This window comes from Arvicanthis niloticus, chromosome 17 (assembly GCF_011762505.2).
Source record: "Arvicanthis niloticus isolate mArvNil1 chromosome 17, mArvNil1.pat.X, whole genome shotgun sequence".
In the NCBI taxonomy this organism is placed as follows: Eukaryota; Metazoa; Chordata; class Mammalia; order Rodentia; family Muridae; genus Arvicanthis; species Arvicanthis niloticus.
The window spans coordinates 3,457,076-4,033,791 of record NC_047674.1 but is presented as its reverse complement, the minus strand read 5'-3'; the positions used below and the strand labels follow the sequence as shown (position 1 = coordinate 4,033,791).

At 40.3% G+C, this 576,716-nt stretch overlaps 1 protein-coding gene, 1 long non-coding RNA gene and 1 pseudogene across 4 annotated transcripts; 2 read left to right on the top strand and 1 right to left on the bottom strand.

Annotated features, from left to right (window-relative positions):
* Positions 1-6,310: 6,310 nt before the first annotated feature.
* LOC117722707 (histone H1.8 pseudogene) lies at positions 6,311-7,431 on the top strand (annotated as a pseudogene).
* A 266,484-nt stretch (positions 7,432-273,915) lies between these two features.
* Efna5 (ephrin A5) lies at positions 273,916-549,671 on the bottom strand. Of its 3 annotated transcripts, XM_076914673.1 has the most exons (6): positions 549,539-549,671; positions 321,053-321,345; positions 284,717-284,782; positions 284,216-284,296; positions 283,130-283,171; positions 273,916-278,327 (listed from the first exon to the last, which is right to left on the bottom strand). In XM_076914673.1, exons 1-6 carry the CDS (start codon positions 549,661-549,663, stop codon positions 278,206-278,208), a joined length of 729 nt encoding a protein of 242 aa, XP_076770788.1. In that variant the 5' UTR covers positions 549,664-549,671; the 3' UTR covers positions 273,916-278,205. The 3 variants fall into 3 exon arrangements, with proteins under 3 accessions (XP_076770788.1, XP_034377410.1, XP_034377411.1); XM_034521519.2 differs by lacking the exon at positions 283,130-283,171; XM_034521520.2 differs by lacking the exons at positions 283,130-283,171; positions 284,216-284,296.
* Positions 375,349-379,505, top strand: LOC143434808 (uncharacterized). Its single transcript, XR_013104570.1, has 2 exons — positions 375,349-376,044; positions 379,267-379,505. It is a non-coding gene; the product is annotated as an uncharacterized LOC143434808 (long non-coding RNA).
* Positions 549,672-576,716: the final 27,045 nt, after the last annotated feature.

Genomic DNA, 576,716 nt, shown 5'->3' with positions numbered 1-576,716 from the left:
TCAGCCAATCAACAACATCCCCAAAATGGGAAGGCAAAGCATTAACTGTAACCTCATGTCTTTAATTTTTACTGTATCTACATGGTGACTTCCCTTTGACAAATCTGAGCAAGGGGCAATGGGAGTTATTTGTGTACTTTTATTAGTCAGCACCCAGAGTAAAATAAAATTAAAGAGTGGAAGTAAAATGGGTAAAGACAGGATTTAAAGAAGCAATAATAAACTCTCTGGTCTTTGGACTATTACATCAATACATCTAACCCACTTTTGTAATACCTTTATTAGCAAGTCTGTTTTTGTGTGAATTTTGAGTACCATGTATATAGATATTGATAGAAAACTTGATAAAGAGGCAACAAAGCAAATACACAAATATACACATATATACACACATGATCATTCATATATATATATATATATATATATATATATATATATATATATATTCATTCATGGGGCCTCTGCATTGTGCCAGATGGCCCAACTCAATGAGTGATTTCCACAGCAACCCTTTGGGAATGAATACTAGCATTACTTAAATTTTCACAAAGGCAAACAGAGACACAGAGAGTTTCTAAAAACTTGTTTAAGTACAGAAGCAAGTGGAAGAAACTGGGCTCACTACTTAACAGGTTTCTCTATGTACCAAGAGTCATCCATATACACCAACACAGGTATATTCACTTCTCTTTACTGTTAAAATTGTGGATTTAATTAAAATTTAATTACTGTTAAAATTTAATTTACTGTTAAATTGTGGATTTTAAACATGTGTCTACCGTGCTAATTCACTTTTTCCCCTCATCCCTCACTTTTACTCTGTGAGAACTTGAAACCAGAGACACTGACCTAATGAGAAGGATTTACAGAGCAAATGTCATGCATTGTTTCCCTCATGTGAGTATTTTCTGGGTATAATTTAGCAGGTCGTATTGATTTTCTATTAGCAAATAGTTAAAGCTCTCCCTTGTTGTGAAAAGCATGTCCTGTAAAGGAACTTAGGTTATTGGGTAAGATAGTGGAGCTTTTATTTCTGACTAGAAAATTTAAAACAAGTTTAATGACTTCTTGGCCACTTGTGGGTACATCTGGAAGCTTCTAGTAAAGTTGCTCATGGATAACAGGCATAGTTTTCTTCATAGAAGAAAGAGGAAAATCAATAAATTGTTCCCACAACATAAAAAAATAGAGGTTTCCCTCATATGTTTCAAAGGAAAAAAAAAAAAAAAAAAAAAGGAATTCTCCTGAAAGCATACTCAACTTATAGGTTTGAATTTAGCTCCAAAAAGGAAAGGAATTAAAAAGCACAGAAAGCAAATGGCCTCTTCTACCACTTCAGGAGTACCTGGCAAACCAACATATTATTTTTGATTTTATATAATGAGCATGGATGGCTTTATTCCTTTACAGTATAAATTAGCTGAAATGAATAAAATATTCTTGTATTGTTTAGTGCCGATTGCTCCCATTCCTTCCCTTAATGTTATGTGGTGTGTGGTGTTTTGCCTTTAATTTGTACTCTGGGGATCTTAACAGTGGGTGGTACTTGTTTTTATTCTATGTGCTGTATTATTAGACATTATTAAATGTTTTATTATTTTCGCATGGAATAGTAAAAAAGATCCTTTGAAGTTTAACCAAAGATAGGGCAGAACTGAAGATAACAATTCATTTTCATGGGAAATTCCTGCTGATATAAATTATATTTGGATCGCAATCCATCTCAGAAATTACGGAAAGTAACAATAATGGAATCAGGCTGGGTTGTATGCTAAATCAATTGAGATAATTGCCAGGGAAGGTAACAAAATTATCATGGAATTATAGATCTTTATGATTAATGCTACAGAACACTCTGCCTACTGAAGGTGCTCTTCCTATCATGACTACTGAAAAAAGGCAATGCATTCCTAAATGCACCAAAAGGAGAACTTTACCAACATATGTCAAAATTTAAATATCCACCTATTCTGAGACTACATATTCTCTACCAGTTCAGCCTTTTATTACAGGTATTTACCAAAAGCAATTGATAGCACAATCATAAGAAAACTAGCCCCCATGGGGGTTCCTAGAAATGCATATAAGAAATCAATTTCCAAAGTCACAGCAGAGCAAAGCACAGAAGTCCTGACCAAGAAAAGACCCCGCCTTGGTGTAGTTTATGCTTCACCAGAATTGTACAGACACTAAATGAATAAACCCATTCCATAAATAATCCCATCATTCAGTATGACAAAGTGACCTCCAGATAATTAGGAATCCAATTTTGATCCCTTTGAGAAAAAAATTAAAGTTAAAAACAAAAATAAGTAATAAGAATACTTGGTGAAAATGTTATGTGATTAAGGTGGAGGTTACAATGCCAGTGTTTGATTAGGAAAGGGGAATAGTAATGAAGACCGTGGGTCTTAAGCAATCCTCTTCTTTTTTGAATACCTGGGGATGTGGTTTTTAACCCATGGGTTCTGTTTGTGCACCCACCCGTAGAGCTTTGGACCTCAAGGGTAATTGCAAAGGCACAGATATTGATTTGCTTCCTTTAAAAGAAGGGTGATGTTCTGTCTTGCATTTGGCCAAAAAGAGAAGGGGAATTATTGTAAATGTATTCTATTCTGCTCTAACATTTTTTAATTAAGCTACTTTTCCTTTTATGGTTACAGTGTTCAGATTCATCAGCCAGAAACAGCTGCAGCAAAGAATCTATGAGTTCTTTATTCTAGCATAGAAAAATAAGTCTCCAAAAATAGGAAAGTATGGAACATGCTTTTGTATGAAAATGCCTTTGATAATTACTCCCAAGAATTAAACATTTCCTTCAGCCTTTTGCTGTATTAATCTGGGCGCTATATTTCTACCTTTAATCATAATTTCAGTCACTCATTTGCAAATGTTTATCCTCAGATTTCGAATAACTCTTCATCCCTATTTAACTTATTATCATCTGCTTCTTCTGCTAAAGGTAGGGCATGATTAATGACAATATTATATAAAACACCAGCCAGAAGGAATTTCTTGCCTGCATTAAAAAGACGGCCATACAGTGTTCACCAGATTTGCCTAAACATTACAACCTGAAGTTGAAAACATTCAGAGTTACCTCCATATCCATTCTCACTTAAAAGTATTTGTTTTTTTTTTTAATTACTTTTAGAGTGGCAGAAGTATTCAAACTGGGAATATAAAGAAACAACTAACCTGAAGAAAACAACGTGGTCTGTATTGTGTTCCAAGAAAAATTAAAATTATAAACAGACAACATTTTATAGAATTACTTAAAAGTCAAATTCTACCAATGTATAAAAAGCCTTGCATTGCTGAAGCAGATTTTCTTAAGATGAATGAATCATGACACAATCCTGGGTACTTAGCTGTGACATCTGTTAGGTGGTGAATTGCTTTGCACGCACATGCATAATGAGGGAGAGAACAGTTTTTAGTTCCTGGAGTGTTCCTCATGTGGGGATGTGCAAATTGAGGCAACAAAATTTAGAGCAGATGGAAGAGCTACGATGCTGGAAACTGCCCGAGTGCATGGATGGTGCTAGGTGTCTCTTAAAAACTGAATAACCTGATGAGGTCTCTGGGGAGATGTGTATATAAGCTGCTCAGTGCTCCAGATGATGGAAAACCAATGTGGAAGACTGATGTTACCATGAACAATCAGTATCCAATGATATACAACTCATATTGCTTGGTTAAAACATTATTTTATTCTTTGTAAGATAGAAGGAAATAATGTCATGGGTTAGAATGCCAATAACAACAAAAGTTGTGTCTACATAAAAGATTAAATAAACTAATATACCAAACTAAATTTAAAAAATAAAGACTTGGGGCTAGAAAGATGAATGGCACAATGATTAGGAGCACTCTCTGCTGTTCCAGAAGACCTGAGCTTGATTCCCAGCAGCCATGTCAATAGCCATTTGTATCTCTAATTTCAGGGGATCAAACACTCTGTTTATTGGCCCTGTGGGCACTGGGCACACATGGTACACAAATCTACATGTAAGCAAAACATCTACAAACAAAAATAAAATAAATTTTAAGAAAAGATTAAAATACAAACTTTGTATTTTCTGTATGAGCAAATTTTGTTTTTTCTGATTGTTTAGGTAATTCTCTAGAGATTTGGTATTTGGAACAGGGAACAAGCTACCACATTCTACTATTTAACAAGCAACCACCTTTAAACATACCTGAAGAAAGTGAATGGCATATATTACATGTGGTTTTGTGTGTGTATGTGTGTCTGTATACATGCACATGTGTGTGTACTCACAAATATGTGTTTCTTTCCTATTTATTTACATAGAAATGCACGTGAACATTAGTTTATTAAGTTTTATTCCAGTGCATGAGTCAGGTTTGAAATTGTTTGTTTAAAAACATGCTAAATTTTGATCTTTAATGACCTACATGGAGAAAATGCTTATTCATGTTACAATGTGTGTCTCCCCCTACCTCAAGTTGCCCTTACAGGGAACTTTACTGGCAGTCATACTGTTATTCTCATTTCCACGTATTATGTTCACATTTCTAAGTGTAACTCAGTACTCACAAGATTCAGTTCATACCAAAGGTTAGAAAAATACAAAAGACCTAGTGATCATTTAGTAGAAATTTTGAAACAATTTTTCTTTTCCACTATCCATACAGTGGACAACATATTTAACATCTATATTCCCTTTTTTCTGTTCCCTGTACTGGGACATGGTACATGACAGTTTGCCAGCCTTTGTGACAGAGTCTCTTCAAGTTCAAAGTCTGAAACCTGGTTTATATGTTGAAAATGGATACCTTACACAAAAGTCCCGTCAAGGAGAGGCTGTCAGTCCTGCCTCTCAAAATTTGAGTTTATACAATACAGACACAATGCAAAATTAGTGTTTCCCAAATAGAGAGCCATGAAGCTGGGAGGCTGAGCATCAGCTAAGAGGCAGTGTTAACAGCAACCTACCTACAGAACAACGGGAAGAAATGCCTCACTATCTACAACCTCTATGTTATTTCTACAAGACATAGATATGTCTAGTTCACAGGATTAAACTTTTAAACATGTTCTGCCAGAGGAGAAGATAGCAAACAGACCAAAGTATGTACTTACCAAATAAGTGCCATGAAATTCACCAACTGTACATAACCAGTACAAATATTTTATTGTATTTCTTTTTTATCCGTTAACATTTCTTCTCAAATGTACGATGTTTATGTTATACTGAAATACTTGTGTTTTTAGTCTCACTGTGTGATGAAGATTCTCATTATTACTGTGAAGAGCAGCTGCACTGTACACAGTTATGTCCACATATGTCTTCTGGATTAAGTAGAGTAAAATGCATTTAACTTGCATGAACACTGTCATTTATAGTTTCAATGATTAACTTTAGTTTATTATATATTATTTACATAGGAGAGAAGATACAACTTACACGCAAATCAAAATAATAAGATTTTTGTGGGTTACTATTACCATATCAGTTTCTAAAATTGTTACCAATAATCCAAAAAATATCAACTTTTAATCACTCTAGCAAACCACACTGTTTCCTTAGAGGCTGCCCAATGTCTCTTTTCTTTGTTTTGATTTTAGTTGAACATAAATGTGGTGCAATGTTTAATTTTGTTTGTTCTGTTTCCAGTAAAACTTTAGCATTATTATTCTGTCTCTTCATATTTTAATTTCTTTTAACATGATTTTTTCCTTTGACTGATTTTTATATTATAATGCTACTTTTTAATAATGTAATTTTAGTGAATAAATATATTTGCTTTGGTTTGTTGTATACAATATTGGTTTGGTTATTCTTTTACATTTTATCAAATGTTTTTCTATAATGTCATTTTAATTTGACTATTTTTGGGGAACAATATTTAGTTTTACTTAAAATTATCAGTTTTTCCTACAGGTATGTGCTCTACTGGAAATAGTCTCCTTTGGGGGAATATTTGGCAATCTCTGTCAAGCTTAAATATTATGAAGCTTCAACCTAGAATTTCAAATCCTATTTCCTGAGATGTGCAAGTGGAAAAGGAGGGCTGCCTGGGGCAGAAGGCTGCAGGTGGGGAACAGGCTAAAGAGTAGGAAGAGAACAGCAAGAGAAGCCAAAACATAGTCAACTGGCAGTGCACCTCAGTGTGTGCATGCTAGGATTTACAACAGATGTAATCAAATAGAGAAAAATGTCTTTGAAAATTTCATTGCATATTTGGGAGGGTGTGTGAGGTGGGGGGGACCCTCTAGAAAGTACCAGGGATATGGGAGGTAACAGACTCTGAGGATTCAAAGGGAGGGGCCTTAGATGAAATGCCTAACAGTGGGGAGAGGAAACTTGTAGAGTTTGCCTCCAGTAGAAAGATACCAGGTCATCAAGTGAAAAGATGGGGTTGCCATCCCACAGTTAAAAATTCTGGACCTGAGTGCGCACCGGCCTGGCCTGCTGCTGCCTGTGCCCTGGCTCCAGGGAGTGTCTCCAGTGTTTCTTCCTCCTCCTCTTCTCCCTCCATGGACACATCACCTTCTGGATCATGTGGGCTCCCTGGGGCTGACGAGCCAGGTCCAAGTTTCAGCAGAATCCAAGTAGGCCAACGGAACCCAACGATGCTACACATGGTGCTGGAGGCTCTAAGGGCCGGGGAGAAGCGCCAGGGCACATCAGTCGTAGCCATCAAGGTCTATATCCAACATAAGTACCCAACAGTGGACACCACCCGCTTCAAGTACCTGTTGAAGCAGGCTCTAGAAACCGGAGTGCATCGCGGCCTCCTCACCAGGCCTGCCAACTCCAAGGCCAGGGGTGCCACTGGCAGCTTCAAACTAGTTTCCAAGCCCAAGAAAAAGAAATCTTGTGCCCCGAAAGCCCGCAGGGGAGCTGCAGGCGCCAAGGAGATAGGCCCCAAGAAATCTGGATTGCTGAAGAAAGACCAAGTCGGCAAGTCCAAGACGCAGAAAGCGGCTCTAAAACCCGGGCAGAAGAGGAAGGCTTATCCTTGCTCAGCAGTTACGCTGGAGCTGGCACCCAAGAAAGCCAAGGCAAAACCAAGAGATGTCAGAAAGGCCCCCCCCTAAAACAAGGCAAAGTTGCTGGGGACCGTCTCACCAGCAAAGGCCAGAAGGTCAAACACAGTGAGAGCAAGCAAGGAGCAGATGCCCATGGGAAAACCAAAGGTGTGTGTGAGAAATCAAAGCCCTCGGCCAACAAGGTCCAGAATAGTGTTGCTTCCCTCGCCAATACTGAGACAGTTGTTCAGGGGGCTAAGACAGTACAGAAGACCAAAGCGCCCACTCCTTCCCAGGACATGGGACACAAAGCACAACCCACACCTAGGGCCAGGAAGACAAAGACTCCTGAGAACCCCAAAAGACCTGAGTTACCCCCCAAGACTTCATCCAAAGCTCCCAGCAAGAAGGCTGAGGCTAGGAGCTAGGGTCAGAGTTGGGGAGACGGCGACTCTGAAGCTTTTATTCTCTAAAAATGTCATAATGTTTAATCATAATTTATTTATCAATAAAAACTTCTCTTTGTAATCAAAAAAAAAAAAAATTCTGACCCAAAATTGTACCTGTCTGAAAGAGCTGCAAGGATGAAAACAGAGAAGAGAGTGAAGGAAAGATGATCCAGTGACCACCCCAACTTGGGATCCATCTCAAAGGGAGGCTCCAAGGCCTAACACTATTACTGATGCTGTGATGTGCTTATATACAGAAGCCTAGCATGGCTGTTCTCTGAGAGGCCCAATAAGCTGATAACGGAGACAAATGCAGATACTTACACCCAACCAATGGACTGAAGTTGGGGGCCCCTGTGGTTGAGTTAGGGAAAGACTGAAAGAAGCTGAAGAGGAGAGTGATCCCATAGGAAAACCAGCAGTTTCAACTAACCTGCACCCTTGAGGTCTCTCAGACACTGAGCCACCACCCAGGCAGCATCCATGAGCTTGTCCAAAACCCCCAACACATATACAGCAGAGGACTGCTGGGTCTGGCCTCAGGGAGAGAAGATGAGCCTAATCCTCTAAAGACATGAGGTCCTTGGGGGAGTGTTGCGCGCACCTCTTCTGTGTCCCCTTCGCCCTCGAATAAGGACACGGAGGCAGTAATCGGGTATCACTACAGACGAGGCTTTACTTCTTGTAACAGCAAAAGCGGAAAAGACCCCAAGCCCGGGAATGGCACTGCTATATGTACCCTAGAGTGGCGTGTTCACTTCTGATTGGCTGTTCACTCATCACCCCATATTACGCCCCGGGATGGGCAGTGACTTTGGCCTTTTGCCTTTTGCACCTGCGCAGTCAGTTGTTTACAAGTGGGAGGACAGGATGTCCGTGCCATCTTGGCACTGCAGCTCCCAACAGGGGAGGGGTTAGATGAAGACATCCTCTTGGAGACAGTGGGGTAAGAGGAATGGGATGAGGAACTGTGAGAGAATAAGCCGGGAGAGAAGTTATGACTGAATTGTAAAAAAGTAAATGTAATAATAATAAAAAGATAAATACATATGTTGAAATATATCTTCTTTGTTTCCATTCATGTAAATATACCAATACAGAGAAAATATCTCCTGGGTATGATTGTTAGTAATGATACACAATTTAAACAACCAATATATATGTGTGTGTGTGTGTGTGTGTGTGTGTGTGTGTGTGTTTACTCAAAACCATATAACAGCCATTGAGACATAATTCAGTTCAAATGATGACATAAAAATCTCTCTAGAGAAATTTATTAAATTAAAATAAATACCCAACAATTGCATGTATAGTATAGTATTTTGTAGGCATTATAATGTATATGTCTCTATAAACACAGAAATTGATATTTAATGAATATGGGCAGAGATATATAAGTACATATAGAAATAGAGTTGTGGATAAAACATAGTTGTGGTAAAAAGAAAGCCATGGTATAGATACCAACAGAAAAGCTGGATTCAGAAGTAGAGATGAAGAGAGCATCCTGCAATTCTGCAGTTCTGAAGCTCTGCAGGAACCAGTGCTCACACTCGACTCTCCTATCACTGTTAAGTCTTCCTGTTCCCAAGTAGAGCTTGACCCTAAATGAACCTATATGCTGATGGCAGCAAATTTTATTATTCAAACTGACTCTAAAAATGCTTCCAGTCATTTTTTTCCAAAGATTGTTAAGTAATGAATATTCCCTAGCAAATAAATCAAACCATCCACACCCTGACCAATGGGTTTAGAGACTCTAACATCTCCTCATTTTATTAGTGTGAATGCTAGTCTTCCTGTTGCTCAGGCAAAGTATGTTTTTCAAATGTGACTCTCTTTTACTGCAATTCCTATTCAATTATATAACAACAATGTGATAATTGATATAAGGTCATTTGTATCATATTCCATTTAAACATTTTAGTCATATGCACTTAACATGATCAGTAATTATGGAAAGAAAAATATCTGAATAATTCATGGTCTTATAGATTAAAAACTTTCAGTCAAATCAAATTTTTGGAACTTCAAACACTATAAAAATTGGTTCAACTTCAACACTGTATACCACTTAAACCTAAGGAAGCATATTTTGACAAATGAAGGTGACAGCTAATCCTTAGTTGGCAGTAAGAGTTTGTGTTGTCTGTGTGTGTGTGTGTGTTATATTTATATGTATAAATGTGTGTGTATTCTTATTCTCATATTCAAAAGAAATACACTAAAGAAGTATCTATTTTCTATTCAGTATGATCTTTATACTGTCTAATATGTATTAGTTTTTGAAATCAGACACTTCTAAAAGGAATATTAAATTTTGCAAACCAGAAGTAATATATAAATGTTCAGTACCAAATGAAAACCTGTCAGAATTCTCCCTACCTATCTCTTCTTCCTCGCCTCTCTCTCTTTCCTCCTTCTCTCTCTCTGTCTCTCTCTGTCTCTCTGTCTCTCTGTCTCTGTCTCTCTCTCTCTCTCTCTCTCTCTCTCTCTCTCTCTCTCTCTCTCTCTCCCCCTCTCTCTCTCCTCCCTCTTTCTCTCTCTGGCTCCCTGTCTCATTCTGCCCCTTCCAATCTCCATCCCTTCCACCCCCTCTCACCTTCCTTTTCTCTCTCCCCTTCTTTTCCTCTCTATTTTTCTTCCTTCCTTCCTTCATCACTCCCAGACACACACCTGCATATAAATATTTTTTCATGTGCAAAACATCATAAGGAATTATACCACCTTCATATAAAGGCCAATTAAAAAGAAATAATTGCCACAAATATATTAAATCCTACCAATGCCAATTACGATAAACTCCCACTACTTTGAACCATTTAAATCACAAAGGACAACATTGTTCTTAGTAAGTAATTATACTGGCAGGTGAACTAGGAAGTCAAAAGCAAGAAGGATAGAAGAGGCATTTCCAGAATTCACTGAAATAAAGCTTCCAAAACACCAAGTGGCCAGCTGAGGAACGCAGCAGCTGTACACCTATTAGCCATTTTCATGTAAATTATGAATCCAGTAAGCAAGTCAAAAATAGTGACAAACACTTAGGCTACAGCCACAGTCGCTAATCAAAGGCTTGCCTTCACCTGTGCTCAGTGGGAGCCATGCTTTCTTCCTCTGTTGGCCTTTACTTTCAAGCTAACAGAACACAATTAACCAAGAAGCGGTACAATTAACCAAAAAAAGCCATCAAACAATGTGTTACTCAGGAAAATGCCAAGCCAGTGTCTTTTATTCTTGGCTCCGTCTATAGCAGATGATTTCAGCTTTTTCATTAACAGTGAGAATAACCACCACTCTGCCTCTCTTCTCTCCACACCTGCCTCTCCTCCTTCCTCTCTGAAGCCTTCACGACAGTCTCTGCTGATGTCTGCCTTTGATAATAAAGAAGAATAAACAAGATTCTAGCACGAGACTCAGTATGAATGAGACTCAGTGTTTTGAATAAGGTCTAAAATCTCTCTTCTAAAAGCCAAGGCCCTTTAGCCATCAGCCCATTGGGTCCTTTCACTAATGTCTAACCCTGTGAATGTGCACATAAAGGATAAAATCCCAGGTAGAGTGTATGGAAAAAGCAGGTGGGGGAATGCTTTCAAGTAAACTATGGAACAGAGTCATATCATCTCCAAATAGTCTAGAAAATATGAAACAGATGCATCCTGGGACACCATGCAGGAGAACTGAAGCCTTATTTCAGTTACTAAGGTTTAGCTTAAGAATGCTAAGCAAAGGTCTGGGGAAGCTCTGTCTCTAAACCTACAGCAGACAATGATGTTTCCTGATCATAATGTCACATTTGTAACCATATGCAACGTGTTGCAATCCAAAGTCACTTCATTCAACCTTCAAACCATGGCCTCCGCTCCTGCTTAATCCAGCTTAATTCTTAATGCTACTGTAAAACTACAAGAAATCACGTATTCAACAGCAAATTCAGTCTATCTATACTCTCGCCATAGTCCCCAGATATGTCCCTGCTTTCCCATATTAAGACCCTCCCAGGCCCTTTTGTAACATGCAGCGAGGCTCTATTTACATCACACTTCCTCTGTACAAATCAGTACAACATAAGTAAATTATTCCAAAAACTTTCTCAGAGTCTGGGCTCCTTGGCTAAAAACCCATGTGTATCACAGTTTTTACAAAAACACATACCACTTCCTCAATAGAATAGGGCGACTCCATCTGTGTGGTTCTATTCAACTATTGTACAGCATGGGCGCACATATTTATGAATCATTTGTCCAACAGACCTCACTGGAGCCTTAACACCTGCTGCGTAAAGCCTGTCTTCAGACATGTGATGAAAACATTTCAAAACTCAGAAGGAACCAAAACAAAGCAGCTCTTTTTAAGTTTGACAGAGTAAAATAATAAATTGGGCTGAAGCATATTCCTGAGCCCTGTCTTGAGTAAAAGCACTCTCAAATAGTACTACTGGGCTAATCCCCGGCATGCTGAGGGCCACATGCTGACGGGCTCAAGGCTCTGCTCCTTGGAGCCCTCCTTCCATAGTGCTGTAACTTCTCTCCTCTCTCTTCTTCCATTCATACTCGTTAAGAAATTCTGCTTATGCGTTTCATCTGTGTGTTCCCTTCAGTCTGAAAACACTACATTGTTCTAAAAATAACGTAAAATGTTCTCAAGGGTAATTCAGAAACCAAAGATCTGAAAATCCCCGGCCTCGCCGCATCTCTTTCCTTAGGAACAGATGGCTGGCCCAAATAGCGTCTACGCACACAACTGTCTTGTGACCTGAGCTGTTTGGGTTCATTCACATCTCCTGCTTCTCTCCGTCTAGCATTACCCACTCGACACTGAAATGGCCTAATCATTTCACAGATGGTAGTTTGTAGATAGAGTACTAAACAACTGTGCTGCCTGCTATTTCCCCTTGCATTCCGCCCTGCGCTGATCAAATAATCCTGAATCGCAGAGCAGCAGCCCCTCTCACCTATTGGCTGCAGGCTCATTTTCTCCTCTTTTGACTCTATTTCGTTTCCTCTTAATCTGGCTCAGCCTCCTTCATTTTATCATGTGTAACAAGTCAATTTCCAGTCACGGGGTTATCAGTAAAGATTATCAGGGAAGGACATCTATCTCCCACACCAAAAATTAATGAGTACAGTTTAAAAATCAATTAAGTGAAAAGATGTATGCAGACAGTGCATGCGTCAGTGCAAACACACACACACAGACACAAAACACACACTAACACACAGACATACATGCACACACACATACATACCTTACAACGTACACAAATCTACCAGCTATCAGTCTGAGTCCTAGCTAGCTGTTTCATTTTGATTACCAGTAGCTTCCAGGTCAGAGGGTATGAGAGTAAAAACAGGGAAAAGTAATAAATAAATTCTTCTGACAACGAAGATTTTATCACCAGCAGCCGTATGATAGCTAAATACACAGAATAATAAAAGCTAATTCCTTTTGCTGTCTCCAGCGAGGACACGTAGAGTCACTGTAAACCTCTTGGGCAGAAGGCAGTGTTTTCAATTCTTTTCCAAAAGAAGAAAACTTAAAACGAAACTTAACCCTCCCCATTACTTGAGATTGCAAGTACTGTGAAAGTGTAAAGATTCTATAAAAAGCAAGTTTACTGCCGGTGTTTGAAAGGGAGGCGGATGATGTGGCACTCCTGTCCTGAAACTGTAAATGTTTGCACGTAGCCCGTGACTACATCCTTGTAATGAAAAAAGTCCTAGTGGAGATTAAAATGAAAGACTGCTGCTATGTTCTTATGTGGAACTCACACATGCATCTTTTTATTATCTAAAATTATCCAAAAATAATCCCCCCAAAACCGCATTTCAGAGCAAAATTCTCCAGTTTGGAAACACAATGGCTCTTTTGGAAAGTATTTGGCATCCAAATGGAGAGAGACTCTCTAATGCTCTTGTACCTTCAGGGTTTGAGCAATGTCTGAGGACATGTGTGACCATCATAACTTGGAGGATAGTACTGTCATATAGTGGAGAGAGACCAAGGATGCTGCCTGACTGAAGAGCAAAGACTTTCGAATGCCAACCGTCTATCATGTACCCAGGACCAAGGAGGTGCTGTCTATCAGACATGAAAAAGGGACAAAATAAGAAAATAAGTATTTACTGTCAAAGTGGCTTCTGTGCTACTACTGTCTAGAGAACTTTATATTCACAAGGGACATGGGAAGTTATGCAGCCTAAACTTCACCCAAGAGTGCCAGACAGCTCAGCAGCTTAGGGACTGAGTGCTGTGTACTAATCTAGCCTGAAAATTCCAGGCCACTGTCAGGTGAGGCCCGGCGAGAACAGACAACTGACAAATTGGATTTTCGGTGGCCGAAACTACTCTAAGATTCTCAGAGAGCCATTCTGGATTTTCCTCTGTAGTGGTCATTTTAAAGAGATCAGAACGGTTTAATAGCATAGTACAAGTTAAGGAAAGACATTAGGAGGTTAATAGTGTAGTTAAGGAAAATAGGGCTGAATGTATGTTTATTCATCAAATCTTATTACATTAGAATTTAGACAAACCCTTAGAACTTGAAAACCATAAATGTAAGTGGAAGGAGCCTCAAGATCTTCTATGCATTTATCACATTCATGATACCCATCACATTTGAGAGGAATCTTAGGTTTTAAAAACACCTTCCATCTACAGAGAGAAAGTCATAGCAGGATGCTCAAGAAATCTGAGCATTTAGTTATTGAATTGGGCACACTTGTGCTGGCTTTGACTGTCTTAGCCATGAAAGGGTTCACTAGAAAATATGCCAGGTAATTCTTACAAATTCTGGGAAAGTAGAAAATCCAAATTGAAGGCCATCTTTTGGAACTAGACCAAAGCCATGCTTCAAGTCTGTGAAGGTGCTAGGCTGATTGCAGTCAGCTACACTAAGACCTTCACCACACAGTGCAACAGTGGCTACCACAGCATCTGGGATGAGCAAGGACGTACTAACCATTGCTCCCACTCAGAATTCATTAGCCAAGACCTGACTCTACAGAAATCAAGCCGGAAACAAAGTATGGCCCTACTATGTGTGCCCAAGACAGAACCCTCTCTACAATAGCAGCTTCTCATTATTCTAAAGCTAGTCTACTCTAGAAATCCATGGAATTCATACACCACCTGGAACAACCAAACATAGCTCAATTTCTCCACCCCTTTGCCTTTGTGGCACAAATGCTTGGTCTGCCTGACACTGGTGGGTATGGTGGGCCCAGGGCAGATGTCGGCAGCACAGTTGTCAACTGCCATATGATTCACTCATTCAGAACCCTTAAAGTAAAAAAAAAAAATCTCTAAAATTAAGAATGCTATTAAAAAATTAGAAGCAGGGTGTTTGGAAGTATAATGAATCTCCATCCAAGAATATAAATTTTAAGTCATTCACGTTCCCACCACACATGTCCCTTTACATTACTACTTAGCAATTGTCATAGTGGGTCAAATCAGTGAGTCTTAACCTACTTTCTTAGATTCCCTATCAAATGTGCAGAGCAGAGAAACAACATGGAGGCAATAAACTGCATTGGAATGAAGCATTCGCTTTTGAAGCTCTGAGAAGATACAGGAAAGATGTGCCTAATGTGTCTGTGTAAAATTAATACCAGGTCTCCGCAGAGCAGAGCACCCAAGAGAGAGCTCAGAGCAAAGAGGAGAAAATTGTAAAAGAGCAGTTTATATTTGTGGAAATGATCTCTGCAGTAGCCAGACGCGATCTGAAACTGGCACCTTGGAGTTGGTCAGGAATATTGAAAGCCGCCCAGAGGCTGAATCAAATTGTACTACTGACACACCCAGAAGCAGCCATCCCCATCATTAATCTCCGTGAGTTTCTCTTCCTCCCTGGCTATGGGTTCTTCTCATTCTTTTCTGCTCTCGATTCTCCCCCACTCTTTCAAAGGAAACTTAAAGGCAAAGACAAGGAAATGAAAGCTGAATTCTAAACTTTATTAGATGAAAGCAAATTATATATGCTTTAGTACTTCATATTAGCCAGCTGTACGGATGCAGAGCCAGTTATGCCTCTGAAGCTTGTCACTGAAAGAGTTTCTTCTAATGACAGATCTTCCACACAATAATAGAAAGTTATATTTTATTATGTGAAACTTTCATAGTACATTCATTGTAAGTACTTGACATGACTGTACTTATCCCTCTTCTTCAAATATAAAGTGAACAGTCTCAAATTGGAGGTTTCTGTGCAGTGACGGGGCTTTAGCTTTATAAGCCCTGATGTGTACATTAGAACAAAATCTTACTTGAAATTGTGTTCAATCCACACGACCGAGGAGGTTCTAAGAGAACAGCACTTGCAGAAGGGGCAATCAAAGTTTTTTAAAGGTAAATTGTTTCCTGCCATGAAAAGATCCATTCTTTTCATTCTACATGTATGTGTGTGTGTGTACTTGTATGTACAATTATACATATGGGTGTGCATGCACATACATGTCTATATATCTTATGTGTGTAGTTTACACTATAAACATATGTGGATAGGTATACGTACGTACAATTATTAACAATTACATTTTACCTAATGTGGATGTCCAGTGAGAGCAGTGTCACTACACTGGTCTGTGCATTACAGAGCTACACACTGAGTACAACACAGCATTTCCCTCCTATGGTGCATTTCTGACAGTGGTTATTGTATATCTGTGATGATCTCACCCCAGTATGATGTATTACTTTCTTACCTTCAATTGTACCTCTGCTTTCCACCTATTGTTGACTTCCTGGGTGTGTCCCTTTTCTGAATACTGTTAAAATCCCTCACTAAGGCCTGTGAGCATGGACAGAGCAAGCATTTGTGTGTGTCACTGAAAATGTCCCATTCTGTCATTCTCCTCATCTTTGTTTTTAATTCTCTAAAATTAAATATGTATGCTCTCTCAATGAACTATTCTTACAATAAAAACTAATAGCACATTTAAAGGTGTTAGAACATTATCACCATAGCGATTCCTTAAAATATCTTTCATGTCTGGGTGGTGTTCACACACACACACACACCTTCTATCCCACCCAACGCTTAGGAGGCAGAGGCAGGTGGGTCTTTGTGAGTTTAAAGCCAGCCTGATCTACAAACACAATTCCAGGACAGCAAAAATTACAGCAAAAACTACACACAAAAACCTTGTCTTAAAAAACAACAAAATATATTTGATTTGGTTACATACATACACACACACACACACACACACACACATATATACATTCAAATTATTCAGTCATACTGGATTTAGTCAACATATTTAAATATTTTTCTAAAACTCTTGTTTCAATATGTATTCATCTATAAAAGTTTTGTGACCATTTTTTTCACATTTGAAATCATTTCCTAGAAGACATGTACAGAAATAAAACTAGTGGGTTAAAATTGATGCATATTTAATAGTAATCTCTTCTTTACAATTTAAAACAAATCAATAAAGTGTCCATTACAGATTTTTAAGACACAAAAAAGTAAAAAGGGGCAAAAGAAAAACTCAAAATCATACAATGTTCAATATACTTATACAAAAATCATATAATGTCTTATATACTTAAAATTAGTATAATCCTTTGAGTCCAAGCAAACACTAAGGATAGTCAGAAGAAAGGGCACATCTACATTAATTATTTCTACATTTCTTTTTATTATTTCTTAATCAATACAGTTCCGTAAACAGTGACTTCCATAGCATCTGCATTAGGATTGATCTTGTACATAATCTAAGCATAGAGCACACATGTAAACATGGATCTTAGGCTGTAAAGACAGGACGAGCAGGAGATCAAGGTTCGTGCTACCTATTGTTAAAAATGAAAGGCCTTAATAGTCTGTTTATGTTTAGACAGCGAGACACTGATACATATATCTGTTATGAGTCAGCTAACATTTGACTGACACTGGATAGTCCAGGACCTGTAAGTCAACACAAATCTCTTCGATGCCAAGAAACCCAAAAGTATACAGTGATATAATGTGTTGTGTAAACTATTTTGACATAGTGCACATTTTTTGTTTAGATTTATTCACTTTATTTTACTCATATTTACCTTCATGTAAATATGTTCACTAGAGGTGTGCCAGATGCCCATGGAGGTGAGAAAGGGGTGTCAGATCCTCTAAAGTTTCAGTTACAGATGATTTTGTACCAGAGTCTGTGCTGGGAACTGATCCCTGGTCCTCTGTAAAAGCAGAAGTGCTCTGAACTGCTGAGCCAACTTTGCCGATCCCAGAGCATGGCTTTTGTGTGATTGTGTATAAATATGGCCTGCAAGTCAGAGGCCTGAGTCTTTTGCCCCTGTCTTTGGCAACATGCCTATGTGTATCTGCTTGTAGGTCTGTTTGTCTATGTGCATATAGCCTGTATGCCAGACTATGTGTATGCCTATGCCTGCCTATGTGTAGCCTGAATGTGCTGGCATTTGCCTTAATGATATTTACCACCTATGTCTTTATAGTTACAGATTATATAAAACTGAAGCTCCTTAAAATCTCTTAAACCTCCCAGACTTTGTAGCTTCTTGCTTAGCTTCAGTGTGTGGACCTCACAACAACATGACAACCTAAGGCCATTCTGTCGGGCCTAACAGGAGGTCTAATCTCCATTCCACCTTCACCCTTCAGTCAAGTACACAGGTGGAGGGCGTGATGAACAGGCCCTACAGAGATTTACATACTAATAAGGTACCTGAAGGCCAGAGGGTGGAGCTGACTAAACATTCCTCCCCAGCCCCTCCCCCCTCTTCCCCTCCCTATTTAACTCAGGTCCACCCTAAGTTTTGGGGGGTATGCATCCAGATCCATCCCACCATCCGACATGTGAATAAACCGGTTTTGGAAACCCAAGGACTTCCTCGTGTGTTGGGGCAGCACCGCAGTGAGGAACAATGAGGAACTGTGGAGAGGCCTTTAGTTAATGAGCAGCTGGGCCCAACGTCCAGCCGACTACCCACAGCATGGCAGGAGGAACCCTGGGATCCCCAGCCATATTTTTTCCTACACCATTCCAGGTTCCATGAGACTGCCACCAAGGTGGGGTGTGGTTAGAGAGAGAGAAGATGGGGAAGAATGGAGTAAGGTATAAGGGGAGAAAGGGAAGGGAAATTCTAAAAAGAGGTTTTAATATCCAGGAGGCTACGCTAGGTTATATGCACATACCACATGCTATTTAGCATGAACATCTTGGACATGAGTCTGTTTTGCTATACAGAGGATGAGAGTATATTGTAAATTTGGCTGCAGAATACTTTTATACAGCAAAAGGATATGATCACCAGGATGGCTCACTAGAATTAAGACAAACTGGAGAATATTTTGTAATAAATATTGTAATGCCTACATTTTTAAAGAGGTCACATGACTCAACCTTAAGATTGCATGTACATAGAAAGTCTCAAAAATATCCCCAAGGCCACAATTGCTTCCAGAGAAGACGTGACTGAGTAAAAGACTTCATCACTATAATACACTTGGTGAGGTTGTTGTTTGATGGTATAATCAACTCAGATGAATATTTTTATAAATGCAAGACTTTGAAAATGCTTCACCAATGGTTTAACGGAATAAACCATTATAATTATATTTATATAATTTATATAAATATAATATATATATAATATATAATATATATAATTATATATATAATAAATATATAATTATATATTTATATAATTATAATTCACCAAATAGGAAATACATGTTCTTGGTAATACAATACAGCTAGACACATAGATACAAACAGATTTTTGAATTTTCAATTTTTGAATTGACACTCCGTGTTTACACATTTTTAATTTTTCTTAACTTTGTGGGCAAAACAGTAGTACCTTTTCAGTTAATTTAGCTGTTTTAGATAGTGTAGTTAGACTGTTTCTGAAATCTATTTTAAAGCATTCTACTGAATGCTTTGGGAGAAAAGGGTCTCTGCCAACAACAACAAAGTGGTCATTGGTCATTGGATCCTTCCTATGCATACACACACACATACACACACACACACACACACACACACACACACACCTTTCTAAATACAGCTCTTTCCCTATTCTAAAACATGCCAAACATTATTCTTAAAGGACATGGGACCCAGGAGAACTGCTGAAATTTCAGATAAGCCTGGCAGGAGTCTAAGACCAACCCACTCAGAGTTGCTGCAATACTCCTGCTAACTGGGCTTCTAAGCAGAACTGAGATGTCAGAAGGAAGGTCTTTGGAAACTGTTCAATATGAAAAGGTAAAAGAAAAATACTGAAAGAATAATAGTATGATTAATTGTTAATCAGTAACTGATAGGAACAATATCATAAGCTCAATAACGGACTAGCATAAATACAAGAATATTCGTACTTTTATATGCCATAGACTCATTGATCAAATCACAAATTATATAAACTTTGTTTACAAGAATTACATTAACTATAAAAAGGCTAGATATTCCAATGAAAAGGCTAAAATTACTAGACTAAAAATAAAAGGGAAGACTGCATACAAAGAACACTGTTCAATCTCGGTGAAACAAGGCAGAGGAAAGTAAAAGAATGAAAAGCAGATGTGTTATATACAAACAGAAATCACAGGAACTTCACTGTGGCTATATTATTAATAATGGACAACAAGCACTTTATTAAAAACATTACAGTAAAAGTCAAAGGCAATACTTCATAATGACCAGTGAATGAATCAGAGGGAAAAAAAAAAAAAACCTTTATCGATTCATACAAGATAGTACAGAAGAAACACTGACAGACTTAAAACGAAAAGTAGACAATTTAATAATTATATGGAAATTTCAGTACTACAGTCTCCATACTTGTTAAATTACCAAATTTAAAATTATAACACGTGAACAATTTTAATAACAAGAACAGCTTTGAAAAACCAGACCAATACTACAGAACATTCAAACAACACACAGCACATAAACATGAGACATTGACCAGGCTAAAGTGCAAAACAATTCTCAATAACATCTATTTAATGGTGATTGTGTTATTGTTTGTTGGCTCATTTATTTCATGTGTGTGTGTGTGTGTGTGTGTGTATACTGCTTACCAATTTGACAATAATTATACTACATTTTAGAGTTCCCACACTTGCTACCTTCATTTTCCCCCACTGACTTTATTTTTCAGTTTCTTTTGTCAGTGTTTATATACCCCAGAACAACTAACATATTTCTTCATTGTTTCAATCATTTATTTGCTAAGAAATTCCCATGAACTTTAGAGAACTTACCAAATTAACTTCCATTATACTCAAGTTTTTTCCTATAAGTTGGTTTTATTATTTAAATATTTAATTCTCCAGGAATTTGTGATTGCCTGCTGTGAACATAAAAGTTCATCTCTATTGCTAAGTAATTTTTAAAAGAAATTTCTAAATTTCCTCAGTTTACTTCTGGTAGCTACCCATTAATTTATAAGATCGTCTTCATTAAACATTGTATTCTTATAAATTTCAAGTTTTAAGATAGCATTGTAAAAGCACCCGTTAAAATAGAAGTTTAATGTAGCCCTCTCTTGAACCTTATTGAAGTTTTTAAGAAAGCTTAATAAATTCATTACAAATTCTTATTAGATGAGCATATCTTAAAAGAGAAATTTTAAAAGACTTTTCAAAAGATATACAATGTTAAAAACTTAAACACATTTTTATGAGTAAAGGATAAAATTATAATTGAGCTGAATTCACACACACAATGCATACACACACACACACACACACACACACACACACACAGATGCAGGCACACCACTCCTATTAACACAGTGGGTCTATAAGGTGTACATTACTATTACAGACAGAAAAGACCAAAAACAAAGGGGGAATTAAAGGCCACAAAAGATAACCCATTATAAAGATGAACTTTAAGCAGGAAAGTTAGTTTTCTTTTCTGCAGTTCAAAAAGAAGTTGACAAGAATAAAAGTTTATCAAACAGTAGAAATGACTGATTTACCATTGGATACTCTCAGAGGTCCTAGAAAGAATTACAGAACATTTTTGAAGAATGACTACAGTAGCTATTCAGAATAGAATAAATATGTCAAACCTGCATACATGACACACATTACATATTTGACACTTTAATATTTCAGAAATCTAAAATTTATCTAATAGTATATACTTTTAAAAAGAGATTAATCAAACAAGAGAAAAAATAGAAGAATTGGTGTATCTTTCATGGAAATCACTTCCTGGACATGATAGATATTTAGTCCAGTGCAATATATTTTACTTATTAGGTTTAGAATCTATGCCTGTAAACTTAGGTTCAGTATGGAATTCTTGAGAACTTAAGAAATCACATGCAGTGGTGGCACACACCTTTAATCCCAGCACTTGGGAGGCAGAGGCAGGTGGATTTCTGAGTTTGAGGCCAGCCTGGTCTACAGAGTGAGTTCCAGGACAGCCAGAACTACACAGAGAAACCCTGTCTCAAAAAACAAAAACAAAAAACAAACAAACAAACAAAAACAAAAAAAAAATCACATTCATCGAAGAAAACAACAGCACACATGGCAGAGTGTTACAAAACAAACCACTTGTGGAAAACCTCTCAGTCACCTAACGTGGTGCCTTACACTTTCAGATTTACACACCTAATTTTAAAATGCAGTTGAAACTACAATAGATTCAATACATAGAAAGTAGCCATGTTCCCTGGAAACATCTAAGAAGGAACAAGAAGAGCCTTGCTGGGCTGCCAGTCCTCGGGAGAGTTTGTCATGACTCTTATGCAATAGACTGAATGTTTGAGTCATCCCTGAAATCCTAATACCTGACGTAATTATTAGGAGGCATGGCCTCTGGGAGATAATTAAGTCATTGTTGGAGACTGTTCACAAATCTAATCCCAGAGTCGTCTGAAGCTGTTCCCACATGTGACAGCATAGCAAGACCTCAGCTGACTGTGGAACAGGGTCTTAATGAGACAAAGACCACATGTATCTGATCTCAGATTTTCACCTTCTAAAGCTATAAGAAATAAACTGCCATTGATGAGCAAGCACCCTGCCGTAACCACCTGAACTAAGTGTCCTTCCATCACGTGGTATCATCATACTCAAGATATACTTAGTATTGATATTTGTCAAAAATTCTATCTCGTTTTTATTGTTGTTGTTGTTGTTTGTTTTGTTTTGTTTTATTCCTGGAAAAGTCACACTCAACCCATACATCCTGGAGATGGTTTACAATTATCCTTTAGACAAAAAAATTTTCCACAAGAGTAAGAGTAAATCTATTTAGGGATATATCAACCCCACTGGCAAAAAGGAAGACGAATGGGTGGTGGGCAATAACCTCTTCCTTCCATTATCCATTCTCTATCCTTGCCATGGTCCTGCCAAAAGCCCGTTTAAAATATCCATTCTCCTGTCTGTGTTGTGTGTGTATGAGGGCATTACATTAAACTCTCATTATTGAACAACTAGCCATGGACTCTTGTACAAATTTAAGAATGCATTCAAAAATAAATGATGAAAATGGATTGTGGGAGAAAAAACAAAGTTATTTATATGATGGCACATATATTGCAAAATGATACTGAAACGTGTAATATTTGAATAGTCCTAAACTACATATATTTAATATTACTGAAAATAAAAATTGTGCTTCTAAAGTTTGTTAATGTAACACACAAATGTCAGTCTCTCCAAATCTTTAGGGGTAATGAAATCCACCCAAATACAATGTTCATCTTAAGCTACTCTGAAGATAAATTGTATACAAGAATAATCTAAAATAAAAGAATTATTAACAGATTATAAGACATGATAACTATAGTTATGAGAGGATGTGGCCCAGCACTTAAAATTGTTACCTCAGAAATATCAGCTTTCCTGTCACCTGCTTATTGTTGGTATCTGCATGTTAACTTTTTTAATTAACAAAAAATAATCACAAGTATCACACAGATACAGACTCTGTGACCTAAAACAAAAATTAAATGGTTAATTGAAAAGTTTTTCATACAATGTATTTTGACCATGTGTTCCCAATGCAATTCCTTTCATATCATCCCTACCTCCCTACCACATACTCAAATTTATTCTCCCCCCCTCTCTTCCCCTCTCTATCTTTCCCTCCCTCCCTCTCTCTCTTTACCCCTCTCACTGCCACTGTCTGTCTCTCTCTTTTTCTCACAAAAAAATTTAAAAATAAAAAAACTATAAAAAACAAGAAAAAAAACTTACAAAATTGAAAATTAAAATAAAAAAGCCAAAGACTTACAAGAAGAAACAAACAAAGCAAACTACAAATTTCATTGCCATCTTTGAGTTTGTTTTGTTCTGGCCATCTCCTCCTGACTATAGGGCCTAACCTAAAGTGTGGTTGATATTCTCAGTAAAACTCTACTAGAGAAAACTGATGTACTACTTCCTAGAAGGTATCCGTCATAGACAACTTGGATAGGGTTGGGGTCCCCACATCTGCTTCCTCCTCTCAGTACTGGAAACCCCTCTGGCTTGAACCTGTGCAGGCCTCATGTACACTGCCACAATCTCTGTGAGCTCGCATGTGCATCAGTCCTATTATATCTAGAAGACACTATTTGCTCTTTGCAGATGTTCAGCTTGATGAGGTCCTATTTATTAATTGTTGTTCTCGGTGCCTTTGCCATTAGTGTCCTGATAGGAATTTCCTTTTCTGTGACAATGATCGCAAGCCTAGTCTTCACTTATGTTTCCATCAGGTTCCTGGTGTCTGGTCTTATGTTGAGGTACTTGATCTATTTGGTGTTGAGTTTTGTAGAGGGTAACAGACGTGGATTGTCATATGTTCTACATATAGCCATCCACTTTGATCAGTACCATTTGTTGAAGATGCTTATTGCCCACGGGGCCTCATCTATCTCCAAGCATATCACCAATGAGGCACCAAATCATAAATCTCTTTCTAATATGTGAGGTCAAATTCCTCTTCTAAAAATAGCAAGAAATGGATATTTAAACTCATTCCAGAGTCAAACCTTCTGTATTGAATATCTAGTGAGTATAAGTGAGTCATGAGTCACTCATTCTTTTTGGATAGACAATGGAGGGGGTAGAAAATGTGTCATTAAATACTTAGAAAAGACTTTTCCATTTCTGATAGCAATGAGTCATTCCATCTCCTGGGGATGATAGCCGACTTGACCAGGAAGGCTTACTAAGTAAGCCTCAGCCATTGATGTAGAACATCAAAACCTAACATAAAACATGACTTAATATGCATGTTAACAGAGACAAATGAATACAATAGTCAAACAATCTCAATCAAGCAGAGAAAAGTATATATAGCTTTATATTGACATACGAATTGTACATAGTAATGGTGTATAGCACTCTATTAGTAAAAACATATAATGGAGTTGGGCATCTTTATTGCTCCACTTTAGTGAAAGTAAAAGCTAGGAGGGTTCAGAACACTACCAACACCACCTGTATCTGAAACACAGAGATGACCCACAGTCACAGAGATTCTTGGGAATGTGTCTCCCGAGTATGAGGAAAAGTTGCTTCTCCAGATAATTCTACAGGACACAGAAATAGAGACTGACTCATGAAAGTTAGATGTCAAGTAAGATGCTTTATTTGAACACAATTTTAAATGAATGGTACTAAGCAAAAAGTATTAGTTTCAGTCTGTCATTTATAAAAGTAAATAACAAAAGAAATGCATGAGAAAATTTTTGAAGAAATGGAATAAGTGAAAATCTTAGAAATGCCAGGAGTTGCAGACAAGCAGGAATCTTGGGAGAGGGAGATGGCCAAATCAATTGACAAAAAAAGATGGGACCCAGCTGCTTCAGTGTTCAAGGTCAAATGAGGAACATGGGGTTTTCATTGTGTACAGAAAGAGACATCACATCTGAACCATAAAAAAATCTGTTGCCATGTAAAATTCTACATTTAACATGTGCCTTTCATTCTTTGCTAATTACGTACCTATTCATGTAACATATTTGATGTTGGAAATGAGAATCTATGTGACAATACCAAGGTACAGACATTGTACTTATCTCTCTTTACATTTATGTTAAGTAAGTGCTGACTCACATCTTCATGTCTCAAGAATTGCCACATGCACAGAGTTGGAATGCTTATATTCAAACTTAATAAGGCTTTGTTTTATTCATAAAATGCTAATCATGTGGAATTCCACTTCCAAATATGAAAGATTAAATCTCACCAATTTTTCCACACATGAAGTGCCACAATTACTGTTATTGTTGCTGTGATGAAACACCATAACCAAAAGCAATTTGGAGAGGAAAACGGTTTATTAGAGAGAACTCAGGAAGACCCTAAACCTTCACTAACACACTAAAACAACAAAAACTAAAAATGATGTGCCCTAACAAAACCAATGCCTCTTTGATAAAATAAAGGATCCTCTCAGACTGCACCAACACATCTCTCAACACTATTTGAGAAAGCCTACACAGTCCATATTATTAGTGATATGTCATGCATATGAGAGAAGAAAGAATCCAAAATTTTTAAACATGCAAAAAATATGACCCATTTAAACTAAATACATCAATAAATAGGACAATACTGTAAACACCCCAAAATGCTCCAAATGTTACAGTTAACAGAAACCAACGTTAAATAGCACGTGCTGAGAAATTGGAGGTTTAAGAGCTAATATGCTCTTAATGAGTGGAGAGGTGGAAAATCTAGGAAGAGAAAAATTAGAAGACAAGAAAGACAGGAGAAAGAAGGGGGAAGAGGAAGCAACAGTAGCAGCAGCAAATGAAACAAAAAAAATCTGGAATTCAAAAGGATGAAGTCTGACATGAAAAGTTCACTTTAATGAGCTTGACAAAACTTTGAAGAACTCAGGAGGGAAGGACAGTATATTTAATGGCATTGGCTGAAACCATCTCATTGGAAAGCAGACAGAAAAAAACTGAACACAAATTTGTTATTGTACAATAACCTGTAGGGAAATAGTAAACACTGAAATATCTGCGGTCAGGGTCTGAGAAACATGCAAGATATGAAAAAGCAAGAATTAAGGACTTGGAAATTTAATAGTGGTATTTGTCCAGTTTAAAAAATAAGTGTTAAATTATAGGTATGTTTACTGGATCTAAGATAAAGACAAGGAAAACCACACCTAAACACATCATAGTAATGCATCATTTAACCAAAAAGTTAAGAAGGCAGTCAGTCAGAGAAAAAAAAAAAAAAAAAATGTAAGGCAATTGACATGGGAATCTAGAGGAACACAAAAGCAAACATCTGACTTCTTACCAGAAACGACAATAATATCTAGGTTATGAGTAAAGAGGAGTTGTCCTTACCTTTCTCTTCTTTCAATTTCTCTTAAAAAATAAGTGCACTGTTAAAGCAAAAACAATATGATTACAATTTGCTTTATCAACAGTGTAAATAGAAAATATTTGAGGGCTAGGAATTCTCTTGGCAAAAGCATCCCAGCACAAGAGTGAGTACCTGAGGCCCAGAACACATTTGAAAAAAAGAGTTCATCTAGCAAAAGCATGCTTTAATCCCAGCCCCTGGGAGAAAAGACATGCTGGCTAGCCAGTCTAGGCTACACTGTCTATCTATACAGACTAGTAAAAGATCTACTCAAAACTCGAGGCACCTGTGGAATGATACTCAAGACTGTTCTCCATCTTCCAAATCCACATACACACAATCCACACACATGTACAGAAACAAATAAACACAAACATTAAGAAATCACAAAAGAAGCTATAAATGCTAAGCTAAGTATATTGTCCCTAGGCTCTGATATTGGTATATAAAAAAGAAATTGATAAAAAAAAAAAAAAGAAAAGAAATTGATGATTAGTAAGACTAATTCTAAATAAAAACTAGAGGGAACTATTTATATGTTATATTCAGTACCATAATCACTTAAAATAACCAAAAAGTAGAGCTAAAAATTTATGAAACAAAAATTAATGAAGCAGAAAAAATATTCAGTTAAACTATAAGTAGATGTTGAATAAATAATAGAAAAACTAGAGGCAACTGATAGAACCAGGAAGGAAAAGTAGGACTTTAACCTGCCAATCCAAAAACTATGTTAAAAATAAATGGGCATTAAAAAAATTAAAGGCACGTTATAATACATTAAAAAGGTAAAATCCAAATACATGTTCTTGAGAAGATATATGCAATAAAGGTAGATATGAAAAGATTGAAAGCACATGTCGAGCAAGGACTGAGCAGCATTAAATATTCACATGGCTAGTATTCATAAGAATTTTGATACAAAGAATACTACATGAAATTCAAAAAAAGGTTTCAAATGGTAATAAATTATTCAGCTGGAAATGTTACAACTTTATATATGTGTTTAAATAAGAAATCATCAAAAAAAAAAAAAAAGATGAGACAGGGGCTGTTAAGATGGCTGTATGGATAAAGTCTCTATATACAAGCATAAAATACTAAGTTCAAATCCCCAGATCCCATATAAAAGGCCAGGGTAGTGACAAACACCATAATCCTAGAGCAGGAAGACTAGAGGATCGGTGGCTCTTGATGGCCAGCCAATCCAGCTAAATTTATAATCTCCAGGTTCAATGAGAAACTCTGCCTCAAAAATTGAGGTGGAGGCTAATTGATGACAATAGACATGTGTGTGTATGTATGTACATACACATACATATGTACATATACATTATACCATGAATATATATATATATATATATATATATATATATATATATATTGATATATCAAAATATTTATATATTGGTGGACCACAAAAATGAAGTAAAAGAGAAAACATGGAAACAAATCATTATCAAAGATTGTAACACCCTTTCATCATAGTTACTGATGATAGGAATACATACAAAAATAAACAGATAAAATGATCATCTACCTTTTTGTCTAATTGGCCTTCATATAAGATAGTTCCATAGTATCAGACAACAAAGAATTTAATTAGACATTTAAAAAATAAGATGTCTAAAATAGTCTCAATATTTGTAAATTAAATAGCATGTTTTTAAATAAATAGTGGTTAAAGAAAAAGACAAAGACATTTTTAAACTAAATAATAATGATACCAAATATATTAAAATGTATGGATGCACCTAAAATAGTTCTGAGATGGAACTTTGTGGTCTTAATGTCAGTATCTGAAAAAGAAAAATATATAAACTGGATTATTGCACTTTCTCTCTTAAGGGCAAAAAGAAAAAAAGTCATACTGACTTAGTTTCAAGAGCACAGAGAAACAAATTAACACATGTGTGTTGCTTCTCACCTGCCCCTCTCCTATTCAACCAGTCCAGGGTCTAGCCTAAGTGGTACTGCTTCATTCAGGCTGGTTCTTACTGCCTCAGTTAGGTTATTTAAAAACATCTCACATGGGCATTTCCACAAGGCCAAGGCTAAAGAAAAAGAGAAAGAAAGTGCTGAATCCTCTCTGAAAAACAACCCAAACATTAGCAAAACCAAAACTTGGTTCTTAAATGCAAAAAAAAAAAAAAAAAAAAAAAAAAAAAAAAAAAAAAAAAAAAAAAAAAAAAAAATCAGACAAACAAAACACTAGAATGGATAACTCCCTAACAAAGACCAACGGAGAAATGAATGTCACTATAGAACATTCAGAGGATTGGGGAATATTATCAACTCCATCTAAGAAACTAAATAGGTATCTTAAAAACTGACAGAAGAAGAAACAGAAATATCTAAAAGGCTTCCTGTCTGTTAAATCAAATTTGTAATAAAAATAATATTCTCCACAAAAAGACATTTGAACCCACTCTGGTTTCTACCAAGTATTTAAAGAAATCAAAAATACCAATTTTACCAACTCTTTCATAATACAAAGAAAAACTCACTTTATATGTCATTTTATACAATAAAGGCCTCTAATTCCAGGTCAGAATAACTGAAAACATGAAAGAATATCATAGAGATTGAAAATTCAAACTTCCGGTCTTAGTCCTGAGATGAAAGAACATTTGGGGGATGGGGGTGTGAGAAGTTGAGCAAACTAAAATTCTTGACTTTTCTTGGACCAATCTTATATTTGAAACAATGAGACAAGAGCTAGCACAGAATCAAGAAACAGGCAAGTGCAGTCATGTTAGGGTTTCCTAAGATGACTGGAGCCTCAGCAGAAGGAGCAGTCAAAAGATAATTTTAACAAAAGTCTTGAAACCTGAGTTTAGACTACTTTGGGAGAGCCTTCTGGACCACTGCCTGTGAGAGGCAGCACACATTTTCTTCAGTCACCCCACTAGGAAGAGGTCTTTTGGGGTCAGGCATGGTGGACTTATAGGAACAACAACAAAATAGTACAGTATTCCTTCTATAATATAAACCTACTCACTAGTGGGAAAGAGCCTGCTTCCTCCTGTGGAAAGGGTATTTCTTCCCTCTTATAAATAAATAGAAACTTCAAAACTGAAAAAAGTAACTTTTATTCCCAGATTCAATTGTCTTCTCAGAAGTTTATTGCTGACTAAGGTCACCCTGTCTAGTTCTTTTTGAATCTGGATGGCTGGCTGAGTTCAGCCTTTCTGGCTCAAACTCCTCTCCAGGCTGGCTGATTCAATCTAGCGTCTCTTGGTTTCCTATTGAATTGTTCTGCTTGCCCTCAAGTTAACTCTGACTATCTATTCTAATCTTCTTGCTCTTTCTTACTCTCTGGCTTATTCTATCTTCACTTGCAACCTGTCCTTATAGAATTGTCCTGGTAAAACTCTCTCTCTCTCTCTCTCTCTCTCTCTCTCTCTCTCTCTCCTTCCCTCATCCCTCCTTCCTCCTCCCTCCATCTCCATCTCCATCTCTCTGCCTGCTTTTCCTTAAGTCCTCTTTCCTGTGCTGTTCTTGTGAGTTGGGCATATCCTCTCTCTGACTCATTCTGTCAGATCTTTCTCTGATTCATCACTTTATCTGCCTCAATTAGACATCACTTTCAAAGGTGACATCTTCCTTCTATAAACTAACCTTACCTACATTGTTTGGGATTAAAGGTGTGCATTAAGGGTATGTCTGTATTCCAGTCAGAGGGAATAAAAGTGTATGGAGTGTCTGCATTCCAGTTGGATCACATAGACTTAGAAGGTCTTTGGATATGACCAGAGCAGCCATGTTGCTGGATTAAAATTTCTCTCCAAAATATTTTTTGTTTATTTGTTTGTTTGTTTTTAATACTAGCAATCAAAATTAACTTCACTAGAAATATATATAATATATTTATATATATTTATATTATATATTATATATATTTATATATTACATATATAATATATAAACATATATATTATATATTATATATATATATATATATATATATATATATATATATATATATATATATATGGCTCATTAGCAGACTGGGCATAGCCAAAGCTGAGGCAAAAGTAGTGAAGATTGCTATAGTTAACTAGTCAGGTAGAGAGAAAGCAAATTTTAAAAAGGACAAAGCCTGAAAAATAGGAACCAGAAGTTTTCAAACAACTTGAAAATTTTCAAATAATTATCTTCTATGTGCTGTGTGTGTGTCAGAAGAAAGAAGTGGACAGAGATCTTTTAGTAACAGAAAGTTTCTAAATTAGGAAAGTACAGATCTAGTGAAATACAGACATAGGAAGCTCACTCAGATAATCAAGTCCTATGAGCATTAAAACACACACACACACACACACACACAAAACCAAAAACAAAAAAAATCAAAAAACAAAAAACCCTACACTGAAGCATATCATATTCAAATTTTAGGAAAAATGAGATAAAGAGAAAATCTTACAGAAGCTGCTGTGCAGAGGGATCAAATCTCTAACAGGGAATCACACCACAAAGTAGCAGTGGGAGAAAACATGAGGCTAAGAAGCTGGAGAACATGGTAAAGCATTGAGGGAAGACAATGACAAGTTATGCCCCAAAACTTAAGCTTGAGAAATTAAAATAGGCTTTTCACATGAACAGCAATCAAGAGAGATTATCACCAGCAAACATGCTTTGAGATAAATGATCAAATGTTCTTCCAAAAAAGCAAAGCCTGGGACTGGGGCATGTGCCTCTCCCCAGAAAATGCTGGCAAAAAAAAAAAAAAAAAAAAAAAAAAAAAAAAAAAAAAAAAAAAAAAAAAAAGTTAAAGTTGGTAATATGCTTCTATTCTATCCTGGTTCTCCATTTGATTTAAAGATTCTATTTTGTTAACAATAATGTAATGTTTTGTGTGATGAAGCATGTAGGTAAAGGGAATGGATGACAGAAAAACTACAAAGCACAGAACAAAGGAATTCTATACACTCTACTAAAAGGGACTATATGCTTGTGAGGTATCATTACAGTAAATTGGTGGTGAAATTAAACTGGTTACTATATATACATATATTGAAAACTAAGGGGAATACATTTCTAAGAGACAGATAATTGATTTTCAGAGAACATAACACAAAATTAAACAAAGTTTTCAGATAAAATCTTCTGTAAGGCAAAAGACAAAGTCAATAGGACAAATCAGCAAGCTACAGATTGGGAAAAAGTCTTTACTAAACCTACATCCGATAGAGGGTTAATATACAAAATAGTTAAAGAACTCAAGAAACAAACCTCCACAAAATAAGCCAAGCAACCCAATCATACAATGACCCAGTGTAGGGGAAGATTAGGGTGGTAAAGTAAGAGTAGTTGGAGACATGGGGGAGGAGATAGAGAGTTTGTAGAGGAAAAGGGGGATAACATTTGAAATGTAAATAAATAAAATAACCAATAAAAATAGTTTTTAAAAAGTAATTATCCAGCAAAAAAGTGGAGTATAGATCTAAACAATAAATTCAAAACAGAGGAATTTCAGATGGTCAAGAAGCACTTAAAGAAATGTTCAAAGTTCTTAGTGATCAGGAAAATTTAAATCAAAACAATCCTGAGATTCCACCTTAAACCAACCTGAATGGCTATGATCAAAAACTCAGGTAACAGCAAGTTGTCAAGGATGTGGAGAAGGAAGAACACTCCTCCATTGCTGGTAGTATTACAAAATGGAACAGTCACTCTGGAAATCAATCTGGAGGTTCCTCAGAAAACTAGAAGTAGATCTACCTGAAAACCCAGCTGACAACACCAGTGTTACCATGGTGCCGAGCTCAGGTATAGGCCTGGGCAATTAAAGGAAGACACAGACTCAGGTCATTAGTTGGGAGAGAATGCCAAAGCTTTTACTGAGCAGGTTCAATATATACACCAAGCCAGGGAAGGAAAAACACAAACAGGAACTCAACTGGGAGGCAATGGGCTGTCAAGTGTAAATTCCCTTCCTGGGGCACCATGCCCCATCAGGATCCTACATCAGGATGTTTTAATCTTAGAAAAACAGCAGAATGTTACTTGTCAGCAGTACACGGAAAGTCTCAGCCAGGGCATGGCATCCCTTTGGGGTCCAACAGGTCCCCCATTTTTATTTTATAGGTGAATAGCATCTATCTTAGGTCACCTTCCGTCAATACCAATTACCCATCATTGAGAATCCTTGCCAGCTTCAGTGCCCCTGTCTTAGGTAGGTAAGGAGTGCAAAGGAGTTGCCTGTCATTAACTAACTATTCGCAGTAAAGGCTGAGCCAAACCTGGGCAGAAAGTTTCTCTTGTGCCAATAACATGAGCACCTGCTTAGTAACTGCCTGGGACTGGATCTGCTGTCTTCAAAAGAGGCAAAGAAATATCAATTTCACTGTGGCTTCCCCAAAGGCTAAGACTTCCAAAGACAAGAACCTCTAGCCCACCCATTAAGGAGTCCTCCAGCCAGCTTGAGATCTGCTAAAAATTTCTCCCCAGAGAGGGGCTGCACACAAGTATCATTAATCTTCTGAATGAAAATAGATAACTGTTGTGTAACAAGTAATTGTTGATTTCTCAAAATTAGCTGCAACTTTCCCAGTAGTCCTGTAGATGGAAACTATTACTGGCCAGGTCGAGCTACTTATCCCTATTGACATCAGAACTGGGGGGCTCTTCACAAGGCTCTAATAGATCTCTACCTGGGCGAGGCTCCATAGCAACAGGACACACACAATGCTCAGGAATCCAAACAGGACTTTCAGCATCTTTAGGAAAAACACAAACAGAACCTCTCACCCTGACTAACACAGGGTCAGGGCCTTTCCATATACCTGGTGAAAATTCTTTCCATTTTACTAAACCCAGTGCCTTCTGGGTTCATTTCCAATTTCTGTCTGCTGCAGACAATGCATCCTTATCCACCAATAAAAAATTTAAAATATATAAAATAAAAGATAATCTTGCATGAGGTGAGGTAAACTCCCCCTTTTTTGTTTTTTTCAAGATAATTTTTCAAAGTTAAATGTGTTCTTTCCACTATAACCTTGCCTTGTGGATTATAAGGAGTCATGGTCTTATGGGTAATATTATATTCATCACAAAATTTATTAAAGAACACATTACCATAGGCTGGGCCATTATCAGTCTTTGTTTGGCAGGGAACCCCAAAATCGACAAATGTCTGCAGGCAATGGTTCTTAACATCTTTTATTTTTTTTCTCCACTGTGAACCAAGGCAAAAATCATACCAGAAAAGGTATCAATGATAACATGAACAAAGTTTAATTTCCCAAATGAGGGAACATGTGTAACATCTGTTGCCAAATATCATTGGGTGCAAGACCTCGGGAATTCACTTCCAAATTAGGGGAGGAGATAAAGTGAGCACAGTGAGGGCAGTGATTTGAACAGCCTCTCTGGTAATGTTACAATAAAACTTCAAGGAATTTGCATTAAGATGAAATGTATTATGCATAGCAACAACCTTATCATAATTAGTGACTAAATTTAAGGCAAGCAAAATTTGTTTGGTATGAAAATCAGCCTCACTATTACCTTGAGCGAAGGAGCCTGGCAACAATGAATATTGCTGAATATGACCCACAAACACAGGCAAAGTTCGCTGCCATAGAAGAGCTTGCACCTGCAATAGGCAAGAGCAAATCAAAGACACAGATGCCACATAAGATGCAGTCTCCATGGGTTCCATAATCTGAGAAAAATATACACTATTAGTATATATGTTGCAAGCTTCATTTGGGAACAAAGATAGTTCCAGTTGTACTGCCTTTAGCTCTGCTAATTATGCAGAGCAATTGGTCATCTGTAAGGTCTCAACTCTACCTTGGGAAACAACTGCAGCCCTACCATTGGAGGATCCATTAGTAAATACTAGGCGAGCCTGACTCAAGGGCTGATTGGAAATAATTTTTGGAAAAACCACCGGGTGGATCTTAAAAAACTGACACAACTTATTATCCAGATAATGATCATCAAATTGGCTATTAATGGTATAAACAAACAAGGCCCAATCAATGCAATTTTGAGATAAAATTTGGATCTGATCCTTATTATAAGGAGTAATAAACGTGTCTGGTTCTTTACCAAATGTTCGTAGGCTTACTTTATGGGCTTTAAACAACAAGAAAACAACTGCCTGTGGGTAAGATAAAACAATCTTGGAGGGTGAGGCTTGCAAATGAACCCATAAAATTGGGCCCTCCTGCCAAAAAAGCATCCATTGGAGAATGTTTTGAGGCAAAACCCACAAATAACAGTTTCCTAGAATAGTCTACATAATTTAAATGAACTTGTTCAAGAGCTTCTTGTACCATTTTCAAGCATTCCCTAGCCTCTTTATTTAATTGCCTGGTGAAAGTGGGTGATGCATCTCCCTTAAGAATATCAAATAGAATTTTTAACTGTCCTGTGCTTAATTGTAAGGAAGGTCTCAATCAATTTATGTCTCCTAACAATGTTTGATAATCATTTAAAGCTCTCAGCATATTTATTCTAATCTGTAACTCCTGAAGAAAAATCCCCTTTTGTAATAATTTATGTCCTTCCTCATCTTGCCATTTTAAGATCTTATTGCTCTTGAGGGGTGTGGCAGCTGTCCCCACTCCTTGTAAGGTGGAAGAGAATCTATTCAGGGGCCAGCTACTAGGCCAAGATGTTTTAGATATCACAGTAGTATCTGTACCAGTATCCAGAATTCCTTGCATAGGCTTTCCGTCAACAGAAAGGGTAAGGGTAGGGTGGTTCTTGAGGGTGGAAACCCAGAAGGCACCAGTCCCTGTGGATCTAAATCCTTCATCACCTCTAGTATTTATAATTGTAGCATGTTTAGGGGTAACTGGGGGAAGAGAACTAGCTGAGCAATTCTATCTTCCTGGGGAATAACTACAACTCCCCTATCCACAGTAACCATAATTTTAATTTCTCCAGTATAATCTGAGTCTATTACTCCCAGAAGGATCCTAATTCCCTTCAACAAGGCACTGCTGCATCCTAGAAGAAGGCCTACACTACCTGAAGGGATGAGGCCATACACTCCAGTACCTAATGCTTGAGGGCCCATTTGAGGTGCTCTGGTAGAGGAGTGGGGGTGAATCCTATGCTTCCTGGGCTACCTCTGACAAGGTTTTTGACATAAAGAGGTTGGTTTGAGGCACAAACGGAACTGGAATAGGGGTAATAATGGTATTCATGGCTCCATTTACTTTGGTTTGTGGGACCTGGAGCAGGCCCCACTGCCCATTTCCTTGGAGTGGGGAGAGGGTGGCCATCAGCATCTGATTTTGACCTGCATTCATTACCCCAATGATGGCCTTTTTGGCATCGAGGGCACAGGCCACTACCCATAATCCCCTTATTCCTTGGACAATCCCTTTTAAAATGCACAGCTTGGCCACATCCAAAACAAGTTTTATTCTTGCTAGATCCTTTTTGCATGGCAGCTGTGAGTACTTGTCCCATAACAACATTTCCAACAATTTCCTTGCAAAGTCTAATGTAATCATTTAAGGTTTTTGATCTATGTGATCTAATGGCATCTTTGCACCATTTATTAGCATTTCTGAAAGCTAACTGTTTTACTATGGCATGGTGGTATCAGCATCCCCAAACAATTTTTCTGCTAACTGGAGTAGTCTGTTTACAAAATCTTGGAAGGGCTCAGAGGGTTCTTGAACAACCTTAGATAATTGCTCTCCAGCTGCCTTATTTGGCAAAGCTTTCCAGGCTCTAATGGCTGCAGTGGCAATTTGGGCATAAATGGCAGGATCATAATGAATCAGCTGATGGAGAGCAGCATATTGTCCTGATCTGGTTAGCATTTCCAGATTTCTCTGGGGCTGCCCTGCCTGTGCATTTAATCTTGCTAAGGTAACTCATTGCTCCTGATTGTCTCCCCTCCACAGTAAATAGTCTCCTCCACTCAACATCCAACATCATGTGGCATAGTTGTTGCCAATCTCCTGGTGTTAAATTAAAGGTGCTATAGGACTCAAAAATTGCCAAAGTAAAGGGTGCCAAGGCCCCATAGGAGGAAACTGCTTCTTTCTGGCTCTTTAATTCCTTAAAAGACAAAAGCACATGCTGCCTAAGCATTTGCCCAGGGTTATTAGGGTGAGGGACTTCCATTACAGGATAAGCATGATTGGAACCTACTTTAGAAAAAATTACCCCCTTCTTAGGGATGGGCTCCTCTACCTACCAATCCCTCAGGGCGCATTCATCATATGCCGAAGAAGCAATGGCTTCTGTAGAGTCCAAAAAGGGGGTTTTACTAGGTGGTCACTCCCCTTTCCAATCTGCTCCCTTTTGGACCTTGCATTTCTTCAATTTTCCTTTAAATAAGCTATTTCTTTTTCTAAAGTTTTTTTCCTCATCCTCAGAACTGGAGCTATTCTCCACCTCATACAAAGATTTTTTTAGATACATCACCCTGTGCTACTACTTCTATGAAGGAACTTACAATCCCCATGGCGTGATCAAAACTCCTTTAATTACTGGAGGTCAGGCCTCTATCCCCACCTTGGCAAGATTAGAATCACCATGGCCCTTCTATAGTTGGAGAAGGGAGATGTCAGGGGCAGCTTTGCTTATACACTGAAGGCCTAAAATCAGCTATAAGCCTAAAATCAGCAATAAGCCTGACATACATGCCTGCTAACACAAAGTCTTGGCTCTCTGTAGAAAAACACTGAAACAGATGGCTATAAGCTATTGTAAACAGGCACCTTTGGTGGAAATTTACCAGCCTGAGTAGTCATAGACCTTGTAAATAAGCAGCCTTGGCTGATAGTACCAACTTAGATAAGGACAAGTGAATCATAGGCAGAGTCATAGTGACCTGTCCCCTGAACCTTCACCCAGCTGATACCCTGTTCTGAAGGATATCTGTACTCCCCCTGAACACCTATGCTCCTGTGTCATCCCCTTCCCCCATATTCTGCCTTTTTGTGTTTATTACCCCTGTGTTAAAAAGTAAAAATTACGATTTGATAATAATAATAATAATAATAATAATAATAATAATAATAAACCTCACGTAGTGCTACTTTCAGTTTGATCCTGTGCCACTTCTCCAATATGGTCCACTCACTGCACCAGCCAGCTTCTTTCAGGAATGATCCCACCAGGTTCTCCTCACTTTCCCGATCTCAGTGGAACCTCCACTTGATAGCACCAGCACTGCCATGGTACCCAGCTCCGGCGATTAAAGGAAGACACACACTCGGGTCATTAGTTAGGAGAAAATGCCAAAGCTTTTACTGAGCAGGTTCAATATATACACCAAGCCAGAGAAGGAAAAACACAAACAGGAACTCAATGGGGGAGGGGGGGGACAATGGGCTGTCAAGTGTAAATTCCCTTTCTGGGGCATCATGCCTACATCAGGATACTGTGGCGTGCCTACAGACAGAACCCTAGCATGGCTGTCATCTGAGAGGCATGATGCAGCTGACTCAGACAGAGGCAAAAATACTTACACAAAACCATTGGACTGAAGTCAGGGACCCCTGTGGTTGAATTAGGAAAATGCTGGAAAAAGCTGAGGGGGGCGGGCATAAGAAGACCAGCAGTCTCAACTAACCTGGACCCCTGAGACCTCTCAGACACTGAACTGCCAATCAGGCAGCATACTCAAGCTGGTCTGAGGTCCCAACATATACAGAGCAGAGGACTGCCTGGTCTGGCCTCAGTGGGAGAAGATAAACCTAACGCTCTAGAGACTTGAGGCCCCAGGGAGTGAGGAGGTCTGGTGGGGGTGGAGAATAGGGACAGTCTCTTGGAGACAGAAGGAAGGAGGAATAGGATGAGGACCAGTGGGAGGGGGACCTAGAAAGGGGAATGGTTGGACTGCAAAAAACTAAAAATAATAATAAAAAGAAATAACGAAAAAAATCTGAAAAAAAGGAAACATAAAATTACGAGACAGTATCTTTCATAAAATGGATTAGAACTTAACAAAATTCATGGAGTCATTTCAACAGATTCAAAAACATTTAAAAATTTAGTCAGTAAAATATGCAGTAATTAAGAATAGAGAGAAATGCCCACATGTATGGCAAACATGTTGAACAGTTATATAAGATTCTGATAAAATACATAAGGTTAAATCCATACTTAATAATGTTAAATAAGATGCTTTTTTGTCTTCTTCCTGTTACAAACAAAAGAGAATCATGCTCTTTTGTCATGTCTCCTGCACGTATGTAGCAGATGAGTACCTTGGTCTTCATGCATGTCCCCCAAACAACTGGAGCAGGAGCTGTACCTGAACCTGTTGCCTGCCTGCCTGGAAGGTGGTGGGGAGGGGTACTGGAAGGAGAAGAAGGGCTGATATGGCATTGTAAAGTGAATAAGTAAACAAATTGAATAAAAACAAAAGATTATGGAGGTTCTAGAAAAGAAAACAACACAAGAAAAAGGAACAAAACACACAGCTACTAGAAACAATTAATTAACAGCTGCATGGGTCCCAAAGAGCACAATTAATAAACTTTTAAATTTTACTTCTTATAACAATTTATTGTCTATAAATATGTCAATAAGAATAACTTCTTTAGCCTGAAGTCAGGACATCAGTAAAAAAAATAGTATTAATTCAGTAACATAAGAAGAGAGGTACAGCCAAATTTCCATGAAAATAATTTTAAGGTACAAATGCAAACAGTTAGCAAAAAAATGTGTATATTAATATATAGAGAGGGCCAAAGCAGAGAGTTTACATATTAGCAAGACATAGAAAATCTTTTAGTTATAGATAACAACACTGAACAAAAGAAACAAGATTAAAGCAGAAACAAGGTTTTCAAATCTTTCACTGTTGAGATTGACTCAAAGTAAGGGCAAGCTCCCAAGCAAATAAGTCAAGCATCCCAAAAGAACTTGAGGCACGGTATCTCACAGATATTTTCTATTTTAGTTGGTCTTCCTTTTGTAAGTTTGCTCTGGCACTAGAAAACTATGTATCCAAGTTACTACTTAAAAGTGACAGCCCTGATACCAGCTCTCAGAAATGGCACAGTGACAGCTGCAACCATAGAAGACTGGTGGATATTTCCTGATCCTGTTAATTGTGGCCATAAAGTATCCTGAAAATTGAAAGAAATCACTAATTCCACTCATTTTTACATTAATCTATTTTAATATGTATAAATTAGTGACATGTAATTTTCTTAATCTAATTTATGATAGGCAAACAGAAAAAGGATCCTAACATTTTATTAGCAATGTATTAAGCCTTCATATAAAAACTTGTATCTCAGCCCTTTTAAAATTGGTAATAAACGTGATTGTCTGTGGTATGTGGTTGATGAAGCTTTATAGAATATAACCAGAGACAGATTCAACTATATTCTGAAACATCACAAAACACTGAACTCTGGTTTTCTTTTTTAAGATTGATTGATTGATTGATTGATTGATTGATTGATTTATGATGTATACTGTGTTCTGCCTGCACATATGCCTGCAAGCCAGAAGACGGCACCAGATCTCTTATTGATGGTTATGAGGCACCATGTGTTTGCTGGGAATTGATCTCATAAGCTTTGGAAGAGCAGTCAGTGCACTTAACTTCTGAGCTATCACCACAGCCCTAAACTCTCGTTTTCATACTGGCTAAAAGTCAAGGCGTTTTTGACATAGTGTATGCCACATGGTATACTTCATGATAATTCAGAATGCCTCGCCTTTATTTGTCAGAGGATTCCAATAGGAGAGTCTTCTAGAAAAGCTCAGCTTTATTTTTTTTTAATGTCCTCAGTATATTGATTTGAAATTGACAAAACCTGTTTGCAAATAATTGCTCCTCGAATGGTGAATGGTAGCTAACTCACCTCCAGAACCCTTCCAAGAGCCCCTGGAGCAAAACAAAATCCCAAGCTTCGACACATGGTTGGGAGCAAGTGCAGTCTGTCCTCTGGTGTCTATCCTACACCTGGTATTTAGAAATTATAGTAACGTCATAAAACTATTCTTCTCTGTGTTGGTTTTATTTGTGTTGTTTATTGCCCTGGCTAAGCTAACTATCCTTTTCATAACCAGCTAAGCAAGAATGACAACTGCAAGGCCAAGTTATGTCTGTTCACATCTTGGCATAGATTAGTCAGGGGCAAGGGTTTCTCTGGTGAGTTTAGAAAACCTTTACATTTCAGTCAGTATAAAATAAGGATAGATAATATGATTTGACATATCTTGAGAAGCCTGGGGGCTGTGGGAAGCCCTGGATTAGTGGATGGTTAGGTAAGAAAGGGAATGCAGGCTGACACCAAGACGAGCAGTAATGAAGCCTGCAGTGGAATTCTCTTAACAGGATGCAGTAAGTAGCACATTGTTAGCACAGTGAGGCTTCTTCTCATGGCACTGATGGGCAAACCTCAAAGTGAAGAGGGATTCTGCTCAAGGCAACATGACAGTGCTCACGCACACTGTGACCTTGTTGCTCTGAGGTCAGGCTCTGCTCAGCCGTGTCAACCATCCTCACTGGACTGGATTTCTATTGCCTTTCACGATTGCTGCAGGAGCATTGGGACCTTTCATCTGTGAATAGGGTGCTAAGAGCTAGGACTCCGAAAACAAAATAAATCCACAATCATAAAAGAACTATTTAACAGTACAGGATTTATAAAGAGATTAATACATATCAAATTGCAAAGGCTTGCAAGAGGGTGGCTCCAAACTTTGGCATTTGAGGACCAAGAGTGTAAAGAATAAAAGGACAGTGTTTAGGAGCATGGGGTGTGGAGGTGGATCAAAGAACCACTACATAGTCATAAGATAAAGAAGAGATGTCAGACAGTGAGGGCTAAATGTGAAAAAGATATGGTCATAAAAATGAATAATAATCCATGAAGCCATACAGCCGCCATCTTTGCCTTTGTGCAGTGGAGCATGCAACACAACAAATCCATCATAAGAGAAGGACCAAGCTGAACCACTCTGATGCTGAGTAGACTTTTTTTTTTTTTTTTTTTTTTTTTTGTGGCAAACAGGAAGATCCTCAGATGAGCATAGATTACAGGTTTTAATGTTTCCCAGGAGACAGTTGAATACATTTTGTCTAACTCGAATACACTTGGAGATGTCTGGACATGAGTAGACAAGGAGAAAGATGTATCAGGATATCACACAATTTATTTGTTGTTCTATAAACAGTGAAGATAAAGTAGTAGGGTGAGACAAGAGGCTAAGCTATTAGTTAAAGAGCCCGAGGTAGCTGAGATAAAGAGCCAAGCCCACACAGGAGGGCAATGACACAGGGAGAAGAGAAGTGAGGAAAGACCTGTATGTAGTTGGACCACCACGTCTTTTCTTAGAGATGAAGGGAGAGGATGACAGGATTAGTGAAAAGCCAGTCAGCTGGGACAGAATGCTCGCTGCTATTATTAAACATCATTGAGAACATAATGGGAATAACAGGATCCTGTTGATGGGGGCACAGAGAGAAGACTGGGCTAAGGTTTCCTTCCAGAAGTTTATTACTGAAACCAAAACCAGGTCATCTGCCCCCTGCACTGTTTCGTTTGGCTTAGTTAATAATCATGTAAGCAGTCTACAGTTAAGAAATTCCTTCGGGAATTTTATTGGTTGTTTACCTTTTCATCTTCCAGATACAATTCGCTGCTTTTCTCAGAATCCATAATCTAGTTATTTTTCAATAAACAAATGCTGAATTTTCTTTCCCGGAAAGCAGGAGTGAGGTAAAAGCAAGTTTGTTTCTCAGGTGGTACATTCCAGTCTGAGCAAAACATAAAAATTAGTATGAGGTTTTAGATGCCTGTGCACTTTCAGGAGGTGAGAGCTCAGTGTCTTGCAAGACTGCCACAGAAACAGAAAAGTCCTCTGCGGAGATCCTACTTCAGAACCTTACGTGACCTTTGGTGAAACCAGAGCAGGTTTCCTGCCTCTTCAAATGGCTCCCTTTAAAAGTGGGTAAGGTTTAGGAACGGAGGCGGGGGCAGTATGGCACATGAGAGTCTTGTGCTTTCCACCCGACCCTGTTCTGCTGTGCACCCCCACACACATTCTCTGGTGTAAAGACGGGGCAAGCAGAATTCCGAGACAACTTAGAGATGTCTTAGTTCAAGAATTACGGGGCTCTCCCTGGGAGAATTGCAGGGGCTGAGGTATGTACTTAGCCCGAGACTTTTTTCACAAGCTGATATGATGATGTGGTACACTGATGTAAGAGCATCTGGAACAAAAACAAAAGTTACCTCAAGCTTGAAAATTACGTGGCTAAGCCATGTTTATGAAAACAGGTTCAAGCAAGCCCTTCATACTTGTTAGCAGTTCTTGGTGGAATGAGGAGTCTTTGGCTCATCAGCCAAAGCCCTGCTTCTCCTCAGCAGCTTGCTCCCATTCCCCTTCAGAGGCCACAGGCTCCCACACAGAGGGTTCCTAATGGCCTGCAGCCCAATCTTAAACTCACCACATCGCTGCGGTATGTCATATTCCATCAGGAGCTACTGTGCAAATAACATATTTCCATTTTTAAAGTCTGAAAAATGTCACAAAAAGCTTTTGGCATTTACATGACTCAGGCTTACACCCTCTAATTCTCTCTGCAGCTAATTTCTTATGTTCGATACATATCCACCACAGGAAACCAGGAAAAACGATTACAGGAAAAGCTGAAGTTCTGCAGCCCAACCATTAGCGTTCACAAGTCTAAAGAGTCAGGATTTAAAGGCACGATCGGCAGTTATTTCTTATGTAATGAAAATTAGGACTTTCAACATGTGAGACATTAAAAAAATATTCAGTAATTTTTGTTAGAGCCTATAGGGCTCTTTAATGCATTTCTGAGAACTAGCAAAAATCTACAAAGATGTGCACCAAGAGGGTCTAATAGATCAGAAGAGTGAAATTATAGTTGGTGTGGGTAAAACAGCTTGCTGTATGCTCTCCAACCACTGATCTTATCTCTGGCAATCACGCTCCATGCTTCATTTAATGTTGGACCACACTCACTGCGAGAGGAAATTCATGCTTGTGTTTTATGAAGCTCAGCATGTGACATCCACATGCAGAGCTTCCATCTCTTCAGTCTCCCTTTATGTAGATTGGGCTTTTAGCTTTCTGCTGAATAACATTTGTTGTTTTATTTTCTACTGTTTAATATATAAAAGCTTATCAAAGGAAGTAGAGTAACTAGGGGGCAGGTCTGTCTTAGCCCCAGGAAGAGACTCAAACATACTCTGGTACTCACTAATTTGCATATAACTGAGTTGTACGCTTTGCTTCAAAAGGGAAAAATATGCATGATCATATGTTCTCTCTTGTACTGTCCATATGAGCAAAATGCACAAGGTCCAACAGTGTAGAAAGCTATACATCCAGCCAACCTACAGAAACGTACGAGCAAATAATGTTTCCTTCTTAAAGAAATAGGAGTAGACACAGCCTTTTACAAACTTAGATCCCTCACTTCGTCATTGATTCTCCCATAAGTGACTGACTTTATTATTATCAAAATGATTTGTGTTTTGTCTCCAAACTATTCTGCTAATTAGCTGTGGTGGTCTGAATGAGAATGGCTCCCACATATATTTGAATGCTTGTTCCCCATTTGGTAAAACTGTTTGGGAAGGATTGGGAGGTGTGATCTTGTTGGAGGAGACATGCCATTGGCTTTGAAGTTTTATTCCCAGTTAGTTCTCTCTCTGCCTTATGCTTGTGGATGAAGAGATGTGCTCTCAGCTGCAGTTCTAGCCACAGGTGACCATCCCTTCATGTCAGCATCCTTAACTTCGACTCTCTAGAGCTGTGAGCCCAATTAAACTATAATTTGCCTTGTTCATCGTGTTGTATCACAATAGAAAAAATAAGTAAGGTACTAGCTTTATCTACATAATGATTATCTACATATCTACAAAATTTAGCCTTTGAGTGGGTATTGTTGCAAAAATAAAAGAGCTAATCACAAAAAAGACAGATGTCTAGTACATTCTTTCCTTGGTCCACATGCAAGGTAGAGTTCTTGGATCAATTTTACATCAGGTTCTTAATCATTAATGTATTTTCAAATATACCATGCTGAAATTCCCTATGTAAAGTCATGCTCCAGGAAGACCATTTCCTAGAAGATTTGTGCTAAAGACTCAGGCAAAACCATTGGACCAAAAGATTACCCTCATATGACGAATGAGATATATATCTTTTATATAGACAAATGTATTTGTAAAAATAATTTAGTTGTGTATGTATAATAAATACCAACTGGATGTAGTACTGATGTATGGCTTTTTATTTTAAATTCATCTTGAATTGCTTCTAGAAAAAAGTGCTGATATCATTGATATTGGACAATGCCTCAATATTATCTGCTCAGTGCTGATAAGGTGATTCAACAGAATTACCTCAAGTAGAACTTACATCCATGCTAAAAAGGTCACCATGAAACACAATGAAGACATTTTTGTCACACATGCTTATGTGTGACATTATACATAATGTATTTTTGACAATTTAATAAACTTAATTTTTGGATTCATATTCTTAAGAATTGTTCATTTTAACTAAATTTAAGAACCAGAGAGTAGTTTTAAAATCTAATTTATTCTAGCAGAAAATTATTTAAAAGGCGTGAGCATTGAAAACGTCTCTTGGTCACCCTGTAACTTTTCAAAGAATAGCCTATTCATTGGTTAGCATTCATTTCATGTTATCAAATATGTACTGAATATTGTTCATATTCACAGACTTCTAGAGTTTTACAAAGTAACTTAAATCTACAAGTGGTTTTCTAATATTCACTGATCCATGCATCTAGTCAGCAAACAATTTATTTATGGTGGCCAAATGTTAATAAATAAATCAAAGGAAGACTACATACATGAAATTCACAATGTATCAGGTAACACCAAAATATCCACAGAAAGTTAGCACACAATATCAATGATAATTGTAGCTTGTATAAGATCCCCCAGCAACCAGTAGTACACAAGTTTACCCAAGAAGGAAGGAAAGGAAAGGAGAAATGGTTTTGAAGGAAATGAGCCACTTAGAAAGTCCTACTTTTTTTCATAAAAGGTGAATTGCCTTTATGACGGCCATTAACTCCCATGGGACCCAAAGGTGGGACAGGCACTGTAGATACTAAGAGCAAGTTAAGTGGTGTGCAGAGGGGCAGAAGCCTGGCAATTGTTCACACATAGGACTTGCAGTTTCTAGAACCTGAGAGACAGAAGTATATGGATAGTGTTCACTATACCCACTTCCACTCTGTTTAAAGTAGACTCCACAAACTTGTGCCTTTTGAATTTTTATTTAAACTCTAAACATCTTGTAGTTAAATGAAGAAGTGTTTTAATTCATGAACAATTTACAAAAGAATTCATATAATCTCAAGTTAACATGGTTCCCCCACCCCAGAGGAGGGGGGAGGTCCCTGTCTATCGGATTCTACTTTCCCACCCCCAAATTATCAAAGTTCATTTGGAAAAGTAAATTGTTGGCAAATCTAGGTCAGAACAATCTAGAGATGATCAATGCTACTGTCAGAGACCTTCAAATCAGTCTACTGCTAGCCTCCCTTGGCCAGCTTCAAGTCTTGCCCTTCCCTGGCAGACTCAGGCTGGCCATGTTCTACTAAAGAGCCCTGATTTAAGTGTTTAACACATCTCCAAATGTAAAATGCCTAATGATTGAGAAGTGGAACATAAGCCAGAACTGTGAATTGGTCATTTGTCACGAACACTTAAGAGGAGACCACTTGGACTGAGGGAAACAGAGCAGCAGTATACAACGTCATTCTTTGGACATGGTCAATCAAAAACTGAAGCTTCATTCACCTGAAGCTAGGAAGTTACTACAGTCACACACTGAGCTGAGTCATTGACACACCAGTGTATATCTTGGAGTATTTCTTTATGGTGCTCATGTTTGCAAGACTGGAAGATTTCTTTCAGATATCTCCTGAAAAGTTGCTGGTCCCATACCCACTCACCACAGACATGATCCCCAGGTAATTAAAATGTTCACTTTTTTTGAAGGGAAGCAAGAGAGAGAGAGAGAGAGAGAGAGAGAGAGAGAGAGAGAGAGACAGAGAGAGAGAGAGAGAGACCAAGGTTCACAACAATGTTAACCTGCTCAGATAACAACTGGGTGTCAAAATTATCTGTAAAAGCCTTAGGGGTTTTTGTTGAGGAGTGAATATCTTTGCACACACTGCCAGCATACACCATGTAGGAATAATTATAATCATTAACCTGAGTCTTATTAAGCAGCCTGCTTATTAATATGTATTGCCATTCACTATAAGTGCTAAGTTGTGGCAGAAAAACAAAAGAGATGGTTGAATAAAAATGGCATTTCAGGCTTCAGTGACGTTATTTAAATATTTAGAAAGTCAAGCTAATGAGTTCACCTTTCTTCTCAAAACACACATCCTCAAATGCTCTTAGCCTTTCAAAGAACATGTCAGCTTGATGAGATTACATGATATAATGTATAAGGGGAAAGCAGAATGGTTACAAAGAAGCTACACATCATGAACTGTTCATTCACAGGAGACAATGAATAAAATCAATGGCTTGATCAAAATCCTTGAAAATTCCTGAGTTTCACATTCCAAATGTGACATTTGGAAAACATGAGCTCAGAACCCACAAACCAAAAGCAGATGAAACGTTTGCAATGGCTTCTAGCAGACTTAAAGAGTTTCCCAAACTCTAGGGGGCAAATCCTATGGAGTCAAGTGCTGGGTTTTCCCATAGCATATTACTGCTACAAATCAGAACCAACCAAGGGGTGGAGCCCAAGACAAACAGACAGACAGACAGACAGCTCCTTTAACAAGGTCAGCAGCAAGACTGAGCTTCTCAACATCACGATATTCTGAGCACAGAAGAATCAAGGCTTCACCACAGCCAGTGTTTCAAAGAACACAATCCTGCTTCAGAGAAAGTTCTGGAATTTATGGAAGTCTCTAACAGTGAAAATGTTTTGTGAAAAATGGAAGAATAGTTAGGATATGTCAAAGAAAAAGTGCTAGATGTGTCTTGCTGACTCTTGGTGTTATCTGCTTTTAGATGCTTTCTGGAGTATCAGCTCTTTCTGAGACATAATACATGAACCTAGTCTTCTATTCTGTATACTTAAGAGGAATGAACAGGATAGGAAATTGAACTGTCAAAGACAGATTCTCCAAAGCTCCACTACACACTGTTCCCCATCTTCTCCTCTATGTTCCCACTCAGGGTCTAGGCACATCACATTTTTTTCTAAATTCAATGACAAAAAAAATGCATGCACCTGTACATTAAGTTAGGAGTTCTCTTTCAGAAACAGTTTCTGTCAAGAAAGCAAAACTGAGTCTGAAAATCAGTTTAATGTAAGAAAAAGAGCAAGAAACAAAGAAACTGAAACTGAAAATAAAAATACACATTACAAAATCTAGAAAAAATATACTATAGACTTTTATTTGATAATGTTCTCAGACTCCTTTAATGCCTTTCTTTCCATTTTAATTGTACTTTTTCTTACTGCTTCTTATGATATTTTTTCCTATAACAGGAATGGAAAGACAATTTATTCTTGCTATAGTAGTTACAGTCCATTTTAGTTCCCAGTCATTGAAATGTATACACATAAAACTTCAACAGAAGCATAATTGTTGTTTGTAGAACTGCTACGAGTTTATGGATGGTAACACAAAAATTCTTTTTTTTTTTTATTTTTGCAAAGTTTCCATTGAAATGTACAGACAATGAATGGTAGCATCTGGTTCATAATAAAGGCATCACTTTGTATATTCTTAAAAGCGAACTTCCAGACCATAATGGTAATGTTGAATCTTCAACTTAAAACTTAAACATCTAATTTGAAATATTTTCTACAAGCTGTCTTCTGAATTTATATTTCTCAAACCATGTTTGTCAACATTCCTGGTGCTAAATATAAATCAGATTCACATTATGATAAGACCTACACACCTGGCAATTCAGTCCAATGGGCATCTGGAGAACCAGGACAGCAGGTATCTACCTGAAGTTGGAACCATCTAAGTATGCACAAGAAATGCACATACTGTGGATTCACAACCCAGAATCCCCACGCCCTGCCTTGAGACATGTTTCTCGCCACTCCATGGCTACCTGACTGAAGAAAAGGATATTAGTGTTAATCACCTGCACTTAAGGGGCTGATGTAATAGTTTGGTTGCTAAAATGCCTGTTATGCAATCATAAAGATAAGTTCAGATCTCCAGTACCCATGAGAAAGCTGGGTATAACAGTGGGTCCTATAATACTAACACGGGACCAGTAGATACAAGCAGCTTCCTAGGACTTGGTGGCAAGCTGGGCTTGCTGAATCATTGATTCAGCAAAAAGTTCTGTTTCTAGAAATAAAGTGAAAGATTATCAAGAAAACCCCTGAGATGGGTTTCTGACCCCTATGTACAAATGCACATGAACAGGTGTTCTACACCCCTTCTGAGTCCCCTCACCCGAAAGAGAGACACAGGAGGCAGTGTTCGGGTAGTTACTACGAGGTTTTATTCTTGTATCAGCTGAAGCGGAAGACCCCAAGCCTGGAAAAGGCACTGCTTATATGCACCCTAGAGTGGCATGTTCACTTCTGATTGGCTGTTCACTCATCACCCCATATTACGCCCCGGGGATGGGCAAGTGGCTTGGTGCGCTTTTGCCTCTTGCACCTGCGCAGTTTAGTTGTTCATTTGTGGGAGCACCAGATGCCAGCACCATCTTGTAATGGCAAATGTTGTCACCACTCGCCGAGGCTCCCTACATCTCCCCCTTTCTATTTTATTAAGATGGAATAGCCTTTTGCCTATCAAGCGCGGCACCATCTCAGTGAGGGAAAGCAGAGGCCTGATCCCCTGTGCAAAATGAGATATTGTAATGGGTTTCTTCTCTTGTCGTCGTGCAATGAGTAATACTTCCCATATCCATCTCGATGCCCTTTGTCGGGGAAAGGGAGCCTCCACCCTGGGGCGCTACCAGGGGAGGAGGTTTCTTGGCATCAAACCTTTGTGCAATCAGGCCTACTTTCGGGAAATCTATCCACACTCATGGAACATTCCCTGTCGAGTACCCACGCTCAAACACCTCTAAATATTCAGGTACCACAGTTATTCAGGCAAGGGCTGGCTAGACTTGGACCTCTCATCGACCCAGTGCAATGGGCTGAACCCTTGGGGTGCATCGACTGAGGGTCTCAGTCATCAGTTACTTTCTTAGCATAGATAGCCAAATTTCAGGGGAAGATCCTTGTTCCAAGGCTACAAGTGCTTGGGCGATAGCGACCTTGTCACGTTTTTGTTGGGCTCTGAGCTTGCAGACCAACCATAACATGAACACTAATCCACAACATAGGGCTGCACCAAACAGGCCTATCCCCATTGTTTCCTTAAAGAAAGAAAAGGCTGAAGAAATCTAAGAGGAAAGTCCTTCAGTCAGCGACAGGTCAATTCGTGTTGCGTTGATGGTCACAATCGCTGTTCTCAATGACTCCATGGTTTCCTCAAATCCTTCAGACCAGTTTCCTGTAAGATATAAAGACAATTTTCTAGACAAATTGGCAGTTTGAGTAAAATTTTCATACTGTACGCTAGCAATGCAAAGCGCTCCAAGCTTTCTTTCACATCCCAATTGGGCCAATTGAAAGAGGATGTCTAATCTCTCTTCCACTAAATCAAGGCGTTGGTTAACAACCATCAGCCCGCCTTTTAACTGGGCTGTAGTAGATGTATGGGTATTTTTTCTCTTAATTGTCATTTTTGCCCATTCTCTCTTATCATAAAACCATCTCAAAGCCCTCCTCGAGAGAGGTATACAGTCTCTGTCCTCAGTTGTTTGAAAACAAAGAGAGCCTCATTCTAGCAAGGAGCAGCTCTCACCTAATGGGGCCCTTGTAGGGTCATATGGCATGTAGGGCAAATCTAGAGTCTTATTTGTTATGAAGATTTTAGGAAAAACTGCTGCATCATGTCTGATCAGCATAGGTTTTGGAAAGGCAGATAGAATAGCCCAATGATATTCTCCCCAAATACTAGGAACCCAAGCGTGGAGAATCCATGTAGCGATCAAAAGCATTCGTAGGAGAACCCGCTGAGGAATCATCTTCCACAACTGTGAGGCGTTACGTCAGGCGTTCCAGCAACCAAAACGGGTTGTCTTCTTCCTGTGGAAAAACACAAACCGTTCCCCTGGATCTTATTAAAATAGGATCCGGGCCTTTCCATTTACCAGTCAAAACATCTTTCCATTTTATCATTTCTTTTGGCCTAGTTGGTTCCAGGCAATGTCGATCAGCCGCCATGTTGCCCTGAATGCCCAAATTCAAAAAATTAAGAGTAAAAAGTGCCAGAGAGACAATAACCTGTGGCACCGTGGACAGAGCTTCCTCAACTTCTCCTTTTTGTTTTATCAAATAAGTTCTAAGGGTACGATGAGCACGCTCAATGATGCCCTGTCCCTGAGGGTTGTAAGGAAGACCCGTCAGGTGTGTCACCTCCATTTGGCGACAAAATTGTCCAAACTTTTGAGAAGTGCAGGCTTGTCCATTGTCAGTTTTAAGGATTTTAGGCTTTCCCCAGGCACTCCAAGCCTCGAGACAATGTTGAATAACATGGGCCGCCTTTTCTCCAGTTAATGGAGAGGCGAACATAACTCCAGAACAGGTATCAATGGAGACATGTAAATATTGTAATTTGCCAAAGGATGGGATGTGGGTAACTTCCATTTGCCAGATCTGTAATGGCCTAATTCCCCAAGGGTTAATTCCGGTATGGGGAACAGGTAGGAATTGACAGCAGTTTTGGCATTCAGTCACGATATCTCTAGCCTCCTTTCTAGTGACGTTAAATTGACATCGTAGCGTCTCAGCTGTCACATGAAACCTTTTATAAAAGGCTTTAGCCAAATCAAATTTTGGCAAAAGGGCAATTGCAATCAACTTTGTGGCTCGATCTGCCAGGTCATTTCCACAGGACATAGGTCCCGGTAAGCCTGAGTGAGCCCTAATATGAGTTATAAAGACAGGGAATCTTCACTTAGCCAGGGTAAGCTGAATCTTTTGAAAAACTTCTACAAGTCTGCTAGATGTCTTAATTAACCCAGTAACTTCTAATGCTTTTACTGCATTAACCACATAGAAGGAATCTGAAACAATATTTAAGGGACCTGGAAAGATTTCCAGAACCTCTGACACCACTTGGCATTCTACAATTTGAGGTGAGGTTTCATGGTATTGTTTGGATGTAACCTTATCATTAACCACATAGGCACCCACTCCTGTTTTTGACCCGTCCGTATAAACTACTATTCCATCTGGGAGTGACTCCTGAGACACAATATGTGGAAATATGATAGCTTGAGTTAAGGCAAATTGTAAGATGGGATGCTTAGGATAATGATTATCTATTTGACCATTGAAGGAAGTAACCAGCACTGCCCAAACATCAGAGGTCACCATTAATATTTTGACTTGATGGGCAATATAAGGCACTATCAAAACCTTAGGCTCCCTTCCAAAATGGGTAATGGCTGCTTTTAGTCCACGAAGGGCAAGCTGAGCGACTGAATCTGGATACCATTCAATAATCTTTTCGGGAGAAGCATTGGGATGAATCCATAACAAAGGCCCCTCTTGCCATAACACAGCGGTGGGTAAGCATCTAGTTTTGAAAACACATAAATCAAAGGTTTTGGTTTCATCTATGTGTTTCAACTGGGCATCTTGTAAAGCATTTTCTACTACTTGTAGAGCACGGCTCGCAGCCGGTGTTAAGGCCCTCGGTGAGGAAATATGAGCATCCCCTTCCAAAATATCAAATAAAGGTTTCAGCTCTGCCGAGGGAATTTTTAAAAATGGTCTTAACCAATTTATATCACCTAATAATTTTTGAAAATCATTCAAAGTATGTAAATGGTCTCTGCGAATCTCTAATTTTTGAGGAACTATTTTTTCTGGATAAATAACCGTCCTAGAAAAGAGCCAATTTCTGAAATTTTGGGGATCTGAAATCCCCAAAGATTCTGCCAGCTGCCTCAGTCATATGGGCCACAAAGTCAGAGAAGGACTCACTGGTCCCCTGAGTTATTTTGGACAAATAAAGATTACTCCCTTCTCGTCTGGGGAGAGACTTCCAGGCCTTAACAGCAGCTGTCGTTATTTGTGCGTATACCTGCCAAGGGTGAGCGGTCTGGTCATTCGCGTGTATTCCAACTCCAGCCAGCATGTCAAAAGTCCATAATTGTTGTCCCTCAATGCTTGCATTAGCTCTGGCATGTGTTTGTAACTGCTCATGCCAGAGCGCTTTCCATTCCAAATATTGGCCCATATTGGTAAGTACCGCCTTCACTGTGTCCTGCCAGTCTCCTGGTGTCATAGCAGCTGTACTTAATCTCTCCACTTGGGATACGGTAAAATTAGCCCCAATTCCATATGCACATACTGCCTCAGCTAATTCTTTGACCTGCCTATACTCTACTGGGGCATGAACACATGCTTCCTCTGCCCCTTCAAAGACCGGAAATGCCAGCTGTAGCTGTCTCCGATCTCCTGGTCTGAGAAATGAGTTAGAGACGCTGCCCGGGGCGTAGGCCGGAGGCAAGGGCAGGGCCGAGGGACTCAAGGTCTTTCTTAGTCTTATCTCAGGACGGTTATTTTTTGTCCTATATCTGTTTTGTTCATAGGCGGCTGCCTATTCCTCTAGGCTTTCTTCCTCTCCTTGCGTTAGATCTTCTTCGGAGCTGCTAAGGTCTATGGCGGCAAGCTCCTTAATGGGGTAAAGGGGGGTCCTTTTGACCTCCACTCTCTCTTCACCAGCCGGTAAAGGGTCCTTATTCTTAACAGGCCCTGCAGTGGCCTCTGTTTCTTTTGAGTACTCTCCCTTTTTACCAGACTCCTGGGTCTGCTTCTTTTGTCCAGGCCTTCTTGCCTGCTTCCCTTTTCCAGGTTCCTTGGCCTTATCTTTTTCCCGAGGCTCCTTGGCCTGATGCCGGCTCTGTTTCTGATACACTGGAGTGGACCTCTTCTAAAACCTCTTGACTTGCATTAATAGCTGTGCTGCAAGCTGGATCTTCACAACACAAATAAGCTAAAAGCGAAAACAACACAAGCAAGAGGCCAACTAGTGCAGCGGTGGCAATGAGTGAAAATCCGCTCGCAACCAAGGCTTCCACCCCAAACATACCTCTCAGAGACGTACCTCGATCCTGTAGTCTTTTAACCCGCCCTGAGTCTCGGGGGGCCTCCACAGTGCCTTGAAGTTCCCGGGTTTCAGCACCAGATGTTCCGCGCCCCTTCCGAGTCCCCTCGCCCACAAGAGAGACACGAGAGGCAGTGTTCGGGTAGTTACTACAGCGAGGCTTTATTCTTGTATAAGCTGAAGTGGAAGACCTCAAGCCCGGAAAAGGCACTGCTTATATGCACCCTAGAGTGGCGTGTTCACTTCTGATTGGCTGTTCACTCATCACCCCATATTACGCCCCGGTATGGGCAGTGGCTTGGTGCTCTTTCGCCTCTTGCACCTGCACAGTTTAGTTGTTTACTTGTGGGAGCACCAGATGCCAGCGCCATCTTGTAATGGCGAATGTTGTCACCGCTCACCGTGGCTCCCTACAAACAGATACAAATACCATCTACCATATTATACTACAGTATACATCCAAATATCTCTCTCTCTCTCTATCTATCTATCTATCTATCTATCTCACACACACATACACACAAGCACACACACACATACACATGCACACACACACATGCACACATATATGCTGTAGCTTAACATGTATTTTTACCCATACTCGTTTGAAGGTCTGTTTGCAAAGTTTCCTGGTTGAGAGACAGTAAGCCCATCAGGTAGTTGGGTCTTAAAGGCAGAAGGAGTCAGCAGAGCTGATGCTTTTGAGCTTTTGAGCAGGCCTAGAGATTCCCATGCTTTCTCATACACATGCCATGCTGCTGGATTTCCAGTATCCTGAGATACATAAACTTCTCTTTATAAATTACTCAGCTTTGCTTATTTTATTGCAACAATGGAGAACTGGCTAAAATAATAATGACTTTCAGGTTAGTTAATTATGTAACCAGAACAACATGATCCTAGAACCTCTCCTACAATGTAATGAATATCCTAAGCTGAAGCTTCAAAACAAGTTTCTAATGCCAAAAGTATCTGATTATTTTGTGAGTAACTTGACTGTAAACTATTTGTGGTAATAAAAAAGAAAACCTTTTATGGTTGATACATGTGCAAGCTTGTACGTGTGTACAAGCTTAGTACCCTGGAGGGCAGAAGAAGGTATCAGATCGCCTGAACTGTGTTTGCTGAAGGTCAATAGCCACCATTGCCAGGAATCAGGTCATCTGGAAGAGCAACTAGTACCTCTTAACCACCAAGCCATCTCTCCCGGTCATTCAGCTAGATATTTGATGTTAACTTAGAAACTTCTCTATGAGAGAAGTTTGAGAGAGATAGTCATCCACTTAGCATATCAAATTCTCGTTTCATTCAAATCATGCATTTCATTCATTCATGCAAACCCTAGTGATTCACACAGACTGAGCATGTGGTGAATACCCAGCATTCTTCTAAAGAGTAGTTGCATTACCAGTCAAAATATTTGGCCCTTGTCATTTCACACTCTACCAAAAATGAGCTGTTGAGCATCATGGTGCTTGTTTTCGTCACCTAAAGAGGTAGCACTTCATACACTTGACTGACCTATGTTAGCAACACAAGGGTCACTATAACAAGTTTTTCTACCAATGTAAAACAAGTACAAGAGTTTTGTTTCTCATAGATGATACAATTTTTCTAGGGTAATTTTAGCAACTCTTGTTTTAGACACTAGTATAATTGCTTCACCCTTCGGGGGTAGATTGCATGCTCCTACAGCCCTGCTACAAGAAATAAGTAGTTGAGTTTACAAACTCGTGCAAAATTGCCTTATCTAGGTATGAAACAGCTTCCTGTCATTAGTATCAGGATCAATGTGCTATTCTACCATGAATGCTAAAGGTTGAAGATATTATAGGAGACCAGTTCAGATGTCTCAGTTCAGGCATTGGCACGGGGCTCATTCACAGGACAGTGGACTCTACATTTTTGATACATGTCAATTTAGATGATCTGTTTTCCTGAGTCTTAAGCTCAGTGAACCTCACTCCAATATCTTCAACAACTTGATTTTATATCCATGAAAAATGTCTCTTAAATCCTACTGTTAAGTTTGTACATCGCTTTATACCTACTCACAATTGCTCTAGATACATTATGAATTTTACATTTAAATGGATTTTCATTTTAATATGATCCCAGATAAAAGTTATATGATGGGTCTGCAATAAATATATTATATTACTATTCATGCCCAATATTCAAGGAGCGTTCACAGCTGCAATTCAGTGTTCCTTCAGGCAGCTGAAAATCAGATTCGTCTCATCCTCTTAATATTTTATAACGAATCAACCACTGGAGTTTCTGAAAGCAAACAACAAAGAACAATTCTCAAATTTTTAAATTTTTAAAATTCCTGAGGAAACACTGCACAAAATTGAATCTTGCAGTAACATCAGTCCAGGTGCACATGTTCCTGAAGCACTAAGTACATGTTAAATTTTACCCAGGATACTTCAGTGCTTCTCATTTGCTATTAATGAAGTCAAAATATCTTCTTGTTCTGTTTTACCATCCAGGACAAGAATGAAGTTTCACTTACCTCCAAGAAATTGGCGCTGATAAGTGAGAAACCCATCCAAGCCTCCCACGGCAAACGTTACACCCTGGAAATAAATTAAGCACATCTGGAAGCAACATTAAGACTCTGCAAGGCCACTGGGATGCAGCTGCAGTCATTTGTTAGTAAACGATACTGGCACAGCACAGACAAACACACTTTAAAAAACCCAGTTTACTCCCAAAGAAAAGCTTAAGGCTTGGGAAAGTCTCACTGACCACTCTAAATATAATAAAATTCAGATCGCAGTTGCCACTGATCTGTTTTTCCTTTCTTTCCATATCATTTTGTGTGTGTTGTCTGTGCTTGGGTTGTGTTCAGAAATCAGGAGATTAATCTCTATTTTCATGTCCTTTAGACTTAACACCAGAAGCCAAATGAACCCTTGCTCTCCTTTGTCCCTTCCCTGATAATTTTAACTCCCGGTAACCTGAGCCACTCTCAAATTCTCAACACATATTTTCGACTGTTGCCACTGCTAATATTTCAGGCTCTCCTGAAGCCGGGAAATGCCTGTGTAATTTGTCACAATGTAAAAAAATAATAACTGGAAAGACAAAAGAGTCACATCATCAACATTGTTTTGAGTACACTGACAAATGGGCTGCTAGAGACATCAGAGAGATGTCGGGGTCATTTCCTGTTGCTGGGCTGTGCCCTGGCAGCAAGTCCCCAGCGAGGATGGAATCAACCAGGAAGGAAGCTGTGGAGATCAAGTAGATTCCATCTTAAGACACCCATGCCTTAAAACTGCTTCTAGAGCTCCCTCAGGTCGTCCCCGTTTCTAAAATCTGGTCACCATAAAATAAATAGACAAAAACGAAACCCATTCACAATATCCCAACTGTGACTAAAACAGGTCAAGACTTATTTTAATTAGACGAAGTTAATGTGAAATGCTACTTTATCGAAACGTCTGAAGTTTTTAATATTAAAATTGTCCCAGGCTTTAAACAGTTAATACAATTAACTGAAGAAAATCATCACCTGTCTCAAAGTACCCACTGTTGTTGTCATCTACTGCCTGTCACTGGACTTAAAAGTGAGAAAATATTTCCATGCTCAGTGAGTGACAGCTTTTAAATTAACAATACCTTCACGTTTTCAGGAAGGAGTACTGGAGAAAAAAAAAAAAAAAAGCATGCTCCTCAATAGAAAGCTAGACGATATTGTCACTCAAAAGTGGGAACCACAGGACTTGTGTGCCCCACAGGCCTCAAGCTAGACACCATTTCTCACTTCTGAGCCCTTCACTGCTATAACTCACAGCTTAATACAAGACGCTCACAAGCTGCTATACACAAAACTTGGCACAGTTTCCCAAACATCAGATTTGTCTATTTTGTCCTGTCAACCCGCTGAAGACCAAAATTCTTCCCAGCTCCCAAAATATAAAGAATGGCAGTGTATTTTTCTCCCTTAACTTTTATAACTTCAGCCTCTGGCAGAAGCCTTAATTTATTATAACTACTACAAGAAGCTACATTTTAGCATCAAGTACTGTAAGTCAGCTCTAGACATCTAAGGCTGCCAACTCTAATTCATTCAGAATGAGGTGAGATCCAGCCATTTATTATCCCTCTAAGAAGATCTGTGCTGTCTTTTAAAGTTAAAAAAAGATAGAAATAAAAAAAAGAAAGAAAGAAAGAAAGAAACAAAGAAAGAAGCAAGGTATTGACCATGATGCTTTAAGGAACAAGAGAATATGGCTGATATGGCTGGGACTTGACTAATCAGGTACCCCAGCCCCAAACATCTTTCATCCTAAGGCACCTTTGACCTAGCCAAACAGGAAAAAAAAAACTGAATATTTACAAGCAACAACCAGCACTCTTCAAGTAGCAGAGAGGGTAACTGAGAAACACAGTTGACAGGAAGTGGAAAGGTCAAAATGCGAAAGTTAAAATTTACAGACTGAAAAACAACAGAACATTCACAAAATATGTGATCATCAAGACAAGTATCACTTAAGTAATGTTTTCATTAATAAAAATTAAGCAAAACTGAAAACTAGCCAGTGACATACTGAGAATTCCAAGCAAAGCCCTGACTGAGAATCTGACTGTGTGGTACAGTGCCTGCCTGGCATGAAAGGAGCTGCGTTTAGTCACCAGGGCTATGAACCAGCTGAAAGCAGCAAAGTCCATAGCAGAAAGAGAATGGCATTATTTCAAGTTTAAAGGGGATGAAAAAAGCAAGTAGAAACACTTTTTTTGTTTGGTTCTTTTTGTTTGTTGTTGTTATTAATCATTCTATTCATTTACATCTTGAATGATATCCCTTTTCCAGGTTACCACTCCACAACCATCCCAGGTCTGCCCTCTCCCCAATTCCCTTTGCCTCTATGGATGTGCTCCCCCACTCACCCACCCACTCTCACCCCACCACTCTCACATCCCAAGCTGGTACATCAAACCAAGGAGAAACATTGTAAACAACTAGAACAATTAGGAATTCTGAGAAAATAATGGGTGATCATTTGGAGAAGGTTTTTAAATGTGAGACAGACATAGTATAAAGACTTAGAAAAGGGTAGGTTTTTTAATGAATAATTTAAGTGAATTCCTTTGTTTGGGGGGTAACATTTTCTGAGTTTGGCTACCATGCTCCTTCATATTTACTCTTAAGAACACTTGAAGGCTTCTTCCTCCTCTCCAGATCTGGTGGATGGAGCAGACAGCCAGTGGGTCTGTACCCTTGTAGAAACCGTATCCTGAGACATCCCAGAGATCTAAGGTCAGTCGCACACCACCCTACGCCCCAGAGACACAGCTGGGAGCAGGAAGCTTGCAGGACCCCAGCCCCAGGCAACCAAACACAGCCCCTGCAGAATACCACTCCCCTTCCGCCCCTCTCCAGATCCTGGTGGCTGGAGCAGACACCCAGCCGATCTGCTCAATTGTGGAAACCATATCCCCAGACACCCTAGAGAGGCCACTGACCTCAGAGTGGCAAACAACCAGCTGGTCTGCTCCCCTGTGGAAACTGTATCCTGAGACATGGTAGAGAGGCCACCAACCTCAGAGCAGGGGACACCATACCCAGAGACACCCTAGAGGAGCCAGGGAACTCAGAGCAGCAGACATCATATCCTGAGACATTCTAGAGGAACCACTGCACTCAGAGCAGTGAACACCTAGCTGGTCTGCTCTCACAAAGACATCTTATCCTGAGACATCCTAGAGGAGACACTGCACTCAGAGAAGCTGGAGCTCAGGATCACAGGATATCACAGAGATATCTGGACCCTGAGGAGTTCTGACACAAGCAAGATAACTGGAAAGACAGACTCCAGTCAGAACCAGTGAGTGAGGGTAGCACTAGAGTTAACCAAATGGTTAAAGGCAAGCGCAAGAACATAAACAACAGAAACCAAACTTACTTGGCATCACCAGAACCCAGTTCTCTCACCATAGCAAACCCTGAACACCACATCACACCGGAAAAGCAGGATACAGAATTAAAATCACTTCTCATGATGATGTTAGAGGACATTAAGAAAGTCATAAATGACAATCTCAAAGATTTTGAGTAGAATACAGGTAAACAGTTAGGAACCTTTAAAGGGGAAACACAAAAATCCCTTAAATAATTGCAAGAAAATGCAACAAAACAGTTGAAGGAATTAAACAAAACCGTCCAGGATCTAAAATTGGAAGTAGAAACAATAAAGAAATCTCAAAGGGAGACTACCCTGGAGACAGAAAACCTAGGAAAAAGATCAGGAGTCATAGACATAAGCATCACCAACAGAATACAATAGATAGAAGAGAGAATCTCATGTGCAGAAAATACCATGGAAAACATTGACACAACTGTCAAAGAAAATGTGAAATGCAAAAAGCTCCTAACCCAAAACATCCAGGAAATCCAGGACACAATGAGAAGGCCAAACCTAAGGATAATAGGTATAGATGAGGGTGAAGACTCCCAACTTAAAGGGCCAGTAAATATCTTCAACAAAATTATTGAGGAAAACTTCCCTAACCTAAAGAAAGAGATGTCCTTAAATATACAAGAAGCCTACAGAACCCCAAATAGACTAGACTTCCCGCCACATAATAATCAAAACATCAAATATACAAAACAAAGAGAAGATACTAAAAGCAGTAAGGAAAAAAGGTAAAGTAAAATATAAAGGCTGACCTATAAGAATTACACCAGACTTCTCAACAGAGACTATGAAAGCCAAAAGATCCTGGACAGATATCATACAGACCCTAAGAGAACACAAATGCCAGCCCAGACTACTATACCCAGCAAAACTCTCAATCACTATTGATGGAGAAGCCAAGATATTCCATGAGAAAACCAAATTTACACAATATCTTCCCACAAATTCAGCACTTCAAAGGATAATGGATGGAAAACTCCAACACAAGGAGGGAAACTACAACCAACAAAAGCAAGAAAGTAGTCTTCCAACAACCCCAAAAGAAAATAGTTACATAAACATAATTCTACCTCCAATAACAAAAGTGACAAGAAGCAGCAATCATTTTTCATTAATATCTCTTAATATCAATCGACTCAAATCTCCAATAAAAATACATAGGCTAGCAGACTGGATACATAAACAAAACCCAGAATTTTGCTGCATACAGGAAACGCACCTCTGTGACTAAGACAGACACTACCTCAGAGTAAAAGGATGGAAAACAATCTTCCAAGCAAATGGTCCCAAGAAACAAGCTGGAGTAGCAATTCTAATATCAAATAAAATTGATTTTCAACCAAACATAATCAAAAAAGATAAGGAAGGACACTTTGTACTTATCAAAGGAAAAATGTACCAAGATGAACTCTCAATTCTGAACATCTATGCCCCAAATGCAAGGGCACCCATATACATAAAAGAAACTTTGCTAAAGCTCAAAGGATACATCACACCTCACACAATAATAGTGGGGGATTTCAACACCCCACTCTCAGCAATGGACATATCATGGAAACAGAAACTAACAGAGACACAATGAAACTAACAGAAGTTATGAATCAAATGGATTTAACTGATATATATAGAACATTTTACCCTAAAACAAAAGAATATACCTTTTTCTCAGCACCTCATGGTACCTTCTCCAAAATAGACCATATAATTGGTCACAAAACAGGCCTCAAAGGTACAAAAAGATTGAAATAATCCCTTGCACCCTATCAGACCACCATGGACTAAGGCTGGTCTTTAATAATGACAAAAACAATGGAAAGCCCACATACACGTAGAAACTGAACAATGTTCTACTCAAGGATGACTTGGTCAAGGAAGAAATAAAAAAATTAAAGATTTTTAGAATTTAATGAAAAGGAGGACACATTATACCAAAACTTGTAGGACTCCATGAAAGCAGTACTAAGAGGAAAACTCAGAGCTCTAAGTGCCTACAAAAAGAAACTGGAGAGAGCATACACTAACAACCTGACAGCACACCTGAAAGCATTTGAACAAAAAGAAACAAATATACCCAAGAGGAGTAGACGGCAGGAAACAATCAAAATCAGAGCTGAAATCAACCAAGTAGAAACAGAAAGAACTATACAAAATATCAACAAAACCAGGAGCTGGTTCTTTGAGAAAATCAACAAGATAGATAAACCCTTAGCCAGACTAAACAAAGGGCACAGAGACTGTATCCAAATTAATAAAATCAGAACTGAAAAGGAAAACATAACAATAGAAATTAAGGAAATTTAAAAAATCATCTGATCCTACTACGAAGGCCTATATTCAACAAAATTGGAAAATTTGGATAAAATGGACAATTTTCTAGACAGGTACCAAATACCAAAATTAAATCAGGGGCAGATAAACCATCTAAACAGTCCTATAAACCCTAAAGAAATAGAAGAAGTCATTAAAAGTCTCCCCACCAAAAAGAGTCTGGGAGCAGATGGTTTTAGTGCAGAATTCTATCAGACCTTCAAAGGAGTCCTAATACCAATTCTCTTCAAACTATTCCATCGAATAGAAGCAGAAGGATCACTACCCAATTCATTCTATGAAGCTACAATTAAGCTCATACCTAAACCTCACAAAGACACAACAAAGTAAGAGAACTACAAACCAATCTCTCTTATGAATATTGATGCAAAAATACTCAATAAAATTCTTGCAAACCAAATCCAACAACACATCAAAACAATTATCCATCATGATCAAGTAGGCTTTATCCCAGGAATGCAGGGATGGTTCAATATTCAGAAATCCGTCAATGTAATCCACTACATAAATAAACTCAAAGAAAAAAACCACATAGTCATCTCACTAGATGCTGAGAAAGCATTTGACAAAATTCAACATCCCTTCATGCTAAAAGTCTTGGAAAGATCAGGAATTCAAGGCCCATATCTAAACATAGTAAAAGCAATATACAGCAAGCCAGTAGCCAACATCAAACTAAATGGAGAGAAACTTGAAGCAATCCCACTAAGATCAGGGACTAGACAAGGCTGCTCACTCTCACCCTACCAGTAGCCAACATCAACCTAAATGGAGAGAAACTTGAAGCAATCACACTAAGATCAGGGACTAGACAAGGCTGCCCACTCTAACCCTACCTATGCAATATAGTACTGGAAGTCCTAACTAGAGCAATCAGAAAACAAAAGGAAGTCAAAGGGATACAAATAGGAAAGGAAGAAGTCAAAATTTCACTATTTGCAGATGATATGATAGTATACTTAAGTGACCCTAAAACTTCCACCAGAGAACTCCTAAACCTGATAAACAACTTCAGCAAAGTGGCTGGATATAAAATCAACTCAAACAAATCAGTAGCTTTCCTCTATTCAAAGGATAAACAGGCTGAAAAAGAAATTAGGGAAATGACACACTTCACAATAACAACAAATAATATAAAGTATCTTGGAGTGAATCTAACCAAGCAAGTGAAAGATCTGTATGACAAGAACTTCAAGTCTCTGAAGAAAAAATCAAAGAAGATCTCAGAAGATGGAAATATCTCCCATGCTCCTGGATTGGCAGGATTAACTTAGTAAATATGGCCATCTTGCCAAAAGCAATCTACGGATTCAACTCAATCCCCATCAAAATTCCAAATCAATTCTTCATAGAGATAGAAAGAGCAATTTGCAAATTTATTTGGAATAACAAAAAACCCAGAACAGCCAGAACTATTCTCAACAATAAAAGAACTTTTGGCAGAATCACCATCTCTTACTTCAAACTATACTACAGAGCAGTAATGATAAAAACTGAATAGTATTTGTACAGAGACAGGCAGGAAGATCAGTGGAATAGAATTGAAGATCCAGAAATGAACCCGCACACCTATGGTCACTTGATCTTTGACAAAGGAGCTAAAACTATCCAGTGGAAAAAGGTCAGCATTTTCAACAAATAATGCTGGCTCAAATGGAGGTCAACATGTAGAAGAATGCAAATTAATCTATTCTCATCCCCTTGTACAAAGCTCAAGTCCAAGTGGATAAAGGACCTTCACATAAAACGAGATACACTGAAACTAATAAAAGAGAAGGTGGGGAAGACCCTCGAATACCTAGGCACAGGGGAAAAGTTCCTGAACAGAACACCAATGGCTTATGCTCTAAGATCAAGAATTGACAAATGGAACCTCATCAAATTGCAAAGTTTCTGTAAGGCAAAGGACACTGTCAATAAGACAAAATGGCAACCAACAGATTGGGAAAAGTTTATTACCAATTCTACATCCAATAGAGGGCTAATATCCAATATATACAAAGAACTCAAGAAATTAGACTCCAGAAAACAAAATAACACTATTAAAATTGGGGTACAGAGCTAATCAAAGAATTCTCAACTGAGGAAACACGAATGGCCGAGAAGCACCTTAAGAAATGCTCAACATCCTTAGTCATCAGGGAAATGCAAATCAAAACAACCCTGAGATATCACCTTATACCAGTCAGAATGGCTAAGAAAAAAAAATTCAAGTGATGGTAGATGCTGGTGAGGATGTGGAGAAAGAGGAGCACTCCTCCATTGTTGGTGAGGTTGCAAGCTGGTACAACCACTCTGGAAATCAGTCTGGTGGTTCCTCAGAAAATTGGACATAGCACTACCTGAGGACCCAGCTATACTGCTCTTGGGCATATACAGAGAAAATGCTCCAACATATAACAAGGACATATGCTCCACTATGCTCATAGCAGCCTTATTTAAAACAGCCAGAAGCTGGAAAGAACCCAGATGTCCTTCAACAGAAGAATGGATACAAAAAATATGGTACATTTACACAATGGAATATTACTCAGCTATTAAAAATAATGAATTTGATAAATTCTTAGGTAAGTGGCTGGAACTAGAAAATATCATCCTGAGTGAGGTAACTCAATCACAAAAGAACACACATGGTATTTACTCACTGATAAGCAGACATTAGCCCAAAAGTTTAAAACAACAAAGATTCAACTAACAGACCACATGAAGCTCATGAAGAAAAATGAACAAGTGTGGATGCCTAGGTCTTACTTAGAAGGAGTAACAAAATACCCAAGGGAGCAAATATGGAGACAAAGTGTGGGACAGAAACTAAAGGAAAGGTTTTATGGGGACCATTTCACCTGGGTATTCATCCCATTTGCAGTCACCAAAAATAGATGCTGATATGGATGACAGGAAGTGCATGCTCACAGGAGCCTGATATGGCTGTCTCCTTAGAGGTCCCCCAGAGTCTAACATACCTAGAGGCAGATACTCACAGCTAACCATTGATCTGATCAAGGGTTCCCAATGGAGAAGTTAGAGAGAAGAGTGAAGGAGCTGAAAGGTTCAGTGGTCCCATGAGGAGAGCAACAATACCAACCAACCAGAGTTCTCCAGAGTCTTAACCACCAGCCTAGGAGCACATAGGGATGGACCCATGACTCTATCTGTATATATAGGGGAGGATGGCCTTGTTGGGCATAGGTGGGAGAGGAGATCTCTGGTCCCATGAACGCTGAACACTGAGTGGGGGCAGAATTTGAGTGCGGGGAAGTGGGAGTGTGGGGTATGTAGGAGCACACCTTATATAAGCAGGAGGAGGGGGATTGGATAAGGGGTTCCTGGGTAGTGGGGGTAATGGGGTAAGGGGATAAAATTTGAAATATAAATATAATATCCAATTTTTAAAAAGGAACAAAAAGAACACATGAAAGGTAATTCATTGGGTCATGGGCAGAGCTCAGTGGTAAAGGTCTTTTCTAGTGTCTATGAGATCCTTGCTCCACTGCAAAGTCTTGACAAAAACAAAACATTCCCTTCTCAATATCTATAATGCTATGCAGGTTGGAAGTGGAAGAAATTATCATGAACTAGATTTTAAAAAAATACTAACAAAGATATTTCTAAAGTAAGTTACACACATTTTTAAATTTTTATCTTAGATTGTTTTTAGGAACATATATTTACAGTAGTATGGGGGGCAGAGAATTACAAATCCATTAGCATTAAGCTGCAGTGCAATCTGTTGGCAAACTAGAAGTTTCCTTTGTATTATATAAACATTCTTATTGTTTTGAAAACAAGGTGTTATTTCATAATTGTTATTCAATAGCTGACTGAGATGTGTAGTTATCTCTAGCTGAAAAAAATTTCTGTTCATTCTCTTCAATATATGAAAGACATTTTTAAAAAATGCTACTGAGGTTGGAAGCTCTTATTCAATATTGAGTATTGGATAAATAAATATTAGAGACTGGTAACAGAACATAGTCATAACGGGCAAGGTGTTCTTTTTATTTTTATTGAAAATAGATTCTTCTCTCATACAATACATCCCAACCACAGTTTTCCCTCCCACCACTCCTCCTACCTCTTCTTTCTTTAACATTTACCCCTCCCCATTTCTCCTTCAAAAAAGAATAAACCTCCAAGAGACGACAGTCAAACAAGACAAAACATGATACAGTAAGGCAAGGCAAAAGCCCTCATATTGAAACTGGACAAAGCAGCCCAATAGAAGTAACAGAGTAACAGAGTCAAAGATACACCTGTTCCCACTGATCAGAGTTCCATAAAACACCAAGCTATCAGCCATAACATTTATACCTAGGACCTGTGTCCCCCCATGCTTGCTGCTTCAGTCTCAGTAAGCCCATATGAACCCTGCTCAGTTGATTCAGTAGGCTCCGTTGATTCTTCTGGTGGTCTCAAAGCCCCTGGCTCCTGCAATCTGTCCTTTGCATCTGCAGGGTTCCCCAATCTCTGAGGGGAGGGACCCAAATGAAGACCTTCAATTTAGACTCTCTCCTCTCTCTCTCTCTCTCTCTCTCTCTCTCTCTCTCTCTCTCTCTCCCTCCCCCTCTCCCAATTTCTCTCCCAATCCCTCCCCCTCTCCCAATCCCTCTCCCAATCCCTCTCCCAATCCCTCTCCCAATCTCTCTCTTTCTCCCTCTCTGTCTCTGTATAATGTCAGGCTGTGGGTCTCTGCACCTGTTCCCATCTGCCGCTGAAGGAAGCCTCTTTGATGACAACTAGACAAAGCACCAATCTATGAATATAGAATATCCTCAGGAATCATTCCACTGCTTTGCCCTGGTCTGGTCTGGTCTGGTCTGGTGTGTATACACACACACACACACACACACACACACACACTTGATCACTTAATTTCTCCATTAAAATATTTAAGTGGCTGATATTTTATCCTTTAACTTATGTTCCTTGTCCCTGATTCAGTCAAAAGATAAAAATATTTGCCTCCAATATATTACACGAAATTCTCAAATCATTCATTAAAATGCTATATTATTTTTAAAAGACCACAAAATGTCAAAATTTAGGTGTCAAAAACCAAAATCTTCAAAATATGAACACTATTAATCATGGTTGCAATGAAATGCAGGTATTTTTCCAGGGAAACCAGAAATCTTCTAACCACCTGTTACTAGAGAAGACACAGGAAATATGCATGTCTGAGTATGGCTACAATGGGTTTTCTAAATGGCTCATTGAATCTTCAAGAAAGGCTCTATAATGATTTGATGACATGAGCCACTGGAATAAGGGAAACCACCAGAGAAACATATACAACAATTGTTTCATTTATACTTAAACATAAAGAGTGGAACATTGCTTCTAAGAATTGTGCCCCTAGGCCTTTTGTGAATCAATAATTATATATATATATATATATATATATATATATATATATATATCATACAATATAGTAGGCTAAAACATCTTGAATAGTCACACTTGGGATCAGCTGAAGGGGAGAATAGTGGCAGGAAATATTTCAGTTTAAACTGTTGATGAAACTTTGCAATGTGCCTGGAAGAGTTACATGGTATGCCAAATTGGGCTTCACATGCTGTTATAAATTCTTCACCAGTAGCATACATATTTTTCCAACTGCCCAGCCACTTCTTCAAGGAAAAGAGAAACAGGAACATAAGTGTGCCTTCATGGAATGGATAGTCTCTGTATGCAAATCAACTGAAATGTCAAGGCCTGACTCCCCACACTTATATTTCTCAAAGATTTGGATTATTTCATGTTAAAAAGCTGAGTTTTTAAGGGTCAGTTTTGAAAAGGAACACTAGCTAAACACATGAGTTTCTCTAGTTCTTTTCATTAAATGTGTGGATGTGTAACCTGTCCCAGTTACTTTCTGATACTATGATAAAGTCCTGAGAAAAACCAAGATATATAGGAGAGAGTTTGTTTGGCTTCTACATTCAGGTTATATAGTTCATCCTCACGAAATCAAGAGCAGGAAGTCAGGACATGAACCTGGAAGTAGAGACCTCCAGTAGAGACCATGGAAGAATGTCATTTACTGGTTTGCTACTGATGGCTAGTTTAGCCTGCTTTCTTATAGCACCCAAGATAATTTGTTCAGGGATGACTCTGTCCATGGTGGACTGCCCCCGCCCCAAACATTATTCTAGAAAATGTCTCGGAAACGTATCCACAGACACTTCTCCAGCTGTGTTCCTCTTTACTTGATGACTCTAGTTTTTGTCAAGACAATAAAAAACTGAATAACATACTACCCCAAAACTCAACATCATTTGTTATATAGTTATTTTGTGTGTGTGTGTGTATGTGTGTATACAAGTGTGTAAAAGTGATTTTGGAGGCCAGAAAAGGACAATGGATCCCTTAAAACTAGAATTTCAGGGAGTGATATGCAGCTTCATGTGAGTGTTGAAAACAAAACTCTAATCATTGAAAAGATCAGTGAGCATTCTTAACTACTAAGCCATCTCTCTAGTTTAAGATGGAGTACCTACCTCACACTCTTATCAACAGTCTCATTGCCATTTATGATGTTATATAGAAATATTTTAATTTTCTTAGCAGGACAATAAATTATCATTTATCAATGTAGTGAGGAGCCTAATCATTATACTTCATTATTCTTACTCCAATGTAATCATTATGCAAGCTTTTAGAATGGCTTATATGCTTAATATTGCAAACAAATATAACTACTTTTTGATTTTGCAAAGCACTGCCTCCTTGGTTGTTGGCAGTGTACACCTGTAACATCGCATTACAGAAAGGAATACACCCAAGAGAATTTTGCAAGTCAGTCATTGTGAGCACTGATCCATATAAAACTGCAAAGTTACTCCTTTTAAATCTGAAGTATTAAAATCATAGATTTTTGGTGTCATTTCCATATTTGACCCTTATCATAATGTATGTCACCAAGCATTTTCCCCAAATTCACTTTATCTCCATAAGCAAATTAAAGTGGCAAACTGAGATAATTATCCAAGTCAGTCAAGCCCAAAATTGCTTTTGCATAAGTATACACAAATATCAAAATAATGAACTCAATATCTACAATTATGAATTCTCTGACTATTAAAAAACAGGCTGCCTTGCACGGATCATGTTTCTATTGCCTTTTTCTTTAAGATAATCATTTAATATCTGTAGGAGTTTTGCTCTTAATCAATTGATCCATGTCTCACATTTCAACCTAGAGCACACACACCAAAAAGATAATATTAAATAATCAGGTCAAAGAGTAGTTGATGAACAAATTCTAGTATTGATTATTCTGATTGCCTACACATAGGGAATTGGACATACATAGACAAATGAAGATCATACTTTGATCGTTTTCCTTCCAAGGAAAGCATTACCAATTTAATACAAACTAAAAAAACTGAAAGACAAAACCACCCCCAGAAAGTCGACAGATTCCTCTACTAGAAACAAATTCAGAAACAAACACTGAATTTTAGGGGCTGATTCATTTTACTTTTATAATTTATAACTAAAATTTCCTCATAAAATAGATTTTCATCGTATTTTCCCTTTTCCTTTCACTCCCAGATTCTACCCACCTAACTTCATGCTCTTACTCTCTCTCCCTTCCTTCCTGTCTGCATTCTCCCTCTCTCTTGTTCACTGGCTTTCTCACTCTTGCTCTTGCCTTTTCTGGATCTTCATTCCTCTCAATATATATATATATATATATATATATATATATATATATATATATATATATATATGAGAGGTGAACGTCATAAAACTGCAATGCTAGACATTGAAAGCATGCTGACACAACTCTCAATCACCCGAGGCTATGCTAAAACATCACCTTTAGCTCTCAGGGATTGAAAGACCAAAGGCCTTCTCCCTATTGAGAATAAAGCTGTACTGCTTGCCAACTTGGGGTTGGCACCTGTGTCAGCATCCCTCGACAGAAAGAGCCACCCAGAGCCACACACATAAAGTGATGAGGTCAGAGTATAGAAAGACAGACACAGAGGAAAGACAATTGCTGAACATAAATGCACAGTCACTGTAAAGCACCTAGGGATTGGTGTTGAGAAAGAAGGCCTTAGAATCAATTTTAGATTTGATTTTCTCAAACAAAATTCTTTTTAATTCAAAATTATTATAATGGAAATCTTTAAGTGTCTTATAAATCACATATAGGCAGTAGATATAAAAAAGAAACAAAATCAAATAAAATAAATAAATAAATAAATAAGGAAGAATAAAAGTGAACCAATTAGAAATTTAAAAAATGCACATCCCAGGCTCAACCACAAGCCATGACTATCAAAAAACAAATTAGGCTACCCACAGATCTTCTCTATTCTTTCTGTCCCACCAGACCAATCCTTCCTTGACTGGCCTTCCTGCAACAGGACAATGGCTGCAGCCTTGCTTTCCCTCTGCCCACATCTTCTGTATATCCCACAGACCATTCATTTACCCCTCTTTACCCCACTTGTCAGTGCATTCCAGTCTCCAACACAACTGAGTAGGTCAATAAAAAAGGAAACATACAGCAATCATACTCTCCAAAAATCCAGAGAGAAAACAGAAACCAAGGAACTAAAGTCACCTAACAAGGACAAACTAAGAAATCAGCACCTAGGGCTATAACTACCACTAACCCAGATACCTAGATGCCAACAACAACAACAACAACAACAAAACCACAACAATTAGGGCAGTATGTCTCCACTAAAGCCCAGATATTCTACCATAGCAAGCTCTGAATATTTCAACAGAGCTGAAGTATACACATATACGAGAGAGAGAAACACAGAAACACACACACGCACATGCATGTAAAGACCTTAAAACAAACTACATGAATGTGATAGAGGTCATTAAAGAGGAAATGAAAAAAATCTCTCATAGAATTCCAGGAAACACAAACAATTAAAGGAAATGAATAAATCCCTTAAAGAAAAATTTTAAAAAACTAAACAAAACTCTTCAAGATATGGAAATAGAAGCACAGAATGCAAACTGAGAAATAAAACATTTAGGAATTAATAGGAACTACAGAGGCAAGCTTCACTGACAAAAACAAGAAATAGAAGAGAAAATCTAGGAAATGAATATATGATAGAAAAAAAAAACAGATACCTTGGTCAAAAAAAAAAGTTGAATCTGAAAAAATCTTGACACATAATATCCAGGAAATCTGGGACTACAAAAAGATAAAACTTTAGACTAATAATAATAAAAGTAATCACAGTTCAAAGATTCAGAAAATATTTTCAACAAAACACAGAAACAAATTCCTAGCCTAAATAAGAAAATGCCTTTAAAGATATAAAAAACATGCAAAATACCAAACAGATTGGCCCAGAAAAAAATTCCCTTGCCACATAATAATAAAAAAAACTTAACATATAAAACAAAAAGAATATTAAAAGCTATAAGAGAAAAGGTCCAAGTAACACATAAAGGCAGACCTATCAAAAATACTTCTCAATGGACTTCTCAATGGAAGCTCTCAAAGCCAGAAGAGCCTGAACAGGTGTGCTGCTGTTCAGCTCTTAAAGAAAAATGTTGCTTTTACATACACAAGACAAGATTGGTTAAAGAGAGCATGAAAAAGGTCAGAGAAGGCCTTGAGAAAAGACAGAGAGAGAGAGAGACAGAGAGAGAGAGAGAGAGAGAGAGAGAGAGAGAGAGAGAGAGAGAGAGAGAGAGAAATGAGAGCTGGTACAAAAAATGGTTTTCAACCTCTCCATGGTTGTGAACTCTACTTCCTAACATTTTCGGACCATTGATTGGGTTACTTTTGCTTATTTCTTTTGTTAACATGCCAGAGAATGGGCAACTACTTTCACTTTTGCCCTTTCTCTCTCTTATTTTCAAGGCTTAACTTTTTATCTCCTTCATAGGAGATATAACATTTTTATTTTAATCAATCGTCCCCTCTTGGGAAAACAATACTAATGAAAGCAAAGAATTTTTAAAGATCCTTTTTTGTAACCCTAGTTCCTGCATCCTGAAGATAGGTTTGTTGAGCCATGTCACAAAGAGTGACTGTTTAGAGAAAGTTTGTCCCATGTCTTTTCTTAACCCTAATTCCTTGCACCCAGGATGACTCACTTCTTGAGTCTGTCACAAAAATACCTGTTCTGTGGGCCTTTTACCTCAAGGTGTCACTGCTCCGATCCTCCCAAGGATTGTCCCACAGTTGGGTAGACTGTGGTATCCTTCTGAATAGGAGTACTCTCAAGCACCTCTGAGGGGAGGCGTTTCACTTGGGTGTTCCTTTGAGAGTCACTCTAAAAAGTGCTCTGAGATTGGGAGTGCCTTCATGTACTCCAGGCAGCCACCCTCAATGCTCCTGAAAAACTAGTAGGCCTAACTTTCTCTTAAGGGTTGGTGGTCCCTCTTCTGCAATCTAGTCAAGCCCCTGAACACTGGGGGGTGGAGAACATCTCGTCTTCAAGCCCCATGTTGGGCACCAGAATGCCCCTGCCTACAGGGCATTAAACAAGGGTCCAGGGAGGTCACCTGAAAGAGAAGGGGGAAAACAGGCAGATATAAAGAAACACAGCTTGTCTATAGGCTGATCAAACCACTGATTTTACTTTTTTCATACAGCGGCCTATATACACAAAAAGGCAGGATGTGGAGAAGGGGATGATGCAGGAGCATAGGTGTTCAAGGGGAGTACAGATATCTTCCAGAACAGAATATCAGCTGGGTGAAGGTTCAGGGGACAGGGCACTATGACTCCACCTATGATTCACTTGTCCTTTTCTGAGTCGGTACTATCCACCAAGGCTACCCAAGGTCTATGACTGTCCACAAGACCTATGACTACTTCTTCTTGTCTGGTAAATTTCCACCAAAGCTGCCTGTTTACAATATCTTATAGCTATCTGTTTCAGTGTTTTCCAGAGACCCAAGACTTTGTGTTAGCAAGCTGACTTAGGCCTATTGCTGATTTTAGGCCTTCAGTGTATAAGCAAGGCTGCCCCTGACATGTTGCAACTCTTGAGACCACAGATGCCAGCCCAGATTACTATACCCAGCAAAACTATCAATCACTACAGATGGAGAAAAGAAGATATTCCATGATAAAGTAAAATTTAAACCAATATATAGGTTATTCAGACAAAAAATAAACAGAGAAATACTGAAGCTATAGATGTTATAAACCAACAGAACTTAACAGATATCTACAGAATATTCCACCCAAATACAAGAGAATATACCATTTTCTTAGCACTTCATGGAACTTTCTCCAAAATTGGCTACATACTCGAACACAAAGCAAATCTCAACATATACAAGAAAGTTGAAACAGCTGACTGTATCCTATCAGACCCCCATGGATATAAAGGCTGGACAACAGCAACAACAGAAACAACGAATTCATGGAAACTGAACAACTCTCTCTATGGAATGAAATATGAGTCAAGAGAGAAATGAAGAAATTAAAGACTTTCTAGGATGAAAATGAATGCACAGCATAACCAAACTTATGGGGCACAGTGAAAGAGGTGCTAAGAGGAAAGTTCATAGAACTAAGAGCCTACAAAAAAAAAAAAAAAAAAAAACCAACAACACCAAGACAGGGCATAGACCCAAAAGATGCTCCATGTGCTCCACTATGTTCATAGCAGTTTTATTTGTAATAGTCATGAGCTGGAAACAACCCAGATGTCCCTCAATTGAAAAACTGAGTCAATAAATGTGGCTCATTTACACAATGGAATAGTACACAACTATTAAAAACAAGGACATCATGGATTTTTCAGGCAAATGAATGAAACTTGAAAATATCCTGAGTGAGGTAACCCAGACTCAAAAGGACATGAATGGTATGTACTCACTTATAAGTGGATATTAGCCATAAAGCTTAGAATAAGCACGCTACACTTCACAGACCCAAAGAAGCTAAACAAGAAGGAAAACCCAAGTAAGGACGCTTAAATATCACTTAGAAGAAAAAACAAAATACTCATAGGAAGCAGATGGAAGGAGAGAACTGGGTGGAAATAAGGAGGGGTTCAGGATCAAGTTTGATGAGAAACAGGAGAGAGGGCCAGAGGGCCAGAAAGCCAGGAGAATGAATAGAAATCAGTGGTTGGTAGGAGTGGGGGCCTGGGGTGCATCTCTAGGACATGCCAGAGACCTGGAAAGTGTCGAGACCTAAGCTGGAGCCTCACTTTGGGCGGCCTAAATGTTGAGAACCGCACTAACCCCACATTCAGGCGGCCAAAAATGTTGGGGCCTAGGCTGCCCCACTTTGGGCGGCCTAAAATGTCTCGGCCCGAGCAAAATGTTGAGGCCCTGGTTGCTCCGAATTTGGCGGCCACTATATCCAGGCCCAAGCTGCCGCTCTGGTCTGCGGGTCGGGGGTTCAGCAAGAGAAAGAGTGAGGACGGACTCGAAGAATGGAGACCAGACAGAGTGTGTTTCAATCCCGTTTATTCTTCAGTCTCTCTTCCTCTGTCTGTCCCAAGTCTTGAGTTCCTAGTCCCTAGTTCCTAGTCCCTAGTGCCTCCAAGTTCCAAGTTTCTTCTTCCAAGTGCCAAGTACCTAATGTCTTCTCTCTGCTGTGTCTGATTCTCTGATCTCTGTCTCATTCTCTCTCTCTCCTGTCTCTGCCTTTTATATGTCTCATTTCTAAGCCATGCCTTTTGGTCACACCTATAATCATGCCCTTAGGTCTTGTCTCTAAATCTGATCTCTACACTTCTAAGTCAAACTCTTAAGTTACACACCTTTAATCTCACACACCTTTAATCTCACACACCTTTAATCTCACCCACCCAAGGTATCTAAACCAAGATTATCAGAGTGTGCTCAGCTGCTCTAGGCTATTGTAATCCAAGTCTCATGTCAGGGTATATGGCTCAAGATGGCTGCAAAGCTGATAGCCGCTTTCTGCTAAAAGTTGGCCCCCAACAGGAAAGGAGAAAGCTTCCAGAAGTAAATGGGGTCAGGTGACTTTAACTTAGACTCAGCAATGGAGATATGGAACCTGATATTGCCACTTCCTAGTGGAGGGATAAGGACACCAACCCATCCAGAAAACTTTCAATCAAAAATTTGTCCTGACTATAAGAAGTGGAGGGATAAAAGTGTAGCAAAGACTGAGGGAATGGCGAACCAATAGCAGGCCCAACTTGAGACCCATTCCATTGGCAAGCACCACTCCTTGACACTAATAGTGATACTCTATCATGCTTGCAGGCAGAAGCCTAGCATAACTGTCTTCTGAGATGTTCCACCAAGCAGGTGACTGAAACAGATGGCAGAGACCCACAGCCAAACATTGGACAGAGCCCAGGAGTCTTATGGAAGAGGTGGGGGAGGATTTGAGTGGCCTTAAGGGGATAGGAAATCCACAGGAAAACAAAGAGTATGGGTATCCTGTGTCATCCTTGGGGGCTCTCAGATACTGAACCACCAACCACACAGAGGCTGGACCTAGGCACCCCATACATAATGTAGCAGATGTCTTCATGCAGAACAACTGGAGTGAGGGCTGTCCCTAAATATGTTGCTTGCCTGTGGATCTCCTAACTGGGCGGCCTTGTCTGGCCTCAGTGGGAGAGAATATACCTAGTCCAGCAGAAAACTGACATGACAGGGTGGGAGGATACCCTAGGTTGGGGCTCTGCCCACTCAGAGAAGAAAGGGAAGGAGTGGGGAGGGACTGTGTGAGATGAGGCCAGTGGAACTGATTGGGATGCAATGTAAATAAATTAATTAATGAAGAAACAATGGAGAGATTTCATTCTAGCAACCTAACAGCATACCTGAAAACTCTAGAACAAAAGTAAGTAAGCTCACTCAAGAGAAATAGACAATTAGAAATACTCAAACTCAGGACTGAAATCAATAAAATAGAAATAAAGAGAACAATACAAAGAATCAGTGAAACAAAAAGTTGATTCTATGAAAACATCAGCAAAGATAGACAAACTTTATCTAAACTAAAAAATAAAATGGAAAGAAAATATTCAAATTAACAAAATCAAAAATGAAAATGGGAATGTAACAGCAGATACCAAGAAAATTCAGGAAATCATAAGGACATACTTTAAAAACCTGTACTCCAACAAACTAGAAAATCTAAAAGAAATGGATAATTGTCTCACTAGGTATTACTTAGCAAAGTTAAATCAAGGTAAGATAAACAATTTAAATAGTCCTATGTCCATGGCCAGTGGCACAGGACCCTTCCAGTTTCTGCCAGTGCCTGGAGCAGTCCTAGGCACCCATTCCTGCAAAACCCAGAGGAGGCTAAACTCCCAGTAGCTCTAATACACCCAGTATCATAGAGGGTATATTTGTGGGGTTTTTGCAGGACTCTAAAGGAGCATGGTGGCTGCCACAGTGACTGGTGAAACATGCTGATACCAGGACAAAGAATGATGCTGACCTGTGAGCTTACTGAGTGCCCTGACATTGGTGACTGGGAAGTTATATTGGACATATGAACCCAACCCACCATTGCTTACCTATACCCCTGATGGGACAAGTGACTTGCCTCAAGTTTTTAGACCTTGTGGAACAGAGAATCAAAAAGAGAAGTTATAATTACTTTTGTATTTTTCTTAAATGTGACCAATTATTTGGACTCAATCATGTACTGGTCTAGAAATCAATCCAATATTGAAAATAACAGTCTTCACTTGGATTATTGCTGGTATAACAGCTTTAATTACATTAATTGCTAGCACCACTGTTTCTGCAATTGCTTTGACACAAGAAGTTAAGACAACAACTTTTGTTAATCATTTAACAAAAACAATAGGATTTAGATAGGCATTTGGAACAAGGGATTGATGCTCTTTATCTTATTCAAATTATTGAAAGAAAGTTCAGAGTTTAAGAGTAAGAAGCCATCTCAAGTGCCATGCCAAATACCATTAGATTTGTGTTAGTTCTAAAATTTACAGTGGTAGTCATTATAATTAGGAAAAAGTTTAAAGACACGTGCAGTGTATTTGGCATAATTCTAACACCTTTCTGGATGTTTTAAATTTGCATAGTGAGCTTATAAATTTAAAGAATGATGCTCCACTAAGCATTGATGTGGCAGATACTGTTGATAAAATTACCCATACCCTGTGGTCAGTATTTCTATTTTGGTGAAGTTTCAAGAATGGCATATATAGCTTGATCATGCTAGCCCTTTTTGTCTTGGGAATACTTTTATTCTTGTCCATAGTGTTAAAGCTTGTCTTTAACAACATCAACATGTTGGCAACCAAAATACATGGCTTGAGACTGAAAATGGACCCCCAGACTAAGTTGTTAAATTAACAGGCTGTCAAGCCAACAATGGGTAAGATTCTGCACAGTGCCTTACTAACCTAAGACAGAAATGTACTGCTTTTGATAATGCATATTCCGTGATGAGTAAGGAAGGCATTCTTGGCAGAATGACCCAAGACAGGCTCAGTCTTGTTTATGAAATAAAAAATGGGGAGAGGTGAAGAGCTTTTGGGGGTGTTTGGCAATAATTTGACATGGCCCAAGGGCAAGGAAATGGGCTGCTTGACAGGAATATGACATTGTCCAAGGACAAGAACATGGGCTTCAGGCTTTTTTTTTTTAAAAAAAAAAAAAAAAAAAAAAACTTTTTTAATACAGGGAATGACAATTAAGAAACTGCCTTGAGTCTCAGAAGAGACTTAGAACTTTTTAAACTGTGTTGAGATTGAAGAGCTCAGGAACTTTTGGAATTAGACAAAATGAATTTTGCATTATGATATGGCTAGAAGCATATTGGGATCATTGAGCAGAATATGGTGGTTCAGATGAGAATGTTCCACCCCATAGAATCGCCAAGTGGTAGAACTGTTTAGAACAGGATAAGAGTTGTGGACTTGTTGGAGGAGGTGTGTCACTGGGAGTGAGTTTCAAAGATTCAAAAGCCCAGAGCATTCCCAGCCCCACCCACCCCCACCTATCTCTCTGTTTCAGGCTTATAGATGAGATATAAGCTTTCAGCTACTTCTCGAGTGCCATGACTGCTTGCTTGTTACCACGCTGCTCACCATGATGTTCCTGAACTTTAACCCTCTGAAGCTCTGGGCCTTAAGTTAAATGCTTTCTTTCGTAAGGTGTCCAGTCATGGCATTTTGTCACCGTAAGATGACAGTAATAAAGACCAGATCTGAACAGAGTTCTCCCAATAAAAGAAATAAAAATAATTAATAAACACCTAAAAAAAAAATCCTGTTCGTTGCCCTCAGCAATTAGGAAGATGCAAATTAAACAACATTGAAATTTCCTCTTACCCCAGTAAGAATGGCTAATGTCTTAATTTGAGTTTTATTGCTGTGAAGAGACACCATGACCATGTCAATTCTTATAAAGGAAAATATTTAATGGGACTGGCTTATAGTTCAGAGGTTTAGTCCATTATTGTCATTACAGGAAGTATGATGGCACAGACAGACATGGTGTTGGAGAGACAGTTGAGAGTTCTACATCTTGATCCACGGACATCAGGAGCTAAGTCTTACTTGAGCTTCTGAAACAGACTTCCCCCAGCAATGCACCTCCTTCACCAACAAAGCCACACCTACTCTAACAAAGCCACACCTCCCATAATGCCATTCCCTATGGACAAAACATTTAAACACATAAGTGCATGAGCTCATTCCAATGCAAACCACCACAGCTAATTTCAACAAAACAACTGACAAAAATGCTGTTAAGGATGTGGGACAATAGGAACACTCATTCATAAATGATGGGATTACAAGCCATTACAGTCACTCTGGGAATCAGTATAGAGAATCCTCAAAAAGCTAAAAGTAAACCTACCATATAACGCAGCTGTACCACACCTAGGCATATGACCCACAAACTCGACATCCTTCTCCACAGATACTTGCTCATCCATGTTCATTGCTGCCCTAATCACAATATCTAGGTAATGAAACAAACTAAATATCCTTAGATGAGAAACGGGAAATGAAAGTGTGACACATATATACTATGGAATATGACTCAGCAGTAAAGAAACCTGGGCCTCATGAAATTTGCAGGCAAATGGATGTACCTACAAAAGATTGTATGGAATGAGGTGAAGCCAAGGAAGACTCATATCACTTGTTCTCTCATCTGTTACTAGGTCTCAAGCCTCAGAGCTGAATCTATAATATGAAGAGTAACAAAACACAACATAATACAACAACAAAAACAACAACAAAACAAGAAAGTAGAAGAGTCTCAAAGGGTGAGGTAACTTGGGAGGGGAATATCCAGATAAAAGTATTAGGAAGGGAAAATGGGAAAATGGAGAGTTGGCTCTAATTGGTGATGAAAGGGAAAGTCAATACAGAAGGGGAAAGAGAGATGGTGGCAAGTAACACCAAGCTTGTTTGATAAAGCCTCAAGAAACTATATTATTTATATTTGCCTAAAATTATGTGCAATATATCTAAGTATATATGTATCTGCATATATAGCTTAACGTTACTCTACTTGAGATGACAATGTTCCCCACAAAGGTCATAGTCTATCTAACAAAATCCCTGTTGCTAAACATAAGTAACCTTTATTTGAGTTGTTAGTCAGTGTAGCCCAAGAAACTCCCAAAATAATATAGGCTGTTGCTGTTGCAAATTGGTTGTCTTTCTGAGGTCAAAGGTAAGTCCTTACTGCTGAAAAGGCTGCACACATAGGAAAAAGGATTCAGATGATTTCAGCTGGATCTAACTGGAAAGTCTTCTGCCTGCTCCAAGGTATCAGAAAGTACTATGCAAGCTATCAAAGGAGGGGAGCAATTCATATCCTAACCAGCTGTGATGCCTATGAACTACAATGGCCAGCACAACAAAACATGCCTAAAGATCCATGAGTGGCACTCATATGTTGGTGATAAGCAATGGCTATCTCTAATAAGACTTAAGCCTGGCTCATCAGGAAGGAAATCACAGCCAACTATCCTAGATTAGAGGTCATGGATCCTAACACTGCCACTTAACTGTACCAGTATAATTCCTAACTACATTTTAAATCATACCCATGTAACTACAGTTCAGCCTACTAACCATGTAGTTATGGATAAGAAATTATTGCTGGGGCCAGAGAGAGGCATCAGCAGGTACAAACCCTTGTTGTTCTCCCAGCGGATGCAGGTACAATTCCTAACACTCACATGATAGCTCACAACTGAAACTCCAGGTGATCTGAATCCTTCTGGACTTCATGGTCTTGCCAGCCTGCAGTGCATAAATATGCAGACAAAGTGCACATGTGTATAAAAAAACAGAAATAAAATATTTTAAAAGAAAATATTACCAACCAAAGCTTGTCTATTCAGTTATGCCTAAGTACTAAGGCAAGGCAGAATCCACTCTTTATGTTTGAATGCTTCGTGTTTAAAATACTAACTTTTTTTCAAATTAGGATGCATCTTTCTCTTCTACTCCAGAACTTGTACTCATAATTAACCCTTTTCTGCAGTTGATGGATTGCCACAAATTTTATCTAAAGTAGAATGATCATAATTAAATTTCCCTTCTTACAAAACTTAGTAATACATGTCTTCTTATACACTGCTTCCTACTAGGATTAATTATGAAACACTCTTTGGGGGGGGGATCAGGAGTCATTTTTCAGTGACTAGAGAGTTCTATGGTAGAGAAATAAAACAGTTCTGGAGACAGCAGTGAATAATGCAAATGAAGGTGATATTACTAAACTCTATGTTTAAAAATGTTAAAAATGCATAATTTCTACTATGCTTATGTGTCACAATAGGAGTTTAAACTTTACATAGTAAATAACTCTATTAATGTCAAAAGAAGGAAACAGGTACTATCTGGTGTAAGCCAAAGATGACTTCATAGTCACAATTGAGACAAGGCATTGTTTTACAGGTTTCTGGTTTGTGGCTGCCCAAATGATACTTTCAGTCATGTCCCTTTTTCAATGTCCAGGTGGCAGTCCTCCAACAGGAAGTTTACCTGCCATCAGGCATGTCACCAGCCTTTCCAAAGCTCTCAACTTTAGCTCCACATCCTGCTGAAGCTGCCCTGTCATTTCTTTTAGCTTCTTCATTGGAGGCATTTGGAGAAGAGGGAACTTCTCAAGGCAATTGCTTGATCCCAAAGGGCCCATGTTGTCTACAAGGAGGCAGAATCACAGGATTCTAGGTTGAGAAACCTTGAACAACTCTGTGACCTTCCCAACACCCGTATGGCTGCTCACAAGACATATTCACAAATGCTGTAGGTGCTGTTACACTCTAAATCTCTCTCCCAATTCCTTCCCTTGGGAACAGTTCTCCTAAATAACGACAGCTCAGAGTCTAAATGGAACAACTTTGTTAAGACACTTTTTGCTTTCCCTTGCTTTTACTGAAGTAAAATCGGAGTGTTTTTGCTATACTGATTTTCTTACAGTATTTTAAATGTTACCTATTCTTTGAGGATTTCATACACTTGTACACTGGGTTGTGGTCATATGTACTCCCTCACCTGTCATCTAACTCCTACAAAACACTGCCCATCACAACCTCTCAACATATCCCCTTTTCATTTTTCTCCCATGTAACTCACTGAGTGCAGCTATTGCTGCCTGTCTATGCATGGACGTAAGATGGTTTACTGGAACGTAGACCACCTACAAGAGGCCGTGGTGACTGCGGGAGGACAGAGAATTGGCTTTTGAAGGGCATTGTTAATCACAAAATCCAATCTTGGCCTGGAGAGATGATGCAGCAATTAAGAGCACTGATGCTCTTCCAGAGGTCCTGAGTTCAATTCCCAGCAACAAGGGAGCTCACAACCATCTGTAATGGGATCCTGATGCCCTTTTCTGATGTGTTTGAGGACAGGAACCCCCAAGCTCTAACCAAAGAATACACATGGAGGGGCTCCATAGTTCCAGCTGCATATGTAGCAGAGGATGGACTTGTTGGGCATCAATAGGAGGGGAACCCCTTGGTCCTGTGGAGACTCCATGACCCAGTATAGGGGAATGCAAGGGCAGTGAGGAGGGAGTGGATGCGTGGGGGAGCACCCTCATAGAAGCAGGAGAGATGGGGGAGGGGAAGGGAGCTTGTGGAAGAGAAACCAGGAAGGAGGTAACATTTCAAATGTAAATAACTAAAATAACCAATAAAAATGAAAAAAAAAAAATCTGATCTTCTCCATCTCTTTCAGAGCAAGATAATTCTAATTCTCAGAACTTTCCTCATAAGTTTGGGTTTCCCTTCTTTACATCAAAGGTATATAATCTTAATGGGGTTTTTTGTTTGTTTGTTTATTTATTTATTTATTTATTTATTTATTTTAAACTCCAGATTTTATTGCCCTCCCAGTCCATCCTCCTCTAACTGTTCCACATCCCATACCTCCTCCCTGCCTCCAGTCTCCACAAAAATGTCCCCACTCCCCACCCTCCAAGCCACTAGACCTCTAAACTCCCTGGGGCCTCCAGTCTCTTGAAGGTTAGGTGCATCTTCTCTGACTGAACCCAGACCCGGCTCTCCTCTTCTGCATATGTGCTGGGGGCCTCATATCAACTGGTGTAACTGGTGTATGCTCCCTGAGTTACAAAGGAAAAAACACTCAGATTATTTTACTGATTTTTGATTTATCACATCGTAAACCATGTTATCATCATCTTTTCTATTGATTATTTATTTACATTTCAAATGTTGCCCCCTTTATGGTCTCCCCTCTGCAAACTCCTTCCCATGCCCCTCCCCGTTGCCTCTAAGAGGGTGCTCCCCCACTCACCTTCTCACTCCTGCCTCACCCCTCTAGTGTTCACTTTCTCTGGGGCAACAAGTTCAAAGAAAATAATGTATACTCTTTACACACACAGATTCCCTGTGCCTCAGAGTTGCTCCTACTACCTTTATTATCAATTTAGCTTTGTTGGTCACTCTTTTTATTTATATTGATTGTAATCAGCCTGTTAGTCCAGATTTTGCCATCATGAACCATTTTTTCCTCCTAGATAATACCAACTAATTATTCTATCTGAAAGAAACTGCTGTTGTTGGCTACATGTATTAATCCCACAAGCATGACAAGATTATTATAAAGAAAAATTCTGGTGCTTTTCAATATCTCAATTAAATATAGCTAATAAAACACACTGCCAGTAATTACCTACGAAGATAGATATTCTCAATATTTGTGTCCCAGACTGTCCACTTGCCGCTCAGCATTTTAAAACCAGGTTACCAAGCAAAGGTACTTTGAATCTGTATGACACACCAAGATATTTCATAACTCTAATGGAACATCTATTTTATTAAGCATTTTTACTTTCCTTAAGTGGAAAAGGCTGTGCAGGAGTCTAAACCCTCCATTATGCAAGGAGTGGGAGAAGCACCCCACGGTTCTATCGTATTACAGAGAATCAACCATGTGCATCCAGGAGTGGGAATACCATGCCTCAGAGGCACATAAGCCCAGAAAAGGAGCGCAAAGCATGTGATCATCACCACCGTGATAATTTTAATAGTAGAAATACCTCAAAAAACTAGTGGTTTACAGCAGGCACATCCTGTAGTTCCACAGCCCGCAGTTCATACATAATCTCTAATATGTTCTGGGCTCCAAACATCCCCAGTTAGGGATTGCAAACCCTCTCTGCCAAGCAAGACCAACCAGATTCCTAAGCAATGATGAATCTGAGAGAAAGGGGGAATAGGGCAATGCATGCCATAGTAAACCTGTTCTGCCCAGTCCCCCAAGGTGATGAAATGTGTGACTGTCACAAGACTCAGTAATACTGTTATAATTGGGATGTACAGGGAATAGATGCCAGCTGCAGAAACAGTGTGTGCTTTGACAAGGAGTATGTTGGAAGCAACTGCCAGCCTGTGCCCACTGCCAACTCCACTCAGCTACAAATAGAAATGACGATGCACACTGGGCTTCAGCTTTTCGCCAACCACTGCCCAGGACTGGGGAGGATATAAAATTCTGAAGGGTCCATGGCAGTTTTTAAATCAGTGATACTCCACAGAGTCCTGCTATCCCATGATGCCCAGCACTCACCTGCATAGCATCAACAGAAAACCATATCAAACTGAGCCTTCATCCTTAACCCAGCCTTAGGTGATCAGAATTTTTTAAAAGCAAGAACTGGGAATCTATATTTTCAAAAAACATTTCTATCCTGTCGTTTTTTTTTTATGTGCATAGATTTGAGAGCTAAAGTCAAGGAAATCAAGTAAATATGTGTGTGTGCCTGTGTGTAGATACATATTATAAAAGAATGAAAAAAAATTAACTTTTATCCTACTTTATCTTGCTTTGTGCTTTGATACACACACATGTATATATAGAATTTGCAATTATACATATTTGATATGTGTGTGTGTGTGTGTGTGTGTGTGTGTGTGTGTGTGTGTGCAAATCTCTGTGGTGAGGAATAGTAAAAAGAAAAGTAACAGCAGTTGTTTAGATAGGCTACTCATTAATATATTTAATCTCCATAAAAACACATAAGATATTATACTTACAGTTTTACAGACAACAAAATTAAACCAGTTCCTGGATTCCCTAAGAACTGAAAGCAAATAAGTACTTGCACTTAGATACAAGGATGTTCTGCTTGATACTAAAGAGTGAGCCCAAACCTCTGTGCTCTGTACTCCTAGGCGTGAACTTCTCTATCCACCTACACCATTGCATGATTGTGGAAGGATTACATGTGGCCTCTATCTCCCGACTACCAGCCTTGCCAAATGATGATGCAAATTGACCTCTTGGTGACTCTTTCAGCATGATGTCACCAATGTTTACTCTTCAAACAAGTTTATTCACTCCTATGTTCCCATACACTGCTGGGTGACAGAAATAAAATTATAGGTATAATAAATGTGTGGTTCCTGCTCTTGAGGGTAAGTGCTGGGCTAGACAAGTCTATACTGGGTCACTACTACTTCTGACCAAAGCTAATGATCAGAGATGACCCCATTTTCCATTGTCAACCCGTGGTAATAGAACACCCTGGTTCTTATTGCTTCCAAGGGTCTTTTGGCTGAGATGAAGTATAGTGTCTGTGTCCAACTGTTTTGTAGAATATATTGACTGTCTTAGTCTCTTAGCCTTTTCAAAACTGTGAATTTTAGCAAATCCCTTTCATCTGTTGCTAATGGCACTCACAAATGCCATGCTCACAGAGGCCTGAGTTCACTCTATCAGGAAAACAGTTGCAACATAGAAAAGCCAGTATGGGCTGGCTTTCAGACAAACACATTTTTGGCTATTCTTATAACAACTGTAACAAGATGGCTTCTGGTAGCTAAAACCCCCACCTCTTACTCTATTTGTTGGTGCAAATGAAAGATGTATCTCCTTTTCAGATGTTTTCATCAGAATCTAAGGCTTGAATCTCATGAGCCTGGCATAGGTGCACGTGTTGCCCAGGCTAGAAAATTGGCTCTTGTGAAGAGTTTGGGACTCAACGTGCCTAGACTAGAAGAAAGTTGGTAGAGACACTTTCCAAAAGAAAGCATGGTAAGGCTAGCTGAGGCTGTTCAAACAAAAGAAATGATATATATAAAGCCTCCTAACATGGCCTTTAAAATCAAGAACAACAATTCTCAACGTAGCCCCACCTCTAGCATAGGAGCAATGGGCAGCATTGTCTTTATTTGGTAAGTCTCAACATTAACTTTTGAAGATTCACAAACTGGAATGAAAGCACCAGCTCTCTGGAATACTCCAGGCTCCAGTGAGCACTGACACAGTGCAGAATGGCCACAGATGGCTACCCGGAGACAACCATACGACTGCATCGACTTCTGCAGAGAGCAATATGTGCTGGCAAGTATAGCCAAAGTCTCCATTCGAATGTTGTCCTGGAATCTCGGAGCTTGCACTGCTGCCAGAGGGCTTCCTGAGGAGGGAGGAGGCTGAGCAGGTGTCTACAGTTGAAAACTCCCTTTCCTTCCAGAACAAAGACATTAAGATATACATGGTATGTGAGCAGCATATCTCTCTCTCTCTCTCTCTCTCTCTCTCTCTCTCTCTCTCTCTCTCTCTCTCTCTCTCCCTCCCTCCCTCTCTCCCTCCCTTCCTCCTCTCCTCTCTCCTCTCTTCCCCTTCCTCTTTCCCTCCTCTCTCCGTCTCTATCTCTGTCTCTCTCCTCTCTCCTCTCTCTCCCTCCCTCCCTCCCTCCCTCCTCTCTCCCTTCCTTCTTCCCTCCCTCCTTTTTCTCCTCTCTCCTCTCCTTGCCCCCTTCCTTCCTCCCTCCTCTCTCTCCCTCTCTTCCTCCCTCCCTCCTCTCTCTCTCTCTCTCTCTCTCTCTCTCTCTCTCTCTCTCTCTCTCTCTCTCTCTCTCTCTCTCTCTCTCCTGCACAGACTGTAGCATTGCCAAAGGTGTTTCCTCCCACTCCCAGATTCAATGCCCTCCTTGCTTATATTTCTATACTCTTTGTACTTAACAGGTTAACAGAGTTTCCATCCTGTGCAATGCCACTAAAGATACAATGTTTTCTATAATTACCTCCACCCACCAAAATACACAGCCAAGCTGGCATTCTTTGTAATCATTCCTTTGACATAGTTTGCTGTAGCAGTGGACACAGTATAACCTTGGAAACCAGGGAGGGTCGGTCTTTTCCTGGATTCACAGCTAAAGTTCACATTAGTAAAGTGGAAGCAGTTGCTGACGCTGACGACAATAGGTGTCTTTTTAAATGTATCTTTGGGTGATCAAAAAAAACCTATATTTTTAACATTCATATAAAATTAACAGCCAGAAGCTGCCTCACAAGCTTAAGAGTTAACATTTCTGTGACATCAAGTATGTTTTCAATATTCAAGACACTATGAATAAATTTTCTTGTCTCCTCTATTATTTCTGGTACTGATCACTCAAGCAGCTAATGGCCCCAAACTATCGCTATTGTAACATTTTCTTCCCTTCAGCTTTTTTCTTTAATTCATTTTTTAGAAATCTATTGACAGCTTAAATTTACAGTCTACCTGGCATGTTTACTCAAGTAGAATCATGATTTCTGCATCTGTCTTCATTTTATTCAAGAAATGAAATGTAGTGTGATTCTTTTTCTAATCTTTGCCACTTGTACAAGGTCCTGTTAAATGAGTGAAAATATTAGGAAGTTTTTGAAATTATTTTCTACTTGATAAAAAAAATCTATCATTTTCAATTAGCTTTCAAAGAGTAAAACATAGTCAAGATATTTCTATTTTGAATGTCCATAGTCATAAAATGACTATTATAAAGCTAAGACCATTTTTAAAAGTCTCCTTGTGTTTTAAACTGAAGCTGGGTGGATAGTGTTTGAGTTCACGTACTTATGTGAGGTTTACTAGAGTCATGACTGCCGGTTTAAACAGCAGCACTGGAATTCTTTGTATCAGTTCCTTTACTTGTTATGGTTACAGTAAGTGAATGCATCAAACTTTTCATAAAAAAGAAAAGTAAGATATTGTTTTATTTACCCTTTAGAATTTCAAGACATTCCTTGGGTATGCTGTTACATTAGATTCACCCCAAAGAATAAAATGCAAAATAATGACCCACATAATTTGTTTCTGGAGTACCGATGTGGCTCACAAAGTATTTCCACGTTAATTGGAGTCTGCTTGTTCAGCATCTTATGCCAGCATAGCATTCTCAGAGTTCATTACATTGTTGTATGGGTTTTGAGAACATTGTTAAAATTGTACAAGTCAAGCCTTGTGCAACAGTGATGAAGACCATAGGAAAAAGCACACGCAAGCATGAGATTGCACCATTGCACACTGCATTCCTATTACGTCATGTCAATTAAGTCATTTTTAAAAACTAGAAGAATTTGCTTGAAGTTAAGTAGTTGTTATTCTTAACTGGCACTGCGTGTTCTGAACATGGAGCTCAAAGTGAACAATTTCTCTTGATAGCTAAAAAGACAAAATCTTTCTCACCCATTACAAAGGAATGCTTAGTAGGTAGTGTATGGAGAAAGTTTCATGAAATCTAAAAGCTCTGATCAAAGGATTCGCAGTTGGGTAAAACTACTGGTGACCTTTCCCAACCCCCACCCCCATTATTCTGAGAGGCTATTAGTTGAAACTATTAAAGTAAAGCCTAGATTGTACAGGCTATGGACTTCAAGAAGTTGGCTATGCCAGAACTGTGGGATACCTGCATAAGCTACACAGAGGGAGGGGAACTATCCCAAAAGACAAATAGAAGTATGTTTCAAAAAGCAAAGACAGAAGGATATAGGCTTCTAAGCTCTCTGACATCAGACACAAAGATAAAGGATTTGTACTTTGTCCCACTGATTTCAATCTTATTCTGATCTAGTATTTTCTCACTGCCCTGATTCTGCCTTTTTGAATGGTAATATATATTCTGTTACATTACATTGCATGTTGAAAGTATGTAACTTGCTTTTGATTTTACAGGGGGTAACATTTAATAAAATTGCCTTGAGTCTCAGAAGACATTTTTGAACTTTGGACTTTTAAACAGTTTGGAGACTGAAAAACAATAGAGACATTTGAAGTTGGAATAAATCCATTTTGCATTATGATAAGGCCCAAGGCTGGGGACTAAGAAGTATAATGAAATAGTTTGAATAAGATGTCTCCCATAAGTCTTGGGCATTTGAATACTAGGTCTCAAGGTGGTGACTGTTTGGGGAGAATTGGGCAGTATGACTTTCCTGAAGAAAACATGTCATTGGGAGTGGACTTTGAGGTTTAAAAAGACTAGTGCCATTTCCAATGTGCTTTTTTGGTCTCTTGCTTGCAGTTCAAGATCTGAGTTGAGAGCCGTTTCTTCTAGAACACCTTCATTTTGCTGTCATAATCTCTAACTTTCTGGAACTCTAAGTCTAATTAAATAATTTTTATGAGTCTTATATGTTACTTTGGTGTTTTATCAGAATAATAAAAACATATCTAATGGATACAGTTTAAATGGAATTATTCTACGTAGTAATAATGCTTCTCCCAAGAACCATAGACTATCTAGCAAAACCCAAGTACTAGGCATGAACAACCTTTGAATTATTGGTCAGGGGAGTTCAAGAGACTCACAAAATACTATAAGCTATTGTTGTTGCCCTTAGAGGTTGAAGTCCCTATTGCTAAGGAACACAAGCACAGCAAATACATGATTCGGATGAATCAAGCTAGATCTGACCCAAAAGCCTTCTCTTGAGGATTTGCTTTTATGAAACCAGACAAGCTATGTAAGCTGCAAAGTGAGGGGTGCAATCAATATTCCTAGCCAGCTATGATCTTATGAAACATGACGCTTGTGAAACTATGGCAGAATTTCAATAGTGGCACTCATATCTTGGTGGTAACCAATAGCTATCTAATAACACTAAAGATCCACTGAACAGGAAGGGGATCATGTATTCAGAACCTAGCGAAGAAATCACCTATGGCTAGTGAAGTCATATATATCTCTGGAGAACTTACTACTACTACTTTCTAAACTGGTATGATTCCTAACTGCATTTTACATACTTATTCTTATACCCAGACAACTGCAGCTCTTACCTCTCACTAGAGAACCTTCTTTTTTGCAGCAGACAGTGCTTCATAAAACCCTAACAAGACAGCATGCAGAAAACAACGGGCTATGGGGTTGACAATAAGGACAAGAGGAACAATCAACATGCCAGTGTAGATGAGGACAAGTATACAGATGATGAGCTACAATCACTGCAAAAGAGAAAGACAGACTTCCCCAGAAAGGAGCACTGTACATGGCTATCAAATCCCAGGTGACCAGCCTTGTGATGTGTATACACAGGAGCAACACTACACAGGCCCAGCAAGCTGCATTTATACATTTATTCACTCATATGTATAAAAAGAATTAAAGAACAACAGGCCATGAATTTGAAAGGAAGAAAGGATGTACAGGAAGAAAATGGAGGAGCAAAGAGGCTTCCATTTTCTATGCATGCCCCATGTTTTTATGAAAAATTTGAAAAGGAAATTAACAATATTATCATAATATACACTATTGATAATTTTTTTAATGAAAAGAGTCAGGAATGTAATGTGACCTATGTTACCAGAGTTGATGGTCTTTTTTTTTTCCTTCTTCTTGAGTTTCTAGTAATGACTGTTAGAATTTAAAATTTAAAAATACAGGAAAGGCTACAGACTAAGAAGCTAATGGGTAACTAGAACTTTAATACAAATAAAAAAGAATAAGAACTGACCTCCAATTTAACGTTTAATAGAAAGAAACATTTCATCTATTATGCAATAAAATTGAGTGCCTCTTATCACAAAATATAGCAAATGACACCTCATTATTTGATGGGATTCATAGTTTAGTGGCAGTAAGAGCAAATCAATTTCAGGAAAAATACATTAAACTCGTTTTAAAGCAAAACAATTGTCAAATGCCAACACATCAACCATTCCATTTGTCCCATTCCAAAAAAAAAAAAAAAAAAAAAAAAATGCCTTACAAAGAATAACCACTTCCTTATACAATTTCAAAGAATAATCTTCTTTCTCACGCTAATTGTACACAGTATTAAGCTAGTATTTGAAATTTTAAATTTGATTTATCACTTACCTACCATGTCCTTCAGCTAAGTGTATTCCATGTAGATTCTTGATGAGAACACAAAGGAGGGGAAAGAAGTACAGCTGGAAATAAAAATTAATTGTTAGTTCCTTTTCTTCATAACTGTCATCTGGTTGGACAAATTCATAAGGTGGGCTTGGGGACAACCAGTCCCTTCCGTCTCCCTCCCCTCCTTCCCTTCTCTTGAGGTAAACATATCAACTGTCATAGGGCAGAGCACTCTGATGTTTTTATCTTAACTTATCTTAAATGTCTCCTGGCTCGGCCTCCTGCCCTGCTTATGAATCTGTTCAAGGTTACTTGCACCAGCTTTGCCACTCAAAACTGCCGAACCTCCCTCCCCATTTGGTTCCTTTGTTTATGAAATAAGAATGGCAATAAGACCATCTCAGGACCACAATGAGGGCGAACTGAGTTACACCACATGTACATGCTCTGCAGAGCCCACCTGCTTTCGTTTATCTCTACAGTGATGAAGTCTGTGCCATTATGAGGTAAATTTATAAGAAATTAGATGTCTCTGGAACATGTCCAGCCTCTCTATTTTAGTCTTTTCTCCCAATCCCATGCCTTGTTCTTTATGCTGCACCAGATTTGTCAAGGGATAGTGCTGCACATGAGAGGGATTTGGGAAGAAAACGTTAGCAAGGCAGATGAAATGGGGAGTGAGCATCAATATGTCACCGTCTGGTCTTCTCCCTCCCCGAATTTTCTCCCTTCTTCCTTTGCTCCCTTCTATCCACATCTGGATCCCATTCAAGATCCTGAAAGAGGAGTCAAAGGCCCATCCTCTTGGCATCCTCATCAAAGTCCATTATAAGACAGATTTGGAATCATCTCCAAATCACTTTCAAATGTGAACCCATCTGCCCCACACTCATTCAACACACAGGAATAGTAACCATAGTAAAAAGTCCTACTGGAATTAAGATGTGTGAAAGCTGCACAGAACCCATGGGCCTAGAGCAAGTCTGAAATACCAGTGTGCAGGCAGCTTGAAGTCTGTCAGTATTTTCTTGACTATAGCTGAAGTAGTATCCAAAATATACCTCAAAGGGGCTTCACAGACTTTTCTCTCACCTGCAAACTAAAAGAAGTTTGTGTGTGTGCTCTTTGTTTTGTTGTTGTTGCTGTCTTGTTTTGTTTTTGAGTCTTGAAAAAAAAAACAAGCCTGTGGAAAAGCTCATGACATGGCTGGTCCCTGAGAGGTTCTACCAGCACCTGACCAATACAGATGCAGATACTCACAGCCAACAATTGGACTGAGCCCAGGGACCCCAAGAGAAGAGCTAGAGGAAGGACTAAAGGAACTGAAGGGCATTGCAACCCCATTAAGAATAACAATGTCAACCAACTGGACCCCACAGAGTTCCCAGGAATGAAACCACCAACTAAAGTACACTTGGAGGGAGCCAGGACTCCAGATACATATGTAGCAGAGGATGGCCTTGTTGGGCATCAGTGGAAGGGGAGGAAGGCTTGATGCTATAGTGTAGGGAGATGCTAGAATGGTGAGGCGGGAGTGAGTGAATGAGTGAGTGGGTGGAGGAGCACCCTTATAGAGGCAAAGGGGAAGGAAGGAGGGGGAATGGGATGGAGGCATTGGTCGAGGGGCAACTGGGAAGGGGGATATCACTTCAAATGTAAACCAATAAAATGATTTTTAAAAGTGATAAATATCCAGAGAAGCTTCTCCTTGAAGTAGACAATTGATGCAGAGACCTCAACTGATCAATATGCAGAGAACAATGGATGGTGGCATGCTCAGCCCTAAACGAGACAGACATAACATACACTCTCAGCGGGGCATGGAGTACTTCAAGGTAGAAAGATTTTTACAAGCCAGAGGTGATAAAAAAAATTATGAAGGAAATGATGTTTTCTGGACTCAGTAGGGCTGTTGCACATATGAACTCTCAGTGAAATTGATATCATGCACAATAGTTGCTCAAGCTCGAGTCAGAAAAATAATCCAGCATGGAGGAGGTACAGTGGACACAAAATCTCACAACTAGCTAAAGGACCATTAGCATTTGATAGCTGCTGGGAGAAGGATAGTCAGTTTTCTTTAATGATATAGTAGATTGACCACACACTCGGGAGTAGCCAACCAACACAAAGTAGACTCAATGGAGGGGAAGAGGAATTTCAAAATCAGGTGAGCATGGAGGAGAGAGTGGACAAAGTAGATACTAAAGGAGTTGGGGGCTGAATAGGATCAGAGTACATTATATGGAATGTTCAAAGAATTAATAAAAATAATATTTTATAAATTGATAGGTTTGTCAAGCAGTGGTTGTGCATGCCTTTGAGCATTTGGGAGGCAGAGGCAGGCAGATCTTTTCAAGTTCAAGGCCAGCCTGGTCTGTGGAGTGAGTTCCAGGGATACACAGAGAAATCCTGTTTTTAAAAAACAAACAAAAAAAAAACCCCAAACAAACAAACAAACAAACAAAAAAACTTAAACTAAACAAAAAAAAAAGAATTGATAGGTTTTCTGGATGAAATTACAATAGTTCGAATTACAGTTAACTTTTACTCTTTTAGCAACACCATGATAGTCACCCTTCCTTCTTGGTATGTGGACACACACACACACACACACACACACAAAATATTTTTCTTTTAACTTAAGAACCACTCTTTAAGACTGCAGGCCATGTAGCAAACCTGATATCCTCCCTTAGTTAGGTGAAAGATTCTACTAGGTATGTGCCTATCACAGACTGGTTGCAGAGATCGCTCATGTCCATGCTATTGTGGATCTGCCAGATAACAGAAGATTGGATCCCTATACTACTCCATGGAGTAAACAGGAAAAAAACTATCATATTGACAATAATGGGATAATAATCAACATCTATTTGTTTAGACCATTGAAATTTAGAAGTTAATTTCTTACTGTCTTGAATGGTCCCCAAGTTTGTATAACCAAATACCCAAGAGCACTCTAAAAATACTATAGAGTTCTACTGTCATGATGCATACAATTGTTCTCATTTATTTAAATCTCAATAGATAGTAACCAGTGTGCTATTTCATTCATGTAGGTACTCATTAACACACAGAATAAAAAGAGGAAAAAAAAAACAATCACATCTCAGCTTGCCAAGAAACACAAATTATTTGCTATTCGTTTTCTATTGATCAAATAAGAATGGCACCCTAAAAGGCATTTCTAAGGCAAAAGAAAGGTTTGATAGTATGCAACAAGAACCTACTGGCTACAACGAGCATGAACTACATATACAACAAAAAGTCACATGGACATAGTCAAAATTTTCTCAGTGTGTAAAGATTAAACATGAGTTTTAAATACCAAGGATTGCCACAAGCTGCATTCTTAGCTCTTGAATTATTGATGATTTAAGGTCTAGGTGTACCACACTCTGTGAGGGTGCTATACACTTACTATATATAGATAGATTTGAAATTAAAATAAAGAACTCTAAACTAGGTTTTAAATCAGAACATAATAATACATGGTCTATATCTAATACAACAGAGTGACAGAAACTATGTTTCTGCCTTTAATTACTCTTTAAATAGCTCATTAGCAAATTGGCAAACAATTCTATAATGTTGTCCGATTTTGTTATAGTTTATGCAAATGAATATTTGTATCTGATTTATACATAAAGGACTATCAAAATCACACCTTTGAGTATCTGAAAAAATAGTTAACCCTGGGGAATTTGATGCAAAGAAAGGTTAAAAGGAGGAGAGCTTTTATTTTTCTCCTTCTACAATGATACATTGTATAATCTTTGTAACTGTGTGAATGATTCATTCTTGTAAATGTTTTTTCATATAATAAATTGTTAGAGCTGAGTGACAGGAGTCTGGAATGGCTTCATTTATATTTAGTGCCTAGAACAATGCTCTGCCCAATGTAGGCTCTCAGTAAACGGCTGTTAAATGAATGAATCAAATCGGTATGTTAAGAAGGTGTTAGTACAAGAGGGGAGGGTGGAGTTGGTGTTGTTGGATTTCCCAATGAAGAGATCTCAGTTGTGATAGAACTGACAGCTGATATTTGCTTTCCAGGGATACAACATAAAAAGACTTTGTTCATATTGTTCTTGAAAAGCTAATAATAAAATTAAATTAGCTATTATAAACATAGGTTGTAGGTTTAATTATACATTTAATGATTGGTAGAGGGGTTTTTTGTTTTGTTTTGTTTTTTTTAAGAAAAATACTAAAGCCTGTATGGTTTTTTAAAAGGGAGATTATGCAGTCCTATTGAGTTTGGAACACCAAAGTTTTGAATATACCCTGCTCTCTTTTCTTTAATGTCATTCAAATAAAATTTCAGAGAGAACTTAGTTTGCTGTTAAATAAAAAGGGCTTCTAAAAATACCATCTCTGTAATGAACCAGGTCTTATGTCAGATTGGAAATATAAGCTGATTAAATCCACAGTGATCACACAAGGACAAGTATATTCTAGACATGTTAGGTGAAATTCTACTTGAGATAAAAAATGAAATCATGGGAAAGACATAGCAGTCAAAAACCAGCCAGAGCAGCAGGAACTCCCAGTCCTTGATGATAGGAAGGAAAACCAAGATGGGTTTTTAGTTTTGGCTTTGATCAAAAGTCTTTCCAGAAAAGTACTGACAGTTGAAAACAAATAACCAGAAATTTACATATCCATCTTAGACCTACTATGATGTGTTCACATCCTTAAACTGAGCTTCATCTTGCTGGAAACCATCTGCTCTGAGACAGACAACAGGTAACGAATATAAAAATGAATCACAGAATAGAAGAAAATAATGGCAAAAAAAAATCTCCTTTTGTTGTTGTTGCTCAAAATGCACCTTTCTTTTCTTTTATTTATTTTGCTTGTTGAGACTTCCACACACGAGTGCTATATTTATAGCCTCTCCACTCCTCTCTCTCACTTCTCCAATTCTTCTCTGTCTCCTCCACTCCCTCTCCAATCCAAGACCTCCTCTGTAACTGCTATTATACACAGGAGAGGGGGCTGGGAGGAGAGGGAGAGGGGGCTTGTTGAATCCATTCCTTGTTGCTCTGTTAAATGTATTTAGAGCTGACCACTTGTGATTGAACTAAACTGAAAACTGTAAAAGTAAATAAATGAATAAATAAATAATAAAATCAGATTAAAGATAGTTACTCAAATATGTAAATGACTCCTAATAACGTGGACAAAGGAAGAGCTGGGGATGTAGGACAGGGGTGCGGCACATACTGAGCATGCTCCGTGTCCCAATTCCAACCTCAGCAGAGCCACAGAAGAAAGAAATGTACAGAGCAAGAAACCTGACTATATTAGACCACTCATCAAAGAGACACATAGGAGGCTAACAAGTATATGGAAATATACACAACATACATTTCATTAGTGAATTGAAGAACAAACACTAGTGCACATGCATTAGCATGGTCAAAACGAAACACTAATGTCATCTAATGCTAGAAAAGGTTTGACAAAGACTCCAAACAGGAACTCTCATTTGCTGCTGCTGCTGGGAATGGAAAACACCACTGTCATCTTAGAAAAGTTTCACAGTTTCCCACAAACGCAGATAGGCCTTTATCGTGAAATACAGCCCTGATTCTCCCCAGTTATTACACAGAGGTTTTGCAATTTTATCTTCACACAAAAGTTCAAAGACCAAGGTAAGTAGATTTGCTTGTACTTTCTAAAACTTAAAAGCAACTCTGTGTTCTTCATTATGTAAATATACCAGTCACTAGAACATGGAGAAACAGAGCTAGAACCAGAGCTGGAGCTGGAGCTGGAGCTGGAGCTGGAGCTGGAGCTGGAGCTGGAGCTGGAGCTGGAGCTGGAGCTGGAGCTGGAGCTGGAGCTGGAGCTGGAGCTGGAGCTGGAGCTGGAGCTGGAGCTGGAGCTGGAGCTGGAGCTGGAGCTGGAGCTGGAGCTGGAGCTGGAGCTGGAGCTGGAGCTGGAGCTGGAGCTGGAGCGGGAGCGGGAGCGGGAGCGGGAGAGGGAGAGGGAGCGGGAGAGGGAGAGGGAGAGGGAGAGGGAGAGGGAGAGGGAGAGGGAGATGCACATGTGAATGCAGAGGCAGATATGGAAATGGAGATAGAGATAAATAGAGATAAAGATAGAGATAGAGATAGAGATGATAGAGATAGAGACAGAGATAGAGAGAATTAGAGATAGAGGATCTGTCAATGAAAAGAGACAGAGAAACATAAACATCTGTGGCTAACTGGAAACTGAAAAAACTTTATAACATCTTACATCCAAGATGACCACCATAAACTAAAACTGGCTATAACCAGCAATAAAAAACAGTGAAACTATACAAACAAATGGAAACTAAACATGTGACTGAATAACAGTTGTGGGAGGGAAGAACTGAAGAAGGAAATTTTTAAATTTCTAAAATTGAGTGAAAATGAATTCATAGCAAAATCAAAATCTTCTGAATGTGATGAATACAGCAAGGAAAGTCCACAGTACCATGTACCTGTATAAAATAAATTGCAAGATGATAAATTAATAAATTAACAATATACTTGAAAACCTTTAGGAAATAAGAACAAACAACAACTAAAAAATAGATAGGAAAAGTCAAAATCAGAGCTGCTTAAAGGAATAGAAACCAAGAAGCAAAGAAAAAGAATAAATGAAATGGACATTTGATACTTTTAAAAGATTAACAAGAGTGACAAATATTTTGGTAAATTTAACCAAAATGAAGAGGAAAATATCCAAATTAAAAAATTAGAGATGAAAAGGGAAAACATTAGAATACATACTTTGGAAATTCAGAGACTCATAATGGTATACTTTATAAATCTATATTCTACCAAATTGGAAAACCTAAAGAAATTTACGGATTTATAAACACAGAGATAGAGATAAAGATAGAGATAGAGATATAAAATCTATATACATCAAATAAAAATTAAGTAATTTAAGTAGACTCATAACATCCAGTGAGATAGAAGCAGCAATTATAAATTCCCCTGCCCCACTGCCTCCCAAATATGTAGAAAGCTTGATAGATTTCATGTAAAATTTCTACCAGACCTTCAAAGAAGTAACATCAATAATCCTCAAAATAGTCTGCAGAATGGAAAATAAAGAGGCATTTACAAATTATTTTTTAAATCTTTAGGACCTCATGCCAAACCAGACAAAGACATATCAAAAAAGAAAAATCACAGGCCTTCTCTAATGAACAGAAATACAGAAATTCTCATTGAAATATTTGCAAACTGAATTCAAGGACATATTGAAGTGATTATCCACCATCTAATGTCAGCCTCATCTAAAAGATTTGGAGTTGATAAAACATACATAAATCAATAAACCCACTCATCGACTAAAGGACAGAAACTACATGGTCATCTCATTACATGTAGAAAAGGACTTGAACAAATTCCAACATCTCTTTATGATTAAAGTCCTGTAGAGCCTAAGGGATCTTTCTCAACATAATAAAGGCAATACACAAGAAGACCATAGTTAACATCATTTATATTCCCATCCTACCAAAAGCAATGTACAGGTTCAATGCAATCCTCATCATTCCAACGCAATTTTTCACTGAAATTGGAAATGGAATCTTACATTTTGTATGACTATACCAAAGAACCAGGACACCAAAACAATCCTGAGCCACAAAAAGAAGAAACCTGATGTTCTATCACCATCCCAGATTTCACGACATCACTATGGTAACCAAAAGCAACTTGGTGCTGGCATAAAAGTAGATCCACTTGACCAACGGGATCAAATGGATGACCTACATATAAACCCATACAGTCTTCCACAGTTACTTGAATTTTGAAAAAAAATCCAACAATACTTATTGCAGGAAAGATAGCATCTTTAAGAAATGCTGTTAGTCAAACTGGGGCATTGTAGAAGAATGAAACTCAATCCTTATCTCTCACTCTACATGATACTCAACTTGAGATGGACCCAAGACCTCAACATAAGACTGAACACTCTGAAGCTGACAGAGGAGAAAGGGGGTGAATATGGTTGAACTTATAGGCACAGGAATGGACTTTTTGAGTATTAAGTGTAGGCATTAAGACCAACAGTTGGCAAATGAAACCAAAAAGGTTCTTCACAGCAAAAGATGCTATCACTAAAATTAGTAGGACAGCCTACAGAATACCGAAGAAATAGTTACCAGCTACATCTCTTACAATGGGTTTCTATCTGTAATATTCACAGAGCACAAGAAAATCAAGAAAATGAATAACCCAATTTTAAAATGGTCATGAAACTAAAGAGAGTCTCCAAAAGATGAAATGCAAATGGCTGAGAAATGATTTTTGGTTGTTGTTTTATTTTGTTTATTTGTATTCAACATCCTTAGCCATCAGGGAAATGTAAATTACAACTAGTTTACCCCAGTCAGATGGCTAAGGCTAATTTTCTTTAAAGAGATGGCAAATGGCTGAAGTGGATATAGAGAAAGGGGAAAACTTACTTACTGGTGGTGGGAGGGAAACCTGAAGCAGTAACTATGGAAATTAGTGTGGAGCTTTCTCAGAAAGCCAGAAATAGGAGCGAGAGAAATGGATCACAGGTGAGAATCACTGACTGTTCTTTCAGAGGACCTAGGTTCAACTCCCAACACCCACACACTCACTTGTATCTGAATCTCTAGTCCCTGGGAATCTGACATCCCCTTGGGGCCACAGACACCAGGGATACACATAGTACAGAGATATACATGCAGAAAAAATAAAATAAATAAATTTTTAAATATATTTTTAGCTGGAAATAGATCTATCATGAAATTTTATATCTACCTTAGACATACCAACTCATCCATGTTTTTTGCTGCATTATTCACAATAGTCAGGAAATAGAAACAGCCTACATATCCATCAGTATATGGATAACTTAAAATTTAATACATTTACACAGTGAAATATTATTCACCACTTAAGAAAAATAAAATTATAACATTTCTATGTAAATTTATTAAACTGAAAATAATCATTCTGAGTGAGGTATCCTAGAATCAGACGAATGTGTGTGTTTTCTCCCATTAGTAGATGTTAGTTTTGAATATTTGGGTGTATGTATCTTATTTTGAATACACATAGGTGTTAGGCAATTAGTAAGAGGCTATGGGACAGGGGTCTTTCAGTCAAGAAAAGATAGAAAGTAGCGTCATGAAGGAGACAGGGAACTAACTCACTGACATGGTTTAATGTTGTGGCCAGTGTAGGACAGGGTAGAAAAGAGAATATAGGGTGGATATTCAGCAAATAATAACTTCTGATAAAGTCATATAAAAATCTACCAGCACAGAAGATTTCATATATATATATATATATATATATATATATATATATATATATATATTGAGAGAGAGACCGAGAGAGAGAGACAGAGAGAGAGAGAGAGAGAGAGAGAGAGAGAGAGAGAGAGAGAGAGAGAAAGAGAGAGAGATTAAATGGAGTTACACTAAAGGAGCAACAATAGCCATATTAGATACCACAAGATATAAAAAAAAAAGTCACAGTGTCAAGAATGATTTACACCTCTATCGAAACTGCTGGCCAAGGAAGTTCCACAGACACCAAATGTAACAGACTATTGTCATTGCTTTTGGTTACTCTCCAGAACCTGATGATAAAACCCCATTATTGCTGAAGACATCACATTCTTGAGACATAGAATGTGGAGAAATCAAGCTGGTATTGACCTGAGTGCTTTATCTCTACTAGCTAGCTTTCATGGTACTGAAAGGTGTTGTGGATATAATAGGTAGAATAAAAGAACCATCAATCTCATTCTGTGAATCCCGTAAGGTACAATAATAATGTACCTGGCAAGATTTGTCCACTGGTTCAATAATGGCAGAATTGTCATGAGAGTAGTCAACTACTTTCTGATGGGATTTAAGGACAGATCCACAACAGGAAACCCATATTTATCACAGTTAATAATGCCAAGAGCCTAGACAGGTCATGGGCTCTAAACAGGGACTTACTATTAATATACCACAAATAAGGCATGCTACAGAAACAACTCCTAACAGTTTTTAATTGTATTGGGAAGTCCTGAATTAAATGGCTCCATAGTCTTTAAAAGTGAATTAAAAGTAAAATATATGTGTTATTTTTAAAAACTAAAAAGAAAGTAAAAGATTAAAATGGAAAGAAAAACATCCAGAATCTTTAGATAATTTTCTCAAACTATTAAACTCTTAAAAATAAGTCACTGGAGCCATTTAATTCAGGACTTCCCAGTACAATACGATTAACATGGATTAACCTGGTAGTTCTCTCAGTTTATAACTAGATTCTTGCAACCAGATCAAGAGAAACTAGATTAGGAGGACTCTAAATCAAGTGATTAAAACACTGTTTTCACTCAGAAGGAAATCCCATTTGTCTGAGCCTTAGACTTCACGTACGGCACCCTGACAATACCATCTAAACACTGTTTGGCCAGAGTCAGACTGACCTCTGTTCTGCAGACCCCCTAGGCCCTGGATTTTCTCATTCTAACCTTGCATTGTGTCTTTAGTCCCTAAAACATGACTGATTGCCAGCAACACTTGGTAAGACTATCTAGAAGCCTTCCTCTCTACCCGAGAGACAGAAAGGTCTCCATGAGCTAAGAACTGAGTTCATGTCTGTAACCACCACAAGAGAGCCCTTGGGAGAGGCCACACATCTGTCCTAGAGACTATGCTCAACATAGCAACCTTCTGGAACTCTCATTTACTTGATAACTGGAAATGAATGTTCTTGGTATGTCTTAATGAGTCTCAAGCATTCTACCATGATGAGCTGTGAGGTTTTTATCAGGTGTAAAATAGTTTTCAGATATATGTGAGGTAAAGACCTTTGGAAACTTATTTAGGAGGAAATTGGTATAAAAATTGTAGATTTCAAATAAGGTCTGGGACACTTTTCTTCTCATTTTATTGATATTACCCATTTTAAATTCCACTTTGTGTTCAGTAGGAGCTGAAGAAACTCAAGAGATCTTATAAGCTTATTTTTGACTCACTAGCGATTTTTTTTTCCATCAGGGCCAGTTACTTATGGACTGGATTCTTTTCTGGTCCCTTCCTACTGCAATGGACATAAAGTTGTTTGCTATTATGATCACATCATTCAACTATCTTGGAAGAAAGTGGGCATCAATACCTTACGGTTTCAGGTATAATTTCAGGTTCACCTTTCTTCTTTTTTTCAGATAAGCATTAAGAGGTGTATAGTTTTTAGTAAACCAGGGTGAAATATATTAGCGACCTCCTATTTTCTTTCTCACTGAGAAGCATTCTGTTGGAATTTCCCTGGCTCTCGCCTCCCATACCTCTCTCCCTTGATGAAACCTTACCCACCCTTCGAGACTTTCTAGACTACCCACAACCACATGTGCTCTCACCCTTCTCTGAACTGCATAGCACTTTATACTTTTCCTGGGCTGCTTCTCACTTGGTGTCTCTTGCCATATTGTCTGCTTGTCAGGACAGGGAGGTCCTTGAGAGCCGGTTGGGGTTTGAGATGCCTCCTACCTCCTCTGCCTACTGCTCTGCACATATTAAACATGGTGTGTTTTTCTAATTACTCTTCAAGGTTTAGGATAGTGGATGGTTTGTTGGCTTGTTTAGTTTTATTTTTTAGTTAGAGATTCTAGGTTTGTTGTAATAGTTGTGGCAGTGGTGGCTGTGGTTGGTTAGTTGGTTGGTTGGTTGGTTGGTTGGCTGTGGTTGGCTGGTTGGTTGGTTGGTTGGTTGGTTTTCTGTTTTGTTTTTCATCTTTTATTTGTGCTTTCCAACAGTTTGTTGACAAGATTTTGCTATATAGTCCTTATTGTCCATTTATTGTTTAGCCCAAGCTGGCTTGGATATTTCAATGATCTTCCTGCATTTGCCTCCTGAGTGCTGGGATTATATGTATGAAACCCTGTTCTCTCTGATTTTTGTGGCTGTTGCTGTTAGTGTTGTTTTCTTTTATTAATTTTTTTCATACAATATATTCTGATTACAGTTTTCCCTCTCCCAACTCCTTTCAGTTCTTTCCTACCTTTCCTCTCATCTGAATCTATACCCGTTCTCTCTCCAGAAAGCAAGCAGCGATCTAAGAAATAATAACAAAACAAAACCCACCAAGATGAATAGGACAGTGTCTGAGAGACCTCTGGGGTCCAGGTTAAGACTGCTGGTCCTCATACAGGGTCACCCTCCTCCTCAGCTACTTCCAGCTTTCCCTAATTCACCAACCAGGCAGCATACACCAGCTGACATGAGGCTCCCAACACATATACAGTAGGGGATTTCCAGGTCTGGATTTAGTCAGAGAAGATGCACCTAACCCTCAAGAGACTGGAGCCCCCAGGGAGTTTAGAAGGTCTAGTGGGGTGGGTGGTGGAGGGGTGGAGACATCCTGGTGGAGACCCGGGGGCAGGGAGGAGGTATGGGATGTGGAATAGTCAGAGGGTGGACAGGGAGGGGAATAAAATCTGGAGTGTAAAATAAATAAATAAATAAATAAAAATAAAATTTAAAAATTAAAAAAAAAAGATGAATAGGACAAAACAGAAATAAGAAAGGGAGCTGAAGAAAAGCATGAAAATACATATAAATGCAAAATCCTACTTTCATACATAGGAATCACACAAAAACACAGAAGTTGTAACATATATGCAAAGGATTTATAAGGTTAAAAAAAACCTAAAGGAGCCCTTTCTCAACATTATGAGACAAAGACCCTTCAAAGTTGGCTTTCTGTTGGTCATCTATTGCTGGACATACAGCCTATCACAAAAAGTGGTATCTTAGCCCAGAGAGATTCCCTTGAATAAAATTAATGTTTCATTCACAAGTGACTCTCAGGTGGAGATTTTGGTCTCCTTTGATCTCTTGAACCCCATCTGATGAAGGCCTAGGAAGGCTTTATGTACTCTGCCTCAGTCCCTGTGAGTTCATATGTATTTGATGGTGCTGCTGTGTTTAGATGGTCTTGATTCCTTGGTGTCCTCCAGCCCCTCTGGCTCTTACAAATCTTTCTGTCCCTCTTCCACAGAGTTCCTTGAACCCTAGGAGGAGGGATTTGATGTAGACACTATGTGTAAGGCTGAGTGTTCCAAGGTCTTACACTTTCTGCACACTGCCTGGCTGTGGGCCTATGCATCTGTTCCATCTGCTGGAGGAGAAAGCTTCTCACAGCCGGGTATGGATCTGTTTCCCTGGCTTGCATACCTCTAAGTCTTGGAGAAGAAGCACCAGGAGTCTTTTAAAAGAGAGCAACAGGCTGGAAGCTTCAAACTCAATCAAAAGCATTAAATCTTTGTTTCATTTGCTTGACAGCAAAACAAAAGGCTTTTAGTAGTGCTTATTTCAGGAAGAGATGGTTCTTCTTTGAGGGCCTCAGCTATACCCAACATCCTGATCTTCCAAATCTATTTTCAGCCCCTGAAGATTACTTTGCAATAACCCTTGGAATTATGAATCAAAAAAAAAATCCATTTGCTTTCCTGTTTCTTTAAAAGAACATTAATGATATTAAAGCATATGTGTATAAATAGATCAATACCAGAGAGATACATGAAGAGGAACATTTAACTAATTCCCCCTCCCACAAGGAAAAATTCTAGTCTTCAAAAGAAATAAGATAAGAATCAGCATGTCTAAAACAGAAGTGAAGTACCCAAATTGTTGTCTGGTCTGCCTTTTGCATGTAAGAAGTCATGATTAAGTAAGTCACTTAATTACCTATGGACCTCATCTTCAAATTACCAGTCCTGTGGCTTTTTACTCTGTGTTCTTATGAGACTCTAGTGGCATGAAGTAAGAGACAGATACTAGACTGGGGACAGAACTGGACATAAAACAGGTCAGCATTAAGCATTAGGATGTCGCTCTGAAATCAGATTCTGGATTGGATCATCACTCTGCCCTGTGCTCCCTGTAAATACCACTTTTGACTCCTTCCATGTTACAAAAGAAGACAAAAGAACATGACTATAGACTCTGAGAGGAGGAAATGAGAAAATCGGTGAAAAGTACTTGGCACTGTGTCTATTATTACTGTAACACTGTGGCCTCAATAAGAACTTTGTTAAGACATTCTAATTTCTCAAAAACTTGAAGCTGCATGGCATGCCCCAAGCAGCACATGATCGAATATATATATACACATGTATATATATGTGTGTGTATATACCCATATATACATATATATACATGTATATATATACACATGTATATATATGTATATATACATGTATATATATGTATATATGGGTATATACACACACATATATATGCTGAAACAGTATATACTGTATATATACTATCAAATATATAGCATATATATATACATATATAGTACTGAATTACAAAATTTTATTGAAATTTTTATTGAAATAAAATTACAAAATTTTATTGAAAAGAGTTTGTAGCTAGTTAACTATTACATCACACACTCTAAATCTCTTAAACAATGGTAATCATAGTAAAACTCAGACCATCTTCAACACTGAAACTAAGTCCTTGTCATTTAAAAGTAAATATGAGGCAGGGTATCATGGTGTACTCCTTCAATCTCAACACTTGAGAGGATGAGGGAGGTTGATCTCTCTGAGTTTGAAGACAGCCCGGACTAGATAGCAAGTTACAGGCCAGCCAAGACTACTTAGTGAAACCCTGTCTCAAAACAACAACAAAGTATATATGATTTTTTGCCCCATGAGTGAAATTTGCCTTTCAACTGATTTTTATGTTCCCATTTATTATACAACGGTCCCACAATCTCCAACCCTTTAACTTCAGAAAGGTTTCACCTCTCTTGTGAAATAAATTCCTTGACTTGCGTGGACATCCATAGAAAGCAAGGAGACTATGCATCCCCTGTAACCTGCTGTTCATTTTTGGCTAACTAACTCCGGAGTGAAGGATTTTTCTGGTAGCTTCTTTTGACAGTTGTTGTAATTTGTGGTGGTGTTCTCATTACAGTGTGTCACACAGGAAGCCACAGAGGATTAGAGTAGACCAGCTCATTCACGTCTCATTCAGTCAGTAATCACAGTGCATCCAACTGGCATCCTTGAGTTCTTCAGCTTCCCCCTTGCCCTGTAGGACATCCCTAAGCTTGGTAGAAAATAGAAGGGCTACAATGGTCTAAAATGTCATTATCTGCAACTTATTAGTTTGTGTGATGTGACCCTTCATAAATACCATGGTCCACAGCAAGATAAATATTGTGTGGGTCAAAAGTGTAGGATTTAAAAACCACAGAGAAATTTTAAAGGACGCATTAAGAAAGAGGACAAGCAGACATGAATGGGGGAAGGGGGCGGTCAGGGCAGAGCTCACATAATTGGATCCATGCTGTACCTCCTTCACAAGATTATAGGGTTAATTTTTTTAAAATCCATAAATCATGTTTTCCACCAAAACCTGAATTGGGGAGGTACCTTTATTAGAACAACAGAAACTAGGTAATATATTTGTTACCTACATATATTCAGGATGGAAAAACTACATTCAGAACTTTTTTCAGATTTATTTCTGTTTCCTGACTCATCATTGGCGGGATATGGTAAAAAGTAACCAGACCGTTCTAGAACTTTGAGCCTGCTCATCCATTGAAGACACTATCTGCAGTATTCCCTTTCACCAATAGTACTGCTGTATTCCGTGATGTCACTGTGTTTATTTCATGAAGCATTTCACAAGGTTATGCATTGTTTTAATTTCCCCTTCTTGACATTCCAAACCGGTCCCTAGGTTCTACTTTAGATTCCCTGATATGTTTTCAATGTTTCTTTCCCACATTTCTTTCTTGACACCAAACCAGAAAAGATTATTCTTAGCCCTCTCTTCACCTTCATTCTCTGAGTGATCTCAGTAACACCCGTGTCTACTACTCCTCATATCAAATGGTTCTTTCTAACCCTAGCCTTTGCCCTAAACCTCATGCTCAATTTCTACAACTGTTGAACAATCTTCTGTAGAGATGCTGTATCTTTCATGAATTTAACTATCAATTTGATTAATTTAAAATAGCATGAACTTATATTTCTTTAAGGACTGCTATTTTTATTACTATGTGATTACACACACAAACACCTATAAAGAGGTGTGTCGTGTGTGTGTGTGTGTGTGTGTGTGTGTGTGTCTGTGTAGCCAAGAAAACTGCTTTTTCTCTTCAAATGTTGTCTGTTCATATTATTTATATCCTAGATATTACAAACAATATGCTTCTGTGATTGGTTAGATTTTATAGCTAAAAAATAAAGACCACAAATGCAATGTTGTTTTCTAAGCTGATCCATCTATTGTGGCCAAAAACTTCTAGCAACTATAGATGTGTATGGTGAGTCTGCATAAAATGGGGCTACTAACAACCAGGTATGGATGGAGAAGGGCTTCAGGAGCCCTTATCTCCCATTACTAAACTATTTGCTACTGATGTATTCAGAAAGAGGGGGGTCATTGCCTTCAGTTGTGTATCTACTAGTGACCTCAACAGACTTCAATGGGAAGTTTCAATACCATGGTCATACATTTGGCCCTGGGTCACAAAATGAGTCATAAAATAACCCAAGTTCATGAATCTGGGAAATGCACTGGTAGGGATAAGAGTGTGTCAGAAAGAGGTCATAAACCATACAAACCTTCTTAGCTAAGCAACTCCCCTATTCTTTCCACTTTGGGGTTTTATCACCCAATGCCTACACTCAGCCAGAGAGAAGATTTCCACTTCTTAAGTCCATTTGCAACAACTTGACACATGTCAAATTATTCAAATTTCCCCAGCATAAAACTCATCCCCATCATCTTAAATAACCAAAAGAAGACTGGAAAATTAGTCTAGCTCAATAACCAGAAAGAGAAGAAAATGAATTTTAGTAAATGAAAATGAATTTTAGTAAATTTAGTAAACATGGCCTTCTTTGCCATGTTCGCCTTACAAAAGCTGGACTCCACTCTTTGCCTGAAGAAACATTTTTACAAGAATTAATTTTCAAACCCAACCTGAGTGCCAGGCTCCTCACAACATGACACCCTGGAGTTTGGGTAACAGATAAATTGCCTGTAGACCTCCACTTTATGGCATTCTCTACCAATGTTGAAATTCAAACTCTTAACTTTTGTAACAGATTTCTATAACAAGCAGAGGGCTATGTTACCATCCAGTCTATGACGATTTGGAGTTTTCACTTAACATCACAGGATACTTGAGATAGCACAGATCTGCTTTACTGCTACTAAGAGGACCACCAGTCCACTGACGATCACCTGCAGCCAATTAACCAGACCACTTCATTTCCAAGCTCATTACTGTGGCTGCTTTGGCACTCAGTAACATCAAGTGAGACCAACTGCACCCAAATCAGCCACACACTCTTATGTTGACTTGGAGCAGGATGACAGATATAATCAGGTCAGCATTGCCATGTCTTTATTATTTCCATTCAACTAATAGAGGAACCCTGTCCAAGTCTCAAAGACAGATTAGCTCAACTTTTAAGACACTTCAAAAATCTGCTTTTCTTTTGGAAACAAAAGAACCAATCCCCACTAGCTGTCACTTGTAAAGAGGAACTACTTGTAAAGACACACACATTGAAGTAAGAGATGTGTCCAAATCTACAAACCTGTCAAACTGTCAATGTTCTCCGCCTTACACCATCTCCCCACTTGAAGCATCAGACCCAGAATGTATTCAATACAATGGAAGTTAAACAGAAGTATTCTGAAAGTGAAGTGGTGTACATCCATCTACATTATCAGTCAATTGAATGAGCAAAGATACAGGTCTATAAGAATGAGGCTGCCACTCAGAGTGACATCTGGCCTTTGGTTCACTGGACAGTCTATGCATATAATATAATAACTCTACCAGTCTTCAGGAAGAGCAGATAGTGATGACAGCTATTGCCTGCATCCCAAGCAGTGAGGAAACTTCAGTATTGATCTGTGTTGTTTGCAATACCAATGATATCACAAGTGTAAGTGTAATATAAACACAATTAAAAGCTAAGAAGTTGGGTGATAATGCATCCTGACTTTGTAGATTGCTGGGATGGTCTCCACCATTGCTTGGTGAAAGTGGAGAGTGAAGAACTGAGGTGATGCTGGCATTTAGGGTTACACACATGAAATCCCAGCAATTGGCAAGCAGAAGCATGAGGTCACTCTGAGCCGCAAGGCAGAATTTTATCCAAAGAGATAAAAAAAGATTAGGTGTGGTTTCCGTGACCACAAAACACAGATGAAAATGTTAGTCTCTCTGTTCTAAAAAATGTTAGCATGAGGGCCAGGCAGATGGCACAGAAGATAAAGTGTTTACCTTGTAGGCATGAGAACCTGACTTCACACCCCAGCTGGTATCCATGGAGAAGTCTGGCATGGCAGCACCCACCTGGAACCCAGGAATTCTTGAAAGCAGAGACAATTGAATCCCAGGTCTTCACTGACCAGCCAGCATAACTAAACTAGCAGCTCCAGATTAAGTAAGAGACCCTGTATCCAAAAAGTAAGTTGGAAAATGGTAGAAAGAGATATTTAAAAAATCAACTTCTGGTCTCCATGTCCACACTCAGGAGAAAACACCACACACACACACACACACACACACACACACTTTTTAAAAAAATTACCACTGCAGAAGCCAATTTCTATGCATATTATGTGTCATATATTTGAAATCTGCCTTGTAAGTAAACTAAAATTCACTCCTAAACACAGCTAGAATGAAGTAATGCATGTTACTAAAGCTCCCAAGGTGGCAATTAGCAATAAAGGACCAAGAGCACCAAGCTTAATTCATAGAGAATGATAAATCATCTCCTTATTCAACAAGTGTTTATTGAATGTCTGCCATATCACTCTGAAGCATTTTTTCCCACCAAGGAATGCTGTGCACTATTCTAGAAAGTTAATAGTAGCTGCAAAATCACTTTCTGATAGAGCTTACATGTTTCAATAGGAAAAGCAGCTAAGAAAAAAATAAATAGTAAAATTATAAAATTATTAAGTGGTAAATGTACTACTGAAATGTAATGGAGTCATCTATTAGGCCAGCTTAACTTGATATAGGAATTGCAGGACTATGGGAGGTTAAAGAGATGGCTCAGTGGTTCAGAACATTTTCTGCTCTTGTAGAAGACACAGACTCAGTTCCTAGCACCTGCATGGAGGTCTGGCTCCTTCCTCTGGCCTCTTCAGACACCAAGTAGCTTCCTCTTCTGACTTCCACAGGGACCAGGTACACACACAGTACATATATGTACACACCGGCAAAACATTTATATACGTAAAGTAAAACTAAATTAAAAGAAATCAATAAAATAAGATGAGCCAAATATTTTAAAGAAGATAAATTCTTGACCATTGGTAGCATACTATTGGAGGGAGGAAAAAAGAGCTATTGTAGATACTTTGAGAATAGTGTGCACCCCGAATTTAAGAGAAAAATTGGAAGCAAGTGTGTGTGCAAAATAGAGGAGTGAGAGAAGCCAAAAAGTAATGTGGTCAAGATTATCCAGAGTTTTAATGCCAATTCTTTATTTATTATTTATTTATTTTTAATCCAAATAAAGTAGGAGCCACTGGACATGAAGAGGATCTTACTTGACTTTCGAGTTGCTCACTTTAAGCATTGTGTCAACAAAAGATAGTTGTACTGTAGTGAGTGAAATAAAACCAATTAAAAGTTAATCACAAGAGGTAAGAACAGTTGCCCACTGCCCTACGCCCCAGAGCTACAACTGGGAGCAAGGGGCACTCAGAACACACCAGGCACCCAAACCCAACCCTGCAGAATACCATTCCCCTTCAGCCCCTCTCCTTGGCCTTGTGGCTGGGGCAGACACCCAGCCAGTCTGCTCCCATGAAGATACTGTATCCCTAGACATCCTAGAGGAGCCACTGAACTCAGAGCAGCAGATACCTAGCTGGTCTGCTACTTCGGAGACACCATATCCTGAGACATCCTAGAGGAGCCACTGTACTCAGACTGGTTGGATCTCAGGATCACAGGATCACACAGACATATGGACCCTGCAGAGTTAAGACACAAGCAAGATAACTGGAAAGGCAGGCTTCAGTCAGAGACTGTGAGTGCAGGTAGCTCTAGAGTTAACCAGATGGCAAAAGGCAAGCACAAGAACATAAGCAACAGAAACCAAATTTACTTGGCATCATCAGAACCCAGTTCTTTCACCATAGCAAGCCTTGAACACCACATCACAGGGGAAAAGCAAGATTCAGAATTAATATCACTTCTCATGATGATTATAGAGAACTTTAAGAAGGTCACTCTCAAAAATAACACTCTCAAAGAATTTGATGAGAACACAGGTAAACAGGTAGAAACCTTTAAGAAGGAACACAAAAATTCCTTAAAGAATTGCAAGAAAACACAACCAAACAGGTGAAGCAATTAAACAAAACCATTCAGGACCTAAAAATGGAAATCCAAACAATAAAAAAAAATCTCAAAGGGAGACTACCCTGGAGATAGAAAACCTAGAAAAAAGATCAGGAGTCATAGATGCAAGTATCATCAACAGAATACAAGAGATAGAAAAGAGAATCTCATGTGCAGAAAATACCATGGAAAACATTGACACAACTGTCAAAGAAAACACAAAATGCAAAAAGCTACTAACCCAAAACATCCAGGAAATCCAGAACAAAATGAGAAGGCCAAACCTAAGGATAAAAGGTATAGATAAGGAGGAAGACTCCCATCGTAAAGGGCCAGTAAATATCTTCAACAAAATTATAGAGGAAAACATTCCTAACCTAAAGAAAGAGATGTCCATAAATATACAAGAAGCCTACAGAACTCCAAATAGACTAGACCAGAAAAGAATTACCTCCCATCACATAATGATCAAAACATCAAATGTACAAAACAAAGAAAAAATACTAAAAGCAGTAAGGGAAAAAGGCAAAGTAACATATAAATGCAGACCTATAAGAATTACACCAGACTTCTCACCAGAGACTATAAAAGCCATAAGAGCCTGGACGGATATCATACAGACCCTAAGAGAACACAAATGCCAGACCAGACTACTATACCCAGCAAAACTCTCAATCACTATTGATGGAGAAACCAAGATATTCCATGACAAAACCAAATTTACACAATATCTTCCCACAAATCCAGCACTTCAAAGGATAATTGATGGAAAACTCTAATACAAGGAGGGAAACTACAACCTAGAAAAAGCAAGAAACTAATCTTCCAACAACCCCAAAAGAAGATAGCCACACAAACATAATTCCTCTAATAATAAAAATAACAGAAGGCAATAATCATTTTCCTTAATATCTCTTAATATCAATGGACTCAATTCTCCAATAAAAAGATGTAGACTATCAGAGTGGGTACATAAACAGGACCAAGAATTTTGCTGCATACAGGAAACACACCTCTGTGAAAAAGACAGACACTACCTCAGAGTAAAAGGATGGAAAACAATCTTCCAAGCAAAAGGTCCCAAGAAACAAGCTGAAGTAGTGATTCTAATATCAAATAAAATCGATTTTCAACCAAAAGTATCAATAAAGATAAGGAAAGACACTTCATACTCATTAAAGGGAAAATGTACCAAGATGAACTCTCAATTCGGAACATCTATGCCCCAAATGCAAGGGCACCGACATACATAAAACAAACTTTACTAAAGCTCAAAGCATACATTGCACATCACACACTAATAGTGGGGGATTTCAACACCCCACTCTCAGCGATGGACAGATCATGGAAACAGAAATTAAAAAGAGACACAATGAAACTAACAGAATTTATGAATCAAATGGATTTAACTGATATCTATAGAACATTTCATCCTAAGTCGGGGACCAGATAGTTTAAGTGCAGACTTCTATCAGAACTTCAAGGAAGACCCAATACCCATTCTCTTCAAACTATTCCACAGAATAGAAACAGAAGGAACACTGCCCAATTTGTTCTATGAAGCTACAATTACGCTCATGCTGAAACCTCACAAAGACACAACAAAGAAAGAGAACTACAGACCAATCTCTCTTATGAATATTGATGCAAAAATACTCAATAAAATTCTCACAAACCAAATCCAAGAACACATCAAAACAATCATCCATCATGATCAAGTAGACTTTATCCCAGTAATGCAGGGATAGTTCAATATTCAGAAATCCACCAATGTAATCCACTATATAAACAAACTCAAAGAAAAAAAAACCACATGATAGGCTCACTAGATGCTGAGAAAGCATTTGACAAAATTCAACATCCCTTCATGTTAAAAGTCTTGGAAAGATCAGGAATTCAAGGCCCATACCTAAACATAGTAAAAGCAATATACAGCAAGCCAGTAGCCAACATCAAACTAAATGGAGAGAAACTTGAAGCAATCCCACTAAGATCAGGGACTAGGCAAGGCTGCCCACTCTCACCTTACCTATTCAATATAGTGCTGGAAGTCCTGGCTAGAGCAATTAGACAACAAAAGGAAGTCAAAGGGATACAGATAGGAAAGGAAGAAGTCAAAATTTCACTATTTGCAGATGATATGATAGTATACTTAAGTGACCCTAAAACTTCCACCAGAGAACTCCTAAACCTGATAAACAACTTCAACAAAGTGGGTGGATATAAAATCAACTCAAACAAATCAGTAGCCTTCCTCTACTTGAAGGATAAACAGGCTGAGAAAAAAATTAGGGAAATGACACCCTTCACAATAGTCACAAATAATATAAAATACCTTGGTGTGAATCTAAGCAAGCAAGTGAAAGATCTGTATGAAGAAAGAAATCGAAGATGTCAGAAGACGGAAAGATTTCCCATATTCGTGGATTGGCAGGGTTAATATAGTAAAAATGGCCATCTTGCCAAAAGCAATCTACAGATTCAACTCAATCCCCATCAAAATTCCAAATCAATTGTTCATAGAGATAGAAAGAGCAATTTGCAAATTCATTTGGAATAACAAAAAAACCCAGGACAGCCAGAACTATTCTCCACAATAAAAGAACTTCTGGAGGAATCACCATCCCTGACTTCAAACTGTACTAAAGAACAATAGTGATAAAAACTGCATGGTATTGGTACAGAGACGGGCAGGAAGATCAATGGGATACAATTGAAGACCCAGAAATGAACCCACACACCTATGATCACTTGATCTTTGACAAAGAAGCTAAAACCATCCAGTGGAAAAAGGACAGCATTTTCAACAAATGGTGGTGGCTTAACTGGAGGTCAGCATGTAGAAGAATGCAAATCAATTCATTCTTATCCCCTTGTACAAAGCTCAACTCCAAGTGGATAAAGGACCTTCGCATAAAACTAGATACACTGAAACTAATAAAAGAGAAGGTGGGGAAGACCCTCGAATACCTAAGCACAGGGGGAAATTTCCTGAACAGAACACCAATGGCTTATGCTGTAAGATCAAGAATTGACAAATGGGACCTCATCAAATTGCAAAGCTTCTGTAAAGCAAAGGACACCGTCAATAAGACAAAACAGCAACCAATAGATTGGAAAAAGATTACAAATCCTACATCCGACAGAGGGTTAATATCCAATATATGCAAAGAATTCAAGAAATTAGACTCCAGATGTTAGGCGCCATAAGAACCTCATTCCAAGATGGCGATGGCCACCCGAGGGCCAAGTGATAAACAAGTCCTTATTAGGTGTGAAGGCTGTGCTTCAAGGTGGCCTGATTTTATGAAAGTATCACGAGCCTATGGAGAGATGATACGTGGCATGAGTTCATGGGCTCCTGGCAGGGTTTATAAGCTGCGCCCGGGAAGGGATCGTGGGCTCGCCATCTTGACTACCAACTGCTAAGCATCCTGAGTAAACTGCTGTGAGAAGGAACCGGTTGTTCCCGTGTCTTAATTCCTGCTGGTCAGGGTTGGCGCGGCACATCCAGACAACCAAATAACCCTATTAAAAATGGGGTACAGAGCTAAACAAAGAATTCTCAACTGAGGAAACTGAAATGGCCGAGAAGCATCTTTAGAAATGTTCAACATCTTTAGTCATCAGGGAAATGCAAATCAAAACAACCCTGAGATACAACCTTATACCAGTCAGAATGGCTAATATCAAAAACTCAAGTGATAGTAGATGCCGGCAAAGATGTGGAGAAAGAGGAACACTCTTCCATTGTTGGTGGGATTGCAAGCTGGTACAATCACTCTGGAAATCAGTCTGGTGGTTCCTCAGAAAACTGGACATAGCATTACCTGAGGATCCAGCTATACCCCTCCTGGGCATATACCCAGAAGATGCTCCAACATATAACAAGGACATATGCTCCACTATGTTTATAGCAGCCTTATTTATAATAGCCAGAAGCTGGAAAGAACCCAGATGTCCTTCAACAGAGGAATGGATACAAAAAATGTGGACAGAAACTGAAGGAAGAGCCATCTGGAGCTCATTCTACCTGGGTATCCATTCCAAGTACAGTCACCAAAGGTAGACACTGATGTGGATGGCAGGAAGTGCATGCTGACAAGAGCCTGATATTGCTGTCTCCTTAGAGGTCTGCCAGAGTCTGACACATTCAGAGGCAGATGCTCACAGCTAACCACTGATCTGATCAAGGGTTTCCCAATGGAGAAGTTAGAGAGAAGAATGAAGGAGCTGAAAGCGTTTGTGGCTCCATGAGAAGAGCAATAATACCAACCAACCAGAGTTCCCCAGGGTCTAAACCACCAGCCTGGGAGAACATAGGGAGGGACCCATGACTCTATCTGTATATGTGGGGGAGGATGGCCTTGTAGGGCATAGGTAGGAGAGGAGATCTCTGGTCCCATGAAGGCTGAACACCAAGTAGGGGGGCTGGGAGGAATTCAATAGTGGGGAGGTGGGAGCTGGGAAGGTAGGTGGAGACACATCCTCATAGAAGCATGAGGAGGAGGGGGTATGGGATAGAAGATTCCTGGGTGATAGAGGGAATGGGTTAAGGGGATAAAGTCTGAAATGTAAATATAATATCCAATTTTAAAAAAGGTAATCTCAAGAATGAAGCTTACAGGCCTAGTGAAACTGTTTAGTGGCTAAGAACACTTACTAAGCTTCAGGGCACCCATGTTTGATCCCCAGCTGCCACATCAGGTGGGGTAGCTTACAATTTCCTGTAACTTCAGTTTCTGAGTGTCTAGGTTGCTTTTCTGGGAAGGGACACTCTGTCTAAGGCAGTTTATTAAAGAAAACATTTAACTGAAGGTTTAATTGGGGGCTTGCTATTTTAGAGTGTGAGTATATGAATATTATAATTGGGAGTATGGCATCAGGCAGGCAGGCATGGCTCTGGGGCCATACCTGGGAGTTTACATATGATCCACAACCAGGAGTGGGAGGGGACTGTTCCTGGCATGGGCTTTTGAAACTGCCCCAGTGATACACCTCCTTCAAGAAAGTCACACCTCTTCCAATCAGAGCCACACCTCCTAATCCTTCCCAAACTGTTCCACAAACTGGGGATTAAGCATTCAAACACAGGAGCCTATGGAGATCATTCTCACTCAAACCATCACACTGGGCATCTGTACATTCTTCTTGTCTCTGTAGGCATATGCATACAGGTGGCACTCACAGGTGTGTTGTACACCCACTCACAAATACATTTTTTATTTGATTTATAAAGCTTGCAACTAGATTGTAGCAGGGGAACACGTGAGAACTTGAATCTTACTTTGGAAATCAAGTCAAAAGGAATTCTCAAAGGAATGATGTAAAGCACGAGGGAAAGGAGAAGAGGAATGATCTAAGACTGTAAAGGTTTTTCTCATTTGGGCTTTGTTTGTATAGCATTTGAAGACAGGTAAGAAAGCCTACGTGTTCTGTTATTAGCATGATTAGTTTAATGTGTCTATTAAATATCTAAGTGGGAAATGTTAATAGGCAATTGAATATATGAATCTATAATTGAGTTCCAGTTTGGAGATATAAATTCATGAGTAGACAATGTAAATGTGATAATAAAAAGAGACCCCAAGAGGGTGAGTACAGACAGAGACCCAAGAATTCATTCCTTGACAACTTAATATGAAGAGGAGCAAAAGATGAACAGAATCTAGGATGGAAAACTAAAAGAAATGCCCAGTTGTAAGAGGAGAGACACCAGGAGCAGGTGGAAAACGGGGTTTAGAAATGGAGTAGTAACAACCCGCTCAGTACTGTTCATAACTGTTGCCTGAAGCACGTGTGTTATGACCATCAACTTACTATGCAACACAACCTAATTAAAGCTGAAAATAGAAATCAGAAAGAGAAATGTTACTAGTATCAATAATAACATTGTTACATCATCTACTTGGTCTGTATTCAGCATGTCTGCATCATAATCATATTGACTACTCTGAAAGTTCTCCTCTACTGCAAAATGATTCTCCAATTCTGAGAACATCTGTACTTTTACTGAGCTCATGAAACTGTTTCAGGGCAACTGGGACACAGAACAGGCCAAAACCACACTCTGTGGTTCCAACCACGATTCTATAGTAATGACAGCTCAACATATCACAGTCTTCCTCGGTCTGAATTTCTAATTTCTAGAGAGTTTCATTAACTTGGGCAAAGATCACATGTAGAAGGCAAAGAAAAATAAAACAGGCCTACCTAACAATAAAGTCTTGGAAACAAAACATTCTGTTAAGAGATACTACAGAGTTTTTAATAAATCACCACTGAAATTAAACAAACAAAACGTTCTTTTAAGAGATACTACATAGTTTTTAATAAATCACCACTGAAATTAACCAGACTCAAAAACTCTTAAAATTAACCTATTTGTCTCCTGAATACAGAAGGTAAGCCTCGGGAACCATGTTCTACACGATGCTACACTCAAAAAAGAAAAAGTCCAAGTGTGGACATTTTGATGAACAGCATAGTTAGTTATCCATTCTTTCTGGTACGAGGATACAGCGTGTGTACCATTTTGCTACCAAATACTTTTCTTAATTAACAACTCTGGCGGTCAGATAAAACTTTGATAAATAAAATGTAATGTCTCGTTTGTGAAACAGAATAGCCTTTAAAAGCTAAATGTGTGCGCCAGCTGGAATCACCCAGTCCTACCAAGGAGTAGTAGCTACTCATTACCTCACTTGCCCCACTTATAAAATGCAATGACAGAGTTTCAACTCTGTAACAGACTGCTTGCAAATGCCTCCCCTCCTGCCTCTCTTTTCTTCCCTCTTCCCCCCCCGCAACCCTGCCACCCCTGGGACTCCACAGAACCTCAATGTGGACCCAACCTTCCCCATTCCTGCTGACCTCAGCCCTGCCTTCTAATCCGGTTCAGTTACTTTGTGTCAGCTTTCCTTACTTAGAAATGTTTTATATCTAAGACTCCCAAACTGAGACTCAAGGTAGGCAAATTTCACTCTCCTTCCAAACCTCCTTTACAACTGCTCATCTCCAGTCCTGCAGTTACCTGCCTCTCCTCCTGCCCTACTTCCATTCACTAGAAACTCTGTAGAACTTTGCTACAATTCCAGCTTTCTTCCTTTGCAGGGGACCAGCTCAGCCCTCTGTTCCTCCTAGAAACACTCTCTCCTTAGGACACCCCGCACAGTCCGGGACTCAGATTGGCAATATTCACTCCCCTTCCCACTTACCGTTACACTCTCTCCAGTTCATCCCACCCCAGTAGCGGACTACACACAGGTGCCCCTTTCCTCCCACTCTTCTTCCATGGCCACTGGGTGTCCCAAGTAGAAAGTGTTTCTAGGTATTGATGGCTAATACAAGGGAGTTGAACTAGATGGCTGAGTGAGAGTCTGAGAAAAGCTGGGCTTACAACAAACCTGCTCAGTGCTCGGGCCCAGACAGGAAGGAACCAGTGCTCCGGGCCAGAAGTGAATTCCTGGGTCCTAGTGGGTCCCAGTTACTCCCTGTTTGGGCTGGGTGTTGCTATCTCCTTACCTAAGATAGTGCCTGGGTTAGAGCTCCTGGGAGGCCCACTTCCTCTGGGTTTTGTGACATTCAGGGCAGAGCTGCCGCCTAGGATCTGCTCAGTGCTCAGGCCCAGACTGGAAGGCGATGGCTCAGTTCTTAAAAGCACGGGATGTTCTTGCAGAGGTCCAGACTTCAATTCCAAATAATCACTTTGTGGCTCATGAGATCAGATGAGTTCCTGACCTGACTTCCCTTGATGAAGAACAGTGATGTGGGAGTGTAAACTGAATAAATCTCTTTCTCCCCAACTTGCTTTCTGGTCATGCTGTTACAGCAATAGAAATGCTAAGACACTTAACTTACTTCTGAATGAAAAATGGGTAAAGAAAGAGATTTAAAACTTTTTAAGATGAATGAAAATAAACACACACACACACACACACACACACACACACACATACCCAGGCACATACACACAAAAAAATCTATGGGACACAAAGGAAAGTCTTAGAAGAAAGTTCATACCACATAGCACATAGCACAATCTTCTACAGAGAGAGAGAGAGAGAGAGACAGAGACAGAGACAGAGACAGAGACAGAGACAGAGGAACTAGCTCATGTTAAGAAGCTATTGTCACACCTGAAAGCTCTAAAACAAAAAGAAATAGCACTCTAAGTGAGTAGACAGAAAAAAAATCAAACTCAAGGTGGAAGTCAATAAAATAGAAACACACAAAAAGTACAAAGAATCAATGAAATGAAGTTACTTCTCTGCGAAAATCAATGTGATTGATAAGCCTTTAGCTAAATTAACTAAAAGGTAGAAAAAGAAAATACAAATTATTAACACTGAAGTCAAACCGGGACATCACAACAGATACCAAGGAAATCCAGGTACTCCTAAGGACATACTTTAAAGTCTATACTTGACCAAACTGGAAAACCTAAAAGAAATGGATAGATTTCTTGCTTGATATTTGCTACCTACCAAAGTTAAACCAAGAACAGATACACAACTTAAACATATCCATAGCTATTAGTAAAATAGAACCAGTAATTAGAAATTTAGCAGTCAAAAAAAAAAAAGCCCAGGTCCATATGATTTCAGTGCAGAATTCTGCCAGATCTTCAAAGAATTAACACAGTACTCCTCGAATTATTCCACAACATAGAATTAACATTGCCTATTTCTTTTTATGAGGTCACAGTTAACCTGGTACCTAAACCCAACAATAAAAGAGAAGTACCAACCAAGTTTCCTTATGAACATAGCTGCAAAAGTTCTCAAAAAAAATTAACAAATCAAAGTCAAGAAAACATCAAAATATTGTTGTTGTTATTATTATTATTGTTAGTAGTAGTAACAGCTACATCCCAGTGGTGCAAGGATGGTTCAACAAACAAAAATGAATAACCAACCCAAAACCAGATATACTGAATCTTATCAAAAAGAAAGTGGGGAATAGTCTCAAACTCAAGACACCCGTAGCAACAGCACTTACAAAAATAATTAATAAATAAGACCTCATGAAGCTGAAAATCTGTGTGGCAAATGACATTATCATTCAGACAAAACAGCAGGCTACAGAGTGTGAAAGATACTTATCAATTATATACCTGATGTATATTAATAGTACATATTATATTAATTTATTATATTCAATTATGTATAAATGTGTAAATTAATTAATTAAAATTTAGTTTATTTAATAAATAATTGTGTAATTAATATATTAGTATCTAAAATATACAAAGAACTAAAACAACTGAACATCAAGAAAACAAATAACCCAATGTAGAAACAGGTTATAGAACTGAACAGGAAATTCTCGAAAGAGGAAACATAAGCACTTGAGAAACACTTCTGGAAATATTTAATGTCCTTAATTATCAGGTAAATGCAAACCAAAAGTGCTTTGATGTTTCATCTTACGACAAACAGAATAACCAGGATCAATAAATATAAGAGACAGCTCAAGCTCTTGAGGATGTAGGATAAGGAGAGCACTCATTCATTGCTGGTGGGACTGCAGACCATTCCCACACTATAGACAACGATATGGTGGCTGCCCATAAGGACAGCACTCATTCATTTCTGGTTCCCCATGAAGCAGAAAATATATTTACCTCAAGATCCAACTATACCAGTCTTGAGCATATATATACCCAAAGGACTTTACATCCTACTTCAGAGATGCTTGCTCACCATGTGTATTGCTATTCTATTCATAATAGCCAGAAATTGGAAACATCCTAGATGTCTATCAAAAGATGAATGGACAATAAAAATGTGACATGTTTACACAATATAATAGCTTTTCATTAAAAATGAGATTCATGGGTAATAGGTGCAGATAAAATGAATCATCCTGAATGAAATGACCCAGCCACAAAAAGGACAAACATTACATGTATTCTTCAATATGTGGGTGTTAGCTCTTAAGCCTTAACTGGGCATGTCAATGTCTGAATGACCACAAGATAAGGTAGAGAACAAGGAACTGATGGAGGAGGGGAACATTTCATAAGGAAGGAGCAATAGACTATATAGTTAGAGAGAAACCAGGGGTGGGGAGAGACTGGAATGAGAAGCTGAAGCTGGGGAAGGTAGGAAACAGAAGGAGAGGGAGGGAATGTAGTCAGTGACTGCTAACAGTAAGGGCCATTTGAGAGGTCATACAGAAACCTACAATTATAGAAGCCTCGTTTTTTATTGGTTATTTTATATATTTACATTTCAAATGTCCCCTCCTCAAACCCCTCATCACCCCTCCCCTTTGCCTCTAAGAGTGTACTCCCACCCACCCACTCCCACCTCACCACTCTAGCATCCCCCTATGCTGAAGCACCAAGCCTCCACAGGACCTAGGGCCTCCCCTCCCATTGATGTTGGATAAGGCCATCCTCTGCTACATATGCAGCTAGAGTCATGGACCCATCCATGTATATCCATTGGTTGGTAGTTTCTTAAAATATATACATGAAAGAAATCTAAATGAAATCACCAAATAATGAATGAAATAAATGCCCATCTAGATATATCTCACTACCAAGTGAAAACTTTAGTGCCAGAAATGGGTTATATCTAATAGAGTTGTTGTTGGTCAAAGCAACCAAAATTGCCATAACCAGGGATGATACACGTGAACCACAATGGCCAGCCTAGCACAACATACTTAAGGGTGTGTCCTGGTTAAGGTTACTATTTCGGTGGTGAAATGCCATGGCCAAAAGCAAGTTGAGGAGGAAAGGGTTTGTTTGACTTACATTTCCACATTGTTGTTCATCATTGAAGGAATTTGAGACAAGGACTCAAACAGGGTAAGAAACTGGAGGCAGGACTTGATGCAGGTCATGGAGAAATGCTGCCTACTGGCTTGTTCTTATGGCTTACTCATCTTGCTTTCTTATGGAATTCATGACAACCAGAACAGGGATGGCACGGCCCACAAAGGCTTGGCCCTCCCCTATCAATCACTAACTAAGAAAATGGCCTACAGCTGGATATCTTGGAAGCATTTTCTCAAATGAAGCAGGATCCTTTCAGATAACTCCAGATTGTGTCAAGTTCACATAAAACCTATACAGCACAATAATTCCTAGTAACATTCTACTATGTCCATAAGTCAGTATCCTGCTCACTTATCTCCTTGTAGTAGATAGTAACCAAAACAGAGACCCACAACTGGAGGAGGTAGAGAGGGCAAGAGTTTGGAACACTCTTTCTTACAGAGCTCATCGAACTCCTCCCCTCAGGTTTAGGGAACTACCCAGAAGACGACGAGGAAGAAAGATCCTAAGAACCAGTGGGGATAAATGACACTAAGAAACAGTGTCTTCCAGACACAAGACTGATGCTCATATGAACTCAGGGCCAGCACAGCTTCAGGCCAAAGGAGGTCCCAGTCCTGATAGGGGAAGTGCACTCACACCCCTAACAAGAATCAATTCACACACTTCCAAAGGAAAAACTAATTTTCTCCAATCAAGTATCACTGCCCAGGTATGTAAACCACACTTAGTACCCTGCCTCATAGTAGATGACCAACACATTACAACAGATTACCTTACATGGATAGTTGGTTTTCAAAACGTCAGAAGTCCACAGAATTGACGTGACAAACATTTCTGTATTAATGTCCATTTTGATTAGAGACCTGTCTGCTCCTGACAGCTTCCTGTCTTGGACTCTAAGAAGAAATTGAGCATCTTTGGAGTTACTCCAGTTGTGGTGAGACAGCCACTAGACAAGAATTGCCTCTTCCCATCTACAGACAAATTACTGTCCAGAAAAGGACACACTTGCAGAATAGTCGACTGATTATATCTGCCTAGACAGAGTAATCAGCCCTTAATAATTCTGCATCACTAAGGTCTGTCAGATGATTCTGGGCCAGAAGGCTGAAGATCAGATGCTCCAATGTTTTGAAGTAGAGGGAGTGTCCAGGTGTTCAGAGGTCTCTATAAATTGGCTAGGTTTTAGAAGCTATGCTTTGTGCTTCCCACAATTATAGTTAACTCAGTCATTCTGGATTTCTGACGGGGTTGAAAACTTATAGTCTCATAGCCAATCCTGGCTATTTACTTTGAGAGAAAAGATCTGAGTGGATGGTCTTCAGCTAACATTCATTCTAAAGCCAAGAAAAAAAGCCAGGTTCAGAACTAAATGTTTTAGTTAGGAGAGATGACAGAGGTTCTGGTTAGTCAACAAAATGATGGACTGGGTATTAGGACTATCTTGTACCTCACTGGTACAAATTGGCAGACTTATGCTCTAATTGAATTTTGAGAGAAAAGTTTTATTTTAACAGGAAGGGTGATATGTAGGAGGAGCTAAGGTGGGAGGAGTACTGAGAGGAAGAGAAGGAGCAAGGAGAGAAGAAGAAGAAGGAGAGGAGAAGCTAGGTGATGAGAGAGAGAAAGAAAGGGGCGGACATGGAGGCAGATGTTCACATGTCTCCACCAGTCAAAGATAGTTGATATATCTAGGTTGGGTATTGGGTTACACTTCTGATTTAGCATTACCAAACTTATAAAGCCTTTGATTAACATTTTTTTTTAATTGTATAAAAGCAAAAAGGGAAAGGGGGCATGGGATAGGGGTTTTCTAGGGAGGGGAAATGGGGAAAGAGGATGGCATCTGAAATGTAAATAAAATATCCAATTTTTAAAAAGGAAAAAAAAGAAAATTCAGTGTTCGGGAGAGGGGTGCCCTATATTGTTTTGGTTGGGCTTTTTTTTTTAATATCTCTAATCTCTTGCTTTTACATTATGGTTTCAGATTGGGGGGGTTGTTTGTTTTTTTAGTTTGAAATCATCCAATCATCTTTTTTAATTTTTTTTATTTTTTTTATTTGATATTTTATTTACATTTCAGATGTAATCCCCTTTCCCCATTTCCCTCCACCCAGGAACCCCCTATCCCATACCCCTCCTCCTGCCTCTATGAGGATATGCCCCCACCCACCCTTCCACTCCCACCTCCCCACCCACGATTTCCCCCACACTGGGGCACCCAGCCTTCACTGGACCAAGGACTTCTTCACCCACTTATGCCTGACAATGTCATCCTCCCCTATGTATACAGCTGGAGCCATGGGTCCCTCCCTATGTGCTCCCAGGCTAGTGGTTTAGAGCTTCAGGCACTAGACAAAGCTGCCCACTCTCACCTTACCTATTCAATATAGTTCTAGAAGTCCTAGCCAAAGCAATTAGACAACAAGAGGAAGTCAAAGGGATACAAATAGGAAAGGAAGAAGTCAGAATTTCACTATTTGCAGATGATATGGGGTCACTTAAGTGACCCCAAAACTTCCACCAAAGAACTCCTAAACCTGATAACTTCAACAAAGTGGCTGGATATAAAATCAACTCAAACAAATCAGTAGCCTTCCTCTACTTGAAGGATAAACAGGCTAAGAAAAAAATTAGGGAAATGACGCCCTTCACAATAGTCACAAATAATATAAAACACCTTGGTGTGAATCTAACCAAGCAAGTGAAAGATCTATATGAAGAAAGAAATCGAAGAAGATGTCAGATGTTTGTGGATTGGCAGGGTTAACACAGTAAAAATGGCCATCTTGCCAAAAGCAAGCTACAGATTCAATGCAATCCCCATCAAAATTCCAAATCAATTTTTCATAGAGATAGAAAGAGCAATTTGCAAATTCATTTGGAATAACAACAAGGATAGTAAGAACTATTCTCAACAATAAAAGAGCTTCTGGGGGAAATCACCATCCCTGACCTCAAGCTGTACTACAGATTTTGTGTTTTTATGAGGTTTGTATGTGTGTCTGTTTGTCTACCTGTCATCCGTCTGTCTGTTATTATGCTTTCTCTTTGTTGATATATATATGTATATATATATATATATATATATATATATATATATATATATATATGTTTTGGTTTGTTGATTTGTTTTATTGACTTTTGTCTTCTAAGTAGAGGGAAAAGGATGGAGTTGGATGAATGAGGAGGTGGGGAAGATCTGGGATGAGATAGGAGAGGGGGAACTCTAATCAGAATGTACTGTATAGAAAACTTTATTTTTAATAAAAATACAATAACATTAATATATCACTCTAGTATTATTACATTGATTAAATATATTAAAAGGTTAAATGTATAAGCATTTAGAACAGTGTTATACACATGACAAATGTACAATATACATTCACTATTATATTATTTTTAATACTAAACACTTTCCACAAATATACATCATCATTGCCCAGGTATTATGCATGCACATCTTCTAACTTTAGCATATCTGCTGTTTAATTGATCACTTGGCTATTGACACTTGAGACAGTATCCATTTATATTTTGACAATGTTCTCAAAGACTAAAATGACTTTGATGCATGTACCTCAAAGACCCTTCTTATTCCCATTATGATACCTCACACCAAGTTTTATTCTCTTTGCTTTGCTGACTCTTACAGCATGAGTCATCTCTCAAGCACCATGACCCTCAAAGCTGCTGTTAGCAAGTCCAGGAGCAACACTTGTCACATTTCTGATGGGTTTTCAACCCCATCCAGTCTCTGTCTCTGGTAATACTAACATCAGTTAGATTGTGTACGCAGGAATAAGTATTTCCCTGTGTGCAATCATATCTGACTGTGAATTTCTAACCTAGGGTATGTTCTTTGGAATTTTTACATGTCTCTGGAACATTTTATTCCCTCGTGGTCTGTTATTGATCTATGACTCCTTAAACTACTTTTGTGATTCTGATTTGAAAGATCAGAAAAGACATATACACTTAATGATTATACTCATGGAGATGGCAGTAGGAAGAGCCCCTTTCTAAAACCACGGAGGCCCTAGGATGATTGTCTCTTGCTCTTACATTTCTGAGAAACATGGTGACAGAAGTTCTTCATAACACTAAGGAGCCAATTAAAACAGAAGCAAAACACTGTGTTGTGATTTTCATGCCACTCCTGGGACAAACTAGAAGGTAAAGTGTTGGACATGCTCATACTCTCAGCTCTTCAACATCTGCAATCTGAGGGGTCAGGGGCCGTGAAACTGAAGCACACAGACATCAGGGCAGCTTCCCAAGACATGCCTCATCTCAGGCCTAAAGTTTGGTTTGTGTCCTGAGGCTTGACAGAGTTGCTTCCTTTTCCTTCAAGCAGAAATATTTGACTCCTTGGTTTGGAAATTAAATCCTAGAGGCTCCCTAGAAATGGGTGGTGTCTGCTTTAGCAAGTCCTGAAAGGCCAGGCTTTAATTTACTGCCCCCTGGTGGGTGAATCGGAGTTGCAGTTCATTTAATTCTGAGCATTAAGAGCTAAGTATTTTCTGTTCATTGATGCGTAGTTGTAGTTGTCGGTTCAAACCCTGAATCTCAGTTACTCTACATGGCATTTCCTGTTGAGCTTGGATCAGTAAATGGCTGGAAAGTCTGTAGACGCTCAGTTAACTGGTGGCGCTTCCATGCTCTGAGGCTATTTATCTTTGTTCCATTCCAGTGGCATTTCTAACTACTTTTACAGACCTTTAGCCCAGCCCTGGCATAATACCCTCCTACTAATTTCTCGAGTTTCTAGGAGAGCTGGCTTCTACCCCTGGGCTCAAAGCCGGCTTAATTCCTATCCCACAGTTGCAGCCAAGACCCTCGAGATTTGTTCTCATCTAGTGAGGTAAGGCAACGGCCACAGACTAATCCAAACATGGTTCTCACTGACCTCCCTTCCTTTTCCAAGAACTATTCCAATTTCCCCTGCTCATAGATGCCTACTGGCTTTGTTTTAAGAAGAAAATGTTGAGCCTGTTGTTCACAAGGGAACTTTCAAGGCTTCCTTCGTTGAGCCTCAGCCATTAATCTCAAACCAACTAACAGAATACTCCAGAATACAGACTGGTAGCCCTAGATGCACCCCACAAAGAACTGTTTCCTCATGCCACAGTCAGCAACCATTGTTCCAGTCGAGAAACTAAATCCATCCTAGGGATGACATGCCATCTGTAGCATTTGCTGAAAAAAAAAAGCAATATTTAATTAATTATTAAAGATAAGAGATGCAGGGAAGAATCATACTTCCTCAGACTACAAGGAAAATATTTTTTTTCCTCTCCTCTCACCTTCCGACCTGCAATTTCTTCCTCAGCAACTATCTAGCCTGTTGACCACAACTTCTAGCTGTTGGATACTCAACTTTCTTACTTTCCTGTTGACATCTTGTGGCCTTCCTACTTTAAGAGGTAAGATCACCTGAAGATGGGATTTCTTAAGTGATAAGAAAAATAAGCCCATTCAGTCAGCTCTTATCTGGACACATTTGATTAATTCATAATCTAAAAATGTGCTATAGACTCCAAGTTCAGCCTAGGTATCTTATGTGACCATTAACACTGAGCCATTCTTCCTGTTTCAATACATCTCTAAATCCCATTCCAAACATCCACAGCTATTCTTCTCTGCTGCATTCCCTACTCATGTATATCTTATGAAATTACATATGCATACTGTAAGGCATTAAAAGGAACACTCCAACAAGTTCCTATTGTGTGAGATGACATCATGCAAAATGTCTTTCTCACACTGAAGTACTGATACAATACAGTCCTCCTTTGGTTCGTTTCTGTGTAATCAGAAAGCATTGAAGATGGTGCTTCAAGCTTTGTTTAAGGTATTCAGAACAACGCTACCACTAATTTTTGGTAGGTGGTATCCATGCTCAATAGCTAAAACATAGCTAAATCTCATGAGATCTCTCAAACACTGGACCACCAATCAGGCAGCATACACCAGCGGATATGAGGCCCCCAACACATATACAGCAGAGGACTCTTGGGTCTGGGTTTAGTCAGAGAAGATGCACCTAATCCTCTAGAGACTGGAGACCCCAGGGAGTTTAGAGGTCTGGAGGGGGGACATCCTTGTGGAGACAGAGGCATGGGGAGGAGGTTTGTGATGTGGAACAGTTGGAGGGTGGACCAGGAAGGGAATAAACTTTGGAGTTTAAAATAAATAAATTAAAAAAAAAAAAACTGTGAAAATAAAAATTCTTCAAATCAAAGGTTCATTAACATGTAAAACAAAAAACAAACAAAAAAGAATTTTCTATATTGTATCATATATAATAAAAGGCCATCTGATCACCAGACCACTGAAGCATTATATAGATCTTGATTATGAATTATGACACATGCTTGCACAAAGCTCTACAGAAACTGTCGTAAAGGAATTCATGGGCATCTCCATTTCCCCCTGGCTTTCTCTTCCCAAGTGAATGTTCCTGACTATCCCCACTCCTTTCCTGCTTCTCGGGATCTTTGTCCCCCCAATAGCAGAGGTGCAGGTCTTCACACAAGGTTCCCCATACTCTGCGGCCCCCAAAGTGCAGACTCTGATTTTGTCCAGAATTCTTTTCTCCTCTCACTCAGCTCTCGCAGGAATGCTATTGAATACAGATATAAAGTCCACCCCTTGTTACATTTTCACTTTATAAAGCATTCAATCATCCACTTAGCACTAATCACCAGAATTGTTCCACAAATATAAATTGTTTTCAGTCACTTCCTCTAGACAACACTTTCTGATTTTAAGCTACAAAATCGATTTGAGGTGATCCAAACAGGAGAAAGGACCATAACAAATATTTGGCACAGATTTGTTGTCCAAATGAGAAGAAGTTTAAAAGCTACTTAGGATCCATAAACCATATTAGACCAGGGTGTCTATTATATATCACTTACTATGTTTGTGCTCTAACAATACAGAAACCCTCTTATCCTATCGATATCTACAATAATACTATCGATATCTACAATGATACTTGTTCACTGAGAGTAGCACCTACCCGAGGTATCCTGAGTGCTGCATTTATACTCTCGAGAGAGAATTGCATGGCCCTGAGGGTCAGTTTTCAAAGACCAATGCATCTTGTCAGACTGTGCTGAGACTGGGGTCTGAGAAGAATGCTGAAGACTTTGATGGATTATCACTGAAACTGAACTGTGCTGGAAAGTTATAAATCATCAACTTCCCTCAGGCTGAGACGGCACTGATTACTAGATAGACCATCAAAGTCACCAAGCTATCCTGAGTCCTGAATGGTACATTTTTAAAAGGCATCGTCAAACAAAAATGTAAACAAGGCTAATACATGTTCCGGGGCATAAGAAGTTCGGGCACCACTCATCCTGGCTAAATAATAAACAAATAATGAGTTACATGTAAATCAAACGTGTTGTCAAAACATTGCCCTTTTAATCCCAGATAAATGATGAAGTTTATAGAAGGGGGTTTCTGGGGGTCATGAAGGATTGTTTAAACATACATGGAGAGCGGTTTAAGTGCTAATCCATTGGCGTTTGTGTACACTGCATTGCGACCATCAGCCTTTGCTGCATAAAATTGCCTCATCGTTTTATAAATCTACAAACGGAGTCAAAACTCGTCCTTACTGGAAACAAATTTTTCACATTAAGCTTGAAAGCTTTAAACTCTCTCTTACATACACATACTGACACAGTTTTGAAACTCCGGGCTCAAGACATGAAGGAGTTTAAAGCACTTCATAACTTTCATGAGCGTCACCCTCTATCCAACACTCAAAGATCTAACGGTACAGAAATGCTTCCACATCAAGCTGTTTCACAAGATACTTTGTAAATGAATCTGGATCCTGCTGAAAGCTGTTACACATCTGCTTTGCTTTTCCAGTGAGGAACACAATATGTTGATGCTCTAAGTCCAAACCCATTTTGCAAGCAAGAAGGAAATGCAAAATGTTCAGCTAATTGCTAGGAGGAAATCCATATGTGTTATTTGCTTTCCATGAAAGGACAGGTCCTCTCACTGTTTAATTGATGAAATGTTGCACACAAAACTGACAGTGATTAATACCATTCTGAGATGCCATTTTAAGAGCTGTGAGGGTAATACTTTAGAATATGTTCTTTGACATTTACGTCGCTATTTGCTGGGTATAAAATCTAGTTCTTGCCTTAAGCATTTATACTGGGGGAGAATGTTAAGTAATTTTAAATGGCAATATCTTCCTAAGGAACCAATCTTTAAGAAGCAAGTCACTGATTGCTTTTAGCCCCCGATTTCCTTGTTAAGAACAAACAATATGCTGAAATTCACCTAGAAATATTTATCTAGCACCCAGAGGGTATTTTATGTAATACACCTTGGTAATCTCTTCCCACAGAGAAACTTGAGTCACATATTCCAAATAATCAAATCCAGGGCACATTCAGGAAAATGAATGAATCCACAGCACACTTTTCTATCCACGATCCTCTCTCCACAGACATAGCGTGTAGCTAGGAAGTCTGTACTCCATAGGGTCCCAAGATGACACATGATGGTTCTCCCATTTCTTTGTTTCTTTGTTTGATATAATCTTGGGAGGAGGTAGGGGTCAAGCCTGGGTTTTCCCTTGTAATTTCCAACACTCTTCAAAGAATTCACAGTTTATTACACGTAAGCTTCCCATACTTCTCTGGCCTTAGCACAAGGCTGCCATCCTGAATCACTTATGTCTAAAAAATAAAAAGCATTCTCTCTCATACATCTGCTTTAAACATTATTCCTGATATCACAAATATCCAGAAACCAGACACAGACACACACACACACACACACACACACACACACACACACAGAGAGAGAGAGAGAGAGAGAGAGAGAGAGAGAGAGAGAGAGAGAGAGAGAGAGAATAAATTCAAATGGCTTTTGATAAGAAGAATCAGTAATCCCTGTGTCTCCCATGGATTTGAAGACAGGCAACATACACCCAAGTATTTTTAGTGGATAAGCAGATGGCTGTGCTGAAAAGAGGCAGCAGGCTGACATTGGTACAGCTTCATGAAGGCAAAATTACAAATATAATAAGTGGTCTTTGGCACTTCCTTGGTGTCATAAAGCCTGTGGTGAAGTTGCTCTATCTGAAGGAGCTAACACTTACTAAACCACAGACAAGAATATAAGTCCAGAATTTCAAGACTAAAGAACTGGAAATCAATATTTTTACATTACGCTTCCCATCTTTTTAAGTGATGACAATTGAATCAAGTGAAGGGAAAAAAAAATCTACCCATTTAGTTTCATAATAAACAAACACATAGATGAACCAGATCTAGATTAAAGGCTGAGAATTGGTATCCATGGCTTTGGCTAGGCTTAAAAGGATATGGGTTTCATTTTCTAACTATAGTTGGAACACAAGATTCATTATTATTTAAACTAAAGTTTGGGGGTTGGTTTATTTATTTATTTAATGTAGCGATAATCTCTTAATAAACATCACCTCTTGATAAGCAGATGGCCAATGATCTGAGGCAGAAAATAGGAGGTGGGACACTGGCAGGAAGAGAAAAGATTCTGGGAAATTATGGGCGAATAAAAGGAGACATGGAGAGAAAAGATACATGGACCAAGGAGATGGACATAAACCGGCAGGTGGATAAACTCAGAGAGACGCTGAGAGAGAGGGAGGCAGGCTGGGACTAAAAAGAGGTAACTAACCACATGGTAGACATAGAAAAGTGTAAATGGGTTAAATAAGTTATGAACTAATCAGGGAATGAGCCAAAGCTTATAACCTAGTCATTTAATAATAAGTATTAGTCTTGGAGTCATCATTCTGGGAGCAAGACTGGGAAAGAAAAGCAGATTTAATTTTTTTTTTTTACAATTGTGTGTGTGTGTGTGTGTGTGTGTGTGTGTGTGTGTGTGTGTGTGTTTACTCCATGCAGCATAGAGGCCAGAAAGACAACTCTCAGAACATTTCCCTCCTGCCATTTTATTGGATCCAGGAATCAAAGCCAGGACTTCAGGTTTGTAGGCAAGCACCTCCCTATTCTCTTAGCCATCCTACAGATCTTACAGGCCCTAACCTAAGGTTTTGCTGCAATAACTTTTTAGATAACGAAATCTGGGTTTCCATTACAAATGTGCCCAGCTGTCTCTGGCCAAACTCTCCTGAAAACCTGAAAGAAACTGATTCCTTTACACTAACCAACTACCTTGAACACTGGAGAACTGAGTTGTGAAATCCAGCCTAGATACAAACAAGCACACTGCACATCAATTCATCTCCATCCAGTCATTGCTTCAACCACCCAGAAGATTTTCCAGAGAGGTGGCAACTTCTAAAGAAAGACGAAAAACAACTTAAAGGGTAATGATAATAAACGCCAGGAGAGATGATACAATGGCCCATTAAGCTCTTCAAGATTGGAGGAGTAGAAGACTCATGCATGAGCAATGAGAAGCAGCGGCCTGGCTGCAGTTTCAACAATGGAACAACTGCATAGGTGAATGGAATTCTGTGCTTTCATGGGCCACCAACCAACTGAAACTTCCTCCTCTTCCTGATGTCTGGGTAGGTGTGATTGCTTAGGGATCACAGTGTGCTTGTGTTCCCTGCCATAATCTGCTTTACTGCCATATTGCCTCTGAGGCTCCCAGTCTCTCTCTCTCTCTCTCTCTCTCTCTCTCACACACACACACACACACACACACACACACACACACACACACACACACGGGAAGAGAGAGACAGAGAGAGACAGAGAGAGACAGAGACACAGAGAGAGAGACAGAGAGACAGAGAATGCGACGGAGATGGAGAGACAGAGAGATAATTTCACCCTACACACATTCTAAAGTCCAATGAAGGAGCAACCAGCTTTTCAAGATCGAGAAAGAGTTCCCTGTGCTACTTTGCAGCTCTATTCTGAAGACGCTGACCAAGGGAAAAAGTCAAATCCTCCATTCAAAACCCTTTCCCTCCTAATGGGAGGACCAAAGCCTGCCAGTATCTTGTGGCAGACCCTTCATGGTTGGCCTCTGGCAGATCAGCATCAAACTAAACAGTTATAGGCCAAGTTTTTTTGGTTTCTGTTTTTTTTTTTTTTTTTTTTTTTTTTTTTTTTTTTTTTTTTTTTTTTTTTTTTTTTTTAATGGAGACCAAGAGCTTTGTGCCTGCTGGTGAAAACTTAAGCAGGCAATGTGGGTAACATGAGTATGACAAGCTGGCAGCCCGCAGTCTTTTTGAAGTGAAGAGCAAACAAGTTGAGGATTTTTTTTATAATGTAGGCTTTGTCCAGTAATGCAGCCAGAAGCTTTACCAATACAGCTGCTTCCAAAAAACTAAAACACATGGGAACGAAAGCACTGCAAACTTAAAGCAAACATGATTCACAGCCAGGACCAGCATTCCCAACAGCTGAAGAGGCTACATGCTCCTCCACTAAAAATAGAGTAGCGGCTGGATTCTGAATGCCTCCCAGTCAGACCAAAGGTAAACGATGCTGGACAATTACAAACTGTAAAAGGAACAACCGAAACCTCTGCGATCAGCTATGGCCTCTCTGGGGGGAAAATGTGGGGGGTTGGAATGACAACTGGCCAAGAGATGTTCATCGTGAATGTGATGCTTAAAAATAAACGAATAACTAACACAGATATGTCACGTGGAATATGAAGAGCCTATAATCCTCTACTCCTTCTCCTGGTCACACATGCACATGCACACACATGAATAAATTCATCAGTCTATGAAGGTTAAAGGCTGCCCCCCCCCCCATTTTCCATTACTCTCCATGCAATCATTTGTCTGTCTAGTCCCCCTTGGAGGATGCATTGCCTAATCACACACAGTGTTCAGCCCAGTTGAGTTTGAACCTTCAGTAACAATCATAGACACCCTTTCATTTCCATTGAATAAAAATATATATATATCATTCTATTTTAACATTGGATGGCAAATGTTACAAATGGGTAAATCAATCCCTCTCCTGTGATGTGGGCCAATGTTCTCTATCACCAAAGAGAAAAGGCCTCTGCTTGGGGTTCCCAGGGCAGGAGAATCTTTAGTCTGCTGGGCATCTAAATGATACACGCTAAAGGGTTGGTACATAATAAGGTGGGTGTGAAGGGTCATTCAAGCCAGAAGTACATCCTTCAGCCTAGGATGTAATTTGTGTTCCTACATATATATGATAGATTCCCCATTACAGTAATTACTATGAATTATAGATAAGCACTCTGTGTATAATGTTCTGATCTCCATTTCCTACAAATCAAATTACCGAGGCTTATATTGGATTGTAGACATATTTAGAAAATCCTTTTATAGTTGTTTGTTAATTTTCCTTCTGCCAAAGGCTCCAATCTCCTTTGACCAGATGGCCCATGAGAGAGCATTCACCATGGAGAGGGGATTGGTGCAGGGTGCAGGACTGACAAACCTTTAAAATCAACAGTGAGGAAAATAATCAATGGCTAATAAATCCATCCTGGTGGGGAAATACTTAAAGTTCCCAGGATTGCAAGCAAATGTCAGGTTCTTGGAAAAACAGAGGGTCTACTCTGGGTTTTATTCCAAAGAGGTTATTTTTTTTAAATGCTCGCATTTACCAAGCAACACTGCTAACCTGTATCTCATTCCATGACTGCTTCTGGCCTCAGGTGTTTGGTTAGGTATATAGAGCTTGACGTTCAGTGGAGAAAGGGTTAGAACCACAAACTATCTATACACTACTCCTATCATGGAGAATGAATTCTAATGTATGCTAATAACTTCATTTGCTCATCAAGCCTAATTCCGGGTACCTTGGCAGTCACAAGTCACAATGATAGGTTACATTTATGACTAAAGGTTCAAAGTGTGCCAATAACATGTAATAGTTACAAGGATACAGAGTTACAAATACCAGAACTACAAAGGAAAAACCTACAGGATCCTACCCTGTCCTGCCTGTAATTACCACGCTGCAGACATAATCTATTATCGTCCAAATTTCTATCCTTTCTCCCAGTATTATTTCATACGGGACAGCTAGTTGTGACAGGAAATACATGTTGCTGTGTTATTAGTAGCTAGTAAAAGATCCCTGTAATTTAAAAAAATGATAACATTTATTAATCACTCAGTATGTGCTGGGGCCTGTTGCATTTGATCATCTTAAGAATCTAATGAGGTTAGTGGTACTTATCACTTCCATATGACAGTTATGGAAATGTAGCCAAAGAGACAAGATGCTACTGAGAGGGTGAATGTGGATTATTAACTTGATTGGATGGAGTCGTGCCTAGATTCATAAAGCATGGTCTTGAAAGCCTGTGAGGACATATCTAGAACAGATTAACTACAGGAAAGAGCCTACCCTGAGTGAGAACAGTTCCACCCAATAGTCTGGGAACCAAGAAAAAAAATCACGGGTACAAAGCACTCTTTCTCTCTCTTCAGCTTAGCCACTAAGAGATGAGCAGCCCATTGCCTCTAACACCATAGTCACTTTCTTACATTGCCCTTAAAAGTGATGCAAACCCAGGGAATGGAGTTCTAGAGTTAACAGACTCAATACCTTCATAGAGCAGCTGGCATACTGTACTGTATCAATAAGCTTTATTCCAATTTTTGTCTAAACATCCTGTCCAGTGGCTCTCAGTGGTCCAGTCTGAGCAGGACCGTGTGGAAGCTCATGGTGCCTTCAAGGCTATGATTCCTTGCTCCTTTTTCGGCTGGAATACATCTGCTTCAGGCTTTTTGCATGCCATACTCAACCATGAATTTTCTTTTGCCAGAATAACTCTGGATTTTTTTTAATACTTTGAAAGGCATTGATCTTAGAACACTGATTATAAACTGCTGGGACACGTCACAAATGCAGCCTGAGAAAGTCATTGTTAGATCCCAAAGACCTGTTTCATTTTGCTTTCATTTAAATTCTACATCAATATTTAAAATCAGGGATCTTTTGCCTAAGTATTGGTCTTTTTGAAAGGTTAGATGCGTAAGGAATGAAAGACCTCCCATAACAGCCACTGAGCAACTCTGGGTCCATGCACACAGTAGCTCAGCACTGCCTCCACTCAGCTCCAGTCATTTAAACACTTGCTTGACTCCAACAAATACCTAAATTTGGAATCTATAAATGACCTTTAATGTTTTTCCTAATCCTTTGTATTTCTACCTCTGGACCGTAAACCTCTAAAATCTTTGCTTTCTATGTACTCAGTGTTCACCAGAGATTCCTGCCTACCTTTTCCCCTCTTTTGACCAGGTCATACCAATGTATGTATAAACAGCTATGGAAAATATCCATTATGTAACCAAGGTTCAATAAGTGTTCTGTGGATTTGAAAATGGCTTTCTGTATCATGTTGCTTGCAGTACTTGCATCTTATTAAATAATCAATTTCTGAACTTGTAAAAGTAGTATATGTGTGCATACATGTTTATGTGTCTATGCACAAGTGTGGATCCACAGGTGTGTGGATTTATATGCATATATAGGCACACGCATGCAGAAGCCAGAGGTCAATGTTAGTATCTTCCTTAATAACTCTCCAGCTTAATGGTTTGGTTTGTCTGAAAACTTTGTGTATGTATATAATATATTATTTTAAATTCATCCCCCTCTATCTCCCCTCAAATTTCTTCATTACTACACACACACACACACACACAGACACACACACACACTATTTTCTTTCCAACTTTACATGTTCTTTCTTTAAACCACAGAGTCAACTGAGTAGATATATTGTCTTATGTCTATGCACATGATATAGGCAATCTGTGTACATACACGTAAGACAATCGACTGGAGTACAGGGCAGCTGCTCAGGGGCTGCGTTCCTGGTGAAAACTGACTCTGCTTTGCCAGCAGCCTGATTATTGAAAGATTTGTTTTAGTTTTATTTATTTGTATGTGTGTCTGACTGCTTAAATGTATGCTGCATGTGTACAGGTGTCCTCGGAGGCCAGAAAAGGGTGTCAGATGCCCTGGAATCTGTAATAGGTAATTGTTAGCCACCACATTAGAAGGCTGGAAGCATGACCTGGTCCTGTGGAAGAGCAGCAAGCACTCTTGGCAGCTATCTGAGGCTTTTCTCCAGCCCTACCTGTCTAATATTTTTCAAAAACAGCCTCTCACTGAACCTGAAGTGTACCAATTCTGCTAAACTACCTGACCAACAAGCCCCAGGAATCCTCCTGTCTCCCCCTGTGTTGGAATTACAAGAATTTTCTGTCACATCCAGCTTTTTAAATGGATGCTTTGAATCAAAACTCAATTCTGAGTGACTCGCAGCAAGTACGCTTACCAACTGATCCATCTCCTCGGGCCCCATTTTATTGAAGATGCTTGACCTTTTGATATCTTAACCCAAATGAATACATTTCTCACATTTTGTTATCCAGTATGTCTGGTAGGCCTAAAAGAGCTCAGTGGTTGGTTGAAGGACTCCTTCAGTAAAGAATATTCACTTTAGTTATCTTAAGTAATTAGAGTTAATTCTAAGACTGAAATGGGGGTCTCATGGAAGCTCAACCCACCCTAGAGTCTGGTGCACTGGGAAATGAGAAAAATCCAATATGGTTCCTGTGACACTAGCCTTATTGACCCAATACCACCAGGAACCCTGTTGATCTCCTGATTGTGACCCTGTCTTCTCCTGCAGTTATTGCTCTCACTCATACTACTCAACCACCTACCATCTTTTCCCCCAACATTTCTTTCCTTTCTGCTTACTGGTAAGTTCTGTTTACTTGCTCCATCAATTTATTCCTCTTTCTTGCTGCCACAAGACCTCTTCTTGTGGTTCTTTTTAGCCTATGCTCCCTCCCAAAACCAACTAATTGACTCCCTCCCCAGATGCCCTAGTTCAAATTCCTGAGTGAGGACATCTGACCAAACTAATCACCATTTTGCCTGTTTGAGCAGTTTTTATGCCAAACCATCTCATAGGACACTGGCCAGGCCAGGGATTGGTTAAGGATAGGACCACCCTGGACCAGTCAAATATGTCTGGAAGAAGGGGATTCACAGCCACCCAGAGTGGCTGCCACGGCCCACTTGTGGGCAAGATACTTCTACATTAGATGAAAGCTATTGGGATGTCAGGCACCACAATGAACCTGCCCAATAGAATCTTTAGACTTCAATTCAAATCGTGACGGTGTCTCCACTTCTGAGGCTGGTTTCCATCTGGAAGAAAAACAAAAGCTACGATGACATTGCTCTAACATTCCCACTGCTGTGGGCTCTGTAGAAGGCGACATCAGAGGACTTCTGTGGTTCTTTCCTACGCTTTGATGACAATTCACTCTAACTCAATAAAACAATCCCTCATATACAAGGGCCTCAATTGTTTGGGGGCTACATCAACAAATTCTTTTTATGCATTTTTATCTAGGCCTAAATTCCAGTAAATTATACCAGTCCCAGAACTTCTTCATCCAGACCATTCCCATGGCTAAAAATGCCATCGAAGTGAGAACGAGTCAGCAGTATCCACTTGGCCCAGCTGTCTCGTCTGAATTCGCTATCTATGTTACCCATTTCCATGTAAATATTTCGTGGCAATTTCATACTTCTTCAATGCCACTAAAATGTATCATGTCTCAATTAATTTCACCTGCCTTTTCCCTGGTTAAATGACTCTTAGTTATCCACCTGCCCACATAACAGATTTGGCTGTCACTCCTCACTCTTACCTCTCCTGGGCCTACATCCAATTAATCGTTGCCATTTCTGTTAAACATTACTTCAAAGGTACTTCGTTACTTTGTCTCCATCGCTACTGTTAGGGTGAATAATTTTCAATCACTTGGAGTTGACACTCTTTGATACTTCTAGCGCCCTGTATGACAAAGCTGTTTTTTTCTGCCAACATTCTTGGACACATCCAGATCTTCAATTCATTGTGTGCTTTTCCTACACTTTCCTCAAGTCTTGATTAAGGGTCACTTCCTCAAGAAAGCCATTCTGGGGACAGAAACCCCTCCTGTGTGTCTCAGTCCTCTCAGTCTGTTCCTTCTCATGTGGTGTTTGGGGTTATCTGTTCCTCTGCATTCCTGACTAAAGAGTTTTCTGTTCCTGAGAGTAGAAGCGCACCCACTTTTTCATAGTCTGTGAGGCCAACACAGGAACTGGCTTAGAGCCAGTCATCAGTGAACACTTATGGGCCACTAGTGTTACGCAAGCACTGGGGATGCTGACGCAAGAGAATCATGATGTCAAAGTAAGCATGAGCTACATGTACAGAATATCTCAAACAAGATAAAACCAGAAACAGCCAAAGGTTTTTATAACTGTTTTACTCAGCAAGACCTCTGTGCCTTCACTAGACATTCCCTCAAAATCCACCCACAGGAAAAAAGTTATGATTTTGATAAAACTTCAAAGACAATTGGAAGCAGCCAAAGACATGCATAATCCTTAACATGAAACAGTGAATGATATATAAAAAGATGCAAAACTAAAACTAAGATTCAAGTCACACAGCGTTTTGTAAATCAGTTTGCATAAGCCGAGTAAAAATTATTATTTAAATATGCTTCCTAACATATTTCTAAAGACAGTAGCATGCATGCCGCTGAGAATTACAGAATACCCCCCATATTGTATACTAATTCAAACTTCTGAATCTCAAATATTCCAATAAGGAATAACAAATAACCAAGTGTTAGAAGAAAAGTTACAAATTGCAGTCATATGTCACAGTCCAAGCAAATGGCAGCCAAATTTCCCTATATAAATTACACAACTCTCTTATGATTTTACAAGAGGTAATGAAAAGAAAGTCAGCAAAAAGAAAATTTCTTCACCCAACTAATAGAGTATATTGAAAAAGGACTCATGTTTAAACTGTTACAGATGAGTGAGTTTTCCTAGAAATGCAATTTTAACAAACCATAATGCCACTGAGATATTAAAACTAAATTTAAAATTTTGTGAATTAGGTTAACACCCTCAGTAGAAAATGATGCTAGTATTACATACTTTAAATAATGATATTCAGAAAGCAACAATAAAAGATCTTAAGTGGCAGTGGGGAAAATTCAGCTAGTCAACAGAGTATCTAGGAAGAAAGAAATCCTTTAAGTGTACTACATCTATAAACCAATTGTGAAGATTGTTCTGTGGGGGTGACCCTCTTGTTGCTTGATGACTTTGTGGCCATAGCTATTGCTATTAATTATTAGTGACTCTGAGGTTATGGCTTTGAGAGTAAACACAACATGACAGATCCATGTTTCAGGGTCAGACTTTTACATCGGGCTGATGAGACCAAATCTACTGCTCCAAGATAAAACTGTGTTTGTTTTTAAAGTGGAGATTATTTTTAATCCTCATCCTCTTTCCAACACATTTACAGAGAAGTCAGAGTTAGCCACTGATGGTGATCAACCTAAGGGGAAAATCTGCAGCGACTGAATCTGCTGCCTGGGGTTCCTATGGAGGACAGGTTGGGTAAGTAAACTAGCATTGTCTTGGGCCAACTGAAGGGTAACTATTTGTGGGTAGATGACATGAAAAGTTCGGTGGCCTTCACTGTCCTTTGGTCAGACACCAGGCTCTGACACTACATGTTCTCCCACACACCGTCTCCTCTTCTTTTCCATGAGAATAAACTCTGCCACAGATTCTGCATCCAGGACCCTCACATTCATCAATGTGGGTTTGTCTTCTGCATCTGGTTTTGCACTGATCTCCAGTTCAAAAACATAAAGTATATATATTCTGCAGCAGTCTGATGTAGAAATTCTAAATGTTCACGGAATAAAAATAAACTTGTTCTGGCAAGGCCATTTGGGGATATTACTTGGCGTCTTTGGGCTGTATTCAGAAGTAAGTGAGCATCCATTCGTAGCCGCCCTATGACACCGTCTCTGCCTGTATTGTTATTATGCTTATAACTGCTTCGGGGATTCATGCTGGTCTTTTTCATTTCACTTTTTAAAGGTCCATCTATGATCTCTTTTGTACTTTATTTTTTCTTAAATCAAGGAGAGCAAAATTCCAAAAGTAATATCTCCACAGACTATACAACAACATGAAAAACCCTTAGTTTAAGTCCTTGTGAAGTGTACTGTGATCGGTGGAGTAAGACCCCTTCTTAGTCTCCCGGTGGCTGTCAAAACAGATGTGTGATATCTGTGTCTGTCAGGTGCCTCTTTAGAGTCTTACATGGTTGGCTTGTCCTTGCTCTGCTTGGAGTCATTTAAAAACTACTTTGAGAGCCAGCCGTGAGAATTACAGATCATTTTTCAAAGGTATGTACAGCTCTGCAAATGACAGTGAGTTTACAGGTGCACTCTTACTCCACAGTAACACAGAAATGAAAGAGTTATCAAGGACATCGATGCTCATTGCTTGCATCGATGAAAACTTCATGAATTCTAAAATCATGGCAATAATCTCTTTCATGGAAATAGATCTAGGAGGTTTTCAAGCAGAAGCCACCTGATTTCCACCTGGATGAAGTGGCTTTATGAAACTCTGTAAGAGCTTCAACAGCTACAGGGGCAGAGAGTGGAGGCAAAGAGCCTCACTCCTCTGAGGAAATAGGACAGCCACACTCCTGTAATTTAGCTCACTGAAAACTCATTTAAAGTCGAGAAATCTTAAATGCAAAATAAAGGTAAGAAACATACTCAAGATCACCAAGCTCACAGATGGTATTCTTATTGAAATGGAGAGTATTTGCCTATGATGCTTTGAAAACACACACACACAGAGAGAGAGAGAGAGAGAGAGAGAGAGAGAGAGAGAGAGAGAGAGAGACAGAGACAGACAGAGAGAGACAGAGAGAGACAGAGAGAGACAGAGAGAGACAGAAACAGAGAGACAGAGAGAGAGCAAGGCAGAGACAAAGGAGAAAGGGAGAGAGGGAGGGAGTTAGAGACAGAGAGACAGAGGAGGGGAGGAGAGATACTGAACATCCAACATTAGTTTAGTGTTGGGAACCGCACTAGTCCCACATTCGGGCAGCCAAAATATGTCGCTGACCGAGCAAAATATTGAGGCCCGGGCTGCCCCGCGTTTGGCGGCCACTGTATCCCGGTCCAAGCTGCCACTCCAGTCCGAGGGTCGGGATTCAGCAAGAGAGAGAGTGAGGACAGACTTGAAGAATGGAGATCAGACAGAGTGCATTTCAGTCCCGTTTATTCTTCAGTCTCTCTTCTTAGTCCAAGTCCCAAGTCTTGAGTTCCTAGTCCCTAGTTCCTAGTCCCTAGTGCCTCCAAGTTCCAAGTTACTTCCTCCAAGTGCCTGCTACCTAATGCCTAATTCCTACTCCAAGTTGTACTCCAAGTTGTACTCTCTGAAGTGTCTCTTTCTCTCTTCTGTGTCTCCCTAATGTCTAATTCTCTGCCATCTGCCTCTGCCTTTTATATGTCTCACGTCTAAGCCATGCCTTTTGGTCACACCTTTAATCATGCCCTTTGGTCTTGTCTCTAAATCTGATCTCTAGGTCACTCTTAAGTCACACACCTTTAATCTCACCCACCTTTAATCTCACGCACCCAAGGTATCTAAACCAAGATTATCGGAGTGTGCTCAGCTGCTGTAGGCTATTGTAATCCAAGTCTCATGTCAGGGTATATGGCTCAAGATGGCTGCAAAGCTGATAGCCGCTTTCTGCTAAAAGTCGGCCCCCAACAGTTTAGACTTCTACTAAATTTTCAAACTGGAATCTTATATACTCTTACATCTTTATCTTTGACCTACAACCAAACTGTTCTTCCCATTGCTGTGATAAACACCATGACTAAACCTAACTTGGGGAAGGAGGAAGAAAAGGTTCACTTTATCAATACCTCCATAGCAGTCTATCATTGAGAGCAAACGAAGCAGAAACTGAAGCAGAGACCATGGAGGTACACTGTTTACTGGTTTGTTCTCCAAAGCCTGTTCAGACGTTCTTATAAGAGTACCTGGCCAGGGGTGGTATTCACATTGGATATAGACCTCACATGTCAATTATTAATCAAGAAAATTCTACCACAGTCTCGTCTACAGGCCAATGTAATGGAGGCATTTTCTCAATTGAGACTCCCTCTTACCAGATGACCTAGCTGGTGTCAAGTTGACCAAAAAAAAAAAAAAAAAAAAAAAAAAAAAAAAAAAAAAAAAAAAAAACAAAAACAAAAGAACAAAAAACAAACAAAACAAAACCGAAACAACACACAAACTATAATTATCAAAATTGGAAAATGTATAAACAAATATCTCTACAGATTATCCTAATTTTATTTAACCATAACACATGTATACACACTCCCTTCATACAAAAGTCAATATTTGTAGAGCTAAATTCCAATTAGCACCCTTTTTTCAGTGCTCATACATCTCATTCCAGAATACTGTGCTTTTCAATAAATGCCTTTTCTCTTTGTTTTTCCTTAACCTGTTATGTCATTGCAAGAGCGTCCTGGATGAGTTAACCACATGCGGAAGCCAATGGACACCCAGAATGTAGTCTTTATGCTTGCTAACACCACCCACTAAGCATGCTCTCTTCACGCTGACACAGACGTCATGTTGGTAGAAATCCAGGAACCTGGGGGAGATGGTCAAATAGATTCTATACTATTATGGTTCTACCCTGTTTGCTGCAAAGCAGCATAATTACTCCTGCCTGACCCCAAATTGTTCTCAGATCAAACATTAGGTCCCAATACCCTCATGATATTTTCAGTGATAGACTTTGATTTGCCTGATTGATGATCTCTAACTAATTAAGACAAACTGAGTTCTTTGTACACTCCCTTAAATCTTTGTCTCCCATTCAACATATTATTAACAGGGACACTAATACCTATCTGAGAAATTAGAACTTGAACAACAGACTAATTTCTAGAACAAAGAGACTAATTTCTCTTTAGTCTCTTGTCAGTCACCTGTCCCAGAGTCTGACACTGGTTAGGTTTGTCCTTCTGACTTGAGGCCCACTTATCCACACCTTACCAGCTTCAGAAAACCTACACATAAATGTCTGTTTCTCCAATTTACAGTTTCATAACTAAACCCAAAGCCTTTACATCTCAATAAACTTCTAGACCGTCAAAATAGCCACTATGAGGACATAGAGCTTCACACTAGACTTCAAATTTTCACTATAGAATGGAGTTTTTGTACTATCCACCACAAGAAAGTCATACTGCAGCATTATAACTAGAAAAATAATTAACTTTATATCTTTAATAAATCCATATCCATCCTTGCATGCAGTTCTTTCTGAGAATATTCTGTTCCCTTTTGTTCATGGTCGGTCTCCTGAGACTATATCTACATGTGTTTACCTGTACAGATTTGTTAAGGGATAGATTTCTCATATAAGGGAGAACATGCGGTTTTCTCTCTTGAGATTATTCCAGATTCTCCTGACTATGTCTTCCTATCAGATACGAAAAATTCTAAACCTATCCATTTACCTTTCAAATTTTACAATTTTATTATTATTAAAACTGAATAGCATCCCACTTTATATAAAAAAGTAAGCTTCACTATCCATTCCTGTGTTGTTAGACAATTAGATTGATCCCAATTCCTTACTATTGTGAATAAAGCATCAGTACACATGAAGGCACAGGCACTTCTAGGATATGAGTTCTGTGGGGTTCTCCTGGAAGTAAAATGGCTGCCTTGTGTAGTATTTATATTTTTAACTTTTTGAGAAATCTCTAATAATCATAACTCCTGCACCAAAACTGAGTACCTAAATTTAATCATGAGAACACACATTATAGAAGAAGAGAATGAATTCATACAAGTTGTTCTTAGACCGCCACATGTGAGCTTTAGCACACATGTAAGTGGATGTGTACATACACACACACATACACACAGAGGCATGTAGATACAAAATAAATAAAATGTAGTGAAATTTTAATACATTTTTCCAAATTGTTTCTTAAAGTAAAAGAAATGGCATTTACAAACCATCAGACATAAGAATCAGACAGTGGACCACATGTTATAAGGTAGGAATAGTCTTTGATTGAAACAGAGATGTAAATCATGTACTGTAAAAGAACACGAGAAACATGTTGTAGAATAACTTCGTTAGTCAGAGACTGAAGCTTAGGTGCCTTCGTGCTAATAATGAAAACGTTTTGAAGAGTTAAGAAATGGCATAATGTGATGCTTCTTGTTGTCTTTCTGTTGCCCTGTAAAACACTAAGCAAAAGTAGCATGGGAGAAAAGAGTATATTTCACTTCTAGGCTATAATCTATCCTGAGAAAAACTGAAACAGTTAGGAAAAGCAGGATTCAGAGGGCAGGAACTGAAGAAGACCCCAAGTACATAAAAGCTTAATGATTATGGTCTCTTCCTCTGCCTTGATCAACTACTTTTCTTTCCATTTTTTTTTCCGACTTCTTCTTACATAGCCTAGGCTTGCCTGCTCCTGGCCAGCACCGACCACAGTGGGCTGTGCCCTCCCACATCTCACAGACGAATGCATGTGCCAATCCGAAGGAGGCAATTCCTCAAATGAGGGTCCCTCTTCCCGGGTGACTGCAGATTCCATCAGACTGACAAAATCCGGGCAGCACGATGATCAAACATTTTCTGTGAGAGAATGCTCTAGGTAAGGGGTAGAAGGTGAGTTACAGAAGACGAGATCAATAAAGAAGAGACAAATCTCGAGGTTCTCTCAGATGCGTGACTGCGGAGGTAGAAAAGGGCGAAGAGTGAGCAGCATTTCTGCAGTAAGATTGATGTGCCTCACCTTCTAATTACAGGTGGCACAGAGCTGTGTGAGTATCGACTCTATCATAAACGCCTTCCTTGACTGAGAGGAGCAGACCGGATGAAGCTCGCAGAAGAGTCTGTGAAGCTTTTTTGTGCTGAATGGGTTAACTTTTTTTAATCTTTCAGAAATGCCAGTGCCATCGTGCTGTGCTCTATATGCAAATTTGGAAATTTCAGCATATCTTAGGTGGTTGAAGTCTTCAAGTCATCTGAAGATGTAAAAAGGTTGTAAAATGCCTAGGACATTTTCCTTGCCTCCTCCCCATCCCCCCCCCCCCCCCAACACACAAACTTCTTTCTGCCACGACGCCCTTCCATAATATTCAGAATTTTACATACAACTTATGCGTTCCATTAATTCTTCCAAGCTTCAGGTTGCCTTTGTCCTATTATTTTAATAACACTCATTACTCTTAAGACACTGTCATTGGTAAATGTGTATATACATGATAGTGTTCACACAGCTATTCTCTAACTGATATCATGTTGTAAGTACCCCCTACACAGGTTATATGTTTCTTGTTTTATTAAGTATACACATTATTCATTCAGTGGGTATATTTGGTCAGCACCCTCTATACTTAAAAGTAATGTAAACCTAACTAGATTTTGTAAATTTTGAGTTTTCTAGACTCACTGAGCACTTCTAGTAACTTATGTAAATATTTTTGCTTGGCCCAAGTTATATTTGTAACCAAGAAAGATGTAGTCATATGATTCTGCCCAAATAGAAGATTAGAATTATAACTAGCCAACATACTGACCAAGGAGAAATATTAAGGAAAAAGCTACTAGCTTTTTTAAAGCCAACTAAGATTTTTCTAGCACCATTTGCAATTCTATTCAGTCATGGTCTTTGGGCCTATGTAAGTTAGTCTTTATAAGACAGATCTCCAACTCTTGAAAAGCATTATCCAGAAAATAATGTTGAACATGCTCATTAGCTCACAGTAGCACCCACTAGTTGAGTAGCTGATAGACAGGGCTCAGAGTTTCAGATGGCAGACTCTCAGGACATCCTTCCTCTGGAGTTACTGCTTTCCTGTTTATGTTCTCAGCCTTCTCCTGAACTGCTGATGGGAGAAAGCAGTAGGAAGAAAAGAGAGATTTAAAAGTTATTGGTACAATTTTCACAAGACTGAGTCAGTTCATCAGTATTTCTTTCTGACCTCTTCTTAAAACATTGTAAAAAAAAAAAAAAAAAAAAAAAAAAACAAACTTTGTTGAATGGATCAAGGCATCATATTAGTACAAACTGAGCATAAGAATATGGGAGGGGCAATTCATACCAATAGAACAACAGAGGTCACTACAGAAAATTATGCCCAATCAAAATGCCAAGTTCTGGACCTCAATCCCAATGGATACATCTACAAAACACACCAGGAACATTGCAGAAGAGGGTGTGAAAGATTATAAGAGCCCCAGAGGATCATGGCTTTGACTATAAAACTGTGTCTCCTAGTAACATCAGAAACCAGACCCAAAACTCTCACCAGCATGACAACCCAAACATAGTTGAACAGAGATGACAACATTATAAGATAGGCACAATTTCTCAAAATTCCTTCCCTTCTCCCAAGATGTTCCATAATACATGTATGTGAAGCTAACTAATTGTGTGTGTATGTGTGTGTGCCACACTGCACATGTGAAGATAAGAGGACAGCTTTTGAGAGTCGGTTCTCTCTTGCGGCTTCGCTGTGAGAGGGTCTCAACTTGTATTTCTACCATTCTGAATACTCCAAGTTATTTGGCATAAAACATTCTGAGAAAATTTTCCCCTCCCATCTTGCCATGGGTGTCTTGGGATCATGGACATCAGCTACTGTGTCAGGTGTTTTGTGGGTTCTAGGGACTGAACTCATGGTGTCAGCTTGTGGTGAAAGAGCTTTTACCCACTGAAGTATTGTACTCATCTCTCGGGATCATGTTCTTTTGGATTAATGCAGGAGCCTGAACCCACGTCTTTGTGTATTCATTATAAGCCCTCCCCCTCAGTACTCTCTATCATCTCTTAGTGATAACTGAGGTATTTATTTTAGGGAAGAAGAACCCCACAGAATTAAGTATCACTTATATAAAAAGAAAGAGACCATATGAACCTTATCTCAGCCTACAGGTAACAATATTTTTAACAATATTGTGTATTATAATACACTGGGTTTGCTCTGAGTCCATTGGTCCAGATAAATAGAATGCTTACCACCAAAATGCTAACCAACCAGAGCATAGACAACTTTCAAGACATTAATATAAATATTATATCACATACTCATTTCCCAAGGTTAATATAATAATCTATAGATCTTAAAGTGAAGCAAATTCATTCTCTCACTTTTCTGGAAGGTAGAGATCCAGAGTCAAGGTGTCAGTAGTGTAATGGGCATCCTTTCCTTGCTTGGTCTAGCTTCTAGCTATGGTAGGCATACACAGTGGCCATTGATGCATTGTTTCACAGGGCCATGCCTTTTGTCTATGTTCTTGTATCTCTTGTAAGGATATTTCTCACATAATCCAGGTTTATTTAATTCTGAAAATCTTAATTATATCTGCAATGACCCCTTTTACAAATAAAACCACATTTACAGGTTCTGGGAGTTATGCCATTAGTATATCTTCTTTACAAACAACTATTCAATATTGTAATTGATAACAAACTCTAGTATAATTTTAATAATGAAATGGGGATAGCACTGGAGTTGATCTATGATCAACCTTTCATGTGTTCAGTACTAACTAAACGTCTTGTCTATGAAAATAACATGTCATTTAGGCAGTTAATACATTATGACAACCCAAGAAGCCATGTAAGTTATAGACTAGTCTGAGAGACTCTCAATAAACAAATACATGTTCACATACTATGTACTGTGACCACTCATAGAAGGTAAAAAGAAGACATGATGAAAAGTATTACACTAGACAATATTCATAATGAGTGCTCTAAGTGGAAAACTTATATGAATATCTAAATAATACAAAGCGATCAGGCACCCCAAGGATAGGGGCTGCAAGAGAACAAACAGAGAGAATGGTTTATGAAAAGGTTTTACCCAGCAGTGACTTAGGCAACTTCTTGGCCTGAAAATGGCCCATAGTGTTGTTGGGGAATGAGTGAGTGTAAACATTTTTGGGAATGTGGGTAGACCTGCCCTGTAAGTCCTTTTACACATGAATTTAGCATCCTGGCTTATCTTGCATGTCAGGGACAGCATATGACTGGTTAAAGACAATACAAAGATTTTTTTTCAATATCAGTCTAAATGCCATTCTATAAGCATCTTTAAATGAGAATGGCATAAGTTAACAAACTCTGAATAAGGCAGATTGCCCTCACCTAATCAATGAAAGAATTTAAGAGCTTGAAGAAGATGAACTCCGTGTCATCCAAACCGCCCTTTAATTCGGGATTGGATATTGAAAGAAACATCAGTTCTCAGTGACTCTTGCTGGATAAACTAACCTGCAAACTTCAGATTTGCTAGTATGGGGGTGAAGGAAGAAAGGGAGGCAGAAAGAAAAAAAAGAGAGAATACAGAATATATGAGTAGTATCTCTATTCCATTAGTAAATTGGTTCTATTTTCTAGAGAACCATGACATGTATATTTATTAATAATAAATGTATTAATAATTTTATAAAATGTATTTGCATATAAGCAGGTAAGGACACTAGTTGAAAAGATAGCACATATGAAATTTTAGTCTCTTTATAGTTGGAATGCTTGTAAGACACATACGTGGAAATCTAAGAAGAGAACTGGATATGCAAGTCAGGGACTCCGAACAACAGGTCTGAGTCACGTCTAGGTCTGGCTGTGCACCGTCAGCACATAAATGCACGTGAAAGCCCTGGGACTGGAAAAAATGTTGAGATGGCAAGAAAGCTCCAGAAATTGTAATTGTGTTGTATGTATCATCTCATTTAAAGATTATAGTACTTCTGTAAAATACACAGTATAATCTCCAACTTACAGATGAAAGGTTGAGATTCATCAATTCAAATTTTGCCTGAAGCCAAAATTGAAGCCTAGGAATAGCTGTTTCTAACCCCTACTTTCTCTCCCGCACTCACCGCTCTCAGGCTTGTTAGCTCCTGGTGATGAGGATGGAAGAAAGTCATGCCTTGGACATGGAAGGTGAGCACTCTACCACCAAGCCCCATGTTAGAAAAAGCTGGTGCCCCCATCTAACACAATAATATATTTTATACATCGACCTTTACATTCAGACTAAGTTTCACCAGGAATTTAAAACCCAGCTTTAAGTTTGTAAATAAAAGACTTGACAAATTACTAAGTAAAAACTTTCCCAGAATCTAATTTTTGACACATACTCTAAGTAGTTTAATGCCATTTGACACAGTAATTCTACTTCTAAAGGCTTTCCCTAAGGGGGCTAAAACAGATGGGAAGGTAGAGATGTTTTGCATAGGAAACATCATTATAAGATTATTTGTAATCCTCTAAGCCTGGACGAACATAAGAATCCAAATGTATCTGAATAGTTAAATTGTTAAACATTCACCCTGTGTCTTCATGTAGGCACTGAGAAAATCAAATACAATTTAGAACATTGGATATTTACTGCCTTGATTATAATATGTGACAAAATACATACAGTTAGGAACATGTTATAAAAATACACATTTGTGTATGTCATGTAAAGACTTATAAAAGACATGCCAAATATGGATGGTGATTATGTCTGGTATAGCACTGTGGACCACTGGCTTCTTCTTTACACTTATCACTGTTTTCTAATTTTTAAATATATTATAATATATAGAGATCTCAATTTGCACACAGGAAAGGATCTTTTGTCCTATTTTTTAATAAGCATCAAGTTTTGAAATCCAGGAGCAAAACCTTTAAAACTTCTATTCCCTAGGAAAGTGAGTCATTTAACAAGTTAGTTCCAGCTATAGCATGAGTTTATATTTTTATTAAAAATTTTAATGTGTAAAAATACTTACTGCTCTCCTAGACAGATTTAAGAATTAATGTTTTTGTAATGTTGTATGTGCTTTGGGATCATAGGATAAAAGGTGCTACATAAATGTGGTTCATTGTTATTAAGTGTTATTAAAGTAAGCTGAAGGCAAAGCATGCAATAAAATTGTGCCGGTGGCAACAACTGAGGTATGAGTACAGTTCCATAGTGCTAACATCATATTTAACTGTGAAGGTACCAGTATGAGTGCGAAGAAAAGGCTCTAGTGAGGTTTCCAATCAGCAATGGATATGTTTGATATGGCATTCGGTTTTTCATTACATATCATATTTCATAGAAGTTACTGAAATTGAATACTACAAATCTCAATATTATTTACTAGGTGCCAAAGCTACAATAAGTGAAAGGAAAGAAGAGAAATGGGAAAAGGGGAGGAGAGGGGTAAGGGGAATGGGAAGAGGAGGAAAGAGGGGAGGGGGAGGGGAAGGAGAGAGAAAGGGAGAAAGAGAATATTTTACTCATTGAAGCCCCAAGAAAAATCTCACTGGGCAATAGCCCTATCAAGGACATATTGATGAAAACTAGATTTTAAAATCTCCAGCCACCCTTGGCAACCCAGATCTAAAGTCCTATTTTGATCAGTTCCAACCTGTTCTCATCAGTGGTGAGTAAAAGAGAGCATCTGCCAATCTGCTTTACACGCTTTTAACTCATGATAATCAAGAGCTTGGCTAGTGACATGCAAATCTGGAGAAAAACAGGGTGTCTGAATTACAGAGGAAACACACAAGAGGAAACCATCATGAGATAGAGATATGGAGGGCAGAGATATCACTTATGATCTTAAGTAACATGTTCAGCACAGCCAGATAAGAGGAGAGCTTCAGAAAACCTACCTGCCCTGGGGACTCCAGGTGCTCTGAAGTTGTATGCAGGAATTTGCGTTAATTTTTGACTGTATTCGTTGGCTGGACACTTTTTTCTAAATATGATTATCTGTGGCATATGTGAGGGTTACAACAAAATGTAATCAACAGAAAAATAGATGACTTAAGCACAATCGCTCTTTCTGATTCTAGAAACATAGTTCAGTGGGACAGTAACTTGTATTAGTGAGGCCCTGAGTTCAACACCTAGTGCCATAAATAAATAAATAAATAAATAAATAAATAAATAAACAGTAGTGAGTGTCTTTTCCTTTTCATTATACAACATAAAGAAAAAATAACCCCATACTTAAAATATAAATTCTGACAGCAGTTTATAAAACCATATTTACCAAATTGGATTAATTGCTAGACTCAATCAATACTCACTGGGTAAATATGGTTGACCATGCAGCTAAACAGCCAATTTTCGCATTATATAACTTGTCCTTTAAGATGGAGAAAAATTAGCCACAATGTATATGTCTTTCAACTTTCAAAACAATTATCTAAATAGAAGGTAACTTTTTTAAAAAGTTAACAAAGCATTGTAAATTATAAATATGTCAGAAAATGCTCTCAAAAAGCAGCAAACAAAGTTTCTTCCAGGGCTAAGGTCAAGGCAGCACCCTGAGCATCCCTGTGCATGACTGCTGTCTGGACCTCTCATTCAGAAGCCTGTACCAAGATTGATACTCCCACGAAGATTCTTTCTCAGGTCTCATTCAGAATTCAGTTATCTGGAAAAAAAACTGTACAGAAAAATCCATAAATCAGTACTGAGTTATGGTTAAGTCATAGAGACTCAGAGAAAGTTTGAGGTGAACAAGGCTATATGTGTGATATATATATATAATATTTATCTAATAAATATTTATTAATATTAAATAATAATTAATAGTAATAATATTAAATAAATATTATAAATAAATTAATAATGTTAAATAAATTAATATTAAATAAATATTTATTTAATAAACATATATATTTAATAATTTCCAACCAGTTCTTGAATTCACATACACAATTTTAGAACACATAAACAAAATTCCTATGCAAAGTTTGGCTGGCCCATTCTGAAAAATAGCTCTGTATTTTCTTTTTCTCTGCAAAGGCCAATGTTCATGTGAACTGTTTTATAGCACATTTTTATTATGGTAAATTATTGGCATGGTGTTGAATATTAAAACTGAGTGGATGGAGAAAAAGTAGTAATTTACATTAGAAAAGTTGAAACTCATTTTCCTCTGCCTCGTTAACATTTTCACACTGGCTTTGCCTATATGGATGAAGCAAAATGGAAATTTATGTAATTATTCTGTGAATTGCTGTACTTGACCCTTACATGTGAAAAAGAAAACTGTATTTTTCACAACATTTTTTTTTTTCATCTAAATTGTCTGGGTAATTTCCTGTATTCTCTAGTTTATGTAACCTAAGTACAAACAACTGTTTTCATTATCACTGACTAAAATTTTGTGTTAGAAAAAAAAATTAAATAGTACCAGAACCTCAGTTTGGGGTTTAGGGCGGTGTAGGAGGGGTTGTGGTTATTTGTTTTGTTTTGTTTTGTTTTGTGGTGGTGGTGGTGGTAATTTGTTTGTTTTTTGAAAATCTGACTACAGCTTATGTAGTTGTGACATTAGTTTGCAAGGAACTTAAAAATTTAGTTCTCAAAACATTTAATGTGTACGCTTAGAGCATAAGACTTCATAGCTGGAAGGAGTGGGATGGCCTAGTAGAGCAGAGTCTGGTCCCCAAACTCACATGGTAGAAGCAGAAAACAGACATCTGAAAACTACCTTATGATGCCCACAGGTATATTATGACAAATACACAAGTGTGCGCGCGCACACACACACACACACACACACACACATACACACACATACACACACACACACACACTAAATAAATAAATAAATAAATAAATAAATAAATATTTAAAAAATATTTAACAACTACACAGTTGCTCTTTCTTTACTGATTTCAAAAGTCTGGACATATCTCTCCTGGAGTCCAAGCTTTGAATATGGTTTTACTCATTACTCCATTCCAATCACAAGCAATACTTCAACATATACTACTTTAAGCAATTTTCATGCATCAAAGTAAAACATTGTGTGTTGATTATGAGAATTAAGGAATCTTACCTTCCCAGTAAATTGATGATGGTAAGTACTAACTGCTAAAGTGTCATGTGAAATGTTTCTAGTCACCAGAGAAGCATGGAGAATGGCCACTTATCATTGTGTTTTTATTAATTAACAGGTGACCTAGAGAGAGCTCAAAACAATTCAAGGTCTTTATCAAAATCACAGCACTAAATCCTCAGTGACATGAGTCATATCTATGAGAGAGAAAGTCTTCATGGGCTTACTCACAGAAAATGAATGCATTGGATGTTTTACTGACTTTAACCTATATTAAACCCTTAGATGATGTTAGGCTATTTCTCCCTCCTCTTCCTCTCAGGGAAGACACTTGCTACAGCAAGGAAGCCAAAAGACAGCACTAGCTTCCTGTATGTTCACTATAGGAAGCTATGAGTCAGATGGTAGATAAGCTTAGAGAAAGATAAGCTGAGCTCCTGATGCTACAGGGCCATCAGAACCAACCCAGCATTTCTCCTGAGCAAGAGAGACTCTGGCAAGAGACAAAGTGCCAGAGTGGGTTAGTTGTTCTTTAACCTTGCCTTCAAATTCCTTACTCTATTTAACCCTTCCTATTCCATTACACCCCGTTTTCCCTTCGCACCAACTGTACTCTATTCTCCTTCCTTTGAAACCCCACACCACAGCCCTTACTAATTTCTTGACTTCTGTGACTACTCCAATTTAAATACACATACACAACATTACAAACATGACAGAGAGAATGTGGTGCTTGTCATTCTAGGACTGCCCTACATCTGCAAGAAAGATTATTTTCATCTCCACTCATTTGCCTGTGAATTTCATAATTCTGTTTTGCTTTATAGCTGAAAAATATCCCATTGTGTGTGAGCACCACATTTTCATTATCCATTCATCTTTTGATGGATATCCAACCTATTTTCTGGGCATCGTGGATAAAGCAGCAATCAACATGGATGAACAGGTATCTCTGTAATAGGAGACAGAGCCCTCTGAGAGTGTTCCCAGGAGAGATAGAGCTGAACAATTTTTTTCTAACTAAAAAGTATTCTTATTTCAAATGTGAAATGAAGGTTGTGGGGGGCGTATTGAAAACAAATTTTCTCTCATACTGTATATTCTGACTATATTCTTCTCCCTTTACTCTTCGCAGGTCTTTCCCACCTTCCCTCCCATCCAGATTCACCCCTTCTGTCTTTCTTTAGAGCTAGTATAAGTTTTCTTGTTAAATTGATTTCTAGCTTTTGGGGAACCTTAACAGGCATTTCCCTATTGGCTGCTCCAGTATGCACTCCCACCTACAGTGGGAATACAGAATAAGTATTTCCTTTCCCACAACACAAATCCATGGCAGCAATTTGTTGTCATTTGACTTGGGAAGATGTTTGTTTGTTTGTTTGTTTGTTTGTTTTTCTTAAGCATTCTTCCTGGAGTAAGATGAAATCCCAAAGTTTTAATTTGTATGATTCCATGGTAGCTAAGGATGTCGAACTTTTAAAAGAAAGTACGCTTTGGTTGTTTTTATTTCTTCTTTTGAAGAATTGTTTGTTTAGTTCCATGCCCCAATTTTTAATTGAGTTATCTACCTTGTTGATGGGCAGATTTTCAGTTCTTTGCATGTTCTGGATATTGATCCTCTGTTGGGTATATATAGCTAGTGAGGATTTTTTTCCATTTTTTATTTTACCTAGTCTCTGGAATGTTACCATTTTTATTATTTTTTCTTTTTCATTCTGGCTTTATTCCTTCTTTCTTTCTTTCTTTCTTTCTTTCTTATTACTATTCTATTCATAGCACAATGCATGGTTTTCCTGTTCTCAGAATAGCTTCTGTTTGCAGTTTAATAACAATTAACACAGAGATCCATAACTGGGCTACATGCAGATAATAAGCAACTGTAAGATGCTCACTTCTAAATGGGACACCTATATCACATCCTATCCCCCAAGGGTCAAAGATTATCAAGAAAGAAGGAGCAGAAAGAATGTAAGAGCCAAAAAACTCTGGACATCTGCTACAGCACATTGTGTGCAGAACATGACAGTCATAAAACTTCATGCACAAGATTGGAATGAGATCAAGCCAGCCAAATCCCAGCATGAGTCAGGAGGGGCTCATGAGGTCCTACTCTTGCCTGAAAAGATATTGGCCACTCTGGCTGATGGGGAAAGAAGAATAAGCTTTTTTCAAAGATGAGGCCCCTAAAAGCCTACCCATGCTCCAGAAGATGGTCCTACAGTCCTGCATATAAAGGCAGCACTAGGTGGACTCAGTGAGAATTTTCTCAGAGAGAGAAAGCACATGAAGTTGAGAAGGTGAATGATGAAGAGATAGAGAAGAGCTCAGATGAGGTAAATTTGATCAAAATCATTATGCATATGAATTGAATGATAAAATTTCAGTAGATATAGTACTTCATTTCCAGGTCTTAGTCTACTTCAGTGAAGACAGAATTTGAAAATACTTATTTCAAAGACAACCTTTTCCAGAGGCATATATATTCAGCCATTTAAAAGAAGCTAATTTCATTCCTTTTAAAATAAACAAGCAAATAAATAAAAATATAAATACTGAGAGAGAGAGAAAAAGCAAGAATATAAGAGAAAATTCATAAGAATCTGGGGATGTTTCTAAATCACATTTCCAGAATGTGTCTTTATTATTGGAATTCAAATGTCATAAACTCCCCCAACCCAGCAGACTCCTAGATTAACTAGAGTACTGAAACATAGAGCAAACCAAACACAACAATTATTTGATATTTACTATTCTTGCACTCACTTGTCAATGACCTTTCATTAAAATAAATATTTTGAAACTTAAAAAATAACATGCACCTCAAATTGTTCAGATTGAAAGAAAACTAACTACATTATGCAATGTTTCAAACAGCATACAACAACAAAAAAATGATACTTTTCCCACTAAGAAATAATACTAGGACCTCCATTAAAGTCACACTTTGTCATACATTAACAACCTTCAGCCCCAATTCAAGTACACAAAATGATAAAGAAATATAAGATAATTTAAAAATTAATGTTTAGTCCAAATGTAGTCATGCCCACAGACTAGAGAGACAAAAGAATCTATGAGACCTGGTTGATGATCTTGCGCCAGGTTCTGTATTGGGAAACAGACAGGTGTGGGTGGGAATCATGTGCCCACACAATATGATAGTAGTGACTAAAACTGACTCTGTGCTTAAAAATAGACCGAGAAGATCTCTTGCTGTGAAAGGAAATTGGAGGCAGGATGAGGATACACACATCTTCTAATGTGGGCTTGCATGAAGCTGCCCATTAGTTTCTTAAACCTGTTCTTGCTTTAATACACAGAGGAGTCAGAGCCCCAAGGTGAAATCTACGGTAATTGTTCAACTAAGGGAAAGGACCTCATAAGAAACTGGATAGTTGTATCTATAAAATCACTGTACAAAAACAGGTCCTTGCACAGAGAAACAGGATGAAGAGTACAACACCACATGAGCCTGTGTGCTAAAATATGGAAGTGGGCTAAGATGTGTGCCCCAAATGAAGCTCCTGAAGCAACCAGTTGAAAGATTAATTCACTTACTATCAGATGAGGACCACAGAGTACTCGGAAATGATTTTAAGATGAGAATATTTTAGAATCCTCACAGTCAACAATAAAATAAAAAATATGAATATGATAAATGGACTTTCTATAGATGTAGTTAAATAAGACTTTTGGGTATCAAAACAAGTATGCTTGAAAGTGTAATGGGTCAAAAACCCAAAGCATTATAACACAGCGCTAAGGATTTTCCCAAGAATGTGACAAAAAAAGACAAAGTGCAGTTAAAAGCTGTGGTACAAAAGGACGAGCTTAAAAAGCATCTTATGGAGACAAAGAGACAAGAGGTAGGAGCAGGAGAAATTTTTAGGTCAGCCTTAGCAATGTATCAAGATTCTGCCGGGGTGGGGGGGGAGTGATAATAATCTCATGGAATTTCCCTAGGATGTACAAGAGTAAGGTAGAAAAGCAGCATTCAAAATAAGAATCATTTAAGTATCTCCTTAATTAATCTGGTGCACATGATATGCAAGTTTTAGCTGGGTGAGTGTGAGTCTTCTCCTTAAGAAAACAAATGCCCAGTCACTGGTGTTGGTGAGTGGCAGTGTTCAGGCAGGCCTTGAGGCTAGGAAAGAAAAGAACTTCTTACTCTCATATGTAAAATGCAAAGTAGAGTGCCCCCAAATCCCAGTAATGTTAGCAAGAAGCAACCACTTTGCTATCAGAGCATCTGAGGTCCATCTCAGTCCTAGTCCTACTGATATGTAGGGTGTAAGAAAATCTCCGTTCCTACCTAAAACAATGGATATGTCAGGAGTAGATGCTACAACTGTCTAGTGCTGACAACACTCTTGAGTACCTAATAAACTTACATAACTGGTGAATGGAAGATGCTGATCTCAGAACTGTATTCCTCAGGATCTCAGATGACCTCTCCATCCCCACAAGTGCCAGGAGAGTTTGAAGAACTGGTGAACACTGGCATCCCTAAGAGAAGAGATGGACTTCATTGACAGGTAGCCATAAAAAAGTGCATGGACTTCCCCACCTCTTGACAACGGTAGCATATAGGAGAGCTGGCCCTACCCTTTTCCCTGGAAAGCTCTGTGGAGCTGGCCCTGGAAGTGTGGACACTGGAAAGCTGGGAGGCTGACCAACTTAGCTACAACCAGACCCAGACCTTGGGCTTTCAGTTGGGCTTTTCAGTTTCCAATATCTTCCCCACTTAGGAGCTGCTGAAGTATGTCAAGGGTTTGATCCTGCAGAACCAAAGCTTCAGGATCTCATGACTCAGGGCAATAGCAGGATATCTAAGAGTCTCTATTAAGGTCTAGTATTGATGGTGTAGCAGAAGCCAGAGGCCTTAAACTAGACTAATGACTCATGGCAATGAACATGTGTAAGTAAAGGTGTTTATGCAAAAGGTTGTACTGTGTGACACACTACAACTTCCAATGCCACTAAGATGGATGAAGATGTGATAGGGGAGCCAAATGCTACATTCGCAGAAGGCTGTGGCTGATAGATCATTGCCTAGAGGGGAAGGCGGAATGGGTTTTGGGAGGTAGTTGCTGTTATTGTTGTTGTGTGTGTTGTTTTGCTTTGCTTTGTTTTTCTTTTCTAATCTTTATTTTTATTTTATTGGGGGAGGGAGGAGGTTACAAGAGTGGAAGGCAGATATAGAAGGATTAAGAAATAAGTAAGATTGGGGTTCATGATGCAAAATCCCCAAAGAGATAGATAGATAGATAGATAGATAGATAGATAGATAGATAGATAGATAGATGATAGATAGATAGATAGATAGATAGATAGATAGACAGACAGGCAGACAGATAGATGATAGATAGACAGACAGATAGATAGACAGACAGACAGACAGATAGATATGCATATATAGATGTGGCCCTGGTGGTGTGGGCACATATATGTATATGCTTTTTTCTTAAGTACACAAACTTGCTGTCTCATGTAACAAGGTTTCCTCACACACACAAGACCATACATACAAGATCAAGGTGTATTCTGCCAATGGCTTCCCTCTTTGGCTTGCAGGAGGCCATTCACTCCCTCTTTTAACATGTTCTTCTTTTGTACAGTCTTTGTGTAAAGAAAGCAGTCACACTGAGCTTGAAAGAAGGTCCGCATGATGACTTTGTCCATTTCTTCAAAGGACTCGTTTTCCAAGTGCACTTACACTCCCTGGTTGAGCACAGTAACAGGGGCTTCACGTATTCCTTTGGCGATGGCCCACATAAGGCCAGATTCTCCCCTCTAATATCCACACCTCACAAGATTAGTTTCCAGAAATCTCAACAAAATTCTCTGGGAGTTGCAGAGCAAGGAAATGCTGGAGGCATCAGGTAAGAGTGGAATAAGACTCTCAAATATCTAGTGCCATGGAGACCTGACAGCCAGGACTTTGGGTATGCAGTGTATCTTTTCAGGTGCTCTGTCCCACAGATTGGTGGAACTGACTGACTCCTTAGGAAAAACTGGAAAGAAAGTTATTAAGAAAAGCATGAGCTTCCTGCTAATTTGAACAAATGAGGGCTCAAACTCAATATCAAAAGAAAATTGCTTTTCTTAGCTCAAGAAAAAGCAAGTCAATCATCACCTGAGAAGTAATATAACCTTTCTTATGAGAAGTGAAAAAAAAATCATAGTGTGAGGTAAAGAAGCTAAGAAGGTTAGTAACTGAGAACTTGGCTTAAGAAAGACAGGAGAAAACACTCAGACAGACAGGGCAGGTATTGCTCTTGCTAGAGACCTTGATTTGATCCTCAGAACTCACATGGCAGCCCAAAAGCCTCTACCACTCCAATTCTAGATGGTCTTCTCTTCTGGCTTCTACAAGGATCAGGCATGAATATACTGCACAAACACACATGCAGGTAAAATGCCTATGTGCATTAATATGAGGGAGGAGAGAGAGAGGAGTGGGATGGGGGAGGTTATGGCTCTATGCTTACCAAGTATTGTTAGCAACTTCTCCCCCACAGATTCTGTTTATGTCAGAAGGTACCCTGATAAATTGATGTGTGAGCAGAATATTAAAATCAAATACTTGTTTTAGTACAAACCAATGTCATATTAAAAAAAAACAGTACAACATAAGGTATTAAAAATAAATGAAGCAAACAGAACATGGAAAAGCCATAATATCTGTGGCATTAATTCTCAACTAAATTTAACCACAGCTGCTTCCCAATAACTAATCAATACCCCAAGTATGTGTGCAAATAACGTTGATGAAGAAGCTTAAGTGTTTATTATTTGTTCATTCAACAAATGCTAATAAAAATATAAATAGCAGATGAGAAAGGTAAGCTTATAGTTTTTCTATCTGTGCCCAGTAAGAACAGAGAGATGTTCCAATAAAGAACCATTTATAAAATCTGGTTCAGGATGAAGGAGCATTATGAGGTCCATACAGTGCATGGTTCCGTGTTTAGCCAACAGGAGCTTCTTCCATTAAAAGACTGAAGGAGTAAGGAAAAGGGGAGCTGCTAAAACCAAGAGGGCAGTCTTATGTGGAAGGTCATCTTTACAACAGCTGGCATTTCCTCCTTCCTCTGAGAATAAAAATGTCCTGCCCAGATCGGCAGGAAGGGAAATAGAGGAGCAAAAACTGACTTCCTCTTCACTGTCCTGGTATCTCCCACCAGGGTGTCACATTGACCAATCCCACATCAGAAGACGGGCAAGGTCATTACAGCAATGTATACAGGGCACTCTCTAAGACTGGGCTGGGTGAAGGGGTGGGGCCTCGATCCTGAAGTGAGAAAGGTGGCTGGCCTGCATTCCTATCCTCTACTTGAGGCTAATGCACAGAAAGTGCACTCTCTTTTACAGGCACATGTTGGACCCCACCCTCAATAAATGGCCTTTCCAAGCATTTGATGTTTTATAGTAATGGCACAAGAAAACTTCACTCTCATGGAATTTGGAGACTCATGAATGAGATCAACATAAATTTCAAAGCATTCGTTTGAAGGACTCCCAACGGATCAGTGACTGAGCATAAAAGGCTGGGAGTTCTTTCTGGCAAGGATTGGTGATAATAACAGCTCAGTCAGGAGTAGCTCCAGAGCCTGTACCTGGATAAAAAGACTTCAAAATCTATACTCTCCCTTCGAACTTAAGAACACTCTAAAAGGAAAGCATTTACAAATCATCAACTCATAAAGCAAGATTAAAGATTTCTGTCGTTCGTTTCTCTAACAATCAGTAGAAAGCATGCAAATATCAACACCTCCTCACCACCACCATCTCCTTTTTCACCCCATCGTTTTCTTCCCTCACCGTGAGGGAAGACACTGACATTTTCTACCCTCCGTTGTTTTCCTGTGTGCTCTCAAGTGTCTTCAACAGCTTTTCACCCATGGATCTCCAAAATGGTTTTAGACGTTACTTTTCTCAACAAGTTTGGGATGTCAAAAGGTAACTATAACTTTCCCCACATTTGTTTAAATACAAGACAAAGAAATAACTCTTTTTATTAATTTTGCTCTTAGAATACATCTATTTCAGAAAAAGATTGTACTTTCTACAAAAACTTTCTACTGCAGTCCTTGGTTTTTTTGATTTTCTATTCCCATTATTGGGAAAGTTCCTAGGGAACCTAGTGATTGTTGATTGTTGTGATTATTATTTTTGGTTCCCAATTTGACTGGCTGGAGAAATGCCTAAGTGATTGGCAAACACTTCTGGGGGGGGGGGGTGTCTCTAAGAGTACTTTCAAAAGCCTTACTAATGAGTAAGATCCACTATAATATAGACAATACAGCACCCAGTAGATTGGGGGATCCATGTAGAACAGTGGAAAGAAGGGAGCCATAAGTTCAGAAATTCTCTCGCTTCCTGCCCAAGCAAGTTAAGCTTCTCTGTCCCACTGCCCTTCCCCCCCCCACACACACACACACACAACAAATTGATTCTTTGAAACTGTGAGCCTAAATACGTCTTTCTCTTTTGAACTGGTTCTTCCAGGTATGTGGCTAGTGAAGTGAAAATCTGACATAAACATCTATCAGGTGCCATGAACTGTGGTTTAGATTGTGATTCTCAAACTCAGCTGCACATTCAGAGCATCCAGGAAGTGTTGAAAAGTCCTTATGTTCAGACTTCATCCCGTAAGAATTAGATCAGAAACATTCAGTAGTGGGTGGAGAATTGATGTATTTCAAACTCAGTGGGCAACTGTAAAATGCAGTGAAATTTCAGAACTAGTTTTGAAAATCCTTGCCACACAAACCTGGCAAACAGACCTACAGTATTAACATCATCAGAAGCTTCTGAGACATGAAGCCCTACACCCAGACCTACTGAAGCAATGTTCATTTTAACAAGCTTCTACATGATTAATACGTGCACCAAAGTTTGAGCTATTGCTTCAAATCAACAACAAGCACATCAGGTCAATAGTATTTTCATTTTATAGATAACCATGTGGAGACAGTCCAAGGAAGACGTAAATATCTTAATTCTGGGATGACTGATTTTGATCACACTGTTTTTAAAACTGAAAAAAAAAAATAGATTCATAGACTTTAGTGTACCTCAGGAAGATTTTAAAAACACACCTGAGAATGAAAGTTTTAATGTACAGTGAAGGATCTATCATTCCAGAAGCCCTATGCTATTGATTTGAGTATAAAATGGTTCACCAAATGCACATGTGTTAAAGAACATGTCTCTAGCTGGTGGCATTATTGACAGAAGATTGGATCATGAGGACGATGTCTTCATCGGTGGGTTTCTTCATTGGTGAGTTCTTGATTGAATAGGGTATTAGAAAGGAGTTGGCAGCCTGCTCAGAGGAAGTACTTCCCTGGAGGAATACTCTTGGAAGGACATAACAGTTGTTCTCTCTCTTCTCTCTCTTCTCTCTCTTCTCTCTCTTCTCTCTCTTCTCTCTCTTCTCTCTCTTCTCTCTCTTCTCTCTCTTCTTCTCTTCTCTCTCTCTCTCTCTCTCTCTCTCTCTCTCTCTCTCTCTCTCTCTCTCTCTCTCTCTCTCTCCTGGCTAGAATATGGAAGATGCTGTTTACTCTAACCTCTTTGCTATGACAGTTCATCTCCTTTTTAAATTACTTCTCTGCTGCCATCACTAAATGCTATAACCAAGGAAGCCTAGAAAAGAAAGCGTTCAATTTGGCGTCGTATGGTCTCAGAGGTCTAGAGTCTGTGACCATCATGGTGAAGAACAGTAGCTGAGAGATCGAATCTGATTCACAAGCATGAGGTAGAGAGGATGAGATGGGACCTGGCATTGGTTGTTGAAACCCCCAAACCCACCCCCAGTGACACACCTTCTCCATCGAGGCCACACCTCCTAATCCATTCCAAACAGTTCCACCAACTGGCAACTAAGCATCCAAATATCTGAGTCTATGGGCGAAACAGGACATTCACATTCAAACGACTGTATCTCCTACAGGCCCCCAACATGAAGCCAAGCCACACCTGACTGAAACCCTCAAAATGAAATCAAAGTGAACCTACCATGCCATGAGTTGTTTCTCTTGGGCATTTTTTTTTTAAACACAGCAGCAATAGGTTAACCCTTCCCCCACCCCGTATAAACCTCCAGCTCCATGGACACCAGATTGTAAACACTACCATTCTTTTCCTTCCCCTAGATTGCTCAGTGGTCTGCATGTTTTGGAGATTTACTTTATTTCCGTTATATAAGGAGATCTGTAATGAAAATGAACTTTATTTTGGACAGACAGCTACGTTAGAAATGAATGAATGTGTGTACAATTGTTTATATGTCTACACACAGATGAAAACTTTCTTCCAAACACTCCCAGTGCTCTGAGAATTTTACAACCGAATATCTTTTCAAAAAGACACATTAACAAAAGGTAACATTGTTCGTGGGCTCGTCCCCACACCTGTTAGCAGTTGAATCTAATTGTTCCACAGCTGGTCCTAATTTGAGAGTCTTTCACTATAATTCATTATTCCTTTTTCATAATTTTTTTCTGGTTCCATGCTGCTCCTGCTGCTTCTGCACAATGTATATACCTTTAAACTAAGAGGACATGCTTTGAAAAAACTCTGAAGGAACCATTAACATTGTTTCTTTACATACCACTTTGCAGTTGAATTTATTTAAACTGACAGTCGTGGTCATTGCGAATGGAAAATTCTAAGGGCAAGAAAGGCTTTACTACTTGGCTACCTCCGTTGTTTTAAATCTTTTTCTGGTCTGTGAGTAGTTTAGCTGAACTCATAAAGGATTGGTTTTTGTACATATTTGTGAACTGGAATGCTAAATACTGTCCTTCCTGGGGTAGAGTAAGATGCACCTCCTGGGTTAGAAACTAGAATTGCTGGATAGTTTCACAAAATGAACCTGACCAGTTAATGCAGTAGTCTGGAACGGATAGTGGCAGAAACTTTAAAATGGAAAGGCTAACAAGAAAGTAATAGCTGCACATACACACACCCCAAACTAAACACATATATGTCATGGTCACATATCACCATCAAATGACCAAGAGAATGGCTGTGTGTTTACTCATAAATCCAAAGGAAACTTTCCCTGGATACATTATGTGGCGTCCAGGTCTTTCTAAAGTGCTAGAGCATTAGATGATCACAAACCAAATTCTAAGTGAAGTAAATACTGAGGTCAGCAATCACATTTAAAATCCATCTAAAAAGCAAGTCAAGGTGCTAGGGATGCAGCTCAATGGTAGACTAGGAATCCATTTTGTGTAAGGCCTTGGTTTTAATCTCCTGGACACCTCTCCCAAATAGAGAAAGAAGATGAAGCAAGGAAGGAAGGAAGGAAGGAAGGAAGGAAGGAAGGAAGGAAAGAAAGGATTACAAATTCTATTCAATAGCCTTGTCTATGAAAATAACTTCTTAAAAATAAAAATTAATTAATTTGCTATTTCTTTATTAACCCTAGAAATACAGTATTTTCCTTTACCTTTCCTGAGTTCAAATAAATAAATTGGTTGAGGCCATGCTGCAAGAAAATATGTTTAAAATATACAGCATAATTTGGTATTTAGTGACTACCGTGAGCTAACAGTGAGGCAGTCTTACCAAGCAGTATGCTGGCTGGTTGTTATGTCATCTAGACAAAAGCCAGGGTCATCTGGGAAGAGGAAATCTTACTTGAGAAAATGCCACCACAGAATTGCCCTGTAGGCAACTCTGCAGGGCATTTCCTTGATTGACAATTGATATAGGAGGCCCAAGATCATTTGAGGAGTACTACTCTTGGGCAGTGCTCCTAGGTGCTGTTAGCAGGCAGGCTGGGCAAGCCATGCTAACTAACAGAGCCAGTAAGCAGCAGGCCTGCATGGCTTCTGCCTCAGCTTCTGCCTCCAGGTTCCTACCTTGAGTTCCTGCTCTACTTATAAGCTAGAAGATGAAATAAACCCTTTTTCATCCCCAAGTTGCTTTTGATGGTGATATTGTTTTTAAAGCAGTCAAAACCCTAACGAAGGCAATCAGGATCTCCAAATCAATCTTATGGGCAAAGCATTGTAAGGGCTTCTCTCTATTCCTTAAATCTCTGACTGGCAAAGTTCACCCAGATCACACACTTTCATGTCACTGACTCTCATCGACTTACGCCTACATAAAATTCACTCTTCTCCCTTCAGACCTGTACAGAGGCAGGTCTGACGCCCTGGAGGCAGAAGCTGAGGCAGAAGCCATGCAGGCCTGCTGCTTACTGGCTGTTAGTCAGCATGGCTTGCCCAGCCTGCCTGCTAACAGCACCTAGGAGCACTGCCCAAGAGTAGTACTCCTCAAATGATCTTGGGCCTCCTATATCAATTGTCAATCAAGGAAATGCATCATATATATACATACATATATATATATATACATATATATATATATATATATGATGTCTGTACTCATTAAAATGGACTATCTCCATGAATATTTATAATCCTGAGTGGAACTGTTAGAGCTGCATTAATTTGACTCACTATCGATGGAGTTAGTTTTTGGATTTACCTATTAGTGCTATTATAAATCTCATTAATAGCTGTAACAGAGGCCCTCTTAACAATGTGCCCTTGGTAATTCTGCAACCTTAGCAACAGAAAACATTGAAGTGTCTTGAAACAATTTTCTTTAAAATAGTGTTTCTATGGCTTGCTAGATATTTATTGCAACACTCTTTTATGTCTTTATCTTTCTTAATGCAGAATTAGCATTGATAATGGCTTCGAGAGAGAATTACTGACTAGAAAGAAAGCCTGAATAATGGAGAAAAGAACATCCTTTCTCACTCCTCTTAGACGGAGCAGCATGTTAGTAATGATTTCACAGAATAAACACATGCTGTAGAATGAGGTAAACATTCACCGCAAATTTACAGTTGTATAATCCTATTTTGGTTCTTTTCAGTTGCTAGTTTAAAAGACGGTATATTTCTAAAGATTGAATTAAAACCAAAGGATGGCACCATAAACTGTAAATATGAATCCATGTGGCCTTGGTTACTCCGTTATTATTCCTCCTTCTAAATGGAGACCAACTGGGTTAGCAAGAATGATGGAAAAGATCCACATCAAACCTGGTCCTCAACCCCAGGTCTGCCTCTGTTGCTGTGTAGCAGTGTAATCTTGAGTAGTCTTGAGTAGACATCAACAACTTTGTTATGTCTTAGGTAATCAAGTCAGAAGGAGTCATTCTGCTTTGTTTTTCACCCAGGTACTTAAGGATTTATAATATTATAATATTGTTCCTGTAAAGGGTAATTTTCCAAAATTCTTAGAAATGTAGACATCATGAAGCAACACAATAAAAGATGATTGCATGGTTAGCTATCTATGACACATTTACTTTAAATTCCTGTACCTTTCTTTCTTTCTTTTTTCTTTTTTTCTTTCTTCTTTCTGTCTTTCTTGTTATTAATTAGTCAAGGTTTCTTAATGTGGCCCAATAAGTTAAATAGTTGACAAATAAATGTACTGAAATAAATAACTCCTACCTTCTATTAGAAATTTTCTACCTTCCTTTCTCACTTATATGACTTTCATGAACATTCTGTATCATGAAAGTCACAAAGAATACAGACTATGGAATGATCACCCTTAAATAGTACATCTCTGTTAATAGCCTCTCCTCCCAAGGCTTGGGAATCATTGCAGAAGAGAGGTCAGAACGAGCCAGAGGCAGTGGATGGATAAATACAAGAAGAGTGTATCCTGCAAACACAGCAAGGCACACATAAAATCAAAGAAGCTGTGGCAGCATGTACAAGCATCACGCAAGTCTAAGTCAGTGCAAATCCCAGAATGGATACAGGAAGTGGATATAGAGTCTCACCCTAGCTGGGGAGGTATTGACAAATGAGAACAGCTGAAAAGGGAAAATGGGTGATGTTTAATAGTATATCCCTGTTAAGTCAGTCACTAGAAGGTCACACGTCCAAGAACATATGGGCAGCACAAAATTGACTTGATGGTTGGTGAAAGGGAAAGAGAGAGAGAACACAAAGCTGGGTGGACAGTGAACCAAGGTTAGATCTGGAAGAAGTTAGAGGAAAGGAAGCTATGATCAAACTATAGTGTGCAAAATTCTCAAAGAATGAATAGAAAGAAAAAGTCAGGGTGCAGTGAGTGTGAAAAGTATTCCCCCAAAGCAGCCACTATCTTCCAGCTGTGCTCTCTATAACACGAGATTTCTGCTGTTTCCAGGAAAAGGGAACATGAATATGAAAGAACCATTACAGTTTTAACTAACAACAGGCACAGCTTGACCTCAATGGGGTACAATTATTCTATGACCTTTATTGTCCCTGTCACGTTGGCTTCTAGTTCCAGTTCCTGGCCTAGTGCCAACTCAACAAGTGCCTGTCAAATGAATCAGAAGAGTCAGTGTTGTGAAAGATGCTTTACTTTGTTCTGCCATGACACAACAGAGAATTCAGCACCCGCAAGACACAAATGTAATCTGTGTTGGTATCAATGTAATCTGTGTTGGCATCAGTCAGCACAAGTCGACATTGCAGACAAGTCTCGGAAAATGCATCTTGGATTGACTGTATAATATTCCCATGATTCCTTGGTAACAGGACGTCTCTGGTGGGTGTGCTAGGACTGCTGCTCCCGAGGGTCAATCAAACTGAGATTCGGTAAAAACAATTCAGCCCTGAGCCTGATGCTTTGAAGGGATAAGGAAAGCCAGTTACTTTCCACCAGCGCCGAGCCCATCTCCTGCCAGTGTCAAAGACAAAGACTTTGCTTTCAACAAAGTCCCAACATTCAGAAAAGAAATAAAATGGTGATTTGTCAGAGTAAATACTTGTTACTGGAAAAGTTTTGGATGTTTGGAAGAAGACTGCCTTCATTTCCCAGGGATTTCCACAACCCAAAGCTTTTGCACTTATCTTATTTAATCACGAGGACACTGTGCCGTGGGCAAGGTAGGAGTTCCATCTGTGTTTTGAAGGTAAGGGAAGAGTGTCCTTAGGGTAGGCAGCAGCCTGGAGGTCAACAGTGATGGCAAAGCAATCTGAATCTTGACATGGTCCTTTCAACACCCCATCCTGATTCTTATCTCCAGATGGATGAAGATTCATTTGACCCAGGCTTTGGGTTTTGTCTCAGTCTCTCCCACCTTCTCGATAGCTGCTACACTCTGTTATCCGTCTCAGAGGCTTGCTACTTAAAAATGGCTAAACCTGAGGGTTTGTAAGGAGGAGACTGCTGAGAGAGACCAACTCCTTTCTAATGGCCTCCAGTGAGGTTCAAAGTGGTTTCTGACTGTACCCACATGACTCATTTTCAAGCTACAGTAAAAAGCTAACTGAAAAAAAAAAAAAGAACAAACAAACTGATAAGAGTGTTTAGAGAAAATTAACATCTGGGCAATTTATTTCTAAATCTAAACTCCTCAAACTTTGCATCCAACACATTGTTATTCTAAATATGTCCTTAATGCTAATCTTAAAAGAAAAAAAAAAAAAAAAAGCCTAGCCTGCCTCTTCTCACAGCAAAACATTTACATAAACCCAAGAAATGTGCAACGTACCATCATTAATATCTGTCCTTCCTAAAGGTGTTGATCTTTTAATCATAGAACTAATTTTGTTTCCTTGGTTTTGCTTTATTCATATCCTAAACAAAGAACTTAAACATTAGACACGGTTAACAGAAATGAATATCCAGCTTGCATCTCAATCAAGCTGTTTTTGCCGACTAGTCATGCATCAGCACCACGCTCTCCTTATGTAGGTGTTCAATAATATTTGGTGAATGATTGACAGGACCCATGAGCACACAGTGTCTTCATCCTGGTGTATGGCTCCCAGCAGAGAAGTAAAGGGTCATGAAGAATACAGCCTTTAACACAAAGGTTCTAGTCATCAGTACTAAATAACCAAATGACTCACGCCAACAGGGTCTGACTCATCCTACGGTGCTTCTCAGCAATCGAGTAAGAATTAAAATCATCTCTGAAGTTTCTTCCAGGGCTAGCATTTCGTAATTCTAGTTTGAAAAACTATCTGCCAAAGAAAAATATTACTCTCACCAGAAAATAAATATGATTGAAGAGTGGTCCCAGACAGAGGCTTAGGTTTCAGCTTTAAATGTGTCTGGGGGGTTTAGAATCTTAACCATTATAATTGAAGACAATGAGGACTTCCCAGACCCTAACAGACACTGCTTTTAGCACATTATCATCTATTACAGCACCCTATAAAGGGACTGAGGTGGAGACACTCGAGGAGCCTCTAAGGAAAGATAAATTTCATATCTTATTCTCTCTTCCTCTCCCCCCCTGCACCCCACCCCATGCTCTCTCCCTCACCCATTCCCTCACTGACTCCCCACCCCCGTTCTTTGACAAAGCAGATTTAGAAAAAGAAAAGGTATCTGTAATGAACTATTTTGAAATTCCAGACCCTGGGGGATGATGCCTATGAGTCTCTAAGCATACAAAATAGAATAACCTAGAAAAGCAAATGTGTGGAAGTGGGTCCCTGCACAGGATTCTGAATTTTTAGAGAAAGTGGCAACTCAAGCGAGAATTTCAAGTGCACACTTGCTTGTGTGTGCGCACTCACACACACACACACACACACACACACACACACACACACACACACAGAGGCAGGGCAGGGAGAGAGAAGAGCTGACATCCAAGGAAATTCGCTGCACCAAAGACCACAGAGATGGTGAATTGATTCCGTTAGGTTCTGAGGAGAGCTGGCCACAGTGATGGGGCGCCATGCAGGAACTCTAACCAATAGGAGAAGAACTAAATACCTGCAAAGGACTAACCCTTTAACCAGAGTCCTCTGTCTGAGCCGACAAGCCTGGCAATCCAGATTTTCTTGTACCACCGTATACCACTTGAAAGACCAGGCAACTCTGTGTGAGAGAGGACTCCATGGGCAGAGAGCCAGCAAGAGAATATAACACAGGGAAGCATGTAACTCCAACTGTGATCTTCAAAACTTCCTTTTTTTCCAATTCCTCCATGGCAAGCCTTCCGGTCTCTTTCTTTCTCTACAAAGGTATGCAGAAATTTTTATCTAATGTGGCCTAAATTACAAGCTAGATTTAAAAAAATAAAGAAAGAAAGAAAATAATAGACCCCACCTGAATATTTGTATGGGCCCATTATACGTAAAGGTAAGTTTTCAGAAGATTAAAACATGAAAATCTCAGTGTGGTGGTGAACACCTAGGATCCCAGAATTTGGTGTCAATCCAGTGAGAAAATCAAGTAATTAATAACCTAGACAAAGTGTAAGAAACAATACACCCAAACTGGAGCAAAAATCTAGTGTGGAGGGCCCAAGATCACTCTCTTTGGAAGCAGGGTAGTAGACCAGCACAAAGCAGCAGCAGGGGGGTGCCTGGGAGGATGTTCTCTTTTGCTCCATCCTTCCCATCATCCTCTCTGAAGTTATTGTCTCTTGTCTTGCCTGGCATCCAAAAGATACAGTGCCTTTGTGTCTTTTCTTTCCTAGTCATTACTCTGGGCTAAGGAGACCTTTCTAAGTGAATCACATTCCACTGGCTGTTCTCAGACCTCCTCATCAAACCTAGAACACAGTTCAAAATCCATATATTGACTTATAAAGTTTCACCTACTCGGGTCTCTCCCTCTGCAGCCTCACTTCCAGCCTACTTTTGTAGTAGGCTGTATGTTAGTTAGCCTCAGTGCAGTGGCTCTCAATTTGTGGGTCATGAACCCTTTGGAGTAGAAAGACCCTCTCACAGGGGTCACCTAAGACCATCGGATAACACAGATATTTATGTTGCGATTCATAACAGTAGGAAAATTATTATGACTTAGTGGGTGTTGTTCCTTACTTCCCCTGGGTCAACAGTCCTCAACCTTTCTAATGCTGAGACCCTTTGATACAGTTCCTCTTGGTGTGATGATCCACAACCAGAAAATTATTGTGTTGCTGCTTCAGAGCTATAATTGTGCTACTGTTATGAATCGTAATATAAAAACTTTTGGAGACAAAGGTTTATCATGGGGATCACAAACCACAGGTTGAGAACCACTGCCCTATACCATGATGTTCTCTCTTTGGGGATTTACCTCTGCCATGTTTTCTTCTAGAGGGTTTGTCTCTCCTCTCTCCCTAGCTTATCTCCTGTACCCCTCCTTAAAGACCCATTCATTTCTCTGCTAACCTACCCCCTTCTCTGCTCTCACCAGGTTAATACCTCATCTTGTTCCCATAACACATCTTTCACATTTAGACTGGTAATCATGTCATTTGTGGAATTAGTTATTGACAGTTGATAGCATGAATATATCTTCGAGAATGTATCTGTGTTCTCACCGTCATTATCCACAGCATCGAGATCTGGGCAGGTAAACAATAGGTCCTCATTAGCAACGTTCTCAGTGAATGGTGGATATCTGTGATTCATCTCCCAACTCTTTCTCAGGAGATGGAAAGTCAAACACTGTACTCAAAGGCCTCATGTTGCTGAGCCAGAAAAAGGTACTCTTGCCTCCAGACTTCTTAGAGCATCATTTGCAGTAGCACCCTGCCCTAGCACACATAGCTCTAAAGCTTGCTCAGACACTGAGTCACAGGATCCAGTTTCACAAAAGGTGATTGAGATGAGAGACAATAGGAATTATTCATTGGGTCATATGAACAGTGGAGCATAAGTGAGAAATTGAGAAATCAAAGACTGGCATTCCAAAACAACACTGATAGGTGGGTGGTGTGGGCAGCATATTAACACAGAGATGACAGGTGGGTCTGGTTGCAGTGAGCACACACACACACACACACACACACACACACACACAGATGCAGAGGATGAGACTCCACACAAAAAGCACACATACCTGACCAATAGCTAATTAATAGAAAAGGTTCTTCTGTGGAACAAATAAACATTCTCAAGGATTCAATAGGGCCAAAGTTTAATTGAATTGATTTTGGATCAAAAATTCTTTTTGGAGGGGAAGAGGAGGTATAATGAGAGTGGAGGTGGAAAATAGATTTTATATTTGGGGTATTGTACTTAACAATGATGTATTTACAGTTGATCTGGGTTTTTTTCTTAAGGTCAAGTCTTTAAAATGATGATGATGATGACGGACAAACTAGAAGCCACAGAAATGGCTCATGTCTGATGAAGTGCTGAGAATCAGAGATGAGAGAAGACTCCATGCTGGCACCCACTCTTCTCCTCAGCCAGATCGCATCTTGGATACAATCCTTCTTTTCAAACAGTGCCAGTCAAGATGAAGAGGTGTGAATCTAAGGCCAAGGCTGAAGCCCAGGGTGATGAACACACAGCGTAGGGCTGCCTCAGCCCAAACAGAGACATCAGCTCCCTTTTATATTTCCTCTGAAAGAAGCACAACGTTTTAACTCGAAACTGGAGGGTTATTAGTTTCCCTACCAAAAGAGGAGTCTCAAATGTGGGATTCCACATAGCAGGGCTGCTTTTGAACTCCCCAGCCCTCAACATCTGCAGCCGTTTCTATTCTCCAAGTGTTGCCAACTCCTGCTTTAAGAGCTGCTATCTCCAGGCACACATGGGTTCTGTCGGCCTCTGTTGAGTACAACAGGCTTCGGGAAGTCAGCAAGGAGAAGGGTGAACGGTCCTTCCCACATGGCATTAACTTTGCTTTGTGTCTGAATCTCCGCCTACAGGCTTCGGGAAGTCAGCAAGGAGAAGGGTGAACGGTCCTTCCCACATGGCATTAACTTTGCTTTGTGTCTGAATCTCCGCCTACAGAGTTGCTTCAAGATGTAGAAATACAGCATGCGAGGTACAAATGCACCCTGAATCTTCTGTAAAAAATGATAGCCTCCAGGCTTATGTAAGGATAATTAAACAGCAAGGATCAAACAAAGGGCCAGGGAGACAATGGCTCAGGGGGCTAAGACAAGAGTCTGCTGACTTGGCATTTCATCTCCAGGACCCACATGGTAAAACAAACTCACCAGAAGCTGACCCCTAGTCTTCACACACACACACACACACACACACACACACACGTCCATAAATATAAAAATAAATAAATACATAAATACAATTAAGAATAGTAAGCACTCTGAGGAGCACCAGTTTCTGAGATCAGAGTAGGGAGCACTAGTTTCTGAAATCAGAGGAGTGATAATGCTTTTTTTTTTTTTTTTTTTTTTTTTTTTTTTTTTTTTTTTGCCATAGTGGAGACACTACAATCCTTGGACTCCTGTGAGTTTTGAATCCTAGCTGAGTACCACGAAAGAGTTGCTGATCCCATTTTGAGGCTCAGTTTCCTTACTTTGTCTCGAATACACAAAGAACAATAATGGATACTTTAGAAATCTTGGGAAGGTTTGGAAGTAATATCCCAAACCAGGTGTGCAAAGCCTGGAGCGGAGCACACTTGACTTATCGGATGGCCACTACATTCAGGAAACACAAGGAAAAGAAGACCAAGATGTTGCTTCTGTTGCTGTCTTTAATGGTCGTAAATGAGATCGCAAAAACTTCAGCTTAACTCAGCCCAGATAGACTCATCAGTGACAAGCTGTTCTCTGTCCCAATTTCCAACTCTATCAGCTATTCCTCAGTAGCTTTTCTTTTATAAAGGGGCAGTGAGGGGACTCCATACCTTTACAAGTGTCATACGTCATAGCGAAGAAGTGGTCCATGGCATCTCTTGAGCTCAGCTTCCTTTGGTCTCAATGCTTATGTTTCCAGTGGCTTAAAACTGTAGCAAAGAGAGAGAATGCATTTTGTTCGAGATTAAATCCTGGTGAAGGACATTCATGTAACTATTTCCTACCACATATGCTTTTCAAGAGAATTCCCTAAACTGGATTTCCCTTGAACAATTTCTACTTCCCCAGAGACAATTACTGTAGCACATTGTTTGGACTCTGAATTTTGAGCAAACAATGAAAAAGTGTAGAGCACACTCCTAGGAAACCACAGAATCCCATTGGTTATCTACACATCGCAATGATGTAATGGGACGTATAGACCCTCTGCTCTGACCATGGATTTAAATACCCAAGTGACACATACTGTTTCTCCCCTAGCTTTCAGGTTGAAGGACTCGTCGTCCTCTTTCCATATTGATCTCTAACTCCGGACTCACTCCCTAGGGTGGGAGTAACTGTCACATGTATTCCAGAGACTTTCTATTGGTTCCTACCCTCAGTGACATCCACTTCCTGTGAACTTATTCAGAAATGACTCTGTCTGCACAGGCCTGCGCCACCGAAGTTCTAACTGTCCTGTGAGGTTATCTTCCACTCTTTAACCTAGTTATCTAAATGGTCACTGCATTTCTCCTGACAATTAAGTTGTAGATATATATTTTGTCTTAATCTCAACATAGTTCAGTTTGATAAAGAAAGTTTCTACTGCCAACACAGTGGGACAAATCTACTGATTTTCTGGGGTTACTACCCCAGTACTTAGGAGGCCGAGGCAGGAGACTGTTATGTTTTAGCTCAGTAGGATGATACAGCCAAGACTCAGTCTTAAAAAAAAATCACAAACAAAAGACCCTTAGTAATATTTTGGACAAAAGAACCAAAGAATTTCTTAGCAGACAGTATTTTATTAACATGAATATTTTTCTACAGATAAATGTTCCATATTTATTCAGAATAGCTTCTGCCAATTCTACAGTGGTTAGCAGCCTGACACTTATACCAAGAAATCCTCACTGTGACTAACTTCCTATGAGTCATGCTGACTCTGTGTCTTCCTCTCCCCCAAGCCAGGTCAGATCGCATTTGTCATTCAGACCCAGCTTCCTCTCACCTGAGAAAGTTCTGCATGTTGCTCACACACTTTAAAATAAAATGGTCCCTGCCTCTACTTGTTATTCTGACACGACCCATCCACATTAGTGAAAGTTAGAGACACAATTTTGTGAGTAAATTCAAAAACTGTTCATAAGGACAAAACAAACCTGCTGAAAAAATTCTGTGAAAAGCTAGGCAGATGGTTCAGTTGGTAAAATACTTGCTTTGCAAGCAAGAAGACTTGAGTTCAATTCTTACTTATGGTAGTGTCCTGGTCACTGTACCTTGCAAATCTCAGGGCTTGGGAGATGGAGCCTAGCAGATCACTGAAGCTTTCTAGCCAACCAGTCAAGCCTACTCAGCAAGCTCCATACCAGTGAGACACCTTGTCTGAGAAAACGAGAGAGTAGGTTGCTTCTGGAGAGAGAGAGAGAGAGAGAGAGAGAGAGAGAGAGAGAGAGAGAGAGAGAGAGAGAGTATAGATCTGAATGATGAGTGTCTACAAGCAAAAACTTGGGGTCCCACATCTCACAGAGTAGCAGAACTTGATTTAACATTTTCACAAGATCAAGAAAAGAGTAGGTAATCATCTTTTCTACATTTCAGAGGTGGAGGAGAGAGAGAGAGAGAGACAGAGAGACAGAGAGACAGACAGAGACAGAGAGGCAGAGTGCTTATGAGGCAGAAAGGTGTTTATAAGAAAGGTGTTTATACTCACTCAAAGCTTCACACACACACACACACACACACACACACACACACACACACACACACACACAAGATAAGGCTATCCCAATGCTGCAGATAAAAGTTATGAGGAGGGAGAATACTCCCTTTAATCCAAGGAATGTCAGTTGATTAGATACAGAGAGAGGGAGGCACAATACTTATTATTAATAATAATAAAATGACTTTGAACTTCCCCAGACCTCTTTCATCTTGGAATTTCAACTCGCCTATTAAACCCCCTCTTATTTTATCACATCCTATAAAGAAGTAAGATTGCAGCACTTAACAGTTTCTGTATTCTCTTAGAGTTTTAAGTGCTTTGTAACCGTTTATTTCTCATTCAATCTACAATCGACTGAGCAAACTAGTATAATCACCCCATTTATACATAGGGAAACTGAGTCCAGAACATGACATGTAGCCAGGACCACACAGTGAGGAGCTTGCAGAGGCAGAAACAAAGCCCAGCAATGCTTGACTCTGAAGCTTCGGGTGGAAAAATTAAATCAGCCAGTTTTCCAATTCTTCCCTCCTGAACAGCTAACTTCACAATACCAACAGCATTGGAGGAATTTTTTTTTTCAGTTAACTCAGAAGATAAAGAATGCCAAATCTGAGTATTTCAGATGCCATTGACAAGGGAAAGGCTCACTTGTAAACCAACGGGGGTGTGTGTGTGTGTCTGTCTGTCTGTCTGTGTGTGTGTGTCTGTGTGTGTGTCTGTGTGTATGTCTGTGTGTGTGTCTTTGTAAGTGTACACACAGAGACACACACACTTAGAAGCAACTGCCTGTGTACAACATGTATGCCTACTTGCATATTTGGAAGGCATTCCAAGTTTTCACAATGGGCAACTGAAGATAAATAGCAACTTCCAGGCTATTTTTATGTCTACAGTGATGTTATCTGATCCAGCTCAGTGAGGCTTTTTTCTTCCCTATCTCCCCACCCGCCACCCTCTGGAGAAGGGACTGGCAGTATCTTCACTACATTGTAGACTTTGCCTTAGGCCTCAGTGACAACATAAACAACTCTGGGGTGGCTTTGGGTATCACGGGCCTTAGAACCTACTCATTTGATATTAGGTAACTTAGAATAATTGCTTTAAATATCATATTTTTAAAATGCAAATATTATGCTGGAAAAAAGGCAAATCCTTTATCGGGCATCTGTGGTCACTTGACCTTTTCCAAACCCAGAATGTTAGCCTTATTTAAATCCACAGCTTTTCTGCCTCTCCCCAGTGGGAAAGGAGGGGGAAGGAAAAGACCTAACCCTTAGACAAGTATTTTATTTAAATTCACAAGCCACTGAAGTATTTTATTTCCTTTGTGAAGTTTCCAAGTGCCCTTCTGCCCCAGGCAACGTGCAAGGGGTGACTTTCTGAAGTAGTGAGGGCTAATGTGGCTTGGCTGCCCCCATCAACAAGGAAAAATCAACATGTCCAGCAGCTGGAAGAAATGCCCTCCAAACTCTTACTTTAGAAATGAAGCAGGGTCAGATCAGGCCAGGCCAGATCATTGTTCCCAACAGCAGTTATTGTCAGAAATGCATACGTCATGAGCAGACACTACACTAGGGAGAGCCACTCGCCTCTTGCATCTCTGTACCCCCAAAGACAGATCATGCACTTTGGCACGGTCTTAAGCCACAGAGTTGAAACCACCCCTTGACTGTTCATCCCAAACTGCAGGCAACGAGATGGCTGGCTGTATGTACTCAAAGGTGCAGCCCTCTCTGGAAAGCCAGGCAGGCTTGCTTGTGTTCTATCAGTGAAGACAGTAATAGATATATCAGCCTCTGCTTTTCTGCAAAGTACAATTGGTGTTTCTACCCTTTCTGTTAACCTACTGGGCAGAACAGTAACAGAATGAAAGATGTTATTCTTTAGCTCCTTCGTTTAGTTTTCTAGAAATATTGCCAACTTGGTCAAAGCCACACAGACACACACACACACACCATCACCACCACCACCAAAATGCTAAAAGAAATGAGTTGTGGAAAATAGGAAATCACTTTACATTTTGTTCACATCATCCTTAAAGCACTTTCAGAGAGAAGAAAAAGAAACATACAGAGAGATGTGTGAAAGATGAAGATAGGAGGGAGAGAGAGAGAGAGAGAGAGAGAGAGAGAGAGAGAGAGATCTCCAAACAAAAGGATCCATTCGAAGTCCTCTTAAGGATGCACAATCTGGCAAGTAACTGCCAATCAGAAACTGGTAAGTTATTCCCCAAAGACAGAACTGATGAACTGCTTGTTCATTTGAGAAACAGTGCTTGAAATCTCAGTAGAAGTTTAGAAGGCCATTGCCCTGGGGTTGACTTTAAATCTGCCAGGATGGCTCAGGGCAGTTTTTTTTTTTTTCTTTTCTTTTCTTTTCTCTTCTTTTCTTTTCTTTCTTTTTTTTTAAACAAGTTTTTATTCAAATACAACATTGGATCCAACTGTCCCTTGCAATTATGTTTACGACTCAAAGTTGGAGCTGCTGTTTTCTCTAGCTGATTGATAGTGCTCACATTTAAATGGCCCTAGTCGGGCCCCTGCAGTCATTAACACCCCATTAAGATGGAGGAGAATTACATCCCAACTGTTGTTTCAGTCCATTGGGTTGTGGACTTAACAAAACAGCAAGGCAGTGATTTAGCGAGGGAAGATTATCTGTACAGCCAGACGGGCTAAAACTTCTCTTAAAAACAAACAGCATTTTTAAATCCCTCATAAAAACCTTATTCTTGGAGACACTCTTCAAATATCATCTCAAGAAGGCTAAAGCCAGAGTTTCTCATACCTGGACTTATGCATATATTTGGCATGGTTCTTAGTCATGTTGACAAAGCTCTGGGTTTCTTTTTTTTTTTTTTTTTTTCCCTTCACTACTCTTTCCTTTACTAGAAGACTGTAATTATGAATAGAAGGCTGGCATTTCTAAGGAAAAGCAATAGTAACATGAATATCTAATTACCTCTGAGGAAACACGGGTGGCAACCCATGCGTGACAACCAAACACTGTCTCCATTTTCCCAAGGGGCAGTGGGAACCTCATGGATCTGGAAAACTCAAGAAAGATTTCATTATTTCTATTTAAAGAAAAAATGAACAGCCTGGCATTTGGAGCAGGACTCTCCCTGAGATTGTTTCACTACCAGAGCTGTCACTGGCAGTTGCTATTTTGAGTTTGTGTAGATAGATAGATAGATAGATAGATAGATAGATAGATAGATAGATAGATACCAGTATCCCTTCAAGAGAATCATGTCCAAGGGACAGTGGTGAATTTGTAGCAAATGACCTGTTCACAAATGTTTGGGGCACAGTGCTTCACCTTTCTGTTTGAAGGATTCACAGGGAGGTGGGAGATGCCTTTCTTTAAAGTTGGCTCCCATTTAGCAGCCATATTGGTTACACAAACAGAAAGTTGTCAGTTCAATCCTCAGGCCATGATGTTTCCGCCTTAACTTTCAAGTTAACATTTGTATTGAGATAATAGATACTCATTACTATCATCCCTGAATTGTTATCTTCTACTGAAATGGGTATCTTTAAAATCATATAGCAAAAATATAAAAATTTTAAAGAAAATATATATTGTGGCAAGAGAGTGAGAGGAAAGTATATGTGTCTTATGCCCTTAAGAGAAGGGGGAGGGGAAGGGGGAAGGGAAGGGGAAGGGAGGGAGCAAGAGAGTGGAGAGAGAGAGAGAGAGAGAGAGAGAGAGAGAGAGAGAGAGAGAGAGCTGTATAGGAAGAGACTTTCTTCGGAAGCACCTATAAATAATGTACCAACCTGTTTTGCCTCGGTTTTAACAGGAGGCAAAAGCTCTTCTAGAGATTTGAAAACCACTAAGTTTAGAAAATGTGTATATTCCTACTTGTTTTGTCCTCAAAATTACCAAAGTAACCTTATTCTCTGCCCTTTCCTGCTGCTTTTTTGACTATCAGTAACAGGGCCCAGGTCCTCTACTGGGTTTACAAAGACAAATACTCTGTTCCTGTGCATCAGTTGCTTTGGGTCTATTGGATTTTCCTATCAGCACAGAAGCATGATTCAGTTTTGCTTATGTTAATGAAATTCACCATTGATCCAGCTATGAGCTGCATGTCTATGTGACCCCAAACCCCAAGTCCCAGTGGAATGGCATTAGGTGATGGATTCTTGAGAGGCAATTAGTTCATGAAAACAAAACCACCATGGTGGAAAATGTCCTTCCAAGAAGGGAAGAAACCGATGATCTTTCTCTCAACTGTGTGAGTACTCATTGAACGGACAGCTTCCTACAATCCAGGAAGCACACCCTCACTAGACACCAGACCTGCTGCTGTTCTGATCTTGGCAGTCCCACGCTTAACAAATGTGAGAAATAAAGTCTGCTACTTAAGCCACCTAATCTACGCTGCTCTGTTATTGAGACGGATGCCTCAAACGTCTCTCTATCCCTCAGATCTAATTCACAGGGAACATTCTCAGAGCCTTATTGCCCACTCGTTTTCTCCCACTGCCTCCTTTCTTTTCTGTTCCCACAGCTGAAGATACCACTGTCACAACTACCTCCAAGCTCTGTCTTATTGTTTCTGTGATACTCCTCTAACTTCATCCTAATCAGACTCACAGCAGTTTTTAGAATGATGCTTACTTCCTGGCTCTGACACAGTCACCTCCACTCAGTCTCAGTGATTGTCACCCTACCTTACTGAAAGTGCTTCTCCATCCTTGCTTGACCCTCTGCACTCACGGAGCTTCCAGTGGTCCAAGGCCGTTTCTTGCATTCTGTTTTCATCTCCTTGTGGGAGTGATAAATAATCATTTAAAAAGTGAAGCAGGTTAAGAAATAATTCATCTTGTTAATTCTCTAGCCCTGGAGGCTTAGTGCATGAGAAGAAAACCAAAGAATACAGTATTTAGATCCTTCTGTGTCTGAGTCCCAATGGCTGAGATTAAAGGGTAAGCACCATTGTGAGGACTAGAAGAAACTCTGATAAATGTGTGTTCTTGTAAAGAGCACAGCCACGTCCTCAGACCCATAGGAACACCAAAGCCTTCCTTCCCTCAGTGAGGCTTAGGAAAGCAGCCCAAACTTCCTCCAGCCCAAGTACACGTGTTTTAAAAGAAATTTGACCCATATGCTCAGAAATCACCCACAACTTTCTCCTCCAGGATGACTGCAGCCTGAGACTGCTCTCCTTCAGAGACCTCCTACCAAGATTAGCTAACCTCTCCCCCTTGCTCAACTGTATACCTTAAACTTGACTCCTTATTCAACCCAAGCCCTCAGTTCTCCTGGATGAGATAAGCCCATTGACTTCCCAGGTTGCTGCTGCATCTCCATCTGAGAGCACGGGACACATCCGACCCCAAGTTTTCTATATGTGCGTCTGTACATCTGTCCCTCCTTTATTTCCTCTTGCCCCAATCAGGTTTAGGACCATGATGTTGAGGATTCAGCCCTCTGTCATACCTGCCCTAGGCAGGGAGATCAGAAGTTCATGGTCATCTTTGGCTATACAGTGAGTTTACAGCTAGCCTATGGGTAGAGGATGCCTACCCATAACCCTGCTTTGGAAATGGAGAGGGAAGGAGAGAAAGAGGGGGAGGGGAGAAGAAGAGGAAAGGGGAGGGTGAAGAGGAGGGAAAGAGGGAGAAAGAGAGGGAAAGAGAAAGAGAAAGAGAGAGGGAGGGAGAGAGAGAGAGAGAGACAGAGACAGAGACAGAGACAGAGACAGAGACAGAGAGACAGAGCTAGGTACAACCAAAACTTAAGTGAAATATATCCACTGGAGTTTCTTGATTTTAACGTGAAGGGTGTCAGCACCCTCAGAATCCATTCATTGTCCTCAAGGAGAGAAAAACATATCTGAGAGAGAATCTAGCTGGAAGTGAAAGAGTAGAAGCAGAAAAAGATGGCTGGCTGCTACTGAGCTAGAAAGTGGCATGCTTTAGAATCTTCCAGAATGGGTACTACAACTTATATGTGTATGTAAGTCAACTCTAATCAACCCCAGTGGGGAATCAGTTAGCATATAGGGAAACCTAATTAGGAATCCAAACTTCAGAGCCACTAAAGCAATGGCTTCAAATATTTTCAATCTACCTCTAGATAGTTGGTTAATTTACATAATGAATATTAGAAATAGATTTTCTTTTGTGTGGTGAGCAGGGTTCATGATATTTGAAGAGCAAAAATGATTATAAAGAGGTTATAATTCCCACCTGAAAGACAGTGGAGAATCCATCTGAGAAACCTAGTGATTTCCAGCCCCGTTTTCCTCATGTATTGGGCTGCTGTGCCTGACCCAGTTTACAAGTCCTGTGGAGAACCAGGTGTTTATAGCAACTCTTCCAGTCAGTGGCAAAGGTTTGTGATTTGAGAGTCAACAGATTTTTACATGAACTGGTTTTATGAATTCTTTTATGAATACGTTATTTTCTAATAAGTGGTGTATAAGGAGAAAGTTTCAAAATGAGACTTTCATTCTATATAGTGCCATGTGGAAATGAGGTAATAAAAAGAAGTCTTAATGGCCATCTGTCTATCGGGATCAAAGATCACAGGTGTGATGATGATGAAGAAGAAAATGATGATAAATACATATTAATTGTATAACTTAGTGAGATTTATACTGACATTTTCACACATACATGTATGACACATTAATTGTGACCACTGTTAAACTGTGAATTTTTCTTGAGTCTGATAAGAATTGTGGAGAAAGGAAACCAATGAAGGATAAAGTCTGTGAGTGAAGCAAGGGCGATAGCGAGAACGGAGACAGTCGTAAACCGAGGGCGATAGCGAAAATGGAGACAGTCTGTGGCTGTGGTTCATTTTTCTTGCTTTTAAATGAAGAAGAAGAAGAAAGAACAATTTAAGACAAAGAAAAAGTGAAAGAGACCGGGACCGGATCAATCAGTGGCAGAGAGGCCTTAGAAGGGAGGGGGGAAGAATGGGTACAAGACGTGGGTGGACTTCTAGAGACTTTACACGGGAGCTTTAAGGAAATAGTACCTATTTCTCTATGAGCTAAAATCTTTCTCTGAGGACAAGTAAAGTGGTAAATAATTCACAGATTTTTAAATTGTTCGAAAAGAACTTGATCAATGAAACAAGTTTAACACTGGGAGTTTGTAAAGTCCGTTATTCCGGAGACATCAAAATTACGATTGCGCAGAAATACAAAGGGAAAAGAAAGATCTGTGACTTCTCCCCAGAAATTTATTTTGCGTTTTCCAGCGGTCCCACTGTATCCATTTCTCAGATTGGAGAAGGCCATTTAATCTGTTCACTGATGATTGCATCACTGCCTTGTAAAGGGAGTGGGGTGTTCCTTACAGCGCATACACCTCAGCAAAGCAGTGTGGTCACGCCGCAGCCACGCCCTCATTTCCAGGGCGACAGGATGGAAAGGTCAATATGAAGCTTATAAACTCAATCTCCTTCTTTTTGCTTTTCTTTTCTTAGCATATTTCTTCAGTGAAGGAATTTGGGAAGCAGGGACCCAGCTCTGAGCTTGTTTCAAACCAGCCTTTGTGTTATTGTTATTTCGCAACTGTAACTGAACTTTCTTTACATTTTTATTTCAAAACCAACATTTTAAGTCATTATCTTTTAGATGGCAGTCATAAGGGAATGAACCTGTTATAAATTGCCGGAGAGCAGAATTTTAGTCGCTACGTTTTTTGCATTAAGTAGAAATAATGCTTAACATACAATAAAACTTTTGTTCTGCTTTCTTCTTCTTCTTCTTTCTTTCTTTCTTTCTTTTTTTTTTTTTTTTTCTGTATGGATTTCCAGGAAACTAGTGTTTGACGGGGAGGTTATGTGGAAAATACAAAGGTCAGAAAGCATGTGAATGATTCGTACATATGGTCTGGGGTCCCTGTATTATCGAGACTTAGAGATCTGGAGTATTTCATCTTGATACTGAGGCCTGTGGAATGCTCCGAGTGTCCCAGCACATGAGGGAAGGAATGGGAGGAAACTGGCATGGGCCATCCTTTCCCACCCAGTTTAACTGACTGAGACAGGGTAATTTTGTTGGAAGAGTCTGCTGGCAATCTGTAGGCCTCTGCTTGCTCCTCTATGCCTTGCTGAGAGAAAGAGCTGTTGGAACAGAACCAAGGCGTGCAACTTCTGCTGCTCTGGTTTAAAACTTACACAAGCAAATGATCTCCTGGGCACCAATCCTTTCACCTTGGTAAGCATGCAACAGATCTACAAGAAAGAAAAGCCGAAACACGTCCGGTTTCTCCTCCTGCAGCAGTGCAGATACCTGGAGGCTCCAGACTGACTAATAGGTGCCTCACGAGTCTCTGCGGGGAGAGAAACAACCTAAGAAAACAAAAAAGTCAGTAGTTTGAGGATAAAAAAAAAAATTATGAATCCCCAGAAAGCCCCAAGTTGCTCTGACTGGAAGGCCTGCTATTCCCCCTTACCCTTACTACACAGATAAAGATGGTCCAACAGAAACTGGCATAGGTTGCTAAAAGCCATTTTTTTTATTTTTAATCTCACACCAGGATTGCATGTTTTGTGCTGTTTTGCTTTTTAACCCAGCCTGTCTCATCCTACTGACAAGCAAATTCTCCCTCAACAACATGCAGTGTCCAGGAGTGGCTCTGAGAGTAGATCTATGAAATCAGAGCTGAAGAAGGCTTCCCCCATCCTTTTGTTAACCAGTTTTAATTATCGATTGAAAATTGTTTGGAATGGATACAAATACACGCTGAAGGCTGAGGATGAAGACAGCACCATACAAAACCTAAGAATATTTCCCCCAAGTCATACATTCCTTTTAAATGATTGGTACGGACGCTCAGTGCATTTGAGGACACCCGGCGATCTATAGTAGTGCTTTAGTCTCTGGAAATCTAATACCAAGTCAACTTTGTGGTTTTCTCAGGCCCTTATCAGAAAACAGGAGCATGAAAAATAGCTTTTGATATATGGCCCCTAGAGAAAGTGGTAAGGCAACCCGGCACCAAATTACAGGAACATTCCAATTATGGATGTTAGACCAAGATTTTAATCAATAAAGCTATGACTTTTACCCACCAGAGATCCATCACTTGGAGAAATACCTGAGCTTGCCTTGAAAACTCTGGGCAGTGTGAGAGGAGAGACAGGAGGAAATGAAGGGGTCACTCTGTATCTAATCCTGCCATCCTTAAAGGAAAGAAGAGAAATTCACTGGAGAACAAAGCAAGGCAGCCCACAAAGTGTCCACATCCTTCCTAATAGAAGGAAAAAGAAAGTCCCTGCCCGTGAGGATTTCATGGCTTTATGTTCTCTCTTTACAAATTCCTTGAAAATGTCAACTTTTACCCATTAAAAGAGCTAGCAGAGGCTTGGCAATGAATGTGCTTTTGGGTGTGTGTGTGTGTGTGTGTGTGTGTGTGTGTGTGTGTGTGTGTGTGTTTCCCCACCACCAGCAAATGAGACAAATAAATCTGGAGGCCCAAATTCCCACCCCCCTTAGTTTTCCAGAAGTGGACTGGGAGGCTGAGGACCCCCGATTGAGAATACAGTGAAACCTTGGCAGGTCATCATCATTTCACAGCCACAGGGAAAGGTCTTTGCATAAAAAAAAAAAAAAAAAATGGGATGGGGGTGGTCAGAGCCCAGATGAAGGTAGAATCAGAAATCCCACCAAAGCTTATGGATAAAAGGCAAGGCAAATGAACAGGGGATCTCATTTTGTCAAGTGATCAATGAAAAGTGAGATTTGTTTTTTAATGGGATGAGCAGATAAGATGATCTCGGTCCAGGACTATGCGCAATCTTAAAATGTAGCCATTCACACTACCGTGTTACCACTGTCTTTGGTTAATCCCATCTTAATTGTCTGTCTGTCCCATCTACTCCTTTCACGGCAGTACTATGGAAAATGAAAGAACCAAGGAGTAAAGGCGACATCCCACAGCCAGGCTTCGTCTGCAAAGAATGCGACACATCTATGTCGCCATCAGGCCTGAGTATAAGAATTCAAGATGGCAACGTCAGCAAGTACTGGCACCAGTAGGGAGGGAATGAGAGGAAGGGTTGTGGTGCTGAGGGATGCAGAGAAGGAAGGTAAGGCACCGCTGTCTTCCTACTACGACACCGTCTTCCTTCAGTGACGGTGAATGCGGATAAGCCAACCACTAGATTTTCCTGACTATAAATCTTCTTATTCAGCTACCTCAAACGAGGGGATCCCTTCCTGGGAGCCTTCCAGAAGCTTCCTCTCAGTGATTGTTTTATAGCCAAAAATGTAAAGCCTTGGACATTTCCAAAAATGCCAATTACCAGACAGTGGTATAGGTGTCACCCTTCTATTGCCAGTACCGAAAACAAGGACAAATAAACAATAAACCTCAGAGTTGAAAACAGCTTCGTCTGCCGATGTGCGGGTTTCCCTTCCATTTCCCTCCATCACTCATTTGCTTAGCAAATATTTGTAACAACACAGGAAGGAAGCAGGGCTCCTGAGTTCCAGCATTTTTATTTTTCTTTCTGAGCTTCTTGTGACTTTCCTCCCCAGTTAGCCAGAGGCAAGCACATAGCCTTGAGGGAAAGTCGATTTTGGATATTTGTTTTTAATTTCGCAAACAGCCTCTGGAGAATCAAAAGGGAGGGCCTAAGGGGAGTCGATGATCAATCTCGGGCCATAAAAATAGAATAGGGAAAAGAATAGAGGAGAAAATCTGAGGCAGGATGGGGAGCCCAGTGGACTGCAGACAGCTCCAGGCAATGTTGAATACACCTCTGGTATCCCAGACGGGCAGCAGTGAAGAAGAGAGAACAGTTGCAATGCTCTTTGTGAAGCTGAAGAGTGAGGGACCCTACTAGATGCCATCTTGGTGCTACTCTGAACTTTCTGTCCCTCTGTCCCTTTCCACCCTTGAGCTGACACACATGAACTGCTCCCCACCACCTTTGCACAGTCCCCAAACAAGCACTGAGTCCTCAAAACACAAAACAGAGCTGTGCATACCCAGGCAGCAAGAGTATGGTTGAAAATGTCAGGCCGGGGGACCACTCTACAAAGGCAGGTCCAGAATCTTCCAGCCAGGCCCGATGGTGACACAAATATACTCCATTCTGTGCCAACAAAGACCGACTGTGGGATGTCTTATGTATCCCTTTGCTCCCCGACACCGGACCTGGGTGCCATCATTTTCTGTGTGTGCTCTGAGGACGCAAACACTGCTGTACCTTGGGGGGTTGGGGGGGCGGTAAACAGTAAGAGAATAATCAGAGGCCGCAAGGATGAGCACTCGGTGCTGTATTCAAACAGAAACAAAAGACTGTCTCCCAAAGCAGAGGTATCCCTGAGCTGAGTCTGAAAGTAGGCACAGCAGTTAGTTATGGGATGGAGTGCTGATGCCTCCTGACATAAGCCAGATAAAACTACTACAAATTTAGAGACTTAAAGAACAAAACCTGGGGCTAGGGAGATGATTCAGTCCATAAAAGACCTGCTACAAAAAGCACAAGAATTTGAGTTCAGATCCCTGGCACACATGTAAAAAGTTATATGCCCAGACTGTGGCAGAAAGGGAAGGAAAAGAACAGTTAGAGGAGTAGGGGTGAATCCAAAAGTAGGCTTGATATCTGAAGATCTTCATAGCATCTGTCAACACACAGAGAGTTGAACTCTGACTTGTTTGTTTGTTTGTTTGTTTGCCAAGACAGGGTTTCTCTGTGTATTTCTGGCTGTCCTGGAACTCATTCTGTAGACCAGGCTGGCCTCAAACTCAGAAATCCATGTGCCTCTGCCTCCCATGTGCTGGGATTAAAGGCGTGCGCCACCACTGTCTGGGAAAGAGACAGTAATTAGCGTACTAAATAGGTTGCCCTTGGACAGAAGATGCCATGTAACCTATGTCATCAACCATGCTCAATGCTGGAGAAATATTGGCATGATCACAGCCATGTTAGCAGGGATGGAAAATATGATAGCCTGATCCCTGGCTCCCTGTTTACTAATGCTCAGCTAGTTAATATTCTAACTCAACATACTGGTAACAACAAATATTAAACTACAGCCTCCCCATGGCCCCATCCCCAGCAGAGATAAAACACTGCTTGCTGACAAGCCAGATTCTGTCCACCTCGTCCATAGGGGCAGCACAATAGAGTTGATAGAAAAGGTTCAATATTATAGACTTGCACCAGAGAATGTTTTTCTTCCTCAGGGGATAGGGCCGCACTGGAAGCTCAGTGTTGGTTTCTGTTTTGGATGGAAAGTCTTCTTGCCTGGAATTTGAATGGAAGCACAATGAGAACCGACAGGAGGTTTCTCTCTTCACTGTAAGTTACTGCTCAGTTCCTATAGGTTTTCTGAGCCAAGGACCTATCTAATAAAGAAAGGAGTCATTTTCTTAGGAATCTCATCTTTTTAAAAGGCAAAGCAGAAGACAAGGGCAGTGGGTAAGTCCTGTGATGAGCATGGAGACCCTTAGGATAAAGGTTGAGGATGGAGCTCATCACATACCACGTGAGGTCAGCCACCAGGGTAGGGAGTTCAGAATGGTTGGAAAGGGGGGAGGTAATGAATGTCAGTTGATTCTTTGAGACCAAGGACTATGAGCAGATCTGTAACTCACCCTACAGACATCACGTTAGCAACTGGAATTCTAGGGCACTCATTCTCAAAGGTTTAAATTTAATATACAAGAGAACTGGGTTTGAACAGCACCTCCTTTCAGAACATCTGGATGTGTTGTCTGATGGCAGGCCCACAGCAAAGTCCTTTCCCAAGGACTACCCTCAGTTGCAAGAAGAAAGTTTGTTCAAAGTTACACCCATATTAAATCACCAGTCACTGGGGTTTAAAAATAACTCTCACATGAGTTCCTTGCTGCCTTTCAGGACACCTCAAAAGAGCCATCCCCACTGGAGGAGCACCACAGGGACTGGCTGAAGGCTCTGTTGCAACCATACTGCAGTTCGTTTTCTCCCGGCATACAGCCTGAGTCTCCCCCACCCCACCCCCCACAAGCCCATTAAAAGTGTCATTCCTAAGCTCGCTCCCAATAAATGGTCTCCACACAAATCGAGTTCCAGGCTTTGCTTCCCATGGAATCTAAATTATACTTGGCTTCTTTTTTGGTTTTGGCATGATTCAATCTATTATAAAGCTTTCTGTACATTTATAGCATGGTATAAATAAAAGTCCCAATTGCATAAGCTGGAATACTTCATGGTTTTGGTATTATAAACAAGACCCAGTCACTGAGGCTTGTGGGTATTATTTCTAGGTAAGTCTAAAGCTAGTTACACACTAACATAACACAATACACATACAAGAATTCCAAATAACAAAATATATTCTGTCTAGATCACAACCTAGAGTATTTCATAAAAGGCATATTTTCTGCATGCTGTACTCTTCTGAACATTTCCCAGGATAAGATTCATGTTAATATTTGTTTGCCATTCTGTATCTATCTTGGATTTGGTCTGCACACACCAGCTCCAATTGCAAAGAGGGAAATTTTGCTCTAAGATTTTATTCTTCTATGTTATAAATTTTTAAAAAATACATCTTTAAAATGTGTTTTCCTGTATACTTCTCTATTGCTGTAGAATGATGCTTCAGACTGAACCACAGTGGATGGTGTCTGTGGTTAAAGATAAGAATTCAGAGACCAGATGTGTTTTTCTAGAGTCAACTTGAGAGATGATTCTAAGTCACTCTAACCGAATGTCTTCAGTTTCTCACGTTTTCAAAAATGACCTAGACTGACAGTTTTACATCATCAGTGTCCTTGATCTTGTTTTTATGGCTACTGAAATCTCTGTTTAAATGTGCCATGGGCTTCTCTCAAAAGTATCACACTCAAAATGTGAATCTTGGCTTTCTGTCCCCTCTGCCAATGGGGATTTTTATCCAATCTTAGAAATTAATGTCACCATTTACTTTATCGATCAAGTCAAACCTGTATTTGATTCATTGTTTCTCCACTCCCAAAATAATCCATCACCAGGGTCTGTCGCCTGTCTCCAAATGTACCCCAAAACAGCCATTGCTATCCATCATCACTGTCCTCATCCTTGCAGAGCTTCAGTTGTTATGTCATATCATATCCTCCTCAATGGTCTTCCTACCTCTGTTCTGGCTCCTTTCCGAACACATGAACATCAGAGATCAAGAAATGTTTTAATGTAAAGCAAAACACATTATGGTTCCACTTAGTCCCTAATGCTTCCCATTGATCATGCAATGAAATAAAAGCTCCTTATCATAGCTCACAGGCTCCTCTCTCTGTCCTAGCTCCTCCCGGACTCATGCCACATTATATCACGTTGTCTTCACTCTCCAAACTCAGACACTTTGTCTTCAGTTGCCTTTGTAGTTTTTGATCAAATATGCCAGTTTCCTTTCTATCCTGAAACACCTGCTCTGTTCCTTCAGTCTGAAAGGTTCTAGGCCACTGCTTCCTGTCACCTCCTGATGTAATCAATAAGATCTTAGCTTAACTCTCATCTCCGAGAGGTTTCCATGATCAGCATTAAAATAGACTGTGGTACTCTTCTTCCTAGGAATACATTCATTGATTATCCTGTTTAGTTCCTGTACACTGCTTACTCTTATTTATCCTAATTCACTAACTGCTTTCTCTTCAGGTTACATAAAAACGGGACCTTATCTGGCTTCTTACTGTTGACATATTAATATTTTACTATACCTCCACCATACTTAGTGCTCAGTAGGTAGCCATTAAGTGAATACACTAAAAATTACAAATAAAATAAATACGAAATGTGAAATGATTATATTTATGGTATAGCAAATATAATACATGAGCATAATATAAATATACAGACAAGTGTATAATTTTAGTGCTTAGTGCAAACACTGCAATATACATAGAATGGGCTCTATATCTAACACAATGCGTATTAAAGATGAAACGGTACTCTGTAGCACCAGTTATTAAGCAAACATACACAAAACTACACTGGGAAATCACTTCACACTTGTTAGAATGGATATTATCCAGAAGACAAAAGACAATAATCATTGGTAAGGACAGGACTAAAAGGAACCTTGCACAATGTTGGTGAGAATGTATTTGTACAGCCATTGTGTAAAACGGTATGGAAATGTCTCAAAAACAGAAAGCAAAACTACCATATCATCCTACAGTCCTACATCTTTCTTTTTGAGGCAGAGTCTCATGTATTCCAGGCTAGCCCCAAATTCTCTATATAGCCAAAAATAGCCTTTGACTTCTAATCCATTTGATTATACACCTAGATATATAGTCAAAGAAATGAAAGCAATATCTCAGAGTTATCTTCAATCCATTGAGCATTGTAGCATCATGCACAGTGGCTAATAAATTAATATGCCTATGCATAGATATCTAAAGAATGATTAGACAGAATACACATGCACATGCACACACGCACACTGTAATCTTATTTGGCCTTTTAAAAGAAAGAAATTCATAATGCATTGGTAGCATGGTGACCTTCCAAAGCAAGGAAATTCCATCACTTGCAACATCATGAATGAACCTGAACATTGTGCTATGCAAAGTAGGCCAAACAAATACAGCCTTTTCTCATTTATATGTGGAATCTAGAGATGTTACAGTTACAGAAACAGAAAGTACAATGGAGATTGGCATCAAAGAGAGGTGTGGCAGTGGTGATGACACATTGGTGAAAGAGTATAAGGATTTAGGAATGTAGGTTCTGTAATTCTAGAGACCTTATGCACAGCCTGATGACGCCGATTAACAATGTTACACTGCATTTGAAATTTCCCAGGAATAGAACTTAAGTTTTCTCATCACATAAAAAAAAAAGCATATAAGGTATGTTAATTAGTTAGCATGAGACATTTTACAACTTACATGCATCAAAGCTTCACACCATGTACTTAACTATCTTCAATATTTATTTTTCAGTTATATCTCAGTACAGATTTGTAAAGACGTCTATGAAAAGTACAGATTCTAGGCTTCTTGGTGGTTTTCTTTTCATATAAATGGATATATTACAAACTTTATTTTTTCAGTTCTGAGACAAATACAATTTCTCACATTTTAAGTGTCCTTGTGTGTTACAATCCACAGGGTTAATCTAATTTAATGATGTTTCTTATACTCCACACATTAGGTTCAATATTAAATATCTGTTGAGTGAGTGCCCTGCCTTGTAAACAGTGCAAAAGTGTGGAACTGTGAGGCAAGCAGAGGCAGAGGCGGGTCACAGAGGAGCTTCTCTGTGAGGGGTTACCTCACTCTGCCAGCAAGAAAAGGAACAGACCGCTGGCTATGGTCTCATTAATACCAAGCACTGACAAATAATTTAAATGGTATCTGGGTTAGAAAGAAAAATCAATGTCACTGAGACTTCAACATTGTAAATAAAAAAATCTCCTAAATTATAAATTAAGATTTTTTTCATATAATTACAGCTCTCTCTTTGAGTATTTTGATAGCCTTGGTGGTGTCTCTGAGATTCCCCATCTGCACCCTCTAATTTGTTCAACTTTATTTCTTTAAGTGAGAAAAGCCACTAGTACTTAATTTTCATATTCAGGCAATGTTAGCACCTAAGAAGTGCAGAGTAGATTCAAGTTCACACCTCTTCTGCTGCTATTAGTTAGGTGAGGAACATGTAATTAAAGCAGCGAGATTTAATAATTTCTCAGAGTCTTCTTATCTGTGATCTGAACACACTTCAGACCTAGAGCTAAAACTAAGTCCCATGGTAAGGAAGGAATCAGAAATAGATTTCCTGGTTTCCATCATCCCAGCACCCCTAAGTGGCCAGTATGAAGCAGGGGCAGGTAAGTTTCTGGATAAACAAAGAAACTCTATACAGTCTCTTGATCTTAGGGTCATTATGGGACTCTCTTGCCTGTGTGCTTGGTGAGACAAACTTCTAATGCCTTGTTAAGCTTTAAGAAAAAAAAAAAGAATACTATCATAAGTAAACAAATGGCAGCATACTTCTTACACCCTAAAATTTAATTTAAGGGGCTAACTCAGTATCTCTTTCTGAGTGCCAACAACAAGAGGATCCTGTTCTACATAATAGAAATTGGTAAATCATCAAAGCAGCAAAGCCTGGAATCTTGTATTCCAATTTAAAAAGTTAAAAATAAACATACCAAACATTTACATAATATTTTTTATGCAGCAAGCTCTACTCTATGTTAATTTTACATGTTTAACACTCACAAGAGCCACACAGCATGGCAGTTGCTTCTACAGGTCAGGACTGAGTTCTTCAGTTGTTTAGACTTACAGCCTGTGTGTTAACTACGGCTCTACAATGTCTCTTACACACTATGCCACTTCTGCCTGCTGAGTCACAAGGCAGGCAGGCAGCAGAAGTCCTCACCTTCCATAACATGCATTTTGAAAAAGTAAGACAATCAAAGAGTCATAGTTTCAAATAGTGACTAGAAGCACAGATGAAACAGTGCCTGTAAGAACAACACATGTGGGACCAGCAAGAACATCTCTAGGGAAAAGAGAGAAAGATGGAATAAGAACCGAATGATGGGGGCAGGAGGAAGGCCTGTGGTTGCAACAGCAAGACCAGTGTGTATAAAAGTTCATAAAACAAGGAACCCGTGAGCAACTCGGAGCAAGCTCCGCACAGTGAGAGGCAGAGAGCAGCCTGAGGTTAGACCCGAGACAACACTGGCCTGTTCCACGTCCTGATCCCTGGCCAGGTTGTGGAGAACAATGTAAGTCATAACAACAGGTGAGGGCTTTATTTCCAGAGCCATGAGAGCCACTGTAAATTAATAAAGACACAATTCAAGCTTATAAAAGACTCTATGTGAAAGGGGGGAGAAAAGATAAATAGAAGTCCCTAATTTAGGATACTTGGCACTTTTCTTGATTTGCTCATTAATTAATTTTCATTTTCTCATGTTTACATCGTCTAAAATAAGCTTTAAGGTGGGTGGGCTGTTATCATTCTGCCCACATGTTTCCGGCATATGCTCATTAGCAGAGACGCTCCGCCATGGAACTGTAGAGCAACTGCTCTGAACCCTACAAAGAATTGTAAACAGAACCAATTCCAACTGTGGAGTGAATAATAAGGAAGGACAAATGGCTTCATGTGCAGTAATGAGGCTCTCCTTCCGGATGCATGGGGACCTGACTTCTCTTAAAGGTCACAGTCGTCTATACACTAGAGACATACTACTCTATTTGACTGTTTTTATTTTGCGCTTCATATCATGAGGTCTCATAGCTGTTTGCGGGAAATTCTATAGATACAGAACTAACAGCACCAGCCAACCAGGACAGATATAACAGTATTGGGGCTAGGGTCTGGATCCTCTGTTCCGAGGAATTATGTGTTGGTATATCATGAAGAGCATCAGGGTCTGGGCAAGGACTACAATGGTCAAGGCATGTGGTCACAGAAGGCTCCTCAAAATAGGAGCCCGCTCAGAGGTAGATACTCAACCATCTCCTCTGGCCATAGGAATATTTCCTGTCTGCATTGCCCTCCTTCCCAGACGATCTACTATAATTCAACAATCAGGCTTCTGACTGGGTGTGCTCAAAAGAAACAGGCCCAGTTGATTTCACATAATGTTGGGTCAGTTCCCCTAATATGTGGGCTGTTTGCACTAGAACAATAAACTACATGGCTGGAGCATGCCCCTCCCTGTGAAAGAACAGACTGACTCTCACAACACATCTTTTTTGTTAGAGTATCTGCCAAGGCCAGACCAGCTCTGCTAGTAGATCACCACCCACCTAAGTCTGGTCAGCTGTGAACCAGACTGTTGTCCTAATGCAGACACCAAGTTATAGCACAATAGAGGGGAACTTGCCAGTGAATGCTGAATGATTGGCCAGCAGCCTAGTAATAGGGGCATTGTATTACAGACACTCATGGTTATTATTCGTCAAGACAGAGCAATACAGCATCTACCTTGGAGATCATATAAGAACCACATGTTTATCTCAAGGAGAAATGATGAATACCATACCCTCCTCATCTGAGATAATAAGTTAAAAAAAAAAACTAATAAACTTAAGATCTCTAGGTTTTTTAAAGTCATTTAACTGTGTAACTTTCCAATTGGCCTTAACTGACTATAATTCTTACAAATAAACATATAAGACACAATAAAATATTTCTAATCTATAAAATAGCAAGCAAATTGTGGTGTTTTTAGACAATTCTCATGATATAACAGCATTGTAGTATATAGTTCTGATTTCTTTAGTCTTTTGGGGGGGCACAGGGGGTTCTTTCCATGTTGGTGATGATTTTTTTCTTGCAAGAAAGAACTGGTGGACCATAAAAATGGTTTAGCAGGTAAGAGAGCTAACTGCCGATACTGACCACCTACCCACACGTTGGAAAAAGAGATCTGATGAGCACAAGCACTTGTCGTTATGCCGAGTTTGGTGACATCACTGGGATGAGTGCTCTTTTCTGAGGGGGAAACAGAGGAGCAGTGGATCTGGGGGAGAAAGGAGGTGACAGAGAAAAAAGCCTGGGATGAAAGGAGCCAGGGGATACTGGCTGCTCATCTAGAGGACCCAGATTCAATTCCCAGCACCGACTTGGCAGTTTATAACCATCTGTAACTCCAGTCACAGATCCAATGCCTTCTTCTGGCTTCTGCAGGCATATGTTACAGAGACACATACAGTAAGAATACTGCTGCACATAAAATAAAAGCTAAATGAAAAGTTTCACAGCCATGCCATGCAGTGCCAGCTGGGGAAGACACCCAGAGGTCCACCAGCTCTGTGTCCCACCCACCACAGGAGCCACTACACAATGTGCAAGTGTTACTGAGACTTATGGGAGAGAAAGAGAAGCCCAACAGTCTGAGCATTAAGAGGAGAGATGGAACTGGAGACACAAGGGTGGAGAGAAATAGCATGTAGTCAGGCTGCTGCCTGTGACCATGTTGATGTCTAAGGGCTGTGCAGAGATGGCCCTGACCCTCACTGGCTACAGCATTCTGGAGAGTTGTCCACATCTCTCATAGGTGACAGCACTCGGGAGATTGGGCCTTATACCTCACCTGGACAGCACAGTAGAACTGTCTCTGGTGACATGGGTGCAAGTGAGCCACTCGGAGGACATGAGAGCAGGGGAAGTGGCCCCACACTTTGCAGCATTGGGTGAGCTAGCCTGGAGAATGCTGGAGAACTCACTCTGGTGGTGTGGGTGCACGAAAGCTGGCAGGCTGACCAACTCAGCTACCACCCAGGCTCAGATGCAGGGCTTTGAGTTGGCCCACTCCAACGTCTACCTCATCTGTGAACTGCTAGAGCATCTGAAGGACCAAAGCTGTAGGATCTCCATGACCCAGAGCAACAACAGGAGATACACGAGGACTCTCAGTGAGGATCCAGAATTGATAATGTAAGAGAAGCCAGAGACCTCAAAGCAGACCAACGACTCATTGCAGTGAACATCTGTAAGTGAAGACTGTAGATAAAATAATATACTGTAGAACACACTGCAGCTTCCACAAGGGGATGTGGAGATGAGTGGGACCAGGGTACATGATATGAAACTCATAAAAAAATCAATAAAAGTTAAAAAAGAAAAAAAGAATTATATTACTTTTCATGAATATCATTGTCACTAAGGTTAGTGTCCATTAGTGTGTGTATTTATCTATGTATAATAGTGTTTTATTTAAACCATCATAAATATTCCTATTTAGAAATAATATTTGTTTTTTATTTATTCTTTGAAAACTCCATCCATTTATTTTGGTCATATTTGCCCTCCTCCCCCCTCCAAAGCACCATGGCTCCTACCCGACACATCTCCCTTCTTTCTGACTCGTGGCCTCTTTTTCTTTTTTTATTGAAAATAATTTTTTTTCTCACAGAATATATCCTGATTATGGTTTGCCTTCCCTCTACTCCTCCCAGCTCCTCACCCATCAAGATTCACTCTTTTCTGTCTCTCACTAGAAAATAAATGTGTTTCTAAGAGATAATAAGATATAAGATAAAACAAAAACCAAATATCAGAATTGAACAAAACAAACAGAATGAAACGAGCCCCCTCCCCTCTCAAAAAAAACATTCAACTGGAAGCCATAATATATATGCAAAAAAATCTGTAGGATGAAAAGATATATATATGTAAGTAGGGAGCCCTGTCATAACATTGTGAGACAAGGAGCCTCCCAAGAAGCCATTCCATTCTATTTCTGTTGCCGGCTACAGCTGGGCATGCAGCCTACCATTGAGAGTAGTTTGTTTCCCTAGTGAGACTCCCTTGGAGAAAAACTAAATGTTCATTTGCAAATGCGTTTCAATTAGTGATCACTTCTGGGTTAGGGATAGAGTCAGGCATCCATTCTTCCTTTCAGCTGTAGGGTCTGAACAGATGCAGACCTATGCAGACCTGGGTTCTGTGCATTCATATGTATACCGATCGATCATTTAAAGGGTTTTGTTCTCTTGGTGTCCTCAGTACCCTCTGGCTCTTCTGCTCTTTCTGCCTCCTCTTTCATGGGATTCCTTGAGCCCTGACAGAGAAGATTTGATGGAGATATCCCATTTTGGTTTGAGTATTCCAAAGTTTTTCACTCTCTGTATAATGTGTGTCTGTGAGTCTCTGTACTTGATCCCATCTGCTGAAGGAGGTAGCTTTTCTGATGATGGTCAAGCAAGGCATTGATTTTTGTGTATAGCCGCTTTATTCCTATATTTTGTTGTTGCTGTTGTTGTTGTTCTTTTTTTTTAATTTTTAGAACAGTAGTTTTCCCCTAGGTCCTGGGCTATATCTAGTCTCAGGTTCTTGGTCAGCCAAACAGTATTGGATATGGGTTCCATCTTATGGAGTGGGGCTTGAATAAAATCAGGTATTGATTGCTTACTCTCATAAGCTTTGCCCCACCATTGCAGTGGCATATTTTGCAGGCAGGACATCATTGTAGACCAAAGGGTTTGCAGCTGGTTTGGTAAAAAACATGTTCCTCACCATGATGATAATGGAATAAATTTTTGAAAGGCATAAGCAAACCCCAATTCCATGCTTTCTTTTATAAGAATGTCCATGGTCATGGGGTCTCTTCACAACAATAGAACACTAAGACGACAGATGTTTGTATTTATGTCTGTGTCTTCACATTTATTTACATTGTGTCTTTACATTGGTCAATGTGTCTATTTTTGTGATCATATCATGCTGTATCTCTGTAGTACAAACTGAAATCAAGGATGATAATACCTCCAGGAGCTATTTGATTATTCAGGTTTGTTTTAGCTCTTCTAGATTTTTTTGTGTTTCCATAACACAAAAAAAACTTAAACGTTGTCCTTTCAAGACTAGTGAAGAATTGTTTAGGAATTTTGATGGAGATTACATGAAACTTGTAGATTGCTTTTCATAGACCATTTTTACTATGTTAATCCTACTGATCCATGAACATGGGAGAGATCTTTCCGTGTTCTGATATCTCCTTCAATTTCTTTTTATCATACAAGTCTTTCACTTGCTTGATTAGAGTTACCACAAGATATTTTATATTATTTGAAACTATTATGAAAGGCTCTATGTAGAGATCCGCGGTGAGCAGTGACAACATTTGCCATTACAAGATGGCGCTGGCATCCGGTGCTCCTACAAGAAAACAACTAAACTGTGCAAGTGCAAGTGGCGAAAGCTTGCCAAGTCACTGCCCAACCCAGGGCGTAATATGGGGTGATGAGTAAGCAGCCAATCAGAAGTGAACACGCCACTCTAGGGTGTATGTAAGCAGTGCCTTTTTGGGGCTTGGGATCTTCCGCTTCATCTTGCAATAAAGTGTGCTGAGGTAATACCCGACAACCGCCTCCCGTGTCTCACTTGCAGGCCAGGGGACACCGAGGAGGTGCAGACCCTGAACATCTGGCGCCAAAACCCAGGAACTTCAAGGCGGCGCGGAGACCCCCCAAGACTCGGGGCGGGTTAAAAGACTACAGGATTCAGGTACGTTTCTGAAAGGTATGTTTGGAGTAGAAGCCTTGGTTGCAAGCGGATTTTCAGCCTCTGCCACGGCAACGATTGTCAGCCTCTCGCTTGTTCTGCTTGTATTTTTTGTCTTTCTTTGTTGCGCTTACTCTGCCCATCGCGGATTTATTTAGAACACATAAGGCGGACGTAGATAGGCCGCGGCGTTTTCAGAAGGAGTATTAGACAGACGCAGATAGACTGCTACCCTCCATCTTCTGTTGTCCTGTGAGTAAGTTCCACGTAGATAAGTGGACAAAATGGGACAAACCCACTCAGTGGTCATGTCAGTCAAGTCGCTCCTAAAACATCGCGACATTAATCTTTCTGATAAATGTATCCGCTGTTTTGTCAAGGAGGTGGAACGAGTGGTTTGCTGTATCGGGCTCACTCACGATCCCCTCTTGGAACAAGCTGAAGAAAGATCTTGAGCGAGAAAAACGCAAGGGCAAGCTACATTTAGCCGCTTTATCTGTCTGGCAGCTTGTATATAATTGTTTAGAGGACCCAACATGCAGTGCAGCCTTTACCGCAAGACAAGAAATCTTAGAAGAGGTTCACTCCAGCGTATCAGAATCAGAACGGGTTAGCCGGCGACAGGCCAAAGAGCCTGGAGGAAAGAAAGATGGTTTGAAAAAAGAGTTTAAGGAAACTAAGGCCACTGCAGGGCCTACCAAGAATAGTAGCCCTCCACCGGCTGGTGGGGAGAAAGTACAGATTAAAAAGACTCCCCTCTATCCTATAAAAGAACTCGCAGCTGTAGGATTGAGTGATTGATTCAGATGATGAATTGTCCACGGAAGAGGAGGAGGATCTTGAGGATTAATATTAACAATATTATAATAATATAAAATAATAATATTAATAATAATATATAATAATAAATAAATATATAATAAATACATAAATAAATATAATAGTGGCGGTTGCTTTATGATCTTCACACTATCAATGCGCAGATGCGCTTGTTTGGTTCAGTACAGAGAGGCTTGCCACTGCTTTCTGCTTTGCCCAAAAACTGGCCCATAATAATTATAGATATTAAAGATTGTTTCTTTTCTATTCCTCTGTGCCTCCAAGATAGACAGAGATTTGCCTTCACTTTGCCAACAATTAATCATTTTGAACCAGATAGGAGGTTCCAGTAGAAGATCTTGCCACAAGGCATGGCTAATAGTCCCACTATGTGTTAGATGTATGTTCAATTAGCCCTTGAGCCAGTGAGAGAGCAGTGCCCATCCCTGCTTTTGATCCATTGTATAGATTGCATCCTTATGTGTCATAAGGAATTAGTTACTTTACAGACCTCATACCCTTTATTACTAAAGACCCTGGAACAATGGGGCCTGCATATTGCTACTGAGAAGGTCCAAATTTCAGAAATTGGCTCTTTTCTAGGAACGGTTATTTATCCAGAAAAAATAGTTCCTCAAAACTTAGAGATTTGCAGAGACCATTTACATACCTTGAATGATTTTCAAAAATTATTGGGTGATATAAATTGGTTGAGACCATTTCTGAAAATTCTCTCTGCTGAATTAAAACCTTTGTTTGATATCTTAGAAGGGGATGTTCATATTTCCTCAACAAGAGCCTTAACACCGGCTGCAAGCCGCGCCCTACAAGTGGTAGAAAACACATTACAAGATGCCCAACTAAAACTCATAGATGAAACCAAAGCCTTTGACTTATGTGTGCTTAAAACTAGACACTTACCAACTACCGTGTTATGGCAGGAGGGGCCCTTGTTATGGATCCATCCCAATGCTTCTCCTGAAAAGACCATCGAATGGTATTCAGATGCAGTTGCTCAACTTGCCCTTCGTGGACTAAAAGCAGCCATTACCCATTTTGGAAGAGAACCTAGGGTTTTAATAGTGCCTTATACTGCCCATCAAGTCCAAATCTTAACTGCTACCTCTGATGTTTGGGCGGTGTTGGCCACTTCCTTTAATGGTCAGATAGATAATCACTATCCCAAACATCCCATTTTGCAATTTGCCTTAACTCAAGCTATTATATTTCCACACATTATATCTCAGGAACCACTCTTAGATGGAATGGTAGTTTATACAGACGGGTCAAAAACAGGAGTAGGTGCCTATGTGGTTAATCACAAGGTCACATCCAAATAATACCATGAAACCTCACCTCAAATTGTGGAATGTTTAGTGGTGTTAGACGTTCTGGAAATTTTTCCAGGTCCCTTAAATATTGTTTCAGATTCCTGTTATGCGGTTAATGCAGTAAAAGTTTAAGAATTGGCTGGAATAATTAAGACATCCAGTAAACTTGTAGAAGTTTTTCAAAAGATTCAGTTTACCTTGGTTAATAAAAGATTCCCTGTTTTTATTACACATATTAGGGCTCACTCAGGCCTACCGGGACCCATGTCCCGTGGAAATGACCTGGCAGATCGAGCCACAAAGTTGATTACGATTGCCCTTTCGCCAAAATTGGACTTGGCTAAAGACTTTCATAAAAGATTCCATGTGACAGCTGAGACGTTATGTCGTCGATTTGACATAACTAGAAAAGAGACTAGGGATATAGTGACTCAATGTCAAAATTGCTGTCAATTCTTACCTGTGCCTCATGTTGGAATTAACCCTCGAGGAATCCAGCCACTACAGATCTGGCAAATGGATGTTACTCACATCCCATCTTTTGGCAAATTACAATATTTGCATGTTTCCATTGATACTTGTTCTGGAATTATATTTGCTTCTCCATTGGCCGGAGAAAAAGCAGCCCATGTTATCCAACATTGCCTGGAGGTGTGGAGTGCCTGGGGCAAACCAAAAATCCTGAAAACAGACAATGGACCCACTTATACCTCTCAAAAATTTCAACAATTTTGTTGCCAAATGGAAGTTACACGTCTAACTGGCCTTCCTTATAACCCTCAAGGACAAGGCGTTATAGAACGGGTTCATCACACTCTCAAGTCTTATTTAATAAGACAAAAAGGGGGAGTCGAGGAAGCTCTACCCTCAGTGCCACGAGTAGCCATCTCTATAGCACTGTTCACTCTTAATTTTCTGAACCTGGACAGTCAGGGCCATACGGCGGCTGACCGTCATTGTTTAGAGCCTGATAGGCCAAAGGAGATGGTCAAATGGAAAGATGTCTTGACTGGTCAATGGAAAGGCCCGGATCCTATTTTAATAAGATCCAGGGGAGCTGTTTGTGTTTTTCCACAGGAAGAAGATAACCCTTTCTGGTTACCTGAGAGATTGACGAGAAAGATCCTAACACCTGGAAATGAACCGATGGATTCATTGGAAGTTAATTCCAGTTCTCAGGATGATTCTCCAGAATTGAGTTCCTAGTATTTGGGAAGAATATCATTGGGCTATTCTATCTGCCTTTCCAAAACCTATGCCGATCAGACATGATGCAGCAGTTTTTCCTAAAATCTTCACAACAAATAAGACTCTAGATTTGCCCTACATGCCATATGACCCTACAAGGGCCCCATTAGGTGAGAGCCGCTCCTTGTCAGAACGAGGTTCTCTTTGTTTTCAAACAACTGAGGGAGGAGACTGTATACCTCTCTCAAGGAGGGCTTTGAGATGGTTTTATGATAAGAGAGAATGGGCAAAAATGACAATTAAGAGAAACAATACCCATACATCTACTATAGCCCAGTTAAAAGGCGGCTGATGGTTGTTAACCAATGCCTTGATTTAGTGGAAGAGAGATTAGACATCCTCTTTCAATTGGCCCAATTGGGATGTGAAAGAAAGCTTGGAGCGCTTTGCATTGCTAGCGTACAGTATGAAAATTTTACTCGAACTGCCAATTTGTCTAGAAACTTGTCTTTATATCTTACAGGAAACTGGTCTGAAGGATTTGAGGAAACCATGGAGTCATTGAGAACAGCGATTGTGACCATCAACGCAACACAAATTGACCTGTTGCTGACTGAAGGACTTTCCTCTTAGATTTCTTCAGTCTTTTCTTTCTTTAAAGAGTGGGTGGGGGTAGGCCTGTTTGGTGCAGCCCTATGTTGTGGATTAGTGTTCATGTTATGGTTGATCTGCAAGCTCAGAGCCCAACAAAAACATGACAAGGTCGTTATTGCCCAAACACTTGTAGCCTTGGAACAAGGATCATCCCCTGAAATTTGGCTATCTATGCTAGAAAGTAACTGATGACTGAGACCCTCAGTCGATGCACCCCAAGGGTTCAGCCCATTGCACTGGGTCGATGAGAGGTCTAAGTCTAGCCAGCCCTTGCCTGAACAACCGTGGTACCTGAATAGTTTGAGGTGTTTGCGAGTGGGTACTTGACAGGGAATGTTCCACGAGTATGGATAGATTTCCCGAAAGTATGCCTGATTGCACAAAGGTTTGATGCCAAAAACCTCCTCTCCTGGTGGCGCCCCAGGGTGGAGGCTCCCTTTCCCCGTCAAAAGGCATCAAGATGGGTATGGGGAGTATTGCTCATTGCACGATGACAAGAGAAGAAACCCATTACAATATCTCAGATTGCACAGGGGATCAGGCCTCTGCTTTCCCTCACTGAGTTGGTGCCATGCTTGATAGACAAAGGCAGTTCCATCTTAATAAAATAAAAAGGGGGAGATGTAGAGAGCCGCAGCGAGCGGTGACAACATTCGCCATTACAAGATGGCGCTGGCATCCGGTGCTCCTACAAGTAAACAACTAAACTGCGCAAGTGCAAGTGGCGAAAGCGTACCAAGTCACTGCCCATCCTGGGGCGTAATATGGGGTGATGAGTAAGCAGCCAATCAGAAGTGAACATGCCACTCTAGGGTGTATATAAGCAGTGCCTTTTGGGGGCTTGGGGGCTTCCGCTTCATCTTGCAATAAAGTGTGCTGTAGTAATACCCAACAACCGCCTCCCATGTCTTACTTGCGGGCAAGGGGACGCCGAGGAGGTACAGACCCTGAACAGCTTTATATCCCTAATTTCTTTTTCCGTCCATTTGTCATTAGTATATAGGATCTTTGTAAATTAATTTTGTATCCAGTTACTTTACTGAAAATGTTTATCAGCTGTAGAAGTTCCCCAGTACAGTTTTTATACCCATATGTACTGTTATATTATCTATAAAGAGAGATATTTTTATTTCTTTCTAATTTTTATTCACTTAATCATCATCAGCTGTCTTATTACTATAAATAAGACTTGAAATTCTGAACTTGATATGGAGAGAGGCAACACCTTTGTCTTGTTTCTGATTTTAGTGGAATTGATTTAAGTTTCCACTCCATTTTAGTTGATACTGGCTACAGACTTGCTCTAAACTACCTTCCTTATCATTATCTTGAGGTATTTCCCTTGACTCCATAATTTCTCCTGGATCTTTATCATGAAAAGATTGAATTTTGTCAAAAGCCCAAAAGCCATTTCTGCCTCTAATGAGATGATCATGTGTTTGTTTTTTCAGCTTGTTTATATGGTGAATTTCATTTACTGATTTTGAAATATTGAACCGTACTTGCATATCTGGGATGAAGCCTACTTGATCATGGTGGATGATCTTTTTGATGAGTTCTTGGATTTGATTTGCAAGCATTTGATTAAGTATTTTTGCATCTGTGTTAATAAGGAAAATTTGTCTGTAATCCCCTTTCATTGATGAGTCTTTATGTGCTTTGGGTATCAGAGTAACTGTGGACTCATAAAATGAATTGAGGCAATGTCCCTTCTGTTTCTATATTATGGAATAGTTTGAAAAATATTGGTGTTACTACTTCTTTGAAAATCTGATAAAATTCTCCTCTAAATCCATCTGGCCTTGAGTTTTTGTTTGGTTGGTTGGTTGGGTGTTTTTTGTTGTTGTTGTTTTTTATTTAAATTGCTTATCTAATCTTGATTTGACTTTGGTAAGTGTTAACTACTGAGAAAATTATTCATTTCCTTTAGACTTTTCAATTTGTTGGAATACAGGTTTTTAAGTATGTCCTTATGATTCTCTGGATTTCTTTAGTGTCTATTGGTACATCCCTCTTTTCATTTCTGATTTTATTAGCTTGGGTATTACCTCTGCATCTTTTAGTTAGTTTGGATAAAGTTTTGTCTAGCTTGTTGATTTTCCAAAAAACTCAGCTCTGTTTCATTGAGTCTTTGTATTGTTCTCTTTGTTTCTATTTTATTATTTCAGCCTTGAATTTGATTAGTTCTTTCTGTCTATTCCTCTTATATGTGTGTATTTCTTTTTGTTCTAGAAAATTCAGGTGTGCTAGTATGAAATCAGTTCATTTTTTTTTTTTTTTAGTGTAGGTACTTAGTTCTATGAATTGTCCTCTTAGCACCTCTTACATTGTACCATATATTTGGATATGATATGTATTCATTTTCATTCTAGAAAATCTTTTATGCCTTGACTCATTTTCCATTCAGTAGAGACTTGTTCAGTTTTGATGAGTTTGTAAGCTTTCTGTTGTTTCTGTTATTGTTAACATCCAGGTTTAATCCATGGTGGTCTGACAGGATGTGAGGAGTTATTTCAATTTTCTTGTATCTACTGAGACTTTCTTTGTGTTCTAGTATGTGATCAATTTTGGAGAAAGTTTCATGAGGTATGGAGAAGAAGTATATTCTTTTGTGTTTGGGTGAACTGTGATATAAATATATGTTAGGTTCTTTTGGTTTATAACATCTGTTAGCTCCAGTATTTTTGTTTAGTTTTGGTCAAGATGACCTGCCCTTTGGTGAGAGCAGGTGAGGAGGTTTGAAAAAGAAGGACCTTCATAGGTCCATAGGGAATGGCACTATTAGGATGTGTAGTCTTGTTGGAGCAGGAATGGCCGTGTGGAAACATGTCTATGGAGGAAGTGTGTCTCATTCACTTCCTGTTGTGTGTGGATTGAGATGTAGATTTCTCAGTTCCTTCTCTAGCACCGTTTCTGTCTGCATGCCACCATGCTGTAAATCAGCTCCAATAAAATGTTTTATAAGAGTTGCCATGGTCATGGGGTCTCATCACAGCAATAGAAACTCCAACTAAGACAAAAGTTGTTACCAGGAGTGGGGTATTGCTGTGATAGGCCTGGCCATGTTTTCGTTTGGAGGAATGTGGACTCTGGGATATTGGGTTAGAGAAGCGGTGGAATGCTTTAGACAGTGGTGCTGAGGGTGATTGACACTGTGGGTGCTGGACTCAAGAGGTTTCAGAGAAGAAGAATGTCAGTATGTGGCCTAGAGAGTATTTCTGATACTTTGGTGAAAAATGTGTCTGCTTTCTAACCTTGTCCAAAAAATCTGCCTGAGGTTAAATTGACAAGTTTTGGATTAATTGCTTTGGCAGAGGAAATCTGAAAACAGCCTACCCTGGACTATGTAGTATCATTATTAATGTTCATGTTTATGCAGACTTATAATGGAAGAAGCAAGGTGAGGAAGAAAAAAAAATCATATATAATTGGAGGAGAAAAGAGCAGCAGGAGGTGGTATGGTGCTAAATCCTGTGCTCAGGGAGATAAACAGATTAAAGAAGACTCTGATGCTGAGTGGAATAAAGGAGTGGTGCCCTCAGGGCAAGACCTCATCCATGTATGCTTCCAACTTGTAAAAAGGAATTAAAGAAAAGCTTAGGGCCAGGTCTGGTGGTACACACCTTTAATTTTAGTACTCTGAAATCAGAGGCCTGCAGATCACTAAGTTTGAGGCCAGACAGGTCTTCAGATCAGGTTTCAGGACAGCTAAGCTTAGGCAGTTAAAAAAAAAAAATCAAAACCAGTAAACTGATGAAGATGTAATTGAATGAGGAAGGTTATGTTCCAGCCCCAGCAAGCAGCAGAATTTGGCAGCTTCAGCCATGTGGTTCTGGCTTTAGAATCAAGGACATTAAAAATAAGTTATGGAGTCTCCCTTTATGACTAAGGAAAGTTGGTGAGATCAATCATGTGTCAGGGGTGTCTCTGCATGGAGGCCTAAAGAGCGTATGGTGTGAAGCTGTGAAGGTGAAGCCTGGATTGCCTTGGAAACCCCAAAATGTTGGAGATGCCAAAGCCATGGGATACCTGCTGAGGAGAGCTGCTAACAAGGAGTTGAACCAGCCCAAGAGAAAAAAGTGTGTTGCAGTTACCGAAGATGAAAGGGGTTGGAGATCTGAAGAGCACTTTGACATCAGACATGGAGATGCAGAGTTTGAAGTTTACCCAGTTAGCTTTCAGTCTTGCTTTAGTCTACTATTTTCTCACTATCTTCTTCTTAGAGTAGTAAAATAGATCCTGTACCATTATATATAAAAAGTTTGAGATCAAAGGTTTAGTACAATAATATATGTTGCATAAAATTCTTAAAGAACTAAGAGAAAACAAAATACAAGCAGTGCCTGCAACTGAAGAACAAGCTGTCTTCATGAGGATTTTTATTGCTTTGGAGAGACACTATGGTCATGGCAACTCTTATAAAGGGCATCCACTTTTGTAAAAGAAACACTATTACAGCGTAAATTGCTCATTGACCCTTACACATTGATAGTAGGAGACTTCAATAGCCCACTGACTTAAGCTGTAGTCATGTCTGTTTTACAAAAGCAGATGTCCTTGCATTTAAGGCATAGGTGGTCAGATTGAAATGTCATCTTGGTTTTTTCCTTTGATGAGTATGTAGTGTCCTTCTCTTTTAATTTGTTTTGGTTTCAAGTTTGGTTTTTTAGATATTTAAATGGCTGTGCATTTAGTATTTTGATTATTATGTGCTGGTGGGACTTTCTTTTCTGGTCCAGTCTAGTTGGTATTCCATATGCTACTTGTACTTTGATAGCCACCTCTTCCTTTGGATTAGGAAAATTTTCTGATTTTGTTGAAAATATTTTCTCTGCCTTTTACCTGTGTGTCTTTTCCTTTCTTGATTCCTATTATTCTATTATTTGGGTTTTTTTCATAGTGTCCTAGATTCCCTAGATGTTTTGTGACAGGGAATTTTTACATTTAACTTGTTTTTGACTAGTGCATCCATTTCCTCTGACATGTCTTCTATGCTTCACACTCTTCCTTCTCACGTACTCTGTTGGTGAAGCTAGCCTCTGAGGTTCCTGTTTGAATTCCTAAATTTTTCATTTCCAGATTCGCCTCAGTTTGGGTTTTCTTTATCAGTTCTATTTCTACTTTCAGGCTTTTTATTGTTTTATTCATTTCCTTGTACAGTTACTTTGTGTTTTTGTAGGTTTCTTCAAGAGATGTATTCATTTCCTCCTTAAGGACCACCATCATATGCATAAAGACAATTTGAAGGTTTCCTTCTTGTATTTCAGCTATGCTGCAATACTCAGGACCTACTATGGTAGAGTGGCTGGGTCATGAGAAGAGACATGTTGTTCTGACTACTACCGATTATGTTTCTGTGCTTGTTTCTAGGCATCTGGGTTTGAGACTATTGTAATTGTAGGTACTGATATCTGGTCTTGGATTTGTTGAGTGGGTGTTTTGCTCCACTGTACTTTCTCAGTCTTAGAAAGGTGTGGTGGATGTATGTTGCCTGCCTGCTAGGGAATTCTTCTGGTATCCTGCTAGCTGTGGCCACTGGTGGTTCCAGGTACAATGTGTTTCTAGATGTTGGGCGAGGAAGGGCACTGAGGGCCTGCAAGAGGGAGAAAAGCAGGGTATTCCACCACGATCTGGCTAATCTATCAGGAATGGGGCCAGAGAGTGAGGAGAGGTCAAAGTAGGTTGTTTGTTTCAGAGCTGGAGATGACACTGCAGAACTAGACTTGGAGGAGTGGAAGAAGAGACGAGGAGCTGTAGTTAGGCTACCTGCTTAGCTGGCCCGAGTAGTCTGCAGGCTTGCAGTCTTGCAGGCTTCCCAGGAATGCCTGCTGGAGTTAGGGGCTAGCATAGAGCAATGATTTGGGGGAGGGGAGCTAGTAATCCACTTGAGATTGGAACAAAGCTGAAAGGGAGTCTGTGGCAGGTGATCTGCTGCAGAATCTGGGATGAGGCTGGGGGACTGGATTTGGAGCAGAGACGAGAGAGGCAAAGATCCACAGTTAGCCTGCCTGCTCTTCTGGGCCATGTCTTTCTTTTTTCTTTCTTTCTTTTTTTTTTTTTTTTTTTCTTTTTTTCTTTTTTTTTTTTTTTTTTTTTTTTTTTTTTAAATTATCTTGTAACCATTGAATTCACTTAGTGCTGCTCATATACCCAATGGTGTGGAGTCATCTACTGGCCCAAGGCAACCCCAGTGGCACTTCCCAAGGAAAATTTACTCTACCTTCCCTATCGGCCTTCTACAGTCTATAGCTTCTCAGCTAGAACTAATGTCTCAGGATAATATCTGCCTCAAATTATTTTAGCACAATGACAAAAATCTTAAAGTAAGACTGCGTTAAAGATGAAAGCCATTTTAAAATTCTGAACTAATTAAAGTGGATTTTAAACATATGCATCCATCTAAGTGATATGAAAGGAACAACTGAGAAGCTTCAGTCACTTTTTAGATATGAAACCTTTATAGAGAATAATCTAAAGTCTCCCCTCAATTCTCTGACCAGCTTGAATACATGTTAGGAAGTAAAGAACAAAGGTGTCGGTACCCTCAATCTCAGCCTCATCCAAAGACACACAAAGGGATCTCTAGACCCCTGAAATTTATCAGAACCCAGCTGTTGTTGCTCAAATCCCATCTCCCAGAACTCACTGAAGCCTATCCTTCTACTCAAAATAGTGTTCACATGATTACCGCACACAGGACCACACTCAAGATACCTCAGACAATTATGTAAGATGCATTAAGCCTCAGCAGGGTTTTAGGGCTTGTCCAGTCTTTGTTTTTCAAGAACAGTCCCCAGATTGTTTGCTCTTCTACCCCTCCCTGAATCTCGAACTGTAAAGTACTCTGAACTCATCACCCTACGGATTCAACGTCAGTCTTCACTGCATCACTAGAGTTGCTTTAAGGGTAGGTTGTGAGCAAAACTGCTAACAGGGCAGTGTAGGGCTGTAGGAGAACCTGAATTTGATAGTGTGAACACTCACTTTATTCCAAGATGATGAAGATATGGAGCCATATCAGCTCTTTTGTTCCACCAGAACTGAGAAAGGATGCAGCAGAAAACAGGGAAGCATGAAGACAAGAAAAACCAGTGGCCGAGTAAATTAATTGCTTGGGTTTCCTCATGATATACTAGCTTCATTTGGTTTCATCCCATGAACAGAGAAAGATGTCCTACTTAAACAAGTCTTCATTATGTTATTAGAATTCCTGGTCTAGACATGGTGCCACCTGCCTTCAACCATAGCATTCAAGAGATATAGGAGAGAGAGAGAGAGAGAGAGAGAGAGAGAGAGAGAGAGAGAGAGAGAATCATTTGGGTTGCATAGCAAGACTCTGTCTCAAAAATAAATAAGTCCTTGACTATTTGCATTTGTTGTATTGCTAGTTCCTCAACCTAGAACTGACCTTAATACTTGCATGAAATTAAAAGGGTTTAAAAGCAAAAAGGAGGAGGAGAGATGGGATAGGGGCTTATGGGGGAGGGGATAACATCTGCAATGTAAATAAATAGAATATCCAATAAAAAATAAGTAAATAAATAAATATATTGTACTTCTGAGTATTGACATTATTATTAACTTCTAAATTCAATTAGACTAATAAATTAAGTGTGGATTAAGTTTCTTTTAGACTCTCAGTCTCTAAAGCTGAGAGCTTCGGGAACACAGACACCATGTGACCATCTGGTTACTCTTTCCTCCATTGTGCTTTTTAGTAACATACCCCCCCACCCCTGCTTTGCTAATTGTAAAATTGCCAGAAGACTTCTGTTGAATCCAGCTAGTGGGTTCCAACAGAAAAATGATTGGTTCAACCACAAACTGGAAGCTTTTCATCTAAGCTAAGCTAAGAATAGCTGTACAATATTTTTTTCTGTCCTTTAATCTCCTAGTTACTTATGACCCTGAATGCTTTAAATATCCGTTGCCTTTTCTCAGGCCCTTGCTCACCATGGCCACCCTCACCCTTGTGAAATTCAGTGTGAACTTTGCTGGGTCCCCTCTTTCACTCCCTATCAATACAAACACCCGAACTTTCATCACTGCCAGATTCCTAGTGTTCAGGAGTGTTTGTGTGTATGTACGTGTGCATGCGCTCGTGCACACACGTGACTCTAGTTATACTGTATAAATAAATTTACATCTGTATGTCTGGAACCAATTTTGCCATCTTCTAAATATTGTATATCCTGAGAATTCATTGGGGGTGACCTGGATGCCAGATTTTATAGTAATCATAATAACAACCTCAGTTTATATTTATTGAGTGTTTACTATGTGTCAGGCTCTATCCTAATTGCTTCAGGTTTATTGGCTGTCTAATCCTCTTAACAACCTAGAAAGTAAATACTATTACGCTCACTTTACATATAAGGAAACAGAAGCACACTGAGGTGAAGGTCACTCCTGAGAATGTAGATGAGCTGAAACTCAAGCGGATTCAGTTTGAGTCAGAGACTAGGCTCATAACTACCATGCCTGCTAAACACCGGCTCCAGGAAAACACTGTCCATAAATAAGCTCTTACATTGATGTATATAACATTACAGGATATAAAAAGCTTTTATATGAAAATGCCCTATTAAATTAATGGTTAATTTACTATTATTTCTATTTTACAAATGTACCAAAAAATTCAAAGATTAATGGCCTTATTTACCCAAGGTCATTAAACTAATGAATAGTGACTCCACATCTCCATCCAAGCAAAGGGAATTTAGATCAGAAGACTGCTTTCCCGTGGGCTCTTTGTCTAGAGATAAATGTTTGAATCTTTGATAAAAATAGCTAGCCAAACTCATTCTCTGTAACTTTATAGCATTAAATGGCAGCCTCTGGGCTATCTGGGGGACATTAGCATTAATGATCAATTAGTATTATAATTTATTTTATTTTCAGTTTTCAAATTGATGTCACAGTCTCTACCAAAATTGTTTTCTTCTTTAATGTTCTTCGGCTTTCAGTCTCAGTGTCTGAGTCTAACTCCACCACCAGATGAATGAAACGAGCAAGGTCCAAGGGTGATTCCACCAACTTTTTTAACTTCTCTTTTCAAATAACAGGTAGCAGTGATGTGAAGTCAGTCTTGGTTGATTTTGTCTGGGGAAGCACGGCGTGATTTTACAAGGCCCTATATATCCTCCAAGCAAGTCCACAAATGAAATAGTTCTTCATTGCGGATTGACTTACATCCACTTACATGAAATATACATGTCTAAAACCCCAGTGCCACAGAATGTGGCTTTATCTGGAGCAGGATGTTGACGGACCCAGCTAGTTAGGTTTACAGAGGCAGAAATGGGACTTGGTGGGTTAAACAGAGCAGAGGAAGTAAGGTTGGATGGCCAAGGAAAGAAGGCGGAGCCGAGAGGAGCTTGAGGTGGAAGGTAGATGTCTTCCTCATTGAGCAACACTCTCGGAGATCTAATTAAATTAGAATAAAATAAATGAGTGCACACTAGAGGGAGGGACTGGTCATTGTTGTTCAGTGTTTCTGTTGTCCTCCCTGAAAGGAGGGAAGAAATGGAAAGGTGATCATGTGGAGACAGGCAGAGGTTGGAGTTAAATCCCCAGGAAACAAGGTGTGTTCTCCCATGACCATGAGAAGGTGTAATAGGTGTGGAAGGAAGGATTGTTGCCTGGAGCGCTTGCAGAGAGTGTTACTCTGCCAATACCTTGATCATAGACTTCTAGTCTCCAGAACCCTAGAAAAATGAAGGTCTCTTCTATGAAGCCATTTTCTTTGTGGTAATTTGATACAGCAAGTGTGGGAAACTAATGCCTACTTCCTTTCTTCTCTCTCCCCATCTCATCTCCACACTCAAAAACTTGTTTCAGTACGTATGCATGTATAATAAATATTATATAGAATGTAATGTGTGAATATATTGCCTATTTTATGAAAACGCAAAAGATCTTAGGGAGAACCTTTGAAACTAGACCTAGAGAAGATAATAAAGACTTAAAGACATGGTAACCATTTGATTTTTTTTTAAATAATTAACAGAAGTATAAGTCTCTATCAAAATTCATACATTTCTTGTCATCGAAGGACTCCCAGGGTGTAATGCCTGATAGCAGCCAAGAAAAAGCACTTGATAAATCACTTATGATTATTTTTAGTTTGATCTTTTTCTATTTTTTAAAATTAGTTTTATTATTATTGTTTTTTAATCTTTGTTTTTGCAGTCCAGTCATTATCCTCTTCCCGGGTCTGCCCTTCTATAGTTCCTTATCCCCTTTCTCCTCCCTGGTCTCCAAGAGGATGTCCCCACATCCCCACATCCCCCCAAACCCCGCCAGGCCTCCCCACTCCCTGGGGCCTCAAGCCTCTCGAGGGTTAGGTACATCTTCTCTCACCAAGACCAAGACCAAGAGCCCTCTCTCAGTGCCCCTCCAAAGGCTTTCCCATCAATTTGCTCTCCGTTGAACACCTCCTCTGTTGGAATGGAGACCTAGACCTTTGGTAACAACTTCCTTTTACAAATGCTCACCACTCCTTGTGCTCTCCACACTGCTCCTCAAGCTCCCACACATGCATTTAAAACTCCAACCCGCACCGGGCAGTGGTGGGGCAGTGGTGGCGCCTTTAATCCCAGCACTTGGGAGGCAGAGGCAGGCGGATTTCTGAGTCCGAGGCCAGCCTGGTCTACCGAGTGAGTTCCAGGACAGCCAGGGCTACACAGAGAAACCCTGTCTCGAAAAACCAAAAAACCCCTCCAACCCACAAGCTGATTTCTGTGGCTCACCTGTCTTATCCCTGTCTTCCTTGTATGGTACCGCCAACTCTATTTCCTCCTCCACAGGTTACCTGCCCTCTTTGTGCCTGGCATCCCCTTTATAAGAACACCAGTTGCATTAGACCGAGGACCCACCCTACTCCAATATGACCTCACGCTACCTAACAGTTTGTAAGTGCATGCACTCTATTTACCCCTTCACCCATCTCTTTATCGCAGATAATACAATCACTGCAGGCTGAGTGGATGAGTGGACATAACAGACGTTGAGGCAAGCACTGGTCAAATTTAAATTGGCCTCCACGAGTGCTTATCCTAACCCCACTTTAAAATTGTTTCAACCCCCCAATCTGGAGCAGCTATTCAATTAACAAGCTGTATCCTCTCCCGCAATGCAAACAGAAACGCCAAACATCCTACTTATTTCAACTAAACAGTTGAATTTTCTCTGACAATAAAACAAATAAATGTCTTAAGCGTTGGGCTCATCGGTTCATAAATTTAAAAAGGTTTACTTGATCTCATTTCCATCAAAATTGGTAACATCTGGGAGGCCTCCTCTAACATTTAAATGGACATTTAGAAATAATACTCTTCCATATATGTAGGTATGTTACATGTGTTTCACAGCTAACTTTTTTGGCAGGAGTATCAGAATGCAGTTTCATTTCCACAGGCAGCGTAAACATCGTTCTGGTTGATTCAAAACCAGCATGCTCTACAGACAAATAGGAAGATTCTGAGCATGGTCTAGGCTATCTCTCCCAGCACTGCGCCTCACCGTGATTGTAGAAGAGAACGGTGCCTTCTGGCTGGGTAAAAGGCAATTGCACCTCACTCTTGTCTGTGTGTTTGGTTCAGGGCTCTACCCTGAAGTTGACAGCCATCCAGCCCTTGCCAAAAGTCAGCTTAAAGCATCTGGAACATGACAGAGAAACCCTTGGGAGTTGAAAGCACTTCCTTCTCCTGGACTCTCCCAACTCTATCCCTGTATTAAGTGAGATCGTCAACAAGTGGACACACTTTTTATCTACATCCCCTTAGTAATGTCTTCACTGAATTATGTTTTAATATCATGGTGTCAGCTATCAAAGAGCCCTGACTCGGGGGGCCAATCTGAACAATATTTCTATCTGACAGAGGCAAAGCAGAAGTTGCTGTTCAAAAAGCCACATGAAAATTTCTCTTTGAATTTACATCCTGAAGTAATCTTTTCCCACACGCTAAATGTTTGTGCTTGTGTTTGGGTTAAACAATGGAGGTTATGTAACCAATTTATTTCTGTTCTGCTTTAGAAGCCAAAGTTTTCAAGTCAATTCAGTTCGGTGACAACTAAGGAATTTTCTTATCATCCACCAATCCAGTGATGTAATTCTGATGCTTTTATAATTGTTTTATATGGCTGTTTATATTTGTCTAATCACATGTTACAATTCCATTTTACAAGCTCCTTCAAGCATTCGGGACATAGGGTAGTAATTAATCCTAAGAACTAAAACACCACTCTAAAAGGCCTTTCTTTTAACAGGAGATTTAAAGGTCCAGGTAATCACCGTCATTTGAATTACTCGACGACAAAGGAACAACATCAGGAGGAGCAGAGCAACAGAGACCATATATAGTGCTACACTTTTTTTTAATCAATTTATTTTGAATTTGGTGACTCCCAGAAGACTACAACATTCAAAAAGAAAGTGCAGACAAATTCAAGCTTGTTGCTCACATCCGCAGAGTATTAATAGCTTTTAGAATTGAAATTGTTTTATTAATTTGATTACGTTGAAGGAAAAATCCAAGACTCATGAATAATTCAGGTTGCTGTCAGATCCTACGAAGCCTTATGGAAAGTACTGTTCTACCTCAAAAAACGCCCTCAGAGTAGACCATACATTTAATTTTCAATAACATTGATTTATAGTTTTAAAAAGAAAAATAATAAATATAATGAATTACCCCCATATTTCCTGATCTCAGTCACTATAAAATAACTGCTGTACTTTTACATTTCCAGTGTGAAATATTAAATGCATAAATCAAAACAAAATTATTTTTCATCTAGAGAGAGGGACTGGTTCCTGAGACTGACAAATTCGTTTTATTTTAAAATTAGTGTTTTAACAGGGAAGGAAGGAACGCCGGTGAATCCCTCCTAGTTTAGGACGAAAGCAAGTCCTTACATTTGAGTCTTTTGCCTGTGATGTTTTTCAAACAGGTACTGTGTGTGAGCTTATTACAGTCCCCACAACTAAACTTATCAGGAGCAAATTGTGTTTGCATGAATCATTTTCTTTTTCCAGCTTCCTTTCTCATGACGTTTCCTTTTTCCATAATTGTCTCACGTTAAATTGCCACCCAGAGATAAGCTTTGCCCACAATACGATTCCCAGTGCCAGCAGACTGGCGTGTTTGCAATTCCAATATTCTTTTCCAGCTCCGACTAAGCAGTCATGTAATGAGAACATTATCGAACAAGAACAACTCAGGAGAGACACAGGTTTCTAAATAGGCAGAAACAGATGTGGGAACTTCTATATCTTCTCATCTCCCTTACTTAGATTTCACTGAGAATAAAAAAACGGCTTTTGCAACCTTGTTTTTAAAAGTAAATCTAACCATCACATTTGAATTCCTCTCAGCTTTTGTGCATGCTCAGTATCAACCCACAGTAGATTTCAAAGGATGTGATGGAGGCTGACTCCTAAAAGAAAAATACAAAAAAAAACCAAAAAAACAAAACAAAACAAAAAAACCCAAACAAACAAACAAAACTTGACACATGAGTAGCTCTGAGTTAACGGGCCAAAAAGAAATTTAAACCATCTAATGACCATGAGATTGGAAACATAGCTGTAGATTGTCTCCAAGGCTCAGCACTGTACTAAGAACCGATCAATTTAAATCAGCTTTAAAAATATATTAAGGGCTTTTTATGATTCTTAAAATGTTATGTATATCATTGTTGGTTACAGATATCTTTGCTCATTGATTCGAAAACTAAGTTAGTTACATATCAATCTTTTAATTTTAAAAAAAATTGGATTTGTTAAATGGCTAAGTACAATAACCTGTATTGGAAAATACTGACTGAAGAGGAAAAAATATGAATCCTTAGATTCATCTTCACAAAACTCAGTGCAGTTTTAAGGTGTTATGTCTTCTGGAGGAATTTCAAAAGGAGAAGAAGAGAACTCGGGGGTCCTGAAACAATCGTCTGGCAGAGATCTGAACAGGCCTCCCTAAAAATAACAACGGGCTGTAGACTTCATAAACATTTTTAGAAATTAAATAGCTGCTAACTTGTTCCATATGGAAGCAAATTCACAGAGCCCAACATGTTGTTCAATGAGATCATCATTACACAGCCAGCAAAGGAAGAAGCTAAGGCACCCCAGCCAGTCATTCACGAGAAGCCAGAGGAGATAGATGACCATGAACTTCTATTTAAAAGACAAGGAAGAATGTTCTAAAGAAACTACATACTACTGTGGCTTTAAAGCTCTATGGGCAAGCAGTGTTTGTCCAGGAAATCTTTCAAAACCCCCACTAGTATCAAACACTCATTAAAAGGGGGACTAGCAAACTTATTAACATTTCAGACAGTAGTTATAAATTCATATCATGAATGTATTCATATTTTGCATTTAGTGAAAAGGATAATATCTCATAAATCTATTTCGATGATATACTTAACTCATACAGAATCAGGGAAATTTTAAATTTTTATTAACATACAAAATACTGGGTTTCATTATGGCACTTTTTTCAAACAACGTTTTTCTGTTGCTAATTCTTCGGTGCCTTCGTGCTCCCTCTACCCTGCGTCTCCTCTCTGCTTTGGTGTCCCTTGACCCCACTTTCCACTTCCTCAAATACGCCTCCCCTCTTGTGGTCCACCATCCAAACCCACTGCCTATGACAGGGTTTTCAAAGCCAGAAAAGCTGAGTGAATACAAACCCCACACAACTATGCACCATGGTTCCAAATGGCCTTTTACTCGGAAATCCTAGTCCTGAGGACTCTTCCCAGGTCAGATTTTGGTTTTGTGTTTGTATTCTCCTCATAGAGTCCAAGAGAATGAGGAAGTAAAGCATGAACAGCACAGTCTTCCATCTGTTCCTGTTTTCCTACGCTTCAGCCTGAGCTCATCCACACATTGACAGTTTACTCAGCCCCACTTTATGCTAATAAAGTTTGAGAAAGTGGTTTCCTCTGGTAAGAAAACACTTACACTTCAAAGTATTTCCCCTGAATTCGGACCCGTGATTTTCATTTTTTTGATCTTTACATCTGCCGTTGTATAGATTCAACACACTCCCCTCCCCCGTCCCAACAGCCCGATGAGATCTCTTCCTCCCTCCAACAATTCCAAACATATGTTTACTACTTAACACCCAACTCTCCATCCTCCTGGCTTCATACTTATAATTTTGAGTGAAAATGGTCACAAGAGATAAAATTAAAGAACAGATGATATCAAATACATCCTCAACACTAAATTTATTCTGGGTTTTATACTTTAAATCAAATTGATTTTTTATTTTTTAAATAAAAGGAAGGTTATGATTCTCAGCTGTTGCCATAGTGAAAAGTAATAGGAAAACCTGTAGGAAGGAGTGTGGGGTGTCTGCTACAGCTGATTGCATCCACACAGGGGAGACGCAGCGGGGCCGTGATATTATTACCTATACTACCCCTACAGTGTGTTTGTTCTCGGATACTGACAGAACCATACGAAATGTGTCTAAGGAGAAGGGATGAGATAAATATGGAAATCTTTCTTAGAAAGATTCAAGTTCCTCAGAATTAAAAAATTGCTGTAAGCTAATGCTTGGGTATTTATCTGAACCACAGAAGAGTTTTAAATTAATTTGTTTTTAATCTGATGGCGTGAAGATAGGGTGGTTTATATTGGTTAGGGAGTGCGGCGTTGAAACAATGTCTTGCTGTTTATTCTCAATTTCAGGGCCATTTTGTAAATCACTGGCAGAGGTGGTCATTTGTACTGTGGAGACTTGTAGAGCTTCCACTCTCAGAGTTGATAGCTGGTCATTTGAAGAAAGTATACTGAGTCTAAACACTTTGGTTACCTACCAACGGGTGAGACCTGAAATTTCATCATTAAAGGTTGATATTTCCATAAGAGCCTACTTACAGGAGTTGAAGGAGATGGTTCGGAATGTAAGCAAATTCTTCTTGGTAGGTGTCTTGGTTGGGGTTTTACTGCTGTGAACAAACATCATGACCAAGGCAACTCCTTTTTTTTTTTTACTCAAAACACTTTATTTATCAGTATTTGTATAGACATACATACTTATACATGTATACATATATACATACATATATGAACAATAGTTAAATAATAAGATGTATTTGAAAAGTATGGGGGGTTGGGAAGAGCGGGAGGAAGGAGAGAATGGGAAAAATTATGTAAATACAGTGCTCATATATGAAATTCTCAAAAAGGAATCTAGTTTTTTTAAATGTTCAACAGATTAACTAGCATTTTACAATATGAAAATAAACATGACCTATAATTATATTGAAGGACATTTTAACTCACTACAAACTTTGAAGTTTAAAATGAAATCAATAAAAATTATTTTACCCAGCATACTAACAAAAACCACAATAACGTTTTATAATTCAAAGTATTTCTGAGAACAAGAAAATGGATTGTCAGAAGCTAAGTCAGCAGAGCCAGGGGGACACTATGTGTTTTCTTTTTTTTTTTTTTTTTTTTCCTTTTTTTTATTATTATCAAATCATAATTTTTACTTTTTAACACAGGGGTTATAAACACGAAAATGCAGGATGTGGGGAAGGGGATGACACAGGAGCATAGGTGTTCAGGGGGAGTACAGATATCTTTCAGAACAGGATATCAGCTGGGTGAAGGTTCAGGGGTCAGGTCACTATGACTCTGCCTATGATTCACTCGTCCTTATCTAATTTGGTACTATCCGCCAAGGCTGCCTATTTACAAGGTCTACGACTACTCAGGCTGGTAGATTTCCACAAAAAGCTGCCTGTTTACAATAGTTTATAGACATCTGTTTCAGTGTTTTTCCATAGAGACCCAAGACTTTGTGTTAGCAGGTATGTATGTCAGGCCTATTGCTGATTTTAGGCTTATGGCTGATTTTAGGCCTTCAGTGTATAAGCAGGGCTGCCCCTGACATCTTCTCCCTTCTCCAAGTATAGAAGGGCTGTGGTGATTCTAATCTTGCCAAGGCGGGGATAGAGGCCTGACATCTAGTAATTAAAGGGGACCTTGTAATGGCTTTAGTCCTCCCAAGGCAACTCTTATAAGGTCAACATTTAATTGGGGCTGACTTACATGTGCAGAGGTTCAGTCCAGTATCATCAAAAGAATGTCAGCATTCAGGCAGGCATGATCTGGGAGGAGCTGAGAGCTCTAGGTCTTCATCTGAAAGCCACTAGGAGAAGACAAGCTCACACGTTATTAGGAGGAGGGTTGCATTGCCACCCCCACAGTGACATACTTCCTCCAACAAGGCCACATCTACTCCAACAAGGCCCATACCTCCTAATATTGTCATTCCCTGGGCAGAACATATTCAAAATACCACAGTAGGTTTTCTTTTTCTTTTTATTTACATATATACATGCATATGTTCATGTATATATGATTTACATATAGCATAATTTATATATTTATTATATATAATATATATTATATATGAATATATAACCAAAGATTAACTCTATGCTTTGAATGTATCCATCACTCCATGAATCATGAGTTGAAATATTGCCTGCCAATGCGGCTACATTGAGAGATGGTAATAATTATTAGCAATTCCTAGCTAATAAAGGCTTTCCCTTACAGACTAACATCAACTTAAGAAAAGGCTGGGGTAATAAGGTCCACCTCTTTATCCTGGCTTTTTTACCCTTCTTCTTTGTCCCATAAGATCAGACAGCCTTTGGACTTCCCAGTCTCTAAGACCACTGGCCAAATAAATCCTTACTTTATAAATTACTCTGTGGCAGGACTTTCTGGCCCATTGTATTTGCAGTGGGGCTCTGTCATTTAAGAGAAAAGAGGTAGGTGGAGCTAGGAGTGGGGAGGAGGGAGGAACCAGAGAGGGAAAGCAGGAGAGGAGATAGTGGCAGTGTAAGCAGTCCCGAGTAATTATTCATATCAAAAGGTTAAATATTGGGATAACAATTCTATTTGTGTGGGCATCTTATGTATTGTGTATTTGTTGACATATAAATCTATTTGGTTAATCTTTAAGCATTTAGAGTCTTATTTCCACCGGGTACTGGAATTGTTATATCTGTCACATGTAGGTAGCAGATATTCCCTGGGTTTGGGGGACTGAAGGCCATGGAGCAGACCAGTAGAGTCAACAGCCATGCCAATGTCTCCTGGGTCCTGGGCTGGCTCCACTGGCCAGCCAGTGCCACCATTAGTGCAGGGAACTTAGAGCAGGAACATGGCGGTCTGCCTGGGAGCTAGCCAGACAAGTTAATTTTTTTTCTAATACCTCAGCATTGCTCAACCTCAGTCATTCTGGAATAGCCATTTAAAAATCAAGCCAGGAATGATGGTACCCAGCTATAAGCCTGGCATTCAGGAAACTGAAAGTCACAAATTTGAGCCCAGGCTGGCCTACACAGTGAGTGAAGCCCTATCAAAACATTCTCAAGTGAATTAAGACATATCTTCTTGAAATTTTTGGCACCCTGCAGAAGTTTCAGTTGAAATGTAAATGAAGTATAAGTAGTTTTCTTTTTTTAATAAGAGGATTATTTGCAGGATGTAGCTGATAGTCAGCTGTGAATGTTAGGAACTCTTGTCCCAAAATTATTTTAACAGGAATCTCCTTCCAGAGCTTGCCTGTCCAACCTAATTCACATCATCTCTGGATGTCCCCACAAATACAAATAGGACACAAATATCATAAATAGCCCAAGTTTGAGCATTAAACAAGAAAAGATTGGTAATGATCAAAGAAAGAGAAAGAAACTACCTGATCTATGTAAGGCTGCTTCCTCCAGTGCCTGACTGATGAAAACAGATGTTCTGAGATCACACACACACACACACACACACACACACACACACACACCAATGGGTTCTGTAATACAACAGAATCCAATTGAGAATCACTCTCAGGCAGAAATGTGTGGTCTATGAGTCTTCATGAGTTATACTAGGAACTATAACCAACAACCCCAAATCCCCAACGGCTTAACAAAATAAAAGTCTATTTTTTGTTCATATTGCAGTCCTAAAAGTTTTTAGGGCTTTTCTGAGCAGGTTTCCTCCAAGTACTGATTTGGGAATTAAAGTTCTTTCCATCTTTGTCACACCATCTTTCACGAACAGCTTCTACTACCACCAAAGAAAAAGAAGACAAGGCAAGAATGGTTGCACAGAGACATCAGTTTTGCTCACATCCATGGTCCCTAAACAAATACAAGGAATGTTACAAATATAGTTTTATTTTGTACATAGGAGAGGGAGAGAAGACCAATGAATGCATAGTCAGTTTTCCCAGTTCCAGCTGGGAAATCCTCCTGCCATCTTCCTTGGCCACTGTATCAAAATCAAACTCTGTATCTATGAGCAAAATACAGTCCTTCCTCCAGGCTGCATATGTCTAACCTAGATCGTGCTGACATGAACTGAAAAGCTAAATGCTCTGTGCCGTGTGCACATTCTCTGTGATACTATGGGATGCAAGCATGGTACCTGTGACAAACACTCCTACTTGTACAGAAGAATCAGAGTCATATAGTAGGCAATGGTCCTTTGCAGTTCTTCAATCTCCTGAAACAGATGGAGGCCACTCCCTAATTTGTACAACTCATGCATGGCTTGACTCTTCTCTTTGGAAGAATCTTCCTGTCTATTTATGTTTATGGTACCTACTCCACCTCCTGAATGACCTTCCTCATCCTTAGTGGTATCTTATGAATGTGTTTCAGAGCATGGCTTCCTTAAGGGTTTTAAAGCATTTCAACACATGAATTTTAGACACCCTGGAAATCAAATGGTTGGACCAGTATTTAAATAAACTAGGTGACATCAAGGAAGATTGAAGGGATAGCATCTTCTGTTAGGCTCAAGGGTTACTTAAAATTTCAGTAGTCAAAAGTATCTGTAGTAGTTTTAATGATAATGGTCCCCATGGGCTCATATATTTATAGAAGAGTTTGAGAAGAATTAGGAGGTTTTGCCTTGAGGGAGGTGTGTCACTGGAAGTAGTCTGATGATTCAAAAACCCGCACCATTCCTAGTTAGCTCTCTGACTCATGGTTTGAACTCAGATTTGAGCTCTCACCTTTTGCTCTAGTACCCTGCCTGTCTGCCTATTGCCATACTTCCAACCGTGATGGGTATGGACTCAACCCCTGAGACTCTAAGCCCCAAATAAAATACTTCTAGTGTAAATTGTCATGGTCCTTGTCGCTTATCACAGCAATAGTAAAATAACTGAAATAGTATTTTTAGTCTGGGCTCACCATTTCTTCAGAAATACAGTTCCCTGGCAGCTTAGTAGGCTCCCCATGTGTTTGCCATGAGCTCCTAAGTAGTGTAATTTTACATCTTAGATACAATTTCTAAGTCAACTCTGCCTTTCCTATACTCATGTCTCTCTTGACAGTTTACCTCAGAGGATGAGGCAATCTTCCTTATCAGTAAATAGCCAGCAAGAATTAGTTGATAATCATCTAAGTGAATGATACACCTCTAATCTGATCTCCCTTGGTTATTCTATTCTACCAATAATATTATTAAAACTCAGCTTTTCTTGTTTCAGATCTCAAGAGATCATTCTAACCAAACATCCCTAGACTCCATATTTTCCCTTTAATTTTTGTTTGTGAATCAGCAAGTTTATTCCTGAGCCCATTGCTTTTTGTAATACCCGGAAAAATGTAGCTGGTAATAAAAAGCCTACAGTTGCATTCTCCTTCATTTCTACTGTTCTCCCAGAGCTGCAGGCTAAGTAGGAACCTGTCTTGGACTCTACCATGACATGAAGGCCTCACAAAATTTAGATTTTAAATGGTACTACTCCACTTCTTACATAAATCTCTCTGTAGTTGCTATAAAAAACACCTGCAAAATTCCAAATGCTTAGCACCGAAAGCCATGCTCCTTCTCGCTTGGACCCATTCTGATGTGGTGAGCCACTCTCCTAGGAGGCCGTGCTCCCAGCGAGTGCTGAAAAGTTTTATATTTGTATCATCTCTAAGAGAACTTTCCCAGTCATTGCGAGTTCACTGTGACAAAATACCTATGAAGAGCCACTTCAAGAAAAAGAATTTCATGACTGTGGGCTTTAGGGGTTCTGATGATAATTAGTTTGTCCAGTTTTCAGGCTAGTGTCTGTGCAGAAGCACCATGGTGGAAAGTGTCCTAGAGGAAGGCTGCCCTCCTTGTGGAACTCAGGAAGCAGACAGAGAAAGAGGAAGGAAGGAAGGAAGGAAGGAAGGAAGGAAGCAAGGAAGGAAGGAAGGAAGGAAGGGAGGAAGGGAGGGAGGGAGGGAGGAAGGAAAGGAGGGAGGAAAGGAGGGAGGAAGGGAAGGAGAAAAAGGAAGAAAGGAAGGAAGGAAGGGAGGGAGGGAAGGAGGGAAGGAAGGAAGGAGGGAGGAAGGGATGAGGGAGGAAAGGTAAGACACACTCTAAAATCATGCCCCTCAGGAACCTACTTCTCCAAAGTGGGTCCCAACTCCTGATAGTCCATTCATCTCTGAATCTTTTCAATGAATATTTTTCATTGATGAAGACACTTTATGACCCAATCACCTCTGAACACTGCTGCAAAACCAAGCCTCAACACATAATTCATCATGGACATTTCATATGTGAACTGTAACACTCACTAAGGCAGGGAAACAGAAGATGAAGCCATTCTAAAGGCCAGCCTGTAAGCTGTAGGCATTCTCTTCACTAACATTTCTTTAACCCCATCCTAACTGCAAGAGCCTTGAAAGTATCATTTTTCACATACAAAGAAAGAAATGAATTCACCTAACTTAGAGACTGACAACTCAATGTACTACAACTCCAACAGAGGACTTACCTTCAAACAATTATCTGCTGCAATAAAATTCCATAATTATTATACCATATAGCTAGAGAAGGCCATGTGTTCTCAATCATACCACAGCCACTTGCCTGCCCATTCATCAAGTGGGGACTGTCCCTATATTAACAATTCTCATTGTCATTAGAAAGTACGCAACCAAGAACTGCTCAGTCCTTTCACTGATGGCACACTTGCCTGTTTTCTCCATAAGGTTTCTAAGAAAAGAAACACAGACAGTTGCCTTAGACACAGACACAAATATAAGAAAATCTGCTTTTACTTTCCTAGAAACATTCTTGTTAAAGCTATTGAAAACCTTGTAGAAGACAAAGCATGTGCATGTTACATCATCTCCTAAAAAAAAAAAAAAAAAAAAAAAAAAAAGACCTTCATCAGTCAGGCCGGAATATGCTTGGTGGGAAAAGCTTTTCTAGAGTACATGACGTAAGTTCAATCCTCAATATTGAAGAAAAAAATGTGTTTCAAATGTCAACATAATACATAAAAATATACAGAAGCCAAGAAAAAAAAAAAAAAAAAAAAAAAACTAGAAAGTAAGATACCAAGTTCCAAACAGGGTTTTAAGAATCTCATAATAGAGTCATTTAACTTAAGATGAATCAACTATTTACATTCAAGATTCAGTTTTCAAATACTACAAAGGGAGTAAAATTATGTGTTTCTGTATGTACTGTTTGTCACATTACCCAGCTTTTCCCAAATATATTCTATATATGGAGAAAACCATTGCCATTATATACCATAAGGATAATGGGTATAGCCAATACAATTTGGACTATGTAATTAAGTGCTGATATTTTGATTCCAGTTCATTCATAACAGACTATTTAACTGCATACGCATCTTATTCCTGTACGTGGCCCACGGTGATTCGGTTCATCCTCCCTAAATCCAGACGTTATCTCCCTCCCCTGGCTCATCCTCTGCCACGGTCTTCCTGCACATCTCTAACTTGGTAACAAACATCTTTTTTTTTTTGAATAATCCCTTTGCTTGACTTACCAAGTTTGGGTTTCTGTAAATAAAAAATATAGTAACAAAGAATTGAACTCTATCAAATGTCTTCTAAAGACAGTTACTCTTTAGGAAATCCTCAGATCTCTCTGGAAGCAGACATCTTGATGTGTGCCTCAGACATAAAATTCAAGTCATGGAGGGGTCAGCTCTGAGCATGAGTGAAGGAAGAGAAGCAAGTCCTTTGTTCTACACTTGTGTCCAGTCACTTAGCTGCACACATCTTGACTCTCAGCCAGGCTTTTCTGCCTCCACAAGCCTGCATCAGCCTCTGGTTTCAGCAAAGTGCACCTGACCAGAGAGTTCTAGCTCCACCTGTACTTGTAAGTTTGAAGAGCCTGTTGATTTTCCCTCCAAGAAACGCAAAGCTGATTATAACAGATACCATTTTTTACACTGGTATCTTACACACTTTACTATATCTTATTAACTTACTTATTTACTTAGTTATATATTTGGGGAGGATATGCATAGGGGTGGAGGCCAGAGGGTAACTTGGAGCAGTTTTCTCCTCCTACCTTGTAAGTCTTGGAGAATGAATTTAGGTTGTCAAGATTAGCAACAGGTCCTTTCACCTGCTCACCCGATGAGCGGTCCTGTTAGCCCAGTCAATCCCAGTTCTTGAGTACTTACACTATGGCAGTGACCTGACTGAACATCAAGAATACTGACTCATTTAAGTATCAGGAAAACCACATGAGGCATTTTTACATTCTTTATTTTATGAACGAGGACATGAAAGTAAGGGCGTACTGTTCCCGAGGTCACTATGGTGATGGAGATCTGATATGTACCCACATATTCTGTCTCCAGACCCTGAGCTCTCACATACCTCTGCCCTTAGGAAATTCTTGCTTTATCTGTCTGGAGACAATGGCTAATTTTAACTGAAAAATAAACCCCCTTTCAAAGTTGATCCTGTCCTGATTTTGAAAGCTCAGTCCTAGGATGTTCTCACATTGATTAACTGAGGAAGACCACTTAGTCCAGCATTATAATTTCAAAAAGTACTTACAGCTCATTACTCTGGCAGGAAATCAGTAGGAGTCGTCATTGTTTACGTCCTGCTGCTAGAATGCCACACACAGGAGCTATTTCCTGAGTGGGTATTCAATGAGAAAAGACAGGTATTCAATCACCCTGACCCCAGAAAACGTAAGTGAAAAATGCAAAGTTGCATAAGAGGGAGTCATGATGGATATGCAATTAGTATTGAGCACCTACCCCTTGAGTGGGACCCTGTCTATTCACTGCCAGAAAGACTCCATCAATGTGCTTATTCAGATAAGACAACAATTTCCTCAAAGGATAAAACAATTATAAGCAGTTTGCTTAGTTACCTATGAGTATAATGTCTTTGTATAGATGCTCCTGAAATATAATGGGGTTGTTTCCCAAGAAGCATACTCTAAGTTGAAAATATCATTAAGTTTGAAAAAATAAATCTAACATATCCCATTTGTCAAACACCTCATATCTTGGCAACACAGTTCATCTGTAGAGTAACAGTTGCTTGCTCTCATGATCCTTGTGATTGAGTAGGAGCATTGGCTACTGCTACCTTCCAGTATCAGAGAATAACAGACTACATGTTGCTAAGATGAAGAAAGACCCAAAGTCACAATTTGCAGTCTGATCTCTAATGAGCATCCATTGCTTGCATACGATTCTGTAGTTGAAAAATTGTAAGTCAAGCCATCTCAAGTCAGGGAATGCCCATATTTAGTATAAATATCCATGCTCAACAAAAAAAAAATGTTTACTAACAGTCTGCTTGAGAGTTTGATAAATTAAAGAAATGGCAACAGGAAACCTCCTGTGTCTTGTTACACGCATGGGTTCTTTCATTCACCTCATCGGATGACAGAAGGAATGGCCTCGGAGAAGAAGAACATTGTATTAAAGTATCCAATTATACAGAGAAAGTAAAATCAAAACATGTTCAGACTGTGATCTCGATTCAAGCTCCTACTTAAATTGCTTATTGCTCTCTTCGGGAGGTAATTACGAGAGCATACCGGAGCTACGCTTCTAGATGGTTCCTCCTGTATCTTGCTCTTGGGATAGTACTTGACCTCCCACCAGCACAGTTCAGAGGCAGGAGACAGGAGACAGATTGCTATGTGACAGACCTAAGGATAGGACAGGTGTGCTTGCCTATCTGTTCTTCCCACCAGGAAATTTCCACTTTACATTTGTTCTCTTGTTCTGAAGTCATCCCTGAGGAGGAGATGCCATGAAAAATAGATGTCCTGCTTACAATGACCGTATATCTTAACTTAGTAATGGTCCTTTATACAGTGACCTAATATTTATTTACCTGGCAGATCAAATGCCATGTTTGCTGGTAGATATCATGAATCCAGGGAACATAATACTAGTCAAGTCAATTCTCATAGAGACAGTGGAAGAGGGGGGAGGAAGGGATGGGTCCACCTGAAGATGCAAGGCCAAGGATGAGCACTTCTCAGGAGAGAGACATTTATAGATCCCAAAAATAGTCTCAAGATAGCCCAATGGAAAGTTGCCAGGTACCTCAGCTAACTTAAGACTTAAGGGGGCCCATATTGTTCCTGTCTGCCAGATAATACAGGAAGAAAACAGAAAACATTAAAAGGTATCTTATCTGTGAAATGCAACAGCTTGGGGGTGGGGAGGTGGCAGAGATGGAAATATAACACCTAAGAAGGTCAGAATTCCTTATGGTCAAATCATCCTCCATTTTCATCCTCATATAGCAATCTTAGCACTGCAATAATCAATTGCCATGAAGTCAGTGGATAAAACAACAGAAATCTATCTTCCCCCATCCAGGTGTCTAAACCCCCAAGTGGAGAAGTCAGTCAGTGGGTGGATGGTGTCTTCAGAACACTGGGAAGAACTGATTGGTTCCATGATTTCCATATCAGTGATGCCAGTGGGCTTTTATTGGCTTTCAGACAAACAAGGCCAGTAATTTCTCTGCTATGTATCTGTCTCTTTGTCTATCTTTTTTTATCAGGATTTGGATTAAGATCATCTCAATCGAGTCTGGAATAATCTCAACTTAAAAATATATTTGTAATTAAAAGATAATTACTCCACTCCTCTTCCCATTTCTCCTCGCAACTTTCCCAGTGTTCCCAGTCTTCCTCCTCTCCATGTCCTTCCTAGTCTCCCGCTCAAACTGATGGCTAATTGTTACATATACACTCATATGTATTATATCTGTACAAATATATAAACACAGCCTACTGAGTCTATTTTTCTTGTATCAGAAAACCATTTAGAGGCAGCATCTTTACTTGACACATCTTTATACATCCTAATCATGCATAAGGTCAAATCCACAGGTACCGAAGGTTAGGATGTTAGCAAAACATTTACAAGGCGACAACTCACCATAGGTCTTTATCTGAGCAGTCAAGGAACTTAATTATTCTTTGAGATCACTATTCCCAGGGCCTTCCCCCAATTCAAACAGGATCACTCAGCAGAGTGGCCGTTGGCTGAAGTAGGTAAATTAGGAAAACATGACAGCTGTGATTTTGAAACCAAATGGCTCCCTGATATTTAAGACCGCATCCTTATTATGTTCGGACAACATTCCTAGTACAATCTTCCACTTGGAACTTTTGCAGCATCAGTATTTCCATAAACTTTTCAGAGTTGCATCCTTGGTAATGATCCAGCACTTGAGTGCAATGGTAAAACTTTGGCCAGGAGACACAAAGGCTCACTGTTAGGGTGGGGAGTGGCACCTTGGGAACACAGAAGGAAGAGCTGAGCTAATCCCTGGGACAAAGGAAGCTGTCCATCCAATCAAAGAGGGTCATAAAAGACAGGAGTCCTTGTGTTTATAAGTTAGTTTTACAGAAGTTCTGAACAGATCACAGCCTGGATAGTAACCAGGTTTAAGGTGTAAATGTAATTCCCCTTCTACTATTTTCCCATTTTGGAGATTTTGCTTTGTTTTTTTCTTTCAACTACACCCACACCCAAATTCCAGGTAGTGCAAAGAAACTAATTAACAGATCAGTCATCAAATAAATAAAACTCGAGTTATCCATGGCATCCACTGAAAATCGGCCAATGTTAATGATCCTACACACCCATGCAAAGCGTAGTGAGTTTGTCCACTGCCATGAGCACTCATGATGCCAGCCCGAGAGAGTGAGCGGACGCTTTAGAACATGCACAAATAAAGCAGAGATGCAATTGACACCAGAATTGCCAATTGACAATGCAGTTCCACTACACAGATTAGAAAACCTGAAAAATCTTAGAGATCTAAAGGGGATGAGTGATCTCTGAACTCTTGAAAATCAGAATTAGTTTTTAAAGATCTGAAGCCACGTGCTAAGTAATAATGCTATAGGAACACACGGTAACCACCAGCTTCAGCAAGACTGACCTATATGCTTTTAATTTATATATTCATCTAGTTAAGACCGCTGAGAATTAAGCTTCATGTTGCTTTCTCTGCCTGCATTGTCAAAAAGGAAAGCAGAAACCCTGAGTACCTACTCCATGCTTCACGGTGCTTTAAAATCTGGCCATTCCAAAATAAGCAGGAAAAACTCCTTACCCCATAGACAGATTCCATGTTAACAGAATAAGACAGAGAAGCAGCTTGAAGCTCAGAACCAGGATATGAAACAATTTGGGAGGAAGTTGGCTTTTCCCCTTACTATATAAGTATCTTAAAATGAGACCTTCCTTTTTCAGATAAGGTTCATGTAGCCCAGACTAGGCTCCAACTCACTACGTAGCTGCTACAGGTAACCTTGAGTTTCCGATGATTCTGTTTCCACTTTCCAAGTGCTGGAATTTTAAGTGTTCAAGAGTGTACTACCACTTTAGTATTTTTCTTAATGTGTTCAAAGACAGAGCTTAGTATGTGCTGGCAAGCCCTCTACCAACCAACCTACATCTCCAGTGCCACAAACTACCTTAGTAGGTAGGAGTTTCTTCTCAGGTTCACTTGCCTTTTATAGACACTACAGAAATAAACACAAAGACGTGATAGTGGGCTTGGTAAATATTATTAGAAGAATAGAAATAAATATTCATTAGCACAAGGCCGGAAATTTCAAAACTTATTTTTTTACTATTTGGTGCTAATAAAAACAAATGCAGAAGGTTGAAAAAGTCTTATGTGGACAGAAAAGGAAAAAAAAATCTAAGACAGACAGCACAGCCATAAAACATATGTATGGGGAAGATAATGCTTACTTGTAATCCCAGCACCAAGAGAAGAAGAGAACTAGCCTCCTCCAAGTTCAAAGCTATCTTGCTCCGCATTGCAAATTTCAGGGAACCAGGGGCTACATACCAAGACCCTGTCTTCACAACAAACCAAAATAATAAAATGAGCATATCCCCATATGCGTGTTGCGCAGGGTGACCTACAGTGGTAGGGATTACAGCCCTGCTCTCTGCAAAGCGGTTCAGACTCGGCGGATACATCGGTGCTGAATGCATGAGCATCCTTTCAGCTCGGCACCAGCAGAAAGCCATCACAGACCTTGTGATCCAATAATGAATTCTGATACATTCTACATTTTGTAATATATATATATATATATATATATATATATATATATATATATATATGAAGAATATAGATATTTTAGCCATTTGATAAGAACCAAACATTTTGAGGAAAAATAATCATGGCTCCCTTTTGAAGTTTCTCACTCAACTTATTTGAAGAAAATCCTAAGGTTCCAGGATGAGCTGCTGAACTCATGGTCCCTTGGCACCTAACTCGTGGGTGTGATTGTTTTCAGTATCCAGTGTCATGTAAGTGATGTAAAATGCAAAAAATAAAGTCGACCGTTGAGCCTGCCTCTGTAATCTTCATAGCACCAAGTATGTGAGTTCATTAATGTAGTATATGTCTCCTTAATTTGTTTTCACAGTAAGGAAATACTACTTTAACATAAAAACTTTTAAAACAATGTTTCAAAGGAAACACCAATTTTACCACTTTTATGTGTAAATAGTTTTGCACGATATTGCCTTAGAAAAAATGCTTTTTAAAGAAAGCTTCTTTACAATCCAGGGGAAGGCTTATTTTCAAGAAAGAGAAAGTTACTGTAAATATTCACAAGTTTACACTGTCATTACTGGATATAAGCTGTTCAAAATGTCTGCCCACACTATCCTTAGCATGGCCTTTAGGGCCTGATATCATGTCTGTCCTGAGCATGTCTCTGGTCTTAGTGAGACCATGTTCTCCCTGGCTTATGGTTCACTAGCCACACTGACTGTGTTGGTACTTCTTACCTACCTTGTTACTGTCCTGGTATTTTCTCATATTTCTACTTGAAACTATTTACCCAGCTGTGACAGTAACCTACATCCTATGTTTCTGTGTTTGATGCCATCTTAAAGATTTAAAAACTTTTAAAAAATCAAATCCTCCTCCTTTTTCTTTTTCTCCTCCTTCTCTCCCTCTCTCCCTCCCTTCCCCTCCCCCCTCTGTTTCTCTCTCTCTTTCCCTTTCTCTCCCCAGATATATATTCTTCCCCCAGCTCCTTTCTCTTTTCCTTCCTTCCTCTTTGCATTTTGCTTTTTGAAATATGACCTTATTATGTATGTAATCCAAGCTCCAGAATCTTAGACCTCCCAAATCACAGGACCTTAGATGTGCACGCACCACCATGCCTGTCTCATTTTTCTTTTTGGCATTTTCCTCTTCCAAATCATAATCCAAATGACACTTTCTAGGACTGAAACAAAGTAATTGTAAGATTAATTCCAAACAAATAAATAAACAGTTTGCTGAAGTAGATGAAAGAATGAACAAGCAAGGTGCTCCCTCAAGCTTTGGGAAGATGGGAGCTAAGAGACTTCCATGACTTTGACAGTCAACCGTTCTTCCCTCTCTCCTCTTGCCTCCGCCATTCACACTCCTTGTTCCTTTCTCCACACGTGTGTTTGTGCTTGCTGGTCAGTGTCACACCATCACACTCTCGGCTGGCTCAGCATGACCTGCAGTCTGATTGCTCCCCCAGTCTTCTATCCCCTGCCTCTCAGTTCAGGTTCTCCAGCAAATGAGACAAAGAACTGGCTCAGCTCAGCCTCAAGATGACGTGGGATTGATATCACATGAACTCAGCCAGCTTTTTAGGGCCATCACTTTAGCAGGCATCGCTAGTGATGCTGATGCCAAAGTGAGGGGAATTCTGCTAGCCACCAACAGTGTAGAGCAAAGATAAAAAAGCTAAGCTAGGCGATTTGAGGTAGTCCTGTTTTAACTTTAACACTTTGAAGACATGGAGTTGCATATACTGTGTTTCCTTTTCCACTTCTTTTCACAGTTTGTAATTAGTATTCATTCAATTGTGATTTACCAAAACCCCAAATTTGCTTAGAAAAACTTGAAAGATACTGGCTCACAGAAAAGAATAGGACAGTGCATTCTGGATTCAAACAAGGATTGATCCTGGGCCTGGAAAGTTTATGTCTTTGCTTTGTCCTTATCCTTCTCAACTTGATGTCCTCAGTGTTCTCACAATTTCACATGGCTACCAGAAGCTCTGATCTCTATAGTTCTATGCATTCAAACTATCTAACCAACATACCAATAAATTAACCTAGTTTACATTGAGTTAATTGCACCTAATAAATAAATGTGATATACCTAAGAACAGGGGCAGGGTCTGTCTCTGACTCTGTTCCCTGCCTTTGGATCCCTTTCCCCTAACTGGGCTGCCTTATCTAGCCTCAATAGGAGAAGATGCACCTGGTCCTACAGCAGCTTGATACGCCAAGGTGGGTTGATACCCATGAGATACACTGCTCTGAGGAGAAAGGGTGGGGGATATAGAGGAGGGGAGGTGGGGGGGGGAGACTATGAGGAAAAAGGGAGGGGAAGTAGCAATTAGGATGTAACATAAATAAATTAATTAATGAATTTTTAAATTTTAAAAGAAGAAAAAGGCAAGAAAGAAATGTGGTGTGATGGTCAGCTTAAGCTTCAGCCACAAGTTCTACGGTAGAATGGGGACTAGAGTGGACTATCCCGGGAGTCTTTGAACTGAGACTCTGTCAGAAGAGGTTCATTTTCATTTTACTTGGCATCTTACTCAGCCAGTGATGCTTGGAAATGATTCCATACATGGCCATAAAACATCCTGATACTTAAATTTTGCTTTACTGACTTTTATAAAATAGATATTGACTACCAAAATAAAATATTTTTCACTGGTCTGTAGATGAAGAATCATGAGGTTCACAATGAGGCTCTGCCCCTTACTTTTGGCTGAACTAACTTGCCTACCAATAATTTCTTAGTGAGGCCTCACAAAACCCTCCTCTCTTGACATGCACATCAGGAGAAGTGAACACCTGATCAATTAATATTTTCTGGTTAATGCTTTGGCATTTGCAGAGGCTGTGACACATCTGTGTGAAACACTAAGATAAAATTAAGAAACTAATCAAGAGGACTTGATGACAAAGAACTCAACTGGAACCAAGAAACAGATGCCTCCCTCAACCACACTAAGGCTTTCAGATCGCATTTGCTGTCTGTGTTCTGCAAAATCTCAGATCGGTCCACCTCCCATCCCCCACACAGCCCCAGCTCACAGATTAAAGATCATGTGACTGGTGAAATAAATCAGGGTAAGACAGACTCTCGAGGCATTCCATAGTACCCTGCTTAAGGAAACAGATTATTCAAAATCTGGTTTACCTTGTGCTGTATCTAATTTTAAAACCCAATCTCTATTTCCAAAGAATAGACAGTGATTATTATATATAAGAAAAATATGTCATAGAGGTTTAAAACCTCTGTGCGATCCCAGGCTAGACTGCTTAGAATCAAGTCCCAAAATTGAGCTTATCATCATATGTCAGTTTCAGCACCAGAAGAAAATGAAGATACAAAAAGTAGCTGTGTGGTGGGGCCGTTATCGAGGCTAAATGAGTTAATCCACAAGAAGCTCTTGAAAACGTGGGAGAAACTAATCCAAGAACTGTTAGCTACAATTGCTATTTATTCTCCTTCTCTTCTCCCTCCTTCTCCTTCCATCTTCTTCCCTCTTTTCCCAGCCCTTCTCTCTCTCTCTCTCTCTCTCTCTCTCTCTCTCTCTCTCTCTCTCTCTCTCTTTCTCTCTCTCTCTCCTTCCCCCCTTCACATTAAGAAATGCTATTAGGTTGCTTTATGGCACCTCATTTCTCCATAATGTATATTGCAAATTGGCCCAGCCATGACTGAAATATAATCACCAAAGAGATGCCTTTGACAGAGATGGAGTAGCTGACAAGCTGCTAAACACAATGTTAAATTGTTTGTTATTGTTGAGGAGTGGGGAGCTTCTTTTTAAAAGACTCCCAAGTTTAAAGCCAACATGATTAATATTCAGAGCAGACAGACAGTGTATATAGCCAGAAACACTAAGGCTAGCCTGGATAATGGGAGAGCATGCTCGTCCAGAGCCTGTGGTGACACATACTTACATCCCTACTGAGTCTGGGCACCTCAAGCTTGTCAGAGAGAGGTGTGTCTACACAGCTGTGAAGATGTGAGCCTTACAAATGAGCACCGTGGAGTCATAAGCATCCGGGTGAGTCACAGCCTATTTTATGGGTGTAGCTCATCTTCAAAGAAAGATTGAACTGACCATAAACATCAGATCATGGAACATAAGCTTTTCCAAAGGCTCCTCATAAAATACACAATAAAAATAAATACAGCTATCTCCTAAAATTCAAAGTCTCACACGGATTTATTGAGCGGCATATGCATCTCTTCTCATCTTCTTCTGAACAATGCACCGTAGAACTAAATTTATTTTTTTTTAATGTTGGTTAGCCATTTTGTTGCTATACATGACCAGTTACAGACAATGGCCCCCATCGAGCATGGAAAGTGAAAAGATGCTAAAGTATCCACATTTTTACTGTTTTCTGATTTTTCATTTGACCATCCAACATCTTACTGATACACACCAGCTCACAGGCCCTCTGTATATAATCAGACATGACTTCTTAAATAAGACAAACACTGGGAGTGTTGAATGACTTCAAGATGGGAACAAAAATGTACAACATTCCGCATACATATTTGACGTGTCTAGTATATTCTAAATTGTTCCGTTGGTATTATGGTATTGGGGACTGAAGCTAGTATCTCCTGCATGCTAAGCCAGCCTTCTACCATTGAGCTATATCCTTTGACTTTTTATTTGAGATGGGGTCCCACCAGGCTGGTTTTGAACTCACTCTGTAGCCCAGGCAGGCTTTGAATTTATCATGACCCTCTTGCTTCAGCCTCTCTAGCGGCTAGAATTACTGGCTTGCACCACCGCCAGACAAGCACTTCCCTATAGTTTTTGTTTTTTTGGTTTTTTTTTTTTACTAGACATGAAAATCACCTTTTCTTTCCCTTTCATATTTCTTTCTTATCTTTCCTTTTCTCTTTTCTTCTTTCTTTTTTCCTCTTTCTCCTTTATTTAGGTCAGTGGTGTGTCTCACTTTGTTGGCCCAGCTAGTGTTACCCTCTTGATACTCCTGCATCAGCTTCCTGAGTGCTGCAATTACAGGTACGTGCCAACGCCCAGAATAAAAATAATTTTCACCCAATATATAAATTACATTTTTCTTTGAATTTAGCATATTGATTCATTGCCAGTACCATCTAGGTTTCAATAGAAATTTAGAACAAACACAACAGGCAGCCTCTGCACCCTGGGAGCCTTCATTTCAGAGGCCAGATATCTTATGAGCAAGTAACACCAAATATCATGAAACAGACAATAATTTACTTGGCTTTTTGATCGAAATCACTGTTATCCAGGATCAGAGAAGAAGAACAAGGACGGCTGACAAAATTCAGCAAAAATATATATGGGAAAAAATGTTGAACTGACGTATAGTGGGCCGATAGTAATAGCAGGAAGGTATATCATGAGTGATGTCTCCAGGTGGGGTGCCAGTGACTACGTCTGAACTAAACAATAATAAAATCATAAAAAGACTAGCACAAAACAACACATCATCCCTTACAAACAAACAAACAAATAAAAAACAGGTTTTCTCATTAAAAATAAAAATACCAGACAAGGGTAAGTTTAGTGTTTCAAACTTGGGAAACCTGGGAAAATATCATTATCAAAGATGCAGGGGGAAAAAAGCATAATGGTGCATGCATGTAATTCCAGCTCTCAGGAGGCTGTAGAGTGATCTTGAGTTCTAAATCAGCCTGGACTACTTAGTGAATATGAAGCCAGCGAAGACAACATGGAGAAGCCCTGGCTCAAAAGGAAGAAGAAAAGAAGAAGAAAAAGAAGGGGAAGGAGAAGAACAAGAGTAAGAAGAAGAGGAGGAGGAGGAGGAAGAGGAAGAAGAGGGTGTGGAGAAGAAAGAGGAGGAGGCAGAGGAGGCAGAGGAGGAGGGAGAAGAAGAGAAACACAGAAGCAGAAAGGAAGAAGAGGGAGAAGGAAAGAGAGGGAGAGACTGATTCTACAGTTAAGTGAGGAAGAGATGTGTCTCTAATGATGTTAGGTACACAGATGAGGTAATCCTGAAGAGCAGACTTTGGGAGAACTGTGTGAGAACTGTAGCATGGCAGATATAATATCATCTTAATTGTTCTTCAGCAGCTTTCTCAGTGGTGTGCAGTCTTCTCTTGAGTTTCCTGCACCAGCATAAAACAAAAGAACCCATCCTATGCGCTGTGCCCTAAGCCTCTGAGTCTTTTATCCAGGTTCTGATATCAATATTGTTCAATGCTAACAGAGTCATGATGAATCCAGCCACATTTTCCAAATGTCTTCACTTTCCAGTACCTACACAGTCCAATCATACACTAAATATGTTAAATTTTAGTTTTTCCTAAGTGAAATATTACATATTACACATTACACATTACATATTACATATTATATATTACATATTATATGCAGTGTTATTCCACATAAGTAGAATATTACATTGGAACATAAGAAAAGTCCATTGTCTTCAGATTTTCTTTAATCTCATTATCTGAAACAGTTATGTTGAAGCCACTTCAGATACCTCTATTACCAAAATCTAAAATTATGTACCAATAATAATGAACAGAGTAGTCTTTAAGATTATTTTGTATTTTAAATCTTGACCACATTATTTGAAACCTTATTAGCTATCCATAAGAATAAATGGCAGAAGCCCCAGATAAGTGAAAGTAAAGGTGGGAGACTTAATAATAACTAACAAGGCATGAGACCAAGTGTCACATGTATGAACCACACAGACACTTAGGTCTGTGAAGGGTGCCTTAAAGATTCCTTCTTCATTCCATTCTTCTTTCCTTTCTTTGTTTTTGATAAGATCTCATGATCTCAGTGCGGTCTCAAATTTATTATGTAGTTGAGGATGACATTAAACTTCTGATCTTTCCTGCCTCCATCCTGGTACTGGGCTCTCTCAGGTGTGAGCCACCACACCTGGTTTATATAATAATGCTGGAGATAAAACGAGGGTTTTGTACATGCTACACTAACCATCCTACCAACAGAGCTTCATTCCCAGCCCTTTAGAGATTTCTTAGGAAGGCTTTCACTGAAGGCAGACCCCAAGGGGAAGGGGTGGGGTCTCTTGCTGGAAGATCTTTCTTGCTCTATTCTATTCTTACTTGAGACAGGAATTCAGGTTTTACATTTGATTTTTTTTTTAAGTGAATAAACATAGACACCTTTATCTGTGACTACCTGAATCCTGTGCTCTTAAACTCATGCCTGGTCCTATCATCCTACAGTTCCACATATATTTCTTCTCAGAGACTCTCATGTCACATTCATGCTATCCATGATGGCAGGCATATAATTCAATTTCTAACCAAAATGACAATTTTATGAGAGTTTTATAGGAATATATGGCATGACAGTAGCTCCATAAACTTGGGGAAGCTACCTTCCAAAGTGTTCATTGAACTTATGACCAATTCATGTGCATAGCACAATTGATAATAATAAAGCAAATACTAGTTCTTCAGAGTAAAAATAAATAAAGATAGAAGTGTACCAATTACCCTACAAGGGGAAGTTTTGGCCAACGATGCAGTCCTCTGTAGATACCTGAAACTCCTTTCTATGTATGTGTGTTTTATCTTAGGTCAATATTCATGGTCAGGGCAGGAAAGGCAGGTTCCAGGTTTCCACACTCTTTGCATTGAGGAAAGAAATATATGGGGAAATATATGTAGTGTTCAACTTTTGAAAGATTTTTAAAAACTAAAAATATTTTGTAGACATTAAATAACTTCCTTTGCCTCCCCTCCATTTATATTTGAAGGAAAACTATAGGAATGAAGGTGGTACTAGTTTCTAGAGGAGTTGGATGCTTGGCTTTTATTCCTAGGAAATCAGATGGCAGATTAAATCATTAAAATGTATTCTTTCCTGTGTCATACCAAATAAACACTGGAAATGGACTACACTTCCCTATCAGTCTGTGACGGCAAGAGCCCGGTGTTGAGTGTCTGACATTTGCTGTCCATGGAACCTAGCTGTTCTATGTGTAAATGGCAGTGAGTCAGAAAAGGAGGGGAAGCCTGCATCAGCAAAGCAAGGAAGAGCACCAACTGAAGTCCTGTCCGATGCTAAGCAGACAAACTGCACTGGGAAGGTGTTTTGCCTCGCCCTGAAAGTTGTCTTGCTCATACCTGGCATACGCAGTTTCGAAGGCTGCTTTCCCAACTGCCTGGGCACACTGCACTGGGGTTCAGTCTCTTGCTTGCTACCTTTCTCTTGGATGTTGGCAATGCTTTTTTGCCAGGACAGACAGAAAGCGCAGAAGTACCATCCACGTGGCATCTTGCTACCCTTTGCACACTCCTGTTTGCACATATTTTACAACTGATTTCTACTCATTCAAAAGAGCCTTTCAAATACTCTGACTCCCTCATCAATCCACATTTAAGTCTGGGTAGAGTGGCTTTGAATGATGAGCAAGCCCTCCACCGCCATTACCATTTCCTATTGACTAAGTGCGAATAAGACAGAAAACACATTTAGGCTTGAGACCATGTCTGAGGAGGGCAGGCTTGCTTCAGCCCAGCCTAGATGATGATAAACTTTGACTTCACTACTTCAGACTCTTGAATCTGGAAAACAACTCAGATAAAATTTATATACAGAGTATAATGTGAGGCTTGGCTAAAAGCTAAGCTGCAGGGGCTTAGTGGGGGTTGGGGAAGAGATAGATGGTTTTAAACGAGACTAATTTAAAAACCTGAATCAAAGATAAATCAAGTCTCTGAACTTAGAGGAACAACCTCCAAGCCAGAGGTCTGTGTAGCCCATCACTAGAGGAGGAGTGCCCACCCCTGCCTGTCAGGAACAGAAGCCTGGGACAACAGGCTGTCGACTCTCCTGTGAACCTGTTCCGGCTAGGGTAAGGCAGACATAACCTTTGAGAAGAGCATTCATCACTATTGGATTTTGTACCTGAGAAAAAGTAACTATGGGATCTGTGTGTGTGTGTGTGTGTGTGTGTGTGTGTGTGTGTGTGTGTGTGTGTGTAACTGGAGAAAGCTTTTATGATGTCTCTTGATGAAATATAACCACCCTCTCATTCTAAGCAGCTTCTAAATCCTCAAATGTGCGTAAATGGAAAACATGTTGTGGGTCTTTATTCCACTGAGCAGCAAGGAATAAATCAGAGCTCCCCCTTCCTTCCTACCCCCTCTCTGTCTCTCCCCTGATACCTCGCAGATGTGCAGTGTTAGAGGGAAGAACAGAAATGCTTCACAAAATTAATATGTGGAAACTGCTTATTTACCATAAATGCCTAGCCCAGGGCTTTCTCTACAGTGGCCTGTCAAGATATTAAGCTGATTCTTGCCTTCTGCCTACCGAAATGTCTTCCTCTTATTTCTGTGGGACAAGAGGTCCCCATTCCCCCACGTAAGAGAGGCCATCATTCACCAATGACAAGGTATTAGCATCAGAAGTAAGGGGGGGGGGGGTGCAACCTAAATGGTAAACAAAAGATTTCAGCCATGATATCTAAAACGTGTAAATCACTTTAGGATCCTGCTGGGTTCAAAATTCTAAATAAACACCCTTCATTAGTATAATTGATATTAAACTGGATACTGAAGACCCAATAGATGAATTCAAATGCAAGAACTTGCCTTGGAGTTCATTCATATCTAAAAATATGGAAGAGATATACCACAGCGCTCATGAAAGGCTTTTAACTGATTTTAATAGCAGTCATTACATGAGAAAATGAGACTTCCCCTTGTAACAGAGATGAACTGGGAAGAAACAAAGGAAGAAAGGTAAGGAGTGCAGGGCCCCAGTGCCCTGCCAGAATTACTGCTCATCATTCTTGCTTTCAGCCGTTAGCCTGCTCCTTTTGTCAAAGGCTACCACCGTCTAATGAAACAATTAGGGTTTGACAGTTTAAATATGCTATTTTGTTCTTTCCCAGCCTAAGTGCCAGGCACTAAGACAAACTATATCCACCACCTTCTATCAGCACAGCCATTGTTATCCCAGATAGAATGCCCTAAAAATAAAATCCATTTTGTATGTGAAGCTTCATCAAGTCAGGTCATGTTCTGTTCCTTAGGGCAGACTGCGGTGTACTAATTTCATTATGCTATTTTTAAATGTGGCCTCCTTGGATCTTTCAGTGTGGCCTACATACCTCAACGGGGCCCCAAGTTAATGTGCAGGGCTGTCTTGCTAATCACCTCTGCCCACCCTGCCCTCAGCCACCTCTATAGGCCTACATAGCTGCAGAAAATAGGCACAGTGAGGACAGGTATAGTCACAATCAGTTGAGCCCCAGGTAGTGAGCGTTGTCAGACACATGAGCTGGGGAAGGGGGTATCTAATGGGAGTCAGTTCCTTGAGTTCATTATTAAAGTTATTCCCGCTTTGTAAAAACAGGGGGTCGGGCAGAGGGTGGCACAAAGAGTAGTGTTCTGGCTGCTTTAGTTGGGCTTCTCTAGAGGAATGTGATCTATTGAATGAATGCACATTATAAAAGGCAATGTATTGAATTGGACTATGTAATCTGTGCTGGGCAATCCAACAGTGGCTGACTACAGACTTCTCAGTCCATGGAGATGGTTAGCTCAGTCATCCCGACCATGTGGTGAAAGCCTGGGGGCATTTCTGGAGAGTCCATGTCAGAAAGATGAAGAAGTTGGTTCTAAGAACAGTGAGGGGTGGTAGAAGTCTCAGAAGAAGGGTGGATGAGCTCTCCAACAAGAGAAGAAGACAGACAGGCAAAAAGCAATAGTCACTCATACCTCCATCTATCTGGACTGCTGCTGGGAAATGTCTGTAGGGTAGGGGTTCACCTCCTCAGTTAAAGCTTAAGGAAAGCATCCTCTCAGAACTGCCTAGAGACGGGGTTCTTAGTTTCTTCTATATACCATCAAGTTGATGACCAAGGCTAACCCTTACACTAAGATACCATCATGAGCCATTTTGAATCTCTCTACCTACTTCTGCTTTGCCTCTTGTATAACACATGTCTTCTAGTTGCAAAGTGAGCACCTTACAGGCATGAAGTCTGAAGAAACGCGTATCATTATAAGTTACTCTTCCGCTCATGAGTAACAAAGCAGCTCAAACCCACTGGGCCTGTAGGTATACAGTAGTTTTCTCCTTATCTGGTTTCGTCCAATTACTCCACAACATTGAGTAACAAATTCCAGAAATAAACAATTCAGAGAATTTAAGCTGTTCTTGTGTTTTGAGTGGTGTGATAAAATCTGCTTCCAAACTGCTCCGCACCACCCACAGACTGAATCATCTCTCTGCCCATCTATTCCATGGTGCACATACTGCCCACTCACTAACAACACAGCAACAATTTTGGCCATCACTACTCTGCTCAGGTATCCCTTTGTTTACTTAGAACACAGTGGCCCCAAAGCACAAAGGTACTGATGGTGAATAATACAACACGCATAAAGCATGGTGACACGCATGCAGGAAAGAGAACATTGTATATCTAAGTGTTGTAGGTACACTCTAATAGTGTACATACATACAAATAGGCTATCTATTGTGGGTCTTGGAAATTGTTCTCTATATGTATGAAGAGACTATTGTATAAGGGACTCTCAAATAAGTGTTAAAAATGTTTTCTCTGCTAGCTTCTTGGTCCTCTTCCTCCATGCTCAACTCACCATCTGAGAAAGGCTCTCTCTTCCTAGCAGCCCTTTCACAGTTTCAAGGTAACAATCATATCAGCCAAGGAATTCTAACAAAGGCATTTTCTTTATCCCAAGTATCACAGCTAGGATCCCAAAATTGAGTCTTTAGAAAGGTTTCAGATACGATAGCACACATCGTTCAACTTAAAGTATGGCCAGAGGGATGGAAATCTCTGGTTGCCTGCACTTGATTTTGTTATAGGCTTACTAATGCAGCAACAGATGTAGATCTGCCCTAGATAAACTACATGAGTAGAAGGAAGGATGGCCCTTTAGAAATATATATATATATATATATATATATATATATATATATACACACATATATACAAAGTTAATATTCTTTAAAACATTATTCTTATTTATTTACATAGTAATCAGGAACATAGACTTAACACTGGAAGAAGGGAAGGATTAAGGTTTTTTGTCATTCATTTGGTGATTTGCATGAATTGGAAGAATTCACTATTTCCTCACCTCAGACTTAAATATTGTCAGAAGGTGCCAGAAAGGTGAAAAATAAGGAAATTATCTCCAATAAGGACAGGACTAACCTACAGAATGCTGTTGCCGGGGGAAGGCCCCTCTCTAAGTCCTCACATGTGATTCTGACGCCCACACCACATGCCTTCTCACCCTGGGGTATGTGGTAAAAAACTTACCTGTTTTTCTGGATAGGCATTAATTTCACGATTTTTATTTTCCTTTTCTTCTGCTTCTGCATTTACTTATTCTGAACTTCAACATTCTGGTTGTGATGTGTGGATGTATTGATTGGTTTTCTTGCATTTCTCCTACTGGAATCGGTTGGATTGTTTGAATGGATATATTAAAATTTACAATCAGTTTTGGAAATTTTGAGTTCTGTCTAGTTCTCCCTCTTTCTCTTCTACATTGAGAACTTCTGTCACCTCATATCAAAGAGTCAGTGGTACCCAATTTCTCTGAAACATTGGTTTAGCTTTTTACACTTTTTTCTGTCACTTAGTGGTTTACACTCTTTGACTGATGCAGCTTCATCTGCTTGGTCTTTTTCCCCATGAATTTTGAGCCTGTCGTGTGTGTGTGTGTGTGTGTGTGTGTGTGTGTGTGTGTGTGTGTGTGTGTAGCATCCAAGGTGACCAGAAGAGGGTGTCAGATCCCCCAGAGCTGGAGTACAGATAGCTGTGATGTCTGGGAGCTTAACTCAGGTCCTCTGCAATAGCAGTACAATCTTTTAACTGTTGAGACATCTTTCCAGCCTCTGCTTTTTAACTTCATAGTTTCCATTTGTTTTTTTAAAATGTTTGCTGATACTCCTTTAACAAAATATTATCATTATGTCTTCTTCAGTTCACTAGACATGGTTTCCCTCCATTCTCTGAACATATTTTTAATAGATTCAATGAAAGCTGTGTCTGCTAATGCCATTATTATACTTCCTTCGAAATCAGCTTCTAACATTTGCTTTTTTCTAACACATGTGAACCATTTTCCTGGCTCCTTGAAGATTCCCTCCTTAAAAAATATATAAAACTCACATTATATAATATTTTTAAGCAATTCTGGAAACTTATATCCCTCAGGGACTCACTGGTGCTTGTTTTGGTTGGTTTGGCTTGGGTTGGGTTGGGTTAGGTTGGTTGGGAATTTTTTTTTTTGTTATTTTTTGTTTGTTTGTTTGTTTTTTAAACTACTTGGTTAGGGACTAATTCTTTGAGGCCCATTTCACATGTTCTATGACCCACACAGCCTTAATGTTTCTTCTCAAGTCCTTTGATTCCTTTTTAATTTTTAGTCTACTTTTCCAAGGGCTACCCTCTCTTCTGCAAAAGCTACTTGTAAGTCTTGTAAGTCAGAGTTTTTATGTTCAGCTCCTGTATTCTATTAGATCTGTATCCTAACACCAGTGAATGGAGAAGAAGGTTTAAGAAATGCTATGATGTTCCAAGGCATTGGTGGTTTTGCCCCATGATCAGACAGTGAGGAAGTTGTAAAGCACTGGTTGCTCCCAAGAAGGCGCCACCTTGGACATGCATGGTCTCTCTACCTGGCAGGAGACAGAGTTTCATTGCTGTTTTATGGGTGTGGCCCTTGGACCAGAGCATCTTACAGCAATATCTAGTGCTTATGCCAAGCAGCTTTGATTGACATGTGCTGAATGTAAGTAACTTTTAGTCTCCCTCAAATCCTGTTCTGACTACTTCTACATTAGCTGCCCATTAGAGGGGCTCAATCATTCTGACTTGGCTGTGGTTCCAGGAGAGTTCTTCTCCGCTATCTCTGGCTACATTTTCTCTGTTAAACTTCTGGCTGCTAGGCTGGGTTTTACTTGTTGCTACGTGTTCTATGGAACTACTAACACCCTCTTAATTATCCTTCACTGAGTCACCATTGTCTTCAAAACTCTCAGAGCTGGAATGTTCCAATCCCATTCTAAAGAGTCAACCCTCTCCAGCAGAGCTGTTCTTAGCCCTGAGCACAGCTTCTACACAACCCACACTGCAGCTCAAAGAAAGGACAGTGAACTGCCTCTCTTGAAGCGACATCCTGACTATGGGTGGTAGACTGTAATAAAAAGTGTTGTCTGCACTTGTCCCTCCCCATGTGCAACCTCCACACATCTGAGATACACATGACAGGGACTGCAGCCTTCTCAGCCTGCCCTAGCTTGGGTGGACTCTGTCCTAGGAGGAGGGCTAGTGATGGATGGAATCTTTAGTCCTCTCAGCCTCTCAGCCTCACTTGGCCTCCATTGAGCTTTTGCTTTCAGGGGCTGAAGGGGAAGGGGGACAAGCATTACCTGCCAGCCTCCTGGGAGTTTGAGGAGAAGGGAGGACTTCTCTTTCTCTGACTTTCTTCAGCTACACATACCCAGAGTAAGGACATTTCCAAACACAGAACTTGGAGGGTTGGGTGGGGCGTGAATGACTCAAACGCCACAGAGACTGGCTATAACTATACTCAATAAATTTTCTAGTGTGACTCTTACTCTTTCTGTGTGTTTGTTTCTGTGTGTGTCTGTGTCTATAGGGTGTGTGTGTATGTGTTTCTGTATGTCAGTATCTGTGTGGTATATGTATATTCATATACACATATATTCATATATGTGTTTCTGTGTGTTTGTATCTGTATGGTGTGTGTGTCTGTGTGGTACATGCATGTGTGTGTCTATGTCTGTGTGGTATGTGTATAAGTGTGTGTGTTTCTGTGTGTCAGTGTCTGTGTGGTATATGTGTGTGTCTTTCTTTATGTCTGTGTTTGTGTGGTGTATGTGTATCTTTGTGGTACATGCCTGTGTGTGTCTGTGCTATGTGTGTGTGGTGTGTGTTTCTCTGTTTCACTGTCTGTGTATTGTGTGTGTTCATGAGTGTCTGTGTGTTTCTGTGTGTGTGTGTGTGTGTAACTATGTCTCTGTGTAAGTACGTGTCTGTGTGTGTGTAACCTTATGACAATTTCCATAGATTTGAAATAGTATTTAAAAAATATTTTTACGAGCAAAATGGCTGTTGCACTGAGTGTTTCACTCAGCACCGTCACCCACTCTGGAAAGCATTCACGCTCACATTTAACCTCCGTGGCTGTTAGTTATAAATCCTAGAGTCACGAGCCATTCAAGAGCTTAAAGAGTTATCTAGTCTATTCCTTCTGCCTTTGGGCAGGCTAATACCTTAGCCAGCCCAGATAGATGAAAATCTATACTGGTTTTGAAAACCTCCAGAGAAAAAACATTTCACAGCTTTCCTTAATAACCTAAATCAGTACTTAACAACTCTTGGTGCCAGGAATTTCTTCCTTGCACACAATCTGAAGCCCATGTGCTACAGTTTAAAGGCCCTTTTCTCATCATCCTTCCTGGAGGCGATAGGGAACAGCTGGCCACCACGCAGCACACTTCCTCTTGAGGAGAAACCAGCAGTAGCCTCAGGGAAAAAAAAAAGAGAAAAGAAAAAAACCTATTTTTTTCAACCCTACTTTGCTTCTGCCCCAGGAATACATAATCTTTCCTCATATTCTTTGTTCTGTCCTTGAATAACCTTTGTACTCTCATATGACATCTTTTCTCTCTGGCATTTGCCCTCTAGAGATTCTAAGTATTTCTCAAGGTCAGAGCCCAGCACCTGCGTGTCTCAGAGCCCGGGTTAAATATGCAGATTCTGGGGTTCCTTCCTAGACATAGCCACTCGCCATCATGGCTATGGATCTGGGCATCTGGAGACTCAGCAAAGTCCACCCCCAGCCCCAGATCTGGGGCTGCCCACAAACAGGTGCTCTTAATGAAGAGCTGAGCCAGAGAGATGGCAATCGATGGTACTGAGCGGCAACTCCTTAACTGCCCAGTCAAATCACATGAATGATTTGAAGAAAAAGGACTCTCGAGGCTGCGCCCCAACCCCATCAATGTTCTGTCTCCTAGATAGCATGAGGACCAGCAGTCTCTTCAAATGTTTTCTGTTGGATTCCACGTGAGGTCAAGACAATCTGCCAGTTCTTTAAAGCAGGATTCATGTTAGCCTTTTACCCCACACTTACTAGCACAAAGATTAACAGGGAGGGTATAAAGGAATGCTTTCTGTATTAGGTGACTCAAATATAAGCCTTAGTTCTTCATCTCTGTTTACCGGATGTCCTATATTCTTTTACCTATATCACAGACTTCTATGGAAATACATGGGCATACAACGGGTAGCTATCAGGTGAAAGAGGACGACCTTCTGCAGCTGGGACTCCCCCTCCCTCCTCAACTGGGTTGAAGCAATGAATTCAGGGTGTTGTTGAAGTTTTTTTGCAGCACTGGAATCTAACCCAAGGCCTGAACACACCCAAGGAAAGCACTCTAGTGCTGAGATATAGCCCCATCGTAGAATGCTTTCTCTCTCTCTCTCTCTCTCTCTCTCTCTCTCTCTCTCTCTCTCTCTCTTTCTAGTTTAAGTTACTTCTACATATTAGCAATTAACATATTGAACAATTTAAAATAATTATGTGAGAACAAGATAGCCATAATCAAAATTGTGGTCAATTCAAATGAATTTTCATTGTTTATTTATGCATATATATATATTTACATATATATTTAAACAAAAACATGTACATGTTTTAGGAAGAGAGAAGAAATGTGTGCTGAAAAACATACCCAGGCCATGCAAGATTATTGTCTGTCTTCTTTTGTTAAGCTGAGATCTTAATGGACAGTCTTTCCCCAGAGCAGGCACCTCAGTGGACTGGACAGACACTGCAGTCACATCAGCAGGCGTGGTGCCTGTTCTCGACAGTGCTTACTTCCTGTCTGCTGGATAAGTACATAGTGTCAAATAGTCACATTATTGTTCTTGTTGCCTCTTTAAACATTTTCCCAACCATGTCATTCATTAAATACCAGTGGCTAAAGGAAAGAGATGAGATTGAGCAGAAGTGAGTGGAGGAAGAAAATAATGGTTTAAAAAACAATTCCTCTTTATGGTTGTTGAAAGTTTGGAGCCCTTGTATATACTACCCTTAGTGATGAATCTAGATAGCAAATCAGTCTGACCTTGAACAACTCAGAGTTTTTTCTATTAATGGCAAATATTCTTGTAAAAATTGTATTTACCTTATTTTTAATAAACTACTTAAAAAATAAAGAGATGCTGCAGATATATATTCCTTTCGTTTATAATTTTATTAAATTTATTCTCTCATATATTACATTCTGACCACAGTTTCCCTTCCTTCTTCCCCTCCCAGTCCCCCCACAAACACATCCCCTCTCCAACCAGTCACTCCTTCTCTGTTCCCCTCAGAAAAGGACAGGCCTTGCAGGAATATCAACCCAACGTGGCAGACCAAGTTCCGATAAGACTAGGCATCTTTTCTCCTACTATGGCTGGATGAGGCAACCCAGTAGGAGAAGGGTCCCAAAAAAGCCGACAAAACAGCCAAAGACGGCCTCCACTCCCACTCTTAGGACTACCACAAGGAGACCAAGCTATACAATCATAAAAACATCTTTAAAATAATTTTTAAAATTTAAGTTAAAATAATAGAATCATGATCTAGGTGTCTGACGAACATATGAGATTTCATTTTGTGGCTGAAATGAACTCACTAAATGAATTAGCTCTTCCTGTTCTCCAAGGTACCTTACAATTTTAATACAACAATGGGTTTTTTTTGTTTGTTTGTTTTGCTGTGTTGTTTTAAGGGAAATGGGTTTGTCATGAACTAAAAAGGTGGCTTATTTCCTCAAGTCAGTCCTAGAGTGCCTTTCAGTTGTCTTCCTGGGGTGTGGCTGCTACCAAGAAAAGCTTCTAAGTAATGTCCACGGCCGATGATCCAGATCAGTTTCAGCTGGCATCATAGCCAAAGCTGGGAGGATTTCAGTCGTAGTGTTCCTGACAATGTCACATTCATAAAGCATACACCTAACGGCACATTATTGTTCTATCTGCATGGTATGTTTGAGTTGCGGTTTGACAGCTTATGTATGGTGAGCCAGAGAGACCAAACCAAAGGACGCTTCAAGGGAAAGTTTGTATCCTGAAAAGCTGATGGCAGACACCATGTCATTGACACAAGATTAACAGAAATGCATCTATTGAAAGATTTATGTGTAAGGCACACATAAAACCAGTCTGTCTACTAAGCCTTATATACATTTTCATTACTTACATCTGCTTTTCCCCTCCAATGGTTTGAAATCTATTGTAATCATTTTCTTCTTTTGTCATTTACTTTCTGTCTACTAATGTGACAGATACCTTTAAATAACAAGAATGTTTGGAATATAAAGCTTTTTATGTAGCAACCCAGTTCCTTAAAAATGCAGAACTTTCCGAACTAAACTGGTGTCCAATGACTAAACTTTCTAGAAAGCTCTATGAATGAAGTAGTTTGGTCAGTGGTACTAACTCGAGGCAGAGACAGTGATACTGAAGGAAAGACCTGTTATCTCAAAAACCAAAATGTACAGTTAACATATTTACCTAAGAAAGTGGTAGAAACTGAACCAGGGTTGACTTGGCTGCTGCAGCCACCTTCCATAACCCTCCCCATTGTATTTATCGCAGAATTACTACTTCAAAATAAACTACTCCATGTTATATTGCAGGAGGCCTTACTTAATTTTACGGACTTATGCTGAAGGGAGACTGTAAGGGACGTGTTCATTAGGCCAAGTTGTGCTTCCTCCAAGCTGGCGTATTAAAAGAACTGTAATGAACTCAGACACTGCCCCTGTGCAATCTGGAATGGATGCTTATCTTCTGGGATCATACAGTTCCAGCTGGCAAGTGCCTCCCTTATCCAGTAATCCACATGGATGGAGCAGTTGCGAAGAGAACCAAGGATATCTGAAGCATCACCAGGATTCTCAAAATTTTGAATTTTCAATAACCAGTACTGTCAGGAAGAGCCACTTTCATAGTAACTAACTACATTGACAAACTAGGATATTTATGTGCAGAACTAATCATCTTTATTATTTTTTTATGAAAATCACTTCTTACCTTATTTGTGAAAAAGAAACAAACTCTTCTAATGGTGATCATTGAAATTTTTTTCAAAAAAAAAAAATTGATTGGGACTTGCAATGATTTCATCTTTGACCCAATAGCCATGTGAGCACAAAGCTTTGGATAAAAGCAGTGCTTATAGATGACGATTTGGTTCTCATCAGGTAAAAATTGTACTATAAATTCAAAAGATGGTAAAGGTTATATCCATTGAATTAATATCTGAGATGATAAATAGTATAAAAACCACCTTTAAATAAAATTTGCTCTGCTAGCCTTAGATTAAAAAAAAAAAAAAAGATCAGTTTTAAACTTGAGATATGATTTTTAAAATGTTTTTAGAATTAAGTTCAATAGTTTCCTGAGGGAAAATGCCATGAGAAAATGCATACAAGATATATTAGGCTGTTTCAGATGTCTTCAGGAGTTCAAATGTCTTCAGGTATATTTCTCTTTGCTCTAGATCATCAAAAATTGTGGGACAGTGGATTGTGAGAGGCAGCTGAGTACTTTTGTCGATTGCAGGCTTTGAACCCCAGTGACCCTAATGGGACGGTAGGTGTTTGGCCTTGCTCCTGGGCACTGGTTGCTTTCACTTATCCACAGCCCCTCCCAAAGAAAGGTTTGTGGCCTTAGGTCACGTAGCACAGATAGCACAGGTAGAGGGCATGACTACAGGCCACAGAGCCTCAAGAGATCTCCATTTTAATGAAATACCTAAAGGCCAGAGGGCGTAGCCAATCAAGCATTCCTTCCCAGACCCTCCTCCTACTCACAAAAGGTATTTAATCTCAGGCCCGCCCTGAGAACAAAGAGTAGAGCTTCATTCACTTTCTGCCATGACAATAAACCATAGAGGGGGTCTTCAACCAATGAGCCACCTCCTAATCTCCTGCCTGAGGACCTCTCTGTGTTCCAGCTGTGGAGGCTGCCAACTCAAACAAGCTAGCCCAGCCAGCCATGACCCAGTCAAGCGAGTTGTACAACCAATAGTCTCACTACCCTACAGGACGTCTCAGGAGTTTCTCTCCCTTGTCCCTCTCAGCTGGGGGCTGGTCCAGCCCGTCCCCCTGCCCCCCAGTCTCAACTCTACTGCTGCTCCCAACAGCACCTGGGAGCCCAGGAGTCTGATACCAATGGATCCCCCACACACACCTTCTTGACAGTGGGTCCCCATCCAAGAGCTCAGCCCCCATGGGTCTCAGATTGTGATCTCCTCAAGCCTGCCTGAGTTCTTCGACTTCTCACAACCCGATGTTGTGTGAAGTAAAATTCAGTCAAATTCCTGAGCTTCTGCCCTCTGAGCCACGGTTTCAGCTGCCTGGGGCGGCAGACATGTGGGAACCACAACTCAGCCCAACAGCCCCACAAAAAATCTCGGATTTTTTTTCTTAATCCCAAGGAGAGAAATCAAGAATCCACAGAGAAAGTGACCAACTTTTGATTTAAGAAGCCTAGAATTACCATATCAGGTGCAATATTACACCTGTAAATTGCAGTGTCCTTTCTGGCTTCCTTTGATGAATCTAGTCATTTAAAAAATTAATATTATTTGTATAAAATACATTAAAGCAGAAAAATGTAAGCTGAATTGTTATTAAATTCCTGAAAATGAAGTCACTAAATTATAATAGTAAAGCATTACTATGCAAATTGGAGCTAATTTTACAATATCCCTATCTAATTATTTACAGTGTATGGAATTATGGCACCGTTAAGCAGGACAGGATGTTGTGTGAAACAGTGTGTTTTTAATTTGAGCCATTTTTACTTCCTGTGATTTTTTTTCTTAGTTATAGCAAGCATGGAAAAGGATTTAGCATGGAGAAAACAAGGGCAGATGTCTCCTTCATTGTGTACTCAAGGACTTAGCTAATTAATATTTTCCATGTGCTTCAAGTGCAGTGATGGAAGCGCGCTCTCTTCCGAGGTGCACGAAGCTTCCTTTTTTTTCCCCAGTCTTTATGAGATGTCAGGCAGAACCGTCTACAAAGATTTGCTCCAAGGAATATTTTTAAGAGATTTGTTTTGAGATGAAGGGCTCCTTGAGTGTGAGTCTTCTTAAGTGGTCCTAAGCCTCCAGCTGTGTTTCTCTCCAAAAAGGGTTAGAGAAGGCTGCTCACAACGTGGCACCGCAGAATTACCTTTGAAACGGTACTTAAGGAAAGGCTTGGAGAAGACAAGACCACTTTCCATCCAGAGGAGAAAGCACATTGAATAAACAGTTTTAGTGAGAGGTTGCTGAATGCTGCCTTAGCGGGGCCTTCCTCTTCCTAGGTAAGCAAAACTCCGTATTCGGATTAGTTTATAAAGGGCTGTCTGCTTCCTGTTGCCCCCACAATCCTAGTTTTATCCTTCCTTCTACTCAGCGATTTCATATAAGCTAAACTGTCAGCGTATGAGAAACCTCTCTGCCAATGAGACGACTTTTTTTTTTTCTTTAGAAAGCCTTGCCAAGTTTATGAGCCAAGAAATAACTGAATTATAATGCCTGGAACTTCAAAGAGAAAAAGGAGCGAATGGTACTAGCTTTTGTTTTGTTTTTTTAAATACCTTTGACTTAAAATCAGCAAGGACTAACGGAAATGAAAACATAGTCAAGGTTCAGGGTGTGATGGGTCACTGTGCGCACGTGTGTGTGTGTGTGTGTGTGTGTGTGTGTGTGTGTGTGGGTGTGCGCGCGCGCGCGCGCGCGCGCCTGTGTGTAAGTATGTGTGAATATCTGGCAATAAGAATATGCTCACAGGTAGAGCCTTCTTGCCTAGTTATTTTCCATTCTTAGCTTGGTAAAAAGTGACTATTAATTCAAAGCGGAGAGATGTCAGATGAGGAGGACCCACGGCACTGTTTTTCTCTTGATTAGCATATTCTGTTCCTTCTGTGAGCCACACGTTTTCGATGGGGTAACAGGGCTTTTCTGGAAAATCTCTTTGAATATTCTTCTGATCATTGATTGTGTAAGACAAAGACAAGGTTTCCTTCATTCTCAGTTCTTTGAAAACCTTTATTTTCACTCCGAAGGTACATCTACTTTTACAAAACCTGCTGGACATGATCCGTAATATTTAATCACTCCCAGAGGACTGTGTGTCGAAACAGACTAACAGTACACACTGCTCCCTAAATGTAGATGACAGTTTTATTCCGGATAGCATTAGGAGTTCTATTTACTAGTAACAGAGACAAGACACAACAACAGATTGAAGCAGTTGATTGCTCTCATATGGAAGAAGTTTGGTGACAAGCAGCCTTGGCCTTAGGGAGATTCCCCCGTCCCTCTGTGGCCCCACCCTTAGTTAAATCCTAGTTTTCCCTCTCCTCATCAAAGGTTCACATACTGGTCACATCCAGGTAGGGGTGTCTGATAACAGAAAGGGATACGGTTTGATGGTTTCCCTTTTATAATATCTCTTCAGAAGTTCTTCAAACAACATTTGCTTACATAATGAAGACGTTATTTGGGAATCCCTTTGGCATTAAAGAGAAAAAGTAGAGAGCTAGGAATGGAGCTTTGTGTTAAAACATTTGTCTAACATGTCCGAGGTGCTGGATTTATTTTCTAGTACCACTATAAAAAACCATTCAGGACGATAAACTCGAAGTCAAGTTGCTGCTGGGCCTCTTAATGTACAAATTTTCGACAGTTCCCTGTATACTTCACCTACTTATAAGCACAGGCCATTCTCACTACTTAAAAAATAAATAAATACATTGCCAACTCAAGGTCCTCAACCTATGTAATAAAGATACAAGCCCACAACAAAGCTGCCATTTGTGATTTGTTCATGACTATATTCACACTAGCCAACTCATCTACACACTTTGCTCATTAGTTACTTATGACAGTGAGACAGACACTAGATTGTCATGGAAAACAAGATACAGACAGGACTGTTGAAAATCCCAAACTCAACACCAATGTTCAGACATGGTTTTTTTATTCTTATTTAAATTATCAGTTGAATTTCACACATGCAAAAATAAACAAAGGAACCAAATCCTGTGCTTGTAGACAAACCCCCACACAGAAGAAAATTATAGTTCTTACAAGTGAAAAAGGCAGAAGAATTCTTTTATTGTCTAAAAGAAGTTGTCAAGCAAAGTGTGTTAATATTTCAGTGTGTTGGTGTGAACAATGTGGTATTTAAAGATGAAGATACATAATAATAGCTTTTCTGTTTCTCTCTATCAGCTTTCCTGGGGATCTTAATAAACTGGACTTAACAAGAGCTAAATGCTGAAGTCTAAGGAAAGGCAAAACTCAAGTTTCCAGGAAGCACATGGATTGTACCACCTGTCGAAAAGGATGAAATGCCTGACTTTACAATAATCAGGGCTGAAGGTAGAATCCTTGCCTGGTATGCATGGGATCCCCTACTCAATTTCCAGCACTACAGACAAACAAGAAAATGAAAAAAAGTCATTAAACTCATGAGCTGGTTATGAAATATCATAGCTTCTTTTCTTTCATTCAGTAAGATTTCTCAAGGGTTCAATCACAGCTTTGTCCAGTCCAGATTTAGTCACGAGCTCTCTCTCTCTCTCTCTCTCTCTCTCTCTCTCTCTCTCTCTCTCTCTCTCATTTGACTTTCTTTGTTGACATTGTTCTTTTATTTTTGAGATTATAATTACATATTTCCCCTTCCCTTTTTTTCCCCTAAGCTCTCCCATATACCCCTCCTTGCTATCATTCAAATTCATGGTTTTCTTTTTTTCATTAATTGTTATTACATGTATATATGTATGTATATACATAAATATTTCTAAATATAACCTTCTCAGTCTGTATAATGTCATTTGTATGATTGTTGTCACTTGTAGGGCTGATCATCTGGCATTAGATAAACAACTAGTGTCTTCTTCTCTGGGAAAGACTATTTCTCCAGCTCTCAGCCTTTCTCATTTGCCTATAGTTCTTTTTGTGGGATTTGAGGCCTCTTGGGACTTCCTCTTCTACTTTGAAACATCAGTTGCCGTCTTTGTTCAGCTCATGTTTAGGTAGTCATGTTGCTGAGATGATATGGGCGGAGCTTGTGAGATCACAAGGAGACACAGTCTCACAGCAAGCTCTCTGAGCCTCTGGCTTTCGACCCCCTCTTGAGCAATGTCCACAAAGCCTTAGGTGTGAGAGTTCTTTTGTAGATGTATCCATTGAAACTGAGCTTTATAACTCTGCGTTTTGATTGATCATGGTTTTCTATAGTGGTCTCTGTCTTTTGCTAAGAGAAGTTCCCTTAAGGTGGGGCAAGAATTACACTGATCTCTGTGTACAAGGACTAATATTTTAGAATGTAGTTAGGGATCATGAAGCTTTAGTAAGTAGTGGTTGTTGGCTCTCTTCCAAGATCCATGAGATCACTAGCTCTGCATAGTTGGCTAAGTTTCCAGTACCAGGCATGATTTCCCTCTTGTTGAGTGAGTCTTGAGTCCAATTAGAGAGCTGTTGTTACCACCAAGGTATGTGTGCCACTACTGCACCCTCTGGGTTATTGTGCCATGCTGGTCATTGTTGTGGTTAATGGGCATCACAGCTGGATAGAACTGTTGCTTGTTTCCCTCCTTTGGAAGCTTTCGTGTTGCCTTCAGATAACATGAAAGTTAGTCTTCATTCAGCATTTAGGTCAGTTCTAGCCAGGGGCCTCTGGACCTTACCTGCTTGGTGTCTTCAGGAGTAGGAATTTATCTTCCACCTATGTGTGATAACCAAGGGCATGAGCAATAGCTTGCCTGTTTTTAGAGTGTCCAGTGAAACCCTGACCAGCAACATGAAAGAAGGATCCTTGGGCCACCAGGGAGTCTTCAGTAACAAAGAATAAACTTCATTTCACTTGTAACTGCCTCTGAGTCTGTTTTCCTGCCTTGGGAATGAGAAACTTTGGGGAAGGAATTAAACTCTCTAATGCCCATTTTTCATCTCTAAACTGTTGAAAAGATATAGATTACAAGAAAGACAGACCTAACATAGAGGTGGCTTGAAAATAGGTTAGGTATCAAAAAACTAAGCAGAGGAACTGAAGAAATAACTATGAAGGTAAGAGTACTTGGTGTTATGTAAGACCCAGGTATTTGTGTATCCATGTGGTGCTTCATCATGAGTTCAAGGGGACCTGACATCTTCTTTAGACCAGGCATCATATCTTGCACATACATACAAACATGCAGGCAAAAAGTCATAAACATAAAATCATTTTTTAAAGGGAAGAAGCATAGGAATCATTAAACAATGTTCTTAGTCTTTCATGGTTGTTTGGGAGAGAGGCATGAGTCATTCATACACATGCAATGACAAAAATTAGCTAGCAGACTGGACATATATTAGTTTTGAAAGGAAAACTTAAACTATGCTTAAGTGCACAATAATAATGAACTTCACTTTAATTTCCTTTGATAGTTCATAAATTACTTCACAACCTTGTATAGCTTGGCAATCATCAAGATTATGAAAGATGTTCATTGTACAGTCAAAAATAGCAGTTAACAAGGTGTTTGGGTAAATAAGATACCCAAGTAAAAGATTATCTGTATTCAATTTAAATAGGGCTTACAAGTGTTATCAACTAGTTTTTAGATCATAAAGGTTTCCATTAAGTCATATGTATTTTCATATAACACATGGACTCCACATCTCAAGATGATGAAATTAAGAAGTCTTACCTACTTCTTAGTAAACATTTCTGTTTTCTAGATTTGTCATACATTTTTTCTTACTTCATATATTATGCATGTGAGAATTTCACCATGTCTGGATTTGTCAGGAGAAGCATAAAGTGGTTTCTCTGCACACATGAGCATGTGTGGAACATGTTTATTTTAACTAAATTCAAAAGTTTGATAAAAACATCTGATATAATATTCCTTCAAAGAAACAACTTTAAATTTTTAATTGATTCCAGAATTTTAAACTTACACAAAATATCACAGGACTTTCCCTTGAAAATGTCCCAAACCCATGAAAGGAAATCATACTGATATTTTACAAATTGCATTTTACTTTAAAACAGCACCACCCAGATAGCTAACTCACTAAACTAATTTTGGTTTCAAGAAAGTTTCCTCTCTCTTACATGAAGTGAACCTTCATCCATAAAAATGTGCCTTCTCAGAGGATGTTGGGAAGGTGCTGAAGACCATTACAAAAAGGGAGCATTTTAAAAAGATTTTTAAATACATGTACTGTTGAAGTACGGCTGTGGCCCCTAGAGGACTGTGCTGAGGTGAGAGACTCTGGGAGGACAGAGCCTGATGAGTTTCCTTTTATAAAGCAACTATCTCAGGTATGCCATCTGTTGAGCCTTCCTGATTCTGTCAGACAGGAATATTTTCATCATTTCTTCCTTAGGGAGAAGGGAAAGCACACAGACCAGGATAGAAGCTGAAAGAGTATGAAAAAACTACTTACATATATCTCAGAAAAAGGGAAAAGAAGAAAGAAAAAAAAACAGAAGAGAAAAAACAGAATATAAATGCTAAAAAGACAAAAAGATGGGGTCTATTACTTGTTTTAATACTTACTAGGTATTATTTTGATAATCTTGTTGGTGATAATTATCAATGAGCATTTACCAAAGGCCAATCACCATGCTTCTTACTTGACATGTGATAGTTCATACACCTGTTCTAGTAAGTGCATCTAAGTGAGATGCCTTACATAGGAGCAGGTGGAGAAGACTTTCCTGTAAATAAATGGTCTAACTGCATTCGGATTCATGTTTCCATGATGTCAAAGTCAAGATACACTCATGTCACAAAATGAACAGAAACCAGAACCTCCAGAGCTTTTTTTTCTGAGAGCCAACAAGTTCACAAACAGCTAAGACACTGTCTTAGAGAATGTGGACAATCTGTCGATCTAAGCCCGTATCATATGATTCCCATTGATTCTACCCAGTCTTTTATTATGGCCTCCTGTACATCCTGAGAGCTTAAAGTACATAGCAGGGGTCAAGGGAGGCACCAACTCAATACCAGCTCAATTAGTGTGACACTCAGTAGCCACAGTGCTACTTTATTAGATAAACTTCCTTTTAATACCGAAATTAAAACTTTCTGCTTACGTTTCTGGATCATGACTATTTCCTAGAGGATGTTAACACTCCTTCTGTCATGGTAGATCATTGCTGAGACTTAACTGCTTGAGAAACTTCTCTACAGATTCTGGTTTTTCAGATTGATTTGTAAAGGAATGGGTTTAGTTATGGCATTTCCGATATACTGCCAATCAGGAATATCTTAGGTTATCCCTTCCGTCCCTATCCCTCTCATTACACACCCCCACTCATACACCCCCTTTGACCTCACATGCTCTTTTCATTCCCTTTGATTTCCCTTTTCATTTTTCTTTGTAAATCAAAATAAAGAGGAAATAAATAGCTAGAGATTGTTGTCTCCCTTCTGCCTGCTTTCTGATCACAAAGCACATGAACTACTCTTGTTTTTTTTTTCTATTTTCTCCTTTTACTGAAAATATTTTTTAAAACAATATAATATATTCTAATTATGGTTTCCTCTCTACTGCCCACAGTTCCTCTCTACCTTCCATTCAAATCCACATGCTTTCCGACTCTCCTCAAAAAACAAACACCTAAGGCATAGTAATAAAATAAAACAGAAACAAATTAGAATATGACAAAACAAACAAACAGAAGCCAAAGAGTGCACTAGTCACTTTAACTTGCCTCCTACAATGGGACGAGACGAGAGCCATACCCAAGCTGTGCAACTTCATGGCTTGGGCAGAGTACAGAGTATTTTTCCAGTGTTCTAACTATCCCTAGGCCTAGAAGCTTCTAGCCCCTGTACAATCAAATCTTCTACAAGCCCAGACCTTGAAGGCTCCAGCTTCCACCCTCTGTCTGCTAACCTAGGCCTAGAATAATTCAACCTCCAAGACTTACTGTTGAATAAGCTCACCCTTTTTAGTTCTTTCTGGGTTCTGACTGGCTGGTTTAATTCAGCTGTTCTGGCTCAAATTCCTCTCCAAGCTGCCTGATTAAATCTGGCTTCTCTTGGCTTCTGACTGAATTGTTCTGCTTGGCCTCAAACTAACTCTGGCCATCTGTTCTAATCCTCTGGCTCCTTCTCATTCTCTGGCTCATTCTGTTTTCACCTGTGTCTAGCTTGTTCTCTCTGCAACCAGTCTCCATAAAACCATCCCAGTAAAACCTGCCTCTGAATTCCACCAACTGAACTGTGAATAACTGAACTGCTACAAACTCAACTCTCCTGCACTGCCTGTCACCTCACTGACTCAATGGAGCTGACTGACAAGAACTCAGTGCTGAGTTTAAGAACAAGTACCACCACTCTTAGACCTAAGCTTTTCTTTTCCTGAGATTTGTTCTATACCAGGCTGGCCTTGAACTCAGAGATCTGCTTGCCTCAGTCTCCAGGGGTTAAAGGTATGTGTATTCCAGATAATATAGACCTAGAAGGTCTTTCCATGTATTCTCTTGCCAGAGCAGCCATATTGCTGGATTAAAATTCCTCTACAAAACAGCCTAAAAGAAGATAAAAACAAACAAACAAACAAAAACAAAATAAAACAGACATACATGCAGAGACACACTCATTTGCACATTCATTCCAGAAAGTACAAAATGGGAAGCCATGATATGTGTGTAAAACCTAGGATAAATAAATACATATAAAAATAAAATTTTTTTTTTAAAGTCCCCAATACAACATTATGAGACAAGAAACCTAAAAAGATGCCATTGAATTCATTTTCTGTTGGCCATTTACAGCTGGGCATGTGACCTCACCTTAAAATAGTTTGTTTTGCCATTGAGATTCCCTTGAAGAAAATTAATTTTTCATTTTCAAGTGACTGTCTGTTGGAGATGGCTTCTTGGTTAGGGATGAGGATGTGTGTCCACTTCTTTTAGCTCTAGAACCCCATCTGGTACCAACCCATGCAGACCCTGGGCATGCTGCCTCAGTCTCTGCAAGCTCCTATATCTGTGGTGCTTCTGGGTCTAGAAGGCCTTGTTTCCTTGGTGTCCTCCATCCATAGATAGATAGAAAGCCATGCAAGGTAGAACAGGACTCTGAGAAATCACAGGAGCCAGTGGTGCCTTACTGGCCTTCCCACTTTTGCTTTTACAGATGACTTCTACACCACCCCCCACTCCCTCATCCTCCTCTTTCTCCATCCCCCTCTTGATTCCCCCTCCTGGTTTGGTCCTCTTATTACAGTTCCTCCCCCTCATCCATAATTATCTGTTCTGTTTTCCATTCCTAGCAAAAATCTTCCACCACAGCCCCTTACTCCATACTTGACTTTGGTGGTTCTATGGGTTGTGGCTTCCTTATCTTTGACTTAACAGCTAACATCCACATATAAAAGAATTTATACCATATTTGTCTTTAAGGGTCTGGGTTATCTCGTTCAGGGTGATTCTTTTCAGTTCCATCCATCTACTAATGAATTTCATTTTATTTAATGGTGGATTAATATTTTATTGTGTAAATGTACCACATTTTCTTTAGCTATTCTTTTGACAGACATCTAGATTGTTTCCAATTTCTGCCTATTATGAATAGAGCAGCAATGAGAGTAGCTGGGCAGTGTCTCTGGGCAGGATGAAGTGTGCTTTGGGTGTGTGCCCAAGAATTGTATAGCTGGATTTTGACCTAGATCAATTTCCATCTTCCCAAGGAACCATCACAGTCATTTCCAAGTGACTGGATAAGTTTTCAGTTCCAACAGCAAATGGATGAGTGGTAAATGGCTATTTGAATTATATTTTACCGGTCACCGTCAAGAATATCTGTGGTTTAAATACCAAGTCCTCAATATGTGAATTCATTATGCACAGGTCTTAACACACATGAGGCATTCCAACTGAGCATGTGCAGCTGTAAGCAGAACTCCCATTCTTGCTCTTTATCATTGTGTTGTTTATTCTGTTGATTGATGCTGGATATCACACACACACACACTATTGGGGTTCCTACAATAGAGGTAGTAGAGTATACCTACTAGAGTATATAAATCTCAATTTTATGTAGTAAACAATAGAAGATTGCTCATTTTCTGCAAGAGACTAGTTTTAGACTTTTTATTTTTATTTGTTTCTTTTTCTCCTAGACAGGTAACAGGGGAAAGGATTTTTTTTCCAAAGCTTCTTTTTAGTCTTATTTCCATTAGACGTTTCTTCTTCTTCTTCTTCTTCTTCTTCTTCTTCTTCTTCTTCTTCTTCTTCTTCTTCTTCTTCTTCTTCTTCTTCTTCTTCTCCCTCTCCCTCTCCCTCTCCCTCTCCCTCTCCCTCTCCCTCTCCCTCTCCCTCTCCCTCTCCCTCTCCCTCTCCCTCTCCCTCTCCCTCTCCCTCTCCCTCTCCCTCTCCCTCTCCCTCTCCCTCTCCTTCTTCTTCTTCTTCCTCTTCTTCTCCTTCTTTTTCTCCTCCTCCTCCTCTTTCTCCTTTTCCTTCTTCTCCTTCTCCTCCTCTTCCTCCTCCTCCCTCCTCCTCCTTCTATCACTAATACTACTACTTCTACTACTTCTTTTTCTTCTTCTCTTCCCTCTCCTCTTCCTTCTTCTTGTCTTCTGCTTCCATCTCTTTTATATTTTCACCCTTAATCTCCATTTCCAGTTCCTTAGAGAGGCAACCCTGGGTATATCCCATAGGAATTCAGTTTCCAACTAGTCCTTTTGCTCCATAATAACTCTATCATTGGTTCCTCAGATTTTAATACCTAGATAGATGTATGTGGTCTCTTAAGTGGGAAGTACTATGTCACATGGTATATTGCATGCCATGACTAATCTTCTGTTCCATATTGGTACTCAGTTAGTTTTGGTTGACCAGGCAATTCTCATGTACCTTTTGCTTAATGTCTGAGTAATTGGAGGGAGAAAGACTTTGTCCTGTCTTTCTCCTTTTGGGGCTTCCTCCTTTTGCACTTTATTTGAGATTATGAGTGAGTGTGATTTCAGATGAGAAACATTTAACAGTGAGTCAGGGAGATGAAATTTCACTGAGATGCAGAACACAGGAAGAGAAAATGTGTGAAAAATCACGTTGACTGGGTTGTCTTGGTAAAGCAGAGAAAGGAAATTCCCGCACAGCAGGCTTTAATAAAATTGGCAAGCTGAGATGTGGGGCTGTGCAAGAGTCCTGGTGAGGAATACAGAGAGGGAAAGCTAGTGTAGGAATCAGGAGGTCTTTCTTATCTTGAATGTTTCCCCCTGCACCTAATTTATTCTCCAAATGGGTTCCCAGATGAGAATTGGTTTCCTATGAATCTACAATAATAAATGTAAGAGGATCGGGATACGTCTTCCAATACAAGAAGTAAACCAAATATTAGGCAGTCTTCTGGTTTGGCATTAAAGGTTGCTATGAAGAATATGCATTTATCTGTGAGTATTCCGAAGAGTGTGTGGGACTTCAGACTCCGAGAGGAGATAAAGTGAGGCATGCTCATTGCGTAATGAAAAGATCCATCGTGCAATTATAAAAAAAATTACACACTTCAAGGGATCTGTAAACATTATTAGATTTTCATGCAACATCTCCAGACTTTTTCTTAAGTCTTTCGGGTAAAGCATGGCCATCACATCATGGCCACAGAATTCCGGTTTCCTTATTCCTCATTTATCAGTGAACTGCCACTTTCCTACTTATTTTCTTATGTATATTCTGCTTCTACCTACCAATTTGTAAGGTTCTTGGTATTGACAGTGTAGCTCAGTGGTAGAGTATCTGCCTAATATTCCCAAGGTCCTGTGTGTGTTCGAAGCATTCATAACACATAGATTATGAATGCTTAGAAGCATTTCTGGTACACATTAGGCACTCTATAACTTGTTTACTGAATTATAAATGACCTTGAGAGGATGAGAGAGTTTGAGTCACATGAGTAAAGCACCAGAATGGCAGCTGGCAGCCAGTTCAGAGCTCCTGCATTGGCCATTGTTACAGCAGCCCCTGTTTACTTTAGCTCTCTGGTGAGTGTGCAAGAGGTGACATATCCCCAGAGGAGGCAGCTGAAGACTGGGGGCCAGGGCACTGAACACCCCTAAGTGCCAGCATTCACATTAAAAGTTACAGGAAATGTTAGTAGGCATAGCTCCTGTGACCCCTACCTTTTAGGAACATGTGATAAAGTACCTTTCCAAAATTGAAGTCATTGGCCTTCATGAGAGTCTGCAGATTCTAGAGTGAGGGTCCAGCAACCTCAGCCTCTATGGAGTGAGAGCTTTGTATTTTAGGAGCTGAGCTCAGGAAAGGCACACCAGAGAATTCTGTTGGAGATCTAGGTCTGCTGGATGCTTGGAAGGGGAGGTCACTTCCCAATGGCTGAATGGGAGTGGGGCAGTCAGTTCCTGCTGTTCTCAGTGGGAGTCTCTCCTAGAGCACCTCTTGTTTTAACCACTTCACTGTTTGTTCCCATCTCATTATCTGTTCTTGTTAAAATCTTTATTATTCATGGATGCAAAAAATAATCCCATCATTAACCCATCATAAATATTCATAACACTTTGCAATTGTGTGCATTTCATTTAGCCACTTGGCAAAACTTCTCTGAAGTAACCCGGGTTTTAAGGAAATCTGGCTAATGAGACCAGAGCCCAGGAAATGCAGGGTGGCCTTTCTCCTTTATGTTATTTTATTTTAACCTGAAAACAAATGCAAAATATAAATAATAATTAAAAGGGATGAGCAAAGGAGGAGCTCACTAGCAGAAAAAAGGAAAAAAAAAAAAGCAAGCCCTGGCTTTGTCTTCATTGTGCTTTTGTGTCTAGCAGAAGATAAGAGTAAACTCTGTACTACAAGAGAGGGATTGTGAGTTTGTGCTACTAATGGATTTATCCAGAAGCCTTCAGAGGCAAGATAAATCCTCTACTTTGGTTAACAGGGACCTTTCTTCTCGTGTTTTATACAATTACTGACGTCAGGTTGAAGCTGAGATAAGAGTAGCCATTTTCTTGGACTTATTATACCAGGCAATCACCCCAGTTTTAGTGTCTAAGAAAGTATTATATCCATTTCTTCTTCTCCTTCTCCTTCTCCTTCTCCTTCTCCTTCTCCTTCTCCTTCTCCTTCTCCTTCTCCTTCTCCTTCTCCTTCTCCTTCTCCTTCTCCTTCCCCTTCCCCTCCTCCTCCTCCTCCTCCTCCTCCTCCTCCTCCTCCTCCTCCTCCTCCTCTTCCTCCTCTTCTTCCTCTTCTTTTAACCCACTTTATCTGAACTACATGCTCTCCTATCAATATGGAGAGCTTTGCTTGGAAGTAAAGGAAAACCTAGCAAACAACCACCGCAGACAAACGAAGTTGGAGTCGTGTACTCTACTGCCGTTTCCCTCCCCTAGGGAGATCGTTTGTTCCATAAATTCTTGCCTAGAAATATTTCTTTCCTGGCTTTCAGCATAAAGATTCTCCCCACTGAAAAGGAGCATTTGGATGGTATGAGCTTGTAGAAGAAAGTATGTACCCCGACACTAGAAAGACGTTGCCCCTTGCCTGCACTTCTTTAGAATTCTTCTGAGCCACTACTGGCAGCGTTTACACCCGATAGTGAGTTGCTTTTCCAGCCCAATGGCTAAGGTGCTGGGAAATGTTGAGAGCATTTGAGCCTGTGCAGCAAGTTCCACTTCCCTGGAGGGTTTCTGCAGTGTAGAAACAAGTTACCACCAACGCAAGTACTGGAGTGGCTGGTGGCATACATCATTTTGTTAAGAAATGTCACATGTTAATGGGGAACACACTAGGTTCCCAAGCAGTGGGTCAATTAAGGAAAGTTCTCTGTGGTCCAGTCCTGTGGAATTGGACTAAGTTCTTCCAACTATTGATTCTTGAGCTCATTTGTGGTAGTGTTCGGCATCTGCCTCGTGGCTTGTTGGCCCATCTCAAAGACTTTAATTAGAGTCTTTCTTTAGTAAGTTGCTCCTCTGCTAACTGATACAGGCTAGCACCAGGGAGAAAGGATGCTTCCCACTATTTATTTTATATCTAACCCTATTGAAAAGGCCTGTACCTTCAAGAAAATTAAGTGTGCTGTTTTATAGGATGCATTGTGTCAATTTAGATGTGACCTTTGAAACTCAGCACATATCTTCAGTGTGTTATATATTAAAATTCAAAGCCAGGTCTTCAATTCCAGCAGTATTAATTACTCCCACTGTGTCTCCATTGTGCTTTCTCCACAGCCCTCTTAGCCCACCATATCTGCTTAATAAAGTATTTTGCTTGCAAGGAACTATGACTCACTCTGTCACTCAGGTATTAGGAACTTATTTTACAGGGCACCTATGCTGCTAACAGAGCCAGACTTTTATGAAACCCGCAGAGCAGAAGCCACATCGGCCTGGCATCAACCCCAGTGCTGCGCTGAGAGAGGGACTCCGAGTTGAAGAAGATGGTTCTGAGGAACTGAAGAGCTGAAGCAAGGCTTTGCCAAGAGGGAGGTCCTTGAGATCATGATGACGATCTGTTCTGTTTTCTCTCATCCCCTGATCTTACCATTGATTTTACTCCTGTTGACACACTAAAGGTCCTGGATAGCTACTCATAGGAGAGACATTTCTCTCTTTGTCAGGATACAGTCGAGGCTACCGACCTTTGTGCCCCTTGCCTTTATGTCAGGGGCTCATTCTCTATCCAATCAGCTAGCCCACTGATAAAATGACTAGCACGGTCCCTTGCTTCCAACCGCTTCTTTACACTACTCCAAGCAGACTGGATGACAAGCCCTCTAGCGCCTGTGATGACTAGAAGCTGTGCCTGGGTGGAGCCAGGCTCCTATTAAAATAGCTCCAGTGCGGACCCGATGGAGCTAGGGGAAGGACTGAAGGAGCTGAAGGGGTTTATAACCCCATAAGAAGAACAACAATTATCAACCAACCAGACCCTCACACACACCAGAGCTCCCAGGGACTAAACCACCTACCAAAGACTACACATGGAGGGACCCATGGCTCCAGCTGAATATGTAGCAGAGGATGTCCTTGTCTGGTATCAATGGGAGGGGAGGCCCTTGATCCTGTGGAGGCTTGATGCCCCTGTGTAAGGGAATGCTAGGACATTGAGGAGGGTGGGTGGGGGAGCTCCCTCATAGAAGTAGGGGGAGGGGATGGGATAAGGGGTTTACTGAGGGAAAACCAGGAAGGGGGATAACAATCAAAATGTAAATAAATAACCAATAAAAAAATAGCCTCAGTGCTTAACACCAGTGGTGGAGTGTTGCAGGTGCTTCGTCACTTATGGGATACTTGTCATCCTTTCCCCTGTGGGCAGCTTTGGGTGAAGTGATTTAAGTTTACATGTCCTTTAATATCATTTACTTGGTAATAGGAGGGTTCTGGGTTCCAAGATATACATGGTAGGTTTCAATTCCCCATTCCCCTTTCTAGATTTTTCTTTTCATTAAAAACAAAACAAAAAAACTATAGCATTATATAGCAAAGTCAGCAGTCCATTTTGATATGATATGAAAGGGAAGCTTCATTTTAAGATGAGAAACTGCCGTGACTGACCTGCGACTGCCCACTCTGATTTTTCTCTTAACGTTCTGGAGTTGCATTCTATGGTAGGATGGAATAAACCCTATAGCTTCCTTGGGAACAAACTGTTTTGAAAACTATAATTTTAAATTCTAGTTTTCAGAGAGATTCATGCTTGTTTTATATGGAAGGTTAGAGTCCTCCTGTCAAGCTCTTCTCCCTAAACTATGTGCTTCCCAAGGTCTGGAACCTGTGTCACAGATACTGGGAAGGAGAGAGGTAACAACGGGCATGGTTGGCATCCCTGCTCCCCTCTCAGCAACCACAGGCACACTGCATAACTATGCTTCTGTTTCGTACATGTATTTTTCCAATGGAATAAGTTGCCGGCAAATAACTAGGGCACCAAGATTCTAGGACCACCACAGACATGATTCTAAAAGCACTGACATGTAGTACCAAGTATAAGGTTGTGCCAAGGACCTATCCCTGCATGATCTGCCACATATCTGTTCCTGCTGTACATGGCTGCCACGTACATGATCAGAGCAGAGCAGGTTAGGTAGATCCTAGAAAACATCCCAATGATTGAAACCTCAGCATTTGCTTTTGTAAATCTCCCAGTAAAATATGTGTATTAGCCAGGTGTAGTAGTAGATGCCTTTAATTCCAGCACTTAGGAGGCAGAGGCAGGTGGAGCTCTGTGAGTTAGATGCCAGGCTGGTCTACAGAGAGAGTTCCAGGACAGCCAGGGCTGCTTTACAGAGAAATCCTATCTCAAAAATAAATAAATAAATAAATAAATAAGCATTAAAAAAACAAAAATGAGTGAATGAATGAAAAATGAATGAATGAATGAATGAATAAAAAGAGAAAAGAAGAAAAAGAGGAGAGGAGGAGAAGGAAAGAGAAGAAAATGAAGGGGAGAGGAGAGTGAGCAGGTAGAGAGAAAGAAGGGTAGAGGAAGGGAAGAGGGAGGGGGAGGAGAGAAAGAAGGGGAGAGGAGGGGGAGGGAAAGGAGAGGGTAAGGGAAGGGCAGAGTAGAGTAGAGCAATTCTTTCCAGCACATCTTTTTCTTGTTTCTTTTCTTCCTTCCTTCCTTCCTTCCTTCCTTCCTTCCTTCCTTCCTTCCTTCCCTTCTTCCCTCCTTTCTTTTTTTCTTTCTTCCTTTTTTTTTTTAATTGCCTGGGACACTGCTTCCAGAGGATTATGTCTGCCTCCGCTGTGGCTAACAAGCTGTCTTTATGTCACTTACTTTTGCTTTCTTCTTGTGTGCCTTCTGTTTCTTCCTATCATGTTAGAGGGGCTTGGCCAACAGCTAGAGAACCCACCTTTTTCCTCCCTCTCCCTGGTGCTGTCAGAATTAGACCAGGGCAGTATGGTATGGATGTCTGTTTAGAACAGCCTAGTGATGGAGGCTGATGTTCTCAGTCCACAGAGTAGGTAATAAGTCTCATGGGCAGGATCGATGATAAAAGAAAGAAAGAAGGAGGGGGAAGCTAGAGTAAGAGATGAGGACAGTCAAACAATCCAGCTAAAACCAACTCAGCTTACTAATGAATGCACTTGCTAGTCCTGAATTCTTGAGACTCTCCTGATAGTTCAACTCTCAAGCCAAGTTAAAAAAAAAAAAAAATTGATTCCATGCCAGTTACAGGGGGCAGGACTGTCACTTACCAGGGAGATTAACTTGCTTTGTTGAATACTGACAGGAACTAGGAAAGGGCAGAAACCACAGAGGATGCTGGCCACTCTAATTCATGGTAACCTCAAATCAAGAATCAAGTGTGAACCAAAGGTGTACAATTTATGCCAACTCAATGTCCAGACTAACAGAACCCTGGAGAGTGAATTTAAGGAATTCCCAGAAGCAAGAAGAACTTTGGTCATTTATTTGGTCTAGTTATTAGACGTTTGAAGGTATGGACTCTAGTCCTTCAGTCTCAGAGTCACACTCTCTCGTGCCAAGCCAGCTATACCAGTCAAAAGAGGTTAATTGTAATAATGGCTGTACCCGGCCTTGGAACATTGGGTCACTCTCTGGGTAGGAAATAAACATAATTGAAGGAAAGACACCAAGGGTCCCTAATGCCAAGTGATGCTTCTGCCAGAGCAGATGGTTTCCCTGTGCAGATGAGCTCTGGGAAGTCTCTACAGTGTGGTCAGATATGTGAATATTGTCATGGTTGGCTGGTTATCCCCCCCTTCCCCGCCTTGATTTCTTTTAACTGCCATGTTTTTGCCCTCTGCCTTTTAGATGTTATCAGACCGATTTCAAATATGTCTAACATGATCCTCATTGTCCTTCAAATGCCACATTGCTCAGGACAAACAGTGCCTTGAAGAAACCTGCTGTGAATACATAAAACCAGAGAATGTAAAATAGTCCAGTGGTGTGTATGTGGATTGGGGGTGGGGATGGCTGGCGGAGGGGCAGCACCTGAACAAACTCACAATACAGATTACAGTTGATTTTCCTCATTGTCAGGTTTGACACCTACAGATTCAACCAACCACTGTTTAAAAATGCCTCTGTACTAACAGTGTAGGCTTTTTGCTTGTCATTATTCCCAAATAATGGAATTATTAAGAGCACTTACTCTTGTTAGATATTGTAAGAAGTATAGATATGATTTAAAGTATGCAGACGGATGCCTGCGTTTTTTTTTTTTTAAACTAAACACTATAGTATTTTATATCAAGCACCTGAGCACCCATCGGTGTTGATTTCTACATGTGTCCTGAACTCTGTCTAGGTACCGAGGATTAATTAACCTCTCCCCAAGTTTTAGAGATAAATTTGAATACATCCAAAGGGCATGCAATGACTTGAGAAATTAGGGAAGAAAGTTAAAGAGTAAACTTTTATGGTAAATCCAGTGACTCACAAATAAGTATCTGGAAAGCCGCCCAGTTCCTTTCTCCTGACTGCAGGGCTTTGGAAACTTCCTTTAAAAAGGGATAAACATGCCATTTTTTTTCCTTCAGCCATGTTTTTTTTTTTTTTAAGTTCTTAGGAATGGGGAGTAATAGACTGGGACCCCTGTCCAAATCCTACTGGAACCTGTGTCTTCTCCTTTCCTGGGGACACCTGAGTAAAGCAGCTTGCTGGGCTCTGTTCCTGTATGGAGGGAAGATGACAATCTCCCTTTCCAGTTAATTCCTCCAAGCCTGTTGGAAAGAGCCACTGGTTTATATTTTATTCTTCATGCCTCTGAGATCTTGGGATGAAATACTTTCTATAAACCACAAAGCCTATTACTATTTTAAGTACCTGCATCTTCCAGAAGGAACACGCTGGCTCCCTGCAGGAGAAATAAATGGAGTAGGCTTTCGGGCTGGCACACTGTCTTTAGTGAAAAATAAAGAAAGACAGAGATTGTCCTGTTCTCTCCACTGTGGAAACTGTGTCCTGAGCTAGTAAAGCAGAACACATATTTCAGAGGAAGCGCTTGTCACACTCTGCCATACAAATCACGGGGCCTTTCCTGGGGGGCTGGGAGGGAGCACAGGGTATGGACAGGATCAAAAGAAAAAAAAAAATAGCAAGCTCTAAACACACAAAAAGCGTGATGATAAAATTCCCTTTAAGGAATGCACTTGAGAATGAACTTGTTCTTTCTCTTGTTTTAGGGGCTTGTTTCATAGCAGTGAAGGGAAGAAAACTACTTTGGCTACTTACATTTCAAAACACACGTGTGGTTTGAGGGAACACCTGGTACCAGTGAATAAAACAGCAGGAGAAAATATTTGGTTCTATTTTCCCATTGTCATCTTTCTTTGAGATTTTTTCCCCCATCCCTCCCTTTGTGTCCCTGTCAGGGTTGACAAGCATCCGTGTGTTACCAAGTGACATGAAGTTCTTGCTTGAATAATCATGGTGAAAATCCAGGGTATTTCAAAGCACATTATTGACTCAGAGAACCACCCACTAGATTGAATTCTTCTGATTAACATTGATTGACAGTATCCTTGAGGTGCTGGTTTTAAGCCAAATGGTCAGGTCCACCCATGTCCCTCCCGTAGCTCTGACACTGGGATCTTTTTTTTCCCATAGCTGCTATGATATGAGTCGCAGTTGAGATTTCTCTTGTTGATGAGAAAAACCTCCTGTTCAAGTAAAGACAGACATAAAGACAAATAAATAAATTACTAAATAAATACCCACAAAAATAACAAGAGAAACTAGCGGGGAATGTTTGCTCTCCCCCTCCCCGCCTTCTTATTCATCTGCCTTCAGCTCCAGTACTGACAGTGCTGTCATTGGCAGCAACAAGGAAGAGCTCTGAACATGCTTAGGAGGAACAGGGGGGCATTTTATATAAGCAATGAAATCATGCCTCTATCTCAGTGTGTGCAGAGGCCATTGAACAGAGTGTGGCAATCTGTGATGGAAAGAACAAACAGTTCCTCATGTTGGGGCAAGCCGAATGAACAGGAGGCCACTATTCCTACTTCTTCTCCTCAGTCCTAAGGGTTGAGTCCAGAAATCTCACATGAAAGGGTAAAAAGCTGCATTCTGCTTGGGAACCTTGGGAACGGGAAGGAGATTGGAGACTTACCTGAGAATACCATTTGCACAGTTAGCTTAGTGACTAGGTAATAAGTTCTTCTCAAGTGTGGCTTGATACATCACCTCTAACTAAACCTTTGGTGATGCCCTTGACTGTTCCCTGTGAAAGGCGATTCCCTGTCTTTTCCTCTTCTTTAAATATTAGGCATTTACTTATTATCTGTATCTTAACCAAGGGACAGAACTACTATAGCTTTACTCCTCAGACTGGAGCAGAAACAGTTCCATCTTAAAAACAGGCGTAAAGTGCACTTAGCTGCTGAACAACTTAATAAAATGGAACGTATCACCCTAAAAACTGACAGAACACTGGCCTGATTAGTTATTTATGATTTCTCAGAGTATCTTTTCCGAAGGGAAAACATGATGCTTCCACAGCAGCTTTCCTAAAGGATTGTGGTATTATTAGCTGAACACGCTACAGCTTTGCAAGAAATCTCTAAGAAGCTGTTTTACAAACAGTTCCCATGAAACTGTTGTGATCAATGAACAATTTCTCAGAAATACTTGAATTTTCATAGCACCTATATTTACTATTAATTCCTATGAGATTCTAATATGTATTTGTGTTTTATTTACACAACACCTGGCCTTCTAGATGCCAAATATCCTGTGAGCCTTTATATTCAGCATCTCAAATGACTCCAAATTCCAAATGCCTGGTTGGCAAAAATGAGTGTGGATCCTGTGATATCATTGTTCATTCGTCTGCTGTATCTCTGGTCCAGCTTGCTTTTCCTTTACTGTGGATAGTAACCTCTTTTGAGTTCTCCTCACTTGAAGCTCGCAGCTAGGATCATATTGCCCATCCGTTTACATGTTTCACACTGTGTTTTGTTTCTCTGATCATGTGTGTGTGCATGTGCACCACGCTTGTGTGCATGTGTAGCCTTCATCTTCCCAGAGATCCTAAGCTGTTTAACATAGACACAGACATGGACTCAGGAGCATCCCTGACTTACATAAAGTGGAATCTGAAGCTGTCACCCTTTTTCACTGGCCCCATAACCTTAGGGGAAGAAATGAAAGTTTCTTGGAACCAACATATTCAAAATTTGTTTAGCGACACTCATCTTATCTTGGGTTTTCTCCCATTTGCAGGCATTGTTGCAGCAACTGTAATAGGCCACCCCATGATGTTAACCTTTGTAAAGCCTATGGTAACTTTTCACTTACCAAGTTTTCAGTTTTGTAAGGTGTTTCTAACTTCATTTGGGTCACTGTTTATATGATTTCCTTTGAGTTTCCTAATCTTAAAATCCCCAATTTTTTTTTTTTTACTCACACAAAATAATGAAAAAAAATCACCTAGCTATTTGTGCATGGTATAAGGGCCCGAATTTTATACTATTACCAATACATAATTACTGCTAAGCTTTCATGTAAAGCCTGCCTCACCTAGCATTGCAAAGGTTACAAAGACAGACTGTAAAGACCTTCCCATACAGCAGTAAGAACATCACGACTGCTTTGCTTCAATGCTTTGGGTGTTGACGGTGAAGATGGTAATGATAATATAATGCTGTTCTGGTTAGAAATGTCCCATATGGAGTCAGCTACATCTTGCTAAAAACAATGTCTTATGTCTCATTCTATAAAGCTATCACCCTTTGTTATCAAAAGAAAAAGTCAGGGTAAATTATTAGTGTTTAGAGCCTTGCCAAATGATTATCCTAAGAAGCTCTTGGTGAGCTTAATATTAACATCAGGTCATTAAAGCTAAATCTTGACATACATGCGGTGTTGATTACATCACACATTTGCTGGTTTTGCTCTATAGGTAAATTTTTCTGACAGTTCTTTTATCAGTGTGGTCTTCAAGGACAAAAACATCACTCAGATGCAAGTAGACTTCACACTGGCCAAAGACCAAGAAGAGTTAAAGAACAGCAACAAGTCACTTCTAAAATGTTGCCGCATTCAGATCCATAAACGGGCGTCTTGAAGATATCACGTGACCTGCCATGGCCATACCACGGAAGTCATGGATAGTGAGAACTGAGGTTTGGGCTCTACCTATTGCTTTTTTTTTTTTTTTTTTTTCCTTTTTTTTTTAAAGTGTGAAATGATCACTAGGAAATGCTTATTTGGCCTTTATTTTGATGGGATAGAAGTGTCTATGCAAACTAAAAGACAATCTGTATACTCCTGATGTACTTACATCATTTAACATACAAGGCTTTGTCATACTGCCTATTTTAAGGAGACAAGGCAGAAGTCCCACCATTTTCTTGTCAGAATAATTGTGCTAGTCTTTGCTCCTCCCTTATCTTCTCTATGCCATATCATCATTCTGTTCACAACGATTTCTTAAAAAATTGGTAGAGTATAACTAACCCCTGAAATAAAGGTGTAATTCAAGGAAAAAGAAGTAGAAGGAGGGATCCAATTAAAATGATGAAAATCTTTAATTTTTATTTAGGTATACTTGTACGGACACGTGTATATACAAATACAGATCGTATGGATTTGCGTGTGTGTGTTTTAATTTTTTTTTTTTACATTTTCTTTTACGTTTATATAATGTCAGCATTTCAAAACAGCACTCGATGAGGAGGTGCAAAGGACAGCAAGGCAGGGAGTCCAAGCACAGGGCTGCATGGAAGGAGCTGGACTTTACACCCAGACGCACACACGGTGAGTGGCTTCAATGCGGTGTCAAGAGTAAGCATGGGAAACAGATTTTTGACTCATGGGTAACCTCCAACATGGCAGCATCTATTAAACTGTACAAACAATAGGAGCGAGCCCATTGTAGGGAGATTTCGTCTCACATCTGAGCAGCTCTGGGGCAAATGCGTGGGAAGAACTCAGCGATGCCAAACCAGAGACAGACCTGCCCATTCACGGCTCTGAGGGAAAATAGAATGTGAGGGTGGGGTGACAGAGAGAGCAAGAGAGAATGAGAGAGAGGTGGGGGAAGGGGGGGAGGGAAGGAGAGGCAAATGGGGGGGGAGATGTTGGTGGTGGAGGTGGTTTTCAAAGGAAAAATCTGGTGACCACAACTCTGAGAGCAATGAATGGTAAGGAGGAGTTTAAAACTGTTTTTCTAATTTTGTGAAACTAATAAAATGGCTGCAGCCGTTGCTAAGGCACAGGAGAAAAACAGAGTCCCTGAAAGCCCACAGGTACTGTGACTCTTCCTTTCACAAAGACGCAGAGAGGGAAACAGCCCCACTGAGCCTTCCTAAAGGGACTGGTCTGCATCCTGAGTCTGAGCCGCACTTGATACTCACAAGACTTCCTAGGGGAGAATGACAAACAGAAAACCAAACCAAAGTACAGAACCATTTCTAAGTTATCTAAACCTTTTCAAACCACATGCTTGGGGTGAGGGGAAGGACCACAGAGCTCCGACATCAGACCTTGAAAACACCGAGGACAAAATGTCAATCAAAGCAGTCCTGTTGTTTCTGGTCCCAAGACGATGGAGCTGTAAGATGGTGTGGTCCAGTATGGAGTTCCAGTCACTTGTGACTTCTCAGCCATGTATACATTGGATGTTTCAAAGCCTCAATGCATGTTTTGTATCCTGAAAGTCTGTTTTCACTTACAAAAGACATAAGAATCAAATTAATACTTTATTATCAAACACTATATACAACAGAGGTTGCTAATAATACAGAATTAAAGAACGTAGGTTTTTTTTTTTTTTTTTTTTTTTTTTAACATTTTAACTTTTCTTTCCTCTGCCACCCAAGAAAGTACAGTACAAAACAATAGTCTAAAACTAACACGAACTGTTACCTGGTCTATTAAAGGATACACAGTATCCACTAAACAGACAGATCTTTATTCCCTGCTTCATGTTGCAAAGCCCTTGGCAACCAGGGGCAAAGGTCGCTGGGGTTTGACCAACTGGGGCTGAGGGGCTCCAGGGCTGCCCTTCCTGTTTTTCCATTGTTTTAAAAATGAAACCAACTACCAAGTTGCACCGACATCCTAAGCCCACAGAGGATTGTAAAGACACCACAAAAAGCCACCAGCGCATTTTTGGACAAGATAAAAACTGTCTGACACCAATTGTCTTGAAAACTCCGCACAAGCGTATTAGCTAAGATTATGTCACAGGTAAAAAGCATATTGTCTACTGGCGTGGATAGTTTTTCTTTTTTCTTTTTTTTTTAAACTTAATCATCAGTGGCATGGCCGTGAAGTAAAAGGGTCTAATTGCACAGTGGGGAATGAAAGACAATGGCAGAGAGGGCCATGAGGAATTATTTCATCATTTGTTAGAGACAAATGCTAGAATCACTGAACTCACCATTTCTACAATGACATTAGAACTGCTAATGTCGTTAGGACTAACTGGAATTACCACAGGATCACTTGGTGTCCTTGACTGTAGTACATGCAGTATTATCTTGGTTCTATTGATCCATCTTAGAAGGGATTTTTTTTTTTTGTCCCTTTACTGAAATCCCACTAACCCACAAACCTGTAACTATTAATAAAAAAGAATACATCTGGATATCACTGAGAGTTTCGAGCGCATAAATAAAGGCAAAGAAATCCAATGCTTTGAAGTTCTGTTTCAGTGAAAATGGTGGGTGCCTTCTGTGATGAGACTCTGCTACTCCAGAGAAGTCTCAGATGTTGGGAGAAGAGGGGAGAGGACTAACTATATCTTTGAGGCTGGTGACTCCGGTCACATGGTTCAGGTGAGAGCAGATTCCAGTCGCCTCCACTCCAAAGGGACCAGGTAAGTAAGCCCAGCTTACATTCCAACGTGCGTACAACTCTCTAGGGTGCAGTTCGTTCACAGCTGCCTTCCACTCACATCTTTTTCTAATTTGAAACCACTTGCAATTCTAAGCAATTTCCGATCCATGAAGTCCATCTATAATGTGAATTCTTTTTTTTTTTTTTACATATACATCTTAAAAACGAATATATAAAAAAATTCTTTTTTTTTTTTTAAAACTGGAATGCTTTCAGTTTTCCACATTACATGATCATTGCATTTACTGACTTGCTTGTTTACAAAGGCATGGTTTCTATTGATGTCGTGCAATAGCAAAAATAGGCTAGATCACCTTTCCATTGGTCTGACATTATTCCCTGTCTAGGCTTTGGGATTTAAAGTTCCTGATACCCCACCAGGAGAAATCCCACAGCTTGTGTTTCCTGGCAATCAGCTGGAACCACCTCCTTGGCCATGCTAAGGTTCTTTAAACAGGGTCATCCTGTATTCATTCTTCTGCCCCAAACCCTACTATGAAACAAGATAAACCCCCTGTGTTTCTAAATGTATCAAGGGATACCACTTTTTCTCACAAGTTTAAATAGGACAAGCATATATACTCACTCTCAGCATAAAGTATATCTAAATAATGTATTTTCTATTCTAGTGGATTTTTAAAAAAATATTTTGTCAAAGTCTTTGGGACTCCATCTTGTTTATCTCCCACAGATAAACACGTGTTCCCCCTATGCTTTAGGCTGTGTCAGAAAGGGAAAGGATATAAAAATCAACACTTAAATTTCTTATTCCAAACTTTGGAATTTGTATTCCAAATTTCCCTTTAGCCCTCCCAAGTAGTGCTGACTGACTCTCCTGGTGACAGGGGTTTGTGTCTGGGTCCCCTGTGGTCATGGAGCATGGAGCAGAACATGGGTTTTGGGGTGGGGGTTGGGGAAAGGCCACAGCACACTGGAGCTCCAGCAAAGCCAAATCGCATCTCCTCTGGCCAGACTCTCTTTCCTTGTACGGACTGTCCCCAGAGGAGTAGCCAAAGCTATTCCACTCTCTACTCATCAACCCTGGCTTGGCAGCCTTGGGGAAGGTCACTTTATTCATAAAAACGCCTCTTTGAACTCCTAAAAAGAAAAAAAAAGTTGTAGCACCATGGTGAACTGTATTCAAAGGAAAAAATAAACCCTCAGGTGTGTACTGCCTGCTCACTAAAAAGTGAGAGGTACTCACACCCCCAGCAACAGATCCTTTTCTCAATATTCACACTTCCTCTGATTTAGCATCCCTGCATCCAACCCTCCTCTGGGAGAAGAGGCTTCTTCAACACAGCCCAAGTTTTGTTGGAAAAAAAAAAAAAGCTTTAAGACAGTCCCATTTGATGAAATAAAAACTAGTATCTGAAGCTTTGAGAAGCCTGCTCACTTCTACACTTCTAGAGGGTGTGGTATAATATTATACCTATTCTTAACTTCACCCTTTTGGACCTGACAGGCCAACACCATGTTCCACATGACTACCTTACTCTCCTGACCATGAAGGCGTAAGTATTGTATAGGAGAGGCCACCCCTCTCAGGCCTGGACACTGCAGGCAGCATCTGCCGCTATTCTTTCTCATGTGCATCCGTGGTCAACACCCTGAGCTTACGGAGGTGAGCTCTAGAGGAGAATGCACAGGAGGCGAAGACCCGCTGCTGTCACTCTGACAATCTGGCATTTTTATCTGGACTCCATTTAATTGGGAAGGGGGTGAGAGGAGTCAAGGGCAAGGGCTAGGAGTGGGGTGGGGTGAAGGAGGCAGCAACAAGTTTATCCCCCAACAACCCCAAGTTGTTGCTTAGAAATCAGGCTGAAGGAAAGAAAACAAAAATCTGACATCTGCCAAAAACCAATAACAAGTCCCTTCTTGGGATGAGCAGTTAGGTGGATCTCTGGTGTTCCAAGACCCTGATGTTTTCTGTGACAGGTGACGGGAGGAGACTGTGCTATAATGTCAAAAGCATCGCCAGGAGGAACAGTAGGATTGCCAAAAGGCGGCTGGGTATCCTTGGTGTTTGTGCCGCATTCTCACCGCGGGATGGCTCGGCTGACTCATGAACGGTGTCATCTGTTCAAATAGAAAGTACACATTCCGATGAGATTTCACATCCTTAATAACTCTCTTGCAGCAGCCTGCTGTTAACAGACCTCGCCACCCTCTGCAAAGTAGGGTAATGAACCTTGTGCCACCATTGACTTTCATGTCTGCATAATCAGTCATTATTTACAGCTAACAAAGGAGAGGCAGGGGAAATTGGACTTCCTTCACAATATTTACACTCTGCCTTGAAACCGAGGGGGAAACTGCATACAGTATAATATTCACTGTAGAAGCTACTCTGATTCGATACCGGTCAGATGCACTTTGCACAAACTGGGGAAAGCACCTTTAAGCATGAAGTACTGTGGGAGGAAGTAGCATACTGGAAGGGAAGGGGAGAGTTATGTGGGTATATTAGTGGTTAACCAGACCGGGTTGCTCATTCTTTTCCTTTTAGGCATTTCACGGGATTAGTGTTGAGTGTTTAGTTGTTTGGTGTATTTTCAAATGTGAAAAAAAATTAAATGCCAAGACAACAGTATTTTAAATAAACTGTATATAATACCCAGGAAAACTTCAGAAATCCCGTACCCACTGGGCTGCCTACAATTAGGAATCAATTATGGTACTATTTCCATTACAGGCCCTGCATCTCCAGATTAAATTACTTGAACTTGACTATTCTTATTTTTATCAGGCTGAGGCTTGGCACATAAATTATCAGTGTAGATGCAAATTTTCCTCTAAATAAAATGGATTAAGTGAGTTAAGCTTCTTTTATTTAGCTGTAAAGTGTTCTACGAGGCTGCCTCTGACTCCGGATAGCCTCCCTGATCTGCATGATTAACAGGCTTAACTTCGAAATGGGAACTTTGCAGTAATTAGTGCCCAAAGATAGATTGGAGGCTTGCCCACGAGCTGTACGATTCTCTAATGTGGCCCATCTCCTTCCTCCCATCTGGCCTAGCTTATGCTTTTAGCCCAGATGACCTCTGGACATGTTTCTGGAGCTGACAGTTGGCCTCTGAGCAGGTTTCATTTCGGCATCAGGGGGACTTCCCATGGGAACACAAGAATTGCTACTTGGGATTTGCTGACTGGTGAATCAGAGAGAGCAGTAACAAGTGAGACTCCAGCATTTGTTCTCAATTATGTAGGACCCCACAAGACAGTCCCGAACATCCTGCAGTGACCTACTTTGTGTCTCTTAATAGATTGTGCATGACTTTAACCTCATGTATGTTCACCTACCACACATGTCATAATAAGGGTGCATTTCCTTACTGGGGAGAGTCACACTCTCTATTATATATCCTAGAGGGAACTCCTTTTTTTTGGCTCACACTTTCTGGAAGTTTCTGCCCATCCCCTTCATGTCCCATGTGAACTTAGAAACATGCGTTCTCAGAATTAAAGTCTTCTGCCCTGTAGGGATCTTATCATTTCAGCGGGTCCTCATGGAGAAGCCCCAGCAGCCCTTTGTTTAATCTGTTCTCTGCTCCTGGACTCCAGCAAACCCGAAGAGATTGCTTTTAGCTTAGGAGACTAGAAAAGGTTAGGAAGCAAGAATAGGAAGGTAAATCCCGCCCAGCATAGCTGAGTACATGTGGGCCCTCATCCTTTCTCTGCTCCTTTTCAGCCTTGGTAATACATTAATTAAATCTGTAGTTAACAGGAGGCAGAAGTAAAGGCCCCTAATAGCCCTGAAATTAAAATCCAAATCACATTCTTAAGAGCACCAATATGGTGTCAATCAAAACAATGGAGCACTTCAGGCTTAATTATAAAAGAACTATAAACCCTGAGGATTCCACAGCTCATTTTGAAACTTCACTTATATTTATACACCCAAAATTACATCACCTACTGGGGTTCTTTTCCACCCCTTTCGAAATAACACATCAGTCAGTCTTTCTCCTTGCAAAGCTTCGGAAATGTATTGTTAAAAGATATTCAAGTTGCACTTCTGTACTTGGGGCAAGTATGGCAGGGCAGGGCTTCACTGCTTCGCACCCCTTGCACTCAGCTCAAGGCACAGTGAAGGAACTTTGTGGAATAACTGAGTCTTCTTCTAAGTGAAGCATAAGCTTGAATGGACCTTTCAAACCTTGAGTTCGCAGATAATCTTTGGAATTAGCATTTCTGGGAGCTGAGGTATCCATTACTTTAGCCTCAGGTACATCATTCACCTACCACACACGCCATAGTAAGGGTACGCTTCCTTACTGGGGAGAGTCACATTCCCCTGTGTTTCCCTCAAATGAGAAAACCCACTGCATGCTCTTGTTCCTACAATATGATGTTCATGAGTCAGGATTCTACACTCTATGAGTTGATTTAAACAGGTCCTTGATGGGGGACTCTATACATCATCATCGCTACCCACACCCCTTACCCCTGGCATTGAATAAGAAACTGGCTATCATTCGGATAACTAGGGAGGAAATTTCAGAATTCTAAGTTGAAACTCCTAAGTAAAAATTGATCCTAATCAAAATTAAACCTACATATGAGAGATTATTAATACTTGTAGTAGTGAGTGTGGTTTGGCAGAAGAAAATGTTCCTCGTTAGAAGCCAAATGAAGTCTTGCCTCTTAGTTACAGGATTCCACCACACAGGGGTTTCAGTGGCTAACTGAGAACACTAATGATATTTTGGAGCATGTAAAGTGGCATATGTCTGCCCTGAGATCATCTTGCATCCCTGAAGGTAGGAAACTGGCAGGCAGCATGTGCAAGCAAACAATAAAGACAAATGCATTCCACAGACAGGTGAATTAGAACATATTGCTGAGAACATGCAGTAGAACCTTTCAGGCTCGCTGGGTCCCTAAAGCCTGTGTGTACATCTAGGACTGGTGGGATCCTTAAAGCCTGTGTGTACATCTCGAGCTGGCTGTCAGTTGAAACAGTCAACAGAGTGGGAAAAAGAACAGCAAGTGTGACTGACGGAATTTTCTAGGAAATAAAGAGAAATACTCAAATCTGTTAATACTTCATATTTTCAGGCACCGTGGCTCGGCACCCCCTCACCATGTTAGTGAGGATGCTTAAACAAACACACACACACACACACACAAACACACATTCACTAAACTACATTCTGCCAAACTTTCCAAACTTCTATCAATAAGTTATATGTTCATAGATTTGGGGCCACTCTGAATTCCAAGTTCTGTATGAGAAATAACTTGTTTCTTAGAAGACACTGACATATGGTCATGTGTGAGAGCTTCTTAATGTCTGCATTTTATCATTAGTTGAATTCATAGGTGATTTTCTTAGCAACAGAATTGTCCTCCATATGCTTCTTCATTACCAGAAGGGGAAAAAAAAGTAGGCTTCAAGCAGGAACCTGACATTAGACTAGAACAAAAAAGAAATTTCCGGTAGGAGTCTAAATCTTAAGCTAGAACAAAGAAGTAATTTCAGACAGGATTCTAAATTTTAGGCTAGAACAAGGAAGTAGGCTTCAGACTTGAAAATAACCTTGGGCTAGGACAGGGAAGTAGGCTCAGGTACTTTGGTCATCCTGATAAGCCTTTAGAAACGGTGATCACGAGAGTGTTCACATAACTGGGTTTAATACCTTGCTTTTTCTTTGACTATTTGTGTTCATTGTCTTGCTTGTTCCTTTTTGCATCTATTGTATTGCTAGACCCTCAACCTAGAACTGACCTTACTACATGCATGTAATCAAAATGGTATAAAAGCATAAAGGAAGAGGGGGTATAGGATAGGGGGTTCTAGGGAGGGGAAATGGGGAAAGGGGATGACATCTGTACTGTAAATAAAATATCCAATAAAAAGAAAGAAAAAACAAAAATAATATAAAAAGTTAAAAAAAAAAGAAAGGAAGGAAGGAAGAAAGTAAGGAAGAAAGAGAGGGAGGGATGGAGGAAGGAAGAGAGGAAGGGAAGGAGGGAGGAAGGGAGGGAGGGAGGGAAGGAGGGAGGGAGGGAGGGAGAGAAAACAAAAACTATGAAATCTCGCATGTCTCTAGACAGGCTCTAACTCGCTAGAGAGGCAACTGACTTTGCCTGGAAAATAAGATTATGAGAAATGCATATCAAAATTATAGTCCTGGTCAACTTTATAACAGGCCTAACCTGCTGGTCATTCTACTCATGACTTAGTGGCAAAGCTAAGAGAGGTCAGTGTTTTCTCTGAACATCTATCCCTCTAGGAGGAGAAGAGGCTGTTACTATTATCCTAGCAGTGAGAACCAAGGACATTAATTCTGACAAGCTGAGTGGCCTGGGCCGGTTTCCTTGGCCATGGGAAGAAGAATGTAGACTCTGTAGCTTGAATGAGCTCCTGTTTAACTTGTCCCTACGGTGGTCATGTCCTCAAGCTTGAAGTCTGGTCCTTTGAAAAGTCACAGTAATGCTTCTGGTTTTTCGGGACACAATTAAAATGTCCCCTCTCAGTACTCCTCACTCCCATCTAAAGTGGCTAACTGATCCCTGGGGAGACATTAAGGCCTCCAAAGCTGATTGTACACACCTCTCATTTATGCTCTGGGTGAGATGCCTGCCTTACAAAAAATGCCGTGTGTGTGTGTGTGTGTGTGTGTGTGTGTGTGTGTGTGTGTGCCTGACTCTTCCTGGCAGCACAGCACTAAAGCCTGAGGCACAGCACTTACTCAGACTCAGTTTCCCTAAGGCTCAATGACTGTTATCCCTATAACAAAACTCAGAGGATGAAGTGGACTGAAAACCCCTTTAGTTTCTAGAACCATAACAAAGCAAAGTCCTACTACAAAACAAACAAACAAACAAACAAACAAACAACACAGACACCTTATCATATGCATAAGGGAACTCACATCTCTTGGTGAAGAGGAAATAATTTTCTCTGTAGATGGTCTCTAAGATGGTCATGGGAGATGGATAAAGAAAACGGTTAAGATCTACATAGGTCGGTGGTAGAAAGGAAGATAGGAACGTCTACAAACTTGCTTGCCACCCATCAGAATGGGTCTGGTTGCATTCAGGATAAATTCATAAGCAAATGAATAGCTTCTCCCAGTCTACACCATCCACAGTAGGCTACACTCTAAGTGGTTAAATGATTTTTTTTTTTTCTTGAGACAGGGTTTCTCTGTGTCTAGCTCTGGTTGTCCTGGAACTCACTTTGTAGACCAGGCTAGTCTTGAACTCACAGAGTCAATGAATATGTTTGGGGCCTTTACTTTTTTTCACCCTGATGAGGAAGTTTGACTATATATGTCAGTGGCATTAAAAAAAATGTATCTTTAAAACGTTGTCTATGTTTATCAAGGATTACTCCTGGCACAAGGAGCTCCTGCGTCTAATTGTGGTGGCTACAGGATTGCATATCTCCAGATCAACCGCTATCAACAACAGGATAAATAATACTGAAGTGAAATACATGTTTTAGATCACTTTCATTGATGCACATAAAATTAGAGAGAAAACTATAGATGTTGCTATTTTGTGCAGTGGTCTTACTGCTTTTATCCATGGATTTGGATATGGTAAAAAAAAAAATTTATAAACAGGTACAGTAGACATATTTTCTGTCTTGTATGAAAAGTGGTCTTTATAAGCATGGTGATCCACCGACATGCGTGAGGATGTGGTAGAGGGCCACATCCTCATGGATTTTAGTGGGATTTTAGTATTCTGGTAGGGTTTCTATATTAGAATAACTGCTTCAAATGGGACCCATGTCCAAGAAAGAAAAGTTGTACTCTATCTAGCATGCATTACACAACAATCCTGGAGGAATGAGATATAGAAGATAAGTAATAGAAGCAAGCAGCTAGCAATGAGCGGAAGCAGAAACGACGGGAACATGCATGCATGCAGAGAGGAAGAAAGAAAAACCAGTACTAAAGCATCGGGAGAGAGATGCGTTGGTTAACAAGAGATTCTCTAAGCATACTAACCTGCTGGTTCTAATGAATTTTCTACTTTGTCGTTAACATCGAAAACACGATCATGAACACCTATAGTTTTCATACAGCTATCTATAACGAAAATAGAGATAACAGCCAAATATGTTAGTGAAGACACCCTTAAACTCCCACTTCCTCTTTTTTTCTTTCTCTCTATCGTTTCCTTTTATTAATGTAGAGATTGTTTTTTACAATCCATGGCATGTATCCACGTGCCAGTATCCTTCCCGTTTGCTGTGCACGGACAACAGTCTGAGAAACAACAAGTTAGCAACTGCTGGGTCTTTCGATACACGAAATAAAAAGCGTCATGAGGAATGGGGAAAAATACAATGGAAAACTCAAACATGGATATGGATATACAAAACAGGTACTACACAAGTCTTGACAGTAAAAAATAAAATGAAATAAAATTTTACCGCTGTGAACCAGACCATAGGATGAAGCATGCGCTGTGAGGGGGACCCTTGGAAGCTCTTTCTAGGAACTTACTTGTTGGCCTCACAAAGACTTTGAGCTTTAGGCAGGACCTTCTTCCATTGTCTGGGATTGCAGAGGCTGTGGGTAAGGCAAAGAGAGAGGGCAAAAGAGAAGGGAGAGAATAACAACTCATTATTCTTTGTTTTACACATGCAAATAACTGCTCTACTCACACTCCTGCAGGACATATACTATGGTCTGCATCTTGTCCTAAAGTTAAAGAAAACAATACTTTCCAGACTGAGCTAAGTACTATAGGAAGATCATTCTCATATTACTATCTTTTTTTTTTTTTCAAAACAATAAAGAAAAAAAACATGCAGGAATGTGGTAATTTATAGAAAAATGCTCAGGACTTCTATTTCAAAGTCACTTCCCTTTCACTTGATCTGCTATCAATTTTCTCTAAATTGGGAAGATAATGCCTGAACTCTCTCGCTTCGGGAACAGCTCCTCAACCACAGGAAAAAAGAGCCCAGCAGATCCCCACAGTGAGAGCGCTGTCAAAACCAGTAACAGATAGTTACAAGGAGGACTTCAACTTGACCTACTTCTGCTGGGGGAAAGCAGAGCTTTGTCTGTCCTGAAAGCTTGTCTGTCAGTGCTCCACAGGTAATTCAATTAGAGGTTTTACTCAGAATTTGGCTGTGCTTTCTGTATGACTGGCTCAGCCCCACGATGCCACCATGCTATCGTAAGCGTGATATGCTATTGAGAAAGCATGGTGTTGCACCAGCGCATTTATCTTCTTTTAATATTCCACAGAGAAGGATGGAATTAATAAAGTAGGTTTACTAAAAACATGACAACATGTTTCAAGTTATAAATCATCTGAGGAAGAGACCTTTCTTCTCCTCAGGATAAGATCACAAACTTTCCCTACTTCTTAAGATTATCTCCACTTGGTACACTCGCAGAGTAAAGTCAAAAGGATTCCGAAGGGCGGTCAGACCATCAACAGCCACATGTGTTTACTAATATTCTCTAGAAATGACAAAACTCACAGAAATGAAGGCCACATACTTTCTCCCCTGCGGACTTGCTTTAAGTGGTTTCTTTGTTCACAAAAGCAGCTGACATCAATCAAAATGCACATGGCTTAAAATGAGTTGGATAATCCTAAAAATGACAGAGAGCCAGCATCCATAAGCCTCCTCTCTCCTCTACCTTCATGTTATTCTTCATGAGGAGCTCAGAAAAATTGCTCATTTTGAACAAGAGAGGAGCTCCAAACTTCTGCATGACCTTCCTCATTTATGGAGTTACAGATCCATGCAAATCTCCTGCAGAACTCACATCTCCAACAGCTAAAGGACACCAGACACCAAAGAACCACCACTGTCACTATTCAACACCTGCTGAAACGCTTGAGACAGAATACCAGAAAAGATGCTTCTGGGCCTCTGCATCTCTCCTGGTCTCCCTGACAAGCAGTTAAGAACTGTTAACAGCTGGCTTGGCTGCAGGCTCCCATTAAATCAAAGTTGGGAAAACTCCCCCTACTGACATTAGCAGTAACTAGTGTGTTATTTAGGGCACAATATTTTTGCACTCTGGTTTGATCTAGGAAATGGCTTCCTTCCTATAGACCTCCGCTGCAAGTGCACAAGCCACGAATACAGCACATGCAGGGACTCCAGTTCCTTACAAAGCCCCTGGTTATCCATTAGTCATGAGAGGTGGTGAGGGATCTACCACTGCACTCAGCTGAGAGGAAATAAACTTACTTCAAACTCTGTGAGCTTGTTGTACCACATGCAAATGACTGATTTTAACGTTATAGTTCAAGATAGGCAGGCTCAAAGCAGTGTCAAATGTATAATTGTTTTTGTAAGGGTTTTGGGTTTTTGTTTGTTTGTCTGTTTAATGGAGGTTTTTCAGACTTTTACTAAGAGAAATAAATCCAGGAGATTAAGTTATTGTATGGTGTTTAATGGAGGTTTTTCTGACTTTTACTAAGAGAAATAAATCTAGGAGATTAAGTTATTGTATGGTGTATCAGAGAAACTACAGAGAAGCCCATGATGACATATAAAAAAACATTAGAACATTGTCGTACCAGCTCACAGACAGGTACATGAGCCTCCCTGGCTACTGAATAAACTGACTTCTTCTGTAAAGTAAAGATTCCAAAAGTACTTCTATACAATGGAAAATCCGAGGCTTATTTCCCACTGAAACTACAAAACAACATAGTAAATGACATATGTAAGATTCCCATAAGTCAATGTTGAAATAAAACCCCCCAAGATCACTTATAACAAAAGGAAGAGCTATTGGTAGATGTAAGAGATTGAAACTGTCAAATAAGCTCAACTTCTGTTAACAGAGAAGTGTTGCTAACACCTCAAACTCCAGAAAAACAGCATTTTGTAACACCCACCGTTTAATTTAGTTTAAAGTCTATATAAAATTTTATAGATAAATTATAGTTATATGTACATTTATCATGCCTTGTGCCGTTTTCATAAACAAACAAACAAACAAACAACAAACAAAGAATAGTTAACACCAAAAACGGATAGTGAAGGAACTCAAAGTGCATTATATATGCCTGCGGTGTCTTCTACCATTTCAAATGTTGTCACAGTCCCCGCTGCACACCAGCATCTTATGAGATGCTGTGGATAGTAAGAAGTCTAAGACACAGTTTCTGCCTTTGTGGTGCATGTGCACAAACTGCAGCATACATGCTAACTAGACTTTAGCTTGCTGAGGTGACCAGGTGTAAACTGAGGTTCACATAAAGAGCCAGTCCAGTGTTGAGCGGGAAGCATTCACTTTATCTGCAAGGACGATAGTGTCTTGGGGGGGGAGGGGGCGTATCAGAAGCTTTACGGTGTTTCCAGGAGCCACTCAGGGGCAAAAAGTTTCAAAGAATTAAAACATTCATCCCTAAATTCCCAAATCAGAGACATGGTGACCCGTGAGTTACACACCAGAACAGGCGAATAACCCTGCATTCGTCTCATAAAGACACACAGACTTTCTAATAGAAAACTTCAAATGAAATAGAAAAGTGTTAAGATAAAGTCACATTTCTTTATTTGAGAACTTAGGAGTAGGGAAAGAGGATTCATTAAAACAAACCAAGCTTCTCATCCTCCTATCTTAGTAACTATTTTAGGAACCTGTCCATAGGCCCCATCAGTAGAAAGTACTAGATCTATAATGGAATACAAGCTGGGAGCCTCTACTTCTCCATATTTAGAATATGTACAATACAGATATGACCATGAAGGCCCTGACTTCACTTATAACCTCAGAGCCCCAAAGTTCAACCATTCCTCATTCCCTTGGTCTCTTGGTGCTAAAATAAGCTTGGCTGACCATTTAATCAATGTGGGACCTACAAGGGACACCACATGCCTGGCCCCCAAGTTAGTACTTATAAGTGGTATATTTAATATTGTAAATGTGATATATTCACACCTCAGCCACTATTGGTCTATCAATGTAGATAGAGCAAGAGAGCACTGGCATCAGGCTCGATGTAGGCAAACTTTCAGGTTCAATGCTGTGCTCCTTGGTCATTTACCATCTTGGTCTAGCTTCACTCAGCCCTAAACCGTAATTCCAAAGGAAACAGTTTCCCTTTTTGAATCCATGTCAATCTGGACACTCTGGGAAATTTTACTTCTAAGTACAGCCAGCCACTTTCTTTTCTTTAAAGGCCAGGGTATATGTGTGAGTATTAAATGTGCAGGTCTCCACAGGCTCTGCTACTCAATCTGAGCAAGTCAAAAGAAAAGATAGTTTACTAGCAGGGCACAGCTAGGTTTTTTATGCAGGTTGTCCTGTAGATTTTCCATGAAGTTCAACATACAACACAAATGTACACAAATTAGGTAGGTAAAGCCAGAATTAAGCATTATTCATTCAACAATAAATGCAAAAAAATCCATTTAAATCCAGAGGAGGTACTAGAAATGTCTCCCAGAACTTAATGAATGAATGAAATCCATTCTGTATATGTGGGAAGATGGTGAGGAACAGAAGTGGTGGGAATCAGAGAGAGATTAACCAGAACCATATGAACTTCTAAGAAAATGGTTACCAGACACACAAAGTGAAAAAAAAAAAAAAAAAAAAAAAAAGAGCCCAAACAACCAACCAAACAAGCCAAGTTAGGCCTCTACTTGGGGAAGAATGACAAAATAATAATTTGAAACTAGCTACCTGTAAAAAACTATATTTAATTAACATATTAAAAACAAAACCACCAAGGGGGGGGGGGACCACCTAGCACTTAGGATATAGTATATACCTCACCTACTATAGACCAGACTGAAGAGAGGAATTTGTGTGACCTGGGCTTAAACCCAGGGCCTTATGTATGTTAGGTCAGTTCAACCAGTGAGCTATACTCACACCCCAAAGGCTACCTCATTTCAGTCACAACCCTTGGTTTGTGGTACTCACACCACAAGGAGCAACCACAGGAGCTGCCCAATTTGCCAACACACTTCACTTCTTGAAGCCACAGTGTCTCAGGACTTATATCACCGACAAGTCAAGGTCAAAGTCCAGATGTAAAAACTGGAAAAGAGGTTCCTGAGTGTAGAGACCTTGGAGACATTTAAGACTAGAGTGCACATGTTAGATTCTTCAATATAGCTCTGAGATACTTCTTTTATTCTAACTGCAAGGTGGAAAGGGATGTGTTTCCCACAACATAACAAGAAAAGATCTAAAAGACACATTCTCTAAGTTAAAACTTGGTTCCTACCCCAGGAGACTGTAGGGGAAAATAATTAGAGTAAAATTCAGGGTAAAGGAGGGAAACTAAACTCCAGCTGCACAGCTTCCGAAGAAGGAAGGTGAAGGTAGAAGGAAGGCTCCGCCCATCTTGCCAGTGCCCTTGACCTGACTTCCTAACCCCTTAGGCCAACTTCTCACCACAAACGAGCTTAAGCAGTAGGCAAATTCTAGCAGCCAAATCTCAGTAGATCAATTACTGTTCTTAGAAAAAAATAAAATAAATGACAAAGACAAGGTCTGTTCCACTGATTTCTGGAAATAAATAGGGCAAAATCATCCTTGTGTACACTTTTATATGATATGAAAGCAAATTTCTATTGGACATTCATAGTTTAGTGACAATTTGTTTCAACTACAAAAGGCTTCCAGCATCTTTTATGTATTGGTCTTTACTGAATTATAAGCAAAAAATAACCTGGAGTTTGGAGTATTATTTTTTAAATGTCCTTAAAAGAAGCATCTTGGTTTAAGGAAAATTTGTTTTACAGCAGTTTAACTAATCCCAGCCTGTGACTCTAGACTTGAGCCTCCATCAGTGAATGAGAAAATCCACTTAGCCACAGAAGGAAAAGATGGAAAAGATGGCATTTAGATAATTACCTTTTAAAATCGCTAGGCATGATGAAACTATCCCTTTCGTTGTTAGTTGTTTGTCTGAAGCCACTGAACATCTTTGAGCAGTTATAACAAAGCTGGTTTTCTATCAACAACTAGTGTCTCAGCAACAAGTCTCAGAAGTAGCCTTACTCCAGGCCTCAGCATTTAAGGGGCTGTCCATGCCCAATGTGTCAGATGCTTCTCTCCCTCTTCCTTGTGGTAACTTTGGTGAACCTCCTATACCAGATAGGCATTATCTGATTGTAATAAGCAAGCAAAAGCATGACCAGCAGAGCCATTAGAAAAATATTCTGCAAATAATGGAAACGACAACAGCAACAGCCTAGACAGAAGGCAGAGTGTCTGGCATCTCACAAGAGGGATGAATTATACTTTTCTGCAGGTCCCTTAGATACCTATCACCTATCAATGCATCCATCCATCATCTGCTTATCTATCTTCCTATCTACCTATTGGAGAGACTGTTAGCACAGATCCCTCTAATCATTCATTGTATTAACACAGAAAGAATGCTATCCTCGAGAATCACTAATTTAGTCACTAAGTTAATAGACGTCAAAGAAGTTCTCATAGCACTGTTAGTATTCCTTGGGCCTCTTATAACCCTTCTCACAGCAGACACCTGTGGTAAGGGTCCTAGCAGAAACAGGGTTTAGTGATTTCAGTGCGGGCACAATGATGCTCCGCTTTCTCTCAGAGTCACACCTTCTGACCTGTCCTTGTGGCTTTGAGCCGGCTGCTTAATCTGTCTATGCCTCAGTTTGCCAGTGAGCCTCCCGTTCTCAAGAGATTTAATTATGATCCATGTTAGGGGGCATGTAGAGCTTTGTAGTTCACTTGGTAGCTCAGGTGTTCTAACCCTACAGATCTAGAATATTATTTCACCAAAGACTCATGGCTACCAATTTCCTTCTCTCCTTCCCTAGCACAATACTAATTAATTTACTCTGTGTCTGTCTGTCTGTCTGTCTCTCTCTCTCTGTCTCTCTCTCTCTCTCTCTCTCTCTAGTGTAGTTTTATGCATATGAGTTTAGCACCCAAAGGTGCTAACTAACCAAAGGCTAGAAGAGAGAGCACTAGATCCCTGGAAACTCCAGCTAGTTACCTGATATGGATTCTGAGAACCAAGCTGAGTGGTCTGGAAAAGCAGCAGATAGTCTTAACCACTGAGAGCTGGACCTCTAGCTGTGAATACAAATAAGGGGAGAGGGGAGGATGAGGGAGGGGTGATAGAGGGGTGCGTGTGGCTCTTCACAGCCTACCTTGTCTACTGCATGCCTGCTTGCATGCTAGTGGCAGGTTCCCACTACTGTGCAACTCCTGAGTTTAAGTGACCCTGCTGCTTCAGCGTCATGTGTTCTGGGGACTGCCAGCACTGTAGCCTAAATTCTACCGCAGTTATATTGACATTGTTTATGTGTGTGGTAGGAATGTGATAGGGATGAAAGTGTGTGTGTGTGCGCACACATGTGCCACTGTGCACTAAAGGTATGGGGAATAATACTTAGAGAACAAGAAACAGCAGTAAAGAGCCTCTTGCTTTTGAAAATCAAGAACACCAAGTTCGTTTGTTTATTTCCAATCCATTTTAAATTTGTGAGCATGCTATTAAATTACGGGCAAACAAAAGATGGAACTATGAATTCTCCGGAGAAGCAGCCAGGCTGGGCACTTAGAAACAGCAGCAGAGGAATCAGCCGAAAGTATCAGACACAGACACCTCAGCGTGTCCTCACCTGCCCGAGTGTTAGACTGTGTTGTCAAAAATCCTTTTGTAAAGTCCTGGTGACTACCTGTCAGAGAATCCTTTGCTTATTTTTCTTTACCAGCAGGCCATGTTCTCCATATCTGTTCCTCCTGATGGGAAGAAAGGCAGTGTATGCAGGAATACCCATCAGCTTGAGCAAGAGGCTACTAATGAAACACAAGTCAACGGCGTTCTCTCTGACAGGCTATTTTACCTAGGAGGGAGTTGTTTATGTACCAAGATTGCATAGTTTATTTCACACACACACACACACACACACACACACACACACACACCAAAAACCAACCAACCAACCAAACAAACAAACAAAAACCAAAGCTTCGCTGGGTGGGTTCTTTTATATTGACATAGTAACAAAAAAATCAAAGCCTAGGGTCTAAGCTCTAGGTTACTCTGATTGTCTGTCCAAGGAGACATTTCTAGTAAGGATGGCTGCATCCCTCACCTAGGAGCCTAGAGCAGAGCAGCAATGGGCTTCCATCTTCTGGTCCTGCCTGGACTTTCTTCTCTATCTCTTCCATTCTTTCTCCTTAAAGCTAGCCCTGACAATATTACCTCGAATAAAATCTGTCTTCTAACTCACATGACCTTTCCCTTACTTCTCAAAGATATATCCCCCCTGTCTCCACTGCTCTTCTTGGATCTTACAGCATCTGTGTCTGTCTCCTTCAGAATATATATAAAACCCATTCTGTGGTTCTGTGTTGCATTAGAACAGGATATTGCATCTTTTTCTCTGTTATTACAGTTGAGATTTAGTTCCACAAGAACAGGGGCTATGCCAGGCGTTTGTTATTGTGGAGTCTACTACTTTGTTCACAGTGAATATTCAATCCAGATATAAAAATGAAGCTAGGGGTTGACAAAAGCCTAGTCTGCAGCAAAGTAATGCACTGGTCATCCATGAAGCAAAATAGTGAAGAGAAAAAGGGGGAGGGGACTATAGTTCATGTACCCCCAAATAAATTACAAAAGAACAAATTCTTCTTGATTGCTCCTCTCCTTCTACACGCTGTTTTTTAAGGAACTTAACAATTACAATATAGCCAGCGTCTAGAGACACACAGAATTCAAATTGGTCGGATGTGAATGTCTGTGAGTGTGTGGTCCCAAGGAATAAGGGAGGGATCATGGGTATCTCTAAAGACAATGGTGCATCGAATCTAAAGGATAACTGGGTAGAAAGAGGTTGCAGGCTCTTCTAGTGAGCAGAGGAATAGAAAGCAAGGTGAATCTAGGATCCAGTAGCCATGTGCTTGCAGAATTGTCAAAAGCAAAGGTGAAGCTGGGCAAAGTAGGCCACAGCTGAGAGGTCAGCCAAGCGACACTCATTGAGAAGCAGCAACAAGGCAGTCCAGATAACACATCGGTTGTAACCTCAGGAACTCTGTAAGGACTCTTTAATGTAACACACACACACACACACACAAACACGAATGTGAAACTTTAGGCAGTACACACCTATCACCTTTTACTTGAGAGGCCAAAGCAAGAGGGCTTGGCATTCAAGGTCATTCTTGGCTACACACAGGGAGTTTAGGCTATTAAGATCCTGTCTCAAAAATAAAAACTTAAAGAATAAAAAACATGTGCAAATGGGGAAAATTATTTAGAGTTGTGACAAACTGAAATCTTAGGTTTAAAGGGTTTAAGATGGGAAAGCCAGACAATGTAAATACTTTAAGAAGATGAATAATATATTTTCAAAGGGGACAGAGCATATAAAATAGTTCCCAACATAAAATCATTAAAAAAGACATATGCTAGTTTTGCCTCTGGAATAAGATTGGGAAGAATTACTTTTTAAAAATTTTAACTTTGAAATCAAACAACAAACTTTAAATCCAAAGCAATGTTATATGGGCAAAAGCTGCCTTTCTGGCTTGGCAATGGGAACATGCCCATAATCTCAGGCCTTGGCATCTGAGGAGAAATGACTGCTTCAAGTTCAAGGTATCAAGTCTGCCAGGGCTACTTAGTCTCAGTCTCAAAAACACAAGAAAATGAATGAAAAGAAAAAGGGCCTAAAAGATGGCTTAGTGGGCAAAGGTTCTTGACCTCAGTTCAATTCCTGACACCCACATGATAGGAAAGAACCAACTCTCAGAGTTGTCTGACCTCTAAGTGTGTGCCAGAGCATAGATTCTTTCTGTCTCTCCTCTCCTCTCCTCTCCTCTCCTCTCCTCTCCTCTCCTCTCCTCTCCTCTCCTCTCCTCTCCTCTCCTCTCCTCTCCTCTCCTCTCCTCTCCTCTCCTCTCCTCTCCTCTCCTCTCCTCTCCTCTTCTCTCTCTCTCTCTCTCTCTCTCTCTCTCTCTCTCTGTCTCAAATGTAATATAATATTTTAAAGATTAAAAGCTACTTTCCTGTCTACTAAGAGGTCATGCTGCAACTGCCTCTGCGGAGACTGGATTGTTACCTACAGAGAAGCCTTCTATAGTCAGCCAATCGAAAGCTGTCTCCATTTTTCTCTGTTCCCCCCATCCAACCCACTATAGGTCCCAGTGTTACTGACTGGCTTGTTTTCTAGTTTTTACATAATTCCCAATTAAGTTGGGAGTTCCAAAAGGTGAAACCAATTTGATTGGGTTGTTTATCTGACATGGGGTCTGTTTTACCATACACCAGAAAGTTTCTGAAACCTAACATAGTAGTTGGCATAAAGCAGGCATCCCAAAATATTTCTGAAGAAGTGGGAAAATAAGTGAAGTAAACGCTAAATGAATCAGAGAAGGTTGCCCGTGTGTTTAAAGTCCTGGGAGCTTCAGACAAATCTGCTGCGCTCTCCTCTCTGCTAATATTACTTTTATGTCCTCACAAACCTATGGAGCAATCTCATCAACGGTAAAATGAAACCTTCTCCCACTATATTGCTGCCTCAAACTTTTGGAGAGATTGATTGACTGCCTGCTTCACCAGGAAGCCTAGTTTAGCTAGCAGATAATGCACAGATGTTAGCAACATGGATAATAATAGGTGAATAAATAAGAATTATAACTTTAACATGGAGTACATTAAATAAGTCCGTGCTGTACTGTAAACTTGCAGAAAGGAGAAAAAGATTAGAGTCCTTCAGATTATGTTTCTTTTTCTTTCTTTTTCTCTTTCTTTTGTTGTTATTTTTGAGGTTAACCTAAAACAAGTATTCCATGTAGCTCTATGTTTATTAATTTATATGTATATGTAACAACTATGGTAAAAGACAAGACAGCACTTGAATTCGAGAGGAAGAGGAGCTGGACATGGGAGGGGTAGGAAGGAACATGTAATTAATTACATTTTTAAAAAAAATCATAAAAAGAAAAACAGGTATTCTATCCATACATGGTGATGTGTTATTAATTTTTAAGCCAATTATTTAATACCAATGTGCTGTTTATGTCTTAAGGAATAATTTCTGTTTCAATGTTGGCCCCACATGTTGCATAAAGGGTATTTGTTGCACTCTGCATCATTTAGGGGAGATTTTTACATTTCCTCTGTTTTGTGGAAGAAAACTCCTGGGTCAACTTATCTTTTTAATCTAAGAGTTCTCAGTTGAAATTGGCTTTGAAGTTTGTTAATTACAAAACTCAACAGGGGTTTTTCCTTATGTGGTATAAGTCATATTTCTTTTCATTAACCTCGGTTTTGGAAGAGATTAAAAAGTCTGAAAAGAAACAACTTAAAAACTTAAGAAAAGCTGCTCCCCCGTGATCTCCTCTGACACTTCAAGTGCAGCTCCCCCCACACTGTCTAATTGCAATCTGTGGCTTGGGGAAGGAAGGTCATATGTGTGCTTCGTGAACTTCCCAGCTCCACCATGTTCTGGGGAGATGAGAGATCGGCACATTTTATTTTTCCACTTTCTGTATTGGGAAATTTGATGTCAACCTGAGTTACAAGAAAGTCTGGATTCTGAAGGGCCATCCTGACAGCTGCTTTTTGCAGGGCCAAGCCACGGGTTCACAGCCTGTCTTTCTGGTGAAAAAGATCATTACCAGGCGGCTGGGGGGAAGGTGGCCCTCCTGTAAGTGTGCTCCTTTGTTATGAATATGGAACAGATGGAGCCAAATCTATCTGCGCTGTAGGAACAAAAACACTTACAACCCAGCACTCTCTATTAAAGACTCTACTTAGTCCTTTATACCATCGGCTTTCTGTGCACTGCTGTGAGGTTTTGACTTTATAGAAAAAGACACTTCATAAAAGCAACAGTTCTTACTCTAAACCAAAGTAGCCTAAGAAGTAAAGAAGATGAATACACGGTTTCAACCACAGGGATCCTTGGAGATATGCAGATATTCAATTAGGAGTGTGTGTGTGTGTGTGTGTGTGTGTGTGTGTGTGTGTGCATGTATGTGTTGTGTAAGTTATATCCAATTCTGGTAAGTGTCTGCATTAAAATATGGAAATGTAGAGGAGAGTGATGAAGATGTCATGTTTCCATTACAAGGATGGCATCTAATTGCTGTAGCATAATAAAATGCCAGGATTTAATTTTCTATCTATGTCTGTAAGGCTAGTAAGGGCTGTCTTGCACACAAAAAAAATTATGACTACGCACAACAAAATCATGTGGGTAAGCATAATTAGTAATTAAGACTATACCACAAGACAGAGGCTGTGTAATGAGACTTTGCCGTGAAAAACAGTAATGACTGGGTTCAGCATCATGCCGGTTTGCCTTTACACAATGAAAGATTTAAGTATTGCAGGTAAAATCATGTGCTTATCTATCATGCTGATGAACCAAAAGACATCCAAAGGCCGCCCTTATCATGTGCTGTTGTTGATTTGTGAGTCACAGGCTTCTGGGTGTAGACACAACTGTATGGCCACCTCCCATTGATAGCAACACGGAAGGGAGGGCCCGCCTCATTTCCTTACATTTATTATACCGATACATTGAAAGTCTGGCTGCCTCTTCGGAGATAATTGAAAAAAGGAATTCTGTGGCAGGATGCTTTGATTCTGACTAAATCAAGTCTTCGGGCAAATTTCCCCCCGCCAGTGGAAGCACAGCTTGCCTCAAGTCGTAACCTTTGTGGGAGGAAAGGAACTGGCCTTGAAGCAGATCATGAAGCAGATGTTTTATGCCAAATCAGAGTCTGGGGATACGTAGGCTACTGCAAATAAAACTCTTCTTCTGTCTGTTCAATCATTTCAATTCCCTGCAGTGTGAAATATGAACTTGCCAACAAATGGCCAGCGTGCTGTGCCTCGCAGCAGGGGGGGAAAGTGCCACAGCTGTGCCAGAGACTGGAGAACTCCAGGCGCGCGTGACATGTTCATTAGTCCCCTGGATGGCCAGGGCCTGATCCAGGCAGGTCTCCAGAGCCATCCACAGGGAAACAGCAGTAGTGGCTACTGCACCCCAAAGAATTAAAGAAGCAAACCCTGACCTCTTTGATGACCTCAGGAGGTCAACCTTAAAGACAAGAAGCCAAGGGCAGACCTTCATTGGTACAAATAGGAAAAACAAAAGGTAAAAGAAAACAGGTCTGCCGATGGTTACAGATTTCTCTTCCTGACTTTACCAATAGGCTACTCTCCAAGCACTAGACTATAAAATAATGAAATACATTTTTAGCCTTGAAACACCTGTGAGAGATGAAAATAACTTAGATGCCCTTCTGTGTACCTGGTTGGTTCACCTGTTGCTTCGAAGTCTAGCCCCCAGTAGACTCACTTTCTACTCCCAGTTTCACAATGAAGAAACGAAGAATATATCTAAATGAAATTAAAATTATACCAAGGGGTTTTAATGGGAGGTCCCCTGTCTGTAATACACAAAACTAACACATTCAAGACACTCTCATTACTTAACTCAAGAAATATATATATATATATACATATATATTATTATTATATAATATATGCACATATATAAATTATATATATACATATATATATAATTTCTCCATAATCAATTTTGAAGAGGCTATTCATATGCTTCGTAGTACCATATTCTTTCACATTTTAAACACAAGCTCCCCAAGTAGAGGTCATTTGCATCTGTAAACATACCTTGCAGTAGTATTTAGCAATATATTCTCTGTGTACAGAGTAATTTGGGAAAAAGAAAGACGTGTGTGGGTGGGGAGGGAAACTATTAGCAACAACAATCAAGCAGAAATGAAATAAGGGAAAATTAGAGGCTAGAAAAACCATGCAACCCTTTTATGGAATTCCTGTTTGAAAAACAAACAAACAAAGAAAAATAAGTTTGAACTATCTCAATTTTAAAATAGCCCAGAATCACAGAATTTATTCTAGATGATGGCTTTTAGAGCTTCTATTCATATAATCTAGCTTGTGACCTAAATCATAAGGACTTTCAAGAGATGAAATGAGTCTGAAATAATGGATTACTCTGAAATTAGGCCAAATAAGTACACATGGTTCAAACTGGTAATGACATGCAATTATCACGGCCAATGGTGACTTCTCATAAGTTTGGCCTTTCTAAATGAATGTTGTAGTCAATAAATCTGTCACAGAATGGCCACGAATGATTGTTTCAAGCAATTAATAACAAGACTTATATTTTTATTTTAAAGATTCTTTTTGGCACCAATTACCCTCACATATTACTTTTTCATGATGTTCCTTTTTCTCCATGTAACTGGATCACATACAAATTAGAAACAAAAAATTATTTCTTAATTGACTTGGAGCTTGGTAGAAGAGAACCATGTTGCAGGACACAGAATACCAATAATATTTTTACAATAGTTATCATTTATCTCCTATTTCCATGTTCTAGGCACTCTGCCAGATTTATTAAATTTAATCCCCATCACATCTGTTTGAAGCAGGTATTATTCTTATTGTAGGAACAAGGAAACAGAGGCTTAGAGTTAGTCACTAGCCAATGTCACACATAGCTAAGTGTGTGGAAGAATGGATATTCAATTCCATGTCCTTTCAATGCCAAAACTATTCAACCTCAGTTTACAGTATAAATCAGACCTTTCTCCATGGTTTCCCTTCTTCACGTGCTTGTTTTATAACTTCCCAGAAGCTCCTAAAAGTCTTTTTTTTTTTTTTTTTTTTTTTTTTTTTTTTTTTTTTTTTTTGGCAATGGGGAAGCTAAACCTGGTAAAACCTGACTGCGTGATCTTCAGTGTTAGTAATAGGTTCCACTGGGAAAAGTAAGCAAGTCTTGCCTGCAGAGACATGTCCTCTACAGATTTCCTAACCGAGTGCTGTCATGAAAGAGCCTTTAAAAGTTCTAAGGCCATAACTAATATACTCCCAAGTACATACATGTACCACGGTAGGGAAAACTAGGAACCAAATACTCAGTAAGTCAATGTTACAGAAGAGGCAGGAGAGGGGTGGTGACAAGACTCAGAATGTAGTGACAGCATTTGCTTCTGCCAAGCCTGATGAACTGAATTCAATCCCAGGTACCCACAGGGTAGTAGTAAACTCCTTCAAGGTGTCCTCTGATCTCTATTTGTACACCTTGACATGTACATGCACACTCATACACATGCATACACACACACACACACACACAGCTAAGTGAAAATAACATAAGCTAAAAATATTAAAAAGAAATATCTCCCCCATGGAAAGTAACTTTCTAGGCTAGTCTTGCTGACTCTGATGTCAGGGTACACCCTTGAGACTGGGGCGCTCTTGCCTGCTATCCATCTGGAGCATCATGTTTGGACAGGAGGAGAAGCAAACTAGCATTGCTATGGCCTAGGAAGTGAAATAACATGCATAGAAGAAATCTCTTTTATCCAAACCCAACCTTGTAGAGATCTGTGTGTGGAAGAGGTCTGCTAACCTCACAACCAGCTGCGTACTTACCTACAGACAGGGGGGCTTTCTCTAGTCTTGGAAGATACAGATGTAGAAGACCACTAACTTACTTTAAATTCAGCAAGAGTGTCACTGCTGATTAGCTGCAGCACAAGTGCCTTCATATCTTTCTCTGTTTGGCTTTCTTGAATGATGCTATTTGATCAATGAATGTCTTATTCAGTGGCAATTACAACATTTCTTCTGCACCATCTCCTATTCTTCCCTTTAATTGATTAAGTACACAGTTCCCATGCAATTAAAGAAACAAAGCATCTGTCCTAGTCTGGACAAGTGGACCAAAGTTCCAAGAGATCCCACAAGAATAAAGTTGGTTAAGCTATCGACCTATTTGAAACCTGTCTGGCTCCCATCAGAGGTGTGAAGTCCCAGATACTTGCTGTGATTTACCAGGACTACTTCACGGACACCTGTATATATTCTACACTCTGAACGGATTCACAGGGATCTCCTCTGTCCACACTGCTCCATCCAACCTTGAGAACCTCCTTGTGGAGAAGTTAGCTCCTAAAACCTCTGCTGTGTTCCTATCACTACAGCCTGGAAAATCCTCTTGCCAGAAAGAAATGGGAATTACTGCTTTATTTCTTTTAGGTTTCAACTCCCAGTGCTAACTTCCAGAGAGGTCTTTATTGACTACAAAGTATAAGATATTTCACATACATGAATCTCTCTCTTCATAACTCTCCTTACATGTACACACACACATACACACATACACACATACACACCCAATTTTGAATTTGTTTGTTTGCCTTTTACAGCCCTTTCCCCACTTCCTATTTCCAGAGGTTCCATTATTCCAAAACTCTTAGCCATTATCATTTTTCTGTAGAATTCACAGAATGTGAAATACTACCTGGTCAAATGTCTGTTAAGTGAAGTAGAGAAAAAAATAAATGAATGAATGAAAGAAAAGGTCATTCAGAGAAAAATGCATATTTGTTCACTGATCTATTACAAACGCTTAAAAGAAATCACATTTGGAGTATAAGGAGTCGTGTGTGTGTGTATGTGTGTATATATGAATTTATATATATGAATATATATACTACTATATATATTAGGCATGTGAAGCTTATGCAGTGTAATTAGATTTTTGTCTGCTATAAACATAAAAGTAGCTTACTAGTCAAGATAGAGTGGGAGTTTTCTTCACATACAATTAAGAAGCAGTAAAAACACATTTGTATAAAGTACCTTTGCAAAAGCTACTAAGGACCTGATAGTTTTTTAAGGTGTTACCCTGAAAAGTGCAGAGGCATGCAAAATATCAACCAGGCCTGAGAAGGGCTTAATTTTTTCAGTGGCCTGTGTTGGTAATAATGGCAAGCAACAATGAGCACCTTTGAATTCTTAGACCAACCTAAGCTGAAATCACCACATCATAAAAATTACATATGTCAGCCGACCTAGCTCAGCCATTTGAAAGGGTAGCAGAGGAGGCAGGAAGATGGATGACTAACACTAAGGATAGTTGAAATAGCCACATGGCAACCCTATAAGCTACACACACACACACACACACACACACACACACACACACACACCACAGAGTCATAAAAGAGTTGAATTGAATTGCAGTTATCCTCACAGGGGTTATGGCTCTGTCAGAAGTGACAGGTTGCCAGATAAAAGCCCAGTACCCACAGTGGGACCCCCCCCCCTTCAAGCTGTTGGTTAGGAATGTCCCAAAGATGTCCCCAAACAATGCAGGCTACTGCCATTGTTCTTGATCTCTCAAAAGAACTTGATTGTGAGATCCAGTTGCTGAAGACATCATATACGTTGGCTGCTGGACATGGGGAAATAAAGCTGGTAGTGACCAAAATGATTTCTCCCTGCTGGATAGCCATCATAATACTAGAAGGTGCTAAGGCTACTGGGGGAAAGGGCATCATCAATCTTCCTCAGTTGTGAACCCCATGAAATGCAATAACAAAACAACATGGTCAACAAATGCCCCTGGGCAATGCTATGGGCACAACCTACCACTCTCTGATTGGATTTAGGGCCCATTCCACAGGAGGAAACATATGCCTGCTACTGTAAATCTGTCCAAGAACCCATGTTTGGGAGCTCACAGATTCCAAAGGTTAACCTATTACTATTATTCTGCTAAATGGACAAAATATCAGCATGCCCTCTAAACCAGTATTTTTATATTCATTAGTGTAGCTCTTAGTTCAAGTCAGGTTTCTGTGTACCGTGGGCAGAAGTGTTGAATGCACAATGGGTCATAATTCAGGGAGTGTTATTGGAGTCCTCCAGCACAAATGAGAGAGACATCTACATCACTAATCCTCAAGACTCAGAGACCAGCATGGAAGAGGGGACATAAAAATTGTAAGAGTCAAGGGTCAGGAAGTCCAGGAACCAAACAGTGTCTTGTGGACATGGCAGGACCACTCATCACCTCACAGCAACTGTGGTTGTCTTCACAAGATCAAGCCAGTCAAGATGCTAGCATGGAAGGGGAGGGGCTTATTAGCCCCTACTCTTAACTGAGGAACTATTGACTACTGATGGCATCTGGGGGCGGGAAGTCAGTTTTCTCTAAGGGCGTGGCCCCTGGTAGTTTGACCTCATCCTAGTGGCTGGTCCATATCTATAAGTATATGCATAGTATAAATTGGCCTCCTTGGGTTACAAAGAAAAAAATTAAAAAGAATAGAATTGGGCTGGGGTGTATGAGTGGATCCTGGAGGAGTTAGAGCTAGCAGTTGGAGGTGAATAGGATTGAAATACATAATATAAAAGTCTCAATTAGGGAAATATTACATTGAAAAACTAGGAAATTGGAAGTGGATCGGTAAGATGGGTCACTGAATGAAGGCACTTGCTCCTAGAACCCAGATAAAAGAAGCCAGCCATGGTGAAAGCACATTTGAAATACCAGTTCTGGGGTAGTGAAGAAAGGTCCATCCCTATGGCTCACTGGTGTCTGACTTAGTAAGTTCCTAGCCAGTCAGAAGCCCAGTGTCAAAGAGCAAGATAGATGGATCCTGAGGAATAGTACTGACTGACCCCTGGCCTGTACCTGTATGCACACAACAGAGAGAGAGAGTGAGAGAGAGAGAGAGAGAGAGAGAGAGAGAGAGAGAGAGAGAGAGAGAGAGAGAGAGAACACAATAAGTAAGTAGGCAACTAAAGAAAACCTCACCTTAGTGTCTTTCCCTGAAGACAGCACACTGCTCTGGGGAAGGATAGGGAGCAGTGCTCCAACACACTCTTAGCAAAAGACAAGGTAAGTCATTCAAGTCCAAGAAAAGTCATCCAACTCCCTAGGACAAAATTGGAGCCAAATGACCATCCCCCAAGCCACTCTTCAATAAAAAACAACTTACGAGGAGTTAAACGCGTAATGAAGTTGCTACAAGACACTGTCCCCTGCTGAAATTTGTGAAATACTTTGGCTGAACACTTTATCTGCTGAACATACTTCTCAGAGTATGTAAATTCCATGTGTATAATACATTGATGTCCCTTTTATAGAAAGAAATATAATTTTACTATTTTAAATAACCAAAGAAAGTTATAGCTGCTGCATCCTTGACTCTGATGCAGGGTTGGTCATGGGGATGATTTATTTTCTTCTCAAATATACGGTCAGAGACACGGCCTCAATTAAGATATTAGTCCTGAAGGAAAATGGGAGGCACATTACAACTCCGTTTTATGGCTCTATTTCTAGAAAGCGCAGGGGTGAAAAGTGGGAGCTGTCTATGATACTAATTTGAAAAACTAATGAAATCACAGAACTCTGATTTCTCATAAGTAGCTACCAGCTCCTACTGACTACACAGTATAAAATATATCTACACATATATAACTTCAGCCAAGGCCAGAGTGGCAAACAGAAAACAACACACACATATTACTGCTACTACCTTACTTCTATAAACACACTATACCACAAAACAATATAAGCGTCACCACCCACCACCACAAAACAACACACTCATCGCCATCAACCACAACAATAAATGAACCACATTTCCACCAAGAGAAAACAGACATACATCAGCATAGCACACCTCAAAACATACATATCACCATGATTCCACGCAAAACAATGTGTACATGCTGCTAACACCAAGCAACACACACATGCTGATGCATCAGCACCACCACCCCACACTACCATCAAACACCACAGAGAGACCATACCACAAAACAACACATACATGACTCTATCACCAGACATACATACAATCATCACTATTATACAGCATAAATGACACAGAACATCACAACCACAAACACACATATATCATCACCACCACACCACACCACAAAATAATACACATGTGGCACCACAATGAAACAACACATGCACACTGCCATCATATCACCACAAACCAGCACATGCACATTGCTATTATGCTGCCACAAAGCACGCAACACCACACTATTGTACAACAAGTTATGTACTGCCACACCCTACTACAGAAATTATACTTGTAAACAATGCCACCGCACCACTGCAATAAAGTATAGTGTGTCCTCATCACACCAAATTGTCACAGGAACAAAACACAAATCACTGACTGCCACCATCATCTTATTAAGGAACAAGTTTATAATCTTTTCTAAACCCAATTCTTGGGTACCATGAATTTTACCTTACCTTCAAAGAAATGTTCCTCTAGCCTCTTAACAATATTTAAAACAAACAACTCCTTTGGCTTTCTAGTAAGTACTCTGATTCTGAAAAGCATATGTAAACTACCTTTCAAGAAATAAAATCACCGCTCAAAGGGCTCTGGGACTATTAACAACAACCCCATTTTTGTAAACAGAGCAACCACTCTGGCATTTGTCTTTTGTAAAGTCATAAATGTTCTGTGTCATACTTGTTTAAAAATGATGAAGCCCTCTAAACATCTCCTCAAAGAAAGAAAACCAATGCTACGTCCTTCATGCTATGCTGCAGTGAGCAAGTTTCTTTGGAATGGAAAACAGAATTTAAAAGTATTTATGAACCAGAGCCTTGTTGTCGCCAATGTCTGCCAGATCAAACTTTCTTGCAAGCAAGAATCCTCTTGCCCAAGCTTTGGGAAGTGCTGCACTCCTTGGACTCTGACAGGGACAGTTCACCCCATCCTTTGTCATATGTTCTTCCTTTTCTCACACCACTGCTTTTACAGCAATGGGAGAGCCTGTGCGGTCTGTATGCACAGCACCTTAACTTTTCAAGAGTGAGAGACTGAGTTTCAAACTTTCTATCCAGTCTTCTTTCAACAGAAGGAGACAGCTCAAGGTTCTAAGTTCCACGCCAGGCTTGAGCTTCTGTGTGGGTACATTTAACTAATGTCTTTGGCAATCTGGACACATTTGCAAATGGTACCATGTAGTTGAAAGCGTCTTTAATGAGAACATCACTGTATTCACCCTCAGACCTGAAGTCACAGAGACAAGATGACGCCTGTTGTTCCTTTATGGATTATCCGTGACTAAGATGAGGGAAGGTCTACACATCCACACCCTAGCGTAACTTCCGAAAATGTCAAGGTTGAGCGAGCCTTTGAGATGCTGCATCCAGAACACAGGCACCTAACAACTGCATTTCTTATATTCCACAGATGCCAATTAAACAACCTTTGAAACAAAATTCTTTTCTTTGTCTTGGAGTCTTTGTTCATTTCATGCCACCTCTATCAAAGGAAGGATAAGTAATTAAATGGGAGAGAGATCCTAACTGAAGCATGCATGCCAGTGTCATTAATGGGCTGACCTCAGTTAAGCCTGTAAAAGTATTAGGCAAATACAAGAGTACTGTGTAAAGAATATTACTGTATAACAAATGAGAACCCTAAAGGAGTTGACACCCTGTTTCAGACACACGCAAATAATTTATATAGATTTTTCTCCAGTTTTGAATCACCCCACTAGGCGTTTTACAGTAGTGTTCATTGGTGACGTACACACTGGCTTTGATCATTAACTGTTTCAGTCCGTTTGGCCCCACTACCTATTTTACTTAGGGTAAAATACAAACCATCAAAACCAAACCAAAACAAAGCAATCACCCCCAACAACAAAAAGCAACAAAAACAAACAACAACAAAAAGAAACAAGAGAAGAAAAAAAGCCAGTTGGAAAACTTCCTCTGCCTTATTCCATGAATACTTGGGGCTGTCAGTCATGGTGTTCTTTTCTCTTGCCAAAGGACAGGCATAGACACCAATCAAATCCATGCTCCCATGAACCTGAATCCTGAGTGGAACCACTTGGGAATGAGGAAATACAGCAGTTAAGGAAAGCACATGACTGTGTCTTGATGGGCCATGCTACGTTCTAGATCCCCAGACTTTAACCCTCTCCATCAGGCGAGGATCCAGTTAACAGAACCTCATAGAGTAAAGGGAGGTTGTGTAAGTTGCAGAAACTGATAAAAACTGTTTCCATGTAGAAGAAACATTCATCTAATTAATGGGCATAGCACTGGTGTAGACTGCCCTTTGCAAATGACTGAGATGTCAGGAAACATTCACAATTACTATAAGAGCCAAACAGTTGGCAATTTCTTCAGGAAGTAGCCCCAAAGTGAAAACCTACTTGAGTAGGTTAAGTAATAATAAGCAAGGAAAGTGGGGGAGAAATTGACCAAAGTGTGTTATATGCCATATGAAATTCTCATAATAAAACCTATTTTATATAATAGACTCTAGTACAAACAACAATGGCAAGCCAATGAGAGACAGCCTGTGAAAGAATACGTGCACATGTATTGTGACTCCTAAACACAGGCATTTTTTTTTCTTCCAACAAGTCTTGCTGAAACTTAAAACAACTTGGGTTGGGTGATACCAACCTCGGGAGACTTATTGATTAGCCGGTTTCTGATGCTGGTAGAAAGAAATATCGTACCATATGTCTCTGCTGCATAATTTTATCCGTGAAGTGACAAACCATGCTTTTTAGTGGTGCCTTGAACTGAAGTAGAATGTACGGTAAAATATGGATTTCCTCAAACGAATCGCCAAAAGCATTAATCTTTATCTAAGGACCCAGAGTAACAGTTTGTTCTCAGTAGCAGGTGGGGGATAGAGAGAAAATGTCTTCCAGAAAGCACTTTGGCAGTCAATCTGGTTGATAATAAAGCTTGATGAAACATCTGTGATTAATATTAATTTTAATTCTCTCTTTAATGGATAATTGTGAAAAAGATAATTTATCCCATTTCATTTAGATTACAGCTGAGTTTCTCAATTTAGGAAAAAGAATATTTCTCTATGGTTTTCAGGTATGAGACACTCTATGAGAGAAAAATCAGTGCACAAATCCTGCCAACAGTAAAGCAATTTTCTAGTTAGACCTTGAAAATATTCTGTACGCATTCATCTGACCACTCCAGACTTGGATTTGAACCAAGCAATGGTTCTCTGAGTGAGCAAAATGATATTTCTACATCTTTACCACTGTAGAAAAATAAATGAACCCGGTGAACTGAATTAATGCCTTTTGAACTGAATTAATACATTTCGGTCACATTTGATACTATAAAAATTGTGAGAAAAATGTACTTGTGAGTAAATGACACTGAGCTATTTCTGACTGCTCTTGTATTTCAAACTGGTTGATGACAGGAACTATTTCTGACATATGCAAATGTATAATTTAAAGTACCCATAAAGATTTGTCATGGAAGTGACCATTAATTCTGATAGAACTATGAAAGTAACTAATTGCCTCTCGGATATCAATATTAAGAATACCATTTATTAAACCAGCACTTCGGCTCATTTATATATGGGTACCTTCAGGCCCAGGTTGAGATCTATTTCCCAGTTAAACACACCTAGTGTGAGGTGCACTCCAGACCCACGTCTCTCCATTGTGAAATTCTTTTTCTCAATGCAAAGTCTTTTTAAAAGGGATCTGAGATAATAGACTTATTTTCTAGGAATCAGAGCACATCATTGGGGTTTGAAAATGACTGCTCTCTAACCCGATTTCCGAGTGGTAAATGGTGATTAAATACACATCCCTGTTGACCTTTAATCATAACCAAATCATCACTCCACTTAGATACAGGCTATGACATCAGGCAGAAGAAAATAAGCTATCAAGCCCCAAAGGTCATAAACAATAGGCGCTGGCTTCTTCGTGTGCTTCTGACAACCTTGGGTTGTATGACGGATGCCAGGCTGAGTGAGTGACTATCCTTTTCTCCACAGGAACAGCTTTGCCTTTCACATTGTTACCCCGAAACAAATACCGCTCACTGGTTACCTTCCTGCTTCTGGTCTCCATGTTTCTCTTTTTTATCCTTGTCTATAAAGCTTATTACTGTGAAAAGGAACTGATTTTATAATAACATTTTAAAAATTGTACTTAACGTAAACATATATGGCATATATGTATATATGGTACAATTTGTGTGTGTGTGTGTGTGTGTGTGTGTGTGTGTGTGTGTGTGTAAAGGCATCACAGGGTTTACCTGGGTCTCCTTTGCACCAGCTAAGTCAAAGGAGAATCTCTCTCTGAGGAAATAAAGACAGCCTGGTTGGTATGACAGTAAGAAAGATGGCTTATGGCCATGAAAATGATAGCTCTCAGCATCTCGGCCTTAGTCTCGTGTAACCAGAATTCCCTGGGCTATGGTAACATTCAGAAGAGAAATTTCATCGTTTCTCGTGATTGAAGCCTCCATTGACATGACCTTTCTACTCCCTCAAATTCTCCAGTGTCCATTTCAGACACAGTGACTTCATTTTCAGGCAGTGTTCCCTCGGGTTAGGAAAAGCAGCTGGGGAGCATGTTCAAATGCATCCTTGCACTGTTGGCCCATAAAACGGAGTAAACCAGACAGTCTGGAAGGAAGTTCCAAGACGCTGCAACTTCGCACCTATGTTCTCACAGGTGGATTAGCACACTTCGGACGACCCCCGGAACTGAATCCCACCGTGCCCCTCAATTCAGCACTGTCTTCCCTTTTTAGGGCAGCACCAATCTTATGACATATTTTATTTTCGACACATTAGTTGCACTTATGAATCGGTATTCCTCACACTGGATTCTGAGCACCTGGGACAAAGGCTGTGCAGGGATACTTACTGTGTATGCCACACAGGCCTCCAGAGAAAGCACAGCTCACTAAGCACAGACGATCTGCTTCAACAAGAGGAGAGTGACACTCCAGTAGATCTTTTACAAATAGGATGCGTAGTTTTAAAAAGCCCTAAGTTGAGTTTAATAAGTGGATTTATAGAATTTGAATGTTAAGTATTTCAGGAAATAGCTTCCATAAATCTTCTCAAAAGGACTTTAACAATAAACATATCATCCCGAATGGTCAGAAATTCTGATTTTTTAAAATTAAACCAATAATCCAGCAAATGTTATTGATTTAGCAATTCATTTTAACATAAATATCGTAAGAGCCAACACAGACACACACACACACACACACACAAATCAAAACTGTATTGCTACGGCAACACAGCTGAAGGAAACAGAAGCAGTAGAGAAGTCCGAAGTCAGGTGAAGGGTATCACAGTTTCTGAGATGAGGATAATTTGTCGATAACTAGCAGGGCTGTTTCTAGAATGAGTTTTTAAACATGACTTTCCACTAAAAGATAACAGCTAAGGGTATGGACTTTGGAGAGAGCTTACATCCACTCAGACTTGGATTCATCCACACATGGGTAGTGTAATCTAGGCTCATAAAAAATGATGAGATGGCATATTATATATTTAATGAGTAAACGACTATACGGTAGCATTATCACATAAATTATTTCAATGTATTTATATGCTAATGCCACCCCCCCCAACCCCTGGCTTCCTGTCCAGCAACATTTCTCTTTCTCACAAATTCCCCAGATGAGAATTAATGACCCTCATATCTGGGCCATGTTAATTAGTTTCATTTTTAACATTGATGCCTGTTTTTCCTTTCCTTTGAAACAGAGTCGCAGTCTGCAGTCCTTGCTGACCTGGAACTCACTGTGTACACTGGGCTGGCCTCATAGTCATAGACATCTTCCTGCTTCTGCGTCTCAAGCGCTGGGATTATGGATGTGTACCATCATACCCAGCAACTGATCCTGGATCCTTGCTGTTCTAACTTATCTATGAAAAGCTGAGTGAAGCTTGATCTGTCTAGGCTGGGATGTCTTTCTGAGTCCAGGTGATCATCTTCATGAACCAGTGCCAAGAGTGTTTCTACGTATTAACTCCCAAACTTCATGCTAAAGGGTTTCAAGTATAACAAATCTCCAAGATAGCCTGTATTATAAAACCTATATTTTATAATCTACATATGTGCTTATAAAATTAATAAAATAAAGGGTGCTTCATACTTCTAAATTAATGAAGAAGCAGAGGATTAAAAAGAAATGTGTTACATATACATGAGTATGTGGGTGTGCTTGCCCATGTTCATTCATGCAGAGCAGAAAGGGGACGTTGGGTGTCGTCTAGTGCTCCATCTTATTTCTTTTGAGACAGGGTATCTTACTGAGCAAGATACCACCATTTTTGGCAGGGCTGCTTGGCCGCTGAGCTCTGGGTATCTCCCTGTCTTTGTTCCTCAGGGGATTATAGGCACTTGCAGTCATGCCTCTGTTTCTCAAGGATGCTGGGAATTTGAATTCAGGACCATATCTTTCTCTGGTGAGTACTCTTAACCTCTAAGTATCTCCACAGCCCCCATGAATGGTAGGTCTTAACTAGTAAGAGCAACAGTCATTACAAATCACAGTGTAATGATAACTGCAACAATGTGTTGCGCAGGGATTAGGTAAGCAACTGGCAGGTCATACAATTGGCCACAATGCTTGACAATGTATCGACCAATGGCCACAGTGTAGTATTAATTCTGTTAATAAAATTTAACTTCTGAAAAATGATTGAGAGCACAGGAGAGACACACTTTCAAGAGTTTTGTCCAGCATTAAATGTCTTTGTCCTAGCAAATGGCATACCTTATTGTACGGTCATATTCTGCCCCCACAAATCATCCCACGGTGTTCTAATTTGTTTAGTATTTGTTACACAGACATTTTAGAATATGACTCTCTGTAATAAGGTAAGAGGAAAATTTCCTAAACACTTTATTTTAGTTATTTTCAAAACAGGATTTGCCCTCAGATCTGGTGTGGAGGAGAATCTGTCAATGTTTGAAATCTGACTTTGACTTTTCTAAAAAATACTTATTATGAGGCTGGGGGTTACAGCTCAGGGATAAAATGCATGCTTAGAAACTGTGAGGCCCTGGGTTCAGTCACTTGCAACAAACAATCAACTGTTATAAATTACAAAATGCACAGATAAAACAGACCTGGAGGCAAGCTATAAGCCAGGGCTTCTCACTTCCCAGGTGTCTCTGAGCATTAACGCTGGGGACAAGAACATCACCTACTGCACAGATGGGGATTTGATGGCTGGGAATACACATAGTGCTTGGAACCATTGTACACTGTACACGCAATAGATGCTAAATCACTATAATTACACCTGGAGGAATAATCGTTAGTCAGGGCAGAGTAAGCTTTCAGTAAAAGGCTGAACTACCCTGCATCTGATGTAGTTCAGGATTCACACCACACAGTCTGAGACATGGCTGAACTCACTCTCTCCCAGCAAGACCTTCAAGCAATCTGTCAACAAGCAACATGTTTGGGGGTCTCCAACTTAGGGTCTTTCAGATCTATTTCTTAAAATTCCACTAAAACAGAGAACCAAGAATTTGTATATTGAAGGGTAGGGACCACTGAAACTGTCAAAGCAAAAACACCATACCATATAGTAAAATCTATCCGTTCTGACTTCAGTAAGAATTGGTGACAATTCTTCACCTTGGTAGAAAATTAACTTTTAAAAATTTCCAAAAAGAATCAGGTGAGGCAAATCTGGATGAGAACCCTGGCTCAGAAGGTAATAGAAGTGGGGTGAATTGGAGCAATGCATCTTCTTTATTTAAGTTACCCAGAGCTCGTTATTTCCTTTTAAAGGATTTGCATGCTAAGGGGATGCTAACTGCAGAGTGAAACTCAGCTTACAGTGATGTAGATAAAGCTGCCCAGAAACACCGTGCAACGATGGAAATAATAAAATAAAATGAAAAGATATTATCATCGCAATTTCTAACAATAATAGGCAGGCTGGCTGTTCTCCAATCCATGATATTTTACTTTTGGGGCTCAGAAGGAATTAATATTTTGTAAAGATTTTAAAATTTTAAACTAAGCCTGGATATTGCATTTATATTAAGATTTTGTTCCTAATGTGGATTTTATACAATCTACATAAAAATATTTAATGGGAAAAACAGTCTGTTGCCAAAGTCCACATATTTCCCCTATTAAGCAGAGGTGAGCCACATCTCAGGGAACCGTATTTCAAACTCACAGGATACACATGGACTAAAATAATGAACAATAATGCCTCATTCTCTGCATTAATATTAAAGAAAAGAGAAAAGAGAAAACTTTATAGCCACTATCATCTCTCCGGACCATAAATCTCAAGTTTTGAGAATTCTTTCTCAAAAGGGTAGGCAACGAGATGAGTTGTGAGGAAAAGCTTCAGAGCCTGGAGATATTTTTTAGGCAGCCAGGAAAGCACTGACACAGACCTCTACATATATCTAGCTGTGAAAAGTCTCATTTGTGGTGATTTATACTTCTTCATAAAGAACTCTGTACATAATATAAGCCTGCTGTGAGGGTGTATGACAACTTTCAAACCAAGAGTTACAAGACCATTCTGTTAAAATAGAGCAAGAAGAGATGAGTGAGAAGCCCTGCAGAAACGGTGTTTTCTGATGAAAGACCACAACCCGTTATGCCTGCGAGAGCCGCATTAAGTCAACTTTAACTGTGTGTGTGTGTCACAGAAAAGATTGGGGTTTTCTATACTAGAAAGGATTCAATGCCCCTCCCAATGATTGACTATGCATTTGATGTGTGCATGCTTGTGCACTTTATAACAAATGGCATTTAGAAATCACCTCACTGAAGTCCAGTTGCCTTAGTGAGTTACTAAGGGAAGCACAGAACAGTATGCTGACAACCCAAAGTCAATGAAATATAAACACTGTTATTCTAGGTGTCACTGGTGTGGTATTTCCATCTCTCCCGGCATCTGTTCTATGTAACACCACATGTACATGAAATGCAGGAGTCTACCAAACTGTATCAGGTTAACTCAGATGAATGAATGAGTCCAGATGAATGCATTCCATGTTTATAAGCCTGAGAACTGCTGCCTCTCTGTGAGATTATACAATGGATCAAGAGAGTTATTTCTGGACACGTGGCAACATTTGACATTTGGGGGGCAAGGGGGGAGAAATCTTTTAATTTGTTTCCCTTTTGGTGTTTATTCAAAGCATGGTAGGAGGAACTAAAGGGTAAGTGCCATAATTCCTTTTTATCCCTCAGGAGGTAAGAACACCACACCCTGTCTCCATCTTTTAATGACATCCTGAGTTCTAAAAAGGAGTACAAAGAAAAACTGTTCTGATGTTGAAATTCTTATTGGCCTGTCAGCCTTTGTGAAATTCAGGCAATGGGAAGTCTACTCAGGAGTCTTTGGCTATGTTCACGCCAGCTCTCATTCCCACAAGCCTGGCATTAGTTTCCTGGATTCTTTTAACATCAGGTAAGCTATGCGCCTCCTCTCCTCTACTCCCTAACAACATCTCTTTCTAAAACTCTAACTTAACATCTTTTTTTTTTTTTTTAAAAACATAATGTTTGATGAAGCAATGGTGTGAAGAGGTTAAAAAATAATGGAGCGAGTCTTGAAATCTACCCTGTGGTCCTATCCACTTGCTTCCCCTCGATTTCATTAAAGCCACCTGAAGTGTAGGGAGAAGCCCCTACAAAGCCTGGATACTCCCCTTGCTGTCCAGAGTGGCTGAGACCACACCACACACTCATTCAGAAGACTGATACAGCATCTGGTGATAAACAACTGTTTCCATAAGAGAAAATTACAATTAACACAGGAAAAAATACTCAGAGGTCCCTGAACATCTCAGAGGTTGTTTATTTAACTTTCACTTAAGGACTCTTGAATCTATTCACACTTTCCTATAAGATGGCCAGGGACATCTTGAACCAGAAACAATTCCCTAAACTCATTCTTTAAATGAAAAGGCACAGTCTTGTAGGCTCACAGGAGACCTGTAAAGTATACAAAGAGAATAAATATGACTATTATCAGAGAGGAAACTAATACCATCACTGAAAAATGTCTGATGTCCAACTGGAGAAAAATGGTAGCTTTCTATTTTAAAAATGAAACAAAACTCTAAGAAGCTAGTATTTTTTTTATTTATTTTCTAGGAAATATTAAAATCTGTCAGTGTTCTAACAGTCCCTTTGACTTTTTGTGTTAACATAAATAGGCCTCGAAATACCATTCTTTGGAACATCACCTTAAAAAACAGAAACACAAAACAAAAACCGAGGAAGTTCTCTAGTTTTTGATAAGAGTTCTACTGGAAGTTACTGGGGTTCTGTTATGAACACCTTGAATCTCCGAACAGTTGCTGCTAAAGAAAATAATGCCAAGAGAGTTCAATTTTTAAAAAGAAAGGCAATAACAAAGACAGAATGTGTGTTTACACATACACATGTACACACAGACACACAAACACACACACAGACACTGAACAAACTAAACAAGTATGGAGATGTTAGTTAAAAGAAAATACATAGTATTTCCCAGTTACCTCTCCAGTGAGAATAAAATAGTGTATATGGTTAAAAAAAATACTATCTCCCAATTCAATAACTGTGCTACATTCATGTTCTTCAATTTCAGTAAGAAAATGCATGAAAAAAAAAAGTGGATTGTGTGAACTTCCAAAAGCAAAATAATTCTTAATGTAGATTACCAATGGAAACCACTGCAAATCCAGTTCCCTATTTCAAAGGCTGAAAGTCATTTTGGATAAGGACTATTAAATGCACCCATTCATCAGGTCATTCTTTAACAGACAATTCATTTCCTGAACCTAGGGAATAAGAAAGAATGTGATGAAGAACTTTTATTCTAAAACCCTTGTTACAGATGGGGGAAAAAAAAAGTAAAGTTAGACAATGTCTCCATCAACACACTAATATTTAGAATAATAGGAAGGAGGCCTGGAGAGATGGCTCAGTGGTTAAGAACAGTGATTGCTTTTCCAGAGGACCTGAGTTCAATTCCAAGTACCACATGGAAGCTCACAGCTGTTTGTAAGTCTAGTTCGTGGGAATCCAACACCCTCTTCTGGCTTCCAAGGGCACAAACACATATACAGACACATATCCATACACATATGATGGTAGTGCACACCTTTAATCTCAACACTGAGGCAGGTAGAGCTCTGTGAGTTTTAGACAAGCCTGATCTACAGAGTGAGTTCCAGGATAGCCAGGGCTACACAGAGAAACCTTGTCTCAAAACAAACAAACAAACAAACAACAAAACAAAGCAATAAACAAAGGTATAAATAAACCTTTAGGAGAATAGGAAGACCCAAGCCCAAGGCTGCAGTAACCAGAGTCCATACAATATAACAAAAAATAATGTAAACCACACTCTACTCTTCTTTGATGCCACATTATTTTCACAGAATTAAAAACATTGCCAAGCAATTGAGCTGCTACAGAGCGTGCCATACAAATATTGCCACACAAAGGCTTTAAAATTAATCTTTTCCCTGTATGTGGTAAGCTATTATGACACATACTCATTCAGGTTTTATTTATTGGGCAGCTCTTCTAGGTGTGCTGTTTTATACCACGTCTCTTTGGAAATGCATGTTTTCCATCAGTATCACAGCTAAGTGGATTCTCTTGTGGGGTTGAGCCCTCACCTGATTTTATAAACACTTCCATAAGAAATAATACTTGGAGTCCCAAACAATTCACCTACAGAAAGCCTTTGGAGCCAACTGGCAAGTGAAGGAGTTTCTCCTTTATATTAATGTTCTGGTTTTCTAAATATTCTCCTACCTATAAAAGGTTGTTCAATTACCACGCTGTACAATCAGTATCTGGAGAGAATCTAGGTCCTGATGAGAAAGCACATCTTAGGAACCTAGGCTATTTTGTTAACAAAATAAACTGTGTAGGGGATATTAGAATTGTTCCGCGGCCTAAGACAAAGCTATAAACTAGTAAAATATATAGGGTATTGACAGTTACTATGCAGTCAAGGAGCAATATACTCTGGATTTATGGAAAATGTGCCCATGCATAGAATGTGCCCAGGGATGAATTAGACAGAGCAAAGGCTTCCATCCTCTGCTTTTAACTGTCATTTTCAGGAAATGAAGCTTATCTGCCATAAGCCGTTCATTAAGGTTCACTAATTCAGGGTCACGTGGAGAATCATAACTCAATTTGGACACTGTGTACTGTATATGCAGCCAAGTTAAGACTTTTGTCATAGAAAATGCAGCTCTTCTAGCTTTAGAAGTTACCTAGAATGACAGAGCTACTGGTCTATCATCTGGAGATGGGAAAGCATCCCTTGTAAGGCTTAAGATGCATAAATGCTAATGCTGTCTGTGTGCTGAGATGGCAGGCCAAGCCACCACAGCCGCCCAACACTCATATGGGTTCTGAGGATCCAAACACAAGTCCTCACAGTTGTCTGGCAAGTACTTTACCCACTGAGTCATCTCTGAAGCCCATTTCTAACCTTTTAAAAATAGAAACATGTCCTCTTCCTTTTGAAGTACATGAGGCCTTAGGTTTTATCTTTTCATTTCTTCCAGTGGCCAAATTCTGCTCCATTAGTTACTTTGCACCTACACGTACCTTTCTCAAACTACCTGACTTTTGTCTCAGTTTTTATACACACAACACACACACACACATGCACACATACAATACACACACGTGTACTCACGCATGTACACACCACACACAAACATGCACACACAAGTACTCCTCACACATGCACACACAGATAGGCATGCACACACACACACACACACACACACACACACACACACACACACGTGGAGGGCAAAGAACACTATGTCACAGAACCATTTTAATGACAAAGCCCCCCAGAACAGCCTTTAGAACAGAATACATGCTCTGTATGCACTATTCGCTCCTAGTCATTGAACATGTTCTCTATGACAAACAAAATAATACATGCCACGGGGCAGAAACAGCTATGAACAATAAATCATAAATATTTAATGTCAGGAGTGATGAGAGCCTGAGGAAAACAACTGCACAAGACAGGTGAGAAGGTAGAGAATGGTAAAGAAAGTGTTACTTTTATATATATATATTTTTAGACTTTCTGATAAAGACATTTCTCAACACACCTCTAAAAGAAGTGAGAACAAAGGACATATATGAGGAGAGGAGACACTGAAGTGCCCAAATCTCGAGTGCTGCCTAGCCACTCGGACTAGGATGGAGGACATCGAGGCTGCAGCAGGGAGGAGATCAGGGAGGATGGATGTGGAAAAGGGAAGCACACAGCCATGGAGCTCCAGCTGGCGAGCCCAGATGTGATAGGGTTGGGGCAGCAATGCTGGGGACTCACAAGGAGCCCACCACACTAGAGGAACAGAGACAGCAGTGACACAAAGCAGGATCAAAACACAGCTCTCCACTCTACATGTTCTCCGATCTCCCCTTGGGCGTTGTTTATTGATACCTACTGGGCACCAGCGTTGGGCCATCGTGCAGATGTTATCTCTGAGCTGAAGCGGCAGACCTCAGATAAAAATTAATAACATGAAGATATTAAAATTCCAAGTGATTTCTGAAATCATTCATTTCAGCCACACTATTCTACAGATGTAGACTTGGAACTCCAATGATATTAGATGATTCACTCAAGTTCAAATCGCTCATTACAGCAACTGAAGGGCCAGGTAATCACTGTGGTTTTTCCCAGCTCAGCAAAAGGATGCCTTCAAAGCACTATTTTATTTTTTATTCTCTATGGAATTAAAAAAAAAACTTAATGTTCTCATTTTAGTGATCTCTTTTATCTCTTCTCATTTAGATATGAGAGCAGAAAAAGTTTGTCTAAACGTTTCTCTATAGGTTAATATTTGTGAGAAGCATCTTTAAAGTATTTTTTAATTTCTAAAATTTCTAATTCCTTATTAAAAATGGATCCTTTCGACATTCAGATTCAAAGCTGTGGTCTACTAACATGTAGGACCACATTTATAGCCACCAATGTCATAGGACGTATTCAGGCCACTCCTGGTATGAAGTCTATATAAATGACCTTAACCTTAATCAGCTGACTGCCAGTTAAAGAATCTATTACTAATGATATAAACCCCACTGTAGAATGACAATCTCTTAGGTTAACTACCATGGATTAAAAACTGCTAGTCAGATTCAGGAGCGGCCAAAATGCATTACAACTCCAATCTACAACCTGTTCCCAAGTGAAAGATCACCAGTAACAGAGAACCACTCACTTTGGAAGAATAAACGAGCTGGGACAGCTAAGGATACTTTGTCTCAAAGGTAAATTGGACACTTCATACAAGTGCAAAGAAATTATAAGGGAAAAAATGCCTTGTCTAGATGAAGAGGATGTTGTAAACTCTCTGGTTTGTGTCCTGTCTGAGTCTAGGTACCTGTGCTACGAAACGCCTGCCTTTCCTCCCCATCAAATCTGTTTCTAGCTGACTTCTGGCGCCCTACCTCATGGCAGAGCGGAAACCCAAAGGGAGATGGACAATAGTCTGTGAGTCTTCCTGTCCTGGCTCTGGAGAAGCGGGTTGAGGTTCTGTGAGACTCCGCCCCTTGTCTTCACAACAGCTTTCTATAACTTCAACTGTTGGGCAGTTCAGCTTGTTTCTGAGACGGGTGTTAAAAAGTGTGAAGAGAAAAAAAAATCGCCATTTCCCAATCACTCTGCTCTTCCCACACATCTCAGGAGAAAGACGATTCTCCCACAAGAATCCTGTGCTTTAATTATGAGCAGAGCCCATGAAATGTGCTAAGAGATACATCACGCTAGCTCCGCCATTGGTCTCAGCAGACAGAAACAGGGGAGGCTTTCACCATGGGGTACACAGGGAGGGACGCTATTGTGGGTTGAAAACATGGTTGAAAATTCCATTCAATTGAACACCAGGCCACTGTGCTTCTCGTAAATGAACATCGCTTCCATGCTTAATTGTGTGCTATTTTACCTTTCATTAAAAAAAAAAAAAAAAAGTAATTTAAGTTAAATTCAGCCGAACAGCAAAAAGCTCTTGATATTTTGGAACAATTGCTTTGACAGGAGCCCTTGACAGTTAAATGACTCCGTTAAATGAATGTTATAGAAGACACATAATGATTTTTAGTGAAATATTGAATTTAACCACAAATGAGGAGAACCTAGTCGTAAGCATACAGTATCTGTGAATACCACCTTGCTTACGAACCTCAATGGATTCTAAAACTTCTAATAATCATGCAATCAGCCAGTTAGCCGGAGAGCGTTTCCCATCTTGATGTTCTCTCTTTATTTTCGGCTCCTGCTTTTGTAGGTTTTTAAGTCCGAAAAGTCAATAAGAAGATATCGGTTCTGAAAATAATTTCCCCTTATAGCACAGCACCTTGCAGTGGGAGAATTAATGAAATTAATGCTGCCCGACTATGGAATGCCTTCTCGCTCCCTTCCCTCCATTGCTGAATAGGATTCTTTCGGGAAGGGAGACCTCAGAGAGGCTGTGAGCACAGTGCCTGGGAAAATCAGGGGGCAGTGGATGCCAGCGTTTCCTGCAACCGCGAGAGACTCAGTTTTCCTCCTCTTATTTTTATGGACTTAATGCGAGATGGTATCGAGGTTTTCTTTAAACATGTTTTCTCATGACTAACAACTGAAGTATGTACCGAAATAATAAAACTGGTGCTGTTCAATTTCCTTTTTTAAATTCAACTGTAATATAAGTGAGAGAGAGCCATGGCGACGGGGAAATCTGACTTGTTATAAAATTCTGTTTTCTGAAGACGGAGAGGAGCTAGAAATCTCAGTGGATCTGAACCACCACGTGGGTGGAGACATTTGAATGGAAGAACTGAGTCAGAGAGACAGGAATGTTCTCTATCTTGTTTGTCTGGCAAGCTGATGTAAAAAGATGCCAAGCATTTAGAGTGGTATCAGGTGGCTTTATTTCCTCACACACAGCTGGAGCAACAGCACTTCCCGATTCCTGAAGCAGGTTAAACCTCAGATCTTCCTGAGTCCCCACTGGCCCTTGCTTTACTCAGTAGCTGTCCTTACCTTAATTGTCTCTTTATAAGCCTGCCCCTTACTGAAAACAGGAAGTGTCTCCATCTCTCTCTCACACACACCCCACTCCAGAGCCAATATGAGCTCTTCCATAAATGTATCCTGAACAAACAAGTTTTCATGTCCTATGAACTATATGGGAAAGGCTAGACTATTCATATATTTGAGATATATATATATATATATATATATATATGTATATATTCCAGCTATGCCTACTGTAGGCCTACCATGGGCCACGAGGCCTACACTTAGTATCATCTAGAACTCTGTTACTCAATGTGTGGTCCATGGGCCAGCAACATGAACACTTCCTGGGAAGTTTATGCCTAATCTGAGATTCCACCTCAGATCTCCAGCTGACATCTGCATGACAACCAGACCCCCAGTGTCTCACACGAGAAGCATTTAGGACTGATCCCTGCCAGTGTGACACCTGAAAAAGTAGGCTGCTTAGGGCGGAGGATAAATCAGGCTGTGGCACTGTGATTAATGAGGGTCCACTGAGACCACTCAGAGAGAGCTCTGGGACAGTCACACAACGCTCACAGGTGAGAGACCGCTTCCCCTGGAACTCTTCCTAGATACTTCTTCACACTTGCCTGTCTAAAGACACAGCTGCTCCTAATAATTGTCTTCTCTCCTTGGTGCAAAGCAAGTATTTCTCGTCAGCATGCTGACATTTGCAGGAGCTGCGCCTTTCTCCACTAAAACTGTGCCTGACTGAAAGGATGTTGCTGACACCTGAATAAGAAATGCAACGACTCCATGTTATGTAAATTTAATTATTTCCTTCAATTTTTTTTTTTTTTCAGGAATCTATTTTCCTTTCCCCAAGATTTGGTTTTTGGTTTTTGGTTTTTGTTTTGTTTTGTTTTAAATCCTGGCAATTTTCATTTAAAAGGAATACATGTCAGCAGTGGTTCACTGCACAGGCTGACATGGGATTTCATAGAGAAAGAGGTGCCGCAGCTTTAATCTAATTTGGGCTCTCAATTCCCAGCTAATGTATCTGGGGATCATGATGTATGCGTTCACAGGAGACATCTGTAACACAGAGTCCAGCTCTGCAGTTCTCCCAAACACAGGTTAAAAAAAGAAATCAGTCAGAGTTCTGCAGCTGCCCCACAAAATAATAAATCTCCATGTACTCACAGATGTAGAAATACTCTCGGCCTGGCCTGAATTCAAATCCTAAAGAAAAGGGAGTGAAGAGCTGGAATTTTTCCGAGAACTTCAGCGGTCCATTTGGAGAGTGAGGCCGGTTACATTCCCATCTCTTGAACCCTTTGGACGTGTGGTCACAGGCACTGTAGCCATCAAAATTCACCATGTACAGGACATAGCGCTCAGTCTTATCTTCTGGGACAGAGTCCTCATAGTGAGGGCAAAAAACATCCAGGTAGTCATTGATACAGACATCAATGTGGTAGTCACCCCTCTGGAATCTGTTGGAAACAGAAGGAAAGAATACTGTCATTCATACAGGGAGGTGTTTCTGCTCGGAATCAACAGTTGTATCCTTCAATAACTCCGCAGATAAAACATTAAGTATGAAAGTCTTCACTGAACACTTATGATTTATAGCCTGATTTGAAATGTTTTAAACATAATACATACATACACACATGTCGGGCCTTGGCCATTTAACCTGCACCATCAATCACGTAGGATGCAGGTAGAGGGCATGATTGACAAGTCTCCACCTCCAGAGATTAAAATATTAATGAGTTATCTAAAGGCGGGGGGGGGGGGGCATAGCTAATTAAGTTATTCCCTCCCCTACCCCCCTCCCTGTAAAAGTCAGGCTCCCCTGGCTTTTGGGGGAGCACACACCATCTACACCCACTCACCATGCCATGAACAATAAAAGCTTTGGAAAACCAGACTCCACGTGTCACCTGGGCCTTCCTGCGCCAGATTCCCAGCCTTTGGAACCCTGAGCCTTGCCAATGCAGCCGCTGGCCCACCTGCAACGGCTTTGTGAATGTGGGACCTTCTGCTGGTGGTGTGGGAAGCCCAACCGGGACCCAGCTGCCAGACCGCCGTGGTACCACACCGCCGGACTCCCCCTGCCCTCTGCAAGGTTTTTTTCCCACACACACATACACAAACACACACACAAACACACATACATACACACACACACACAAACACACACAAACACACACACACACACCAGCCCTGCAAGTACCACCAAATGCCCACTTCAGTTTAATTTTATAAAATGATGGCTTCTATGTTTTAATTAATAACTTCCTCCAAACAGCTGAAAGTTATTTCACAGGACATACTGAAGTGGGAATCAAGAATCATGTGGGTAAATCTTTCTCAGTCTAAAGTCATGGCAGGAAAGTGTACAAAGAAGAGAGAGAGAGAGAGCTTTTGTTTTTAGCTCATGAGGAAATTCTTCCCTAAGCCCTCAGAAAGGTTCACCATAAAACCATGTTCCTGCTGAAATACAGCACTCATAAAGTGCCATAATCTTCGCGCTGGACAGTCAGTCTCACATGAACACTTCCCAGTGACGATGAGCGGGTCAATTCCATTTTTGGACATCTCTAAATGTTAGAACCTTTCTTCCTATATTGAGCATAAATCTGCTTCTGTGTAATTTCTACCCACTGATCCGACTTCTGCTGCCTGGAGTTACAAAGGGCAAATCTAATTCCTCTTCTGCAAGGTAGTCTATAAAACATTCAGAGATGTCAGCAGTCTCTGTAGTCTCCTTTCCCTTTCCCCACACGTGAAAATCGCCCCGTTCCTTTGGTTATCTCTGGGATGATTCCCAGACTCCTTCTCATTCCAGGATCCTCCCACGCCCTCCAGTTCCCCATTGAGTTCTTAAAATGGAGGGACCCACACATGAGACTTTCAGCACCTAGGAACTAATGTTCAGCCTGGGAGAAACAGACCACTTTTCCTCTCAATGCTAAATACTCTCTGACAAAGATTCCCTTTGGAGAGACAACACTGTTTAAAAAGGAAAGAGACAGCGTTACTCATTGTGTGAGAAGAACTAGTTTTAAGAATCCGATCTGGTGAAGTCATAAATCATCCGGAGCCTCAGTTTCCCTGCACGTAAGATAGGATGACAAAGAGAATCCGCCCTGCTTGCCTCCCAAGGCCCCTCAAGTCTCAGAGGAGGCGACACAGGAAGAACACCTTGTGGTTTCATCAGGGCATCTGCATTTCAGTGAGAATCCTCTCTTGTGGGCCACTTCTTGCCAAGAGACCCGTGTGTGTTTCTTTGTGTTTAGAATGCTCATGAGTTCGCCTCCTCTTCATTACTCGCACACAATGATTTGTCAAGAAAGGAAAGACTGTTACCTTTAAAAGATTTTTGAACATCAAGGTAACATCACTGCTAAGGTACAAAGAAAAGACGTGGCAGTGTTCAGACAAACGGGTGCTGGGCTGTGAGCCATCAGCACCCGGGGGCGGCCTGACAGCTTCGGACAAAGCCAGACAAGGACTGCGGCAGAAGGCGATGCCCAGATGCACTTTATACTATTATATTATTATTACAGATTTTAAAGACATTCAAGGAGGAAGTTTCTTTTCTCTCCCTAAGTGTCACTCACGCCAGCTTGACTAGCATTTGAAAGTGCTCAAATTGGAAATGAAAACTGTCACTACCTGGGTTCACCCTGTCACTGCTTTATTCTGTAATTCTGTTATTCTACAATTAAAGGCCACATTGTCACATTACTATTTTTACTTTTATTATTATTATTATTATTATTATTATTATTATTATTATTATTATTTCAGGCTCAGTTCACCTTTTCCATCTTTATCCCTGCTAATGTTACTAAAATTTTAATGAAGCAAAGTATGGAACTGAAAACCTATTGTACACTGGGTTGACTAGTGTTCCCTTCAGGGAATACTGTGCTTTTTTTTTATGTGAGATGAGTAAATTACTGAGGTCTCTATTGTAAACATGCGATTCTTCGAGAGACTAGTATTCCTCCTCTTCCATCAATATCCAAAGACGATAATCCATCATAGTCAGTTTCCACTTCTACTTCAGTTCCTTGCTTGTCTGTCTTTTCAGACAGGGTGTTACATAGCCGAGGCTATACTGGAATCTGCTCTGTTGCCAAGAATGGCCTTGAGCTACTAAACCTTTTGTATCTGCCTCCTAAGTGATAGGATTGTAGGTCTGTCTGTTTGGGTTCAGATCTTTAATTTGTACAAGTTTGTTTACTATTGCATGTCAAAGAATAGTATATATATATATATATATATATATATAATAATACAAATAATATATATATATATATGTGTGTGTGTGTGTGTGTATGTATGTAAACAATAACTAACAGAAATTCATGTAAGGTATTACATAATATGCTCAAGTATAAAAGAAAATTCCAGATAGCATAAGATAGTCGTATTTTATACGAAGTTCCCCACCCCCACCCCTTGGGTACAAACGGTCATGGCTTACTCATTGTGAAGAAACTCACGAGCGTGACTTAACACTGAGCACTTTCTGTGTGACACTCATTATTTCAGTTAATATTCACCGCAGCACCACAGACTACCCATGTTGTTATATCCATTCAAAGACAAAGAAATCAAGTTTAAGGAATCAAGTGACATGCCCAGTGTTCCTAGCTAGTAAAAGGTAGAGGGGAAAGTGGCCTTGGAGCTAATGCTGTTCATAGCACATTTCCTAAGAGATTAAATTGCTAACACCATGTCCATAGGGCCACTCCATAGTCCCTAGAGGGACAATTCTCATCCTCAATGGGGTGGGTGCCAGTTCTCTCTTCCATTCACTGATATAACAAGTATTTGCTGCCCTGCTTTTGTGTGTGTTCTACATCTATGAAATGCATCTAATATAAAATACTCAAAACAACTACCCTGAGTTATGCTTACATTAGCAGCCAGGAACAGCTCCAGAGAGGACATTATCCTCTCAGCCCAATGTTTCACAGTATATAGGTGGTGGGGCTAAAATCATAACCCAAGTCTTACATGGTTCTGAAGTATATTCTCTCTTTGTAAGCATGAGGGCTGCATGGTAAGATAGTTCCATAGTTGTAGCAGCTTCTCTTCTTACAATGGCAGCCTCTTAGAAGTGTGGGTACCAGTTTACTTTAGGGGTATATCAATATAAGTCAAGCCCTGCTTCTCCTCCCTGCCTACTCACTTGATTCCAAAATCCTAAACCAGCAGCCAAGGGGAAGCTCTTAACTCATGCTCATTATTCTAGTCTTTCACAGAATAAAGTATTCTCAGGCTCAGCAGCCATTCACATAAAGAGATCTTTTTCCATCAGGAAACAGCTTTCCTGAGCTTGGGTTCACATCAAAGCAGAAATACTCATCTAGAAAGATTCTAGAAAGACTTTGAACGCCAATATTTACAGATGCCCTGGGGCACACAGCCACCACGTTAACAGGTTAGTCAATAGCTACCTTTCCTGCAAATTTCTCCTCTTTTTTACTTCCTCTAATTTTACTCACTGTGCCTAGCAGTGGCCTCTGAGATCCCTGTATCTTGTTAAGAGCTATAGTATCTGGCACCCCACCAATAAAGCAGCAGCCATTCTTCCTCCACTAAATTATCACTGGTTCACAGTGCAGAAGCATGAACACTCACTGGATTTAGTAAGGGGATTTCATCTGCAGAAAACACCATTATGACTGTCCTCACAATGTAAATATCTCAGGAGCCAGAAACATCTCACATGTCTAGAAAGATGACCTCTGCTCCTCACTGGGATACATGGCTGATCAGATCATTGTTCCACACAACAGGCAATAATATTCTCCTGCAGCAAAATTTATTTCACACATCTATCAAAATTGAGCAGTAGATTGGTTAAGGATCAATGTCATCTATAACACAAAGGTTCTGTTTCACTTGACTAAGAATAAAATTCAGGGCTGGAGAGACGCTTCAGCAGTTAAGAGCACTGACTGCTCTTCTAGAGGTCCTGAGTTTAATTCCCAGCAAACACATGGTGGCTCACAACCATAAATAACGGGATCCGATGTCCTCTTCTGGTGTATCTGAAGAGAACAATAATGTACTCATATAAATAAAATAAATAAATCTTTTTAAAAAAAGAATAAAATTCAGCACAAAACTATGCCCCTTTAATCTTTTTCAATACCCAGAGTAAATTTTAAATTATATACTTGATGGAGGGCAGAGAAAATGGAAGCCACTTGACTGATGAAAGGAAAGGCACAGTTCAAGGACAACCTGTGGCAAAGTGACCACAGAAGCAAGGAACTATGAGAGACCTGGGAAATACACCTCCAGATGCAGTTGAGTGGATATGTCTCACAGAATTTGGCTACGGACTTTTCAACACATGGCCAAACTTAATCTTGATCATCAATTTAAAACCAGTGTTAATATCTCTTTCCTTAGCTGACCAGTGCAGTTAGAAGTCAATCATGACTTGAATCTCAAAACTCATATCAAATATGGATAAGACACGACTGTGATGGCCGTCTCTTCACTGAGTTCTCAATGATGCACCCTCAAATGCATACTGAGACATGAACTAAGGCATCACTGGACAGCATGAGTCAGCCTGAGATATAACATCTCTGTCCTGTTAACCACTTTCTTTTTCACTCTGGGTCACTGAGGACTGGAGCATGTAGTCCTTGAGTTCTTGGGTTCTTTATCAGCGGAGTCCTTAACTTAATCCTGTCCTTTGGTGACTCTTTGTTAAAGCAAATAGATATGGCCCAGCTGTCTTTGTCAGTGGATGCTGTTTCATGTCACTGACCTCCTCTAACATATGCCTCTGCGTTGTGGATCTTGACAGATAGAGAGCAAACAGAAGCAGAAGGATGGAGACGGTGTCCTGGGCTTCAGGATGTGGTGCTACAGAGACACAATCTCCCTCCAGCCACGTTCTCCCACATGCCCGCTCTCGATCCACCCTCCTTTGCTAGAGCCAAAATGCATTTCATTTCAGTAGCTGGAAAAGGAAGGGGATGGTACCTATTTAAAACATTCTAAATTGGCCTATAGCATATGTTGCTGGCACAGCAGAGAGCCTGCTTCCAGGGAAGTACGTAGTGAGGTATTTTATCAGGCAGCTCCTGAGTGAAGTGGCTTCCCTCCATAAATGCAGAAACAGCACCACTGAAACGAGACACTGCCATCAGAAGTTAGGGAGCTTCAGGGCACCTTTATTCCCCTTCGGGTAATGTCTTAAAGAATTCCACAATGAAAATGTTATCTCTCTCCAATCGGATGGCTGATGACTACATTTTAAATGTATTTTAACATGTCAAGAGGTGATTCCTATTTGAACAAGACTGAGCCATCACTTCTTTAATTACAGGGCAACCTAATGGATTACGTTCTGAAGCTGAAATGCAAAAGAATGATATGATTTATGATCAAAGATTAAGCAAATTTATCGGCTCAGGGTTCCTCTCGAATTTTAAACCAAATCAAGAGCTTGTATGGCTCTGCAGTGGCTGTCTTTCAATTCCTCTAGTTCTGATTTAAAGTCTAATTATAGAATAAGATGTGTCTGTTAGCCAGAAGAATTTCTCATTTGCCCCAAAAGGATCCAATGGGGCCCCCATAAGAGACTTGGGCTTCATTCAGTTTTTAACTGTGCTTCTGTGCAGTGGGTAGGACAGCAGCCCTGTTACATAACATGCCTCCCCCTGGCTCCTTCTGCACTTTCTCACAGTGCAGAATGCAAGCCTTATGGCCTCTACCCTAAATCTGAAGATGTTCTTTTTTCGTTTTCCTGAAGAGGTTAATGCATGAAATATAAACAGTAAATGAAGCTTGGCACAGATAAATGGCGGCGGCAGCAGCACCGAGGGCTGAACAAATATTTGTTTTGCTAATTTTAAACTTTTTTCCCCTCTCCTGGGCTAAAACAGGGAGGATCTTTGGGTTAAGTTGGTAAGTTGGATTCCCTTTCACACCCGGCACTCAGAGTTTGAGGTGCAGATAGTTTCAGCACACCAGATCAGTTGAAGTTAATGACCAACACACAGCACTGGGCTGCCTGCCTCTTCCAGGCTGTGAGAGAAGTGAAGACTCACAAAACAGAGCAGGAAACGTGCTTCCATGTGCATCTTGGGGGTATGCAAGTCCTCCCTTCTCTTTGGCAGATGAAATTCAGCCCATTATAAGCTGCATATATGTGGTGTAGTGCATGCACTAATAGCGTCTGCTACACTGGATACCTTTTCATCCAATGATCTGTAAGGTACTGATGAAATGTTTACTTTCCAGATTTAAGTGCTCTGTTGATCCATTCATGAAGATGCCAAACAGAATCCATGGATGTGAATGCTTTGTTAGTACAGAGGTCTGTGGCATGACCACTCTCATTAACTATTGGTAATATTAAGATGATATAATATTCCTGGCTGGATACAAGAATCCATCAGTAATACACTAACTTTGACATTGGGTTTTTTTTTCTCTGTACTATGTGTGTGCGCTTTAAAGTCCCATATCTGATATTAGTTACCTTATCAAATGGTAGATATGTATCTTAAACAGCTCTGCTTTGTTGATAGTCTAGTATCACGAGTTTGAAATTTTTTAAAAAATGTATTTCCTGTAAGCAGCACTTGCTTCAAACACAAGACACACAGAAGGTCCTCTGTCCCAGTGTTTGAACTCATCTGGAGTTTGTTTTATTAGCTTGACAGAGGAGTTCCAAAGGAAACAAAGCATTAAATTGGCAGGACCTAAACAAGACTTTTCTCTAGAAAAGATCTGGGTATTTTGGGTGACAGTCTAATTGCTTTTAAGCCCCCAGTGAAGCCAGAGGCAGGGAGAGAGAGCATGTCACTGTCAGCAGCCAAGTCAGTCTGTTAACCAAGCAGAGACCCAACAGGGCGGACACATCACAGACCATGTCAAATAGAAACAAAAATAAAGAATTAACATCTGGCAATCAGTGTGGTCTTAACGTGGGTCACCTTTACAATGCAGAATAGGCTCTTTCTCGCTACATCTGCCGTCCAGGAGCTGGGAAGTAGGCTCTAGGCCATCTGGAGTTTTAGGGCCTCTTAAGTATATGGGCAGAGTCACCGACACATATATACAGATTGACTAAGAGTAGGTCCGGAAAAAAAAATCACCAAATAGGTGATACAGCCAATGTCTTAGGGACAGACCAAATGAGTTCATTATGATCATGGTACATGGGAGTCTATCAAACCAATAAACCAGCCACCGAGGTGCTCACTTCTAAGCATGTCACTCTATCTGCTGTGGGATGGTAGCATCTGGCACATTCCAGGCCGTTCTTAGTTTCAGAAGTAATAATAATGAAAGAGTAATTATAAAACTCTTCTTTTGTCACCAACTCAAGGAGAGCTTTGTGGAAAACAGTGACTTGATACTTCTTAACTACCTAAGGTATAGTAAGTAAAATATCTGCATGAGCTGCATGAGCCAGTAGTAACTTTGTGAAAGTTATCTTCTAAGTCCCAGAATGCCTTGACTTTTCAATAACTGAAATCTCCAGGACTTATGTGGAATTAGTCTGTATGAATTCATTGCTAAATTCAAGCAAGACACAATAGGCAAGAAGAAAAGAGAAACTATATATGTTTTATGGCTATTTTTTTACTTTGACCAATATCAGCCAAAAGGGATCATGTGTGCCAATGAATAATATCAGCTCATAGAGAACTGTGGTTTGTAAAGCAGAGATTGGTGTCGTTGCTATGCAAGATGGCATGCAAGAGGTAGCTAGGTTCATGGACCACTTAAGACCTTTGAGTGGCTGAATAAAAATCCGACTGGGAATAAGGTTAAGAAGGGAAAGGAGATGGAATCTGGAGTATCAAGAAATTAGATGTTCACTATTGTCGTTAAAAGTATTGGATCCATCCAAAGAAAATGGGTAGATTTGGGGTGGGGGAAGGCTGGGACATGCCTGTAAGTCTATTATTCACCTGTCTCCTTGATGCTGCAGCATCTATTGTCAGTCACCCCAACCCCTGGCTGAGTATCTGCACTTCAATGTGTGTCCAAAGAAGGGAAATTTTATTTGAAAATAAAGTGATTTGTAAAGCGTGGAATGATCTTGTGGATCCTGTGTCCCTGTATGAAATTTTCAGAACACTTTAATGGTATGATATATATATATATATACACACTATATGTATATATATACTATATTCTATATGTATATATACTATATGTATATATACACAATATATATATATATATATATATATATATATATACATACATATATAGTCAAGAACACAAAACCAAATAACAGCAGACTGCAAAAGAGAAAATGATAATCAGAACTGTTGTTCAAGCAATGCTAGAAGATTATGCCTAGCCAAGGAGGCAACTTGAGCACCTAAGGCAGAATGAAAGTTTCTCTCTTGTCATTAAGTCCTCTATTCAATTACCATTTATCGGGGTAATTAAACACTGGAAAGTGATGCCAAGCTAATTGTTAGATTATGATAATTACATGTCTTTGCTATGCTACAGCTGATCAAAATAAGATGTGGTCCCGCGCTCTTAGCTGAGGCTGTTCTGTAATCGGCATACTTTTGTACAGCACCAGCCCGTTTATTACTAATTCATTACAAATCAGGCGGAGAAGCTTATTATTTGTAATGTTGCCCCCCCTCAAGTCTCCTGGAACAAGACTCCCAAAAGGTTAAGCACAAACTGCTGCCTCTCATTGGCCCATTTCCATCCCAATTACACAGCTGAGCAGCACTGGGTGCCTCTATTTGAGAGGGTTCAGCAGTCTGCTTCACAAAACCCTGCAGCCGCCTATCACACTGGCAGGAACACCCAAGACTCCTTTCAGCCTCTGCCAACCACTGTTCTGTTCTGAGTTGTGTCCCCGGCAACCAGAAGCTGGCAATCCAGAGGATCTTTGGGTCTGGAGGCTCCCGTCTGCTCAGGTCAGGACCAAAGCAGGCAGGGTTTTGGTGCAGAGAGATGTGGCGCATACAAACTGCCTGGCATCCAGGCTCTCTGAGGCTTAACCCCGGGTGAGAAGAGGAAATCAAATTTCTCTGCCTTCAACCAGTCACCACCAGGCAGTGACTCTGATCTTTGGGACAACAGGCCAGAATTAATTCATTGTCCTTAGTCTCCACCTGGCCACAATGCTGGAGGGTTAGAAACATCTTCCCTAAAACTATCACCACCAGAGCATGTTGTATGTAAAGTAAGCACCAGCTTGAAGAGTACCAACCTGTTCCAACGTGCCCATCATGGTCTCCTGTCCCTTTAACACATGGGTGTTTCTTTTCTTCCATATTTGCTGTATTATACACTTAATGTATGTCTATGCCTAGACGACTTACATTGAAAGCCTAACCTCTATATGAATAGATTTCAGACAGAGTCTTTATGAAAATAATTAGGTTAAAAGGGAGTGTTAAGGCACAGCCCTTATCCAATAGGATTAGTGTCCTTTTAAGAGGAGGTATCAGATGAGATCGCCCCTCTGTTGGCCATGGGAAGGCACCGTGACAAGGGAGCTGCTCATAAGCCTTTTATGTAACCCTAACCAACCCCTGCTGGAGCTTGATATTGGACCTCCCGTCTCCAGAAAATAAATGTTACTTAATTTACTTAAGTTGCCAAGTCTAGTGTAGTTTGTAACCATAGCCTGGGTAATACTCAGTCTTAAACATAAAATTAACAGTATAGAAGAAAGTGGAGTAGTTTCAAGTTATAATACTATCGGTGACTATAAGAAGAAGAAATAATGGGTAATAAGTTGAGGAAATGCAATAAACAATAACCAAAAATACTCAGGGAAGAGGGGACTGAGAGGAAAGGGAAGATGGCAGCCTTAAGACCCTGCTGGCACGCGCCACAGCATCCTGCGTACGGAGATGCTCAAAATCCCATGAGCTGTTCCGAGCAGAGAAGACCCTCTGTTTTCCTAAGCAAGGATAGTTTCACCTCTGAATTTAACTTATAGCACTACAAAAGCGACTGTGCTATCACCCAGAAACCTTTCTGGCCTGAGGTTTCAGCTGGGCTTTCTCTTTAGAGACAGAAGGAATGGAGGTATCATAGAAAAGTCACTACTCCATTTTCTCCTCCTTGACCCTGGAAATTAAAATAGACTATGATAGCACCCTTCAAAAAAATCATAGTAAATGTGACTTAGCAACACAACAAACCACAAGGTACTTCTTAATATCAGAACATAGGAAATTGGCATTTAATGCACACGTTGGCAGATAGCCTGTGGTTTAAGACAGGGGTGGGGAGGTGGGAGGTGGGAGGTGTGGAGGGGAGCAGAGCACTATAGACCATCACATAATGTGGGTTTGTAATGCTCACTATTATTATGATTTCTTCCCTGAAGTTATTAAAAGGATATTCATTCATACAGCTGGCTCCTATACTTACTTTTATAGCCTGGACCACAGAGTGATATAAGCAAGAACAACCCAACATTAAACGTAAGAGACGGATTGCTCTATCTCAAGCAAGAGGAGGTAAGAAGCCAACAGTTCATGATTTGTTTCTGAGAAGCAATTCCAAGCGCTTTGAGGACCCTTGTGTATAGTAACCGCTCTCCCCACCTGAATCTTGTTTATCTCAGAGACTGAGGCTGATGTTTTTCTCCATCCTCTTCGTTTTAATAAACTCAACTTTCAAAGATACATTTTCAAAACTGTAGTTCAAAGCAAGAGAATGTGACCTTCCTCTTGAACTCCCAGAAGTTTTGGAATGGCTTGCTACAAGCTTTGAATGAGCCACTTGTACAGGCCCCGAGTTTCAAAGGACATGAGATACAAGGATGGTGAAATGACATGGTGATAACGGCCACTCCACGACAGCTGACAAGTCAGCGCCAGGAGCTTTGAGAGGAAAGGGTCACATCTGGCTTTCCTCAACATGCAGCTAGACGATCACAGATCCCAAAATTCCACCATGTGCACATTAATATTTTATTGCTATTCAAAGTGTTCTCTCTTTTCTGAGAAAGAAAACAAAACCAAACAAAAAAACTGAGCTAGGGCCAGTCACAAACTCAGCACTGATGAGCTAGGTCAAAAAACAATAAATGGGTTTATGAAACCTGTGGTTGCTGCTGTGTCAGCCTGGAATTTAACACACAGAATCTATGTCCAACATCCGATAAATGTGACTATCGCTTGTCATTCAATTTATTTACAGAATAAAGCCAATTTCATTTGTCAAAGTTTTAATTTAACATCTGCTTCCTACTTTGTACATGCCAAATATTTAATTAAAATCATAACCCATTTTTACATGCTAAAAGGAACTTGTAGAGTTTTTTTTTTCATCCTAAAAATTAAATATAAAATACACCCTTCAACCCTACCTCAGAGAAGTAGGGTGTAAATCAACAGGGGATGCACTTTGGAGAACTCAGATTTACAAGTGCAAGGAAAATACTCTATCCACAAACAAAATCCACAGCAGGAAAGAGCTAAGATCCACCCAAAGACAGTAAGAAAGGCAGAAGTTATGGTCCCTAAACATGCTGGTTCCCATGGTATAATACCCATAACTAGCAAGAGTATCATGTGGCATGCATTGATCAGGTAGCTACCAAAAGTCCACAGTCCACAGCATGGATGAAGAGCAGCATCCAAGGTTGGTACCATCAAGCCCAACCTGGAGCATGTGAGCTGTGAGAAGCAGCAGTCAAGGCTGGAGGAAAGAGCCTGTCCTGGCTGACGAGTCATGTGATCAACTTCATGATCTGGAGCACAAGGTAACTTCAGCTTACAGCTTTGAATTTTAAAAAGTTAAAAAACTATCCTAACCCACTAGGAGGAAGTGAACTGAAAATTAAGACGTATAGGAGCACATAGTGTTTTTATTTTTTTATTTATTTTTATTTTATTATAAATAAAGATTTCTGGTACTAAAGCTAAAAATATGGACTTCTATGTGTGACTCACTTCTAATAGAACATTAAACTTAGCTTTGTTTATTTTTCAAATCAGGGTGGTGGCTTCAACATATAATATGTCTAAAGATAAAAAATATTGCCTAGCATGGTGGTGCACGCCTTTAATCTCAGTGCTTGGGAAGCAGAGGCAGGTGGATCTCTGTGAGTTCAGTGCCAGCCTGGTCTACAAAGTGAGCTGCAGGACAGTTACGGCTGTTATACAAACAAGTCCTGCATCAGACAAATCAAAACCTAAACCAACTAAACCAAACTAAACCAGACCAAACCAAACCAAACCAAACCAAGCCAAACCAAACCATGACTGACAATGTAAATGAAAACATGAAACACTGTTGTTCTCTGACAGGATATTTAAAAAGTTATACCACATAGGAGGAGGCTGTGCTAGAAGAGACTGTGCTGGTTGGAAGGACTAGAAAATTTATAAGAAAGCCCTGAACTGGATATATCACTACTGGCTTTCTTACTAGTAAATTGCACCACAGCATCTTCAAGCACAGCACTGTGTTTGTAACTGTGTGATTACCACGTACACTGAACTCCTCCCAAACGCACCTTTAACATTCCATTTGACTTAACTGTCACAAGCAAGCTAATAGAGAAAAGCAGTGAGAGTCTACCTAAACATGCCTGTAAAATACAAGTTTTGTTTTATTTTAATTTTTTTTCCATTTTTTGGAATTAAAATATAATTATACCACACACACACACACACACACACACACACACACACACACACACTGCTTCCCTCCACCTAACCCTTTTTCCAGGCTTTCTCCTTTCTGTTCCTAAACACTACTCATATTCTCTGCCCTTCGTCCCTAGGAACCACAAGTGTGTGCATGCATCATGCATGGTGTAAGTCCCCCAACAGGGAGTCTGTTTATCTCCCTTTGATACTCCCTAGTCAGCACCAATTACCTTAGAACCTTGCTTCTCCATCAGGAAATATACAAGTGGATGGGTTCTGAGGGACCCTTGTCATACAGATGTTTTCTTCAGTTCCGTAAATTATGTAACGTCTCTTCTGAAAATCCTTTGGGGAGATTTTCAGTCTTACATAGTATTGCTTCCCAGAAATTTAGGTAGCAGTCTGAATTTGATTCATAAAAAAACTTTTCTCTTTAGGGCATCCCTGTGTGTGTCTGTGTGTGTGTCTGTGTGTGTGTGTGTGCCTGCACGCGTGCGCCTCAGAGCATTCCCGCCGCCCTGCCCTCTGAGAAGAGCCGCTAGGAGAGCAGAAGAGACTGAGCTCATGTTTTCCTACGAAAGTCAAGCTGATTGTGTTATCGACTGTCTACCGCATTAGCAATTTCCAGCTGAATTACAAACTGTTTCCCTGCATTATATTATTGCTGTTGTTCAATACCATTTTTATTGCCCTAATGAAACCAAGCTATATAATAAGACCATATAGTGCTGGTCACAGTTGAGCATAATGGAAGGGAGGGAGCTAAGGAAAGATCTAATTTTAAAATATGCAAAGGACGAGGTAAGAAGTGCTGATACTTGGCAGACATGATTCTCTTTATTCCCTTTTCATTTATTGGGACCAAAACAACATGGAGAAATTAAATATTTTCCTTACAGTAGTAGTACAAATAGTGTTTTCCCTACGATGGAATTACTAGTTTCCCCAAGAAAAACAAAACAACAACAACAGAACAGCAGCCAACACACCCCTGAATTTCATACACATCTTTAAAAATAGCTACTCAAGCCAGAGTATTCTAGTGTCATGAAAAAGGACATCCAAAGTCTCTCCGATTAGCAGGGTTCTCTCGTCTACATGTGAGGTTTCTGGAGAAGTGCCAGCACGTTGGTTAAAACCATTAGCACGTTGCTTATCACCCTACAAATGAATCAACCAACAACACAGATGGCCAGCTTGCTACCCGGGGCTAAACACTGCCCATGTAAGATGGCAAATCCACGTTCGACTTCTTTGCCTTTTATACAAAGGCAAGGATTAGCTGGCGGCCTTTTCTACACCCAACACCTTTCGGGTAGGTAGATGTACAAACAAGATAATGGAAGGGATAGACAAAGTGAAAGCAGATGTTGAGTTCACTAGTTACATTGTAACTAGGAGCCTGGCACTTAGAGAATCTGTACCAAAGCCATTGTACCTAGAAACCACTGTGTAGTACAGCAGTAGCAGGTGATCAGCAACTTCCCTGGTTCTAGAAACATCATTTCCCCCATTTGACACCAGAAAAATCCTCCCCGCTGTTTCCTCAGTAGGCACAGTATGAAGGTATAGCTCACTCCTAGTATTCAAATGTGAAGATCTGAGCCTCATTTCACCAAGACACATTCTGGTCATGGAGCCAGCCCTCCCAAGAGCTCTGTTGAGTATTCATATTTCTGTAAGGAATGCTGACAATAGAATCTCCCATGTGGACACATCATGCTGAGTTCTACACACTGTATTTGATACATCGATCTAATGCCAGCAGCTCAGAGCACTCTCCTCAATGCTCAATTTACTTGCATCTTCCCGTTTCTGCACCCTTGAACAAAGCTGAAAATAAATCAGGGTGCTATCTGTTAGACCCTTTTCAATAGCACATATGACTTGAAAGATGAATGAGAATACATATTTATCTTTCCCTATTAGAGTGCTAATTTATGCAAGTCTGTTTGCCTTTTGTATCTATTGATTTGATTCTTGTTGTCTCATCCTCTGTGGCCCATTAGGATCCTAGCTGACTTAGCAATAATGCAAAGTCAGACAAAAATCTGTACAGAGTTTTCCATGCTCTTGCATCTACAGCCCATTTGAAACTTTGCATAAGCAATGCAAGGGGAGCTTGCAGAAGGCTTGAAGATGTACTTCCCCTCATCGCATCAGGAAGAAAACCTCAGAGATGAGAAGAATACTTATGGCTGAAACCTCCCTTCTCAATGTTAAACAGTTGTGTCTGAACACTGGAAAAGAATCCCGCGCTTCAGGCACACTGACATTAAAATAGAAGCACAATTAGAGATTACAGATTATAAAACCAGTAAGCACAGCTGCTACATGCAGGACAGAAACATCCTTTTCCAAATCTACTTGGCAACACAGTTAAACTTAGAAGTAAAATTTCCGTTATGGTGACTACAGAAGAAGAAAGAAGGAGGAAGAGAAGGAGGAGGAAGAGGAGGAGGAGGAAGAGGAGGAGGAGGAAGAGGAGGAGGAGGAAGAGGAGGAGGAGGAAGAGGAGGAGGAGGAAGAGGAGGAGGAGGAAGAGGAGGAGGAGGAAGAGGAGGAGGAGGAAGAGGAGGAAAAGAAGAAGAAAACTTGACCCCAGAGGAATGAATTCTTAGATAATGTTTTCTATTTATTTGTTTTTCATCTCAAATAATTTTTGACTTATTGTTTTACTAGGAGATAAATACATACCCTCACACAGTTTCAATGTTAATTAGCCTAAATGCATCCAGTTTATAGGTTCAAGAAGACAAATCTAATTTTAGTATTGGAAATAAATGATAAAAATATAAAATGGCTTAAGCTGTTGATCAAAGAATAAAAGTATATAGAAGCTTTCATCCTATGATGTGATTTTTTTTTTAAAGCCCAAAGTGTATTTCAGTCTGCTTTGCAGAGTGTGAACGTTAACTTCATAGCTACACTCTGCAGGTTAGCCAGACCTAGAGAGGAAGAAGGGGATGTGCAAACCCTGCATCTGCTCTCTGTCTGCTCCGGGAGCCCTGAAAGCAGGAATCCCACAGCAGAGAAGCCACAGATGCTCAGGAGCCCATGACACGAAGGCTTTTCGGCTTATTGAGCATTCTAGAAGTGCCCAGGCAGCGATGTCTGACATGGGCAGAGGGACGCCTGGCAGGCGTAGAGGTCAGCCACCCAGACTGTTCTAAGGAGGGCTGCCATAGCTCAAGATGTCCAAGACACTAACAGGCAGCCTTGGAACCACCTGGGAGGTGTCAATAAAAAAAAAAGTCAAAATCAGTGTGGAAAGAGAATTTTGTCTTTAATCCTTCTCGTGGCACCTGGCTTTTTTTCCGGGCATATGGTACGTTAAGTTTTCTAGTGTCTGGAGGTTATCAAAGAAGTCAGAGTTGATTAAAGATATTTCAACTTTTAGACATCTCTGATAACTTGAAAGAAACAACTATCTGTTAGTTCTGGCAGGCTATGTAGCAGAGAAGGTCAAGAGACGGGATTCACAGCCACCTGCCAGCTTCAACTCTGGGCTCTGCTACCACTACATAACCTTGACATGTTCTGTTACCTCTCCTCTGATGGTTTCCTCTTCTCTAACACTGGGATAAAAATGATACTTCACACCTACAACACTCATTAGGGCTAACCATTTGATCGGGTTGACGGAAACTTAAAGTACTTGCTGTGAGGATTGGCATACAGTAGGTGCCTAAGAAATAATGAGGAGAGGAGGTGCAACTGTTACCGAGATTATTTTAAAGGGTACTGGCGACAGCCACAAACAAAGACATTTTAATTCATAAAATAAAAAGCCTGGACACTATAGTAAATATCTTTAGTCAACTACTCTGGAGGCTATACCAGGAGGCTGTTGAGTTCAAGGACAGCCTGGGATGCATGGCAAAACCCTCTCAGGACGGAGGGACAGAAGGAATGAACGAAAGATGGAAGGAAGGGCGAGCCAAAGGGAGGGAGGCAAAAGAAGCCAGCAGCATGTGAGCAAGCATCCCCAGACTCGAAATGACTTCTACAATGAAAGTAGCAACAGTAACTGCCGTGTAGCTTGGAGTACAATTAGAAAACATTTTTCATTATGAAATCTGTAAGGGTAACTTTGTCTCTTTAGACAAAGTCTTTCTAAGTGGCCCGGGCAGACGTCAAACTTGCTATGCAGCCCAGGCTGGCCTGTAATCCTGCATCCGCCTTTCCAGTGCTGTGATTAACAGTGCCCACCAGCATGCTTAGCTGATAAAGATACTTCTACGAGAAGTAGTCTGTTTGTGTCTAAATGGAAGGGGAAATGCTGATTCACTTGAAGAGTTGTTTGTGTATTTACAAAGATAACAGCATCCTCCTTCAGGAAGAGTATCAGACATAAACGCATGGAGGCAGAGTGAAGTGAGGCTTGAGTGGTGGGATTTCCAGGACACAGAGGCCATCTCTAAACAAACACACCTTCCCAATGAAACATCTGTCCTTCCCCATGTATGGAGTCTTTCTGCCTGGGAGAAAAAGTACACTTGCTAGTTGGTGCATTGATACACTGTCATTTCTCTAACACACTGATACCTATCACATACAGTACTAAAACTGAATAGACAACTGAACTCGGGGGTGAATTCTGATGACAAAAGGGCTTCAGGAAAGAGGCCCCGAATAGAAAGACAAAAATGGAGTGTGAGACACTGTGACTTCTAAATTTAAGGTGGGTTCCAGAAAGTATCTTCCTATTGCACTGTGATGTACAGTTTTCTGAAGGGAGGAAAATAAAAGCTTGTTTGATTTTAAACATTGACATTGAATGTTGCTAGAATAATATATTTGATTGTGAAAACATATGTATGTTTTATCTCTGTTAATTGATCCATTCATTACAGAGAAGTATATCTATAGCCTTCAGTGTTTCAGGCATCCTAATGTAGGCGGAGAGATAAAAATGAATTAAGCAATAGGAGTGGACAAGCAGTGGGGTCCAGGAGAGACTGCTGGACAAGTCTATAACCACAACGACTAAGTAACAAATGTCCTAAAAGACTTTGATATCAAATGCTACGTCTCTCTTTTCAGACAGCAGGAACAGACTTTGAAAGAATTCTCGAAGACTTCAGACAAGCCGAATTGTGGAACAGATTATTTAAGAAAGAGCGGTGTGGGCTCTGCAGGCACAGTGTCATGCAAACCCAGAAAGGCCTGAAGCAATGTTTTTGTTGAGAGCAAGGGAAACTACTGAGGAGAGTCAAAACTTCACCTGAAACAGAAAAGTCTGCTAGACACTGAAGAAACAGGGAAGGGTTTTAAGAACAGACAGACATGGCTGTGTTTGGAATATATATATATATATTTTCTGGAAAGGGGAGGCTAGACAGAAAGAAAACAAGCCTGAAGTGGGAGATTATGAGGATTCTAGTACAATAGAATATACAGGGCATACACACATATACACACACAGACACACACAGACACAGATACACAGACACACAGACACACACGCACAGACACACACACACAGACACACAGACACACACGCAGATACACACACACACAGACACACACACACAGACAGACATACAGAGACACACACACAGACACACACACAGACACACAGAGACACACACACACACAGACACACACACACACACACACACACACACACACACACGCACCTCACAGGCTTTAGTTGAGGGCATTTGCTCTTTGCCATGTGCCAGTAAACTATTCTGTTATGCATCTATTTGGAGGCTGTTTGCAGAGGCCCTATTCTACACAGGATAGATGACATAGTGAAAAGCAACAAATTACATTAAATGCAAATTCTCTAGGCTTCTTGTGATTGCCTAGATATGAAAGAAGGCTTAAACAGGGCATTTGGAGGATTAAAGACAAAGAGATGAACAAGAGAAAGGTTACAGAGAGGCAGGAACATCAGAGGAAGGTTAAAGATAGTCTTTGGTGTTTGTTCATTATTCGAGCTCAAGCTGAAAGAAGAGTGAATGTAAATGAAGGGCCCGGGCTCACCACAGCTCACCCCTCATAATCTGTAAATGTGGGCAAGCCAATTCATCTCTTAATTTATCACTTTTTAAATACAAAAATGAAAAGTGGGTATTGCAGTTTCTGTTTAAAGGAAGAAGGCATGGGCTGGGGATGTAGCTCTGTTGAAAGGTGCTTGCCCAGCATATTCTGGGCCTTGCCCTCTCTCCCCAAGCCCTGCAAACATAGCAACGGAAACATAAATTTAAAATCTTTCTGGGGAATGGAGATGGCTCAGAAGTTAGGACCACTGGTTGTGCTTCTAGAGGACCCAAGTTTGATTTCCAGCACCCACATGTCTTACAACTATCTGTACCCCAGTTCCAGAGAATCCAACACTCTATTCTGACCTCTGAGAGCACCAGGCACCCACGTGATGCAGAGACTTACAGGTGTCATTGTCATCATCATCATCATCATATGAAAACTGGGGTACGAATAAAGAATGGTATGTAAATAGTAACTGAATTATTTCAACAATTAAATGATAATATAATGAGATAATTCTCAATTGCATTCATGAACTCGACTCATTACATCTGAGCTAACCAACCTCAAAAGTAGCACTCTGGTTGTCTGACGTCTATGACAGAAACTCAAGACAAAATAAAGAAAAACAAGCGGGCTGGAGAGATGGCTCAACGATTAAGAGCACTGACTGCTTTTCTAAAAGGTCCTGAGTTCAATTCCCAGCAACCACATGGTGGCTCACAACCATCTGTAATGGGATCCAATGCCCTCTTCTGGTGTGTCTGAAGACAGCTACAGTGTACATTAAGTAAATAAATAAATAAATATTAAAAAAAAGAAAGAAAGAAAAAGAAAAACAAGCAAAAAACAAAACAAAAAAAGCCCAAAAAACAAAAAAGACAACAAAAAACCAAAATGTGGCAACAAGCCAGGCATAGTGATTCGTGCTTTTAATCCCAGCACTCAGGAGTCAGGAGGGTCAGTGTGAATTCTGGGCTGTCCTAGTCTACAAAGTGAGTCGTCTCAGGGCAGCCAGGGATATGTAGAGACCTTGTCTCAAAAACCAAAAGAAGAAACAAGCCAAACAAAACCATAGCAACAAACCACACAAAGGACAAAGATCTCCACTCTTTCTACACAGAAAGTGATGGGACCAGGGACAGCTTAGGTGAAGAAGCTATGAGAGAATGTGTAGTTCCAGTTTGTCACATGCCACTCCTCTCTGCTTCCTCTCTGCCACACTGTGCTGGGCAAAGCCACGCAAGAGAGATGGCAGGTGTAGCAATAAGAAATGCCCGTGACATCCGCATCCAGGGATGTCAGTCAGGGACCTTCTCGGGCTTCAGGCTCTCATATGGATCTGAACTCCTGGAGGAGCTGCCCAGGTTTCGCCGCCCCTGACAAAGAAGTCTGAATACCGACATGCACTTAATGAAGATTATTTTACACCTGTTCAGCGCTCCTAAAAGACGATGGGAGAGAAACCATTTGCATTACCCTCTCTGGACAAATAAAATTTCTCTTCTAAAATCTTTCAGAAGATAATTAAATGCCTTAACTGAGTGGGTAATTTAAGATTCTGTCCATCTCCAAAACTGTTGGTAATGTGTTAAACAGATGGAGGTCATTACTTTTATCCCCCAACCCTTGCTTCTGGATACGCTGACATAACCACTCTGTTGTTCTGTGCCGGCAGACGGCCCCACAGGTCCCGGAGGTGAGGCAAATCTTGTCCTTTTGAGCTGGCTGTTATTTTTGCCAGTGAATAGGAATAACGGTGGCAAAAAGCCTCACACTTAATCTACCTCACCTTCCACATTACCAAGGAAGAGACTTATGCACAATGCTGTTTGCCCAGCAACACCTTTTTCTTTTTTTTTTGTCACTGAAACAAAAATGGGTTTTAAGCGCTATGTGGGATGTCTATATGCTTGCTTAGAATTCCAGGTGAAGTTCCTCATGTCTCTAGATAACAGTAAAAAATTTTACTGCCTAGAAAAGTACTGAATCAGCTTAACAGGAAAGTCACAGGCCTGGAATCATGAAATGCTTTCTGGAACCCACCCCTGCCTGCCTTCTTTCTTATTTGGCTGAGTGGATGTGTTCTCATCATAAGTTATAATTCATACAAAACGTTTGTTCGAGCCTAATTCTTCACCGTGTTGCTCAGTCAGTCACATGGTGTTTTCGACGTTTTTCTGCTAAGCTTTTGTCTGTGATTAATCAAAGATACTGTGTAGCTGAGAGACAAAGGGTGAAAGCCGGGGCATGGGACAGACGTGATTCCTCTGAGTGTCCCAACGGAGCGTTTATTACTTTACATCAACTGGACTCAGTTTTGTGAGAAACACGGGGATGCTCACAGTTCTAAAATTATAAATGTATAATAGCAACACTGAGGTCAGAAATCACTCAACCAGTGAACCAATGGGGTTTATGTTTCTATGTCGTGATTCAGAGGTAGTAAGTTTTAAAACCAAAACGGTTTATCACGTGTCCTACTCATTAACAGGAAAGGAGGAAGGATTTTAGAGGGCTTCTGTTCTCTATATAACTGCAAGGAACAGAGCTACTGGGCCCTGGCATTTAATCCCTTAGGACGTCAGGAAACACCACACTATTTCCTAGCATAAAAACTGTGCATCTAAGCAAGACAAAAAAAGGTTAACTATAGTTTTTAGACTATTAAAAGTTTTTGACACCACTTTGTTATTCATTGATACTCATCAATAAACCCCCATTGATCACTAGAGTATCTTAATGTAGCCTCTTGTGCTGTGACGCCTATGTGCTCCAGCTTCAAAGATTCATTTACTGCACAGGTGTAATTTGCCCACTTATCCCTGCTGAGATAATACTCCCGTTTAATTGCCCATAGAGCAACTGGATAAATCAACTATGGTGGTTTGTATTAACAGTCTGCGTACCTTCATAGAGAGGGAAAAAAAAAAGATCAAGATTGTTATAAACTACCAGGATTAGAACACCATATTCTCTCAACAAAGCACAAATTAGCCGATATGTATAGATTTGGGAAAATGGAAAAAAAATAATATTTGGATACTCTAGGGAATCTCGATTGTCTTATTGTCTTGTTGTTTGATGTGGAGGGCAAATATTCGCAATCTGTATTTACGAGTACTGAACCCTTATCTATAAAGAATGAAAGGTAATGAATGGGTAAGCGAATCATGAAGAAAACGCCTCTAACAGAAATTCCTGTTAGTCCTCAGTCAGAGGCAAGAAAAACATTGCATACACCCAAGAAAATCCATGGCCACAGACACATGCAGATACACTTTACACACACACACACACAAAAAAAAAAAGAATATTAAAGTAAAAAAAAATCTTAATATTTCAAATAAGTAGAAATAAATCCTTGCCTGTTTTCTTCACTTTTAAAAATTTGTATGAATGTTTATATCATCATAAGTAATAATCTGTACAGTATTTTAAACAAATCTTCATTTATTACACACACACACACACACACACACACACACACACACACACACACACATATATATATATATATATATATATATATATATATATATATATATGGTTTTATAAGGTAAGGCTGACTTTGAACTTCTGGATTCCTGCCTCTACCTCTCAAGTGCCTGAATTCCAGGTGTACATCATACCTGGTATATGAAGTGTTAGGAATCTAAGCAAGGCTTGTATATGCTAGGTAGGCAATCTACCAACTGAGCTATATTGACAGACTGAGGTATTTATTTTTAATTGACAATATATAATTAGATTGGATGTTTGTGATCTATAATATGTATGGGGCCCATCGGTATTTTCAACTGAGTTCTAGATATAGCAGAATGTTCAGAACGAAACACATCAGATCTCGAGAGAGAGCTCAGTGATTAAGAGCACCCACTGCTCTTGCAGAGAATGTGGATGCAGTCACTGGCAACCACATGGTGACTCACAACCATGTAACTCTAGTTCCAGAGTATTGGATACCCTTCTGACCTCTGGGCACCAGCCCCACATGTGATACATAGACGTATGTACAGGCAAAACACTCATAGAAATAAAGCAGATCATTAAAAGAATGTGAAGGATACAAAAGTCATTGCTCTCTTCATTTAAAAACATGCTGATATTTGGTAAACTAGACAATGTCATGACTAATATAATAAATATTATATTCACTTAAACCTGTGATATAAAATTACCTTATCCTAAGTATAGCTTAAGACATCTGAGCCTGCTGTACGTGAGACTTCCTTCTGTACCATATGTATGTCATTTTATGTGGAAATAGATTTCCAGAAAGTGAGTACCAGAGAGCATACGTACAGAAACAAATAAAAAGCTATTTATAGGTAATTGACTTCATGAGTTTCAAAGTTATTGAGTAGGTGATTTTAAAATGGCACTCTCAATGTCGTTTGCCAAGTTTCTACTTTTGAAATTTTCAATACCTTGTGGTCTCAATTTAAATCCTGCCAGAATGCACAAACTTAAGCAGTTCCAGAGGTGAGAAAGGCAGACTGGCTGGCTTCAGGTGGACGCAGCAGGGCAGGTATGATTGACATACTTGTTGATATGATTCAGGAGTGCTCAAGCCTATCTGAGACTAAGGGCCACAAGTGACATCAACAGAGGCCTAACCCTGCTAATTGTCTCCCCTGATTGTGATGGGTTTGATTAGAACAATCAGCTCTCAGCAGCCCTCAGGCAAAGATGCCAATGGATATGGGGGAAAAGCAGAGAGACCAAGGTCACCATTAGCCCAGTCTTAAAACATTCATGCTACCAATAGGAACAAAAGCGAATTATTCTTATAATCAGCATGGGCATGTTCCTTCTGTTACTTTTCAGGTGCATTTATACAAAGTAAAGAAAGCAAATGCTGATATTCAGGTTCTCTAAAAGTAAAAATGTATCTGTACAATGTCACTGGAAAACAAAAGATTGTGATTCCCTTCTGAGAAGTTATTTTAAAGTACATTATACTAAAAAACACAATACATTGTTTAATGAATGGTAAATAAGCCTGTTCTACCTTCTTTTGATCAAAATGTTAGAGAAAGTATGTTAAACTCATATCTCTATTTTTAGAATAAAGACTAAACATCCAATTATCCAAAGTACTAAGTTAAAACCAGCAAAGTTCAATGTCCAAGGCCTGGCTTAAGAAGCTCTGCCGTCCTTACCTCCAGGTTGAAATGACTTTCATAACTCAGAAGCCTGAACTACTAATCTCTTGTTTTACTACTCCCATGTGAAAATGTTTAAACTCTAAGATTTATGTTCCAGAATTCTTTATCTCCTCAGGTGAAAATTTGGGAGAAAAAAGTTCAACAAAAAAGAAAATAGCACTTTACTCCCCCAAATAATATTAACAGCATCCCTCTTTGTTTTTTTATATATTTGCTGTGTTTAGTTCATTACAGATATTTGGGCTTTTAGACTAGAATAAGAAACAATTTGTTGGAGTGAGAATAATTTCATCAGTGTTTCATAAATTTGATGTCTGGTTCTTAAGCTGTCTTCCTAATGTGGCTATAAGAATTAGATCCAGCACAGCAAGAGACTGGAGTCCTGGGTCTGAAGAGCTCAGACTCAGATCCAGGAACAGAGATGCTTTCTATCCACAGTGAAGTGTTTAAAGCATTCGATAACATTAAACACAGATTTCCATCTACCTGCCAGACTGCACAAAATCTCCAGCCTCAGATGGTGCCTCCAAATGTAGCTGTCTGTCAGTTCATGTCAAAACCTAATGTCTTTTCCATGGCCTTACACATCTGGTCCCTGTCAGTGTCAAGGATACTTGTTGGATGTGGTGTCAAGGCCAGCGAGATGATTTATATGCACAGACCCAAAGATCTCAAGACTCATTCAAGGGATGTGTTTCATCTGGTAGACTTGACATCAACAAATGATTGACTGAAATTAAACAAAACTTTACATCCTGAAATCTGAGCGTTCTCTTCTCCGCTGCTCACTTAGACAGGAATATGGTTAGTTAGTTCAGGAATTCACAGAAGACCCATGTCAACAGTCTATTAATAAGATGGGGTTTGGGGGGAAGGCACATGAAACACCTTCATGTTTTGACCTCTGACCTCTTTAAGCTGGCACATTTTTTAAATTCTTTGTGGGATCAAGAATGACTAACCAGCCACACTGGGAATAGAAGTATGGGTATTTGGTATTCAAATGTGCCTGGCGTGTTTTCTTTGAAAATCTTTAGCTGAGGAAGACTGTATGTAAGAGTCTTGAAAAGGGTGTTTTTATTTTTCAAAGAAATTCTCTAAGTATTTATTTGATTGGAATAGAAAATTCTTCACTCTGTCTTTAATGTCCCTTCTGCCACTCTAGGAAAACAGAGTCATGTAATAAAGCATATCGGTGTTTCTTTCTTGGACGTTAAGGTCATTGTTGGAAGTTGATAATGGATACTTCTCTTTACTCAGTTTGAATTATTCTTTTTTTTTTTTCCACAAAGCAGGTGGTGATCAGGAAAACCAACTTTGGTCCAGTCAGCATGAGTATATAGGTTCACATAACTTTAATGCTCAGATTCCCTGACTGGGTGTAGCTACATCAGCTTCTGAATGCTTCCTGCAAAGAAAGAGTCACACTCTTTTAGGAAACGCTTCCTGTTTATCTGCTGCCTGATTAACATATGTTTAGCTTTGACTGACATAATGCAATGTCAAAGATATTAACTCCGCTGACTTGGAGGCCTTAATTGAAAACGATTTAACAGGGAGGACTAAGGAAGGGTAGTGTAGGTACCATGCTCATCAAGCTGAAGTTAATTTAACCTAAATGAATAAGGTTGTCATGCATATTTCTTTTCCCAGTGTGCTCCGAGCCATTTCTGAATCCCTGTCTGTGAACATGCAGAAACTTGCTTAAGCACTGAAGAAAGAAACTGATGTTAAGTCATGATTGTTTAGTAATGTCCGGGCAGTGCACATCACGTCTCAAAGAAGCCAGCTGCTTGTGCACGATCATCAGTCCAAGCAGGCTTGTTCTAACATGCGACGTTGCTTAGTTATAGTGGTTTATGGCTAGATAAAGGTATAAAGGTGGCTCCTGTAGCCACCAGCACACAAGAGCAAAATCCTTGCACATCTCGCTAAGCCTCTGGAGAACTGAAAAGCATCCTATTTTAAGAAATGATGTTTTGAAATCATGGGCTGTTGCAACTGTGTTACTAGTTGGGGGTGTATGTCTGGGGTAGTGGAGCAAACCACACTCATCCCAGCAGGTCCACTCTTTGCTGCTTGGTGGGGTGGGCCTGGGAGTAGGGGAAAGCTCATCTCCTGTCCAAAGTGAGTTTTCTGGTGGGACTTGTCCCTTACTGTCCAAGATGGACATGCAAGAAATTTGGAGAAAGAAACGTAATTCCATTTCCTACAAGGATAAACACGGCTAATGTATTCAGAAGACATCACAAGGATTTGCATGACCCCAGTGTTCACTCCGACTCAGAACAGTTGCTCAGCTCTTGCACACCGTGCACCCCATGTTCTCTGTGGATTTCTAGGCCAAAAGTCCCTTCTGTAGGTCAAACTTCATGTCATTTTTTTTTCTGTTTATAGCCAGATTCCACAGACAGCAAAAGACCCAATGGTCTCAGTGCCCGACTCAACAGCTGAACCAAAGGTTCTGGACTTTTAACAGGCTTACGATGTCAGAACTTGACACGACAAAAGTTGCTGAAAGAAACAGAATGTATATGGCTTTCTTCTTCATCAGTGATTCATCATTGCCAGTTGACAAAGCTCCCCAAAGAGGGGTAGGAAGGAGCCCAAGTCTCCTGGGGAAAACAACAAACAAACAAATGGGCCTGGGGAGACTGCTCGGTGGTTAAAACACTGGATGTTCTTGCAGAGGACCCAGGTTCAATTTCCAACATCCACATGATGGCTCACATGATACTGTCTGTATCTTCAGTACTAGGGGACCTGATGCCCTCTTCTGACCTCTGTGAGCCCCAGGAATACATGTGATGTAAGATATATTAAACCATAATGACGTATCACAATGTGTTTCCCTTTGCATTCTTTAGTATGGAAATGGAACTGTTATTCCCATTTTGTAGATGGAGGAAGTGATTGAGAAGAAAAATTCTGAAATTTGTTCTAATCAACATTTTTTTTTTTAAACTTTCTTTTAGTCCAGTGTTTCTCATCCTATGGGTTGGGACCCATCCCATATCAGATATACTGCATGTTAGATATTTGTATTATGCTGTCTAAGGAACTGTGTTAAAGGGTCACAGCATTAGGAAGGGTGAGAACCTCTGCTCTAGTCACATAATGCTCTGTGCCAATGGCATTGCTTTGGATATATTGTATTTATTACTATAATTACTGCCAGGAGGCTAAGACCTAAACTTAATGATCAATGAGGGTAAATTATTTTTAATATGTTTGTCTCCCTCATCTCTTACAATTTTTATAGCTAGTATTTCAGTGGCCTCATGTGCTATTTTTAGTGAATAACTTGACTAATTATTCAAAAGCCTTTACTGAGTTTTAACTGTGCGTTAGGCATCATTTGGGACAGTCAGGAAGTCATGACAAATAAGGTATAATTCTTGTGTCCACATGCTCAGCCCCATCAAAGGGACAGAAAGAACCATGAATTTCTAATTACATTTTGAGGTATAAAAGAAGCAACCTGATTATATTGCCTTGGAGATAGAAAAATAAAATAAAAAGTTTTGCCAGAGTCAAAGTTTGCACAGGAGTTATCTTTCTTTAATTTTAGGCAGAAAGTTAGTAGAGGCATTAGAGGTAGGTGGACAGCAAGAAAGAAGCAAAGGCAGAGATGAGAGACCAGGTACCTACAGAGTGGATTCTGAAGCTTTCTTCAATGTCTGGGAAGTCTCAGCTCTCCGGGAGTTGTATGATGGTGACTGTCTTATGTAGAAATGAGTGCTAGAAAACCTTAATACAGATCAGTATCATGAACTATTTGCTAAGATTTAAGGAGAAACTAAGCCTAGAATCCTCTCTACTTCACAAATCAATTTAAAACAATTTTTTTTAAGTGATCGAGTCACTCTGTGGAAAAACGAGAATTTTAGGAGGCATTTTTCTACTGCCTTGTCTTTTATGCAATAGAAATTTTAATCACCCATCATAGTATCAAGAGAAAGCCAGAATAATTTAGTCTTTCTTTGTAAGCTTCCAAGTTTTGCTGATATTTTAATGAATGCATTTAAGATCTTTCTCTTTTCCATCTGATTCTCTACAAAGGATCTCTAAGTACAATTCTTGATTATTTTTAATGTTGACAGTGAATTATGCTTTTTTCATAAATGCATGCCTGACAATTCTTTGTTGTTTGACCTAAGAAGCATTTCTCCTTTCATATTACTTTGAAATTAGGAAGGTTTTATTTTAAGATAACAGAACTTTTGTATTTATTTATTTTTTGCTCTGAATACAGAAAAAGAAAGAAAGAAAGAAAGAAAGAAAGAAAGAAAGAAAGAAAGAAAGAAAGAAAGAAAGAGAAATTTTGTAGGAATTGATGACAAACCAGGACTACAAACAGAGATTGAAGTAAGTTTTTAAGATCATTTATCATACACCAATGTCCCACAGCTGAAACACTGTTAAAAGATTCCCAGATTCAAAAATGACAGTGCTTAGAGAAGACTGTATTCCGGAATCCCACGACATAGTTGAGAATGTTACTTCCATGGTCACCATGAATGAGAAGGCTGAAAAACTGAGAGCTGGTATTTTCTTCTTCTAGAAAATCACCCGTGCAGAGTGGAGGGAGGGTGATCAGTCCGGATTTGTCCAGCAATGGCACAAGGAGAGGAAGCCTCAGCCCCAACTACAGAGGGTCTGTTAGCAGCGATTCCCCAGTGAGGCCACACCGCCTGGAATCCCCCTGAGAAACTGTCAGCTGAAAACAGCCCCAAGCAGAGCTTGCCTACTTAGTGGCCATGATTGTCTGAGGTCTCTAAAAGCGCACCATGTTCAGCCACTTATAACTGTCACTATTTCCTTTTCCTTCTTCTACATGCTTAGTTAGCGTCTACAGTTTTCTAGAATGAGAAAAGTCTACTACATCACAGGAGGACTGTTATCAATAAGTAATTACATTCAGGAATGACCTGCCCTAAAATATCTGGAAGTACAGATTAATTAACAAACTGCAGAAAGGGAAAAGCTTATCAACAGATTTGAAAAGTATCTGCTTTGTGGTTGTTGTGGATACTATCCTCATATTGATAAGATTGGGATTATTCTTTATTTTAATTTTATGTATTTAATGTATGAGTGCTCTAATATATATATATATATATATATATATATATATATATATATGCGCCTGCCTAAAGAGGGCATCAGATCCCCCTATAGATGGTTGTGAGCCACCATGTGGTTGCTGAGAATTGAACTCATGACCTCTGGAAGAGCAGCCAGTGCTCTTAGCTGCTGAACCATCTCAACAGCCCAAGATTATTCTTAAAAAATAAAAAAGAAAACACTAAAAATGAATTTAAGAATTGGATCTTGCACCATGAAGCAAAGGATTATGGGCCCCATCTATTTCTGCTTCACGTCTTCTATTATTGCCTGCTGACTACTTCTGCTCATAAGGGACCATGAACTATCCATGAGTGCAAAATGGATACAGCACAAATTGATTCAGTAACATCACACAGACATGTATGAATAATGAGGTTTGGTTGCAGTCTGTCACACAGCAAGCATATCAGTGTAACTGATTTATTGAAAACTTGAGCGAGTGGGGCCTCATTCTTAGAGAAAAACATCAGCTCTTTTACTTTTTTTTTCTTCTTCCTTTTTGGTAAAGCAACAAATTTGAACAAACTGATACCCTTTGTAATCTAAAATGTGCTAGATGAAACTGGCACACAGTTGACCTACTTCCAATATCTGAAATAAAAAGGGAACAGAGAGAATAAATGATACCAACATGATCATAAAACTTAAAGGCTCATCAGAGATGCTAATCCATTTCGAATCCCCCCAAGGAAAGTAGTGACTCCTATGGGTGCCTATGACAGTTTGAAGAATATACTTGTTGAAACGAGGGGAAACGAGCCTGTTAACCTCCTCCCCCTTCTGAAAATGTACTAGGATATGTAGTATGAAAAGCAAAAGGGCCCTTCACGTTCATTTCATATCTGTCATGCAAATATGGCAGGTGCAGCTGTTCAAACCAAGGGAACAGTAACAACCTCAGGCACAACAGTCCAGCATTTCTGAACTTGCCCCTAATCCTCTGTGTTCTCTGAACAGGAGAAATCCCAAAGTCTGGCCATCTGCACATTTAAATAGGGAGGTAGAAATAACAGTAGATGGTGACCAGTAGAGCTTTTATAATTTCAGGTTCCCAGAGACCTTAAGTTTAAAAGCAAAAGATTTTTATTTAAAACAATAGTTATAATATGAGGGAGAGAGAGAGAGAGAGAGAGAGAGAGAGAGAGATTAAAAGACTAATTACAACATGCAATTGTAAGCAATCTTCACATAAAGCACAGACTAAGTAGACACCTATAGAGATGAAACTTGCCCAAGAACACAAAGAATACTACTCTGTTCAGTTCTTTCGGGATTTCAAGGTACCACTTAGGAAGTCACTGAGTTCAAGCTCCAAATAGCATCCTTGGGAATGCAGTCAATACACCCCTGAAGAGAGGTCTCACATGTCAGATATTAAATACAGAGAAAAGGACTCTTCAGGTTGTAATCTAGGCAAGAGAACAGGGGATAACCATTTGTCAGCTAAATAAACTAGAAATAGCTTACTGGTATAGCATCACTTCTGTGGGTCAAAAAGAGTTCCCTTTATATAGAATCACAAAAGATCCTGTTATCATCCTTTCAAATAAAGTAGTATTTTTAATGTGAGTAGAGAAAATTAAGCCAATGTAGCAATAACTTGATTAGCCTACACAGTCAAGAATCAATTATTTAATATAAGCATTAAATAATATTTTTAAAAGCATCTGTAATTTATTCACTGGCCCTAGGGATATCTTTGGAATCAAAGACAGCTTAGCAGAGTTCTGAAGTTCTCACCAAATACTTGTGCATATTTTCAGAACCTTGAAAGCCAACCGGCACTTTCTGCTTCAGGCCACACATTAACGGAATTCCAATGTGTCCTGCACAGGGCAACCTCTTGACCAATTCTTTCCTGCAAGTCTTCAGAATGTTTCTTTTGTGGAGAATGTGGTCAGACCCTGAAGCCACTAAAATTCCAGGATACACACACACACACACACACACGCATACACACATGTACACACAGAAAGAGACAGGTAGGTAGGCAGACAGACAAACACACACACATACACACACATAGACACACACAGACACACATAGCAAAAACTATTGTCTCAAAATAGTATGCCAAAACTGCCTGGGTTTTACAGCCTTCAATTCTAAAGCAGCATATCCAAAACCATCCTTTAAAGTATTCTCTCTTTTTTTAAGTTTATTTATTTTTATTTTATATGTATTGGTGTTTTGCCTACATGTATATCCGGGTGAGGTTGTCAGATCTTGGAGTTACAGACAGTTGTAAGTTGCCATATGGGTGCTGGGAATTGAACCTGGGTCCTTTGGAAGAGCAGTCAGTCAGTGCTCCCAACTGCTGAGCCATCTCTCAGCTCCTAAAGTATTCTTAGAGTATTTATTAAATGTGTATAAGTGCTTGTCTACATGCATGTTCATGTACCAAATGCATGACTGGTACCCATAGAGAGAGCCAGAAGAGAGTGTTGGATAACCTGCAACTGGAGTTACATATTGTTGTTCACCATCATGCGGGTGCTGAGAATCAAGCCTAGATTCTCTGGAAGAGTAGTCAGTGCTCTTAACAGCTAAGCCATCTTGCTGTTCCCCAATACTTTCGGAATACTTTAATTTGGTCATTTCTCTAGCAAAATAAATGTTATATAGTACTAAACTAAAAAACAAAACAAAAAACCCAAAACAAAAACTTGTAACATAATATATAGAATAGCTCATGCTATTCTATATAACTAATTATTAATAGCTAATTATTTTCAGGGGGATTTTTCCAATATACTCTGTGCCAAAATGTGACATTTTTGATGGTCTGTGTGAGCACACATAATTGGGAAAATGCCCAATGTGTGCCCTTAGTCCAGACAACGGACACAAATGCTCTTGAGAACAAATATGTTTTAAAAATCTGTTAGAGGGATTCTGATAACAAAAGTGCTAAGTGGCATTATAAAAATAAAACACGCTTGAACTAAGTCTAGGGCACCAATAGCTAAGCGGCATCTAATAACCAATGTGAAATTATAAAGAGTGAGTTTTCATACACGCTTTTATATATCCTCTCTTTCCATCCAGAGCTACAGGCGTTGGTTGCTTGTAAAGATGATTTAAAGTTGCCAACATTGACATAAAGGTATCAAGTTCCATCCTGCAAGCTGTATCTGGGAATCTTAACTGTATGTCCCACGAGGTATCAAGTCCCTCACAGGAGATCCAGGTTTACTTAATATCATGGGATGTAGGCTGAAAGTGCTAAGAAAATAATTTCAAAGCCCAGAAGGGATGTTAGGAAATTTTGGGGGTTAATACCCCTAAACAAGAAGCAATGAATATAAAGATCATGGGAACATTATGGGGGATTTTTAAAAATGAAAAGAAAGTTAAGTAAGACCTACTTATGCTTTAATCGCCTCCGAACCCCTGGCTGGTTTGACTTCAGCCCCTGCAGCTTGAGCGCTCTGAAGAAAGTTTGGAGATCCACTTCTAGAGTACCTGTTTGATCAGCTCTCACAACTGGGAGCCTCACATCAGAAGATGGGGCGACGGGGACCATGTTGCCCCTAGCCCCGAACAAACTAGAAAGAGCAAACGTGTACTTTGGGCAAGCAAGCCTCTGTTCAGCATCCAAACTATTGTCTATTTTGACTCGGGATAAATCTGACTCTTCCCTTGCAGAGAAGGAAAGCACCACAGAGGGTCGAGCACAGGCCCCAGCTGCACCTCTCATTGGAGGTGGCAAATAGCTCGTTTCCTGCCAGGGCTTCCCACAACCTGCTGTCAAAACAATTTAGGTAACCTCACAGAGCAAAATGTTACAAAGTGGATTTCAGGCAAGAGGAGGGTTGCCCAGAGGCTCAAACTAACTACCAGTCCTGGAGCAACTAACCCTTACTCTTCACAGAGAACCAACTCTGAAGGAAAACCAAACTCGGCATACAAATCCATCATGGCGGGAGGAGGATGAGTTGCTGCTTCTGGTCTCCCTGCTGACTCCCGATGCTCACAACGGCTGAGTTCACAGCCATCCTAACTCTGGTTTTAATCTGAAGCTCCTTTCCTCTTTCTTTGTCCTTGAGACCAACACCGAACTCACTGAGGAAAGAGAGCCTAGGGGTTTACACCTGTGACCCAAACTTTCCATTCTGTGTGAGGGTTTTTTTTTTTTTTTTCCTGAAGCAAAACAATTCAGAGGAAGTTTCCAAACCACTGCTTTTCCTTAGGCCAATGGTCACCAACAGAGAAGGCAGAGCTTTGTAGTTTCAAAATGTGACCCAAATTCTGACTTTCATTATCCAGATTTCACCTTCACTTCTCTACGTCCCTCCTGAGGCCATTGTTTCTGGTGTATTCAGAGAGAATGAACAGCAACATTGAAGCCTCTTAAGAAAATGGTTGAAGGTCACCTGAGAGGACTAGCTAATGTCATTTCGTCTTGTGCCCTACACTGTGTTCTGTCACAGCTTACGCAGTACACTAGAAAAATTCATATGAATAACTGAGTCTTGGGCAGTTACCCAGAGGGCAGAACACCAGGGCCCCAATGCTTTTCTCCAAAGACGCCACATGGATATTTGGCTTCACTCACAGAGTGTGAGGCTATCGGACAGGCGAGCCAGAATGGTGATCCTGACATTTTGAAAATTCCCAAGAACGTAATCCAACATAATTGAATATCAAATAAATTGGGAACTAAATAATTACCAAAGTTGTGATTCTAAGCAAACCTATCACAGCCTGAGAACTGTCCAGAGGAGGGACAGTCCCGTGGAAACAGCAGAAGAAAACCATCTTCACTCCCAATGCGTTACTATGGTGTATGAGAAAGACAGAGTGTAAGTAGGTACCAGCCTGTAATCCTTGGAATATGAGTTCAAGGCCAGCCTTGGCTACACAAAAAGACTGTCTCAAAATAAAACAAGTGGCCTGAGGCGTGGGCAAAGGGTACAGTGTCTACTGTTGAAGTCTAAGGACCAGAGCCCACAAAGAAGCCAGCGGACATGGCATCCTGGAGAGGCAGAGACAGGTGATGTCCAGGGGAAAGTGGCTAGCTGGATTAGCACAAAGAATGAGCTCTGGCTACAGAGAGACCCTTCCTCAATAAATGTAACTGGAGAACCCTGGAGGGAGACACCCACTGTTAACCTTTAACCTTTGCAAGCAAGTGCATGCATGCATGGGTACTCACATTTGCAAACAAACACATATGCATGAGCGCACACACACCACACACACATACACATGAGAAGAGGTGGGAACACAAAGCAAATCAAGAAAAGGTAACAAAAATTTATTCAGACAGAACTGAACATCTTAAATGAAAAGATAAATACAACCAGGAGCAATGGCGAGGACGCCTAGGAAGAGTCAGCGGGAAAGGGAAACAGTGTAACTATATCTTAGAATTTTAAAACGCGAAGAATAAAAAAAGCTGGGCAGTGGTGACATATGCCTTTAATCCCAGCACTCCAGAGTAGAGGCAGGAGGATCTCTGAGTTCAAGGTCAGCCTGGAATACAGACAGAGTTCCAGGACAGTCAGGGAAAAGCAGTCTCTATAAATAAAAACAAATCAACCAACAAGCAAACAACATAAAAAAGAAAGGGGGAAGGAATTAAAACTTGATGATTTCTGGCCTGACAATGAATGCCTCATGCATTCTAAGCCTCGCTGTGGATCTAGAAACAATGGGCAGTCATAAATTGTGCTAAGCTGTAATCTGTGTCAAAGGTGTGGGTATTAAACGCTGAGTCAGTTCCATGCTTTGTAGAGATAATACTTTATCCTCCCGGCCTACATATTCTCAGCAGCCAGCTAGGTCGGGGGTGGAGTGGGGGGGGGGGGGGAATGCTCAACAAGACTGGGCCGGGAAAGATAAAACTACTTTCTCTTTCAAATTCCATTTTTACATGTCCACACCTCAACAAGCTTCCTGTCTGCTTGTTTCAATGATTCATTCCTACGGGAACAAGGCAGGTGTCACTGGGCCAACTTTGAGGAGATGGAATGTACCTCTCCCAGCTGGGTTACATAAGGAGTGTTCTTGTGCAATCATCTTACAGAAACTTAGGCTTGCTTTCCTGTTTCCTGCCAGAGTCTCTCTCTGCTGATGTTTGGTTTTTTTGTCCTCACACAAATCACTTGCTCTCTAGAAGAGATACGTTAACTTTAAAAGAGACAAGGGTATGCTAGCTTGGTGAGTTCGGTAAGCAACAGAGAGTCTTCACCATTTGGGGTGGGGTCTGAAGTGTCGAGACTTGATGTCAGTGTTGTAGAAAATGTGTGAAGAAAAGGATAGCAGAGGGGCTATCCTGGGCTAAGACACCGTTTTTTTAAGCTAACCAAGGGGAGTGTAATGTTTGCTGTAAGTATTTCTTGTCTTGGAACCTTAGTCCCCGCCAGAAGAAAAAGCAATCTTTGGAAGACCACTAAGGTTACAGAGTAATTTACATTTAAATAGGTAATTACTGAACAAAATCGAAATATAAATCTAAGGGAATGAGTATAATGGTTGAATTTGAGAGAGTACCACAAGAGGAGAGGCTTTCTCAGCATTACCAAGTCTCGTCCCTCAAAGCAGGATGTGGGAATGGGATGCCCTATCCCTTTAGAACCTCAGGCTCTACATAGATACAGTGTTCGTGAACAACGAATCACCACCATGACATTAGTCTTCTTGGGTCCTCTTTCCAATAGCCTCAGCATGGTACTAATAGGTTTCTAACACCTCTCTAACAATGGCTAGTCTCTCTTTTTGACCCATAGATAGGAGGTACCAAAATCAGAGCCCTGCAGGGTTATTTTGGCAGGTTTCTATTCATGGCAAAATAACATTCTGGGAAGGCTTAAAAACCTTTATGAATAGGCCTTTATGAAAAAGGCTGGAAAGATGGCTCAGTGGTTAAGGGCAATGACTGCACTTCCAGAGCACCCAGGTTCTGTTTCCAGTATACACATCACATGGCAACTTACAAGCATCTAAAACTCTAGTTCCAGGAGATCCAAGGCCCTCCTCCGGCCTCTACAGGCATTAGGCATACATGCAGGCAAAACACACATATACAAAAAAATAAATATATCTTTTAAAAAAAGTTTCCATGATGACTCAGTGAGTAAATGTGTTTACCACCAAGCCTGACAACCTGAATTTGATTCCTAGGACTCACATGGTGGAAAGAAGAAAAAAAAAATCAGACTTCTCTAAGATTCCAACTGACCTCCACACACACAGCACACACACACACACACACACACACATGTATATATGTATATATGTATATATGTATATATGTGTATATGTATATATATATGTATATGTATATATGTATATATTTATATATATACATATATACTAAAGAATTTTATGTTTCTATGAAAGAAATATTAGGTAAAGATTATTATTATCTATCTGAAATAAGTCAATTAGATAAACTTCATCACAAGCACTACATGCAAACAAGGAAAACCCTGACAATCACAGGCAAACATCTCAGACAGCTTTACTCACTCATGTGCTTCAGTGAACCATAAGCCAAATGTAGGATCCAGTGAGACTCAGTAGAAAGAGGCAAGGCTGAGTGACAGCAAAGTCCAGATGCAAGGCCAGGCAAGCTCACAGCGCTATCTTTCCCAGGCAGAAGCAAGAGAGGCCAAGGGCCCACTATCCAAGCTCCTGTCCCCATGGCAAGGAGGCTCAATAAGACCCATTAAAGGCAATGCAGACATTAAAAATAAAACTCCTAGGATTTGTTTCTTCAGTGAGTTTATAATCTCTTTACAGCTAGAGGACATTTGAGCCCCAACTTTCAAATGAAGTACATATTCTTCTCCACTCATGATCTATGCATGCTTCATTTAGCACTCAATACCACTCCCGTGTCTCCGCAGAACTGATAGCATGCAAAGCCATGGGACTTCCTTTTCCAAAAGCAGCATTATGTAAAATAGGGCTTAAAGTGCGTCGAGAAATTCGGAATCACAATTTTTAAAAAGGGAGAGAAATCACGATGGTCTTTTGTTTTGTCGCAAAGAGTTTATCACCCACTAAAAAAGAGATTATACTCATAGCATTAAATAGGCAAAACTCACACCGTCACCCTTAGGCAGGAAAAGCGAAATTGCTTTTAATGATGGAACTTTTTTGAATGTACACGAAGAAGAGTGTTTACCAGAAACAAAGAGAATTAGTCATAGAGAAACACAAAATGAATGGAATAGTTTCTCACTGGTCAGTACATAACAAGAAGTCAGGGCTAGCTATGGACTCATTTAAAGCCTCATTCCCTGTGGCAATGGTGACAGGTGACCTCCTTAACTACAGGCTACTGCTGTTCTGGAAGTGTCGAAATCTCCCAGGGAGGGCTAGGAATACAGCCCACACCTCACAAGGGTTCAAACCTTAGCACTCAGGAGGAACCTCCAAGTCCAAAGGTTCTTTTGTTTCAACTATACATTAAAACATACACTAGCAAACTCAATAATCAATCTCCCTATAGTCTCCAGAAGGATCTACAGCTTATATTTGATGTAGAAATAACCAGTTGAACAGTTTCTTAAAAAAAAAAAAAAAAAGGAAAAGAAATTAGGTCAAACAGGTTATTTGGCATACTGCTGCTTAAGTAAATGACCTTTTTCAAAAGGAACAATCCTGAAATGTTGTCAAACCAGTCTCTGTGTTGATAAGAGTATAGAATTTAATTACACATGGGTGGCTGAGAATCAGGCTGCTAGCTGCTATCACACTGGCTGAAATCTAAACAACTGCTGCTACCACCAGGAGGGCTTACCAAGACTATGTATGTGCTTAGCTTAAAATGTATGGGATCCAGCACAAAATGAAAAGTGGGGGTGGGGGGCATTAAACATTATTAAGAATTTCAACATGGGGCCCAGTAAGATGGCTCATTGGGTAAAGTCTTGATACACAAACCTGACGGCCTGAGTTCAATCCCAGGAATTTAGGTAAAGGGGACCCACCTAAGGCACCTTTACCAGGTGGTCCTCTGAACTCTATGTTGACATAACTATGACACTGGCATCACACACAAAAACTTTTTAAAACAGGAATTTCAATAGAATCAGATTTAAACAAGCATTAGACTCTTCTAACCATGAGAAGGTACAGGCTTAGCGTCCTAGCAGCAGACTTAGGCTCCTGATTCCCTTTTTTCTTTCTTCCCTCAAGAAAGTCCCTACTAAATGAGTATCTTAGAGATGTCCAGGTTAAATACAAATGAAAACAGAGCCTCAAATCCCCCCAAGCAGCAGTCCCTTAACATGGAGGTAATTGTGGCATTTCTTCTTTCTCTCAGTCATTATTTATATTAATTATCACCATTATAATCTTAAGCAAAGACTTCCCAAAATGTTTTATTTTCCTGCTGCAGACTCAGACCAAGGGATTGCCTGGCTGTTAACCATAGGCAATTCAGTGTATTATACAGGAAGAAATTAATGGTCATCCGAAAGTCAAAGCCTGCCTGAGCCCACCACAGCCTGGCTGGCCTTACCACAGTGATGTCTTTCTTTTCCTGCTAATGCTTCTTTCAGCACTTAAACAGGATGCTAGCTAAGAGAAAAAGTTACTGCCCTTTTCCTACCACAAGGACCAGAGCCCTTTCCACACCACAGGAATCCCTGTTAACTCCACAGAAGGACTGTGCATGGTGGCTTAACCTCAATATGAAATAGTTGCACAAATCTGATATTTTTCTTTGATGCCGTCTCCCTGCCTATCAGAACCTGTGCTACTGCCAGCCATATGAGTTGGCCTCCTCTCCCCAAAGCTGGCCTCCTCCAACCCCCCCTCCCCCCCCAAGAACTTAAATGCCTCCCTGACCTATAAGGCCAATTCTGACTCAGGCCTGACTCTGTGTACTCAAGATTTTGATCTCTCTCTCTCTCTCTCTCTCTCTCTCTCTCTCTCTCTCTCTCTCTCTCTCACACACACACACACACACACACACACACACACGCACATAGAGAGACACACAGAGACACAAACACAGACACACACACACAAACTCACCACACCCCAGAAAGAACAGTCATTGCACAGGCCTACCTCTGACTTCTCGACCCATTTCCCTTCCTGTATTTGGAAACCTTAAATTATTCTCTTTGAGTTTAACAACTCTTTCTGGCAATGAAATATGAAGAGGTGATGATTTCTTCCAAATTAGGAGGACATTAACAATTAACTGTTAACGGGAACACCGTTAACAGTAATGCAATTATAACTGGATTCCACAAAGGGCAATAGGAAATAATTACTCTGATCCTCAAGTGAGAATTCCAGCAGAATGAGATTCTCAATCTACAATCCATTAGGAGGGGCTTGCAAATTCAGAGGCACAGGTACTGCTGGAAGAGCATCTCCTGTTGTGACAACAACCCTGTCAGTGACAAAGCCGGTATGAACCTTCAGTATGTTCTGACTCCTAAATAATGGTTGCAGCCAGGGTCTTGGGACCATTCACTTGCTGCTCTCGGGAGGGCCAGACAACATTCCAAACAGGGCTTATCTGAATAGCCAGAGATGCCATTTTCAGCCTCCAAGCCAGACCAAAAGCAATGGATGCCTGACCATGACACAGCTTCTGAGGATGATGAAGTGAACCCAAGGAGATGACTAATCTCCAATTACCATATACATGTCAGCATTGAGACTTGACCAGAAAGACTGGGTAATTGCAAATGAGCCATTAATGCCTATCTCAGTTTTATTTGATTAAAATTGGAAGGACTAAACAGATAGGTTGATAGAATCTGTCAATGGCAAGTGTTTTCTCCTAATGGTGTATAAATGGAAATCTGGCCTCTGAGCTGCACATCAATCCTCAGCTTCAGCAGTCCTTCAATAATCCATACTCTCTTGTCTCTGTGTGTTCAGAATAACGGCGATAATAATGGTGTGAACGTGTTAATAGTTTCCCTTCTCTCTAGTCTCTGATGGAACAGCAAAAGAAAACCAGAAGAAAGATGCCCACCATGTCTGCCTGTCTGTCTCTGTCTCTCTGTCTGTCTCTCTGTCTCTGTCTCTCTCTCTCCCTGTCTCTCTCTGTCTCTGTCTCTCTGTCTCTGTCTCTCTGTCTCTCTGTCTCTCTCTCTCTCTCTCTCTCTCTCTCTCTCTCTCTGTCTCTCTGTCTCTCTCTCTCTCTCCAACAAAGCCTGGGTGTTTAGAGATTCTGTTATTTTTTTCTTCAAAGTCATCCCCCTGCCTAACAGAACCTGTGCCACAGTCTCCTCTCTCCAGATTTGGCCTTCCCCTGTCCTCCCCTTCTCTTTATTTCCTTCCAGCTCCTCAGGTCTTCCCTGGACCCTCCCTAACCTGTAAGGCCAATTCTCAATCATGCCTGACTCTGCATCTACTCATGATTTTGGTAGATGTTCTGCCCTGGTCTTCTCACTTGCAGGTCTCTGCTTCTTTACCCTTTGCTCTCAATCCCCTAAATCTGTCCCCTTTAATGGTTAGGCATCTCTGAAAAACTTTTACCACATTCACATCTGCCAACAACTCTTTACTGAATCACTTGGGGCTGAGGATATGAGAGTACAATTACCTAAATGTGTGCAGTTATGGAAATAGTCTTTTAAAAATATGGTAGGGTTCTAATTGTATTATATAGCCATTAGAATTGACAAGGACCATATTCTTATCTTCTTCTCATATTTCCTTTTGGAACACACTAGACAGTTGAGGACAGAAATATCATTCCTCCGACTGCAAAGCACAGCCTGGACAACTGATACCGAACACCATCGACCACTAGATTAATACACTTCTAAGTTATGGACAGGGTAGGCGAGGCCATACTGGTCAGTGATCTCACAGAAACCGTGATGAGTCATGACAGTACATCTCCTGTGGGGAAATACTTTAAAGACATACTTAGTGGTCAGTTCTCACGCAAATGGTAATAAACACTTCCTACCTGGACTTTGACAAATGTGAGACTGTACCAAAGAAAGAAAATATCAAAAGTTGCTAACAAGTGGATTTCTGTTGAAGGAAAGAGATAAAAAAGGAAACATTTTTCTCCTGTTTTCACTTTATCGTTTTTGTGAACAGCCATGTCTACTAGACAGTATAGAAATTGGTTTTAAAAATTAGAGAATTCAGTATTCACTCTTTGACATTAAAAATGTAGAGAACGATAAAGTTTTAGGGATCAGAATTTAGAAGTTCTTATATCAAGTTGTTTCTTTCAACATTTAATAAATGGTATCTGTGTTCACATATTAAATGAATCAAAACAGCCTTAAATCTGGGCTGGCACACAGAAGTTTTGAAAATTGTACAAAATGTTGCAGATAGTTTCAGGAAACATACAGACCTATGCACAAAACCAAGCACATAAGATATAAAGTGTTACATAGATAACTATATAGATGGTTTTTAATCTCCCCCAAAATTGAGAGTAAATGTGGATTTGTTTTTTAGCTTGTGATAGGGTCTTATCTAGCCCAGGCTGCCTTCCCCCTAAACCGCAACTCATGAGTGCTGGGATTATGAATATGGAACACCAGGCCCAGTTTTAATGGGGTTAAAAAATGAAATAAAAACTCAGACTTCATAATGTTTGGAGACCAGTTTCATTGATGGCAACCAGACACGATGATGATCTGACAACTAAGCAAACTGGAACTTTTTTTGCAATGTGGTCATTCTTATTTATTTATTTTTATTTAAAGTGTCTGTGTTTCCAACTAGCTAAATCTATACAAATACTGACCCGATACTGGTTTCGTTAAGCAAACGGTTAACATGATGAAAGCCACCAGTTCCCAGTGAAGTTCTCCTGAAATGTCTCAGGACTTAACAGAAGAACGTGAAGTAACCTGTACATTCCCCACTGCCTGTTAGCAACCGTCACTCCACAGTTTTCATATTAAAAGCATGGGCACTGGAAGACTTCAGTCTTTAATAAACTGTACCCAGAGGACATTAGTAAGCAGCATACATCAGGTGACAGGACAGTGCTTCTTGAGACAGGGAGACTTGTCAGACAGTGCAACGGGATCCCATGGACCTGTCTCAATCAACTTAATTAGGGACATCTGCAGCACCCGGCTCTCGCTCTGGCAGCTTATTTGTACCCAAAAGGTACAACTCACACGGGAGGTAAAAGAGCTTGAATGACAAGAAGATAGCAATCAGCAACACGAGCTGCCTCAGTCATCTGAGAATACTCAAGGCTGAAATAAAGCTGTAGGGCCCAGGGACACAAAAACGTCCAAATGTGGAGCTGATGAAAAGGCTGGAGGATATTTGAACAAACCTTTGATACGCTTAGCCCCTGCGGGAATCTCAGCCCTGTAATGGAGCCCCATCCCCTCCCCCAAGCACCTGCTTGAACTCCTCAGTCATCTGTACCATTCCTCCCCAGGCTTGTTCTCATTGACTCCGAGGACCCCATCAGTGTTCTCCAAACAACGGTGCTCTCTTCCAAGATGTTGTTACTGATGGCGATCGAGTCTTCAAAGTCATAACCTTTGTACTGCTGACATTGTTTGAAACCTTGTCTCTGGAACCTACACTCCATGCAAGGCAAATCTTGGCTCTTGAAAGCCACACCCAGTCTCACTTTGTATTCCAGGCTTTCGTAATCTGCCTCTACTGATGTTAGCTGAGTTATTATTTTTTCCCCATTTATCTTGAAAGTCACCGAAGATAAAAGCAGACAGCTTCTTACTGATTTGGCTTTGTATGCAATCACATGCCAAGGAAAGTATCTTCACTGACTAGAACCAGGCTGTTTTCTCTTTCTCTAGATTTTTATTAGGGACCCTGTCTTGTCTTAATGTTAACTATAACTCACTAGAAAGACTGACAGCATTAAGCCGTTAAGCCAAAGGAACTGTGACTGAGAGAGACTCAATTCTCAAAACATAATGAATCTGAAAATACTCTAAGTGTCTTAGAGAGTTTTATGTCAACGGACACAAGCTAGAGTCATCTGAAAAGAGGGTACCTCATTGAGAAAATGCCTTCCTAAGGTTAAGCTTTAGACGGGCCTCTAAAGTAGTTTTTAAATTAGAGATTAATAGGGAGGACCTAGTCCATTGTGGGTAGTGCCAGTCCTGGGATGCTGGACCTGTGTTGTATAAAAGAAAGCAGGTTGAGCAAGCCAGGGGGAGCAAGCTGGTCAGCAGCACCTCTGCATCAGACAGCTCCTGTCTCCAGGTTCCAGCCCAGTTTGAACTCCTGTCTTGGCTTCTCTCAGTGGGCCTTTTCCACCCCAGGTTGCTTTTGACCGTGTTCTTTCATCATAGCAATAAGTAACCTTAAGACAGAAATCCTAATACTCTACAGTTAGGGAAGGAAAGAAGTGGGTCTCTAACCAAGATACATTCCTCCAAGCTTATAAACAAATGGCCATAGTGTGTGCACGTGTGTATGTGTCTGCATATGTGTGTATGCATTCCTGTGCATGTGTGTGTGCTCGAAAGCACTGCATGTGTGTGTGCTCGAAAGCACGCGACTAGCTTTTTCTTCCCAGACTTAATTCATTTTATTTTTCTTGACATTAAAAACTCTATGTGGTCACTGCCGTTGGAGCCTTGGTCCTCTGAACAGAGACTTTAGTGTCAGTTTTCACAAGAGGATAAGTGAATTCCTAATGAGGAGACTTGGCAAACTATCTCTTCCAGGAGTCATGGGGTCATGGCTGTAAGTCTTAGAGGTAGCATCACACATGGTCTTGGTGAATCTGTCTTGGGTGGCAGGGTACCCTCTTGGCTAATGTGCAGCAGTGGCTTTGTGAGCACAGGAGCAAGACAGATTCTGGTGCCTCCATGGGCAGGGATGATGTACAACAGCAGAGACTTAGAGTGGCCTGTCACCTTTTCTGGAAAAGTGTGGTGCTAGCCAGCCAACCTTGTTCTCCCTGTGACCTCTTCACACAGGTACAACAGTAAGCTTGGCAAGATATTCTTAGGAATTTCCTATAAATTCCTATAAGAGATTTCCTATAAAATGGAACTTTCTCACTTGTCTTGAGAAATTAGAAGCTGGGGGGAATCACAGGCCTCATGTATCCCTATGCGGAAATTACGCTCTGTGTGGAAGAACAATTCCTCTTTGTGCCATCTCCTCTAACCCAGTTTGCATACCAGAGTTGATTTTCTTACTTAGTGATTATTACATACATTGCCTTAGCCATGGGATTGTACAAGCTTCGACAAAGAACTGCAGTCTTGGTCACTCCTTGGGTTTTCCCATTAAATCAGTAACATTTCACAGATTGTCTTTCACTTCAAGAAACAGTCATCAACACAGAGTAACACAGAATAGAGTTTTCAAGAATTTCAGTCAAGAATAAATTTCAATTTTGTATGTTAAAATTTCCCAGAGGACCAGAAATCTTTGTCGGGTCTCCTTCCAAGCATGGCTGATACATACAACCCAGGGAGGTGTTGCCATGCAACCATGCATCTCGGCATTGGCCATGAGTAACAGATCCACTGCAGTTCATCAATCTATAGCATCCTGGTTGGCTTTAGCTTGTGGGGGAAAGGGGACTTTCCACCATGAAGTGGGAAGATGTCAGGCCAGTTGATATCAAGTCCTGACAAATACAAGGAACGCTGGCTCAACTTAAATCTACAGTGGAATGTTAATTGTGGACTCTAGTCCACTGGGCTCCAGAATGATGCTGGCTGACCTGCCGGAGGTAAGGCACAGGAGTAGCATGGCTATTCAGTGCTATTTCAAGTGAAAAGAAAAATGACAACTTATCTATGTAGGCACCTATCATTCAAGTGCTAATGCATTTACATAAAATCACTATCTAAGAGAACAGTTTCTGCTTCATTAGACAGTGTTGGTGCAACCTGATATTACTTCTTCCTTCTACAGAGGTAGGACTGTGCCTTGTCCTATAAATTTCTGGGTTAAGATATTTACCTGACTGGGAAATGATTACTGATAAGTGGCATCCTCAAGTTACAACCTGGGGCAATTATAACACCCTGTCTGATGAACAAACATGTCACAAGAGACAGTGAATACACTTTCCTGTTGTAAATTACACAGTACGGGATGTTAATAATTAATTAGTCTTTGTGGATTAGCACTCACAGGCCTTACGAATTGGTGCTGGTGCAGCCTCACTCCGCCCTTATGAGGTGGCTAATTGTTTCATATGCTTCACACTTCTTAGCTATCAGTATCACTGACCTTTAAAAGATACGTGTGAAACGGCAGATGGTTTATAGCACCCGGTACTGTCCGATGACAATTTAGAATAGGAAACCACATTAGAATTTTCACTGGGAAAGGAGGACTAGGTGAACTTTCCAAGAAATTCAAGAGGAACAGTATGTTTCTGCTGTCCACTGATGTTGTGGTGAAGATCCTGAGAGAGAAAAATGTCAAGAGATCCTAATGTTGTCAATAGTATGGTATTTTCAAAGTGGTTTAAAAAGCTATTTTTAATCTCCTGCATTGCTAAGAATAGAACCTAAAAAAAAAAAAAAGTATAATTTTAAGGGCTGATCAAGAACTGCATCAGCAGTTCCATAACCTGGCCTATGACGTGAGCATCATCACAGATCTGGCTAGCGTATCCACAATCTGATTAGATATTTCTCAGGAGAACTGACCTATTTATACCATCCCAAAAAGAGATGACCCCCCCCCCAGAATCGCTCTTCTGAAGACTATGTTGTCAAAATGCACAGGATGAATGGGATGCTTATAATTAATAATTTCCAGGTCCTTAAAAACATTGTCCAATGTCAAAAGTCTCTTACAGAAAGTGAATCTCAAACTGTGTTCATGTTTTTCACAGCCTGCTACCTTTTGAGATGGTTCCATTGGAAAATCAATAAAACATGAGACAGAAGATTCCAGGGTGGCTCAAGCGCTTTGAAAGCAGCACACTGGAGCGCATAAGACTTAGAATGGAAGTATGTAAACCTTTAGAAGTCTGTATTTTCATAGCTCCTTCATGAAGCACAGAGCTAGCACTGTTTTACTGATAAACAAAGCTATCAAGTGGCTTCTTTGGGGGTTTCAAGACAGACCATTCTCTTCCTGCTGTTCCTCCTTCTGGTTTAATTAACTGTAAAGTAAATGAAAATGACCATTTCAACAAGAACATAGGAGTAGAAACTGAGGGAAAACACATCATTGCCTTTCAATCAAGGACAATTCCCAGAAAGTTCAGGTTCAGGAGTGTGTACTACAAATTCTGTGTAGAAATGCTTTCTATTTAGTCTCCGTATCTGCCTGCATGATATTTATTTTCAAGCACACAGCCATATACAGGCACTATGTTATGCTATATAACAGAGGTATATTATTTTCATGCTTGTTATCCTGTCTCCACGAAATGATTTAGTTTACAAATAAGAAGCAGACACAATGTAATTATTAGAATTTACAGTCAGAAAACAAACAACATGCCAATGGGGTAGGAAAGAGAGAATTCAATTAGTAAAGTACTTGCCTTGCAAGAATGAAGACCCGAGTTTGATCCAAAAAAAAAAAACAAAACAAAAAAAAAAAAAAAAAAAAAAAAAAAACAAAAAAAAAAAAAACAAAAAAAAAAAAAAAATTTAAAACTGTAAAGCCAAATGTCATGCCTGTATAATCTAAGCCCTGGGAGGTGGATAGAAGAGGGTCCCTGGGACCCGCTAGCCAGCCAGGCTAGCCTAATTGGTGAGCTCCAGGTCAATGAGTGGTTCCATCTCAAAGGAAGTGAATGCGCTTTCTAGGTTGACACCAAAGGGTGTCCTTTGGCCTCTCTGAACACATAGATTGACAGACAGACACCCCCCCCCCAACACACACACACACAATTTGAAAGCCTTTTCTTCTAAGACAGATTAAGAATTTAAAATTCATTAGAAAGTTTCTTATCTTCTAGATTACAGTTGCCTGAGTGACTAAGGAAAGCCAGAGAGAAACAGGGTGAAGGACTCTATCAGGCTTGCCTATGAACTGCTTCAGAACACACCCCATGTTGAATGCAACTTTAAAAGAATCTCTGGTAATTACACGGATTATAATTCAGCTATTCTTGGATTATCAACTACCTTTTGAGGATACACTTTACGAATATTTTCTTCCCCTAAATTGTCCTACTTTCTTTGGGATGGGACCTAATGGAAGTAGTCGAGCTACTGGTACAAGGTGTGTCCAAGATAGACATGCCATTCTCTTGACTGAATGACTTTCTGCCTGCACTGTTACCTTTGCGCTGGATGGTTTGCATATGACTCATCTAGGCCGTCATACATCAATGATAATTTTTAAATTGGATAAGAGTACAGAGCTGTGGGCTGGAGAGATGGCTCCGTGGTTAAGAGCACTGGCTGCTCTTCTACAGGACTTGAGGTCAATTCCCAGCACCCACACGGCAGCTCACGAATGTGTCTGTAACTCCAGTTGCAGAGGATCTGACACTCTCGCACAGACACACATGCAGGTGAGACGCCAATGCACATAGAATTAAAATGAATCTTAAAAGAATAAATACAATACATTTTTAAAAAGTATGGTGCTTTAAGCATAGTGTAGTTTATTTGCTAAATTATGCAAACTGGTGTACTTCTAAATCAAATACATACCTACTCTAAGAAGAGCACCCCCTGGTTCCAAGGCTCGTTTTAACAAGCCATCAATCAGTGGCTGATACTTAGAGGTAGCATAACTGATCAGCAGCAGTGGGATTTCCGGCCGTTTTTAGTGATAACTACTAAAACACAGGAGCAGGTTTTCAAAGCCCTTGGTAGAAAAAAGCCTGACAAAAGCCTCTGACAGTTCCATAATGCTGTGATAGAAATACCAGTCATCGCGTCACACCTAATAATCCCACGCGTGCCTCGTTACACAGCTGTTTGTGTTACACCCTGTTGCCACAGAAGCTCCCAGCTTCTGCTCCTGATCCAGCAATTACTATGCACACCAAGCACAGTGGCCATCATCTACAGAGCCGAGGAGGCATGCAAGAGATGTGCAGGCTGCAAGGCCTCTGTGGAAACCCCTCGGCATTATTCAGGAGTGCTTATTTGCTTGCTCAAACTCATCACTAACAAAGAAGCCTGTCTCCCAAAGGTTTGTGCTGTGTAATTAGCAGCAACAAACACTGCCCCAAATCAGGGCAACCTGTGGGATTAGTTACAAAGGTTTTGTAAATTTCAGAAGATATCTACACAGATGTCAGGAAAACACACACAACACACAAACACCCAAACACCCAGCCCAGCATAATGGATTCAGCCACAGCCATTAAGTAGTTTTGGATTTGTGAGACTCAGACAACCAATACATTTTATGGGGGAAGTCATAAAAGTCAGACAGGAAAGAAATATATAGCATGAAAGTTGCAAACTTCTAGACAACATGTAAAAAATGTGGCAAAGTGGAAGGGGCAGAGGAAGAAACTCAGCGGCTGTTGCTCATCACTCTTGATAAATAAGACAGGGTCACCTGAGTTTACTTCTGGAACCAACAGAAGTCCCTTAGTGTCTAATTATTGTGTAGAAGGAGTGAGTTTCTGCGTGCCTCATGTTTATGGCTGTCATTAGATCAGTCAGACTTCGTTAGTCTGCTTTCAAAAATGAAACTTTTATTTTATTTATGGAAGTTTTTAGACTTCTCTAAGGCTGCTCCAAAATAAATAAATAAATAAATAAAAATAAATAAATTAAGTAACACTAACCTTTGTTTGCATCGGGGAAGTAGACTCTGACCTGGAGAGGTGCAAATACATGTCAGTCTTGCAAATTGATTAAAAAGTTCAAATTCAAGAAAGGAATTTTAATTTGAATTAAAAGAATAATTTACAAGCGATTGGGTCCAGGATGACATTACAGATTAATATTAAAGCCAGTGATCTCATCTTGACAAATCAGTCTAGTTTGCTTAGATTTGTTCATTGTTGATAAACAACACTGTTTAATTCTCATGGTGGTCATTGGGTTTTTTAAAGCAGGTAGGCAATTTTCAATACAGAAGTCAAAATATTGTCTTGGTTGCCAATAAAAATAATTAATAAAACACGTCTAGCCCACAAGTCCATATGCAAGCAAGTGAATGGATTATAATTGCCCTTCCTTCTACATCTGGTGCTAATTAAAATCTTATCCGAATAATAATTGAACAGTACCCAGGCTATCTTTAACTCTTCGTGTCGGGTTTCAATTGTTTGACACAAAAGCACTGACCTCAATAAATGAAAACACATTAAAAAAATCCAAATCATAGCTATTTTTATCCAGGCCAACAAGTGATTTACTGTTGCTATGGGTTTTGGGGTTATACAAGACAGCAAAGGTTTCTAGTGAGTTCTGACTGTCATCAAAACTGGGAAATCCCTGGGACTTTCATTCAGAGGCATCCCTCCATCAACTACAAATACAAACCCAAATATTCCTTCCCCACAAAACCCTAATTGAGATGAGTGAAAACGAAGACGTTTCCTAACTGATTTGTGTGGACGGATGTGCCAGGCCCGCTAAGCTTGCAGGCTCTCTATGTCTCTGCAGGCTCCCAGCAGAGTGATCGTTTGCCTCGCCTAATCCATAAAGAGGCTGACTCACAGGCCCCACTGCACAGCCTACAGACTTATTTTATCACACATTATTAAAGTAAGGGGAAAAATACCTATCTAAATATTTTGTAAACAAGGAAAAGGATATAGGATTTCCAGCATAAAATACTTGTACTTTCTAAAATACCTTTTACAGAACAAAACAAAAAATGGAAACCAAAACCAAAACAAACAAAAAACCCACAAAATCTCAAAGCATTAGCAATAGTGTTGTCTTATTTTGTGAATGTAAGAACTATACATGAGAAAAATGCTTGCTTCTATCAGTTTTTAAAGCCATTGGAAAACATAAAATAACATATATTGATATACATAACACATACACACATACACACACACAAAATGTTCTTCTGTTCTTAACATATCAAGTCTAGTTAAAAATGAAAAGCGAACATAACACTACTTTGATATAACCATTTGAAGAAACACACAGTAATGCTTGAAAGGTTTTTTTTTTCTTCCATAAAGCAGTGTTCCTAGAACTATTCATGATTTTTTATCTACTCAATGTTTACTGTTTCTATTTAAAATCAAATCCAGTGGCATTTTGTAAAATACTACATCTTGTCTCATCAATGGATTCATGACAAAGACAAGAAATAATATCAGCTATAACATATAAGAAAATAATAAAAAAATTTTCCATTTTGTGAAAAATGCAACACCCAAAGCTCTTGTAAAAATCCTCTCAGGCAGTATTGAAATCAAGAGTAACGGCACATGGTTGGGTTGGTCCTACAGGGAGTCTAGTGGGGAGGGGTATATGGTCCATATATCAGTTACATCAATGCCTGACTCCTTTGATAAGTGAATTAAGGGCAATTGCAACGTTAAAAGACAGCATCACAGACACCTCAGAAGAGGCCATGGGCAAGCAGAACCATTGAGAAGACAAGACAGGCTGAGACATATGACAGGGCCGACTGAAAGGCGCTGGATGCCACACCCCAGGAACCTCCTTGACTTTGTTACAGCAAGGAGTGAGCTGTTTTCTTTAGCAGACTCCCACTTTCATAATGCTCTGCTTAAGAGCATCAGGCTAAGAAGCCATGGTTTGAACCTTCTGAAACTGTGAGCCTACATAAATAATGCCTCCCTTAAAGTGCATTCAGTCACAGCTATGCAAGAGTAACTAATACAGATGATCTCATTATTACATCATTTTAAGCCTGAGAAAAATCAATGCCTTTCTCATAATAGATAAATAAGTTATAAAAAGAATGTGCTTTTATATTATATTATTATCATCATCATTAACTATTACTATTACTATTGCTTAAATCATGTAAATATACTTACAAAATGAAAGTTTATTCTTGGCTAGTCCTCTGCCCAAAAAATAATGACATTTAGGAGAAAGGGGGTGAGTCTCTTGTAGAGCTAGGCAATGAGACACTAATGGGGACACCCTCACTCTGGATCTTTGAAACCTACTTTCAGGAAAGCCCTAGAGCTTTTGGAAACAAATAAAGCCTGAAACTCCTGATGTGTGTGGCCTTGGTAGCTGCCAGAGGCTCTGAGCAGCAATCAGGATTTCCTTTGGGCCTTGTCATGACATCATTTGGGCAATGTAGCCTGTGGCGGCAGAAACAAAGCTGATATTTACACAAGGTATTAAAGCAGGGCCATCTCGTGCCAGACTAGAGATGACAAATGTCAGCCACAGTCTTAGGGCAGGCTGTGGTGCCCCTTTGTAACCTCTTCCCTTTTTGTCTAATATATGATATAGCCATATAGTTATGTACATATATGTGCACACACACACACACACACACACACGGCACTAACAGAAAACAAATTGAGGCAGAGTGTATTTCACGCACTACTGCCAGTGTTTCATATCTCATGAACCTTGGGAAAACAATTCGTAGAACTAATTAGTTTACAGTGTTTAAGCAGCTTGTTCTTTGTTTTTAATCTTCTTTATGTAATACTGTGAACAAAGCCATATTATCTTCTGATTTTTTTTATACAGTTTAACAAATATAATCTCCCTTTTCTTCCCAGAGATTACTTCATTTAGACATCAAACTACGTTGTTGTTGCCCCCCAACCCCCAGAGAGAAAGGATAGAAGTGAATTGACATCTATTCGCCCAAGTCTCCATGGCCTGCCGGATCCACCCAGCCCCTAATCCTCTTTCGTTGTCATGGAATCCACCTGGCTTAATTATATTTACAGTTTTTTTTTTTTTTCAGTTCTGCCACACAGCATGCAAGTCCCCCCCACCCCCCCACTGAACTGTCCACATCTCCTGAATGCTAGTTGTAAAGCACACCTGAGCTGCTGTCTTCTTCTCAGATTCTGTATAGCCCTGATAAATCTCCACTCGTGTCTAAGAGCACAATTTAAGAGAACCCATGGCAAAGTCCAAGTGAACGGAAATGGATATAGATTAGAGGGAAAGGCCAGGAAGAAAACAAAACATTTTACGTTTTCTCATCTATGACTCTTAAGACATAATTAATGATCCTGTATTTTACTTTCATATTCTGGATGGGCACTTAACTGCTAAACCATCGTAATGCTAAGATACATGGTTTGGACACAGCAAAACTTTCAAGGTTTACTGCACTTAATTATGCACATATGTATGGGTATGTGCACATGAGTACTGGTACCCATGGATGCAAGAGTCAGATCCCTCTGGAGGTAGAGTTACATTGAATCATTTGAATGTGCACTGGGCACTGACTCAAGGAGCTCTATAAGAGCAGTGTGTAATGTTAACTGCTTAGCCATCTCTTTATCCCACATATTAACATTTAGACAACTAAAATCCAAGACTCTTTAAAGCTAGTGTTGGAACGTGTTATCCATACACAAAACTACTCACAGTCACAAGAATTTGAGGCCATTATCCCCAAGAGAAACCTCTTTCCGGTGGCCAGAAACCCTGCCTTAAGACTTTCATTTATATGTTTGAATCCACACTATTAAAGACATTGTATAGTCTTGGTAAAATGCAGTACCCAATGCAACTTTTCATTTTGCTTGCTTGAAAACTGTTGGCAGTCCCATGGTAGCAATCTACCTTAAAATTCACTATGTCCTTAACAGATTCATAGTAACTCCTAATTAGTTAGAAACAGGTAACATAGCTTCGACAACTGAGTACCCTCAGTCTTTATCACAGTATGGAGCCCTCTCTTCATTCTCAAGGTTAATGGTTGCTGGTCTTCAGAGAGTTTTGTAGTAGCCTACAGTGAGGGAGGACTCATGGCTCTCCAAACCTCTGTTCCTCACAAATGGAATCAGCAGAAGAAGAAAGGTATCAAGTTCCAGCCATAAGGCAAAGGAAGGTCCTTACCGCACATCATGAGTGGATCCAATTCAGAACTCATGTGGAAATTTTACACAGATTCATGGCAACAACAGTTACTGAAATGAGGGACAAGGCTCTTGAGAGTTCTGAGTTTAAGACAAGCCAATAACAGCAATGGCATCTGCCCCTAAGAGCTTCGTCTAAGAGAGAGCACTGAGAGAGAGATCACTGGGCATTCACATCTCAACTCAGGCCAATTAATTAAATGAGATTCTGGGAAGAATGGAATGAGGTGGACCTGCTACCCAGGGTATTTAAGTAAGACGCCAGCGAGCCGAGCTGCTGCAAAAGTCTCGTGACTTCTCTTTGGCATCCACATTCTGAGAGGAGGTATGTTTGCAATCGGGTATGCTGAGAGCTCAAGAGAAGAGTGTACACCAATACATCTGAAAAATAAAAATGTCAAGGAGAATTGAGAAGTGGAAACAGTGGGTGAGAAAGACGAAAGAAAAGTGAGGAAACTTCAGGAGAAACAGGCTATGATAGAATTAAAAATAAACAACAAAAGTAAAGAAAGAAAGGGAAAAGAAGTAAACCTAAACTGAGAAAGTACAGAAAAATCTAAAAGGGAAGTTTAAATCTCCAATTCCGCTCTCTTCCCTGCTTTGATTCAAATCCCTTTTCTACACTGCAGTTCGGGCTGCACTGTGTGACCCAATTTTAGATCCACTTCCACTTACCGTAGTCCCAGGGTGGAAATAATGGGGGGTTGGAAGGAGTAAGAAAAGAAAAAGTTCCTTCTTAGCTATGAAGAATGCAAAATACGTTAAAATGCAAATTCAGTGTAAAAAAGAAAGCAAGACAGACTACACACACTTCTCAGCAGTGAATTCTCAGGCAGAGCTGGAAGCCAGCAAGTAACCCCCTGAGGTGCACCAGCATAATGTAAGTGTTTTAAGTTTGCTGGATGACAGACAAACAGCTAGCCCTGTTACTACTCAATGAATCTTTCCCCCTTTTTTTTCCAGGGCAGAAAATGTTTGTGGTAGAATTGGTACAGGGGAAGGAGTGAATTGATCTGTTAGCTTTTTGTATCGGGACAAGAATAATCTTTGCCCTACCTGCTTCCCATGGGTCATGTTTAAAAGGCACAGACACTCACTCAGTGTTTTATACTACAGAGGACTAATAGGAACCAGGGCTCACACCACTGACTCACTCATTTTAAAAGTCAGGCTTAGTAAGGAAGAAAATGTCAGAGATGGCAAATAAGATAAAGAGGAAGAAAAGGGAGGAAGAGGAGAAAGAAGAAGGAGGGGAGGAAGAAGAGGAAAAGAGAGGAAGAGGAGGAAGGGGAGGAAGAAGAAGAAAAAGACGGAAGAGGAGGAGAAGGAAGAAATGCTGATGCTGATGCTGATGATGCTGATGATGATGGGTTGTGGGTAAGCAAATCCTGTTTCATCATTTCATCATTTCTCAAACGGTTTAGCCCTTCCCCTGAACACAAAGCCATTCTTCAGGTTTCCCTTTTAAGCTGCAACTTTGTGTGTTTCTTTTTGGTAGGGAAGAACAAGTGATTAGTTTTATACTGGACCCCACCACCTGGACCTGAAATGAGAAAGGCCTATTTAGCTGCCCTTAAGCTTGTTTCATCTTCAAAATGTGACACAGCAATGTGACATTCAGAGTAAGCATGTATTTACTTCTACTTAGATCAGACAAGAAATAGGGATCTCAAAAGCAAAATGGCATATAATAAAATAAATTATTACATGATCCCTATTGGTCCATCTTAGCTCACATCAAATTGCAGTCATCTGATAGAGGTGAAATCACAAACAAGGGGTAAATCAGTCATGACTCCTGACTATTTATGTATAAAAGACTACCGAGGCCAGATTCCCACCAAACACACACAGATCAGTTGTGCCAAATTCAACCCAATATGTTTTCAATCCTGCTTATGCAAGACACCCCCTTTCCCTGCGTATTAGGACCTGTGAGGGACCTTCCGGATCTGTCAGAAATAAGACACACACACATGGAAGGACTAGATGATAGTTCTAAGAAAATGCACGGCTGAGCAGTGATGTGTTGTCTGAGTAATACAGAGTCTGCAACTACAACAGGAAAAAAGAAAAACTGTAGCAGGCTGTGAGGTGTAGTAGACTTCTAGAACTAAGCCATGGCCACCTTTCAGGCTTACAAGGTTTGCCTGCTTACTGAGTAGTTGTTGGTGGGATCGTAGAGAGAATGAAAGTACTTTGCTCCCTGGTCCAAAGTGAGGAGTGTTGTTTTACAAAGAAGATTGTGTTAATGTGAAAAACTATTGGAGAATATATTGAAATAGCTTTTAGCATCAACAGTTAAATGCAGGCTATTGCCTACCACTCTATCTTCAAGTCCTGGGAATCCTGGGGCTGTCGGTTACTATAGTGTAAACTATCGTAACTTAGCTAACATATGTGTATCAAGGCAGGGAGGGCCTTAGAGAAATGTATCTGAAGATGGCCTTATATTGAGGGTCTCAATATATTTAAAGTGCTGTTCCTTCCCCCTTTGCTGAGACTATCCCAACTTTCCTCTACCAGAAGCTGACATGACCTTACTGCATCATCTATGTTAGCATGAGACCCAGCTCAGTCACATTTCAAACTACAGGCAAACTTCCCTGACACCAAGGTAAAGAACACTCACTCCTGAGCATACAGCAAGTCCCAGTATGACTGCCTCTGGCCCTCTAGCCCTCATTCCTGCCACCAGTACCCTGACTGAGCCAGATTCTGCTCTTACCCACAAAGTGCTACCAGATACTTCCATCTACAATGCTCTCCCCTGGCTCTTCTCCCTGGTGAATGCCTAATCAACTTCTGGCAAGATTCACTTCCTCTGCGAGGCCTTCATCTCCTCTCTCCTCCCATGACACTCTGCGCTTTCTATCACAATACGCTGTTCCTCAAAAATGGATTCCTGTCTGTCTTCTCCCACTGGGTGGTGAGTTGCTCCAGGCAGGGTCTGACTTCCTTTTGTTTCCTCCAGAGTGGCAGGCAGTTAGAAGTTGCAGAAATAATGAATGAGGGGAGGGTGTGAAGGATGCATGGATGGATGTGTTTGTCATGGATTAGTCAGAGGGCAGGAATAGAGTAGATTGTGTATACAGTAGATTGTGATAAAGCAAAACTTTCAGTGGGTACAGTTGTGTCAGATTACGAAGGCTGAGATTTCTTCATTTGATCCAAAAGTTGACAGTGAATCACTGCACTGGAGCAGAGGAAATGATGTAAATTTTGTTCATCCTCATAGCGCCTTCTGCCCTGAACGACAGCCACTGTCATGCCAATCTTATTCCCTCTTTGACTGAAAAATCACTTGAAAACAGGAGCCATGTTTTAATAATATTTGTATCCCCTTTAGCAACAAGCAGAGTTTGTAGAACAGATGCTGACAAATGTTTGATGGACTTAATGTCATAAAATCTAGTCCCTCCATTCTGGCTAGAGAGAAAACTACGCAGACTGTTGCATTACGGGCAATGTATGGAGTGGACCTAAAGGAGGTGGTGCCTTTTAACTCAGAAACAGAAAATTCTAGAGTCAGATAGCCCGAGCAGAAGTGTTCTCAGTCTTATTCTCCATTATTGTCTTGAGGCTAGTGTCCTGGGGAACACAGATTCCTGGTTGAAGATCTATTTTCTCCCATGGAGTATGTGAATTTCTGCTGGGCCACAGACCAGCAATGAGCCACTCAAGAAACAAATGCAGCTCCAAGAAACAAATGTAGCTGATTACCTACAAATTTTATCCTTTTTTTGTTTTTTTGTTGTTGTTCATTAATGATTCATTTGCTGCCTCTTTTTATGTTTATAAATAATAATCTATTTTAATTAATTATCTGGTTTTACATTAACCTTTTTCACTTAATTGCCCACAAGTCAAATATGATAAAAAAAAAGACGAGAGAATAAGTTATTTGTCCCCTCTGATGCTTTTGGTACCCAGACACCTCTCTGGTTACTCTAGATCAGACAGAACGTTTTAGAGCCATGGATGTCAACACTGAATGCTATGGACACCTAACTTCTTTGAATTTTAAGTAAAAAACAAAGCTTTATTCAGTGGAAATACATGCATAAAAAACATTAAGAGTGAAAACTGATAATCCATTAAAGGAGAACATGAGGGATTGTAAACTATGTAGGTGAAATAGAATTCAAAATCTATATAACATATTATTAATTTAACCACCACCATTATTACTGACACTTTCAATATGCCATCTAATCTATAGCAAGCCTATCTATCAGATCAGATAAAATTTATATAAAACTTTTCTGTGTATTATTTGTATATAAATATTATATATTTTATATATTACACATATATTATGAATCATATGTTGTATGTAATATGTTATGTAATACATTTATACATAAATATTTAATTTATATAAAAATTATATAAAGCACATATTTAAATCTCTTTTACTGTTACCTGGAGGCGTACTATTGTAGCGTAAGCACAGAGTGTGTTATTGTGCTGGACTGACTCCTGAGCATCGTGTAGTTGATTTGACACCACCTGCCCACCTCACAGTCTGATGACACTGTTTAATCCTTTCCTCACAACATCACCACTTTTTTTTTTTTTTTTATCATTTCTTTGTAGAAGGAGGAGGAAGAGGAGAAAGAAATAAAACAAAACAGCCACATGTCCACTGCAAGGATTATGTAATACAGTTTTCTAGGCAGCTCTGGAAGATCCAGCTCTCTGCTTATCCTCCCCGACTTCATGCCTACAGTTCTCAATAGTAACTGTAGAATACACTGGAAATTCTTCATTGGGCTATACAACACATCTGGGAGGGCTTAGAAGAAATCTCTCTGAACATGGTCTTGTGCTGATGACTTTTGTGATGTATTTAAATGAGTCTCCATCTCACTTTGCCGGGAACATTCTGACCATTCACCTCCAGTGCCGCTGACCAGCTCTGATTCAGTAGGACAACCCTTAGCCAAGCAGCCTTGCGTATCCTATGGATCTAAGGTATACAATTCAAAGTGCTCTGCTTTCCCTTAGCCCTTGACATCCATTTGTAGATAATAAGTGTGCTCTATGCAACGTGTGTGCATGATGTCTATTCTGCTATGGTCAGAAAAGTTGGCAACCAGTGCGCAGCAAACATCCTCTGTCCCCCGACACAGTGTGTTTGAGTTAGACAATGCTCTGTCTCCATGAACTGTAGTACACTTATCATCTCAAAAGCAGTCAAACATTTCTTGAACCTCCATCCCGCAGCACTTAGATCTGCTCCTGCCAGAGCACAACTACAATGTTCACCTCATCTTCCGGGAAAGAAAGGTCACAACTGCCTCTGTTCCAAAGTCCATTAGACCTGGGAGTTCCCTTTAGAAGCAGCGCCAGAGGACTCACCAGTGACCTGTATCTGTCACAACATAGCTGAAGATGCTGACATAGTTTAAAACAGGACAAAATATCAGTGTGCGCAGTCCCCACAGAAGCATTTCTGCAGAGTCACATCCGGGTTGTTTGTTTATTGGTTTTTGTTGGGTACCATTTGGGGGAAAAGAAATTCAGTATTAAGTCTAGTTGCTTAAACCCCAATCCCAAGTCATCTTGACCATCCTGACATAACGCTACTCATCCCCCATCTAAAAAGAAGATGAGGTTTCATAAACTCTTTCATGTGACAATTTGGAAAAGCAGTTTCTGGCTCTATAGTCAGATACTTTATTCATTTGAGCCACATATTGATACAAAATGATTTATGAGTTAGAGCATGCATGTTCTCAGGATTCAACTATAAAATATTCAGGGACTTTTGGCTTTGTTGTCACCGGTGACAAGAGACACATTGCTGCTTTTCCGTGGTTTACCTAAATGGTTTGTAGGGTACTGTTAGAAAGTTAAGTCTGTTCCTTTGGGAAATGAAAAACCATGAAATGGTTTGTGCCTCGAGAAGCAGGACTCTTCTGAGTACCAGCATTTTCTGATGGAAATAGCTTCAGTTTCCACTGTGTTCCTTCTTTGTGACTAAGGGAAGATTGACATGCTTCTGGCTTTCTGTATCGTCACAAAGTCTGTAAGTGAAAGTCACGTTCTGTGAAGTGAAATGGGATAACTGGAAAATAGAGGTTTGAAAGAATGTCTAAAATTACATTTACTTATTTGTGTGTGTTTGTGTGTCTGCACACTTGTATGCACCTACATGCAGCACACCTGTAGAGGTCAGAGAAAAGTTTCAGAAATCAGTTCTCTCTGTTCACTATGTGGGTTCCAAGACCAAGTTCAGGTCATCAGCTTTGGAAGCAAGTGCCTACTGAGCCATCTCACTGACTGCATATGAAGATTTGTAGCCAAGTACCCCTCTCTCTCTCTCTCTCTCTCTCTCTCTATATATATATATATATATATATATATATATGCTCACTGTAAGAATTGTGTGTGTGTGTGTTAAAGAATACAAGGCAGGCAGGGAGGCAGATCCATATTCATGGCTAATTCTGTATGAACACTTTAAGGACTGTACCTAAAATGTTTCACTGCAGACTCACACACCCCCTTCTGTTGTGATCATTACTCATCCCCCAAAGATCTTTACCCCTACACAATTACAAAAGTTAGGGACTTTGAAGAAAAGCACATTATTTCCCCTAAGGTATTCTTGAGCAATAGTCAACACTTCAAATAAATACATATTACCTCATCTATCTGTTGGACCAACTTCCTGTCTTCAATGGGACTCAAGAACCTTTGGAATGTGTTTTATTGCATCTTTCAAGGAGAGACAGCAGTTTATGATACTCTCAGAACACCTCAATTTCACTCTCAAAGAAAATTACCCTAAAGGTCTATTCTTGTGATAGAACGAATCACAAGACACTTTTTTTTTTTTTTTTTTTTTTTTAAGAGAAAGAAGGTTTAAAAAAAAAAAAAAAAGTGTTGGATTTGAAGTCACCAACCTGGGAGAGAAGTAAATATCTCCTATTGTTACTTAATATCCCGCTGCAATAATTACTTTTATTTGTTCATTTTCTAGAGCCCACACAATAGTTTTGTCTTTATCTTTTACAACCAAATACTTTTCAGTAAACAAGAGATAAAAGAGCCACAGAACCTTTGTTCTCCCTCCCTCAGCCGAGCAACCCTGAAGGCCCATTTTATCTCTAGAGCTGTTATCTGAAGTGAATTACTGATAAGAAAAATTAAAGCCCCAGACTAAATCAGTGAGGTAATTGCAGAGTGTTGCGCATGCCCTGTCTCTATTTGTGGGCTGGACAAAGAGTCTTACCAAGCATTCTTACCAAGCAGCGTGTTTAGGCAAAGAAAGCTGCCTAATGGCTAAGAGGTCTAAATTACTTCTCAGAGAAGAAAAACTAAGTAAATAACAACACTTGGAAAACCAAAAGCATATTTGAAATTGCAAACTCAATCACAGGAGAATATTAACCTCCACTTTTAAGAAGCCTTCCCATGTAGACATCCTGGCTCCAGTGACCAATTTCACAAACTCTGGTAACGCACATTCCCCAAGAGCCATTCTAAGTGCTTTACATGTTCTGAAGCATTTGATATTCAAACAGCCCCCTCTGTGCTACCTGATTGTCTTAGTTAGGGTTTTACTGTTGTGAACAGACACCATGAACAAGGCAAGTCTTATTAATGACAACATTTAATTGGGGCTGGCTTACAGGTTCAGAGGTTCAGTCTATTATCCTCAAGGTTGGAACACGGCAGCATCCGGGGAGGCATGGTGCAGGAGGAGCTGAGAGTTCTACATCTTCATCTGAAGGCTGCTAACAAAATACTGACTTCCAGGCAGCTAGGATGAGGGTATTAAAGCCCACTCCTGCAGTGACACACCCACTTCAGCAAGGCCACACCTCCAAATAGTGCCATTCCCTGGGCCAAGCATATACAAACCACCACAATGATTTTGTATGTTTTTCCAAAGATGAATACAAGGTATACAGTGTGTACAGCAGCCTGCACTGCTACTGTTGGCTAGACAGTCTGACAAGAATCTACTTTCTATAACTGTTTCCCCTGAGCACATATCTTCTAATGTAACCAACCATCTCTTTGTTTACCCCCAATAACAGGCTTTCCCTATGTCACAGATTTAGGCAGCAATCAGTCATGAATTCCTATCCTATTAATATAAATCCTTTTTAGTAAAGTATTTTTCACACACGCCCCCCAAATATGGGCAATTCTGTGTGGTATTCGAAACTGCTCGGTTTCTCCTTGTGCCCAAAGAATTAAAAACACATTTCTGGTCACCTCTAATGGCAGGTACTTTTAATATCTGTCTGTAGCTACTGGAATCAAACGGCTTTAATAGGTCTAGTGTTGGCTGGACTGTCGGGCCGAGTTAACCCAGAGCGAATACCAGGAGCATACGGCAGGGAGCGGGTGGTGTGTGTCAAGAAGAGAGGAGAGCCTCAGCCATGCCTTCTCAAAGCACTGATCAGTACCTGCTCTCAGTCTCTCCCTCTACACTCAACTCTACTCCCTGCCCTGCCCTCAAAGACCAAAAAGAAAACCCTCTGCCCAGCTGATTTCTGTCATGGATGAGACTAGAGGCTTTGGTTCACACCAAGTGTCTGAGAGCCCATGTCTTAGTTTCTCTGTCTTAGGCCTCCTTGGATTTCAATCTGTCCTCCTGGAAGAAAACAAATGTCCTGGCAAACTGTCTGAATGCCAGGGAGACACTACTTCTTTCTTCCCTACTGGAAAAAAAAAACAAAACAAACCAAACAAACAAACAAACAAAAAACAGATCTGTAACCAAAGAAATAAAGAAATAAACATGTCTTTTCTGGGAAAAGGATGTTGACTCTTGCTCGAGGTAACAGTTGACCCTGTTGTCCTGGGTTTGCTAAGCATCTGTGTGGACCTAAGGAATAACTCCAACTTCCACAAGTATCTGACAACAGCTAGAGAGGAGCGTGCTGAAGGAGCAACCCAGCCAGCAGACTCACCACAAAGTGCCAGCTGGGTAGAACTTCCAGTTCTCCTCAAGCAAGACCACAATTCCTCTTGCTGAAATAGAGTAGTTATTGGTCAGCGCAAAGCAGACGCTGCAAGGGGTTGGCTTTTAGGAGCAGGTCATTTTCCCACTCAACTGGGAAAACAGTCCTATGAGAGCTAGCTCCCTTGGCAGTGCTCACTGCCCTCCTACTGATCACCTCTTTCACTCACCCAAAGTACTATAGATCCATGGATTCAGAACCAGCTTCCAAAGCTGAATCAGTTTATTAGCACAACCTGAGCTGAGAGCCTGAGATCTTGACCTTGGTTAGTACTGCTTAGGTGACAGAGACATATATATGTATATATATATATATATATATATATATATATATATATATATATATCTTATGATGTCATAAGCAAAGCACTGGCCTGAACAGGGGACCTACCTGTAGTAGTAACATCCTTTTATGGCAGAACAGTTGGCATTCACAAAGGCACATCTAATTCACTTGCAGAGAGTCAGGGGTAGAGTCTCTGGTGGGGGTTGGGGGAGGGGGATTCATGTTAGGATGCCTGTATAAAATTCCTCCTTTTGCTAACCATGTCTAGAACGTAACAAGACCCTCACATATTATTAGAGAAAATAACAGTCTTAAAAATGATACTTTGCCTAGACATAAAGGATTTAAAAGGTTCCTTGAACCGTAGAAGCTTTGAAATGCAGTGAAATCTGAATAAATGGAAACTTATGCAGGGAGCAAATGCACAAAAATTGTGTGCAATTGGTGTCTCATGGACCGCTCAAGGAAGCATCGGAAGATGGTGGGAACCTCTGCCATTCACACCAGCTGAATGGGCCTCAGCAGGACCCATTATTTAAGGTTGGAGACACAGTACAATATGAAAATGCCTTTAATGACACTAAATTATAGGGTTTTCCCCCCTCCTTCATGATGTCTCCCTTCTCAATTTGTCATAATGCTTTTTATTTGCTTATTAGTATTGTTCCGCAGAAACTCTAAAGCATTTCATTATTACATGACTTTGAACATTCACAGTTATATGGTTCAAAAATAATTAAATGCAAAGACGAGGGCATTTGACTTGTATGTGAAATTATCAAAATGACATTTCCTAGTTTGCATGTGGGTATTTATTTCATTGTTACTGGGGTAGGGAAAAAAAAAAACACTGAATAAAACTAACTCAATGGAAATTAATTCACCTTACAAATTATATGAGCCACACATATCCTACCAGTCAATACTCTGCAGAAACAGCTAGTGTCCATCACAAGCTAATTTCATGTGTGCTGAGAGCCTCACATCTTGGTATCTCACAATCCTTATTCAGCCTACACTTATGGGCAGCTCAAAGATGATGTGTAAGTGGTGTCACAATAGGTGACCATGCACTGGATAGATCACCACTGCCTCTGTGATGCCTCACCTATGAAACTCCAGACAGTGACACCACACACATACAAAACTGTCTAAATCCTGCAGCCCTGCATAAGCAGCATGGCCATAAAGCCAGCTCTGTACTTCAGAGCTCTCACTGTTACTTCAGAAGGGCCTACTCCCGAAGAGCAAGGGCAAGGTCTTTCCATGATGCAGGTTTGAAAGCAGTGAAATGGGTTGCCGTAAATCTGCAGTAGGCAGACTACATGTAATTACCCTACAAATTACCTGTTCGTAGAGTTTCCAAGGTTATGCGGTCTATAATTATATGATGTCCTCACATAATACTAGGGTGGCCTAGCTGGTAACCCAGGATACAATCCAGAAACACGGCAGCGAAAGGAACTAAGTACCTCCTTTCCATAGGGAGCATAGACAGACACCTGCTTTGCTGTCTGCTTTGTTTTTAATGTCGAAACGAAACACAGAGCACAAAGACTCATCATTCTAATTTAAAGCGCATGCGTGCGCGCACACACACACACACTCCCTTCAGAAGCAAACAGTTACCTTTCCTACTGGCAGGAATAAACTTTTATCCCTTTTGGATTCTAATAACACTAGGTCACATTCAACTAGTCTGAAGGAACCTGCTTCACCAGCCAACAGCTGGAACCCAGCAACTGTTGTTAATCTACGTTAATTGCTTATTATTCTAAATCAGTTCTTGTTTGTGCTTTTGCTACTCAAAGTAATTCCCCCCCCCCCCACACACACACACTACCAAGAAGGGTTCTGCAAGCTGTGGCTGAACAATTCTTGTGCCTTAACCCTAGAGCTGTTACTGTTTTGTTACAAAAACAAAAACACTGGCTTGAAAAAAGAGAGACCAAGTTAGTGAGGAGGCTCAAGGATTAGAACCCAGGTGCGCAGGGATGCGGGCATTAGCCGCTGTCTAAGTAAGAACAAGACTTCCTCTGATGTTTTAATTAGAGCCTCGGTTCGTATGATGCCATTTTCCCTAAACAATTCTTCCCCTCTTTGCTTTAGGGAGGGATTTTCACTCCACCACTTTATTGCACTAGTGAATAAATGAGATCTCAGGGTTCCAGGGAGAGAAAAAAATTACCAATATAAATGCATCAGGTGCAAATTACAAAGGTAAATAGACCCCAGGAGACCGGAAGCTGGCAACACCAACTTGAATATCTGAGAGAGGCCACTGAGGAAAAGCTCCCAGGTCATGGTCCTGGTTTAGTGTAGACCAGATAATTTACCCTGCAGCCCCCAGAAGGAATCCACAGGCCAGGCTGCTGTTAGTACCTCGCCACTAACAACATTCCAAACCTTCATGATAGGGTAGCTTCCCCCTCCCCTCTGTTTAATTATCTCAGATGTCACACTTGGGCATTGTCTCTCAAAGCCGATCCTTCATCCTGGGAGACCCACTCCTGTATAATCCCCATCTATAGGTTGATCGCTAGTAATTATTTGTTTCCTGTGACTGTGTTTATAATCCTCAATAAGGCAAAACTCACAAATGTATCAACCACGGAGGCTGTGATCAGTAGGGCATGAAGGTTGTTTTGGCTTGTGTGTGTGTTTTTTTTTTTTTTTTTTTTTTTAAAATCTTCGCTACAATTTAAGCTTTATCCCTAGAAGAATGTTTGCATCTTTGTATACTTTCCCACCGCTCTTTATGGTAACATCCTTCTTGTCCTCTAATAATTTTGCTCATGGAGATCAACCCCCCTTGTATGGTTCATAGAGTGGGGCCTCATAGCCGTTTCCCCCACAGTATCACACTGTTTCACACTAAATAATGACTTGAATTCAGTTATTTTGGCTGAGAACACAAGTCTTCCCGTTGACACAATCCCGTCCTATCTGGCATTTTGCTCCTGTGTTAGTTGTCCCATCTCTTTCCTTCTTACAATTCTGCTTTAAAGGACACCTCGTCCGTCTCGTCTGTTTCCTTATTTATGCTACAGAAGTGCATAACCCTCAGTAATTAGACTGTTCCACCTGTCTTAAGTAGGAGACACTGCGGGTTCACACGTGAGCATCGCACGTGTGTTCAAGTGTGACAAAGGAGCATGCACTTTGCCTTTAATCACCTTTATTCTGTTTCTTCAAATAGCAAGATTCTGGAAACTACCCCTATTTAAGAAAAAAAAAAAAAAAAAAAGCATTTCCTGTGATTGTCTCAGCAAGGACCATTTATCCTGGGGCCTATGGAAAGTGACCCAGTGGTGGGATTTAGTTGAAACACACCTCCAGTTCCCAGCTCTTGCTGCATCTTCAGGCCATGGCTTCATCTAAATGCCTTTGTTTTGTAGAACACAGCAGGCCAGGGAAGGAGTTACTGGATGCATAGCATAATCTCACACAGGAGGACAACTTCTGTATCAAGTCCATCCAGTGCCATTTTGTAAAGGATGAAACACTTATTAAAACTCTTTGTATAGGCTTTATATAGGCTAACCTTAATTATAGTATAACTCAGCTGTATGACTTGGGAAATGCCTCTTGTATTCTGTTTTGCTTTCAGGATACCTCTTACCATCTGTACGATATTAGACCCTGAATCAATAAAATGCAGCTTTTATGCGTTACATTAAGCTTCGTATTCTATTTGTGTTACAATGACTACGTGGTCTGGTGGTGATCTACAGTTCTATATAAGTGATGTTAACTCCCAGATGACATGGAAGTTCCAATGCTACACTTAGGAAATCTGCCACTCATTCATTAGTGCCAGCCACTCAAATTCCGCATCAGCAAGGATGTTCCCAAAGACTATCATTCTCATTCAGGATACATGATGTTAGTCCCTCAGAAGGTATTCTTCTTGGCAGTGGCTAGGGGGACTGTAAGTGTGAGGGTATGCAGAGCCAAATGTCCTGGTTGCTGCCAGCTTGGGCCACAGCTGGGAAAGTCATTCGTTTATACCAGATGTGGTGTGATCTCCTTGTCCCCCTGCCCTTACTTCCTGGGTGCTGAGATTATAGATATTCACCACACTGCCTGGTGGCGGTGCTGATGTTGAGAGAGGATCCGACTGAAATGGCTTCAGCCTGGCTATTTATCCAGGGCGGATTTGAACTCCTCACCCTCCTGCCTTTAGAGTACTTGCCTCTCACACATGCAGATCCCTGCATTTGATCATGAGCACTGAACATAACAAAACACAAGGAAAACATAGCCAAGTGTGGCGGTGCGTGTTTATCCAGCACTCAGAAGGCAGAGACAGGTGGATCTTCAAGTTTGTGTCTAGCCTAGTCTACATAGTGAGTCCCAGAAGAGCTACGGAAACTCTTTCTCAAACAGACAGACAAACAGAAACAAAGCAGAAACACATAGCTAAGTACTATACAGTGCATCTTGTTGATTGTATTCCAAACTATTCTCACTTTACTGAATCTCCAGTGAATTTCAAAATTAGAATTAAGAAGGTATGTTTTGTATGTACAAGGAGGAGATATAGAAAATTATCCTTCTGAGCTATACTGTGAGGCCTTGTTTTTGTGGGAATGAGTTGTGACTATAACGCAGTCGTATAGTAGTAATTGCTATGCATGTACAATGCCTTGAGCTCCCTCCACAGTACTAAAAACAAATAGGTCACAGAATCAAAATAATAATATATGGCACTATATTAAAAAGGCAAAGACTAGCTTTTAAGTAAACTTAAGCTTTTTGCTTAAAATAAAAATAATGTAGCCATAACCTAATCCTAAAGAACCCCCCATTCTCCATGATACAAAACGACTTCAATAGGAATGGCCCCTCTGATGGGGTTGTAAGATGGAGCCTGGGTGCTGGGCGGTTGTGGTGCATGCCTTTAATCCCAGCACTCGGGAGGCAGAGGCAGGCAGGCAGATTTCTGAGTTCGAGGCTAGCCCTGAGTTCGAGGCTAGCCCTGAGTTCGAGGCTAGCCTGGTCTACAGAGTGAGTTCCAGGACAGCCAGGACTACACAGAGAAACCCTGTCTCAAAAAACAAAAAACAAAAAACAAAAAACAAAAAACAAACAAACAAAAAAAGATGGAGCCTGGGCATTTCCAATTAAGCCAGCTAAACACACCAACCTGGCTGCTCCTCCACCCAGCACGGGACACACCCGACTGAGGAGGGCTTCTCTCAGTTCACCATCTATTTCTGGTAGTCAAGCATTCTGGCAACACAGCCCCTCCTCCCCACCCCTCTCCAATTCTTTAGAAAACAACATGAAGCTAATTTATGCTTAGTTTCTGCGTTTCCGTTTCCCTTCCTGCCTCACTGCCACAGGAAGCCAATGTCTGTGCTGAATTTGGACAGACTCAGCTATGAGCTAACAATATCATCATCATTCAAAAAAAAAAAATAATAAAAGAAAGGCCTCAGCATGTCACAGTCAGCACTGAAACTGTTCCTCAACACTGTGAATTTATGTCCCACATCTCCGCTATCTGATGCAAATGAACTCGCAATCATTCTAGTAGTGGAAACAGTGCCTTCTAGAATTGTGAGCCTGCCGCTGCCGAGGCTTACGCATTGCATTAGGAGGCACAGCTGTATCTTGTTGTTTTATCTGGGGGGCTCTGACAGCACATGACTGTAGCTGCTGAAAAGCACGCATGGAGTTGATATATACACACAGACATAGATACTCGGGACGTGAAGCAGAGCCTATGGCTGTGCTCTGTGTGTATCAAACTATGACTTCTAGATTCCTTTCCATCAAATGCCAGGAGAAGCACTTGATAAATGGCCCTTAGGAGAGCACTTCTCATTGCCCGAGGATGGAATGACTCGCAGGCATACGACACTCCATCAATACTGAGAGCTGGCAGATTGAAGGGCGGGAAGGACCATCCCCGATGTGGTGCATCTGCTTACTAATAGCAACAGCGCTTCAACCTCTTCCTCGTTCATCGCCTACAGAAGCCACTCCTTGGAGAGGCACGCCAGTCAACAGATGGTCTCTGGCTAAGGTGTAATCAGGAGCAGCTTGCTAAATTTACCCAAAACAAATAGAATTACAGGCTTTTGCCCGAGTCTGAAATTGAATTGAGAACTTGGGTGGTGGATAATAGAAGCTAAAAACAGAGGAGTTCAGAATGCATCGCTGCATGTTGGGAAAGAGCAAACACAAGAAGAAGTGTGCTATGAACCTCATTAGACCGGGTCATCTATTTCCACACAGGACTACTTCCTCTCTCTAGGTTTCCAGAATTCCTAAAATCATTACCAGGTAACGTCATCTGCCTTCATCAGATGTAACATGAACAAAATGACACCTGATAGAGTGGATATCTTTTGCCAGGTTACACAGCACGCTTGCTTGACTGTTGCCAAAAGCCGCCCTAGTCTTGCAGGTATACTTCTGAAGTTCACTAAGAACCTGTGACTCCAAGTCCTCTGAGCAACAGAGTTCTAATGTGCATCCCCAGAATTCCTTGCCGGTCTGGATCATAGCGCCTTGGAAATTGCCTGCAAATGTGTCAGCATAAAATTAGGAGTAAATGATTTAACGTATGTTGCAGTTTCACCACATAGAGAGTCAGAACTACACCATACGTGCAAACCACTACATAAGAAAGGCATAAAAATAAGCCAGACCAAAGATGCACAGCACTTTCATTCTAAAGAGGTAAGGTCTTCTGTACTGATTTCCTCAGTGCAAGCCCAGTTTCCTCTCTCACTACTGTGCACAAGGGTCCCCATTTCCATACCATTTTGGGGTACACACCAAGTCCACTAGGTAAACAAACATAGAACAGAGATACCCCGGTGTCCACATTTACTGGGCTATTGGTTACAGCCCACATGGAATAAAACCATGTTTCTGTAAACAGACTAGCCAACAAAGGATAAGTGGTATATGCACACAAGAGTTTTGTTCAGCCATATTAAAGAACAAAATTGTGCTGTTAGACGAGGGAATGGATGCAAATGGAGACTTGTCTTATAAAGCAAAACAAGCCAGATACAGAAAAGCAAATGTCGATGTTTCCTATCGGTGGTTTCTAGAATTCTTTATAGACACCCCTACACACACACACACACACACACACACACACACACACACACACAAACACACATACACACACACACAGAGTAAGGGAAAGGGGAAGGGGCAGGAGCAAATCGGGGACAAAATGGGGGTGGATATGGTGAATATCAACAGTTATTTTACTTTTTAAGTTACCATCATTGTTTATCACTACAGAATACACCATTAGAAAAACTTTGAATGAAATTTTCTAATACTATTTTGTTTTGAAATCTTCAGAAACAAAGATATATTATGTACATGTTTTACAGCATTCGCATTCAATATATATTGTGGGGCAGAAGTCTGTGAAAGGATAGCTTGGTTCCTGGTCGAGCACAGGCCTCCAACCCTGGACCCTAATGGGATGACAGTAGGTGTTCAGCCACGTCCCCAGACTCCAGGCTCTAGACACAAGGCTTCCCATCCCCCAAGACCTCCATTGACCCACGCCTTTCAGTCACATAGGACAACGCCCCTACCAGCCCCTCCACAGGTAGAAGGCGTGACTACAGGCCTCAGGGCCTCCAGAGATCTACATACTAATGAGATACCTGTAGGACAGAGGGCATAGCCAATTAAGTATTCCTAACTCAGGTATGCCCTGAGTTTGGGGGAGGGGGTGAGGGAAGAGGGGTGCTGCCAGATTCATCTACTTTTCGCCTTGACAATAAACCCTTTAAAACCTTGGACTTCCTCCTGTTGTTGGGGCCTTAGACTGTCTAGTTGCCGGTTAATCTCCCGCTGAGGACTTCTCTACCTTCCACCTCGAAGGCTGCCAATTCAACCAAGCTAGCCAAGCCAGCCAAGCGAGTCCCAGTAACAAAGAGTCTCAACCCTCGGGCGCTGTCGGGGCTTCCCTCCTCCGAGTTCCTCTAGGCTGAGGGCCGGTCCAGCCCATATACCTCCCATCTCTGTTCTTCTGCAGCTTCCAGCGGTGTCTGGGGACCCAAAGATAGAGACCATCAGTCTCCCGGGTCAGCCGCATCGGCCCAGAGACCCCCGCTTCTCCCCCCCCCCCCCCAGGAACCTCAGACTGAGATCTCCCCACGCCCCTGCGGAGCCCCGCAGCTTCCCCTGGCACCCTGTGGAGTGAACTCAGTAAAATTCCCATGCTTCTGCTCCCCGGAGCCTTGGGATCCACAACTCCACCAAACAGGACCCACGGCTGCCCATGCACGAGCTAACTGCCCCACAATATAGAACTTGTAAAACAGGACAGCAAGCACCAGATGGGTATCTTTGACAACAGACCATAGTCCCTCATTTGTCCTGAGGAGCTTCTGCCAATCAGTTGAGAGAAGCATCTGGGGAGCTTTCTGCTCCATATAGTGTTTCTGTTTCAAAGAACTCCCTGTCTTGCAGAAAAGAAACGTGAAAAGTCTTTCTGTACTGAGCTGAAATAATTAAGGAAAAGTCATTTCTTAAGTTATCTGTATGTGTGTGTGTCTGGGGTAGGAGTGGGGCAAGGGGGGGCTTCCTCCTCAAGGTTTAGATCATAACCTGAGAAAGGCTGGAATGTACTAAAACACGTTTTGCTTTTTGTTTTTTAAGTTGTGGAATTTAAAATGCAACTAATATTTTGTTAATGTTAGTTAACAAATGAATACAGCCAAATGTGCCCTTCCTCTCAGGGAAGAGTCACTTCACTGCCATGTTATAAAAATAGAAACCAGAGGACCTTACTCAAGCATGTGACCTCTCCTGTGGGAACTTTATCTGCTATGTTCTCTTATCTTCTAACATAGAAACAGAAACCAAGTTAGGGGCCAGCGAGATGAGGCAGCAAGTAAGGGCCTTGTTGGGCAGTCAGTAACCTGAGTTCATTCCCTAGAACCCACATAAAAATGGAAGGAGAGAACCAACTCTGTAAAGTTGTCCTCTGACCTCCACATGCATGGTGCAGCCCATTTATCCTCCTCCTAAACACAGTATGAACACACACACACACACACACACACAAGCACCCACAATAAAGCAACAATGACATGACGATATAATAATAATAATAATAATAATAATAATAATAATAATAATAATTCTTTTAGAAAGAAAAAGAAAATGAACTAAGGAAGCACAAGGCACAGACAACACATATCTTCATAAGAATAAACATTTTTGCAGCGAGAAGCTGACAAAAGTATCAACAACATTACCTTGGGAAACCCCTCTAACTGCACTCAGTTTACCCATCTGTAAAGTCATTGGAGTGGCCTTCTGGCCCCTCCAAGATATGTAGTAAGAGCCCATGAAAAGTGGCACCAGAAGCCCCATTTAAACGGCAAGCTTCTGAGGTAGCAGGTATTTGTGCAGATGAACTTGTGATTTCTATCATTATTCTGGTAGACTCTAAATTTTACTCCTATGGAACAACCCTTCCTATTTTAAAGCACTTCGAAAATAAAGCTGTAACAGAGAAACCTACCATGGAACTCCCAGTAAAATTATGGCACTATAATAATTGAATAATAAATTATGAATATAAATAATATGCTTCAATAAGCCAGAGTGTGTATAAAACAGTAGCCTTTGTGTTTCTGTATCTTTAATGCAGTCGGTTCTGAGAAACCACCATGGCATCAATTACAAAGGGGACTTACTCTCTAAAGAGAAAGTGCCTACCAAGGTCTTGGCAATAATCTCAGTTCAAGACAAAAAAACATTGAGTTATAAGATGAGGGACTTGCTATATGCTAAGTAAAATTCATACTTTATAATTTGTGAAGAAGCAGGCTTGTGTACATGTAAGAAAAAAATATTGTTCATTATATGAAAGGCAATTTTAAATAATACCCAAGGAGCTTAGTGAAAGGCGTAGGTGAGTTTTGTGGCATCCTCACTTTACTCAACTAATTCCATTCAGATTTCATTAGCCTTGTGAAACTACCAGGTACACTCTGAACTGATCCTCCATGCACTAACTGCTGCAAGCACTGCCTAGGCCTCGCCGAACGAGAAACCCAGACAGCTGGAAACCACAGCAGACACAAGAGTTTCAGGTCACTGATCTCAGAATTAGAAATTTCCCCCATGACCCAAAATAAGTCCAGCACATATTCACACACATGTGCCTCCGCAGGAACATGTACACCCAACTTGCCCTTCATAACTCCATGACATTGACGAATATCATTAGAAACTGTGATATAGACGAATGTAAGTGTAAATACACAGAGAGATGACTGATGTGAAGGCAAAGCACAGAACAGTGACTGTCATGAAATCCTTAGTTGTCCCTATCCCCCTAAAGCCACCAACAAGCATCAGTGATACCCATGTCTACACTAGAAGCCAAAACATAGATCAGCTCATTTTCCCAGGCAAACAGGGAAGGATGTGAACCCAGACCAGGTGCATGTTCAGTCACTGTGTGGCAGCCACCTCAAGCCAAACAAACACAGAGAAGTATAAGAGATATTGCAGACTCCAGACCTTCAGAAGTCCCTTGTGCAGTTCCTGATACCTGAAGCAATTGTCAGCATAGGTTCCAGGAACTGCTCCAGGGAAAGCTGTCTGCTTTCCCCTCTGGCCTACTGCAATACCTTGTACATATTCCAATTTTTCTACTCATTGGATCTGTGTTGGAGTTATTTGCCTACACATTGGCCCCTCTGACATGCAGAATCACCCTGGAACCTGGCACACAGGAAGCATCCCACATGGTTACTCAAAGTAAGACTGGCTGTCCTTAGCACCTCATAAGAAACAGAAATGAATTAAACTCTTCTGGCTTAAATGCTTGTCTTTGGTGAGGATAAATAAGAATCAGGGTCAAAGCTGGGTTGTGGTACACATGCCTTTAATCCCAGCAATTGGGAGGCTGAGGCAGGTGGACCTCTGTGAGATCAAGGAAAGCCTGGTCTGCAGAGTGAGTTCCAAGACAGCCAAAGCTACACAGAGAAACTCTGTCTCGAAAAAACAAAAACCAAGCAAACAAAGAGAATCAGGGTTTAGTAAGTTCAGGGTGTTAAATTATGGGCTAGTAAAGAGGAACTGGTCTGTGACTCTGCTCTGAGGAGGAACGATGGTGCTTCTGACTGGAGAGGGATGCAATTCACTCAGACCAGGGCTCTGAAAATGAACCCAGGCAAGGCTGGCTGCAACAAGAATACCTTTCACTGCAAACAAAGGAGTCTAAAGTCTATTCTGTGAGGCTGAGGAACACTAAGCAGAGGAATGAGAGCACAGTCGACAGAATGACATGGGAGACACAGTTTGGTTTGCGAGAAGAACAAAGGTGACGAATGAAAAATGGCACAGTTATTTCCAGAGTGTGTTGAATCTACCCAGAATCCTCCTGTAGTAAGAAAAAAGATGGCTGAGACATCCACCACCACACAGATACCTGACTTCCTCTAACAAGCAGATTAGAGCAAATGGTTCTTAACGTAAGAAAAAAGTCATTTGATGAGGATTGTTGCCTCATTCTCCCAAGAGCTGAACAGTAAAACAGCCTGTGAAGAAGAAGAATCTCAGTCCTTGAAGAGGAAATACAAAACAGTGAAGAAATTCAGAAAAGACACAGGTAGTTTGTGTAATTCAGAAAAACAGCTATTATTATTTTTTCCACAATATGACCTGTCAAAGCAAGAATACTCACAGAGAAGGTGGCAAGATGAAAAATCTAGAATATGCACATATGGAAAGGTACATAAGGAAACCCGTAGTTTGTATAATTAATACTCAATAAAATATAATGCATTTTTAAAAAGATAGATTGTAAGGGAATGATTGATAAGACATTGGAAGTGATCGAATCATACAGCACTTTACAGATGGTAAAAGAGGACCATCTTTTGATGCAAACGTTTGTTACGTTTGTTGCAAACGTAAGCAACATCAAATGTACAGACTGTAGACTGCACATAAACTTGTCCATGGAGGCAAGAGCCTGCGCCACCCCACTCTGGCTACGGCTTTGCCTTCTTCAGGACAAAGATGTGGTTATTCTGGACAAAGAATGTCCATTCTGTTCTCCCCACCCCAAAGTGCAACTTTTTAGTAATATCTTTATTGCTTTTCCCCTTCCCTCTTGCTCCAGACTCCAGCTTGCTCTGGCCCTCTGCTCGCTCTGGGTCCCACTCCCTCATATGAGGGCATCAGATCTCATTACAGACGGTTGTAAGCCACCATGTGGTTGCTGGGATTTGAACTCATGACCTCCGGAAGAGCAGTCAGTGCTCTTAACTGCTGAGCCATCTCACCAGCCCCAGTAGTATCTTTATAAAGTGTCAAATATTAAGAGGACACTGGCATTATCAATCAACGAACTATTTGGTGGCCTCTAGTAATTAAGAACCTATCCAGGTCATGTGGGCATGCAGATTTTGGATACAAATGACAAACAATAACATTTTTAGATGCTCACAGTCTATAACACTGCTAAAAATGTAAATTAGACATGGGAGTCAGAAGCTTGGATATAAAAGATGTAAAATACATCAATATTTTCATATTGATTACATAGTAAAATGACAATATTTTTGGACATGATGAGTTATATAAAAACCAATTTCACCAATATACAAGCTTTGACTTTAAAATAAGCATTAGAGAAATTTTAAAATATGGTTTATCTCCTTACTGCTGCTGGTTCTGCTGCTGGCCGGCACGGCAGCAAAGCTAGAGAGGGGACAGGCTGTGCACTACCACGGCTTGTCAAAGAAGCCCAGGAATGAAGACAAGATGGAATCTAGCCATTATAGAGATAGGAATCTGAAGAGAAAAGAGATGAGTCTTCAGGGCACTATGTTATCTCACAGGGAAAACATGTGGGCAGTTCTATACAAGAAAGGAATCTCTCCCCCCAGCCTTGGATACCTCGGGGCAAATCAGGTCTTCCCTCTTCTCCCATTGAATGGAACTGGCAGTTTATCACTTTGCTCCTTTGTAGAACTGTGAGCTGACTGCAGTGCAGATGGATGGCTCTTTAGAATAGAAGTGAACTCATGCCAGTCCTTATGCTAGAATAGCATCCACCCTCTGCGATGAGCATCGTGTGAGCATCCCAAGTTCTTACTGTGAGGTCACTGTACACAAAATAGGGCTGTCATGAACAACTATGGACTTAGCACATACATGCCTCTATGCATGTACACACAACACTAGAGCTGACTTCTTTGGTGTAAAGTATTCCTTTCTACAGCTTTTCTTTAATATTGCTCTAAATTCTAAGTACAGATCTCATCTGTGTTATGGCAACTTCAAATATACAAATTGTAGGCAAAAGTTCAGAATGGCCTTAAATATCAAGGTCAGCGCTACCATTTTCTCATCCCTTTTGGTCACTGAGATAGAGTAACGTAATGCTTAAATAAAACTGAACAAATCAAGCTAAAAATCAACAATATTCTCAGGTAAAAAATATTATATAAAAATAGACAGTGAGCAACAAATACACATGAAATAAGTCTTGTTTTGACAATAATGAAAAAAATTCTAGAAGTTAATGTTGCTTAAAAGTTGGTCCACATTTAATTGTGTTTTCATATATAATATATGGACATATATGTATACAATCATCATTCAGGATTTAGGCTTATTCATTTCTTCAAAAATTTCATTAATCATTATTCATTATTCAATTCTTTCTTTCTTTTATTAGGGTCTTTTTGTTACATGCATTAATTGTTCTGATATTTATGCTCAGATATTTACATGGATATTTTATGTATTCTGGTTAAATGTGGAAGAATAAACTTTAGGTTTGTAAGTGATATTTGTTAAAATTGTTATTCTTGTAAATTCATTTATAGGATGACTTTTCTTTAGTAGTTAATTAATAACCAAGTTCTAAGCCTTCACATGCCAGCTTACAATAAAATTTTATCTGAACTTTTTTATACTCCTTTAAATATAAGGGCAGACATATTCAGAAAGTCATCCAGACTCTGAAACAACTATTTGTTTCTTTAATCTCAAAGAAACTAAAGAACAAAGATGTCAAGCACGCATCTATTAAGAGCACACTCATAGACATAAAATTATTAATGGTTTAAAAATATAGATGAGAAACAAAAAGAATATGGTTTTCACAGGGACATATATTTTGCCCATGATGTGTTGATTACTATAGTATGAGAATTCATAACAGTCTTGGTATGGCACACAGTAGATACTCAATGAATATTCTGAATGACTTGAATAGCCCGTAACAGACATGCAGAATATAAATAATGAATGACCAGCTAATTCATAGAAATATTGGAGGGGCCACTAATGCTTTACAACTTATTACGTGACCCCATTTCTGTGCTGCCAGAATACCCCAAATGCCTTACGCAGTAATGGGAGTAGGTACTTAATAATTTCCTTGAACAAGTAGATGAAGAAAGAAAGCATCAGTGCTCTGGAAAAAGAGCCATGAACCGCTGAGGACCAGAACCAAACAATCTTTTCTCATAAAGCTCTTGGATACAAGTCTGAGCATTGTTTGAAAAGGCTGAGATCAGTATCGTCCCATCTATGGAGACCAAGATGACAGGGTCATCCTCTTGCGACTTGATGGAAACCAGACATCTTTCCTTGATTTACAGTGCTGTCAGGCACAAGAACTAACATAGAACCATGATTATGCAACTATTTTCACAGAGGAGGACAGAATTCCTTTCAATTAAATGTTAATGTGAGGACTGAGAATCCTGAAGAGTCTGGCAGTCTAGCTCTGGATCTATCCCCCACCAACTTCAAAAGCACCTGCCTAAAATTTAAGAAAAAAAAACAAACAAAAAAACAAAAAAAACAAAACAAAACAAAAAAAAACAACAACAAAATCAAGCCAATTACTGTGTATCAATGATACACATTGCTTTTCTTTAAAAAAACAGTTAAGATGTACACAAATGCACGTATGCACAAAACAACAATTAATGAGGAAAAGTGTCATGAATTTGAAGACGAGCAGAGAAAGGTATATGTGAGGATTTGGAGGGAAAAAAGGGAGAAATGTAATTAAATTACAGTCTTGAAAATGAATAAAAACAGAAGAAAAGAAGTTACCATGACTAACAACAGGGTGACATCATAAACAAGTCATGCGCAGGCCTCATCTGTCCAGAGGGCAAAGGAACCTTTATGGACAGAGCCAACTCACAAAGCATTCCAAAATTTTCACAAGCTTGCCTCATAGTAAAGCTTTACAAGAGTTCCATGTGAAAAGATCAACTTCCCCTAAGATCTTGCTCACAAAACATCCGAAAGGTGCATTTTGAGAGGGCGAAGGAAATGCAAGATGCTATCCGTGACTGTCGCAAGCTTGCTTTACTTCTCTTTTGTAAGAAGCAGATTTCAGTCAAAGCAGATTTCAAATGGTGGGCACATGTAAATGGCATTTGGCTGAAAAGACATAAAGCAGCATTCAACGGGGAAAGTCCCACCCCACTGAGTCTGTATAAGGCTCACTCTATTCCTGTTGTCAATGAAGACAGCAGCTGTCAATCAATGCTCACTCAGCAGTTAAAGAACCCCAAGGCGGCTCCTCAGTAGGGTGTAAATTGCTCCCATAGTTTAGGTAGAAGCAACTTACTTTCAATCAAAGGCGAAGGGTGGAATAACTAGTTTCTTCTTCACATACCCTTAAGAGTGTCGCCATCCAGTCTTCTGCCCCTCTGGTTTACAGTACGTGTAGGAGTCCTCATTCCAGGGATTCATAGGAAGCTCACAACTAAGCCCCCTCCCTCAGGCCAGGAGGCTGACAGAGAACTCTTCATAGACTTCCAGAGAATACCAACAAAGGCGGAAGAGTTTGAGCAACGACAGTTTGCCAAAGCAAAGCAAAGCAAAGTGCTGTTGTTACTGGACTGAGAACAACAAGACCTTCACCCTGAGGTGACAGCATCATCGTGAAATAGTCACCAAGAATGCCACGCAGAATTAATATATCATATTATGACTTCAACTTGGCACTGGAGATGGCTTAATCTCCTTTATGCCCCGTATTCTTCATACTACCTCAATGTGGGTTGCTTATTAAAAATAATGTATCGAGAAAAGTGGAGTTCTTTACAAACATGAAACTGCTATAGGGAAAATCAACAAAGCTCCTTCCTTGGTGAAGCAGTCTCCAGTTGAGCTAGCTTTCAGTAGCTCCTCTAATGCTTTGGGATGTTCTACAGTTGCAAAAAGGCTCTTTGCCTTCTCAAAAAGGTTGTTACCAGGACTCAAGGGGAGGCATTGAGTGGGGAACAGGCCTTGGCCTTCACCCACATGGAGTGAAGTGTGGTTTATGCTCCCTACTTTGGCACCATGCCTCTGTGGTAGTAACTGTGAGGAGAACATGGTCCAACCCCAGCTACTGAGGTACCACCTCCTGCTACAGTCATAGGTACAGAACTCAAGTAGAAGAAAGATGTCGTCTTATTGTGTGGTAGGTTAGAGAAAGTTTAAGTCAATCACATAAAATACCTGTCAAGACTTACTAGGAGAAACTCACTTAGGAGCTCAATTAATAATAAGATCATGATGAGTGTGTTGGTTCTATGTGTTTTGTTTCCAATATGTTGTCACAAATTCTCAACCTGGTCCTCCTCAGAGCATGCCAGAAACAGGTACTGTTCTCACTGCAAAGATGAAGAAATTCGTCAAAATAGCTCCCTTGTAGAACAAGTGGATGCCAGATGTCAGAAGCCGTATGCTGGGCAGATGTTAGATTTAAAATGAGAACTACCTGAATGGCCATGGATGAAAACATAGTGTTCTAAAAATAGAACACTGGCACCCTCCTGAAATCAACTGTTCATTTTTGTATTCTACACGAGGGGTGCAGTGGGGACCAACATCTTGCAAACCTGCACAATTTTGCTCATGGATTCCTAAGGTCCTTCCCAGCAGAAAGCAGTTGTGTTCATTAAAAACAGGCTCACCACAAAGACACTGGTCTCCTTGTTGGTTTTAATTTTAATTCCAAGAACTCAGGGAGAAACAGGACAATACTCGGTAGATAGCTAGGGATGGATAGGCAGTGTGGAATGGGAATAAGTGTTACTTGTAAGCTGATCTGCAGGATACAATCAGAGTGGAAGATGTTGCAAGGTAAGCCTGGGTCAGCAGCACACAGGTGCTGGCATTGGAATTTGTTTCCTGAACATCTGTGCCTAACATAGAAACTGCCAGGACTGTGGGGGCAGAAATAGCAGGGCTCATATTGCCTTAACAAAAACAATAAGATAAAGCACAGTATCTATCACATGAAATGGCATCCCTGTCCCCAGGTTTAGCCATGTATTTTGCCACCTCATAAAACCCCAATCAATCTTCCCTTCTCTCCTGGCACCAACTTACAAAGCATCTCCAATCTCCTGATCTCCCAGACCTAAAGAAAACAGCCAGGAGATGAGCCCTCCCCCACCCCCCACCCCCCATCAGGTGTCTACTTCCTTTTCAGTAGGAATTTGAGACTAAATACAGACCCAAATCCTCTCTTGGGACTTCAAGAAAGCTCCATCTAAAGGAACATTCCAAGCACATAATTAGAAAGAGCATGAGCTATTCTTTCTGACCTTAGGAGAACACACAGAGAAAGAAAAGGTCCCTGTCTCACGGGAAGTGGTTCTCTCTTCTCTGTGGTGGGCAGAGAACACATTATCCCACCTGGCATGTGAGTCACTTGGGAACTGCGTGTTTTTAATTCAGACTTTTCCCACAACCTGAAGAGTATGCAGGAGACCCCATGACTCTAACATACAAGTGCAGATTTATTTTTCCACGAGAAGAAAACCACCAGAGCAATGGTATCCTGAAGTTTTTATTGTCAAGCAAATAAATAAAAGCCCATTATTCTTCACAAGAAGAGATAAATGCTCAGGATTCTCCAAGAGCTTCAAAGTATAAGCCCGAGTGTCTAAAACTTGCTTTTCCAGGTTCTGCATTCCATACTACTATTAACTTGCTTCTCTGACTGCTCCATCCTGAAGACACACCCCAGCCTTGATGCATCAAAATTTACTAGTGTTTGTGCCTAAAATGGCCTTCCCTTCAGTGTCAGGTCTCCCCTTGAACATCATCTCACCAGAGAACATTTCACGGCCACTGGATTCATAGAGCTGCCTCACAACGCCCCGTCTATTTCCTCTTACCTTTGATAACAATTACACTAGCTCGTGACACATCCCAGAACTTGAACTTGGGGGTTCCTAATGTGTTCAAATAAGTAGCTATTTTTTAATGGGAATTTATAATTTATTGAAGAGGAAGCTTTTGAAAATATATGCAATGTAATACATAGTTCAACTCTTATGCGTGAAACCTGGACATGGTTCTGCATAACACATTCAAGATCTGGATGCTGCCAATCAAATCAGTGGACTTCAAACAAGAACTCTGCATACTTGTAATCTCATTACCTCTTCCTACACATAGGTTCCCACATATACTGCCTGCCTGCCTGCCTATCTATCTATCTATCTATCTATGATGGGCTATATATTATCTATTTATATTTATGTATCTATCTATCTATCTATGATGAACTATATATTATCTATTTATATTTATGTATCTATCTATCTATCTATCTATCTGAAATTATCTATCTATCTATCTGAAATTATCTATCTATCTATCTATGATGGACTATATATTATCTATTTATATTTATGTATCTATCTATCTGAAATTATCTATCTATCTATCTATCTATCTATCTATCTATGATGGACTATATATTATCTATCTATCTGAAATTATCTATCTATGATGGATTATATATTATCTATTTATATCTATCTATCTATCTATCTGAAATTATCTATCTATCTATCTATCTATCCATCTATCTACCTACCTATTTGAAATGAACTACATATAGGGAATTCCAGGCTACAATGACTGAAAATTATTCTAAAGTGGTTTTGAAATGAACAGGGGCAATTTTGTTATTTAGCTTATTGTATCTTCCACTAGTGGAATATCTTTATGATATTTGCCCTTACAATTAAATGGCCTTCAGTCCTTAGACTCGAGGGTTTTGTTTCCTAAGCAGCTACAATATATAAAAATTAAGGTGGCTTAACTCTAAAGAGCCCAAAAGAAAGACCTGTAGAAAACGAAGTTATTCAGTTAGACAGTGCTCCAAATAACTGGTTAGTCCGCTGGTCTGTTCATCAAACAAGCATTTAACTATACTGTGAGAAATGACCAGGTTATGTTTTTCCCAGAGAATTGTTAGTTTTTGTTCCTACCAAACTGTGTACTTAGCACACCATATAGAGAGCTGTAAAATGACAAGATGCTTTATGTAGGAGGGCATCCACATCCACATATGAAGGAGCACTTCATATACATCTGGAAAGCTCATGTTGACAACAGTGATGGTGATGAGGAGGAGGAAGAGGAAGGAGAGGAAGTAAAGTCTTGAGGACATCAGTTGGGCTACATAATGTAGTGACAGCCAGAAGCCATAGCCTTCACCTTCAGTGAGCAAAGCCCTCCTAGAGGCAGGCTTAAAATAACTTGAAAGATAGGTTAAATAACAAAAATCTTACATCTCAGTCCAGAGTCTAGAACTCTAAAAACATTATGTTCATCAAAATAAAGAAGTCAGATTCAAGATAATAGCATGATTGTATTCCATAAATGTGAAATGCCCAAAAAAGTCAAGTATGCAGAAGCAAGTAAGAATGGGATAAACAATGGCTGGCAAAGAGCACAAGGGCCATCCTACATGGGAAACATTATAAAATTAGATTTCAGAAGAGATATATAGCCTTGTACATACACAGAAATTCTTTGAGCTCTATATTTTAACTCATGAGTTTATGGTATGTAAATCATGCCTTCATAAAGCTGTTAAAATGGTGAAGGAGGAAAAGATCTAGAATCTTCAAGATCTTCCAGTTCCTCAGAAGCAGGGAGAGAGATGAGACGAAAATGATACTCTACAGAACTCACCGTGTAAACGGTTTTATCCTCTTTGCCTGTTTGCGTCCATTCACCAGGAGCTGGTAAAGCATAACCTCTTTGTCAGGCATGGCACCTTGGAAAACACACAGAAACACTGGCCAGCCCGAGTGAGCCAAATTTACAAGAGCCCTTCCTGGCTTGGTAACCTCAGGGAAATCACTTTAAGGCAATCTTTATGGTTCACACCCCTCACCTCTAACAAAAACAATACCAGCACTTATCTCACTGGGCTGTTGAGATCATTAAATTCATCACCTGAACAATGATAAAAGATGATTGTTGCTGTTATTCTAATCCCTTTAGAATCACCTGGTGTACCCTACAAATATTTCAGACTTGTCTGTAGGGCAAGATATGAAAAAAAAAAATAAGACTGGGCAGCAATGCCTAGCATAAACTACATTGTGTGTGAACCATATTCTATGATAAGTTATGTTATAAGTGGTACTTTTCCGTTATTTAATGAGCATGGTAATGTGGACTAAAAAAAACGATTGTCTTTTAAGTAGGAAGGCTGAAGGTCATCTAAAAACACCTTCCTGGGGATCCTTGAACGTGTACGTTTCTTTATCATCTAGTAAATGTGAACACTGCAGAAATACTTTGTCTACTCAACTGTCAGGGTCAAAGTAGAATTGGGTTGACTGGTGTGTTTAAAAAAAAAAGTACTGTATTTTCCCACGCAATGAAGTGTGCCCAGCAGGGATCCAAACTATATATGCAGCAACACAACCCGATTAAAAGCTTTTTAATGAAGGCACTGTAAACAGCATTTTCTTTCTGCTTTAGAATATTTCAAATACAAAATTAGCAAGCCCCAGAGACTGGAATTTCTGTTACAGGAGAGATGAAAGGTTAACTGTCTAAAAGGAAAGAGTATGTTTGACATATTCTATTTAGAAAATAAAAGGGTTTCCTAATAAAAGCAGAGCCCCCACTTGATGTGCCTAACGCTCCTTCAGTGTTTGCATACACAACCAAGTAATTAGAAAGCACACTCAAAAAAAAAAAAAAAAAAAAAGAATAAAAAGCCATTGCAGACATCAGCCCCTTGTTTACCAGGCTTGCTAGAGGCCCCCAGAGGTCAGTGTGATTGACAGGAATTTGGTTTTGGTGGGAGGGTTCATGATGCACACACATCTCTTGAGAGGGGAGCTCGGGGTCCTGACCATGCTTAATAGAAGAGCAGCCACTATGAAGAACAATGTAGCAGGGCAAGCCTGGGGGAGTGGTGGGCAGAAGGATGGATGTTCGCGGATTGCAAATGGCATTCCCAGTCAATTAATACTCACTGGGAAGCTGACGTATACCATGCCAAGAGAAAGAGAAAAGAAAGAAAACCAAAAACTCCCAGGGCACTACCGCACTGGGGCAAAGACAAGGGAAGTCCTGTAGTCATTTTCCTTAGTGGCCCATATGGAGCCCCAGTTCCCAAATGCATCTTTATGAGCTGACATTTTATAAACTTTGCGAACAAGACGTTTTAATGAGACAACCCTGGTTTCTGTAAGGTACATTGATGTGCTCTCATTAGGCATGTCTGACAGGCAATAAATAAATAAATAAATAAATAAACAAATAAAAAAAGCCCAGAACAACAGCAAATGAAACTACTGCTTTGAGTCACCAAGTCACCTTAATTTTAATGTCTTTGTTGAACTTGAGTTCCTCGAAACTCACTGAACAGTACGTTTGGTAACACTCACGATGGAGACAGACCATGTTAACTATTCCCAGTGTCCCTGCCCTTCAAGATCCCCATGACTCACACTGAAAAGAGGAGACAGTTTCACTTGACATACTGATGTTTGGGGTATATGGTCACAGAGACAATACATTTATTTCAATCATATGTCATTAAATTGGTTTAATGAATAGGACTGAAGCTCCAGAAGATCTGGTTCTTAAAGGCGCCACAATGGTTACTGCAAGGAGAGTTTTTATGCTACCACTGTGCTGGAGTTCTGTTTGTTAATGAGATCGGCTGCTGCCTCAGAAAAGCATTCACCACGAATAAAATGCTCTTTTAAAATCCTGGTGAGCAGAATCATGGTGCAGTTGCTGATTCTGCTTCTTGGAGCGTCAATTAAACCCACAGGCTGAAGCACAGATTACCTTAAAATGGGGTATTTACCCTTACATGACTCTTTTATCTGAAAACAGAAGATCATTTCTTAGGGCAGAAGAAAAAAATAATAATCTTGTCTTGACAAGGTCAAACTAGGTTTTCCTAGCTTAATCCTTTTGAAAAACTTGTTGTCTCTTAATCCATTTCATCCTGTGGAAGGCCTCGTCCTGAATTTCTATATGATACTGAAACAATAAACAGACGTGCCGGTTGTCAAAGTTCTGAGGGGAAAATACACAGAGCTCCTCAAAATCGTGTTCTCCCTTCCAGAATAAAACATGCAGGAAACCAGTGCTGTTTCTTTAGGGCCCCATGAAGTGACCGTCCCTCCCCCCCAACAGAAAAAGTGCACTCTGTGGAGAATATAAAATGAGATACCTCCCTAAACAGCAAACAAGCCAGGAAGCAGTTATTCTAAAGTCAACTCAAGTCTGAAATAAACGCAACCTTGCTTAAGTGTGTTTTTCCATTTTGTCTTTTAAAAAGGGAGAAAGTTAAGTTTCAGAAAAGGCAGACTTGTGAATTCACCTTTAATTTGAGATCTATGGGACTGAACTGGAATGGGAGAAGGGGCCTCCTTCAACCCCCCACTGAACTGCCATCCTCTGCCTCTGAGGTGTGACAAATAAAGTAAGTGCCACGGTGACAAAGCACAGTGACTCACTTTCCCATTGTGTCCTGATTCATGGCTTTGTTCCCCTTCTTTAAAGGGGTGAAATGACCCCCCCATTCTTTGCCACAAGGCTCACAGAACCATTTTGGGGCTTAGAGGGACAGTGTGTCACCAGGCAACTGAATTGAACACAGGAAAGACAGATGTGAAGGCCGGAATTCTTCAAAGGCAACGGGGTTTGACACGTCATAAATCACTGTGTCACTTGCTCTAACAAAAACTGGTCTCACATACTGTACTGTACCCGAGGCTCAGAGTTGGCTAGACTGGAGGAAGAGTGTTTGCACACTACATCTGGCCTATCACTAGGAGCTGTATAAATGCAATGAATCAGCAGGAGCATGTCGAGGGTGGGGCTTCCTCTCCATACAATAAAGCCTTTTGATGGGGGGGAATTCAAGAAACCAGTCACTAAAAAATACCCAAAACGCTAAAAATGACTCAGGTATGAAATGAAAAGACTTTAGCATACATACCCGGTAGGTTTTATGATCTCAGTGATCTGCCTACGTTCACTGTTTTTTTTTTTTTTTTTTTTTTTTTGGTCTCAAGATGAGAGGGAGCAGCTGTGGACTATTTATTGGCATTTGTGTCTCAATTATTTGAGCTTTTACATAGTAGATGATGGAAAAGTTGTATGTCATCCAACATCCTACCTCCTCATAATCAGCCCATCTAGTACAAGAACCAGATTTGAACCAGAATTTAAGAAGCTTTCTGTCTGCTGGGTACCCCTTGCAGAACCGTTGGAAGCAGAAGGAACTAAGAGGAAGTGTGCATCGATGTATTTGTGGTCCTTCTACTGGAGTGTCTTTGTTCTGATAGCTCAGGGTGGTCAGTAGTCACTCCTTCCCTGGCTAAGCACCCCGCACAAGTGTTAAACACACCGTATTGGACAAAATACCACATGTACTTGTTTTTTAGAGTTTTCAATTCTCCCAAATTTAGTTCAGAAAGACTACCTGATTATTTAAAACATAAGTGGAAAAGTACTTGTATATGTCTTAATGTCTTGTCTAGCCAGAACATGCATGTCATCCTCCTGCAGCAGAAATGATCATGACAGTACAACTCAGTCAATTCCGTTCCTCTCTGCGGTGGTAATGTCCAACATTGTCCTTGTGTTAGTCTCACCTGAACCCTAAAAAGTACAAAAGTAGCATTTCATATGGATTGCATTTGGGAATGTAAGGCCAAAATATGCATATTTAAAGGAAAAGAGTGATATACATTTCTGACATCTAAAATATAAAAGGACTGTGAATATTACTCTGAAGGACTCATGGGTCAAACAGTGTTTCTCCAGGCCACCAAAACATGCATCTCTGCCTTTTCTTATTGGTCTGCCTTCAGTTCAGACAGGACTTAGAGTTTGCAACCATCTTTAATGACCACTAAAGCTCTCTTTTGTTCAACTGCACTTGTGGCTGCCCAGTGATTCTGGTTGTTTGTGGGATTGTGTGTATGCCTCTGTGTGTGTGTGTGTGTGTGTGTGTGTGTTGCTCTGTTTTTCAACTTGACACAAACAAGAATCATCTGAGAGGAAAGAGAAGGAACCTCAACTGAGGAAATCCTTCTATAAGATCAGGCTAGAGACAAGCCTGAACGGCATTTTCTTAATTAACGATTAACGTGGAAGGCTCTAGCTCACTGTGGGCAGTGTCACCTTAGAGCAGGTGGTCCTGGGTAATATAAAAGAGCGGACTGAGCAAGCTAAGCAGCACTCCTGCATGACCCCTGCATCAGTTCCTGCCCTGCCCGAGCTCCTTCCCTGACTCCCCTAGATGATGGACTCTAAGCTATCTGTTGGCATCTGTATATCAATTATTCTATGAAATAAAAATCCTTTCCTACCCAAGTTGCTTTTGGTCATGGTGTTTTGTCACAATAGCAGAAACTTGACACAGAAATTGGTACCAAACTGTGGTGTATTGCTATGACAAACTTGACAATGTGTTTGGGGCAGCATTTGAACTTTGGGCTTGAAAAGCCCTTAAGTGCTTAGAGCCCAGTGGGCTGTTCTGTGGGAGTTTGGAAGGTAAGAACTGTGACGACGGCAATGCAGCTCTCAGGGGGTAACTGAGAGCCCCTCAAAGATGCTCTCCAATTGTTCTTGTGATATTTGAATCTGGGTTCTAGTAAGGTGAGTTGAAATAATTGGTTGTGCTTAACAAGAGACCAGGATCACTTTGGAGAAACCTTTGCTTTGCTGGGGCAATTAATGCTAGTTATCTGGAGCTGAGAAATTAGTAGTGATTAAGAATAGGCCGCTATCATTGTGTGGTAAGATCTTCTGAAAAGTTTCCTCAGAGTCAGCATATAGAAGCCGTGTTCCAAGGGCAGTACCTCATGGTGGTAGCTGAATTTGGTAAAATGTGTAAGTTTCCCAGATATTACTGATTTTTCTGGCAGCTTTGGATCTTGGAGAGCATCTGAGGCTTGGTACTGCGTGGCATGGCCGAATCCCCGAAAAGAGCTCAGGAGGAGCTATGTGTAGCCCAGTTGCAGCGAACCCAACATTTTGGAAATGCCAGTACCAAGGGGTGCTGAGCAAAGGCAGTGGCAGCCTTGGAATGGGGCTAGCCATGGAATGGGGCCAGCCTGGGGCCTATAAGCCAAGCTTAGAGTGCTATGGAGAGTGCTTTGGAGCCTAGAAGAGACTGTGACTCCTAGAAGTCTGACTCTGAAGTTTACACTGCTGGCCTTTGGTTTTGCTCTGATCTAACTGTAATTGCGCCTTTGTTCTTCTCTCTTGGAGGAAGAAAGTATTTCTTTATTTTGATTTTACAGGAGCCCACAGTTGAGAGACTCTGAGGTTTCAGAGAATTTAGACAGACTGCATGTTTTTGATCAGCTTCAGTTTTAAAGCACTTTGTTTTAAGGAAATTGAACTTTTAAATTGAATTTTTAAAAGAGTGTGGGAATTTTAAAAGTTAGAGTGTTTTATGCTGCAATATTGACAGTAATATGACATCTTGGGGATAAGGAAGAAAGGAAGGGTTAATAGTTCAGCCATGAAAGGTGTTTGTATGCTGAGTCGACAAAGGGTCAGTTGTGGTGGCTAATTTTAAGTCAACTTGACAGAACTGGAATCATTTGGGAAGACGAAACCGAAATTGCCCCCAGTAGGTTGGCTTGTGAGCAAGCCTGTAGTGAATTTTCTTGATGCTGATTGTTGTGGGAGGGCCCACGTCACCATGAGCAACGCCACCCCTAAACTGGTGGTCTTGGGGGCTATAAGAAAGCAGGCTGAGTGAGCCAGAAGGAGCAATCCGACAAGGAGTACTGGTCCATGGCTTCTGCATCAGTTCCTATCTTGAGCTCCTGCCCTGACTTCCCTCAGTAATGGACTTATCATGGAGCTGTAAGATGAAACAAACCCTTTCTCCCCATGCTGCTTTGGTCATAATGCCTATCACAGCAATGGAATCCCTGAAGACAGTGCTCTATCAGACCTATGCTTTATATGAATATTATGTTCTATCTACAATCACCCGAGTCTCTATTTATTTGAAGGCTATCTGTATCCTCCATCCAAAATAAACTTCAAAGAAAAGAGGATTTGCTCTGGTAAAAAGCACAAGATCACTGTCATCACCTAACCGGAGCGCTCACCATTCCCACTGACCAAGCTGAGAACCCCCAATCTGAAAATCCAAAATTTGAAATGCTCTGAAATCTGAACATAAATACATTCTGTATATTAGATATTTTGGATAACCAACGCTCAAATGTTAAGTCTATACAAATATTACCACACTTCCCCCCCAAAAGTCTTCAAAATCAAAAATGCTTTTCTTCTTTAATCCTTGGACAGTGGCATTCAGATTGCACAGATTGTTTAATACACTGAGGCAATACTATTAATATTAAACCCTATTGCTACTGTTGCAAATGAAACCAACAGTAGCTGATTTTTGTTATTGTTCATATCCTTGCTTTTGAAAGATGTAACATGAGACAGAGACTCCTGGAAGCCAGCAATCCTAATATCATGCAAAACCAAGGAACTGCCACAACCACAAAGACCTATAAAAATGGGTCTGTGAACGACTTTTTAAAAGTAGACTCAGCTTCAGTCTGTTTGTCTTCCATTTGTTTAAGCCTAGAACAGTCCCGAAGTCTGTGCGAGGCACCTGTTGTCCCAAAGCTTTGCAGCAGGCAGGCATGCCTCTCACAACAGGGCAGAACGCTTTGTGCAAACACCCAAAAGGCTCCATCAAATTCAAAGGCTCTTGTTCACAAGGGGGCCAGCAGGTGGAGAACCAAAGGAACAGCTAGGAGCCTTCTGCCTGTTAGGAAGCAACACAGATGCATAAAGAGAGGATTATGGTCCCAGGCACAACGTCAGTCTGTCCAAGGGGCTGTATCATTAGGAGAGAATTCGATGATTATAGTTGGCTCCAAATTCTGCAAGCTTGCTGCAAGGCTCCAAAGGTTTAAGTGCACTTATCTGTCAGTCCTTCACTTTCTTTATTGAAATAAACCCGTTTGTAACAACAAATGAGGGGTTTCTTCTTTTCCTAATGCAAATGAGTGATGCATGGGTACTTTTCATTTGCGTGGTAGGGAGGAATGGACAACCACAAGCAACAGAAGCAGACTGGGTTACTGTTCACAGTTAACACACACCATTTGCAATTATCACATATATGCATATATATGCTCTTGTGTGTGTATATATATGTGTGTATATATATGTGTGTATATATATATATATATATCCTCTTACTGTCCAGTTCTTTTCGCCTCTGTAATAGCAAATAATTACATTTCACAGAAATTTAAAGAAAGAGCTTAGGTTCTGAATATCTCTAAGATGATGCAAAGCAGCAGTGAAAAGATTGTTCTTGTTGTGTTGTTGCTGCTGCTGTTCAACGCCAATGATCTGGATCCTGAAATCAATCTATTGAGTTTTCCTGCTTTGGAATTCATGTAGTTAATCAACCACAATAATACCATTTAACCCTCTCCACTCAGTACCATCTTTACTGTACGGGAACGTTACCAAACTGTGCTTTCTACATTGTAATTTCCGTGAGTGATGCTTTAACTGGAAGTTACTCACCTAAGTTCCCAGCAGAACAGATTTGTAAACCAAAAAAAAAAAAAAAAAAAAAAAAAAACCAAACTGGAGGTAATACAAAGCTATTCTTGGCACCAGCTGTCTCACTATGAGCAATTACTCAACAGGTGAGAAAGAATGGGAGTAATGAAATCCTGTTGCTTGCCTAGTTGCAGAAAAAGGCCCCAAGTCTGAGTTGACTGAGTCACAGACAGCTGACAGAGCTTCAAACTAGGCAAGTGCCTGAACACACCAGAAACTGAATGTCACCTGCATGTGGTAGTGCACTGTTGTCATTTGGGAAGCTGAGGCAGGAAGAGTGTGGTAGATAGTAAGACCTTATTTTCAAAAACAAGGACTTGTATTATTCAAGACTTTGAAAATGAGAACACTGCTCCTTGCAATTGCAGGAGACTCCACCTGGAAACCTGCAGACCCCAAGAAGAGGAGGAGCCTGGTCCTAGTGTCAACTCCGCCATTTACTGCCAGAATCCTGCTTGCTCAGCATCACTTCAGTGGGCATTAGATTTGCTTGAGTGTGTTCTTTCTGAAACTAGAGCGGGAGGACGCAATGGCCTGGACTTGCCTAGGAGTGACCACACCTGACTGGATTGCTGAGGTGGCTGAGGAGAGTGAAAGCTCCTGGTCTCCTTTCTGGATTCTCTTTTACATACCTCTTCATAGTCACGCTTGAATGGTGACAGATTCTCTGATTAGTTTCCCAAGTGAAAAGTGTACAGGAAACAATAGAACAGGATTTATATCTGAAAGTGAAAGTACATTATTTTATTCTTACAACTAAGTGAAGAAGGTAGCTAGTTAACCCGAGGAGACCAGGAGGAGGGGAAATTCCCAAACAATATGGTGCTGTGGTAAAGATAGGAGTTTAAAGATAAATCCAGAAGTCATAGTAATAACTCACCATATCAAGAAAATGATGAGGGAAACAACATTAGAAAAGTCCAGAAGTTATGGCAAGATAGTTTGAAGAAAAAAAGAAAAGGCCCCTACTCAAGGCATTATTTTCATATGATCACCACAGGTATCCCACAGAGTTACAATTTTTTTTTTTTATTCAGAATGAGTAACTATATTAACCCTAAAATCCACCTGAGAAAATTATGAGAAAATACCTTTGTGGTGGGAAAAATCTGTGCTTTTCTTTTTTGCCTAATTAAGAAACAGTTCCTTTTTACCCTTTAACTGTCATCCAAGTCAACACAACACTGAGGACATTGCTTAAGCTCTTACAATGCTGTAGTGTCTCTGTAATGGCAAAACTCAGAATTCAATAGGAATGGGAGAATGAACTATGTTTGTTGGTTACTCGGGTAAAGTATGGCTATCCATGTGCTCTCAGGCTAACACAGAGGATCCCCAAGAACTCGTAGCTAAGTTCCATACACTTTGGTTCTTGGTTGTTTCAAGATTCATTTTTTTTTCTGTAACTAAAGTAGTTTAAAATAGTTTTCCTAACCACAACTACATAAAAAAAATAAAAATTAAATGTTAAATTTGTCAATGATGCTCATTATAGTAAAAGTATTACAAATGTAATTTAAATATTTTAATTATCTCATTTGTAGATATATGCAAAGGTGTATTGGACTAGGTAGACAGACAGACAGCGGTGTATTGGGATAGGTGTAGACAGACAAAATACTCTAGGCTTTTTCAAACTGCAAACAATTATGTGTATGTTGCATATGTGTTTGGATTTGCTCTTTATAAAACTAATTTCTTAAAATGGGCCATTGTAAAAGCAAAAGCATTTAAGAAATACTAAGGAAGCAAATTCCACATGTTTTCTTTTGTGACCGCTCAGGTATAGTGGGTACTCAAGTATGAGATACAGAGGAATTGCTTGAATCTAGGAATTTCCGAGTAATCTGGGCAACAGGGTGAGACCCTGTCTTCAAAAAAAAAAAAAAAAAAAAAAAAATTAAAGATAAGATGGTCAGTTGAAGTCATTTCTGTTTTCTGAACAATAAAATTGGATCAGCCATTTATTCCAATATTTCTAGTCAAACAGCTGGAGCAATTAAAAACTATTTTGATGTTACAATGTCCTCTGCTCAAAAGTCTCATGTAATGAAAGGCCCCAGATCCATTTGTAAATGTCTGCACTAGACTCTATTTGTGCACTAGGCCATACTCCTCTGGCTTTACTTCTAACTATCCCTGCATCCCAAGGGGCTTGTCAAGCCAGGAGAGGCTGTACTGCCTAAAGCTGTCTAGACTGGGACACTCTAGGACTCTAGCTTCCCAGAAAATTCTTGGAAGTAACCAGGCTATATACCCTGAAGCTGAATGGGATTTTGACCAGTGGGACTTAGAAAATTTAGAAAATTCAAGGAGCCAGAAGGTTAACTGCTTACTTTCCTTCTCTGTGAACCAAGCAGAGCAAGTGTAAAACACAACCTTTCTGGTACCAACCTGCAATGCCAAGTGGCCACGTTTTGACCTGGGCGTACCACCTTGGATTACTTTTCTACCTTTCCCACCTCAACCCATTTTCCTCTCCATTCTTGATTCTCTGTGAATAGATATGTAAAGACTTTCTCCCTAATTTAGTGTTAACAGAATAAGTTATTGTTTCAGAATCTGTTGTTGAGGAAGTTCATCTTATGACAATGTCAAAGATCAACACAGATGCACATTCCACTGTGTGCCACTAACAAAGACAGGGTGAAGAGGAGTCTCTGGCACTGTCAATATGTGGCATTACCTTCCTTCTTTTAAGTTCAAGAGGATGTATAGTCATTGTAAATTTTCTGTTTTTTTTTTTTTAAATTATATTTTTAATTAAGTGTATGTGGTGGTGGAAGGGTGAGCACATGAGGAGGTCCATAAGGAGGCCAGAGAGGGTGGTGGATCCTCCGGAACCAGAGCTACAGAAATCTGTGAGCTGCCCCAGGAGGGTATTGGGAAGAAAACTCAGGTCCTCTGCAAGAACAGTATGTACCCTTAACCATGTGCTGAGCCATCTCTCTAGTCTCAGTGATTGCAAATTTATATCTTAGACAGGGTTAGATTTTCATGATGGACAGCTCGGTCACATTTCAGCTTTGGCAAGCTGCTAGTGATAGCTGAGACAGGTGATCAGATTATAAAGTAACAACAATCAACTTGCAACTGGTTGGTGACTTAGAAGCAATAAAGATTTGCGCGGCACTACCCATATGCCTATTGCAGAAGTCAGCAGGGCTCTGTCGTCGTAGTGGGTGACTAGGTTGACAAGCAGCTACTGTCAGTAAAGTTGCTAAAGGTCCTACTAGACAGAGCAGTGTATTTGGCCAACACATGTGACTTCATAAAGCCCCTGTTAAAAGGAAGATGGGTCAGTTTCACTCACAGCTGTTAGCTGCAGAGAGCCATATTTCACCCCAAATTTCGATTTAACAATATGCCTACAGGGTAAGAGAACCAAAACCTTTGTTAAAAACTCAAGTGGTTTTCTACAAGTAGCATGTGAGGTAGGTTGTCTCTACCACAGAGTATTTTGTTCTTGTGCCCTGATCTACTGACTTAGGTTGACATAGATAGATAGATAGATAGATAGATAGATAGATAGATAGATAGATAGATAGACAGACCCTGTGTTATACATATTTGAAATAATAGAAACTTACCCCAAAGAGCCAAATCAGTGTGAAAACTTTTACATGACTATCAAGTCAGACTGAAGAAAGTGACTGGATAGAAGAGCTGGGCTCAAACCTTGGTCATTCTGCTTGCTAATGTCATGGCTTCAGATAAGCCATTTAATGTCGCCAAGTCTGGTTTCCAAACCAGGTCCAGGAGGAGTGATGGTGGAAACGATGCTCACTCTGCAGGTTTTGTGTAAGGGTGAGATGCACAGTTATAGGTGATACTGGGAACACATACAACAACACTGGTTAAGGAGAACTGGGACCTGTGTGTTCTCTGTGCTGTGAGGGGTACCAGAATAAGTCATTTCTCTTTGCCATATTTGTACTTTTTCAGAGAATATGCATGCTACTTTATAAGGAGGCACTCTTAGATTTAATTTGCCAGTGACTCTAAGTTCCAAAATGATAGATTTTAGAATTCAACAAAATGTTCCCTGTGAAGCTTTTTTTTTTTTTTTTTTTTTTTTAAATAAATTCTCACTCGGGATCAAAAGAGTCACCACATAAAAGGCAAAAGGGGGCTGACTCCCTGACTTAACTAAAGTTCCCATGACTCAGTCTGGAAGAGTTTGCTTAACTACCAGCTCATCATGATCCAGTGAGATATGACAACGTCCTCTCCACAGGTAACCCTCGACGCTTGGCTAAAAATCTGGAGTCCAGATCAAAGGACTGGTTATTTTATTTCATAGAGCTAGACCATACGCTACTGTAGTGCTTAGAATACCACTGGCTAAATCCAAAGAGAAACACATAAATGCAATTATTCAGCAGGAGAAAGACTACTGCAGAAAACAGGATGCCTACTTGCGAGGCTGTCATGCAGAATAAATCCTTCTCCATGTTACTCTAGAGCGGGAGGAGCATGCAATGGTGGGAACCACCTTTAACTGCAGGTGAGACCACAACCCAGCACAGCTTAGCTGTTGACCTGCTGAGGATGTGGAAGGGATGGGTGGAAACTAGGATCTACTGTGCTCTCTAATCCTAAGTCTCCATCAGCCTTTGGATGCTCTGTACTTGTTCCAAATAGGCGTCCTTTCTTTTTTCCATTTTAATAAAGACATTATAAAAATAATAATGTAACGCACAGAATTCATTTACGCTGCTTACACTACAGAAATCTTGATTTACTAGATACCCCTCAGGTTACAATTTCTGCTGCTGGCTGCAGGATAATAAAGATGCTGACAGCTGTGAATTACTTTACTGACTTCTACAAGTTATCAACGGCAACAGTAAATAGGAGAGAAATGAAAGGTAAAGTAGGTGTCTAGGTCAACAGGGGTGACGACCGCTGTTCTGCATAATTTAAGACCTCTGGAAATGGTGGCAAGTAGATGTCCCTTGCTGAGGAAGAAGAGAACGTCTACATGGCTCAAAGTTTGAGGACAGAGAGGTTAATGGAAAATGGGAAGGACTCTGTTTTATGGGCCTTGCTGAAGATGGATGGCTGAGAATACAGGCAGGAGGAATTATTTCTTATCTAGAGGAAGATGAGGTTAAGAGATGAGGCAATGGCGTGTGAACGCCGCATGGGACAATTATTAGTGGAGAGCTCTGACTAAAGGTGAATGGCCTGCTGGGAGATAGGAGACATCTGATAGGTAAAGGCAGTCTGGCCCTGGGGCCACAACCTCATTAATAGTTAAACAACAGCACTGAAAATTAATGACCCACACCTGACTGCCCAGTGAAACTGCACTCCTCGTCACAACTGTCTGGAAACCCACACAAGCACGTTCCATCTGGGATTCTGGCTGCCAGTGGTGACAGCAACCTCTGTCGAGATCAGCAGGTTAAATGGTCAGATAAGGAAGAAGATTCCATCCGATCTGCACAACACATCACAGGACAGCAGCAGCAGTCAGGAGTTTCTCAGAAGCAGAGATTGGCCATGTTGAAAGTATTTAGATGGAAGATCATGAACATCCCCTGTGAGGTGTAGAAGTGTAGCATGAATAACACTGAAGGTGGGGGACGCCCAACTGACCTCTACCTCAGCTGCCATATGGCTCCCGGACAAAAGCCATTCATCAGCCCTCCTAGTGACCAAATTTACTGGCTCAAAACCACCAAGTGGAAGGGAGAACATTCTTCAAAGAGCAATTAAAACCAAGACATCATTCTAAATCTCAAGACTTTCCTCTTCAACCCATACAGGATTACCTAATGTGTCTATGTTATATCATCTAAAGACCTAAAAAAATCAAAGACACAGCCACCCCCCACCCCAACTGATGCCTGCTCCCCAGTCTCTCTGGGCTGTCTTTCTGCTTCGTGCACAGAATTTTGAAAATAAAGTACAATAAATTCCACGCATGACAGCTTGCTGCAGCTAAAGACGGGGCTCCTGAGATACACCTTTTTATTTATTGGGGTTGGGGAGGGAGGTGGTAATGTTTCCTGTATCGGATGCCTATACTTTGCAGACCTTTGGGGACTCATCTCTGCTGAATTCTTTAACAGCTGAGATGACAGGGATGTCCATTACCCAAATGGACAGCACTCGGTATTGATCAGGGCTTCACTTAGCGATCTCATCTGTCATCCTATTGTCTCTCGTCTTTACTGCTCTAGATATGGGGGCTGGGGGGAAGAGTGGACGGGTATCTTTTTTTTTTCAGGTGTTGGATGGTTAATCTGCATTCCAGGCACAGACGAGCAATTAGAGCATGCAATGAGCAGACCGCTCTAGCACTCACCTACACAGAAGGCTGAACTGGGCTTCTCTCTATCTCTCCCATACAGGCCATAGGAAGTTAAGAGCTAATCCATTCCTGGAAAAGCCCAGAAGAATAAGTATAATATGCTTCAATCCCAGGCCACATCAAGTGCTTGCTTTGCCTCCATTTCTGCTTTCAGAAACTCATTTTAGAAGATTAAAAAGGATGTTTTAGGAAGAAAGCTCAAACCCCAACAAAACAAAGGAAGGTCCACCTAACCTCGCCAGTTAATCATTTGGAGGAAAGTCTTGCTCTGCATCTAATTAGATGCATGCAGTTAAATATCCATCAGGAACTCTCCTATAAAGGGTATGTTTTATGTAGTTCTCATATAGGGATTAAATTGGGCATGTGGAAAGCAATGTTGATTCATTTAATGGACTTCCCCAAAACATACATCAGCATCCATGTCACGGAGCTAGACGGCTTCTTCAGCCTTTCACCAAAATGCAATAACAGAAATAATTAAACATCTCTCAGACCCGAATTGCATAGTCATTAGGCAACGGTCAATGACTGGAACGGCCACTAGAGCCTGAACCGCACTTTACCTTGGCTTTTCTAGCTGTTTCTATTCAGAAAGCTTTCCATATCTGGATTTCCCCTGAGAACTATTTTATGATGCTATAAAGACTGTCAGCCAGAGGCAGGAGCTCCCCAGCACCTGAGCTACACACAGAACTATCAAATAACATTTAATTGCTGGATGATACTGTGTGTCTGGGCTTGAATTCCAATCTCCAAATATTATCCATGCAACTGTCTGTAGAGATGAGGCTGTTATGAAAAATAACAGCAGACAAGACCAATTAAACCTGGGAGCAGCAAACACTTCGAGATCTTGGCTTCCACAGTAGACAGAGTTTGAGGATGTATAAGCTACAAAGAGGTCTGATACTATCTCCCTTATGTAAGGAACGTTACTGGAGGCCTCCTTCCTTTTGTGTATGTGGGTGAATGTGTCCATGTAAATACATGAGCTAAGAAAGAGCAACACATGCGAACTGCAAAAGCCATTAATTACTCTTTTATCTGGTGCCGGAGAGCAAACAGTGATAATGGATGTAAATCTAGTTGGTTCTGAAATCTAGTAGTTGTGGCTTTTGCAATGGACTCAAACATACCACCATGCTTGCACCCAGCAATTTACTCCTTTTCCCATTCAGGAGGTGCTTTTCTGTACACTCTACCCCACAACCGCACCTCCAGCTGACAAGATTCTACGACTCTCTCCCCTAGCTGTTTGTACATATATTTATGTCTGTTTTGTGAGACGTTTGCAGAGCCAGAGCCAAAACACCAGGCAGAGGTGGCAAACCTTAACCCCAAGTTCCTTCTGGGAGCCCACAGATAAGGAAAGCAGCCCTAGATTGGCATGACATGAACAGTGTGTGTGAGAGCTTATCAAGACCTGACGACTACACAGGACACTGGAATACGTATCAGCCAAATGGCCACGCAAAGTAAAAGAGAACTGACAGAAAGGGAGATGATGTAGCTTCAAAGGGAGCCTGATTCTAGAAAGTACATGTTTCTTTCATATATAAAAAAATAAGTAAATAAAAGCAAAATGGAAGTTTGTCACTCAGGAAAATATTCCATTTTCTTTATATCAGTGACTTTCTAGACATTTTTGTGGAAAAGAAGAAGGAAAAGATAAGACCCGCTCCTGCATGCATGCCTCTCTGAGGAATGGGGCTGGATTGGTATTAGGAGCTGTTTCATTTAGCTATCTCTCACACCTGGGGTATAAATAGAGGATAATAGCCCCTATTGTCCAAAAGAGGTGGGTAATGGCAGAGTGGCATTCAGCAGGGGTGGGTAGAAGGTAGGTGGATAAAGGACTGCAGACTTAGAAAGGAAAAATAAATGTCACAGATACCAGGTGAACAATGACTAGTTGTAGATTCAGGAGAAAGGAGCTGGATGTCTAATGACCCCCCAGCTAACAAACAACACAGTGTGCAGTTTAAAAAGAAAGTAATTTACCAGTAATATCAGAGGATAAATAATACTTCAGAACTTCAAAGGATTCTTCTACAATGGAAGGACCGGGTCACCCCTCACTAAGACCAAGATACTCCAAAAGAAAATAAAAAGGACCAGAAGCAAGAATAAAACAAAACAATCCAAAGACCAGAGAATAAAACTGACAGAATTAAATAAAGCCATGGAAATTTTTGAAAAGGAGGATACCCATTAATTGCATGAAAAAAGAACACTTTATGGGAAACAAAAACTAGGTGGTGATAAATTTAGGATAGGCTGCAGAGTCCTCTCATAGCAGCAGAAATGGTTTTATTAGCTGTTAAGGAAAAAAAAAAAGATAGATTTGGAAGAGGGTTATGGAAGAGATTTAATACTTCATTTACCTAGTGACAGTTGTCTCCTGTGGTCCTTAGAGCCCAAATTACTAGCAATTAACTTTGGTTATGAACATCATCACGATCATTACTCTCGATTAATGTCGATGGGCGAGTCAATGTACGTGAGGTTAAGAGGAAACACTATCATGGTTTGATAAATACACAGACTTCCTCTCACAAAATGTGTTCTCTTCTTGTCCATCTGGGAAGTGCCTATTTCACTCCCCTCCTCTTGAAGTAAGCAGTCTTTTCTTTTTCCCATCCCTTGGCAATTTTTCCAATAGTCAAACCTCAAAGGGAGAAGTGTTTGTTGGGAGTGAGTTTGCACCTACATGGGGCTACTCTATAACTTTAATACAACTCAAGGTTTATCACTCCACAGCTAGCTGGTCAATTCGTCTGTGCTATACCCTCTCAGCAGTCTCCCTGTCAGAAGAGAATCTAAGTGCAGTAAGGCATTAAACAGTAACATATGAAACTCTTCAAATAATGATAGTCTGCCCATCTCCCTGACAGCAATAAAGAAGAAAGCCTAATGTAGCTGTGCTCAGACCCGGGCATCTGAGTTCCTTTTAAGGCAACCTATTTGGTTCTACAAGCTAAAGAGGGTAGAAAAATATTGACATAAAGAATCGTAACTCCTTTCAAATCCTTCCCTTCATTTCCCTACCACAAGCCACTCAAGTGTATCTTTCAGCTGTTTGCGGTCCTGTAAACTATTCTAAAACTTATTCAATACTTTTATTGTATGAATTCCATGCTTATTATTTCTAATGATCCTAAGTCTCCCTCCTTCAAAAAATAGACATATTATGTACAAATTCTTACGTCAGAAAGTATGTATTACTGAGTGGGATAGCTCGTGCTTTTACCCTCAGCAACATGGAGGCTGGAGAATATAAATTACCATGAGTTTGAGGACCAGTTGGACTACAGTGTAAGACCATGTCTCACAAGTAAAACAAACAACAGATAGAAAGGTCTGGGTGTGGTAGAGCACATCTTTAATCCCAACACTGGGAAAGCAGAGGCAGGTGGATCTATGTGAGTTCCAGACCAGCCTGGTGAAAATAGCTAGACCTCTGCTGTGCATGTGTGTGCGCACACACACATACACACATGAAATAGAAGTTCAAGAGCTTTTCCAATCACCCTGCCAATATGCCAGACAAAGGAATATCTTTCATGGCTAGGAGCAACAGTTCAATCAGCACCCATAAAGCCCTGTCCCCAGTTCTGCTCAAAACAATAGATGTGTGTATGTACACACATATACAATAATACATGTATATTTTTAACATCAACTATATGTAAGAGGCACAATTAGCCATTTGGAAAAATAGTAAATATCACCTCTAATGAAATGTGTACTCACTCAATAGGAATGGAAGGAAGGGAGGAATCTGAGGCCTCTGAGTAGCTGGAGATTGAACTCAGGGGCGTCACACATTAGACAGCACTTTCTCATTGAGTTACAGCCCCGTCTCAGGAACGTACTGTTTGCTTTGAGATAGTGTCTCACATAGCCCATATTAGTCTCAAACTTACTATACTCAAGGTGTAATCTTGTCACTTCCTACCAAGAGCTATGACCACAGGCATGTGCTCAGCTAGGAACACAAACACACACCTTGCCAAGTAATGACAATATTTCATTCCATTGGTATTTTGGTTTGTATTTATTCACAATTTAATTAATCTTATTAATAATTCTATGAAAAATGGTGAATAGCCTCAGTTTTGGTTTTTGTTTATTTTTGTCAAGTTGACACAACCTGAAATTACCTGGAAATAAGAACTTCAGTTAAGACAGTGCCTCTATCAGATTGTCTGTATTCAAGTCTGTAGGGCATTTTGTTGATTAATGATTAACATAGGCCAATGTGAGTGGTGCCTGCCTTAGGCCCATGGTCCCAAATGGTATAAAAAATAGGCGAAGCAAAGCCATGAAGACAACGGCTAAGCAGCAGTCCTCCTGGCTTCTGCTTCAGTTCCTGCCTCCTTTGGGTTCCTGCCTTGGCTGCACTCAGTGGACCATGACCCAGGACATGTAAGCCAGTTAAGTCTCTTCCTCCCCAAGTTGCTTTTGGACACAGTGTTTCATCACAGTAATAGAAACCCCATTAAGACAGTGAGCATTTCACTGATGATAAAACTAAGGTCAAGGAAAGGTAGTGGTTTGCTCAACTCACAGGGATGATTAGGTAACAGCCAAATGAACCCAACTTCCAAACGCTTTCCCCTAAATCCAGGAACAAACATCACACTAATTACTTGCAGTATACCAAAGGATTAAACTATGGTCCTGAGACCTCAAAGGAGGTTGACATAGAGTCATGGAAGGAAGCCAGATATGTACAAATAATTAGCCTATAATACATCCCAGTATTTGCAAATACTATGTGATGGGCAGATAAAGGTTCATTATCTTCAGGCTTGCAGATGAGGGTCAGATGGAGGCCAGAGAAGTAGGGAAAGGCTTATGATAGGGTAGACCTGTGGCTGTGTCTTGAAATGTTCGTAGAGCTACGTAAGCAGGGAGGGAGGCTGCAGAAACTCTACAGGTGGCAGGTCTTATTACTATTCGTAGGCTGCATTAAAAATACTCCTTAACAAATGTGTCTCTCATTTTCATCTAGTGGGCAATTTGAAGCCAAGGAACGCTTACCAGTACCACTATGGCAACCTTACTCAACACCAGAAATTACCTAGATCCTTTCCCAGCCTTATCCATTCAAATTTATTTTCTTAGAGAAAAGTTAATCATTCAACTATTTCTGAGACTCTCCAATAAGCAAGGCAGTATGGTCTCGGCTCAGGCCAGTAACAGAACTATGTATAGTCTCTCAGATGACAATCTCAGTGAGCCCAGATACACAAATGTGAAGCTCAAATTAAACATTACGTAACTGAGAACCATAAGGATGATCTGAGCAATATGTGCACTGAATCTCCAAAGAGAAGCAGGATTTTGATGAGTGGAAGTCGGGAGAGTAGGCTTTGCCAGTTCACAGCAGAAGCAGAGTTGATCTGGACAGAAGGAGTTCCATGTATATAGTGAACTCAATGTGGAAAACAGTTCCTGTGGTGTCTACATCGAAACTATGTAAGACACCAGACATATAAATTCAACTAGGAGAACAGAGCAGGAGTAAAAGGTTCAAACGTGAGGGTAACTCTAGGCTATGTTCATAGTTCCATATTCTAGTCATAAAATCCAGACTCCCTTGTAATGACATCATAGGAACACCTGGGTCTTGGGTACAGGGGACAGGAAGGAATGTAATGCATTGGTCCCTTGAGATACTCAGCTGCTCTCTTTTGTTGAAGTCGCCTTGATTTTATATGGTTCCTGGACTTCAGGCTTGTGCAACTGAAAATGGCACACATTAAGAGCAAAGGCTACAACGTCCAGTTTGTAAAGTGTAACAAGCAGAATGTGCACTATTGTAAGTAATGGAGGAGTAGATTTTAAATCTCATTTATGACCCATGGAAGTTCATACCACAGGCCACTGAGATAGCTCCCCAGATAAAATCACCCACTGTGTAAATACAACAACCTGAGTTCAATTCCTAGATTCCACAGAAGGAGAGAACTGACACCTAAAATTGCCCACTGTTCTCCATATATATAGCTGAATACATGTACACACACACACACACACACACACACTAGTTAAATAAAATGTTCACACCACTTTGGGTTTGAGACTACCTGAGAGACACTAATTTCTCTGTATGTAGTCTTAGAAAGACAGCCATACCTAATATGCCCACTCTGTTTAAGGCTACATACTAGTCAGGTTTGTGATGCTACAAAGAGAGATAGATAACATTTGTGAAGTGGATGACAGAAAAGGTTTCTCCCAACTCACTACACACAAAAGATTCCCTTCTCCTTTGAACATAAAGACACAGATCAGTAGAAAGTGTTAGCCAGCTGTAGCATGGCAATGGATAATGCTTTTAATCTGTGACCAATGACTACCAGTATGAAGACCATGTGGGAAGTGACATTTAAGGGGAGGGGGGAATTAATTATAGAGTCCATAATACTGGACTCTAACTGGTCCTCTTGCCACTGAACTTTCTGAGACAGATAGAGAGAATACTTGAGGGACTCGAGGTTGGAGACCATATGTCAGAATGGGCTGTTGAAACCACTTTTTCCCCAAGAGCTGTGCTTATCAGTCTATACATAGGAGTCAAGATGATAAGTCAACAGCCTTTCCATAGTCATGTGTACTGGCTGGTTTTGTGTGTTAACTTGACACAAGCAGGAGTCATCACAGAGAAAGGAGCCTCCCTTGACGAAATGCCTCCATGAGATCCAGTTGTAAGACATTTTTTCAATTAATGATCAAGGGTGAGGGGGGCAGTTGTGGGTGGCACCCTCCCTGGGCTGGCAGTCCTAGGTTCTGTAAAAGCAGGCTGAGCAAGCCAGGGGAAGCAAGCCAGTAAGCAGCACCCTTCATGGCTTCTGCATCAGCTCCTGCCTCCAGGTTCCTGCTCTGTTTGTGTGCCTGTCCTGACTTCATTTGGTGATGAACAGCAATGTGGAAGTGTAAGCTGAATAAACCCTTTCCTCCCCAACTTGCTCTTTGGTCATGATGCTTTGTGTAGAAATAGAAACCCTGACTAAGACAACATGGATTCTTAGCTCTGGATGATTCTGAGAAAGTGAGGGCATGCTAACTCCTCGGAGAAATGACCTGACAGATGGACCCAAGGGAGACAAGGTTCTACCCTGGGGGAGAGGAGGGAAGCAGCTAGCGTTGTCAAGCAGACAGAGAAAACTCAAAGTGCATATAACTCTCAAGCTTCAGGAACTTACATAAGTATGCCCAGAAGCAACCACATGGTCAAAACAGAAGTGGCACAAAATAGCTATTCCAAAGTGTAGTCTAAAACAAGATTAAGAATGCAAGACAAACTTGTTTATGTAAGTCTGCTAAGATGGAAAAGAGTATCATATAAAAAGAATGCTATTTATTCTTTCACACGTTCAGAAAGGGGGAGAATCTCATAGAAAGGAAGATAATATCATTGAAATGATTGATTATTCATTAAAGGTTTACAGTAATTCCACGAAAACAGTCTTACAAATACAAACAACCTGAAGAAATACACAATCTAACACACACATGAAAATATCCACTAACCAACGAGGTATATACAGGCAGCCATTGGTTGCTCTAAATTATTAAATCTAGAAAAAAAAAAAAAAAAAAAAAAAAAAAAACTTAGTATCCTAAAATGTTCAGAAATTAAAATCTGTAAGAACTTTACCAAATTTTAATATACATTAAAAACATTCAACAGACTCTCATATAGCCGGGGTTCGCTTCAAGGTCACAATGTAGCTGGGAGGACCTTGAACTTCTGCTCTTGTGCCTCTACTTCCCAGCACAATGATCACAGGCATGCATGATCAATGCACCTGGTTTAAAATGTAAAAGTATTAACTTTATACGAATTCAAATGATAGATAAAAATAACTGTAAGAAGTGAGAAAATTACTGTAGATGTCACAGGACTACAGGTTGTAGAAAGAGTATGCGATAACTCAAAGCTCTTACATGCACATAGAAAAGGTACTGAAAGTGGAAGCAAGAAAGTGCTAATAGCAATCATCTGTGAGTCCGTATTTTACTTTAACACATTAGAATGCTATAAATAGGGCTGGAGAGCCAGCTCCACTGTTAAAGGCTAGGCTCACAACCAAATATAGACTGCTACACATACGTTACAAGTGATGAATTTTAAGATCAGAAAATGCAATCGACATCTGTATCTCTAAAGGCAGCAATTAAATCACAATGCCTCAACAGTATTTATGAGTACTGCAAAAGAAACTATATTACAGTTACTAGCAATTCCTAGTATGATATTGACGTGAAATGTGTATCTCATAGCCAGAGGGTAGTGGGCTTTTTTGCTGGCAGGCAAATTTCCTGCTTGTGCACACACAAATCCCAGGATAAAGCAGACACACTTCAAACTCAGGCCCACCCAGTCAATGAAGGTCCAGGCAAGAAGAAGGCAAAATTCCCTTAAATGCTAAGGACACCGTACTTGATAAGGGAGTGGGGAAAGGTAAGAGTTATACTTTAGGACAGCAGGACAGTGCTGGTGCACACCCTTTGTCCCAACACTTAGGAGGCAGAGGCAGGTGGATCTCTGAGTTCAAAGACAGCCTGGTCTACACAGTGTGAGTTCTAGTTCTTTTTGTGTAGCCAAGGCTACACAAAAAAACCCTGTCTCAAACAATAACATTAGTTTCTTTGTTTGTTATACAAATATAGTAAGATTCCTAAATTATTCTTAATTTTTTGGTAAAGAATAAATAGCCATTTAAAGGCTACAAGTTTCTGAGCAAACTGTTTAGAAAAAGTTAACCTAAAAACTATTCAAGATAAGTTAGCTTCAAAGGAAAATACTGACATTTTGTTACGATCCAATGATCTACAACCCTGCTATTTTCAATGGGTCCAGAGTTAATATGGGTCTCAGTTTAAAGGGGAAATATACACATGTTATAGCGTGCCTTCCTATATCGTATTTTTTGAAATGCTTAGTATTAAGAGGCTGTTTTCAAAACATTGAAAATCTCAGAGAGAGGCTTCGATTCTCCGATGCTGGACTGAAAGGACATTACCAGAGAGGACATAAAGTCCATTTCAGTCAAGCTCTGTTTGCTCTGGTCCTGTGGGCACAGCGAGGATTCCCTGTGGAAAGGAACAATACAGCTAGTGTCAAATTAGTAAAAGACAGAGAGGAAAGGGTAGATTCAAGGTTTGTCCTTGCACATATAGTGACCTCAGACTTCCAGGCTCAGCAACAAGAACTGTGGCTTCTGCAGAGCATGCTCATGAAGCACGCCCTGGGTTTGTCACATCTGCAGTAGGAACTGTGGCTTCCACACAGGGTACAGATATAATGCCCTGGGCTTGTTATATCTGCAGTGTATATATGGGCAGGGTGGGAAAAGGCCCATGCCTTCTCCACAGGTCAAGGTGACTCACTCATGTGTGCCCTGGGGGTGGGAAAACTATTCACTTTATTATCAGCCATCCTGACGCAGGCCTCCTGGCTGGCATCTTACAACACCAAGTACCAAGAAACCCTGGCGACTTTCACAAGTCCTGGTTAGGAAAGTGCATCTAATCTCAGTTGTAATATCAGTGTGATTATGGGAAGTATTTTTAATCACCACAGAGGAAGTTAAAAAGTCTTGTCTCACCTGAACCAGCAACACACAGGCTTGTTTGTTTCAGGCTAAAATACCTGGAGGAATGTGGACAGGCACAAGCTAAAATAAAAATGACAGCCTGGGGCCCCACACAGCCCAGCAGCACAGCCCAGTGCCCCCAAGAAGAGGAAGGGGCCTGGTGTGGAAAGACCTACATTTGTCAGTTTCTACCTGGGCAAGGCTGCGGGCAGCACTGCACATCACTGATCTACACAGGATGTACATTCCCAGAGAGCCCCAACTCTAGTGGGAGCTAAACTCTGTCAGCCGTCAAAGAAAGTAGAAAGGAACAAAAGTTGAGGACTCTAGGTTTTTTTTTTTTTTTTTTTAAAAAAAAAAAAAAAAGGATTTTCAAAGCAACTCCTTCAAAGGCCTTTTTATATTTATTTTAAGGAGACATTTGAATTTAAGTGACACTGTCAATCATTTCTTTTTTCAAATATGACAATGCTTTTCTACCCCTACCTTTTTCTCATGGATTGATGGAAATGAGGGGGAAGTTATTTTCTTCACTCGGGGCGGGTGGGGGGGGTGGGATCATAGAAGAACAACTTGGCGAAGGCAAGCTACTTAAATGCCTTATTCTCTCCATTCTTTTTTTATTTGGTTGTTTTCTATTTACTTACTATTGTCATGGATGTGCTATGATCAAATAAACTTCAAGTAGAGAGTATACCATTTTCTAAAACCATCGCCTGGAAAGAAAATCTCAGAGTAGCAGAAAGAATAATAAAGAGAGGAATATGCCAAACTATAGCCTCCCTTCCTCAGACTCCATTAAGCCAAGATGTAAATGGCAGTTCTACCTGTGATATCCTAAATATCAATCTTGGTGACACTATCCTGTATCTATTTTAATATTTAATGTTTTAAAATGGGACTAAGAATACCTAACACATGAGCATCCCACACATCTTACAGACTCTGAAATTTTTTGAAATGTAAAATCAAAGGATGCAGAGCTACAGTGCCGTCCCCTTTACTGGCTTCTCAGGCAGTGAGCTGGGGTCTCATTCAAGAGGCTGGGCTTCTGGGCAGTAAAGGTGTATGACAGAAAGAGAGGTTTGTCAGGTGGCCCTTGGAGAGAAGCCCATTATATCTGTGGGGATCCTGATATCAGGGTAATCTAACCCTTGTTACTGAGAGAATAACCTGTAGTAGGAGGGAGGTGTAGAATAGATGCCTCTTACGAAAGCAATTAAGACCATTTAGGAAACAGAGAAAATGGGCAATCAGGATCTCCCTCCCAGAGAGCGCTTGCTGGTACTCAATCAGTTCTGAGACAGACAGCTCCCAGTTTGTGAGGTGTGGTGTTTGCTACTTAAAACACTCTGAAGAGGGGCTTGACTCACAGAGCTTTTCAAATCTCTTATGAGTCCATGTTCAAAACATCCAGAGCTGTCACCCAGAGTGTGTAATGTCCCTGAACACCTGGTGACCAGGTAGAACACGGACTCAGGACTCGTGACCTCTGAGGTAACAATCACAGTGTTACTCAAGCATGAGAAGCAATACTAATCAGAGCTGCTCTGCCCAGAAATAAAAATATGACCCTGATCTTCATATTACTCAATGGCAGTACTTAGAAAAGGCCAACATTGAAGTGTTGTGATCTCTAAAAATTACTTCAGTGCCTCTTTGACTTGAACTATGTGAAGAGACATACACAGGACAGGCTGTTCTAGAATAGCTGCTTGTCCAAGGTGATCCCGAACTGGCCCAGCAACAGCACCCAGCAAGTCACATGGAATTGTCTATTTACATGCCACCTGAGGCCTTGAGGGCAGCAAATGTAACATCTTATTTTTTTTTTTTCTTTTTTCCCTCATACTTAGGATTGAACCTAGAGCCTTGCCACACATGCACACTAACTGTACAACGCCCTTTTACTGAGATACATCCTTTCTGTGTTGCAACTATGTTACAAAGTTCCCCCAAGCTTGCTTTCAACTCACTGTGTCGTCCCAGCAGACCTTGAATTTGAGATCTTCCTGCTCCAGCCCCTGGATGGCTGGGATTTCAGCCCTAAACTAGTAGCATGAGGCTAAGGCATTTGAATGACCACATATACTAGCCCTAAGCACAAAGGGAAAAACATTCTCAGGTATGTGAAGAGGAAGAAAAGATGGCCATCTGCTCCAGTCACCACTGACCACATGGCCACAATGGGATGTGGAGCCATGTGACTCAGTTTTAAAATGCCACCAACAAGAAACTAAAGTGACAAAGTCTAAAAGGTGAGGACGGTCAAACGTGCGTTCCAAAGCCCTGCCTAGACCTCTGCTAACTGAGGAAATTACACACTGTACCTCCGACTTACTGTTAAGACATAATCAGGCCCAGGCACAAAGCCCTGGGTTGGTTCAGTCCTATCGGCTGTAAGCCAGCTGTGAACAGAGCTAGAGGCCACATCTTCAAAAACACATACAGTACTTTCTGACGATTTAGATGGTCAGTAACTGGGTTTGAAATTGTCTTTCTGCCGATTTGATTAAAAAGATATCACCTGGAGGAATGTATTCACAGGAGGACTGTAGAGGCAAGACAGGGGCTGTGGGAGCACGGAGGGTTTAGCAGAGAGCCCCAGACCTGCTTTGAGGCAAGCTGCTCTGCTTTCACACTGGCATCCACTCATTACCTAAGGGTGGTGATCTGTTTCTTTCTCCTGGTGCCCTGTGGCTTCTAGATGGTTAATTACTTCAGGCCAGGGTCAAAAACCCGTGGTGGGAAAGCCACTCGGAAGGTCCTCGGTAGCGTGAGTTTAGTTCCTCAATCTCCTGGCATCAGACAGTAATTTTCAACAGGACACAAGTGCAAAGGAGTTTTGTTGGAAAGGAGGGTTTTGATGGCTCTGCAATCAGCTCGGCTTCAACGGGCCTTTTGCACAGACTGAAAAGCAAGTCAAACTCAGAAAACCATTAGTTCCCCCAGAAAGACACTGCCTCTCGCCTTCTAATGCTCTAGTGGGAATTATTTCTATGAACCAAGAGAAAATTTTGTCTGTAGCAGTTTGACAACAGAGGAAATGGCACTCCTGAAATCCTGACATTAGCGTTTTGTTTCTAATTGAAATCCAGCATCAAATAAACTTGCAATCAGAAGAGAAGAGAGAGAGAGAGGGTAGGCCTTGGGGTGGGGGGTGGCTTTAGTAGATTTCACTACTCAGAGCGATTGGGCTGATTTTCATTTCCATTTAGCTGCACCAAAAGTGGTCACTTTTTTTTTTTTTTTCTAATACTGAAATGGAAAGTAGAAAAGGCACCTCTCCCTTTTCCTGCAGTATAGAAAGAAGCCAGTAGCCAACAGCCTCAAAAGATAATACAATTTGTAGAGGCCGTGCTCTCAGCACTGCCCGGCCGCTCCGCTCATCTTCACGGGTCAATCTGGGCATCTTTAGCACATGTGCTTGGGCACTGACAAATGATGTCTTCCATCTCTGAATCCATAAGCAGAAAGAAGCCGGCTGATAGCCAGCTATGAGTGGAAATGTATGCACCTTTCATAAGCAAGACAAATCACTCATTCTCACCGAACGCTTCCAACAGGAACGCTAATTTTGTATTTATTTGCACAGCATATGTACTGTGTCCAAAACAGTGCATTAAAAAAGATCTCAGGCAACTCAGATTCCATTTAGTTACCGCTGTCTTACAAGGTCTCAAAGGCAAGCAATGAAACAGGAAGCTGGGGAGGGCAGAAACACCTTATCAAATGGTTCTCAGGTTGGGTTTTTTTGTTGTTGTGTTTTTTTTTTCCTGAAGCCTATCTTTCTCCTTCTGCTCTGAAGTACGATTTTAAAAATACTGAAATACTGTGACTGTGGCCATACATCTTAAAACTACCATACGCCTTTCCTGTCACCGAGCAGTTTATTTTTTTATTAATAACTCTGAAACCATATTGCGGAATTCTTTTTGTTTTGAGATCCGGTCATGTGACTGTTTCCATAGTAGGGAACACTGGGTAAATTGTAATGTTCTAACATGCCAATGAATGGTCCCTTGTAGGGATCATTTAGTGATGAATTGGTATTTGCTAAGGCCTAAGCAAGCACAGGGCACTGCATATGTTCCATCCTCTGTGTCTCTGCCACGGTGGGAAGAAGTGAGGAGCGGCAGTGGACTCACAGAGAAAGGCACAAGATGACAAGCAAGCAGCAAGTAGACCGTTTTAATCAAGCTACAGAAGAAGTAGCTTTCCCAGTTACTTCTTATAGCTCCATCCTCCCAGTGTGCACGGAGCTCATGGACATATATATCAAGGGCCTGAGCACTATTCTGCAGTAGTAAAAGCAGGAGATACGAGTCTCTCCAGGCCCCAGAGGAAGGTTTTTGAGGCAAGGCAGAACAGGAAACACAAGCTCCATATCTGGAGAGAGGCAGTACCTAAGGTGCAGTGGGTTTGCAGCTGTCCTTAAATGTTCATCCCTACAACAGAGACCTCCCCCTGTGGGGGCTACAACGTGAGTGTTGTGATGTCACACAGGACCCTCCAAGTATTCTGGCATCCATGCTGTCCTGGATAGTGGTTTGAAGTGTAAGTCTGAAGTGTTACAGTGACACACCCACATTGTTCAAGAGCATATAAGTCTACCTTGCCAGACGGGTTGCAGGCTGGGCAATCAAAAACCTGATTAGCGCTTACCCTCAGGAAGACAGTTTGGGCTGCATCAGCTGTGAGGCATTAAGGAAGACATTAAGTAGATTGTGCGTTTCTATTAAGTCTCCTGCGACAGGCATTAAAAAGGAACATTTTGGCTTCTACGATGATATATATATATATTAACTGTGAATGTCTACACGGGCAGATTGTGTGGGACTGTCTAACTGTGCTTCCTTCTCTCCCCAGAAATTTTATGATGCTCAAACTTAAGATCTAGGTATCTCAGTTCTCAGGAAAAAGAGGGAGGATGATGGTAAAGTTCAAGGATAGCCTGATCTACCTAGAGAGCTCCAGGTTAGCCAGGGTCTCTTAGATAGACACTACCTTTAAAAGATTGTGTGTGTGTGTGTGTGTGTGTGTGTGTGTGTGTGTGTGTGTGTGTCCCAAAATAGCAAAAACCAATTAAACAAGCAACTTTGGTAAAAAAAAAAAAAAAAACTCAAACAAACAAACAATAAAATCACAACTAAAAATCAGTGCATTGAACTTAACTGTAATCTGGAGGGTTTGAACAACAAATGCCATGCTCTAAAAACAATATTCAATTTCTGAAAAGTTAGCTTTCTCTCTATACAGTAGGCTCTCAGTTCCTGAGAAGATCTATATAAAATCCTGCGATGGTTATCTTAGCCAAAGATGACTGGAAAGGATAAACCTCATTAGAAAAGACTTTGAAGAACATCACAACAATCAAAGAAGCCTTCATTTGTCAATGTGGAAACTGAGGTCTGGAGAGACAACCTGCTACCCAGGCACATGGGCCGGCAAGCTGACAATACATCTAAACAAAAACTCGGAATTCGGGTAACCATTTAATTGAGATGGACTAAGAGAAAACAAGCTAGTTTTTAAAATGTTGATATTGAGAACAGACGGAAATTTTATGAGATAAATGGATGCTATAACCTTCTCACATTTCAGCTTTACAGAAAAATTGGATATCATCTATATACTACTACTACTATTTTTAATTTAAACATCTTAAATTACACATGTATTTATTTGTGTGTGTTTGTGTATGTGTGTTCATATGTGTTCATGTGCATGTGTGGAGGCCAGAGGACCACTTGCAGAAGTTGCTTTTCTCCTTTCACCATGTAGATCCCCTGGGATTGGTGTCAAGGGCTTTCACCCACTAGCCATCTTGCCAGCACAAGGTGCTATTATTATTGAAAATATTTCCCATTGAAATTTTGTCTCACAAATGAAATGATAATTACATTTAGAATGATAACAACTGAAAATAAAGGGGTGTAGTACATACACATCTTAAGATTATTTCACTAAGAGGATCAACTGGTCAAATTGAAAACCTAAGGGATACTTGGCTTGGATTCCTGTCACATGATAAGCTAAGGACACAAGAAGAAGACGGAGCTGAGCTGCACAGCTGATGTGAGCAGTGAGCAGACATGTCTAGTAGAGGCAAAGAGACGGGGCTGAGTATCTATTGAAGCAGTTCTTTGTTTGCGGCCCAGGAGTACAGAGTGTGAACCAGCCAGCTTCCTCATCTACAAGCTTGTGCTGATGTGAGTGGATGATGCTGATAGGACAGGTATTCCACCAGGTCAGCTGTGATCAATGAAATCCAGAGCAAACCTTGTCAAGCAAAAGTCTTCTGAGAAGTTATTCCTGAGGGAGTGATGGCACCCAAGCCCTTCCATGTCAAAGGACAACTGCACAGTTCACAGAAAGAGAGAGAAATACACCTGTTTACAGTGGCATACACTTCGCTGTTGTTGAACATATATATATATATATATATATTTGCTGATTTTTTTGATATAGTAATGCTTGAGGGAAGCAAACAATTAACCTGAAGTTTGCCCATAAATTCATTTCCTAAAATAGAGCTCATGACACATATTGGAGTACTGTTATTACAAACACAATAACCCCAAATATACTTGATGGCCATGACAGGAATTCGTCTTCGCTTCCTTTTCTGATGAACAGTTAACCTTGACCAAAAATACTATGGTATTTAAAAGATAGAGGTGTCCCACTGATCTTTATCTTCTTGGTAACCAATGAAGAAAAAGATTGTGTGCCACATCCCTTAACTTACATAAAACAAGCAAGATATGCACAGGTTTTAAAGAGGGAAAGGCTGTTAAATTTTACGAAGTTGAAAACTCCACCACTCGCCACTAATGGTCCATACTTTCAGCTAAAAGTGGACTTTTATGACAATCATTCTTTCAATTCATTTTTTATAGAGACTTGAATCTTTCACAATGTTGTCATATATACGTATAAATGATTTTTTTCCCCCTTAAGGCTTTGGCTTTAGTGGAGTTCTGCAATTCTGGCCACTCGCTCCAACTCACAATGCACATAACATGACAATGTTCTCATTCTCTCTGTAAAACGCAGGGAAAGTCGTGGTGAGCCTTCTACACACTTGCTTTGCAGCAAAGGCGAGGGGCAAGGGTTACAGCACAAACTGGGACTCAGAGACTAAGAAAACCACCCACTAATGTCAACTGAGAGCAGACCTAGTGCTTACTATTGTTCTCCGTGTGGGCCAACCCATTTGATCCTTAAGCTTTCCTGAGAGAAAGGCTATGCTGTTCAACAGGAAGAAACAATCACAGGAGAAAAGAAAGCTGGGAGGGACAGACTCAGCTATGACTCCAGGATCTCACGTCTCTGTCAATCTTTCTCAATGGTCCATCAATAAGCCATAGTTGGCATCTGCCTAGAGTAAAAAGTACCATTACAAATGTAACTGGACTGATACATGAAGTGACTGTAGTTTACACAGCATCAGACAGAGCCTGCCTATAGGAACAGGATACACCTTATCTGAGTTTGATGGTTTTATTTATTTAGTCTTTTTTAAAGTTTACAGGAGGATGTTCTGACGTTTTCACATGTAGCAGGCACTGTCTACAGCCAAGTATGGCACAGTGAAGTTGGAAATACTTCCCTAAGTCCTGCAAGGGAATTCCTGGGTTAAGGCTCTGCCGCCGTGAAGGACATCTATAAGCTATCCAACACGGAGATAATATGAGTTAACTTGTGAGCATTAGTTTGGGGGCCAGAGGGTGGTCAATGAGATAACCTGTCAGATAGCAGTTTGTAAATTGCTATAGGACAAATAAATATGAGGTGTGATCTTATTGTTACAGACTTCTCCAAGGGATTAGATGAAGATATAAATTCCCTTCTCCCTTCCAGAGGTTAAACCCTGACACGAGGCAATCCTGAGAGAGCGTGATGGGGGGAGAAAGAATGCCACTGATCCAACTCAACTAAACACCCAGAACTTAAGGTATTTGCTGGGTTGCCCCAGGGACCTTATTAAAGCACAGGCAGGCTGCAGCCACACTAACAACTGGACTTGCACTAAATGTCTGCTCTGCAGTAGCCAGAGACCCTGCATGGACCAGGCTATGAAGGTGATAAGGAAGAGGGGATATGACACTGGGGGATGCTGGAAGCCAGGAAGGAAGTTCTCTTCCTCCCCACTGCCATCTGTTTCTGCTTGTCCCGCTCAGGGAGAAGGTGAAGCCACAGTACCTTGGGGAAAATAAGCCTACCCACTAGATTCTTATCTACTGATGTCATCTCCATTTTATGTTTCTAGAAGTGTAGTTGTTTATACATTGGAAGGCCTTGACCTTGAACAAACATGTGTGGTCTAAAACAGTGTGCCCTCTCCCAACAGACACTGTTTTTTTTTTTTTTTTTTTTTTTTTTTAATGGTCATTGTTATTGATATTAAGGTATCCAATGGGAGTTCTCCAGGAGTTACTAAACAGATAATAGAAATGACGCTTCTGTAATCTGACATTTGTGGTTTTGGTTGATATAGCGTTGCATGCCATACCTGTGATCAGATCAAAGGGAATACTTCTGATGAAATGAGTTCTCTTTTCAGTAGACTCTGCTGCCCAGGGCCTGGGACTGCTTTCCATCTCTACAGGAGTTTGTCACCAGTGGTCACTTTTTCAAAGGGAGAAGTAAAGGAGAGGAAAAGATGATTTCCTTTCATAACTGACGCATATTGAATATTGAAATTTTGTCTCAATGAGTGATAATCACCTTGAGGTGATCATTTGTCATAAGTCAGTGGAAATAGATTCCACACCAACCAAGGTCTTCTACACCTCATCCTACTGTCTATCCATGCAGGGCTTTTAAAAAATTACTTTTTGACCTGGCATATGGATATGGCGACTGTTATTCTCTCTAAAGGGAAATTAACAGAGTTCTGAAACGATTCCTTTCAAAAGTCAAATGCTACTGTATGTAGAATTTTTTTTAAAGTTTCTTTTGTGAACAGACAAACTGCAATTGATGTCCAGAAAGCTAGCAGCTCACCCTATGGTGTTTCAGCGCCTAATATGAACGGTAGTGACAATAACAGCTCATTTAATGGGACATTGTTTCCCATAAAATATTTCAAGGCTGACAAATTAAAAGGAGTGGGAAATTAATTTCTCCAGAGTATAAAGATGTATATTAAAAGCACATGACTTGGTCACAGAAAGAAAACTGATTAAGGCTTTAAGGTGCTTGTGAAAAAGTCCTCCCATTCTCAATGTTCCAATTCAGTCTTTTGCATCAAAGAAAGAAGGTGTTACCGCTGGTCATTTTTCTATGCCACTGATATAGGAACAATTAATATTTACATAATCCATGCAAGGTTCTAATAAAACAAAACATGCTAACAAGTAATTTAGGCTCATAGAAACATTAAGTCAAAAAGGGGAAACAATAATACTATTTCAGGGAGAAAGGAATGTGAAGAAAGTAATGGACGGTGAAAGGAAAATATTAGTAAGATACAGAGGGTCTCTATTGAGTCCTTTAATTACGCCTACAAATTACTACGTGCCAAATGCTATGTGGTCAACCTTCTCATCAACTATTCTATGAGTTGGGCACTATAATTAATTACATATTTGTCCACAGGAAGACTGTGTCTCAGTTTTTAGTCAAGGTTACCGTGCTAAGGAATGCCAGAGCCAAGCCTCAGATGTGCACTCCACATGCCTTCGGAGGGGCATATGCTGTTAGATCCGGCAACAGCATCGTCTTTGGGCCAGGTCTAGAGGTCACCATGCTGTTGGCCTGGCAGCTGTGCATCTCTCCAGCTGCTCTCTGAACAGCTTAGAAATGTTTAGCTCAGTCTGGACTTGTGCCTTAACATAGCCCTTATCCTGGGCCCTGGCAGGGGTCCTTCACCTCTTGCTCCACATGGGGCTCTTTGTTTAATATATCCCACAGAGACAGCCTTGGAGAGCAGAGCTTTAAAAATAACAAGTCTTGGCAAACTCCTGGTTTATTAGCCCACACACCAGTTCACAGATGACTGGAATTCTCAAATCAGATTACCTGACAGGCAATTTCATTATCTTGCTTTGGTACACCTTCAAAACCTTGAGATAGCCAGATAGACATCACCCATTAATCTGTTTGGTTGCCAGTGTGCAGTTCTGTAATCCTATTTGTGCAGCTACGAGTGTTCAGTATTTTCTTAATATTTTCAGGTCTATTTTTTATATGCTGTTTTCTGTATTAAGGAAGAACCATGATCATTTGAATATATATAAATATATGTGTGTGTGTGTATTATATTTTTGGTCAACAAATAAGACTTAAAAGTCATTAACTTGAAGAGATATATACCCCTTTATTTCTCATACGTCATCTAAAACTGAGTATTACACACTATGTCACATAAAGTCAATGCTGACCACAACCTGTGTTTAATTACCCCGTAAGAGAGAAAAGGAATGCGGAAAAACAAATAAATGCCTTCAAGTTAAACGAACGATACACACATTCTTCTATAATAGGAGTTTAAACAGCTAATCTGATTTTGCTGTAACTATTCATTTGGTCTCAAGCTAAATTCAAATGAACTTTGTAAGAAAAAAAAAAAGTTAGTGCAATGCTCCATTTAAAGAACATAGTAAAAAAGAGTGTTCCTTCCACTTCCTCCTCAGCCTCCATTTGGAAGCCTGGACAAGACAGAAAAGCTTCTTGAGGAGTTCTAACACAAAACCTCCTGGTGCCTTGTCTGGCTCTTAGGCAGTCCTCCTCCTACCCCAGGGAGCAACCAGGCAAGAGGATCCAGCACTGGAGGCAAGATGCTCTTACTCCCTGCTGCTACACTCCGCTTCTCCATGTAGAACATTCACTTCCTAATGCCCTACACCAACCACTGCCTTCTGGGTCAGAGGGCCAAAGCCTTTGCCTTTGCCGGTCTGCCTGCATCCTGAACTGTATTTTTCAATAATCTCTGTCAAGGCTGGCTAGTTCTGTCATGCATGGTATCTTATCTACTTGGGGCTCTGGTCAGCCCTCTACCTATTGAGCAGTCTCTCCAGATGCCTTTTCCTCTCTATAGCCCTTTCCTTTCCTTAATATAGCCCAGGCTAGACTTAAACTTGCCTGTTGGCTAAGGATGACCCAGAATTCATGATTCTCCTGCCTCAGACTCAGAAGTGTTGGGATCACAAGTATATCAGTGTGACTGGCTGCTTCCAGCCAATTTCATTAGTCCCAAATTATCCATTATGTAAAAACTATTCTCAATAAGGTTAGATCATGGAAAGAAATTAATTGACATTATTTGAGCCAAACTCTCCAAGTTCCTGTCCTAAATCGCTCTATATACCCCATATATCCTGTATTACTGTTAACATACCTATCTTTTGTGTCCTTCTGAGAAATGACTTTTTTATAGCCCATGTCCCCAACTGAGTTACAATGTCCAAAAGAGCAGTGGCCATATTTGTGATGCCACATCTTCTTCATCTCCAGCAGGTAGGAGCTCAGTTAATATTAGTTAAATAAGAAAGGTTGATGGGAGAAAGATGAAGGGCAGGCAGAAGGGATGATGGGAAAAAAAGGATGAAGGCCAGAGAGAAGGATGATGGAAAATAGATGAAGGGTAGGCAGAAGGGATGATGGGAGAAAGATATAGGGGCAGGCAGCAAACCCATTCTGGCATGCAGAACCATAATATGTACCTCAAAAGCCTAGGTTGATCCATAGACTGTGCTGAAGTTGATAGAAAATCATAGGATGCCGGGCAGTGGTGGCGCACGCCTTTAATCCCAGCACTTGGGAGGCAGAGGCAGGCGGATTTCTGAGTTCGAGGCCAGCCTGGTCTACAGAGTGAGTTCCAGGACAGCCAGGGCTACACAGAGAAACCCTGTCTCGAAAAACAAAAACAAAACAAAACAAAACAAACAAACAAAAAAGAAAATCATAGGCTATGGTGCCTCGGACAAAACAATAAAAGGTATTTTCTTATTATTTCATTAGTGATTATTAAGTAAAAATAACGGGTTTTGTGTTGACATTTTCATGAATGTATATTATAACACACTTTAGTCATATCTACTCCTCATTTAATTTCCCTCACTCCCCTCTCGCTCCTCTTACTCCCTTTCTGAAGTAACTTCCCTTCTGCTTTCCCTCTAGGTTGTACATAGAGAGGAATATGTGCTACACTTGAGCATAAAAGCCACTCTTGCTTTGCCACGTCTATATTGAAGTCTGTCAACTGCCACAGAAGGGCACGTAGTCCAGGTTACTGGGGCATTCTCCTAGCTCTGCTGACGGTCCTCTGAGTGTGGAGCTGTCTGTACAATGGGATTTTTAAAAGAGATTCTTCCTATTTAGTAAGATAAGTGTAATTTTGTTCCACGACCACAGTGATATATGACCCTTTCCAGAGGTTCTTTAAAGACAGATTGTTCCAAGGCACAAAGTTTTGTCACTTCTGCATCCAGAATTGCTTTCATGTTTCAAAAATCACTCTTCAACCCCTCACAATGACTGACCCAACTATGGCGGTCAACAGCGTGGATTCAAACAATAAGTTCAAATGATCTTTTTAAAAAGCCAAGCAAAGTTAACCAACCTTCAATCATACGGTAGCACCTATCCTACGGTGCAGTAGAGATGGCAAGCTGGCTAGATATAAAGGACGTTGGATAACGGCTGGCATATGGCCAACATAAATATTTGTTGTTACTGTCATTTTGAAAGAAAAAATTTGAACTCCAAAGATCTTGGGTGACTTGTCCAGCTAACACAAGCCTGGAGCGTCATTCCAGTATCACCATGCCACACAGATGATGCTGTCAAAATGCAGCTGGCTTCCCCCTCCCCCACCCCCTTTTCTTTCCACATTACACTGAATAATAATTTCCCCCGGCTTTCAGGAAATAGTAATTTTTTTTAATGCTTACTACCTGATTATATTCATTAAAGATTTCCAAAATAGTCCCCAGTCTAGCAAAGTAGAAATCACACTATGATTACGTTATTATAGAACGGGGGAGGAGTGAAGGAATATATTTCTCTTCCAAAACTTCTCGAGAGTCAATATAATTCTCATTATACTTTCCTTGCTATTTTACTATCCCTTTCTTTATTAGAGGTTTAGATTTGAAGCAGCTCTAAGAAAAAAGAGAGGAATAGAAAGAGACTTAAATTGCTCTTTGTCCATATTAAGGCCAAAGCTCTGGCAGATAAAGGCAGAAGGGAAGGTCAGATGCTGTGACCTAATTATGTCCTGACTTACTTTCTTATCCTTTTATTTAATGAGAACCATCCAATTTAGACTGGCTCAGTAATAATGTAACAATAAAAGCCATATATGTTTAAACATGTAGCTTTCCAGCAGTGCATTCACTTCTAAAAGGGAATATGTATGAAGAAAAGAATCTGAATTTGAAAGGGACAAAGGAGCAATGGCTTCTCTGAAGCAGCGATTGTGTTTCTCCTGTCTTATATATGGTCTGCTACTCTTATGTTTAAGGAGCCAGAAACAAGGTGAATCTCCTAACTAAGACAGGCAGTTAGACAACCAAATTATATGAGACGTAAGTCAGAGATGTCCTATATTTGGAGGAACACACACAAAAGAAGGGTCTGGAAATCAGGAGAATTTCAAATGACCTTGGCAGGAGCCCAATGTCCTAACTGTTGTGGCCCTTGCCCTCAGCCCAGGGGCACTGTGTTCCAGCACTCCTCACCTTCCTGCCCAGCTTCATCCCACTTCCGGCCCAGCTCCATCCATTTCCTCTGCAGGCATTGTTCACTGTAATTATGTCTACCTGAGTCTGTATTCTCTGGTCACCCACTGTGACCCTTCCCTACTACTCTTTAACTCTGACAGATGTCGGCCTCACTAAAAACAACCCAAAACACCCCCAAAAGATGTATTTCTTAAGTATATCATCATATTTGAAACCCTGTTGAGATCCAGGATAGTAGTGGCCTCACGTGAGCAGTTAAGTACTTATGGGCAAGGAGTGGGAAGGAATAACTTCCTCTTGACAGTAATGGTGTTTATGTAATAACTCCCCAAGAATTCCTTCATAATTTCCCTCTCCTACAGTATAACCCATAGCAAAATGCTTACTTTACATTATTTATCAAAAAATGTGATTACACCTACTTATGTTCATTTCATATATAAAACTTTAAGTAAGAGATGTAATTCAAAGAATATTTATACTACAACTGAAAGAAAATACAGTCTTAGGAGCTATTTGAAAGTTGCTTATTACACCTGTAGAGAGAGATTTTTCCACACCCAACCTAGAGTATGGTGTATTGTTACTCAAAAGAAGCAGAAATGCTCCCCTCTGCAAAGACAGATATGGGATGCGTTGATGCTACAGGAGATCGGTTATCATCCTTTAGTTTATTGGGGGGGACACAAAAAAAGAAAAAAAGAAAGAAACAAAGCAAAAAAACTTTTTTGCTGAATGCTTTTCTACTCCAAATCTGAGAACATAAATATACTTTGAAAAAAAGGACTGGGTATATACATATTGCTTTGCATAATGTGTGCTCTGAAATTGACTGAGGAACAAGCTGGCTGAGAGGATAATATCTTCATATTGGATCCTATCTCAAACTTGTTACTGTAAAACACTTTGGTATTCTAAGAGTATTAGACTTGTTATGCTAAAACTAGATTTATTCTGTTTTCTCAAAGGCTCCAACGCTGACAATTCATGCCTCTTATGCCGAGAATTTACTTTCTAAGATTGCTTTCACAATGAAAAACCAAAGAATGAATTGCTTTCAGCTTCAATTTTATATATTTATGTAAATATCTACAGTATATGGAGATTTTCAATTTTTATAAAAAAAAATATTGGCTATATTATCAAACAGAATGGCCCGGTTAAAGCTTTTCAAACTCTATAAAATGATGAGGGACCAGGAGAACCTGTTACCTGTTACTCGTTGGCAGGTAAGACAGCTGCTTGTGCTCAAACACTGAATTAGTTACTTTTCTCATTGCTAAGGCTGGCTACTTGACAGAAGCAACTGAAAGAAAGAAGGGCTTACTTGAGCCCATAGAGTGTGCAGACCTTCAAAGTGGGGAGGCCAGGGGAGCTGGAGAGCATGAGGCAGCTGCTCCTGAGCTTCATGCCAGGAAGCACAGGGAGAGAAATGCTGGCACTCCAAAGCCAGCCTCCAGGTCCCCTTTAATTCAGCTCTGTGACACTACCCCATGGGATGGTATCACCCACATTCAGTGTGCGTCTCCCCTCCTCAGTTACACCCCTTTGAAATTACCCTCATCGACATGCCCACAGACATGTGTGTCCATGTGACTGTAAAATCTACTCAAGTCAATGAAGGGAAGTTAACCATTGCAGGCTTTGAGTACAACCTTACTCGGAAACAACAAAAAATTTGGCTGTATGTACAAACACCGGTGAAGATATTTGATTAGTGAAGTGTACACTAATCAAAGTGTTATTGTCATCTCTCCATCCTATTTCCTTTTCACTACTGGAGTCATTTCCCACCTGTTGGGCTAGAATGACCTCACCTTCTGGCTGGCCACAGACAGAAGTCAGTCAACTGACTCTTTTGTTTTCTACTGTACTGCATGTTGTTGCTGAACTGGGTGACCTGGGCAAGTGACTTAATGGCCCTCTTCAGGGCTTCCTTGTCTGTCAAAAGAGGATGAGGTACAGCAGCGCTCTGCTTGGTTTCATCTCTGCCCCTCCTGTGTACATCCCATCCACCATGATGGCTACGTGCTTAGACCATGCCTAGCAGAAGTCTCCGTGGCATCAGAACTCACAGTTGAAAGGATCCTGGCTGGGTCTGTGACCCTGTACTGTGATGGCTACCTCTCCACCAGCTTTCTAAAGTCTAAGATCTTTCTTTCAACTAGCAGAGAATAATAGCCTTGAAGAAAAAGATGGGGTCTTAAATATCAACAAACCTTTCCTTCAAGGATAGATTAAAATGTTAAACTGTAGCAACTACATAGAAGCTAGATTCAGTATCAGAAATAAGATTCCTATTCATGCTTCAGGATCCCCTACCTCTGTTATCATGCAACCTGGATATCCATAACACTAGCCACAGTTCCTGCTGAAATGCTTCCTTCAAATTATGGTTCAAAGACATAAATTTGAGGGGTTATTAATAAGCCAATAAAATAGAACCTACAATCTCAAAGACTCACATCCTGAGTGGTACCACTTTTATTATGGAGCCACATGAATCACGTGACAAATGCCCACACCCCTTATCTCCCATCGTGGGTGGCTTCTTTCATTAAAAACTGAACTGTATTTAAGTTTATTTAAGTTACCAGGTTTCTCTTTTTCTATAGCCACTAGAAAACTAACAGCTAAATTCCATGCTTCCAGCAGAAGTTGAGGCCATCTTCTAAGTACTGCCTTAAATATTTCTATTTAGAGACTTTTTGACCTCTTTTATCTCTATTTCGAGTGACTTTTCAAATTACCTTTCAATTCATCAATCAGATGAATAGATGAGTCATGTAGCAGTACCTTCATGGGTCCACTCTCCTGGATAAAAACAAATGTCATACAAAACCGAAAGGTGTCACAAGGAGACCCGTGACACTCAAGGCAGGGTCCATTCCCTTAGGCAGATATATCTTACCATCTCTGCTGGCTGTGGCCAGGTTACTCACAGGGAAAATTTTCCCACATCCAGGAACTTCCATGTGACTAAATTCTATTAGCCACACCAGCAGCTCAGGCCCAACCCCTATCCATTCAGAATTTTTCTTTCAGTTCAATAATGTGTCTTGATCCCTTGACAAAATTAATGATGTAGCAATTCATTACTGACAGAGCAAAAACGACTGCCACCGTGTTCACAAGCTCTAATAGATTATGGATAATTTTCGAAATTAATATCAGTGAAATAAAGCCCCCCCACCCACTTATATTTTTATTTATCATTCTGCCTGGCTCTTCCTCTGCTCTCTCACATGCATCCCTCTCAGACACGCAGATAGTTTTGAAGTTACATTTCTCTATATCCACTCAGTGTGAATGCATGGGTGTGTGCATGTCTATATGTGTGTAATATTTTGGAAGTTGCTACCTACTTATACAAATAATATTTCTCTAGCACATTTGCACATTTTTTGTTTGTTTTGGTTTTGCTCTTGGTTTTTGTTTGTTTGATTGTTTTTGTTTGTTTTGTTTTGTTTTGTTTTTGAGTTCTGTGTAACTCCAGTTATCCTAGAACTCACTTTGTAGAACAGGTTGGCCTCAAACTCACAGATCCTCCTGCCTCTGCCTCCTGAGTGTTGGGCTAAAGGCATGCGGGCCTCTAACAAATTTTAAAGTAAAAGAATATTCAAATCTAGTGTCATGCTACCGTGGTGCTGCCCTTGGGTCCTAAGCTCATGGTAGCTAGAACTGGACTTGCAGCATTGAGGCAGACAACAGATGATGAGCAACTATGCTTTCTGTCGACGTTTCTGTGATGAACAGACCACTGTCAGCAGATGACCACAGCTAACCAACCAAACCTGTCTCTGCCACCATGAAACTCTTAATCTAGGACAAAAATAAAGCTGGAAGGAAAGCTCCACTTTCTTTTTTTCCTTTTCTTTCTTTCTTTCTCTCTCTCTCTCTCTCTGTCTGTCTGTCTCTCTCTCTCTCTCTCTCTCTCTCTCTCTCTCTATATATATATATATATATATATATATATATATATATATACACATATATATTTGGGTTTGAGTTTGAAAAGAATATATCGGTGGATGATATAAAGCTGAATTATTCTTAGCATCCAGATAATTTCTTGTGGTAATGATGGGAAATTATACTCGTAATGTAATATTTATGTTGGAAGAACCAGCATTAAATTAGGGAGTCGACTGTTTGTGTTGTAAAATGTGAGGGGAAGGGCTTCGCTCTCAGTGGATTCACAAACCAACATGAAAGAGAGTGGGGTAAGGCCATAATCAGCTGCTGGCTTTTGCAACCCTCCAGATGAAGGCAGGAGGCAGATGCAAATGTCTTCTTAAAGCGATACCCAACTCTGAGAAAACAGACTTCAACTCCTCCTGAAACAGCAAGGGTCAATTAATGGTTCATTCTCTTTATTGATCAGACTTTTAAGAAAAGACTGCCCTTGTCCTTGCTAATTCTGAAACATGCTATCCTAGGAGGTTACCCCCATCCCTACCCAAAATCAAGCTTGACTTTTCAAAGCATCAGGCTTACTTTGTCCCTTTCCTGAGTGTTGTCCCTGCTGCTTTGTGTCCCTTCTCATGATCAAATGTTTTCTCTCCCAAGCACTGCACACAACTCTCGCTTCTTTGGAAGCTTCCATGGTGGATGCTCACAGCCCTCTCACTTGCCCTCTTAGCTGGAAATAACATTGTTGAGAGAAAAACCTCACAATGAAAAGCAGCTTGGGGAGCAAAGAGTTGATTTGGCTCACACATCCCAACTCAATCCGCTGCAGGAAACCAAGGCGAGGTCTCAACGCAGGCCTCAACTTAGAGGCAGAAGCTGATGCGGAGGCCATAGAGAAGTGCTGCTGACTGGCTTGCTCTTCAGGGCTAGCTCATCCTGTTTTCTTATACAATCCAGGACCACCTGCCTGGGGTAACACTACCCACAATGGAATGGGCTCTCCCACATCAATCACTAATTAAGAAAACATACTACTTGCTTATCCACATCTTAATCCTATGGAGGCAGTTTCTCAGCTGAGATTCCCTCCTCTCAGGTGACTCTAGCTTGCATCAAACTGACATAAAACTAGACAGCATATTTGCATTCCTAGCAGAGAATGAACAAGACTTTCTCTCTCCGCCCTCTCCTAAAGGACAATTACCACCCTCTCTAAAGTTCTCACTCTACAGTCATCCTGTCCAGTGTCAACTGTGGCCCCAACCCCACCTTTCTGGTACATACGACTTCTTAGCTTATCACTTAAAAACTTCAAGGGGCCGCTGTTTACATTCAATAGGTTTCATTAAGAGGGTCTCAGAGAGTGTGGACCAAAGACTACACCTGTCGAGAAATATTGAGTCCTACAACGTAAGGAGCAGAGGGAGGATGGGGGGGAGGAGGCAGAGCTGGCTGGGAGAAGGATACTTTGCAGGGCCCATTGCTTCCCAGTCTGAGCAGCTGGCTCTGTTTACTCAAGTGTCTAGCATAAATCATTTTTTTGGAAGATGCTGCAGGCAAAAAAAAAAAAAAAATGGCCTGACAAATTCCTGTCAAAAGTTGAACTTCTGTGTCTCTATCTTGGCCTCCTGACCTTCCCTCCATTCACATTTTCAAAATTCTAACATTTCACACCCAGCCGTCCTAATGCTGCCAGAACCCTCCATCATGCATGCCTTCCTCATTCCTTAAATCCCAACAATATCTGATAACCGATGCTAATGCTTGTCTAGGTCTTGCCGTCACTAATGCCAAACACAAGTGTACTTGCTCTGTTTCCATCAGGAGAGAAACTGTGTAGAACTCCCCAAACAACCCAACTGCACCTCAAGCACCAGGGAACGTTTGACAAATATTAAGATAACTGGCAAAAGCAGAAACCACCATTACAATAGTTTTAACTTAGTTTGCATTAGTCTTTTTGATATTGTGACGGTCATTAGATCGTGATCCAATATGTATTTCCTAGCAGCGGCAGCAACGGCAGTGTCCTGTGAAGTCCCTGAAAGACTGATCCTTTGTGTTTTTCTCAGATTTAGAATTATTAACATGCTACAAGTATAAAATAATGCATCCCTGACTCCAGTTCATTACCTGCTCTCAGAAGTATGTAAACAGAAGTGTTACATAAGCCCAGACTCCACAGCACTGAGAGAAGAGACCAAACTTCCCACCCCACAGCCTTCCTCGGAAGAATCTACACAGCCCTCAGAGTGGGTGCTTGGCCAAGAGGCAAAAGCTTTGCATCACTGTTGAAGGGATCTGGTAACAGAGAATAGAAAACTGGGACTATTCTGGCAAACGTAAAGACCACGAATATGATATCACTCCAACTGAAAGCCACAAAGAAAGTCTACCCCAGAACCAATGGGCACTAACCAAAACCCGATAGAATCCTCATACTGCCATTGTAAACAGAAAAAGAAATTTAAACCAGGAACATCTCCCCTCCCCCCCAAAAAAATTGAGCAGAGAGACCACAGAATGATATTTTTATAGAACTTTCAATTTTATCAAGATAGAGTCAGGAAAATATGCATAGCTGTGCTATCTACTCATATGCCAAGTTTTCATTTTGTTTTATGTTTACATTAGGGCATCTCATTTCATCTGTTTACGTTCAATAAATTATATTATATCAAACCCAGATTTGGAGTATCTCAGTATAAATACTTGAGTGATTCCTGCTAATATTTTCATAGGACTTAAATTTTAGATTTTTTTCATGTTTCTCTGTGAAATAACATCTAAGTGTATAAATTTAATTCAAGTACATTAGTATGTCGCTGAATTATGTGTCTGTCATTTGCACAGGAGAATTGGCTATATCTGCTGTATGCTTTATGCAAACTTAGAAGTGTGTATGTACTTTTTCCAGTTCAAAGATGTGCTACGTACATTAATCATCGGGTCACTTTTCCCTGCATTACACTTATCATTTTTTTTTTAAACCAGGAAATAAATGACTAAAAGGCTCTATAAATCAATAAACTGGCAGAGGAAATTAAATAAATAAATAAGCAGATGATAGATAGATAGATAGATAGATAGACAGACAGACAGACAGACAGCTGAATCAATCCAGTTTCAACTCAAACAAAAAAGAAGGTGAAGAAAGAGCCAAGTTTACATGATGCTGCATAATTTTAACTTAACGGCTGTTTCTCTCAGTTTCTCTGTGAACGCTGCTTCGGAATACCCTTTTGTCACGTGTACAGGATGTCTTTACTATTGTCCTCCAGGGAAGGCTGGCAGCAGGCTCTGCACTTTGACCTCCAACCCTGCCTCAGCAAGGGGCTCGCTGATATTCCCAGAAGTTTCTCTCAATGGAAGAAAACCATTGAAAAGACACCCCGCTTTTTAGGCTGGTGGTCCCTACTCCCACCCCTTGCTCTTGGCCCCCTGTAAGTGGTGGCATGCAGGTCTGGTCAAGCCCAACAACTCCAGGGCCTTCACAAGCCACTATTTTTCATGTCTCTTTGATAGGTCTTTTCCTTGCTATTCAAAGCAGCTTTCAGAGTCATGTTTGTGTGTGAGGGCTTTCTATTATGGCCTCATATTTGATTAATTTGCAGCATTCATGTGTCTAATTCTCTACGCACAAAGGGGATGAACTAGTTTGGACTCCATCGACAGGACATTTCTGCCAGGAAAGTTCAAACGGAAGGCAAATGGCTGTCGTTGGAGATGGTTCCCAGCTTGATGAGAGAAGCTTAGAAACGAAATAAAGAGTCTAACTTAAAACAAAACCAAACACTGCCATCGCTGCCAATGGCTTTGTTAATGATATTTTAAAGCACGTAGGCAAACATGAGAATGCTGAGTCCCTTGTCAATGCACACATACATCTTCACAAGAAGGAGTGTCTGAGAGGACCACAGCTGCAGACACCACACACATGCAGAAAGAGGTTCCTGGCTTCCTTCCAGGTCCCATCAGTCAACTTTTATCAACCAGGGGGAAAGCAGCCGACTATAAAACACTGTCTGCAGCATCATTTGGGTTTTAAGCTTTGGTGTATTACAGGTACGTTTGCAAAAGTGTGAAAGTGGCTGGAAGCAGAATACAGTTCTCTCTTCTTATTACTTAATAAAGGCTTTCATATTTGCCTCTGAACACACTCATCATCATCATCCCTTCAGATTGTTCCTGAGTAAGGAACCTCCCAAGAGTGACCGCAAGAGCAGAGTGTGCAGCAGCCTCCTTCCTCTTTCCCGTTATCATTTGAAATTTAAAAAGTTAATATTTGTTTTTTTTTAACTCCAGAAAAATGCCTACTTAATGGCCCTTCCACTCTTACAAGGCAATTCAAAAAGCTTAAATCTGTGGACAAATTATTTGCAGGAAGCAGAAGAGAAAAGACACATCCTCCCATCCCCTGTGTCCTCGGCAGTTCATGTGTGCATTAATAAAAGGCAGGATTCTGGTCATCCCATGAGGTCACTCACACTCCGTATTTAAAAGTCCCCGAAGACCAAATTGTACTTCCTTTTTGTGGAGCCAAAGGCAAAATAAATCTTTAGAATGCAGAGGAGGGGGAAATGTGTCTGAGTTCTTCCAGAATATATGAGGGAGCCGGCAAGGAATCAGGTAAAGAATCAACAACTTGGTCTTCAGTTTTTCTGATTTACTTCAATGACCTTGGTTTTTCCCTCCTGGTAGAACTAGGGGGAATGGGAGGGGGGTGGGGCGATGAGCCAAGGTGCACATTTCCATGGGTTCTCGAGTCTGATTTTAAAAACTCATCTCTGTATTCTGGGAAGATGAGAAATTATGGTACCAGGTACATGAGAGCTTGGGACAAGATACACACAGACTCTACTCTTAGGCTGTAATCCCTGAAACCAAGCACCCTGCGGCTCCAAGAAAGAGCAGCCATCACCCACTAGGTCCTGGTGACTTGGCGTTCTGCTTTCATAAGAACAAAGTGGTTACTGACCTGAAAATGTCGATAGCCAGGTACAGAAAAGGAAATCCACATACAGATCAGTTGGTCATTTTTAGAGTATGCTAACAAATGGGGATAGAGGGTGGGGGCGGCATGTGACTTGAGGTAAAAGTACATCTCCAGCATACAGGTGTGTGTGTGTGTGTGTGTGTGTGTATGAGTGAATGTGTGTGAGTGCATATGTGAGAGTGTGTACATGAGTGTATCTGTGAGTGTGTGAGTATGTGTGCATGAATGTGTGTGTGTATGAATGTGTGTGAGTGTGAAAGTATATTAATAGGGAAGCCACGGGGGCGGGGTAAAGACTGTGAGGAAGAATTAATGCACTAGAGAGCCAAGGAGAGCAGTTAAAACAGGACTATATTAACACCTAAGTGATAACATTGTAAAAGAACAAAACCACAAGGACAGAAGGAAGCCACAGAGTCCTCAGCTGCAGTCTCAAGGCGTGCCTGAGACAGGCAGCGACTTCTCTCAGGGCTCCTCCGAGCGGTCAGGTCAGCAGATGCATAAGCCCCCCTCAGCACAGCTAGACACGGACCACGGAGAAGATGGGAAGAACTGTAAGATGTTAAAGAATCTAGAAGCAACGTGAATCAACCTGAATTTATTAGAAGTCTGAGTCTGTGTGATGCTGAAATCAGCCACTTCAGAAGGAGGTAAAATTAAATCATTCAGGCTTGGAGCTTAGTGAAGAAACAGGATATTTACACAGCAAGTTCAAGAACCTGGGTTTAATCTGCAGCACTACAAATAATAAACAAAGAAACAAACACAAATATACAAATAGAATGCATCTTAGATGTAAAGCCTTTCACTTTTATAAAATTAGTGTAAGCCCTCTATATTTTTACAAATCCACTTGTTTGTAGATTTAGTGGTTTTGTATCTACAGTGGGAACTGGTACTGAAAACCCTTTAGAGGGGCATGTCAAGACAAAAGAGTATGTCATAAAAATTGCTAGTTCTACCACGATTCCTTGCAGCCTACTGATCTAGTCCTCTCTAAGCTTAAGCATTAGTGTGCGCACGTGTGTGTGCACGCACACGCACACACACACGCACACGCACACACACACGCACACACACACGCACACACACACACACACACACAGCATGCCACTGTGATTTATGTCATCATGAGGGTGGTACATATGTACCTTTAAGTCTCTGCTCATCAACTTAATGCCAATCTGGGCACAAGTGCACATGTAAGTCAGAGCTCTGACTGCTCACAGCCGACGCCAACTCTACTGAAGTTAACAGAAATGACATTTCCTTTAAGAACTTCTCATAAAAACCTCCTAGCAAATTAGAAAGCAGCTGTCCTGAACACAAAATGACAGCCACTGGAGACAGGGGTCCTGTCCTTGAGGGCAAAAATGGGGCCAGTGCCAAGATTTTTGTGCTTCTTCTCTAAGCAAAGACATTAGTGTGGTTAGGTCAGACTGCAGACCTACACAGACCTACAACAGACTGCAGGCAACTGACTGTCTGTGGAGCTTTCTGCACCGGAGGTGAGACTCCCTCCCTCCCCCTTCCTCTCCCCTCCCCTCCCCGCCCCTTCCCTTCCCTCCTCCTCCTCCTCCGTTCTCTTCCTTCCTCTTCTTGCAGGTGTCTTTTTAGAAGGCTCCTCTAAAAACACAGGGGTCACCACAGAAATGGCAGCTATAGTCTGAAACACACACTGTGAAACAATTACACACTACTGTTTTTCAAATAAAAGACATGATGGTAAACTTATTCATATAAAAGATTGTAGATTTTTCTTTTTAAAGAACATAATATTTCCCCAAACAATCTTTGAATAAAGGGTGGTGAACTATTAAATTCTACCCCAACCAAATATATTCCAATTTTTTTTCAAGTTCAAATACTAGAAGATTCCAAATGAGAAAACAGATAGGCTAAAACAATCTGGATTCTTTCTATAACTTCCAAATTTTGATACAATGTATCTAAGGTATATGTCAAAGCTGTTGTATCTGTTTAACACAAGTTCAGAGCAGAGGGCTAGCTCCTAGAGGGGACGAGAAGCTGTTTCTGTATTTTGAGAAGCCCCAAAACTGAAGAACCTCTAATTTCTAGTAATTATCCTAGTACCTTACAGTCCATAATTACAGATAGAACCATGCTCCGAGCTGCCCTTCAGTTTGTTCTAAACTCAGTGCTTGTAATTAGTCTTGATTAATATCTCACATTTCATATCAACAGAAACAGTGAATCCAAATGCTCCTGTGTTCTCTCTCCTGCCTCTGGAAGCCTTGTTGCTGCTCAAATTCTGTGCCTTTATCAAAGGACAGTGCTGAGCAAACGGGCTAGAATGAAGCCTTGGTACCCACCTGGCGTAACTACTCAGGGGGAGCGTCAGTGCCTTTCCTGTAACCATCTTAATTGCTTGTATCAACGAATTAATACACAGAGAAAGCTTTTACTTGTATGTGAGCAATTATACCAAGTTCCTGGTCGGTGTCCAAATGGATTCACAGTGTAACTCATGAACAATGAGGCTCAGGGAGAGACAGCGTCTAAAGATGACTTCTAAAATGAAACAGAGTTTGAGAAGCAGGCTTTCAATGACTCTGTTAGTAACAGGGTGTTGGGACAGAAAATAAATGCCATTCTGTTTGTTTGTTTGTTTGTTTGTTTTTTAGTAAACTCATTTTGAGGCCTTACCCTCACATGTATGACTAGCTTAACCAGGCCCGTTTGTGTGAGCAGAATAGAACCAACAAATAAAGGAGTTGTGACTCTCTCTTTAGATAGCTGAAATGGCTAAAGACTTGCAACGGACTGAAAAGCAAGAAAACCTCACGTCCTTGAATAACTGCCAACTGCTAAACATCTGAATAATCTCACGGCACACAGACTCCTGAAAGCTACCTGAGATTCACTCTGCTGAAATTCTCAGCGAGCTGGCTCACATTGCTGCCTAGGCAGTAAGTACCTGTTGCAAAGGTCTCTGTGTTCTTTCCCTTTTAGATGTGTAAGAGGAAGCAGTAATTCGGGAGCCATGGCTGCCCGAGGACTACCCAAGAACAGGAGCCAGCAGCTAAGGACATGGCCGAGGAGGCTCACAGAGACCAGCATCACCTGCTGCAGGTTCTGCTCTCCACCCCGCCTCAGTCAGAGTGGGAATCATTCTAGCGTCAGGGCAGCTTGTCCTCCAGCAGAGCAGAGGGCACAGGAACCTAGTGACTCAGGCAGTCAAGAAAAGGCTCTCCTGTGATAAAGCATCACATTGTGGTGCGAGCTGAGAACTCTTCCTGTGTCAATGGCTGGGCTGGAAGAGCTTTATCCGATAAAGTCCAAGCACCAAGTTCATGGAAGCCAAGTTTTTAAGAAACAAAATGCTTCCACTAGTCACCCCCCAATAGACTACCATCTACCGCTCACTACACCACTACACACACACACACACACACACACACATACACACACACACACACAGAGAGAGAGAGAGAGAGAGAGAGAGAGAGAGAGAGAGAGAGATCTCTCAATATGCTAATCACATAGGTTTAGTCTGTCTGAATTACTGTACTGAGTCGCCCTGGGAATCAGACTATCCTGCCAGCTAGAAGTCGAAAGAATGAACAATTGCCCACCCATGGAATTTTTAGGATCTTTTCCCACCTTTCCCAGTGTATACCCACTGGCCAGAACCAAAGGGCTGTCACCCTGACGAGAGAGAGAAAAAACAAAGCTGTGGGCTGCTCTAAAGAAACAGGTTTTTCCTTCCCTCATAGGAACATTCCTTTATGGTGAGGTCATATAAAACAGCAAAACGCTCAGTGAACACGCTTGGTCCCGTTCCCTGCAGGTGACTGTGCCCTTCAGTTTGACTTGTGATATAGAAAGAGAGAAAGAAAACCACTCTCCAGTTTCTAAGAAAAAAAGTGACCAGATGGCAACTAAGGTGATGGAAACCGAAAACAGTGATGTGGACGAACTTGTCAGACAGGTGTGGCCCTGGAGCTGGGAGCACAAGGCAAAAATGTTTCTGGGGTCGAATCTTGAGCCAAATTAATTTAAAAGGACAGGATAGCAGACTCTGTGATGTGTGCTATGCTGGCATTGGAGAAAAAAAAAAAAAAAAAAGCAAACCTGTTCTTATCTGGCAAGGGCGCCCCCTGCTGGCCGACACTCTGAACTCCGCCTCTTGGTCTCTCCAGAGAAGGCAGAACTGCTTGCACAGCACGGAGAATCGGGCAGAGCTAGGTGGGCGAGTCCCTCGCAAAGCACACAAAAAGAGCAAAAGGTGCCGGTCACCGCCCCAACCATAATCTACCTCCGTCACGGTTCTCTTCAGTCAGATAAATTACAGGGCGGCTGGAAAGAATGACTACGCTGATTGCTGCTTTGTAGGTGAGAAGCTGGAAAGCCTGGGAGGAAAGAGGCCATTTTATGGGGCCCAGCCACAGAAAGGATTCCTAAATTACACTCACATGTTTATAGCGCTTGACTGTGGGACTAAATCTCCACTATCCTTCTAATGGCTCTGGTTTATTGGGACATTCTTAATAGTAATTACTTAGTGTCCCAAGCACATGACACAGCAGCCTAGGATTAAAACACATTCGAACACGAGACAGAACACCTTGCCAGCAGAATCAGCCTTGTTTTCCCATGGTCCCCAACACCAGACACTTCTGTGTGAGCTGCTAGGCACACAGACATTTTTTCCTAAGCTGCCCTTCAGAGTCTCTGCTTTTCCCTCTCACCTATTTTGTCCTATGTTTGGCCTCTTACAAAATCATGCCGATGTTTCATAATGTTAGAACATTGTCCCCCCCCCCCCCCACCCCACCCCCCAAAAAATTCCAGCAAAACGCCTTGGGCAGAAACTGCGTTGTAATCTGGGGCTTGTCTTTAAATTTGCTGTCGTCCACTGGAGCTAGTTACTCAAGGAAAACTGACACCGCATTCAGCCGGTACCAGGACTACCACAAAGAAAACCTGTTTGTGGAGGCACATGGGTCTCTGCACTCCTGACAGAAACGTCATACTTGAGCGTCTTTAGCTCAAGTTATATGCCCTGAGTCTCGGGGAGGTCACCAGCTCAGGCTGAACTTGGCTTCCCCCTGGGACCTCAATCTCATGTCTGTTCCCAGCTTCAAACACAGGGGATAGGGACGCAAGTCATCTAGGCATGAGCAGAGAAATATAATAGACAAAACAAACATGTTTCATCCTCTTTGGGTCTTTCGGTCTGGTTTTCATTTTCTAGTTTACATACGAAACCAAGGGGTAAAGAAGAAATGCCCGTGGAATTCAGGACCTAAGGGCGGGGGGTGGGGGTGGGGGTGGGGGGTGAGGAAATCCCTTATTTCAGAATTTTAAAGAAATCACCATATATCAAAGTGGGGTGCTTGCTCTTTATTGGATCCAAGTTTGTTGAGTTTTTAGGTTTTGGTTCTTTGTGTTTCTTCTGCAACTGGATAAAGTTTGTAGTCGTCCCTTTATGTGTTTGTTCTTTAAAGAACACTTGCTGAATGTCAGGTGCGTTTTTGTCAACTCATCCTATGTGGACAACATTTAATTCAAGAGTGTGTTTTATTCAACTCTTGCTTTAGCTGGTCCCATAGGCAAGCATTCCCAGGAATTGTGATGAGGTTTCCATGAGGTAGCTTGGAGAGGGCAATGTTTGCCTACCAAAAGCTGACAGAATGAGGACGTGGACTTATTTTTATTTATGAGAGGGGGAACTGAACAATTTTACAATGAGCACGATCAATCTATACCTATTTGGGTAATAATTCTTCTCTGAATAGAGCCATCAAGACATCAGCAGTCCACCTGGTCCTGGGTCTACAAGAGGCCAGAGACCATAATCATAATTATGTTTAAATGCAAGGAAATTTTATTGGTTACCACTTAGACAGTAGATGACCCATGAGACTTGGTGTGACTTTAGTTGTTCCACATGTCCAATGGCTCCAAACTACACATCTGTGTTCACACTCGCATGCACATCTATTCTCTAAGAAAGCCAGAACGAGGATTGTTTTTATTTCAAATGTGAGGTAAATACAAAGGCTATCAACTGGAATTCATGTTGATTTGAAAGAGTAGGTAGCCCAACTACTGATTTCAATGTCCAACCTACTGATTTCAATAAAATCAGAAGTTAGAAGGGTGTCTGGAAAAACCCTGAAGAAGTTTATTCACTGCTTCAAACATCACAGCAGTCAGCCATGTGGGAGCACAAGGGACCATCCACCATCTCTCATGAAGCCAACCTGGTTTTTTTTTTTTTTTTAGCTACACTGTCTTTCTCTCATATTCTAACAATACTTAGAAACCTTGCCTGCAAGAAGAGAAAGAGAGAGAGAGAGAGAGAGAGAGAGAGAGAGAATCAATAAATAAGCTCTGTCTGATACCCCTCAGATTAAACTCAATATGCCATTAATATGAAAAGAATTTGACAGTTTACATAAGGGATGTGACCTGGTGCCAACAACCTCTGGCTTCTTCATTCTCCAGATGGTAGCAGATTAGCAGGCAGCCTTTATTCTCCTAAGAAGATTTCCCCCCATGGAAAAACTATAAAGACCAATTCTGTTCCAAACTTCAAGTCTCCTTCACAAATGTCTACCCAATTCTAGGCCTTAACTAATGCCTATTAAAAGAAGCCCTTGGGCTCAACGTTATGCAACGTAGGGGGAAAACACTAAAGGCAAACTTAACTCTAATGCCTGCCTTTAAAAGATCTATTGACAGAAGCAGTAGGGAGAGTTTGAACTGATGTTAACTTAAAGAAAAAAAGCTGGTGAGATTCAATTGTGGATGTGAATGCTCGCTTGAGTTTGATCTTGACGGGGGCTTAAGATAAGGAGGATGAAAACCTAAGCCTACTTACACATTAAAAAATGCAGGCACACTGCATTCACTACACACACTGTTCCCAATTTGTTTTATACCCGTCATCGCTGAGGGTGTTGAAGGGCGCCCTGTATCGTGGGGTACAAAGCCACAGCAGAGGGCAATTACTACGCTCTGCTGATGCTAACATGAAGAACCATTTCCTGACATCACACAATGTCCCCTTTACACTCGATCTTCCAATGTAATGCAGAGTAATATAATTGAACTTTTCTTTAGTTTTCGTCTGAAGGTAGAAACATAACAGGTGGCATATCAAAGAAATCAGAAAGATGAAAACCAGTTCTTAACATGATGGGAAAAAAAAACATTCTTCCCATATCACATAGGAGTCTTTGAATAATTAGGGAAAATAGAATATTTATAAACAGACTGACCCTGGTAAAACTTTTAGGATTCTGTAACTACGCTTAAAACCCAAACAGCTGAGTGGATACCCTCCCTGATGCTTGGATTGTTCTGTGGCCACCAAGATACAGGGTATCCATCTGAAGGACCTCCTCTCTAAGAACCATGTGAGCCCATTAAAAACATTGTTTCAGCACCAATTAGTACAGGAATGCTTAGATAATTCTTTGTTACTTCTTAACATTTCTACCAAACTCCTCACAGATGAAAATGGAAAATGGGGAGGCTTTGCCTGGAATTGCTTTTAGTTTTCTTTGCCGACAAGATAGTCTGGACAGCTGATAATCCCAAGAACTACAAAATAAACTACCTCGGAAACTCCGTGCAGAGTAAAAACAAATAGTGCAGAGGACGGTCCCTCTTTCCAAGAAATCTGCATCCTTCCAGCAAACATCCCACCAGAGAAATGAAAATTTTAGAAACTATTCAAACTATTAAGAAGGAAGAGATCACAGAGCCCTTCTATCTATTTAGCCGGATGAGGTTCCATCAGCTCCGAAACATCATTTAGCTAAGAGAGCATTAACATTTGCCAACAGCAAATATACTTTGAGGGCCCCAGGAATATGTTTTTTGTTTTTTTTGTTTTTTTTTTTTTTTTTTGTGGAAACCACAAAGGCCATAAAAAGGAGGGGGGGGATTTATTTAATTTCTTTTCTGCACACTGCTTCATTTCCTAAAGGAGGAAATGCCAGACAAACAGTAATTTAATGGTCATATAAAACACTCACCCAAGGATGCCATTAATGGTGCCAGCCAGATCTCATCTAGGCAAAGCACACAGTTCTCTAAACACATTGGCAGAGTTCAAAACTGAGCTCTTCCAAATGGCGGTTTTCTTGTCTTGTAGTCTGTCTCACTACTGTGTTCTCACAGAAATGTCTCTTCCATTACCATTATCATAATCATTTTAAGCAAAAAAGAACAAAACCAAAAATGTTACATGTAAAGAGACTGTTCTCCAACCCAATAGCCAGGACCATCATGGCAATCAGATAACAAGTTTCGGAAACAGCTTAAGGAAATGAACTAATAACATGACTGCCCACAAGCAGATTAGCCCCAACTGCTACAAAGAACGCTATTAGGGGGCACCATGTTTTCAAGTGATCATTTTTCCAGTCTGTTGCAGAAAGGTTAATCTGTAACCCTATTCGTAAAATCAATTCTGAAACATGCTAAATACAAAACAATTACATTGTAAAATCCATCACCAGGAGCAGCGTTGACATTTCTTTTAATTGTCTTAGAGAATGACTAATTCAAGCACTTTTCCATAAACCGACCAATGAAAATAAAAGTTGGGCAACATGACTCCACCAATGTATGCTGTCTACCTAGCATGTCTGGAACAGGCTCATGAGGGGAAAATATAATGGCTGTTTATAACGGCTAACAAATTTTAACTTCTAAACTCCTTCCTTCAGAGCAATGAGAGAACATATCCAGAGAACTCCCCTCTGGAAAAAAGGGCCTTTTTCCTTCCAAGTCCCAGAAAAACAGCTGCTGTTGTTATAAGGGAAGTGGGATAAAATGCTGTCCAACCTACATTCTGCTCAACTGTTGTAAGGCCCTCCCCCACCACGCCCCAGGCCCCAGGGTTATCTCCATTCCAAAACACAGACACCTGTTCCAACCTGCCTATCTATCTGAGCCTTGGAGATTTTTGTCTAAGGAGTTAATATCTGCATTTTTACTCTTAATTTGAAAAGATCTAGTGTCCAGTGGCACCAGACTTTCACCCTTGGCTGGCAGCAAGATCAGATTGTGAAATGTAAATCAGAATACCTTTCACCTGCAAAATGACTAACATAAGTGCTGATGAGAATTTCCTCCAGGGAGCTTTCCGAAGCACCCCCACCACCTAGGCGCTCTGAAATAAGCCTATTGTAAACACAAAATCCAAGCCTTGCTTGAGAAAGTAGCCTGGGAAACTGAGAAATTTATCATTCCCAAATGTAACCGGTTTCCCAGCAGGGGAATGCTGCTGTACCTGCGAACATTTCATAGTTCCTAAGAAATCTAAATATCAGGTATTCCTGATGGAAGTCCAAGCAGAAGAAGGATGTGCCCCTCCCTTTCTGATATAGAAAGCTTGTGAAACGGAGAAACTTAAGTATCCCCCACTCTAGCTGGATTACATCCAAGACCCACTTATCTGAGATAGAATTAGACCAAATGTCAAGAGGAAAGAATGGATGGGCTTACCCCTTCGTGTTTCAGGAAGAGCTAGCCTTAGTATTTTGATGACATTTTAAGTATAAAAGGGTTTTGTTGTAAACTTTGGACCCCTAGAAGGCCAGCTTCTAGAGAATTTTGAAAGGAGAGATTAGTTGGAAGAGCCCCCCTTTGGGTTCCATCCTTCAATCACGTTAGACACAGGGCTTTAGCCACTTTCTTGCCCGAAAGTCATGCATGTGGTTCAAAAGTTTAATTATATCACTGGCTGCATCGGAAGCGTATTGTCTCTCATCCACAGGAGGGAGAAAACCTTTTCTGGAGTGCTGGGGTCCAGGCGTCACAGTGGGGGATTTCCACAAATTCTCAGGTTATGCCTGACAATCGCTATTTTTTTTTCCCCTTAACTGATCAAAGAACACAGCCTGGATGCCGATGAGATTCTCCCAAATTCTGAAGTTTTGGCGAGACTCCTGCTGTCTCCCCCCAAACAGCTGAGCTGTTAATGGCTTGAGTCTAAGCATAATCTCACTGGCACTTTTTACGTAACTCCCTGGTTTTCAGCCAGCAGTCATTCCGTCATTCAGCTGACAGGAATTTACTAAATGCTTAGGTGTTGAGAAGATGCAACAGAGAGCTGTTCCCAGAGAAGCGTGCAATCCCAGCCAGGTAGAACACAAGCTAATTAATCTAGTTATGGGCCAATTAAACGAGTTATGCATGTAGACTAGGCCAAAATCCACGAAGTCTGAGGTAACCACGAGCTTCATTCTCAAAGTTGAGAAATATCTGTTACAATCAGTATGCTTGAAGGGGGGTTACAAAGAACAACAAAGCTACCCTGGATCCCAGCCAGACCCATGAGCTGACAAAAAAAACCACATTTCTGATCAGGAAGAAGCAAACAAGGAAGAATGTGTTTGCACGAGGAATATGGGGTATCACAGAATAAATAAAAAATGATAAGCTAGGTAGAGGACCGAGGAGGAGCACTCACCCTCACCACCCAGGGCTTAAACACTGTTTCCAACTTCAAAATCCCAAAAGGGAAAAAAATATCAATTAAGTCCATGCTAGATTGTGTCTGTCTTCCTTCCAACATGGTCATGAATGTGTGTGTCTGTGTGTGTGTGTGTGTGTCTGTGTGTGTGTGTGTGTGTAAGAGGACGGGCAGAGAGAGGGAGAGAGAGAGAGAGAGAGAGAGAGAGAGAGAGAGAGAGAGAGAGAAGAGAGAGACTATATGTATGTATTTTAAATGAAGGACCCACAACAAAAGGACATCGTCCTGATCAGACCCGCCACTTTCTGTGTGCCTACTGTGCACCACGCACAAACCTGCTCTGTTCTTTCCAACACACTCTGGATATTAAGTGCTAATTCTGTCCTCTATTTATATATGTGGTCACTGTGGTAAAATTGCTTATATAATCATGGATTGGAATTTTGGCTGGCCCATTATCCAACTATGTAAAACTGAGCAAGATAAGACAGATGAGGACTGAGAGAATCAAGTAAGGTGTATACAGAGAGCTAGCATGCAAGAGGAGAAAGTAGTACCTCTTCACTATAATTATTACTGCTGTTTAAAGATAAACACTTGCAGGCTGAGCCAGCGTCCCATCCCAGGTTTGCTATCTCCAGCCAGGGCTTTTCTCTTTAGACCTGTATGATGTGTAAGAGGCTGCAAGATTCTTAACAGATATTTGAGTCTATTGTTCAAAACAGAAGAAGGTAGGAAAAAGTTCTCCTTCGTGAAACTGTACTAGGCACAGTAGAAAAAAAAAAATTCAAAGCCACAGTGAGTGGTGCCATTGTTTGTCCTTCCAACCAACCCCGGAAATCAGCTGTGTGACTCAGTAAGTTCAGTTAATACAAGCATGGTGAGTTCACTGTTTAGTGAAAACACTGCATCTACCTGAGGCTGTGTTCCTGGTTCAGTTCCAGCAGAACCTTCCTCCGCGCTCGCCACCTTAGTGGCCCGGGCTGCAAAGCTGCACTTACGACCTCTCATTTGCAGATCTCACGTACTAATCAAACTCTCCCCAGCTGTTTACAATATTCCAACTATGCGAGGAAGCTGAAGAATGCTAATTAACTACAACTCAGAATATTTGTAATTAAAGTCTTTATCTATATGCCTTTTAACTCGTCACCCTAATCTATAGCACTTCCTGGACTTTTTGAGGCTGCTTGTGCACACTCAGGCACATAGATGAAGGTGCCAACAATAATTTGGTTTTTGAGGGTACTTGTCAAGTATCCATAGTGATGTAGGTATTTCAATGTGAAGAGAGCCTGTTCCATAATCGATCTCTATGGCCAATTAAGAAACTTAATACTCAACATTAAATCTCTGACAAGACTATGAGCATTACAAAGAATGCTCCCTCTGAAGATAGAACTGATCATATATTGAACTTCAACCTGAATTTAAAAATTAAAGATACTTGCATGTGAAAAGAGTTTGTATTTTTATCAAACCATTTTTTTTTTTTTAACATACATTGCTCCATTGAAGAACGCTTCTCTGAAGTGAAGACTTTAGGGTGAACAACTGTAAAACCATACAGGAGACAAAACCCATATCATTTCATTAGAGGAGAGGGTGGGTGAGTGGAGAGAGAGCATACAGACAGATGGGGCAGGGAGGAGAAGGAAAGAGAGAGAGAGAGAGAGAGAGAGAGAGAGAGAGAGAGAGAGAGAGAGAGAGAGAGAGAGAATAGCTGCAACCACAGGTAGGCAGACACATCCTGCTGACTGCTCTGTCAGAGTCCCACAACAGCTTGGCTGCATTGGTCAACACATTGTTCTCCAAACTGTTGGAACCCCTGAACTTAACTTAGTGTGGTCTTAAAACAAACAAACAAAGAGTTTCAAGAATTCCTGATCTCAGCATTGAACTAGCACACTGAGGGAAAAAAAAATTACTATAAATCTGTAATTTAGATAAAACTAGGAAAATGACATAGAAAAGGAAAACCTTACAATATATGCATGTGTATAAAGTATGTAGTTGTAGCAAGATCTTGCAAATTGAGCAATCCAGGCTGTAAACAACACTGCCAGCCAACGTGTATAATTTAGACCTAGTTCTCTCCTCCCCAGCCAGCTCAGTTGCCAAGATGCATTAATAACCTCCAGAAACATCCCATTTTTCACCTTGGAACAAATTCACCCAGGTTAAACTGTTTTATATGTACAGTACTGAGAGGGGCAACAGAAATCATTTAAGATGCATTCTTCTACAATTGCTAAAGTTTCATTCCCCTTGTGATATGGTCCTAGGAGATCTTTCATTATCATGGTCCTTTACCCCTGAGACGTATGAAAGAATAACAAAGAGGAACAGAGACTTGCTGTGCCTTTAGGGATGATAACAGCTCAGAACAGTGAAAACATTCCACTAGTCTACAGCACCTCGAATATCTGAGTAAGCTGCAGGCTGGAATTATACATCAGTTTCAATGAGAAGTGTCTAGAAACAGTTCTGAAGCCATCTACACTGATGACCAAGGGCTCTTGGAGGCTCCATGGCCAGACCTACAACAGGGATTGAATTTCCCCAGACAGTTCACTGAAGCACACAGTAACAGTTGCCACATTCAAGTTTCGTGTGCTGTAACACCCAGTGATTTAGATTCAAGTTGCACTTGTACAGCTGCCTGCCTGAGTGTGGAAATAGGAACAGAGAGGAGTCTAGGGAAACAGATCCTTGTACATCTTGAGAGACAAACTCACTGTTCTGGACCCCTTGAGATCCTGTATCCCTATTATCCTAGCAGCCAAAGAATCGGTGCTTTATCGTCATGAGGATTGGCTCTATGTTACAGGTTTCTCCAAATCATAGACTTTGAAGGGAATCAGAAAGGGACGACACCTCAAACCAGAGACAAAAGACTGATGTCCAGTGTTTCCTGGACAGCCAATCTCCCTAAGATGGCCTAAAGTCACATTAGAAGTTCACATGTACAGATCAATGACATACAAATGAAGATGGGTGTATTAAAATTGAGTGAGTGGTACCTTACATCGACGAACTGGCAGTGACTACCAAAGTGATGCATGACTCGTAAGCTCATCGGTGTAGTAGTGTCACCTACATTTGCTGTGCCAGAGTATATCGGCCAAGTGCCAACCTAACTTATGGTGGTAGTCAATAGAGACTGACAGAACTCGCAGGTACTTTTATGTGTGTGTATGGTGTATGTATTTAGTATGTGTGCATGTTGTGTGGGTTAATGTTCATTTGTGTGAGGAAAGGCACACACATATGACGTAGTGGAGGTCACAGGACAATCTTGGACTCTTGCCTTCCACAGTGTTTACCATATTTGAGCATGGCTACTTGCTGTCTATCAGTTTGTACGGAAGACTAGCTGGTCGTGGGGAGCACAGAGATTCCTTGTCTCCACCTCACACCTCACTGTAGGTGCACTGGAATTATAAACATGTGGTTTGGTGTCCAGCTTTACAGGGTGCTCAGGGTCTGAACTGTGCTTCTCAGCACTTGTATGGTGACAAATAAGTTACCCACTGACCCATCATCCTCAGCCCCTAACAGGTACTTTAAGCTGCATGTTGAATATCTCTTTTCAGTGCTGGAGAGATGGCTCAGTGGTTAAGAGCACTGACTGCTCTTCCAGAGGTAGGTCCTGAGTTCAATTCCCAGCAACCACATGGAGGCTCACAACCATCTGAAATGGAATCTGATGTCCTCTTCTGGTGTGTCTGAAGACAGCTACAGTGTACTCATATATATATATATATATATATATATATATATATATATATATATATATAATAAATTTAAAAAAAAGAATATCTCTTCTCAGGGAGGCTGCTACTATAAGTGTTTCAGTCTCTCTCTCTCTCTCTCTCTCTCTCTCTCTCTCTCTTTGTGTGTGTGTGTGTGTATGTATGTGTGTGTTAAAATATTTGCATATGTATATTTCCAACTCTCAGCAGAAAATTCACTTACATTTTGGACACACATACCCTAAAGATAATTATATACAAGATTTCTAATAATTTTGTGAATGAGTCAAAGTTGCATAGATAGTTTCTTAAAATGCAAAGCAGTTGTTCTCCCAGCCACCAGTGTGGTTATTTGGTATGGCCACCACTCCTGATTCTGAACGTATGTGCTACTAGTGCACAGTTGTTTTCTTGTTATGAATTAACATAATCAACTATAATGAATATATAATATGATGAAATATGATTAAGATAATGAAGATACAGTGTGCTGAGGGTAACTGGGCAGTGTCACACATTTTGTGTGCTATCAAGGTGGCGCACAAAGGTTTCCATTTTGGACCATTACACATTTTGGGTATTTTGGAGGAGGGAGGCCCAAGTTTATATATGCATTCATGAATCTTTTAATGTCTTTAGGGGATGTGGCAACGTTTTGTTCATTTTAAAAAGTATAAGGCATCATACCACCAAGAGTAATGACTCTCAACAACAGACAGACAGGCCTCTGGAAGACATTAAAGGCCTACAAATGACATGTCTTCCTGAGTTCTGACAGGTCTTAGAGGGTAAGATTCTGGAACAGTAAAGGGACCCCTCCATTGCTGTCTAGATGATAATTTGGAGCTTAGTTTTAAATGTTATTTTTATTTTCAACCCATCCCCAAAAGTAAATGATTCAGAATGAAACTAGGCACAATCTCTAAGGAACAAACAAACAAACAAACAAACACCAACCTGTTTAAAAATTAAAGGTTAAGATAAATAAGAGCAACCCCTTTCCCTCTCCTCCCCCTTCTCCTCTCCCTTCTACTGGCTGGCCAGGCTGAGAGCAGAGACTGTACATTCCCTCCCATACACAAGATGAACAGAAGATTAGCTTTCCAACCAAAGAACTGTAAATAACTATAATCTAGTTAGTAAGGTTCCTTTATGGCTTGAGAGGTTATAACAACAGAAGTTCTAAATTCCCCTGGTCAAAACTTTCATTTCCTCCTCTAGGGAAGCACCAGGACAACCTCTAAAGATCAAAACGGGTCATGTGCCCAACACTGCTTATGTGAGGGGGATAAAAAAACAGAATGAAGAACTGTAATCTGGTAAAATTCAGGTACATAAAGACCTAAGCGACTTACAACAATATCATCTGAGGATTCAGTTGAGAGGAAAGGTATTTTAATCAACTAATCAGCTAAGTCATAGGTTCTCTAATAATACCTTCACAGAAAATGCCCACGTAGACTTGGATAAATTCAGAGCAACTCAAAATATAGAGAAAAATCAATTCTTCAGGCAAAAATTCTGACTCAGATGGAAGCATCTTAACAGAAAAAAAATGAAGATTAAAGATCATAATAGTGGAAATCTGCATATAAAATGTTAATTATCCATAGTAAACCAGGCACTGTCAAGATGACGAGGGGAAGATGGGAGGTGTCATGCCCACTCTTTCAGAAACTTCCTGGTGAATGGTGGCTTTGGTGGGAATGTTGCTTGCTTGATAAGGACAGAGCTGAAAAACTGGGTTTAACATGGAGAGGCCCTTGCTTGGGGGCTAACCACACCTGGGAAAAAAAGTAAAGAGGAAACAGGGAGAAAGAGCGCTAATAAGAAATACCAAGATCTAGCTATGCCAAGATCAGTTGGTGTCCCAGAAGGCAGCCATGGAAACTGGTTATTTCTAACAACTAATTTCTCTGGAAGAATCGTGTGATGGGGCTCAGATAAACTGAGTGTTTTCATTTTCTCTGCCACTCACCCTGAAGACACCCATCGCAAAATTAGATACGGGTAGGTTATTTGATGCCCGTTGACCTGTACACTTAATGTACACTTCAGAGAAAGATGAAGGACCTCTTAGCTTCACCAAAGATCCACTGTGGACCTAGGGTAGCATCAATGTCCAGGAGGGTTTGTTCACCTCTGGGAAAAGCCCACATGCTAACATTCCCAAAGGTTCAATTAGCTCCAGGGAAATACTAACAAGGTCCGGGCTGCTCTGGGAGTATAAAAACATTGCCCCAAAGGTCCAATCAGAATCCCTTTAGGAAATCTACAAAAGGGGTGCTCTGAGCCAAGAGACAGAGACCAGGCAGTTAAGCTGAAAGTACTGTGTGAATTATTCTCTGAAGCAACTTGAAACTTTCACTGGGACTAAAATCCATCAAGGACCATATTTGCTTAAATTGGTTGCTTCTAAATGTGAGGGAACCAGGCTCTCAGAAGATAAACCACACTTAAATGTCCTTATAATAAAAGTGGGAATCCAATATTTAGCCTCTTCAGCAAAAGGCAACCGAAGCATCATCTGTGTGGCCAGCTGTTGCGTTTTCCGAGATTTGATTCCCCAGATGTATTATTTAGGCATAAAAAACATTTAAATGCAATATCTGAATGTTTCTGATTAAAATATTACCTGGATTTAACGCCACCTTCTAAATACCCCCAGCCTGTCTCTTCTTATATACAACTCGACGATTAAAATTTTTAATGGACATCATTAATTTCTCTGGTTTATTTTTCTTCCCAAGTGGCAACATTTACTAACGATTATTTTTGATGAGATGCTCACTATCATGTCTCACAGTTGCTAGCTCTGGTTCTTCCGCAGAGTTAGCAGAGACACAGTAAGTGTCTATGGAAATGAAGGACTAGACAGACAAAATAAGTTGCTGGAAGATAAATAGAGGCCTCACATACAGAGTGTAAGAATGTGTATGACCTATCTAGTCTATGGTTCTAAAGCAAGAGTAGAAACTACAGAGATGGAGAAGAGGTCAGAGTGGTACCAATAGCAGCAAGACTTCTAAGATAGGGCGGAGGAAGCGTATTTTATAGGGACTATTCTTTGGTCATGAGGAAAAGTCACTTGCTGGCACAATGGTACCAGTGACTATCATGAATGCACATGGGCAATCCCTCTGGGCTATGAATGGTGTGAAAATCTACACTGGGAACAAACTCCATTCCTCTAAGAAGTGTGGATAAAAGCCAGACGGGCTCTGAAAAAAAATTCTGCGCAATATCCACTGTAATTGGGAGTGTGTACAATTTCCTGCCTCTTTCCCAGGAGCAGAGATAGCAAGTGGAAATTGTAAGTTAACTTCTATAAAATATGAGTGCTGGCAAGTCTTCTCACCCAGCCTCGGAGCTGATTCATCCCTGTTGAATCTCTCATCAAGGGGAAGAAGACGATTCCTCAGATTCTCAATTCCTGCTCAACCTATGTACAACAGCAGCCAGTTCAGTTCAAGGCAAGCCTGTCCATCCCTATGTACATCAGCCAGTTTGAGGCAAGCCAGGAAAGAGTTTGATGATCTAGTCAGATAAATTCTTCCAGAAGAATGAGATGGGGTACCAGTAAACAGAAAAACCATTGGACACAGGAACAGAAACCTTAGGAATTGCTCTATATGTGGCCTGAAAGTACAAATGAATGAACACTTTTCATGATAAACCTGGGATGAATCATGCAGGGAGGCCTATGCTCTTCCCATGATCTATGGCAGGTAAAAGTAGCTATGTAAAATCAAGACTAAAAGGAGAGACTTATTAAATTCATGAATCCTTTAAAATCATGGTGATGACTGAATATGGAAAAGATAATTTTCCTTCTGTGAGAGAAACTGACATGTTGCCATAGCAGAAATTAGCCCTAAATGTTTCAGAACTGTGGTTAGACGTTAAGTTACGTAAGAACATCTGGATGGTTGTAAATCGGTGGAAGATATTATATGGCACAAATGAAATTATGTTTTGGGGACAGTTTGGTTCACTGATATGTTTCATGCTTTGGATGGCACAGTGAGTAAAGCTAGTGACAAGAAGACTGCCATGCAAAGCGAATCACTCAGAGAGAAACATCAGATTGACATCCAAATCCCTCTCACACCAACACTAGAGCAGAAGCATTCTTTCAAAGGTGACTTCTCATGCCACTGGCCTGAAAAAAAAAATACTGTGTTTACAGTGCTTTCCTTTGTTTCTGAAGTCTTCAGTTGACTCAAGGGATCATTCAAAATTTAGGTATTTTTGTTTTGCCCAATCATGGTCAATTAAAAAAACAGCCTGCCTAAATAAAACTCACCATGTAAAGAGCTACAATTATGGGAATAATTACTCAGAGTAGGTTTTTTTTTTTTTTTCACAGTAATGTTTTTATTTAAAGGTACCTCATACCTAGAAACCAGATGTAAGCTGGATTTTCCCACAGAGAACTGGACAAAAGATTATAAAACACATTTCTAGCTCAAATTAGGACTACTGAATAAACAAACAAAAAAAAAATTGGCCCCATATAAGTCAGCTAAAATAAGGAGTGAGGTCCAGGGAGGACTCACAGGCATGAACAGGGAGCATCAGCACAAACAAGGAGTAAAACCATAGGCTGCACTGCTCCCTCCACATACCAAGAGCACAGACTCTTCTAGCATCTCCACAGTGCACCTATCTCACAAGTTCCTTCCTTCATAACTCTCTGGCCAGATCATCACTTCATCACTTCTCCATCAGTGTATATATCAAAAATCAAGGGGTACTTAAACACGGATTTCAACTGTATGATACAAGCCACTAGGAAAATACCTCCAACAGTCTTACATTCATATCAATGCACCAAGATTCTTGTCTGTTCGTTTTAGATTGTTTTATTTCATATGTATAAGTGTTTTTGCCTGCATGTATATCTATATACCAAATGTGTGCGTGCTGTCGGAACATGGCTTGAGATCCCATAGAGCTGGTTATGAGCTGCTATAAGGGTGCTGGGAATTGAACCCAGGTCCTCTGGAAGAGCAGCCTGTGCTCAAAATTGTGAAGCTACCTCTCCAGCCCCCAAATGCACCACACGGAATGTTTGTTCAAAAGAAACCAAGAATGTAGATTAAAAACTCGAGATAATTTCACCCTCAATAGCTTCTACCCTTCAAGCATATTGATGTCTCACTAAGAAACACAATGAAGCCTCTATTTCGAGACAAATAAGTGGAAACATTGACAGCTGTCTCTCAGATATGACTAGGGGCAATCTTACATAAACACAGAAGGATCAACTTGGTTATTTCTCGTGGGAAATTCCCAGCCTGTCAATGAAGATTGAAAGAATACAGCACATTACCAATTGTGTTTATTTTCAACTATACCTCAGAAAAATGAATAAAGCAGAATGACACGGTTAGGCAACCGAAGGGAACAGTAATATTACCTGTAACCCACTTTGACAACACTCACAAAACAGTAAGCCTGGTAAGAGGTACTGGTTTCCCTCCTCCCCCTTTGGATGGAAAATTGGGAAAGTGGTAAACGTGGAAGCCTCTTGGCCTCCAAAGGAACCTGGAAGTTATTTCAGGACTCTCCAAAGACTTCTCAACCTACTTACATGCTGGGGTGGAAAAGAGGAAGAGAGGGGGCAGAAATTAGATTTAGGGTTTTCAGGGTTAGGAAAACCAAACCTGAAATTGTACGCACCACAACGATTGACCATGTTCTAAGAGTGTCGGTAGGTTGACTGCTTGTCTTTGTCAGATAGAATTTTAAGCTAAGAGGACTGTTGTCACCCCTGGAATTGCCACTCCATGTCACTATAAAAACAACCCTTTCGGCAGGAAACAGTGGGGGGAGACAAGGGACAACATGCCTATGACTCAAAGGCCCAAGATGCCAGGAACTGGGTACAACTCAGCACACACACACAGGAGAAAGGAATGGAAGCCAGACAGGTTGAGAGAGCTACATCATATAATATGTGCAAGGATGAAGCTGAAAATTCACAAAGTCTCTCCCTCCTCCTGCCCCTCTCCTCCTTCACTCTCTCTCTACCCCTCCTTCCCCTCCCTCCCTCTCCTGCTTTGTGCTAACTCATCTAAAAATATGAGTTGGTGAAAAATCAGTCATACCCTTCAAATCAGCTTCTGGAAAGACTGTTCAATTTTATATGTAGCTTAGGGTTTGAGGTTGGTTTTCTGTTTGTCTTTGTTTTGATATAGCTAGATTTCTAGTTTTGTTGGGGCGAAGGGGGCGGGGAACAAGAAACAAAAACCATACAGGCAGCTATTGGATCTTCTGGCATATTGTCCTGTACTCAACATCTACAACAGGAAGGCTCACTCTTGTCACCACATTGTATTCTTGGGTCCTAGGAGAAAATCTTCTCACGATTTTTCTTTTCTTCAAGTGATGTTCACCACCTATTTATCCTGGTCTCTGCACTGACACTAATCTGCCTTGAAATTGGCTGACTCTGCCCGAGCCATGTTTACAGGAAAGTGAGTTTCATCGGGCCATCCTGCTCACAGGCCAGTTTATGCTCCAGAGCAGAAAGATTATTAAAAACTATATATTACGTGCATCCACTTTCAAATGGCTCTACTTGGGAGAGATAACTGTATCGCATCTGCATTTCTCAAATGCCTCCGTTCTAGAAAGGGGGCCAGGTAGCATTACCATCTTGAATGAAAATTGCTTCCTAAATATATTATCCTCCATAAGAAGCACTTAGCAACCGTTAGTGCCCAGGGGACAGAGGCTAAGGGGAAAACTGTGTGTAATAGAATGTAGAGAGAGATGGGAAGAGAGAGGAAAAGGTCTCATTTAAATTATCAAGCTGAGCATTAACCACAAGGAGAGAAAAACAAACGTTCTATGTTTTGCACAAACATCAATTATGTCTAGTAATTTAGCTGATTCCTCTCACTGAACAGGTGCTCCGGTTGCAGTGTGAAGTGAAAACTACTACACTACTTTGCCTCCTATAAAAGGGACCAAGGGCCCCCAGCTTGCTCTAAAACAGACTCTAGCACACCCTGGCACTGCCATTATCAACCTTTAAGTAGAGCCCCTACCAACCATTCAACAGTGTAAGAGGGAACACAGCCTAGAGACTTGCAAATATGGGGACAAGAGAATAAACTCAGAAGGAAATTATACAAATGGGCGTGGACTTTGTTATGTAAATCCAACTGAACTACGCTTGACGAGGAAAAGCAAGATGGCTGAATTAAGATAACCACAAACTCTAACTTAACAATAAATTTAACTTGTTCACGCACCTAGCTCAAAACTGCTCAAAGAGCTGGTCAGGTTTAATTTTTATCTCTTTCATTTCAGATCTTAAAAATAAAGTAAGTAAGATATCATAAACAACTAGAGGCAGAGAGAGAGAGAGAGAGAGAGAGAGAGAGAGAGAGAGAGAGAGAGAGAGAGAGAGAGAGAGAGAGAGAGAGAGAGGTCATCAATAGCCTTGCTAAGAGGCAAACAGAGTGGGTAACCTCCAAGACTCTAAACCACAGTGTCCACACACACACACACACACACACACACACACACCAATAAAGACAATAAATCCTCTTTGATACAGTGACTAGGTCAAGTGTGTGGAATGAAGTAGAGAAGCTAAGAGAGGCTTTTGCAAAGAGGAACATCAGCTAATGAAGCATCAACCATCTTCCCACAGCTCAGCAATGAGTCTCCACAGGATGTGATGTCATCTGCCTATCTCTTTGCTTTACCATCATCATTTGAAGAACTTCCTTTAACATTCTTAATTGACCTTCTCTCTTAATTACCAATGTGATCCCCAGAGAGGAAAGGGGCCCTCCCCAAAAGCCATCACTTTTACTGTATCTATGCATTCGAGATTTGTCCTGCGCTAAGCAAACACAAATGGCCTGAGTTTTGATCCTTTTGCTGATGGCTCTATATCCCAAATTGTCTGGTTCCTGAAATCCTGTCAGACAGAGAATCTCTCAGTGTGTCTGCCTACTCTTAGCAATGGCCACCTATGGTTCCTTGTCTTGTGTAAATGCACATCCCCCAAAATACTTACATAAAACCAGAGAAAGCCACCGTCCATTGTCTGTGGATCTAACTGAACTCTGACTCGGACAGACAAGTCATACCTTAGTTTCTGACTCGTCCGACAAGCGGGGTAACAAGTTAGACCTTTCTTATCAAGGCAGTGAAGAGGACACACACAGGTAGAGAAAGGCAGATCTCCAGAGCTGTGTAAAACGCTAAAGAAATGGGATAGCTCCTCTTGTAGTCACCTGCTTCCTGTATTCTAAATGCTGTCCTCCAGTCAGAACACTTTAGAGGAATGACATTCTTGAAATGCTTCCAAATGAATTCCACCCAGAGAGAGAGAGTTTATAGTTCTCTGTCAAATGTCAGTGAGCCAGGCCCTCTAGTCATGAACATGATTTTATCTTCAAGGTAAATGACTGTACACACAAGGCAAGAATCTTAGGTCTCACAGCCAGGAGGCTGGGTCAGGCTCACTGAAACAACTGCATTTACAAATTCTGCTGAGAAATGATGTGGCCATAACTTGTTTAGTCATTTGGATAGTGCATGTGCCCATATTTATGAGGATTTTTTTCCACATCAATAATCATAGACCCTTGTAACCAGTTCGGATCTTAATGCAAAAATTTTAACAGTTTTGTGGGTGGGTCAACAGGGGAGTGTGTGGGTTAAATGAAGCTATCACTGTACATATTTTATTACCATCTGTCCTTTCAATGATTTTTAATCATTTAACGTGAGATTCTCAGTGTTGAGAATATATTTTGAAGGAAGGCTTTTAAAGTAAGCTACCCTGATTAAATGGTTTCCATGTGTTGGGAAGTGTTGGGATGGAAGCGGGGAATGGAGACAGGGGGATCAAAGTCCTCAGCCTACGTTCGTTTTTCTAGGCTGGTACAGATTTTATTCTGTTTTTTAACTGAGCTGGCATCCAAATGCCAGCGTGCAGGTGACATCACTGTTTAGATTGCTTGCTTCTCATAAAATCATGGTCACACCTGGCAACACTGTTATTAATATTCATGTCTAGGCCGCCAGTTGACCCATGGAAGTGAGGTCTCTACTATTTGACATGAGTCCCATCCTCTCTTCACTCTTTCTTTGTCACCCTGACTTTTTGCTTGCTTCACGGGCCTTTGTGAAACCCTCATATATTTATATATAGATCAAGGAGATTGACCCATGTTACACACTCAAAAAAAAATCAATTGGATGCATGAATCAATGAAGAATCAAATCATTTTAAAAATCATCTTAGACAAGCCCAAAATAAAGTCCCATCTACTTCCCAAAGCAGTTGCTTTCTGTATTGTCAATTCCATAGACGTACAAGTATATTTCCAAATAGGTTTCTGTTATTGTGTGTATCTGACATGTCACAGTGAGTGTGTGAAGATCAAGGGATAACTCTGTGGAGTGGGATCTCTCTTTCCAACTCTATGTAGGTTCCAGGGACCAAATTCATGTCCAGATTTGCAAGGCAAGCCATCCTTCTGCAACACCATCTTTCTGACCCTTCCAATGGATTTCTAAGATTAAAAATATAGCCGGTGTAAGGGGGTTTGTTTATACCAGTGTTCGATTTTCACTAGACGGCAGCAGCACCCATTTGATATGCCAATGTGAGCATGAAAACAGATGAATACAAGCCACACTGTGGAGGAGCTACAGAGACAGATCTCACAAGGGGAGTCTCTGGAGCTGGGTTGGGGCCTCAGCAGCACCAATGGCTGTGAGGATAGGTTGCAGTAGGTGAAGGGAAGGGGAAACTGCAATGAGAACAAGTCATCCCTCTTCCGGATGCCCAACCCGAATGACAAACCAGGGAGCCGGTTGCCATTCCCGCTTGCACAGTCCAGCGCATGCGCCATGATGGAGCCAGGAAAAACCGAAAGGCCAGTGTGCATCATCTTCTGACTAATTTTTCTGAATAGTATCGGAGAAGTACTGATGAAACAAAATCTGTCACATTTAATGTGTCACAGAGCAGCGATAAGACACATAAAGAGATGTGAGTAATAACCTCGAGAAAGAGCTGAGGCCTGTGATCGCTACCCACACCCCCGCTTAGCAGGGTCTGTGCGACTCTGCTGTGCGTGGATGTACATTAGCACCTGTTCCGAACCAGCTTTGAGAGCAGCTGAGAAAGCCCATGTTTGGGAAAAAAAATCATCATACACATATACTAGGCCATTATGCGCACTCCTCGCCGTCAATCATCCATCCAGGCCATCTAAACAAGGACAGATGGTTTCTAGGAGGCAGCGTCTTCACAGCACAGGACTGGACTTCCCCAGCAAGGCACTCATGACTGTGCACTAGGAGGACAGATGCATCCTTTATGTACAGAAAAGGGACTAATGGCCAGGCTCTGATTGTTCGTTCTACTGCGGTGAATGAAGCCTAGACTACCGTGGGGAACTAAGTTGCTTGTAAGTTCCTTTGACGGGGTTGGGGGGGTGGGGGTGGGGGAGCAGCAGAGGGAGGAATCCTAAGACAACTCCAGCTCGGGCTGCCCATTAGACCTGCCTGAGGAACAATTTTAAAAGACCAATGCTCCAGCTTCCCTTGCCTCAAATTCAATCTGACTCTACGGAAAGTGACCTAGCAACCGCCCTCGTCCACGGTGACTCTAAACTGTAGGTTGCCGAAGCATGGGTGTAGAGAGATAGAAGTAGGAAAGGACACAAGAACAGAAAGGAAGTACTGACTGGGGAGCAAAGACTGCCACTGTCAAAAGACTCCCACCACAACCACATTCCTGTAAACTTTCCCTAGATCCCCCAGGACAGCACAGGTTTAATGTCTCTCTGAACCTGCTATCATCTCTGTCTACCTGAAAATTCCTCTGTTGTTTATAATCTTTTTAAGCTACAAAATGGTTAAGCTGGGATTATATTCCACCTTCCAAAAAGGAGATGCTTCTCATAATATAGTTATTTGATTAGAAAAAGAGGAATGACATAATGAAATGTTGAGCCTCCCTTCCTGTGCAGCCCCCGCCTTTACGTATTTTATTTATTTTATGTATATATGAGTACACTGTAGCTTCTGGGCATCGGATCCCATTACAGAGGGTTGTGAGCCACCATGTGGTTGCTCACATTGAACTCAGAACCTCTGGAAGAACACTCAGTGCTCTTAACTGCTGATCCATCTCTCCACTCACCCCACCCCTATTCATTCTCATTCTCTCTCTCTCTCTCTCTCTCTCTCTCTCTCTCTCTCTCTCTCTCTCTCTCTCTCTTTCTCCCTCTCCCTCTCCCTCTCCCTCTCTCTGTCTCTTTCTCTCTCTCTCTCTTTTTTATCAGTTCTTCAAAGAACTATATCTAAAAGAGAGAGTGCATCTTTTTTCAAATACTAGGCCTGAGTGCAACAGCCTCACCAACATGACCTACTTCATCAGAACTGAAAACGCTGGCAGCCATGACAGTACTGAAAAGAACATCCTGGAAGAGAAGACGGACAGTGAGAGAGGACATATCTGGGTAGTATTACACAGTCAGTTTCTAAGTAAGGTTGCAAATGTGAGAAAGCTTCTAACAAACACTAGGAAGCTACACTGGGATAGATAGATGTGCATGGGGTTACAAGGAAACAGGCAGCCAGAATCTAACATAAAGGGGCAGGAAGAGGCGAGGGAAGGAAAAAATGATCTGATCGAGGTCACTGAAGGGTGTGGCTGTAAGGGGTTTGGGGACCTGTGCCAGCTGCTGTAATGACCGCCATCCACAAGCCAAGCCCTTACACACAAGCTCAGGGATTCCATTTTTTTTCCAAAAGTTAATTTTCTTTAAGCAAAACCCAACTTAATAAAATGTTCCAGTAATCCCCTATCATCAAAGTTTACTCAATTTGTGGTATGGACTTTACTCCTTCATATTTTTAGCTACGAAGTCAGGGCCTGCTTTCTTCCAAGCGTTTTCTCATCCTCCTGCAGCGCATTCCGAAGACGTGTCCTAAGGCCTGGGCAAGTGGGATCCTCTCTCGTTGAGATTCAGACACTGAGGTGAAATCAGAAGAAGAGGTGGCAGATGGGGGGAGGAAGATCAGATGCTAAGGGCTGGAGCCTTGCATGGCTCCAAGGTTCATTTCCGTGACCTGGATCCCGAAGCAAGCTTTGAGCCAAAACGGCGGCTAAGTGGGTGTGCCACGTCTGTCATGACTGTATCTCATATCAGATAGTTTGATTTGGGGTAATTTGTGGCATCTGGCTGGATGGCAAGAAGAAACAACAGGGAATCAAGGAAAATAAAGAAAAATAAGGAAACGGAGTCAGTGGTCTCTCCTCTAGAGCAGCCAAAAGACTACGCTACAAAAACCAAGATTAAACCTTAAAAAATATTCTTTTTTTTTTTTTTTTTTTTTAACTTCGATTACACAGTTGGGTTGGTTTGTGAATATGGTAATAAGTATAACCTTTAGAATAGAAAGCAGGATGAGCAGATGGGACCTAATTAATAGTGAAATATTATTAATCTGTCTTCCTACAAGGAGGAAGGAGTCAGTCTGACTTCACAAAGGGATTTCTCTGTACAATTTAATAAAGGCATACAACTGGGGGCTGTGAAACAGATATGTTTGATACAAGCCTGTCCCAAACCCCAAGAATTAAAATCATGTTATCCTATCACATAGAGCTTAAATATGCTATTAACATGAACTCAGCTGTTATATGTCATCAAGTACCAGCTAAAAATTCACTATTTAATAAATATTCTTTACAGGGAAAAAAAGCCATAATTCATTGTGGGGATGCTGGGGATGAAAAGACTAAGTTAGTTTACTAGGAACTCCACTTTGTCATTCCTCAGAAATCATACATCTTGTTTTGAGAAGGGCTTCCATCTGGGTAGTTTTCCCACAAAAGCAGAAGCCACAACCACACCCCACAGGTGCCACAACCAAGGCCCAGAAGCAAGAATCTCAGAGTCGGAGTGTTCATCTCTAACCCCTCACTCCTGGTAGCTAAATTGTCCAACCTCAAAGTCCTATTAATTTCTCTTTTAAAATTTATTTATTTATTTATTTTATGTGCACTGGTGTTTTGCCTGCCTGTATGTGGGTGTCAGATCTGGGAGTTATAGACAGTCATGAGCTGCCATGTGGGTGGTGGGAATTGAACCTAGGTCCTCTGGAAAGAGCCTTCAGTGCTTTTAACTGCTGAGCCATCTCTCCAGCCTCTTACTATCATAGTCTATAAAAAGAGTATAAGATATGTCTGGCACAAAATAAAAAGTGGCAACCCAATCCTAAGAAGACAAAGTGAAAATACAAGCATACATATGTGCGTATGGCAGCCAGAAAAAGACCCAATGATAACCCAAGCACCCCACATATTTATTTTCCTTAAGCTCTCTGGGAAAACAATGTTTCCCTCTTCCTTGTCAAAACATGATTGAAAAACAAAAGTCAAGGCAAAAGCAGCAACACTATATTTTTATTCGAAACCACTTAGTGGGAAGAATAAGGACTTCTTATTTTGTTAAAACCTTAAACTCATCATTTTAACCACTTGTAGCCATGCAGTACTGTATCAATAGTGACATATGAGTTGCTCCCTCAGATCCCTGTGACACTCTGGCCTGGAGAGATGGCTCAGTGGTTAAGAGCACTGCTCTTTCAAAGGTCCTGAGTTCAATTCCCAGCAACCACATGGTGGCTCACAGCCATCTGTAATGGGGTCTGGTGCCCTCTTCTGGTATGACTGAAGATGGTGGCAGTGTAATCATATACAATGAATAGATTAATTAATGTTTTTTAAAGAAAACGTGAAACTCCTCACTGGAGACCCTGCAATCACAGTGCCCTCACTAGAATCCAGGTCCATCTTCTGGGGCAGGGCTGGCAACCTTGCTAAGCATGAGACTGACAGACCGAGTACATCCATGCGCATTGTCGATGCACTGGCACTTAGACAGGGCCCCTCTCTGGAGTAAGGCCACTAGTGTGGACCCCATGAGCGCTCATCTTCCTTGTAGAAGGGGATAACAAATCTCTTCCATTTTTCTAGTAATTTATCAAAAGCAATTATAATAATTTATCAATATTAATTATAATAATTTGAAAAGCAGCCCAAATCTGTCTTTGGCTAAGTGACTTACCTCATTAAATTAACATTTTGGTCTCCCAGCAATAAGAGATGTCTCTTTACAAGATTCTCCCACCCATTCTCATCCAAAGCAGACTAGGAGAAACCACTAACAATTCTTTTGTCACTACTGAGACATTATACTCTGAGAGGAAAAAAAAATTTTTTTTAAGTAATAGTGGTAAGGTAAAAATCTCATGGGTACCTCCACATAAATCAGAAACTCAATAAAACACTGAATTGTGTATAAATCAAGACTCTGTATTGTGTATAAAACATCACTCTGGCAACCCAATAACGGTGTGGCCATGAGCAAGCCACTTAACTTTCCTGAGTTTATTTCTTTACCTGTGCACTGGGGTTAATAAGGCTCGCTTCCTTCAGGTCTGGAACAATGATTAAATGAGACAAAGCAGTTGGACAGCTGGCCAAGCACATAGAAAATATCTTAGGAAGAAGCACGTTATTTTTAAGTTGGTTTAGGACTATTGCTTAAAAGACCCACCAGGATCTTTTAACATTCAGTCAGGATCATGAAAAATCCTTCTAAAGGATTAACTAAAATTAACTATCAACGTAAAACTGTAGCCTATACACACATATACCATAAGATACACGTGAGTAGGATGAACACACACAGCCCTCTCTTGGTCAAATTCGGTTTCTATCAGACAACTTAACAAATTCCAATGTAAGCTTTGACTCAGCCAACGTTACTTGGAAATGGATTCATCTTCCTCAAAACTATTTCCTTCTATTGGCGCCGACCCACCAACATCAGCTAGGGTGTTGTTTTTCTTTTTCTTTCTTTTTTTTTTTTTTTTGTTCCTTTTTCATAGCATCAAATTAGTAGCTGGATGTAAAATCTGAGGGAACATCTTGAAACACAGCCATATTGTATCACACAGAATATAGCTTGGAAAAAATATTATTTTTCACAAACAAACAAAAAACAGAGACTTGGCTATAGAAGAGGAATAAGAGATTAAAACAAAAATATCTCCAAGTAAATTCGCAGAAAAGGAACTGCGGCGAAACCATGAGCAGTAAGTGGACTCAAGGCTGCGTCCTGTTGCCGCTTCCTGGAGACGCATTTTGAATATAACAAGATGAATTTCAACAGACTGTGAACCAGAGATTTTGAACATGATAAAGGGGAAGCGATATATATTCAATTTTTACAAGCACTGAGTGAGCAGAAAACTGAAAATTCTTCAGCTGCTGATAACGTGCAGATAGAAGTGTATCCTCTACAGCATTCCTAATGGACTGCCAGAAAAAGAGAGAGGTCGTGAGCAGACACCAAATACTCACGCGTGAGCACAGGGAACAGTCACACCCTCTACAGTCACTTTTTTAGTGTGTGTGAGATGATCATCAGGCATCATTTGAATAATCTAACTATTTACAATAACCTCTAAACAGCCCAAATGCAAAAAAAAAAAAAAAAAAAATTAAAAACCTCATCAAGCATTACATGTTGCAAAGAATATACAGAATTTCTGTTAATTGGGCATTTCCCACAATTAACTACCATGATATACAGTTTACATCCTCATAGTTATAATATCTCTCAATAATATCACGGTCTTATCACCTGCATTTGACAAATGAGGAATCAGATGAGTCAAGTATTTTCTTCACCGAAGCGCTACACTGGATTTGGCACTATTTTGAACATCTTATCCATAATAATTTATGTGTACATTGGAAAGTAAACACAGGAAACAGGGGGGGGGGGTAAGGAGTAAATTGAATTATCTATAAATGGAATAAATTAAGTTCTATGAAAAGACTAAGTCTGCTTAATTACTGGAAAGACAAGGCTGCCAGGTCTGATGGTACATGCCTGTATCCCAACACTTGGGAGATGGCGACTGGAAGATTAGGCGTTCAAGGTTATTTGCAGGTACACATACGAAGTTCAGGGCCATCTGCACTGCATGAGACCCTATCTCAGAGAAGGAATGAAGAAATGAGGGGAGGAAGAGAGGGAGGGAAGGAGGGAGGGAGGGGAAGGAAAAGAGGACGAGGAAGGGGAGGAAAGTAGGTGGGTTGTTCAAGGTTCAAAGTGGGTTACACACAGTATAAAATGAGATAGGATGAAAACTACAAAGGAAAATATGACCTAAGAATAAAATAGAATTACTTGAAAACTTTACAATCTTCATAGGAAATGAAAACGGGAGCCATATTGTCTCTGGGGACTGACAAGATTAACATGGGAGAAAGATAATGGGGCAGAATACAAACACAGTCATGCAAAATTCATTATAAAACCCACTATTCTATACAATGAATATACAACAATAAACATTTATATTAAAAATATTTACAAGCTTTCCTTTGGAATGCTATGTGTTGTGACTGTCCATACAAGCAACTCCTATACCCACAAACATACACAGACCAACGTATAGCCGTTCCTTTCAGCTCAGAGTTCAGAAGCGTTTATGGACCCAAAATATTCTATGACATATTCTATGACATAAATTGGATGCTCAATTACTTTTATTTAAATTTTCTACTTTTAAATATAAATACAGTATTTTCATTCATTTTCTGAAAAATAACCAATAACATGAGTACATTATTTTCAAAAATAAATATTTCACTTGTAGAACTCCACACAGTTCAACTGTTTATCTCTGACAGTGGGATATTTCCTCTAAATTCTACTCAGTCTCTTTTAGCTAAGTCACTTAGTTAAAGTTGCCCAAGGAAGAATGCAGGATTGAGACTCATAGGAAACATAGTCCAGACCTGGGGCATCCAACATTTCAAGGCATTGTTCCTTTAGTTAGAAGGTCACTGTGAATATATAAAGGATATGGAAATATGCATAAAGTTTTCCTATGACCTGAAAGGACTACATGGGAAAGGATAAAGGACAGAAGACAAAGACCAGAAGAAATCAAGGTGAAATGATGTGTGCACAAAGTCATTCTCTCCAGCATCAGCATCATTATATTGCAAATTTCTGCAAGAGTCTACCACTGAACATCATGTAACCAAACTACAAGACACGCTCACAATAGGACAGCATGAAGCTGCAATGAATAAAGACAGTGCTCTCCCAATGCTGACAGGGAAAAGTCTCAAATTTTAAAAAGCAAGACACACACACAAATAATATGTTCTGAGTATGGTACGGAAGCCAGGAACATAATATTATTATATGCATGTGCATGTGCATGTGCTTGCACAGTATAGAATACTCAGAAGGCAGGATGTAGTTTCTTTTGGGGGATGGTGCAGACAGGGTAATAGAGGCAAGTTGGGGGTGGGGTGGGGAAGGGCTTCTTGATATGTTTCTTTTTGTATCATGTTGATTTTTGGATCAAAAATAGCAACCTTAATAGTAAAGTGAAATAGACTGAAAACTACTAGAAACCTATAGAAACACTTGTTATCATGTAGCAATGACTACCACTGTGGTCCACAAAGATTTATTAATATCTTATGGAAAGAAAACCCTCATGAAGCAAGTGAGAAAACTTCGAAGATTTAATGAGAAAAAGAAGAACAATTGCTAAAGTATGTTTCTAGTAAAATCTTATCATAGCAACACTACTCTTGAGATCATTTAGAAGCAGGCCTGGGAGAAGATACCTGCTATACCATCAAGAGGAGGTGGCCTCTAGCTGGTGCCTGGTACACACTCAGAAAGAGGTTGCTTCTAGGAAGGCATGTGGACAAAGCTGAACGTGGCAGCTACATCCCATCATTGTGGGCTCTTTGAAGGACGCTCCTCATTTGTATGAGGCCTCCCAAGTCCATCAAAAAAGAATAAATCAGACTCAAAAGTGATCTGTCAAGGAAGACATACAGGCTGAAGAGTCTCAGATGCCATCCTGATGTCAAACATGAGTGATCAGTGCCAGTCAGGGTTAATCACCAGCCTCTTCCCAGAGGAGGCTGTAAGCCAAGGCTTGGAGGTGACAAAAAGGAAGCCAAGTTGACAAAAGATAAATTACAGTACGATCTCACAGGGCCGCGTGAATGGGCAGGATGGTGGCACAGGAGCTCGAGTGTGGGCAAATGTAATGGCATACATTTAGGGGAAGGAAATATAAATTACACTTGGAGGGTGATCAATGGGCTTCAAAATGACAGTTACAGCCTCAGAAGAGGAACTGCTGGCCACTGACTATTCACTGAAGACTACAACCGTATATTGCTATAGTCTAAATGACAACAATAAGTTGAAGGTAATTGGGTAGTATCTTAACAATGTTTCTCTTTTAGTTCTCAAATAAATGCAAAGTACATTTGCACCCGATATTCATCTTAAAAGCTGATCTCCATCCTCTGAAGAGCTTAAGAGAGTCCCGAGAAGAGAAAGTATGCTGATCCAGACAGGGAAAGACTCCAAGTACAGCAACCAATTCTAAATATTCATCCTTAGACTCGCAGGTAAGTGCGAGCTCACTCCTTATCAAGAAAACTTCTCTTTGCAGCCACGAAAATGAAAAGCTGTGGAATGGATACATCTACAAGACATTCTTACACCGAAGGTTCAGAAAACATGGAAGACGAGCAGAAAGATTGCAAGAGCCAAAGAGTTTGCAAAGAGATGGTGTCTCTGAGAAATGTCAGAAAAGACACACCCATGAAGTCTCAGCAACATAGCTGCTTAAACAAGTCCTACGTTAGGATGACGCCAATACACATGCTAAGGTGATGGGAAAAGCCCAAGAGATCTCAACCCTACACTAAGAACCACAGGCAACTGAGGAATGCTGGGTAGGAGAAATAATCTTCCCAAGGAAGAGCATACCAATTGGTTGTCCAAGGCTAGCCGGCTAGCCCTGAAAACACACAAGTAACATACAGACTGGATAGGTTATATTTATACACTTAGGAATATATATACATGCTCATGTACATAATAATAGCTATGAAATTGAGGTAGAGCAAGGGAATGCAAGGGACAAGGTGAAGGATGAACGAGAAAGGGGAACTGATGTAATTTTGTTATGATCTCAAAAAAATTTAAAAACAAACCAACAAAAAAAGATTAGATTCCTTTTGTATATACTAATGAAAGCTGAGTGAGCCCAAGCTGCAGTGTCTTCAAACAAGAAATGCCAAGTGTTAAAGCTAGTTTTTTATAGTTGGTATGTGACAAACTTAGAAAACTCTTTACTCCCGGAGAGATGCAGACTGAATTCCAAACTAAAGACGTCTACATTGTCTCAAAGTAACTACATTCATATAAGTACATTATTAATATTTTAAATGGTCCCTTTGTACTATATTCCCAGGGAGAGGAGGAGGGGATCCTTGGTCTGCATAATAGTTCGGCCTGATTAGAGAGCTTACACCTCCTTATGAATTCCCCCCTCACCTCGGCTCTTGCATCTGCTGTAGGGATGACTGGAGAATGTGTGCTAACTTCAAAGCACAGCATCAGGAAGGGCAAGGTAACTCATTCTCAATTTCCACTGAAAATTGCTTTGCAATGCACAATTATTTCAAGACTGTAGAAATAAATGTAGAAATAAAAAAGCAGTGCAAATAAGCCAACTTTACAAGAGCAAACAAGGTTAGGAAATACCAAATGAATATGAAAAAGAACTAGTTGAGTAGGGAATAAGACAATGACCTTCTTTAAAAAAAAATGAACCCAGTATATTATTAATATAATACCCGTGCTTGTGAAGCTGAGGCAGGTGGGTCATGTGTTCCAGGATAGCCTGAGCCACCCAGCAAGACTTTGTTTCAGAATCAAATAACCACCCCCACCCAAGCAAAATAATCCAAAGGACGCTTAAAACACTATGGGAGACTAGTGCCTTGATGGAGGGGCATTTAGTACTAACCAGACACTGTTCTAGGTACTGTACAGTCACCTGTGCTTTCTATTTGTGTTTTACATTGACATTTATATAAGAATAATGAGATAATTTGGAGGTCTAACCTGGAGTCCTCGTGAGCTTGACTGCACAAAGTTGACTGGCTGAGATAGTGACCTGGATGCAAACATGGCCATTAAATACTAGATGTCTTCTCAAACCCTGTGCTTTTACAGAGACTAAGTTGCAGATTTTCAGGAATCAATTATTTTTCCCTGTTTAGCCCTAATGCATGTATTTAAATTCTCCTGACGTTACTGAACACCAATAATGAGCATTACGCCGAATTTAACCCCCTCATTAATCTTGATAAAGAAATGTGAGTTCACATCGGAGGCAGAGAAAAATAGGAATTTATGATGCTCCAGATATGTGCACATCCCTCATGGGACACAGAGGAAAAGCACATTCAGTAAGTGTCCTTTCACCATTTCACTCTAACATGAAAGTTAAATATGGGAGAAAAAAAGACAGTCACCTCCCTTTATTATCCTAGCTGCTGCTATTTACAAAGTGTTCCTAATTCTGAATATTATTATTATTGACTCAAAGCAGGTCTCTCAATGTATGTGGATGTATATTGCCAGCAAATCAGTCATGTCAAAAAATAAAGAAAAAAAAAACACTCACTGGATCATGGATCAAAAATGAAAATAACAGTATGTTTTTTGCCTTGAAAAGAGGGGCTAGAATTAGTCATCTTTTCTCTCCCCTGGTCAACACTAAGGAAGCTCAAATAACGGGAACAAAATAACCAAAAATATTTAGGTAAAATGGGAAGAGCAGTTCATAAGTAAATGACTTTTCTCAAATGTCTACTGATACAGTCAGCTGCTCTTATCGTCATCAGACACTGGTTACTTTGTAATTGTTAGGTTACTAATCCAGACATTATCGGAAATCTAGATTATATGGAAGAAAGGGAGAGATGCTCTAGCAATCTAGAACAGGCTCCCAGGGGTCGAAAATTGGCAAAGGAGAACAGAAGTGGTCACAAGGAAGCAGAGAGAGAAAAAAAAAACCAACTAATTAGAAGATCACACTGCCTAGAGGCTCTGGACTTTTGGGGGTGGGGGAGAAAAAGCAAAACTCAGTGTTGGCAGGAGGCAGGAAAACCAGGCATCTGGGGGAACAAAATCATAAAAAAGAAGTCAGTTAAACCTACAGACTCAAAGGCTCCCAAGTGCATCCCAGGCTTGCCAAAGAGCTGTGTAGCTGGTGTTCTTAATGAGGGTCCTGGTTCATTGAGAAAACTCACCAGACTCTACCAGACCTGGTCTTGTAAGGACCGTGGCATTTCAGAACCATTTGCAATGAAAGCATTTATAATCGTTTCGTTGTTTGAAGGATTAAGCAGATTTAACCAGAATTTCCCCTTCCTAGACCCCTGAGAAGAATCAGTTCCTGGAAGGATAGTTACAGTTTATCTTTGCTTAGAGCAGATGAAATACATAGAATTAATCATAGCTCTTCCAGAATGTATCATGAAAACGTTTATTTCTTAGTTTCCTACAAATTTTAAGGTCCTTCTGGGTAACGTGATAAATCACTCTGATACAGGAAGGGTTATACAGGAAGACCGTACTTAGGAAAGTAGAGCCCTGCTTCCAAAAAACACATAAGCACCAAAGGAAACGGCTGTTCACTCGCTCCATCAAACTGCTTCCTTTCCATTGCCAGTGTGGTTCCCCTACTTAGTAGCCCCAGTACCTGAAAGTATTTAATCACCAGCTTCATCATCGTGTTTCCATGCATGTCTCTCCCGTTTGGTAAACCGAATTTATTAACAGCAAAGAAGTTTTAGCAGCAGAAGCTCGATAGTCACACGGCTGCCACCCATCCAGTCCCTCTGCCCACGAGGAACCGTGACTTAGTTAGGAAGTGAAAACTGGTGGGCACGAAATTCCTTTTACAAGAGCAAGCCAAGGCGACAGCAGAAATTTACTTCCTGGGTTGAGTTTTACGGAGCTGCAGAGTGGTTCCTGCCCATAGAACAGAGTGAACTAATCTACTTTGCAAGAGACAGTGACCTTTTAAAGCAGGCTGTGATAGGCTGAGTCCTTACTTTACAAAGACTATCAGTTCTGAAGCAGAATCATCAGAGCAAGGTGATTTTGTAAGGACTAATTCAGCTATTCCTTTTTCAAGGTGAAGGGCAGGCATTTCTCAAATCTTAGACGCTACGGACCAATGACATCACACATATATGCAAAGAAATCCAGACAATCAGTAGCTCTTGGCTGATAAATTGAGGGCTACACACTAAAAAGAGCTGCTCCGTCTCACTAATCCTAGTCGGGATTTTTGTTTGTTTGTTTGTTTGTTTAAACTGAACCAATATCATATTTCAAAAGTCACAAGATTAAGATGTCTATGGATTTCATGTCTTCTCAGCAACAGTAACAAACGGCTTCGAGAAATAGTTTCTGCAGAGAAAATAATATGCTTTAGCTTTAGTCTTTTGTCTGCTCTATAGTCTTTGGCTTCACTGTATCAAAATTAATGAATGAACACACGACACACAGAAGAATAATAATAACATGGGTGGCATCTGCGAGAAAACACTGGAACTTAGAACATGAAGGTGGTGGTACACATCTGCTGGGGACACGGTGGGATATAGTTGGACACTGTGACATTTGCCACACCCAGGACTGTTAGCACAAAGGTCAGATGTCAGTGAAAAGAGCTGCGTGGTGTTTGAAGTCCTGCTGTGGAACAGGATCCCTTAGGTAAAGCCATCTGCTCATCAAAGCATGACTGTCCATCAGTCCATCAGTGGCTGGCAGTCTCTTTGGTGGACCATTTTCATGGAGGACTTAATTGGGGGATACCTTGAAAGCTCTAATGGCATTTCACGTGTTGTTATTAATCTCTCCCAGACTACATGAGACTGACTATCTGTGTCCTTCCTGCTCACCAGCTCTTGCAAACCAGCACCCTAAGGACAGCGACCTCAAGGAGAGTCAAGCCAGTTAATTGCTTCTATTTACTTTCAATCGCACAGGGCAACAAGGGAAGGCACTGTGGCTGGGCCAGGAGGAGAGCATGTGGGACAGATTAGGCGCCCCTGTACGAAAGGTTTCAAAGATGAGGACTGTGGGGTGAGGGGGTGCACAGAGCTAACAAGAGACAGCTGCTCGGATGTGGTTTCTGTATTTATATTCTCCCCTTTCCCCCAAAGCCTCTTAGGAGTATTAGAAAAGAAAGCACATGTAAGACACAGTGGATCAGTTCTCCTGAACATACGTACGGCCCGAGACCATAACTCAGCATGTTTGGAGACAAAGATGTCGGCCAGAAGAATGAGGTAGTTTGCTGTAAACCTTTATTTGATAATTTTCTTAAACGCTCTTTCATCTAACTGCATTAATATAGCAGAAAATTGCACTGTTAGCAGATAGCAGTCATGATAACTGGGAGAAGCCTACAGCAGCAGTAAACTCAAGCTAACTGAGGGTTTAAAGCTGACCTACCAGCTGCAAACGGTATATCCTGTTGCCTCTGTGACCTCTGCCCTCTACCCCCCCCCCAACCCACAAATTCCACCTTCAAACTCTCACCCCAAGGCTTCAGTGTGGCTCGCTGCCAGCACCTTCATCCTTCCTCGGGTACAAAAGTAGATCTGCTGTTCTATACATATTTCAGCAGGCTCAGCTCTGGGCTTTAACTGAGAATTAAAGTCACATACTATTTTAAATAACACAGAGAATGTATTGTTCTGACAAGAGTCTCCCTTTCCCTGCCTGCCCTGACCTCTCTTCCCTTCAATATTGTCCTCAATAACGGGCTTTCTTCCCTCCTTGTAAAGTCAGTATGGGGCACTGAGAGGAAGCAGGGGGGAGGGAAGCGTTTCTATTGCTCTTGGCACTGAATAAGACGATTTTCTAGAGGATGGAATAGCTCTCCCCATTTTAATAAAATTCCTGCTTCCTATATGGTATTACTCAGGTCACTTCAAGGTGAGAAGGTGCTCAGAAACAGATGAGAGCAGGAGACGGCACTCGCGGCTCGGACTCAACATGGGACACGTGCTGCAAATCAATGCGGCATGCCGAGCGCCAGCCTGCACCAGCCCTCCTACCCCTTCACTGTAAGCCATAAGCCAAGCGATTCCATGTGCTCAGACCAACAGCGGCTGCAGAGCTCCAACATGACACATTTTCACTCAGATTTTAAGAAGTCCCTTCTCAAACTTGGCTGGGCTCACTGTTAACAGGAGGTACATCAGAACCGAGTCTCTCTGACTTGGGATCCACTTGCACCTGAGGTTCTAAAGTGGAGTAAAGAATGGGGTAGCATTGGCCTTCAACCTTAGAACAGCAATTCTCTTCCAAGGAGACAATGAATGAATCCATTTAATTGAGAAACAAGTCCTTCCTTTCTCCTTCCCTGTCTTTCATTCATCCATGTACCCTACCTGTTCTTTTGATTGCTGCTAGGTTCTGGCTCCTGCTAGTGTGCCCAATGAACACACACACACACACACACAGACACACACATGCACACATGCACATACACACACACACACACACACACACGCATGAACACCCACATGTACACATTCATATTCACACATGCACACACAAGGCTCCTAACGTGGTGTGGTAGAATTCCCACCTGAACTACATTCACAGCTGATACCCTTGGCAAGTTACACAATATCTCCAAATATCAATTTCTTCTTCCATAAAGTCAAGATGATAATTGTTGTCTCATGCAGCTATCCAATAGTGCCACAGCCATCAGGAACACTTATGTGCCATAGTTAACATCACCTGCCCCTTCTGGAGCAAGCATATATAACTGTCCTTTAAATACTTACATTATGAATGGGAGGTTTTTCCCCCCTCAAAACTACCAAAGCTGTAAATAAACGTGTTTTCTCTCCATTGTCAATTTCTTATTTAATTTTAAATCCCTTCTTTCATAAGTACATTACTCTACATTAAGGTGTTTATCTATCCAATCTTTCCCAATGGTTTAATTTTTTTTTAAATAAAAAGGCTTAATATAATCATAACTGTTAGTCTTCTCTCATGAGCAATGTTCTAAATTTCCCAATTCCATGAAAGCCAGAATGAAATTTATATTCTAACATACAAAAGAAAACTCTTCAGAAACACAGTACTGTGAATAATAATATTTCAACCTATTGAGTTAAAAGATGAGAGAAATCTCCGCTCCACTCCATCTTCCCCTCCCTGGCAGGAAACCCATCAGTACACTTAGAGAAGGAGGGGCCTGGCGCTCTGCCTCTGCAGAGAGCACTGCACTCACTTCTTCTTCCCCACACACCTGCAGTTGAGCCTACGTCCAGTTAATCAATACCTTATAAACATCATTTATGACAAGGCCGGCAATTCAATGTACAAACTTTTAAAACTAATGCTTTTTCCAAATGTTTCACTCTTAATAACCTATATTACAGACATAAAAAACAATCTGGTGCTATATTCTAAATCATCATGACATCTATAATGTCTGGTAGCTGAACTTGAACTGTTCCACTGAAAACTCATTCCCTCATTTCCACTTCCGCCTGTGCCTCGGCCTCTTCCTCTCAAAAAGTTTACTCTGTGGTGATGTGAAAGAGATACTGAGTGGGGTGGGATGAGATTTCATTAAAGTAAACACATATACCCTCAATGTCAAAAAGACCTCACCTTGGCTACTATCTGTGGACCATATCTATAAAAGGATCTGGACCAGCCACACCTAATATGGCTCAGCATCCTCTCCTCTCCTACCGTCTTCCCTCCCAAAGCTGCAACCTTCACAACAAAATGCAGATAAGCTGCCAGGGCCTGGTAGTCCAAGCAACTTACTCTCCATCTGCTCAGAAATTTCAGAGAGTTTTTAAAATTCATCACTCAGAAGAAAGCGATGGAAGAGGAAGGCGGTGTTCAGCAACGACAAGACAAATGCAGCCCAAGTTGTGTTCTGAGAGGGGCTGGCAATGTGACATCATGGCTTCCACGCCATGAAGCATGAGCACCGCTTAAATAAGCATGTAACTTTCCCTGAAGCGACGGCTTTCAAAAATTCTATGACGGATTTAGCTTCCAGGTGCCTTGTTTGCCACCAAGAACTCCTGCTTCTCAGTCCCCGAATAGCTAGCTCTACACTTTCTAAAACCATTTGGTGATTCATGTCATATCATCTTAGGCAATCTTATTAAAAAGAACTGATCAAGACACAGAGGCCTGATTCTGGTCCTAAGGCCTATAGCCTCCTTCATACACAGCTTAAAGTGTTAAGTCTTATCTCTCATAAGGATAGGCTGTTCAAACACCAGGTTTCCCCCTGGATCACGCAGGCATGCTTTCAAATGTTATGTTCCATGCAGGCAGGACACTTCTGAAGGGCTACTCCAGCTGAATATGCTCTTTATAAGAGCTTCTTTTGGTTCCCTTCATGTCACAGAGGCAATGATGAGAAGGATGCCAACTTCCCAGGGCAGAGACACCTTCAAGCAAGAAATGTGTGGGGAAGATTGTATAACCCATGGCAGTGTTACATGCCCCACTACACAGGACACTGGCATGATTCCACAGCTGGGTTCACCTCTACAATGCAGCACCATAGCCCTTTATGCTATGCACAAAGCCCTTTATCCACCGTGGTGCTAATGACACCCCCAAGTCAGTTGGTCCCAAGGCTCAGCTTATTCAAAATGATCTATTTCTACTTCATAAATTCTCAGTCAGTGGAGTAATATGTTGAGAACAGCGGGTGTTCTAGGACTTTTAATTTAACTCCTCATTGCAATGGGTGCACCACAAACACACCACTCCCCTTTCCGTGCACAGAATTCTGAGAGTCAGGTTTCTCCCTGTGAGATACGGATTTTTATATCCCATACATGCTGACATATAGCTGCAACACCTTACACTAAAAAGTCTTAAGCAGTGAAATGGCCGTTAAACACAGAAACTAAAATCACAGAATGTAATTAAAAGGGTGGGTTCTCTACATCTCTAATAAAATGTACTCAGCTGTTCTCCTGCAGACTGAGCGTGGAATTTACACCAGCATCCAAACCCAGAGAAATAAAAGGGATGAAAATTTACTATCGGTCATTCCATTCACCTCAGCAAGAACCAAACTCTGCCGTTATTAAAATTATCTATAAAACGGGTAGTTTAGGCTAGCTGTCTGTCACATCAGCCCTGGCCTGCTTCCTGTCTTCCCAGGACTTGGCCTTCTTTCTTCATCCTCCTCTGGTTCTTAACATCAGCGGCAGGAGTAACAGCACATGCACATCAAAATGAGAAAAATAATTCCTAAGCAGAAGAGGGCTTAACCGCAGCAAGTGCCCCAGAATGCTAATTCACACAGAGACACAGGAAGTAAAATCAGCCCAGAGTCCATCTGGTGTAGTGGGGGCTGCGGTACAGCTTAGGTGCCTAGTGTGGTAGCAGCTCCGTCGAAAGCGTTCGCTGGAGAGGTCGCCGTTGGAATTATCCCTCCCCAAATTTGCCCATGATGTACTTGCCCTGCTCTCCAAGACCACAGCGTTCCAAACACACACAGTCCTCAGCCTTCCCTACCACTCCTGGAACCACCCTTGGCCTCGCCTGCCACCAACTAAAAGAAGATGACTGAATGGTACCTCTTGAAAGGTCGAGATAACAAATCCAATTTACAATTCTCAAAGGGACCAAACCAAAAGGTGGAGGCGTCCGAGTGAGTGAAAAATTGTATTATCGCTTAATTTTATTCATCAGGAAGATCACCCCTCATTGAAGAATCTCAGCTAGATGGCAGCGCTCAATAGGATGGGAAGGGGCGGGGGATCGCAGGAAGTTGTGGAGGGGAATCCCACCTGCCCTTCAAAGTATAACCCTGAGTTAAATCCTCTTCTATTATTTCTGTTCTTAAAATAGTCAGATAGCAAGATGTTCAAAGGCACACAAAGAGTAGAGGCGCCTCCTTTCAAAGGGCCAGGGCAGCGATTCAAAGAGTTATTCAGGTCACAGAGAAATTACACTTCTTTATGCATCTATAAAGAATTCAGAGTTTTCCATTTTTATTAGCTTTATTGTAATAGCGAAGGTTTTCAGGCATATCATGAGAGGAGCATTTACAGAAGCGATGGGCAAACCAGGCTCACACAGCTCCCGCCTCTCTTTACGAGGTCCACAGCCCGGCAGACATTTTGAAAAGCATAATGAACACATAGCATCTCACTTGCAAGATCCTGCTAATTCACATACATAGCCCAACACTTCATGTTAAAAAAAAAAAAAAAATCAGAAGGATTGAGCCTTTTTGCCCACTACCTAGACTCCACATGATGCCTCATCTTTGTGCAAACAGACTCCTTGGGGCCACTCCATTACTTCCCTAGAATCGGCATACTGTCATTGAACTGTCACAGAAAATGTCTCGTTTTTAAATGTTTTTCTTTAATCCTGTGATTGGAAAACAGCTGATTCTTTGTTAATGCGTAGAGTCCCTAGTTTCTGATGCAATTCCATAATCTGTTTTTTTTTTTTTTTTTTTTAAATTGATCCAATTGTGTCACCGGCTAATTTCATTGCATCTCCTGGCTTCTCTCTGGCATCTCCATAATGGCGCTGTACACATTCAAAAATGGAAGACAAAACAGGTCATACAGAAAGCAGAGAATTTTCTAGCAATGTAGGTTTCGGTCTTTGCTATTTCAGTGTTATTCCCGCTGAGCCTAGCGTGCCAAGAATACCACAGGCGCTGTTCAGAGACACTCGTGATGGCTCAATGGAGAATCGGGAGACCTGGGCACTTAACTATGAGCCTATTCCCAATGATATTCTGTCTCAAATCATTTCCATCCTCATAGAAACATGAAAGTGGAGCAATGACAGATATGGAGCCCAGCATGAGCTGCCGGGAAGAGCTCTGCCTAACAACATAGCTTTATCACTCCACCAGGCATGTGAGACCAGAGTCCAAGAGAAAAAATAATGACATAAAAACCCTACTGAAAATGCTACAATATAAGAAAAGCTATCTATCTATCTATCAATCAATCAACCAATTAAATAAATAAATAAATAAATAACCCACAGAAGTGGATGGTTTAAAAAAGCTTAATTCCAATAGGTAAGTACAAATTAAAATTACTAGATATTTTATTCACAATGAACCAAACAGCATGTCATCGTGGGTTTTTTTTTTTTTTTAATAGAACATAATGTATTACCTATAAAGACCTATGCTTATAAAAATTCCATGCAAAGGAAAACAAAGCAATATGCTCAAGTCTTGACTCATTTTTTTGGTCCTTGATGTAACAAAAAGGAAACTGGTTTTCTCAGGGATCATTCAAGCTGTCTAGGTCAGTGGTTCTCAACATGCAAGTAGGGTCAAATGACCCTTTCACTGGGGTCACTTAAGATCGTCAGAAAACACAGATTTTATATTACAACTCAAGATAGTAGCAAAATTACAGTTATGAAGCAGCAGTGAAGATAATTTTATGGTTGGGGGTCACCACAACATGAAGAACTGTATTAAAGGGTCACAGCCTTAGGAAGGTTGAGAACCACTGCTCTAGGTAAGAAATGTCTAAAAGGTTTCTTCTTCCTTAGTCTTTTTTGTATTTTTGTTAACCTTTAAGAATTCTAGTTCCTAACTGCATATATGTGATGACAGAGCACAGAATATGAGTTGGCTCTTTTGGGGGAGGATACATAGTTGAGCCGCTGTAAGCACATTGATCTTTGTCTCCACCATAAATACCGTGAGAAAGCAGACCAGGGCTTAGACAGGCATATCTAGCTTTGGGAGGGAATCCAATTAGCTAGCCTAATGTAGCCTAAGCCCAAGTCCTTGAGTCTATTAGTAGCAAAAACACGTTTGTTGCGAAGAATGAATGGATGCAGAGTAGTTACCTCACATCACTTCCTGTTCTGAATTTCCTACTAAAAAAACCAAATTTACTCAAATGCTTCTATCTGCTCTGCAGCAATTCTGGCATTGACAGTGACATAAGAAAGCGTGAGAGTTAGTCCCCTTCAAATGAATCTGCTCCCTTCAGAACTCAACAAGGAATTTTAACAGATATTCTATATTTCTTCAGTATTAGCAATCAATAGGAAATGTCTACTTATTTGCTTATGGTCCTTATGTACAAGCATATGTCTCAAAACTGTTGTGAGATATCATACTATGTTTATATTTATCTTACTCGTCTTAATGTTTCTTAGGCAGTAAATTTTACAGATCACATACCAGTGTCGCTAATTATACATTCTCTGCCTTGTACAGTGGGTAATACCATGGTAGCATAATACAATGTCTACAGAATCCGGGAAAATAGATGACACTGAAGAATGTCAGGCAAAGCTATCTAACTGAGGGCCTTGAATTCTTGAATAACAACTAGAGAAGACTAGTTGTTAATAGAATGGTCAATCACTCAATCATCAATAGATAGATAGATAGATAGATAGATAGATAGATAGATAGATAGATAGATTAAAAGTACATCCAAAATAACTCCTTTAATCAGGCCCCATGCCTAACTGGCAACTTACAAGCACATATAGAATTAGTTCACAAAAGTTTCAAGGGAGAACATGGTGCTTGGTTATGGAGAACGTGGGTGATGATGAACTTAGGGCAGTCCAGGAGTAAGTGGGCAAGGCTCATAGCAGTCTTCCACAGAAAGTCTGGCCTATGATGCTGCAGTCAGTCCCTGTGTTAGCACATGGAAGTCTACTTAATGAACTGCCAAGAACCGAGCAGAGCCACTATGAGAATATATTTTGTGTTTACCAGACTGTAAAATCTGCAATAAGATCCCACAATCCTCTTAGATGAATAAGAGTTAAAAAGAAATAAACTTACACACACACACACACACACACACACACACACACATACACACACACACACACAAATCAGTAGCAAAATAAGAAAGAAAATAGTTTCCAAGAAAAAAATTCTCAAAGACTAATTTGGCAAAACCCACAAAATTTTCTCAATCATCTGCAAACAGTGATAAAGCAACACAAACAACAGAAGTGTCTTGAAGCATATGACTTCAACAATTTCCTTTTGTGATAAAAAAACCAAAAATAATAATAATAATAAAAATGATGAAGAAAAACCTTGGAAAACACTTTGAATTTTTTTTTTCATTTTATTATCCAAAGCAATATAAACTTGAATTATGTCACTAGGTCCATTTGCTAGTTAGTCATTTCCAAGTATCTTACACCAATAAAAGTAAAATCTCAAGTGTTTTATAAAAGTAACGGGCCTGAAAAAATTGCTGAAAGTATTTTTTATATCATATATGTTTCTTTTTATTTTCATGCCTCTGGGGATAAAGAAATAGCATGCAAGTTATTAACTGTAATGTGGCCAATGTAATTACTACCAGCAGATTACAGTAAACATGATCTTCAAGATGTCGTGAGTACTTGGACTCCTGTACTTAGAAAGTACTTAGAAATCTGTTAAAAAGTATGATAAGATGGCACAGCTTAACCCTTGCTGTATAAATTTCTGTTCTTCATTTCTTTCTAATAGGTCATGTGTCTAGAATGAAGTCAATTAAAAACAATTTTCAACAGATTGATCGCTTTTTAAACACAGTGCACCTTGAAGGCGGTCATTTACATAACGTATTTCAAGAGTTACACTGCTAAGTTTAAAAAAATCAAAGTAATGACCCCAATAAGAGATGCCTGAATCACTAAGTAATTTCAAATAAATGGACAGAGAATGAAAGGCATTTTTCTCACTGGATGATAGACTCCTGATTAAATCTTCTAACACAAACGTGGGTCTTGTCGTCCTAACGGCTCTTCATTTCAGCTAAGGTCACCATGAAAAGAAGGATTATCAAATAAACCCAATCAGAAAAGACTGAAAAGTCTTCAGAGCCTGTGGTTCCACAAGATGTCTGGGTACCCTGATTGTCAGTCTTGTAAAATGTAAGGGTAATTAAACTGACATGAAAATCACTACCCTGTATAAATCCTAAAAACAGTTTATCTAACCTTTTGGTCCTGGGAGAACTCAGGGCTGTCCCAGCAGCTGTCCCTCCTCACCATCCAGTGACCTTCATAAAAAGATTAACGTTCAACAATCACACCCTGTATAGTGTGCACACATCACACGGGTGTCCCCTACAAGAACTCGGATTCTAACTGCGCAAATAAGGCTTCTTGTAGAAATTGGTGCACAGAAGCACCAGTCTCTTCCTCAGGCATGAGAGAGAAATCAAATGGGTCTTCAAAAAAAGACACTTGGTGAGATAAAATTAAAATTTTACTTCCAAACCACAGTGCCCTGAATACTCAATACTTTAGCCCAGTGTTGACAAAGCTTAAATTTCAAGTGACTTGACAAAGTCAAGCAGTATTTTAAATCTCTAATTGTATATACAATATTACCTAATGGAATATGAGCATTTTTTAAAACTAATATGAAAGATAGTGATTTTTCTAAAAAAAAAGTTAGGTGCATGACAAAACACTAGCCACTGGGTTTCTCCCAAGTGGAGGTATTCAGACGCTAATCATATGTCCACTTAAAATTCTGCCTATATGAAAGCAATATACACATGCGCACACAGGCCCGATCTTTGAGTACCTGCAGCTGCCTCAAGCTAAGGTTCTCCTCTCCAAGTCAATGGTTATTTTCCTTAACACAGACATAGTCACATAAATTTCCTCGTAAGGCTCAGGGCTGTGTAAACATTCATCTCGCTCAAAAATCCAAAAGGAACTTTTGAATATTTATATGATATTAAGGCAAGGAAGGCAAAAATCCAAAAACACAGTAAGTACATTTCATTAGGAAGCTGCAGCATAACAATATATTCTAACGCTCAAACGCCTTAACAACTCTTTTTTTTTTTTTTTTAAATGGTGCCTTAAGATTACGTTATCAGTTCAGATCTTCTGACATGGGATTTTCCTTTATTTTATTTCAAACTACGTAGGAGCCACCATGTTTTGCTGGGAAGTTATCTGCCTGAAAGAAACCATGTATTGAGATTTTTCATGCAAAAAGGCAGACAGACTGCCATGTCCTGCTTCTAAAAAATATTATCACAACCCTCTTATTTCTTCCATCCTTTTTGTTCAAATCTTTAAAGTGACGAGGTAATCTTAAATTGGAGTTTTAAGGGGCACCTGACTGGCTTGTCAGACTAAACTAGCATATTAACTACATTCATTGTGTCACTGTGGGAGCCTCAGTTTTTATCATTTTGATATCCCCTCCAGGGTTTCAATCTTCTCTCTTGGAGCTCAATCACGCTCTGTGATGCTCGGTTCCTACATGTGGATGAGAGAATTTCTATTTAAAAATACATGGGGGGGGGGTGTCAGGCACTACTGATTGAGAAGGTATTCCATGATGATCCCTATTTTCAGTTAAAATGCGCACTTACAGTTTTGGATTTAACACCCCTGCCTCTGCAGTCAGACAGTCATTTAGCTGGAGTCAATCAAGCGTATGATTAGAAATAATAACTCACAAGCAATGAATTCAAAAAGATTAGATCTTTGCCGAAATGCACAAGTACGGTATCCCATTATGCATCCCTTCCTCTCGGGTTTCTAGAGAGCAGACCAAAAAAAAGAAAAAAAAAAAAAAAAGAAAAAGAAAAAAAAAAAAACAAACAGAAAAAAAAAATCTCTCCTGCACGCTATCAGCTGCCCTTTCTAGAAATCTGACTGATCACTCTTTTCACTGTGATCAGAAACCTCAGTCCACTGGAGAGATGGTCAGAGAGGTAATCAGCCCAGGAGTTTCGAAGGATCTTTTCCATCTTTTCATCCTTTATGGCAAAAGTGGTGTTTTCCACTGGCTGAGTGAATCGGAGGCTGGATGTAATTTAATCTTATTTATATAGAATACCGTAGGCAGAAGAACATGGTGAAAAGTCAGATAAGGTTGGTGTCCAACAATAAAAAATGACTTTCTTGTTATATTCTTCAAATTATGATTCATGCCATTGTCTGGTATTTCACTTAAGTTGAAGGTGAGAAGTATTTAGAAGAACTGTGTTTGGATTTCATAAAGTATATTGAAACACAATTTCGATTGGCCTCTCCAGTGTAACACTTTTAAGCACGTCAGAAGGATTTAATAACACTAATAAATTTTAGAGCATGTGAAAGAATTGGGCAGTGATGTGGGGTGTGGTAGCTTTACCTTAATCAGAATACAGATAGTATAAATTATGGTCAATGGTGTTGAGAAATGGGTAAGATTCTTCCAAGAAGAAGATTGGCAAAAGTGATAGCATTTTGTTTCAGACTCTAATGTGGACAGGATGCCTTCCGGGTGGGATATCCTCCCTGCTGTACTTACTTTCAGCCGCATTATGGCAGCACACGGGACAAACACTAACATAATTCATACAAATAAGGTCGCAGAGAGCAGCCTGGGAATTGAATTTTTTTCTGCACATAAATCCCAAGGCTGAATACACTGCAAGTGGGAAACTGAGAACCAAGGCCGTATAGAAGCTTCATGTAAATGAAGTCTACAGACATGTTCTTAAAATACAGATATATTTTTAAAATGTGTGCGTGTGCATCTTTTTAAATGAAGCAAAGTTTGTCTCAATTGGTAACGGATGGTATCTTGCCAATTAAGGAATATCTGACCTATAGTCAAACACTGAAAATAAGTTACCTCAGTAAAGACCTCAGTTATATTCATTACAAGTTGTGTGCTAAGAAAATGCCACTGAGGACATTTATTTAACAACAACAAAAACAACAACGACAAAAAAAAAAAAATGACACCTTAAAAAACCTAAATATTGCTTTAGATACTTTTTCACCACATTTACTTAACAGTTTCATTTTCCTTCAACTGCCAATTAGAGAATCAAATTCCATCCCTCTATCATGATGTCCCCACTCACATACAGAGGATACTCTGGGCATCCTAGAACAGAAACCCTGGCCCACCTCTAATACACTGCACCTCCAGGGAGTGCACCAAGAATCCCGTCCCAAAGCCTCTTTTATAGTGTGTCTCTTCCCCTATGGCCCAGAGAACACTCACCCTGATTCAGAAGATATAAGTTTGCATCTACCATCTCACCATTAAATTTTAGTCCATGAGAACAGGGAAACATAGGACACACATAGATACACACACTCACTCACAGAGTCAAGCTTTCTCGGTACACAGGAGAAGAGGGAGGCAAAAGATACGCACTATGCCTTCAACTGTTACTTTTGCAAGCTGTTACTGTTACAAAGGAACAAACCCACTAACAACTGGCAGACACAGGGAAAGCACAACAATGTGCGTGCCCCTTCTCAGCTGATGTGGGGCAGCTGACTACTACCTGAAGGAGCAAGCTTCTCCATGTTTACAGCTGACTAGGCAGTTACTACAGGTTTACAGCTGACAATGAGGGCTGGGGACAGACAGAAAAGACAGTCTAAAAGACAAGTCTGCCCCAAGACTACACTTGTTTATACAGAAGTAAAGAGGAAACATCAGGAACCACTACTCTGTAGTTTCCCTTCTGCTGTGGACTGAGACATGTCACGTAGCATATGAACTGAATTGCTCCATCCAAGGCCCACCCAAACCTTCAAACAGAAATGAGAAAAAAAAATACAACTTAATTTGTATTTATTTATCTTTTTTCTTTCTGCCTTACAGAAAACTACCCATCTAAAGTAGGTCAACCTATGAAATATTTAGATTAAAAGCTGTGGGTTTCAAGGAGAAAAGAACAGAGATATCCTCCAGCCCACCAGCTCCAATATTTCACTGACTCGTTAAAAGCTTCATGGCGTTCCTATTATGTGACAAACCCATTCCCAGGCCTGTGTCTTTATGTGCATAATGTGCAGTGTATAAATATGCAACACAAAGATTCCATATTCAGCCCTGATCAGCCATTCTCTTCTCTCCTCACGAGCACGTGACACCATTGAAAGAAAATCTGAAGCTTACAGTGCTAACTCAATACAATAATAAGTTCCTGAGGTGCCCCAGTTACTTTTGGCTGGCAGGGAAACGGGTGCGTATGAGATTCCTTTTAAACAAAATTCATTAAATGTACTTGTGCCTCTCATGTGCTGGCTTCTTTTCAACATTCCCAAATACTAGATGACAGCATTTGCACAGTAAGGAAGCTTCTGTCCTAAGGATGGGTAGCTACATTCCCGAGGCCAGGAAAATGACAAATCAGAAGATGAGAGGCATCTTCAGCTTGCATCAGGTGACATGTGTCAGAAATTACACTTGGAGTCACCTTTAGAAACGCTGGGTTTGGTGACATCCCGATAGGCAGTTTCCTAGCAGTCGGCGGCACAGTGAAGCTTCAGAAGCCACTTTAGAGCAGGCTGGGGGCGAGATCGCCACTTTTGTCTGCCATTTTGGAGGAAACTACTATAGGCAACCAAGAAGAAACCTAGAAGGAGCCGATAGGTCTCCGATGAAGATGTTCGAAATGCCTGGCTGCCTCGTCAGTGAAACACACAGCTAGGAAAAGGTTCAAGAGGACCGAATATCTCTGCTTCTGAAAGCCATGCTACCTGAGCTTCAAGGCCATGTTCCAGTTCATACCTTTCCCATTCCCAACAAGCATAATGCCAGCAGGTGCTTTACTAAGGGTGTGTCAATGGAGAGACTGGGCTGACAGCCTCCAGCATCCTTGAGAAACTTAAAACTTCTAGTAAATACGTTACATAGTATGCATGTGCTGGAACTTGCTTGTCCCCACCAGCTCTTCTAAATGACTTTCTTTTTTTTTTAACACATGGCAAATTAAAACACAAGGACGCAAACTCTAATCTACACTAGGTTCCTTTCCAGATTCTACTCTGGCCAGACTTCCTCCCCATTTCCTTCTTCACCTTGTCCTCTTTCCCTCCCTGGTACACACTCATATAGCCCTACCCTACAGCAAAATCAGTTCTCCAACAAGCACACTGAGAGACCTAAGCTTCTACCTCTGGCTAGAAAACTCTGACTCTTCCAATTCTCCATTTGTAAATAGAACTCCAAAAGAAATCAGCCTGAGGGCACCGAGAGGGCACCGAGTGGCTGTGGGTCTCTGCAGGAGCAAGGCCGGCTGATAGGACAAGCATCCTCAGAGAGGCCAGGCAGCATTTGTTAAGACACAAGCCCCCAAGTGCTCGCCCACCTCCAGGGCTGTCAACTTCCACCTGATTTTCATTTATAAGTGAAGTTACACAAATCTTCAGCAATAAAGAATAGCGACGAAAATCTTTGTGAACACTTGGCATTTTCTCATTTTCTACAAAAACAAAAAGCCAGATCCCCATTCGGGTAACTCCTAATTGTGCTGGTTTGCTTCATTTGCCATCACCACCAATCCGGTAGTAATCTGTCAATACAGGTAACCGAATACTCTAACGCACGTATTTCAAATTAATTGTACATTTGCATATTTATGAATTTTATACACTAAAAGTTAAAAACCATTTTTTTTACTGCCAAAGTGTATACATCCAGTCTCCCAGATGGCATGAGTAATAAATCAATGAAGAGGCTTCATTTAAAAATAATAATTCTTGTGACTTAGCATTGGTTCTTATTCTCAGCGCGGCTTCACAATATTTTTTCTTTTAAGAGGAGAAAATCTATTTTTTCACCATATTGGGCAAATATAACATAATATAAGGCATCCCTGCAAGAGATCCTTATTCTAAGAGTTAATCATTTGCGAATATGTACTCCTCAGTGAATATTTATCCAGCATGAACTTGTGCCCCCTATCATGCTTGGTTAAGGAAACACTGTAGAGAAAAATAGAGCTGGAATGTCCCTAATATTAACTTAAGGAGAAAGAAAGGCAAATAATTACAATTTCTAACGCTTAATTCAATAGTTTCCTGTGCAAAAGTCAGGCAGAAGGAGTAACTACTATGTGGCCCGAGAACTGAGGAACGGCCAATTAGCAGAAGAAGGGTTAAGAGCATTCCATATCGTGATCCTCTTGCATGAGTTTGAGAATGCACAGAACCTTCTAAGGGAAACAAAAACATTTTGACATGCCTCACAAAGAAGGAAGGGTGGGGGCAATCGCTTTGAAAAGGAGTGTGATCTGGAAAAAGGTCCACTCTAGAAAACAGGGCAGTCAGAGGATTATAAGCTAACAGAAGATGGGATCAGGTTCTGAGGATAGAAAGGTAACTTCGCAGACAGCTCTGGAAGAAGGTAACCATAAAAGAAATATAGAGGGAGGTAGGAGGAAGTCTAGAGGCAAGCAGCGGGTGCTGGGATGGTTCAGGGCTGAGGCTTGCATGTTGCTGCCACCACCACAAGAGTGGCAGCCACTCTTACCTAGGAAGAATGGGACCAAAACTGCTTGTAGGGTTCACTCTCAGGAAGGACACTCACTCAAGGGCCCAAGAAAAATGAGGGTTGAGACTTTCTTAATGACTAATGTCTCTCAACCAAAACTATGGTGGGCATTTTAAGACACACACACACACACAAATGCAATAACTGATTATGTGTGAGAGGGCACATGGCATAAAAACATCCAGAAGATGTCTCTTGAGGAGTGCTGACTCATCTCCAAGACGTGCCCTCTGACCTTCCTGACCTCTGACCTTGCTGACCTCAAAGGAGCTGCTCCCATTCTGCTCTGCTGTATAAAATAGAGATATTATTATTTGTTTGTTTGTTTGTTTTGAAGATTAAAGGAGCATTAAGCACTTTACAGTATAGTGGATAAAACAGCATGGTATAAAAAGGAAAGGCGACCACCCCAAGGCCATTGCAGAGAGCACTGCAGTTGCTTCTGTTTGATGCTAACATGGAAGGAACACATTTACTTGAGTCTGGCTATAGATGAGTGGGTTTTATCTTTAAAAGAGGTAGAGGGTGTAGATAAAAGATGATGATCTTCTATCATTCTCTTCATTTGGCATTTGAATTCCACAACTACTAAAGCAATAATATACACTAACATCTCTCCTCCGATTAAAAAAAATTCTCTGTGTCTCTCTCTGTCTCTCTGTTTCTGTCTCTCTGTCTGTGTCTCTGTGTCTCTGTGTCTGTGTCTGTGTCTGTGTCTCTCTCTCTCTCTCTCTCTCTCTCTCTCTCTCTCTCTCTCTCTGTGTGTGTGTGTGTGTGTGTGTGTGTGTGTGTGTGTGTGTGTATGTGTGTGTGTGTGTTTATGCCATATGTGTAGGTTGTACAATACTGAGGCCAGAAAGGGCATTACATTCCCAACCTAAGTTTCAGGTAGTTATGGCCTACCTAATATGGGTGCTATGAACTACTACACTTGGGCCTTCTGAAAGATCAGCAAGTACTTTTAATCACTCTGCCATTTCTTCAACTCTCGATTCTCTCCAATTGTTAACTGAATGCATGGCTAAGAAAAAAAAAGTAGTAGATAAAAAGCAAAGTACCAGAGACTGGAGAGATGGCTCAGCTGCCCTTTCAGAGTTCCTGAGTTCAAATCCCAACAACCACATGGTGGCTCACAACCATCTGTAATAAGATCTGATGCCCTCTTCTGGTGTGTCTGAGGACAGCTACAGTGTACTCATAATCAATCAGTTAATTAATCAATAAATCTTTTTTTTACAAAAGAAAGAAAAATTCAGTTTTATAACCTATCTCTTCTCACAGCTAGGTGATTAAGGATTGACCAATATGACAGAAGCAGGAATCAGCATATGGAAACCAACAGCATCTGAACCTACAACAGAAGGACACACACAGAGATAGACAAACCATTAATTTGAACTTACAACTGTCATTCCATTATGTTTTTTAGTACCTTTATGGTGGGGAGCCAGGAGGTGGGATTTCATTACATAGTCAAGGCTGCTCTTGAACTTGCAGTCTCTCTACCTTAACTTTGCAAATACTGCAGGATGATGCAAGAAGGATCACAAATGAGCCCGGACTATTTGGTGATACCCTCAATCACCAAAATAGTAAGTAATTATATACATAGGCCCCTGAGATGGCTCAGTGGATAAAGGTATCAACCACCAAGACTTGCAATCTAAGTTCAATCACTGGAAGCCACATTTAAGAAAAGAGAGAACTGACCCCTGGGTAAGTTGTCCTGGAGCCTCCACATGCACTGCACTGCATTGGTGTGTGCATTAATTAATTAATTAATTAAGTGTAAGATATATTTTAAGTGGCAAATGTAATACAGGAAGTTAAGTCATGGATCCTCAATTCTTACTTTTTATCTTTCTCTGGCAGGAATTCTCTTAGAATGGGGCAACTAACTTTAAAACAATAACAACACTTACCATTTGTTGACTATTCCCATTATACCACTATGGTGGCTGAGATCTTTGCAACTTCACTCTCTAACTGAATCCTCACAAAGTGCTCTGTCAATATTGTGGTTTTGTTTTTACTTCTTGGGGAACTGAGTGGACCAAACTTCATTCGTAGAGTTGGAATATCCCAATTAGTTTTCAAGCCCTGACTTACGAGCACCAAAGCAATTCTCCTCACCATACAGAGCATCCCCTCTTCAGCTGGGTCTCATGGCTTTCATTTTATGTAGAAGTGCCACCATGAAGGTGCTAATGAGCAGAAAACCTGGGCAACAGACAGACAGAAGAGCTCACTGGTAACACCTGCAGTTGATGCTCTGAGAAGCCTCCAGTCAACCTCACTTCTTAGGGCCTAGTGTTTCCTCTCCCAACAGTAGACCTGAGAGGAAGTCACCTTCTCATGTCCATCTTGAGGAGCCAACTTTACACAGTCTCCCCTTGTTTTCATGCTGTTTTCGCTGTGCTCTGGATCAGGGGAGGGAGCAAGTTCAGATCAATACAAGAAGTGTGTGTGGAGTGCCAGACCCTCACCTATTTTCAGCTTCCTAGTTTAAAAGCTGAAAATAAATCATGTGAGATGCATAGAAAAACTCTTCTGGCTTTCCTAATGTTTAATGGTGATTTATGGCCTTAGAACATTTGTGAATTTAACAGCCCATCAAAGTGTCTGAGAGCACACCAGTTCTAAGGACTCATTAAGTGGCATTAAACATAACTCTCCATGAAGCACGGGTGCAGCAGGAATGGTGGGCAGCCCTGGTGAACAGCCACAGCTATATAATTTATTGTTAGTAATTTTGCCTTATTACATCCAAAAACATTTTTTGAAGAGAGGGGGGGAGTCTGTTACTTAAAGAAAATATTAAAAAGTGCTTCACTGCTTGGCCAGCACTATAAATCGGACAGACAGAAAAATCTCTAATGATTCTAACAACGACTAATTCCATGCCCAGTGACCCCAAAAATGACAAGGAAGACATTTTGTGGCAAAGCATTATAGGATTTTTATTATAGGCTTATGTTCTTCCAAACTTACCTCCTCCCCAAATTCCAAAGATCACTCTGGAAAATAAATGTGAAATCTATGGAATTTTTCCCTCAATATACAGGTGGGATACCTCCTGTTTCAGCCAGTTTACACCCTCAGATGGACTGTCATTTGTCGTAGATATGCAAAGGTCAGAAGCACAACCTTCAGTAGAACTGGGCTCTCCAGTCCTAATCACATTCTGTTGGGGCATTGGCAATACTTTAATGAGTCAAACCAGAAAGCTAATAAAGGTTAAGGGGATGGGGAGCTTGTTTGGGTTCCCTCAAAGTGTGCATGACCAACTTACAATGTCAAAAGAGCATGGTCCAAGTTCAACCTTCTCTGCTTAAGGAGTAGCCTCCAATCCATTCTCTAAGACAACTCAGTAACTTGGCCAGAAACAGCCTATAGCATTCATGGTTTCCAGTCTTCCACTGTAGGCTTAACTGAATTTAAAAGTTTTAAGTCTCAGTACACTACACATAATTACTATGCTAACAACACAACTTTAACCAGGATTGCTTGACACAACTTTAACCAGGATTGCTTGTTTGCCTTAGGCCTTGCTTTAAACACTGACTTTTTTTTTCTCTCCCTCTGGACCAGCACAGGTGTGTCTACGTTCCTTTGCCAAATTCTGTACTTCCCTTTCACTGGGTTTAGGACTAAAACTATTCCCTCCATAAACTTCAACAACTTGGTAGTGAATGTCTGCAGCAACGATAATTTTTAGAAAGAAAAGCGGAGTCATAGGGTTGAGGTTACCTCAAAGGGGCAGCCATGTTGAAAATGGACTCCACAAAGCTACATGGCCCTCAGTCCTGCCGTGTTTCTGCTCATTAAGCACATGTGCAGTAAGTCCTGAAGCATGAGTGTCGGCTGTGTGCAAGGTGGCCTTGACATCACATAACATAAAACATGATTTTCACAGAGATTATATTCTGCAAGTAAGCATTCAATTTCCTAACTCTTTAATAGATCCAGTCAAAGAGACCAAAATTAATTTCACTGATTTTTTTTTTAAAAAAAACTGGGTTAAAATTTATGTCCACAAATTTGTGTCATTTTTAATTACATTTATTTATTTATTATTTGTTTGTTTGTTTATCTCTGTGTGTTATAGAGGGATGTATACATGTCACGGCACTAATATAGAGGCCCAAGGTCAACTGTATGAGAACTGGTTCTCGACTTCCACCACGTAGGTTCCATGGATGGAACTCAGGTCATAAAGCTTGGCAACAGATGCCTTTATAACTGAGCCATATCATTGGCCTAATTTCTGTGACTGTTTTTTGGTTTGTTTGTTTCTTTAAATCTGCCATCAACTCAAAAAGGGAACAAATACATGTGGCTGGTTTATTCAGGGGCTGGAAAGATGGCTTAATGATTAAGAGCATTGACTACTCTCTCAGAGAACCCCTGTTCGATCCCCAGCACCCACATGACAGCTCACAAGTGTCTGTAACTCCAGTTACAGGGGATCCAACGCCCTCTTCTGGCCTCCATAGGTACTGCAGGCATGTAATGAACAAACACCCATGCAGACAAGACATCCATACACATAAAATAATATTTTTAATCACAATAAAATAAAGTAAAGATTCTACTTGGATCCACTGAACATGGATGCTTTCTGATCATTATTCCATGGCTGCACACTATTAGGTTCAATTGTGTGAAAGTAACTTAAGTGGCTGGTTGACATATACTTAACAGGTGAAGTTAAATTCTCTCATAAGCAAGTCTGTACTTAGCAATCACTGAAAAGTTAGATTATCATTATAACATGAATAATCACTTTCTCCCAACATATATGCAAAGCAGAAGCAAGAAAAAGGAACTAAATCCATCCCCAGACTGCATGCCTTTCTTATTTTCCCTATGACTAATGCCAATTTACATACAGTTCATAACATGTTATAATATGAAATAATTTATTCACTTTAAAATTATAATTCTAATTCCTTATTAATTGGTGTTAAGTAAGAATTAGTAGATTATTCTGAAGCTAATATTCTAAAATAGCCAGAAGAGGCAGGTTGAGCAGTCATCTAAAATTAGCTTATTCCCTGTAAAATAAAGATTGAATGTTAAGGTATAAAATTATTCTAAATCCCCAAACACACCAGAACCAATTGTGAAATTAAATGTGACACTTTCCATAATTCAAACTACAGCACTTCATTTTTGTCTTTCTCCTCAGCTACCCCTAAATTAAATTAGTTTTTATTGATTATAACTCAGAAATATTCATCTTACCATGATTTTTCAAATATTAATAAAATGCACAATTCGGTTGTACACAGTTAAGTTAGTTTTTTTTTTTTTTAATTGCAATATAGGAGGCAAAAAACAGGTTCAGCAAGGAGCTATAGCCACAGCCTGGGTCACAAGACTGACAGCTAATTATGCTACTTTAAGACAATTGATAAAGTTGTACGCCCCAAACCTTCTTTTGGGCCCATTTTGCTGATGCAGGAGCTTACTAACTGGTTACAGTGTTACTTAACTAGACATCCCTAGTAACAAAGTTTTGAAACAAAACAGAAGCTCTGGTCCAGTTAAAAATGTGTCAGCATATATAAACCATAGTGAAACCTTCACTGAGAGCAGAACCAGTCAATTAATACTCACAGGTCTTTATCCTAGAAATCCTAAGAGCACATGATGTGTCTGCTCTGCATTTTCTCATAAGATAGGGGCACACTGTAGAGAGCAGACTACTGGTTGCTTTGTCCTCACGAAACTTCTCTCCTGTTACCAACTTCAGGAATGTATTTGGAAAACTCAGCCTATACATCTCAGCAGCATTTGGTTTTGAAATTTTAATTTGGAAGAAAAAACATTCAGCTTTTCCTTTACCCTACAGTGGGTGAAAGTAAGAGGGAAAGAAAAACCAAAGTATCCCAAGACCACTCCCAGACCACTCTCCTGTCTCCCTGGCTCAAAGCTGGGCACTAACTGATCAGCTGTCCTTATTTGTAATCTGTGGTGATGGGAGCAGCTTCATGGTTAATACTGGATTTTATATGCTGTAATGAATCTTGTTACTTCATTAACTGTTGCTTCTTTTCTGTCTTAAAAAAAATGTACCATCTATCAGTATCATTCTTGTTCCTGTCATATATTTACACACACACACACACACACACACACACACACACACACATACACACACACACACATATATTCAACAATTAAAGAAAGATAAGCCATAAATTTAAAACAAGAGTAATACAGGGTACACAGGAGACTTTGAAGAGAAAGGGAAGAGAGAGATGATGTAATTATATTATCTCAAAAAAAATTTAATGTCCATTCTTTTTTATATAGTATTATTTGAGTTAGTTGTTTTTGTGTTTTTATTTCCTGTGTCATAAGGCATCAGTTCTCAACCATAAACCAATATACATTTAACTGCAATGTTTCATTTTTGAATCAGGTGTTCTAAATTGTGGACAAATCTCCACTGTAAACGCTAGATGGTGTTTACACAAGTTACAATGATCTGCTTATGCTCCAGCAAAATAAGTCCTAATCTTTAAGCATTGTTCATTGTCAGCTATGAACTATATTTACTTTCACCATCAAAGACATAAAACATTTAGTTTTAAAATAAGTTAAGTGCTCAATGAGACTGAATGAAAATAAGAAGTGGTAATGACGGGACATTACTTCCACAATCCATCATTTAAATAAGAAGCCGGGCTTGATCTGTCATGCAGAGAAGTGCGTGCTCTATGCACACGTGCACACTTACACGTGCCACCTGTGAAATGACACCAGGGCAGCATCCCTATTTCACAGATGTGCATGATGATACAAAGAGTTGGAGAATTTGCCTAAAAGTACACAGAGAGTGATTGGCAGATAGTTGATTCTGGAATCTATGCTCTATATTCTATACAGTTAGCCAGTTTTATGTTGTGATGCTTAAGTCTCCTCGGAATCAAATTCTGTGGCTAACCAGCACCTAGAGAAATTTAACTTTAAAAAGAATGAGGTAATAGGCCTATTAAGTTGTACACATTGTAGCACTTTAGAAAGTTCACGCTAGACATACTCAAAAACGTTATTAGCATATAAAATGAAACTCAAAACACAAGATACCTAGAATAAATGTTTTGCATGAATCCGCTATCTCTGGCTTCATTTTTCCCCATCCATTCATTATGAAAACTTGTCGCTGAGCATATGGATCATCTAAACACTTCTTGTCTCTTTCTTAAGACTACAGCTATTCATGGTCTAGAAGCACACTAATCTCTTCATTATGGGAAATGCCACGCCATATTGTACCCAGAGAACCTCTGAGAAATACTAACTACTAACAATGAGGGGTGACACCTGAATACAAAAGCACATTTTGACTCAATGTAGAAATATTACACTAAAATAAGGCAGATGTATGTTCCACCCAAACTATCCCTGACTTAGTCACTGGGGTCCTGGGGAAAGAGAATGTCACCTCAGGGCCAAGGAAAACAGCATGTCTAAGACTGAGTAAAGACAATGACATCACTTATTAGTATCACAACATAAAAACAAAACCATCTATGAAGGGGCATATAAAGGATGAACAAATTCTCTATGACTGTTTCAGTGTCTGCATACAGGTGAAATAGTTTCCAGGTACCTTATTCAAACGTTTTAGAATCCTTACATGTTATACATGGTCTGAAATTTTGTAGCATGTGTACATACATGCTACTGTTTTAAGAAAATCAAGATTCTGTGTCTGTCAATATTTACCCAAATCCCTTTTAGTACTCAGCTTGATGGTATCTTAAATACTAACAAGTGATTAATAACTCTGAATATTCTTTATATAAAGTAATACACTGGGAGGAAAAAAACTATGTTGTAAATGTATTAAGCTGTGTTGTTTTTATATACAATTATGATTTACTCAATAACAGGAATATGTTCTGACAGATTAATCATTAGGTGATTCTGTTACTGTGTGAACATAAGGGTTTATTTTCCATGGAATAAGACAGATGGGACTCACTATATAATATCATGTTACTGGACCACTGTGCAGAAGATGTCTGGCACTGACTAAACTATCATGTGGCACATTATCTGTATGCATGCATAGAATTAATATACATGGTTTTTAGAGTAGTTAATTAATACATAGGATGCAGTAATAGTGGATACATAGTAGCACATAGCTTTCCAAATACATAAACGGCAGAACATAGAGAGAGAGCCTCAATAAAAACTATGGATTTTGATACATGATGTATCAGTGTAGGTTTATTACATGCAACAAATGTATTGCACTACTGGGGGGTGCTTGTATAGGACAGTGGGTATATGGGTAATCTCCATTCCAGTTCAATTTCACTTGAACTTATGTGTGCCCTGAATAATAAGTTCTATTTAATACACCTATATGCCCTGTCCTTTTTGCATACATGTATATAGGGTGTATAATATATGTATGCTCATACATTTTAATTCATGTGTGTATTTTCACATATATCTTTTATATACACATAAATTTTTCCTTGGCAAACTGAAAGAATTTATACTTAAGACATCCATATGGCTATTATTTTTTTTTCTAGACACCAAAATATAAATATTGCTTTATATGAAGATATAATAATAATTCTTCTCTTAGACTAAAAATGGATGTAAAATTATTGGTTTCAAAAACACATATTACATGAAGAAGTATAATACAAAGATCTGTACACATCAACTTCCTAATAAAATATAACAGAATTTGTTTAAACTGTCTTAAATTATCTCTATAGCCAATACATTTGGCCACTTTTGAAAAACATTATAATCGACACTGAATATTAATTTCTAGTAGCAAGAAAATGGAGGTGGGCAGAGTTACCAAAATTTAATCAAGATTTCAGCAGCTATCTGTTTCCATAAAACAAAATTGTGCATTTGATTAGTGGTGATGTGCTTGGTATCTCCTCAGGATCCATCTGCTTTTGTTCATTGGAGATGACCAGGAGCCTCACTGGAGCTTCAGCAAGCAGACAACCCAACCTCTCCCAAAGTCACCCTACAGGTCTCTCTGGGAACTCCTTGAAGGCAGCTGTGAAGCTGGTTGATACCACACAGCCTTCCAGCCTGCAGAAGCAGACCATGCTCCCACAAAGAGGAGCAGCAAGGGGAAGGACCGCTCCTCTAACACTCTCGGCCCTCCACCTTTCTCCATCTTCCCATCCAACCTCCATGTTTCCTTCCGTCCAGTCTCTTCTTCCCCTCACTTGTTCTCCATATGCCCCTCTCCACTCTCCATTCCCCACCCTAGTAACCTTTACTTCTTTGTATATTATATATCCTTCTGTAGAAGAAAAGAGAAAAAAAAAGGCACAATACACAAAGGCCACCAGCAGGGAAGGCTCCTCCTGAACAGGCTGCCAAGCAAGGACTCCTTCAGTGTTCTCCACACTAACCCTCCACCCTCACCCTGACAACTCTCCTCTTCTTTCTCCTTTTGTGGAGTCACCCTCCACCTTCACTCTTGTTTATTCTCCGCTCCAGACTTGTTCCTCCCTTTTCTTGTGCTTCCATCATCTTTATTATTCAAGTACAAAAAGATGCTCCAACCAAACTTTCCCTTAAACATTCTAGAAAAAAGAAAAGAAAGAAAGAAAGGAGGAAGGGAGGGAGGGAGGGGGGAGGGGAAGAAGGAAGGAAGGAAGGAAGGAAGGAAGGAAGGAAGGAAGGAAGCAAGCTAAGAAGAGAGAAGAGAAACCTCACTGGTTTTTCCCGGAGGATGGGTATCTCTTTTCCACCCTTTGCCCTTTCCTTAGCAAAGCCATAAGAGAAAACTGAGAGGGTGTTTTCTAAATAAACACCCTCCCAAGATGGAAATAATAACTTTTTAACCATCACAGATGTCTCTTATGGTTGTGGAAGCTATTCTTTGAAAATATTTTCCTAATCTACTCATGTGCCCAGAATATTTTATTTAAATCAGGTTAAAATTATTCTTTCAAAATATCTTGGGCCAACATCACATTTTAGAAATCACTTCATAATTCAGCAACTCTTTTTTTTTTCTATGCATTTAATCTTCTCTAAACTCACTCACAATACAAGTGCACTGTTACGTTCGTAGCCAAATTATTTTCAGGTCTTGCTCTCCAAGAAATGGCACACGGAGGCATAAAACAAAGTCCTTCCATGGCTTACACTCAGTTTATTCTGTAAAGTGCACTCTTGCTTTTAAATTTTTCTTGCTGCTTTCTTCTGGGTTCTTTTCTGGAGTGAACTGCTTCTCCAGAAACTACAAACTGCACAAAACCAGTTCTACTAGGAACTGGGGTCAGACATGAACCTGCAGAAGGTGTGATCTGCTGGCTCCGTGCCCTTCCCTGTCCCTTTTTTCATGGACAGAGTATGCAGGGAGAAGCCATCCTGGCAGTAGACTAGTAGGTTTGCAGTCCTGGAGCCTGGAGCAGGGCGTCCTCTGCCATGAGCTGTGGTCTGGGCTCCCGCAGCTCCGAGGGTCTGGCCCCTCCTCCTCACTGCGCGGGCTCTACCACATTACTTCCGCTTTTCTAACTTTTCCACTTCTGAGCACCATCAATTATGCACTAGAATAACAGAGGTCTGGCCAGGCACTGGAACATAAAGGCCGATTATGACGATGAATAATTTAAACACCTGCGTGCCACGTTCCTTTAGCCAGCGATAGGAGACCAGAAGCTTGTGATGTCAATGGAAGGTCTAAGTGTCCCAGAATGCCAAGCCTAGGGCGGGTAGACAGCACATTCACCCTGGAACTTCCTACTCATCGTTCCCCAGTGTAAAAAGGCACAAAACATGTGAACTCAGTTGTTCTCAAACCAGGTAACATCACAAAGGCCTCCCCTCCAGACAGTGCCCATCCATTCGTTCTTAACTCACTCCAAGAATTTAAGCACTGGGTACCATTTTACATCGTTAAGTAAAAGTTGATATGGGAGTTTCCAATGCAAGGTTATTAAAGTTTTAAGAAAGGTCAACTTTAGGAGTCCTTTGCCACACTGTACATACATTCATTTAAGAATAAAAGATGAATGGAAACCGGTGAGGGATTACAGACAGAGGGCAAAGGTCGAGTCCCCTTTAGTTAGCCATGCCTCACGCACTCTCAAGCAACTGTAACTCTTGAGGTCTCTTTGGTGTCCTAATTTTCAAATTGTGGTTTTCAGTTTTACAATGGAGAGGAGACAGTCTGGCAACAACTGAAAAGACAACGAGTTACAAGAATCGGGAAGACAACCAGGATCCTCCATGTAAATATCCAACAAAGTTTTAAAAAATGGAGAAACAGAACGCAGGAGGAGCATGCTTCCAATCTATGCTAGGGAAGCAAATTTAACGTTGGATCTTTAGAGGCATCTACCCAAGCTAGAAACAAATGGCATTCCAGATTGGGGGGGGGGGGGGATTTCAAGTCTACTTATCAATAACGAAAGTACTGCAAACGTGTAATCCAAGGTCCCTAGTGTGTGAAAGGAAAGTACAACAGCCCCAGTAGCCTGCAGAGACGTGATAAGGGGGCAGTAAGACTCAGAAGAGGGACACAGGTACATCAACACGGACCCTCCAGCCATGAAACCCAGAAGGGTGGCGCTTAATCCCTGTCAAATGATATTCACCCCATTCTGGAATGAGGCTTTCATTACCTAGGAATACTCCAGAATTAATCCTTCGTCTCCATGAGAGCTAGCGTCATATTTCTAACTGCAAATGGATGAAAACTCCAGGGGAAAAACCATTTTGGAGTGTGGTTTCCAGAAGGCTTCAGGTTTAGTCATGTCAAATTAAAGGGGAGCAAAGCTTCTTAAAACAACATTCTTCCTAAATCACATCCATGTGATTTAGCAAATTGATACAGCCAAAGTCAATAAATCATGATGCAGGGTTTTATTTTAATGTATGACTGCTTTCCTTTTTTTTTTGCTCCAAGCCAACTCCTTCAAATTGTTAGCCCAGAGATAGATGTGTATCCATGTCTGGGCAAAACAAGCTACTTCTCTCATAATGGGTTCCTGCTTCTCAGTGGCAACACACCACCAGAAAAAGAAATCATCCACAAAGTTAAGCAGGGAGCAGAGCCTGCTGCCTCTGTGGTTGCACCAACATGCAACCATTAACTGCCTTTCAGTTGGCTGTATTTAAATGTGGAGATTTTCCTCCACTCTCCAGTGTGTAAGCGTTCCCTTTTTCTTAACCCTGGGGATTTCATTTTGTGCTGACACATACCCAAGAAGCAATCTCCATGAAACTATCCTTTTAAGGCAAGCGCTTTGTGCTCTCCTTAATGATGGGTGTTTAAGAGAAATGGTAATTATGATAGATTTTGAGCCTTAGGTAACAGCCTCACAGTGAGAAGGTTCACTACATTTAAGACCAAACTCCTCATTAAGAAATGGAGACGTATCAATTGAGCCCTGTACAGACTCACTTGACAGAGAAGTCCAGGTTAGTAAAAGCATCCATCCTAAAGACGGATGCTCTCAGGGCTGAGCCCATGCACAGCAAGGTCACGCTGGCACATCCTGATTTGAGCAAATGAAACTTCTAGGGGACAATTAAACTAAAGAACACTGATTGAAAATATTAAAGGCATCGGTGTTTAAAATACCCCTCTTTCTAACTGTTTTTATGACTTTTTAAAATACTCCTTTCTAACCGTTTTTATGACTTTTTAAAATACTCCTCTTTCTAACCATTTTTATGACTTTTTTTGTTTCAATGAGACACTTAAGCCATCATGTTGGATATTCTGCTGCTATAAATGATTCTGTATCATAGTTTGACAAGCGCGATTTGCAGTTCTTGATAATGCAGTAAAACTACCATGAAAACATTTTTCATGTTTCATGTGTGTATGGGTATGAGGGCATGCATAGGTATGTGCATATATGTATATATGCACAACTATGACTCCTAAGACTCCGAAGACATTATAGTTCAACACTACTGTTAAATCAAGGAAAATAAGAAATTATTTGCACCAGGATAACACGACCTCAATCTTCTCCCTGCCCAAGCAGATGCAAGCCAAAGTTTTCTTGCCTAGCTTTCCTGCAAAGATGGTAAATAGAACTTAATATTTTATAGAATCCAAAAGCACAATGTATGCTCAAATTTAATACAAGAAAATGCTTTCTCTCCTTCCTTACAGATTAATACCAAACAGTGAGAAACTTCAGAAAACCACACCAACTTTTAACCAAATTACATGTAAAGTTCCCTCTAGACACCCTCAAGCTGTAAGCAAAATGAAAAAAAAAAAAAAACATATTTAAATAAAGGAACAATTTGATTAATCTCCTTACTTTAAAATATTTGTTTCAAGAAGGGTTAACATATCCTATTACATTATTTGTTACATTTAAAGAAACTTAGAATTTCTTACTCAATTTCTCTCAAAAAGAGTAGACCATGCTCATGACTATGGATGGTAATAGCCCTATATCTTGAATGACAGAACTTCTTCCATAGAGCGATTCCCAAGAGGCTTGACTAGAGAAGCAAAGCCCCAGAGTAACCAGCAATAGAGAATGGAGGTGTCTTGTGTCGGGGGGTGGGGGGGTGGGGGGCAAGGACAACACAGAGCAATAATCTGCGAGCCATCAGGAAGGGCACAAAAAGGATTTAGCGCTTTATAAATATCTGAGTGCAAAGCCAGCATTTCTGGTTTAAATCAACCAGGTTTTAAACTTTCTGGTTTCAGAAGAACATCCTGCTATAAATCTTTTTAAAATTTGCCTGCTTTTCGTTTATTTTATTTTACTCGGGCCAATAATGACCAGGACAAATGTCTAAATGCTGAACTAAGCAAAGAATCTTTCCCTAAATTGTATGTGAGAAGCTTAAATTTCCCCTGAAAAGCCAATGGCAGTAAATGGGTTTGTAATTGGTCACTTTCTTTTTGATAAACTGTAACCAAAAACTACAATCTTCATAGATTTTTAAAGAGAATCAAAAGTCTGAGGGAAAAAAATTAAGATTATGGCCAAATGCACTGCAATCTTTAATCTACCCTTATTTTAACTAAAAAGGCTTTGGTTAAAATAAGTCCTCCCATGTATAAAATTTACTATGACAAGAAGCCCTACGACTCCAGCCTGCCTCCAGCATCTGTCAAGAAAACCACAATCCTCTCTCTTAATTTGTGGGAGAAAGCTAAGAGGCAATGAGCAACACCTCAGAGGGAAAAGGCACATCATCACAGAGGCAATACCAAATACCCAGTGCTTGCAAGGTGCTTGGTCACTCTGTGTGGTCAAAAGGTATGCTACTAAATCAAAATCAGAGAGAAGTTTTGTTTTTTTTTTCATTAAAATTATGTCAGAAATAATTATAATTATATGTATACTTACAGTCTTCAGACATTATTGCGTGCATATATGAAATCAGAATGGGAGAAACCTCGGTTTTTAAAACCTAAACTAATGAGTTATAATTGTTAGGTTTGCACTCAACAACTTCAAACACAAAACCACACTGAATGGTTTGTGCTTTTCAATCCATGCAAGAGATTTTATCAAACACATTACTCATCTCTCATGATATCACCTATACAGGATGCAAAACCACAGGACTCATCAGAACTAAGAGTCAGAAGGCAGATCTCAGAGGCTGCAGGTGACAGGAAGGTTTCAGTCCAAGGACACAAAATTTCAATTCAGGGGAAGATGTTCGAGACAACTAGTCACTATATCGAAAACCTGAAAATTACTAAAAGATTCTAAGTACTATAACCACATATAAAAAATAAAGTCATGTACATGGTAAATAGGATGGTTAGACCATTCCACAATGCACACACTTAAAAACATGATGCTGTATAATATTAATGTATGTAATATGTATATACATCCAATTAAAAAAATAAATGCCGAAAAATGAGCAAACCAGGAAAAGGGAGGCTTATGTTCAGTGGGTGGTTAAGAGGCATACTGACTGCACTTATTACTATGTAAACTTATTTTTTTTTTAATTAAAATGTCTCCCCCTTCTATTTGCTCCTTCCAGTAAGAACTCCTCACCCACTCAAGGGTCTTTCATCTAAAGAACATTAATCTAAACATTTGTGGATTCTCACCATCTCAAGCTTCATAAACAAACACACACACAGCAGCCCTAAAAATGGTGTTAGAATTAATATTTCCTGACTACTGCTACTTTGAAGATGACAGAGCTGTGGAGGGCCAAGGATAAAATTCGGTAAACTTCAAAACGTAGTCCATAATGATGTGCCTGCTTCCACAGCCTGTGTGGGCAGGGGCAGCACGTCGCAATGGCTGATGAGACAGACTACCAGGGTTTTTAATCCTGATTATGCTGCTTTCTGATGGTGTAGAGAGTCTCTGCACCTTGTTTCCTCATCAGCAAAATGAAAGTGCCAGTACCAGAGCCTATTTGCAAAGGGCATTCCACAAAGACTTCACATGCATAGTGCTTATAAGAGACTCACAAAGCAGTAAGGGCTGTCTCACTGTGTTTTCTCTTCAATCTGCTGTGTGCACCAGTGACACAGGTAAGTGTTCTGCACCACACTCACTCGGCAGCCTGGGAAGCAGGATCATTTCACTCGAATGGCAGAGGATGCTACGAGTAAGTTCTCCCAGTTATTAGCACCTTCATAGCCAGCAAACAAAGGAGGAGCACCTCACTGCACTCATGACCACGAAATGCATATGAAAATAATGTCTAAGTGGGATCTTAGAAGAAGATTTACAGCCAACGGAGTGAAATGAAACCGTGAGGCACTGCGGCAGTATCGCCAAAAACTATTTGAGATTAAACTGTCTCCATGGCACTAGTACTCTATCTTTGGTGAGAAATGAATTAGGAAAAAAAACTATTTAAACAAAAATACTGAAGTTGCTGTGTGTGGTTGGTGTTATTCAAAACTATGTAGGTGTCTAACAATGAAGAGCAGCAGGATAGTATCTCAAAACAAAAGGTCAGGATATGCCCCACATACAGCTAGACTTCATCTGAGCTTGCCAGTCATTACTTACACAGGAAATATGCTGACAGGCTCAGAGACATCATTTCCTTAACTTCTTCCTCTTTTCCCAAGCATGTTCGCTAACACTTTACAGTTGTAATCCCAACTCAAATTTCAGTACTGTGCAGCTGGATGGGAAAGTAGGGGTTAGTTAAGTCGGCAATGGTTAATCTTCTTGATACAAATATATGATGTCATCAGTGAAGAATTCTCAGTTTCATGGTCTGCTTCCAACAGTATAAAAACTACTGCATTGGAAGGGAGGGGTCGCCTAGATTCAATGAATTAATCGATAGCCAGGCATGTAAGAGGAGGTCTAAGGGAACCGTCCCAACGTGAGTTGTGGGATTACGTGCACATGTTCTTAAAGGGTGATCCTGCTTCTGGGGTAATGACAGAAGCCATGTGGCTCAGTGACATCAAGTTCCATCTTTGGTCTTCCTGATTTGGAAGTATTATTTGTTTATCTGGTAGTTACTTTAATAAGGCCTGAGGGGAGAACCCTGAAACAGAGCGGTCCTCTAGCTTCCTCGACAGACGAATACGTGGAAGCAGAGCCCTGTCAATTTAGAAGAGGCTAATGAAACATTATCTGTAGGTGAGCAGACTGTCTTCCAACATTACAAGCTCTAAGCTACAAATGATTTCCCAGCCACAGAGGAAGCCACTACACAGATACTCAGAAAGACAGATGAGAGTGTTGTCCCCAGCCGGGTCGATCACAGCCTCCTCACACTCTGGGTGCCTTCTCCCCAGAGACCATCAGGGGACTGGTGGGCACATTTGAGCAAGTCACAGCTCTCACTTCTACAAGTTTGAATTCAGCAACCTGGAATATATGTTAGTATACTATATGTATGTGCGTGTGTGCGTGCATGCATGTGTGAAAATTCATAGACGCTTTGAAGACATTTTCATTCTGTTGGGAAAAATGAATAAACATCATTGTTCTCAAATTATTGGTGCTTCAGGGACATATTACCTATTAGCATGGCCTAATGTGAGTGCAACCAATTACTAACAGTAAACCACTTCTAAAGCCTCAGAGCCCAGGTTTACCAGGACAAGGATTAAGGTTTTATTTGTTGCAATGTATCCTGTTTAAGGATTCCCCTTTTCTTTTTATGACCTAATGATGCATTTGATTTTTAACTAAATTTCATTTTTAAGTATAAAGAGTAAGTCTAAAAGCCGCAGTAAGTGTGCGGCATCTGTTCATGCATCTGCACAAACCACCACAAAAATTAACCTTAATCTAAAGAGGCACAAATGGGTTTTTATGCCATCAGGAGGCCCAAGTATTTAAAAATCAATGACTGTCCACCCAGACAAAGAACAGCTGCTTCCTGATACTGCAGCTCCACATCTCTCCGGTGATGAGCCTAACATGGCCCTCACTAAGGTTTCCTACTAAACACTGTCAAAGAAGGACACTGTCTAGGAACCACAGGCTGCATCAGACAGAGACAAGGCAGATGGTATTTCGAAAAGCACCTTCAACCACCATCACTCAGCAATTAAGAAAATCATGATCAATCTTAGGTCATGTGTTCAGAAATCTACTAATGGGATAAATTCACCCATTTGTGTTAAGAACATAAAACTTCAACTAAACAGGGGAATAAGTTTCAAGAATGCATCAGACATCATTGGGCCTACCCCTAATAACACTATTCTGTGCTCTCAGAGACTGCCAAGTATAAACTTTAGGTCCTATCTACACCCCCTCCCTACCCACACACACATGCAAATATGTAGTGTTTCCTTTAGGTTGATTTAACCCCTTCGTATTTAATACCTGTATGAAATCGTGTTATACATCATAGTCTGCTTCTTTTTTATTTCCCTTGACAAAGAGGCAGAACATTCTGTGAACCCTGAACTCAAGGACTCCCTCTGTGAAGGGCACATGGTATCTATAGCACATCACAGGCAAGAGAAATAGCGTTTAACTGGACAGTTAAAAGAATCTCTGAAATATGTGTGCCTTGGCTTTCCTCAAGGACATGAAGCAGATCTTATGGGAAGAGAAGGAAAAACCACATTTGCAAAATGAATAGGTATAAATAGGATCTGAGCAGCGGCCACAGCAGTGAGGGAAGCCACTCTGCACACCAGCTTTCCTAGGAATACTTTGAGGAACATTTTAAACCACGAATTTCATGTGGGAGGCACATGTGTGCTCTCTGTGGTGCTAAAAAGACATCTTGGGAAAGTAGGGGTTAGTTAACTAGGAACATATATTTTCATCTGAGAGAAAACAAACAAACAAAACCTTACCTAAAAGAATTTTAAGACACCCCTACACATACACACACACACACACACACACACACAAAAAAAAAAAAAAAAAAAAAAAAAAAAAAAAAAAAAAAAAAAAAAAAAAAAAAAAAAAACCAACGTGGTCTTCATATAGTTTTTCTGATTTCCAAAAACTAAACTTTGAAAATGACATGTTGGGACAAACTACTACATAATATAAAACTACTCCTGGGAGATTCTTCTTAAAAGTTCATTGTAAAGTTTATTTTTGGACGTATACATATACAATGACCATCTTTGAGAATATCCATGTCCATTAGAGGAATTTAAAAGTATTTACATATTTAACTATTTCAAAAATAAAAACTATCTGTAAGCAATGATGAAATAAACACTACCATCAAAAAATCACTATTTCAGCTTGGGATAAATGCAAAGATCACCCTGCATACTTTACAAGGACTGACATGACACTGATCTAATAGAGTTTAAATGTCTGCTCCCATTTCCTTTTTTTTTTTCATATAAGGCAACTATTTTATATATTATCTCATATGGTTATCATTTTTCTCTTTCTAAATTACATTTTTGTCACTTTAAATTTCCAACATAAATAAATAAAAAAAATGAGGAAACAATGCCACAGCATACACAGGGCAGCAGCCAATAGATTTACACCCTTATAAAATACTCTCTAGAGCCAACAAAAGAGGCCAACTAACACCCTGCAATGTGGGGGTAACCACTGTGGAAGGGTACAGGTAGGCATGGGGTCATGTGACCGTGGTGGTGGAGACTCAAGTGAGAATGGATGAGCCACAGCTTAAGAAGCAGCAGGAAGTACTCTCTCCAGACTGCACAGGAATTCACCTCTAAGCTGACATTTTCCTGGTTCATATTTGGAGCCTGTGGACTCCTTCTTCAGCATTCTGCCTTCCAGAATGCATCCCAGGGTGCTGCCTGAACCTATCATCTGGGTCCTCAAAGGGCCCATGATTCCCCCCAGAGCCATTGTCCCCAGAAGTGCCTTTGCAGTGATGCAGGCATCAGGGCTTATTAAAACCCCAAAGGGAAGTAATCCCTGAATACCACTGAAAGATCTCCAGCTGCTACCGTTTATGAAGAAGGCTGGGTGTGGGGGAGGGGAGGTGCACTGGGGCAGGAAGGACGGGGAGAGGAATTCGGACAAGGGCGAGTTATCCAAACACAGCCCCCATCAAGACGGACAGAGCTGTGCTTTATCAGCTTAAGCTTTCCCGCCTCCTTTTAAAAACTGTTTCTCCCTTCAACTCCTATTAATTCTTCTTTATAGCTGCAGGCAGCACAAGGCCAGAGGGAGTCTCTGAGTGTGTAAAAACCAGAAAGACTACCCAGATGAAGCACCTGGAAATCACCAAATATCTTCCCTAGGAAATCAGGGTAGAGGAAAAAAAAAAAAAAAAAAAAAAAAAAACTGTGGCTCTCGTGGAAAAGAATTAGAGCAACTTTCAGTCTGGCTTCCCCTTCTGCTCTCTTTTCAAAGGTCTTTTCATCCCATTAAGTTAAGCTGATTAATAAAAATGCAGCAGTTTGCTCATGGATCCTTTAGAAGTGGTGATACAGGCTGAAAGAAGCAAGCGGAAGGGTTTTGTCCTGGAGACAATAGGGGGGTCACTTCTTAAACCCATCGTTGTCATCCCCCATTAAAGATAGTCACCTTGCTCAGATGCCCCAAAGGCGGCCTTGCTACTTGCTCTCTTCTAGTAACTTTGGGGTTTGGGGGGGGGGGGAGCAGTGCCCATTTAAAACTTAGGAGAAAGAACAACATTTAGAGACAACACACAGTGGGACATTATACTTCCTCTCAAGAGTTCTTGGCTCAGATTACTCCAACTAGGACTTAGACTGCAGAGATGGAAGATTCATTAGAGAAAAGGCAATCTTATTCAAAGAAGTCTCCATATAAACACAACATTATACTTCTTCCCTTCCTGGGTAACTATTTATGACGCCATCCAGAAACATTGTCCAATAAGTACCCAGCACACAGCACATGCCCAAGCAAGAGTTAATCATATCCTCCACAGACTTTAAATGATTGTCATCTTCTTCTGAAGAAGGTTGGGGGTGGGGGGTGAGGGTGGGGAATGACAGTTACATAAAGCTGTGCTGAGCAAGTGTTTTCAGGTGTTCAGGCATAAGCTGAATTCACTTAGGAAAAAATGTATACAATATCTACTGTGTGAAAAACTTTGAACATGGAGGTAAAGGTGGACATAATTGTTGTGGTGTTGTGGGCGGGGAGCATTTTCCCAGTCACTGCTGAACATGCATAACACTAAACAGTTCATCTGAATTTTATCCAAAGTGTTCTTTCCCAAATGACCGAATTAAATTTGTACTTCATGATGTGCTTAAAAGTCCCCTAAGTGGCATTCACTGTGGATATGCTAATAACCCTCCCAAACGTCTATATCATCTTTATTTGTACACCACAGTCTCTTCGGGCTATTTCAACCCAATCTGTCTTCACTGTATTCAATTGGGTTTTATAGGGAATTGGCTTCTATCACCAAATTTATCCTAAGATACCAGACCAAATAACTATCTTTGTCTGATCAGACTTCAAAGAATTTGGCAGGTAAAATTTTAAATTTTGTTGGTATTTGATATACTTTGAGTCATTATAGACGCTCACACACCTGTTTCAGTGTAAGACATTTTATAGAGGTAATGTTGACTTACTAAAACAAAAACCACATCCACCAAAAAAGCTCATTCTAAACTAATGGATGTACCCATCACTGCTTTCTCCAGGTAAATACGGAGGATCCAGTATTATCAGGTAACACAGTGCATTGACCTCTTCTGTGACCCACTTCACCATTAGCAATCTATGTTTGCAAATACTGACCAAAACAAAGGAAAAAAGGGTCTACTTGCATCCTGAGATGACTAATCCCGGTTAGCTCAGTCTTCTTAATTAGCGAATCATAAAATTGGGGTCCCTAGAGTCTAGCTCCTTTTCTAGGAGAGGAGTAAATGAATCTAAATAAATCCTGGGACTTCGTATCTGATATTAACAAGTGAGTCACAGGATAGAAGATGTAGTGATGTAAGATGAAATAAACCTGAAGATCTAACAGACATGGTGAGGACTACAGTTAAGAATATGTTACTACTGGGTGTGGTGGTGCACGACTTTAAGCCCAGCACTCAGGAAGCAGAGGCAGGAGGGTCTCTGAGTTTGAACTCAGCCTGGTCTACAGAGTGAATTGCAGGACAGCCAGACAGCTACAGAGAAACCTTGTCTCAAAAAAAGAAAGAAACAAAGAGCCAACCGATAAACAAACAAACAAAATGTTATTGTGTACTGAAAAGAGATTGGGCATGCTAGTTTGCTCGACTGTAACAATCATCTCCCCCTGTGGATGTATCAAAACCTGTGAAGTGTATCTTTAATGTATAATATAAAAAAGTTTGAAATGAATTCTAAAAGCACACTTAGATGTGTAAAACCATAATCATTCTTGTAATTTGAAAATTCTACAAAGTGCCCTATAAGAAACAGAGGGAAGAGTCTCAATCTTGGGCCTGTGAGGAAAATAGGTGCATACTCACGTGACAACTTTCCTGAGGTGAGAGGGGATATGGATAGGGAGAGGGGAGGCCACAGATTTCAGTAACTTATTGCTAGCGCCTCACAATGCTAATCTGCTTGAGTTCACAGCCCTCCCTGTTGGACAAAGACAGCAAGCAGCCTGCATATTCACTCATACTATACATGCATTAAAAGAGTTAGTTGCTGAAAGAATATGAAAAGGCTTCCAAAACTGGAAGTTACAGGTGGGGGACACTGCCACCTGGGTGCTGGTACCGTCGGGGATAGTGATTCTTAAAATGGTGTTTCTTTCATTTCCAAAGCAATGAGAAAGATAAAAACTACTGAAAAATCCTTAATCATTAGGTAGGCATGGCTCTTAGGATGCACTCTCCCAGGACCTCTAGGAATAGTATTCTAGAATCTCTGCTGGAATCTGGACTTTCAAATGATTCCCACATTTTAAGCAACTAATAATTTTATTTAAATAAAATAGAAAAGATAGTTATGATGTCGCATAAGACTCCTTTAATACAAATTATTTGCCTGTTTTTCGAATCTAGATAGCACTTTTATTATATTCTTCTTGATAGCTAGAGTGAGTGACGTGATGTGAAACAAAGTCTGTTTACTTCAAACAAAATCGTTTCCTTTACATTTTGCCTATTATGAACACGTTTCTCTTATACAATTCTGAAAACTTAGAAAACAGACACATAGGGGTGTTTTTGTTTTCTTTTGTTTTGTTTTGTTTTGTTTTGTTTTTTGGAGAGAGTGTATTATTTTTTCAGCATCATCCTAAATACATCATGGGCACAACGGTCTATAACAGTTCAAGCGTAATTAAATATTTATAAAAGAAATATCTTAAAATCACACTCCCATTATTAGCACGATTATTAGAAGCTCTCATTTTTAAAATGTCTTTAGCAAAAATAATTATCTGGTAACTGAGAATAAATATCTATGTTAACACTCACTCCGATAACCAAAACAACATTACAGAATTATAGTTTATGGGAAAAACAATTCTGTATAAGCTCAGCTTAGATTCTTAAATTCAATGCCATTCATTCTTTTTACTTGAGTAGCCAGGAAACAAGAAACTCTAAGCTCACAGACAACAAATTGTAGAAACACTGGCAAGCACACGTTTACTGTCAGTAATGGCTGCTACTCACAAATCGATCTACTCGCATGAGAACAGAACCTAACCTCTTAGAGGGCACATCTTCCTGCGACCAAAATCATGCAGGCACAGGAAATGGCGAGAATCCAGTTCAATCTACCCATGAAAGGGATTAGGAGTAATTTGACTAGAAATTGCAGAGAAAATAGACCCTAAAGTGGCCCAGGAGTCTCCAGGTAAATGGCTTGGTAAACAAGACAGTCCAATGCAAGACAGAGCACAGACCAGGTAAAGTAGATCGTAATTAGTCGTTGCTATTTGTGTATCTACCTCTACAATCCTCAGCAGGGGTGATGCAAATGCACTTAATACCTTACTTACAATGTAACTTACTTCAGGGCTGAAGCCATTCTTTCTTGCATAGAGGACTGGCGTCTTGGGACTTAAAAGTTCAGCATGTCTTATCTACTTAGGTTTTCATAGATTACTAAAACAAGTTTTGAAATTTGTCTACTTCATATCATTTACATATATATGTGTACATATGTGTGTATATGTATATATATGTGTGTATGTATACATACATATATACATATATGCATATATATGTATACCTATACACACACACACACACATATATATATATATATAAACAGTAAATGATTTAAAAGGCTAATAGATTCAGGAAGTCAAATGTGACCTGGCAAAGAACAAAAATTTCTTTACAGATGAGGAACCTCAACTTGACCTGGGTCAAATGACTTACCCAAAGTCAAGCAATTAACACTGTCAGGGCCCTGACACAGTCCAGATCTTCTGAATCCCATGAGTCCCTAAAATACCAACATATATATATATATATATATGTATATGTATATATATATATATATATGAGATTGGAATAGAAATGCATATAACAAGAGTGCTATAGGAAGGTGATCAGGAGGATAGTGTGCAGCCGTGTTCAGTGTTCATACAGCTCTGAGAGGAGCTGCCGCTGACCACTCTTGGCCTGATTTCCAGTGCTTTCCATAGTTAGGCAACTGCTGAGAGGTCTTCCTAATTGTACTGCTCGTCACCTCCCAAAGGCAAGGGAGAAAACAAATGAAAGCCAGTTCAAGAATTTAGCCAGTGCTACATTGTATGAAGCTGCAAGTGAACATTTTTTTATTCTAGGTTCTTATTTGGTTCCTTTGAAGAATATAAGGTTTTGTTTTTTTTTTTTTTTTTTTAATCTAAATTTGGAGTTTAATCAGACACAGCTCCATTGAGATCTCCCGATGTGGATGTGGGAGGATTTCCAGATTTGACTCATCAACACTGGAGAGGCCTCTTAAGTCTTCTGTAGTTGAATATGTGTGATACGTTATTGTCATTATTCACTAACTAATTTTGATTTAGTTTTCCACTTGCAAATCCTTTAAAAAGCTGTGTCTGCAAAGAAAATGGGAAAAATACTTTGAGAATATATTCAGTGTGTATTTTAAATTAAAGGAGAATATGTGTGTTCACTTCAGAAGTTCACATTTGTGGTAGGTATGTATGAATGAATTCCCTCGCTCTGACAAACGGGGTGTGGAAGTCAGAGTTTCCAACCATGTTGATTTAAAAGGCTAATAGATTCAGGAAGTCAAACGTGACCTGGCAGAGGACAAAAATCTCTCTTTACAGATGAGGAACCTCAACTTGACCTGGGTCAAATGACTTACCCAAAGTCAAGCAATTAACACTGTCAGGGCCCTGACACAGTCCAGATCTTCTGAATCCCACGAGTCCCTAAAATACCAACCAATTGAATCATCTTGCAAAAATGAAAAGGCGCATTTCAAGGTATTGGGTGATTTGGTCAAGGTTAAACAACTAGTTGCTTTAAAAAAAAAAAAAAAAAGGTTAAAAAAAAAGAAAAGAAAAGAAAAATTAACAACCAACCACCAACCTGAATTCAGGCTTTGGTAGTTTTGTAAGACACCGTCTCATAAGGGTTCAGATCAGAATTCCCTTATGCCTGGCACTGGCCTTGAGGAAAGCTCTCAGCACATACAAGTGTATTAGCAGCTAAGGACATGAAAACAGCGTGTGGGCAATGAGAACTGGATGCTGATATTCCCAAGGTTAATTCTCCAAGTGACCAGACCATAATAGTAATGATCCCTGGATTTCACTGAAGAAATGTCACATGCATTCACTTGCTCACTGAATTGTGCTCATTTTTCAAATAACACATTGTCTCCATCACAGAGAAGTGAAAACTGAGAGTTAAGTAAAACTAGCAACCAAGTTAGGTGAGGCTCTATTGGCAGATTTCTATCGCCGTGGGATACTCTGTACCAGAACAAGATAATAAAAATATAGAAATTCATTCAAATATGCTTACTAATATCTAACATTAATTGCCTACATAATATATAAAAGGACAATTATAGGCTTTACATGTAGAACTACATCACTTAACTGGATGAAAATATGTTTATTTCTTTTTGTACACAGAAAACTAAAACATAGAAAATTAGTTTTTCCTGGACCTCAGCAAATACCCAATGAAGAAGCATAGTACTCTACCCAGAAGCCACTGTAAACGCCTAAAGAGCCAGCCCTGGGCACAGTGGTTTCCCATGCAAACCACAATCTCTGACCTCAAGAATCATATAACCTAGAAGGAGCACACAACTATTGTGTTACAAATATCTCTACATCATTCATATGAGCAGCTAAGGCGGGAGACGGTGAGACAACCGTGACTCAGGAAAGGAGGAAGAAAGTCCCCAAGGTCTCCTGACACTCTATTCGGTAACAGATCTGCCTGTCTGGCAGAGTGGATGGACAGAGCGCATAAAGTAAGTACCAAACCCTTTCTTCCTCTGCCTTGTACTTCTGGAGGTTTAAAGGGAACCTGATCCACTCACAGCCTATCAGGAGACTTGTCTTTATGACTAACCAGGAATAATTTACTGGCCTCGAGGCCATAGGGCAGAGACAGTGAAGGAACGAAATGGCAGGAAGTGTAAAAAGAAGTCGATGGAGAAGAACCTGGGCCATAGGAATAAAGTCCATTCAAGCAAATATAGGCTATTCCCTATTAGTTTCTTTATTTAACATATATGTATTTTTTTAAAATTATAATGTAATTACATCATTTCCTCCTTTGCTTTTTTTTTCTCCCTCCAATTCCTCCCCTAAACCAATATTTCAAGTTTGACAGGTGTTTATTGTAGAATAAGCGAAATACATTAGAAGTTGAAGTCGGTATACATGAACATGTTAACCATGACCAGCCCTGAGTGCAGGACTTGAAAATTAATGTTTGGGGAAACCTCTTGACCACGTCGATTCGTAAGTTCTAAAACTTTAATTCAAGAACCAGAGGTTGGCTGATTCCTTTCCGGAATAGACAGGACCATCCTCTCTACATAAATGAAACAGCCTTACAGTTCCAACGACCAAGTCCTCAAAACAGTGAAGCTCTGAACAAACTGTGTGCCCACCGGTGCAGCAACCTTGGCTTGCTCCTTCAGTCCATTAAACACTCAAGAAGCAGGACTAACGTGTGCGTTGTTAATACTCCTTTCATATTAGCATAGATTCCCTATCATTTGACACTGTAGGTCCTCAGAAATTTTGCCCCAAGGTCATGCTTCAGAATTTCACCAAGTTCTATTAAACTAAGTATGTCACTCGACACAGCCCAGTTGAGTGGCTAAAGGGGCCACTTACAGCTAAGAGGCCTTGGGCTAGTTTAAAATATGCAAAACCCAGTCTGCTCATCTGTAAAGCAAAAATCAGTCTAATGCCACTCTCCTAAGAGCTCTTGTCAGGACTAAATAAATAATAACAAGGGTGAGGTCCCAAGGCGCTGTGCATGGTATACAGTAAGGGTCAATAGATGGGTACCATTCGGTTCTGTTCTTTTAAGATAACCCAAGTGCTTCTGCAGACATACAAACAAAAACAAGTCTCTTCCACACCGTAACTCTTAGTTACCCACAGGGATCACCGAGGCTGTCCTGTAACTTGGAGGACCTAGGGGTGGAATCTGAAGATCTAGGAGCTCCGCCTCCTATCTCAGAAGTCTGGAAACAAAGGTGTACAGATCACAGATGCCGCCCCCTCAAACCCTGAAATAGAGACCGCTGTGTTTGGTGATGCTTGGTCTATTCGATACGTAACTTGCAGCGATGGCTTTGAGCAACCAGGGGTTAGTTTTAATTTGTTTTTGTTATGTTGTTGTTCTGTTGAAAACAAACAAAAGTAGTGTGAAAACAGCTGCTTAATGCGTGTCAGAAGTAAAAAGGATTCCAATAGATTAAACTGTACCAGTCATGTGGAAATACTAAGATCCTGGGCTTTGTCATCCCCTCCAGAACACTCATAAGCCAAGGCTAGCTTGGAGATCTTTAACATTCCCCAGTACTGCTTATACTTAGAAATACAGTGCAGCAGCCTGCTACAGGTCATACTGCAAATGCTGACTCAAGAGAGGATGTAGTATAGGAGATATCTCTTTATCTGCCTAATTGTACTGTGAGCCTAAAACTGATAAAAAAAAAAAAACAAACAAACCTAAAAAAAAAAAAACAACAGCAAAGCACCTTTTTTATTTTTCCAAAGCAAAAGCACAGCTTTACGTTAATGTTCTATAACGTAGTCAACATACCTCTCCCCAAAAAGGCCTGGAGAGTTTTCTAGCATAAAAAGTTCTCCTTCCCCTTCGAGCTCCACCGCAAGGCCACACAGCCTGCAGGTCCTTGCTCCTGTAGCTAAAGGTCTCGGAATATACTTCTACTATTTCCATCTTGACTATTAAAACCATGCTTATTTATTCAGGATCTAGACTAAATTATTTCCCTTCCAGGAAGTGCTTCCCAGTGGCCCCTGGACAGATGTGCCTTCTCCTCGCATGCACAGTGTTCCATGCTTTATTGTGACATTATCTGTCCTAACATGCTAGTGGGGTAGAACAGTTTGGTGATTGTCTTGCAATTAATGAATATTCTAATCATCCTGGTATTTGCCTGCATGTGGCCTTCAGTACTGATGCACTCGCACCAAAACATCACAGAAGACGATGCGTTTAATGTCAGTGGGGATGCAAACTTTGTATCACGCCCATGGTTTTCAGAGTGTATTTATTAGAAATGACTTTACAGTCAGCACGTATGAGGATTCCTTCTTTAAAGTTCCTGTTAACTTTTCCCGTTAGTAAATGTATCAAGACGGTTTTCACTAAAATATAAGTCAGCCAGCTGTTTGTTTGGATTCTTGAATTAAAAGATTTAAAAAAAATTACTTAGCTTTTACTACTGGCACTTCACTTTAAACAGGAGTATCTGTACTCTGTCTAAATGGTGTCTTAAGAGAAAGTTCAAATTTCTCATATGCTAAAAACAAGTCAACTCCAGAACTTTTCGTTTCAAATGGCATATGGCTCTCCCTCACCCATCTGATACCTTAGGGATGCTATGCCACTTAGGAGACCCAGGAGAGTGTGTAATCCAACCTGACAGCTGAAGGCAGGAAGGCCAACAGAGCCTTGGTGCATGTACCAGAAAGGAAGAAGGGTTATTCTGAAATTCAGACTTATCAATTTCTCTTTCGAGTTCACCCAAAAGCTTGCATTTAACGTTGTCCTGAAAAGGCTGCATCACCGCCAAGAAGGCTGTGCTCAAAGACCAGCTGGACCCACCCAAACAAGCAGCTTCGTGTCTGCTGAACTTCTCTGCGACAGACAAGACAGCCAGTGTTTCTGTACTTCAGGCTCCTAAATTCTCTGCAACCCAGCATAAGCCCCTGCTGGCTTTGTAACCAGCTTCTCTTTCCGCTCTGTGGTGCATTTACGAGTTCAGCTGTGGGTCCGTTCATTTCCCTCCACAGCCTTTCTTTTCTCCCTCACACATGCACACTCCAGGCTGGGCTGGAGTGCTGACTAAGGGGGAACAATAGGAGGCTTTGAACAGGCTCAGCCGCAGCCCCAGTCAATATTTACTTCAATGTGAAGCCACTGTTCACTGTTTTAACGCTCCTCCCAAGCAGAACTCAACAGTGGGGAGTCCCTAGAGGTTTTTGAATTTTTATTTTAACAAGAGGGAAGAGAGGTGCAGAGATGAGTAAATAGATTACTGTCCAAGCCACTTTCTCAGAGAAAATACGGTGGACGTTCTACAAAACGGGTTAGACTTTCAATACTAATTAGCAATCTATAACAAGAAAAAACAATTGTCCTCCAACACTGATTACTGCAGTCTTAAAACTCTGAATCAGACTGCACTACAAATCCACTCAATGTGACTCCTGTATATCTGTGAGCAGAGCTCTGATCCTAACACAGCTTGGAGCTTACTTACCAATGTTTGTCTCTTCTGCCCAGAATGGCACTGCAGGACCCTGGGCACCCTTAACCTATCCTACATAACTCTTTTTTTCTACCCAGATCGTCTATCTCCAATCAATCCGAGTGTGTCTCAAAGGGAAGTTGTAATCACCAGACCCATGAATGAATGGTATGCTGTACCAAACGCTCCCAACAATGTCTTCTGTTTTAGCCACAGAGAAAGTTGACCAGGATGCTAGAGAGAGTAGCTAGAATGTCATCTGCACTACTTTCCCACAGCTGGAGGTGGTTTACCATGGAGCAGCAGATACAAGGGAAGTTGTTGGCCACCATAGGACAGTGGAGTCACGTGGAAATACGCTCTTGTACTGAATGAAAGCATCACCTGTCAATAAAAGGCTGATTGACCAATGAGCTGAAGCAAGATTAGAAGGTGGGACATCTGGTAGAGAGAGAGGGGGTAATTCTGGGAAAGTAGTCAGGTACTGAAGATCCGCCCCAAACTCTGAGGAGACAGGCACATGAAACTGAGAAGGAGGTAACCAGCCAGGCAGCACACTTAGAATAGAATAAACTGTTTTATTGAGATACAAGCTAGTCAGGGAATACAGCCAACATTATTGGTCTAAGTATTTATTCATATAGAAGACATCTCAGAGTCATTATTTCTGGGGACAAAGTGGCTCCAGTTAGAACCAATGTTGAGATGATCTGAAGAAAGCAAAACTACTCAACTATAAATATGTTTAATTCCTCAGCTAATTAATGCTTTCTAAATTATAACACAGGGCCAATTCTCACAGCATCAAACCATAGTAAGTTAGGAAATCTTACTAAAAATTATGAGATCCTTACAGATTTCCACTATATACCTAAAAACAAAGTCAGGGCTGTCTGCATTGCCAATGGCAATGGTTACAATTCTATCCAAATTGGTACCTGAGCTGTTTTATTTTTTATAACCTAATCACATATCACAACCTTATTTCATAAAACTTGCATAGGGACAAAGAATAAGAATCCAGGCCGTTCAGTGATAAACACAGAAGCACGTGCAACTGGTGCAAGTTATCTACAATTTCATAGAGAGGCAAGTCATCATCTTTCAAATTCTAAATATCTAAAATGTAGTGACACAATTTAGCCTTTGCCCAGAAAACACTAAGAATTCAAGCCACCTTTCCCTCTAAAATATATGAACAAAGAACACAGCAGAACTGCCTATTCCGTTACAATGCTCTACAGTCATGAACTGGACTGGCTATAATCTTTACAAAACTGTTTACTGTATTAGTAAACAGCAAATAGTTAAAAATATAATTCAACCCAATCATTTCAACAGCCTAAGCAATGGCTATATTGTTATATACTCAACTTGATAACAACACACCATGGAAAGAAACTACTGGGCAAGCCCGGCTGGGGTACATTTCTGGCTGACCCTTTTAAACCAATTTTAAACCAAATTTAAGAATTTAATGTTTAGCTTGTCAATAAGTCAAACTTCTTTATTATATTTTTCACAAAAAAAATAAGCTTGGGGGAGGGGCTTGTAGAAGGGCTGGAGAGATGGCACAGCAGTTAACTTCCGTAGCTGCTCTTCCAGGGACCAGACTTCACTTCATTTCCCAGTACCCACTTTAGAGGGCTCATAGCCACCTGTACCTATAGCTCCGGGAGATCTGACACCCTCTTCTGGCGTCTGCAGGGACTCACACATACATGTACATACAAAAACAAACAGACATGCAAACATATGCATAAATAATAAATGAATAAATCCTTTATTAACAAAAAGGGAGAGAAACTTGAGAGGAAGCAACTCAATACTCATTAGAATTATAAGGAAAATAATACAAAAAGTTAAAAATACTCATAGCAAGCTGGTTTTCTTGACAATAACTTCCAACTCAAGAAGTTAAGGCTTTAGCATGTAATGACAAGAAAACAAAGGTATATAAGGCAAGTGGTCCCATGAACATATTTTTAAATATTAAAGTGTTTACTTGTAAGGAAACTCCGTTCTGCAAACTTAGGGGTTGCTCACTCAATCTCAGTGCTCCTAATGATAAACTCAGTAGGCGTGGTACCACTGGCCAAGTAGTCTTACATTTCTGGATGTTGAATATATAGATCATTGATAATTTCCCTTCTGAAGTACTTTCTTTGTTTGGGGGGGGAGGAATAGCTAAGAGTAAAAGGAAATTCTGAAATAATTACTTAAGTGCATGAATGTTACTTTAGAACAAATAATGAACACACTGGCTATTCACCTAACTAACTATAAACACACCAAGTAAAATCTGCTTTCAATAACTACCAGACAGCTCTCCAAGGAAGTTGGCCTTTAGCGGTGATGTTACTCAGACTTCATCAGATTAAATCTGTGTTCCTTGACAAATTCAGCTGGATGCTATGATCTATCTGTGCTCCTGCCGTTAATGTGTGCATAATTAATATGTAAGTTAGTTTTAAGGCCACAATAGCAAGAGTTCTTGAGCAGACAGACATCAAGAGATTTACTGCCGTAGTGGTAGGGCTTAGATTTAGAAAACTCTGAGATCGCAGGGCCAGCCTGGCTGCCTTCAGGAACAGCCCTAGACAGGAATTGATTTGTTTCAACAAGCTCCTCATTGGAAATACAAGCATTCTGCAGGAGGGTGTCGGTATTCATTAATTTCTTCTTTGAGATAGAGATATCTCATTACACCTATGAAGCCCAAAGTAGAGAAAACAATACAGATAACAAACTGAGAGGAGAGAGGACATTAAAAATAAATGACCAGTTTTAAAAAGGAGACCCAAACGCCTTTCTGTGAGGAGAGTCGTGCAGACACGTCATAAGTACACTTTCTCCCATGTCTCCTAGAGTAGAAATTGAAAGATAAACTGTAATGAGAACTCTTAAAAAAAAAAAAAAACAAAGATGCAAAGCGCACAGCTTTCAGGTACAGCGCATGCTGATAAATCTGTCTTTTAAAAAATCGGCTCTTCCAAGATGCTTGAAAGTAAGTTTTTCACTTCTGAGAACAGTTACTGGCTTGTTGCTTTTGTTTATAGTGTTTCTTGTTTGGAGACCAGGTGTCACTAAGTAGCACAGGCTGACTTTGAACTCACCATTTCCTGCCTCAGCCTCCCAAGTGCTGGCTCTACGGGCATGTGCCACCATCCCCACTTGAAGAACATGTTTATCTGTAATTTATAAGGATATGTTGACTTTTATAAAGTGAGTCATTTGCATGAAGTAAAAGTGTCCCCCTTAAACTCATAATCCTTCTGTCCCCAGCCTTACTGAGATATGGGAACTCTTTTCATTTTCTGCAATAAGGTCTCAAATACTTTTAAATTTTCACAGGAGGAAGACATTATTTTTATTGTAACCATCTATTTACTAAGATTTAAAAAAAAAGTCAAGGTCCATATGTACCACTATGAGCAGAACTTATATAACTCAACCAGCAATGAAACTTAACTAGATCCAAAACTTTAACAAACAAACAACCAAAAAATACCAAAAGATGATTAGCAAATCCTGCTTAATATGACTTTAGCTTTATTTGTTCTGCAGTGTGTAAGAGTTGTTTCTTCAGCATGTGTGTGTGTGAACCATGTCAGTGCTTGGTACCCACAGACAACAGAAAAAAGCATCAGATCATTGGAACAATAGTCATGGATGGTTGTGAGCTGCCATGTGGGGGCTGGGATCTGAACCAGGTCCTCTGTAAGAGCAGCCAGTGCTCTTAACCACTAAGCCATCACTTGAGCCCCTTGAGATGTTTTTAAATATCTTGTTCTCTAAGCCCTTACCTCTGTAATGCTCAGAAAAAGAAGGTTTTAGCCCAAACATCTGTGATTATAAACCAAAATTTCAAAAGTACAGGAATTACATACAGAGACACACACCTAAAGACTCAGTTAAATCTATTAATGAATTACATACACACACACCCCTAAAATCTGTTACAATCTATTAATGAGTCACACACATTCCTCTAAAAACTCAGATACAATCTATTCTTATGATGACAGAACACATTTAATAACTTTGAAACACATTTTAAAGCATTCAACATATTTATTTTCATTGTTTTAAATGGGGGAACAAAACACTAGTCAGAACTAGTGGGCATCTTCCATTTTACTCTAAGCCAGTTCGTTACATGACTGTAGATCCATTCCTATCTTGAATGAAGCCATTCATTGGAGATATGAAAATGCCCTCACTTTAATCAGTGAATATAGTCTCTTCCTAAATGTAAGTCTTCTAAACTCGCAGCTTCTACGGAGCCACTTGAGCTCACATCCAGTCACAGATGCTTCTCACAATTTTTAATCTAGAAGAATTACAAACCCTAGACTCGGTGAGAGATCCCCTCAGCATTCGTATTGAGAACCAGCCTCGCGTCTGCCATGGGGAGCATGAACGTGCACTTACAAATGACAACCCTACGCTGAGTCCCTATTCTGAACAGCCCTACGCTGAGTTCCTATTAATAACAATGCTCATTGTTCTTACAAACTGCTGCCCGGAATTGTAATTAAATTCATTATATCAAGAATTTAACAAGGAGGATATTCACTTCTGCTTTATAATTAAGTGCAAAAAGTGTTGGCAAACACTGTAATAAAATTAGAGCAAGACAGGAGGGTCAGTGTACGCCTTCAATCCCAGCACTTGGGAGGCAGAGGCAGGCTGATCTCTGTGAGTTCAAGGCCAACTTGATCTACATAGTTAGTTCTAGGCCAGCCAGAGCTATAAAATAGCTATAAAATAGCTATAAAATAGCTATAAAATAATACTTTGTCTCAACAACAACAATAATAAAATTAATTAATTTATTAGTTAATTAAAGTGAAAGCACAGCTAAGTGGAATGCTTGCCACAGCTTTGTTTTCACAAGTACCTGATTTATAGCAGGTTTTATCTATCTTTTCATAACAACATCAAAAGTCTATTGGTTGAGGCGTTCAGAGGCTTGGGGCTCACTTAGGATGCTAACACTGTATTCACAGCAAGTGAAAGAGGACAAAGCAATAAACAAAAGGAGACACAATAACCAAATTTAAGCAGTCCCACTCCTGGCTTGTGGATAACAGCATCACATGATATATGTGAGATAGAAGAAAATGAGGTATTTGCTCTCAAGAACAGGACACAGGACCTACAGACTGACTCCACAGAAACAGTTTCCTCACGAAGGACATTGGGATAGTAGAAATCCAGAGCAGGGAGAGATTTTTTTTTCCCAAGTCTTTAAGACTCTGCTGGAAGCCACCCACAGGAAACTCGGCCACGGGAAACAAAACTGTGAACACTCATCTTCTATGCTGAATATAAAATAAACATTTTAGGCTCATTTGACCACATAAAGTTAAATTACAAAGCATAAAAAATCTGTTTTTTTGAGGTGTCATTCTGGAACCACTACTTACAGTACCTTTAGGGAAGGCTTGTGTGTAAATATCCTTAAAATTTATAGTAGAATTACCTTCAAACTTCTTGGACCAAGACAACATTCTCGCTGAAGGAGGGCTTGTCTATAGAGACACTTACAACCAAATCCTCGGCTTCGGCCTTGTTAGCAGTACGTTTTTAATGAAGCATAAACCTCAAAGTACAATTTCATTTTATATGTCTGTAACTTCATGGAAAGGTCTAGAGATGAGGACTGCTGGGCCTTTCAGGCCTTTTAAATGACAAATAACTTTCACTCATGCAAGTATGAAGCCATTTCAGAAACCAGAGAGATGGCTACACAGAAAGCTCAAGACAAACACTACCCTAAGTCCTTCCAAGAAGCCAGAGAAAGAATCTCTTCCACTGAATGTCCACGGAGCACCTATGTTCAGAACCAGGGAACTCACAACAGTGTTTACCGCAGTTTCCCCTGGAAACTTGTCAGAAATTCAAGGCACTGGGTCCCTACCAAGCTCTACTGAATTAAAATGTGCGTTCAGCAAGATTCCCCAAGAGCTCAGAATGCACCTCAGGGGGAGACAAGGGGACCTAGAAGGCACTAAATGAATACTTCCCAGTGGCTGGCAGGGCTACATTGCCAACTCTGAGAACAATACCTGGCCCACAGTAGACACCTGTCAGGTGAAATGCTGTAGAGATTCCTTATAATACTGTTCAGTCTGTACTGTCATTATAGCCACAAAATCCTTAACTCTGAACCAAATCCTTGGATTACTTATGAACACAGACGCTGTCTGCCTCCTTCTGAGTGTTGGGCACACTTCTCAGTGCTTTTACACACGGTGCCACTCAATACATATTTCATCAATCGTAACTTCTAAGTTTCCAACACATGAATATATTATTACTAATACCTCTAACGCTTCTCTAATGTGTAATTTTTGTTTGTTTATTTGTTTTAAAATACTGTCGAATCAATACAAAATTCCTGAATTCCTCCCATTTGGCTCTAGTATGAGATACAAGAAAAAGATTCTCGTCAAATAGAGAGAATTCATCCAAAACAGAAAAGTGTCAATGCGAACTATTTATGTAAGACACAGTCTGATTCTGTGCAGGGCCAGAGCACAAGTGAACTGAGAAGCAACTATAACTCAGTACTGACTCTGAAGCACTCTGTTATTTAACTACTTCAAAGGCTTGTTCCCACATACACCGAAGCTGTGGAGGCTTGGAAGAAAAATACATTACTATTAGTTGCTTTATTTTCTTTCTTAATTACATCTAAGAGTGACCGGGACCGTGAAACAGCTCCAACAAGCTATATGGAATAAATTGATTAGTTCTTGATCATCCAGATATTGACACAAACATCCAAAGTAAGGAAATAAGAGTTTTCACAAAATAATTAGATAAATTAACAACATGTGCATTGATTGTAAGACCGTGCCCAAATGATATTTAAATTAATGAGACAACTCGGAGGCACTGACTGAGTCGGTCTGCATTATGAAGAAAGGGCACTAAGGGGGGCGGGGCCCCCCATCAAAGAACCTGATTAGCCAAATTAGATGCAAATGTACATTTTGTTGCCTGTGGTTTATTCAGATTTAGAACATGTATAGCTCAAAAATGAAGCACAAGGTATGTCTGACCCTATGTGTATACATATGGAACACACACACACACATACACACACGTCATGTTACTGTCTTCCCAAGAGGACAGTTGACAACTGTGACGGCTGAGTGTGTAATTAGTTTTCATTGTTCCCCTGACAGCTATAGTGCTACCCAAGACCTTTTCCTTTATATGTTGTAAATGCTATAGAAAAAGATACATTAATAACAGGCATTTAATTACTGGCCCAACAACTATAGAGGAAACAGGGCTGGAAAAGAAGCAGAGTGTGTCTACATACACATTTTAATGTGTGGGGAAGTGGGGTTCATCCTCCAGTTACAGTAATCTCCAAAATAGAGATGGATGACTGGCAGAAAGGGGGGGGGACAGAAAGTTTAAACATGGACCCACGCCTCCCAACAATAAAGTATGTGTACAGTGCTACACCAACACTGAAACCAAGAATAGCATAATGCTTGCACTAAAATATTAATAAGAATAAAGGCATTGCTTATTAATAAGGGAAATACTCTTTAGAATAGCTTCATGTTTTGATAACAGCACTGAGGAGTACAGAGACTCAGTTTTAAATTGTTGTTTGGTCTCCCCTTTCACTGAGTTTATAAACAATTAACATTTGTGTCTCCTATCTGGGTGCTGGGCTTCCTGGGGTGGCTAACTTTAACTTCTTTCATACGGTATTTAAGATGAAGCATCCCCAAGTTGCTGCCATGGTGGACATGCGATCCTCCACTGAGGTCCTTTCTGGTCTGATTAATTAGTAATTGGGAGACACGTTTTGGCAGCTTTCATTCCCCTATTATTTTCTCTGGTTTGACACAAAACCCTGTCAGAAGCACCACTTTTTGAACTGCACCCCTTTTTAGTGCTGGGTCACTAAATGCTAATAAATGGAGCCCCTGCCAGAACACTACAGAAATAGGCATAAAAGTTTATTGAAGCACTAGCAGTAAACAAATATATGAAGAAAACACTGAATGCCACAGTATCTAAAGCATTCATGGTCTGTCTGAACCCGGAGGTTACTGGCGAGATTGCAGACCTGGAACTAAAAGAAAAAGCCTTTAACAAAGCCACCTCTTTCATCTATCTTTAAAAAAAAAAAAAAAAGTATTAGCTAAATAAAGCAGGCAAGTGCTCGGCCGCAGCAGAAAGGTGTGTCTGAGCCTCCTTTATCCTTCTGCATGATTCCAACTGGATGAGTAAAATTATTTGGAAGCAAAGATTTATAACAACTGCCCCAACTGGATGTGGAGAACACATCAGAACTCACCAAGCTCTGAGCCAGAGAAACATTTCTCATCAAGGGGTTGGGGGAGGGGAGGGAGGTCCTTCAGCTGAAGTTGGGAAGGCTTTGGAAAAAGCCTCACACAGCTACAGGATGAGCCTCAGGGTCTCCATCCAGAAGTGTCACTCTCTTCAAAACAGTGCCGTGCTACGATGGTGGCTCAGGACACTTATGTGCCAGGGCAGTGGCCATGCTGTGCAAGTCAGAGGTCACTGCTTCCACATTCCGACATCTGTCTGCATTTTCTTGCTCTGAGACAATAGGAGGAGGGCCAGGCTCATTTGCTCCCAGTCTGTTTAACCTAATTGTTAAATACAAAAGACAGTTTCCCCATATTGAGAGTTACTTCGGCCTTTCTGCCCATTCTCACCTGTCCCCCTTAAATTAAACACTATAAAACTTCACTCAGAAGGTTAAGTCTCCTGGATACTAAGCTCAGGAAATGCAACCAAATGCTAATCCCCCTGACATCTCAGAAACATCGGAGTACCATGTCCTCCCCGTGATCAAAACCTGAGTAACAATTTGTACTGCAATTAATGGCTTCGCTAAACCATCCCTTAATTTTACTCAAACCACAAGGCCACATTTTCTATAGGGAAAGGCTTTCATCCTCCATGTTTGCATAGTGAGGGGCAAGAGCTAACTGTTAATTATAGGTTTTAACCTATATTAAATAAGTCACTAATAAAACTTAAAATGGAAACTCTGACAACTTGGAAACATGGAAAAAAAACAAAAACAACAAAAAAAGGTATTTGTTAGTTCATTTAAAACTAAAAGGTCACTGTGAACACTCAGTTATTTAAATGTCTAGCATTCTAAAGAAAGCAGACAACGGACCTCAGAGACAATGGACCTCAGAGGCAAGCTTTCTGGTGCGAAAGTCTCTGCCAACTCAGACCCTGACTTTAAGTATAAGATGCCTGTCTGCTCTTTAAATGCATCTCACTCACCAACTTTACCCTAAATCTATAACCACGCAACCCCCTCTTCTACTGAGCAAATAATCTGAAGCAGACAGAGGACTCATCAGCACCCAGTTTAAATTCGTCAGACTGAGTGAGGCTACTTTAGAAATTAATCTTAGGGAGGCTTTGCTTTTACTGAAATACACGATAATGATGTTCCCAGACATCATCAAACAGATGCAGCAGCAAGAAGTGTAGTGTAAACTTTTGGTAAAGTTTACTAGGCCACATGTTCTTCCAAATGTACCCAGAAATACAGAACATGGTAGAAAACACAGCAGACTCTCAGCTGGTAGGATCTCACGAGTTTCAGCAACAAATGTGTGTCACCTCTGAAATAATTCTCTTTTAGTATCCTCAAAAAACCAGCTTATTAAAAAAAAAAAAAAAAGGCAAGAAGCTGTGTTTAAAGGGGCACTTGGGCTCTGACATCACATCATGCTTCTCAAGGCGTATAAATGTTTTATCTGGGGAGGCATCTACATTTTTATCCCAGCCTCTTACTGCATAAAGATACCTGGTAACACATAATTATGTGTGTGTTTGCTAGGGGGGCGGGGGAAGGGAAAACAATAGGAAGAACAACTTAGTTGGGTCAGCAGAAAGAAATGGTAAAGGATGGGGTGGCAGCAGGGGCAATGATTGTAGGCTTAAAGGGAGAAGTATCTATGGAAATATGGTACAGCCTAGCAGTTAACATTAAAATACACTACACACCAGCTAAGTATGTTAACACTATCTAAAACACACTTTTGTCATCTAAACACAGAGAGACAACATGTTTGTGACTTTGCAAATAAGAGTCCCTTAGCTTAGAGTCCCCCCACCCCTACCCCCACCCCCCGGACTTGGTGGTTTAGTCCTTTCCTGTCCACATTCATTTCCAGACAATTTTCACAAGAGAAATAAAATCGGACTCAAAACAAGATGGCTGCTTTGAGAAGGGGGGAAGAAAAGAAAGATGCTGGAATCCCAAACCAGCTTTTCTAAATGCAGAAATACAATTTGGTCTTATCCTAATTCCCCTGTGTTCATAGGCTTCTGCCTGGGAATGCATCAACTACCCTGTATAGATATTTAGAAGTATTAGTAACAAAGGCATTTCTCAAAATGGCCCAATCGTTATGTGCGAACAGCACAATTGTCCAGTGCCTACACTCATGTGCGTGAAGGCACAGATACCTCACAAATGGGGAAGTTCCCACTCCTGTTTCACACCAAATCATGGTCACCAGTCATGAAAACCAAGCCACTGGCTAAGTCACAACAGGAATAATATCAATTCATATCTCTTAAGGATCCGATATAAAAACACCTGCAATACACAATCAATTCAACTGCATTTGACTTCTTAAGGGTAAAAGCATAGGGAGGGAGTTAGCTGTTCGGCATCGCTCCCTGAAACACACTTCCCTGACCTTCCCTGAAGTAAGCTCAGATTAATTTTATGACTTCCATATAAAAATTAAAAATATTTCCCTCCATTTTAAAGTAACCTTTAAACACATTTTTTTAATAAATCATCTAAACCTATTTTTATTCCTCACTTGAGTGGAAAATAAGACCTGACAGTAACATTTTCTTCAACCTGTCAACTGTCAGTCGTTTGAAGGATGTGTCTAAAGATGACAAAGGTTTATTTTTCCTTATTGAAAATGATAGAATCCACCTGAATGAAAGCTGAGTGAGCCATCGTTACAGTGTGCTACAGGCTCGCATCAACTAGGTAACTTCAGTAGGAGCCGAGCTTCCAATATTTTAAAGTAATGTTTTGTTGAAACATATGGCTCACCGTTTGGAAACTAGATCCAGAAAGCTCAAAAATCAGGAGTATGTATTCATACAAATTTTTTACGAGCAAATGATCGGTGTACAGATTTTTGGAAGCTCCACCGTCATCCTTCAGAGAGAGCATAGTTAGAGCTATAGACCATCAAGAAGACCAAAACACATGGATTGCCCTTCGATAAGAAGTATGCATGACAATTTCAGTAGAGAAAGTTTTCATTATTAATGTTTACTTTTAAACCAAGTGGTTCCGTGTCACTGTGCTGACTTGCTCATGACTGACTACATTTTGAAAACATAAAATGCAAGCAAATTTAAGAGGGGAAAAAGCAGATTTACTAGTATTGAGTAATATCCTATTCAGAAACACTGGAGGTTCACATTAATCACAAGAAACTTTTCTACAAAACATCTCAGGACATGGGTTGAGAAGCAGACTAACATATAAATGGAAAAATATAAATCAGGCCCTTCAAAGAGACAATAATTTATTGGAGTTTGGCAAAGACCACTATGGTAAGACGAATTATTAAAAGTTCAGTATTAATATCTCGTTGCTCATGCTTCTCTTTGAAGCTTTTATGCCTGAATATGAAGGTGTTATTTGTCAGAACTGATCAAAGGACAATTTCTCCCCTTCTGTTCAGAAGACTGATCTGAATGAGTTGTCCCAGGCAAGGGGCAAGGACTGTGTCCCACTGTGCTTGGGGGACACAGGCTCCCGTTACAGCATGGATACTGTAGTTATGCTGTTATTTTAATAGTTCATATACTACTTATGAAAAGAAAATCAATAATATGGACTGAATCACCACAGAATCACTGAATCACCACATTACTGAAGGAATCATACCTTTTGGAGCCCTTATAGTTTCAGGGGTTATTCACAACAATCAGAAAAAAGACATAGAATAGAATGGAGTCTTCTTCAAAAATTAAGCAAATTGCTTCTATTGAAAAATAAACAATGTATCAAACATTGCTATATATATAACATTCGTTTTTTCAAAATATATTTTTATGTTCTCTCTCTCTCTCTCTCTCTCTCTCTCTCTCTCTCTTTCTCTTTCTCTCTCTCTTCCTCCCTCCCTTCCTCCCCCTCTCTCTCTCTCTCTCTGGTAAGTTATTTTGGCATCTTCTTTTCCCAAGCTAGCAAAGCCCAGGACTCCTGAAGGACTAATTGTATTCATTCACTTTGCTGGCCCAGCATGAAGCTGGTAGCATGCTCAGTTCATAGCAACAGGAGAGAAGGGAGGTGCCATCTTTATCTGTCGCTGTCCAACAGGAAACCAGGACAGTGGGGAGACTGCAATGAAATGCCTGTATTTTGCAAGATTAAACAGCAGAAAATCCAGCAAGTTAATTTGCCCCAAATAGCTAAGGGTTCCATCTAAACCCGCCTGTTTTCACAGGCAGAAAGCTCTACCCTGTATCAGTCACAAGATACCCTGGTTAATACCACTCAAGTCACACAACAGAAGTGAATTACTAAACACTGTCCTGGTATCTTTGATCACTCCCAGTTTAATGTCATTGGTTTCATATTGTAAAGGCTAAATGATCCTATACAGCTACTTCACTCAGCACTGACATGCCAGTCGCCTTAACCGCAGACAGTATAAGCCTTCTGAGAGTATAGTGTGACTATATAAAATAATACACACAATGGCTGGGAAATAATAATAAACTCATTAGCTAGTTTAACTCTGTAAAACTCCAGGAGAGACAAGCCAAAAACCAAGAAGCAGACTTCTTCTGTAAGTATCTATATTTAAAGGAGAGAGAAGGGAGAAAGGCCAGTATAGACTTCAGATCTCTTATTAATGGACATAGGTAAGATCACAGAATAGCAGTTTAATATACAGTGCTTACATAACTCTGATAGAAATATCAAAATGACAAAATTATTCCAACACACTAATAAAATGATACATTATAATGGCACTGAAACTCGGAGTTAGATTTCACACGATGCCATTTATTTAAAAACAAAAAAAAGATTTGTGTTCTGAACATAAAGATATTACTTTAAAATTTTTCAACTTCAAAAATAAAGAAATCCTTTACAAACTCAGCCAGAGAGCCCACTGGAAATTAAAATAAACCTTTCCTCTCTCCTCACAACTAGTTCCTAGATCTAAACCTAGATGACTTCATTTATTTGTCAATGGAAAAGGGACAGTGCCAGCATTCTGGCATACATGAAGCATTGGATTCTGAAAGAAAAGTACTCAAGGGAATATTCTTAGAAAAATATTAGTACTTTTCTCTATTTAGCTATGTGCCTAGGTCCCTCACATAAAGGAGCAGTCAGGACTGATAATCCACAATTCTAATCTTTCTAGAACTCTATACATGGACACAGCTAAATGATGAGCTACTTTCTTATGTGAGATGCTTCGTATAGTTCAAAAAAATGAAAAAAAAATGAAAGAAAAAATTCAACAACAAAAACCAATTTGGTTGTGCTCAGTAGAGTCTTCATGGTATTACTCATATTAAAAAAAATAAACTCTCAGGCTGATAATATTCAAACCTTAGCAGGACACAGGTTGAAGAGAGCTGGTATCAGTTATATTTGGAACCGTGATCAATTTTTTACTGTCTTATCTACAATACAAATCAGAAGATACATTTAACAACTCCAGAGTCATTTTGGCAAATAGAGAAACTGAAGAGGAACTTTTCAGGATACACAAGTGCTTATGAGAGTATTTGTTGGAAGCATCGAACTGTTTTCAGCAATCTTCAAGCTAATGAATGTGTTGTTAATATTAAGCCGTGTCTATTTGCATAGGGATAGCTACCAAGGAGGAATGCAAATAAAGTTTTGTTTTGTTTTTTACTGTAAGTTATCTTTTAAAAGTTCCTTTAAAGCTTTCTATGGTTTTAACTTAAATAGTTAAACTCTCTTTGAGTTAGATTTTCAGCATGCAGATGATTCCCTTACCGCCCAGCTCAGAATGCAGGGCGACCCTTAAAAGAGGATTGTCCACTTTTAGGTGAAACTCCAGCAGCCTTCGAATTTGAGAAAGGTGAAGGATGCAGTTTGGCAAATGTGATGGAGTGATCCTATTTACAGTGAGACTTTCTCAGTCGCTATTTCACAGAGTTGTGCCAATTCGATGCATAAAATCAACTGGGTTTACTGTTCAATAAATCCAGGCAACAATAGTTTGCAACAGTTAAAAGCTAAATATCCATTGCCCCGGAGTGACAAGCGAGGAGACAGGTTCTAACTAGACAGGACATGCGTTTATATTTTCCTGAAATAACAGACTTGTAGCTACTTAAGGCCTCAACACAAAGTCAGTAAAGATAGTCCATACAGTAGACAAAATTCTACCTGTCACAGAAGTGACTTCAGGAACTTGTCCAGAGTGAGCTGCCTAATGAGGATGACCAAGATAGATTTGATTTTATTTCAATCTAAATAAACACAATTTCAAGCAGTATCTACTCCATTTACTTTGTGGACAGAAACTATCTGTTCTTATCCATTTAAAATGTTCACTAAGCTTCTAAGTAAAAAATGAATTTAAGTTGCAAGTAATATTGTCTACTTATTTTCCAGAGGCTGAGGTCTTTTTATTATATTATTAATTTAGCAAAATCCTGACATATCTTATAGAAGGCCCAAAGTCAGGTCTAACAACACAAAACCATAATGTCAATGAAAATGTACATTTAATTTATGATACTAAATGAACCCATACAAGTTCTATAAAATTGTTTTTCTATCTCTGTAACAAAGTGTCCAGTTTTCTTTGAAATTACTTATTTTGCATTTGTCCTTTTTGGTTACATCAAACTGACTTTTCCTGATGCTTAAAAAATACATTTCAATGAATAAATCTGAATTAGAACTACCTATCACTACTTTTCAAAGAAAATTTTAATGAAACAACATACCATGACAAAGGCCTTCATAAATCGGTAAGAATATTAAATGTTGGATCTGAGAAATGTCCCTGATTCTTTCTTTGGGATGTCATCAAACTGCTCATGATCAAATAGTGAGGTATTTTCACAGCCTTCAAATTAGCATACTATTTTAAGATTATTAAGACTATCCATGGTCTTTTAAAAGTCTACAGGTTATAACTGAGCAGGTTCAAAGCTATCTTGGCATCCTCAGAGAAAGTGTTTTCTTTAGGAAGAGCAGATCTATTAAAAAACATGACCTATGACAAAAATCAATTTGCTAATCTCAAACCAAACAACGGTATCAAAAGCCTAAAACTGAGATAATATGTCCCGGCAACTTACTGAGCCTAGCTTCACAGGTGAAGATCGGGAAAGACCCAGCTAGCTGATGCTTTCTTGTCTCTAACCTAAGACAAACTGAGACACTTTTCTAATGAACAAAAAGATCCCACTGAATTTTTGTGAGTGACAAACAAGAGCAAAATGTCCCAAATTCAAATAACTGGCTCTACTTTAGTGGATAAATCATTTAAGTTTAAATATATATATATAAACTGATGTTCCATACATACTGCTCAGTAAAGTCCAAAGGTGCCTACCCCAAGCAACGTAATTAGACTTGCTTTTAACACCATCGAAAATGGAAAGCGTGCTCTATTTGTCTTGTCAGCTTTAATAAAAGGCATATTCTCTGGCAGAGCGTCCTCTCTTTCTCTTTTCCTAATAGTGGCTAGTGGCATGTCAAAGAGGAAACAGCTTCCCATTCTAATTCCCACCCCTAGGACACCCTTTTTATTAAAAACCGCAAACTTTCAGGGATGTCTCCACTTGTGCTAGGCAAGTTCTTTAGGCTACCTGGGTGTAACTGGGCAGGAGTAACAGGGTGGAGGGATTTCTCCCTAGGATGGGCAATCCTGAGCGTTCCTAGAGAAATCTGCTCTTCATCCCTGATGACCCTCGTCAACCGGGAAAACCTTTGAATTCATAACAGGGAAAGCTGAAGGCGCTAGAAAGGGCTGGTGGGAAGCTGAATTGGAGGTGTCCGCCAGTCCCCTCACCTAGAGCTTTAGATGCACCACAACCACAGGCTCCGTCCTCGGCCTCCCGCTTCTTCCCTAGAAACTTCCACTCCAACCCAGAGAAAAACCTGTGATCCTAGGTACAAGCGACACTGCTTCCCTCCCAGGGCACCACACCAATAGCACCAGTCCACAGATGCAAGCAGAGCAAAGAGACTGCTGGGATCCGGGAGAAAGTAAGGTTTGGGAGCAGCCCGGACCAGAATGGGTCTGCCTGACGCTGGGGACGACCCTCCTCCCCTCTCCGGGGTCCAGGATCGCAGTGTGGCTGCGGCGGGCTGGGGCCCAGAGCTTGCGCTAGGGCAGTCCCAGGCGCCTGTCTCCAGCCTCCCGCCGAGCCCGCAGGCTTTGGGGTCGCTGAGACACTGTCGCAGGTAACCACGCGCGTCCCTCCAGCTGTGCAGCACCAGGCCCCGGGGCGAAGGCTCCCACCTTCCGGCTCGCCAACTCCAGCGGCTCGCTCTGCACTCGTGACGTAACCCGGCATTCGATCAAACTTTCTGGCACCTTAAGCCCATTGGGGGGTAAAAGGAGGGTGCTGGAGCTGGGAGAATCCTTTCCACGGCCAAGCGTGATGGGCCTAGACCGACTTGGCGGTAGGTGGGTGTGTGGGTGGGGGGGGGTCACCAAACAGTTATCTCGCCGTTAAAAAGAACATTAAACCCTAAAGCTTCCGCTTCCCACTCACCCACCCACCTACCCCCCCCTTCACTTCCCTCTAACCGGTGCGCGCTCTCTATGCGCGCAAGGAGGGAAAAGAAGAAATTTTGTTTAAATAAAAAAAATTAAAAAAAATTTTTTTAAACTTTGCGGTTATTTAGCAGGGTCTCGGCCCCAGCCCTGCGTCCCCCCTCCCCCCAGGCTCTAGGGAGGACCTCTCCGCGGTACGCACCCGAGGCTATCAGCACCCAAGCCCTGAGCCGAGATCCGGAGGTGCGGGCCAATCTCCCCGGCTAGGAAGCGGTGTCCCTCGTCCAGGGCTCCCGCCTATTCCCGTGTCTTCCCTGCACCGGGTTGGAGGCAGCGGCTCAGAGCAGCCTTGGGGATTGCGAGCAGCCGCCGGCCCTGCCGCGGTGGTTTAACAAAGAGCGGCGCGGAGCGAGCGCTTCCCGCCGGCGCCCGGCGGCCAGCGGCATCTGGCGACGCAGGCTCCGAGGGCGCGCGCTGCCTGCGGCTGGTGCGCGCCGCTCCTGGCCACCGTGTCCCCTGCTCCCGGCCCAGGCCCGCGGAGCCGGAGCTCTCGGCGCCCCCGCCCCGGCCACCTTACCTGGGGTTGCTGCTGTTCCAGTAGACGGCGTAGCGGTCGGCGACCACTTTGGAGCCCGGGTCCTGGCTGAACACACACATCCAGAGCACCAGAAAGAGCAGCGTCAACATCTCCACGTGCAACATCACGCCTAGCCAGCGGCGGAGCCCCCGACGCGCCACTCCGGGGAGAGAGCGGGGATCCAGGGGGAGGGAGGGAGAGGGGCGGACGAAAAGAGCGGACGCCAAATAAATAGGAATAAATAAGATGAAGGGGCGAGAGGCGCGCGGCGAGCGCGGGAGGAAGAGGAGGAGAGAGAAGAAGGCAGTGAGCTGGGGCGGGGGGACAAACTCTCACCCCCACTGAAGGGCTCGGGAGGGGAGAAGAATCACAAGACGGAGAAACGCGTGCGTGTGTGTGGTGGCGGCGGCGAGGGCGGGGGAAGGGGTGCGGAGCTGTGTCTCGGGCGGCGGCTGCAGGCCGGTCACCCCGGGAGAGGGAGGTGCGTGCGGGGCCGGGCGGCGGCAGCGCGGGTCGGGGCAGGCGGCGGCGCGCGCTGCACAGTCACCGGGAGTTGAGCGCCGCGGCCGCGGGGAGACATACACCGGCCCGCCGGGCCCGGCTCACTGTTGGCGCCGCGGTCTGCACGGGGTTCCTCCGCCGCACTGGGCCCTCGCCGTGCGCCCCGCTTTGCTCCAAGTTACTTTGGCGGCCGGAGAGAAACTGCAGGAGGAGGGCGCTGTGTGGAGGGGGGACGAGGGGTGGGAGGGCGTCCTCACGCTTGTAGCCCCAGGAGGCTGGAAGCTGTCCGGAGCCTCCCTTCTGTGCCTTGGCCGGGCGACCCCCTGCAAGCCTCGCAGGAGTCCTGGGGACTGCGGTACCCGGAGGTGCGCAGAAAAGGGTGGCGATCTGAATAGCAAGCCGGGCTCTGCCGGCGTCCTGGAACTGCCCAAAGCCGCAGCCGAGCGCTCGGGCAAGGAGAGGAGGAGCGGGTCTTGCCACGAAAACGCTCAAAGAAAAGTTTGGCTCTTCACGTCTTCCAGCAGGTCCCCCAGAGGAGTCCGACCGCAGAGGCAGAGCGAGATGGCACCCCCGGGCGCTGGCTGAGTCGGGGATTTCTCCTGCTTGCTTGTCTTGGCTGGGTGTGGGTGCCGCGCAGTGAATGAAGAGCAGAGGTTGTGAACCAGCCAGCCAGGCGGGGCCGGGATGCCCAAACCTGCAGGGCGACGCCAAGCCAGCTGCTGAGCTGGGAAGCGGGAGGGGAAACAATCACTTTCGGATGGAGCCCTCCAAGTCCGGGATGGGCTGATGTCAGTCTCCGCTCTCCTTCCGGGAGCGAGGCTGAACCCTCCACACGGCGTGCCCAGAGCCCCGGGGGAGCTCTCAGAAGTGTCCCTGGGACTCCGACCGCTCCGGCCCCAACCCCAGCAACTTGTAGAGATTCATCAATCAGTTTGAAACCGGGAGGGAAAGGGGGAGAGGGAGCACACACGAGCTGCAGGCACCTCCCCGATGACTACATCAGAAAACCTTCCCGATCCGGAGCTGCCTCCTCCTTCTCTCCTTAGGCACAGCAGTAACGAGAGGTGAAAGCCACCAACCGAATCCTAAAACCTCTGCCCAGGCGGGAAAATAAACTTGAGTGCAGCGGCGCGAGCAGCCTGAAGAGGTTGGGAAGACTGGCGAGAAGTAGAAAGGGGGGAAAAGTCAGTTTTGCAAAAGAGGAGGGAGAAAAAAAAGAAAAGGACAGAAAAAATGCTTTATGGGAAAAAAAATCTCCTCGGGCACGCCCCCTCGTTAATGACCTGCGTGTAAAGCCGACTGCCGCGGCGGCCCAGGCGGCGGCAGCCTCAGCACCACGCGAGGCCGCGCGCGTGGACGTGGACGTGGGCGGGCGGGGGGCTCCGCCCGGGCGTGTTGCGCGGGGCACTGGGTTGGCAGGCGGCGCGGGCGCGGGGGTGAGCTCCGGACCGAGCAGGGGGAGGCGTCGCAGGCGCTGCTGCCTCCGCGGCCCAGGTCATGTGGGCTGCTTTTTTTTTTTTTCCCTTCGACTCCCCCCCACCCCCCACCTCCATGCAGTTTACTTGGGAGGGTGGGGGGTGATTGGAGTAACCAGTCAGGGAGAGGCCTGCTGTTTGCTTACAGATCGGTTTTTTTTCCTCTCTTTTCTCTAACCGGATTGGTTTGCTCCGGGAGAAAGAGGCGTTTTCCTCATCTCCTCCCTCCCCACGCCTCCACCCCTACCCCCGCCCCACCTTCCTGAAACCTGACTAATTGAATTACTGAGAGTGCCGAGGCACCCTCTCCACGGCCCAGCCGGCAGCACGAGTAACCCTTTGGCTGCTGAAGTGCGTCTGGACTCAGAGTGATTTGGCATCTTTTTACTTGGGATTGGGGTCTTTCGTTTGAAAAGAAACTGGCTCCCACTCCTAAAGGAGAGCCGAAAATTGCTTCTGGGACCGCTCAGGTGACATGAAGTCTGCGCGGACAGGCTGAAGCAGCCCTAAGTAAATCGGAGTTCGTGTAAACCTCCGCTGGGTTCTTCACGCCGCACACTACCCGGAGCAGGGTCATCTGGAAATCTGAGCATCTCTCTTGTGCCTTTCAACCCTCTTTCTACCCGAGATTTAAAGGCCTGAGGGCAGGAAATGGGACTTTTCTTTAAAGTGATGCTCTCAAAGCACGTTTTGAAAAGTCGGTGTGGGGGGGGGGGGGGGAGGAATCTCAGTTTAAAGTGATTACAATTCTGGGCGAACCTTCAGCTGGAAGGAGATAAATGCAGCGCGCGAGCCCATCTGTACTTTACACCTTTTCCATGCGGATCCTGTGGCTTGTTCACTACGCACACGCACACCCCACATAAATATCTTCAACTAAACTCGGTTTGGGAAGAAAGGGGAGGGAAATAGTGGGAGAGAAGGAAACGCCTTTATTACGAAAAAAGGCCATGCGTTCCTGGGCTGGTCAGGAGGTTGCAGGGCCCCGGCTCTTTGAGGCCAGCCAAGCTGGATCTCCTGGGAGCCAAGAGCCCTGGCGCCTCGGGACCGGTCCCCTGTGGTCCTGCGCCCTGGCAGCCAGCCCCACACCCGATGCAGCGAGACCTGCCGCCCAGGCTTTTTATTTTGTTCTCTAGTATATACCGCCTGGTAAGAAGGCCGAACCCAAGAAAGCAAGCAGTTTACCTTTTTTTTTTCCCCCTCGCAACACTGCGTCTTTTCTCTTTTACGTATTAGACGAATAAAATCAAATGTATTCTCCAATCCTGCGCTTTCCAAAGCTTGGCCTGGGGTTTCCAGACGCTTCGGAGAAATTTGGAAGCGTCCAGACGCCCTCCAGTGGTCGTCCTGCAGTCCGCACCCAGCAGGGGCATTGCCAACAACCTCAGCCCACACTGAGCCTGATGGAATAATCTAAGGTCAGGATGAGTGAAGACTTCAGAGGAGAGAAGCAGTTCCCACAGGCTGGGCGTTACTGGACATGATGGAGATTTTCCCTAATTATCCTGAAGAAACGTCCTTGTTGAGTGACCAGATGTAAATTACAACCCTATCGTGAGACTGCATGACCAACCACCTGATACACTAGTCATTCTCCTAATTTATAAGAGTTTAAATTGAGACAATTCACTTAAGCCCTCCTCTGTCTGCTTCTTTCACCAAATCCCAGCGTCAAGAAAGAAGGAAGACAACGTAAAGAAACCAGTGGATAAGATTTTACTATTAAAATCAATTTCTGTTTTCATTTAAAACGCTACTTGTCCCTCCGGCTGGTGAGCAAGCTTAGGGTATGCTTTTTCCCTCTGTTGTGGAAGGAGAGATCTCTTCCCCAGCCTTTTTGATAGTAACTCTAATAGGCACTCATGTGACAAAGGCAGTTATGCAGGAAATATTCTGGACCCTTTGAAAAGATATGTGTATCTTGAGGAAGAAGAGAATTCAAGACTCCTGTCTTGAGGAAAATGCTGAGCCTCAGAAAGTCTTAGAGGGCTATCAGGTATCAAGGAGCGAGCCAGCTGGCTTCCTAAGACATCCCAGATGAAAGGGGGCAGACAGAGAAAGAAATAATACCGGCTTATTTCCCCGTTGGAAATGCAGATAAATGTAAAAAGTCATCATACCGAAAGAACATGCACATGTTAGTATCTTAAACATTTCCACTTTATTTTAAACAGGAATGGCCCTATTTTAATGAGACAAAAGTACGTTGTAGTCTTCCTTAAAATGATTCATGTGGTTGGAATAAGATACTAGAATTTGAAATGGTTCAAAACAGAACTCAGATGTCTATGAGAAATAATTCTTAATTAGATGTCTCCTCTGGAGCCCAGTGTTGACATTGGACTTATTAATCGATGAGACCCTTAAATACTTGAGTGGATACAATGTGAAGAGAAGTATATGTTAACTATACACGTGTTACTAGGTAATGTGACTAGCTCTGTTGGAAGACACACACATTAAATCCATAGAAAATAGTTTCATATAAAATAGTGGGTTTAACCCCATGTTATTAATCTGCTCTTTATACAGTGGGTAGCTTTTCTTCAGCTGAGGCAGGAAGCCTTTTGTCTGACCAAAGGAAAACAAGAGCCATAAAAAGTGAAGGAATAAAAACTTATGGAATTGTTGAAGGTCTTAAGTTCCACAAGATGAAAACGCTGTAGAACCTGAAGAGCAGGTTGGTAATGGTCTATGAAGGGGCTTAGCTGTCCTGAGAATGTTTGCACTGGGAATCAGCAACCGAGTACTCTGGTAACTTTAAAACTAGTAACATTAAAGCAAAACCATTATTTGCCTCAAAAACATGAATTGGCTCTAATTGATTGATTGATTTTTTTTTCTTTTAACTGACCAAATCTGTGTTCTAGTATTAACTATGAATTAGAATCACCGAGGGGAGCTCTCTGGAAGGAGAGTGCCTGAGCCTATGTTGTTTAGGCTAGACCTGGGTCTGTAATTTTTTAAAAGCTCTCTGGAGAATTCTAACGAGGGTAGAAGATTGAGAAGCGCTGATCTAGGTAATTTATTTTTGCCTTAATTACTTCAATCTTTCAGGAAAATAAGGCCCATTCTTATTTATCAGGAGAAGTACCTCAGCTCACCAGTGAGGCAGAATTTCTTTATCCGATCCACTAAGCTAAAAGATGCTTTTAAACAATTTTCCATGTCTCACAATTATTTACAAGTGCCAATTCCAAGATATGGCTACAGGGACAATTCCGACTTTTAAATGTGGGCAAATCTTTCTATTTGGCTCATTGGAATTGACTTTGTAGAGTTCTGTTATGTCAAGTGTCCAACCAAATGAGTGAATGAGATAAATTAAAAATAAATAAAGTTAATCAAGCCCCCACAGTTTGTAGACTCAGCTACTCTCAATTTAGGAAAATTAAATTTAACTATATTAAGATGTTAAATTAGAACTGGTATCCAGCAAAAATAATAGAGGAAATAAACTCTAGAGAAATTATAATTAACAGCCCTAATTTAAAAACAACCCTAATGGATGACTAAGATAGTATTTAACCAATCCTACTGTTTCTGTAGAGCTTTTAGTGTTTGTTCTAAATCCCCAGTAAGCCAGCCCCAAGCACTGCTAATCTGAGGCCCTGCCATCAGACTGAAGTTACTAATGAAGCTTTGCTTGTTCTTTCCCCTTTCATGAGAAGTTTCTCAGAACATTTAGAAATAATAATTCTCCTGCCTCTTCTCTCCTCAGACATCCCAAAAAGAGAGGAAGCATTCATTTTTCAATATCTGATCTTGCTTAGAGAGTATGACATCGCTACCTTTAATCCCTTCACCATGAGCTTTTGTCTCCCTCCTTCTCACGTGACTACTCTTTCTATGCTAGGACTTCCTGTAGTTTGTTTCAGCATCCTTCCTTTTACAGTCTAGGGGTAACAACCACCAAATAACCAAACAAAAACAATCCACAAATGTTTTGGTTTTTTTTAAAGGTTTCTGCAATATTCTAAAACAAGGATTTTAAAAATCTTCCATTTCAGAACTAGCAATCTATGTGTTGTTTTCCCTACTTCAAAACATGTTTTAAATAATGCCACTGTAGCAGATTCTCCAAATGTGCAGGTGTGTTAGCAGCCATTTTGAAAAACACCTAGATCTCCTAATAAGGGGCGTGTGTGTGTGTGTGTGTGTGTGTGTGTGTGTATGTGTGTGTGTGTGTGTTGTTTCTTGTGTTACAAATGTGTATGTGTGTCTGTATGTGATTATGAAAGCAAATAAATGTTATCTCAGCCGGTCCCCACGTCACATTTTATTATGCATATTTCAGAATATACACAGGATTGTGTAGCCGGCCACTAGGCACAGGAATGAGTTTATTCCCTTAAGCAATTTTCCTAATCTTACTGCTTCAGCAGGTATATAGTTTTATTCTATATTTTTCTCTTCATGTTTTTAAATAAAATTTTGTGAATGAAAATTGTTTCCATATTGCTAATATAATCAATTAGTATAAAGTATAAAAATATCTAATACAATCTTCTGTGAATTATTAAATAAATATACTAGAATCTTGCTTAAGACAATATATTACCACAAGTGGATACCAATAAAATAAAAGTCTGGATCTGTATTTTATAATCAGAGAAATCCATAACATCCATTTTTAAAGGAATATCTGTAGTTATTACAGAAATAAAATGAACTTACACATTTTTCCACATCTCAACTAGTGATTAGGATATGTGTCTCCTGCCAGCTATATATATCATCACCCAGAGGGCACACAAGTGTGCATTATTTTAAAATTCTGTTACTTGCTTTGAGGCTCCACAAAAGCCAGCACAGCTCTGTACAAATGGCCAGTGCTACTCTCTTCATACACACGCATAGACATGTAACTCGTGCAGAAATATACATACGTGCAAACATGAAAGTAGAGAGAACTTGTTCTCAGTCAGTTTTTCAGCAAAGGTTTCCATCAACTTCTGCAAGAATTCTATTTAAAGAGGAGCACAGGCTCTAACCTCCAGTCAATACGCATGATCATGTAAAATGGGAAAGGCTGTTTCCAAGCCCTTTTTAGCTCTGGCTTTACTTTTCCCCTTCGGTTCAAAACTGGCAAAGGAAAGTAAAGCGTGGAATTATGGCAAACTAAGATATTCTTTCCTTAAATTATGTGCATTTTCCTTCAGACAAAAAGCTTCTTTGTTGGAGGCAGGGGGCTGGATCTTGGTATTTTTTAATTCTTGACTCTTTATTATTATTTTACTTATCTAAATAATCTCTATCCATATATACTCACTTTATATGATATGAATATATATATATATACACTTTACCTGGCCACAGTACAAATACAATATCAATGTTTTTTAAAAGTTTCCTTAGAACGGATTCATAACCCTAGCCCCAGCCCACCAAATACCTCCATCAACAGTGTAAGGTTTATAATGATAAATTAAAGATATAGTGAAGGTATAATTTTTTTAAAAATCATTCCACTGGCAGTTGGGATAACAGAGTAGTCTGGAAGCCACTATGATCTCCGAATAGCAGATAATAACGCATAGGATTACAGACCAAAACTTTCTTTTTAAATGAGAAATATTTTCCTAAATTGAGTCTTTTTAAACTCAACGCTGTGAAGGAAAGCATGCTCTTAGGCTGGCTGCCCTCTAATCAGAGATTATCACTCTCCATTTCTACTACTTCCTCTCCCCCACCCCCATATGTGATGTATGCTAAATTAAATAGGATTTATTGGTTCAGCTAGATTCTGAATTACCCCATTTTCCTGTGGATTAGGAGAGTGCATTTCTTAGCCCTTCCCTCCAAATCCATCAAGATCTTTTATGTGGACTATCTAGTATTCTGCACACTTCCAATGCTTAGTGTATATTACACCCCAGTATTAGCATAATAATAAACCATCTTAAGGTACTACAGGGCTGCTAAGTGAAAGCCTCCTCAGTTTTGAGCCAAGACATCAAAAAGTTTTACTTTCTCTATACACGTACAAAATTACTTTTTAAAAAGCCTCCGATTCTACAAAATTATACCTGCATCCAAACGTCTACTTCCTACAAAGTAGAGCAGTGAAAGCCATTTCTTCCAGGTGCATACTTTTTTGTTTAATGCATTCTGAGGCCTGAATTTTCTGTTTCAGTAAGTGGTTTTTTTTTGTTTTTGTTTTTGTTTTGTTTTTAATGAACAAAAATGACAGTAACACTATATATCAAAATGAATATCCTCTTTACAACGCCAAATTCTAGGATCCTTTGTTACAAAGTTACCAGAGCAGCAGCTAGAGATGATTTCTTGTTATTGAGAAATGCTTTTGTCTGTGATGGGTGATGTCACATAAGCCTTGACTGACAAGCAACTGGAAACACAAGGGCTTTCCTCAGAATTAGAGAGAGAGAAAGAGAGAGAGACAGAGACAGAGACAGAGACAGAGACAGAGACAGAGAGGACAATTACATTAATACAACTGCATCTTGGTTGTTTTAAGCAAGAGCAGGCTTTTAAGCTATTATAAGGAAAACAATACGCATGATTCCTTTCTTATGGTTTACAGCTGGGTATGTAGCTTGGTGGTAGAGTGTAAGCAAGTGGAAGCCTCTGAGTTCATGCCTAGTACGGTGGGAAGGAGAGGCTGAAGGAGGGAGGGAGGGAGGGAGGGAGGAAGAGAAAGAGGAAGAGAAGAAGGAAGAGAGGGAGTAAGGGAAAGGGAAACTACTGTGTAAATGTTCTACATTCATACACTAGGAGTGTATAGCTAGGTGGTAGAACACTTGCCTAGCAAGACAGGATCCTGGGTTCCATCCTTAGCAAAGAAGGGAGACAAGAAGAATGGAGAGGAAGACGAAGAGGAAGGGTAAGGGACATCTTACCCACATGCAAATTATATGCAACAAAATGAGGCATCATCTGTGGTTAAGAGCAAACGTACGACATGGCTCCGGTACAACACGCTGCTATAAGCAGCCCCTCTCGTTAACAGCTGCAGCTTTTTTTTTTTTTTTTTTTTCCCTACCTCTTGAACTGAACTGATATAGGTTCTGAGTCAGGCCTTATATATTCAGGCTTTAACCTTCTTTCGTGAAGCCCCGCCCAGTTGCCAAGGAGACAACTTTCTTAGCCTTCTGGTTGGTGAGAAACAAGCAATACAGTGACCCAGCATCTTGGCACTAAGTCCCAGGTGCGGAGCTATCTGGCTGATGGCAGCAGCTGTCAGATGCCTCGGGGTGGATAAAGGTGCCACCTAAGAACAAAACTATAAGACTGAGTCCAGCCCAACAGTGAACCCAAAATATCCTGGAGTTGGATGGATGCTTCTTGTTTCAAGATGGTTCATTTTGGGGTGCTGTGCTATTCACCAAAAGTGTCAGAAATAGCTTCTCAAATTATTGAGAATAAAAATTTGAATATTCAAATATTATCCTTTCGTAACCCTTCTTCAATACCGAGTTACTGCTGTTAATTTGCAATTGACAATTGAAACTTTCTGAATATTTGTAACATAAATGGTTCTAAATGTCACAGGGAACCTTTGGCTTCAACAAAAGCTTCGACGAATGAATCTAAGTGATGCTGGCCCCCTCCAGATCATGTCATTTTGTTAGAATAGCAAACCTGTGCTGTTGATTTATCCAGAGGAGATTCTTCATCCAAAGTAATGTCCTGCAAGAAAAATGAAATAGTGAAATCAAAGGAGGCTGTGTTTTGCTTCATCTCCAATCTCCACATCATTCACCACTATTGATTTAACATCATGGCACCTCCATATTTCAGCAGGAAGATCTGCCACAAGACAGAAACTGTGATGACCCTGCAAGGGTCATCTTGCTGTCAACTTCAAATTACAACATCTCTACTCTTGGCTGAGAGCCATGGCTAGCCCTGGGTAACAGAGCTTTCTTTCTGTAGATGGAATAGGTGTATTTCAAGGAAATGAGATATGAAGTTAGACATATTGCAAGTCCCATCTCCCTATAATTTCAAGCTTTAAAATATGAGGAGGGCTTAAATCCCATGAATTTGTTTGCTAGCCTGCTTACTGACCTGAGTTTCCAGTGTCTACCACCCAGCATCTACCCCAACCTACAAAGCCTTCCTTACAGCATTCATTCACTCCACTTGACCCTTCTGCAACAACAGAACAACTACCCATCCTTTCTTCTTGAAACATCTCACTTTTAACATTTATTGTTTCACATTTGAAGAGTCTCTTGTATCTCTGACAGGAAATAAATATTTGTGGAATGGATAAATTTATGATGCCCACTTCTAATGTAGATGTTTATTTTGGGCCTCTCTCTTTATGGGCCTGATACTCTTTACAGGCTTTATTGGTGTCCAGCTCCCATCTTGGTTTCTTTGTGGCTTTTGCCTGAGATGAGTACCATACCACCATCACGCTGCCTTCCCAGCCTTCTCGCCGACTTTTTCCTATCACCACACTCTAACACTTCAGGAGTAACAAGTTCAAAAAGCATGCCTCCTCCTGTGGGATGGAACCACCTTAACTGCTGCTGTTTTTCTCTAGCACACCCAGGTCTGGAAGAAGTCTCAAGAAGAAGTTCTCAAAAGAGAACTTATAGCTATGAGACTCAATAAATCAGAGGACTCAGTTAAGGAAGGTAAAGTTTCATTTCCAAAATTCCCACTTCTGTGCTAGGTTACCTTTAGCCATTCATTCTTGCCCCTAACATCTATTCCAATCTCTGGCTGGAATAATGCAATATAAGCAGAACTTCTGATGTTACTCTCTACTGTTTAAATAATGTCTGATAATAATATCTCAAAATAATCTTAGGGTACAGCTGCCAACTTCTGCCCAAGTTGATCTCTGCCTTCTTCTGCTCTAACTTCACCCAGTAAAATGTCTCCCACACTCAGGACAACCACTCTGGCCATCTGTTGTGTCCTCACAGAAAGACATCTGTCTTTGCTCATGTAGTATCCTCCACCTAACACATTTGAGGTCTCTCCTGGACAGCTTGCTCAGTTGCTACTTTCTTATCCGGTCTCCTCTGACCCCATAGGATGGATCAAAAGTCCTTCTTCAAACAGCCACATGACAGTGACTAAGAAAGTGTCTTGGGAAATGCTTAAAACCTAAATCCAGACCCAACTGAAGTCCTTTCCTGTTGATGATTTGAATGAGACTAGTTCCCATAGGCTCATATGCCTGAATATTTGGTCCCCAGTTGGTGGAACTATATGGGAAGGATTGGGAGGTGTGGCCTTGATTGAGGAGGTATGTTCCAGGGACAGGTTTCTAGATTTCAAAAGACTAGTGCTATTCCCAGTATTCTCTCCCTGCTTCCTATTTGTGGATCAAGATGTGACCTCTCAGCTATTGCTCCAGCTTTTCCTGCCACCATGCCTTCACTCCACCATCATGGACTCTAACCCTCTGAAACCACAGCCCAATTAAATGCCTTCTCTTTATAAGTTGCCTGGGTCACAGTGTCTTATCACAACAGTAGAAAAATATTGAAGCAATATGCACTAAGAGATAAAAACCTCAGGATGTCAGTGAGCAGAACTTTCAGGTGTCATAAACCAGAAACTGGAGATTTTAAGTACAGCGAGAAAGGGAAATGTGTAGAAGCCTTAGAGCTGAAACTAACACTTGGGCTTAGCAGGGTCCTGATGGGCAGATCTTCTGAGACTCCAGGACAGTAGAGGTGCAGACAACTTGGTGTTAAAGGTAAGCTGTTCTCTGCGCAGGGGGTGGGGGGTTGAAGAATGCTGCACAGTGCTCCACTGTAATCACAGTAAAGAACAGCCACATGTTGAAGATTGTACTGTCACATTTTTAGCTCCTTAAATTCTTTCACTGTCACCTGTTGCTACTGCAGCATGTAGTTTGGAGGTGAGGAAATGATACTAGAGATACATGAATAGCAACACATTATCCTTCCCCCCAGAACTGGACACAAAACAAGAGGGGAGGTTTAAAACAGGACCCTGGCTTCCTATGCAGGCGGGGTATAGCCTGAGAACAACAAAAACTTTGAATTAATAAATGACTTACATTGAAAGAAACAAGGGGGGAAGAAATATGCATGAGCCCCGGGAAAGGATTTTATAATGTATCTGAGTCAACTCAATGATAAATGTACATAATTAATCATAGACACCATTTTGGCAAATGATATTTTTAAGTGATAGAGGCAATTATCTATACAATTACATATGCACAGGAATGCATTATTTTCTGACTTGCAGCAGTCAGCCTACCTCCCAGTAAAAAAGAGAGCTACCTAATTTAGCATCCTAGTTTGTAACCTCACTCCGTCAAGGACTTTTTTTTTTGGTAGCTAGAAGTTCAGAAGAGGAATATAAAAATAATGGCTATTTCTTGCATGTATTACTGTGACGTTTGCAAAGTGATCTAGCCACTTATGATTTGCTTCCATTTTGAATATTCAAATATATATATATATATATATATATATATATATATATATATATGTATATATGTATATAACAACTTATTATTTAAAGTACATTTGTTACTTAATTTATTACTGTAAATTATTGTATAATTACAGATTATATGCCCTCCCTTTTCCTTTTTCCCTCTTCTTTAAAAGAATAAAAAATACTTTTCTAATTGCTTTTCCATTAACGCTCTTGAAAACCACTACCAATGTGTGAGGACAATGGACAGATATGTGTGCTCCCTGAGAAGATGAAAGTGGAAGGAAAATGTATCAACTACAGAAAGCAACGGGCTTTTCTCTTACTTGGAAGGGTAAATTCATCTGGTTCTGTCGTATCTTAGAAAGGCCATGTAAGATAATGATTTCTATCCTGAATCAGACAAAAGCAGTTTTAAAGGTGGTTCTGCAATTTTCTATTTTCATACTAACCCACAGTTACAAATTATCAATTTTCTGTATGCATAAAAGTTTATCATATCATTCTCATAAAATTTGAGATATCAAATTATTTCTATCAAATATCATACCTGGTCTCATGTCAGATGCATATCATGCTGAATTCTGTTTTAATTTATAATTAATGTTAAGTCTTCCCCCTTTCCCCCTGAGTTCTTTTATATCTTCTCCTTTTAAATTAATCATGTCATTCTGTCATTCATTCTTGCCAATATACTGAATGTTATGCATGTGTATAAGATAGCAATATATTTATACATACATATATATGAACATCTCATTTTATTTCATTCAGATTCCTACACTTTAAAAAAAACATTTTATTAGCATATTCATAGTTTAAAGTGGCAGGCTTCATAATGATATTTCCATTCAAGTATATCATTTGGTATGACCCACATTCACACCCCATTAGTCTCCCATACACGCGCGCGCACACACACACACACACACACACACACACGTGTGTGTGTGTGTGTGTGCGTGTGTATAGATATACATGTATATATGTATGTATGTATGTATGTATGGTCCATCATGGCTGCTGTGGAAGTTCTGCCTGTGGCAGAGGGAGCTTGTGACACTATATTCATCCTGGTGGGTTAAGAAGTAGCTGCCTACATGATTATGCTCTTCGTGGGAGAGCATCTGCCAGGCTAGACCAGTATTAAGCCTTACAAAACCATACCACCTACTGGAGATCAACTGTTGAAATATCTAGCCAGAGTGGGACATTTCGCATTCAACCCACAACAACAGCCTTTTGCAATTACTGAACATCTAAAACACGGAGATTTTAAGGTGAGATGTCCTGAAAATGTAAACCACATAGCAATTTTTGAAATCTCAGAAGAAAAACTATAAAATCTCTCAAAAAGTCTTTTTTCATATTGACTACAAATTAAGATGGTAATATGACATAGTAAGGGTTTATATGTACTATTAATATAATATTTTTAATTAATTCATTTATTTCCTTCTGCCTATTAAATGTGGCTATTAGGAAAATTGCAGTCCTATGCCTTGCATTAGGGCTAGCATTGTCCTCCTACTGGGCAGAAGTGATCTAAGCATTTAAATAAATGAAAGGCAGAGAGGGGGCAGAGAAAAAGAAAGAAAGAAAGAAAGAAAGAAAGAAAGAAAGAAAGAAAGAAAGAAAGAAAGAAAGAGAAAAGAAAAAATGGGAGGAAGGGAGGAAGAAGCAGAAACAGAAGAAGTAGGAAAAGGAGAAAGGAATAAAAGAAGAATCTTCAAGAACCAGAAGACTAAGTTTGAGAGACTTCCTGCAGTTGCGGCGAATGGTAGGACCGCTAAGAAGCTGAGACTGTAGTTCAGATACATGGTTTATACAAGCTCAGTGAATACCAGCTTTATTGGATGTCAGTTCAATGATGTTTTCTCAAACTCCCTATAATACATCCTAGAATTACAACAATGAATAAACAATCCAGTCTGCCCAAGAGCATCCAATCTAAAAAGGAATTCAAGCAAGACAAAATTTTGCAAACTTTTATATTTTATGTATTTTATTTATTTTGTGGACCTAAACTGTGTTAACCTTTGATTTTTTTCTAAGACCTTGTGCATAGTTTTCTATCTGTCTTGGATTAGAACAATAAAAAACAGTTTCTGTTTTGTAGAAATTAACAGGCGCCACATAATGAAGCACAATTAAACCGTCTTTAGCAAAAACAAAAGCAAAAAAAAAAAAAATCCACTTGCTAATATACTACAAAGATATCCAATAATAAAGATTAACTTAGAAGCATTTACCCAGCATCTGATTCTGTACTGTATGTATCATTCTTACGAAAAAAAAAAAAGCATTGTTGAAACCTGAACCCTTTGTGAATCCCAGTTTATGGCTCTCTACACATGCCAACATACATTTATACATGCATGGGTGAGGCAGCGAGTATGTGTGTGGTTGAGCATCAACATCTCTGTCTTTCCTCTTCCACTTTTGTGCTTCTAAAAAGCCAACCCCCTGCCTGGGCACACAGGACGAGCCTTTGGATAGGAATGAGCTGAGCGGGTATAATATGAGGCATTGCACAGTTACATCTTAAAGAATAGAATCCTGTCCCTGGAGGAGAGAGGAGGAGAGTGTGCAGGAGGCACAGTTAGGTGTCAGTTTGGAGGGGTGGAGACGGAAACAGCAAATAGGAATCAGGGTAGCTGTGGAAGACCTTGAAATTTGAGCTGTTTTGTTGATATTGTTAAGGGTCGGGACATTGCGAGACTCTGAGGAGTTGGAAGGCTGAGACATCAGTGGATGAAAGATCCTAAGAAGGCTTGCTGGGAGTTATATCATCTCTTAGTGACTTCCTGAGAGGTTTCCATAAGGACTTAAAATGCTTTTCTTTAACATGTGCTATCTGCCGGCAGTAGAGTTATTTGACACTGGCGAGAACAGCTCCAAAAAGCTTAGCTGTCGCCAATTCTGGCGCTACCTCTTGGCTCCAGTCAGTCTTGACTGAAAATTGTCCAAGGGTCTGTAGTCTGACAGCATCTGTAATAGATAAACCCTTGCACCTCGACCCTAGCAATGGATAAGTACTGGCTGAATTAAAATCCTTACGGTTTAGAGAAATATTTAGTGTTGGTATCTTTGAACACTAAATAGGTACATGCAACATCAGATTTAACAACGGTGTCCCTACAAGAACCAACCTGGGTATTCCCAAATATTTATGGTTATGATGCAAACAGCTAGCTGTTCCACACCTAAAAGCAGGCTTTGCTCATTTCTCCCTCATCAGAGAAGTTTCTTTATTGAGTGGACGGTGGTTAATACAGAGAATCACAATTGCCAAGGAGAGTCAATAAGTGACTGTGGCCATTCTATATCATGTCATTCCTTAAGGCTCAGGGACCTATAGCATGTCATTCTTTAAGGCTCAAGGAAGAGGGAATAAAAAGATTGTAAGAAGATTGAAGTGAAAAATTGTCTGCTGGGCATGACACAAAAACTGAACTCAAGAACTCAAAGCGGCTCTGGCTGCCTGCACAAGATCAAGCCGGTAAATTCTAGGTCATGGAGTGGGAAGGGGCTGGTGAGCTCCAAACCTATAAGGGGAGCTATAAATAGTTGGTGGCTACTGCCAAACGGAAAGTCAATTCTTTCAGGGTGTGGCTCCTGATAGCTTGGCCGCGTGGGCAGAACTATATGGACAGCACAAATTGGAGTCAATGGGTTACTGAAATAATAATAATAATAATAATAATAATAATAATAATGTGGTTTGAATATGCTTGGCCCAGGGAGTGGGACTATTAGGAAGTGGGGCCTTGTTCAATTAGATATGGCCGCCTTGTTGGAGAAACTGTTTCAGTGTGGGCGTGGGCTTTAAGACCCTCATCTTAGCTGCCTGGAAGCCAGTCCTTCTCCTGATTGCTTTCAGATCAAGATTTAGAACTCTCAGCTCCTCCACCTCCAGGCCTGCCTGGATGCTGCCATGCTTTCCGCCATGATAATGGACTGGACCTCTGAACCTGAAGTCAGCCCCAGTTAAACGTTTTCCATTATGAGAGTAGCCACGGTCATGGTGTCTGTTCACAGCAATGAAAAACCCTAAGAGAAATAATAAATTGCATATATATATATACACACACACACACACAGAGCAAATGGAGGGTGGGGGGTGAAGGTAGGCCTGGGAGGAGTTATACTGGGTCACTGAACTTAAAGTCCACTCCTCTTCTCCCTTCAAAACTGTCAGCTTAAGGCTGACACACTGTTCAGTCAAAGTAAAACAGGAAATGGAAGGGAGAAAAGAAGGTCTACAAGAGGCCTGTCGAGAGAAGCTGTGCAGTTCTGCACAGGTCACGAGGAAGCAACACAAGATGGTTGGGTTGTTTGTTTTAGACCCCTGCTCCAGTCCAAGCCTGAATGAGATTCTATTTGAATTCCTGTGCATCTTCAACCGCTAAGGTCCCTGAGTCATCCTAAGCACTGTGTGGTCACTTCCTATCTGTGTATTTGATGGCTAACCAGGCCTGCACGTTGGTTCCTAGCCTGAGGCTACTGAAGGAGGAAGCTGCCTTGCTTTGATCCTAAGTAGGGAGACCTGGTCACCCACAGGTCAAGATGTTATCTTGGGAAAATTGTGACTAGTTCTTACTTTCACTCTTTAAAGAAAACATGGTAAATTAAATGGTCCTTTGTACACAGAAACTAGAAAAGCTAAGTCATGTATTTTCTGGGATTTCTTTCAGTGACAATATAAATATTCCTCTTCTGAAATGTCCTGTTCTGTTGGCCAGATGAGGTTTAAAGTACCCTCCAGTGAGACCACTCTGTCACACCCACCCTTCTCCCAACTCTGGAATATTTTCTCCACCCCTCTGCACAGAGGCTGCAACTGGTAGATTTCTGTTATTTGTCCCGTTGTGGCTGGAAACGTGGGGAGCATATCCTGAAGCCCTGTGTGACTTTCCCCAGCCGCTGGCTAGTGAAATGGTTTATGAAGTATAATGTCTATAAAAAATAAGCTATAGCAAATGACAGGCAGGCACCTTCAGACGGACCTGGATCCACTCATCAGGATAAACCTCAGATCACTACAGAGGGGCATGTTGGGCCCCAGGTCTTCTAGATAGTAAGCCCGAATGCAGGCTTCACATAGAGAAATGCAGAAACTGCCCGCATCCTTCTCCCCTACGCCACATCTTCCCGACCAGGCTCTGACCTTTATCCCGATGCCAGTGTCTACTATACTACTACTACGCTTTTTGGGCTCTGCGCTTGTGCTTTCTCACCTTTGCCTTGCATCCTAACTCTCAAAGCTGATGATCCCCTCAGCTTGCACTGACCCCTCCTGGTGGAGCTCTTTCCAGCTACATTTGTGGTGATCCTCCAAGAGCACACAGCGCAACTTAGGAAACCACCTCCAGGTAGAGATGACCCCCAGGTCAATTCATTGGCAGAACCATTAGACGAGGCCATAATGTGTAGCTTGCTTCTTCTGTCTTACGGCATGATCTTATCTGCCCTGTTCTCATCCAACTCTTGGTTTCTCTGAGAGACTGATGATAGGAAACAGCTGGAACTTCTCTGTCTGCTTTCGCTTTATGATGAGGCTTCTTCTTCGACCCCTTCCTTTCCATGCGGCTTCCAAACGATTTCTACAGTCCTCCTGAACAGCCTCAATCTTTCCCATACGAGTTGCTAAATTTGTTCTGGAGCCAAAGCTCGCATACTACTAAATACCAAGCTTTAGGGTTGCGAAACTCAGTTCACCAAAGCAGAGGTTACAAACAGAGATGACCAGAGAGGCAAACTGACAGGTGCTTGATCATCTGGGTGGGAAGTGGGGTAAGTTGCCACACCCACTACATTTCAAGCATGCGCAGTCGACCGAAGCCCTAGAGGAAGGCTAGCACCTGACACCACAGCTTTCCATTTTCTCCAAAAGAAAGAAACCAACATTCCTATAAGCAGCCTACGAATTTTTTTAATCTATAAGTCTTTAAAAAACAATGTTGATTAACTTTTAATGATTCCATACTGGCTCAACGCACCTTGTCCCCGAGCAAGGCCTTCTTCTTTGGTTTGCTGTTTGCAGTGGCTCTTAGAAGTGGACCTGCAGACAAGCCTCTTGTGCAGTGTGATTTGAAGGCTGAGATATGATTTGAAGTAAATCAGCATGAAGTAAGGTGGTAGAAAATCATACAGAACAGCCTGGAAACCTACGGTTGCTGGCATTTATGCATAGAAACAACAGGAACAACCACGGGGACGCCTATTAAATGGCAAACAGTCACTTAAGAAAATCTTTTAATGAAAGGATATTTTAAACATCCTATAAGGGGTCCACTGTGCATTCTTTTGTGTCTGAACACCTCATTTTTCATAGACAAGAGGCCTCTAATTGTCTTCTACTTCAAACTATCTTTGTCAGCAAAGATACCGAGAAGGCTGTAAAAGTTGGCGGTGAAATCAGTTTTCATATCCCTTATGACAGTTTACTTTTTGAATGACAACTAAGGTTATCTATTTACAGATCTTGTAGCTTTATGCTCAAACAAGGAGATAGGAAAAACACATTATCTCCACTATTACTAGACAGTATCTTTAGAAAAGACCAAAAAATGTACAGCTTTAAATTAAAAAATCTTTCAACATAGGTTGGCAAAAATAGCCAACTGACTACGATTTTGGAACCAAGGTTGTCAACCTCAGTGCTATTAACATACAAGTCGGCTAAGGTTTGAAGGTGGGGTCTCCCCGAGTGCTATAGAGTATTTAGCAACAATCCTGGCCTCTGCCTACTAGATACCAGTGGTACCCTCCCAGACCATTGGTAATACCCAAATAGCATCTCCAGATATTACCAAATATTTCTTGCCCTCAGTTTAAAAAAGCTTTGCTCCAGGGGACTTGTATGTGGCAACTTGGATTCGGAGCCACAGAACGTCCTGAAATGGCAGCTCACACCGAAAGAGAGCTATAGACGAGCCATCCCATGGCTTTCCTCCAAATCACACTGCAGAGATCAGAAAGGGAGCCAAGAGCACCGAATGGCATGAAAGTTGCTGTGGGTGACAGGGTTAGGAAAAGCCTGCAATGGGAAGTCACCTCTTCCCACTGTCAGCAATACTCCAGCAAGTAGGAATGGAGACTGAGCCAGGTGATAAATAATCTGGTAGATTCCAAATTTCAGATTCAATCTCCAAACTTCTATCTTGAGCCAAAGAAAAGGTAAATTTCAACATCCAGAGAGATGGGATGATTTGGATGTTAGATGTGAAACAGGGAGACCTCTTAGTCCATAATTTTCAAATCACAACTTTTTTTTTTTTCCCAGAAAAACTTGAAAGGTCATAATAGTGGTTTGAAATCAGTAACTCTCAAATGCTTCCTTTTCGGTTACGGAAGAAATCATCAATTTGATTTCTCGATAGACCTCATAAACATAACCATCTCCATGCCAGAACAGAAATTAAACAGCTGTGTGAGGCTCAAGGGGATATGCACTACAAAGTCTTCGTACCAAGTCAGGAGATCAAGTGCACAAAGGCAAATGAACCAGAAGATGTGTTGTGTGCTCTCACAGCTTTGACAGCACTCTTTATCAGAACAACTACAGTTTTCAAAGGCGAGACTCTTAATGTTTCTTGTATTGCTTTTCTGGAAGGAGATATATAGGGAACACAATCTCTAAGATTTTGGTTGAGTTTTGGGCTATTTAACTTGTTTCAAAATTGCGTCTTCTAGGCTTCTTTCCATGGTATATTATAAACTTAAAATCTGTTTTGATGGTGTTGTAATGGTGGATGCATGTCATTACACTTGCGCTTAGATTCTCCAACAGAAGTCAACTCAGAGGCTCATCAGGGGCTCCAAAGGCTCACCAGGGGAGCACATTAGCAATTAAGTTCCAATGCTGTTTCACCAGTTACAACAAATGCACTGCACTGATAGAAGATATTAATAATAGGGAGGCCCTGAGTTCCGGTGAGGGCTTGCGAGTGGAGTTCTCTCCACTCTCCATTCTCTCTTCATATAATAATCCCACCATATGTTTTGAAATTTTATAGTCAAGCTTTCAAATGCTAAAACCCTCTCTATCTTTAAAAGACCCCAGAAGATGAATCACATCACTGGTTATTTACATTTAATGCTTAAGATAAAGGAGAGATGGGACAAGACCTCTTTTTTTTAATTAATCATTTTATTTATTTACATTTCAAATGATATTCCCCTTTCTGGTTACCCCTCCACAACCCCCCCAACTCATCCCTCTCTCCCCCATCCCCTTTGCCTCTATGAGGGTGCTCCTCCACCCACTCACCCCTACTCCCACGTCACCACTCTAGCATCCCCCTACACCAGGGCATCAAGCCTCCACAGGACCAAGGGGATTGCAACTTCATAGGAAGAACAACAGTACCAACTAACCGGACCTCCCAGAGCTCCCAGGGACTAAACCACCAACCAAAGAGTACACATGGAGGGGCCCATGGCTCCAGATACATATGTAGCAGAGGATGGCCTTATCTGACATCAATGGAAGGGGAAGCCCTTGGTCCTGTGAGGACAAGACCTCTTCACAAAAGCCTGACCACGGGGTGTTCTTACCCAAACTCCTAAAAACTCAATTTGAACCATGTAAACAGTAGCCCTCAACATGAATATTTTTGGGCAATCTCTTCATTTCAACAATTTCTCAAGAGTTTCTATTTTCTCCTTCCAGAAGAACTTTGGAAGGAGAGTTCACTCTTAATTGCTTGCAATGCATCAGACATGCTAGGTAGAGTTTGAGTTTAATTTACAGCAACTAGTGCTAGCCAGGGAAAGAGTAACATGGTGAATCAGACAGTCTTTTCTTGATCTTTATGAAATAGAAAACAAAGTGTGAAGCTGGCATATAGTAAATTTGTTTTCTCTGTGACATTCTGCTCACCCTGCCATAAGAACTATAGATCTCAGTTTTAATCTCTGCCACAACTGAAGATTCTTCAATGCAGAAGTTTCTTGGCTAGTTGTCAGAGGGGAATCTTCAGGCTCATTAAGACCCTCACCAGTCAGGGGAGGAAGGCTTGCAGCACAGCTTCATCCTAAATGCCCTGAGTATTCCTAGCGCTGTGACCCTTTAATACAGTTCCTCGTGTGGTGGTGATCCTCCAACCATAAAATTATTTTTATTGCTGCTTCACGACTGTAATTTTGCTATTTTAATGAATCATAATGTAAATATCTATCTTTTCCAGAGGTCTTAGACAACCTCTGTGACAGGGTTGTTTGTCCATCCCATAAAGCATTGTGATGCACGTTGAGAACCACTGGTCTAGAGTGTACCATAACAGAAAGGAACGTACAAAAACAACTCAAAGAAGATCCACTGAATGGAAAGCAAATCTGGAGTAATGGGACACTCAATACCCAATAAGGAGGCACAGGCATTGGCAAACTCACGTCGTTGGATCTGAAGGAATTCAGGTTCCACTGGGGCTTTAGAACACTACACAGGTCACTATTTTGAACCTCCACTATTGTGGGAAGGGGCAAAGTAAGACTCTTCAGGTTCATGGCGCAAGGTAGGATTTTCTTGTTGGTGTTCAGAGCAACACACTTACCATTTCAAAAGGTTCTAAGAAGCTCAGTGGAGGAAAGTAAGGTAACTAGATTTTGAGGTCAAAATTTGCATTTCCAAAGCACTAGAGAAGAAGTAAGTGATATTTTGAAGTAAGACTAGAAGCTATTTTTAGAGATGGGGGAAAGACACAAAGCGGCAGAGAAGAACCAGGGCTTCTTCAGTACTGTGTACAAGCTTTTATTTACATTCCTGACAGTAAACAAAGTCTGTGTGTTAAACTGTGGTTGGTGTGGAATAGCATAGCGGCTGCTTATAGCAGTATATATTTTCTGCACACGTGCAATATTTTAAAAATAAATGAATCACACAGAAGCAGAGAGGATACATTTTGACTAATTTAAATATCTGTGTGTATCGCTTGGGGAATATTGAGAAATCTTATTTCAGTCTTCATGAACTGGTGTTTGGGTCCTGTTGTCTTTTTTTTTTTTTTTTTTTTTCCCTCACATTGTTTATTACAAATTCCATGAGAAGGAAAACTTGCTATCAAACAGTGACATAGCAAATGCATCTTCAGCTATGGAAGGTCCTGTCTCATGACTCTACTGCCATTTCCATGATTAATTACTAGATAGACAGGGAAAAATTAAACTTGGACTCCAGGAGCCGCTACCAACAGACGGCATAATATGTTTATGGCATTATAAAATGTAATTTACTGACATTTATCTTCCAGTGCTTTTCGAACCTGCAAGTGCTGTGTAAAATGAGATATACTGGTAAATTCCAAAGTAAAGCTCAGGCTCCTGGGACTCCATACACCTTTGATCTTGTCACAAATTGGCTCCTGGAAGCCAAGTCTCCAGCACTCAGGTCTCCAGGGACCTTCCCCCTGAAGCATCTCAAAACAAATAAAGTAGCTGAGACAGATGCTAGGCCCAGACAGAATGGCAACTATTTCACAAAATTAACCCCAAACAATGTGAACAGACAACTCCCCACATGTCATTGTATCTTTTCCCCCACTCCCGTGAAATCATTCTATTGCCTTGGCTTAAATGCAATAGATAGAGGTATTCAGCCTGGACTGGCAATATTTCGGATACGTATTTCAATAGATTATCCTGAATTGGTCTCCTGGAAGCAGTTAGGCTGACCAGCTTTGTAAACGTCTCTGTCAGCCCTCGCTGTTACCTGCTCACACCCAGAGCTAATGGATGAGAGCAGGGGGTGATGATAATCACCGTCTGTCTGCCAGGCCCTGGGTGTGCTGCCTGTTTCCACAACAGCCCGTCTGGAAGGGAAAAAGAAAAGAATAAGGAGTGTAATTCAATGAATCCTTGGGAAACAAGCTCCAGGCTTTCTCTTTCCTTTTAAAGGAGAAGTGATATCAGAAGCAGGATTATGAAAAAGAGTTAGTAAAAAATAGGATCATTGTGAATTAGGAGAGCGAGGGCATTTCAAATTGAATTACACAGGATCATGGCAATTAGAATTGGAAAAGATCTTTCAGGCTCTCTCTGTCAAAGCATGATCACTCCCAGTGGTATATTCTTCCGAGCTCAGTCCAGTCCAATTTTGAATGATTCAAGTGATGGAGCGTCCTCTCTTCTCTTGGGATATCACTTAACAGTCAAAAATAGCTAACTGCTAGGGCATCCCCGCATGTTTTTTTTCTTTGCCTTATTTCCATTATTATGTTTCATATTTCCCCCCAATCCATCTTAAAATTACTTAAATTTAACTTTGAGTGATTATAATCTACGTTTAAATGATTAAACCCAGCTGAGTCTGAGTCTTCATGGCTAGGTTAACTTGTCTCTCACTCTTTCTTTCATGTGTTCATCCTGTTTATACTTAGACACATACATATGGGTCCCATAAACACATTTAACTGCATGCACATATATCATATACACAATATGACTATTTTATACTGCTTCGTTTTCTAGTGAGAAATAAAAAGCCCATGATTTTTTAGACAATTCGCCGATTAAACAATTACAAAAATCAATCAATAATTTGTTCTTCTAAAGCTGATAAAAGGCAACAAATGTAAAGTTAAATATTTTACTTTGTGAGTATATTTCTTTCACACAGATAAAATGTTCTTTTCCTACACTGTTCACAATAACTTATTTGGTATAAATAATGTAGATGCAAAATATAATACTAATATTATAAACGTGTTTCTAGAGAACGTTACTCAAAGCTTTCTTGACATGCACTGAAATACAGTAACTTTTACTTTCTTTATGGATGGACTTATTGACAGTAAATATGGTTTAAGGTTTGAGTAGGTAGTGAATTCTGGAAGAACAGCTGGGGTGTTAAAAGGTAATGGGACTTGCTTAAAGATGTTTAAAGAAGATCAAACAGATTAGGTAGATTTCTACTTGCTTTATAGAACTGCCCCAATGTATTTTTCACACTGGTCAATCAACAAACAAATGTCCAAAAACAGGGAGGAAAATAAGTGCACTAGAAAAAAATACAAATGAATGAACTTAAAAAAAAAAAAAAAAAAAAAAAAAAAAAAAAAAAAAAAAAGCAAGATGGAATTCACCATTCCTATGAGGATTTTATATGTCACGAATTCATGAAATCTACAAGCTGGAATGTATCTTAGAAATCATATAATCATAATCAGTAATGTAGCAGTCACAGTCTGAAAAAAATAGAGAGCCTTGTATAAAACATTAAACTTTTAAATACATTCAGTAATTAAACCTTAGTGTGCGTGTATCGTGAGTATGCAACATGTTTCTGTGTCAAATTCCCTTATAAATATTTTTCATTTTGCTTTCTTCTCTTTCTTTTTTAGTTTTGAGGATTGAACTCAGAGTCTTGTGTGTGCAGGACTGTTTTGTCACTGAGATATGCACTAGCCCTCTTTCATAAATCTCACAAAACATGCCAAGAAAGGAATGTTTAAAACACAGACACTGTGCAGGGTGGTAACAGGTGAAGACCAGACTATACATTTTGGTGAGAAGAGGAAGATGCAGGAGAACGAACTGAACAGGAACAGCGAACAAGTTTGGAGTGTTCAGTATATACTAAGCATTAGTATAAAAGCTTGGCGGAATTTAATTTAGTAATCTCTTACTTCAATACGAATTACCCACCTTTATCAGATGATGAATCTGAGTCACAATGTATTAGTATCCAAGTTGTTTCACAGCGGGATTGGGTCATAAGCCCAAAAACTTACAGTCATCTCTATGCATTAATAGAGGAACATTAATGACAAGCAAAGCCCAATTGCCCTCTAAACCCATGAAGAAATCAGTAGTTGGAGGACCCTTCATGGTAGAAGGAGTGAAGGGAAGACTAGTTAGTTGAAAGACTCTCAGGAAACCATTTAAGACCTATTTTACTATGCCAAGTGAATCAGAGGTGTAGAAAAAAATTATGATAGAAACTAATTCTTCTTGGGAGATATTTAATAAATCTGACACTTATTTTTTATAATGGAGCCAACCAGCCACCTGATCCTGACACTGGAGTGCCTCTGTATACAAGGGTCTTCTGTATATGGAAGGCTTACTATCAGACCTTATTGCATCAGCCCCCATAACTGTTTTTATTGATGACATCAGCTCTTGATAATATGTTGGTTTCCTCTTGTAGTTTTGAGTGTATGTGTGTGTGTCTGTGCTTAATTTTGCTGAATATTATATATATGTATGCAAAACAATAATGAATACTGAGAAAAATATTATTTGTATATCCATGTAAAAATGAAAGTTATACTCTATCTCAAACCATATACATTGATAATGAACCAGCAAGGAATTCTGATGTATCAAAGTATTTGATTTTGTTCTTGCATATTCTGTATCAATTTATTTCAAAATACTGCATATTTTATCACTTCAAAATCATATCTATTTCATTTCTATAATCAAATCATTTCTATAACCTTACATAAATCATGATTTGTATATGTAGATAGCAAAGTAAGAAAAAGTAGGCATAGCACCCACAATTATTCAACAGTGATGGCCACTATTGGTACTTAGGATAAAATTCTTATGGTTACCTACCCACTTCTCTCATTGTATGTACATTTGGGGCAGACAAAACTGAGATCAGTTCTACATGTTAAATGAACTTTTTCCCCACACAATAAGTGTAATTTTATGATAAAGAAATGTTGAAGACTTGATACTGCAGTAGTTTTCAAAGGAACTGAATCATGAGAGCTTTGATTTCATCAATGAAATGATTATAGATGACTATACTTTCGGGAGCCAGAGGAAGTAGGCCACTGAAGTATGCCCTTGTTACCTTTTATATCCTTTCTTATGTTTCTTCTTCTTCTCTGCTTCCTGGTTGCAATGGGATAATCAACCTTCCTCTACCATGTTCTTCTGCCATTGTGTATCTGCCTTACCCACAGGCCTAATGGAGCCAACTGACCATAAACCAGAGCTGTGAATCATAACAATTCTTTTGGGCTAGAGAGATGGGTCAGAGGTTAAAAGCACTGGCTGTTTCTTCCAGGGGTCCTGAGTTCAGTTCCCAGCCACCACATGGTGGCTCATAACCATCTATAGTGAGATATGGTGCCCTCTTCTGACCTGTAGGTGGACATGCAAGCAAAACACTGTATATATAATAAATGAATCTTTAAAAACAAAATAAAAAGAAAAAAATAACAATTCTTTCTAACCTTAAACTGTTTATGGCAGGTATTTGTCATAGTGACCAAAATCTAATTAACATAATAATGTAATGTGGGCACCTTAGGTACTTAGTATAGATTTCCAAAATAATTTTACTAAGTAACATTTGACCATACAGATTGTTCATGATTTATAGACTATTATGTTATCATTAGACATTATATTTATTTTAATTTTGAAGTGATTATTAGGGATGGAAAGTATGATTACAATCTGAAATATGTAAAGTATTTTATTCTTATTGCAAAATTGGTATGTTTCTATGTTTTGAGAATTTACCTTCATGGCAAGAGATATGCAAAATACATTCTTTGCTGATCTCTAGAAACCTGGAAATTATCATTTTTATAAAATCTTCAACAATAAAAGGGAAAACTGTAATTTATTAGGTTAAATTTTCATTTTTTCCTGTGTGTGTGCATGTGTGTGTGTTGAATATGTACACAGGCATGTGTATACTTCTATGGGGTGCATGTGTGCACATATGGGTGTATATGTTTATGGAGACTAGAGGTTAACCTCTGATGTCATTCTCTGTGTGCCATCTACCTTGTTTTGTGAGCCAGCATCTCTAATTGACCTGGGGC

Bases quoted from the DNA above. Each gene is read 5' to 3' on its own strand.
- Efna5 (XM_076914673.1), bottom strand. From the start codon at position 549,663: ATGTTGCACGTGGAGATGTTGACGCTGCTCTTTCTGGTGCTCTGGATG. The intron at 283,172-284,215 runs GTTAGTATGCTT...TGACCATCTTAG, and splicing joins AAATTCATTAGAACCAGCAG to AGACCATCTACAGAGAAAAT. The intron at 278,328-283,129 runs GTGAGTTCCCTT...CTATTTGAACAG, and splicing joins TTTCCTCTTCACCAAGAGAT to ATGACACCGTTCATGAGTCA.